Source organism: Anthonomus grandis, chromosome 1 (assembly GCF_022605725.1).
Source record: "Anthonomus grandis grandis chromosome 1, icAntGran1.3, whole genome shotgun sequence".
Classification (NCBI taxonomy): Eukaryota; Metazoa; Arthropoda; class Insecta; order Coleoptera; family Curculionidae; genus Anthonomus; species Anthonomus grandis.
In genome coordinates this window covers 47109174-47685889 of record NC_065546.1, presented here as the reverse complement: position 1 = coordinate 47685889, position 576716 = coordinate 47109174, and the positions used below count along the sequence as shown (strand labels likewise).

The window sequence follows — 576716 nt, the reverse complement described above, 5'->3', positions numbered from 1 at the left end:
TATAAACACAAGTGTAATAAAACATTTTGATATTGCCATCACACAAATATGCTTATTTTATAACAAAACTCAAAAAAAAATATAATATTCATTTAAGTTATGCATTTTTGGACCATCTTGAAATCCAGCATGTTTACGAAATTTCTTGCATTAGTATTATATAACAAGAGTTAAAAGGTTGATTTCTGCAGTGATATCCTTAATATTTTATTATATTTCAATGAATTCATCATAAAAATACAGTAAATTTTCAAAAAAAGAAAAAATTTGCAGGGTATATACTTATGCATGCAATTTATGCATTTTTGTACTATTTTGAGGCCCAGTTTATTTTCAGAAGTTTTATCTTCAAATCTTCTCTATTAAATTGTATTTAACTTATATTTTTTTATGAAAATATGAATATACCTTTGTTTTGTAATTAAGTTATATTTTCACTTATTTTTAGTAGCTTATTTTGTTTGGGGACTCTATATGGGCTCCAATGTAAGTTATTTTATTATATACTATGACTTTCTTTCCAAATTTTATATACTTGCTTGTTGTGACTAACGAAGCTCTTTTGAAATTATTGCTATTACTGCATGTGTCAAGCATTTCGTAAATTTAAATTTCAACTATAGGTCTATAAAAAATCTTCATGACATTTTAATCAGTTTTATTGTTTATTTTAAAAACTATTAAAGTAAACGCGAATCAAGTACATCTTCTGTAACATGATATTGATAATACCGAAAGTGTGTTCCTGAGATAAAATTGATTACTGGTATAAGTATGTTTCACACAGAAGTAAGTTCTGTTTTAGCATTATAATTATAGCGAGTATCAAAAGGCATTAATTTCTAATAAATATAAAGAATTATTATAAAGGACTGGCCAAGCAGTAGCAATTTGCACAAGTGAAATTTTACATTTAAATTAAACATATTTTAATTTACAATTTCAAATTTAATTTTTTAAGATTTTTAGAATAACTACCCATTAGCAACAAAATGACAAAATAATAGTACAAATTTAAAATTTTAAGGTTTTTTAATGTTTTAATCGCACGAATATAGTTATTTCTTAGTAAAGAGTAAAAATTAATATCATATTTAACCAAATTATGTGTTTTTAAACTACTTTGAGACCTAGTTTTTTTGTCTTATAACTATAAAGTATTAATATTAAAGACTGGTCAAGATATCAATAATTTACATGAGGCAACGCTTTTTAAAATAATTTTAATAGAAATACTTATAAGCGATAAAATATTTAAATATCCTTAATATTTATTACTATATGTCAATCTTTTTATAGCACAAATACAGTTATTTCTTACTAAGCAGTAATAAGTAAAAATAGGTATCGTATCCACTTAGGTTATGCATTTTTGGACCAGTTTGACACCTAGTTTGTTTAAAAATATGCATATTCCGATATTCCTTTTATTTTTGCCTACGCCTTATGTATTATACACCGAGTATCGAAAGCCATCTATTATTGATGATTTCACAATAATACTATACAGAATTTACTTGTACATAAGCAATTTACATTCAAGTCAAATGTCACTGCTTAAGACACGACACCTATTTCTTGTTACAGATAGTCGAATATAACTAGCCGAAAACAATAAAAGATTTATATTTTATTTTATGAGCAAAAATAAAATCATCGCCATTTATGTCATGCATTTAAAAAAAAATTCGGCTTCAAAAATTACTGTATGTTTGTTCGTTTAATTGATGATAACTCTAAAATTTTGCTCTTTTTTTAACTCAAATTTTTATTGCTAAACATTTTTAAATTCCTCTAAAATAATCTGCTTTAATGTGACTGCACTTTTATATAAAAGATAATGTTTATCTAACTTTTAATATTAAAATACATATCATGCTAAACTTTTACTAAAGGCAAGTATATTTCGCAGCATTTGCCTTTTATATCATATTTTACTTCGGCGGCAACTCAAAGCGTAGCTATAAATAAAACTGCAGTGCTATTAAAGATTCATGCATGTTAGCAAATAAAATACGAAACTTTTCCTAAATGCCTTTTACGATTAATATCCCTGTATTGCCGTTGCTTCCGTAATAAAATGGAGAAATAAGCTTGACGTATAAACTAAATATATATCATATTTGTATTTTATTTTATACTGGAATAAGAAGTGGTACCGTAAAATTTTAATTGGATGATAATTTTCTCCATGGTAATTAATAAATTTATGCAACTAGAATCTTAAAATAATACACATTTTATAATTTCTGGAATAAGCCAATTAAACAAGTTCGCCATAGAAGTGTATTATACTGCTGCATAGTTTTACAATAAATTATATTAATATCACTGTAACGCTGAGTTATTTGTTTAGTATGTTGGAAACTTAAAACAAGTACATGATATCACGCGATGCTATATGTAATTAGGAAAAGTTGAATCGGAAAATTAATTGGTTTAATTTTATTCACATTCTTAGTTTTACTAACAACTAATCTATTAAAAAAACATATTTTTCTGAAGCTTAATTTTCTTTTAAACTTTGAATGCTAAAATAAATGTATTATTGCATAAATGCTTTACAAATCCTTAAAACACACTGGGTCTCAAAGTTTGTAAAAAATTCATAACTTAAAGGCACAGAGGGGTTTATTTTTATTTTTTTTTAAAATACATTGAAATATAAAAATATTCTGTAAGACTTTTAGAGGCTCTTTCTTAATTTTGTTTACAATTATAGTTCCCTTTACATAAAAATTAAATTCAAAATTGCAAAATAAATTATTTAATATACAGTGAGATATCTGATTCGTGTGAATCGCTAACGTCCTAGTAAGTTCTATACTTGTATACAATCTCCGTGCTCTGGAACAGCACGTCATGATTTAATTAGCTTAATGACTTTTGAACCTGTCAACTCAAGTTAAAAAAAATACTCAGAGATTTATTATACTGCATAACTTAATTTATCTAGTAAATTTCTGTATTACGACTGGCTATTTTCCTAATGTTTAAAAATACTCTATGGGAACCTTGATTCACAAGAAGGGTCCTATGAATGATTTGTCAAAATATTACCCTTTTTCTATCATAACACCAGTAATATCTAAGAAAATTGAATTCGCAGTTAAACGGATACGCAATTAATACCATATTTATTAAAACAACAATTTATTTACTAGGACCCAAATTGATTTTCAACCTAAATCTTCCACAAGTATGGCCATGGTTAATATTATTGACACACTAACCTCAAACCTCAGGGTAGGCTTGTTTCAGCTATACTATGTGACTTAGGCAAAGCTTTTGATTATGGCAGTCAATATGGTAACAAAATAATTGGAAGTTGGAAGCTTTATTAGTGGTAAAATTATATCTGTCTAACCTAATACAGTTAATTTACTTGAACAATGAAAGACTAGGCACTGGGCAGGGGCAATATAGTATTCTTTAAGTAGAGCCAATACTCTTTATTATTTTTGCTAACAATCTATATATCTACCCTTGATATGTTTTTTTGGTAGGTCGTATGTTTCCTTTTATACTTGTATTTTTGCTGACTACATCCCTTGTTTTAATATATGATGATATTATTTCATTTTACCGTATACAAACAATAACATTAAACCCTGCTGATTTTCATCAAATGAATTAAAACCTAATAAAAATAAAACTTACAATTTAGTTGTTTCATTGATATGAAAAACCATGCCTACTAGTCCAGTTTAAATATTGGGCTTTCAGATTGACTACAAACTAACTCGGGAATCACATTAAGAACATCTCTCTGGTAAACTGTCGCAAAATCTTTATGAAGTTTGATAATTGATAAAAAAGCGCCTATCCAAACGATATCCAGTAATACCAGGAGAACTGTTTTGTAAGCATTTATTTAAAACAAATGGAATCTTTACACTAAACTCCCTTTGCTTATTTGAATGTCTGATGCATGTTAAAAAAATATCTCTTGTGATAGCTTTCACCAAGATACACATACCCATATGATACGTTACAGAAATAATCTTGACCCATGTCAGAGTATATAAGCAACAATCTATTTTTTAAAATATATATTTGCATATATTGTTATGTTTTTATGATTTCGTAGTTACCCATAACTCTGTGGATGTTGAATTGTTTTCTTTATATATCTTGGTATTTTAATGTGGCAATATTTCGTATTTCACTTATAATAAACTGTCTGTTACTTGTATGTTACCTCTTATTAATTTTAATTATATTGTTGCCCCATGCTGGATCTTTTCATTTTCCTTATGTATGTTTAAAGGTGAAGTCAAGATATACCAACAATATACATATTTCTAAGAAAAAGTACGTCTTAAAAGGATATAAAATAGCATAACTTAAATGGATTCGATGCCTAATTTTGCCTTTTGGTAAGAAATAACTATATTTGTCCAATGAAAACGCCAAAATACTTTAAAATATTTAAGTTTTAAGAAACTATTTATAATAAAATTAAAATTTTAAATTGAAGAACAAATATATATTATTATAATGATATTTGAATTGCTTGACTTGGCAAGTCCTATAAAGTAATGATTTATAGATATGAGAAATCAGACAGAGACATTCATATGAGGTGGAAATACACGGTAATAAAAAGTTTTTTAATACTTTTATTAAGAAAAATTATTGCTTGTTAATTTTAAAGTGTATAAAAAATTAATTCTATATTTTAAGAAATGTCCCATAAGCAATAACTGCTTTTACAAGCATTTTACTTGTTTTCTTAATTAAAACTCATCAATTGAGATGTTTCCAATCTATTTATACCAATAAAAGAAAATTTTCAGAAAAAAATTTTATTGCAGCTGTATATTTTAATATAAAAATTGAATCTTTTTTATTTTAAGGCATTTAGAAAATTAACCAAGATTCTTATATATTTATATTTTTTAAATTAATTCATTTATGATTTGAAGTCAATCAACATTTTTAGATTATTGCACGGATATCGTAAATATCTTAAAATTCGATAAATCATTAAATATTTTAATACTCATCTTGTAAAATAAAATCTATTTAATATTATATTGTTTAAAGTACTACTAAATGTTTTATATTTATTTTTTTTTTAATTTCATAAATAGTCTTATATACATTTTAATAATTATGAGTCTCTGTAAACTCTATTTCTATTCAAATATCGATAGAAAAAAGAAATTATTTAATTCTCTACACACGAGGCAAAATTAAGCTTCTTGTCCTCTATTTCTTTTTACACCCTTAATGGATTTCTTTCATTGAAATCCCTAAGAAATTTTAGTTTTTTGTTGTGAGAAAAGACTTTTTAGGGCCGAAAATATATATAAAAAATATATTTATCATTAATAATTATTACTCTATTCATTTATACAAAAAAGCTTAAATAACATTTCGAGAAAAGAAGACTTTTTTACGATTTACACTTACACCCCACATTTATAAGGGAACATATACAGCAGCATTTCTGAATGCCAATTTAGTTGGGGCTTCGCAAAATGACAATCACCATTCCTTATAACAACATAGCGTGACTAATTGGTCCCAAGCTGTTTGCTCCGAATTAGAGTAAAATAAGAAAAAAGGGAAATTACAAAGTGACCCCAAAATTATCTTTTTTTAAATTCTTAATAATGTAAAAGTAGTTAGTTGAAATTGTTTAAAAAGTCGTCGTGATAATAAATAATTATCTAGTTAAAATAAGATATATTAATATGTTGTTAGTGTTTTGTAGTCTTTGGCACTCCAGTCCCTACCACTTTTAACTTTTATATAAGCAATGACATGGATATTTTGAACTAGATCCCATGATGAAGTTACAGTAACACAAATACATAAAATTGAAGTTCATTGGCACTGACTAAACCCTTTATGCTAAATATCTACTTCCCTGATGTAATTCTTAGCATAGCATTAACTTTATAGCATAGAAACCGCATGGAGAAGATAATTTCTTTTATCGGTAAGTAAAGCTTTTTAGACTTTTGAACTGAAAGATCTTTCAGACCAATAAACAGCCATCCTACTATATGAAAAATTATTGAAAGAGTTTTGGAAAGCCAAACACAGTTATTTACTCACTATTATAATATTTTGCCTGATACACAGTCTGGCTTTCATAAGCCCATCTAAAGGTAACTGATAATATCCTTCAAACTTATAATGATAATTCTTAAACTGATATTTCCTTATCACGAGTTCAAAAAATATTAAATACCAGCTCACACTTTCTTTATTCATATAAAAATCCGTTTACTTAATACGCAAACACATACTAGCATAATCATCTGCCACTTGAAATCAAATCCATGTCAATTTTACCAACATTTCGAAAGGCTTTAATATCAAATTTTTCGAAGAGATACTTTTTTAATAAATAATGTCAAAACGTCATAAATATTCAAATATTTAAACTATATACTTTATTTTAATTTTCTTTTACTAATGACCAAGTACAATATTTATTTATTTAGTATTGACATTTTATGTGTTGTGATCTTTCTGTTTTTTGTATGTGTATTATTAATTAATTTTTATAGCTTCGTTTAAAAAATGAAACAGATTATTATTAGGCTGCTAAAGCATTAGACATCCTATCCTAAATTTAGGCATATTGTTTAATTTAAAGTTACTTATCGGATCGCACTCAATGAGTAAAAAGAAATGAATAGCAGTTAAGTTATCGAGCAGTTTGTAATGGTATTCCGACGATTTTCTTTAAATTATACACTTCACACCTATGTGAGCATTATTTCTTTGCATTTTTATGATAACGATACGCAAATTTATTTATAATTTAGTCGGGAAAATATTGATAATGCCAATATCAAACCTTCCGAAAATCTTAATTTTTGGAAAAAGTCCTTAAAAAGCATTATATAATGTGAGATGCTACTATTTGGTCTAAGGCAAGCTAGAGAGCAAAACAAATACAATAATAATAATAATAGAGTTGTGTCGGTCGTGAACGAACTGGTTCAAAAGATTGATTCTTAGTGAACTAAAAGATTTAATCAAGAAAGTTCCTTTTGAACTTTCCTGCAATGTTAAGTCTAAAATAAAAGTGAAAGAAAAGGTAAAATATTCTGATTACCTACTGATTATAGCTAAATCTATTCGTTTAATATAATTTTAGTAAACTGCCATAGAAAATTGCTGGTAGTAATTTAAAAGTGTAATTTGCAGGAAGACTAACAAAAAGACAAGCAGCTCCGGCATGTTCCCATGTGTATGCAAATTCACGTAGAAACTTTCGGAAAATCGCAGTTCCGTCCGGCGAATTTCCATTTTTATTTTCATCTCTATCTTGTTCGATCCACGATTTTCTTTCCGGAATCGTTGCGGTGCGAAAATTACTTCCGGTCTGCCGAAAATTTCACGGTTCGATATGTTTCGACAACTCCTCGGATTCTTAAACTATTTTTCACGAGAGTGTTCGGGATCATTAGTGGGAATTTTTGAATAAAAAAATTTAATGTGAACAGTGAATCGGAAAAATGTTGAGTATTGCTAAAATGTTTGAATATTGGTAAAATTTGTGATAATTGGAAGTTTCTATACAGGGTGTCCGAGACAAAACAGTCCACCTTGAAAATCTTGACAAACAAATTAAATAAATAAACTGGCAACACATCAAATTTGATATTGAGGGTAACATTTATTGACAAAAACTGCGTTTCTCTGACGTCATCTCTTCACTCCCCAGAACCCTTAATCATTTTTTTATTATATACCTTTCATTTTTTTATTTTATCAATTTGTTCTCAGGAAATATGATTAATGTGCATAAAAAAATAAATCTTATTTTAAATGAAAAAAATTAAAATTTTATAACATTTATTTTATTAAATATTGAAAATGATCTCCGTTGGCCTCTATCCAAAAATACTATTGTTGTTTAAAATTTTTGCGCACATTAGCGAACATTTCGGGCGCCTGACATTCGTTAACAATTCTATTTCAAAAATCTTTAAGAGAGTTAGACTTTGTAGCAACTTTTTTAGATAACCCCATAAAAAAAATCTAAAGTGGTAAGATCGAGAGATCTAGCAGACCATTCTATAGTACCTCTCCAGTCGATTAATCTTCCACGAAATATGTCGTTTAAAAAATGACGAACTATAGCTACAACACCTTACACTAAGTAGAATGATACTTCAGATTATTAAGCAGCGCTGTCTGGACCACATACATTTTCTGGGTATCATTAGGAATAGCTTAAAGAAACAAGCTAGAAAAATAAGGCGCTTAAAGTGTCGTCTTAAAGGCGTGTAGTACACTCCGGCCGAACAATACTGATACCAAAGGAGGGAGACTTACGACAGCTAAACAACTATAAAGGGATCACATGTCTGAACACCTGGTATAAGATCTATATTAGAATTTTTATTAACGAAAATTGGGGGCAATAGATCCTGTTATCATACCGAAAAATTATGGATCAGACAATAAAGCACTATCGTCCAGATAGTTTTTAATGAAAATTGGTATGCTTAAGTCATCGATATCTTTGTGGTGAAAATGAGCAAAAGGCCAGAGTAGACAAAATTGACAAATATCAACCACTGTGTCAAACAAATGGAGAAAATTTTACATAGAGGACTGTGGTGTTAGTAAGGCTATCGGTGCGCTCTTTGTTTTGCAGTATTCTAGCGCAAAGTTGACTTTCGTCTAAGCCTTGACTTGCTTAACAAGAAATAATATGTTGTAATAGAATTAAAGAAAATATATAAAAATAATTAAAATTTTAAACAAAACTTCAATAAGTTTTATAATTATGAATTATGTTCAAAAATAATAAACATATTTTAAAAATCATAAAATTCCAGGAATGTTTAATAATAATAAACTATCTTTTTATTTCAACTATAATATAATACTAACAACTATAATACCGATATATTAAATTTAAATGGTACTTAAAGTACCTAATAGCAGCGATTAATTTAAAACGAGCCATAGTACGTGCTTTTTGGCCCTACAACTTAAAAAAAATTGTAGAAGCAATAACATAAAAATGCAGGATTTTTCTAAAGCTTGCGCCATTTATTCGCCATAACTGCGGTTAAATTGCTTTTGAGCTGCGGAACGCTTTTGTAATGACATTTAAATGAAAATTTCTAAAACACACAGTGAGCTTAATATACAGGCTTTATTTTAACTAAGTACTATAATTGTGCTGTAAACAGTGAGCGACGAGCGCTGTTTTAATGAACGGTCGTTTATTATTTGATTTTAATTTAATAAAAACGCTAGTGTTTTATTTTGAAGGCCATAATAGCGCAAATGTTGAGTCTTTTTAGGTTATGACACAGTTTGATCTTAAAGATTTAAAGACCTATGGAGCTAAATCAATTATGCTAATATAAAAATGCTTTAACTTCAGGTAAATTTGAAAAGTCCAAACTTTCTGGTCTATCAGCATCAAATAAAATGTTTTTGCCTAGAAATACTAAATTTTTTATGTTTTTTTCAATATTAAATAAATACCATTTTAAATATAATCAATATTTTTAATCTAAATTAATATATCAATATATCAGTGCTTTCATTTCAAAACAAACCATCCTTAATAATTTGATAATTAAATGTATGGTAATAAGCAGTTCATTGAGTCTAAATGCTTTTACTGGTAAATCCCTTCAACTTGTATCAGTTTTTTGGCGAAGTAAGATAAGAAAAATTGTTATATTAATTTTTTATTAATTTTGCTCATTTTCTACTACAATACTAAGAAAACATACAAATATTTAAAACAAATGACACGACAGTTTAAATATTGTGTTAACATTTTTTCACAGTTTAGTTTTTTCCAAAAATTCAGATTTTTAAAAATAATAAATATTATTTGTGATACATCGTTGAAAATATAATTCTGCAAAGATTTTAAAAATACGAAAATTTAATAAGGCACTTATAAGAAAAAAAAACAAAGTTGATGGTAGTACACAGATGATTTTATTAATTTGGGGATATAATCAACATTTAGAGCCTGGATATATCCACAAATTTTAGACTTTAAAAGCCTTATTAATAATTACAGCCTAGAAATTCTATTCTATTCTGTTCCAATCTAGATTTCATTGAAAATATATAGATTGTAAATAAAAATAAAATAAGAAAATTATTGACTTTCTTTAAAGGTCTCAAATGCTTCAAACTAACGAAATGAAGAATAGAAGGTTTTTTATTAAACCACCACCACAAGATCCCTTTTAAAATTAGTTTGGTTGGGACTTTTTTAGTATACAACCATGAATATTTTTTCATTTTCCCTTAGCGTTTCCAAAACTATTTAGGGCATTTATCATAAAGATAACAAGTTAAAGGATTTTTATATTAAAATTTATTTTAGTGGAACATAAAAATATAAATAAAGTGAAAAAAAAACGTACGCTTTTTTTGCCAATATAATGAGACTTCTTATACTTGTCAAGCTGACAAAAGATTTTACGGTTTCGTAATAAAAAAAAGTCAATCTTACTTTTGCTCAGTGACCTCAAATTCGAACGTAAAAAAAAACCGGAAATGTTGGTCGCTTCGTAGAGATTCACCCCCCAGTGGGGATAAAAATGTCCGTGTTTGGATTGAACGGCAGTAATATTTTTTGGGTCTTTTTAAAGCTAAAATTATATTTATTATTGATGTAATTTTTTATGTAATTTCTGTTTTATAATTCGCCAAAGGTACACGGTAGCTGATTTCTAATAAATGACTTAAAAAATAAAGAATTCCACTTAAAATAACTAGAAATATTTTTAATTCACCACCTTATCTAGTTCTTTTCTTACTCCTAATATGTACAATCAGTAGATCATTTTTTTATTATAATACATATCTGATTTTTTATAAGCTCATAATAGTTTGTACAAAGCAATAATTTAAAAAGTTATTATCATAAAAGTAAGACGCAGTTTAGCAAAAGGGCAGCTACTCTACTGAACTCCATTTATCTGGCTAACTTAAGTAAATACTAACAAAAAAAATAACCACTAACTTAACAAAGAAATAAAATAATATATAAGAATCTATACTACATATTCAATAATATTATTTTTTTATCGAGTATTGTTAGTTATTATAAGTTCTACTGCTTAAACTTTGTAATCCGTTGATGAGGCATTGTTATTTATTTATTTATTTGTCTAACATTAAAATCCAAGTACTGAGCAAAAAGAGGACTAGACTTAATAATACTGTTATACTTTTAACTTAATACTGTTAACCAATTAAGAACTAGCATAACCGTATGGTTACGAAAAATATTTGCTTTTAGCAGGTCGAGTTGTATCTAGACAATATGGTTAAAAACGGAGCCAGCCGACTTTCTTAGGTTGTATAGTATCCTCAAACTATATATTAATGTAAAATGATATGTATGAAGCTTATATCCCAATCGTATATCGGCCATTTTGCTTGGCAAAATTGATAGAAATGACGTTGTTGACATTTACCAGAACTTAAAAGTTCTGTTCTCTAACCTTTATTTATTTATAAATCCTACATTAATAACATTGATATTCCAATACGACTTATACAATTCAATTGTACTTAAGGGCCTTTGTTGATCTCTACATTCGATAGTCCCTTTTATTCGCACGTTAAACTAAAGATAAATCCAAGAATCCCTTCGTGGACTGGATCTGCAAAAGGGCCGATATTCCTTAAGTATACCAAGATATTCGAATGGATTTACTTTTCCTAGCTGTTATCCAAATTGCCACTATTATTAGGGTTAAGGCTAAAATAAAAAAAATATACTATTGAATAACCCACCAGAAGCTGAACACTAAAAATGGCCTTATTACAAATGGAACACTGTAGTTTTTGTAAAACAATTTAATCTGTTTTTAATTCTAACTAAATCATAGCCCGAATCTATTTTAATTTAATTTGAGACCCACGAGAATATTTGGTGTTTATTTCTATTTTAATTTATTTTGCTCGGGTCCTTTCGTTTTACTGTAATTAAAAAGCATAATGGTAGTTCTGCATTCCACGGGAGCTAGAAAGCTTGCAACTGCAATTAAGACTTCGAATCTAATAATTTTAAGGCTTTTAAATTTTATACTTAAAGCCGTTATAAAAATAACAAAATCGTCAAATCTTTATAGTAATGTACTTTATTATTGATTTTTTATTTCTTTTAATATTGACCTAGGAAAATAATTTAAATAATTACTTAGTATTTTTTTCTGCCAGAAATAAAAATATAGAGGATTTTGGCTGACACGTGTACTTTTTGGTTTCCTCAGAGCGAGACGATTTTGAAAAGTCGAGAGTCTCGAGAGCGATATTCAGAAAAAGGAAAACATACATAAATTATTACAAACAAAAGTTAGAAACCCATTTGTACTCTTTTATTCTACTTGCTTACGAAATCTCCTGAAAATCTTCTCTTATAAACAACTTTTAATAAAACTATTTAAAAAGTCACGTTCCTTGACTGTCTGTATAATGTGTATCAGAGTTAAGATAAATTCCATGCGCACGTATGTTTTTTTTAAAACTGGAAAATCATTAATCTGAAATGAATTTAGTCGATAGGATAAATAATTTTAATATTTTAGGATATGTAATGAGTAAAATGTTTGCTATTACTGTTGCAAATGAAGTTTATTTATTAAAACCTCTTCCCCTTATTTACTAAAAGTATTAATGAAAACTTGTAGTACCGAGCCAAAACGTAATTTATTTTACGAGATCCTCTGCAAATTTTCGACTGTTCAGAGAACGCTCAAAACAATTACTGTATCCCAAGGGATTACTAAAGTAAACAAGAAAATATACACTCAACGTTGCACTGAGAACTACTTAATTTCGGCAGCGGAGTTTGTTAAAATTAAAGTGAAACTTTCAAAAGGCGAATATTTAAATTCGCCGACATCGGTTAAACAGCCGGCAGAGAGAAGACGGTGGTAAGGGCAGCTATTATTTTTGCATTAAGTAGGTTGGCTTAGAGTAATTAAATAAGATTTTGATTTAATATAAAATTTTAATAACAAAAAGGGCGAACGGAACTTGCCTGTTCTTAGGTTTTTTGCTAGATCAAAGGACAGTGAAAATAGTATAGCTATAAGAAACCTCTTGAGATATTTGATATTGTTTGGTTTATCTTGACCCTTTAATAAGACACTTTTGATCTAGAAGAACTTCGTTAATACGCTTGAGCTAGTTCTTGACGTAATTACTTCTTATCTCTTTTAAGTGACTATGTCAAACCCTTATTTAAAAAAAAAAACGATGGGCCAATGATATATGCTACAAAAAAAGCTCTTTTTAAACTTCAAAGACTGCTTGTACTTTTCTTTAAATATAATTTAATAAAACTAATCGTCGATTAAGAGTGTTAACCTGCTAACTCCACTTTTGGCCATTTTTTATTTATTCGAGTATTTAAATGTAGAGGTAATTAAATATACGGCCAGATCTAAATTACAAAAGAACATGTCCGACTAATCCGATATTTCATACCATCTAACTCCACAATAAAATTTTAAAACCGTCATCATACTATCATTGTTCTGGTGCGTGTAACATGAACACATTGGAAGGCGCTGTAATTATTCTCTGGTTTAAGCGTAAAGGGCTCTGTGTAAAAAAATGACTTGATTTTTCTAATTTGTTTATGAACTTATAAAAAATACTTTTTAAAGGGAAAAAAATACCTTGTACGTTTGTAATTTTTTTTAATCGCAAATTTAAAATCTATAAAAGTTTAGAATTTTTTCGACTGGTTATTTTTTATTTTTCTAAAAATACAACGAAGGTCAAAAATAAGAAGGCCGGCCCTTTTCAGTACTCTATTTAACCTGCGCATGGTTTTCGGTAAAAATACAGTTTATGCTTTTTTACAATATAAAATTTAAAACGGTTACATTAAGATTACACAAGATAATGATCATTAAGAGATAGCACATCAAGAGGAAGTAGCTGACTTTTGTATCCAACCTGCCACAGATTTGATGTTTAGCTCAAACAATAATACATTTCTATCAGTACTTAATAGTCCTGAAAATAATAATTATATATTAGTCGATATTGTAAATATTAAAATACTAGATATCTCAAAATGTGGTACAAAAAATAATGCAGAATATATTACTATTTCTTTCAAAGATATTAACAATACAGTGGCCACATGCTGCGACCTAACTTTTATAGCTAGTTTCAACGATATAACCTGGTATTCCCCGAATAACCAAAACAACACTGAAGTAAATGAGCGTTTTATTCTATTAACAATGCCGATGAACAACTTGCATCCACATTGGCAACACATAATTTTTCTAAACCGAATAAAATAATTATAAATTACCACGACATTCTCGACAAAAGTGATAGTAAAAGCAACATTGAACCAGTTACATTAGCTAAGTTTTCATCAACATCAGGTGGGCCTTTATCAACATCAGATATGGTACAAAATAATCTTCAGAAACGAAACATAATTAACGACTGCGACATAACCTTTGATGAATGTGAAAACAGTCAATCTTTAGTACCTTATTCTGATCACTCAGATTCTGTTGATTCTTCTGATAGTGACCTTTCTATAAAAAGCAAAAAACGTAATAAGCGATTTCAGGTAAAAAAAGGTGCATGGTTTGAAAAAAATTCGAATAGGTCGAAAAAAATAGGCTACGAAGGGAAAAACGTGAAGCATATTTTGGTAGGAAGAAAAAAGAAGGAAAGTGGACATTTGAAAAGAAGAGATACCTGTAGAGTAAAAGATAACTCTTTAGTAAAATGTGCCGTTCTGTCTGAAGAAGATAAGAAAAATAATTTTTTAGCATTTTTATAATTTGATATGGGAAGAAAAAAAATTATATAAATAATATAGTTTGGCATTGTCCTATAAATAGGCAACGGGGACAAAAAAATCCAGAGCAGTTTAGAAGGACACATACTCTTTTTTATTATTTGACAGTTAATGAACAACCTATCAGAATATGTCGCACGATATTCTTAAACACACTTTCTATTGGTAGGTGGGTTGTTGTTCTTAACTGGAAAAGCGCATCAGTTTCCGAGCTGGCAAGAAAACCTAGCACTTATTGTGTAAAAAGGAGTAAAAAAGCAAAGGCTCCATTCGATATAGATCATCTTTCGCCTTTTTCAAAATTAATAAATTTCCTAATTGCCATGAAACTGCATTATTGCAGATTTAATACTACCAAAAAATATTTGCTACTTGAGTAAAAGTCAAAACAAGAACGAATGTAAGAAATGTGCAACTTATAAAGTTGCTCAACTTTCGGACATTGAATATCAACTTGAAACATCAGAAAGAAGAAGACACTGAATAAAGACAAATTAGAAAAAGAAAACGATGCTAAAAATATAATGTACCACCGAAATCGAACGTCAGTAGCTTATACTATCGCATAGAGTTATATCGAATTCGAACTTGAACTTACTGCTGAAAATTTTGCCTCGTGTTTCTCTAATTTTATTAAAATTCAGGTCCTGCCTACTATTAGCCCATACACAGATCCTCCAAAACTCATAATATATAACGATGACGTACGTATCAAAACGGAAATAATATGATCGCAAATGCAGCTTTAAATTTAGCCATGTTGTACAACGTAACAATTATACAAAATTACCTTGAGATCGGGCATGCTCAGACGCAATGCAATGCATTCAACAATTAAAAGATATCTTAGAAACTGAACGATTAATGTCCTAGCAAATATTTGGTCAAATATTTGGTTCACGCGTTTTTAAAGTCTTTTAAGAAAGTTAATTTTGTAAGCAGCATTAGACTTGGATGGAAAACAAAGGATTTTAAGGTATCTACGAGTATACTGTCTTAATTCTTATTATTTCTATTTTATAGCTTTTTTTTTTGGTTACCGATCGGTCCCTAACCGATCCTAAAATTCACAGCAACTAGTGAGTTAGCTTAATAGCTCAGATTTACAGGCCAGTGGATAATTTTACCCCAAAAAAGGAGCCACACAGTCCTGCCCTTTACATCAGTTAGATAACTTATAACCAGACAGACTGAGAATCAAGGCTAGGAAATTCAACGACTTACAGAAGTTGAAAAACATTCTAAATGTTGATTTTTATGCATATTATGATTATATTTTATACGAATAATTTTGTTTTTTATTATTTTCTATTATATATTAAAGGTTTTGTATTTTTTTTATACCAACAAAATTTAAATAAAATTCAGTTTATTAGCATAAACTCTGCTAAATTATTTACACCATTTTTAAAAACCCTGCATATTAACTCCATATTTGTATAGCAATACTTTTGTAGGCTAACTACTAGATTAATTTTATCGTTATAAAAACTCTAATTATCTTGATTTTAAGCTCTAACCATCATAAATAATTTACATTTTGTATATTGTACTAGGTAAAAAAGAATGTCACTTTTGAACAAATTAGATTATTTTTCTTTGTTTCTGTAAAATTTAGATTATGTGAGTTGGCACGCTAACACTCTTACCTGACGTTATCTAATGTTTCTTACTTTAATACAAACCAAAACTCGTTTATAAATATGATGAAATATCTTTTTGCTGTTGATATTGTGCACGTATATTGAATTCTGGTCATATAAAAAGAAATAACTACTTATTATAGCTGACACATAAAAAGAAAATTGGTTAAAAATGCACGTTTATTATCTGTCAGAACAATGTTTATCAGAAATTCTGACAGGCAGCGAATTTACCGTACGTCTTTTTAATTGAACAATTGATAAGTCGTTGTTATCATGAATTTGCTCTTTGATCGACTTTACACAGATTAGTGCCTGGAATAGTGATATACTAAGAGCTAATATATAGAATTAACTCAATTATCATGCAAGTTAAAATTATTTACCTAAAACTATTACTCTAATTTACTAAACTTTTCGAACAGTTTATGTAGTTTTGAGGGAGAAGTTGTGTAAGCCTTAATTTGAGGACTTTATTAAAAAATATCTTTTTTTTTAAATGGATCACTCTATATATTATTAAATCAGCCAATACATTTTTTAATTTGAACTCATGGAAGCATAGTAATTCTAAATATGATTTTTTTCCTAAAAATAAAATTTACCCACAGTTATTGACCTATTTAGTATGTAAACATCGAATATTCATTATTTTAAAGGCCTCCCATCTACTCGCTCATTTAATAGAGATTTTATATTTTTGTTCAGCATATTGCCCGAGCTATAGATGTAAAAATACATTTTATGCCATACGTAATCGATTTAAGTCATTAAAAATATGATTTTAATAGAGTCTAATTCGACTTTTAGGAGTTGCGTAGGAATTTTAAATTATAAAATGAAATATATCGAATTATATCAAAATAAGTAATTTATTTACTTTACCGCTAAATAAAATAATAAATTTATTTCAACAGTGATTTTTGGAATTACTGCTTTGAAAATAATATAAAAATTATTACAGGTATGATTTGACTGGTTTAAAAATTACTAACAAAAATTTTTCTTAGCTTGTTTCAGAATCCTAACTCCGATACACAATATACAATATTAATATAATACACATTATTAAATTAAACTATAAAAAATTAAAATTACAACTTTCATGCTACCAAGATTTTATACACTTGAAGAAGACCAACAGACAATTCAATGTTGTATTGAAATTTAAAAACTAATATTATCAACCCAATATTATTTCACTAGACAAAAAATGAGTAAGGTGTTACCAGATCTATATCCACGATATCAAGCTCTACGCATCATCGCTTGATAAAGTGAGTGGTCATATTGGAAGGAGAATTTTGACTTGGATGACTATCAAGGAAAGATGTAAGATATCATTATCAGTAGTAGAGTAAACACCTTTCTGCGACTGATATTGACCTTATGCCGCTGTCGGAGTATAGTACCGCTTTATTTTACCTGACAACCTTCGTGACAATTCCTTCATCATCAATTAGTTTTCATCTACTTAGCCGTGAGTCATTTGACCTTTACCAGGCAGGGCTTGACGTATAAAGTAATATCTGAATTTCATTTAAATAGCCTAATGTAATTAGATATTTTGCAAATATTTTTCAAATACTAATTACCATAAATAAATGCTAAAACTGCATTCCTTGATAAAATTAATTATAATTCCTAAGCTATTGGGTGTTTTTTTTCTAATTTATAAATGAGTAAAAAATAAAAAAAAACAAGTTGTTTTATTAAAATAATATTTTATTCAATGACTTATGAAATTAACCGATTTACACATTGTTTTTGTTGCTGTTGTTCTTTACTTAAATTACAAAACATTTTAAATAGTAAGATATTAAAACTTGAATCTAAAATTGTTTGATTAAATTAATTTGAAAAGTGAACCTAAACTATTTGTCTCCAAATAAGTAATAGTATTTTGATGTATAACTGATGTACCTACATTTTCTTGATTCAATTCTCCATCAAAAATAGTTTTCCATTCCTTAGTTTCCAGTAGGGTACCATTGCCAAAACTTAGTTTTAGCTTATAATGAAAATATGATGTATGTAATCGTTGGAATACATTTAAAGAACACTGGAACTGATCCATTATAAATGCGTTTATACTCGTATAATAGGGGTATCCAAGAACCATTAGTTGAAACATTATCACCTTTTAATTGAACAAGTGCAGACACTATTTCTAAAGGTTTATGAATGTAGAAAACGTTTTGTACTCCTGCAACTAGCGTTATAAATGTAGGACTTAACCAAATCATTTTTGCCTCTTAAATAGAATTAAAATTTGTTTAGTAAGAGCATTAATACAAAAATAACATTTATTTTGTGGTGATGGAGGTCCATCCATATGTAATCGCCAATCAGGTCTGTTGTAGTGTATAAAACAAAGTAGTTTTATTTGCGTCTTAAGCTTCATTTACCAAAGAGATGTTATGGTCCTATAGCACCAAGATCTGGTTTAGCTTTAAATCATGGTATTAATGTAGGAGGTAAATAATAATATTTAAAATAAAGTTTTAATATTTAATAATATTTAATAACTTTTTTAGGAGGTGTCATTAATTGTGACTATACTGAAGAAGTTCAAATAATCCTACTTAACCATTCTGAGAAAGATTTCTTTATTAAGTCTGGTGATCGAATAGCTTAAGTGATTTGTGAGAAAATGGAAATAAAAGATCTGTGTGCAACTGAACGCGGAGACAATGGATTTGGTTCTACTGGTAAATAGTTAATTATATTAGTTAAAAATATATTAAGAAACGAAAACATTATCATAGCCATGTATATTTATTTTATGATATTATTATTAATGTAATATATATATTTCATATATCGTTTAATTTGATAACTCTTAGAACTCTTTGAATAAAATATTATTTTAATATAACCACTTCTTTTTTATTTTTTACCCGTTTATACATTTAAAAAAAAACACCCTTCAGCTTAGGAATTATATTTGTATCAAGGAATGCAGTCTTAGCATTAATTTACGGTAATTATTATTTGAAAAATATTTGCAAAATATCTAATTACATTAGGCTATTTAAATGCAATTCAGATATTACTTTATACGTCATGCCCTGCCTGGTAAAGGTCAAATGACTCGCGGCTAAGTAGATGAAAGCTAATTGATGATAAAGGAATCGTCACGAAGGTTGTCAAATAATGTAAAATAAAGCGGTACTATACTGCGACAGCGGCATAAGGTCAAGGTCGGTCGCAGAAAGGTGTTTACTCTAGTACTATTATCATTTTCCAAATTACTAACATCTTTAACAAACATACCGAAAACCAGCAGATAAAAAGAGGCCAAAAAACAAAGTCTTCTTTCAAAACTTACATTGGAAAACTTATTTGTAAAAAGTATCAACTGTAAAGGAGCTTTTTTAAGGAGGTTTAAAGTACAAAAATTATAAAATGCATAATTAAAAAGCCTATTTGAACTTTCTTATATTTTTCGTTAAGTTAAAAAGGGTCGTTCGACAACTCAATTAAAAATTAATTTCTTAACTTTCCCGACATAAAATTTCATTTTTAATTGCTGAAAGTTCGTAACTAGGGTTATAAGAAGAAACTTGCTAAATTATGTTTGTAGATCTTGATGGCTTTTTAAAGTTTTAAAAAGGTCCATGTTATTTTCATTAAGTTTACTGCAAATTTTAAAAAAGTAAAGTAATTAATTTTTTTCTAATTAACATTTTTGCTTATACAACTTTTTTTATATTATATTATAAATACAATTTATTTATTATTAGTTTAAATGTACGTAGTATTTTTTTTGAATATAAAAATTCAATTTATCGACTATAAATGTGAAATTTTTTGAAAAGAAGGTAAACTATTAATTGGCATACCTCGAATAAGACAAATAGATAGTAAAAGTTTACCTAAAAAATCTAACAAACCATTTAAAATTACTATAATATTTTAGAACTATTTATATAGTCTGGATTCTCAGCACTTGGAAAATAGAGATAAAAAATTACTAAAATAAAAGAAGAAAATATTTCGAATCCCTGATAAAACTAAAAAAGTACTGTAAAAGCCTGGATTATAATTTAAAAAATAATTTTATTGGAGCAAAAGAAAAAATAGTTTAATGTTCTTAAAAGACATAAAAACAATAAATTTAGATGCCTGATATTATTGAAAATTGAAACAATATAAACAGCTGCCGTTAATTCTATTAAAGTGTATTATAATATAAAAAGTTATTTGATAATACCATTAATAATAAAATATTAATATGAAAAAGATTTTTTTGAAGTAATTTGGTTCATTTTAAGTAACTAATAGCTTAGTTAATTTTTGTTCTTAATAAAAGTATTAAATATGCATAATTTAAATGGATCCTCAATGGTTTTATTGCCTAGAGGCGTTTTTTATAGAACAACATCTTCTGGTAAATTGTGACCTATTTAAAAAAAATCGGAAAAAATATAAGCCTAAAAAAAATATATAACTAATTAAATCAATAATAAATATTTGTTTTTAGGCAGTATCAAATTGGGCTAATGTTGAATAAGCATTAATTAATTAAAAGTATTTTACGTATACCATTTTGTCACGTATTTTATCATTATTTACATAAACATTTTTGCTTAATATGGTTAACGTTAGAAACTAAAGGGTTAAACGTGTATTGATAAGCTTGAAAGTAAAAAAATAAAAAAAAATTAATAAGAGATTTTTTAGTTTGCACCTATAGTCTATAGCTAGTCTAGAGTCATATAACTTTTATAGAATCTTTATAATTTTCTTACAGTCTAAATAATAGCTGCAAGATACTGAAAAATTTAAGTTATATTTTATGTTTATTTATTAAATTTAAAGTTTTCCTTTAAAAAGTATAACATTTAAGTACGATTTAAATATATACGATGCTTTTATTTAACTACTGATAGTTTTTTAATTAGGTTTAAAAATAAGATTTTGGTTATACATTAGTTGCTCCTACATATCGACATAATTACAAAATGGAAACAAAACTTCTTTTATAACAAATTCATATCAGTCAAGTATATTATTAATAGCAACAATCGCAAGTTTTTAAATTTGGAATATGAATTTTACTCTTTAGAGTTTAATAGTTTAACTATTATACATAATATTATATATATTTATATTTAATATTTTTACATATATTGTTAGAGATAAATAAATGTTTTATTTTTGGTAAATTTTAAAGAACCATGTATTACGAATTATAGAACTTAACAATTTAAACGTCATGTAAAGACTGAAAACTAAACTAAGACCAGAGCTATTCATGTTTTTTTTTTCTTGTTCAGCATTCTCGCCATTGTTTAGACTGCGATGTGGTTAAGGAGATCGCCAATCGATAAAGAAACATAAACAGTCCTGATGAAAGAGAATTTTATTCGGCCTTGTTCACATTCGGCTACTCCTGCCGTGGTTGCGACTCCGCAACTCCTTACAGACTAGTGAGGTCCTAGGATGTCGTCCCCCTAGTCTACTTGCTGTGGAGTCCTCCACGGTACACTAGACCACTCGGTTAGTAGTACACTAGACTACAAGAGACTACTGATCTCATCATCGTGTAACATACTGAGCTACACTTTAGCATAGTAAGCCAATGTAACGTACTGAGTCACTATTGACCCGTAGTATACATTCACGACCCTAGTTACTAAGCATACTGGGCTACTCTCTAAACAGAGCATAGACTAGGTCATGCTTGTAACACACTAGGTTAATCCAGTTCACTAGACTGGTGTGGTTCACTAGACCACGCGGTTAGAAGGCAAAAATGACACTTCCAACCATTCGGTTGGCCATACCGACTTTCTATACTTGAGTAAACTGTACTCAATCCGGAATTCCCTTTTCTAAATTCCCTTTTTTTTACAACAAAAAAAAACAGGGACATTCTAGAACTAAATTCTAGTAACTACAAACTATAATTCTAAGTAAAACTAAACTTTAAACATATTAGATTTATAATCTTAAATGTAAACAAAGGGTGCTGATAATTCTTTCACTATACTGCCCAGCTATACTAACTAATAATCTAACATACGTGTTTACATTAACAATCGCATTCTGTACTAACTTTTAAATCATTTGCGGTCTAAATAATCTAAGACGGTCGCTAGCCACGACTCCTCTAAATCTTCTCTTGTTCTTACTAAAAGAAACAACCCTATATCTGTCGTTTCCTATCACTTCAACAATCTTTACTGATCCTATAAACTTGGGCACTGACTTGCCACTTAAGATCTAATTGCTTTGCAACACTTAACTTAATTATATTACAATTACTACCAAAATCTACATAGGCCAATAAAGTTTGTTCATTAATCAAAGCCGTTTTATTATATTTTTCATCTCTCTTATTATTAGAAACAGATGCAACGTTTTTAGGTTCATGCTTAGATGAATTTAATTGTCTTTGCTTTTTAAAACATTCGATTTCTAAGTGTCCTTTTATTTTACAAAAAGAACATTATATAGTGGATTGTTTAAACTGCGATGTGGTTAAGGAGACCGCCAATCGATAAAGAAACATAAAACAGTCCTGATGAAAGAGAATTATATTCGGCCTTCTTCACAATATATATGATTATAATCCTTCTAGACTAGTGACGTTTGCTTAACTTTTTTTACATTTTAAGCAAGTTAAAGTGAGAAACTAGCATATAATAAACAATTTAAACCAATAAAGGAAAAACATTTATTAATTTCCAATTATTCAATGAGTTACGTCATATCTATTAAGAACTTCGTATTGAAGATCTTCGTTACCTAAATGTGTACGATATCCGTATTAAATTATTTTAACGTTTTTTAATTAACCTATTATAGGTTATACTAATTAAATTATTTTTTAGTTCAGCAATATTTTGCTAATATTTTAATATTTAAATTACGTCTATAATTAAATAGATCTGGCTATATTATAATTGTGCATTTAATTAATCATCCTACTTAGAATCTTTTATATTTTTCATATAACAACGAACTAAAAGCAACCTATTATTAATAATTTATTAGTTGCAATATTTAAACAAAAATCTTTTGGTAAATTAAAATTTGTGCCTAAAAAAATATAATAGCAAAATTTACTAAATATTTATCCTCTTAAACAGGCGTATCCAAATAATATTTCGTAAAACCATTTAGGCAACATCATAAAATAAACACTACGTACACATAATGATGGTGTAAATCTAAAATGAGGTCTGTCCCGAAATTTATGTGATAATTACTTTATTACTGAACAACATACGCTGTCGCTAAAATTTAGTTTAACAACGACTACGTAACGCATAGTAGTTTACATTATTAGTCAACTAATTTAATCAATAATAAATATTTATTTTAAGACTATTAAAAAGTAAGCTAATGCTGAATTATCATTAATTTATTAAAAGCATTTCACATATACGATTGGGACATCATAATATCTTATATTTATTTATACATACATTATTGCTTATTATGGTTTTGATTTCTTGACATTATTGTTAACATGAACTTAATTTTAGACCAAATTTGATGACGTTCAAAAGTTAGGGCTCAAACGTGAAACGTGTACTAAACAGGTACTAAAAGTATTTTTTATTATTTAACTTTTAATTTAAAAAAATTTATTGTGAGATTAAAGGTAAAAAAAAGGAAAATAATAAATTTTAAGTCGCACATATAAGTCTATAGCTTGTCTAGAGTAACATTATAGAACTTATATAATTTTGTTACGGCCTAAGCAATAACTTTGAGATACTGAAAAGTCTTGATTTTGTTTTACTTACACAATTTAAATTTAAATAAGACTTTCTTTAAAAAGTATAAAAATTAAGCATAATTAAAACGGATATTATCCTTATTTAAAATGTTTTATTTAAGACGTTTTTAGTTAAATTTTAGGAGGCCTTTAGTTTAAATTAGTACCAAGTTCTGTATACATTTTATCGAAATTGTAAAATTCTAAGTTACTTTTTAGCAAAAAAAAGTACGTTAAAGTAAGCATTTTTGTGTCGTTTTTTTCCTTAGTAAATGGGTAGTTCTAGTAGAGATTATTGAATATTATGTAACTAGCCATTTTTTAATTAGGCTTAGAACTCAGATTGTAGTTATGTATTAGTTGCTCTAAATTTCGACATATTTACAGAAGAGATCCAAAACTTTAAAAATTGTAAATTCATATTTTTTATTGTTGATCTTTTAGACATCTCTTGAAAATTTCAGCCACATAAAAAGAAATTACAATTTTATAAGTTATATAAGCTAAGTTTATTTACTCAAAACAAATATTTTTATTAGTTAAGTTTTAGCAGACTTGATTTCACTTTAGTTTAGTTTTGAGAAAATATATTAGTAACAAGAAGATTTTTTGTTAATTCTTTATAGTCAATTAAATTTATAGAGAAGATAAAGTACATAACTATATTTAATCTAGTTACTAGCAATAGATACATATTTTAATGATATTTTTAGATTAGACATGCAGGTATATAACTTAAAAATATATCAGAATGGTTAAATTAGCAAAATTGACGCACTTTTTTTATTAATTTTTGTGGTAAAAACAGCTAAAAGTAGTAAATGGATTATTCTATGTATTATTACAAGTCAAGTTAAAAAAAAAAGTTATAAATAGGTTTTACTAAAGATCAAGTCGACTTAAAGAACCAAAAGAGATTTTTGAATTAAAAAATCTTTTCTTACATCAATGATTCACTAAGTTATAATAATTTTGTAACAAGAGAATAAAAAAACCTAGCCTCTGGCAACGTATAGGGTAATTTTTTCTCCCTAATTTCGAGCTCATGAAAGTATTTTAATTCTGAATATGAAATTTTTATGACTTTTTAAGTTAAATATAAAATTTATTTAAATTAAAGAAAAATGTTATTTAAAAAAATTTCAAACACTATATTTATTTTCAGATATGCAAAACATAACGCACAACGAATATTCATTATCTTAAAGGAATTTTTTTATTTTTGTTCTGCATATTCTAACTATAGATGTAAAAATATATTTTGTGCCATACGTATTTGATTTAAGTGATTAAAACTATAATTTTATTCTAGCTTTTAATAAGCCTTTAGGAATTTCGAAATTTAAGTACATATTATTGTAACAATAAGCCCTAGACAGATTTTGTAGATTATTTAAAATATACTGGAAACATTTTGGACGAAAAAATACGGTATATATAAATCAGTGATTTTTTCACTATAATGTTAGATAATATGAAATTTATCTTAACAGTGGTTTTGGGATAATTGCTTTGCCAAAGACAAGAGAATTATCACAGGTATGATTTCAAAGAATTATGGATCATTAATAAATTTTTTCCTTAGTCCCTGCGTTTCAGAACTCCAATAAATATTATACAGATAGATAAGGTAGGCTAATTTTCAACTAATTTTCTTAATATAATGGCCCGAATGAATAAAAAGAAGCATAACCTTATACTTGCAAAATATAGAGCAAATCCTTCCCTCCATATGAATAATAATCAAAGTAAAACCTTTTTCTAACAAGTACGGAGCAAATGCTTATCAAAAGGAGGATTTGCTTACATCGAAAGTAAATGCTATGAATAAAAGTGAGTTTTTACTTCCAGTCGTGAGCATATCCTTCAAAATAGTTGCATCTAGTCAGACTTAGACTCACCTGCTGAGAATAGATAACGGATCGGTTAAATAAATTGTTCGTAGTGCCTAAAATATTCACAATGGCCGAAGTAGTGAATTTGAGAAAGGTGAAATATTATAAACCTCGGTCGTCTCCACAAAATAGCGATTTCAAAAGTCTATTTCGATTTGAAAATCGTAATGTGGAATGGTTAGCTAATAATTTTTTGGGCCCTTCTACAGAAACGCGAGGTGGTGCTCTTTCTTCTTTACAGAAGATGAAAATATGTTTAAGGTATCTGGCTGATCCTGGATTCCAAAAAGGTATAGGTGAGGAGCTTGGTGTAGAGCAGTCAACAGTATCACAAACAGTGAATACCGTCGTTAATAGAATTGTTATGCAAGCTAATCAGTTGATAAAATTTCCTACTTCTCATAATGCTATAATGGAAGCAAAGGACTTATGGTAAAATAAATATCATTTCCCAACTGCAATTGGTGCCATAGACTGTACGCATATCGGCATAGAAAAACCCAGTTTTCATGGTGATGAGTATATCAACCGGAAAGGAAAAGCAACGCTTAACGTGCAAGCAGCTTGTGACGCCAAATGTATGTTCACTAGTGTTGATGTAAGTTCGGCAAATTATGGCAAGAACAAGGAACAGCGTACTTCTTGGAGACGAAGGTTATGGAATCAAGCCATGGCTCATGATTCCATTTCGCAATCCCGATAATCCAACTAAAAGGAGTTACAATAATCTTTTGAAACAAGAAAGAGTAATTATCGAGCGCTGCTTTGGGCAAATTAAACGTTGATTTCCAATCTTGAAGTATGTTTGTCGTGTTAAAAGTGAAAATATTCCAAATATTATTATATCATGTTTTATTTTACACAACATTGCAAAAACATTGGGAGATGAAGATTTTCAAGAAGATGAACTCTTTATTGATAATAATGAAAACGATTTTGTTGACTTAGAAGATGACCATGTTCGTATTCGAGGACAGGAAGTGAGACAAAATTTAGCTGATATAATCTACGATATGAATATCTAATAAATTGATCCATATGTCACCTAGGTTAGTATTAATTATGTAATAGCTTATATTATTTCCGTTTAGAAAGAAACACTCATCTTTGTGTCACACAGTTTAGTAAAAAACATGTTACAAATTACCTAAATGATTCCTTTTGAAAAGAAACTCAGATATGTTTTTTATTTTAAATTTATTGTTTACAAAATACTGGACAAAAAAATACCATTATATTATGGTTTCTAATATTTTAATTAATTCTAATGTAGTAATAACAAAAACGAATATAGTACAAAACAAAATGAAAAAATACTTCAACTATGCCCAAAAAAAAAGTATTTACAAGTCCAGATATGTCAAGGAACCTACAGCTGTAATTTTTTCAGTATTTCCACTTTTTTCCATTATTTCTTGAAGTTTCACATTGTAGTATTCCCTCTGCACCCTGGTAGTTTTCAGTTGTTCTAATAATACCAAGCGTTGCAGCTCTGAAGTGGTCAAACTTCTTGTTTCGTCTGTTTCGTATGTCGCTAATGCATTTCTTTTTGAGGATTGTGTGGCAGAAACGCTGGAATATGCATAGTTTTGCTTGCCAGGATTGTTGCTTTCTGTTACTGATGATGACGAACTCTCATTTTCAGCAGTTTTACTTTTTTCTTGTAACACGCCACAAGATTTGGCACCTATAAAAATATTTTTATTTGCAGGGTGATAAAAGTTTTATTGTTGAAAAATTAGGTTAGAATTACAAACACACGAGTGACCCGACCGAGTTAGGGTAAATGACAAAAACGTCTATAAATTGGATGTACATAATACTTATAAAATTTCGTAATTTCGAGGTCCCTGATATCGATTAATAAATTGTCCTTGCAAAAATTGTATTTGACCGTTATCATGTTATCAACTACTTTTTACCTAACTAAATTATCTCTGTTCATTTATGGAAAATCGGAGGTCGGAGTTTTAGGTGAAAACCCCTGTAAAGACGTCGAAATGGCACAAAAGAAAAAAGTCAAGCACAGAAGATTAAATTGAGAAGTATTGTTGCCTTGAAAACTAGTGGCTAGAAATCAAATTACAATTGACTTTTAACGTGGCATGACACTTAGTTTCAATAATCCGTCCTTCGTTTTCATAAAGAAGATCAATAAACTGATTTTAGCTCAAAAATCGATTACGCAAGCACAGTAGTTTTTCACATTTAAGAAAAAAAAATCAACAAAATTAAAACTCTTACCTGCAATTCTACTAACTGTCGGATTTGTATCACCTTTGAACAACAATTTTTCCCAGTCCAATAACTTTATTTTTCGATTTCCGATCTTATTAATATCTGTTTTTTTCTTTAGTCTTGTTTTCATGTTATTAACTTTCTTCATTAACTTAGTGATTTCGATTTTCTTTCCAAAAAAAGCTTCATATTTAGCTATAATTCTTTCGACAGCTAGGTCTTTCTTTTTCTTTGCGCTTGGAATTTGCGATTTCATCAAAATTTCAGGGTATGAGGCTTCTCTCCTTTGCAATAAAATTCAATTCACTAATATTACTCTGTGGTTCAACTTCCTCTTCACTAGAAGTCATTTTGCTTTTTTTTACTTTTGCTTATAAGCAAAAGCTTCACTTTTATTCATACGGGCCAATACTGCGACTAATCAACCAAAGATCACTTAAACAAGCCCTTACAAATAGATTTTATTAAATGAAATGCACAAATTTTAAGACGCAGGCTCTAAGATGCCGGGACAACTAATGATAAAATGAGAAAAGTTGCTGTAACCTAGATTCCTTTTTTTAGAAGCAAATCCTTTAGTTTTTAAGCAAATGCTTCTTTTTATAAATAAGAAAAAGTTAACACCTTTTACTATGCAGAAGCGAGACCTTTTCCTTCACTTTTTTTATGCATATACTTTGAAGGAATTGCTTTATTTTTTGAAAGCAAAAGGTAAAATTTTTTTTTATAAATAGGGACTATTATCTCTTAATAAGCTAAAATATCATACTAAAAGAAGAGCCTTGACCTAAATAATTATCAGGAGAAGATGTAAGGTAGTATTAACACTTTCTAGGTTAGTAACATCTCTTATAAACCTGCAGAAAACAAGCAGTTAAAAAGAGGACAAAAATAAACTCGTCTTTAAGAACATTCGAAGACTCATTCGTTAAAAGGATCAACAGTAAAGGAGCTTTTTAAAGGCGGTTTAACGTAGAAATTTAGAAAATTCATAATTAAAAAACCCATTTGAACTTTCTGATATTTTCCTTAAGCCCTGCAAAAAAAATTGGGTTAAAAAGGGTCGTTCGACAACTTAATTAAAATTTAATTTCTTAACTTCCCCGATATAAAATTTTATTTTTAATTGCTGAAAGTTCTTAACTAGGGTTATAAAAAGGAACTTGCTAAATTATGTTTGTAGATTGTGATGGCTTTTTAAAGTTTTAAAAAGGTTCATGTCATTTTGATTAAGTTTACTGTAAATTAAAACAATATATCATTCAAGTACTTAGTTTTTTGTAATTAGTATTATTGCTTAAATAACTTTTTTAATATAATATTATAAATACAAGTTATTTAATTTTAGTTTACATGTACACAAAAATTCAATTTGTCAAAAATAAATGAGTAGCTTTTTAAAAAAAAAGATGATATGTTATTCGATCTACCTAAGTTAAAGTAGAAAAAAAGATTATTAGATGATTAGGATAAAAAAGATTAAAAAAATATTGCCAAGCACATGGAATATAGAGATAAAAAGTTACCTAAATAAAAGGAGGAACTATTTGAAATCCCTAAAAAAAATACTGTAAAGCCCTAGATTAACACTTAAAAAAATAATTTTACTAGATTAAAAAGAAAAACCGTTTTATATTTTTAGATATTAAATATCTAAAAAGCTTGGAAAAAAATTAAAATAATTTCAGTTGCCTGGAATATAAAGAAACATATAAGAGCGCTTTAAATGCATAAAAAACTTATCAATTTAAAATTGTTAAAAATTAGGACAAAAACACTATGCAAAATAAATAAGAGATTTTATTTCCATTGAAGCGTGTTATATTTTAAGAAGTTATTTGACAATACCGGTAAAAACAGAATATTAAAATGAAAATAATAATTAGATCAAAATGTTAAAGTAATGAAAAACAAAAATTGAATTTGAAAATCTTAAACTTTAAAGTAACTGCTGTTGGTTCATTTTAAGAAACTAACTAGTAACTTATTTTTTGTTCTCAATAACAGCATAAAATATGCATAACTTAAATGGAGACGAAATGGTTTCTATACACAAAGTTTTATAATTACCTGCCTTTAGTGCCCAAACAGTTTTTTAAGAGAGAAGAGAACTACGTCTTCTGCTAAAAACTAAGCTTAAAAAGTATTTAAATTTTTGTAAAATTCACTTAATATTATGCTCCGGTATATCTAAATAATAATTAGAACACCAACTCAATTTAAAATTAGGTTTAATAACGACTACGTACCGCCTTTATAGTTTACTAATCTTCAATAAAGTTAAATTATGCTAGAGTAATTTAACTTTCTTTTATAGAATCTTTATAATTTTTATTACAGTCTTAATAGTAACTGGAATATTAAAAAATCTTAGATATATTTTACTTAAATATTTTGAACTATAATTTTATAATTTTCCTTTAAAAGGTATAAAATTTAGCAATGATTTAAATACATACGATGCTTATTTTAAAAAGATTATTTAATAACAACTGCTGACAGTTTTTTAATTAGGTATAAAAAGAAGATTTTATTCATGCTATTACTATATTAGTTCATATCAATAGCATATCGTCAATAGCAATAATCAGAAAGTTTAAAGTTTAAAATGCCCATTTTACGTTTAAGAATTTAAGAGAATATAATTCTTTTTAAATAGTTTGAAAATTGTGAGAAACTAAAATAGATACGATATTCATATTACATAATTTAACACAAATCTATATATCTCATTTTGATATTTGCCTAAATTTTTTTATATTTTAAGCAATAATTGGTAAAAACTTGCAATAAGGAGACAGTTTAAATCAATAAAGAAAAAACATTTATTAAATTTTAATTATTCAATGAGTTTCACTATATCTATTGAATACTTAATTTTCGTAACCTAACGTTTTTAATTAAGCTATTATAAGTTGTATTAATTAAAATATTTTTTAGTTTATTAACATTTTGTTATTATTCTTATATTTAAATTACGTGTATGATTCAATAATTCTTGCTTTATTATAATTGTTTATTAATTAGAAGCCCTATTTAGAATCCACTATGTTTCTCATGTAACTACGAATTTAAACCAACTTATTAATACCAATTCATTAGATGCAGTATTTAAATAAAAATCTGTTGGTAAATTAAATTGTTCGTCTAAAATTAAAATTTAATAGCAAAATTTACTGATTAATTACTCTCCTAAACAGGCATCTAAATAGTATTCGTAACACCCCTTAGGGAATATCATAAAATAAACACTACATACACATAATGAGGGTGTAAATCTAAAATGAGGTCTGTTCCGAAAATTATGCGTTAATTATTTTATTACTGAACAACATAGGCTGTCAAGTTAAAATTTAGTTTAACAATGACTACGTAACGCAGAATAGTTTACATTATCAGTCAACTAATTTAGTCAATAATAAATATTTATTTTCGGGCAGTAACGAAATGGGCTAATATTGAATAAGCATTAATTTATTGAAAATATTTTACGAATACCAATTGGTCATATCATAATAATTTATATATTCATTATTGCGAGGTACGGTCTTGTATACTTGACATAATTGTTAATATGAATTTAATTTTTTGTTCATATCTAATGAAGTTACTTAACTATTAACGTTTAGTCAAAACGTTAATAGTTAAGTAGCTTTAAATATATTTAATTTTTAATTTAGAATAATATTCATTGTGGACTTTCATGTTAAAAAAAAAATAATTTTTTAGTTCATAGCTAGTCTATGGTAGTTTCATTAAATTTCTATAATTTTCAGTAGATAATTTTTCCTTTATAAAGTATGGAAGTTAGGCATAATCTAAATGGACATGATAGTTATTTGAATAAGATAGTATGTACCGGACCGCTTTCAAATCAGGTTTAAAAATAAAATTTTAGTTATGCATTAGTTGCCCTACATCTCGAGATATTTACAAAAGAAAAACCCTGCTAATAGCAAATTCATGTCTTTATTAATCACAAAGTTTAAAATGTAGAATGATAACTGTACGTTTTATTACTAGTTTAGTAGAATAATATTTAGTTGAATTCAATATAATCTTTTTGATTAGTGCTGTTTGTTTTAATATTTCATATATTTTATGCGAGTTTAAGTAAAAAGCTAATAATTAAGAGACAATTTATAACATTAAAGGAACTTATAATATTTGATAATTTACTTTATGTCTATTGCAAACTTGATCTTCGTAACCTAAACAGGTACAATACCCACATTATTATTTTAACCTAAATATTTTTAATTTAGGTATAATAAGTTGTATAGATTACAATAATTTTTAGCTACTATCGTTTCGTTAATATTTTATTATTCACATTACGTCTATAATTAAACAATATTTGCTTTATTATGATTGTGCATCTTATTAGACGTTCTATTCAGCATCTATTATGTTTCCCATTTAATTACAAATTAAAAATAACTAACAATCTTATAATTGTAGACTTTAAATGAAAATTAACTGGTAAATTAAAATATGTATCTTGCCCGAACATACTTATCTGCAAACAATTTATTTTTTTCAAACAATTATTTACATACCTTTTAGTATCAATCTACTGTTATCACTTAATTAAACTAAATACAAGAATAAGTAGTCCCATTTTTTGTATATTTAAATGAGTTGTTTAAACTGTTTTTTTTTATTCAGTTTAACGGGTGGGTTTTGCCTCTTTTAATATCTTTCGTAAAAAAAAGTAGCAGGCTCCATTTTACCACAATTTCATCTTGTTTGTTTATGTCTGGCTTATATTATGTTAATAAAAGGCATTTTAAGCTTAAATATTTTTTTATAAATATATTTTTTGACCGTCATCGCTTTAATAAGGATCTACATCTTTTAATTCACATTAAAATATTAATAGATATTAGCCTTTGTTTAATTTTAGAAATACCCATTTTCACTTTTATGATTTGTGCTTTCTTTAGAGTCATGATTCAACTATTTAAAAAATTAGATTAATTTTAGGAATATTGTAAACCGAATAAATTTAATAATTTTGAGGGTTTTTTGACTAGATTTTTTTTTAAATGATATGCATAACTTAAATAGATACTATATATACCTATTGTATTTTTATTAGCAAGTATGTTAGCATATACCTACTTAGTTATCAACAAAACTAAGTGCTATTATTTGCATGTTTTGCTTAAATAAAGATGCATGCTTCAATGGTTTATCCATTCTCTAGCTAAAAAACAATATATAATTCAAATAATAAAATTCATAGAGCATGCTTAAGTGAAAATTAATATGTGGTGAAAAAATGGCTTGTAATCCTGTTGAATGTACTTTTAAGGCTACAAATTTTACACTGATTTATTTGGGTAGTATAGATAAATAAAATGAGTATGATAGTTATTTCTATTTTGTATTTCCAATTAAAAATGCTACTTTTATTATTTTATATTTCAAACATAATAACTATTATTTTCTAATAGATTGTTATTAAATAATAAAAAACCTAAGCAGATATATAAACATTGGTGAAAAAACTTAATCAAATACTTTTTTATTTATAGCATGATTAACTTAAATTATTTTCTGTCTTGAAAGTATTATATCTAATAAACTTAAAAGCTTCTATATGCACTAAAAAAGTATCACAAATAATGAAAATAGCCTAGTTCAAGTTGACAAATAACACACTCTAATAAAAAAAAATCCCCATATAAAAGAAAATTTATTCAAATACATGCCTTTGAATTTGTATTTATAAAATTTCACGTTAAAAAACAACGTTTGGCGAATAATAATTCCATAGACCGTTTTATTGGTGTATAGCTTAGTTTAAATATTTTATAACGGATTCTTTGTTGATAGCAAAAACGCATGGCAAAATCAATATTTTTTAGTCCAATGTGCTAAAACAAACAACATATTAAAATTGGTCAACGTACATATACGTGACATTTTTCATTATTTTTAGCCATTTTTTAAAGTTTTATGCTTTTTTATATTGCATTTGAGAATTTCAATAAATATTGATACTGCAGGTATTTTTTTACACATTTAATAAATGGAATTTTGATGAAAATTATTAAATCGAATAAAATACGAAAAAAGTTTTTTTGTTTATTTTTTTTTCTTTGTGCATATTTTATATTCCTTAAGACAAATCTTGCCACTGATAAAAATTTTAATATTGTTGTTTGATATTCTGGATTTAAAGGCTCCATATATTTAAGAGCGATATAGGAATTTCTTTTAAAATTCGCAAATTTATAATAAATTTAATTTTAAATTTATATGAAATATATTAGACCTCTTCAAAAAATATATAGAAAGCAAAAATACATATTATATTTTAAAATGCGTTATTTTATATTTATTAGGTTTCAAGAGATTTATTAACTTCATATTCCTGGGCTATCTCAGAAATTTATGTTAGTTATTTTTATTTTACAGCAGGGACTTTTTTTATCTCTAGTTCTTCTAAATGAAAAGGTAGTTGCAAAAATTTCATATTTTCAACATTCCCAAAATATTTATTTAATAACTTAATGTATAAATTTTTATTTGTGCCTGTACTTAATACAGTAAGACCAAACCCAATACATTTATTAGCTATTGATCTTATCAAGTGCTTACAAGTCAAGAAAAAAAAATGAGTCTGATAAGGTATGATACAGATATCTAAATTGATAAAACTATTTCTTTTTCCAGTTTAAATATATAGTAGAAAGAGTAAAAATTTACTCTATAAAAGCTCCATACTCTAAGAAAATAAAGCCTTTATAGAGAATTGAACAAAATGATAACGATAGCAATTACGTTTAGTTCATTTTTAAAGATTAATTGTATAAAAAAAAACACCGATATTGTACTAGAACAGAATAAAGAGCCAATTAAAGATATACCAAATGAAATTCCAGTAAACGTGGATATAATTGATGCTTCTGAGACATTTGATCTGCGATCGGTAAACGAAATATTTAATTAAGATATATTATTTGAATTTGCAGAACTCACAGAATTAGTTATAGACATAAATGAAACCCAAAAAAATAATTTTGACCTAAATATGTTTAAAATTAAGCAATGGCAAATTAATATCTTTAGTAAAAATGAAAACAAGAATTGTAAATAAAACTATTAAAAGAATAATAATTAGTTCTTCGGGTGTATAAGTAATGATGAAAAATATCTAGAATTTGTACAAGAAAAACATAATAACTTGAAAAATCAGAGAAAAGATCAATCTAATCATGAAACCCTTTAAAGAGATTTAGATCCTGGATTAAGTTTAGTAAAAAGACTGCATATAAGATCTATTTTCTGAAAGATAATTAGTAACAGTAAAACTGACGATAAACTAATAAATCAACTTTAACAAACCCGCAGCTAGAAAATTGTGCTCTGTTTTATATAAATTTATCTGCAAAAAGCGTATATGTTGAAGAACGTACCATATAAATTATATCACGTAATTAAACTGTCGATTTATTGCAAACTTGTAAGAATAATGAAAATGTCCTACAAATAAAAGTAGTGCATTATTTTCTTTTTGTTAACCCATCTATGCCAATCACTGGTGAGCTCTTGATTAATAATAAAAATGGACTAGCCAATTACTACAAAATTTGCCTTTAGGTAGAATTTGGTCTGTAAAATTATAATTAGTAAATTCTGATCTTATTTGATTAGCTTAAGATGTTAAAACATAAGCATTAATAATTCTGTTTAAAACAAATGTTTTTATAAACCTAAATATTGAAATAGTTCCAAACACTTTACAGTTAACCTTATTTAGAAAAACTTTAATAAACATGATATCTATTCCATTTAAGTTATACAAAAAAAATCATTGAATCCCAAAATAAAATAACTTTAACAAAAAAATTATATTACAAAATCATAACAAAATACGAATTTTCACATGTAGTATTTAATGAAAATTAATGCGATAATATATACAATATGGCAATTTACATACAACATATCTTAAATTACATTAAATCTTAAAGCTATTCATAATGGGCCCTATTTAAATTGTTAATAAGCTTAACGATTTGTCCCCTTTCAATGTGTTCTGAAGCCCTGTCGTAAACAACTTGTTCTTTATTAAAGGTTAATGATTCTGATGCCAAGGATCTTGCAATGTACGGGTTATTGTAGAAATTATCAGACTTTTTCAGGCTGTGGGGCACTGTAGACTCTTCTAAGGAAGTGGCGAGGGCTGTAGGATGTGCCAAAACTTGTCTAAAAAATAGAGAATAATTAACATGTATTATAAACATATTATATTCCGGTATATATGAGTTTAGTCTTATATAACTTTAAGAGTATTAGTTTAATATTTCGACTAAATACATAATCTCTACTGGATTAAATGGAAAACCAGCCTTGCTCGGAAAATTCATAAAGCTCTTGTGTATCACGAGAGGCCTATCATAACGTATGAATACGAACAGTTTTTTTTAACGAATTTAAAACGTAATGGAACAACAGCGAAGTGAACACTTTTAAAATCGGAACTACTCCAAGAGAATTTCTAAAAAACAAGTTCATATAATTATGATTATAGCCAAGTTAGATTATTGAAAAAAATTGAATAATTTAATAAAAGGCTCTAATTTAATCTAAATCTATTTTTTCAAAAGAAAAACATTGTTTATAAATAGATTTATCTTAAGATTAATATGATTAAGAAGATACGATTCATTAAGTTTAGAAAAGTTTTTTTTTGTGCAAACAATTGCTAGGTAATCAGCACTCTCAGGATCTTAGCCGGACTAGCTTATCCAATAGATTTTAAACTACTGGGAACCACTATTGTGGAGTCATTATATGCCAGACATTCTCAAAAGCCTTGTCTAGATCTAAAAAGAACACTAGGGCTTCGACAGCCAATGCGATAGGGATAAAGAGTGATTAAAGTAATAAGTCTGTCATTATATTCAAGTTGCTCAATTGCCTGAATTTTCACAGACTAAAATTCTGGAAAAAATGACCTAACTGACTTGAATCTTTTATTTTTATAAACTTACTTTAATTCCCTAGAATTAAAAAAAATAATTAATTACAGGACCACCTGGAAAAAAGGATTAATTGGCTCAACTGCCTGGAATCAATCAGAATCCAACTCATTTAGCGTTAACTCAATTGCGTTAAATATTACAGCAAAAAATTAAAAAAAAAGTTTTAACTTCCTGCAATTACCTAATTGATAATTATTAAATAATCAAACCAAATATTTTCGGAGCAAACCATTCAAATACTTGGGGAGACGAGCTAATAAAAATAACATTTTTAAGTATTTTTTTTCATCTTTCCAGACTTTCAAATTTATATGTATTCCAAGCTTTTAGAGGCATTTTAAGGCATTTGTTGAATAAAATTGAAAGACATTTGACGTAATTTTTATATTCTCAAGGAACTGGACATAATTTTTTTGATACAGAAGCTGAATCCTTGTTCTGTCAGAATATCTTTTTAAGAAATTTATCTATAGTAGAAGGATTTGTTAGTCAGCAGTTTCTACTAATGTCTCTTAAAGATCCTAAGAGTTTCTAAGTTATTGATATAGAAGGAAAGGTGATCAAAGATGGATACATGCCCATACAAGATTTTCTTGCTAAAATTGGTTGAGAAAGGCGAAGGAGCATTTAATTCTTTCTCTGTAACATGGATTCTCAATTACCTGAAATAAATTAAATTATTCTTTTATTTGCTCTCTGTAAGATGATTGAATTTCATCAACCGCCTAAAATTACCAGAATCAATCATAAAGCTGTTAAGTCTATTTCACTCCTTATTCTTGGAGAAATGAGTTTTGAAAAAAGTTATGTTTCCAGACAACTAAAACAAAAACTCTTACTGTATTTTTTTTATCTGAGAGGTCAATGCACTAAAGTTCCTTAAACGAAAAATAGCTAAAAAATCCTGCACACAAACTAATAAAACAAACTAATTTACTAACAGTAATTTTTCTTAAAAAATTTCGAATTTTAGTTTTCATAAATTTTTTCTAAATTTCTGTATTTCTTAAATCCTTACTATTTAGTTAATATAAAATAGTAAGAATGGCTCATATAATATTTAGGATATTAAATAACCTTATTCTTAACACTAAAAAAACTTACTTCTTATTAGAAGAATAAAAACAATTAATTTACAAGAAAATTAATAAAAATAGAATCGCGTGCCTTTAAGTTATGCTAAAAACTATGTAAATTTAAATGATAATCGTTTCTTCTTTAATTATTTGTATCAATTTGAAGTTAAATGTGAACATGTTCAGGAGATACCTAGCTCTATTACAATTAATACAGTTTGTAATTAAGTTACTTAGAAACGTTAATGAAAACATCCTTGATAAAATTCATTCTTGCAATAAAAGTTTTTGCTAGTCTGATGATGCTCTTTAAAAGCGAAACATCTAAACATATCCACAAATTTAAAAAAATTGAAATATAAGCTTTAAATATTTATACTTAAACAAAAATTGTATTGCACATTTAAGATATATAAAATATTCTGAGATTTTTTTATAAAATCATAACCTCAACTTTGGCTAAGTCATAGCACTAAAATTTAATTCAACTTAAAAAATTTTATAAGTTAATACAATTATGTTTAAAGCTTAAATTTATAAAATAATATAATGCATTAAATATATAAAAAATACGAAAAAAAATATGTTAAAAGGTAACAATTCATGAGAAATCAAAATTTGGATTATTGTTATTTAGTTAACAAGTAATTAACAATACTTATAAGCTGCTTATTATGACAGACGTTTTTAGAACGTTATAATAAATATTGAATTTCAGAACTGTATTTCGTTAAAGTTAAAATAATTTTTAAGTATTAAAACAATATAATAAAAATATTAGTTTATAATTAGTGCAAAAAACTGCATTTAATTTTTTTATTATATTATTTATTAGTAGGCAGTATGCGTATAGCTTTACTGTTTCAGTGACTGAAAGGTTCATATAATATTTAGGAAATTAGTTTTCTTTATTTTTGTTCTAAAAGATCTACTTTTAATTAAAGTAATTTAATTTTTATTATAAGACGACTAAATTTAAAAAAATATAGAAATTTAATAAAAAAAAGATGGCCTTTAAGTTATGCTTAAAAAAATATTTAATTTTTTGAACCGTTATTTAACATTAAATGATTATTCCTTTTTCTTTAAGTATTTGTATAACTTTGAAGTAAAACGAGAAAATTTTAAAGAAGTGCTTATTTTTATGATTATTTGAACAGTTTAATACTAAGTTAATTAAAAATGGTAAATTTTCATTAATGAAATTTATTGTTGTATTGATATATAAATTAATATTAAATTTGAACAAGAATTTTTTTGTAAATTTTAAACACAGAAAAATATTTTGAGGTATTGTTAACGCAAAAAACTGCCTAATACTTTTTTATTATAACTTTAGCTAATCTCTAAATTAAATAATAAGCTTCATAAAAATAAATGACAAAGTCTTAATTATTTAAGGTAAATATTGATGTTTTTGTTACTTTTAAACTCAGTTTTATTGCTTAAATATATAATTTACTATAATGTCTTCATATAGTCCATTAAATTGTCACTATTAATATTAATACGTTTTTACTTACTCTTGTGGCTTTAAACTGGAAAAATACTGCGGATGAACAACACCAATCGAGTAAGTCTGAGCTTGAGGGTACACCACTTGCGGACTAATAAGGTTATACGCTGAGATAAGCTGACCAGCTTTAACCATTGACACACAAACGGCCAGTATTGTGATTTTAATGCAGGAATTCATTGCGATCTAAAAAACAATTATAGTTTTATATTTGTTTTTATATTTGGCGGCTTAGCTTTCGTTTAGTAAAGCATGAACAAATATGCAATCGATAACTAATTAAATTGTGTTTTCAGTACTAATTAAGAACGAAAAAGGCAGCATCGGTTTTGGGTTAATTATCGCATGCTAATTTAATGCAGTGCAAAAAAAGCAAACATACGTAATTTGGGAAAATTCAATCATTAAATAAAAAAGCAAATCACCAATTCTTTATCATATTGTATATTTATTATTTTTTCTGTATTGTATTTTATTTTTGGCAACTCGTTAATAATATTAAACATTTAAGTTTGACTGAAGCTTTTGACAGACTTAATAAAATTAAAACGGCTTTTTTTTATTTTTCTTTTGATTGAATTGATTTTGATTTATATAAAACAGGTAGTAGAGTAAAAATACAATTATCTTAATATAATTTAGTGTAAGATCTTTTTTCTGATGTTTTTTATATTATGTAATGTTTAAAAGTAAACAATGACAAAAACTTTTTAAAATCCTAAAAATATAGCGTTTGAACTACTGAGTTTCTTAGACAGAAAACAATTTTTCTTTTAATGAAAAATTAAAAGAAAAAAAATTTAATATGACCTAAATAATGAATTATATAATTATGACCCTTCGAATTTATATGAATTTATTGGTTAATATTAATGATTTTAAATGTGAAGTAAATGTTTGTAATTGTACAGATAATATAGCACCGAATTCCTAAAAAATGATTGGTTTAGTATAATGTAGGTACAGTGATTATGACAACAAATTGTCACACCTTTATAAATACAAATTATCATCATTTTCATTTAAATTATTCAAAAATATTTAATAAATATGAGAGAAAAATCCTGCTTTAATTCACATCATATTCTTTATAAGAGGTACAGTTACTTAAAAAACAAATATCCATAATTTATTATTCCAGAAAATGTCACTATATACTTTTCTCAGAGAAATCCCGCCCCAAGTAATAAACAAATGTGATATTTATCTTAATGGAATTCAATTAAAGTATCTGGATTGTATTAGGGATTTGGGTGAAACCTTGGATTCTAGACTATTATTTGACTTAGATCAAAATAATTGTATTCTAAGAGCCATTAAGAATGTAGGATTTATTTCCTTAATAACTATTGGTTTTATTAAATCATTAAATTTATTATATAATTCTTTGAAGAATCTTGAAAATGCAACGGCTGTCTGGAATCCATTGTATAAATAATATATTAATAATGTAAATTTGTAAATATAAATAAATAATATAAAAATGCTTGTGTAAATCTCTTGTCTAAATGTAAGATTTTATCAAGTTAGGCATTTTTTCTCTGTTATAATGAAAATTTACAATTTTACGGTAACTACTTAAATATTGTATGTTCTCACTACTTTGTACGTCAATTTCAATAAATTTTGAACCTACTTCCATATTCATGGTTATTTGAGGATTTTAAATTAAGTCAAATATTATGTGTTAATTCCTCTGCACTTGGTAATTGCTTTGTATTAATTGGATAGTTAGCTCTATCTATTATAAAATAGACAGAGCTAGCTGTACTACTATAAAGCCTTTGTAATAAATAAATAAATAAATAAATAAATAAAATTAATAACAAACTCACAGAATTTATACAGCTTTAAATATTAACAGGATTTTATAAAATTTTGCAGAGTATAAAACAGGATAATAACTTCTTAAGGAATACAACTTCAGCAAAGAATGTAATGAATAGAAAAAAATTAAGATTCCAAAGCGCTGTTATCTTAAAAAGTTATAAGGTATATTTAGTTACCCTTCTTAAACCATTTTCATTTTTTCCAATTTCAATATAAAAAATAGCATGACTTAATCCCGCCTTTCGAAAAAAAATCAATATATACATATAACATAAACATAAATATAACATAATACAAATTATCATTGTGATTTAGATAGAGTGATTGGGGCAAAGAATTACCAAAATATTTCTTGGGTACAAAGCTTCTTACAAATTTTACGATTGAATTCGTAAAATTTGTAAGAAGCTTTGTACTCAAGAAAAGTTTATTATATACATATAATAAATATATTAAAAACACCTCAAGGCTATAATATTCCTTTTGGAGGCAACATTTGAATTTTTAGGCGCTTCTTGAATATTTTCAAACATACTATATGTCTGATGAAGAGAGTAACATGATTAAAAATTTCGCAGGTTATATAAACGATCTAGTTTTTAGTGAGAGATGATGTGGTTATGGGTAAATAGAAATTATGCAATTTACGAACAACATCTCTATTGGATAGCGATCTATCAAATTTCTGGATGTGCACGGCTGTTTTTAATATAACTAGTAAACGGTAAAAATTTGCTACGAAATAAGGAGTGGTATACAAACTCGAATAGGGCTCCGTATCTGAGATGTTACTCACTAAGCGCAAAATATACAAAGCGTGCAAACACCTTTGTCAGCTCCTGCACTGCTACTTGAACTGCAAAAGATCCCAAAGAGAGCTTGGACGCAAGAGTAAAGATATGGTCTTGAAATTTTAGATTTCCATCAATAACAAGATCTGAAAATAGACATAGGCCTGGAATCATCAAATAAAGAACCATGAATATTAAACCTGAAATTGAAACCACGAGTTTTGTCCATATTAAATACGAGACGGTGAGACGTGCACCACTCCTGAATCTCACGAAGATCGTCAACAATAAGTAGTTTTGATCTTTGTGGTGTCAAAAAAGCACGGTACCACCCACAAATTAAACAATTAGACTCAAAACTTGTAGAAAGCTCAAGTCATTCACATACAACAAGAATAAATTAGGTACCAGTACCAAGTCACATTTAAGATTATTGGTCTCCGAAAATAACCCGGAACTGCCCAATTAGAGATATATCCAACCCATAGATTAACACAACCCTCTGAATATAATCTGATAAATAAAATTGCAGCCACTATAAAGTAAATATTAACAGAATTTTCTGTAATTTTGCAGAAAGTAATGGAAGATAATTACTTGTGTGGAACAGATCCTGACGTACTCAAGCAATATTCAAGCCCTTGTTAGAAAATATGGTACATTTTGCTACCCCATATTAAACCAGTTTTAAGACTTTCTGACGGATTTATTCAATAAAATAAATTCGAACTTAAAATGAAAATTTATATTCGATAACACAAAACATGTCGCTAAGACTACATTTCTAGCAATCCATATTATTTATAAAATTTATAATTGAGTTATAGAGTGATAGTGAAAGATATTTCCTTAATAGTTTGTGCGATTTGTGTTTTAATTTCATTATTATCTATTAGGTCAGTGTAGATTCTGAATTCCCTAATTAAACGTCCATCCCAAATTCTAGCGATTTAACGCAATTAACTAGTAATTACGAATATTCAACGGTATAAGCTTTATAGGATTATTATTAACTTCTTTTAGACAAATTTAATTAATTTTTTTTATTTAAATCACAAATCTCTGTTACAGAAATATTAATCACTAAACCTCGGTTTGCTCTACTAGCACGCTTTGTCGGGCACAGCTTCGTCCGATATCCAAAGGGCATTTAGCTGCTAATTTCTGGAAATGGAACTGACACAACGGACCCAGTGATGTTGTCAAACACCCCGTTTTCAATTAGCCAGACCTCGTTAACTCAGACAGAGATTAAGCCGACCCATTGGCCTGTTATAAGTAAATTAGAATGAACGAATCATCAAATGTTACATCCTAGAAAAGGTCTAACATTTTGATTCAATGACGGATTGATCGGATAAATTTAATTAATTAATGAACGCCTTTTTTATCAAAGGAGAATATCAAGTGCTTACCAAGAGTTGCTTTGAGAGGAACAATGTTACGAATATTAAATTGACATACTAACATGAGTATTTATAACTGGATTAGGAAATGAAAAGAGTTTTGCTTCAGAAATATAATTCCAATAAGAAGACTTCTAAAATACGTCAGTTTTTGGGAACTAATAGAATTTAAAATATTAAATTATTGCGTTTAGCTAGACATTTTGTCGAGTATACTCTTTCTTCATCACTCTATATACATTTAATTATATATTTAATTAAATTAAAAATATACTTTAGCATGGTGTCCATTTATTTTAACGATCCCAGTTATTTTCGTAAAAAATAAATATTAGTTTTTAAAATTTGCCGATATTCAAATATGGAATATTTTCCGTTCAACATCAAAAGAATATTAAATTTCCTTCCAAAGCTTGGATAAATTCATGTTAATTTTTTGTGGTAAAGAGAGCTATAAAAATGGTTCAACAGCTGCAGCAAAATGATTTTTTAACCGAAAAGGTTTTAAATAATTTGTTTTATATTTTTAAAGATTCTGTTTGAGCTTTTCTGCTATATTATTTTTAAATTGAATTATTTTTACTGATACTTTTACCCAAATAAAGAAGAGATAACAAAATTAGGAGAGTTAAGCTTACAGTTACAGTCTTTCTCTCTTACTACTAGAGAATTTTTTAAAATTGTTATTACAATATTCAGATAAATAATGAGAGAGCATATTTTTATGTAAAATAATAAATGAAATTAAAAATAGTTTTCATTTAAAAAATAATTGCTTTAAATATATTTAAAAATTTGTTTACATAATCACTCTATAATTTAACATCTTTTTAACTTTTATTACAAAGTTTCTAATAATAACATTATTTAAAATGCAGTTCACATTAAATTACTGACATGACAAGCTCAATACAAAATTTCGTATTTAACTAAATGCAAGATTCATTGATGATCAACATAGTTTATAAATAAAGGCCATATAAATCTCACAGAAAAGGCTTCAAAGATTGAAAGAAATCAAGGCTATGTAGCTCATTGCTTAGTTTTAATATTCGCGAAATAAGTAAATTTTTGGCATAGTTTGTGCTGTAAAAAGGTATACGGGAAGTTTGTATGGAAGGCATATTGCCTGATGGTACATGTATAGTAATTTATAAAATGAGGTAAGGACAATATAGAGTGTTAAATGGGCTAACCTATAGAGAATATATAAATAAGACTTTTCAGTTTCTTTTAGCTGATAAGGTTTCGAAATTGCAAGCATTGAGCACAGAGTCTTTTGTATGAAATTTTTGATCATTGTATTCCTAAAAATAATTACGCTTAAAATAAACTCTTTCTACTTTGTTAATATCTAATAAATTGCAAAAATAAAATTCTGATAAAGGCAAAGTTCATTAGTTTACAGGAACTGCGATTAAAATTTCTTATCTATAAGTTATCTGTACACTTTCAGGGTAGGCTAAGCCGATTTTAGCTTAGAAAGTTACAAATTTTAGGTTGGAACCCAATAACACATCATAAATTATTGTATCATAATTATTTAACGATTTTTAATTCATTTTTATTAATGGTATATTGATCAACCATATTTAGTCAAAATATATTTATTAGAATATATAACTAGTTTGTTTACAAAAGGGAGAATTTCGGAATTTAAAAAAATTGACATTAAGATTTGATAATAATATGGTTTATCTTGCATAACACTAGCTACATACAAAAATTGGTAATAAACAAGATTATGAAATATACAAATTACTAAATATATAAGATTGGAAGGAAAAAATACATAAACTTTAAACTGCCCGTAAGACTAAACATTAAGTGATAAAAATAAACTAGATTAAAAGTCGTAAAAGAAAGTGTAAAATTGTAAATATAAAACAGTAAAGATAGAAATGCAAGCTTAAAATTAAAATTGTATAACTCGAAAAATTCATCCATTATTCCAAGATGCTGGTCATTCACTTTTATAAAAGGTAAAAACACAAAATCTACAGCAAAATTACAAATATTATAATTGTATATATAAAATGAAAAAGACAAATTATTACAAAAATAGTGGCAAAGAAAATAATAAAATACACAATACAATATTCAACCGTTTATTTAAAACAAATCCTCTCAGAAGCAGCTTGAACCGGTTTAAGTTATCACAACCTTGACATCACTAGATAGCTTATTAAACTCAATTAATTCCTTGAGCTTTTGACTAGTACGACATCTATCTACCTAAATAAAAACCGTACGATTTTTTGTATTGTGTTCATGTACATCTGAAAGCACTCTTAATTTGTGATAAACATATTCAGGTAGTAGATATTTTTTTAAAAATAAACAAGTGCATATTAAATATAATTCTTTGTTTTGTAGATAACATATTAAGGTCATTTAACATCGACGTTACAGAAGTATAACGATCACATTTCAAAACTAATTTCATGACTCTGGTTTGTATTATTTCAATTTTGTCTATTTTATATTGAGGAAACCCAAACAGCAGCGCAAAACAGAATTGTAAATGGAGAAGTGCGAGGGCGTTTTAAAGCTGTAATTTCGTTTGCATAAACAGACTTTTACAGATTTCTGTCAGAAATCCTAATTTTTTGAACATTTTTCTAATTATATATGGTATAATTGTTAGTCTGCATGAGCGTGGCAATTTAGGTTAGCATATAATATATTAATATAATAATTATATTATATATTAATATATATTAATCTGCACATTATTCATGTATTCTTGATAAGTTTTTAATTTTTTTGCAAATACGCAAAATTTAGACTTGTTTGTATTTAAGCTTAATTTCATATAAATTCGTTTCAATACATAAACACAACGTAATGCCATCTCCAAATAAACTTATTTTATATTTTTTATTGCATGTACCATATTATTGATGTAAAGAATAAATATCAGCGGATCTAAGACCGTTCCCTTTCAGATGTTTAATCTAGTTTTTAAACTCGATTACTACTCAAATATTTAATAAAATAAACCCGATACTACCGATTGATTGTGATGACATATATGCGACTGTGTACCATACGATATACTTTTCATACCCGTATATATTTTATAGTGTAAAAATGGAACATCATACACAAGGAAATCTAGAAAAAGTAGGAAATGCATAAACGTGTATGAAACATAATTATTATACCAAATAAGACATACCAATTAAATAAACTCAAGAATACAAATTTGCTAAAAAGTAAACAAGGAAAAAAAATTAAATTCATTTTAGAAAAATACAGTGATGTAATTTATTAAAAAATATTTACAATAAACCCTTTAAAGACGCCACTAGCAACAATTAATTTTTTTCTTGTACGTCGAAAAACGGTGATGCATAAAACACAACTAAAAACTTTTAAAAATATCTACATTTGTAGCGAAGTTATTTAAAAAAATAACACCTGATATCACATTACAAAATTTATGCTGAAATAAATAAATTTATTATAAATTCCATATCAACAATTATTTAGCGATTAAATTAAAGATTTTATGACTTACTAACACTAAAAATTCAACATTTTGTTAAAGGTAAGTATATTTGTTTAGAAGCTCATTCTAAAGCATTTTATAAACGTCTTTAAATAGGGCATATCATACATTACTAACAATGAACTTTTATAAAATAATACATGTATGTTGTTAGCATGTAATAAACCTTCTTGTTAAACGTGAATAACATAAACACAATTTTAAATTTTTCAACTTAAATCACACGGAAAATATGGCCATATTTATTGTTAAAGTTTAACCAAAAATGTGCACCTAGTGTAAACCAACAATAAACGTTTATTTAACTATCGTGTGTGTTATCGTGCAAACCGCTCACAAAGACAACTAAATTATTTATAATAGTTTTATTAGAAGAGTATTGAATAATAAAATATTACTTAACGGCTTTAATTCAGATAATTCTGTCTTATAAGCAACCTTATATTATAACAAAGTTTTATAGATAATTATGGAATAGTTTAATAAAACGTTTTTATAAGTAATTTGGTATAAAGCATAAACTAATTTAACACTAACATTTCGATAGATTTGCCTACATTTTGCAAAGATACTTACGAATTTTTAATTTTAGCGCTGTTCTATTTATAGAAATGAAACAATTTAAGGTTCTAATTTAGACAAACACAAAAAAAATGTGACCACACATCATATTACTGTAACAACGGTGTTACTACTCCTTATTTATTATTGAATATCAAGGTTGTATTAGCATTTTGCTGCAAGTAAAACTATTGGGTCTATACTAGGCTGAAATATTAAATGTGAGAGAAAATATAGTTAAGACCCTATGCAAGATTATCTAATTAAAAAAAATTATATAATATACAGATAATGCAGATGATATCACCGAAAATGAGTCTCTTTAAGCTTCGATCACTCAAAAACTAGAAGATAGAATTGAAGAAAGATATATTAAGAACATGTAAAGCTCATATCTCTAAATTGTATTGTAGATTGTATATGTATTGTGTAATTGTATTTGTATTGTGTAAACCCATAACCGAAAGATCAAAAGTTCCTGAAATATTATTTTAAACTTCTGAATGAGTGTTGCTATAAAAACAGAAATGCTGCAAGAAGACTTTCTGGAATATTCGAGAAGAAAAAAATCAGCCTAATATAGAAGAAATTGCATGGAATTCAGAAAAAATGCTATAAAAAACATTTTTTCGGTTGTTTAAATAAAACTGATTTACTATAATATGCACGATCAATTAAGCGGATAAAGCTTAAAAGCAAACATGTAAACAAGCAGATAACACGTATAATATCAAACGGTTTAATAAAGATTATGATAAATATTTGATTGTTTGGTACCTATAAATTCGTAATTCTATTATCCTCTATTTTCATTCTCTGTAATAGCCTTATATAGACAATATATTATACAAAATAAATGAAAATTAACGGAAAATGCGGATTTAGTTGTGCATTTATTCATGCCGGCGGCTTAACGCACTAAAACATGAATTATTGTGCGTATTATTAAAGCTGACCAACCCTTTTCCCCGTAGGATTTTATATAAAAATGATTTATTAAAATTGGAATTGTATATTCGGCAAAAAATACCTCTAGCGCGAGTATGTCCAATTGTACATTCAGTAAGCTGATTTCTTTTTTACTCATTTATTTTCAATTAATGTTTGAATTTTATTTTAGCAATTAAAACTTAACGAGGTTTGTCGGTTAATATTTATAATAATTTTTGCCCAAAAAACAATCCAATTAGCGTAAAAAACAAATTGCGTTTGACTGTATGTAAACTTGATAATTGCAATGTTTGATAATTTATTTATTTTTACTATCACTTGATTGGTTTTGCACTTAGTGCATGAAATCACTGGAAATAAGTATCCTGAAATATCCTACTATGTAGAAAACGGGGTCACCCACTTTTTACCTTACTTAGTTTAACAAATAAAGGTCAATCGACCGGAAAAAAAAACATATACGGATAACAACAGAATATAATATTCTATAACTTGCTCTCGCACATTCTAACAAAAGTAATAATTACTTTAAAAATTTGACTATCTTACGTTATTATAAAAATTAGGAATTCTACATTGACTAGAAATAAATAATTCGAACAATAAAAACTTAGAAGCATTGACATTTTAATCGCTATCAAAAAATCAGTGTTTTAAATCGTCAGTTTTACAATTATAATCACACATATTTACTTTTTTTAAAATGTACCTAAAATTACCATGTCCAGCTATCATTCGAAAAACGGTTATATAGCAATTTCTGTTAAGCCCTTGAAAATAGGTAGATGGTTTGGAATTAAGTTTAGGAAAAGTACTTATTTCCAAAGATTAAGCATATTTCTCTTGACAATTGGATATAAGTTATAAAATTGTAAACCAGTTACTATGTTATCCCAACCAAGTGAATCTTTAGCATCTTTATTTATTTGTACATTACCAATCTCCTTCAGTCCAGACAAACCTGATTTCAATGCTAACTTCTTGAAGATTGGTTAATATACGACAAATCTGAACCAATGGTTTTTTATATAGTTTTTAGCGATTACTTATTGTCATAAGGAATGATAATTACATACCTATTGGAATTCGATGTTGTAAAATATCCTCTTATGTATATACTCTATATACTATATCATCTGGTATATCATTATTTAATTATGAATATTCACAGTATATTCATAATTATCATTATATTCATAATATATTCATAAATCATCGACTTGTTATAATGGTGTTACACAAAGTATGCTTATATCTATCATTATAAAGAATGGAAATAAAATCGTTTTGTAATAATGTAACTTTAGTAAAGTAACAGGCGAATCGAAAATTATTCAGTCGCCAGTTTATTAACTTTGTTTGTAAATAAGACATTAGTAATATCTCGCATTTGTGGGATTATGTGAATTTTACAGGAGAGGCAAAACACGATTTTAAACAAAAAAAAATTTAATGAATGATTTGACTTTTTTCTTGAGCTTAGAAAGAATAATTTAATTACTTTGCATTTTTTTGTGTAGATACTGGGTATTATCGAAAATTGTGTTATCAAAAATTATTAATTTAAATCAGAGAGTAAAAAAAAACCAAAAATGGTACAAAATAAGTTTATTAGAAGGGACAGGCATATTTATGTTAAGTAAAACAGTAAAAAGAGTATTTTTTATCTCTGAATAAATTGTTGTAAAACATATGTTGAAAATCAGTAGGTCAAAATATCTTAAGGTCTTGCAAATGAGTACATTTAGCATTCTTTATACTTAGTCTTTGGTTGTGTAAATTAGAGTCCGACGACATTTTTTGATTTTTGCAATGATACATTAATATCCTGAGGTCTGCCGGATTGTTTTTCATTTTTCCAGGTCAAATACATCTGTACGCAAGTTCTCAGGATCATGTGGAAAATAATAATGTAAAAATAAATATTTTAGAATTTTTAAGTTTCGTCTCTATATGTTGATGGATACTGTCAGACTTCATCTGAGTGTGACCTTTTTCAAGATAAAATTGAAAGAAAAATAAAAAAAAATTTGGAGTAAAAATACTTAATAATTAATTACTAAGTATTAATAATACTATTGGAAATTGAGTTAGTTATTTTGTATATAAGAGACTGATTCGTTAGTAAAACTAGGACCAGCTACTTCTGGCTTTTTGTCGGTACATTTTATTAGACTTTGCTATTAGATTTTAATAAGATAAAAAGATTTTCCAAGTTTGGTTTATAATTTTTAGGTACTTGTTATCGTTCTAATACTATTTTATCGTAGTCTGTATTTTTTGTTTGTGAATATTTAATTTTTTTAAAGCAAGTGATTCTGTGATAACTTATTTAATAAACTAATTTTTTTAGGATTACAAATTGTGGAATATTCTGAATTAAATGGTAAGTAAATGAATAATTTAGAGAATATTATTTTCACGTGTATTTTATCGCAAAATTTGAGAGGATTTTGTGCATGGAAATATTGAATTTACCAATTTTTACGGCCTCAAATAGAATTGAAATATTGGGGACTATTTTACTGGCTCTCTCCATTTACGGACATTTTCAAATAATTTATTTATTATCTTGCTGTGGTTATTTCTGGTTAACGCTTTAAAATTGCGCCTTTGTTATTTTATGTCATACAAAAAATCAAAGAAAATATTGATCTTATATGATAATTTAATTTTTTTTTAAATATATAACTTAAATTATTTTTTTTGTTCCTTTTGTGGTTTAAAAATTTTAAAATAAAATAGGCATCTTAATGGTTGAAAAGTGCAATGGTAAAAATGGGATCAATGAAAAATCTAGGTTGTACTGTTTTATTTTTAATAATATTTGTTTACTAAATTATACTTATATCTTGCAATTTAAGCAAAAATTCGAAACGAGTTTTTCTGCTTGTACAAATTTTTTTTTACTTGTTCAAATCAATGATAAACTATTTATCTTTGCACAAATTTTATGAGATTTTTTAACGATCTAACATTAAAACAAATATTCATTTTAATCTCGTTTGGAAAAATTACTATAAACAACAACTAATAAAATGAGTTAACAAAATCTGTTAAGAATAATAAATGAATATTTCAGATATAAGGACATTCATGTATAGAACATAGAAGAAATCGAAATCTGTCTTAAATTTTATAGTAGTACGACAAAATACAATGTTACAATATACGAAATATCTCATGAACCTTTGAATCAATAAAAATAATAATATCAGTTTCTGTTAGATAATTAATCGCTCTTCAACATTGTTTATAGACCCTAGAATAACTTCCAGTGTCCTTTATGCATGGGCCAAATAATTTAAAAATCTCCAATTGTATTAGGTTTGGAGGTATAACACCTATTATCAATGTTGCACTGTTAATTATTCCTAAACAAATGAATTTTATTCTATTTTAGTAAATCAAAAGCTAAAGAAATGTACACCTACCAAATAATACAATGTAGACAGTCTAATTAATGAAAGTACCCGAATTTTGTATCTGAATAGACTAGACGAGAAACTTTTAGTAACAATACAATAACAATCTTTAGAAAAAGTACATGACAACATAGTGAACAGTGTAAAAAGAGCTGCAGAAAAACTAGTCGGACTATAAAAACTACATAACGTAGTGAAAAACTCTAGTAAAACGATGATATTAAATACTTGTTATACCAGAAGAAGAAACTATATCAAAAATGCTTGAGCACCTAGCACCAGGAAGACAGAGACAAATAATTAGAAATTAAAGAACAACCAGAAGAATATAAATATAGCAATAGAAACGTACACCTATGGATGTGATAGAGTGTATAACAAATATTGTTAATACTGACCAAATCAAGAATGCAGTACTGAAAAATTGTCGTGCTGCAGGTTCAGGAGAAGTTTTTGCTGAACTAATCAAATATGGGTTAAAAAAACTATTTCGACACAACTTACTTGCTGCATTAATCAATACCTTAAAGCGATCCTGTCCCTTTAGAAAGGAAAAAAGCACATATATGGTTTATCCATAAGAAAGTGTATCTGTAACCACTCACTTTAATGGAAGAATTATCCGAGATTGAAATCATTGAATTAAAATGTATGCACAAAGAAGAAGAAAACCTTTAAGATTTCAAGCTAGAACAAGTAATAAAAAAAGATCAGCCATCAAACAAGAAACCGTCTTAGATTTATAGATCTCTAAAAAATCTATAATACAGTCCCTGTCAAGAAGTTGTGGTTGTTCAACCACAAGGGAAGGTTTTACAGGAAACCAATTTTATTCACTCTATTAAAAAAAGCTTTCAAAAACCTGCAAGATGTTATATTGTTAAGAGTAAAAGTCAGTATTAACTTATCAGAGAAGTTCCCGGTAGATAAAGGTTTATGGCATATATTATAACTATATGTATTACTATATATTATAACATCCTATTAAATATAGATGAAGTAACTAGTTGCAACGCTTACATCTTGGTGTGGAGTTTGACTCGTCTGTAAAAGAAAATCGAGAAAAAAAGAAAAGAATAACACAAGGCAGAAGAATTATAGGATGTCTAAATGGTGTGCTATGGAATACCGAAATTGGGAGTCAATTTCAATAGAACATATATCAATTTTAACGAGTGTAAAAGCAGTTTAATTTATGGAGCATAAACATGGAGATTAACGAAGCAAAATTAAGGAAAGCAACTGAAATTAATGTTTTTTAAGATCACTGGGTATATCACAAGCAAAAAAGAATATAAAATGATGACGTATTAGAACGAATAGCAATTCATGGTTTAATAATGTCAGATAGAGCAAAAACAGATGATATGGCACAAGAATGCCCCCAAAATTGTCCTGAAATGGCTATTATAAAATGGCATAAAGCAAGGAAGATTAAAGGAAATTTAGACGGAAGGCATAAAAAATTTCATGTGTACCAGAGACCTAAAGAGACTAGGAGAAACTGGAACTAGCGAGCCTGGAGGAAACAGTTAAATAATGGAACAATAGGAGCAAATTGAAGTCATATACAGGGTGCTCATTTGAAATCTTCTCATCAAGGATTTCTCGAAAACCACTGTTCAAAGAAAAACGCCAAAATACGTCAAAAGGTTTGTCAAGGGAGACAACTTTCTAACGTAAAATTACTTCACCCCCTTTCACCCTCTGCCCCCCAGGGTTATCCTCTTAAAAATTATTGACAAGGGGTATCAAGTAATAGCTTATTTAAAATGTCTTTCAAAGTCTTTTATTTTGACGTTTGATTTTTTTAAATCGGTCAATTCGTTTTCGATAAAATTAGAAAAATCTTTGTCTCTCATAATTTGTTCAGATAGAAAACAAAAACAAGAAAATATCAGTTTTTGTTTCAATAAGTGTTCAAAATGTTGCCGGTTTTTGGCCAAATAATTATATAGGCGATGTTCAAATTCCCGACGGACATTTTCAAAAACATGTTGTGTGATATCATGGCAGGTGTCGATGATGCGTTGATGAAGTTTATCCAAACTTTCGGGTTGGGGAGTAAACACAATAGATTTTAAATGATCCCATAGAAAAAAGTCTAACGGCCTTATATCAGGAGATCTAGCAGGTCATTCTATAGGCCCCGTGGGCCCTATCCATTTATCTGGAAACTCGTCGTCTGAAATATATTTCCAGCAAAACCTCCTCACTATGTTCTTCCCGTTCGGCAATGGCTAGACTATTGTAGGCGTAGACTTAGTAAAAAAATCATTTGATTTTCTGTTATGCGAATTTAAAGGGCCATTAAATCAGTTATGAAAATTTCGAATACCACGTTTTTTTTTTAATTTTATAAAAAAAATTAATACTATTAGTTAGTTATTTAAAAGTTTCTTTAATTAAGAATAGCACTATCGACTTGCGAGCAATAAATTAATTATCTCTATGAGCCCGAGAATCGGTTATCTTTCTAAGAATTTTGTTTTTTTTTTAAGTAAATAATCAGAATAACACCTTTTTTTAATATTTTGGCAATAAATGGAATATGAATCTTCGCAGTGATTTGAAAATTTGTTTCAATAAGAGTAGAGCTTAGAAATTTTGGGATATCTTACAACAAGTTGTAAGATATCTAAAAAAAATATTTCATTAGGTGTTAATTAGGTTAAAGAAAACATTTATCTAAATAACACCTAATAAATAAAATGCTTTCCTTATTTTCTTGCAAATGATACAATATTAATTTTCACGGTGATTTTTTTTGAACATATTTATTTTTGCAATAGTTTTAAATTTTCATCTATATAAAACCATTAACAATGTGAGAGTAAATAATAAAAATTATCTCAAACGTGATTTTTAGGATTTCTTTTATTTAACACTCTTTAAGATATTTTCGATAAATTTATAAAAACTAGTAGAGAACTAACCCTGAAACATTTAGGTCTAAAAAAAATAAAAAAAATATGAAAATGTTTTTTTTAGCAAATACTTAAATTAATTAATTATTATTGCTTTTATCACTTTGAATTATATTTTTGATAACTTATATTGTTTAAGTTATGTTACTTAATATTACTCTCCTTGTAACATTTTAGAAAAACTAATATATATTTTTTTATAATTTATAATGCATTTGTTATCTAAATTAATAATCATTAATTAGATTTAAAATTCAATTTTTTTTCAAGTTTCTAAAATATTCTGATTAAAACCTGTTAACGACGAATTTACAACATCCATTAATATATAAACCTTTCGTGGAATAAAACAATGGCCAATCAGAACTCTATTGTTTACTAATTGACGTAATGATATGCCTAAAAAGAATATGGCATCTAATGACATTTAAATACGATCAAATTAAAAATTGGGTACGTTCGTGATAGTTCATGGAAAGCCAATACGTTATTAGAGAGACAGGTGTATATACTAAGGCTAATTTCATAAAAATTTAAGAAATATTTTCCTAAGAATATAACGCTTCTTGTATACCAGGTTCATTATATTAAAATTTAAATAGAAACGTCTAGCTGCATAGATGTTTCAATATTCAAAAAATTGCTTTGTGCTTCTCTGTTTTTATTTATAATTTTAGTTCTCAGTTTTTCGATTACAAGAACAAAATTTTCCTTTAGGCAAAATTTATAATTGTTTTGGTTCCTTAATAATTAAAGTCTTGAACAAAAAATCATAGTTTTTCATTAATGTCAAAAAAATGTTCATCTAAAACCAACTTACCAATTAAGTTTAAAAATAATCCAAAAGTGTAATACGAAAACTTGCTTAACCAGATCACGTTAATTCTTCACTGTTGTATACGCGGTTAGACTTCCTGCTTGTAACTTAAAAACTAAAATCATACGTAACGCTCCTTTTGGTTTTATATGCAAGAAGAATGTATCAAGGTGGTTCTTATAGTCCAAGCAATAAACACATAAATGGGTATTTGATTGTGTATCCTTCAAACAATACAAACCTTTTCGTGGGTTTACTACTATAAAATCCTAGAAGTAAAGGTCAATTGGAAGCTATTATTTATTTAAGATATATAGGAAAAACCTTTTTTACAAACATATTTCTAGGCATTTAAAATAAAACTTTCAATACACAAACATTCAAGACGAAATTGTATTTATACCTGACAAATCTTAATATCTTAAATGCGAAACAAGAATATTAAAGATACAGAAAGATATTTATTTTAGACGCATCGGAACTTAACGACTTTTTAGCGTCTATCAATTTTTTTTAATAGAGATATAAATAAACCAATGTATGTAAAAGTTAACATTTATAAAAGTTCCATGTACAATACAAATAAATAAATGTGTATGTCAAGAAACTAAATAAATAGATAAATAAATACTATTAAATAAATAAATCTAAAATATCTATGTATAATGTTTGTACATGCGATATTATAAACATTAAAAGGACAAACATGCAATTTTTTAATTGGTCTTTGAAGTTTTGAATATATTTTTGTTTTTTTTTACAAAGGAGATAATTAGTTCATTGTATATAGGGCTAAGTAAGGTTTTTAATGTTGTTAGATAAGTTATATTTAAGAGTCTTTCGATTATTTATTGTATAATTTTACTACAATCATTTAGAATCTGTTGGATTGAAAAAGGTAAATTGTATGCTTTTTGTACTAGATATTTGTGGATAATTTTTGTGTGGCCTATTCTAAGTCTGGTCATGACCACTCTATCTTTTTTTGTGGGGTTTGATCCTTTATTTTTCTCAAAAAAATTGTATTTAATACTATATAGTTCATTATTCTCTTGTTCTTATCTTCATTATCTTATATTCTTCATTATCTTCATTGTTCATTATTCTATTTCTTCTTGAGGAGCCCAGTCCAGTTGTAATAGATTTTCAGTAATATTATAGTAAAAATATTATAGGAGAACTTATTTATATCTTATGCATAAATATGTTTAAGGATGGAAATTGCATTAAGCTGTTCTTTCACGAGTAACTCTGCTTTTTCATTTCCCTTTATTTTAATGTGACTGGGACCCAGATGAACATAATGTTATATTTAAGTGAATATGCATTATCTAATTTGTGTTAATTTCAAAAGCATTTGCGTGTTTTGGGTGATAGGATTCAATACATTATAATGCACTTAGGAATCAGTTGCTATTAACCAATTTGAATTTTGTAAAGCAAATAAATGCTCAATTGCTTTACGCATTGCGAGCAGTCCTGCTGTAAGAATGCTGTTTAGGAATAGTCGCGCAAATGTAGAGGCCGAGGTGTCTTTCTTTGAATGTTTTGCTAGGATCTTTATATTTTGGCTGGTGTCCCTGGTGGGTAATGCATTGTAGCTGTATGCTTGTGTTTGTTAAACTTGTAATCTTTCCTGTATTTGCTTTAGTCTAATGTTTGCATCTGGATAATATCACCTGGAAGGCGGTTGGATATTTGGATATGTGATATTGAAAATATTGCTCGTGCTAGACTGTTCTTGGTTTAAATTTTATTTTATTTTAATATTTTAAAGTAAGGTAAGTAGGGATATATTCTGCTGCACCATATAAGGTATTTATTGGACTTATATGAAAGCTCCAAGAGCTACTCGGACTGTTGTATTCTCTAACGTCTAAGTGATTGTTGGGCAGATAAATAGCCAATCTGTAGCCAATTTTATATTTTATTAAAGCTTTGTAGATAACGATAAGTAAAGATGATTTAGCTCACCTGCTTAAAGGTTAAAGATTATTAAAATGTAGTAGTGAGTCAAAGTAAATCCCCAGTACAAAAATGTACTTCTACTGTTTTGTTCTGCGAGAACTTCAGGCTTTTGTTTGAGACGCATTCTACTAACCTATTTAAGTTATTTTGCAAAATAGTATTGATTATGGTCGGATTAATTGATGAGTGGTACATTTCAATGTCAGTTGCAAATGTATAATTTTAATGATGCCTAGTACAAACAAAATGGGGCTAGGACGGTCAAGGACGGTCCAGGATGGCTCCTTGGGGAATTTTATGTTTCGTACATAGTGGTTTGCGTATGTGTTTCTGAATCTTACTTGCAATGCTCTATCAGTAAAAAAATTACTTATAAATGATATCCTGTGTCCATTTATTTTATATTCTTCTAAAGTATTTATTTTGATTTGCCGGTTAATTGAGTCGAATGCTTTATTAAGGTCTAGGAAGACTGCTGTTGTGTGTTTTCCTAGTCCGAGGAAGTATTAAATGTCTATTTTTAATCCAATAATTTAGTCTATACTAGAATGGTTTTTCCTGAAACTGGCTTGCTCTGGGATTATGAGTTTATGTTTTTCAATATACCAGGTTAGTTTTTTATTAACTTTTTTCCAGGAGTTTACATAGACGGCTGGTTAAAGCTTTGTGTCTATAGATTTCCTTTTTACAGATTGGTTTGGAATGTTTATGGACTGGAATTAAAATGGAGTGTTTTCAGTTTTTTGGTAGTTGGCCTGAGATCCATATTTTATTAAAAAGTTTTTGGGTAGTTTCTAGTCCTACTATAGGTAAGTTTTTGATCATTGATTTTCTAATTTCGTTCAGGCCGGGGGAAGTATTATTTACGTATTTCAAAGCATATGTAAGTTCACTCATGGAAATAAGGAGGTTTAACGCAAAGGAATTGTTTGAAGGATTTTGATTTGAGTATGTCAAAACTGTATGGGTGCAATGGTTATGAATTGCAAACATGCTCTGCATAAATCTGTTATATTTGTTGCTTATCTGTAATTCAAGTGTTATTTTCTATTAGGCTAGGAATATTTCGAGTTGGTATTCCTGTAATTCTACATATTTTTTGGTTCCAAATGTCTTGGATTAAAGTGTTAGAATTAATAAAGGAAGTAAACTCATTCCATGAGTCTACTTTAGCTTAACTTATGATTTTTTTGGAATTTGCTCTTAGTTTTCTTAAGTTTATATGAGGTAACGTTGAAATAGATTAAGTGGTTTTTTTCTTTCTAGGACTGCTGCATTAAATATTAAAGAGATAAGTAAGTTTTTTACAAATAAAACATTAATTTATACAGGATGTTATAGAATAAGATGCTGATATTGAAAGGGTGTATTAGGTAATTTAAAAAAATGTAAATAAGGCTATGTCCTAAAACCCTTAACTGAGCTACAGGGTCTTGAAATCGTAAGAAAAAAAATCATTTCGTCATTATAACTTTAATAATTTCCAGAGCATCACTAACTATTCTTTGACAGTTTTTAAAGGTTTAACCAGTGGCGTCCATACAGGAATGAAGACTAGATACTTTTGAAAAATAATATGTACACCACTGCTTTTTCTTCTAATAAATTTTATTTTTCTAATCCCTATTAATTTTTGGTGCAAATTTGATATCATGACTTTATTTCGTCCGAGATGCGATTACCGCGGAAAAAAAAATTATTAGGGTAAAAAAAATAATTGATCTATTATACAAACATATATGTACATATAATATTTGACTATTAAATTAAAAGAACAATACATGTAGAAAAATAAAAATCGTTTAGATTAGCTGTTGAAAGTGGCCACAACCTGCCATTATGTATTCTTCAGCTCTTCTTTTCATTTAGTGTCAAACGAGTTATTATGCAGCTTAACTCCTCTTCGGTATATACTGAAGCACGTGTAAACCAGCGTCTTAAGATATCCTCACAGAAAAAAATCGAAACTGTTTAGATCTGGTGATCTTAGTGGGCCCGATTGTTATCCTCCACGCCCTATCCAATTCTTATTTAAAAAGGACCTTCACCTGGAGGCTGGAGACATTTTTTTGATAATTCCATTTGGTTTAATAATTTTTGAAGATAGTAAATTGCTGGTGTGTAAACAACATAAATAAAAAATAATATTTTAGCTGTAGGTTTGAATTATTAAATTGTTTTTATCTCTGTATTTTAAAGATGTATTTAAACAATTGAAATAGTTACTTAATAATATAAGAGCTTAGTTTAAATGCATTTTAATACTGTTTTTGACCACTGTATACCATCATGTTTTCAACTTGTCTATAATTATTTTTTACTATTTTTTTTTAAATTTTGTAGTGCCTTGAAGAAGGCCTAATATAGGCAAAAAAATTTCCATTAAAAGAAAGACTGTTTTGAAGAGCTTGGATTTAATTGACTTCTTATCCGACTTAACCCTTGAAAATTATAATTAATGTTATTTTGTCTAACTCTACCGTAATATTGACCCAGAAATCTTACTTAGATAGAGATATATTTTACAATAAAGATTTGCCTTTATCTCTGTTTTACTCTGTATGTTTATTTAATCTTCACTATTTGAATTAAAAAAATCTTGCTTCCCTTATTTAATAGCAAGAAAGATAATGTGTGTCCTCACTGTATAGGCAGGAAATACTAAGATAAAGAAACTCTTAAGACAAATGATATAAAACGTAAAAAGTAGAAAAATTGCTGACATATCCGGTAAAAAATGCTCTCCCCTTCAATAATTCCGGCATGGCGGCCTCAAGAGGTCGTGAAGGCTCATACGGTAATATATTTTCAGCGGGAAAGATTTAGACAGTAATGGGTGTGCCTTCGTTGCTGGATAAAGTCCCAATTATTTTAAAGATGATCCATCAAAAATTCTATTTTGGGTTTTGTAAAATAGGATATAAATTAAATTTATTTGTTATTCCCTTATTGCTTTTAAGCTTAGGACCTTTTAAAGAATAATCTTTTAATATAATATGTAATATTTTCGTTAACTTTTAAACAACATTTATTTAAATTACAAATACTCAGTTCTCTTTTAACACATTACACACAAATGCTATAAAGTTTATATTTTGTAAGCAAAATTAATTAATAAATATTCAACGCAAGTTAAAGTATGATAATGTTTAATTAATAAGAATTTAATAATCTTTACGTGTTTTTAAGATGTTTAATTTTTTTTTAAATTAACACAATAAGTGTGCTCACAAAAAGGGTTAAATACACGTTTCACTATTTACATAAAATATTTCTCGAATGATTTTCCACTGCCGAATATATGTATAATATAAATAAAATCTATTCCGAATGAAAGATTTTAAAACTGAAACTCAGAATTGCTGTTTATATCTGTTGGTGATTTCTCTTTTATTTTTTGGGGCCTTCTGGATAACCATCTCTGGAATAAATAAAAGCATATGGATATTTATTCTTTCTTTGAATAAGTCATTGTTATTTTTGACTTTAAATTTACTAATAAACTAGTACAGGTTTTAGTATTTATTACATTTTATTAGAACTAGATACACATATTTATTAAATAGAATTGTTGTTACAAATTTTTTGAATCTTAACGGTTATTTTAAGGTATTAGCAAAATATTAATTATATTTTCCTATATATTTGGAAAATATTAAATATTTATGGTTACGGTCATTTTAAAAGATTAGGAAATAACATTTAGTGAAATTTTTAAAATTATTCATACCAGAAAAAAAATTTTATATTTATTTTATTAGAGATTTATAGCAGAAATAATTGAAGTAAATGCAATAAATAACGTCAGTATTTGGTATTTGCTTAGAATCTGTGTATAAAATGAATTTTAATTATTAGAGATATTTAAAAAAGAAGAAAGGGTTATTAATTTTTTCATAAGCATTTTTAAGATATTTTAATAATTACTATTATACATTACCTTACATTAAAAGATATTTGCTATTTCAATGAAGATTAGAGAAAAAACCTTTCTCTTTTTTGTTTCTAGTTTCTCCTGTACTTTTTTATTTATTTTTTTGATATTTTAGGTAGGGTGAGGTGGGGTAAATTTAATCATGGGGCAAATGTAATCAAGCCCTATGATTTTTTTTCAAACGGTTTGGAACATATTTTCTTCGAAATTCGAAAATATGACCCTTTTTATACCCATATTACTTTTTATTAACCTCTTAGTTCCAGTTTCAAAGATTTCCCTTTTTCTTTTTTGTACTTTGACATTTATAATAATTTTGTGAGTGCCTTTTAGGAATCTTAATTCCCTATTACTACTGCTAATATTAGTATTTAGTTGTAATATTTTGCTCCCTTAGGTAATTTTTGACAAGGATGTTGATTCTGCTATCAGATTTGATTTTCGATGCTTAACAAAAAATGTATGCCAGCGATTACATTTACTCCACCGAAATACGCATATGGGGTAAATGTAATCACTGACTACATTTGCCCCAGCCTCCTCCTCCTTGAGTTTTTAGGCTATAACCTATCATTTTCTCTATTGTTACAGGCTAAGACTAATATCGAAGAAATAGTGTAAATACTTACCAAAGACTTTAATTAATTGTAAAGACAGTGTGGAAATATTTAAAATAGGACCGATCTAAGACTAGTTTATACAGTTCCTAGTGAGTTCCTTTAAAATGGTGAGAGTGTATAAAAAAAAGAAACAAGACCCTTCTTACAGTGCTGAACTTTTAAAAAATGCGATCAGAAACATCCAAAAAAATCGTATCAGTATTGGTGGTGCTGCCCAAAGGTATCAAATCCCATTTTCCACTCTTCAAAAACACCTACGAGGAACCCGAGGATCAAAAAGCACGTCCAAAGGAAGACCCACCGCAATACCTGCAGCTGATGAAGAAAAATTAGTGAATGCCATAAAAATCATGGAGAAGTGGGATTGGGGGCTCAGCAGAAAGGAAATCTTAGAATTGGTGAGAAAGCATGTCACGAAAAATAATATAAAAACGCCATTTAAAGATGAAATACCTGGCGAGAATTGGTTTTTATCCTTTAAAAAAACCCACATGCTATCTTTAAAAAAACCACAAGGACTGGAGTATGCCAGAAAAAAATCCAATGATCCATTTGTGATTGAACAATATTTTGACATGTTAAAAGCAACCTTAGAAAATAACGACCTGCAAAATAAGCCTTCTCAGATTTATAACATCGACGAAACTAGTTTTACGCTCGATCCAAGTAAAACTAAAATTGTGGGTCAGGAAAATGCCCCTGCTTCAAGAATAACCTTCGGGCCTGGAAGAGAGAGTACGACAGTTCTCATGGGTGGCAACGCCAATGGGGATAAACTGCCTCCATTAATTATTTTTAAGGACAAAAATCTATGGACTACCTGGCTGGCTCCCAAGGAATCTACCTTTCCAGATACTTCTTATGCTGCGTCACCAAATGGTTGGATGGAAACCGAAATCTTTGTAAACTATTTTACAAAAACTTTTATTCGCAACGTTGTACCTGAAAGACCAATCCTGCTTTTGTATGATGGACATTTAACGCACTTAGACCCAAAACTTATCGAGGCGGCTGTCGAAAATGATATAATTGTACTTAAATTATCCCCACACTCCAGCCACCTATTGCAACCCATGGACCTAGCGGTCTTTAAGAGCCTTAAGTCACGGTGGGATTCCAAATTAGCAGAGTACCAAAGAAAACATGTGCGTGTTAAAATAATAAAAAAAAAGATTTTTCGGTGCTTGTGAGCACAATTTGGAAAGAGACAAATCCAGCTTTACTGACATCGGGCTTTCATAGAGGAGGAATATGCCCATTTAATAGATCTGTCATAGACCGCTCTAAATATGATCCAGAAGCTCTACGAAGATATGAAGAACGTTTGAGAAATCCCCAACCTGTCACTGAACAACCTCTTAATGAACCCAGCACAAGTAGCCATGAAGAGCCATCGAGAGAGAAACCAACCACGCAGCAGCTAGCATCAGAACCGCGACCCGAACCAATAGCAGCACCAAGTAGTGGTTCTGTATCATTTCAAAGAAGAAAAAGGGTAGCTCCGGGAGCTGAAATTATAACAGCAAAAGAAAACATAGAAAAAAAGAACAAGGCTGAGCAAGAAAAAAAAATGAAAGAATAGCGAAAGATAAAGCAAAGAAAGCGAACGAATTAGCAAAGAAAATAAAGAAGGAATCAAAAAAAATAACAGCAAAACATATTAATGAGAGCTCTTCAGATGAAGACGAACCGCAAGTTTTAAGTGACAGTGAATCCGACGACGTCACCTTTGAGAATTATGCAAAAAGGTTAGAGGAAGATGAAGAAGCATTAAAACAAGACGAATTGTTTCTCAAAGGGGTAGAAAACCTTAACATTGGAAACTGGGTTTTGGTCTCATTTAAAGAAAAGAAAAGTATACTTTTCTATGCTGGTCAAATAACAACGCTTGATGAAGAATTGCAACCTATTAAGTTTTAAAAAAAATCAAATTAAAACGCGCATAGTTCAGTGTTTCACTGACCTGAACAAGAGAACCATCACTTAGTGGCTGCATCAGATATAGAGCGAGTTTTACCAGAACCCACTTTAGGGCGAAGAGGAGAACTAACTTTTCCAGTATCCTTTACCTCATATAACGTTAAATAAATTAAAAAAAAAACATGTCACAGCCTGTTTTGCTCAACTTACCTACGTAATATACTTTTCAGAAAATCTTTGAGTTTTATTCCCTATCATTGCTCCACGAAAAAAGTTCATAACTTCCTTATAAATTAAGATAGGTATCAAACTATTTTTTTTAAGCCCAGAATTTTTCATACTATAGTACACTTGCCCCAGATCCATCGGCAGAGTAAGCATATGGCAGTTAGGAGCCGTGAGTACACTTGCCCCATTCTCTGGGGCAAGTGTAATGGCATGTTTTTTTTTATTTTGGTTTATAAAAAAACAAAAGCAGACAAATAAATATGATATTGATTTAACAAAGAAATAACCACTGTGCCTACTAAAAATGAACTCGATTTCTCTTTTGGTTTTTTTTTAATGAAATTTTAAAGTGCCCCTATCATTTTTTTGATTACACTTACCCCACTTCACCCTACATATATCCTAGGATCTTAGATGTCGTTTAAAAAACACTCTGATTTTCTTTTATGCATTTTTATGTTTTGCGAATTGATCAACATACTAAATAATTATTTTCTATATAATACTTTAAAGCATCAAGGTGAACAATAGTATATTAAACAAAATTATACAAGCAAATAAATGAGAGATTGGTGAACATAAAGTCCGAATTTCAATCTGCTAGAGTATGTTTGTGATCTGCTCTATAAAAGGATGAAATAAATAAGACTATTTAGCATATAAACATATATACCATTAAGTAAGGCCCTCGATTACGTATTGCCAATAATTCAAACAAAATAAAATCATTAAAAAAATTAATAGTTACATATTTAAACATCATAAGATAATTTACACAATACATATAAATATGCCCAAAAACAGTTACATAGGTTCTCCAACCAATGGTACGAAAATCCTATGGTACCTAATCATTTTCGATTTAAAAAAAAATTTTACTGCTTCTAACTTACTAGTAATTATAGAGATTTTAAAAAAAATTTTACTGCTTCTAACTTAGTAGTAATTATAGAGCACTTTGCAGAGGCTATACATAGGCAACCAAATACAATTCTATGTTTCATATAGAGTGTTTGACAGATGGACTTACAGATGTTAATTTTTGTGTAAAAAAACAGGTATATCATTGTTTTTGAAAAAAAAATCTGAATATTTTGTTTAATTCTAACAAAAAAAAAAACATCTCTTGCATTTTTGCGCTCCGACGCATCGTTTTGTTAAAATAAAATAAAATGTATACCGGGATCCTTTGTTTCATTAGTTTTTTTATTTTCCGAAAATTTTAGCCAATTTTCATTGAAATCTCCATAAAATAAATGATAATAATAATAACAAAGTGTGTACATGTTTTTATGTTTAGTGTTGGTGCATACCTACTATCGTATTTTTACGGGATGGGAGTCACTTTTTTTAGGAGATCGAGATACCAAACCCAATTGCAAATAATGTTGTTAAGGTCATAACATGAATAAGAGAAAAATGAGTGACAGTAATTAAAGAAAAGTAACTTTTAGTTACGTTAATTGTCTATTAATTATAATTAAATTAGTTATTAATTAATTGTCTCTAACTGTCTTAAAAGAAAACTGGTAAAAATGAATTGCTTTGGATTGGCTAAGATTGCAGATACTTGCTTTGTTGACACAGCGATTGTACAGGCAGCGTTTTCTAGATCGTGAATTACCCGAACGCAGAATGTTCATATAAATCGATTAAATGCTATGGGAGACCGACTTAATGATAGTAGTTTTTGTAAAAACTCATAAATGTGTTCTTGTATAATAAATGTTTTAAAATTCCATAATTTTTCTTTACAGATTGATCTGATAGTTGCAAAGCGGCGTCCGGTAAGACATGCACAAAATGTGTGGAAATGCATAGAGGACACTTTGAGCATTTAATATAAATTGTTTATTGTTAAAATTGGTTTTTTTATTGTTCAATGTTTAAATTGTTTTGTTTTATTGCTTAAATTATTCGTTTTAAGTTGTTTTTTAATTTATTTTAATTCACATTCTTCATTGTTTAGTTAAATTATTTATTCTTTATTATCATTATATTAAACTTTTTGTGGTGACAAAAAAGTTTTTAAGGATACTTGTATGGACTTTATTTTTCTGTATGAAAACGGTGCGTCGGAGCGCAAAAATACAACGGATATGTTTTAGTAAAACTGAACAAAATATTTTGATTTTTTTTCTTTAAATAGTGACATCTGTTTTTTTATAAAAAAATTAACATAGATGTGCTACAAGTCCGTCCCTGGACAGGACAAACTACCTGCAATAGCTCAAAAAGTTGCCTTACTACTTAAAACCTAAAAATTTCATTGAAATCGCTATTAGCGTTTTTAATACAGAGAAAAAAGTTAGATTTCATAAAAAAGTCTTAACACCCTGTATTTTGGAAAGATCTATTTCAAACTACTTCTTTATGGCTTCTGTATATACTCTAGCATTTTTGTCCATTTGAAAGGGGACTATTTGAAAGCATCTAAACACCTTGACCATGCAATTCTATTTAATAACAAATCATTAGATTTTAAAATCTAGGTTTCGAGAAAACGAACGACCTATTTCAAGATGGTAGACCTGACACTATTTTGTCGTTATCATTGTGGTAAATGGTGTTTCAAACTGGCCCTAGAAACGTAAATATTTATTAAAAAAAATATTGTTTTGTCATTTTCCATTTATTCGACCGACCAAGTTTAAATGAAATTTAAATGGAAGTTTAAATGGAATAATAAAAATACAGAACACTAACACCTAAATATTTTGCATTTCTTGAATTTCTGGCGTTAAATTCTTGTGTATTTCAATTCTGACATAATATACGGAAAGTTTGGGTAAAGTTTCTAGCCAGTCGGCATGCGGCTTGGCAATGTTCCTGTTAACTTTCCGTTTAACTAAATATTGAATTACGTAAAGTAAGGAAGTATTGAAAGCACGTTAGGTCACCATTTGGCACTTCGCTTGACCTACTTTCATGTCTCAAATGCGTTTCTAAACAGTTTTTAACCTAAAACACTTATGAGTAGAGCCTGGGTTTAAAAGTGCAAAAAGTTTTTTTTTTGTGCTGCTTTTAGCAACCTATTTATGGAAAAAATATCTTTAATATGCAAAAAAAATAAAATTTAGATTTTTTTGTGAAAATAAGAATGCAAGTTTTATATATTTGTTGTAAATATATTTTACAGAAAAATAATACTTAATTATATTTAGGATCGGTCCATCTGAACCACGAATATATTAGGGTCCATGAGCTGTCTAGGTAGATGAATGGGTCACACTGTAAATACTAAATTCTTTGTCACTTTACGGTTGTTATCGACATAGTAAGGGACAGACCATCAAAAATCTAAGGGTTGCTAAAAGTTGCTAAAAAAAGGGTTGCTTAAAGCCGCTAATGTTGCAAAAAATTTTCCAGTAATTTGGTTACTAGGTGCAATTCTGACATTTTCCATATTATATAATAAAAAATAATAATAATAAATCCATATAATGTTTGAATCTACTATGCCTTGACTATCAGAAGTAGATTTGAAAGACATTGCCAATTAATTCATAACTTAAAAAAATCAAAAATAATAAAAATTTTTGTTTCATGCTTTGGTCTTTAGTAACTTTATGACTAAAGCCCATCCGCATAGGTGTGTCTAATATTTTACAGTAAAGTGACAGAACCCCACGTTAACATTTTTTTTTTAAATTGGCAATAGCTTTGCACGAAATGAAGGTTGCTTTTTGCGTATTGGTTTAATTTAAGAATTATTGCATTGAAAGTTTTTAAATTTTTTTCCTGTGCTGGTCTACATTACCATTACTTTCACGAGATGTATTTTAATTTTTCGTTTCAATATTTGAATAAAAAATTCCTCTAGTATCATGCAAACTGTCTTTTCCAGTGCAGGTTTCGACAAACCTATTATAATTATCGAGTGTTACATCTAAAAATAAGTTCGGAGTAAGTATTGCATCCTCAGGAGAAATATTGACTTTATTACATGCAAAAAAAGTAGCCTCTGTCTTAAGTTTTTCAATGACATTATAACTAGAGCACTGATCAAATTTATTTATTAGATCGATTACCTGATTTGACTTTACTATTGGATATAGTCTAACTAATAATATATCTATACATTTGATTTTATGAATACGATCAGAACTCTCCTTGCCTCAACAAAACACATTAAATGTTTTATAAATTCATAAAGAGAAGTAGGGATGTCGCATTCGCGTGCTAAAAAGTCACTAATATTTATTTTACTTGTCAATTTTTTTTACCCAAAATAAGAGCAGCACGTGCCATGAGTTCCTCGTCTTGTAATAGCGCATAAGTTTCTTTGTCAATAACGCAGCGATCTCTACATCCAAGAACTTTCTTTTTATTTTATGTAATAATTTGAATTTTATCGGTATAAGATTCTTCTAAATTCTCAAGAAGCATGTGAGGCATGAATTTAATGCTACTATCGCCAAATTCTTCACTACACAATTTCTCTAGAGTTTCATTTTAAATATCGGTTAAATATTTCAATAATTGTGATTTCTCTTGGTCAATTGTAACTCGCTCTACATAAATGCAACTTGTGTATAAGCTGCTTCAGATACATCTCTAGTCGCATGCCAATCGGTGCGAATACTTTTAAGGTTTTACTATTTTAAATGATTGTACCCGGATTGTGGTAATATATTGCATATGACTTTACTCTGTTTTTGATTTCATGATGGTTCAGGGCAGTAGCGTTAACTAAAATGTCGTTTTTCAATTTCTCTATATCCATAGAAGTATGCAGCGGTATCTTACGATAATTTTGCGATTTTTTTTTTAAATTTTACGAGTCTTACTGCAAAAAATAACAAACCCTGTTGATTAACGATTGAACGATACCTTGCTCACCACTTGCTTCCTCCATTGATTATCCTTGATAATGTTGACAGCTCTAATAATTGGCACAATACTACTTTTAATTGAGAAATAGGTAAGATATTTGAAATTATGCTGGGAGAAATCCATTTACTATTATCGTACTTTCAATTTATCATATTTTTGTAAGTACTTCTTTGGAATTGCCAAGAAATTATTACAACAAATTGTGAGGTATCCATGAGTATCAATGACGTGCTCAGGAAGATTATTGTATTCGTAATTTACGTGTAAAGCTTTAAGAACACATAGCTTCTCATGACATTCTTATTTTTATATATACTTAATTTTTCGTCCAACAAAAATAATGCCTTATGATACTTCATAATGCTATGTTTGCTAGACAGAGAGAAATAAATAGAAACAGAGACAAAACAGAGAGCAATAGAGCAGATCGTGAGCAGGGACCGTGTACCTGGTCATGTACAATGGATTAAGTGACACAGTAACAATTAGTGGAAAATTTCCAAATGTAAATGCAAAATTTTAACGGTATGTTCAAATATCATATTCAAAATAATATTATATTTGTATATTATATTATTAATTATATTTGTATATTATATTAGTAATATTATAATTGACGATTTGCAGGTGATTTCAATTTAAATTATAAAATAAATATGCAAAATTTCAGAACTGTAGAATTTTTTCCCTATTTTCTATTATTATCTCCTATACTGGTACAAATTTTCAGCTCTTTTTTTCAAGGCATATATAATTTACTGTATTTATTTAAGTTTTTATTGTCCACATTTCTATACCGTTTATATAATACCCGAATCCCCAAATATCTCTATGAAAAACTTTTACCTAAAAATTGAGCACATGGTCGAAATATTAGACACAATACTCTGCTCTGTTAACCCGTTCTTTTACGTACAATATTGTTCTTTTTTTATAATAGTCAAAATCCTATATTTAATGTCAGTTTGTATACATTTAAAAAAAAAATTAAAAATTTGTTTTTGGAAGAATCAATGGGATGAAGTATCCTGTTTATTGTTTATTGGGGGACTACTAGTTTATGAAAATTGGTTGTACGTAAGTAAGTTGCAATTATTATTTATTTAATTAATAAATTAATTTTTTTAAGTTTTTTTAATGATGGTTAAGAGTTAAGGAGTAGCCTTTAGCTAACCTTCGCCTTTGAAAGCAAATATGCAAATATGTAACATTTTCTGAATAAAGACAAATTTTTTTATATTATATTTTAACATTATAAATATATACATATAGACAATAAAAAAACTATTTTTTAATTTTTTATTAAAAGGAACTAAATAAGCCTATAAAATTAGGAAAAAACTTAAAAAACTCCGTTACAACATTTATTTTTGCATATTATCTGTAAATATTTGTATTTTTAGCATTTAACTATAATTTTAGATTTTAGAATGTAACTTTTTATCTACCTCACTCCATAAACATTGCATCTCATGGCTTTAGGTAACAACTATTATTCTTATGAATTTGACAATAATAAATATCTAGACTTTAGCCACGCATAAGATATTTTTAGTATATTTTAATTTAAATATATATTCTTTAATTGTATTGATTTGAATTTTCGGCAAATTTTTGTTAATGATGCGTAGCCTTTGGTGACGCTAAAATCTTTTAAAGAAATTTTAACGTCAATTGTGCTCTACGTTACTATTTTTTTATCAGATTTTCCTAAAATGGATAGTTGGTCAAATTTCGTGCAACATTGTAATAAAAAATTAAGTTATTATAAAATTTAATATCTTAAGCAAGGCTGGGAAATAAAATTGGAAAAGAAATTTAAAATTATTTAATAAAAATTTAAGTCTATTTATAAATATTAATAGGATAGGTCTTAGGTTATTTATAAAATTTAATAAAAAACGTAATAGTAAAACAATAAAAGTAATAGTAATGTGAAAAGATAATTTAGAAAGAAAAACCGAAAATGTTTAAATACCTTAATTAATCACCATAAAAGTTACGCTTTATTGTATCCTTAACAAAATATACTCTATTCTAACAAAAGAAAACTCTATTTTCTATTCTATATTATCCTGTTTAACCTGCCCTTCATATACGCCCTTCAAAAGCTATAAAATCTGATAATCAAAATATAATTGAAAAAGTGGAATTTAACTAGTAATCCCTCTAGTCTCGTCACGTTATCAAAAGTTTTTATGATGTTTTTACAACTTCCATCGTGATTTTTATGACGAGCCTTTTATGATAATTGTCAGTTTTTCCCTAAGGTCACGTTCCTCACCCTGTCAGGCTTAAACATTTTATCGCTTTGTAGACTTTCCTCAGGGTGAATCTTTATTGGGTGTAAACGAAGGATTTACTTTTGTAGTGCAGGATATTTTATTATAAATTATATCTTGGCTTATAAAAAGTTTACTGATTGCAAATATACAGGTTGCTTAATTTAGGCAAGGTAGCATATCTCAGCAAAAAAAAATCTAGGAGCTTTAGAACCAAAATCGGGAAAAGTGCCTAAAAGAAATGTCTGGCAATAGGTTTTAAGTTTGAGACACTCCTTCTAGGGGGTATAATTGCTTTAGTGAAGGCAAATAAACGTTTTTTCAAACATTTCCTTAAAAGTTCACGCTTCTAATAAATTTACAAACAAAAGGGGAAGAGTCTATTTAAATAAAAATCTTTAATTTTGCTTTAGCTCGTTTAATAGTAGAAGGCTTCATAGTAAAATGGAAATAAGCCACACTTAATATCCGTGATCTTTGCTACAGGGCTGTATGTTTTTCTTTGATAGGCAGTTGAAGAATATATTTGTCTTTCTTTCAGGCAGTTACAGAGTCTATATCTATAAAAAAAAGTTCCAGTCAGTAATTTAGAAGAAAATAGTAACTTGTAACTTTGTAAATAGTTATGTGTAAAAAACGGTAATAGAAATAATAACTCTTTGAAAAATTAAAAGTGGGTTATGTCAATATTCGATCACTCTTGCCTAGCATGTAGAGCAGGTTTTGGTGAGTTTGGATTTGAATGTGCTAGGAATTATGAATATTTGATTTAATTCTTATATCTCAGATATGTAAAGTATAATCAAGTGGTATAATTTTTATAGGCATGATAGGATTGGGAGGGCAGTAGGATTACATATCTACGCAAGAAACAATAATTAAGTTAATTGCACTTAGGTTAAGAGTCTATATCTATAGAGATCTATAGTTTTTATTCCACTGTCTTTTTTACAGCCAAATAGGAAGTCCTTCTGTTTTTCTTCCAGGCAGTTGAATACTCTTTTTTTTAAACTTGAGTATATATCTATGTTTCTTCCAGTAAGTTCAACAGTGCTTCAGCCTTTCCCCCGGATAGTTAGGTACATTTTTTAAATTTATTTCTTTACGCAGTTGAAGAATGTCTATGATTTTTTCTAAGCATTTAGAGAGTTTATATTTAAAGCAGTTGACCTTTTTTCAAGCAGTTTGTACTTATTTAATTTACTATTGATTTTAAAAATGTATTTTTTCATTGATATATTTTTACGACTTTCATTACATACTATAGCGGGGTCTTTTGCCATTTTCACCATTAATTTACGCACAAGACAAACAAATTTTTTGAACTTTTGCTAATTTTTTTATAGCAAATAAAGACCTTCTTTATCAGAATCTTTTCATGATCTGATCTAGTCTAATTAAAACATACTACCGCATTATAAGATTGTATAAAATAAATAATCTCCTTGGCCCACATTCCTTTATTATTTAAATACTCCATTACATCATCTCTGCTCTCATAGTTAAACCAGGAAATTTTAACGTTTCCCTTATTGAAAAAATTGTATAAATTAGCTGCATCAAGTAATTCAGGCCGGTCAAAATACATGTATAAAAGTATTTTTAAGATATTCAATTTTGTTATATTTATCGCTTTTATTATGTTAAAATATAAACTGGAAACGTACAACGGAACTTAATAAGAAATAAACAGCTATTTAGAATAAATTTGCCACTCAAAAAAGATGAATAAAGAATTTACATTTTCTCGTGAGGGAGAGCTGAATTGAAAAAATGTGTAAAACTATTATCTCGCTTTCTTTCTTGAGAAATAATGGAATTTTTTATAAGGGGAAAAATGCATGACAGCTTTAAGATAACGTTGCTTTTTTTAGCCCCTCGTACCAATATAATTTGCTGCAAATTGACGGTTGCAAGGGAAAAGCAAAGAGAATAAACGAGGAGGGATAGCGGACGTGACTACTATATTAAAATTTAGATATTTTAGAGAAAATTAGATTTTTAGAAATGTTAAGAGTGCGGTCCACCACGTGACAAAATCGGTTTCGAAACGCGACAGTAGTTTCGTGGCCGGTGCAGTTTTCGCTGAAAGTAGCAACACTGGCTGCCATAATTACCCACTCCACCGTTCCCTTCTCCCTGATATATCGAATCTCGATTACCAGGGACGCAAGTCAACTGGTCTTACTTCTTGTTGGGTTTATTAACTACTTTTTATGTTATAAAGTATTACATATGTACATACAGGGTGTTTCGGGAGGAAAAGGAAATATTTTGGGAACATGTTCAGAAGGTCAAAATAAGATAAATTAACTCATATGTTCTAATCCGATTCTCGACCGTTTCAGAAATAATCGGTTCTGAAGTTTATTTGTAAGATTGTTGGCCGTTTTGTTCAAACGTGGCATGAGGATTTTCATCTGACTACCGATGTTCATTGTGTCGGTTATTAATTCCATTGCGGGTAAAATAAGCTTCATCGCTAAATAAAATGTAATTATGTAGGTCTCGATTTTGTGGGATCCATTCACAAAATTGAACCCCTAAGCCAAAATCACCTTCTTGAAGATGTTGAACCGGTTGAATATGGATAGGCTTAAAACCGTTTTTCCTAAGTGTCTTCCAAACGTCTACATGTGATACTAATCGAAGTTCTTTTGTAATCCGCCTTGTACTAACACTTGGGTTCTCTTCAGCCATATCCGCCTCTCGTTCAGAATTAATTCTTATGCTTGGAAACATTCCTGTTTCCTGAGCGTTTGCAAAAACTGTCTGAAAAACTTTTCGATTAGGAATTCTTCGATTTGGAAAACCACGTCGGTATTCATCAACAGAACGTAATGCGCTACCATTACAGAAATCATACACGAATAATACTCCCTATGGGTGAATGTGTGAGACATTACATAATGGAACCGTTTGCAACGAGGTTTCAGGCTAATCACGCGCAACTGGGATATACACTAAACTAGTTTCAAACCATTCCAAATATTGTGCTAGAACAAACCTAATGATTATATTGTATTATAATAATATGTTTGATTCTTCTGCTTTGTCTCTAAGTGGTATTCCTTTTGGATAAAGTGGATCAACTTCCGGTAAAAGGTAATGTTCATAAAAATATTTTAGTTTGGGCAACATTTTAACTCTCCAAAATGCTTCATTACGAGGAATCTTCAAGAAAAACGACTATTAAAAATTATAAGGCATAGCTATAATGAATAATGGTGATGTTTCATATTTTAAAAATCATAATACATTTTTCAAAAAAGAAATACATTATGTAGTATGTAGTTAAAGTAAGAGTTAAAATTATACCTTTATCGCAATATTATTGATCTTATAACATTTTTTTGAAATGTCCTCAACGAAAGTTAAATTTTAATACTGTTAAAATTACGGATTATCGGTTGAATGAGAACTTATTAATACAATGATTTACCTTCTATACAATTAATCCAAGAGGGCTTTATACTACAAAGAAACAGAATTTTCTTTTTGTAACTTGCAACTGTCCCTGGATTTGATAGTAATAGTTGTGGTTCCTTTTTAGATGTAAGGAACCATTTTCAATGATAGCAAATGTAAGTTTTTTCTCTAATTCCCATTTCAGTACTAATTTTTGAAATTACAAATGGGCATTTAATTTTAATAATTTGAACGGAGACTCGTACTTAGAGATAAACCATTAAATGTTAAGCAGAACATGTATTTTATGTAAGATACATGTTCGCGCATTTTTCTCGACAGGTACGCAATTATCTTGACGAATAATATCCCGAACGTTGGATTGGCCGTGGAGGACCTTTGCTTTGGCCTGCGCGTGGTCCAGACTTAAACCCCATGGACTTCTGTATTTGAGGATATTTGAAATCAATTGTTTATGATAGTCCTATAATTAATAATCTAAATGAACTAAATATAAAAATTGTAAAATCTGTAAATATGTTAAAAATAATGAGGATCTTCTTTTTAAAATACGGCATATATAAGAATTAACAAAAGTCGTAATATTTTTTTAAAAATAATCTTAGGTATTAATTTTATTTTATTTAGGATTGCATTGCTAAAAATCTAGTAAATTTAAGTCATTCACATATTATGAAAACCTAAAAGTGCGATTATGTTCTAAAAAAGTAAAAACTAACGCGACGAACGCCCTCTACCAACAACACGGAAACTGTATAAAACTCCAAGTCACCGGTCTCAAATAACTTTAAAATTGTATAATAAATAAAATCGGTTAGATATTTCGCTCTTATTACGAGCATCTCTAGACCATATACTGGGACCATACCTTGTACACTTATTAATTACAAAAAAAGCATTATATTTATAGTTTAGGTGAAGTTACTTGGACAAGTATAAAAACTAAAAACGTTTTGCACGCGGCGGTTTCTTTATAGGGCATTGGCGTGCATATAACGTGTTGTTCTCTGGCTTAATATATATAGTAAAAATTTAGTTAAAAGTTATTTTACAACCAACAAAAACATTTATCAAGTCACGCAAAAGTCGTGGTTAGATTTAATGAAATATACACAGTTTTTTTTTAATTATTAAAAAAATTGTCAAAAAGTTGGGTGGTTTGTTGTTACATAGGTATAAAATAACGTCGTGGCCGTGCTGCAATAGAATATTGTTATACTTGCCTCCGCTGATATTTGTTTCGATAAGCCCAAAAATTTCCGCTGAACAATGAATTTTCATTGAAATGAAATTGAAAATGAAATTTTTGGGCTTATCGAAATCAAATATAAGTGAAGTTAACTATGTATTCATAATTTTGCACCCACATTTTTTTACGTCCAAAAATGCTTATCTATTTAGCATCACTATCCATCTCTTCAGAACTGGATTCGTCATTGGCATGAATTATAATTGGATTCATTCGCGGTATCTATTATATCTATTTAAATTACTGTATTTAAGACTTATTGAACTTACATTAAAGTAAATATAACGAAAGGTTTTGTTAAAAATTTAAATTCAAATATATTTTAAATATGTGAATAAGTTTATTTTCTTCTTCTTTTCAATATTTGAGCGTATGAGATAGTATTTTCTAAATTTATATTTAATATAAGTGACATAATACCCAAAATAAGTGACTCGTTAATTTTAATGTCAAAAATTTAATTTAACCTTGAATTTTTATCTTAAAAAAACAGTACTGTATTTTTTTTGCTAAGCAAATATTAATGATATTTTTTAAAGTACATTATGTTTCAAAATTATAATTCAGGTTTAAAATATATTCAGGTCAAAAATGACACGTGTTAAAAAATTGATGCTCTCTTAAAATTTGATCGGTAAAGCGATCATAAACTAACAGATTATGAAATGCCTAAAAATACCTATTTACCACAACTATTCGATTCATTATCACTAGTATTAAAAGGCCGCAAAAATTTCATTTTTATTGTTCAAAAGTTGAGACGAAAGTAAATAAAAGAAAACATCAACAGTATATAACAAATAGAATAACAACAAGAACTACAGTATAATATAAACGCGAAACCGATTTTAGGGTGAGCCAAGTCTTCACCATGCTAATTTTAACACACTCACAAAATTCAAAATTGTTTTAATTATTACCATATACAGACCTATATATTATGGCAGGCATCTTAAGAAATGGTTGATTCTTCGCAACATTATTTCCACGTACAAAAGGGGTGGTCCAATAGCGCCCCAACAAGAAATATAAATTTAAATATTTTTTAAACAAATTTTCAAATGGCACATTTTTAGGCTCAAAAATGCGAAACTTCGTCCTAAATTTAACCATCTTCGTAACTCTTATATTTACCAAGATCCCAATAGTGAGCTAGGAATTTGTAACACGTCGTATAATATATAATATCTAATAAAAAATTACGTTTATAAATAATGGAACACAATAAAAGTTAATATTTTGCTTATATTTGTTTAGTTGAAGAAAACTGTAAAATAAAAATAATGAAACGTATAAAATAATTGCATTTCCTATTTTTGAGCGCGCGACTGTGTTTCCTATTTCCGGCCCGTCCACAATTCAATCCCAGCAGCATCGAGAGAATCTCGTATCTTCGTCTGTTTCACGTTATCCGCGCCGAACTTGCCTCTCTTTATTTGACAAATATTGATTATTGAACGGGCCGCCGCGCCGGAGGCTGTGCTGGAAAGACTCGAATCCGCCGTAAATACATACGGGAATCAATCACTAAATATCGTAATATATTTTGCAGTTTATTTTAATGCGTATATGTAGTATGTTAATTGTATTTTGTACATACTCATTTTTTGGAGCTTGACCAAGTCACTTCACCTAAACTATACCATACGTTTTTTACTTTTACGAAAAGTAGCTAAACCTAAATGTTTTTTATCCACAACGTTTCGTTTATTACGACCCATAACGAAAATTTTTAAACAACGACGAAAGTACACAATCACGAAAGTACAAAACACAATGCACTAATAAAATAAAGGAAAATAATAATTGCGAATATCACTTAGAATAAAATCAAGACTACTTAGCACTACCCGTTTATCAAAACCGTTTCGACCAATGAAAGCTGACCGGCAAATATTGTGCGTCCTAAGAAACAAGAACGGTGTTGCCAGATCTGCCTACATATCCTATGGAGACCCAATTTTTAGCCAAAATTATTATTATTTTTTGGGTTAGGTTTTAAAAGAAACCAAAAATGTTTACAACATATATATTTCGTGTGTTATGTTTTATTAGATTTAAGGAACAGGGGATGGTCAATTTTACATTGTTTTAATAAAAAATAAAAATTTTCAACATTGTTTTTTTTGATTTTCAAAATTTTAAATAGCATCCCGTCTAGATAATCCAATAAACAATCCCTACACAAAATTTGAGCTTTCTAACTTTTTTTGTCTTGGTACAGGAGCTAACCCCGTTTTACGCAGGTAGACCTCCCTCTTAACTAAAACACTTAAATCCCTCATATAGAATCATATTGTGATCTTCAAATATATACTTAGAAACTTATCTATATTAAAATTTCGAATGTAAGAAGCTGCTACTAAACTTTCTTCAAACTAATAATATATTGGTGGAGAATCCCTTCAAAACTTTTCGAGACACGTACATTCTTTTCTTCGGTTCAATAGTAAATGCACCTTAATTTCTAACTTATTTGATAAAATAAAAAAAGTTGCTGGATACGATTTAAGACGTTGCTTTCTGCGGAAAAGAGGGAGGAGTCAAATCATTTAAACTCCTATCAAAAGTTGTAAATTGGGATAAAGTTTTGCATGATTATGCTGCTAAATTTCTATCTAAAAAAGGTAATTTTTATTTAACGTATTTCAGAAACGTCCTAGCAATGATTTTAAAAAAGAGTTTTTTACAGCACATTTTCTAATGTATACTAAATTTTTTAAGCACATTATTCATTAATCTGCAGCAAACCTTAAATCAAATTTAAAGAATACTTAAGCAGTACGTAAATATCATACTCGTACAATAGCAGCACCCGTAGTTCAACGAATAATTAAATCTCAGTAAATTAATGAAGTTCCTAAAACTCGATTTGTTTTGTTTACCGACAACAAATTCTTCTTGTCTTCTCGATGCCCGAGCCCGACCAATTACGGAAACTGGATAATACGTCGTTCCAGCAGAACTTAAATTGAATTGTAATACTGAAGACTTATAATAGTTTTGGCCCAACTTCAGAGTCTTTAATCAAGCAAATTTGGTGGGCGCCAAACTAACTTCCATTCGGATTATATTATCTTATTTCCTCAAAGTTAATTAAATTTAATTAATTTTCCTCGTTTTTGAGATATCTTTATTTCAATTCACTTGGAGGTGCAACTTTAATTTATTTGGTGATTAAAATTAGAAAATTTATAGACACAAAATAAAAAAGAGAGCATTTAAATGTATCATTAGTATAGCCAGAAGCAGCTTGCTAACAACGAAAATAGCAATTTTTAAATTTTATCATTAAAATGAAAAAACAAAATTGAGCGTTGGGGTCAAAAACAGGGTCAAAATGAAGTGACGATCAACAGCACACTAATACACAATGGACATATGTAGCAATTCTTGGGGAAAACGGTCATAATAACCATTGAAGCTTTAAAAGGTTGAACAAGATGATAAAAGAATAGGAATATTAGATAAGAGGCATTACAATACTTTACAGTTGAATGATAAATCTAATATGGTAATGGATATCTCACAAAGTCACAGAAAACTTTTTAGATAAATTATTTCAAATTGAATTTATGAAAAAATTAAAAGATTATAAAAAAGATAAGTATGTGTGATAGTGTAGATTAAACAGTTAATCTGAATTGGCTAGTTTCATGTCACTTATTAAATAAAACTTGACTTATAGACATTTCACAAGATGATTGTAGAGCTAGACCTAGAATCATGGACTTAGGTCTAGAGATTAATAACCGATTAATAACTTCTATGTAATCTTTCAGTAAACTCCCAAGAAATGATCAAATAAGCAAATAAACTTAGTCATTCTTTATATGTATTATAATTACAAAGATGTGATCTGATCATTCTCATGCTAAACAGTGTATAGGACTTAAAATGAAATCTTAATGCAATTAAAAATAATATATAGAAAAATCTTTGAAAATGATTATGGTTCTAAACCTATAATTGCAAATGTAAATTTAAAGGCAGCTAATGATAGGTTTATCTTTAGGTTCTTTAAAATTCGACTCAGAAAAAAATCTTTAGAGGAAGAGCTACAATTTTTACGTTCTACCTTTAAGAGATCATGATCTGGATATTCTCATGATAAACAAGAGATGAAATCTTAATGCAATCAAAAATAATAATAGTGCTAAGCTTCTAATTTACAAAAAATTTACCTTTTTAGGTAGATTAGAGTCAGAAGAAAATCTTTAGGAGAAAAGCTTCGATTTTCCGTTCTACCCTTAAGAGATCTGGATATTCACATGATAAACAGTAGGAATTATTTATTATTAAATGTAATTTTAAACACAAGTTCAAGAAAACCAAAATACAAGACTTTTTTAAAAACCTTCGCTAAATGCTCTCAAACGTGTACAATAATCTATATCCTCAATTAGTTGAACTTAATATTTGCCATGTAGCAAAACCTTATTTTAGTTAAGTTTGAGAAATTCTTAATATAGCTGTTTCAGATAAAGTATGAAGCAAATGTTTTTCCATTAGTATTTTTCAAATAACTCATCATTTGCACTTTCGCAACTAATTAAAAAAGCAATTAATGGTCCCTTGCAACGATCATAATTTTTTTATTATACGGTTATATTAATGTTATTTTTCTATCTAAAGAACATGTATTGCATCTGTATCAGAAATTTATTAAATTTATATTGAATAAAATGATATCAAATTGAACGTTAGTATAATTTAATTTTTCTTAACTATCGAAATAGCAAAATAACGAGAAAGAAAAAAATAAGGGCTGGTTTTTTATACTAAACAATAGTTAAGCTTTTTACAGACAAAAAATGAATAGTTAAAATTTAAAAAAACTGATATTTATAACCTTTCCATTTTAAAACTGATCTTTTGGCGCCCAACAACTTCTACTTCACTGATATCAAAAAACAATTTATTCACTTTTAAATAATAAAATTGACTTTGGCATAATAACCTAAAGAAAACCGAACCCAACTCGTCACAGTTATCTTGTCGTTCAGCCTAAACATTAACATCATTGAAACAACTTCCGGTATTGGCAGCAAGCGAACCCATATCGCGTCACGAAGTACGTTCGATATTTCGTTGTCTCCCCTTACATCCGCGATGAACAAGCAGAACAAGAACTTCTTGCAGCCGGAGACATAAGTGCGACCTTGGCTCAGATATGGCCGTTCAAGGCAAGGTCGCCTAAAGAAAACCGAGATGAGGAAGGGTTTTTTAATAGCGCGGGAGAATTATGTAAAAATGTGTTTGGCTTTTTTATAGAGGGTATCGAGAATATGAATTTTAAAATTGTGATCCTTGTATGTGAAAAATTGTTTTACTTAACTTAATACAATAAAATAATTGTTTCACTTTATAAAAGCTCAAGAGTGAAGCGGCGATATTTTCTTATGAAAAATACAATTCTTATAACGTTTCGTATGCCATAATGATTATGGGAGAATGTCTTTAATATATTAAACACAAAAGTCGGTTTTTCAGTTTTAATATGTTTTATGCAGTGCAGCCACGATAGAAGGAAGAAATTTATTTAAAATTCAGGAGTTTTTTTTTGTTTTACTTTGTGCATACGTTGATAAGCACGTTTTTTGCTATAAAAACTTTCTGTACAGGATACTGCTTAGAAACTATGTCGTCAACATTATTTTATTAATTTGAAACACTCTGTATAACAACATTTTTTCAATCCTATGATATTATCTGTATACTTTTTGTAGAGCATGTCATATGCCTAAAATCAGTCAAAGAGTTATGAAACATACGACAGTAAAAAAGAAGAATTTATTCAATATTTATATAAATATATGTAATTTCCCTAGTTTTAATATTCATACTTATTCATTGTATCTGTTAGAAGTAAGTACGTTTTTTTGTATCCTTATTTAAATAAAAATATATATTTTTTTAAGTAAGTTGTTTTTGTCAATAAACGTGTTTCGCGTCCGGCTTTCATCAGATTGAGATCAATACTGAAGACACCCTAAAAACCGCGTTTTTAGTAAAACAGTCCTTATGAGTTTGTACGTATGTCGTTTGGATTATAGAATGCTCCGTCCAGCGTATCATGGACCATATCCTCTTGGGTATTCGACACGAATACACGGTGCTTAATATACATGATAAAATATAAATAAATAAATACTCAAAATATTTCATAGAAAATCAATATAAATAAATATCAATATTTATAGAAAAAATCTCACTAGCCCCCTAGTAACTACAGAAACCCCAAAAACTCCTTTCGAGCGGATTAACATCGATATTTTCAATTACCTCACGCGACACCATGCACTCGTCAGGATTCCAGACGAATTGAAGTGAACTCAAACCTACCCTATAAACGACAAAAAGGCCTCCACCATCGTGAATACTTACATATGAATAATTAAACGTATTTTTCCAACACTATGAAACTTTACTTCGCACACATTGTGACTAAGACTGTGAATTTGATAACAACTTGGTAAAAGACCTGTGTGAATTAAACGACATAAAACCAAAATTTTCCAGCGTAAGCCATCCACAATCTAATGCACTACCCTGTGCTGTAATATGCTAAAATAAGGCAAAAAATAAGACACATCGTTTAACAACCTACGAACTTATCTTTGATTACACCTCAAGTAAAGCCTCTGAAATCCTATAATAATCAAGAAAAGTTAATTTTAAAATACGTCATAGATTTCAATAGTAGAATGAAATATTATTATAAACTGGCACATGCCAAAATAAATCATCCGAAAGAAACACTTAAACTTAGGTATGCTCAAACTACTTCTATAATAAGCAAAGATTATAATGTCAGTAAAAAAGTGTACCTTAGGGAAGCTCAAATCAAAGGTAACAATCTGAAAACAAATTTAACGATCCCTTTGAAAGAACCGATGTTTTTCAAAATTCCGCTATTAAATTATAAAATCCCCATACCAAACAAATTTCTAAAGTTAACTTCGATAGACTTAATCCCTATTTTAAATAAGGATTTCTTCTTTTCCGACTCTTCACCTTCCTGTCGATTATCTTCCTGTCGATTATCTTCGCCCAATTCACTATAACGCCTGTAAATAATACACTTGGGATGTTTTTCTATGAAGAAGGTTCTATCAAAATATCGAACGAAAAATGGACACTTCTAGTGTACAAAGAGTTAAACAAGAAGTGAAATTAGACAACCTATTGTAGACGATAACATTTTGAATGCATTACAAGATTTATTCATTTACGTTAAAGAGTCCATAGTAATTACATTTCGAGCGGAAATACAAATACACGTTAGTCTTCTTAGACAGATTTCTGATTCAGTAAATATTCAACAAAGAGAAATCTTTGTAGGTACGAAAAAACATGCTTTTAGGGAAAACGAGAAATTGCCAACGGCATCGACACTGTTTGAATATCCATAACGGAAAATCTTGATATCTTCGATGGCGAGTATGTTTATAACTGGATAAATAAAGTCACTGAAGATGAACATCTATTATCAAATTTACTAAAAAACCAAATTTCTGTCACTAAATCAGTCATAAAATATTATAATACGACAATACATGAATTGCAAATAGACACACAAGCGTTTAATAGAGATCTCGAGAAAATCCATAAACCAATATTGAATATCAGCGATACGTTTTTAATTTACGAAGCTTAAGTAAAAGTTTCAGATATTTATGAGTCACTAATGGAGAGTTATCCGCGATATTAAAAATGCTGTACAACTGTATTATTACACTTAAAGTTTTAATCAATGCACTGCAAGAAATTTAACAAACACTGAGCAAAAATAATCGTCCCTTGCCGAATGACTCCTCATCTGTATATCGACATAATAGATCTTAAAGTCTATCAAACCGATACACCAATAGTTTTTATCCTAAATATACCCCTGATTAAACCAGAAACTTTAAAAAACTTTATATTATCTTTATACTACCTCCATTTTTGATATTCGAGCAGAATTTCACTACGTAATACCACCACATCAAAAATATAGCACGCAGAATAATGCTCGATATCTCATTATCAAAGAAGGAAAACTGCAAGCCATTCATCAAAAAATCTGTTCCGATGATCTGCCTTATCTTATACATAGCGAAGCCATTTGTAATTCACAGCTGCTCAAAGGACCAAGCCACCTCTCTACTTTTGGCACAAGGATGTAACGTCAAAGAAATCGATCTAAATTTCTGGCTAATTACAGTGTCAAATTCGTTACCAATAGGCATGAAGTGTGAAGGTGAAGAAGTTCAAAGGATCAAAATGTCACCTATAAATACTCTACCCCAATAATGTGGCAGTGGTTCATGACTGCCAGAAGGGCAAAAAGCTGGATCTTCTAGAGAAGCTAGATATTACAAGAGCGAAGAAGAGTCCAGTTTTAATTTGCGTTAACGACGTGTTCAATTTTGAGCCAGGGCTCATTTTTAATAACATCTTGTAGTCCCCTTCTTTCTTTCCAAGCTATCGCATAAACGGTGTGACCTAGCGGTCAACGCAGTAAACAGTAACAGTCTTGCTGCAAGGTTGTAGGTTCAAATCTATATAGTTCCTTTTCACTTTTTTATTATTTTCTTGTATTTAAGTTCTATGTTATTGTTTTTTATATATTTGTGACGTCAGTTTTTTAAACTTATATTTTACCGTTCAGTGTGTGTCTATATTTGAGTCGGGCGTGTTTTTAACCTTCTTGAGAGCTACCAGAGCTACCAGACTCAAGTCGAATCTGTGCAAAAATAGAGCCTCAATCCATCCCGAAGATTATTGTATAATCAACGAAAGGTATTGTCCGAGAGTATTGTTGAACTGTATTTTATAATTTATATTTAAGAAAAACTTAATACATGGTATTAGCTTTTTAGTAAAAAGGGGAAGAGTTATGTGCGATTCTATTGACCTTATGCAACAGGCCACGATCCCACTGTGTCGCAATAGCAACGACCGCCGGAACAGATTTTTTCAAATATAGAATTTATAGATATGTCAACTAACCAATCCATTTTAATATCAATAGGATCTTTTCCAATAAAAAGTACAGTAATATTACACTAGTATACTTAAATACGTTACTCTGTCCGTTTAATTTTTGAATAAACGTAATTTAAAGGATAGATATTGATTTAGCATATCTATTAAGCCAAATAAAAATATTTTTATTTTTTTTACTTAAAAAAATTACTTCAATTAAATAAAAATTATTTAAAAGTGTGCCTATACTATTTGCAGTCAAAAAGTAAGTGTTTGTCACGTTGATTTAAAATTTTTAAATTTTTCGCTGTAGCCCAAAATTCTTTGCCGGTTTTTTGTAACATTTGCTTAAAGTTTTCCACTTTTTTGCTTATCATAATTGTCTTCTGAATTACTAAATAAATCGTTTGGAACAATTATTTCTTAGACCCAGTTTATAAAAAATTATAAAAAAGCCAATATTATATTACTATTCTTCAAGAATTCACTTAATTACGTAAAACTTGGTTATTAATTTTTATATTCGTTTCAATTCAAAATAAAAGGTATCTGACGATGGGCTTAAGGAACAAATATGGTCATACACGTGAATAAGAATTTAGGAATTAGAATTTTTAGTTTAGGATTTCTAGGCTAAATTGCCTAAAGTGCTACACAAAGTACAACAATAGATTCAGAAGCATTTAGAACGGATGAAATTAATAATTTAATTCTAAACTGCTAATAGATAAATATGCATTGTCAAAATTAGGTTAAATTTAATAAAATATTAAGCAATTAAAATAATAATAAAAATGAATATAAAATGTTCAAATATCACTAAAAACATGAAAGGGAACAAGACGGAGGAAATAAAGTATAATCAAAACAAAGAGCTACAAAGAACCAAAGTAAAACTCTCACTTGGCAATCTTTTTAGGTTGGTCCTAATTAAGCCCAGTAATGTTAGTCATCTATGATACGAGGAAGGTGGCAATATATCTTAAACCCTTCAAAGATTATTGATTTTTTAATTAGACTGAATGTAGGAATGGATGCAAATCGGTCTAAGGTCGTATTTTACATTTTCGAAATGGATAAAGTTTAGCAATTTTTATAAATAAAACAAGATGTCCTTAAGATAAATAAGCAATTTATAGTAAGGATTTTTTGTTGCGCAAACAAAAACGTATAAGAGTCACGCGATTTCTCCTTACATATATATCTTAAGGTGCGTTTTTGTATTACAAAAAGTAATTTTAGCAAGTAATAACTTGCACTCTTCAAAAAGGAATAGCATAATAAAGCCGGGATTCTATGTGAGAATGGTTTACCGACTTCCCCGCCTCAGATCCAAGTTCTCCATATATGCGTTTAACTGCAAAAAATATAGATGAAAGCGTCCTGGTGAGATACAAAATATGAGTATTAAACTTTAGGTTGCCAGCAATGATGATCCCAAGAAGTCTTCTCGTAGTGAAACTGTAAAAACTATATCTTCCAGTATTCCTCCAAAGTACAAAATTATTGTCTGTACTTGAAATTAAAAGAAAGAACTCACTGTCAAGATCGTGATGCCATCGGCAAAAAAGAAAAATTATTCCCGTGTGTCCGGGTTTCTCAGGTCATTGACATAAAGGAAGAATTGCATAGAGCCAACCCCTAAAGAAGACACGATAAAGTATCTCTATAAACCGAGAACTAAGAGCCCACAAAGACTCTCTGCAAACGATCCTTAAGATAAGAACAAAACCATGACAACACCACTTATGTTACACCATTCATCTGGAAGTAAAGCTGACTAAGAAAATCGTAAGTGGCATCACATATGTTTGAGCTGTTCTGCAAACTAAACTTCTTCTTTACTAGCTTTTTAATTAGTTTTACCAGGGGCTTAAAGAAAAGATATGAGTTTAAGTTTAATGATTCATCAAGACTTCCAGCCTCATAAATAAGAATTACCTTTGCCGATTTTAGATATGTCGGAAGAGTTTGTAATGTCTAAAAAGTGTTGATTGCTTCAGGTAGTATATTTAGCACAGTATCTGTCAAACCCAAAAAGAACCCATACAATTAGCTATCGGTAAATAAAGACAATTAGTTTTCAACTGGAATTCAGAAAGGAGACTTTTATAACAACTGGCTTAAGAGACTCTGAAGGTTCTCAGCAATAAAATTATTTAGATCATTAGAAGGAAGTTCTGAATTTGAAACTGGAAGGTATATATTATTTTTCTGGATGTCATTGACAAGTCTTCAACATTCCCAGGAATCCCTACTGGAAATGTCGGTCACTTATACGTCTGGTGTAATCAAACCGTTTAAAGACTGTTATCAGTCGATGATATATGTAACGGTATATGGAAAAATATTAATTAAAATAAAGTTATGTAGTACAATTCTTTACCAAGCGCAAAAATTTTAAATATTTGCATGAAGCATTAAGACCCCTAGTGAACCAAGATCTGTAACGAGGTTTACATATAATGAAACACTAAAAAGCTCGGTCAACTTTGCATAAAAAATTGAAATTGGATCCGGTGAGCTCAGCCAATGATCTAAGGATGACATAGCCCGACTCTATTTTTTTTTACTGACATAATACGACCATGTTTGGACTTCTTTAAAGATCTTAACAGAGTTTGACACATTCTAAAAAATTGTCTTATGATTAGAAAGAGCTAGTTTTTCACTTAAGACTGTATTGTATCACATGATATATCTAGAAATCTCTATATATCTAGAATCTACAAATCTAATCAATGGTACAAAAAAAAATTGTATATCTTCAAATTGAGGGCGTTAAACAAATTACACAAATCTAAGGGAGAGGCAGAGCGCCTGTCAACATAATTTATTATTAAACATAATATATGTTTAGACCTCCAGTCAAGATAATGTGTGCTGTTTGTGAAATTTTTCAAGGAAAGCAGCCAGAGATCGATAATACATAATATATACGGGTTTTTAGATTAAAACAAAATAATGCAGAATTCTAATTTTTTTCTTTAATAACATAGATAAACTCATTGACATGAGTTCTATTCTATTCAATAATAGTTCATTTACCATGATCATATATCCGCCATGAGAGAAATTGTTTCTGCAAAAAATTGCCAGAATAACATAGTTTAAAACATTAGTCAATTGCTCTGACCCCAGCCAATAAATTGGTTGACAAGCGATACCTTTTAGTCTGCAACACCAACAAATAAGTTCGAGATTTCTACCAGAAATAAATAACAAACCATTGCATGCTTAGTTTCTTAAATATCTAACATATTTTGAAATATATCGAGCTGTAAAAACTAGAATACAAATGTAGGAAAGGCGGTACAGCCGGCAAATCCATTAAATATATCTTTGGAGGGTATCAAATCCTTGCTAATTGTGTCTATTTAGACTGGCACGACTAAGTAAGAAAATATGCATAAATAGGTAATATAAGTATTATTCAATAACTATTCACCATATTACAATTATCAGCAATTTTTTATTGAGACAGTCTAATAAAAAACGGGTAGAAATGTAGAATATAATACAACATACTTCTAAAAGATATCTCTGTTTGGGAAAAAAATCTTTCTTCATCTTTAAATGACTGTACTACAAAAAATTATTTTAAGATACTGAATATTAAGAACTAAATATACTTTTAAAAAAGTTATGCATTAAAAATCCTAAAAATAAAATTTACAAAAATTTTTGCAAATCGATAAAATTAAATTACAAACAATTTCAAAAGACATTTTCCTTCTGGAAGAACCTGGTTAAAGTGGTGCTTAAACTTTAATAGAAGTAATTGGTCAATATGTATAAAGGAAAATTACTCTTAGTAAACTTTTCTTTATTAATCAGATATTTGAGTCCAACTCAAAAACACTGTATACATAAGCCTACGGCTTTTATGTCAAAGAAAAAATACAGTGCCCCAAACTTGGATAAAATTAATATTTGTTTGTAAATTATACTATATGTAAACTTTATTACATATTACATATTTTACAAAAACATATTTGCCTAAAAACTTTTCGTTTAACAAATTATGGAGTTACGGTTCTATGCCATATATAAACATCGTTTTCTCAAAACTATAAATTCTTGAAATACGGTGTTCCATTGGAGAGCATTATCGTGCAATTAGAATAATAATATTTATTAGATATACAGGGTGTTTCAGAGTTGTGGTGCCAAAACCTTAGGGGAGATTCCACTCAGCAAAATAAGAAAAAAAGTTTATATGAACATGGGTCCGGAAATGTTTCGTTTCCGAGATACATGGTGTCAACTTTTTTCCAAAAATTAAGTTTTTTATTAATAACTTAGAAATGCGTTAGTCGATTTCATTGAATTTTTTACAGTTTATTTAAACCATTATCAGACATCTACTGAAGTAATTAAATTCGATCCGAAATTTCGAGGGGCGTACCAATAGATCAAGTATTTTGTCTTTTTGTAGAAAAAAATATCACCCTGCAACTTTTTTGCGGTTTTTATTTACTTATTTTAAAAAACCCACTAAAATACAACTTTTTGGTCTCTCGACTTTTTTTAGTGTCTCGCTTCGTTTTTGAGAAAAAATTACAATACGGCACCACGGCACGTCTCTGAACTCCATAAGGAAAAATAAAAATGCTTAGGAATTATCCAAAAATGTATCGCAGTGTGTTTATTTTTGAAAACTAAAAAAAACATCAAATAAAATTTTCTCTAAAATAATACATTATTTCTCAATTTTCTTAGGTACGAGAATACATTTTTGTTAAAGTAATCACTGATAACAAAATTACAATAAATGTTCAAACTGACAACCTCCTGCTTTGATGCAAGCATTGCACCGTCTCACCATACTTTGCCAGGGTAAGCTTCATCCAAATAGTTTCTTACTTCTCGGTAAAAATGAGCCGGTACACCGTCATGCTGAAATATCATTTGCTGCCTGCTATTTAATGGAACTTCTTCTAGGAGTCCTGGAAGAGTATTGCGTAAAAAATCTAAGTAAAAATCTCCATTTAAGCGCGGTGGTAATACAAATGGGCCAATCAATTGATCAGCTACAATTCCTGCCCAGATATTTAGATGAAAACGCTGCTGGTGGCCTGTAACGTGCGTTGCATGAGGATTTTCTTCATGCCAAACATGATAATTATGGCTATTAAAATATCCATTTCTGGTAAACAACGCTTCATCGGAAAATAAAATGTTCCTATTCAACTGTGGATTGTTTATAAGGCTACGAAGATACCACTGGCAGAAAAAAACACGGAGTGGATAGTCGGCTGGAATCAATGCATGGACTTTTTGCAAATATTCTCCAGACTGAACTGTGTCCAATTCCCATAGCATTAGCTATTTCACGAGTGCTAACGAATGGTGCATTTTCCACTCTTTCCAAAATTTCCTTCTCGGCAGCCACAGTTTGGGCAGTTTTTCTGGGAGCAACATCAGGCCGTGTTACACTCAATGTACGTTTCTCGTATTTGCCTTTCGATATTTGGAAATATTTTTCTGCTGGGATGTCGCCTATTGGAAAATTTTCGACGATAAATTCGTTCGGCTTCTCGAGAATTGCAACGGGCCTCACCATACACAAGAAGCATATCTTTTAGGTCAGCAAAAGTGTATTCCATTTTTTTTCACCACCAACTACCAAAATAGGTATTTTAGAACTAACACTATTAAATTTAAACTTTAACAAATGCAGAGCGTTGTAAACAAAACCACTTACTTTGATACAAAAATAATCTTTAGAATGGATAGGAATGTAATTTCGGTATTTTCGATGTTAGTTACGATTATTTACGATTTCGATGTTATTTCGATGTTATCTACGTGGTAATGTTTTTTTTAGTTTTCAAACACACTGCGATACATTTTTGGATAATTCCTAAGCATTTTTATTTTTCCTTATGGAGTTCAGAGACGTGCCGTGGTGCCGTATTGTAATTTTTTCTCAAAAACGAAGCGAGACACTAAAAAAAGTCAAGAGACCAAAAAGTTGTATTTTAGTGGGTTTTTTAAAATAAATAAATAAAAACCGCAAAAAAGTTGCAGGGTGATATTTTTTTCTACAAAAAGACAAAATACTTGCTCTATTGGTACGCCCCTGGAAATTTCGGATCGAATTTAATTGCTTCAGTAGATGTCTGATAATGGTTTAAATAAACTGTAAAAAATTCAATGAAATCGACTAACGCATTTCTAAGTTATTAATAAAAAACTTAATTTTTGGAAAAAAGTTGACACCCTGTATCTCGGAAACGAAACATTTCCGGACCCATGTTTATATAAACTTTTTTTCTTATTTTGCTGAGCGGAATCTCCCCTAAGGTTTTCGCACCACAACTCTGAAACACCCTGTATAGTATATACATATTATATACTTTAATTTATTTCTTATATAGTTTGAATTTACTTAATATTTTAATTATGGAAAAAGTAAAAAAAAATATTTCATTGGGGTCATCTTATCTATAGTGTCTAGTTATTAGCAGTTCATCTTGTTTATGGACTCTATTTGGTCCCCAATTTAGGTTATTTGATTATAAATCCCTGTATGTTAAATTTCCTAAAACTTGTATAGTTGTTTGCTTTAACTGTCAATAGTCTCTTAAAATTATTAAGGATTTCTAAATTTTCCACGAGTCTCTAAAAGGGACAGCGTTTAGTTTTAGTACCTTAATTTAGTACTTTAATTAGTAATTTAAAGTAATATAAAATTATTCCAAAAATGTGGTAAAATAATTGTCTAGAGTTTTAGCTGTCCATCAGTTTGTTGTTCTCCATCACTCCATCGTTAAAATTCACTTGACCGGGCTGTAGTTCTAATATTTGTGTTTATGGGGTAATCGTAGGCTGAAGAGCCATAGGCGGAGAAGTCATTGGCAATGAAACCAGGATTGGAGAAGATATAGACGATAAAGTGTATCCGTACTTATAGTTGGACGATGATGAGCTTTGAGCCGACATTGGCCGTAAAGAGTATTGGTAACTGTACGTATCAGCGGAAGGCGGTCGCGAAGGCTTTTTATTGGCAAAAGATTCTAAAGTTGAAAATACATTCATTTTAACAGAGTTTCTTGTTAAAGCACCTATTTCTGCCCCAAAAAGTACATCATTTACTACATTTTAATCAATTTTATTATTTACCTTGAAAACACTTAAACAGTAGTCAAAGAGAGTTAAAAGAGTATTCCTGAAGTAAGTTTCTTTTCTGATTTTGTCTATTCCTGGTGCGTAATCAAAATCTAAAGCAGCACCCACCTAATGCACCTTTTGCAAGCCACCTAATGCAACACCTTTCAACCTTCTGCCTATTGAAATGTACTTGCAAAAACCTTTTAAACACCAGACAAAATAGCAGCACTATCTGCCCTTTACAATACGTCAGACTCTATAATTATCAGTGGTTTCTCCGCGCTTTTTGTTCTTCTAATAATATCATGCCACCTGCCTGCAACTATCTCCTAGGTATATTTTGTAACTCAAATCAACATTTGGCCCGATAGGAGCGACAATCAGCTCATTATGAACATAATCTTTTCACAGCCTTAAATTTAATAAACGTATCTCAAGTCTCAAGTCAAAATCGGCTTTCTCTGCGCCAGTAATGTCATTATTTAATAAATAACTAGATCTGAGATTCGTGCCTGAGCCGTCAATGGGCAAGGTATGCTCAGTACATAAAGCTTCTGAGCCCAAACCATCTTAGAGGTCGTTAACCGCTACTAGGACTTCTGCGTCTGCGGACGCTCCTGATCCTGCTCTAATTCTTTAATCAGCAATTCTAATTTGTTTGGCAACAGTAAGAAGTGTAGCTTTCCAATCTACAGGTTTTAGTTGACCAGTAATAATTAATTATGTATTATGTATTAAATTAGACTCAGAACTAAAGGATATCTTGAAGTTTATTTTAGTATAACAATAAGTAAGGCCTATAAGGAGATAATTTAAAGAAAATACTAGTAGCCAAAGCAAATAAGCATACAAATCCTAGAAAATATAAACTACAAGGAATTAGAAAAATATAATCGAAATATCCGAAATTGCGGTCTTTAAACAAGATGAACTACTAAAATCTAGACAATACAGGTAAAAATAATAAACTAAAGGTGCGTAGAGCCCTAACTACTAAATATGAGCACAACAGTACAAAAACTGTAACAATTAACATATTTTCATTACATTATATTTATTAATCCCCCTAAGAAATCTGAATAAATTAAGATGTTTGTTGATGCTATGTCAAACTAGATCCTAGTGTAACTATATTACAAGTAGCAGCATTAGTTGGCATCGAAATTTTAAGGTTTTGGTACTATGAAAGGCTTACAATTGCTGGCAACTGTAGGATATGTGTGTTAAGAGATTGCCGTATCAGAACTGACTCAGAAATGACCAAGAAATCTAGAAAAAGTATTATTTCTGCCTGTAAATCATCCATTAGATTATCTCATTTGTGATCAGAGTGGTGAATGTAATTTTCAATATCAAAGAATGACCTTTGGGTCAGACAAGTCTAGATTCACAGGCATTATTCACTGAGGCAAAGGGGGCATGGAAGATATAGATTTTGGTCCCCCAATCAGAACCAATATGATGACGAGAAATATTAATTGCACCGAGATATTAGTTTTGCTTTAGAAGTTTTTCCTTAGTAGTTGCTGTCGATGACCTCGGAACTACTGGTATATGCAATGACATAAAAATAGGCACTTTTCGTGGAAAAAGGTTCCTCTGAGAAATGCCAAGAAATATCAATAATTTATGCCCGGTAGGTGCTTTCGCAAGTAAGTCTAACAGTTTACTGCGAGGCCATAGGAAATTGACGAAAAAAAAGAAAACACTTAGTCACGGTCTCACAATGGCTACACGTGTTTTGCTGTAGCTACAGCATGATCAGGCCTAAAATCCAAAATATAAGTCTAAATCAAAGTTAATATTAAATAAAAAATACTAAAAACCTTAAAATTCTGAAATGGCTAATAAAGGTTTTCTTGCAGATCCTCGATTTTATCAACCGTAATTGCGTGTTTTCTTTGTTTTGGTCAATTTTACAAATTTAGAGCAAACACTACAGAAATCATTAACATAACATTTTCTCAACAACATTTAGCTATTGATGTTTCGAGCTATTCATCTAGATCAGACTATCCTCGGCACCTTATTAATAAACAGTTATTTGATTTTTATAGATTTATTAATAGACAGAACATTAATTAAACTTCTTTTCCTAATTTTAGGCTTGTATGTGTTATTAAATTACAAAATATTGAAAATATTATTTGAATTATTTTAGGAATTTCTGTAATTTTTTTTAACCCATTACATTATAGCTTCTAGGCAATTACGTGAAAAACTGCTCTTAGTCTTGCCTCATTTTCTCCTTAATATTTTAATTAGCTATTAAGTGAAAAGGTTTCATTTTAACGAAGAAAATGTGTGGCCGCCCTTCTATTAAAAGACATTTTCCGTAGACGCTATACCATCATAAGCAGAATGAGGGGAGCAACGCCATAATTCACGGCTCTATTTTTCCTAGTTTCCATAATGGTTGCAGGCTTGTTAAAACCGTATTGTGTGGAAATAAAAGACCATTCACTATAATAAATCTTTGCGCGAATTTATTACGGCCCCGCGCCCCTGTTGTTTCCATTGTAAACACAACTTAAACAATTATAATTTAAAATGTTGGCGAAATTTAATTTCGCTATGGTAACTAGTTTGGAATTTCAATTAGACCGACAAAATGGATATTTAAGGTCGGTAAATATAACTTAAGGTTTTTTTTTAAATCCTTTAAATATAAAAAGAAAATTCTTGTTTAAAAGAAAAATAAATAGTGGGATTCTTAACATTAATTAATATAACTTGAAATTTCCTTAAAACCCATTTCACATTTAAATAATGTTTATAATTTAAATTTTTCGAAAAATTTCCTTACTAGAAATAGAATATTCTTGCCGAACAAAAGTCGATACCTAAACACTTTAATATAAAAAAAATATAAAAAATTAAATTTTCTAAAATAAAATTAAATAAATTAAAATAAATATTAATAGTAATTAGTTGTACGCCCGACAAAGATAGACATACCTTGCCATTTTCATGTAACTGTAGTGATCTTGAAACAAAAACAAAATTTTGATAATGAAAATGTTAATTGATGTGATCTAGTTTTAAAGGTCAGCTCTTTACTCTTGACTTCCTCGTAGGTATTTGTTGCATTGTAAAATGTGGGTGAAGGTACTTAAATTATTTTATATGTTAGAAACTGTGTAGTAAAATAAGATAACATAACAATGATTTGATAAAACACAATCTCTTTAATTGTAAAAGACTATAAAAATCTAATAACATTAAATAATAACTATTGTTTTATCAACGATCAATCAATTACTTCTTTTCCTCGATTTCATAATGCTTTGAAGGCGTACTTTCTGGAAAAAGCCTTGTACGCAGTGGAGGATTTTTTGGAGGATAACTTTTTGAGTATCACACACACACTGGCTCTTTTTATATCTTAAAATAAAGAATACATTATTTTTTTTTTAGTAAATAGATTGCACTTTCATTCTGTATTTAATTAATTTACTGTTATTGACTATTGTGTTTATTTTTATTGACATTTTATACATCATGATGTATATTGACCAGGTACATTGTTTTTGTACAGTTTTGCATGTATTTATTTTGTTTGTATATTTATTTTTTATTTTTTTATTTTGTGTTATGTTTTGTTTTGTTCTTATATGTTTTTTTTATTAGCTTTGTCTACAAAATTTTGTAATTTTTTGACAATAAAGCATGTGATTGATTGATTGATTGAAAATATTGGAAAATTTAAATCAAAATTATTTATTCAATATTCAAAATAAAATATTTCTAAATATTAACAAAAAATTCACATCAAACTTATAGAGGAAGACCACTTACCTAACTGGTGCAATTTCTGATTGTAAAAATCAATCCACAATAATTAAAAACATAAAATGTTGCCAAAGTCATAAATGGATAACATCAGACCTATTAACTTAACCTAAAGAAAGAAAATTGGCGTATAAAAAATGTAAGAAATTTCCAACAATCTTAATTTTAAAATAGAATTTATAAGATAAAAAAAATCTGTAAAAATCTTTATTTAAAAAAAATGGAATCAAGGTGGCAAAAACTCTAAAAAACAATACAAGATAATTAATTACAAGTCAAATGAAAATTAATGGCGTGCTGGTAATTGTAAACAGTTTAAAAAAATATTTTACAAAAATACGTGCAAATATAGGCTGAAACATACAACTAACATTATGCAAAATTTGGTTAAAATTAGGTATACAGAAAGTGCGTTTTTCAATCCTTCAGATCAATGTAAGATAAATCATATTTTAGTAAGCCTTAAAAAATGTGGCACCAGATCACAATAACTTCACGGTATTAGATCTAGTTAATATCAAAGAATATATTCTAGAAATTTTAGCGGAACTTTTTAATAGTATCCTTAGCAGTGGTAAATTTCTTACGAAACTTTAATTATCTAAAATATGCCTAACATATAAATCAGGTTCTAAAGTTCACTGTAATAATTATCGACCCATCTTTATAGAGAGTGTGTTCTAAAAAATCATAGAAACTGTCATACAAAAACGAATGACCAGTATGGCTTTCTCAAGAGTAACATAATCGTTTATTTCTGAAACACCCCAAGCGACATATTTGGTGATTTTTGTTTTTTTCCAGAATATTAAAGTCTAAACTTAAATGCATCGTTTAGTGCAGAAAAAACCCAAGTACGGCTACGCGTTATGTTTTTATTCCCCTTACGTTTAAATCATTTAGTGACATTTAGTGACATCACTTGAGTTGTTTCTGCATTAAACGTGTGTCATGTGGCAATGACGTATAGACAATTCGTCAGATGTTTGTTTGTTTTGTTATAACATATCAAATATTTTAGTGCCATTATTATTATTTGGTGAGGTGTTAAAGTAAATTAAGCTATTGTCCTTGTTTTTGTTTGAAATTAGATATAAAATGTTAGAAAGTGAAGAATCAGTAGCCAAAAGACGGCGAGGTATTGTGAACTCATCAAAATATTTGAGAAATCAGGTTAAATATGGTAGAACTCATGGAAACCAATATCTAAATTATAAAGGGAATAGTCTGTCTGCAAAAACCATTGGCAAACCATGCAGGTAAACTTTATAACGCGAATATTATTTAACACTTTATATTCGTTTATTATTTTGGTAGTTTCCCCATGAAATGCTTTATAAAAGTTGACGAAAATACTAGAAAATGTGTCTTTACAAAATTTTATGAGATGTCATCAAACAAAGAGCAGGATATTTATATACAAGGTTGAATTATAATATGCGGGGTGAACAGGCGAAGGAAGATTACACAGCCAGGTAACCAAAGAAATCGCTCATATAACCACTTTATTAAGGCAAATGGTATTAATATTAAAGTCTGTCAAAGTGCATTTTTGAGCATACACGGCATTTCAAAAGAGCGCATGAAACGGATTAAAAAACGGATGCTTTCATGTAATAACCAAACACCCCAAGATCAGAGAGGTAAAAACATTAATGTTAATGTTGTAAGCGATAGACACAGAGACGAAATAAAGGAATACATCTCATCTTTTCCTGTAAAAATGACTCATTATTCCAACAAGGAGTATCATCAGTACCTTGATGCTAAACTTAATATAAAAATCATGTACAACTTATTTAGGGAAAAATACCCAAATTCTCCTATCAAGTACAGCTACTACATTAGGTTTTTTAAAGGAAACTTTCAGCTTCACTTCGGAAGGCCGCAAGTGGATGTCTGCAATGCATGCGAAGATTTAGACCTTAAAATAAAGAACCCCCTTTAAAATGTTGAGACTAAACGTGTGGCAATAACTAAAAAAATGGTACACCAGTGAAAAGCTAAAAAATTTTACAGTGATCTCAAAACAGCAACAGAGGAATGCCAACAGCGAGATGACTTGGTCGCAATTTCATTTGACTTTATGCAAAACCTGCAGTTGCCAGAGTTTCCAACACAGGACAAATTTTATTTATCACAGTTAACTGTTAGTTTATTTTGTATTACCAACTTGAAATCTCAAAAATCCTTTTTTTATATTTATCATGCAGGTATAGCTTCCAAAGGGCCGAATGAGGTATGCTCCTTTATTATAGATTATACTCATAAAGAAACTAATGAGAATATAAAACAAGTTTGCACTCAGTTTTTCAAATTTGCACTCAATTGCGCTTGTCACAAAACAGGCGCAACTGAGTTGCGCTTGTTTTGTGACAATATCCCAGGGCAAAATAAAAACCACTGCATGGTTAAAATGTGCATGGCTCTAAAATCAACAGGTCGATTTGATAAAATTTCACAGTATTTTCCAATACGCGGGCATTCTTTTCTAGCCTGTGCTCGGGCATTTGGGACCATAAAACGGAAGTTAAGAAGATTTGATAGGGTATATGTTGTTCATCAATACACTGAGCTGATAATTATTTCTAGTGCCAAGAACTATTTTACTGTCAAGGAAGTTGCCACAGAAGAGATGTTAAATTTTAAAAAAATGGTGGCCGAAATATTATAAGTTATGTTGTGTATCAGATGACACTAAAAAGAAAAAAAAATAGAAGCGAGAAGGTACAGTTTTCAGTTTCCCAGTACCATTACTTGATTCGCGCTTCAACACTCATTCAACACTCATGCTCGCAAACCAGAGAAAGCTAAAAAGTAAAAAGATTTAAACAAATACCTATAATTAAATTAAACTTTAAGATTTCTAAACCTTTGTAAAAATAAAATTAATTTACTAAAATGTAATTTGTCTTTATTTCAGAAACAACGTAAGTGCAGTTTTTCAAAATCATTTTTAAAGCACGAGATATATTTTTTTTTTAAATCTTTTTGTTTTATACTAAATAAATGCATGCAAATCACATCTTCAGACCATGTTAAAAATAAAACAGATACTTGTGTCCAAAATTATACGTTTTTTGACCTCCTGAAAAATTCAAAAAATGTCGCTTGTGGTGTTTCAAAAATAAACGATTCAATTTATTTATTTATTTACAGTACTTTAAGTGCGACAGTTGATCTGATTAATTATATTTCACCTCATTTAGATAACAGTAAAATGATAATAGCTGTCTTTGTTGACCTAAGAAAAGCATTTGATGTAGTAAATCATGGTACTTTATTAAAGAGTTTTCGAGGCTGTATTATCTCCTTGATTAAGTTGTTAAACAGAAAACAAGAAGTAAATGTATATGGGCAGAAAAAACCAGAAAGGGACCGAGTTGGGTCCACTTTTGTACTCGCTTTATATTATTAGCTTTAAGCTGCTTTAGACGCTTAGTTCTATATTTTTGCAGATGATACTATTTTATTGTACTGTGATAATAATGCGGATATTCTGGTCAATAGGTTAGTAGGAGATAAGTCATTGTCTTCTGTAAAATAATATAAAGATCATTATGTATAAAACAAAACATATGAAATACAATCAATTGGAATAATAATAACACATATTCAGGATTCTATTTTTAGAAATTAAGGAAACCTGAGTATTGGCGAAACTAACGACTAGTCCAATAGAGTAAATGGCTTTACGTATTTTAGGCAAACCGTATATTCTTGGTAAAGACGTGGAAGTTTAAACTGGGATATAAATGGAAACCATTATTTGAAACGTGTTTAAAGTTAAGTTACAAAAGAAGAAAGAGGGTTTCTTTATGGTTTCTTATTAAATTCATTTGATTCTAAGAAAATTATAACTTTGTTATTGTTGTGTTTCTTATTTAATATTATGGTGCAATTACCCTGGTCTGCTTTGGAAATTATTTCTTGATATAATAATTTCCTTCTGATATCTAACTAGAACTAACAGCAAACCAGTCCATAGCCCAATAGCTTCTAACAGTTCTTCTTGATCAAAATTAGAATGGGATAAATTAACTGAAATTCAATACATTGTCGTAGTACGGTGAAATAAGTAGAGTAATACGAAAAACCTTACAGCACTTTCTGTGTTAAGAGAGAAAACATTAAAGTGGATATATGGTTTTTACAACGTTGTCTCCATTTTGACGTTGTTCCACTATTCGCTAGATGCATCATTTTAGGCAGATACTGGAAAGTAGAATTATGAAAAAATAAATGTGTAAACAATATGCCAAAATCCGTCATATTAACGTTGGGTTAAAGAGTTTGTACGTTTTTATCTTAAATGATAATTATGAACTTATCGCCTCTAAGAACGGAAATAGATACTAAATAAACAAAAAAAATAAAAGGATGAATCCTTTTATTATATCACTAAATAAACATAGTCATAAACAAATTAACAACGTAAAATACCAAGGTCTGATGCTGGATAAAAATCTCAACTGAAATAGGTATGTTGATCATTAAAAAACAAAATAATACCTTTTGTTGGAGTTCTATGTTAAGATACCTCATTCCAGTATGGGGTATATGCTCTAAGTGTAATTGTTGTAAGGCTAAAATCTTACAAAATAAAATTCTAAAAATTCTTTTCAACCTTTACCCTCTTATGCCTACCAAAAATCTGTACAAAATACTGAAAATAAACACTATTGACTACTATTGTGTTAGAGTAAACAAAATTGATTTATAAAATTAAAAATAACATTTAAAAGTCAAATTATAGAATTGTTTATTCCAATAATGGTGATTACTATCAACGCGATATTACAGGTATATAATAATTTACCAAATGAAATAAAACAAGAAATTAACTATAATTCATTTATAAAAAAACTAAAGCTGAACAAAATTATACTAAGATGCTACGCAGAATGTAAATCACGTCTAAAAACTTCGGTATACTATACATGCCATACGATGTGATTTAGAACTTTAAATTTGTATTTTGATTCTTTTTGACTCATACTATAAATTATTATTGTTATGGTATAATTTTGTAATTTATTTACAAACGTTATAAAATGTTCGTTAAAATTTAAGGTTGAATGTATATTATTAGGTAGCTATATAACTGTTTGATATATAAAGTATTTTTTTTTAAAAATAAGATCCCTCAACTTTTACATTTTGGTACTTGGGTTCAAGTTTACCATTCAGTTCAGGTTACCATCAAGTTTAAGGTATTGTAAGAAAATAATGACTAAATTTCTTAAAAAAAATATGATTAGAAAAATTTAAAAGATTCCACTTTGATAACTCAATTCCAAAACTTTAACGATATTTTAATATTCTGGAACTTTTAAATTTAATGAGATAATAATTTTCGAGATATCAAAATTCTTAAGCCCAATTTTTTGACAAAAAAAACATCAAAAACCTCCATATTTTTATGAACGATCTTTTTCATTTAACATAAATATCGTATATAACCAAATTCCTGAAAGATTTAAAAGATTATCATTAGGCGGATTTAAGTTTTTTTATAAGAAATTTTTACGAGAATAGAATAGTTTTTGTAAAACCTGTTAAATTTTTATCGCATTGATTTGGCACTGAGCGTTATTGTGTTGTTATTTATAGTTATTTAGTTAGTTAGTAGTTATTTATTATGCTGGTAATGTCAATATACATGTATGGGTGTGGCGTGTGTGTAGAATAGTATAGGATTGTATTATGAGTAATATAGATAATATGGTATTATTTTGTAAATATGTATATTTATAGATAATTTGGACTTATTATTTTGTTTTTTCTTTTTGAGTTTGTAATTTACTTTACACAGGGGGTTAAACCTGTATCTTTTTAAAATTGTTTTTTAACCTCCTTTTTGCAATTTTTGTAAATAATTATAATTAAAGATGTTAAATAAATCTGTTAAATAGTATCATGTAAACAGTGGCAAGACTTATTATTATTATTATTATTATTATATTTGAAAAATTCACTAATGTTAAATATTAACGCAGATCTTATCAAAACCCGGTAGTTTTATGATCTTTAAGGCAAGACCCAAGCTCCTGCTTTAAGCATAATTGACCTTAGACCTAATAAAAGACGTTCTGTAAACATTCTTGCATCAAACGACAATTTCCCAGTCCCTCTTTAAAATAAGGAATCAGTTTCCGGCACAAAGAAACTCCATTACGGGCAGCGAATTAAATGATTTTCTTTGCATAACAAAGTTTTCTCGGGATCGCGGGAACTTCCCGTTATAAATGAACCTCTTTGACAAGTAGTGTGCCTATCTCAACTCCACATTAATCTTCCCTTAAGAACAGCACGCTCCTTACTGGAATTTTTATACCTTACACGAGCCACTTACTTAAGGAGTTTAATGTGAAATATTGAGCTTCTTCCTGTTTCTTAAAACGATAGCATCTGCTTACGATGTGAAGTATACCCATACTTTACACATTTTTTGTGTGTTTTGTTTTCTTACTAAATTGGTTCTTAATTAATTACCAGACATGCTTAAGACTCCATATTCTTTATTCATGTTATTTACATATACATTATATATATTTACATAAACATACACATTTGTGTATAAAAAGCATTATACATTTTAAAAAGTTTAGAAGTACAATAAAATATGAGCTTAGTTCTGTAATAATAATAATTTATATTAATTTGGCAAAAATCTAAAATATATATAAAATGATTTTAATATATACAATACAATAAATTTGTTAGACGATGTGTTCTACTTATGCAAAATATTAACAAGTTACTGCTGAGGTTGCATTAAATCTTCGGCTCGTGTTGATGTTTTGAGCATGCTACGATATATGATTTTTAGGTCGTCTATATTGACTCCGAGCCTAATAGTGCATCTCGGTTTATTTCCAAAGAGACATTAGGTACCGTTCGAGTATTCTATATAAATCTCAGCCTCTGATTCTCCAAGAATACCCTGTCAAAGATTCAGGTCACAACCTAACTGTGGATGAAGTGAATAAACAAATATCGCAATAATTTTAATTTAAAAAATTACTTATACATATAATAATAAATCACTCATTAACTTGAAATGAATCCTTTCAATAGCCATTTGAAATTGTTTTTGATATTTGTGAGCAAATAAGTAAATTCTATCAAGTCTCTGTTAAGAATTGGGTACATAACATAGGTGTATAAAACAGCTGTTTAATGATTACAACACAAGATCAGTTTCATTGCTTCCTTTTGCATTTTTTTATATCGAACAGTCCTGTACCGCGGCAAGTGTTATACATTACATTACAAGGTTACGCCTTATCTCTGAGAATTTTTATAAACAGAGCAAAATTTTACTTATTCGTGTTTTTTTAATGTTGGCTGGTGATCGTAGACTTCCAAAGAAATTGTAGAATAGTTGTTCTCCAAACAAATATTGTCAAGTGCAAAATTGCGCGATTTTCCCAATAGTGAAGTTAACGAAATGCGAAAAAAAAAAGAAATTTGATGCATGGTTGTGTTTGATGATGGAACACGTACTCAAATAGAAGCTGCTCGATTATTTAACATAATCCATCCTGATTGTCTTCCGATATGTCAAAAAGTGTTGTAGAATAGAGGCTAAATTTAAATAATTTGGTCATATTAGAGATCTTCCAAAATCTGGTCTTGCTCGAGATGAAATTAACCAACTTGACGTTTTGCTTTCGTTAGAAGAAACTCCATGCACTCCTCTATCGTAGATTGAGGCTAATTTACACATGGTGAAATCTAAAAATCACCGAATAGTTTGAAAGTAAAAATATTACCCATATAAAAAAATACTTTCGGCGACAGCAGGAATATTCTCGGCTATTCATAAGCGACATGCACGAGTGTTCACTAAGTTGCCTTCACATCACTAAGTTGTCCCAACAACTCGAATTTTTCTATCAATATTTGTATTGCGGTCTGACAAGGTGCTTGACGACGACTCAAAAATGTTTGAGTTTTACTAGGACAGATCTTTGCCATATTTTCATCATTTTTATAGTGAATTTTAACAATTTCAAAGCGTTGTTAAGGTGTGTGTAGTTCCATTTTTAGTAATGGCGTAGTTTCTAATTGTCAAATATGAAAAAATTACAGCTACAAATGTCACGTATTTGAAAATCCTTTATCATTTTCCTTCACACCTTCGTTTAACTTTAATAGGTCGCTTAGAAAAAGTACAACTTGTCTTGTCAGTGTTTAGCAAAAGTTAATTTGCAGCAAAACAATTTTCTACTATAACTTCTGGCTCCAGGCAATTCTTCAAATGAAAGCTGATGTCAAAGATATGATGTGTCATCGGCGAAAAATCGGTTTTTGGCATCATCGCCTACTGTGGAGAGGACATTAACATAAAAAAAAAGTAAGGGCTCCAGAACTGTTTCTTGCGAAATCCCAATACTTAACACTCTTTTCCCTTTATTAGTTCTCTGGACATGGGATTTACTGAGGGAAAATCTGTGGTCAGCAAAATTACATTTAAATAGATTTTGAAGAAGGATTTTATGGTTGACATCATCAAATGCCATTAAATCTTATAGAAGAATCCGTTCTAATATAGGATAAACTATAGCATTTTTGATGATTGAAGAACACGTGTTTTTTTATTTTTGTCTAAAAATAGCTACCAATATGTTATTTTTAATATGGAGGGATATGTCATCTATAGAGCTTACCATTCTGTGTACTGTGCTCTTTTATTTCCCCTCCAATTATAGTGAGTTTCTTTTTGTGATCCCCATGGAAATCGGAGTTTTCCGCGATAGGATTTTCTGTGGAGGATAAGCAGCCATTTTTGTTGTTTAATCTTGAAAATGTAGGAATGACCGCTGGCTCCTTGTTGCAGTTGTGCCGTTGGCGATGCACTGTTGCCCGTTCTTTTCTACTGTGAATGTCCCATAGGAGAATTTTATTCTAGCATTTACGCTAATTGTTTACTTCAGTATTCTATGCGGGTTTTGCGTTAATTCTGCGTTAATTCTATAAAGTTTTTATAGATCTGTTTTTAGAGCAAGGCGATTCTAGATCGTCCTCTGTTGGCTGAAAGTTGTGACCGCACGTTGTCCTTGGATTTTTTGAATCTTTTACCCAATAAGGCATAGAAGTCATCTAATTACGTTTAAAATGTCGATATAATTCAAAATGCCGATTTACCCTTTGGGTAAACCGTTTATCTTTTTGGATTTTGCGATACCTGGGATACCTGGCTTAACTAGAGGTTGAGTTGAACTTTGGATTTTCACCACTGAGTCTGATCTGGAATATCTTAATCTTATAGTGGCTGGCTACAAGAGAAGTGGCAACTGATTTATGAATTCATAGATAAAAATACATATTTTGTTTTACTTATTTCTTTCTTTTGCCTGCAGGTAAAATTTCGGACATAATAAAGTCATCCTTGATTAGAAGTAAATATTGATGGGTTGTATTTCTAATTTGGTTGGGTGCAAGGAACGACCTTCCAGGTCTTCTATTCTTTTTAAAGTTTAGTTAGTAATTTTTTTCCACCTTTCGACCTTTTATTCTTTCGACTTCATTCACAGCAACCCAGTACCCCGAAATCGTGAAGGTCCTAAATTATCTCCGTTTAGCCCTAATAATAATTAATTATCACAACTCAGCTTGTTTCATCCCTGAAGGTATAATAGTATCTATTCAGGCTCGGTCTCATACCTACCTAGTCATTACGATAAATTTATTACCCTGGAAACTTTTGACGTTATCTTTGCGCCCGTTGCTCCGCGTCGTACGCACGATAGGCTTCTCCAGAGAATAATGTTATATCTTGTCTTTTCTTGACTTACTGTTTTATAAGGCAATTGATTAAGCACGTGACGTCAAAATTAAAAAAATTACTTAAATTAAAATATAACCTTACTTGAATATTAATAAGAGTAAACATAATATTGTTTATTAAAAAAAAAAACAGAATACATAATATATACTTATTAACCAATACATAAATAAAAAAAAAAACGCTTAGAAATATCACTGAAGCAAACTAAGTGCGCGATTTGTGCTTACAAAATCGGGTAAATGTCAATAAATAAATGTCCTTATTAAGTAAACAGACTATAGCTGGGTTAGAAAGTTTATGTCAAGTTCATCAGTACATTGTACAACAGTAATACATGTACGCTCATATTTTATAGGCGGTTTGGAACATAAAGTATTTATTGGATAAATTTAAAATTTATTAAAAATTTCTCCATCTTTTAACAATATACAGTTTTTGGTTTTCCATTTAAAAGAGTCAAAGCCTTCAACCATCCTTGTATCATTTGGAAGAATGTTATACAATCTGAGTCGTGGTTGGATATGCCAAGTTGTTTTGTCTAGAAGATGAATTTTGGTTAATATTTAACTCTATTTTTTTTCGTTATATATTTTAGGATTTCTAAGCAATAAAGTGGACGTAAATATAATATATTTACTTTCAGAAAAGAGGTTATCAGTGAATTAGGTTCTGTCTTTGCCAAAAAATATTTTTAAAAAGCATTTTTGACTTGATCTTTGTACATGTATTTTAGAAACGCTTATTAGTACTAAGTTGTAATTTTTAAAATAGACGTTTGGTAGTCAAGCCTAGAAGAAACACAAATTTAGAGAAGTTCTCTTAACTTCTGAACCACTGCAGCGACATGAACCTTTAATTTCAAGAAATTGAAAATTTTAATGCCGAGATATTTAAAAGATGTTGCTTCGGGTATTCCGCAATTCCCAATCTTAATCCTTAACTGGTATCGTGTTTTCTGACATCGTAGCACATTTAAAACATTATTTAGAAAAAGCAAACAAAAATATATATTCTTTATTAAGTAAAGTTTTACTAAAATGACATTTGACTTTGGACGCGTTTTTTTTCAATCTATCTTAAAATATTGAAAGGCTAGAATTAGCATTGCCATGGAATTATAAGCAGTTTGTTTGCTTGCAACATGTCCAATCCAGTGATGCTAAATGCTTATGTTGAAATGGCAAAAGAAACACACTTTATAATATCATGAACATTTGTCACTTATTTTAACAGGCGCAAAATAATACTATTCATCTTTAATACGATATGAAGCATTTTCATTTCATAAAATGAGACAAGATACTCTATAAAAAAGTTAACATTAAAAGTAAAATTAATGTAGATAACGTCCCGCTAATATTAGATAAAATGGCAACAACATCGTAACGTCGCTCGATCGCATTATTGATTCCACCGACACAAGTAACCTTTACCAGTGACGTCGTCAAAAAATATTTACATGATAAATATTTATTATTAATAGATTGCTAGTTTTTTGTAAAAAGATCGGCCTAAATCGCCTTTTTCCCATGGTACGGTACAAACGGCACAAGTGGCACAAGTTTTTACTATTGTAACACTCCAGAAAAACACTGAAATGACTCACCTTTTTCCTTTTTCAACCAAAAACTAAAGAAAAAACACAGAATTTCACAAATACCGAATGTAAACATAAAGCCGTTTGTCAAGATAACATTTCGCAAGATTACATCAGCTTTTGCCCGCGGTGTTGAGATTTCAAATTTTTAGAAGGGGTTTTAGCAATAAGAATGTTAATAATTTTTTTTTGCTTGTTATTTTCATTATGTTATTTGTTATTTTTGCGCTTAAAATAACATACTATTTATTATTAGAGAATCGATGAATATATTGGTAAACAATACACCCCCCTTGCCCCTGTGCACATATGGAACTCAACAGTTGTTGTTTACTAATTCTAACCAATGTGCTAAGTACTCTATTCATCACTTGACTCCCTTGAAGGAATAAAAAGACAATTAGTCATTTTAGTTAAAAAAATGCATTATTTTGTAACTATTACCTTATCCATTTTGCAGGATTTAGAGCCAAAGCTTGCCCTTAAAATGGAACAGGAATACTTAAATCTTCGACAATTGTCGATTTTAGTTCTGCTGATATGTCAAAAAAACTCTATCTTTCAAGTAGATGTTCGGAAATTTTTATCAAAACTTCCTCTAAGATGTTATTAAATGTTCTTTGTGTATTTTTATCATCCAGGTTACCCAGTTTTAAAATAACATAAAAATTTACTGCCGAGATATTTACCAAGATGCAAAACATAGTAAAAGGTCATCTGCGACTTCTTCTGTGGAATGAATAGCTGCACATTTTTGGTTTAAGTTAACAACATCAGGTTTAGTAGAATTACAAAAATTCTCTTATTTCGGGTTTCCAGATTCAATAACCGTATTAGTCGGAAATTTAGGATTGGCTGGTTATGACTTATGAGGTCGATTTATGGGACAACCACTTCTCCTGATTTGATATCAGTTAATTGCATGGAAGAAAGCAGTATTACAGATTTATGGGATCAAGGGATACCAGTGTTCCGTCTCTTGTAAATTCGAAGACTTGTGAGGAATTTACTGGTTGCTTTTTATTTCGGTGGAGATATGTCTTTTATTTTTGCGCATAGTTCCCACAAATGTAATTTTTTTAGCTTTCATCTTTTCAACTAATTCATTAGAAGTAAACCAGTGATCACTAGTGATGTTTCTATTTGTATTTTCAATAGCCTGAACAAGTTCCGATACACCTAAAGTGGGAACACGTAACTTTTTTGGACTTTTTTGGCTTATTTTTACCCAAATATAAAAAAGTATTGAGCAAATAGTGTGGTTTAGCATCGCAAACACATATATTCTTTAAATCATATTTTGCGGGCTTTCATTTCATGTACATATGAAATTTACATTTTCCACTAAAAGCTACTAGCATTTCTTCAAAAGCTGCGGCGTTCGGAACAGGAATAATTAGAACCACGGTTCTTAATAATTTTGTTAAAAATATTGAAAATAGCTGATGAATTATTTCTTGCGAAAATTCTATCAACCCTAGTTTCTGCGCTGTCAAATATTATGGGAGTCAAAGGAATTAAAAATAGTTTAAGTGACAATATTGCACGAAATATGTCCCTAACTTTTCCATTTTTATCCTAGAAGGATGCTGCATCCTCTTTTCCAGATTTAAAAACTCATCAGTAGAAAATCAGTAATGCCAGAAATGCTCGTCGAGGGATAAGACACTGTCGTGGAGAACGGTGACATAACATTTACTGTTCTTTGACATTACTGTTCTTTGACATAAATCTCATTTTGTGGGACTCTTTATTTATGTATGTTGACTGTATTCTGCAGGGTCACCAAAAAAATAATATTATTATTATATTAATTATATTACTCATCTATACAAGTTCTTGCAAGTGTTATAGTTTCATGCTTAATATAAGACTACCACTTTCCTAAAAAATTAAGTTAAAGAAATTATTCCTTTTGGGTGTAACACTTCTTATGTCAGTGAGTATATAAATACTTTTCTTTACACAACAGAAGACAAAATATACTCTCTTTGCTGATGATACCATCATTTCTGTTACAGCTGAATTTCTTGAGGCTTTGTTGTTGAATTCCTTGGAGGCACAGGTGATTACTAAAAAGATACAAGGTTTTTACGCTGAGATATTTCTAAGGTTCTCAGAGTTCTTATTGATCCAAATGCATAGTGAGTCAAATGTACATATTGAGGCTGTAGCTATAGTTGTGTGCTATCATGATAGGGGTGCTGAGCATCTGTATAGGCTGTAGCGAAGAGCAGTTAGGGTTGTGAATGGTCTGGGGTACAGAGATGAATGCAGAGCACTTTTTAGTGTGCTCCGAGTCTCTGTACGTATTGGAGAAATTGATCTAGGTGAGGAAGAACATCCATCAATTGGTCTACTCACGGGGACGTACATGACTATTCTAAAAAAATAGTAATAATCTAATACCAGCTTTCTGGCAATTGAAAAAGCATCCCAAGCTATTGGTCCATAATTTTTTTTATATTGCTTTACACATAGTAATTAGCTAGTAACCAATAGATTATTTTAAGAAAAAAGCAAGACCAATGTTAATCCAAAACAGATGAGCATTTTAATTATTGTCAATTATATAGTATCTATAATGTCATTATTGTTTTTTTGAACTCTGAATTGTGCAGTTATGTATTTGGTTACCTTAACTATAAAGTTTTAAGTAGTATACATATAACTTCAATACAACTTTCATATATTATGTATACTATTATTATTTTATAATAACGTATGTATAGTACTTTACGTAATTTCAACATGGATAGAACATTTGAATATTTCGGTATTAACTGAATATTGACATGAATTAACAAAGTTGTGGATTCTTGCAAATTCTTGTATTTATAATAAACGATAGCGTATTCTTTTAAACATGAATAAAATGTTTTGCCAATTCTTTTATTCTTCTTCAATTCATTAATGTTACTACTACTTATCAGTAAATCTATTGGGTAAGATACTAAAGGATTAAAAAATATAAAATTCAGTGAATCTTCAATATAAAAATGCATGAATACGCTTGCCAGCTGACGTTTTCACTTGTTTAATTTAACATTAAAATTCCAAATTTAACCTTAAGGTACCAGTAAAGAATAACAAACTATTACGCCAAAATGACCTCACTACTTTTACTTTCTTTGTAATCTGTTCTCATTGATTTCGGATTTCGATATTTATAATAAAATTTTATAGTAAAAGTACGTTTAATTTTTGATCGTGCAAAGAGAAAGAAGATAGTATATAATTATATATGTATGCCCTGATTTTTTATTTACGCATTTAACATTTTTGGAGTCTTAATAATTACATATTTAAATAATAATATTGACACAAAACATTTTTATTTTTCGATATTTTTTTAACACATTTTTTAAATAGACCAAACTAACTAATATATTTTTTGATGATATGGAATATAAATATATTAATACTTAGGAAACGCACCGTTGTTATCAATTACAGCTTGCGAACGTCCTGGCATACTTAAAATTAAGTTTCTGGTATATTCTTCTGTTATTTGGTCCCATGCGTCATCTATCTTTAGGCATCATTCTAATTTCTAGGCCTAAAGTTATCTTTATACATATATTTTGCCATTTTACCCCAAATGCTTACAATTGGGTTGATATCAGGGCTTATAAAACTTAAATTCGGAGCATCTAATCCATAGACACCATTTTGCCCATAGACTAACACCAACCGATGGCATCATCACATTGTTCAGGATATTGCAATATCCTAAGGCATTAAGCCTTCCCTGCACTATTTGACAAATGCCTGGATTAGTTTTAGAGAAACTAATCTAGGCCCCAACGTTTATACTAAAACGTCCATTTTGAGAAATGATTGATTACTATACGTCCTCTTATGTGTATATCATCATATCTGGTATTAGAAGGGCCTATAAACGCGGATTTTGCCATTATTACACGATTGAAAGGTTTTTTCGTCCGAAAATATTTTCCATATGTTTTTTTCGTGTGCATATTGATGGGAAAATTTTAATCTTTTCTGTTTGTTTGCTTCAGTCAAAAATATTTCATTTGTTGCACAGCAACTTTTAATTTCCGAATTTCTTATCCTACGACGAGCTGTATTAGCAGAACCAGGAAAATGCGTGTCTTCTTTTGCCTTTATTGCTGTTTCAAACGCATTGTCTCTTAGAAACCCAACTAACTCTCTATCTTGAATATCGTTTGAAATTTTTGGTCGACCTGGAATTCTTACAAGAGCTCCATATTCTGCAATTTTTGCCTTAGCTAAGGAAGCGGTATTTTTACTAATACCCAATTCTTCTTATAGGAACTCCATTCATGAGACAATTGTATATTATCGCTTTTCGTTGAGGAGATAATGCCGGCATTTTGAAAGAACGATTTTGATTACGCGGCTGTCACAAAAAATTATATTAACTTTGACAACATATATTATTCTAGTAGATCAATAGATTTAGGAGTTTTTGCTGTCCCAGTTTTTTTTCGGCACGATTGTACTTTTGATAATACATGTAATATTGAAAATAAATCTGTCACCGTTTCAACCTCATACTCAAGTCACTTTTAAGATTATTTTCCCATTAATATACCTAATTAATGCTAATGTACTAATAATTAAAAAAAACCAACTAAGAAAAAACTAAAAGAAAGAAAGAAAGAAATAAAGAAAATGTGCTATATTACGTAAGACAACAAAATCTTGTGTACAAGCATCCTAAAAACTAAAAAATTCCAAATTCACTTTAAATTTCAAATTTCAAACAAACATAACATCTAAAACACTTTACCATAAAATTTACACACATTACCAAAATTAATCATAACAAAACAGATTGAGAAAAAAAAAGCATCTTTTTGATAAATTTCATTAAAAAATAAGTAAAGCTGTCAATAAAACAGAATTTAGAAGAAGTAAATTAAATTATTTAACAGGAAACAAAACTAAAACACTAAAATGATGTCAGAGCACAGGTTAAAAGGTATCATTAAAAAAATCGTCAAGGCTATAATATGCCCTGGATAATAAAAGTGATTTTAATTCCTTTTTGAATCTCTAGCTTAAACTACTTGTTTAAACTTTAAGACAAAGAGACCAAAATCACAGATCTAAAATATAATAGAATATGAAGTCAATGGATTACACGTGTTTCACCTGTCTATGGAAAAAAACTATTAAAACAGCACATTTATGTGAGTATGCTATATATATATATATATATATATATATATATATATATATATATATATATATATATATATATATATTATTTATCTATAAATTTCAAAAGAATATTTTTCAGTTTCTGTAATGAGTACCAAGTCTAGGAAAGATAGTATAAGAAAGATCACACTTGTGTGAGCAAAATTTTTAATTTTGATTAGTTTGTAATTTTTGTATCAATAAGATTTAGTTAATAATTTTTGTAATCCTTTGATCTTATGTTTTAATATATTTGATACCTATGACTTGGAGTTTAACTTATTACTATTTATTAAAATAATAATATTTCATTAAAGAAAATGGAGTTCTAATTGCTAAATATCTGCCCCTAAACCCTATGCCTAAATTTGGATTTCTCCGCATATAAATTTATTAGCAAATACGGCGATTTTACATTCACGTCGAGCACAATAACATGTTATTAGGGTGGATCTGAATTTTAGTTCGGCTTAAATGCTTTCGAGCTATTACCAAAATAAATGAAAATGCTTAGGTGCGGCATGATCATATTTTAATTAAGTTCCCAACAAATATGGGGTGAATAATGCATATTTACCTTTTAAACAGATTTATCTTCAATACCTTCCATCTACTTTACTTTAGTATAAACGCCTAAGTTGTGTGGAAAATTTTGGATAGGGTAGAGCTGTTAGTTTAAAACTTTGCTTAAATGTAAACAAAACTTTGCTTTTAACACATATTGGAACAATTCCAATTAATTAAAAGTAAAAATCGAGTATTAACGGTAAATTTTATTACTTTTTATTTATGTTTATATAAATTAGGAAAATAGAAGAAGAAATATAATAAGTTTATAAATTAAGTACCGACAAAACATTCTCTAAATACTTGGACGCTTTTAAGAAGTAAAGCTGTTATCATTATATTCCTTAAACCTCTCTGTTTTTGAGCTATGGAGTGTCAAATATAGGAAAAAAAAGTTGTAGGCTTTATTTTTTCACGCGAAAATAGTGACTTGTATTAACAAATGTCTTGAGATTAAATTTACTTACAAGTAGATGTGAAGTTCAAAAATAATTTTAGTATTTAAATAAAATAATTACCGTAGAAGATGCCTCTACATTTAAAAAAAATATAAATATGTGTATCTAGAAGCAATAAAAATTATTTTTTTTCTAAAAAAATTAACATCCTGTAGCTTCAAAATTAAGAGGTTTGGACTATATATTAGATTTTTTTAAAATAAATACGCTTTAATACAAGGGATTTTTGCTGCATACGGAAGCTTCTAATATAAGGTAGTTTACATTCTGTAAAATAGAATTACTTAGTATATTTAACTTAGACAAGTTTAATTTATTCAAATAGCAAGCAGTTATAAAGGTTTAATTAAGGCATTTAAAGTTTAAATTTGTAAAAAGTCTTTAGTTCGAAATGGTAAAAGAACTTATAGGAAAATTCTAAATTTTCTGATTTATAGTCTAAAACAAGAGAACACTTGATAAATTGGATGTTGATAAATAAAAGGGCGTTTATATAATATTAAAGCTTTATTTTTAAAATATTTAACATATATATAATTTGTAATATCACAGAAATATTATAGGATAAGTTTAATTCTCTATTTGGATTTCTTCCTTTAAATCTTTCGGTGCTGAAATTTTTTAATGAAAAGTGTGTTTTTAGTAAACATATTTTAAAATGTCAATGTTTTATATTTATCTCACACTTGCACTATTCACTTAAAATTAATTAGAAAAATAGGAAGAACATATGTGATTATATTTAATGTAAATTCAATCTTTTTCTTTATTCTTGATTTACAAAATTTTACATGTAGGGTGGAACATACAATTTAATTAAAACAAAACAAATATATAAAAAAAACAAATCCAGAAATATGTCACTTACGATGTAGAAGACAGTCCAGGATCATCTTGGACCTATATAATTAAAGGTTTTTTAGTGTAGTTTGTAGTATAATGTAGCCACCAATACATGTGGGCACCTTCTCTTACTTGTACATAGCTCCATTCTTGTTTATTACTACCAAATGCTTCACAAGCTAATTAAACCATAAATACATTACAAAAGTTAAAATTAAAAAAATGTTTTACCTAGTATAGACACAAAATAACTAAAAAACATACGTAAAGTTTTCATTTTCATACACCTTTTATTTGTGAAAAAATATATTAAATGTGTTATAAAAATGACTACTGATTTGCAGTATTTTATAGATTTAGCAGAAAGTAATTTTGCATTTACAATAAATATATATAATTTCGTGTTACATGACCACTACTTAATTTATTTGTTTCTGAACAATATAGATAAAGGTTTGTAATTAGACTAAATGATAAAAAAACTAAAATACGAAAAAATTAAAAGCCTTATTTCTCAGTTAGTTTAATGAAGTGATAAATCAAACTTTACTTAACATAATGCATTAGATAACCCTTTCTTTAAAAATACATATACATTTGCTTCCGAATACTCATGAAACAGCATAAATCCCCAAAATATTTTAATTTTCATAATTAAATAAAAAAAATATTACGTCTTTGGTTAAATTTCTCGAAATACTTTTGGTCATGTTTGCTTATACCTTTTTAAATAGATAAGCAATATCGTGATTTTAAAAGCTCAACAATCAATATACAAGCGGTTTAAAGTGGATTGTTTTTTGAAGTATACACAAAATTTTCATCAAATTACGCAGATATAGCCTGCAAATGCAAGTTACAATGAAAATATCTACAGATTTTTTTATCTTTTTTTTTTCTATAAGAAGTAAATTTACCATTAAAATTAAATAAAATATAATCGATAATTCTATAAATCATATGGTGCACTCATTTGTTTACAAAAGCCAACATTTTTAATGATGAATTTTAAATAATATTGTTTTATTAGTTGCAAACATATTATACTAAAAATTCAACTTGGACGAGAAAAAATTTCCATGGATATAAAAATTATGTTTATTATGTACATATTTTATTTTAGTAACTCACCATTTAAATTCAAATATTAGACTTTCTGTAATATATACAGCATTGCGTTTATGTTGTCTGCTAGTAACTATAAAATAAAACTATTATAAAAATATGTAAAAAATTATCTTGGCGTTAAATAACATATCAATAAAGGCTCTTAGTTTTTAAGTAAAGAGAAATAAAAATTAATAAACACTTTAAATACTTAATGTAAATACCTTGCAAGGGCTACATTTTTTACCTTTTAGGAATGATGCCGAGAAAAATGAGATAATTTGTCTAAGGTCAATGATAACATATGTTTCATGGCCTTATCTTAACTCCATTAAATAAACCTATGCTCACCATATGTCCAGATCTTAAAACCGAATAAAAAATTAAATTTCCAGCTTTTTTCTCAAATCCTTCAACGACTCCATTAACAGTAAAAGCGCTTTTAGAACCATGTTTCCAATTTGCCATACCTTTAAAATGCAATTTATTTAGCCAATGAATAACACCTTTAAAAAATACATTTTTAGAATAAACGCTTAATAAATTTGATGAAAATATCGTGACCTTACCCATTGTATCTACAATTAAATCAAGCTATCTATTGTACACAGCTACGGTAATATCAGTTTCGTCTAAAAGTCTTTCTACAATACGAGTGACTGGCTTCATAAAATCATTAGTTAAAGACGCATACACATTTTCTTCTTGAGTACTAAACTCGCTGGTTAAATTTAATCTTAATTTCACCTTTTTTATTATATCTCCCAATATAGCTAAGTCAAAGCTTTTATTAAAAGTTCCTTTACGAGTTAAAACATTATAATGATCAATGTCGTAAATAAAGTAACTCATAGCACCGAATAACTTGTCAAGGGTCTTAAAGGCAGCCAACCATTGCTCTTGATTTAGTAGATCTTCAACATTTTTTTCTAACCGTTCTAAATGACGATATTCATTTGTATCCAAGAATCCCTAAGAAATAATAAAATATTATAAGATCTGCAATTGATTTAATAAATTACCATATTATATAAATATGAGGCCATACTTGTTATAGAGTACAGGAGAGAAATGAAAGCATCACCAAGCCCTATGCCCTTCAAATTTACATTTAAGGTCTTCTTTTGTACGGCCTAAAATATTTATGTATAATTAAAATCTGATTTCTAATAATAAAGAATAATTAAAATTACCAAACCTCATGAATATGAAGGGCAATTTCAGCAGTCATTTTTCCGCCATAACTTTCGGAAAAAGTGAAACATCTTAAAATTTGGGTAGTGTCTTATACAAGCTACGTAAAAACTCCAAAAAATCCACAGCAATTTGCTAATTTGTCGTGGCAACTTTTCCATTTGTAACATAACTGAAGCCAGTCCCCACTAGGTTATCTATGAATAAGAAGTTGGCATATTGAATCCTGGCATATTGAAAGTGTTGTTCCTTGGATTTAAATTTTTGTCTAATGGTCCCAATTCTTTAAAGTTGCCATATCTTAAATTAAAATTAAAATTACTGTACATTGGATCCTAACATATTCCCATTGCTATGCGCCTAAGTACCTTCCTCATTTTTAGTGATCTTTTAATAGCATAGTAACACAGTGTGTTTTGTTTTGATAATTTTGAACTATTGATTTTCGGTCATATATGACAGCACTTTGTATTTTGTGCTAAAAAAACTGTGAAGTCGGTATTATGATTAAGTATGTGTTTTAAAAGACTAAATGAATTTCTTTTATTTTAGAGTACTAGTTACGCTTAGATAAAGTCCAAAAATCCTAAATAAGATAATCCTGGAACAAGTTCTAGCAGGTATTGAAGAAAACGCCTTTTAGGAGATTCTGAACTTCAAAAATACCTCTATTAAGATGTAAGTGACTGTGAAATATGAGAGAGTAAAACCGAAGACTTTACTAGTTCATAATGAAAATGACGAGTTTAATGCCGCAATTTCAGGTGAAGATCAAAGTCCACCTAAGCTTACATTCAAAAAATAGTAGAACTTACCGAAAAAATATAGTCATTTACGTCATTTGATAGAAAGTTTATGTTCCTATTTAGTTTTTTTCTTTTAATTTTATATAAAAATATTCTGAAATATTTATATTTTGCACTTGTTTAAATCAATATTGTTACGTAATTCAGGAACACACTTTTTATTGAACCCGGTAAAACTCTAAGCTGACTGGCGTCGATTGTCGTTTAATTGTTTTTAAGATGAATACCAAAATTTAGAAATGTTTTGATTTACTGAATTTTATATGTAAAATAACGGTATATAATATACAAGTTGTACAAAAAAATAAATATGGAAATAATAAGAAAACCAGAAATAGATCACTTACGCTGTAGAAGCTACTCCAGGACACCCTTGGAGCTATATAAGTAGAGGTTTGTTTTAGAGGCACCAAAACATATGAGCACCCTCCCTCACTTCCGCATAGTCCCATTCTTGTTCATTATCACCGAATCCTTTACGTGCTAATTAAATTATATAAGAAACACAGTACAAAACTTGAAGCAAACAATTAATACAAATGTTTTACCTAGTACAGCTACAAAAAAACCAAAAAAAAAAAAGTGAAATTTTCATTTTTAATTTTTCCTCCTTTGTAAAAATATTTAAAAATATAGTATGTAATAAGTGATTTGTCTTGATATATAAGTGCAGTGCAAATTATTTTTGATTAAAACATAGATAAAGTTATACACTTTTACGTTCCGTAAAGTATAACATTATTTATTTTATTATTGTTTTAACAATAGCGGCAATGATTGAGTAATTACATCTTAAAAATGTAAGCATTTCTCGAGTCACGAAAAAAAGACATTAAACAAACTATGCATATAAAATGCTCTAATATAGAGTATAAAAGTATGATATGAGTATAAAAAATCAGGAGACTTAAAGCGCCTAGAAGTACACGAAAGGTTATTCCATACGGTCTGACACAAGAATTTACATTAAAATGTACATAATTCACATAAAGTCTAAATTCCCTAAACATTTTGGTGCAGTGATAAAATAAACTTAAAATCCCATAATGCGCGAAATAAACCTTCCGGCTTAAACAAATTACCTTATGAAATTAGCCTGAATTCTCTTGAAAATACTTGCGAAACAGCACAAATCCTTAAAATATCTTAATCCCCACAGTTAAATTGTATTTACATCTCTTAAGGGTAAATTATTAGGTAAATAGTAGGTCTGGAGTTTAAGTTTTTTTGGCGGTGTAGATTCATCCTATTACATATTTTTCATTCTTGTTTTTTGTATATATTTTTTCCAATATTTTAGCTTTTATTTGAAAATTAGTCAAAAAATAAAAAAGCATTATTCTGCTAAAGCAAAAGAGCGTAACGGTCGCGAAGAGTCGTTTTGATTATCTGGAAAAAGCAACGGTTTCCTTTTAAGGGCGGAAATCTTTGAGTAAACACGATTTATCAAACGTATTTCAACGTTACTCTGAGATAATGGTGTTCACCCAGACAAATGCCCTTTTCATAGCGGCCTGATTAAAACGAATTGAGAAATCTTAAAAAGTTAAAAATGAAGCAGAAAGACGATATCAGAAATATATTATTGTGTCTTGTTTTAATTTAGAAGAGTTCGAAACAAGTAAATTAAAAAAAATTATTTTTGTGTATAAAATTTTTTTGTGTCTATTAATGAAAGCTAAATAAAAGTCTAAATAAATAGGAGTATTTCATTATTTTAATAGAGGGGTATTTACATAAGTTGTGCTAAAATCAATTTGCAATCTTAAATTGACAAAAGCAAAAATTACCAATTGTAATAATTAAATGCATGGCTTTTTTTATAAATAGGAAAAACATGCGCATTAAATTTGTGCAAACTTTCTATTCAATATTTACTATGTAACTACTATAAAAAAGAAAAATAGCTTTTAACCAACTTTAATATTTTGTTTTAGATATTTAAATTTGCTTTATAAAATAGCATAACCAATATTTTTTCACTTTATATATATTTCATGTTTTACCCTCACTTTATAGTTAACCATTGAAATATAACGGTAAAAACAATCTGAATATTCATAATTCAGTTTAGTTTTTTGATTTAGAACATCTAGTTATAGAAATCTTATTAGTTTCCATTTAAGTTATGCATATTATTTATTAACTACGTTATTCGATTTTGTTTATTCACCATAAATTCCATTATTTAAAAATACTTATTAATTCATTTAGGTATTTTTCCAATTCGTTCGTAGCAAGGAATATTTTTTAAATGAGAAAAAACTACAATTTAAAAACAAATGTAGATATCTTCCCCTTAAAAGTAACTAAAAAACATTTTGTATTTAAGTCACTTTTAGGTTTTTAGGTTCATGTACGGAGTCCCAATTAACTGGGTTAAATTCACAATACTTTTTTAAAATCCATACACCTATAAACCTTTTAAGCATTTTTACAATTTCTAAATATTTATCATGAGTACAAGTTTCAGTAGCCATACATATAAAAAAAATGACATATAAAAGAACGATGTGATTAAATACATTTTAAATCTTGATATTTAAATTGTAAATCCAATCGCTAAGTTCTTTCTTATATTTAGTTTTAAGTGTTACCAAAGTGATATCTTTATTGTTATAGTCTTTATGCATCTGTAATGTACTCATGTTATCTACCGTAATGTACCATTCTTACGATTTCATGGGAATAGTTTTGCTTGCTTAATAACTTTTTAAAAATAATTATGAATATTGCTAAGATCTGTGAGTAATTTGCATATATTTTATTGTATAATAGTCCTCTTAAAGAAGTTGAATTAAAAAAGATACATGTAATTAAATCAATAATTTAGATTATTAGAGGAGAATTTATTATTTATCGAGAGAAAATCCAGGATTTGGATATTCTTAAAGTTTGCCAGTTAAAAAGAATTGGAAATGAATTCAAGCCTTATTTGGTAATATTCAGTAGAACAAAATAGATAATATATATAAAATTCAAAAAATAAAGTCAAAAACAGCTTTGTCAAATAGCCGAAAATAGAAAATTTAAGCTAAAATATACAAAAACTAACTAATAGTAGGAGGTGAGATATTTACAGTTGATAATTTTAATAACGGTCCATAAAGAGACATTTGCAGATTTTTTTCTAATTAAAAATCAATTTTTTCATAATAACTCTCTTAGCCTTAATTTTTCTAGAAGTAAGATATTTTAAATTGTAATATAAGCTTTGACCAGATCAATAAATATACATAATGTCGGGCTGCTTCCATCAATATTCTTATATATTTGTGGAGAAAATCAGGAGAATCGCTAGGAAGTTCAGCCTGAAAACTGCATTCACGCTGACAATACAATCATGTGAAGTTTAGTGTCGAAGACCAAACCAGAAAGCCAAGAAGAACACCAAGTGTGTATATATCAAATACAATGTCAATGGGAGGATTCATACATTGGCGAGACAAAAACGATCCTTGAAAGTTAGGAAAAAGGAGCACAAAAGTGGACCCGAACAGGAGAAGTAAGCAATTGCAGAACACACTTGGTCCAACGGTCACAACATACATTGGGCAGAACCAAAAATTCTATGTAAGGATCAACATTGGAAAAAAAAATTCAGGAAGCAACGTGCATCGCGCAATCAAATCGTATGCGCATCAAGGAATCTTCAGCCAGCACAGTGTCGAAATTCCGAACATCTGGAGATCTCTACTGTCAGGACTCACGTAGAATAGTAGTGGTAATGGTTTGAGATACACACCAACCGAAATGTCGCGTTAAATTTAAAAATAGAAGCACTGCAAGTTCGAAGATTTAGTTAATACTACTATGTCTACCATCTTCAAAACTAGTAGCTCTTTGATAGAGCCATATACATATGTAACGTATTAAAATTAGAAAGTGCTAAGCCGTAAGAACTCAATAATATAAAATTAGTTTCATAGGGATTTAAAAAATTTTGGAACAAATTTTCATCAATTATTAATTTGAGTGATTTAGTGATTAAAAATGTATAGTCATAATAAGTATTCAATGCTTCCGCTACTTGCTGTGGATTTCTAAACACCCGTGTACTTAGTTCAGATTTTTGTATTACGTTTCCATTGGTTAAGTTATTAACGATTCGCCTTCGATTTTGTAATTTATCCTACTTATTTTTCATAGTATTCATTCCTTACTTTGCATATTAGGCTAGTTAAATTATTTTTAGAAGTATTATACTTTTCCTAAGATGGTTTACTTTTAAATTTAGTAAACAAATCGTATACATTTTATTTTTTAATCCAGTTATTACTTTGTAATCTAGAAGCTTTTTGTCTTATTTTTGATAATGTTATATAATTTATCATGCATTTCCCAATTACCAAACTATTCTTGATTTAAGTAAAATGAATTCGGAAAGCTGTTTTGTAATAATTGTTTGACTCTATAATAATCTCTATAAGTCTAGGCAATAATAGGATAATAGTCTATAATGTTATGCTGGAAAATTAGTCAATCTATGTTTATTTTTAAAATAAATGATCGATGCACAATTTTTGGTAAGCCCTAAGCCTTTTGAGTTTATTTATATAAAGCAATAAACCATTGGCATAAAGACAATTTAAGTAATTCCTCAGAAATATTCGTCTGCTTACGACTAATAATGTAAATGTCTCCAACCAAACACTGACAGCCTATATTTAAAATCTACTAAAAAAGTTGGATTGATCAAAAGTAAGTGTAACCTCTTTTGTTGGGCCTATAAAGCAATATTCAATTTTATATTCTTAATATAATTTAACAAGAATGACCGTACCATCCAAAATATTTTTATAGAAATTTTAAAGCTATTTGCTTTAGGTTTGTAGTCTCTGAAACTTGAAAACTCATAAGTATCATGGCCAAACATTGAATTCCATAAAATTCCATAAAACAGGTCGCATAAAAAATGTCAATATATTCAAAAAAAAACAAAGATACAATTAAAAAGCTACTATAAGGACATACGATAATTAAAACTGATACATAATCATGTCTGAACATTAACCACGTATTACCTTAGAAACATTCTTAATACATCTAAAACATTTTTAATAACATTAGTATTAACTTGCATTTCGCATCACGTGAACAAACTGAACATATAATACTTTTTGCACAAAACAAATTTTCTCTAAAAGCTAATTTGAATAATAGGTGCTGCGATGGGGTTATTTCAAACAAAATGAGTTTCGCTTCGGGCTCACAAAGTTTCAAATTCGCGTTTTCGTATAAAATAAATGGGTTTATAAATTAGTGGTTCATAGCTAATAAGGGGTATGCAAAGGGTTTAGCCTTACTATAGCTTAAAAATAAAAGATCTATAAATTGTAAAACTCGATTAAAATTTTCAAATTAATAGATTGGAAAGTAAAGATAATAATCGTTAAAGTCACTTTTACTTTTGAAATAATAAAAACTTGTTAAAATAAATTCTTATCTACTACGGTTAAGAGCGTGATTTTAGCCCTATAAACTCGGGGGAGTTATATCCAATTAAGTTATGAACAATTTATTTAGGCCTTTGACAAAAGTATGATTAGTTTGATAATTAAATATTGGTTTTAAGGGTTTTAAACTTTATATTAGATACTTTATTGATTTTTTATTTATATTAGAGAACTTTGTAGATAACAAGATTGGCCTATTTTATGATTTTTTGTTGCATATGTTGGTGCACTTTAACGAAAATAGGCACATAAGAGTTTTTTTGACGTTGCAAGTTTTAACATTTTTGATCCCATTTAAAAGAAGTATAATAATAACAAAAATAATATTTGCACTGAAAATTAAAATATTTTATGTTTAAAAAAGCTTATTTAGGTACTATATAAAAAAAGTTCAATTTTTTCTGATAATAACCAACAAATGAAATAAAAATAAACCAAAAAAATTAACAACAATAAAATATAAGAAAGCACATTTGCTTTCTATTTCTACTTATGGGATATTCTGTAAACAAATTACACGATAATCAGATTTTTTCAGAAAAAAATAGGTAACGCATAATACCTTTTTGTATTTAATACTATATAATGTATTAAATAAATATTTAATTTGTATTTAAGAGTTGGCCTTTTGATGCATGATGCATTCTATTATTCCCATAAAATAGTCGTAGCCATTTAAATAATGCACATAATTTATTTAAATAATTCGTTAAAAATTTACTTTGGTTTTATTATTTAAGGAAATATAATAATTTTTAACTAGAAAAGTTCTTTAAATTTTACTAATTTACTTACATTTATATCGTATTAGTTTATAAATATTTTTATACAAAATAGACATAAACTATAAAGTTTTTAAAAAAATATATAGTATATAGTTTTATTATAATTATACATTGAAATTAAACAAAATATTAAAAATCGAGTTCATTGGAGTAATGCACATTTTTGATTATTACATAGCAACATTTATTTGGTTTTATAATGCTCTTCTTCTTCTTCTATACTTATTTCGTGAAATATACGATATTTTTTCAATTTAGAACCATATTTGGTAAGGACTATTTCTATTTTATTAGTATTTTCTTAATAAGACTTATTAAACATTAGCAGCAAAATTAGAAAAGTCATACCCATTTAAGTTATGTCAGGATCGTTTAAACTACTCACATCTTCTCTTAGTTTGTCTTTTACGCATTCAATCGACTCTGAGGCATCAATTTTTTTTCCCATTCGAAATTTCATTAAGGATTTTAAAATTTCAACACCTTTACCTACTTTTTGAATTATATGATTAGTTTTCCTCCTTTAAGTAAACTCCAAATGCCTATTTATTGCTGTTAGATAATTTTAAATGTTCTTGTACTCTACTCTTGAAATTGCTTCCTGTCTTGTTAATATATATTGACTTACAATCACTACATTGAAGATGATAAACGCCATTTTTATATCTTGCTTCTATCTTGTCTTTAAGTTTTGAAAGTATAGACTTCAATTCGATGTTAAATTTATACCAAATTAGTTATTCGTTATTTTTATGTAATACAAGCATATGTGATATACATTTAAAATGTACAAAAAAATATAATTTTACGATAAATATACATTGAAATAAAATAAAAAAGTAGGAATCGAATCTACAAACAACATACAAAAAGGTATTTGGTTTTATAGTGCACTTTTTTTTAACTTATTTCGTGAAATATACGATAGTTTTTTACATTTACATTTGATAAGGAACAGATTTTATTTTTTTATTTCATTGTTTTTTTTTAAATAAAACTCATGCAGCAAATAAAAAAATTCATGCAGAGAAATTATATCCATTTTAATTATGATTTTTTTTTAATATCTTATGATAAAAATTTGTTAGGCTGTTTAGAACAAGGTCTAAATCTTCACAATTTGAAAACAAATTTATATTTATCCAACCAGTTCAACACGTTTTGGGGTATCTCCATTGCCAAGAACCGTTATAAGTTTTAGTATATCTATAAAATTAACAAGATATATGTTTTTAGTCTGATGAAATAGAACCTAATCTAAAACTTATGATTAAACTAATTACAGTAATGAAGTTCGTACATTAAAAAAGATTTTAACTTTATTATTTATATACATATATGGCAGTATCATATATATCTAGTGTGATTTAAAACCCTAAACAATATGTGCAGCTTTCAATAAGGGATCAACAACAAGATCGTTTAACCTAGTCTTAATTTTTCTTTTACGCTTTCAATCGTTTTTAACGTATCAAATTTCATAAAGGACTCTTAAGTATTCTGAATCATGTGAGTGGTTTTTCTCCTTGAAGTGAATAAATTATTGTTTAATTAATATTAAGCTCAATTTAATATGGTTAGCTGATTTAAGTGAGTCCGAAATATTCTTATACCCTAGGCTCGAAATTGCACCCCATCTTAATAATCTATGTTGATTCGCAGTCATCACATGAAGATGATAAACGCCACTTTTACGTCATGCTTCTTACCTATGTTACATAGGTCTTGTAGAAATTAAAAAATAAATGCGAATAAATCTCTTTGTAAGTTTTTATATATTCTGTTTATAAGCCTTTATATATGCTATCTGGTAGTTGTATTTCTTTTTGTTATAAATTTATTCTGAAGCAACGGTATTGAAAACAAATGAGGAAACATTGAATGGAATGTTACCAAGTGGTCAGAGGTGATGTTATTAGTAATGAAATTGTGTGGTCTATCTTTTTTTTTTGTACTATATTATAATGTATTAAAAATCGGTTTACAAAATATTCATTTCAAAATAAGTCTTGCACACTTAAATATTGACGCAATTCGAATTATAATAATTAGACGAATTCCGCATTTTTCTTATTTTAAAAATTGCATTCTCTTGAGAAAACTCGAGATCTCGAATAGGGGTAAGCGAGAGTCGAAATAGGGGTAAAAATAGTAGTGGCGTGGGTGTCATACCTTGTTTGGTTATGCAAACGGCCGGGGATATTAAGCAGTTGTGGATAAAAATTATTTTTTTTTAACAAGGAATATGCCTTTGAAGTTTTTTATAGGCCTCCAAATCTAAGCTATGTAGCTTCTTTTAATGAATGTCAAAACACTTTATCCAAGTTATTACTGATATTCGAAAGTATATTTTGCATGGATGATTACAATGTGAATCTTTTTAAAGTAAATGAGTACAACTTAAAGTTTGATAGAATTTATCAATTAGTCATCCAACCAACTAGAATAATCAAAGATTTATTCACACTATTAGATTACTTTATTACAAACAATCAAAATCTATTCTTAAGAGTTGAGGTGCTACATAAGGGTAGTAGTCTAAGCCTTCAGTCAATTTTGTCATATTTAAACATTAAAAAATAAAAAAAAAGAAATTTTATTTAAAATTTAAACAATTTTAAATTGTTCAAGTTTAATAATTTTTTGGCTAAACTGAGGTAAATACCTTGGAATATATTTATATTAACAGTATATTTTTATATTCTTTATTAAAAGTATTGATGGAAAATTTAACATTTTATATATATATATTGTTAGATACACATGCTGCCCTATACTACATACAGTATTTCAAAAAACTACTCACACAAAAAAAACTCTAAAGATCTTTAGGCTAATTTAACATTTTTAAATGTTGGTAATTCCCGACTTACAACCCGATCAAGAATAAACGAACTTTGCTTAAAATAACAGATTCAAAAAATACTTAAATTTTAGGTCTGCTTATATTATTGAAACCGACATTTTAGACGCTATAAAAAGCACAAATCGATGGAATTAATATCCGTACCATTAACTTGTGTGTGCTATTTTTACTGCCTTATCTTGTGCATATTATATGCTGCATTAAAAATTTAGTACTCCTAATTAGGTGAAAAAAAGCAAAAATTATTCCTTTGTCTAAAAACTCAAATCCAGTTTCTTTAAATGACCTAAAATCAATTAGCATATTCTTCACCCTTTTCAATATATTAAAAAAAAATGTAGACAAACAGCTGCAAGATTTTCTTGATGCAACGAAGATTTTGCCCTATCATCAGTCGAATTATAGGAGGGGACACAGTTGTAACACTGCGTTTTGAGCGTTACAGATGTTATAATAAAATCTGGCAGGAAATACATACTGGCAGGAAATCAGCGATGGAAAATGTGGGGGTTATGTCAGACTTTTTGGAAAATAACAAAAGCTGTTCTGGAGAAAAAAGTTCTGGTTTTGGCACCGAAATTATTTTTGATTTACCCATTATTTTTTTAGGTACAGTAACATCGTACTTACATCACAATTCGTATTTTATCCAATTTAATTAGAAATTATTTAGATAGGGTAACTGCAAAAGTTAGCTTTCATTTTAATTTTACATAGAGTTACTGAAAGGATGGCTGGAGGGTGCTTGCTTGAAGCAGTTTCTCTCGGGTCAAACTCAATCTTGCCTAGACTGGCATATTATTACAAGTGTCTGGAGCATTTTTGTTTTGCTGAATAAGTCCTTATTATTATTATTATTATTATTATTATTATTCCTCAGCTTTGCACTAGGCCTCTGGGATCTATCGCACCTTAAGATACTAAATCTATCACATTTTATTTCGCAATCCGGATTGTTATCGTTTAAGTTGTTCTCTACAAAAATTATTTTAATTTTAGTAAACTTAATAAGTATTTCGTCACTCATAGTAATCTTGTCAATTAAACTTTATTTTATCTAAAACATTTACCTTAATATTTACTAAGGAAGGCATTTATTCATTCGTCATTATTTTTTTTCTAACTTACTGAAAAATAGCAAAATCAAAAAAATCATACGCGTCTTAGAAATGTATAATTTTCTTTATAATAAGCCTATGATAAAAAATATTTTTTTTCATTTAATATTAATATTTAAACCTATTACTCAGTGTTCTATTTAATTAAATTCAATATTTATCCTCCAATTGTAACTAATCAACCTATACTCTTTGTCTCAACTTAAGTGAATTGGAAATCTTAAAATATTAAATTTTTGCACAAGCTTCTAAATTATATTTTTCCTATAAAATGCTGCGATAAAACTAACACAAAGCACTCTCTCTCTCTTTGTTTCAGAAGCGTCACGGAGTCTAGATGTTCCACAGCATGTCCAGACATTCAGAGGATAATGATAGGAAATAATGCGCGAAGATAATGTAATGGAGGTAAGGAAATTACATGGCGGATATTTTGTTTTTAAAATAAAGCTTATTTCCGTACCGCGGTTGTAACTTAAATTAAAAGTTAAATTGGATTGGGTTCTTTTAATCAACTTGGAAAAATAGAAAATTTTTATTTTGTCTTTTTAGTTTTTAAGCGTCAAGAATACAGTGCGCCTTTTAACTGAATACATTTATTCATCAAAGTAAAACTTAGGGAAAATCATCGCTAAATGTTTCAAATTAAGTTTCTACTGACAAATCCATTACAGATTCTAAATTTGCGGATAAACGTGCATTTCTGGTCTATTATCCCATTTCCAACTTGAAACTATTTCAGCTTTCTGATGCACGCATCTCATTTCGGCTAAATTGCTAAGCAGAGCGGCTGCCTAAAATTTTCGAGCCGAAATATCACAGTTTATTAAAATTCTTGGAAATTAAATAATGGTTATCATCAGTTATGAAATTAGTATTGCGTTAATTTGCTAGTACCTAAAAATAAATTATGAATATTATAGTAGAAATGAAAAAAAAATGGTTTTTTGTAATAACTATTTTCGCGATAAATAAGTCATAAAAATTTATAAAAAATACAATATTATCCAAATGAAATCTCTTATTAACAGAATTGAAGGCTGTCAAGTTTTTGACAAAATAATTATAATTATTTAAAACCCTTATAAACCCATATTATTTGTTTTATATTTTAACTGCGCTTTTTATTCAATTAATCTGATTAATATGGAGTAATACTTAAATCCATATTAGTCCTTATGCTTAGGTAAAAAGTATTATTATGGGACTGGTGCACATCAGTGTAAAATATAATATTTATGTTACATGTTTGCTGACCATGAAAAAGTTTACGATACATTCACGAGTAATGACCCCGAACTACTCATTACTCTAATAAAGAGGTGATATATAATACATGATATGCAATTTAAAAAGTTGAAATGGACATATATGTAATAGGAACAAAAAATTGAATAAAAAAAACTGGAAACAGTGTCTATAAAACGAAGGGGGTACAAAAAAAGCATGTTATCTTACCACGTTTTGTATTTTTTTTTATTAATATTAAATTGAATGTTCAAAATATATAGGCTTTATCCAAATTTAGTATCCACCACTGGTAACTTTGTTATTAAGGAAAATACAAAGTTGTTTAAATTAGCAAACTAGTATTTTTAGCGCTGGTTAAAATAAGAAGAAAAAAAATAGCTAAAAATCGTATTTTTGAGGTTCAATAATTCTTATTAGCAAATTATTGCCTTTGTTTGTCTATATTACTGAAATACATATCTCGGTACTGTATAAAAACTGCACTCTATCCTTTTATACTTTGGCTTCTTGGTAATTACCCACTTCGCTCATCAAAAGTATAAACAACAGCTAATCTGCTAAATAAAGTACTAAATTTTAAACAAAATTTAATTAAATGACAGCCCAACGAAACCAAACCCAACTCAACCCGTAAATCACTAAAGACCAAGCAAATTGAAAACTAATTCATCACTATTAGTAATAACTAAAAGAAAACCTCATAAAACAACTAAGTCAAATTGACTTGTGACCAAATACTATACTTTATCATTATCCCAATAGTCAAATAAATCATACTTTATTTAAATATCAAATAAATTCTATTATTTCATTTTATTTAAAAAGTAATAAAACTTATCCATTTAAGTTATGCCTAACGTTGAATAATTATAAATTTATTTTTATTTTTGATTACTGTTTAAAGATAATATGAAGTGTTTTTATGAAACTTGCTATATCAAAAGCAAGTAAAATTTGATAGTTTATCTTAAAATGAACAAAAATAAAAGAGTGATAAATTTAATCCATTTAAGTTATGTTTTAAAGCGGCCTTAAGTTTTTAAGAATTAAAAGCTCAAAACGAAAGTGCAAAGATGTCTCTTAAATTTTTAGATGTGGTTAATTTCTAATAAAACAGAATAAACAACATAATCAACTCATAAATCAGCTGTAGCTAGTGTAATCATCTCTAGTTAAAAATATTTGCTTAAGTGAAAAGTGTACCTTTTAAGCAAAATTGTCATGCCTGGAATGACGAGAATACCCAGTATCTCCAGAAAATTGATGTTTGAGCTGGTATATTAGAAAATGGTATTATAAACCCAATATTTATTCCAGAAAATTTAAATGATATAGAGGTCTATCGAACCACTAATAGTGCGGAAATTAGAAAATCAGAGGGCAATGGTTGAATGATCATTATCCTAAACAGAGGATTAAAAGAAGAGTTTGCAAATAATTTAAAAATAGTTATTGATTGTTTGTTTTTATTAAGCTGAATATTATTGAATTAATAAGCCAGTCAAGATAATTTGATTTTATTGGGGATGTTTATGTTTCGACTATGATTTTGTTTTTAAATTATCAAGATATTTGTGATCGATGATGGTATTTTCTCTCATCGAACTGCATAACTCAACATAATATGCGAGACATTTATTTTGTGAAGAAAATACGTCCTTTAAAAAAGCATCTTCACAATTAAATTATCTTTGCTTATTATAATTTTTAAGTTTTTAGGTGTGAAGCTTTCTTTATAAAGTAATGATATTGCTGCAAATAAAATATTTAAAATTAATTAATTTAATAGTTAAAAACTAATAATACCAGTGTATAAATCTAATTAAGTAAGATGTTTTGAGTTGTTGAGCAAGAGTCTTTACGAATAATAATTTTTTCTCATTTATGGGCTTAAAAATTTATGATTACATAAGTTCTCTCTTTGAAAGTCATGGCATATATTTAATTAATTATTCTATTTATTTAAAAATTATCTTTTGGATTATTCTACTAATAAATTTTGTGAAAATTTAAAACATTAAAAACATATAATGATTACTTTTATATTATATACCTCTAGAGAAACATTTTATTTCATAAGTTTTTTAAAATTTCTCAGTTAAATTACACGATGCCTAAAAAATAATAAAAAATACTCTTTTAGTGGTCAGTTGACTAATTACGTGAACTTGCGTGCTTTCCAGAAATTTATACTTACCAAAACCGTTTGCGGAGAAATAGTAAATTACTCACTGGGCGGATACAATGGGATCTAGGTAATTGTAATTTGTTTTAGGCGAACCTAGTTAATTTCCAAGTAACTTAACCCTATATAAAAACGGGTTGCTAAATCGATTGGAGCATGCTACATGCTTTATTTGGTGCTTACGTAATTGTTAACAAAAAAAAAAAAAGTATTCTTAAAATAAAATTATATAATTAGTATGTGATTCATTTAGAAAACCTACAGTTTTCGTAAATATTATGACTCTCGCGTATATCCCCTATTGTTAAAATTCTCGGAGAGTTTCTTCAGGTGATCAATCATAAGCTTTTCCACTCACGGAAAATTCTCCTGCATTTTTAAAATGCCAAGGAACAATAATTGACTTTTGCTTTTTTCCTTTTGTGTTATTTTATAGTCGGGTTTGCTTGTGATAACGTATTCAAGGTACGAGACTAAGACGAATTGCCAACGAGATTTTGCCACTGAATAACATTTATTTTAAGGTTCTCGTCTTTACGTGCTCTTATTATGGAAAGTTTATTTATTTAATCATAGAGAATTGTCTATTAAGCATATTTATATCCAATATCAATATGGTGTAAACTATAGGTGTTTCAGAATACATATAAACGCAAAGCGTAATTATACTGGGGTGGCTGGTGTTGCCGCAAAAGCATGTGTTAAGCGGGATTCAAAGATAAACATCCCACAAAGGGAATTATCTCCGATTCTGGAAAGCTAGCGCGCATATGGCAGAACTAGAAAATAGGATTTACGATAGTGGAAATAATATCTCTCGTATAATTTATTAGCTATGGTATAAACCGCATATATCATTTGTAAGGTAATTCAGACACGATATTATAGAGCTGTTATCAACCGGTAAAAGCTTTCACATTAATAGCTGCCTATTTAAATTACGTTGTAAATAAAGAACTCAGGGCTTAAAGCAACTTTTTTGTTAAACCGAAATCGAAATAGGTTAGTCATTGTGAGTTTTGGTTATTTTCGGTTTTTTGACAGATTTTAGGGATTTACACTATAGGGTCATGTTGTGAGGCAAGTGTTTTGAAGCTTATTTCTTACAAAACTGTTTATTTTATTAATTTTACAAATATTCTCAGTTGGAATCATGGGTAATCAATTGTATAAGAATCATGGGTAAATCATTTAGCTTAAAAATTAAAAAAAAACTTAAATTACCCTTACAAGTCTAAGTTCATAAACTCTTCTTTAAAATTAATTGTCTTTGACACCAAATACATAATTTTATATTTAGTGGCAAGGTATTATACATTTTAAGGCCAAACACATTTGGAGATTTAAATTTACAAATTCAAAAGTAAAAAAAAAAATATTTTTAAATCACTAGTGATCAGCCATTTTGCGACTGTAATGTCAGAAGCTGTTTTTGGGGTAATTTTGGGTTGCAAAAACCGAAAAAAAATAATAAAAATAGTCAAACACGTAAGATTTTTGAGTTATGATTTTTTGAGGAAAAAAAAATTCAGTTAACTTATATTAAATGACAGCTGTGTAGCATCATTTTTTTTCATATTAAAGAAATATAACTGGGTGTAAATACTTAAAGCATAAAAAAATGAGAAACTTTTGGATAACCAAAGGGGTCGGAATCAAACCATCTTCATTGGACTGGACCTCGACGACAAATTTGCATACGCTCAGGTATATGTTCAATGCTTTCTTTTTTAAAATCCTGCTTCTCATTTAAACTAAATTCCCATTGTAATAAAATAGCTAAGCCACTGATTTTTTAGAAGGTTATACTTTGCGGAGGGATAGGGGGAGGATTAACGTTGCCTTTTGTCTATACCTTGGTCGGTTACATTACATCGCAGAACCAGTTGTGATTAGGCTTGAGCTAAGTCGTGAATTTGAATTCACAGGTATAACTGTTGGCGAGTTTGCTTATCGTGTAGTTTAATATCATGGCAGTGAATTCGCATAATAATAATAAAAGTATTACTATTCTGTGTTTATTGTGTTAAGGATAGTTCATATCCAGATACATATATTAAGGGGGCTAAAAGTAAATAAAAATTGGAGGCAATATCATTGACAATGATAACAATGATTCATTGTTGTCACAATTGAAAAAATTTGTATATTCATTGACATTTTTAAAGCTAATATCACGATGTCCTAATAAAAAATAATTGTCTTTAAAAGTTTAAAATAATGATAAAAACCAAACATATTTTAATATTTGACCTTCCTCAGAAATAGATAAATTAAAATATTCTATCATAATAAAAATCCCGTAAAAAAAACTAAATAAGCATGACAATATAAAATACAATATATGTATAATAAAAATAATTTATAAAAAATAATTGTTCTCTCGTTTTTCCCCACAAATGAGAGAGACGGATAGACGATGGGAGTCAGATAGTCTATTTGACGACGGCCAATCGCTGATAAGTAAATTACTTCTTTCGGTTAATTTCAATACGCATTCGTTTGTCTGAATGTGAACGCGCCTTTCTCATTCACATCTTGACATTTCACAGTTTATTTTTAAGTTGTCATCAAGTTGTGAATGTGATTTTTTATTCACAGTGAATGATTCACAGGTAGTGAAATTTTGCTCCACCCTATTGTGATTTGCGAAAGAGAGCTGTTCAGATAATATGATGTAGATAAATGCTGTAGATGGCGCGTATGTAGGTTTTAAAAGTCGTGACTTGAGTATGTGACAGCTGTCTTCCTTACGATAGTTTTCGTCAAAAGCGCATGTTTCACGCGCATGCTAACGATCATGAGTGTACGTCAAGTGTCGACTACCGTCACGCAACGTATTGTTATTCATTTTTTAGTGTGGGAAGGCATTAAAAACCCAGAAATTTTTCTCAATTTGCGGAATCAGTTCGGTTAATGGGCTAAAGCAGTCAAGGTTAGCCCCGAAACCGTCGAGAATGAGCATGATAGTCGACCGTGAATTAGCATCACACCAGACAGTATTCGCCGTGTAGAACACCTCATTTTGGATGACCATAGTATAAATGTTTGCGACATTTTGGCTAAACTTGATATCAGTATTGGCAGTGTAGGGTATATCCATTAACACCTTCAATATCGCAAAATAACGGCGCAATCGGTTTCAAAACTGTTGAACTTAAAGCAAATTTACGCGGTTGGAAGTTTGTTGCCGCTTGCTAACGCAATACGAGATGGAGAGGGCCGGTTATTTAACGCGAATCTCCACTACACACAAAACATTGGTATACTATTACACTTCCATAAAGGAAGGTGTCATCTAAAGAATGGAGGAAAAAGAAGGAATGTGCGTCACTCAAAGCAAAGACAACCAGATCCGCGGTTAAGGTTATATCTACTGTGTTTTGGGACCGGCGGGAAGTGCTGTAGGTCGAATTCCTGCGCACCCAAAGTTCAATCGATGCTGCATACTACTATAAACTTCTAAAAACACACAAGAAACCTGCTTATTACTCCAAACGGAGGAGCATTCCAGTACGTGCGATTCTTCTCCAGGATAAGGCGCGCCCTCATACCGCGCATTTCACGCTCGATACAATATCGAAATTGGGGTGAGACTATAAAACCTTCCCTACAATTCGCATTTATCATCCCGCGACTACCACAGGTTTGGACCGTTAAAAGAAGCCTTCGGAGGTCAAATATTCAACACCGACTACGAGGTACAGGAGTTCATGTGCACATGACTGGCCGAGTTGTGAGTCTTCAATATTGGCATCAAAAATCTTCCGGAAAAGTGGACCAAATGCGTAACTAGTAAGGAGAAACACTAGAAAAGCTGTAAATTTTTAAAAATTTTTTCATTAGTAAATAAATATATCAGAGCATTTGTCTCGATCATATTTGAACCACCCTCGTATTTTTCGGTTTGAGTTTTTTAAGTTAACTTCATGAAAATGTCTAAGGTATCACGTAAGGTACAAAAGCGCGGCTCTAATAATCCCGTGGACAGTTTTTGCTATGTGCGTTTAGTTTATCCTTAAATCACAAAAAACGACAATTCATAAAATGACAAACATAGCTTATAAAAAATATTTTGAATGTGTGGTTGGCTATCAAGATCGGGAGTGGGCTTCTTACGTGTGTTATCAAACTTGTATCAGAAACTTAAGTAACTGGTTAAGTGTCAAATGATTTTCTATGCCCTTTGCAGTTCCAATGATTTGGCGAGAACGAACAAATCATTTTAATGACTGTTACTTTTGCATAACGAGAATGTCCGGTTTTTCAAGCAAAAACAAGCATAGTATTAAACATCCTCCAAAACTGTTCATTATGGAGAAGGTTTACCAGTTCCTGCTCCTTCAGCAACTTGGGAAGAAGATTTGAAAATTTATGATGAAGATAAAGAAAACCTAAGCAACGCAGAAAAATATGACGCTACCTATTTTCCAGAAAGTAACGAAGAAAAAGAACCGCATTTAACCCAACAAGCTAAATTAAATGATTTAGTAAGAATTGGTCAGTAAGGGCTTAGGACACTAACTAGGATAAGTAGAGCCTCTTGACCTTAACCTGTCCAAAGATCATGCTGAGCTATTGGGTTCAAGTTTATAGCAATGGAATTTACTGGCAAACGAAACTAAGTTTACAATGTTATGAACCCGAAATCAAGAGCTATCATCGTTTTTAACCATGAAAAATAAAATGTGTGTTTGTGTTAATCCTAGTGGTGTTATGGAAAGGTTGGGATTTGCACATAATTCAGACCAATTTCGCTTATTTATAGATTCGTTAAAATTAGTTCTGCATCTTAATAGCAACAAAAGGCCGTCTATTCCTCTTGCGCATGCAGTTGACATAAAAGTCATAGAATTGTTACTAGGGCTTCAAGGTGGATTTCCAAAGTGGATTAATTGGGTGATATATGTCTGACAGATATTAAAAGATTTACTATAAAGATACATTTTTTGAAAAACTCGATATTTTATTCAGTGTACCACAGAGATCGATATTGGAACCATTACTTTTTATAATTTATACTCGACACTTATTTGTATATTTTTTTTAAACCTCATTCACTTGCTGAGAGATCTGACTCTTTAAATAATAAGCTTAAACTAATATGCGAGTTATTTTATGAACATAATTTAAATTTAAAATAAGGAGAGACCAAAAGAAAACTACTGCTGCACTGATAGCTGACATCATTGAAAATACAAAGACACATGACACTTAATTTAGACGTAGTGCAACTTATGGGAGTAAAATATATGAAGGCAGATTTCCCAAATTTACCTGTTCATATTAACAGTTCTTAAAAGGTATTTAAACTAAACCAATAACAAGAATATTACAGTACGTAGTAGATAGCGGATAAAATGAACAAAAGCATTTTCTATTTGAACTGGTTGACTAACTTTTTATTAAATTCTACTACATATATTTTTGAAAGTAAGATTATCAAGCATTTCAGTTTGTGTTGATGCACCTGATTTATGATTTACATTTGCAGATTGTCTGTTAAATATGTATTAATTTTAACAAAAACGTGAACAAATCTGGATACATTTCTAGAATATTAATGATCTCGTTTATACTAGATAATAGAAGAGATGACTTGGTTAAATTGTACTAACCATGCAAATAAATAAATAAATAAATATAACCCTCTATCGGGCACTAAATATAATAAATCACATGGTACAAACACATTAAATATAGATCGTAATCCGCTGGAAACTAAACAGAACATTTCACTCCATGCACACCAAATCATTTAAGTTTGATTCGCATAATGGTTTCCTCGATATGGCCATTTTACTTTTTAATGGCAGTAACCGACAACAGTTGCAATTTAGTGCCTCAATATTGATATGTGTTGTACAATATTAGTAGATCGGTCGTTGAATAATAATAGGTTAAATAGATGTTATGTCATGTAGAGCGTACGTAATGATAAAATGTATTTAACATCGTTAAGGAGAATACAGGAAATAAAAGAAGCTCAACAAAGGGAATAGCCCCAAATGTATATTCCATAAAAATCTAATAGTTTTTAGTTACCAAATGTGCCTTATATAATTTATTACACTATTTATTATTATAAATTCTTATACTTTTATTGGAATTATACTGATATAATATTCATATTATCAATAATAATTAAATATTTCTACATGTATTAAAATAAAATTTAATTTAAAACTTGAAAATCTGTATCTATTGTAAGCACAAGTTTTTATTTCTACAAAAAAATAAAACATATCACTGAGCTTGATAATCATTATAGCACCCGTTCTAAAAGACATAATGAAATACAATCATATTTTTTTAACAAATCTCATTGCAAAGAAATAAATTATTTTTGCTTCCGAAAATTCTTAAGATTGAAAACTCTTCCGACTTCTTAACACAGTTTATTACACGAAATTATAATAGTTTGAAAAAGTTACTGATAAAGTAATTTGAATTTGTTAATTATTTTTGATTATCAGTTTACGTAGATGCCATTTGTCATAAAATATAATCCCCTGAAAGTCGATTTACGTGTTATGCAATTTTGTTTGAATTTTTGGTTTCCTCCTAGTTACTACTTGGGCCTCTTTTGCTCCTCTGCTCCTTATAGTAGAATAACATATTTATTTACTTACAAAGGAAACAAAAACTTCATCAATGTAGGAAGCGAAAAATTCTGAACACAGGCCTAATTTGTCGTCTAGTAAAATTGTTCGTTTCATTCTAATGGGTTCATTATTTAATTAAGATAATATGAAAAAATAGGAATCACATACATTTTTGTTAAAATAACTATAGTTAGTACTATGAATCATACTATAACGTTTAAGTTAAGTTGTGTCTATTGAGAAACATCCGGCTACAATGTTTGATATTTCTGGAAATGTTTATTATACTGAAAGTAGATGTCAACTGTAGTGGTTTTATTTAAGTTAAACAGCATGTATCCTTGCATTATTTGGATTTTATTTAGAGAACACATATATATGTCTATTTTTAACTCTCAGAAATCTTTAGAAAAGTATATAGATAGGCTTATAGCATAATATGATATGTTAGTCAGGTCTCTACAGTAATACCAAATGCTATTACTATGGAATTTATGGTATGCAATAAATTCGCTTTAAAATGTATGTCAAAAAGTTTAAATTTTATTAAAAGACGATTTAGAGGCTTGTAAAAGGTTGTGCTCGGTAATATTGAAATACCAGATTTAATAGAAACTAAATTCAAAAGTATAAATATCAAATAGTCTAGAAAGAGACGGAATTATATACACAGTGGGGTAAAAGTCGCATTTGAAAGATTAATAACTTTTTTACATCTCTTTTGTTTACTTTTTTTCAGGAGTGTGAAATATAAAATTAAAAATATTAATAATGTTGAGCAACAACATCAACTAAAGAACCAAACTCGGAGAGTTTTAAATATTTAAATTGTGCTTGAATTTTAAAAGTGATGCTATTCAGTTCATAAAAGATCTTTAACTTCATTGTTTTTGGTAAAGATTAAAAGTGTTGATATTATCATATACAGATTTAATATCCATAAACACTGCTATAACGGATATTTTTTCATTAAATTCCTGTAAATAAGGGAAGATTCCTTTGTTTTCACTAAACCACTCTAATCTGTTTTTTACTGTTATTTCAAGGGTGTTTAACATACAGGAGAAAAGGATTATTAGTCTGTAGCTTTCTGCGTGTAAAGAATTTTTATTTGGCTGACAAATGGGGTATATTAGATATTTTTTAATGATTTTTAATAAAGTAGACTTTAAAGGAATAATTCAACTGGCCCAAAATTGATGTGCCATTGCAAACTCGCAAATATGGGGAGATTGAGAGGAGACTGAACGATATGCTCGTTCAGTCGGAACGTATTAGTGTCGTTATTTTAATTTATAGAATTCGCCCTCTGAATTAATGATTCGATTATTAGTGAAAGTCAACGCGTTCAGGAGAATGTTTGGTAGAATTCAGAAACCTCAATCTGAAGACGTTCTGATGAGGTGCAGATGTCTTGGAGGTCTTTGCATAAAATATGAAGAGGAGATTTACATCTGCTTCCATATAAACTATAGCTAGTTTAAGAACTAAAGCCAGGAGATTTCTAACAACGAGCAATAGCGAGCGCTTACATAGAATGGCTAAAGAAAGTTCTGAATTTATTCATTACCTGATTATGATGTGATGAAGCTATTTTCATTTAAAGGCTTCGTAAATAGGCAGAAAAGCAGCATATAAAGTACGCACTATTCATCATAGTGCGCAATTAAGTCTCAATGAATTATTGGATTATTCTTCTTCGAAAACTATGATAGTAGTGCTATAGCTGTCAATGGCGAGCGATATCGGGCTATGATTTGCAATATAATTTTTTTTTGTTGAAATTAGCTATTGCTAAAAATCAAGCGATGTGGTTTCAACAAGATGTGGCCACTGAGCACATTGCTTGAGCTATTATGCTTTTTTTAAAGTAGACCTTTGCCAGACATTTAATTTAGAGAAATTCTGGATGTAATTGGCCCACCAGCTTGCCGGACGTCGCTGATCTGATTTTCTTTTAGGGATATCTGAAAGAAAAGGTCTATCTTAAAAAAAGCCAGAACCCTGCAACAAACAAAGGATAATAGGTTTGGGTTAAAGGCTTTGCGATTAGATATTATGAAGCATTCAGGATACTTTGTATATTAAATAACATAAAAATTTACAAATATCCACAGAAATGTAAATCGTAAATTCCGCGCTCCTCTAGTTTATCTTATGCACTCAAAATATCAGTATAGATTTAGGTATGGCATTAGTTATTGTTAGTATTATTCTGATCTTAAATAAATCGTTAGCATGAAAACTGAAACTAGTTCTTATTTATTTAATAGACGACAAGGATTTTTAATTTCTTTGTAACTGACCCCTTGTCTGTGCATAATTTAATAGGTAATTTTAGAACCGAGTGTGCGCGTAAAAGAATTAAATTACAGTTGAAATATGATTCAAAAATCGAATGCAGGTCCGTCCATATAAGTTGCCTTGAATAGTTTTTTGTGGTAAACAGCATCACCGATGAGACTAAAAATGACAATTTTATTAAATGGCCTAACTCAGGAAGCATATATTTTGCTGCAAAACTTATGCATACCAATAAAAGCATCTTAAGCTGAATAAAAAGACTTTACCCAGCCGGAAAAACTAGTTTTTCTCGAGCGATGTAAGTGTTCCTCAGATTATCCTAATGAGAGTGTTCAGGAAACTAAGAAAGTGGACAGTTTTAATCTTCTCCCAAAGATGCTAACAACGTTAGCGAAAAACGTGAAAATATAAAGTTTGGATTGGTGGTAAAACTGTCTCGTAATTTATAAATCCTAGTTAAATTTTGACAAAAATTTAAGTGAATTTTCAATGTATGCTCTTAAAGATGATATTTTAAATCCGATTAAATATGACTTTTTTTGAGTGAAAAAATATTTAATTTTAAATTAGAATTAGACTATGCTATTTGTTGTAACTATTAATTAAAGGATTGATTTTTTCAGATTTTGATGCCAAAAAGTTGATTTTTTTATAAAATAGTAATATTGATTCTTTTTAAGTAGTTGAGCCAAAAAATTAATTCTTTTCATGCTTTTTCATATAGTTGAGTAAAATATTGATATATGATTTATTGATTGCAAAATATGAATACCAAAGTTAAAAGGAAGGTTGATGAGAATACGAGTCTTGAAACTGGATTTATTGTGAACGTCAGCAATTTTTTTTTATGTATGAATACGAAACATTAATTTTTTACGCTCTTTTACGAAGGTGATGTAAAACATTTCATAGTCATATAAAATTCTTTTCAAGAAGTTGGGAAAAATTTAATCTGCTAAATCATTAAATAGTAATATTGGTGATTTTGAGGTTGTTTGAAAAATTATTGATATTTTAAAAAATTTGACAGAATGATTGATACTTTTTAACTAGTTGAGGAAAAGATTGATTTTTTCACAATCGTTTAAAACGACGATAAAAAAATGTATTTTTTCAAGCATTTATTTGGTAATTTTGATTACATCTAGGTAGTTAATAATAAAAAAGTGTTTGATTATAAGAAGACAAATTTATTTAGTTATCTAATAGTAATATTAGTTCTTTTCAAGTAGTCGAGCAAAGAATTGATTCGTTTAAAAATTTGATAAAAAGATTTTTATCTTCCAAGTATTTAAATAAAAAAATGAATTTTTTCTTATTCTGTTGCACAGTTGAGCAAAATATTAATTTTTTCACACTCTTGCATAAAGTTGACGAAAAAATTAATTTTTTAAGCACTATGGTGTAATATTTCTTCCTAACAGTTGATGAAAAGATACATTTATGTAGTCAACTGTATTAGGCTAAAATTTAATTCTTTTCATATTCTTCCACACAGTTGAGCTAAACATTAATTTGTTCAAACCCTTGCAAACTCGCCACTTATTAACACAGAGCTTATTAACTTTATTAAATTTAACAGGAGGCAAAATTTCCCCAATTAGCCAAGTTGATTTGTCAACTAGCTTAATTGATAAGCAATGCATATTAAGATACTGTGTGATAAAAGAAAGTAGTTTTGCCTTGCTAGTGATTTTATTTAAAAATATATTATTCGATTTTAGCAAATAAAATTATATACAAAATCAAAAAAAATAATAATTAAATTTGCAGAAGCATAAGGCCGCTTCAATAACTTAAGCAAAACTTGTACTTAAATACTCTATCAAATTACTGTAAAAAAAACACTTCCAAAATTTTCTAGGCCAAGATCATTGCCTTATGTGCTTAAATGTAAAGTTGAATTTAATCTTGATTGATTGGTCCAGGATAATTCAACATTCCGAGTGAGATACATGTATAGTACCTGTTTTAAAAGAGGATGGGTCTGTATGTATTTGTGGTGAATATAAAATCCCTTTTTGATACCTGACAAGTACTCTATTCTAAAAATCCATGATATTTATGGAAAATTAAGCGACGGTAAAATATTTTAAGAAACGATCTTAGCTTAGGATATCATCAAATAGTATTACATTGAAATTCGGCAAAATTAACGACTATTTAGCAAAAACGTTGTTGTTAGATAGACAATGAGTCATTTATCATTATTTTTGGTGTCAACAGATTTTCTCAGTATTTTATAAATTCCAAATATACATAGCAATAATTTGGATATATTACAAATAAATTTATTAAATGAGTGCCCAGATTTGTGGTCAAATTTATTTAGATTAAAGAAGCTTCGCAAAGATATAATTTTTTTTAAAAAGGTTTATGCTTTTGCGCTATCAGGTTGGCTAAAAAAAATTTAAACATAATTTTTCAAAATCTTATTCATAAAAACGGGATAAAATTTGAATTGTAAATATGGTGCTGCTTTGGTAAATTTGTATTATATGATAATTAATAGAATAAAGTTATGAATATCCATGAAAAAAAATCTGGAAATAAAGTAAAAATAACTCAAAATACGTGAAATAAAATAAAATAACAAATTTTCTAAATTTTTATGGATATTTCCAAAAGCTTATGAGTATTCTCTATATTTATGCAATATAAATAAATTGTTTTATGTTATCAATTACTTTCATAATTAAAAGGGCAAAAATGAACTTAATATGAAAAAATTTTCCAAAAGCCTGTAATACAATGGAATTTTAATTGAAAAGCCTGAAAAATCTGATAACAAACATTGCCTATAGTATCAGCAGAGTATTTTGTATTTTTTACATTACCTTGTTTTTCATATATTTCAACTTTTTAAAGCGTGTTTTTTTAAAAGTGTACAAAATTAAAATAAATGCCCAACTTAAAAATAAATTTATTGGCAGAGGGTACTGGTTCTATTTTTAACACTATTGTGATGCCATTAGTGCTTAAGACCCTGGATTTTGAGGATACCTCTTAAACGAATCCTACTTAGAAGACAGATCCGAAATAGTGTATATACGTAGAAATGTTGTTGAATATTTTTCCATACTTTAGCCAATTCTGCATCTGCTAATTAGAATGACCTTCCTCGGTTATAGTGTTTATGGATGGCGTTCTGGCAGGGTTGTTCGTGTACAGAAAAGCAGATATCTTTCTGGATAACTATCCACTGCTAAGTCAATTTAAGATTTGTATAATGACATTCAGCAAGACGGTCTTGGGAGAGGAACTCCGTGTAGACGGCACTACAAATATATTTACTTTTTTGGCCTGAACTTGAACCCTTTGTTAACTTGAAAATACCAGATTGAATTTTTTCAGAAAAAAACTTAATACCTCTTGCGCATTAATACATAAATTAAGAAAGTTATTAATACCGAATAGCATTCACATGTTCTACATTGTTCATATTCAATCAACTATCTAGTACCGTATAATTTTCAGGGGCTCATCTAGAGAAGCTATTAATACTTTTAATTTTTAAAAAAGAATGCTTAGATGTATGCTCCTTTATTAAATGCTACCACAAAATGTATCTATTCAAAATTTCTGGATGTGTTTGTAACTAGGCTTAAAATAATTTCGGGTATATAGGCGCCATAGGTGGCTCGAATATAGTGTTATCGGGAAGTCCAATTACTGATCAACTTTTTTGAGCATTTGGAGCCGCATTTCGGTAGAAACGCGGCGAATATTATTGGCTTCAAAGTGATCTAACGTAGGGTAAACTGCCCTATTATTGGCACCTACACAATCGTTGGCACTAAAAAATATTTTTAAAATTTATAAGGTTCTTAAAAGATATTTCAGCCTATGAATTATTATTTTTGAATGCAACATTGTTACTTATTTTCTAGACACTAATAACCTAGTTCTTGCTGGATTCAGCATTGCCGGGGCTAGCATATTATGCGTGTGTTTTGCAGAGTAGTAAAAAAAAATTACGATTTTTCATAAGAAACCATTAGAAATCATTTGTTTTTTTCTAATATCTGGCTAAATATAATTAATTTAATGGTATAAAAATATATTTTATTTCCTTTTAATTTAGTTTTAACCATATAATTGTATAAAAATACAGTGTTTAGAATAGGTTAGTTAAAATACGTGTTTTTCATTTATTGGCACTCTATGCTAATTATAGTGATAATTAGGGTTATTTATACCTGCCTAAAGTTGGCACCCTTTAAAAGCTTGTGTTTTTTTAATCATTTGCCATTTTAACATATTCTAATAAATAATTACCGCAACTATAAAAATGAAGTGCGGTTAAATTGTTTTTTTATTATTTTGTAATCTAAATTATTAGACCTAGAGACTAGATAAGTTTACTACTACTATAGCTTGTTTCCATTTTTTATATTTTATCAGTCTAATTATAATTCTTCCCCTACGTAACCGTCTTTTAATGTTATCTGCGTTTTTGTCCCTGTTGAAGGGTTTAAGGTATTTTTTTAATTTGACAAAAGAGAACGACGATGTCTTCGAGCCCTGAAGATGAATTAAATACAATTTGAAACGTTGGCGAGAAACAAATAGTTTTTTGTTAACAATTGACCAATTCACCCACAAAATACCATTTCCAATAGAAAATCTCTGGTCAAAAGTTCACAAGAACTAATGCTTTATTTTGAAAATCAAATTTTGTATAAAATCAATATTTTCAAGTCAATTTCTTTGTTTTTTTTTGTTACACATCATTTAAAATTTTATTATAAATATATTTGGTACGATAAAAATGTTTGTGTTTTAAATTCAAAACAAAATTTTGGTATAATAAAGATTACGTAAAATTAGGTGTCACAGGCATCAATAATTGGGCAAATGTGGGTGCCAATATTAGGTTAAAAGTGGGCAATTGGTCCCTTTTCTAGTTTTATTTAATTATAATAAATATGACTTTCTTTTCTGTATATCTGATTAAATTTTTAGAAAATAGTATTTATGACGATTTAAAGAATTTGACTTTATATTAAGAAGAAATAATTAAAAGACTTAAAAATCAGACGTAAAGATAGAACTTTGCATTGGGCAGTTTACTCTATGTGGCTCATCTGCGTATACACGTGACTCTATACATATCCCCAAAGAGAGTATTATATCTCACAACTATGGATTAGGTCAGACCACAAGAACGTGAAGGTCAGCTTGTATGTCTGTCTACTTTCTTTCAAAAAACGTTAATTATTTACCTAAAATTACACACGATATGCTTATACTAAAATTTTAAAGTTAATTGAACGATTAGCCAAGCAGCAACTATTATTGAAATAATTTCAAAAACCAAAAGTTTCACTCAAATTTTTCTGACAAAATTGACTTAATTAATAAACAATCTGGGTTAGAAGGAGACTCTAATGATTCAGTTAAAATTGAATTTTTTATCCCTATAGGATATGTGAAATTTGCCCTTTCTTGACTAAATGTCTGATTATTTTATTTTTAGAATAATTACCACAAATAAAACACATAAATGTAAACTGTAGGTCTCTCATATATTACGTATTCAACTAACTTACAATTTCTTATTTTATTACGACTCGCATCGCTGGGGAAACATTCTTAGATTTCGTACAAATACTACTTCGAGAAAAAATTTTTAGATTTATGAGAAACATTGCAAAATACATTTTATTGTTCATTTCCAGATAGTTGAAGATTCTTTTGGCTTTAACTGCTTGGGAAAAAATCAATTGATTATATCAACCATCTGGCAAAACGAGACATTTTTGGCAGATTTCTTGTAGCAGTAAAATAATAAATATTATTTAAGCACTCAATTGTTTTTAGACAATTGAACTTTTTTATACATCTTAACTGCCTCAAATAATAAAATTAATAGAAAACTGTTTTCATTTTTTATATATTACTGCCAGTTATTCCAGCAGAATGTTGATGAGAATAATAAGAAAATAATGAGTAAATTCACTCTTCTTCCACAGTGATTAAGGACATAAATTCTCAAACAAAGCTGCATGTTGTTCAAGAATTTTCTTAAAAATTAAAATAGGAATATTCTTATATTATGAATTTTAACTTAAATTTTTTACAATATTTCTTAAAAAGGTCTTGAAAAAAGCCGATTATTCAGGTAAAAATATATGTTTTCCACACATATAATAATTTATTTTGTTTCAAGCAATTAAAAATTCTGTTAGGTTCGACTAGGTTGCCTAGAAAATTGTAATATTTTCCACCCACAAATGTAAAATATTTTCTGAAATTTTTGGTAACGAGTAACAACATTAAAAAAAATAAAATTATTATTAAATATATTTTTATTTAATAATATTAAGTGCAATTTTTTATATAGATTCTTTACCAGTGGCATTTGTAATTTTTTTTTTAAATTTATACATATTGTTGAGAAATTGAAAAAATATGTGTCCTATTGTTTTATTCCTAAAATATACCATTTTCAAATTTTGTGGTAAACTGAAATTATTCTTGGAAAAAGCAATGGCGTACAAAATATTTTGCAAAAATTATATAGTACCTACAAGTCCTGTAAAGACGTCACTGGCCACAGCTTTTAATAATAATATAAAGCGTACAGCTAAAGAAATTATCAACATGAAAAAAAATCTAAAAATTTATAAATTTCAGTGTATTAAAATGTTAAATGATGTAAAATCATGTTCTTCTCCTATTTTATAAAAATAACGAAATAACTAAATCTAAACTCAATGCCTAAAAATGCATAAAAAATCCCCAAGGAAATTGCCCCTTTGACAAGAACTCTTTCATAAAATATCCCGAAATATTTAACCCATTTAAAGTATGCACGACAGCGATTCGCGTTCTGTATTTTCCAGCAATTTAAACGGTCTATATAAACGTTTATTAAATTTACCTACATATAGATCTACCCTATCGGTGCGGCTGGAAAATCCCAAAGGAAACGTCGGGACTTTTGGCATTTCCACTATAATTTTATCTAGAAATCTGGGTCAAAATATAAAGTGCTTTAGTGGCAATTGTAGGAAGCTATATCGGAAGGGAGTCTTTTTTGAATCTACTGTTTTTAGGTATAAAAATTAACATAGATATTCATATTATGGTATTATTATTCAGAGTTTATATACAATAATAATTTTTTGGACTTTACAGCAGAAATCTAAAATCACTTTCAATTTCCCTCAAGCCTCAAAAGCAGTTGATTCTAGCTAGAGGAATTTATATGAACTTCGAAAACTGTTTAATATATACAGAAAAATTTCATTAAAATCTTTGGTAATATACAGTTCTTTTTATTTTGTAAATGACTCAATCAATAATATTATTGGTATCAACCTTTTAGAAAAATATTATCATAAATAATCTACTTGAATAAAATGCTAGCGGGCAGAATAAAATATCCCTAATGCGATGTTGCTTAAGCACCTAGATTATCCAAGTAGTAAGGATTAAATTTAATTTTTTTATTCAACATTATTTGTTAATCTCCACACCCAAAATCGAAGCAAAACTCTATTAGCTAACCAGATAAGAACCGGATTTAGGGGCCAAAATATGATCAAACTGATAAACGACCACCCGTGTTTTAATGTTATAAGGACCTTAAAACTTTTGCGATTTTGGCCGCTTCGTAGAGCAAATACCCGCTTCCAAATCGGATTAATAAAGTAGACCGCATTAGAATTTCCGATTCATATTTCACGAAAACTTTCCCAATATTCATACAGTGTTTCTGTTTTATGAATGCTCATGCTGGTTTCCTGCAAACATCATTTAGTATGCAATTTACTTAAAAGATTTAATTAAATCAAGCTTTTAATTACATTAACCCACTGCCAAGAAATAAATGAAGCTTTAAAATTGATAATTTAAAGTTGTCCTACTACCTATATATATCTGTTAATAAAATAAATTGGTAATGTCAGCTGGTAAAGTTAATTAATCCAATATTCATATACGAGCACCCTATAGTGGAATTAGCCTTAAAAGTAGCGCACCTGGAAAATGAGATCCACAATCCAGTTCCCGGCAAACAAATTTTCAAGTCGTTCTTGGAGATTATCCTTTTAGCCCGCCGACTATTCCGGCATCAGGTTTTCACTATTTGTGCGCCATATGCAAGTCATTTTAAAAAGCCACTTTGCCTGTTAAGGCATAAACTGTGTTTCCGCTTGCCTTGGCTTTTTACGTTTTTTCTTTTATATACATTTTAATAAAGATTTTGATTGCCAATTACATTTTTTAAGACAATTTTACAAGGTAAAAAACGAAACATTCATCAGCATAGTAACGTTCGTGTAAGGTTACCCCTAAATATTTTTGATGAAAATTATGATACACCACTTTTTTTTTATTTCTCTTTGTTTTTGTAATTCTCATTTATTTTTGAGCAAATTTGATCTCTTGACTTTCTTTTGTCTGAGGTTGCATAATATATATAAATTTTTGGTTCAAAAAAATGGATGGAAAAAAATTAAATCCATCTACCTAAATGTATTACGTTTAATATAATTGTTTAGATGTGATTCTAATTTTTGTTCCGATCCGATAAAAAATTCCAGGGAATTTTGAATTACGGTACATGAATTAATGATTCGATTTCTGAAGTCATCAAAATCCAGTACCAGAATCCTGTACACCAAAGTTTTTAAATGACCCCATGTGGTAAAATCTAGTAGATTAATATCTGGTGACCGAGGTGGTCGAAACTGAGGACCGCCTCGGCCTATCCAACGATTTGCATATGTTTTGTCTAGATAACGACCTTCTAATAAACTAAAATGAACTGGAGCCTCATTGTGCATAAACCAATTACTCTTCTAACACCTAGAATTCCTGGAAGTATGTCTCGGAGAGAACGAGTGTATGTTTCTCCATTCAATCTCTGTAGTAGAAAATGTGGGCCAATAAGGTGGTCTCCAATGATTTCAACCCATACATTTATAGAAAATTGTTGTTGGTCATGAGCTCCAACTATAGCGTGGGGATTTACATCTGCCCAAATGTGGTTATTATGGTAGTTAATGATTGCCTCTTTGGAAAAATTAGCTTTGTCGTTAAACAGAATCTGCCTTAAAAACTGAGGGTTTTGTTCAATGACTTCTAACATCCAACGAGAAAATTCAAGACGCCTAGGAAAATCTCGTAGAAATAGAGCCTGGACTCGTTGTACGTGATATGGATATAATAATTGATCCTTTAAAATAGTCATATAATTGGCATGTAGCTGCAGACTTTCTAGTATTAGTGTCAGATTGTTCATCAATTAAAATAAGTACTGCTTCTTCCAATTCCGGTGTTCTAAAATCGCGTTGGCGACCACAATCATGCTTTCTTGGTTAAAAAGTTCCAGTTTCTCGTAGTCTATATATTAACTTTAAACCTTGCACGAACATCACTGATACAAATAAAAAAATTTAGTGAGCCTCAGAAAATGCCTTTTGATGCATAGAAAATGCATACCAAATATTACTAAAATAACTACAGGGGTTTCACAGGTTTCGTAAAAAAAAACATATATTTTTCTTCAATCTTTACCACCCGGTATCTCAAAAGTTAGGACTTTTAGGACATACGTTCATATAAAGTTTTTTCTTAAAATTTACCCAAGAATAAGCCCCTAAATATTGTTGCATCTATTTATTTACACCATGTATAATTTCCTAAAAAAAACTACAATTATATTACTAGTATTGTATGATCAGTATTGCAAATTGATTTTAAGTATTTGGCATATATAAAAAGAAACTTTAAATGTCTTCAGAGTCGCCAAAAAGAAAAACTTCTGAATGCCTGCAAGACCTAAAATATTGTTCTCAACATCTCAAAACCTCATCACCTCATTCTCAAAATCACAATTGCCTTAGAAGGTATTTGAGATCATAAAAATTTAAAAAGTAAATACATAATTTGAAACGAATAAGCAAAACAATAGGAAAACCTAAATATTATTCAAAATTATAATTCACTATTTGCCTAATTTTTTTTACCCTCCTTTTTCAACCCTTTTCGATTTGCCTATCCACGACAGCTTCAAAATTACATTTTAATATTTGATTACTCGGCAGTTTTATTCGGTTGATCTTTCGTAATCAGAACGGTTGACAAAGACTAGGGGTTCTAAGTTAATAACTCCGGGTTGTTTTTCATGTTAATATTAGATTAGCGAATTTCTTTGCTTTTATGGTTTTCGCAAACGTTGGCTGCTTTTAACAAAGTGAAACAAATTTCTGAAAATGTTGTTATTTCTTGGCTTTACGGGCCCCTTTTCAAAGTTTTAAAACGAGGGTTTGATCTCAATTATAAACTTGGTTCAAAAAGTAATTGCCGCTTAAACTTTTCTTCGGATTTTGATTTAATTTTTATTGTAACATTCTTAGCTAACCAAGAATAAGCTAATATTTGTTATGTATGCTTTAATGACATAGTTTAATTAAGTTATTATTGATTAAAATATATTTATTGTCAAAATGGCAGAAATAGTATTGGTGTGAAAGAAAAAAATAAATCGATACACGATAAAGCCTGATAGCAGTCTTAAGCTTAAATATTACCAAAAAGATGTACTAAAAAACCTGTAACATAAGCATAACAGTATTATAGCAAAACTAGGCGAGTTTTTTAAATTCATGAATAAAATCTCGCAGAAAATTGTAGCTAGCAACCAACTTGGCAAATATTCAAGTTTCAAGCAATTTCCGGAGCATCGGAAGTCGGAGCTAATGCCCCTTAACGTCCCTTTTGGAAATAGGTATTTGTAAAATGCGAAATAGAGTAGGTATATACAAAGTAAGATGCTCTCATCGGAATATATAATTTAAATTATAAAAGATTCTTTGCCTATGTATTTTATGTACTTGCTAGTGAAATGATCAATCAAAATGCTGCCGGTTTTTATTATTTATTGCACTCTTGCACTGTGTGCATTAATATAATATTTTTTCTTCTGATATGTAGAAACATATTTATATAATATTATACACTTTAAGAGATAGAAATACTTCAACTGCTCGGAATAAAAGAATTTTAATTTTTCTGCTAGAAATAATTAACTTTAACTAATCCGGTTAATAAAAAAAATATACAATCTTAAAATAATAAATATATATTAATTTTTATTTTATCTGGACAAAATGATTTTATTAGAAACTCTCTTGTTTAAAATATAAATGAGTTTAAAATACCAAATCATACTACTATTCTTTATATTGAAAGCGAAATTAGCTGGTGTGACAAAACTATAATTTTTGTAAAATTTGAATTAATTTTACAGCAAAAAGTAATTGCTGGACGGCCTTAAATTCATTAGAGTGGAAAACTAAAGAATTAACACAAAATAAGAAATAATATCAGATTACCACCACTATATACCAGCAAATATTGACAAACATTGCATTAACTTTTTTTGAGAAAATACTATAATACTTGTAATACAGAAAACTTGGGGTGTGACGCATAAATTAACCTTTAAGATAATAAATTGTTTTTTTAGTTTTGGGTACTATTTTATCATAATAATGCAACTATAAAATCAAGTTTAAATCCAACTTGCATAGACCACTTTTTTATCAAAGTTCATTGCAAATGTAAAAGAATAATTTAAGAAACATTACTGAAAATCACAATAGTTTAAAAATTAGAAACTCATAAAATCTCACTTTAAAGAGGAATGATTTAATAGACTCAGGGGCAAAACCTGGGAGGCTGTTATCAGGGAAGCATCTAGTAATATTATTGCAACAAAAATAACTAAAATTTTAATATTGCATGTTATTAATGCCACAACAAAAATTATTATTTTAAGCAGAAAAAGATATTAAATTTAAAATAACTCAGGGGTTAGTTAACTCAATTCGTAATAGAAATATGCTTAAAAACAGTCTACGTCGTCCGTAAGTCCTAAGGTATTTTAAACTTATGTTAATTATCATAATAAATTCACAACACTAATTAAAGACGTTAGAGGTATTTAATATAAAAATAAAATAAACATAAATATGAAAAATTCAAAAAGGTTTTATGACTTAATATGACTTATGTGGTAGACAATGGTACAGTGAAAACATCTTGTCGAACTTGCATTGTCTTATTTATTTAATGTAACACGACGTTTTGGTCGTGTTACATTAAATAAATAAGTAAGACAATGCAAGTTCGACAAGATGTTATCAACTGGGGATGATAATACTAGTGCAAATATTTAAAAAATTAAACTCATATTACCATTATAGGACAAATGTACAATTATTATTCCGCCATCTAAAAATAATGACAAAACATGTTTGATAATTACAGGCCAATTGCTCTTACTAGTATCCTAAGTAAACTAGTCGAGAAACTAGGCTCTGTAGCTTATTGGAAGAAAGTGGAACATTATCGCAGTATTAGTGTGGCTTTCAAACAAATAAATTAATAGAAAATGCCTTACATGAAGCATAACTGAGAGCTGTAACAAGCAAAAAAACCAGTTGCATTATTTCTAGACTTGTAACGGGCATTTGATACGGTGGACCGCTCTATTTTACTGGAGTAGTTGGATTGCATCGGAGTTAGAGGTATTTGCATTAATTTAATAAATTAATTTTTAACTAAACTAAAAGAATTTCTCACGGAACATCCTTTTACGAAATCTGGGCTCCTTACTATTAGGCAGTTTTTTTGGTATAGATTGATCGTGATCAATCAATTATATAACAACTAGAGCTGTGAACCGTCTCGATATTACCATATCACAAAATTAGGGTTCCGAACAAAGGCATGCTAATTATGTGAGTTCGTTACTAACTAACTTAGTTGCAAGGAGTTTGTATACTGAAAGATAAACTTAAAAAAGTAAATGCTTTATAAAAAATTGAATAAGGCATAATTTCATGGTTATAAGATATCTATGAAGCATATTTTTCTATATTTAATTACCTGTTAGAACCTAGTTTAAAATAGTAATTAAATATCTAGATATAGTTTAAACTTCTCACTTTTATAAATACTATTATTGACATATGACCTAAATAATATTGATGAAGTTGTACTTTTTTGTTTTATAAATAAATATCAATTTTTTTTTAAGGAAATATCATAATCGTCTTTTTTGTTACATTTGTTTTTAATTTACTTTCTACAATAGACGCAGAAGAAATGAGAAATTTATATTTCTTTAATTGGTCTTTATTTAATATGAATTTTGTTTATTATACATTCAGCAAAATGTTCCAGTAAAATAAATCAAAAAGTATTTAAAGAAATTTGTATTGTACTCCACCGTTAGAGGGCGTAAATTATTTAATTTTAAGTTTTTAATTATGTAACAATATCTATTTACTCTTTTTTTCCAAATACTATAATATTTTTGAACCTATATTGAGAAAAAAACTTTAACGGCCTAAAATAAATAAATTTATTAAGTTAGGAATTTTAAATGCAGTGACAACACTGTCGGTCGCTGATGCATTAAAAAAGGCTTTGAGGTATGACAAGGCAAGGCTTAGTTATTGGTTATATTTCTTTTTACCACAAATTGCAAAATAAATATCATGCCAATAAAGTAAATTTTAAATTAAAATAAATTTAGGAAACAACTTAAATAGCCCCTCAAAAATAGTTTTTAATTTTTATAGTTATTTTATTTCAAGAAGAATTCCTTTTATTGGTTATATAGAACAAGTGCGTTCACTCGGCATAAAAAAAATTCGCGGCTATTTAATAAACTTATAAAGCTAATGTTAATTATACTTAGCTAATTATTTTATTAATGAATTTAAAAACTAAAATTTGCACAACTATTTTTTAATAAAGCAAAACTTTATTATTAAACTATTTTTACCAGCTTTATGAAAAAATAGGAGTAATGTGCATATATTTCTTATAGTCCCTTAATTTTCAAAATGTAAATTGCCTCTTAAAATAATTAACAAAAAAAACTAGTTATATATGTAGATAAGAAAGGTTTCAGTCATTAAACAGTACAGAAACTAATAGCCACTCCTGCTAAAAGGAAAAGTAGTAAAAGAGCAATTAATTTTTAATGAATAATTTTAGTTTTTAGAGCTTCTTTTTTCAGACGACATTTTAATTATTAAATATGGTTTTTTTTTATTTTCAGTTGCCGTTTTTTCTACTTGTGCTGGAAATAACCTTTATTGTCGTGGGAAAAGCTGTACATCCAGGTAAGCCTTAAAAATATTAGACAAAATTTATTTTAAATAAATATCTTATTATTTTTAAATCAAATCAAACTTTATTGAAAATAGTATACTAACATATACATGAATAATACTTAGGAAGGACAGGCCTAATTTTTTTTGTAATTTTGCTCGTAATTTATAACATATATATTTCTAATTATACCTATTTTTATCAAAAATGATAATGACAATTTATAACTAATCAAAATATATTTGTGAAGAAATAGTCGATACTTGCAGTGGAATCGTAGATTAGGGCAAAATGAAAATCCTGCTGTCTCCCTCCACTTATTTATTAAACATGGTTCAGTTTTTAAAACTGATCCTTATCACCAAAATAATGTAAACAAATAAAATAAATAATAATAATAATAATATTAATAATAATAATAATAATAAATAGAGGGTTTTTTTAAATAAGTGGCGAAAGACTGCATGATTTTCGTTTTACCTTAATAATATATTTATATACAAATACCTAAACTCACTTAAAAAACACCACATATTTTGTTGGTTTATCACGCAATTTACTTGAATACAAAAAAACAGTCGATATATAAGCTAATTAAGCTATAGAAAATTAGAAAAGTTAGCACAGAAAAAATAAAAATTTACAAACTGCTTGGTAGAAGCAGGACATCAAAAACTAATAGAGAGGATATTCTTGATATTGCAAAAGACTTTCACAAAGGGCTTTATAAAAGAATATGAGAAAGTTCCACCTGGAAACGATCATATAGTTATTGAATCAATTAAAGAAGATACTTTATACTTCAAAAGATCTTTAACGTATGTCTATTGAAAAGTACAACTCTAAGTGACATAATGCAATTATTGTTTCTATTCATAAGAATGGTAATAGGGCTAATTTAAGATTGATATCGACTCATTAGCCTTTTATCCTAACCTTACAAGCTATTCATGAGAATCATATTAAAGAGACTTTTAAACAAACTGGATAGTTACTAGTGGAGTGAACGGGCTAGATTCTGTTAAAATTTTGGCACCAGCGATTACATGCAGATTATTAGAACTTTTTTTACTTGTTTTGAAGGTGTGAAACATAACCAACCACCTAAACTTGGTTTTGTAGAACAGGAAAAGGCGTTTGATACTATAGACCAACAGGGAATGCTCCAAGCTCTAGTTTATTGTCGAATTGACCATCGATACAGCACAGTATCTGAGAAACAGTAACTGCATATGTAAGACTTCAGGAGGGTACAAACAAACCAAAGAGTATATTTTCAATGGTGATCTACACGAATAACCTAATTGAGAACGTCAATCTGGAGTTTTTCTCTATAGTAGCAAATGAATTCTTGTGATATTTTGCAGTAAGTGCAGTCTTTTGTTTTACTAGGAAAAACATAACGCAATTTATTACTTTATGCTTGGAAAACCATAACGTCACTTTGCAAATCTCTACTTGGTGTGTAAAATTATGCTTGCACGCCAAAACGCAGTATTTATTTGAATAAATGGAAAGCTATTAAGTTCAGTTGTTAATAGTTTAGTTCCGAGCTTTTCCGACAGTTTGTAGTATGCGTGTTATACTTTTGCGATTTATTGCTGCTAACTTTTGCATTAATTTAAAAGTGGATAATAGTTAGTTATAGTAGTCAGACCTAAGGATGGATGGTATAGTTATTAGTGACGCATCTCATGGTTTGAAAAAAAGAAACCAAACTATTATCTAAACGAGAAAGGACAAAAAAAATACGGTAAGTTTAAATATTAAGTTAGTTGGTGAGTTATATGAATCATTTGCTCAATGCGAAAGATTTTGAAGTAAAGTGCAAGCATTTAAAAACTGCACTTCAGTGCCATGAAGCTACTACAGAAGACGTCAAAATGATTAGACAGTGTGTATATAAACAACATGATATAATAAAATATCCCACGTGATTGAAGTAAAACTTCCTAAAGGAAAAAAAATTGAGAAGACATTTGCAGTTGCGCAATTTGGAGGTTCATAAAATAACGTTTAAAAAATTTTAAAATTCCTAATACTTCCGAAGATATCCAAAATAAAACGAAATTTGTCAAAATCGTTTTTACCTTCTACCAACTTTATTTAAAGAGATATCGGAAAACTAAAAGCAGTTTTTCATTGCCACTTTTTATGCTCTACATCATGACGTAAAAAAAAATTATCCGACGTTTCGATTTTTTTTTCGATAATCATCGATTTTATTTTTTCTTATGGGCGCCATCTTGGAAGTCCTAGAAGGAGTAAGCGGATATGCAAGTGCGATACCTCATTTTAAAGGCAATTAAAAATACTTTTTAAAAATAAGAAAATCCAATATGGCGCCCATAAGAAAAAATAAAGTTGATGATGATCGAGAAAAAAACGAAACGTCGAAATATTTTTTTTTTGCGTCATGTTGTAGGACATAAAAAGTGGCAATAAAAACTGTGTTTAGTTTTCCGATGTCTCTTTAAATAAAGTAGGTAGAAGGTAAAAACGATTTTGACAATTTTCGATTTTTTCCAGATAACTTTGGAAGTATCTGGAATTTTAAAATTTTTTAAACGTCTTTTTTTTTAAGCTCCAAATTGCGCAACTTTGTCTCTATTTAACCGACTCCGCAACTCTTACGGTTTCCGAGATCCCAATGGTCACCCTCGAATTTGGGACACCCTGTACGCGCTTAAAGAATGCAATTAAGTCCTCAGCTGCGTCCTTAGCTTTAAAAGAAAAATCTATAACTGAACTGAAAATTCATAAGTTGCGGGCCAAACAGTTCCTCAATTTTTTGAAAGAAAGTCCAGAAAATAGGTTTACAGTGTGTTTCGACTTGTGGCAGGTTCATACTTTGCCTAAAATGAATACATGGGAAGCCTTTTTGTTTACATCAACTTGCTTTATTCAATTTTTATATAAACTCGGTAACCCAGTACAAGACCCCCTTACTTTAATACTTAGACAGAGAATCAAGTGAAAAGGGGACCGAAAGAGATAGCATCAGCTTTAAACCAGTTCTTGACAAACCGCAATTTTCCAGAGAATTGCAAACTGGTTGGACTATACACCGACGGATGTGGAGGCCAAAATAAAAATTTGTTTTTCATCCACATGTTGATGTTTTGGCTTTCCACTAAGGCACATAAACATATTGAAGAGCTGGTGCTATATTTTCCGGTAAGAGGTCATTCTTATCTACCTGCGGACAGAGTATTCGGTCGGAAAGGGGAAAATCTGCTAATAAGAAAATTGGAAATGTTAAAGTGCTGGGACTTGTTGGATTAGAACGATCCTCCTGGTTCAAAATTTAAGAAAATAACTGGTACACAGGAGACAAAGAGAGTTTATTTGAAAAGGGTTTGTGACAAGGCAAAATTAGAAGTTTTCTAGAGAACAGATAATGACAAACAATATCAGAACTACTTGAAACGAGGTGCGAAACTAGAGAATTACCAACCTTAGCAAATTAAACTACACAATATCATACAAAAAGGTAAGCTAGAACACATTGATGCCTTGTACAAGAACCTACTAGATGAAGATCTAAGACATCCGACAGGAGACCAGAAAGAGGCAGACCCGGAGTCTCACGCTGTAGATCCAGAGTTGTGTGATTGCGCTTAGGAAGATATCGGCCTTAAAATATGACTATAAAACTTTTGTTTAATTTATCTTTAACTTTTCAACTAACAAGCTAGATTGGTTTTTCAAAACGCAGTTTTATTAGGTGAGGAAAATCAAAATGCAGTTTTTTGTTTATTTTTTTTATATACTTCAGTACCGATGAGGAATAGATTTGTACAGGTTAGTATAGTCATTTTATTACTTTTAAAATTTAATATGATATATTTGATTCAGCATTCTACTTTTCCATTTACGCACACAAAAAAACATCTTAATCTCAAAACTATAAAATTAAAAAAAAAACTGCGGTTTGCAGATCACCTCCTCATTTGATATTGTCAAATCTGTTCACCACTTTGCTGGAATTCGTCTATAAAAAAATAAATTGGGACAACATGGGTGTAAACAGACACGAGAAAGTTCAAAATAATTTAAAATTTTCAGTCGATATTGTCCTGATATCAGACAACATTGAGAAAGCCATACAAATGTTTGAAAAAGCCATGCAAAATTTTAAGAAACCTGAAAAATGGCCGGAGTGAAGATCAATATTTCGAGAACTCCATATAGACCGAGACAATTAAACAACTACAAAAACTATAGAGAGGTTATTGTTGAACGTCACTCTTAGGAATGAAGTCCCAAGTAATAAACTTAGGAAAAATCAGTACATTGAAATGGAACTGGGTCGGACATAACACAAGGATGTTAGATAATCGATCGACCAGAAGAATATTTGAATGGAGACCGAGACATGAGGCCTACCCAAGTAGGGACTGCGCCAACAAGATGGACCGATAATAAAAAACGTAACATACTTTATATATAGCCTTAGCAAAAACCAACTGATTTATTTTTCTAATATAAGTATATGCATATTATACAATAATTTACCTACATATTCTAAAAAGGAAAAATACATATTTAAAACCAAAATTCAAATCAGTCTTCCCGACCCAGTTTCCGATCTGTATGTATAGTATTTTGTCCTACGTTGCACTATTCCTTTAACAATTCAGTCTGCACTCTCGGAACATGATATGCCGCAGTCAGCACAGATTTTAGGGCCGTGTACCCGTGCATAATTGTGCTCGGTCCTTCGGGATTTCTTTACTTATGCATTACTTCATCTCCAGATTACCTGCCTGGATTTTACGGAATCCAACAGGATAAATATTGTATGAGCGAAATGATACTGCGCTTGCTGTAATTGGAGATCAAGCGCTTGAGGGGATGAATTGTTTAAATTTATAAATTTTATAGGTTTTTGCAGTGCATCGAAGACTATAAAAACCAGTTACTTTTTACTTATTTCGATAGCTAGGTTTAGGAAAAAGGTAAAAAAAAGAGAGAATATTTAAAATTTGTGACTTTAAAGGACCTCATCAAATTGCGCACTTAGATGAAATGAAAATTTAACTTTCCTTTTTATATTATCGACTAAATCTTCTGGAAATTATGTTTCTTTTTCACCAAATTTACAAATTATTTTATTACCATTGTAAAATAGAGCTATAAAACTTACAAAAAATTCATATAAAATAATATATGCACGCAAAACTCTTTAAAATTCATGTCACATCTAAAACGAATCGTATCCACAGATCACAAAATAATTGCGCCATCTTTTAGCTTCTATCGCGTTTAAAATTTTCGCCACGTTAAAACGGAACTCTTCCGAGTATTCTTAGCTCGTTTCTAGATATCCACAGAGGATTCTCATAACTTAGCACTTTTATTAAAATTCAGATTTAGGAGAGGGTCCGAAACCGTAATAGTGTAAATTTATTGCTCAATATCAAGCCCAGCTTTGGCGGTGTAACCGCTTCAAGGGTAATTTTGATTGAAATATCGGTCTAGTCAGATTTTCTGAGAAAGAACAAAAAAAATTATTGACTCATTTTCAAGCTTTTCTTGCTTATAGAAATCCGGTTTGTTTTTTTATTATACATTATATTTGTATAAGGATGGGAAAGTTGAAAAACTTTTGACCCTAATCATCTTTTATACTTTTCCTTAAAACTCGATTCTGTATTTTATTTGAAGCTTGATCGTAAACTTGCGAGTAAGCTCGCTTTTAAAAAACTGTAAAACCTCCATAAAATGTTGCCGTTTACGGTTTACTTTTTCAATAAGAAACCGCCTTAAATTCTACTTATCGTGAAAAATTTATCAGTGCAACTCCCGGAATCACTCGTGCAGTATTAAAGAGAATTTCCAACTTCCCAATAGTATACTAAACAACTTTGTTGATGGGCTTTAAACTGGTATAAGAATTTTTTTGAGTAGAAGAACTTTTATGTTTATAACTTTAGAAAATACATAATGAAGATCACAAGAAATTCAATAACTAAACTTTTTAGTTAAACCCAAATTTAGGTGGGTTTATTAAACTTAAAACTTAGAAAAAAAACATTTAATATATGATGAAAAATATATTTAAAAGAAATATAATATGTAGATTAATTAGGATAGACTGTGCTCTTACTATTTACTTTACTATACTATATATTATTGATTTATTTCGGTAAATAGATTGAAAAATTTGCTATTGAAGCATCGCTAGTGGCGCCCTTTCATGGTGTTAATGAGCAACATCTTCAGTCAGTTGCATTCATAAATATTATAAATATAAAAAGCAGATCAACCAAGGTCTACCGGATGGTGAAATTTAATTCAGAATTTTAACCTGACATTTTCTAATGTTCGCACTTCACTTTCCCATACCAGAAAGGAAGTTAAGTGACATCAATCAACGTCAATCAATACCAATGTATAGATATAAGCTGTCACCAATCGGAACAATTGTCCCAAAATAAGTGTCTGTTCACACTTAATCCAGCGAAAATCAACCCAGAAATCTCATTCACCAATTTCATTCAATCGTTCACTATACACATCACTTAGTTCAATAGGCATGATAAAAGGAGATTAAAACATCGATAATAATTTGTTACATTAATCAAATAGAAAATAAAGTAAATAGTGTAACGTGTGCCGTGAAATGGAATCCGAAATTTGTTTGTCAAAGCAACATTGAAGCGTCAATGTCCAAAAATTAATTTTAGGCCATAACCTGTTAAAAAGTGAAAGTAACAAGTTTACCTTGGAAAAATCAATGATAATTATTTGTTTTCTGTTAATGAAATTTATGAAAAACAAATAAATAAAATGAGTTCTTATATTTCCCAGTGCAACTTTCAATCAAACATTTCGCAAATGATTGCAGTACACATCATAAGATATATGCCAAAGTCCATCTTTTCTCAACAAGAAATAATACATACAAAACAGAACAAAAAGGATAATCCTATTCAAAAGCAAGTAATTCCCTAAAATTATTTATAGAATGGATGAGGACAAATAGCTATAAACTAACAGGATAGTCTTATCTGGCATCACATAAGACTTTCCCCGATTGTTCCTTGCTACACTTTACTGAAGTAAATTGAAGAATCGAGTTTTCAAATATCTTACCCGTACTCTACGCAATATTAAAGAAATGAAGTAGAGAGAGGGAGGCACATTAGGCCATTGCTAATAACTTTCAAAATATTTCGAATTTCACATTGGTTTTAACTAAATAAGTGGCAACATAGCTTTATTACATCATTGTTGTTGTTTGGCGGCACCACACAGCGTGCATAAAATTTTGGTGAAAAAAAGTGTATTTTTCTGATAAAAAGGTAAGTTTTTAAAATTTTGGAAAAAAATATTTTTAGTTATTGTTTTTGCAATACAGTTTTGTAAAAATGTGTACATTTAAGCTTGATAGTTTTTACTTTTAGTATTTAAAGTAATATAACCTCAAAATACAACCACGTGTTGGCCGCACATTTTTGTTGTCTTGGATACCCAAAGAGGCACATTTAGCCACATATGTCGGGGTACAATCGGCCGGTGGCCAATTGTGCCCCGGATTCTGTTTGGATTTCTTAAATAGCTAGTTTATAATATAAAAATATTACATTGATTATTATTACATTAGCTAATTATTATTTTGTTATCCTTTAGATGGTAAGAAATTACATTAAGAAGACAGACAGAGCTGGTATAAACGAAGATAGGATACGGGAGGCTTTAAAAAATATTTTTTCGAAAAATATGTCACAAAGAGAGGCTGCAAGAGTCTTTAACCTAAAAAGGCAGACATTACAATCTCGTATGAAAAAGATTGCCGCAACCATGACACTGGAAGAATATTTGCAAAAGTTTGGAGATGATGGATATGAGAGTGAAAATGAAGAGAAAGGTATAGATATTTTGGTATAGTTTTTTTCATATTTTACACTTTGGATGTGATGAAGAAAATAATTTACAATTAGTTTTATTTCATTGTAGGTAAATATGCTACGAGAATGGTGTTCTCTAAAGCTGAAGAGGACATGTTGCAGGACTATATCAAGCGATGTTCGAATAGGGAGTAACATATAGTCAACTAAGACTTTTAGTTTATGATTATGCAAAGGTATAACCAAATTGCAAATATCCATCTACTTGGAATGTAAACAAAACAGCAGGAATTGACTGGTTAAAAGGTTTTATGAAAAGAGATCCTGCATTATCCCTACGTAAACCTGAAAGTACAAGTTTGGCAAGAGGCCTTGGGTTTAATAAAACTAATGTGCAAGAATTTTTTAACAATTATAAATATGTTTTGGAAAAATATAACTTTGGTCCTGATAAAATTTATAACTTAGACGAAACTGGAGTGACAAACGTTTTAAACCCTCCAAAAATTATTGCGCAAAAAGGGAAAAAGCGAATAGGCTGTGTCGCTTCGGCTGAGTGGGTTGGTTACGTTTGTTGGCATAATAAGCGCTACAGGTATATAGTATCTTTCTCTCAATACTCTACCTCCTGTATATGTGTTTCCCAGGATAAGAAACATTGAAGAATATTTATCTGATGCACCACCCTTAAGCCTAGCACTTGGAAATAAGTCTGGATGGATGACTAAAGACTTATTTGTAAAAGCACTAGAACATATGGTTACACACACTAACAGCAATAAAGAAAATAAAGTGCTATTACTGCTTGATAATCATGAGTCACATACAACCTTAGCTGCCATAATGTAGGCACGAGAGCACGGTATAGTTATGCTTTCGTTCCCACCCCATACTTCCCATAGGCTACAACCGCTAGATGTTGCAGTTTACAGCCCATTTAAAACTAAATGTGCTGTGTCCATGAAAGAATGGATGATAAGTAACCCTAGCAAAACTGTCACTGTCAAACATATCCCAAAGATTACCAAGCAATCATTTTTGCGGGCTTTTTCTCCTCAAAACAAAACTAGCGGATTTTCGAAACCAGGAATATGGCCTGTTAACTCCCAGTCTTTTACCGATGGGGATTTTGACGGTTCTAAACTTGAGAATGAAGGAAAAGCTCAAGAAAAAAATATTTTAGATTCAAAGATAGATAAAAATTTATCTTCAACACCAAAAGGGATATCAAACGCTAGTAATCGTTCTCCTCTTAAAGAAATTGTAGAATATGAAGCTACATCAGATGTGGTAAAGGTCCAAAAAATACAGCCAGAATTTGATAGACCCCTTCCCAAAGTTATAGAGTCAAGAGAAAAAAAGAAAAGTCAAAGCCAATCAAGGAAAATCAAGAATATATACCGAAACACCTGAAAAAGAAAGAGTAGAGGATATAGAAAATGAAAAAATTATAAAAGTACAAATAAAATCGGAGAAGCAACAAAACAAATTAAAAAGGATTAATCAGAATTCAAGTGGCACTAAACAGATCAGAAAAAGAAAAATTAATAATGTTAAAAAAAGGATTTTTGAAGATACTTCTAGTGAGGAAGAAACGGATACTTTTCCAAGTGATAGCGATGACGCCGAAAGTTTCGAATCTTTACAAGAAAACGATGAAATTAAAACTGATGATTTTATATTAGTAAAGTTTGCACTAAAAACCTCAATAATTTATTATGTTGGTTGTTTAATAAATAAGCAGCTGATTAAGAATACAACGTCAAATTCTTAAGGCGAAGAGGAAATAGCAAAATATTTTATTATCCTCAAATCGACGATATCGCGTCTTGTAAACAGGGAAACATTTATGCAAAACTTTCAAAATCTCATAGGGATCTAAGTATAATTTTTTTTTATAACTTTGAAGGAATAACAGTTAAGTAAAAGAAATTTTTTTATATTAAAATGTTTAAATAAACCATATTAAAAAGAATAGGGACCGTTTATTTGGGTAAATTTATGTATGGCTGAATGTACCCCTTTGCCTGGCCGATTGTACCCCGCAATGGGGCAGATTCAGCCCTTATAGAGATTCGTTTTGGATTTGTAACAAAAAAAATATTATAAGTTAAATTAAACAATACTTCGATGCTAACATTAAGAAAAAGTGTAAATATTGTAACTACACTGAAAAATGGTCAAAAATGCGGACTTTTCAGAATTTTGTAAATAAAAAACCATTAAGTGGCCAAATGTGCCCCCTCTCCTAGTAATATTGTAATTATGAAATACTCAACCAATTAAGAATTAATTCAATATTCATAGAAGAAATTTATTATTAATTACCTGGTGTCAATCTTTTGAACTTAGAACATTGAAAGACTAGAATTAGCCAAAAACAAGTTTGTTTAAGTTCAATATGTGCTTAGGGGCAATCGGTAAATATATTTTCTTCAAACCTATTCAACATGTTTGTAAACAAATATATTTACCGATTCTCTTTGTTGTTTGCACACTTTTTAAAGAGAGGAAAAGTTTCACTATATATTAACACATGTAATAATGTTAATCTAACTTATTGGTGTTAGATTTTGGATTAAAAATAAATAGTAAAAACAGATATATCTCATTCTAGGCACAAAAATAACATCTTTTATTAGCATTCTTATTCCTAAAACTACTTCTAAAAAATTTGGAGTGGTAACACCGCAAGCAAATGCTAATGTCATCATGTCAAGCGGCTTGTGTTACTTTCAGCATTTATGAAATTGCTATGCTTTTTCTTTAGTTTTTGATTAAAAAAGACAAAACCTCTCATTTGAGTATTTCTGTGAACTGTTACTAAGGTAAAAACTTACCACACCATGAAAAAAAAAGCGATTCAAGCCGATCTTTTCACAAGTAAATAGGGATACTATCAGAACATCATATCAAGGGCCTACCGTCATCATAAATGTAGATCAGGGGATAATAGAAATAAACCGAAATAACAACTTATTAAGAAATTATAATAATTATAAAATATTTAATTATCATAAAAATGTTTCTTATTAGATAGACAGTCACTCCAATGAAGTACGTTAAAAAACGTATAAAGAGTTCATGAACGATAATATTGTTTATAATTTAACGCATGATTTATTATTAATAAACATTTATTATGTAAATATTTTTTGACGACGTCACTGGTAAAGATTCCTTGTGTCAATGGAATCAACTATGCGATCGAGCGGAGTTGCGATGCGATGTTGTTGCCTTTTTCTCTAATATACGTTATCTGCATTCATTTAATTGTAAACATTGATTTTTTAATAAATTTTTATAAAATTATAAAGTGTTTTTTTGCTATTTATATTTGCATTATTGCATCAGATATTTTGCAAGCAAACAAACTGCCCCTAGTTCTACGTCAATGCTAATTCTGGCCCTTTAATTTTCTAACGATTTAAATCATATACATATATGTTATCCTTGTACTTTATTTAATCAACATAAATTAATAATTTGAATAGAAGATTTTCTATTCGTGATTTTATTGGATAAAATATTAATATTATAAAATGTAAGTAATTAAATGAATTCTAATATTGGCTCTCAGACAAAGGATGAACTATGTAAAAAAAACCGGAACACTTATTGACAAAACTAAATAAAAAAAAGATTATTCTAATGATTAATCATGTCGCATAGTATTAAAATTGGACAAATGGACGTGTAACCTGCATGCCACCATGAATGATTTATGCATGATAATACCCTCGTCGTGATTACATTATTTAATAGTATTGACAAAAGCCGCTATTTTCTGTAATTGAAGAGCATAACTTCTAAAGGGTCCAAGTGCCAATTTTGACCAATTTTATATTTTATTAGAAAAAGGTTTTAATTGTTGGCCCCAATATATTTAAAAAAGGTCTAAGTGCCAAATCGCAAGAATGTGTTTTTGCAACGCGACGAAAGATGGGTCAAAGTCCCAGCATTGCGTTTAAGTTAAAAGGGTCTATGTGCCACCAATGTTGGTCTGTTTATTTAATCATTAAACTTCAGTATAACGTGGCGCTGCGATGCAAAATAGTAAAGATGCTGTGGAAAATGCTGCTGGCAGAAAAAGACAAAAAAGAAATACGGAAAGTATCTTAAATGAAAGAAAAAGATTCAGGCTATCTGGAAAGCAATATACAAACTATAAAGGCGTATTAGTTTCCAAAAGAAAAACATCAACAGACAACATGGTAAGTTAACCTTAATGGATTATTTATAAACCGGTGTATCTAAATATTTCTTTGTTTGTTTTAGGAATGCAAATGTAATAATTTAAAATGTAAACTAATCTCGGCTGCACAAAAGATGCTCCTGTTTGATGAATTCTACAAAATGGAAGATCATATTAGACAAAGTTCTTACTTATTTGGATTGATTCAAGTTGTACCGGTCAATAGACGGTGTCATGGCAAATATGAAAATCCTAGGAAAAGTCTCAGCCAATGTACAGTATACTACACCATTCCTGATGGTACTGGTAAGCATGTCCAAGTTTGTCGTAAAACATTTTCGGATATATTTGCATTGTCCCATAAAAGAGTTCAAGTCTTAGTTGAAAAGAAAAAGAAAGGGGACACTGTTTACAAGGATTTTAGAGGAAAGGCAAATAAGGCTCGAAAATATTTTCGGAGCTTAAGAGAACAAATTAAAACTTACATTAATTCATTATCAAAAGACGAAAACCACTACAGTAGGACTAAATCTTCTAAGGAATTTCTTAGCGCTGAACTTAATATAAATCGATTATTTATAGCTTTTAAAAATAAATTTCCTAATACAGTGGCAATATACAGATATTTCTCAGATGTGTTTAAAAAGGATTTTCCCGACTTACGATTTGGCAGACCAAAATCAGATACATGTTCCACCTGTGACCCTTATCAAAATAAAATAAAAGCTGCAACTAATGAAAACTCTAAACAGTCACTTAGTTCTCAGTTAGAGTTTCATCACAGAAAGGCAGAAAAGGCTAGGAGTGAAATGCAGAAAGACGAGGTGAAATCACAGAAGCCAAGTAGTGACCACTTAGTTTTATCCATAGATATGGAATAAGTCCTATTTATTCCTACATTAACACATAGCCAGATGTTTTATAGTCTCCAGCTTTCCTGCTATAATGTCTGTGTTCACATGTCAGACAATGGAAACGCTTATATGTGCTTATGGAATGAGTCAATTTCAGGAAGAGGAGGTAATGAAGTTGCATCAGCATTGCTCAAAGTATTACGCCGAAATGATCTTCGATTGAAACCAAAACTTACTATTTGGTCTGATAACTGCATTGGACAGAAAAAAGACCGTATGCTTCTGTTTCTTTTTCTTTATCTTGTGGTAAATGGTGTCTTTCAAGAAATCGAGCAAAAGTTTTAACTTAGCGGATCACTCTTTTCTGCCATGTGACCGCGATTTTGCTCGAATTGAAAAGAGAAAAAAAGTAATGAAAAACTATGTGCCAAGTGATATCGAATGTTAAATACTTTGAAACTTAACATTTCTTCGGTCTCTTGGATAAGAGTCTCACATGAAAATCCTGGCAAAGTTTTTACTAAAACATCATTTAGTGACTTGCAAGAGTGGACAATATATAATGTTATAAAAAAAGGAAGAAAAGTAGAAGATCTGAAAAGTATGCATCTCGAGCAACTAAATTGCAAAAATAAAACATCAAAAGAAAAACTAAAAAATTTAGAAGATATGAAACTTATAGAGAAGGCACATCAAGCTTTGGATATCCAAACGCCTTCTACCAGTAGCTAATGAAGTGACATAAGCAACGAGCTTAGACCCTTTTTGCAAACAGATAATATTGGCACTTAGATACCTTTAAGGATGTTTCATTTTGTTTTGTGTTTTTTTTTTTAAAATTTCATACATTTGCTTTAAGTTTATTTTCATGTTATTATTTTATATTTTAATACTGTATATACTAACAAAACTAAAGTAAAGAAAATATATACCATAGTGGTTTTATTAAGATTTTAAAGTGTTTTTACCGATTTTCTCAAACCTTAGCTTTTTGGCACTTAGACCCTTTAGAAGTTATGCTCTTCAATTACCAAAAGACCAACCAAAAAATTTAATTAAGTTTTAACAAGAATTAAAAACGATAATATTGACAAATAAATAACAACGCAAATATATGGAAGCACTAAAAGTATATAGTAGTAAAAAGTCAAAAGGACAAAATTTAATTCTTACACTTGATTATTAGAAACCGATATATAATGTCTTTCATTTTAAATAAATTCTAATTTTCAATGATCGATTTATTTACTCAGGTAAATAGAAAAAAAATCGAAACCGTGTCCATTTAAGTTATGCACATAAAGATCTTCTCATTGAATATGCTTTTCATTGACCTTTGTTTAAGCTAATTTGATTCTTGTCCTTCTTTTTAAATATATGTTTAAACAGTTTATTATGAAAAGTTGAATAAATGTGTTTATTATTATATTACCTAATATGCGTGAAAATTTCATAAGTTGAATAATTTCTTAGGAAGTTCAGCAAATCGTATATTCAGAAAGAGAATATTACGATACTTTTTCATTTATAAAACAGAAAAAAAAATAATTCAGTAAAACAAAAATCGTAATATCCAACATTGAATTAGTAAAAACGTGAATTCCATCATAAAATTATGTTTTCGTTAAACTTTAGTAACTCCTTAAGGCACACTTTTCCACTTCGTTTTATAATTTAAAATACTCAAGATCTAAAATATACCGTCCACATTCAGCCTTATACGAATGTCGCAGGTAAACTTTTAACACTAATAATTTATAATCACTTAAGCCTTCAGTAATAAATGATGTAAGCTGATCCTCTCCGTAACGGCTTTTAAAAGACCCAAGGGATCTTTCTTGAACAAATTGTAAAATTCTCAATCAACGTTAAGTACGTCGGAAAGAGTAAAGGCGGGAGAATTCGTTAAAAATTTCATAGGATAAAACCGCCTTTTACACCCACTTTAAAATTGATCGAAGTCCCAAAGTGACACCTTTTTTTTTATGGCATCATATTATTTTCTAAAACTCTTCATTTCAATACATCTATTATTAACTACTAATACTACTACCATTCCTTAGAAATATGCAAAAATAGAGACTCTTTTGTTCCCGATATATTGCCATCCATCAGGCAAGGCTTAAATTTGATTCTCTTCAAACAGGTCTGGAAAAATCGTCCAACATAAAACGAAAAAATGCCGATAATCCTGAGAGACAGAAAGGAATTAGTGCCGTTTTTTCCTAATCGGATTAAAACATATGGGAATGATGGACATAATAGAGATGGAAAAAACTATTCAATAAAGGAAGTATAAAAGAAAAACTGAAAAAGTCTCACATATCTAAATCAAATTAATCAAACTAAAAAAATCTCTTTGAATAAAAATACCCATCTTCTTAAAAATAAATAAAGACATAAATTAAAATAAGTACTTCTTTTAGTTTTGAACCAGATATAGAATATAAAAAAATATGATAAAGAAAACAGAAGATCAATAAAAGAAAATTGTTTTGTCATTTCAGTTAAGTTGTCGTAAAAACAGGTTTTCAAATGGTGTATTACAAACTATAACAGAAAAACAGAATTTTTAGATAATCATTTATACCCATATATGTAGCGTATGAACTTAATCTCGATTAGAAGTTTAATTACGCTCAGTTTGAAAATTTCCCGCGTAAAACTTGTGCTTTAATCTTTCGATTACATGATCTACTAATAAAGGGGCTTTAAAGGCTTGCCCAACTTTTTTTCGTTTTTTGTAAAATTTTTTTATTGTTATGTGAATAAATAATTAATTATTAGATATTTATCCAGGGAATTATAGTAAAGTTTTATTGTTACGTTATCATTAGAGGCTTTGATTGAGATTAAAATTAAAGTGTGTTTTTACGACCATGGGTACAGATGATAAGATATTTCTTGAAGATAATCATGAAATTATGGATTTCCACCTAGAAATTATGAGAGGTATGAATATTTCGACACAATAGATTATGTTTAATTTTTTTCCCGATATTGACTAACCAAACCCACCGTAATAAAGGCGCTTAATGAAATTGAATATAATATTGAGTATAACAATGCTCTGTTGTTTGTTGTTTAGTTTTTAATTCAAGAAAGGGTTTTCTTTAAATATCTAATATATGACTTTACTTTTTTTTAGTTTCTTTTACGCTAATAATACCTGTGAGCCAGCTTTTGGCACATTTAAGACTGTATTGTTGTAACAGCTATATTAGATTTTATTGCCTATCTTCGTGGGTATAATTCTTGACAGTTTAGACTTTCTCTATGAATTTACTAGAAAGTTTTTTTGTTAGCGAGACTTGAATCCTGGTTTTAGACATTGTAGATTATAGGGTATTTTATTGTACCACATGTAAATATTATACGAGAATGATCTGTGGCCATCTTATCTTAGATATCTTAAAAGGTGGTAATAAAATGAATTTTTTGGCGTGCAATTTACTGCAGGAAATGATATATTCGTGATTCAAATAGTTATAGCAAAATTAAAATTAAATACATGTTACATTTTTTTTTATAAAAAATTCATTTATGTAAATTCTCATTTTTGTTAGAATGATATAAATCGAATTAAAGACATAAATAAAAATGACTAATGTTTGAAACTAGCGTCAATCATTACAAAAAAAGGAATAAGAAAAGTAAATATAAAAATAGGGAGGAGAGAAAAAATAAATTATAATTTTTGCAGTTTTAAAAGCCAAAACACTCAACGGACATAGTACACTAAATTTAACAAATGTATGTAAAATGTTAAATGTATTAAAAAAGTCATTCCAAAACATAAGAATTTTAACTCAAACCATGGAATTTTTTGTATACAACTAAATTTCTCCTTTTTATCAAATATGTATAACACAGACAGGACTATAAGAAAAAAGTTCATACATTTTCTTAATTATAATTTTAACAGACCAAGAAAAAATACATCCAATAAAAATTTTAAAATGTACAATCGCTTAAAACTAGACGTAAATACTTTGATTTAATGTATATCTGTTATTTGCAACGGCCGAAATCGCCCACTGCCCGATTTTTTTGCACACAACGCGTTACGGATATAAAAATTTATCCAAGATGCGATCAGGGACTTTTTTTTCGAGCACTGAGTAGACCTAATTATTCAGAACGCGTTTTGGGTAAATTACGTCACCCACAATGCGAATGATGGTTTCGTCCGCCATGGTTTTGCTTTGTGGAGCATTTCTTTTGCCCACGTCGCGTTCTGTCTATTGCGCTATACCCAGAATACGTTTCAACTGAAACAATGAACAATATAAAATGTTTATTAAAAGGTACACACCTATCACAGAGTTATGATAGATATTATATTGAAAACACTCAACGAAATGTAGAAATAGGAAACAATTATATGAAAAACACTATTTGTTCTTACAAGAATTACTCTTGTGGCATTTGAAATTACATTTTATATTTAATTTTACACATGCACATGCTTTAGTTTGACAACCTTTCAAACAGTTACATTTAACAAAATCTTGTTTAGACCCCGAAGACAACATGGCTTCCTGGCGCACATTGACAGAAGAATCTGCAGCGACCTCAGATAAAGATAAAAATACTGAAGGAGATAATTGAAACTCCAATTTTCCATTTTTGGTACCCAGAACGTACAATCCTTGATCGGTTTTTTCTATAATGACTGACAATATGTATTGAGGAGCTAAACGCCCGCGATCTACTTCTGGTATGTGTATCAAAACATTGTCACCTACATTAACAGGTGGAAATTTGCTTTGCGATTGGTTAAGCATTTTATCAGCTTGTTGTTCAAGCCCCCGTTTGTAACTTATTCTCTCATTCTCTCCATATCTTGTTTGTCGTTTTCTTGTTTTTTTTTCTAAAGATTCTTTTATTAATTTCAGATACTCTTCAAGTTGTTCTTCAGTCTTAATTTCATTTGCTACACAGGTGTCCCAGCATAAATCCAAAAGTTCATTTCTCTGTGGAGTTCCAAGCATGGCTTCATACCTGTATGGAAGCGGTTTTTGTACTCGAATAATCCGAAGACATTTTGCCCAATTTTGACAGTTATTATCTGACATCCAGGCTACAAGGCTATCGCGAACATCTTGATTTGCTCTTTCAACAGAGCCCTGACTCTGAGAGTGTCGTGGTTTACCGTGAATGATTTTTATAGCTAACCAACTTGCTGCTAATTGTTCAATGACCTAATATTTACTCAAATAATGAAAAGCTTTTGTACAATGTAATCAAATTTACCTGGTTGCTGAATTCTCTTCCGTTGTCACTATGCAAAATATTTGGGAATCCAAACAAACATAATATATCGAGAATAACATCTGCCACTTCATTTGCTGTCTTTGTTTTAAGTGGTCGTAGTATGACAAATTTAGTTAGGTGATCGTGATAATTGAGAATAAATTTATATTCTCCATCAGGCTCACTTTGCATATTGATAAGGTCAACCTAAAGAAAAACATTAAGTTAGTGGTACTGTGATAATAAAGTTACAGCAAATCACAATGTCATCAAGGTAAATACAATATAACGTAACAGAATACATAACCATGGAAATAACAATGACAAATGTTAGTTAACATTACCTGGCAACGTGAATTCATTTTACTTATAATCATAGGTTTCACAACTAATTCTTTACTTTTTGCCTTTTTCTTCAGAGCACACGATTGACACAAGTCTAAATATTATATGAATTACCTCTCTAGTAACATTGCAGTATTTCTTTTTTATTTCATTTTCTATTGCCTTTTCTTTTTTGTGTCGTATTTGTAAATAAGCTGTGTATTATGTCATACATTTCACTTGCTGCACAATAAAAAATTAAACCTGATTGGTTTCCTAAATGTTCCTTGTTAACTTGTTTATCTTTTTCGCCAACTATTAATAGATCATATCGTTTTAGTCTACGATATTGTTTGGATGATAATTCTAGCCCATCCCCTCTCCTTTGAAGTGCTACTTTTGTCTCATTTACAATTTCTAAGTAACGTTCGTCTGATAATAACAACGACCTGTCTTTTTTCTTTGATATTAATTCCCATAATCTTTGTTCAAACTCAGTTTTTAACTTAGAATATTCTCAAAGACACACACAACAAATCACAAGACATAAAAATACAATACTTGCACCCAAGATCACAATTAAACTATTTTCTAAATTCATCGCTTATTCGTTTCGCTAATGAATTTAACAAAATTATCCAGTTTAAATTTAAATTTTAACACATATAAGAAAAATTATAGTTTTGTTAGTTTAGGTAAGACGCTTGTCATATTTTAGGTATGTCTTATTAGAAAAGTAAAATATTCGCTAGACTTTTTTTGACGAATTGATTTTTTTGTACACTTTGTGCCGTTCAGTAATTGGATAGCTACACCTATCTGTTGAGTGACCCTCTTTTTTTAAATAAATAAATAAATCTACATTAAAGAAGCGTAAGCTACTTATGTGTTTCCTTTAAAGAGAAAAATTTAATTTAGGTAAAAATAATCACTTAGCAAAAAAAATTAAAAAGAATTCCTATGTATGTATCTCAAATTACTAAATTTCACAATGCTTTAAAAACTCGCTTGCATCAACGAAAATCTACTAAGACATAGGTAATCTTTTTAAAAACTCAATAAAACTCATCTTTAAAAAAAACTAAAATTCAGCCAGTAAAAAGTAGTTGGTTTCCTATTTTTGCATTGTCTTGTAATTTTTCATCGTGCAAAAATTCCAATTTTCTATTTTAATGAAATCGGGAAGCGCCATAAATAACTCTGCAGTTTATTTGTTACGCTCACATTTATAGAATTTTAGAACTAATTAAATAGCATGGGGTAGTTTAACCGTAAATTAATTTAATATTAGTTAATGAATACAGCATTTCATTCTTTAATTTACTTGGAATTTACCACAGTTCATTTTATTAACGGTTAAATTGGAAAAGGGGGTACAGGAATTAAAAAAAAGGAATAATGAATTAGCGTAGGTCAGTAAAAAATGATCATTAATTAAGCGAATAACTAAATTTCCCTAACGCAGCCAAAAAACAACCCCAAAAAAAGATTTTTAATTATTCTTGACAAATAGTCGAGAAGAAACCAACTGTTTAGCTTCCCTTGTAAATCCTTGTAAGAAATTGGGGCGTTTTATTACCAGAAATATCTTAAAGTTATTCCCCATTGAATAAACCTGCTTACATAACGGCATTATGCAACGTGTTATTAATGATCCCGCATTAATTACAGATCTTAAGCGCTTCTTGAAGCAATGTCGTAATGAAGATAATGGCGTCAGAGCCAGTTAGCCTAACGAGTTTGCCAGCTAGGTTAAGTGACTTAAATTGCATTAATTTCCATTATCAAGTTTAATCGTGATTCCAAAATTAACGGGCGATATATTAGTGTAAGCTGAAACAGGGTTTTCAGTAAGGTTTTGTGAACATACGTGAAAGAGGAAATTCGGGAAATCTTATTAATGTTTTCCAAAGAGATTGTATTTATTTATTTAAAACCAACTAAAGATAAGTTAGTAAGATTAGATAGATTATAAAAATTATAATAATAATAGTTACCAGAAATAGCTTTTTTTATATCTAAAGTATTTCCGTCTTTCTTGCCTCTGATAAAACAACTTTTGTCACAAAAGTTTTATATCATATCTGGATCCCTAATAAAAAATGAAACTATAATCTTCTTTTGAAAATCGCTAATTGATTTTTTCGATATTGCTCAGCAAAATTAAAAAATTACACTATAAGTTGCTTTGATCGTAATTTTTTTTCAAATATATAGTTCTAGTTTAAACAATTATATCAAAATATCTAATCAGCTAAACTCTTTGCTATAAAAGTACAGAACTAAAATATCTTTGCTAAGCTCTATCTTATAATTCTAAACTTTTACTGACGTGCTGTTCTTCAATTTTAAGTTCTAAGTTTAGTTATTGAATACTTATTTAAATTTAATAATATTCATTTACGTTCGTCTTTTTGCATTGTAGCTCCTAATGGAAATCCATCCGCTATGCAGGCTATCATTGTCATAAGAGCCAGTATTTGCTAATTAATTTTTTTATAAATAATTTCATAAAATTCACAAAAAAATTTTTTGGGTGAATCTTTAAAATTAAATAACAAATAATGAATATATATTTACATATGAAAAAAATTAATAATATAAATGAAAATAAAAAGAGCTCCAAAAGACGGACACCGGAGTGGGTACGTTTTATTTTACATCCATAGACCGACATTATATTTAAAAATATTTAATACCTATTTATTTCTTAGCTAATACAGTAAACAAAAAAAAATAGAGAAAATAAACGTTTTATGTTGAATTCAAAAAATAAATAAGTGTCCTATCTATTCTACATCTATCTCTTAAATGATTTGAACATAATAATAAAAAGATACCAGAAAATTAATGATAATAAAAAATATTTAATTAAGATACTTATGACTAATAATATGCAAGAACAAATGCCCACATTATATATTTTTATGAACAAACACTACTTAAAGAAACATTCCAAACTAAATTTATTTACTCACCAATAATCAATACACCAATATAACATCACACGTTTTTCTGATTTAATTCGATTGAATTAATAATGTCAATTTTTGTGTGGCTAAAGATCAATTTTTTAAAAGTGCTGACAGACCTGTAGTCTTTAAGACTACTCGGTAACAGTTTAAATATGTAAGATCCTAAAAATCAACCTGATCCTTGACTTAGTCTTATTGCATCCTTTAAACATTTTGTTTTAATTTCTTTTACTTGTTTTTTTGTCGGGTATCATCATTATGGGAATTGATTTGATTGTAAGAATCTTGATTGATATTGAAGTATTAGAATTTGAAATGTATCTACAAAATTTGTCGAATTGTTGTGGTTTTAAATGTTTGTAGTAAGTGCCTCCTCAACAACTTAATCCGTATGAAATATGCGAACCAGCTAAAGCATATTAGATGCACATAAGCTGTGTTACTTCTAGAATTTTTGTGAGTTGTCTAAATGAAAGGATACATCGTAACTTTTTAACGAGTATATTAATATGAATATTTCATATTATATTTTTGTTAATTTCAACACCAAGATACCTTATCTGATCAACATATAAAATATCGCCTTGAATTGAACTTAATTTAATTTCATTATATATAGGTGTATTCCTGTTGTTGTGACAAAAGCTTTAAATTTAATTTATTAAAATGTATTATTAGCGGCCTTGCATCAAACCAGTTTTTAATATCATACGATCCCCTTTTTGCAATTTCTCTAACCTCATTCCATGATTCACCTACATATAAGATCACAGTATCATCCGCAAAAGAAGACACATCACCTCCATGTTTTAGCTCCATTAACTTATTTATATGAAAAGTGAAGAGTAGCGGTCTCGGTACTACCATATCTAATAGGTCGTAGTACTTCTACTGTTATCTATAGCTACAGATTGTTCCCTGTTGAAACGATAAGTTTTAAAAAGATTTAATGCAGAACCCCTAATGGCATGTTTATTCAAACGATTAATTGAGGTTAAATGAATGACTGTATCGAATGCTTTATCCAGATCAAAAAAAACATATACAAATTATTTTTTTGTTTTTATCGAGTTTTCTGTTTAATAATAAATTGCGTAATCTCTTGATAAGTTTTCCCGACAACCATATTGTTTCTTTGATATTAAATTATATTTTGGTATATATTTTATCAAATTATTTTATTTAATTTTTTTATTATTTTTGTCTATAATTTTGGCAATGTTAGATATTAATAATATAGGCTTGTCATTTGAAATATCTAATTTATTGTCTTTTTTTAATTATGCTTTAATGATACAATTTTATACAATAATATTCCATTAAGTCCATTGGGAAAGTCCATGGGAAAAAAGTCTATTAATAAACATTTTATTTAATAAAAATACTAGTGGACTTCTAACATGTTTTTTTTAAATTTAGGATTTCTCCAGTAATACCATCGACTCCTGGTGAATTGTGTAACAGTTTTTGAACTAAGAACGGGTCTTACTACAGCTATTTGCTATATCATTTTAGATGTCATTTTTTTATTTTTGTATTTCATTTTGTCAATCAATGTTTTATCATTTGTTTTTAGTGACGTTTACATATTAACGGTATTCCAAAGTTATTTATAGTCTTTAGAATGCTCGTTTAATTTATTTTTTAAATATAATTTTTTTCTTTTTTCTATATTTTTTTTCAGGCGATTTTTGTATGTCTTATATTGCCTTTCTTGTGTTGCATTTTCGAGATTTAAAATAAGTCGTTTACATAGTTGCTGTTTAATTCGTATTGACTTTTTTAATCCAGTTGTTATCCAAAACTTTTTTTTTCGAAATAAGTTTTGACGTTGAGTTATCAATGTGATGTTTTAATTTATCACTAATGTTTTCAAAAGCTTTATTTTTCTCTTAATATATTTCTAGCCAGTTTTCACTGTAATACTTCATTTAATTTTTTATAATTGATTTTGCTTATTTCTCTCTTATCTATTTCAAAGATGTGTTCGCTTAAAATAGGTACACATGGTATTACTGGAAAATCTTCAGTGATATCTACATTATACCGAAATTATTTATTATTTACCACGTCGTTGTGCCTTGGTTTGCTCTTTAAGAAATATATGTATAGAAGTATATAACATCATTTTGATTGTAATTTCCTGCATTATAGAGTATACTAAATTCGATATATTAAAAAAAGTTGGATCATCGAATGTCCACGTTTCAGGAAAAACAATTATGTCAAAAAATGTATCCTTGCTAACAAAATTATTAATATGACACAATGCTTCATTAAAATGTTTATTGACACTTTTAATGTTACAATGGAAGATGTTAAAATTATTTTTTTTTGTATTTAAATTATTCAATAGATCTTCAGAACTATAAATTAGAATATCATATTTATAATTGCATACAAAAATCTCGTCCGTTCTTCTCAAAAAGATTAACATAAAAAATTGACGAAAACAAAGAAAACACTAAGTCACGATCTCACAACATATAATTAAAGGCTACACGTGTTTCGCTTTAGCTAGAGCATCATCAGGCCTTTAAAACCCATACACAACCTCCACACAAGACATAAAAAAAGACATTTATGTTAAGACTTTGTGTTTTCTTTGTTATAGTCAATTTTCTATGTGCATATTCATTAATTGCATATTTTAAAGTAAGATCTGTTATTCCTTAAGTTGGGTATGTAATCCCTTTCCTTTGGTTTTTTGGCTTTATTTTGAGAAAACCACTTGTTTCTTCTGTTTCTTTATTTATAAAATATTCCGTCTTACTCATAAGAGTAGTGCTAGAATAAAAATGTGATTTACAAAAAAAAGGAAAATTTAATTTTTAATTTTAAGAAAATAAAGAATGGCAATTGAATATGATGCTTTTTAAATATAATTGTGCAAACAGGTATACAATTTTACGTACAGAAAATCCTGCGAGATTCAAAAAGCTTATAGAGAAAAAAGTTACACACTTCATTACAATCCTTTTGATATTGCCGTGTCAGACAAAGATATTAGAACGACATTTAGACTTGACATTTTCAATATAATTTTGTGAAATGTGAAAAAATAAATTCTTTTTGGTGATATAAAATAGGAGAGATAAACTAAGCTATAATTTTTATATTAGCATAATGCTCCATAAGTTATTTTTTCTTAAATTACTTCTTGTATAACAAACGCGAATGTTAAGTAGTCATTATACCCGACTTAGTAATTCACTTATCATATTACCATAGCATAGAAAGCTTAAAATGTCTTTTATTTTTACTGGGGTATTTAATAACTGAAGTGCAGGTTTCTAGGTCTTTTATTTAAACCTCCAGTAAAAAGAGAACCAAATAAAGTGTTAAGAGACCTTAGAGTTCCTATATCTCTCAACTTCTGCGTCACAATTTACGGACCTCACTTAGAATACATAAATGCAAGAAGAATACAACTCGAAAATGCCTGTCTACGGCTTGTATTTGTAATTCGCTAACGTAACAGAATCTAAAATAAGTTGAAGAATAATGAGTGACCAATAAGTGACTAATAGCCCAATTTTTCATATATTGGCATTTTACTACAAAAAAATTAAATCTGCCTTATCTGACTGAGAGATATGCTTCTAAAACTGAGGTACTAATTAAAAATATTTCGGCAATGATTCTAGTTTTAAAAACTAATAAAATATTTCTTGGCATATTTATATATTTAATTTTTTTTTGCCAAATATTGTACGAGGAGACGAGGAATTAGATTTTTCTTAGTAGTACTATTTCCCTTTCCTTAACACTCTTTTTTTTATTATTCTTTATTTGTTTATTTATTCTTCTTTATATATGTCTAAGTTTGGAGTGTATTTTGTTTTTTGAAAGTTTTATGTGAACTATGCAAGAAAAAAAACTAAATACCAGATTGTAAAGACATTTATAGCAAAATGAAATGATAAGTCTAAAGTCTAAAAAAAAAGGAAATTTTTAGTGCTATTAATATAGTAATAATTATAAATCTTAATAAAGTAGTTCGAGAAATAGACCACATAGCTGAAACAAGTGTAATAAAAATATGGTAAAACGTTGACAGCGTTAACGCTGATTTCCCCAAAGAGCCATTTTTAGAATGTCCGTTCTAGTCACATTGCCACGCTGTGCCATATTAATTAAAAAATGTCATGTTTGCTGTAAATGGTGGCTTATAGATAAAACCTGGGACTAGAATATTGGCGTTTGGCTTATGCAAATATCTATAGCAATTTTCGGTCTGCTATATGCGCAGTTATTGAGTTGGATCCATTTGCTGCGTTTTTTAATAATCGAAATGGATATGCACGTGGATCACAAATACGGTTAGAGGCAGATGGTTTTAACAAGGTGATTTTAAATCTACTAATTGTTTTTGTTATTGGTTTGAAAAAGTATTAAAAATATTAGTTATGCACATAATTTTATTTAGTGCTGGTTGTGATTGGAATCTGGATGTTTACGGTAGAAGAAAAATCATCCAATTTAGCAGATTTTAATTTAAGTGCCTCGTTTTTATTTTGGTCGTTTTGAAACTCATATACAAGGTGTCTTACTTGCCATGTGTGACTATTGCTCTTTCCTAAACTATAGAAGATATGAGGGCGGTTAAATTGAAAAAAAATTCTTTTACAGCGTTGCAAATTATTTGTTACTTCGTGAATTACAGGGTGATTTATAAAAAACGCCAAATTTATTTTAAATATTGTTTCCATTTCCAATTATTATACTATTGATTTTAACAACTTACTTTTAATTAGAAAGTTTTATAATTTTTTGTGCTCTATAAAGATTTACCTTTAAATTTTTTTATGACGTTTGATATCTTGGCAACGGCTATTAACTTTTTTTTGCATTTTTTATAACTTATTTTAAAAGCATTTTTTATTCTCTTTAAAATAATGCTACAATTCATACCAATTCCATCTTATTCATACGTTTCACAATGTGTCGAGGGATTAATAGCCATCATCAAAAACTTTTGCTTAATGCAGGCCTTATTTTTTTTAATTGTGAATTAAATACTAATAATACAGTATAAAGTTTATCTTTTTGGTTGTTTTTTAAAGACATCTATAAACGCTAAAATATCATAAAAGTAGTAATATTAATTATAATTCCATTTTAGACACAAAATTACTTGGTTTTTTAAATAACCTTTAAACAGTGTACAATTTGTTTAGCTGTCATCAATTTATTTATTCAATAATCATCCTCTAAATAACATTATTGCTACTAAATGTTATATATCAATATTAAAAGGATGTATTAAAGAAAATAAATATTATAACAATGATCTGACGAACTATGATAAATTTATTTTTAGCAAACAATATAATAATAAACAAAAATAAGTCCAGAACTTATTTAAAATAAATAAAGGCTCTTAAATAATATGTATATATTTATGAAATAAATTGTTTTCAATCTAAATATTTAAAATGACCGCCATTATTTTGTAAGGATTTTCACGCATTGGTCACAATTTTTCTTTGAATGTTCCTTGAAATTTTTTTTAGAAATTTTATTGCACGCTTCTCTTATTTTTAAATTTAGGTCCTCTAAGTTTTGAGGCGTAGTTTGATAAACCTGGTCCTTAATAAAACACCATATAGAAAAATTCATGGGTATTACATTAGGGGATCTTGCGGGTCAATTTTAGGACCGCTATTACCAATGCAGATGTATCGTCATATTGAAAATATTTTCTTATTACATCATGAGGGATATCATCCAAAAGATCTTGCAGGGAATTTGTTAAAAAATTATGATATATCTGTCCAGTTCGTCGAAAGAAAATGGTAATTTTACCATATTTATCATTTATTCTTTAACATATTTACATTAAGGTTCATCGGATTTAACACAAATAACCTTTAATTAATTAGGCTATTAGTTAATTAAATTTTAAACTATGAGGAAAAGAATAAACATTTAAAAGTTTTCGGCAATTAAAAAAGTCAGATCCACACTAAGGAAATATTCCTAATAATGGTTATTCATACGTTGAAACGTTGGAAAACTAATGGGTGAGATACATCATTTTAAAGGAAATAAGAAATGCTTTTAAAATAATTTATAAAAAATGCAGGTTCATATTAAAAAAAAAAGGTGTAGATAGCCGTTGTGAAGATACCAAACGTCTTAAAAAAATTAAATGTGAAGTTTTGTAGACTACAAAAAATTATGAAATTTTGTAATTAAAAGTAAGTTTCTAACACCAATAGTTTTGGAAATATCAATTTCAATAAAATTTGGCGTTTTGCATAAATCACCTTGTAAATCACGAACAAATAAACAGTTTGCAATCCTGTAAAACGATTTAGAATAAGCATTAAAATTGGTAACTTTATTCTAATTTAACTGCCCTCGTATCTCCTATTGTTTTGGAAATAGCAATAGTCATACATAGCAAATAAAACATCCTGTATAAACCACTTTATGTCTAATGCCAAATATATAATCTTTTAAGCAAATGCATACATTATTCTATATTTTCATACACCTATATTCAATAGTCACATTCCTAGCTAACTTTAGGAAACAATAAGTTGTTCAAATAAGGAAATATCAATCATGTACGCTTAAGTTATGCATTTTGTTAATTGCTTAACTTGCTATTATTTCAATACATTAATATATTATTTAATGCATAATTCCAATTTGGCTTATATCAAGAAGTGTAAAAATTTTTGGAGCATTAAGCGCAAGAATTTTAATTTAATATATCCAAGGGTTTATAGGTGAACCATAATAAAAGTGCAGATGAAAATTTGTCTTCATGGTAGAATTAGGCTTGTTTTACTAAAACAAGTATTTTTATGTAATAGCAAAATAATTTGTTCGCCTAATTTCCCGTTTTATTCTAATGAGCATGTCATGCAATTTCTAAATTAATAGTTTAGATATTCTGAACGTAGTATTTTTCTAATATATTTTTTTATATTATGTAAAAAAGAATAAGATGTTATCACTATGCTTTAAGAAATTTGAAACTGAAATGCTAAAATGAAAACTAGTTTTTTCTTTTTTAATCTATTAAATTCGAAATTAGTGTCGGGATTTTTTAGAAATTGCTGCTATTTATAGAAATGTTAATTAGTACCAGAAAACATAAAAATTAAAGATTTGAACATAAAGATGCAGAAAAAAACATAATTTTTTCGCATTTTTTTGAACTACTTTAAACTGAAAAATTGATCCTTTATTATCATACGAATTATAATTTAAAATTTTTAAGTTCTATAAATAATTTTTTTACAATGCAGTTTATTGATTTACGTAAAAAAAAACTACTGAGATATAAACAGGAATGAAAATTGAACTTTTCCACTTTTTCAACTTTTAAGAAAAATTAAATTTTTATAATGTTTAGTAAAATATTTAATAAGAAAGCCAATATATAACATCTACCCATGCATAATTTAATGTAATACACGTCATTAAAGTTTCGATATAGGAAAAGGAGACAGAATCCGTATCGTAAAAAGTTCACAGCAAATTGAAGCATTTATTTTATGGAGGAACTTTTCGTAGGTTGAAAAATTAGTGCGAAAATCCATCAGGGCCAGATGTTTTTTATTGGGGGATGCCGACTTGCCTGTGAGATGCGATGGAAAAGCGAAAAGTAAATTGGAAAATCCCGTGTAAAATATTACTCGTGTAAAGTATTAAGATTAGGCATTCCTGGATTAGGCCTTATGGGATTTTATAAATAAGTATTTCTGAATAAAGCCATTAAAATAGTATCAGAGCTCTTTTAGATACTGAATAAAAGTATTGATGTTTCGAGCAATATGATTGCTTCCTTAAGGCTCCAAAAGTGGTCGGATCACAAGACTCTTTGGTTAGTGGAAAGACTATCTCGTGATTTATATATCACACCAAATGTTCCAACCATAGGACTATCGATTTAAAAGATAATATTTTAAAAGATTTATAAGCCACTCAAAAATGCTCATATTAGACATTTTTATCAGTAGAAGAGTGTGGTCTAGTTTGTCAAATGTTTTTGAAAAATCCACATAAATGACATTTGTCTGAAAACCTTTATCAATGGTTTGTGCATAAAAATAAATCTTTATAGTTAAATTTGAAGTTGTAGATCGATTATTAAAAAATCCATGCAGACTAATAATTAGTTTATGTTTTAGTTTTGAATAAAACAAAGTCGTAAAAAATAATTTGAAAAAAGTTGTCTAATTGTATATTTTTCTTATTTATGTTAAATTATAAATTGTTTAAAATATTATTGCCTATTGGTAATAAACAAGATGACTTAAAAAAGTTTGCAAATGCATTAAGTATGTCAATAAGTTGGTTGCTTAGTATTTCATAGAGCCAGATACAACCATAATATCTTGTTTACTTTTCACAAAATTCCAATTTTGTTTTAGATCTCTTTTTATATTCGCCTCTATCTTTAAGATCTATTTTTAATAACTAATGCTGACTTCAGACTTAGTTTTAATATTAGCAACCTGAATTTATTTAAGTCATGCAAATCCCCTGAGTGAATATATCGTTTATGCACCCTTGCCTTTTATGAATTGCACTTATAATATTAGCTAAGAACGAACGAGGATATTTCCTGTTTATTACTGGTGGAACCATAAATTATTTACTAATAATTTATTAACCATTATTATTTATCAAGATATTATGAATAATTTTTTTTTACAAAATATTCCAGATGTGTTTTGAATGTAATAATAATCATGCAAAAACGACTAATTTTGCTGCAATAACAGACCATAGGAAAAAGAAAAATTAGGTTTGCAAAAATTATACATAGTGTTAAAGTCTGATCGTATATTATTTTCAGCATTATTATCTATTTTAAGACTTACATTTAATGCTTTCTTAGAATGATAGGAATCATCTAGGTCAAATCAATCGCGTTTATTACCCTGCAGAATTTAAAATAATTAAGGATTAAATTTATAATATGTTCGTTACTGTTTCTTATAAAATTGCCTATTATGATAAGTTAAAATATTCTCTGTAATTATACAACAACAAAAGGAAATTATTTTAAATATTGTCCTAATTATCTTGTATGTGATGTGAGTAATGAAGTAAATTAAAACCACCTAAAATGAACATGTTATTTCTCAATATTTGATCAAACAAAAAAAAAAACAATCAAAAAGACTTTTAAAATCAAATAAGACATAAGACATGAGACCTCCTTCGAACAATTTTTAGAAAAATGATTAAAGCCGTTGCACTTATAACATCTTATTATCTGCACACTATCGTGAACAGAACATGCATCATATCCCACAAAAATATTTAATTTTTATGACGTGATCATAGGTATGTCGATCTAATTTCAAAGTTGCTTGAAAAATATCCGGTTTTTATTAGTTTTACAGGTTTTTTAAATTTTACAGGAAAAATTTCTGTAATAAATATCTTCTTTTAGTTTTTTAACAACAGATAATAGATTAACGTCAACATAAGTGTCTGTAAGTCCAACCATACGTACCCTAGGTTTAAAACCCTTTATGTCCTTACTGTCATAAGAGTTAAGAAGTTTCTTCTCTGTAAGGTGCTTAAGCCTGGTATTTTTCTCTTAACTTTTGTATCTGATTAAAATTCCTTCATTGACTGCTTTAATTTCGGCAATTTTTAGCTGAGATTTTACAAGATCAGTGTTATCAGCCACATCCTTTTATGTTTATGGTACCTTAAGTTTTTTACAACAATTAGTAAATTATTCTACTACTACTGAGAATTGTGGTCTCTAGAAAATTACGCCATGCTTTTAATACCACAATTAAATTTAGTGTTAATATCTTGCATATTTGACAATGAAAATGGAATATCTATTTATGAGTATATTGCTGAATTTTCGTGTTTAGAACTGATCTCATTCATGATATGAACTCATGCGTCTGATATGAACTGATTCATATCAGATGCATAAATTGATATTAACAATGGCTCCATTATCAAGCCTTGTGGAACACCCATTTTCAAAGTCGGAAAAACAGACTGCTGTCCCAATATACCATTACAACTTACTAATAAAGACTGAGATCTATTATTTAAGTATGCTTTAAAAAGTTTAGGAGTTTGAGCCGACAAACCAATATATTAACTAAAAGCGTATCAAATACATTGTTGAAATCTAGCATAGCCAAAGAGGTAGCTAATTTATTATCTTCATTGCATCAGATATCCTTAATCATATTTAGCAGATTTTTATTAGTGCTGTAGTTTCTTATAAAGCTTTTTAAGATTTTAGATAGCACTGGCAATATACTTATTGACCTTAGATCCTTAAAATCTTCTGGACTTTTTAACTTTGCAAATAGGTTTAACATTAGCTTTCTTCCATAATGATGGGAATGTATTGTCTAACATGTAAGTGGATGCAGCAAGGAAGACACATTTTAAGATCCCTAATAGAAATCTACACCCATAGCGTTACAGCTAATGCCAATTATTATTTTTTTAAGTCGTTTTTCATCAGTTAGCTTGATTAAATTATAATCGATTAATTAAAGTTACTTGGAATATTAGGACATTTATTTTATAAATATAATTTTTTCACATTATCTGAAACATTCACTGGTTTGTAATTACTTTTAAAAAAATAAGTATTTACTAAATTAATCAAGCATATAAAAAAAGCATTGTTGCACAATTGAAGTTTACCAACATTTTTTTAAAACATCTGGTTATTATTATTTGCTGAAATCGAATTAAAGAACGTATTTTCTCATTTTATAATAAGGCGTTTCGAATTTTTTGTATCAATATTATTTAAATTATAAAGATGATCACAGATAATAATGGATGCATCCTCTAAAAATAGGGATATATTTATGCTAGCATAATGTCTATCTATATTTTAATTTAAAGTAAGAATAATTTTTTTTTCGAGAAAATTAAAATAGCAAAAACAAGACTATGATCACTAATTAAATTTGGCGTAGGTAGGTAGCTAATATTTGTATAATCCAAGTTATTATTAGTGATAATACCATCAATTAAAGATGAAGTATTATTTGATACCGTTATTCTACTTAGTTGTTTTATTATTTAAGTAAAACCAAAAATGTTGGGCAGTGTAAGAAATTTGGTTTTCTATGCAGACAAACTAAACAAATTAAAATTAATATCCCTCATGTAAATACCATTATCATAAGAAGGTACAGTAGTCATAAAAAGATCATTCAGAAACTCTATCAATTCATTAACACTAGAAGATAAAGGGCCATATATAACTACTACTGAAGACGATTTATTATTAAAATGGACTCTAATACTTAAAAACTCACAAGTTACAATAACATCAAAAGTAACTATCTCAAAAGAGACCTTTCCTTATGAACTTGAAGCCATTAATATTATAACTAAAGCAATCAGGAGTCAACTAAGTCTCTATCAGACCCAATATATTACAGCTTGTATTTGTTTTATAATTGGCAAGTTTATCAAACCAGTTTTGATTTATCTTACATTAATGTTACCGCACAATTTTTTTTTTTTTTTTGAATATTGAATGCGTATTTATATCATGCTGACTCATATGGGAACTGGATTCGGATATCAACAAATAAAGCGTATCCTCCAACCCATGGACAATGCACATCCCAATAGTCGCCAAGCCATAACAAGATAAATAAATGCATGCTAAGAGTTAAAAAAAATATAATTACTAAAAAGAAATAAAGCAATTCTTTATATAAATTCAAAAACATTAGCGATTTTACCCTACTTAGTCTACTAAGTTTTTTCTCCTTAAAAAGTAATTAACAATTATTATTTAATGCTTAATAAAAAGAGGCATGCGGTTGGAAAAAAACCCAAAATTAAATTATATAAGTAGTCTACAATTTCTATTCAGGAATTTATTGTAGTAGTGAATTTAAAAAAAAAGATAGATATCAAAATATATTTTTTTATAAATGAGATCTGCACAATACTCAATTGAAAAATAGTATTAAATACCAAAAATTGTAGTATACTGTATTACTGCAGAACAAGAAACAGTTTTTTGAACTGGATGATTAAGTTGATTATCCTGGTGATCATTCAATACACTCACCAAATGATCCTTTAAGGTTTCAATAGACATTTTGTTTTGTTTGAAATTTGAGAATTGTAGTCTGAATTTGTTCTTCTACCATTTCCATTACAGAACTTTTATCTATAGAAATTAATTTCGATAAACAGTCGTCATATTTCCAAGTTAAACCTTTAACAGCCGTAATAACACTAGCAACATTAAAGGTTTTATGTAGACATGTTGAATGTGACACACTTCTGCATTCATACACTTTTTTTCGCGTGTTTTTTTAAATCTTAACAGAAATCCCAGATCGGCATTTTATAGGTTTAACCGTACAGCAATTACTTTCTAACAAAAATATAAAAAAAATCTTATTAAATACTTCAATTTACCACTTCATACCGATTTTGTTAATTACTGGTCCACAAATACCCGAAGCAAATGCATTTAAATCTGTAGCGATCGAGTGCATGTCTTACCGATGAAAATTTCACGCGCGAATCTTTTATTACTCTTTTCTGAAACTAAAAATTAATACCTACATTTTAAAGTTTCCAGTCAGGGTTTTCTAACAAAGTGAAAATTTATGAAGAAATCGACCAAGAATGTTTCATTAATCAAAAATTCTTCCATATTAAAAAAGATCGTTTTCCTTTTTGCCATTTTACGTGGCTTGACAGTTTCTAAATCGGGGCTCTATTACTACCCGGTCAAAAGAGAGGAGTATTTATAGGGCAGACGGGGATGAAGGTAAAGTAAGAAGAGCTGGCAAATGAAATGGCAGTCCGGATGGCTTTTTAGACTGCTGGCTCTATTAAAGCGAATCGAAAGATTAAATATTTCGTAAAGAGATATAGGCGAGTATTTTAGAGATATATTTTCTCTAAGATTAGCCAGAGAGGATATACTTAATATCAATATATATTAAAAGATGAGATAAAATAAAATAAATAGTATATTCTTATGCACCTTACGTAAAGACTTAAAAACTTTGAATAGTGAATATATTAAATAAATTTCACTATGGAGTATAAAAGATCAATAATTCAAATTTAAAAAAAAACACATAATTTTATAGATAGATAATTTTTTATATGAAAAAGTGCTTTTTTTTAGCGAGTCAGTTGAAAATATCTAATTTATCTCTGTAGTAAACAGATCTGTAGATGATAGTATAGTAGAGAGCGACATAAAAATAAAAATTTAACACTTTCTGATCATGCATTTAATTTTAAATTACTATCTGGATATTATGTATATTTTGCATATTTTATAAAATTACATCCAAAAAAAATATACATTTAATAATATAATAAAACAAGTTAAATATATATTATTTAAATTCTAAGTTTTTTTTTGGTTGGCACTGGTTAAACCAACTGACTTTAACTTTACGTATTGTAAAGTCTATTCTAATTTTATAAATAAATTAAATAAGTACGTTATAAATTAAGTAAGTTATAAATTAATTAAATAAAGTACGTAGAAACATCCTCTTTATAACACTATAAACCAAAAATTAGAAAAGAAAGCCTTATGTTTTTTGTAATTTTAAAGAGGAGTATGTTTCAAATTAAGGTTTTAGCTTAATAGCATGAATGCAAGATTAGTGAACATTATTTCTTTAATTTGGAACGAATAAGAATATGTTTTTTTCCTTTTTGATACCTACGATGTCATAAAAAATTTTTTTTAATACTTGTAGTGATTTTCATAGATTACTAGCTCAGAATTTTCTTTTAGCCTTGGAAGTAAGAAATATTTATCTCAGAAGTGAAGGACTTACTTTTTCAAAATTTTGGATACCGCCCTAATTAACAGTAAAAAAGTGGTAATTTTTGTTAGTCAAAAATAACACATTTTCTAATCGGCTTATGACCTATAATATTTCGTGATGTCGTTCTCTTGTGAAAAATTCGTCAATAGTAAAAAACTATAATTTTTTCAAAAAAGCTTGGGTGTCCCCGCAATTAAATAATTTATCTTAACAGTGACTTTCACATTTAGCCTACCTGATTTAGTTATCGTAAAAAACTAATTTTTGTTTTATGCGAAAAGAATAATTCTTCTACATCTTTGTTGTGCGCAAACATTTTTCCCAAAAATAGTTTCAAATATTTGTTGATCATTAATAAAAAAAACATTTTTCAAAGAACTTACATTTAGGTCCAGAAACCTAGCAAGCGAAATTTTCACTCTATATGCTTAAAAAAAAATACAGTTTTTTGGTCACTACTGAGACAAAAAATAATAATTGAGATTATTATCATGAAATTTCTAAATAAGTACCAGGTTAAGCAAATTTTTTGTGGTATATACATAGACTTATTAGACCTCAAATGGAAATCACTAAATCAACCTTTTTCCTCATATCCTATTTTTTGGAGAAACTCTGCATCTTATGTTCCTACTTCCAACTTAACCGATTAGAAAATCGCTTAAATATGAAAAAAAAGCAGAAAGAAAAAGAAAAACCAGGGCTGGTAATGAAGTGCCCCTAATTGATGGTATTTTTCTATTTCCGTGTCTGTCGAAGAGCGGAGAGTTGCCAATTATTCGGGTTCTTTTTTTGCTAAAACTATTTGCTTCGACCGTTATCTTAGCAGACGGTTTAATTAAACGTCGTTTATCGGAACCAGTGAGTGTGCTATAAAATTATGCTTAGCATAAAATAAACTTAATTAGTTTTATAGCTGCTTTCAAGCTTTTAAACGTGATATACATCATTCTAAAGAATTCAGTTTCGCAGTTAGTCTACTTATGAACTAATATATAATACATATTCAAGAAGCGGTCAGACGTAGAAGTATGTGTAAACTGTACGGATAATTTTGAAGTAAGTACAAAGATAGTTTGTTGTGCTTAAAATTATATTATCTAATTTGCATACCTATAAAGGAAACTGCATATAAGTTATGTATTAAAAATACCGGATTGCTGGACTCCGATAAACAAGCGATCAAGAGTAGAATGTAAGTACAATCAATACCCAAGAAAAACGTCCATTGGCAGCTGAAAATATATTGCTTAGAGAGCTAGTAAATGAAGTAGTCTAAAAATGCTATTTTATTGATAAATGAAAATTTCTTGATGATAAAAATTCTCACTTTTTGATTTATCAACTTATTGACCATAAGCATATAAATTCGGTGATTCAGCAGACTCAAATAGCATTAAACAGTAATCAACTTCAAGAATAAGCCGCTGATAATAAATCTGATAGACGAGCTTATAAGATGAAAGCTGGCAACAACACAAGCCGAAAAACAGCGAGGGTAATTCGAAAATATTCTGTGTTGCCAAAGCCATATCTTTACGCATTCCCAAGTTACACCCAAGCACTAAACATTCACAATGTACCTTAGCAAAGTGCTATGGTATGATATGAGTTGCATAATTCCAAACATCCTGAGGTATATGCCTCATTTAAAGTCACTATTAATCAAAGAAATTTAAAAAAAGTATGAACCAAAGATATATAGCCTGGCGAAGCTGTAGTAACGAAGTTTGTCTACATTAGGGAACTACCGACACACACAAAGGACCTTGATAATCCAGAATCATAGACCTTCTGAAATCAACTACCTATCCAATAGTTTTTACCGAAAATCAAAATAAAAGTGAAGTGCTTCTGAACCATAATAATAATAATTATAATTACATACAAAATTCTACAAAAGTATGTGCCAGTGATAAACAAATAATTAGCTCTTTCTTTCAATATACACCGACTTACAGGAAATATGATGAATCAATTTCTCCTATCGAATTAATCTTTGCTAACCTATTAAATTACGAGTACCATAATAAATGTGCAAAAAAAATTTTTGCATCATCATAAAATGATAAAAATTAAATAGTAAAAAAAAACAAATAAACGACTTCAAGCCCTAGAAAATCAATAGAAGAAAGTATAACTAAGTGCTTTCCTGCTTTTTTAAACACTATAAAATAACAATAATATCGTCTTATGAATATCACTATCAATATAGCAGTAAAATATACGAAAGCTTCTTAAATTAAGTCTGAAAATACATAGTGACTCCTGATTAAGTAAAGTGATGAAATCGATTTTATTATATAGTAAGTTATATATTTAAAAAAGCACTGCAATAATCATGTTGGGTTCGTTCAAACTCATAAACTTAAATTCATTAAGAATCAACGTTCGTGATGCCTCTTTCTAGATATATGCCATTATGTTTAAAGGCAAAATATTTTGCAAATCTTCTCTATAGAATCTAAGTCTTTCATGTAAGCTTGATAAATTGGATACCAAATTACTATTACACATTCTAATCTTGATCTTACAAATGACGTTTTTTGGTTTTCAAATGCCCTGCAGCTTCTTTTAATGAAACCTAGAGACCTTAAATAAAATTGTATTTTGCAAATAGGTATTAACGTTAAATAATTCATCGAATGTTACACCAAGATTTTTTATTGCTTTACATCTGGAATTTATTTTATAATTGATTTTTTCTTGAAACTACAGAGTATTTCGATATATTAATGTTAAGTTTGTAATTATAGCGCCAGTTAGTAGTTAACAAATTAAATTTGTTCTGAAGGTCCTGGCAATCAAGGATTAATGCAATTTTGACATAAGTTTTTAAATTGTTGGCAAAAAAAGTTTTAGGTTTGTCAGGCAATCCGCCACGTTATTTATAAATAATATGAATAGTTAGGGATCCAAGTTGAAAGTCTGGGGAACTTTAACCTTTAACCTTGACATACTTTCCAGCAGGTAAACACAGTATTTCAGTAATGCAAGCAATTTTCCAGAAAAACCCAATATCTTGAGTTATTGTAAAAGGATATAAAAGTCAATCTGATCGGAAGCCTTTTTGTAATCGATATAGACTACATCAACTTGGCCTTTATTATCCCGTACTGAATACACAAACTGAGTTAAGCAACCAAGATTAGTAACGCATGACCTTTTTTTCCATAAAACCCACATGATTTATTCTGAGAATAAAATTGACTTATTGACCGAAATTAAAAAGAAAGGATGAGGGTTAAGTAAGCGCTCCTATACAGTCCTTGAGAGAACTGGCGATCTGCGTATATAGTTTTATTTATTATTATATTCGGTTCATAGTTTAAGGATGTATCGGACTTCATAAAAACAATTTTAAAAAAACTGGGAAAAGGATTCACTATACTTTGAAGAGCAGAATGCTTCAAATCGTCCTCTTTTATTTTGCCTGGTATTTCCAAAAATCCTCATTTTGCCTGTACAAAAGACCAGAATTCGAAGCTGTCATTACATATATTTTTTTCTGTTTTCCCAATATAATCCCTATATCCTTATCAATAACTATTTTTTAAAATTTGCCGAGTTCCCTAAAAAGACTACAATAGTTATTTTTTTGTGTGTGCAATATTTTTTATAGCTTTTCTCCTTATTTCTAATTAAGTTAATGGTATTTTTGTCATACCAAGTTGGATACCTCTTTTCCTACTCAATTTAAAAGAAACCGTTGTCTCAAAAACATTATTAAGATTTTTAAATATCCTGTATTTTAGAAATATAATACTTAAACGAGCTTTTCTACAGCTTGATTTAGTCTAGTATATATAAGAGAAAATTGGATATCTAAAAATAAAATTGCAGTTCTTAAGTTAAAAAACTACAGATTGCTTCCTTATTTTAAGTTTCCTGCACGGAATAATATAAGTTGCAATGCACTCTAGGATATATGCGGTTCAATCTGACGAACTTGAATTCATCAATATTACCCTCTACAGAACCTTAAATAGGTTTTATTTACATTGGAGAATTCTTTGCAAGTTCTTAGCAATACAAAATTATCTGTCCTGTTTTTATTGCAGATTTTTATCAAAAATTAAATACTTACTTGAACTTTCTATTTTTCATAATATTGAATTCCAACTCTTTTTACCAACTCATGGTAATGGACTATCTAGATTCTCTAAGAATATAAACTGGGATTTTATTTATTGTGAAAATACTCTAATGGAGGAGAAAATGACATCCACTTATTATCCTTTTTCTTTCAAGTAATATCAATGCATTACTTTCTGTTATTGAAATGAGAAACAAAAACCATGGATTAAATCTAAATTGGTTCAATAATAAATTGGGCGTTATTAAATTTTGTTTTCAAGTTGCTGGCCAGACAAGATGTCCTACCCCTCTTAAACCTAAAAAGAAAACTTAAACAATCTTATTGGGATGACTTGGACCTAGCAAAACCTAAGGCCAATAATATGTAACTAATAAGAACGTAAACAATACAAATTAAAATACAATTAAAGGTAAACAAAAAGCCATTAATATTATTTGATCTTATGGGTTCAATAATTTCTTTAACAAAATTGCTTCAAAAATAATAAAAATTTTAGTTTTTTAAAAACACAATAGTTGAACTACCTGATATAATTAGGTCTTGCAAAAATAAAAATAGCAAAGATTTTAATAGAATAAATGTTATATCGTATACCTTGTCATCTAGTTAAAAAATTGAGTAATAACCCTCTCGGCGCAACAGTTAAAAAACATATTCTCATTTAGCAATTGTTAATAAAAAATTACCACTTATTAATCACTAGTCCAGTTTTGGAATGAACCTGATTGATGACATTAGCATAAAAATATTGACCAAATAGGTCACTCTGATTTCGTCAATAGTTCTCCATTGATTTCTTGGTCCTTCGAGCTAGATGTGAACTTAAAATTTTGTATGCCATACATTTCAGTATGAAAAATTTAGTCTACTGTTTACGTCCCTTGCAAATCCCATAACTTAAAACCTCTTAAAGATTTTGTAATATAGTATAAATAAATTTTTTAATGTAAGCTAAACTGACTTACTAATAATAGCTTTTTTAAGACCGTTCTATGTAAAATATTAAATGTATGCTTACGATACTTAATTTTTCTTAGTACATTGAAAATGTCTAGAGTTGTCCTGGTTCTTAAAAAGGGTTCACAGGAAGACGTGATTTATTGTTCTTTTTTGCTCAGAAATATTGGAGAAAGTATTTCTATTTTGAGTCATATAATCCCTTAATAGTAGCAAGCAAGTTGGCTTTAGAAATGCAGAATCAACAACAGTAGTTACAGCAGTATTTAAACAGCTTAATAAACTAGAAAATTAAGGAATTAAAAAAGGCGAATAGATCACTACCGTATTCTGTAATTTGAGTAAGATATTTGATTGTGCCTCCTTTACCATTCTTGCTATAGAGCTAAAATGATATAAATGTCCAATTTCCAGCAATAATTAAGTAGTTGCTATCAGAAGCCTTCAATTTATAATTTGTACACTGAAATTTGATGCGCCTAGTCGATATCAATAATCTAAAGTGCAGTGATTCTAGGGCAGACTTTATTATTTTTACTGATGATACAAATATTGTTGAAAGGATTTTGATATTGGTCACTTTTGCATAATAATGATGGAGATACAATCGGCTGTCTCTGATTGGTTTGCTGCTAATTAATGAAATATGAATGGTTTCATTAAAAAATCGACAACTTAAGATCTCCACTAGAAATATAGATTAGAACCAACCCAACGAACCAGTACCGCTTTTGAGGGTGAAACTGCATTTAAAACTATTATGTGGACATGTAGACCACATAGGCTTACAAATTTCTTCTACAGTTTTTTTTCAGTAAGACGTAATTTTGATTTTCATTTCCTTTCCTTACTATGTTGTTGTTGGTTATATAATTAGTTTGATGTGTCAAATGAGCAATATTTTTTAATTTCTTAAATCTCTTCTTGATCGTAGAATTCAAAGCTTTGTCAGAAAGGCTGTTTTTTACAGGGGTAGATTTAATTAATTCAAGATTATCTTTAATAAAACTATCATTAGAAAGCATTGATTATAGTATTGATAGTAGCAATTTTATATCTATTAGAGTAATAAGACATAAAATTTAAACACTTATACGAACAAGTCCGTTTTCTAAACCAATTTAAGTTAAATAAGCTCTTGAGTTAAATAACTGGTCAAAAATTGATACAATCTGCTTGTGATATTTCTTTGCTTGTGATATTTTCTTTTCGAGAAGGTAATTTTTTATTTATTAGATGAGTAGATTAGCCGGAGATCTTACAGTTCTCAAACCTTTTATCTTGTCTTCCAACATCAAATTTTTACCTTCTTAAGAATTTAATAATTTTTTACAATTAGTTATAAATAATAATTATTAAAATGTTTACCTATATTTTCTTTCTCACTTTATTATTGGAGTTTCTTTGTTGAGTGATGAATATAAATCAATAAATCAGTTTAAGAGAGTAAAAAAAAACAGAAGTAAGTTGCAAAGTAGAACAATGGAAAAATGTAATAAAAAAACAAATTTTTAATAAAGCGCCAATAAAATTTTTAAAAAATGCTCCTAAAAAGAAACATTTGGTATCTTTTAATGCCATTAGAAAAACTTAAATTCAAAAATATATATAATGTAGTTTTATATTAAGTTTCGTTTAAGCAATTTCAAACCTAAACTTCAGCTTATTAAAAAAATGTTGATACATATGCTGAAAGAAGCTGAAAGTAAAAATTAAGTACATACAAATATTTTCTTTTTTTATTTACCTTAGTTCAGCAAAGACCTGTATTATTCGCATTTAATCTAACCCGTGTCTTTTTTATTTTTTTTTAATACTGCCAGAGCCGTTGGGGAGTTAGAAGCGGCAAATAATGAGACACTTTTGGCTTATCTTTAAAGTGGATGGCGCCATTAAAATTTATTATTTTAGGATTCCGGAACAAGTTTATTCTGGAGATAAGACTGCAGTTTTGTGCGGGAGCGCAATAAGTTCCGCAATATCCGCTCTCGGGATAATACTTCACGGATTGTTACATTCGGATTTCGTCTTTTTGCACCTTTGAATTACATGCTTTTCGTGCGATAGTTAAATTAGAAAATGCGATTAAGAGTTTAATTAGAACATAAAATTTATATGAGCATAAAACATATCACACTATAAGTATAGTTCGTCTAGCAAGTACAAACAAAAATTTTGTGGCATTTGCGAGATTGTCAGACTTCATTTATGTATTTTGTTATGTATTATTTATGAATTCTTGTATTAAACATGACTTAAAATTTCTTTCGAATAGGACAAATTTTGCCTTACCGGCACTATATGTACGCGATTTTTTAATTGGTTAGCAATCAAATATTTAATTATGGCGTCTTTTTTTTCTTTCATCTATTTTGAGAATTTCACAACAGCTATGGAATTCGTATTTGAATCTGATTTTGATCATAGGCGTACAAAATAATTTATAGTTTTTGGCACTTTTGTTTCATTGACTTTATTACTATTTTTTTCTTGTAGTATATTTTGTTGGTAAACTTTTTTAATATTTTCAATTATTTCAGTGGCCACTAATGTATAATATTGCGGAATTATTATTAAATTATTATATCTACATACAAATATTCTTAATAATGTTTAGAATGTTTAGAGATAGCAGAGCCTTTTGGCTTTTGCATTGTTACTTTTTTATGAAACAAAATTTGCTATTTATATATATATATTTATATATAGTATATTTTATTAATTATTAATATTTATATATAATGCTATTAAGGTATACAATTGTCTGTGTTTTAAGATCCTATAATTTAAAACAAACAAATTTAAGTATGCAAGTTATAGTGTTGTTATTTTTTCTATATGCGGTTTTTAGCGCAACGAAGTTCTTTTTTTTTGTAATTTGGATTAAAATAATTTATTGGTTAGGTTTGAGTACCCATAGACTAGACTTCACCTTCTAGGAATATTATGGTAAAGAGTTTATGAATTTTTATATTTCATTTGATATAATAAAAGATGATTATTATTACTATTATTATTATTCAATTAATCCTAAAATATTGATAGTATAAGTCTAATTTTTAATAGAAAATTAAAAGTTAAAATTTTACGAGCAATACCTTTATGTTATAAAATCAATAAGGTAATTTAAGTAGCTCTTATCATAAGCTAACCCACACCACTACAACTTATCGAAAATTAATTAAACCTTTTATGTAGAAAGTTCAACGTTAATGAGAAGTTGTTGATGCATCTGGCCTTGCAAGATATACATAGTCTTATAAACATATAAACATCGGGGGTTTTGGTCTTCGAAGCGGATTTAGTTACCAAATACAATCAATATTTCTTACAAGATATTGATGGGAAAAGTGTGGAGTTGAGAGTGTTATTCAATATAAACAGAAAAAACAAATTTTTTTGATGCTTGAAAATATTTGAGTATAGGGACCCATGTCCGAAAAAGTGTTACCATGGCACTACGATCCTAAGACGCGTTAAAATTTAGAAAGACGATGAATTGCCTAAATAGGATGTAATGCATTTAATTTTCGCCTTTTGTACATGATATCATTAGAACAATTGTTTAAAAAGTTAATATCAATGTTTAAAAATCTTATAGCTGATGATTAGCAACATCAGTAGCATCGGACTGGAAACATATGGTCAGGCATTGTTAATGATTTTTTGTACAAGTACGTAAGGATTTGGCTTAGCGGTTTGTGCACCGTTGGAACAGTTTCTTGGCCTTCTAGATCACCCGATTTAACGTTGCTAGATTTTTTCAGGCAGGCAGTTATTGGTTTACGAAAGTTCAGTAGTAACAAAATAAGACTTCATTGGACGAATTATAGCAGCATTTGAAATTATTCAAAACGAAATTTTTAGTCAAGTCCACCGAAATCACGTTCGACGTACAAATCAGTGTATTCAGGTTGAAGGAAAACATTTTAAACAGTTATTGTGATGATACCATATACAAAAGTCAAAAATTAAATGTTTTAAGTCGTATTTAGGAATTATAAATGTTTTAAGTCGTATTACGCAATTCATCATCTTTCTAAACTTTAACGCTTCTTAGAACTGTAGTGACGTAGTGACAGTTTTCTGTACACGGGTCCTATACTCAAATTTCCTCCTTTTTTTATATGAATAATGCTGTAGAAATCAATGAAAATGCCGTTACTATTCGTAGTGAAATTGAAATCAGTATCTTCAAAAATTTGATAGTTTTCAAAATAAATATCCTCTACAGTCCACTTCATCGTGAAAACCCATAAGGATTCGTATCGTTTTTCTTTGTAGGGAATAAACCCTATCCCCATCAGTAGCCTGGCCCTATATTAGAACTCCTTAAGAAATATTTGAGCGGACACACGTAATGTATACACATTTTGCAATATCTGAAGAAATATTTATAGTTAAACTCCAGAGCGCAAAAATTATATAATATATTTTTGGGAATGTATAGTCTATATGTGCATTCCATAATAGCTACAAAAGCAGTTTTTTGTATTACTGTGTACTTACAATAATGTTCCATGGGCTTTAACTAACATCTTTCTTAGGCCAAGTCATTATAGAACAACAATATTTTAATTAGTCTAGGCCGCTATAATTAAAACAAACTAGTTAGCATTACTGTCCGCAGAAAGCAAACTTCAGAGGTACAGATAGGCTAGACATATAATATAATATAATTTTTACAGAAAAGGCCGAGATACCTATAATAAATTTTTTCTTTTTAATGTTATAAATCTAATTTGTGAATAGGCCAAACAGCTCTATCAGATCTTGTCGTCTTTTAAGAGGACTAAACTAAACTGGACTTAGTGCAAGGATTTTTCAGAAATAATACTTTCACTAATACTTTGCTTGCTTGCACTTGGCAAAATACTACCATTAGTCTTAATAGTCTTTAACACTATACTTAAATCATAGTCAACTTTTTGGACAGTGTCATTACTCAGTTACTGACTGAGATTCTCTTAAATCCAAGCGGTTACTCCTTATAATTTCATAGCTCGTTATTTGTACACTGTAGGAACGTAGACTGTTATGTCTACTTATTACCTGACCAGGCTCCCAATGCTTTTTAACATGATGGAAACCCGTATCATTTTGGCCTAAATTAATTTCGGCTTAAGGTTTAGCGGATTCATCAAAATATTACTATTTTTCTTAGTTTTAAACTTTAGTTTTTTCAAAACATCTTCATAGACTCTGAGCCTTAATAATTCGGCTTTCATTTTGATTTTTCATTTTTATTTCGAGATTCAATTTGGCTTTACATATACGACTCATGAGTATCTGAGTTGAAGAATAATTAATAAATTTTAAAGGTATATTACGATATTATAACAAAGCCTCGAACATATCTTTTCTATGCCTTTTTTGGCTAACCTATTAAACTGGGGAAATTTAAGATTTTTAGCACAATTTTAAAATTTTTAATAGTACCACTATTTATAACTCAAGAACGGCTAAACCGGTGTGGCTAAAAATTGGTGAGAAGGTAACTTAGAACCAGGAGATGGACATATGATACTTTTTATCCCATTACCGCCTTTCCGTGAAGTAACTATAAACCGCGGTTTAACAAAATCAACTAAACGTAATTTTGTCTATGGTTAAGTATGGTTAAACTTTAACAATAATAAAAATGACAGCTAAAACTAATGGTCAACGAATATATTTCTACGGTTTCGAATATTGCTGAACGTGCTAAAACATCTCTAGCGATAACATTGATCAATTTTTTTGCGATCTGCCAAAGCTATCCGTTGCTTTACACGGAGATGCCATATTAGTATACTTAGAATGCTTAATCGAAGAATTTTCAGTAACAGAAGCAAGGCAATCCGATTCTTGGTTAGTCGGATGTGCGTTCTACTGATATTCTTGGTCGTATGGATACAGTTCATCCAAACAGAATGATGAATGCTTCTATTTGCGATTGTTGCTGGTAAATGTGCGTGGGCCAACGTTATTTGAGTCACAACTGTTATTGGTACAATATTCCCAGCATATCGTGCTACTTGTAAAGACCTCTCCTTTTACTAGAAAACGATACCCATTGGGATAAGACAATCGTTGAAGCCATTATCTCTGCATCTTTTCTCATCATCTCAAGTTAGATACACACATTATTTACTATCACAATTTCGACATGCTTTCCATCGAACCGATCTAACCTGTGAAAATACAAGGATAATATGTCAGAAGATATTTTACATCAAATTCGTGTCAGTTCCAGAGGCTTTATTCTTGATCGAAGACATGACGTGTTACCTTATGTGTGTTAGTTTATTAGTCAGGTTAGGAATGTCGTGTTGTAAATACGATGCTCTATGGGTCTATGTGAAGAAAATTAAGCTGACAACATGAGAGTTGCATTGCTTAATAATGCTTCTGCTGAAGATTTCTCTAAACAATTGCTGACTATCAGTAATGGTCGAGTAGCTGTCGACGAATCGAGCGGACTGATTTCTTTTCCTCAGAATTTCTGTTACATTGTCTAATCGAAATACGAACTTCAACAAAATATTCCTAAACATCATTACTAACTACAAAAATAATGAATGGTTCAGCGAGCGCGGAATTTTAGCAGCTAAACATAAAGATGTAGATGACCTTCAGTACTACATAATTCAAAATAATATCATTGGAACAATGCATTCGTTCAAATCCATTGGCTGTGTAACAAATATGGATACCAACTATCGAAACATAAAACCACCAAAACTTTGCACCAGTACGCATTTGGTGGTAAGTAAATATTTTTCACATGGTCAATTATGGCTAGTTTTCGGACTCTCTATTACTAAAACAAAATAAATCAGAAATATTTGAATTATTTCGAGAAAGTTGTTTCAAAGCTGATCTTAATTTTGCTAGAAATGCAACATATATGGTGTTTTACCCATCACTTAAGGTGAAAATGTTTTCTCCAGCAAACTATTTGAATTTTAAGTGTGAATTCTCGCTAATAAGACTTATGGCACATATTCGTATAGCAAATAAGTTTTGTTGTAAATTCACAATTAAACACATATCCTACTAGTTTAATCCAGACGACCTTAGTTCGGTGTGTGAACCTCCTTTAAAAGAAACATTCGTACAGGGTCTTTCCCCATATATTATCCCCCCCCCTACAGGGGTGATGCGAAAAATGAAAAAAAAAAATTTAATACAAAACTTTTGGGGTTTTACTTTAAATTTTTGAAGCCGATGTCAAATTTTTTTTTTCGTTTAGAAACGTCAAATTTTGACAGCTGATCAGTTTTTTCTTATGGAACACCCTGTATATGACTTCATAGTTAAAAAGAGCCGAATTTTCTGATTAGATCTTAGATCGGATAATAAGAGTTTTCACATTATATGTGGCATGTTCACGGCTCGGAAGACCATCTGCATTGTTTGTACTTACGCCTGATCAAAATCAAAAAATTTCGTGTATTACAAGGCGCTTAATTGAAGAGTACAATCTATTAAAGAATCATTAAAATACTTGATTAATAAAAAGTGTACTTAATAAAATAAAACAATCTGCTTATTTATTATCTCTAAGACGAAACGAAGTTCGTAGGGTCAGCTAGTTTTTACATAATATTTTTAGCAAATTCTTTCATTATAAAATTGTTAAAGAGAATATATAAGTCTGGATATTTAAACTTTGCAAAAAATGACTTTAATTTTTTCATGTCCTAGTTTTAGGATTTATTTTTAATTGAGACAAGCTCTAACCGATTTGAGTATTAGTCATAGACTACTAGATAGCTGGTATTTGTAAATAAAAAAATATCAGCAGCAACTCTTCTCATGTCCTTTTCAGACCGTTATAAGATATAAGTGGCTCCCTAACATTTTTTTTGCAAAATTCTCATAAATTTTTTTATAAACTTCAATATTTTACAACAAAGGTCAATGACAAAATTGTCTTACTCGACAATTGAGGCAACGTAGATCATTTTCAACATTTAATAAAATATAAATTGGATACCTTTTTTAATTTAAAATAATCTCCACCTTTAATAATATTTCTTGAGAACGAATTAATAGAAGAAAAAAAAACAGGGTTATGTAGAGAATAAAATTATCTTTGATTTAGAGTATTTATTCATACCAATTTTAATTTTAAAAAATTTAGATAAGGGCTCTGGAGGGTGAGGAGATATTATCAGAGAAATACAATTACTGTCAATAAATGTTTAGCTTCCAGATAATATAGGGTTAAGTTAATTTTTTTCTAAAGTTGATAACTAGATAATTAGAAGAAAATACAATTTTCTAGAGAATTTTATTCGATTACTCTTTTTGAGCTCAAGTAAACTGGGTACCATAAAAGCATTTGATCTAACAAACCATCAAATCATTCGTTACATCTTTTAACTAAAATAATTTTTGCCAGTTAAATTAGGTTAATGGGCTCTATCGAATGGTAATTAATAAATATTAAAATAAAATAAATCCCTCACTAAAGTACTGATTTAATTAGGTTACTGCTCACTAAATACCCAATATTTCACATTATTTATATTAAAATTTTATTAACTGGAAAAGCTGTTTTATAATACGTAAAGCAAAATATGATTTAATTATGAATAATTATAATAAACATAAAACCATGCTAAGTTATTTACCCTATTTGAATATTTATTTTATTTGTATATAAAATCGAATATTAGTTTATATATAAACCATTATGACTACACAAGCGTTAAGGTTAATCATGTTCTATCACTACATGTAGATAAAGTCATTAATTATTTATGTGGAATTTTGTTATCCCTATAGAGCAGCTCGCACAATTTTTACTCTCACATTATCCCAGAATTGTGACATTTCACAAACGTAAATAATAAATTAAATTTATCTAATTAGGCACAAGGTGTCAACAAGGGAATGTTCGCATCTCATTTGAGTTTTAGCATTTTCGTATTTCAGAAAAAAAAACTTTAAAGAGTCCATTTCGGACTTCTTATATTGCAATAAGTTTTAATTAAAAATTACTTCAGATTACAAAGGTTTAAATATCATTTTAGCAATTTTATTAAAAAAAATTTAAATTCTAGCATAATATATTTAAATAACTCTAAATTATAATAAGTTACATGAATATAATTATTTTAAATAAAACGTATATTTTGTAGCATTAAAATTTTAAGTTTTTTGCTTTATTTAGCCCGAGTCGAAATTAGAATAGCACCGAAATGGAGCCAGCATAGAGTGCTTTTCCTTGTTTGCATTTGACTTCTGATTTCAAAATTTACCGCGTTAAATATTTAGAATTTTGCCAAGAAAATATCGATTTTTAGGGCGCAAATAAGCCAATTTTAAAATACTGTTTGATAAATTTAAATAAAATATTCTTGAAAAAAAATCTTTTTTAAAAGTTCTTTCTGCCTCTCTCATTATTTACTATATTTCATGTTCTTTATTTATCAAGTCTGATTTTTCTTTTAATTTTCACCTTTTATGTATTAAAGGAAATATACTTAATTTGTGATATTTAGAATAAATATCTGCTGTACGCAATATACTGTCGCAATAGTGCAGTTTGTAATCCCCGTAGCACCTCTAAAAAAAAAAGTCGAAAATAGGCATTTTGAATTGTTTGTCGGCACAAAAGCAATTTTTCCAGTAAATGGTTTTAAACTCGCATTCTGTAAATAGGAAAAAAAAGAGAATTTGGATTTTTTATTCTAGTGGCTATAGAGACTGTCGATAAGTCAATATCTAAACATCGAATGTCATTGAAAATGACGATATGTTTTCATTTAGGTTTCTGACTTAATATCTGTTGAATAAATTACATAAATTATTTTTAATTTCGCCAGAAAGCCAGACAAAGACTAGTAATTTTTCTTATCTCACCATTAATGTTAATAACTTATTTTATATATTTTTTTATATGTCTATAATGATATATATAATGTCTATATCTTAATTTCCATACAAACAACCCCTTATAATTTTTCTGTATTTTTTACGGCATCTGAATTGAGGCTCACGTAAAACTTTTTAGGGCTAGCACAGTAGTTTACTAGTTAACAGAATATCCAAATATTGCAGTTGATGTTATTTTAAATGCAATTTACTCTATTACCGATTCCAAAAATCATAATACTGGTTATTGAAAAGTTCAAAATTAAATTATCACTAATACTTTTTAATTCACAAAATTAAAACAAGAGTATAAGTATGTGTCATCTGAATATGCTTGTATTTTGCAAATTTTGAGGGATTTTAAAATATCAGAAGTATAGATTAAAAATAGTGAGGGTATAAAAAGAGGCAAAATAGAATCTGCCTCTAAGAAAATTCTGCTTTATTAAATTATGTGCCATCGGGACCAATTGTTAAAAATCTGTTGGGCAAATATGATTTAACAAGTTGACATGAAGATGATGGAAAGCCATAATACTATAACTTTGCTACTAGTAATTTATGATTAATAGTATCAAAGGCTTTAAAAAAGTTTAGAAGAACGAAGATACTGATTCATGTTTTATCCACTACACATATGATAATATCATCCAGAATATTAGTTAAAGTAACGGAGGTAAAAAGATTTTTTTAAAGTTGCATTGCGTGAAAGGTAATATATTATTTTTTATAACAAATTTCTACGTTTAACTATACAACGGTCTTTTTTTTGGATATATTTTGGATAATGCAAGCAGAATACTTATTCTGCGAAGATTATTACATGATACATTGATTTCTAAAGGCGGTTTTTTGATAAAAAATTTATATCCATTATAAAAATATGCAGCAATCTATAATGTGACGTATTAATTTATTAAATGTGCTACAATATTTAAGTATTATAGAAGATTTTTTATTTGATTGTAATATTAATATTTATTTAGCATAAAAAAGCTAGATATAAAATTTAATACATTTTAAAAAATTCAATGATATTCCATTTCACACACTCAGTACATTAAAAGCCACTGTCGTTAGCAGGAGTACCAAAAAACCTAATTTACATATACCTGAGTCATTGCAAATTGATGATTTGACAAAACAAAGCAAGTTCCATATGTGATGTGTAAGTATAAGTTCCATATGTGATGTGTTCCATATATATACTTCCATATGTGAGCAGTGTGAGAAATCTTGGGCTAATGGTTGATAATGACTTAGATTTCCGCGCACATGTCTCCTTTGTTACTAAAGGATGCTATGCCATTTTAAGACCACTATATAGCATACATTTACCTAATTAACCGTAAGTTAAGTAAAAAGCTCTGCGAAACTCTTATGTTTCTCATGATTGGTTACTGCTATTTAGTATATTATGCCTCTTTAGACCTAGTTATTAGAAGTAGTAAGTAGCTCGTCATGCATTTTTTAAGAATAGTTTCTCCTACATTGCTCCATCTACCTATAATTCGCTAAATAAAAACAGAATATGAGCCTACTGAAGTTCAGGAAAATGATTAATACCTCTACGTAATACGATGCAATGTGTGTTGTTTTTTTTTAAATTAATTGTTTTAAATGTTATTACTATTATTATTAATGATATTATTATTATTATTATTATTATTATTATTATTATTATTATTATTATTACTATTATCATTCCATTTCATATAAAAAGAAGCAAGGAACTTATGCAGCAACTACCGCACAATAGCACTTATATTACATTGCAGCAAAGTGATGTTGGGAATAATGAATATTGAGTTCTAGCAAGGCTAGAACTATTTCTACTACTTGAAGTTCCAGGGAAACAGATTCCACTAAATAGCAAATATTGACCATAAGATACACCATAAAAGTATCCAGAGAGTTAACTATCAGGACATACATATGCTTATCGATTATAGCAAAGCTTTTGATCTGGTAAATTGGAGAAAATTGCGGCCAGTTCTCTCTGAATTAGGACTCTTATTCCATCTCATTCTACTTATCAGAAATCTAGATTGAACACAGATTAAGCACTAACCATAGATTTATGTGTTACTAAGGGAGTAAGGCAAAGCTGAATACTGAGTTCAATCGTATTCAATATATTTAGTAATAATTTTAATCTCATATATGCAGATAACAGCAATATTTCCACTTTCAAAGTCTAAAGAAGAATTGTATGAACTATAAGATCGAATAGAAAACATTAGCATAGAGGCAGGTCTCGAAATAAACGAACCAAAGATTAGGATCATAATAATGAATAGAGGAAACATTCAAAACTAACTAACGGAAATAAATAATATCCCGGTTTTTAATCACACTGTTTACCTGGAATCTGCAATAACCAATACTGGTAGATGCACTGCAAAAATAAAACATAGATCAATTATTACAAGAAATTCATCTGAAAATATCACGAACCAGTCATATTTTAATCGCTATTACAATAGCGATCAAAATGAGACTGATCGGATGCCTAGTCTTCCCAATTTTTCTGTATGTAGCGGACTCTTAAGTAAACTAACAAAACTATAACAAAGTTTTGCTGAAGAACAATTGCATATTAGGAGATTTTGCTGAAGACAATTGCATTTCAGAAGCTTGCGATAGAAGGTAGTCTGGAAGGTGAAAGAGGCAGTCACTGAGAGACATTGTCGCAACAAATAGCTTTCTACTATCAGAATCTACAAGATTGATGAAGAAGCGGAAGAATTTAATTAATTTTTACATATACAGCTACTAAAAAACTAATGTTCGCAAATTTGAAAGCTCTGAGATATCAGTTATAGAATCATAGTGAAGAGATAATTATGATATTTATATTTCTATTAAGTCAAGCTTTTGTAATTACCTTGTAATTTTTTGGAGCGTTTAAATTGAGGTAACTTACAGCTTTGAAAAGCTGGCATATAGAGTTAGAATTATTTTATAATACACATAACTGTTATCTATTATTATACCAAATTTCACTTAGAAATAGACAATTAATGAGATGGTCAATTATTGTAGTTAATTCATTATTAACTTTTAGATAATATTTTTTTATTGTGCTTTATAGAAAAGGAAAGAAGCTAAACGTAATTTTATTCCAGGTTGCGAATGCCTCATATTCTCATCGACTTACAGCAAGGAAAAGGCAGTGTTTAAGAGCCCGGATTACCCGACGCCGTACTCTCCAAACATCGATTGCCTTTTATACAGTTTTGTGTCGGGCCCCGATGAAATCATAGAGATTACCTTCGAGGATTTTAATGTTTACCGGGACAAGTCAGAGTAAGTGACATCGGCATGATTTCCCTTTAGATCTTATAAAATATTTGATTTTTTTTATACCAATACAATGCCAACCTTTTCCTATGTTTTAATAAAATTGGTTTTAAATTCATTTAAAAAGGTTTCCATTTTCGAAAGAAAATACTTTTTAAAAGCATTTTTGTGATGGACCGTTACCCAAAACCAATGTTTTTTCAATAAACGCGAAATAGAAATTGTATTTTTGTAAAAATTGCAAAATAATAATGTACATTTTTATTGAAATAAACTCATTAAATACTACTTACCGAGAATAAAAATGCAAAGAAATTCTTAGGAAGAAATCTTATTAAAAGCCTAATATTATAGTGCTAGCTAAAGCCTAATTATTATTAATATTAATTTTTGTGTTAAGGCTCTGGTTTACTATATAAATGTTCGGCAGTTTAAGCAACCACAAATGGGGTACGAAGTCAAATACCTTTCAATTATATATCCAAGATACCAAAAGATTTCGTTTTTTAGTCTTTACGAGATTCACTATTATTAAGTCTAGATGACTCTTCACTTCCGCGACTTCTAGACTTACATTCCTACTTACATTACTTTTTTACTTATAATATGCTACAAAACAGAAGTGAAAAAGTTGGTAAAGGAATATGACAGAAAGATAGTGTAAGTCTGATTTGGTTCTGCCTGGCCCTAAATCCATTAATCAGTATGTTAGGGTAAACTAACTAAGGCTTTGTTGACCGAGGCAGTGTAATTAATTATTGAAACATTTAAAATTGATTATACCAAAATACACCGTGTACCGCGATTAAATTTGATGAATATAAAAGTAAAAGACATCACAAGTCCAAATCTTATAACTTGTCAGCCTTTAACATAGTCAAGAGCCTCGGGAAGTAATTTCTTAAGAAGTACATTTTATCAACTACTTTGTAGAGCCGCTTACTATAGAGAACAACAAGGACGGACAGATGATGGGCATACTTCCAACTCTACTTTTCGCATAAATATGGTTTCTTCGACTTTTACATAAATTTGTTTGATATGATATATTTGCTAATGCTTGAAGCTGAAGAATCTTGTTATAAATAAAATTTTGTCTGTCCGCGTGAAAATCCAAAATTGTGATATTCTGTCCACTGAACTTCATCCTACTTTTAACATATCTATATTATTCCATCTACCAAAGATCTCAAACGGTAAAGTCAAAATGACTACAACATTCCATTTGTAATTTTTAAATTTTTATAGCCACGTCTTATTTTGTTAATAGTCTAAAGAACTTATATTTGAAAATACCGTTTGTGTAACTCTAAGCAAAACATTAAGAGAACAACGAGATGGTCCCAATACTACAAGATTATAAAATATTTATTACAATAAAAAGAAAGACATTTATCCAAGGGTCTTTGCACAAAATGTTCAAAATCAACTTTGTTTTTGAGAGACATGCCACAAAGGCAGATCGCAAGAATGGCGATTGTATTCAAAGTTTCCGGAACTAGAATTACTAAAGAAGATAGTAAGGAAAAATCGTAAAAGAGTCACTATAAAATGGTAGAGTCACTTATTGTAGAATAAATAGCAATAAGAAATTCTTCAACATCTTATCCAATGCATATTTTACAGGCAACAGGTATTAGTTTTTCTATCGAAACTATTAGAAGAAGACTTTGCGCTCGAGAATTATTTAGTTAAAGACTGTTAAAAGTGCCAGAGCATTAAAAACAAACTGGCTCAAACTCAAACAACTCAAACTGGCCATTTAAGTTGGCGTCTAATTTAAAATCGAACAAATATATTATTTTCGGATGAAATTAGAAAAATCTACGATCCTATGATCAGAAAATTTTCATTTTAAGAGGTATCCCAAAATACGGTAAGCACTATAATGTTTAGGGATGGAATTATGATTGGTAAAAGAACTCTTTTAATTCTCATTCGATGAAACCTAACCGATCAAAGGTATATTAATTTAGTTTTGCAACCTGTAGTCAGTTACCGTTGCTTTTATTTACGCAAGATAATGCACCTTCAGATACCAATAGAGTTGTTGCAAATGGCTTTTGGTGTGACCTTCTTGTTCACTAGATCTTTATCCTATAGAGCACTAACATAATAAGATGGTTAGACAGAACCACTAACACAGATGGTCTTAGAGTAACGGGCTGAAGAAGAAATTAACAACTTGATAGATAATGATCGTCGTCGAATTGGTATTTCCGAATTCTAGATTCTAGAAATTGACCAGTAAAATTCTTTAAATGGTATTATTCCTTGTTAAATTGGCACTTTCAGAACCATTATTCTTAAAGAAATCTATATCTTTAGTTATTCTGTTATTAGGAAAATTGTAATAATTTTCATTTATGTTTATAATTAACTTAATTTGAAAAACTCGATTTTAAATTAATTTCTATTTCTTAAAATACCAGGGTGATTTCATATAAGTTTGTTCATGTGTATATATTTGAAAAAATAAAAATCATATCCATATAAATTATGCAAAGTTTTAGGTTGATGACGTACAATAAAACTCTCACATTTTTGGTTAAATTTTGATAATTGGAATTAGCCATAGACAAAATTATCTAGAAACTAAACAACGTCTACCCAAAAGCATAATTTTTTGCTGGAAGGCTTAATAAAACACTATATACAAATACCTGTAAAAAAAGAAGAACTTTAAATAGCTTTATTACCCGCTTCTCTTCTTTATTTTATTATTTTATTATTAGTTTATTTCCTTTAATAAAACAGAATTTACAATTCTTTTAAAAGCATACTTTTACAAACAAATTCTCCCCTAAAGGAACTTAAATACTTCTTTTGTTATGGTTGTTTTTATGCTTGCCTCGCTTTAATTTACTCGCTATTTTACTTTAATAAACTAACCGCACAAAGATTTACGTTTTGGATTTAACTAGAAAGTTTTCTTTAGTGAACCCGTTAAAGAAACAAGGACTTCGAAGACCGAGTGAAAAAAAGTTACGAGGCACTGGAAACCAATAGCTTTCAGCATGCGGTTTATTTGAATCGTAAATTTGGATATTCGGACTTTATAAGACAGCTTCATTTTATCAGTGAAATTCGTGAGAAAATTATTAGTTGACAGGACTTTGAAAGTCAGAGTTGATTTGTTGAGTCAGTTTTGAAAGTTGACAGACTTTATACAAACTAATTGTTTCATATATATTTATTATCATATATATTTTTGTTCTAATTAATTATTGGGTTGAAAATTTTTTTATTATGTAAATATTTCATCATATAACTACGAATACAATACATGAAATAATAAAATATGAAATATTCGTCACACTGATTTTTTTTCTTTTTATGCAGAAGCAAAGAGACATTATATCAAGGTTTCAAGTTTAAAAGTAAATCATCGCTCGTCTTGACAAATTGATCCAATATCATGGCGTAGCATGTGAAAATCACAGGCAATTTGCGTGCCAGTTTTATGATTTATTTAAATATGTCGATGACAAATTTACAAAATTCCTTTTATTACTTATTTTTTATCGAGAAAGTGAAAATAAAAAAAAAAATCGTACTCAACGTAATTTTTTTTCTGATAGTTAATTGTAGCATATAATTGATAAAATATGTAATTTTTTTACGTTTGTTATATAAATATAACTTTTAAAAATAATGTTAATAATTGTTTCTCTTTTTTTTTTATTATCCAAATTAATAAATATAAACGTGTAACGAAAATTATACATTTGGTACCTGCGAACCTCCAACTATAATAGTAAACGTTACAAATTTTTATATAACTTAATGTATAACCTGAATGTATAGGTTACCTATCTATTAAATAAATACGTTTAAGGTAAACTTTACTAAGAAAAAGCTTTTGTGCGTAAAGTACTTACTTCTACTTCTTACTTACTTACTTACACGTCTCAGGGTTTATAAAGTTTCACTTTTTACCCACATGCAAAAAGTAATTTGACGTTTAACTGACATTTAATTTTAAATTTCTTCAAAAATCTTTCGACGTTTTTTTACCATAAAGTCGTTTAACTGCATAAAGTAATTTGGTATTTTTGATTTAGTAATTTTCTTAAATATTTTTTCGGTAGTGGAAAATTTACACGTGTGTCAAATCCCTTTCTTTCATTCATGGGAATTTTCCATTCATAAAAATACGCTCATTTTCACAAGTGTGTTAATACATAAATAAATATTCTTATAATTAAGAAACATATACATTTTAAATAATTGTATATAATTATGTATTGTTCATTAGTCATAAAAATATTTACAATAAGTGACTAATAATAATTATAGATAAACTATTATGAATTTAGTAATATTTATTAAAAATACGTTACGTTTACGTTAAGTAGTATGTAATTTTCACTTATTCTATATATATAAAGTTAAACAAATTATTTGAACCAAAGAATTTTTTAATTAAATTGTTACATTTATATAAAAAAATATAAATCCTTATCCTTAAAAAAAGCAAACAATAAAAAACTTTATTGAACAGAATGAATAAATACAACAAAAACAAATCTAATATATTTATTAAACGAAAAAATTTATACAGGATATCAATTTAAAAACTTTAAAACTTAAAAACAATTTAAAAACAAATGTGAGTATTTCTTAAACTAAAAAAACTTCCTAAATTAAATTGAAATACTAAATTTGGTTTCAGTGTTTTATAGGTAAGGGGAATAGGAACTACCATATTAATGTTATGAGGTTGCAATCTCTTGGGCTTTGAAGTAGTATTCAGCATAATAATAAAATGGGCTAAAAAAATGCATTTCTTACTTTTTGAAATACTGGTCTTGGAATGGATGCACATTTTGCCATAATTCGTTGCCGAAGATCAATAAATCTGGATTTGTTATAAAGACGGAAGTTTCCAAGTTTTCCAAAAAAAAAATTGAAGTGTCTTAGATCTGGCGGCCATTTCCAATGATCTGTAAATGTATTTTATAAATATTTTCTCATAGTAAAAACATAAATTGAAAAAAAAATTGATTCAGAATTGATAGTGTTGTGACTGTAATGACTAATTTAATTACTTCAAGAATATTCTTTATTACTGAAATTGGATCTTACATTAACACAATTTATTGGTTAATGTAAGATCCGCAGATTTAGAATCTGTTCCTGTATTTTATTTCCGGTAAACATCATAATAAATGTTCAATATTAACGATGGATGAAATTACTTTTTATACGCCTCAAGGCTCTTTTATTGTTGATAATAACGTTGGCCACTCGTTGGTTTTTCATTGATGAAAACAAGTTTTTTGAAATATCTTCATAGAGAAAAGTCTATGGGGTTCAGATCAGGTGAGCGCGGTGGCCATTGGTTAATTCCTTCCCTTTATATCAATCGATTATTAAAAGTAGTTTTGAGATGTTGCCTTACGATTCGGGCATGATGAAAAGGAGCTCGTTTGTATTGCAGCCACATGTCTTGGCGTGTTGCTAGCGATACGTCTTTAAGTAATTTGCTTAATTTATGATGCAAGAAATGTAAATAATCCTCCTTGTTAAGCCTTCCTGTCAGCTCGAATGGATCAATTAATTTACCTATATATTGACTAAAAACTGACGCTAAAAACGATCATTAAACGATTAAATATCGCCGTTTTTTAAACTTCTTTCGTCTTGTTTATCACGATGCACTATTTCTTTTATGATTTTTAAAAATTATTTGAAAAAGCATGTTCCTTTTTGTTATCATAAAATGTTTGGCCGTATGAGAATCTAAAGAAAATAAGGTAACTTTTTCTGATAAACATCAACTTTTGTTCGCACATGATCTTCATAGCATCATCAATTCATACGCAAAAATTTTTCTGTAAAACTTAAACACTATGAACAATTATCATTTCCTAAGCAGTCACAGTAAGTGTAAGTAATGTTCACAGGAATTATGCATGCAGTTTTTACTTATGAAAAGATATACTCTCAAGGCAATAACCGCAACAAATAAAAAGCAAACACGTGAGAATATTCTTCCTTTATTTATACAAAATATTCTTATTGATTTTTACAGAATACATGATACTATTTTTATAAAAAAAGTGAAAACGGTATAAACTTTTAAAATATCAACATTTGTTTTTTTGATTGCAAATTACTTCCTCTATGGCCTCCTTTCATTTAGACATCTACTTTTGGGACACTCTATATATATATTTGATTTGATTTATTCTAGCATATTTAATTTATATTTACACTTTTTTTTGACTCTGTAAAAACTAAAAAAATTCTTAAATAAATACTACTTAAGAAATCTTTAATCTGAGGTATCATGAAAGAGGTGGTGATAATTTTCGTTTGCACTCTATTTGTTCCAAATTTAGTATTTATAATTTTTTTACTTTTAAAGTTTTCAAATTGACACTTTATAATAGCATATTCATATATAATTATAAAGCAACCATAATTGGCAGCTGTCAACTCATAAACAACCTCTATAATATCTTAAATAAACAGACCCTTGAATAATTACTAGGAAATATGCTTTAAAGCAAAATATCTAAAGGGCTTCTATTTATCGTCTTTCGCGAGGGTTGACAGTCCTTTAATGCCACCTATTACTTAACATGCGAAAACCTTACGCTTGAGAAATGTAAGCGAATATATACTATAGTACATGTACTTTCATGAAGTAAGTTTATTTAAATATATTCAGAAAATATATTTGCAGCCTTAATTTATATTTGAACATTTAGTTTATTATATCAGGCATATAAGAAAATTGGTATTTTATTAAGTTTTGTTACTCATTCCAAAAAAAAAGAAGAATAATAAAAATAAATCATCTAAGTAGTTGTTTTTAAAATATTTGGCATAATTTGAGTTAGTATGATGTTCATTTTAATAAGAATATTTGCTTTAAAGGCAAAAATTGCTAAAACATAAATAATTTAATTTTTTGTAAAATATTTTATAATAAGAACACTAAGTTGAATATATTTAATTAATTGTAGTATTTATTTTGAAGATATTAGAGAATTTTTATTCCAGTTATTTGGGTTACAGATTTTTATATTATAACTACGAGGTAGCCCTATATCTATTAGGGTATAAATGACATATTTGAAAAAATCTACTGGTAAAGCGGCATACCTATAAAACTTATTAAATACACTTATGTGTAGAAACTTTCGAGCCTACTCTTCAATACAAAAATCCCTTCTAGCTTGAAATTACTAGCAATCATCTCTATCCATAAAGCATAACCTAAAAACCTTATAGGTAATTATCGACCATTAATTCTATGTTTTGCATAAATCTTTCAAAAAACTCAAGACCACACGTTGGTAAACTTTTTATTAAAAAATTAAATTTTATCAGAAAATCGATATGGTTATTAACCTAGCAGTTGATTCAGTACCTCTCGATAAGCTGATTGAAGCTTAAAATCATATTGGGATAGATGACTGTAAATACTTATAGCAAAATATTTACAGAATTGACGCCAAATAATATTTTAAGAGAAGCAGAAGTTATTTTATAAAAATAGGAATTTCATATTTATTGGTCCTGTTCTGTTTATAATTTGCATAAAGTTTCATTTTAAACTGTCCTGAATAAAGTATAAAATATATATATTAAAGATATTATATACAATATTAGAAGATACAGCATTGCTTTTTGATAGTATAGATTGGGATCAAACAAAACAGTTAGAGAGATTAAACAAAATGAAATAACTGATTAGAAGCATATTAATTAAATGTGAATGTAAATAAAAAGAAACTTTATAGCATTTTCCCTTATAGAAGGCAGTAAAACCCATTTTATAAATATTTTATTTCATAATAATAACTTTATAAAGGGCAGATCACAAACATAATACCTAAGAATATTTATTAAGCAAAGTAAGAAAGTAAAGTGGCTAAATTTGTGTTTCCCTTAATGTTTTTTATTTTTTGTATGTAAATGTGATTGCATAAATCTATTGCCGAACTGTTCCAAATAGCTTCAAAATTGCTTAAATATAATAAATTAGGAGGAATGTTCAATTAACCATTAATATTTAAAGTTTTTAATGAGTACTATTACTACTAGTATTTGGTAACGAGTCCTAAACAATATAATTTAATTAAATAGGTATTTTAAGCCATCTGAATTTGAATAGAAATAATTAAATAAATGAATAACGCATACGGGTGCATCTGAAACTTACGAATTATAAAAAAATATTTAAGTTTGTTATATTAGTATATAATAAAAACTTTATTTGTACATTCACATTTCAGATTACAAATTGACAAATCAAACTAAAAAAAAAAAGTAAATATTCAAAAAAGCGAGGTCTAGTTTCTCAGATTAAAAATCTAACAACGGTTCAATTAATTAGCTTAATATTTTTTATGCTATTAAGTACATTATACAAAAATAAATGTAGCAGGAGTACAGCGTTACTGATTCATCAAATTTCCAAATTTATATTTTTTTCACCTATATACTTTTTAAATATTCAAGTTCGTATTCATTTTGGTTGTACATCATAAAAATTTTCTAAATTTATTTCATATATAACTAACGTATTTCTACACAGTATAATAAAAAAAAATCTTTATTAAGGTTTTCTTTATTCGTAAATATCTAATAACCAAACTGGAGCGAGATTCTCAAGAAATAAAGCCAGCAAAAGGCTTCTTACTTCCGCTCAAGTAAACCGTAGCCTAAAACTTTTTCAATAAAGTCATTTATTGGCAGAATTTAAATTTCTCCCATCAAATAAGAAACTTTTACTCTTGTCGAATGTTAGAAGCAAAGCTGCAGATAAAATAGTAAAAAGACAAACTAGTTTCAATTATACAGAATTTACATACGTTAGTTTAAAGTAACTCTTGATTCTTCTCTTTCATTAGTGTTTCCTTATTATATTGAATTTCTGTTCTCAGTTTATTCAGTTAGGAACTTCCATTAGGAAATATTTATGGAGACTTAATTAGCCTATTCTGCTATATTTATCTAAGAAATAATGTCGGAGTATTGCAATATATATTTTTTTAAAAACCGCAATCACATATATTTAAGTTATGCATCTTTAAATAAGATAAAAGATTTAATTAATTTAAGTGTGGGATATATTAGGAATGTGAAAACAACCAATGGATTTATAAATGTAATAAAGTTAAAGAATTTCTTGACCATTTACAATAGCCGTTGATTCTTTCGAAAGTTCATGTCATTTTAGCGCTACAAATTGAGCTCTATAAAATCAGGGTTAACAGAAAAGTAAAATGCTTTTAACCAGTTGAATCACGTGCGAAGGCAGTTTAGTGTGAATGAGCATTCATAGTTCGACCATTAAAGCCACTTTGTGCCCGACCGTTTCGCCCTAAATGCGATATGACACGGCATCAAGTCGTGCCGATGCCCGTTTTTGACAAAAATATTAATTTATCTGTTCTTTTACGTATCGAAATTTACAGCTTTTACTTATATTAAATCACAGTTTTTTTAAAATTATTCGACCCAACATTCCATAAAAAAGGTTTGTTTTAAAATGCTAAAAGCCTGTGAATTTTTACAGCAGGGAAACAATAGGTTCAAAAACATTTTTGAGTCATTAAGATAAAAGCTACGACCTATAATGCCTCGTAGTTGACTTTTTAAAAACAAATGGAAAACGCTGCTCTTAGGGCTGCATTTACCGTCCTTTGTTGCCTCTTGAAAGTAAAGACTCCTTATCGCGAAAGTGAAGCTAACACAGCTCTATCATTTTAGGCTCGTCGTGATGCTTTTAAGAGTAACGCGACAAACGATATATTCGAAAATTGCACTTGCATAAAACCTTTTTAAAGGGTTTATATGAAACTTTTTGTAAAAGATTTTAAAAGCAAAAGTTGAAGCTTTATGGGGCTGAAAACTAATCACCATCGATATGCAAAATATACGAATTTATTAAATTGTTATTATTATTGTAGCTGAATTTTAAATATTTGAATGAATGGAAGTCGCGTTTACTTAAGTTATGCATCTATTGACTTAAAATTATGATTTATTCGATTAAATGTTAACTTAAATATTGTATTTTGGAAAGGATTGGTACGAAAATATTTGGGATTGTTCTTTTTTTGTAACCCAAACATTATTTATGTCTCTTATTAGGTTAATTAAATGTAGAATAAAATAAATCTCTGGTTGAAAATATTAATATAGCTAATGTTTCGGACTATATTAAGCCATTCTCAGGGCATTATAATGGATATAAAAAAATTTAAATTGAAAAATTATTACTGTGTTTTTAACTTTAAACTAATATGAACCGAAATTTACTTTACAAGTTTTACACACATATTACATTTTACAGATACCAAGATAAATTTTAAGACATTGGTGTCATATAAACAGACTTTATAAACTTTTTCATAATACTTTTTGAAAAGATTTAAGGAAAAAGAATTAAGATTAAGTTAAATTTATACACAATAAATAAACGAAATACCGGTGATCGTGTTTGATTACCGGGGATATCTATAAATTACATTTTAGCCATTGGGTTTTAATAAAACCAAGCAATTACCAGTATTAAAGATAAAAATAGTTAAAATATCTTTGATTTAGGTATTTATTTATTTATAATCTTTTAAGGATACAAACAGGTAAACCTACAACAGTATCCACTTCAAGATGTATACTAAGTTAACTAAGAACTAAGAAATACAAAATACTAATAACTAAAAAACCAAAAATATTCATCAAGAAAATTTTACCTACTTTGGAACTTATATAAACATATAAAAAAGAAATGTTTTCTTAATCTTAAATATCTAAATCTCTGACAGAAGGGCGCTTTTAATTATTTGCTTCAGTTTTATTTCAGATAGGTTAAACAAATCCAAATCTAAATCAGAATATAAAACATTGGCCTCACGCATCATCCTTATTATAGGAGAATTTTGAGCATGCAAAGTGTGTCTAAATGGGACCTGGAACAAATGGTTTACCCTAAATGCTTTCTGGCTATATTAAATGAGATTTTGCTTTATAAATGAGGAGACTCTGCTTTACCTGTTAATATTTTATAAAGAAACATAATATCAGATAAAATCCTTCGATCCTGAAGAGTTAAAACATTATAATGATTTCTCACAGATGCTATACTAGTAAGCTGAAGCTGGTTACCATATTTGAATAAAAATTACTTCAAAAACCTTTTTTTGTACCCTTTCGATTGCGTCTTTATAAATTTGATAATAAGGACTCCAGATTATTAAAGCAAAATTAAACTTGTTTTGTATATAAGCATAATAGAGTGTTAAGTATGTATTTTGATTTGAAAATAAGTTAGATTGTCTATTTATGAAGCCCTACATTTTTAAACTCTTTGAAATTGGTAAATCTATATGTTTTTCAAATGTAAGTTTATTGTCAAGTATCAAGCCCAGATCTCCAACCTCGTTTTCTCTATTTAAGGCACTGTTACTAATTCTGTAATTGTATTGAATTGGATTTTTATTTCTAGTGAAACTGATAACATTACATTTATTTAAATTTATAAACAAGTTATTTTTAAGACAATATTTATGAAATTGATCTAAGTCCTTTTGCAGCAATTCACAATCGTGCGGAGTTTAAATTTGTTTGTAAATTTTTAAGTCGTCGGCGAATCCAAGAACCATAGGGTTTGAAAAACAAAGTTTTACATTATCAAGATAAATAAGAAAGAGCAGAGGTGCTAGATGGGATCCTTGCGGTACCCCAGAGGTAAATTTTATATTCATACATTCAACCTCATTTACCAATACAGAAAAAATACGACCTCTTAAATAGGATTCGCACCAGTCCAGAAAAATGCCATCCACACCGACTCTTTTTAATTTATTTTTTATTATGGTATGATCAATTTTGTCGAAAGCTTTACTATAATCGGTGTAGATAGTATCCACCTGAACTCCGCTATCCATGTTTTCTCTAATGTATTTCGTATATTTAAGAAGGTTATATTCAATGGATTTATTTGGTAGAAATCCATGTTGCTTAGAAATTAGCTTAGGCTGGCAAACTAGCAAGGCTTACTTATTGTTGGTAATTGTTAATTACGTTTTTTTCATTGTTTTTAAATATTGGAATGGCATATGAACGTTTCCATTTATCCGGAAAAAAACACCGCACGACAGTGATTGATTAAAAATTAAGGTCAGGGGAGGGGCAAGACCCATTGCAAAACTCTTAACAAAAAAGGATAGAAAATTATCTGGGCCTGCGCCCTTTTTGGGATCAAGTGTTTTTAATGCTTCGAGAGTTTCAGATTCAGAAAGATAAATAGAATGTAAAAAGTTGTTATTAGTATTTAAATCATCGCTATTATCGTATACCAAAGAGCTGGATCTAACAAAAATACTCTCAAAAATCTCCGCAAACATATTAGAGATATCTTGATTGTTCGAGGACTCCCTATCCATATATTTCATTTTAGCTGGAATACCTGAGCTTTTTTTATTTATAGAAACTATTTTCCAGAATTTTTTACTATCATGTGGAATATCACTTTCTAAGGATTGTACGTAATTCCTTAAATCTTGTTCTATAAGTTTTCTACTTCGCAAAAGCCTAAAAGTATTATAGTCAGAAATATTATTGTACATTTTCAATTTTTTGTGGAATTTATTTTTTTCTTTTACAACCTTTATTGTGGCCTGTGGAAAACGTGCATTTTTCCGCACGATCTTCTCTTCAACACCTTCCCACCTTCTCTTCAATAATTTTATTTAAGATATTATAAAAAGTGTTTAAATTATGATTTAAGGAATTATTAAAAATATTGAGCCAAGGTTTGTTTTTTAATACATTATTTAGCTCCACGTAAGCTGCCTGGTTAAAATAAAAGTAAGAAAGTGATTTATGTTTTAAAATTTGTATATTGTTAACCTGAAAGTTAAATTTAATGGCTGGATGCTTAGGGTCCTTTACAATCAAGGGGCTATCACAATGCAACAAATTTGAAACACGTTCTTCATTACATAATATTAGATCTAATGTATTATTACAATCATTTTTTAGGTAATTAAATTGTATTAGACCTGCAAATTAAAGATTTTCGATGATATCAAAGTATTCCTTAGATACTTAAAAAGGGGTTAAAAATAAATTATTGTTTTCCTTTTGCTATCGCACAAATGAACAGTTCATATAACCGCAAACCAAAATTACAATATTTTTATTTATTCGTTGATTTAATAATTCTAATTTAGTTGAAAAATATGAATAAGCATTAATATCCTTAGGAGGGAGGTAAACATAACAAACAAAAACGCAAACATTCCCCACACTAAAATTAATCCACACATCCTAGAGCAGGCACACGGCGACTGCTCTAGTTTGTTTTTAGTCCTAAGACCTCGGGTATTTTGAAAATAAATACAAAGTACCATGACGAGAAAAAACATATTAAATTGTTAAAATCAATTAATTAAAAATTACATTCATATTCCGTTAAATAAATAAAAAATGTATGCAAACAGCGTGTGACCTGATACATTGATACAAGTAAAACCAGATACATCTACTTTTTAACAAAACTGACCTTTAAAATCGACCTAAATGTCAATTAAATTAAGCAAAACCAGATGAAGTGTTAGGAAAATAAAAAATAAACGTGTAACAACAATAATAAGGTTTTTATTCTAATTCTTGACGAAGAAATATAATTTTAAAAAATCAAATTTTTTTACGTTTTTCTTTTTTTTTGTAGTAAAAAATAAACCTGTGAACATATATATTTATTTTTTCTATAAAGAAATATATTATTATTTATTCTTAAGGAAATGCAAATATTATGCCTATATTAAAACAATCACTGTTAGTTTATTTCATAATCATATCAAGTATTTAATTAGCAATTAAATAATTAATTATAATTTATAACAATTCTTATGTTAAGTAACTAATAAGGATCAAAATATTGTCTACTAGGTCTATATTATCAAACCTTTTTACAAACGTACACTATCATTTATTTTAGTAAATTTACGGATGCCCTATTAGCACGTTTTTTATAAATATCTCGGAATTTTATTTAATGAATATGATGGATTTATTTGGTTTTGCTTGATCGCTCCCCAAATCATGTTTTTCAACGGGTCTAAAAGGCTCTTGTTAGTCCTTTGCTTAAGAGGTGAGATTGTGATAATCCCAAAAATTACCGTATATATACTTATATCTTTTCGGTGTGACTTCGTATGCTTCTTTGAAAGATTTGCTTGTAGTTTAGAAGAGAATAGAGGACTGGTTTTGCAGCAATCGTGCTTTAATGAATGCTGATAAGGCCAATAAGATCGTATTTTTACGCAGATAGAAAACGCTAATACTGTTAAATTTCTTAGCGTCACTTAGAGTGTAATACCTAAGACAAAATCACATGATGTAGAATTTTTATAGAATTTAAGTTTTATAACTGGCTGATGAATTAAATAAAATTTGTATAAAATTTAAATGGGAGATTAATCCGACTTAACACGTCATTTCTACAACTTGTAAAGTAAACATTTTGCCTTTATAACACATGTCCTATAAAATCTTATGAACTGAAAATGTGAGTTATAATTTCTTAATTTATATTTTTAAAGAACTATTATAAATTTAGTTTTAAATTTAGTAACTATTTTGCTTGTTTAACATTATCACAGCGGTAAATTCTTTCCTAATAACTCAATCTACTTTTGGATGACAAAATTCTTATTCAATGGCAATTTCAAATAAACTTTTTTTGACTAAATATGGAGCACTTGCTGTTCCATATATTGCAGTTTGAAACTTAAATTGCTGAAGATATTCATAAGGATTTTTATTCCACACTATTTATTATTAGGTTTGATAATTTTCTAAAAACTTGTATGTGACGTCAGGTGCTTAAGCTATACCAAACAATCTAAATCTTATTTGAGAATTGTAGAGAAAAGTTTACTCTATAAAGTTAATCCTATTTTAAGAAAATCATTTAACGATAAATTTGTGATTATTTTTGCTGATATTAACTTAATTTACTTTTACCCCGAAATACTCCCAGTTGGTTTTATTTCGCCTTGACGGTGTACATCCTGTTTTTCAAACAAACTAATATTCTAATTGCTGTACTGCTGTGTTATTAGGAAAGCAAAGAGTAGTATTGTAATTTTTACTAAAAAGTTTGCAGCCTGTCAACATGATTAAATTTTGCAGAATTAGATTTCTTTAAATTTTTTTTTCATTTTTGTTATGTCCTTAAAAGTCAAGCAAGTTTATAAGTATCTGTAAGTAAAATATTAAGAGGAAGTTGCGATTAAAAAGGTCGATTTTAAACTAATTATAAACTGATTAAACTCAACTTATAGCAAAAGTTTGGCAACTTTAAAATAAGTTACTTGAAATACTGGTAAATTTTCTATTATTTTATCTATTAATAAAAAAGAACTTTTACACTCATATGAATAAACTTAAAAAAAAATGGAAATAAGTTTTTCATTATTGCCTAAAACTGGTATATTAATAATTAAAGTTTTATTAAAATTTGAACTTTTACATAAGCCAACTGAAATGAAATTTGAAAAACTGAGACCCTAAGTCAAGTTAAGCTCTTGCCTCTACAAAACTGCCAAAATGATTTGAAAGTACTGATAAATAAAACTTTGTTTTTCTGAATATATTTTCTTATACTTTAACTAATAGCATTGCTGACTATAAAGTTTGATTCCATTGACTGGATATATCTGCATGAGAATTAAATTGTTTCTGCTATTCAGTATTACTGCTAATTATTTTTCTGATGACCTAATTATACTGTTGTTTGATTACGAAAATATAAAAGCCTGTATACATGATTAAATTTTATAAAATTAGTTTTCTTTTTATAACATTATTTATAATTTTTTTGTTGCTTGGCTTTATATGCTTAGATACCTTCTAATAATTCGATTATCTAAACCCAAATCCTAAATAGTAGCACACAGTGATTCATATCCATTTTTGTTATGCCTTTAAAAGCCAAATAACTTTTTAAATATCTATAAGTATCTTTAAGTATAACAAAAGTATGGTAATTTCAGAATAAGTTACTTGAAATATTTCTAAGTTTTCTGTTGTTTTATTTATTGCTAAGAAGAAATTTTTATATTCATAGGAATAAAGTTGTGATCCGCATTTTGCTATTACTAAATAATTACTAAAAAAAAAAATTTCGGTAATGCCAGAAACTCGTATACAACTCTTATGAAATTTGAATAATACCCTGTGTCATACGAACTTAAATAAGAACAATAAGTATTGTTGACTGTAAGGTTTGATTACATTGAGTGCATGCATCTATATGAGAACTAAGTTATTTCTGCTGTTCAGTATTACTGTTAATATTTTTCTGGTGGCTCTACTGTTGTATTATTACAAAAACGTAAACAAATATGAGGAACTGCAAAGTTTTCAGCCTTGAACATAAATAAATTTCACAAAATTACTTTTTTTGATAACTTTATCGGTAATTTTCTTTTTCTTTGGTTTTTTATACTTAAAGGCTTTATCTAAATTTAAATCCTAAATATTAGTATACAGTGAATTGGATTCATTTTTGTTATGCCTTTGAAAGTCAAACAAGTTGTCAAATGTTTATAAGTGAAAGTCAAGATTGATAAGGTCGATTTTAAACTAATCGTAAATTGATAAAACTTAACCTACAACAAACATTTGGCAACTTTGAAATAAGTTTAACTTATAAGTTTATGTATCAGGTAAAGTGTCTTCGTTATTGTAACAATGAATTTTCGTGATATCTTTGTTGTAAAAAATTACTTTGCTTGCATACAATATTCCTAATTCAATGTCCCTCTGCAGTTTAATTTAATGGAAAAAGATAATAAAACTTTAAACTTTACAGAATCTCATATATTTAATTTTACCTTTAAAATAAATCCCTTATACATAATATCTTTTAGAGCTGTTTGCCTTGACAAACTGCTTTAAATCTCTGGAGATTTTCGCTCGAGTTGAGACATATAATATGTAGATTTGATCCGGCTTTAAGTTGAAAACTTATATAAGAAAATATTTAGTACTATTTTCTTACATAAAAATGTTATAAAAGTATATAATGTTTATTTATAATTTAATATTTTTAATTAAAAAAAATTATATAAAGAAATTTAAAATAATTTAATTCAAATTCTTTAACTGTTAGATAAAGGCGATTTTGTTAATTTTGTTTAAAAATCTACAAATTGAATGGTGTAAAGATTCAATTATCCTCGAGCTCGGTATCGATTTTTATGTCTTGATACGGGAGTAAAGCTAATAATTACATTTAACAAGAAAAGAGAAAATCAAATAAAATGTCTTTTTACCTAATTAAATTTGGCACGGAGGCAGTAATTGGGATAATAAGAGGTAGAAATTTACAAAGGCGCCTTTTTTCTTAAATAAGGTAAAAGTGCCCAATTTATTCGGGTATCTTATTATTAAATTCGCCTTTATTTGTCATCAATTACTAACGTATCAAAGAAGACAGGGCTATTTCATTATTTAATTAACATGGCTATTATATTTAGGTCGAGAATGTACCAGTGATAATGTGCTGCTATTCATTTTATTCTAAATCCTATTTATTTAACGATGTGATTATTGTTTATACTTATATTTTTGTTTATATAGTTATTTTATTATACTTTTTAATATTATTTTTTCTTACCTATGGTGGACAGCTATGGATGTAAAGTAGATTGCACCCGTACTGGTTTTTAGGACTTCTGGGAACTTCCACAATTAAATTTAAAAAAAATTGTAAGCTATCCTATATGAATATTATTTACTGATACTAATCTAAATATTCCAATTAAACCATTTTTTAATTATTCATCGTAAAAGTAATACTTAAAAATTTCGTGTATTCAATGTAAATTATTTCTGAGCTCGGCAATCATTCAGATTTAACAAGAATTATTTTCGCATGACGCTTAATTAATTTACTAGAGTATTTTTTAAATAAAAATTAAAATTCTATACCCAATAGTCTATTGAATTCAACCGAAATGCATAAATTCTTTAGTAGTATTAGTGCCTTTCCGAATAGTAGAGTAAGTAGAGAAGCAATATATTACTATAAAAATATCTGGTTTAATAAATGCAATGCAGTGGGAATTGATGTTATCTTAATTAAACTTCATTCTCACTTTTGCTTAAATCCATTGCATTCAATTAATGAGTGTAAGTTAAGCAAAAATATTTAAATGTATAGAAAAACGCAATAATTAAACTTATTGAAAAAACTCAATACCATAAAGAATACAAGGATTTAAGACCAATCAGTATATTGCCTGCAGCGTCCCAAGTATTTAAACATATTTATAACCAAATTAAAAAATGTATTTACCATTTGTAGACATAGGCATTTATCCTTTTTTGGGGTCGTTAAACATTGTTTTCTTTCGATATATGTTATATAAATTAGGTATTTTTAAGGGTTATTTCGTATGTATCGATAGTTTAACAATTCTTATAATGGAGAATTAATCATTTTTGTTAAAATTTGAATTAGGTTTATAACTGTATTTCATAATTTTATATATCGGGAAATAACAATTGAATTTAAATTAAGAGTTCGAATAATAAAGTGCAATGTGCTTTACTATTAACATCTATTTTACCAGTAAATATTGGATAATTTTTTTATGTTAAAAAAAAGCTAAAATGTTTTACGTTAAACTTAAGTTTTTTCGTTACGTTAAATTATCGAAACAGTCAACATGTTAGAAGGCTGGCGGCATGTTATGGAAAGAAAATTAATTTTGTAAAATTCAATATATGTTCACCTACTTGTAACTTTATCATAATACTGTCATATTCAATAGACTATGTTTCATGCTCTTGGGGTGACACAACCGCCCGAGTGAGGAATTCAATCGAACAAGACGTCACCTCGCACTCTGTTTTTAACAGTCAGACAGCAATTTCAATTTTGTATGAAACTCGCATGAAAATGAAAAAGCAATTTATTTTCAAAGTTATTCTTTTTGAATGTAACAGTTCTTATTACTAGAAGTAGTTAATAAATATTTAAAGAATGTAAAACCGCCCTTCGGCTATCTTATACCGTTTCGAATTAAAAACTCTTTTAAATACTTGAATTATTTTAATATTCTTGGAGGGTTACCCGAAATATTTTAAAACTGGAATAATATTAAATTTAGTCAGTTCCATAAAAATTCGATGCAAAAAAGCATAATAGTATATAATTGACAAAAATAAAGAAAACACGCAGTTGCGGTATTATATTATACAGGGTGATTTTCAACCTATGCGCATAAACTTGGAAAATGATAGCTGATGAGTAATTATGAGTAATAATGAAAAAAGAAGTAGTAAAATATTTTTAGTTTTGGAGATATCCATATTTTTTTAAATAAAAAACGTGTATTTTTTAACGTGTTTAATTTAAAGCAACTGTTCGAAGTTGTTTCCATTATTTTCGATACAGACTTGAGCTTGTCGAATCCATGAAGACGTACATGCACGGGCCAAACCAGGCTGTAAGCGAATTGTGTCACTGGCAGCGTTTATGCGATGTCGTAGCTCTTGCTCAGTATCAACTTCCTTTACATACACCATTCAGAGATTAGAGGGACACAAAGTCAATGGTCTCAAAAGATGTTTATTTTTTAAAAAATGATTACACGTGTTTCGCCCTAAGGCATCGTCAGATCTATTTCTACATAAACCATTGTTTTCATATGACCCCACAAATAAAAGTCTAATGGATTAAGGTCAGGCGAGTGAGGGGGCCACCCAACTGGACCATCACGGTCTATGCATCGTCCGGAAAACACACGATCTAAATGTTGTCGCACTGGTTGTGAAAAATGTGGTTGAGCACCATCATGGAGAAACCACATGTTCTGCCTAACGTTGAGATTCACATTTTCAAGGAGCACTGGTAAATTGTTGCGCAAAAATTCTAAATACCGAGCACTAGTCAAACGATTTTCCAGAATAAAAGATCCGATGAGCATCCCGTTCAAAATTCCAGCCCATACATTTACAGAAAAAGTTGTTGAAAGTATGTTCTCCGTGTAATATGCGGATTTTCCAAAGCCCACTAATGAGTGTTATGCAAGTTGAAAATTCCATTGCGCGTAAAATTTGCCTCATCCGTAACTAAAATGTTCATGGTAAAGTTTGGGCTTAACTGCTGGTGATGTAACAACCACTCACAAAAGTGTACTCGAAGCGGCAAATCTCTTGGAAGCAGGGCTTGTACCCTCTGCACATGAAACGGGTACAGCAACTCGTGCCTTAAAAATTGCTAACTTGTAGATTGCGATATTCCAAATCGTGCTGCAATTGTCCTAGTGCTAATTCCAGGTTGTTCTTCGATAACTTTTAAAATATCCTCCTCCAGATTTAGAATGTGCCTAGGTCTAATAGCTCCTCCATCTTGTCCAGGCCGCGGCCGTAAATTGCCAGTTTCTCTACCCAGGTGAATAACACGTAAGAGAGCCCCACGTCTCGGGTGATATCTTCGGGGAAATCTTTGGGCATACAGATCAGCTGCTGCCACTGCATTCTAATGCGTTTCTCCGTAAACCAAAACCATGTCGACAAGTTCTTCGTTTGTAAAAATGTGCGCCATTATATTTGACGATTTTATTTTGTTCGTGTGAAAATAACGATCGAAAACGATCACAGCCACCAACAAACTAAATACTGCTGAAGATTCCAAACAACAAATTCCAAACATTATGGCTTGTTTACTATCAGTTACTAATAAGCAAAATAAGTTCGTCTGATACACGTTCTGTTGACATTTATTCAGCTTTATTTCGGAAACCAAAAATATTTTACCACATTTTTTTCTCATTATTACTCATTATTGATCTTCATCTACCATGTCCCAAGTTTATGCGCAGAGGTTGAAAATCACCCTGTATAGTACATGCGTGCACGTATTTCACTGCTAAAGCATCATCAGGCCTAAAATAATTTAAATAGTCTTTTATTAAATCCAAGATTTCCATGTTTTACAAAATTTTTAACACAATTGACAAAGTCGAGTCGTAAGGGCTTCTCTAACTTAACCATATGAAACAGAGAGCTCTCAGAAACTAAATAAATAATAAAAACAATGTAATAAAAACTTATGACCCTAATTATGAGGGAAAAAAAGAAAATTTAACTATCATTAGTAAAGTAATTATCTTGCCTGGATAAAAAAACCAGCCATGGCTTATAATATTGTATATTTAGGTATACAAGGATAAAATAGAATTAAGGTCTTTGGTTAAGTAGAAATAATTTAAGGTGGATTGGTCAAAACCTACATATTATATAATTGATATTTTAATAAATTACCAACAGGAAAAAGAAATAAATATTTATATAATGCACCATATCATTGTCCATACGGTTTAATTGTTGTTGTGGTTGTAGTACACGACTATACTATGGCTATGCTTGGAAATGTATACTTAAATTTAATAATATTGCGTATTTTATATTGATTAGATATATGGTCATAGTTCATCATACTTCTATACTGTTAAAAGTAAATGATGTTTTAAATTTGACAATTGTAAATGATTCCTTGCATTTGATGTCTCAATTATGATAATTATTATAAATTTACTTTTAAGCTTAGTGATCGAGGATGTTGTAGTCGGTGACATTAAATTACATTTGTTGGACATATTTAACCAATTTGTTTTAGATATTTTGTGAGATTTATGATCTCTTATTTTCAAATTTAATTTTAGTTGAAATATCGCAATTGCATTTATTCTCTAATACTACCAACTAATTCTTAGTATTAAACTAATCTAGTATTAATTATTAGATTATTAACTTAGTGGTAGAAGTAAGAGTACTGCCTAAACTTCAGAAGGTGTATCTTGAGGCTTATATGCCATCACTTCTTCTAAAAGTCTAGGTAAATATACATATTCTAAAAAATTAAGATATCAGAGATAAAAAATATATATAAAAAGGAAAAAAGACAATGATAATAAATACGTAAAATAAAAATGCAATAAGAGTAAGGCGGTGGATGATGGAAATGACGCCGACAATAGACAATGTCTCTTTTTACTTTTTAGTGATACATATTTTAACGTTATTGAGAAGTTTATTAAACAAGGTGGCTCCATAACCTCTCATAAACCTTTGACTAAATAAAGTTGGCATATATGGGATACTTATATTGTTTTGATATAAAAATCTTGGTAAACAGTTATGACTTTCAAAATTAGCCAGATCATTAATTATTCGTGTATAATTCACTGTACCGTAAATATACATATTTCTAATATTTAGAAGATTTTTTTGTAAAATAGAAGATGTAACGGTTACCTAAAAATTTTTTTTAACATAATTTTTAAACTGGCATGTTAACAAACACAAAGCTTTCTTACGTTAGAATTGGATAGACTACACATACAATAATGCCGCATCTAAGCATCGATTCTATCAACGACTTATACAAAATATTTAACATTCTGATTTTAAAGATTTTACGTTATTGGTTGAACTTATAACATATGTTGCGAATTTTTTTATTTAAATAAGTAAAATGTTTATTCCATTTCATATGTTTACCTAGAATTATACTTAGATACTTAATTTGATCTGTTCTATTCATATTTTTACAATCATATGTGGGACTTTTTAATATTGTTCTGAATAAATTATCGAATGTGCTTTCCACTTGGTTAATTCATCTAAATTATGGTGAAAATGTAATAAAAAATATTTTTGACAAATTAAGGTTCAACAAGGCATCATCCAACCACAGAGGCACGCCACTGAGACCCATCCCCACAGAAAAAAAAGTGCAGTATCTCCTGCATAGGAATTCATTTTTGGTTCGATGTATCAATCTACAGCATGAGTTCTGCATGTTCTTTATTCTTTGTTTGTATTGTAATTTGTGTATTCTTTGTTTATCGAGCAAGCGTAAACAGAATATAAATATAAAATTATTTTGTAATTAGTGGCTAAGGTTTTTTTTATTTTAAAGTTGACTGAATGCCATAGACTAAAAATTAATTTAAGGTCTAAAAAGGCTTTTTTATTTGATTTTTTGACATATTCACACAGATTCTCATTAAAATATAAATCTATTTTTTTAGAAGATATTATTTGTTAGAAATACTCACAAAAACATTTGCTTCAGTTAATCTGTAGGTGCTCGTACGATAATGATCTAAGAGTTGACACGCTCTGTTGCATAGAAGTTATAAACAAGTTATGTGTTATTATGAAAAACTGTAGATGCTCAGCAATTTAGAGACAAAAGAAATACCGATGCTGAAAATTATAAGATGTAAAGATGTCAAGATACCTGTATACTGGATACTTAAGACATTAGGAAAAACTCCATTATAAAAAATTTTAAAAACGATTTTTTAGAAAACATAAAATAAGTTTTACCCATCACTCATTGCAACCACAGTAGTGAAGTTTAGAGCCTAAGAGTGCATGATTTAAGGTGTCAAAAGCTTTAGCATAATTCACTAATATTAAAAGGCTGGCTAGTCCTTTATTATTAAATTTTATTATGTTTTCTATAAAGGATGCAAGAGCTGTGGAAGTAATATAACTGACGGTACAAAATTCTTTCAAAAATTTTCGAGACTGCATAATACAAAATATACGTAGATCAGAAAAAGAAGACGGATTGATAAATTTTGCAAATAGCAGTCAGGAAAGTAATTTTGCTTAATATAACTATTGATTATACAGTAAACGGCAAAAATATGTAAAAAGTTCAATAAAAATAAATGAGGGCGTGTTCGAAAAAACGCTTGAACACGTCGATTAATATTTTTTGTTGCGCATTCTTTTCAACAAAAATCTTGTCTACTGGGTATCTCATCTAGCTGTGGTTAATACCAACTATCTTAAATTTAATGAAACACCCTGTATATGATAACATTTTCGGATTCTATACAGAATTATAAACATTTTGATGTATCATATGCCATATTTTTATTTAACTGTTTCTAAGATACACGGTGTTGAATTTTGTCGTTTTTGTCAATTTAAAGCTTATTTAACTAAAAATAGAAGAAACGGATTTCTCTTTTTTATTCTTACTTTTTAATTCCGTTTCCCTGAAAACATACAAAATATGATACATGTCAAAAAATATAGAACTTAAAATTGTTTAAGTACTTAATAAAAAACAAGCATTACTTAAGGTATTAAAGGTATGTTGTCATTGTAAGTAAATTGTAAAATATGATATGTATTAGTGCGTATGTACTTAAACTGTTAAGCTTTTATGTCACCCAATTCTAGACCCAGATCGGTACAAACATTAATCTAACAAATTTCATATATATTTAATTAATTTTAAATTAGACATACGTGACGGGCCCGTGACAGTTCTCTTAATTGCTCGAAATCCCTTCACGAGTAACAGACCGTACCTTTTAAGTTTATTTTTCCTTAACAGCCATCCAGAGGGTTTACAGGGCTTTTAACGTATCCTTTATCGTAAAACAAAAAACCGAAAACAACATTCTGCGCCGCACGGTTTACTGGCAAATTCTCCCGTTCCGGACTGGAAAAAGGAAATTGTTGAAAACCGCTGGGAAACTACCAATAACTTTTCGTTCACCGCCCGTTTTGCCAGTAAATTTTCATGTGAGAATTGCTTTGTTTAAGTTACAGTTCAAAATATTAAATTAACCATTTAGTTAAAACACATACTTAACGAAAATATTTCCGAGTGTCTTATTAGATATTTTACACTTTTAAAAGCATAACAAAAATGGATATTATTTACTGATTAAATTAAGATTTCAGTTTGGTTTATCTAAGTATTGGGATATCCTCAAGTATACAGAGTTAATTTATAACATATGAAACGGAATATTTTGTATAAGCTGCAGGGTAAAAAAAAAATTTAAATCCTCTTTTTTTACAATATATGCACTCAGGAGCACTAAATGGCTATTTTATATAGAATGTTAAAAAAATCGGTTTAAATTATTACATATTTTACAAGGCAATGAGTTGCGTAATTTAAATGGAAAACTCTGTATTTTACGTCACCAATGAATTTGAATCAATAAATTTTTTTTCGAATTTAAGAGGATCTTCCTATACCTAAGCTTTCATATTTTTATGAAAATTATATTTTCTAAAATATATGTAGATTTTTTGGTATTTATTTAATACTCACCAAGTAGGCAATGACAGGTTGTTTATAATTTATTTGTCAGTTACCTAAATGCTTTTTTAAAGTTCTCGTTTAATAACTTAAGCTTTTAACAGTTTTTTTGCTTAAATTACTTTATTAAAAATGAAAGTTTACCGTAGAAAAGAACCAATTGACATCATATTTATTCTTGATAAATGTCTACAAAAAAGCTTGCTCGAATGTTGCAGTTATGCTAAAAGGTTTCTCAATGAAAAACATCCAAATAAGACCGTTTTCGAAAGACTATCGGCTTTATTTAAAGAAATTGAGTGCTAAGTACAAGATAAATCCTAGAAAATAATAAGTAATAAGGAAGATATTAAGTTGGCAGGTATTACTGAAGTTGTCGAAGATCCTCATATTATGCAAAACCAAATTGCAGAAAATCATAATATTAGTTAAGCAGGTGTTTCTGGGGTACTAAATCGAAATCACTTTTATCTCTATAAAAATCATCGTCTCCGAGAACTTTCAGAAAATTATTTTAATAGAGAATTATAAAGAATATTGTATGTGGGTCTTGAATAAGGTTGCAGATAATAAGGATTCTCTTAATAATATTCTATTTACCGATGAATGCACTTTTCACAATAATGACTTTTTTAACAGGTATTATTTTCATTGGTACTCTGATTCCAATCCGCCTACGTTTAAAGTAGTTCATATTTAACATAAATGGCCCGTTAGTGTATGTGAAGGCATAATGGGTGGCTTGGTAATCAGTCTAAATTTTTTTCACGCAAATTTAAATAAGATTTTTAAAGTTCTAAAATAAAGATTTTCCAGTATTATTGGAGAATATTGCTCTACGCTTTCAAAGAACTATGTGGCTTTAAATGGATGGAGCACTTTTAAAAGAATATTTTTCATATCCGATGGATAAGGGTGCGTCGATGTTTGCAAATATTGATCATCATTTTGAGCACATTTTGTAATTGTTATTTTTCATCTATATTTTTTACTTTTGTTTTTCTTAAGTATAATAAATTATAATGGTCAATTTGAAAATACATACTTTGTTACTACAGTCTTAAACTTTGCCTATCACGAATTTATTATCTCAATTATTTCCCTTTTGCTTAAGATATTTGAAATTTTATTTTTCACGACATAATAATTTCTGTATTTTTCACGACATAATAAGTTCAAAATTAATTAGTGACGAGCATGAGTTTTTAGAAGTCATTAAACAACATACAACAATTTTGGAGTCTTTGGTTAAATTATCCAATTTTAGTTTTTTTAAATTATTGTTGAATTTTTTTAAATACTGCTTTCAAGATTGAGTATTTGCACTGAATATTTTTTATTTTGGAGAATTTTTGGCAATCTCAGTTTTTTTGCAAAGCACAGTGTACGGACCTTTGTTTCTCAATATTTCTATAACTGCCTTGCTTAACTTAAATTATCGACTCTATGCCGATGATATAAGATTGTATACTCGAAGAAAATCTATCGACGTTTGTCTTGCTATTCAAACTTATGCCAAATTAATAAGAGACTCCACTTAAACAGAAACAAGTACGTTGTATCTTTTTGATGAGATTTAAACCGGAAACCAATTACCCTATTTAACCAGCTTAAGGATTTCTTTGATAGCACGATATCATTTACATCACATTATGAGGTTATAGTGTCAGAGTCTTTGAGGATGCTTGAATTTATAGTACGTTCTACCAAGAATTTCCAGCAGATAGATGCTGCTAATTTACTGTTTAATTTTCGTAATGTACAGCCAAAATTCTTAAGATGTCTAAGTTTCCTCCAAGCCTATTGCAATGACGCACTTTTAGCGAAATTTAATTATGATTCACTTACGAGGCGTAGAACTGTTGCCTAACTAGTATTTTGGTTCATATTGGTCGACAACAAGGTGGATTACCCTGGAAATCCTTACTTCTGCGATACCACGTTTGAATTCTTGCGTTAAATACTTCTTTTACTTACAAATATCTCGTAGAAATTATGATGTTTATTTAATATGTGACCTATATAATTATAAGACCTATATAATTTATATAATTTTAATAATTTTATGCCGATCTTTTTGCAGATGCTGCCAAACAAAAGCATAACAAAAATGTATTGGACACGCTGCATATTATTTAATATAAAAATGTTTATTCTGACATTCTTTGCCCATCCGTTGCTATCGGAAACTTTGTAAATATTGACGTTACATATAGGACAAGTATTTAGAACTAAATTATTAATTTTCTCACTTCACTACTTATTGCCATACATTTATATTTTTTTAAAGCAATAAAAATAATTTAAAGCGGATAAATTTATTTTTTAAATTTATTACAGCCTATAAGCTGCTGGTTTTTTGACAAGTTTTAAATACATACATGATGAAAATTTAAACCAATTGACAATCAAAAAAACTAGTTTTAAAAAGTTTAAAATTTAAAAATTTCTCATGAATAACTCGACTGTGAATCGCTAACAAAATATAAAATCATCGTTTAGCTGTTTTTCCAAATAAAAAAATACTTTTAAAATCCTAAACTATTTTCAAGTCTTTGGAGAGTTCCATGAAGCATTATGAAGTTGTAATAATATCTAGTCTGCAGGATAAAAATATGAGGCAAGAAACTTTAAAAGCATAACCAAAATGGATATGACCTATAGATTGCTATAAGCTATTAAAACATTGATTTAAACATACATTGGCACCATTCTTGCTGAATATTTTTAATGTTTTTTTTTTTATTTCTATCACTTATTTTGATTTAACTTAATGCTATAGATACAGACGAATTTTTTGTCAAATGAATAAACAAATAAAATATAATTTATTAATATTATAAGGCATACATTTAAATGTCTTAAAAAAATCATTTATTTATACTTTAAAAAGCATTTTAAAAGTCTTAAAGTTTTTAAAAAGCATTACCAAATACCATTCATCAATTCCTTATAATAAGAATAAATAATAGTGCCTGAATATAAATGAGTTTATTTAGTCTGCGCATAAGAAAAATAAAATTTACGATTTTTAGAAACTCTAAATAAAACTTTATTGAGTAGCACTAATAATTTCTTCAGCATTAAACTCGATCCCTTTATTTTTAATATGTGTCGGTATGGTGTCATAATTCGTTTCACCCTATAACCATAATATTTAATGGTCTAATATCTGTTTTGTTATGGCGGTGTAAGTATATTAAATCTAATAATTCAGTCGCAGCTGGTAATTTTCGTTTCCTCTATATACGGCCGCCTGCTAAACTTAGTTTATGATTTCGTTTTGATATAAAATCGCAAAATAATCACTTTTAAAGTTTTAGGTAGTGAAAGTGATATAAAAATTCAGAGAGAAAATTAATGCGATTAAATAAGGTAATAATATATTACTTTTAAATTTTGTAGCATTTTAAAATCCGGATTATGGAAAATTTAATTTTTTTTATAAGCGTTTACGAAAGAAAACTTTTTAACAGTTTTAATTTGACAAGTAATGATTAAGAGTATTTAAATTTTAAGAACTTTTGTTAATTCTAATTTTTGTTGCTTTGTGCACAGAAACAGTATTGTAATATATTTCAGATCGATACATCTTAATTCATTGCTGAGATTTAACAGCACATGCTCGCAGGCGACAAATTTTTGCGGACGATCTTTACCAAAATGAATAAAAACAAATATTTCTTTACTAATTTTCTTTAAATTAAGTTTTTAGTTTTAATAACACTAGTGACACAAATATTCTGCTAAATTGTAAGTTCTTGTATTGAACATTTAAAATGTCAGATCATCCCTATGTGGGATCATTTAATATTTCCAATAGAGTATGTAGGAGTGAGGGATTGCATAGCTGTTAATTGCTTTCGTTAGTCGCGTTTAATTTTATTGTGAGTAATGGATCGTGAATTGAATTTCTTGGTCAGTTTATCTTTGACTGCTTTATGTTGTAAAAAAAATCTTTAAAAACATGGGATTTTAAGGGACAAAATGCTTATACCTCTGACAGAAACAGAGATAAAGATTTGGAACAGACAATTGGACAGCTTCTTATAGTAAATTTGTTGGATACCTATTTTCGGGTTTTCCTCAAAAGCTTTTAGTAACAGAAATATTAGTCTTGGAAATTGTAAAAAAGCCTTAAGAAAAAAATTGGGATTCCAAGGGATAAAATGCCTATATCTCTGAAAGGACCAAAGTTAGATAGGCGAAATTTAAAACGCAGCCTCTTATAATAAATTAATTTTACACCTATTTTAGAGTTTTTCCCAAAAATTTTTATTAATGGAAATATTAGTCTTGGAAGTTGTAAAAAAATTTTTAAAAAAATTGCAATTTAAAGGAACAAAATCTTTATATCTCTCAAAGGAGCAGAGCTAGACATATGAAATTTGGAACACAGCTCTTTATAATAAATTTATTGGACACCTATTATAAAGTTTTTTTCAAAAATTTTTTATAATAGAAATTTTACTCTTAGAAGTTGTGAAAAAGAAAATTAAAAAAAAAATTGGATGCCAAGGGACAAAATGCTTACAGTTCTAAAAGAAACAGAGTTAGATATATAAAATTTGAAACACAGCTTCTTATAATAAATTTATTGGATACCTACTTTAATGTTTTTTTCAAAAACTTTTAGTAATAAAAATATTAGTCTTGGAAATTGTAAAAAATAAAAGAAAGTTCGGGTTTCAAGGGACAAAATGCCTATATATCTATAAGTGCAAAAATTAGACAGGTAAAATTTGAAATGCAGCCTATTATAGTAAATATATTTTACACCTATTTCAGGGTTTTCCTCAAAAACTTTTAATAAAAGAAACATTAGTCTTAAAAGTTGTAAAAAAAAATTAAAGAGAAAAATATTGCGATTTTAAGGAACAAAATGCTTATATCTCTCAAAATAAATTTATTCGATACCCGTTTAGGGTTTTCCTTAAAAACTTTTAATAATAGAAATATTAGTCTTGGAAATTAAAAAAAAATCGAATTCCAAAAGACAAAAAACCTATATCTCTAAAAAGAATAGAGTTAGATATGTGAAATTTGACACACAGCCTCTTATAGTAAATTCATTGTACATCTATTCAAGGTTTTTTTCCCAAAAACTTTTATTAATAGAGATATTAGTCTTGGAAGTTGTAAAAAAAATCCGCAGTGAAAAGAGTAAAAATCACAGAAGATGTACAAAAATTGACATCTGATTTACTAGAAAAGTCTTGAATATCTTAAAATAAAGAGTGCTTGGACAGGATAATAATTTGTTTTAAAATGCCTCGAAAAGATGAAAATACGATTTCAGTTATCTAAAAAACATGAAAAAATGCGTGGAAGATTAAATATTTTTTTTAATATAATATTAATTTTTTAAATAAGTTTATTTTAAATTATTTTTTAATAAAATACACAAGAGAATCTAAAGAAATACTAAAAATATATAAAAAAATTATGAAAACCAAAAATTATATATATACAAGAAACAAATCAACGCAAATAAACTTTTTTTTGCAATATTTAGTTGCAACAACATATGCCATCCATATAAAGAAGGTAACTGATCATTTTTCATTTTGATGTTAAAGCCATGTTCTGTTGATTTAAGTGAATTTAAAAGAGGATTTAGTGTAAGGCAATGCCATAATACATTGAAAGTGTCCCCCTGAAATATGCCTTTCTTTAGATCAATATTGCATATATAAATGTTCTCAGCCTGAGATTTATTTAACCAAGGAGACTCTTCAGTTTTTCATTGATTCCTTGAAAAACTCAATCATCGTGCCATTGATATCATAGATTTTTAATGTCCGTAAAAGCCAACAGAGAATTAAGGAGTTTTTAATAGTCTAGATGGCTTGTGTGATAGCTTTTGGTTCAAAGATCAAGAATTTTATCTAATCTAAATAAATTTAGATCTACTTGCATCCACAATATAGGAAGTGCTAATAGGTAGTAGCCAAGCAGTTAATAGACCGAAATTATGACGAATCCTGCTGATTGTTTTGACTAGAAATTCCTAACGGCATCTTTATATGGACCAATGATCTTTTGTTTGCTAGGTTTTAGAACAGAAACAGATCAAAAAGTTGTTAGATGTTTATTCGGCTTTAAAATTAAAAATTGATGACTTTTTTGAGGTAATAGAATTACTTTAAGAATACTCGGAAGAAAATAAGTGAATTTTAAATGAAGACTAACTAATTTTGTCAGTCTTTTAAGAGTATATTTTTGTTTCTTTGTGAATAAATCTATGTTCTGGAATTTGTTTATATTAATACATTGTTTATGCCTCAACAATGGGCTTATCTACATCCACTTTGTCTTTTCACTGGTCTTGTCTGTTTATCTATTTATTTAGAGAATTCTTAATGCGGTAGTTTTTTTAAAAGTCAATAAAACTGCTGCAGAGTAAGTCAATAAGAGTGAACTAAGAATTATCTAAATTATTTATTAACGAAAACATAATCGAGCTGTGCTAAGAGCCTGCTTTCAAAACCGTTAAAAAGATGTTTTTTAGCTATTTAAGTTTAAGCGAAAGACTTCATTTGCAATGATTTTAAAATCAAAATAATCGAACTATTATGAGAAACGTTTTCCAATTAACGACAAATAAATCTTATATGTTTAAGGGTGCGTTTAATTACTTTATTTTATCTGTTTAATTTAAAGTTTTACAGTCTTCGAAGAATTTTCATGTTGTAAATTTTTGGGTGTGTCTAATTTTATGGTTGGTTTAATTGCTATAGTAAAAGGAGTTCATGTTTAGTATTGTCGTAAATTTAGTTTTTTTCTCTAAGAAGCGTCGACAGAATAGATTTAGAGTTACTTTATCCTTAAATAGTAAAGATTAACTAAAAATTTATAATAATAATTAAAAAAAAACGGTAATATCTTCCACGATCCTTAGATAGAGCAGATCAGAAAACCTGAATGTGATAACCCAATGAAACTCCCTTAACATTTTAAATCTTTTCTTTTAGCTTTAACAATCGAACTGAATATAGATAGACGCTTTTCGCTTTTTATTTCTAAACAGCTTAAGGAGGGGTCCTTTATATTCCTAAATCTATATCCTCTCCGATCGTAAACTAAATAAAGAAGTGATCTATTTCAATTTATTCGAGGCGCCATAAATCAAATTCAAGACGGAGATATTGAAAACTTTCGTTGTTTTCTTCGTCTTCACTTCGGTGAGACTGGAAGTGCAAAACTTTGGTCTTTGTATGTTTGGCTTTTGAGGATTTATTGATGGTTTTCTGTGTCATTTAGGGGTTAAACCTATACTTATCGTTTACTTTAAGAAATAAGAAGAAATCTATTTTTAAAACTGAAAATTTTAACCTACAGCTTATAAAATGTAACATGTTCAAAGCCTTTTGGGTTTTTTTGTTTCATAACCGAAATATTATTGATTATTATTGTTAGACATCAATTTTAATAATATTATATATTCTATTATATTCTCTTGTAAGGTATTATTTTTGATTTTAACAATTCAATGAATGTGAATAAAGGTGGCTGAGATTCTTTCAAAGTTTAAATATTGCAATTTTGTTGCCTGCATAAATTTTCTATTTTTTTAGTTAACCAGGTGTTATCTCTAATCATGAAAAAAATATATTTTAAACAATCAAGTTACTTTGACAAAAACGTCGAAATATGCAGGTATATGCTTTTGTTAATTTAGTTATTGTTAAACAATAACAAAAGTAGCAAGAACTATTTGTTTAATCTAGTCCTGGCAATATTTATAGTTTTGATAACAATGGTATATATGCTATAAGAAAGAATTGAGTTGGTAAGTCTATATTATTTTCAAAATAAGTCTGCTAGAGCAACAGCACAAGCTTATATAAATATAAAAATAAATGGTAAATATTTCGATAAGACAGTAAACAAATTTCGTATAGAAGAGGAACATTCAAATAGGGTTAGTACAAAGCAAAAAAAAATTAAGTTCAGTATTCAGTTACAAATGAAATTGCACCGTTAAGATAGAACCTGATACATCTGCTCGAAAAATTGTTACCGCACCTAGCGTGTCTAAAAGTATTGTTCATAAAATTACACAAATATCCTACAGAAAAAAAACAAGTACATGAATTAAATGAGAATGATTTTAATTATGATCGTTAAGTACAATTTTGTGAGTACTTTAGTGATAGGTTAAATCGTGAGAGAAATTTGCTGTACAATATCTGTTTCTCGAATGAATGCTTATTTTATTTACATGTTGAAGTCAATAGATACATCTGAGATACTAAAGAGACACTTACATTAACATGTCTAGTAAAACCCTTGACACTATTGACCACCAAATCATGTTCGGAAAACTACACAATTTTGGTTTCTTACAGTCACCAATGAAGTTTTTCTATAATTTATTTTTAAATAGAGAATGCTACGTATCTCTTACAAACGACTTAAGAAAAAGCAAATCGATAATATAGCAAATCGAAATATAAAATAATGGAAAAGGGCGTACTACAGGTATCCATTTTTCTACTCTTTTTGTTGCTTGCTATAGCAATAAATATGTAGATAAATTGCAGATTTACCATTCAATAAACAAAGAAAATTTGACAGAAAGCAGCCTCAACTCAAATACAGAATCAAATAGTTTTTATGACTATGCTAAAGCTCACAACCTTAAATTAAAATACTTTATTTACTAGACTCAACAGCGAATTAAAAAATCTGTAATCAGAAAATATTATTTTTAGTCTTATATTTTCTAGAGTTGTATAATACTGTTAAACGTGTCCAATATAGAAATTACGATAATATAAATTTCAATCAGATCAACTTTGACGCGAGTCAGCCACCGCCGTGGGATTCGATATATTATACGTAAATATACCCTACAGCTTCATACCTTTTGAAGTGTCTCTAAACGTACAAATTTAACCAAACCAAATAATTTAAATAATTCAGGAAAGCTGTTAGACATGTTATAATAATTAGGCATTTTCACGCGTCCGTGGAATATTTGTATAATATTATAATAAGGGAACAAAATTCTACACAGGCAATATTCCTGACACACGACGAGGTGGTCTTGGTACGTGAAAGCGAGCATGTAATATTAATTCCAGCTTTGTTAAGTTTCAATTAAGGGATTTTCGCATAACCGCATGTTACGTGCGTTTTGGAATTTAGTAATGGATCCTCTTGGAAAACCGGAAACCAAAGGCGGGTAACGTAGGCTGTATATCCGGTAGCATATTCCATCTTTGATGAGAGAAAATTAGGAGCAAACACCCCTAAAACGTTAATTTTTATAATAATTCTTATAATTTTTTAAGGACAAGATAAAAGATATGAATATTTGACGGTATGATAGTTGGGTATCATAATTCCATTTATCGTCCTGGTATACATAATTCCAGACATTTGGATTATTTTTTTTTAAACTGCCTAGAATTTCAGATATTCAAGTCAATCTTTTTGAATTTCTATGCAGTGCAGTCGTAATTTTGCAATTTTCAGGCAAATGAGTTTTTTTTTAATTCTTTTTAGGCAGTAGTATTCCAGGCAGTTGATTCAAAAAAATTTCTTATTACTTCCTGGAATTAAACAAAAATAACACAAATACGTGGAATTTAAACAAAATTGAATTTAATGCCTAAAATTCATAACAGTTGTATGATTTTGTTATATTAGGTAGTTGAGCAAAAATTTTTTAATAATTTAAAATATTTTTCTGCGCCAAAATATTGGTTTTTATGAGATTTATCTACGATTATCTTTTGAACTAAAGTATTTAAATGCAAATATTTACTTAACTGCTTTTATGCAATTCACTTTTACATGATGCAGCGACTATTAAATTTTTTGTTACTAGGGTCGTTATGTTGTATTGTCCTTATTTAAATATATTATTACTTATCTCCTTTAGATCACTTTTAAATTATGTTCTTCTTCCTATATTTTTTTTATCTGTTTTAAGTTAACTATATATCTTTTTTAATGACCTCTGGCTGTTTCACCTTTTTATTGTCAAGGATTAAAGACATATAAACGCATTAGTGGTATACCAAGGATAATTTAAATATTTTTTTTTAGTTTTAAATTTAAAGTAAATAATAATATCTTAACACAGATAATAAAGTAAACAGCGATGCAAATATGAGTTTGCTTTTTTCTTTGGTATTTTTTTTTAAAAAGTATCATTTCTTCTTTTTTAATCATTATTTAATTTTTAAGCTAATGTCTGAATCTTGCGATAAATGTATATTTCTGGTATATTTTATTTAATCCCAAAAAAAAATCACTATGCTATCATACCTTTTATTACAACATCTTAGACTAAGATTCAATTTTTTCAATTAAAATTCATCTAATATTTTCCCTTATTTTTATATACCATCAGTTCATTGGTAAATAACTATGTTGATCTCTTGAGAATTGTATTTATTATATTATTATTTTATCTGATATTTAGACTGAGATAAAATAATAAAAACTACTATTTTTAAACTTTTTTCTATACATATTATAAATTATATAAATAAAATAATTTTTTATATATAATCGTTTCATCTCTAATTTACTGTCTGAATTAAAAAAGACAGTGAAGTTTTGTCAGACATTTTGTTGGTTTTTTAGTTAAACTAAATTTAAACTTATCAAACAGAAAAGAAGAAAGTGAAACGAAAAGAAGGAAGAGAAGAAAAAAGAAGAACTTAACTTGTATAAATCAAAAATTAAAAAATCAGTAAAATTTCAATAATTTCAAAAGCTTTTGTAAACTTAACAAACTCGAATTTTTGTCCCATTTTTTTCATGTATTTCTTATTAAAGCCTATTTTTCAAGGACTTAATTAGGCTTTTTATTTTGTAATCTCTTAGGATTCTGATTAGTTATGTTCCTCTTATTAAGATCACCTCTAGGTTTATTTTTACTTTTTATTTTTGAGATACGCTAAAAAATAAGTGTAAGGATATCACATATTTTTAATTTAAAATTCGTATTACAGTAGCGTTTTTTTATTTTAATAATTTTTGAGCTTCAATAAAAAAAGTTAAATTGTTTTCATGACAAAAATACTTATAATAAAATTCCATGTCATGATATTTTCAAAAATATATTGCCAAGATGACGACACAATGAAAACGGAAACAGTCGGCGTAATAAAATTTGCTATTGCGTCCTTAAATGTCCTATATGAACGTATTTCGGCAAACATGTCATTCTATTCATATTATAAATAAAAGTCAACTAACGTTAATTTTGATGTGAATGTTGTCTTATCACGGACGGAAAGTTTACTTATTGATTTAAGCAAGTTATTGTCATAAAATATACTGAATATACTAAATATTATTAGAGAAGCTAAACTGGGAGATGCTCGATAAATGATCTATTTAGTAACGTATTGGCGACATGAAATTGAATTAGCAGTACTCGTATTTAAACATGCCAAGCAAATGCAAAGTCTATTTACTATCTGCTACTGGGAGAAAATCTATTTTGAATGTATTAATAATAAATTATCTATGAGCAAACTATAAGTAATTATGAAATAAATTTAGTCTAAATGCCTGAAGGGAGTAATCAGTCAGCGCTACAGTCAGTTTGCTTTCGTAGTTTTTTAAAATATAAACATTTTTATCTGATAACAGGTTTTTTTAACTTAATGGAGTACACTTTAAAAAGTAAGAATCGAGTACACTAAAGTTATGCACATTAGGATATAATGTTAATGTTATTGCTAGGGAATAACCCTTATGTTTAATGATTCCAAAAATATCTAATTAAAAGGTTAGCAAGATTGGTTGCTAATTCCATTCACATCTTTGACCTAAAAATAAAAATCAAAATGAATATACTCAAGTATTATCATTAAAGGTTTAAGGCACATTAAAGAAACATTTTAATGAACCGTTATGTATAATTTAACAAAACCATCCAAAAAATTTATAAAAACCTAGTTTTTGTTTAAAACTATATTACAAACGCTTTGCCTGCATATATAAATAAGCAATTTTATTGTAAAAATGAAATGAGCATAAAACGGTTCACTATTCTATAAATTTTACATTTGAATCACTATATGAAATAGTATTAGTAATAACAAATATAAATGCATTCTTTTATAGGAATTGTACTTTACGAAATGAAATTGTTATTAAAAGTCAAATAAAAGTGAAGTAAATTTCTCAATAAAGTTTGGACCAATAACTCAGTTAATAATTTAAAATGAAAACCAATTGTTTTCCTTTTAAACTCTCAAGGAGTCGTATTGAACTTTATTGTTTTCCAGTCTTTTATTTATTTATTTTATTTTTTGTTGGCGTTCCAATATATTAGGGATTTAACAAAAAAAAAAGAAATGAAGAGACTTTGGCAAAAATAAATAATATTTCGAACTTCTTGTAATTTGTTGTTGTAAGGTTTTAATGGATAAAAACATGGTGGTTCCTTTTTATGGATAGCTGGTTTTCCAATAAGTTAATGATGATACATTTTTCTGAAAGTACTTATTTTTTCAATTTTTTAATCATACGTTATCCTCTTATGCTATGATCAAAAATCAATACCGAATCAATTTCTTTTATTAAGGAGACCACTAATTTAAATAAAAGATAGTTGAAGTATAAAATATCATCATTTTAAGGCGATAATATCATTATTAGAGAAGCTAAACTGGGAGATGCTCGATAAATGATCTATTTAGTAACGTATTGGCGACATGAAATTGAATTAGCAGTACTCATATTTAAACATGCCAAGCAAATGCAAAGTCTATTTACTATTTGCTACTGGGAGAAAATCTACTTTGAATGTATTAATAATAGATTATCTCTATTAAGCTATGAGTTATTATGCAATAAATTTGGTCTAAATGCCTGAAGGGAGAAATCAGTCAGTTTTCTAAAATATAAACATTTTTATCTGATAACAGGTGTTTTTTTAAGTTAATGGAGTAAAAAGTAAGAATAGAGTACACTAAAGTTATGCACAGTAGGATATAAAGGTAATTTCTAGACCACTTTCAAGGCTATTGCTAGGGACTTTATATAACCTTTATGTTTAATGATTTCAAAAATATCTAATTAAAAGGTTAGCAAGATTGGTTCCTAATTACATTCACCTCTTTGACCTAAAAATAAAAATCGAACTAAATATACTCAAGTATTATCATTAAAGGCATATTAAAAAAACATGTTAATGAACAGTTATGTATAATTTAACAAAAATATCCAACGAATTTAGAAAAACCTAGATTTTGCTTAAAACTATATTACAAACTCTTTGCTTGCATATACAAATAACAATTATATTGTAAAAATGAAATAAACATAAAACGGTCCACTAGTCTATGAATTTTACATTTGAATCACTATATGAAACACTATTGCTTTATTCATCATTTTGCTATAATTGCATTTTTTATAGGAATTGTATTTTACTAAATGAAATTATTAAAAAAAGTCAAATAAAAGTGTAGTAAATTTTTCAATAAAGTTTGGACCAATAACTCAGTTAATAATTTAAAATGAAAACCAATTGTTTTCCTTTTTAAACTCTCAAGGAGTCGTATTGAACTTTATTGTTTTCCAGTCCTTTATCTATTTATTTTATTTTTTGTTGGCGTTCCAATATATTAGGGATTTAACAAAAAAAAAAGAAATGAAAAGACTTTGGCAAAAATTAATAATATTTCGAACTTCTTGTAATTTGTTGTTGTAAGGTTTTAATGGATAAAAACATGGTGGTTCCTTTTTATTGAAAGCTGGTTTTTCAATAAGTTAATAATGATAAATTTTTCTGAAAGTACTTATTTTTTCTCTTTTTTATTAATACGTTATCCTATTATGCTAAAATTAAAAATCATTACCGAATCAGCTTCTTTTATTAGGGAGACAACAAATTTAAATAAAAGATAGTTGAAATATAAAATAGGTGATTTTTATGTCGTTATATGCCATAAACTACTTATTATAAATAAGTTTTATTCAACTAGTATCTATAACTTATATTTTACTTGTATCTGTTTCAGACTGTAAATATTTTTTATGATAAAAACAATTGATATAAGTATTGGGACCTTGTCTTTTAAACTGATAATAATTAAAAAGAGGTTTACAATCTTTACTTTTATACGCAAATTAAAATACAATAAACCCGATACTTAATTAAAATCCAAGTTCAATTCGTTATAGGTAATTTTAAAGAGTAAAAAAAAAATATTTCTTTTCAGGTATTTTATTAAATTCACGTTTCCCTTTATTAACTTACTTTAAAATACTACTATAATAACATGTTTAAGTTTTTTTAATACAGGTAGAAGCTTGGACTCACCAGCATTTATATTTCACTATTCTTATTTTTAATTTTTCCAAAAAACGCTTTTTGAAGAATTTCAAATAAATTTTTTATTTTGTGGTATAAAAATTTAAATTATGATATGGGATACAGCCTGTTAATTGTTATTAAATAATTTTATAGCTTATTAAATGTAGTAAAAAACCCGACTATTATAAATATATTTTGAAATGGAAACTATATTTTATGCTAGTGCATTTTATTTAAAATTTTAAAATATGTTTTAAAAGAGCGACAATTACTTAATTTCTATAATCTATCACATCTGAGTCTGTTATTTTTTATTATAATATCAAATTAATCCGTTTCAGATCATAATACGGACGTAGTAAGTAATAAAATTTGATTATTTGCTTTATTATAAAAGCTATAAAGCTTTTTTATTTCATTTTAAAATTAATTTTGCGTCTTTTAGTACTTAATTAAGATTTATACTATAACTATCTTGAAATGCAGCGGTCGTTATAAATAATGCATCAATGCAATCAGTGAATCTTAATGCTCTGAATTTAATTTAAAAAAGTTACACTTTTATTACGAAAATAGTGGTTTTCCAGTTCTCTCAGAATGAATTTAGAAAAAATATAAGCGTGTCGAGTTAAGTTATGCATTTTAAGAATCTTACAATTTAAAGAAAAAGTACATAAATTTTATATTGTTTACAGAAATGCTCTTATTGAAAATTATTTAAATAATTTCGAATATATAAAAAAAATAGGGTTGTTGCCTAAAACATCCATGGATTCTTTAATTTTTGATTAATTAGTAGTAACAATAATTTAATTATTTTAAAGGAAGAAATTATTTAATGAAAAAAACTAGGACAACATAAAGAGTTATGCTAAATAATAAAATTAATATAGGCTAATCTAAATAATGTGTGAGACGTATCCATTAAAGTTATAAATTTTGTCCATATTTTTTTAAATACGGGACTTGCTTATAAATAACCTTCGATGCACAGTTTTCCTAAATCTCTCTTATCTAAATCTCTCCGATCGTACATATATCTTCTGAAATTAAATTTTTCGCTATACCATTATCGATTTTCCACATAAATTTTAGTTTCTTTAAAAGTGGAATATTTTTCCGCTCTCTAAAAGCATTTTAAACACAAAAGTGGCCAATATATCAATAAATTACAAAAAAAAAATGAAAGAAAAATTCATTATATACCTCAGAAAACTTAATTTATATAAAAATTTTTCGCATAATAACTAAGCTCTACTTAAGCGGCCTTTTTACATTTTGAATGTAGGATCATTAACTACTCTTTACCCTTTCTATGTTGCGAAACGTTTATTTATACAGCGCTTACTGACATTTTGGTCATCAATCAGCTAGATTACAATATTAATGATATTCATTAACATAAGTTATTGTTTGTAGTTTTCTTTTCAGTTTAAATTAAGTCCAGGAAAAAATTAAATAAAATGCATTAATGTACTAATGTAGTAGTTTCAAAATTATATTAAATTTAAATTATCTAATTAACTAAAAAGCATTTTTCACGTACGCTCGTTAAAAATTAATAGACAAAGCCCCAATCCTGGGTAAAGAAGTTAGAGAAGGGCGGATATTCTCTTGTTGACCTCGAATCGTGACGCGAATTCTCATGAACTGAAAGCAAATGTTATAAATTAATTACCTGATCGCTTTTAGTAGTATACTTTCGTTAATTTGTAGAATTAAATTAAATTTACATTGGAATCTAAAAAGAGTCCTATTCCGGCCAAAGGTTCATCAGGAGTAAACCTAGAAATAGTAATTAAAATCGTTTACTTTTGGGTATTTGAAATCCGCTATCCTAGTAGCAGAATAGAGTCTATACTAATTTAAAGACTAGCTTAAAAAAACAATTAGTTTTTCTTATTTCGGTGAAAGTTTTATCCATTTTTTATTTTTTTTTTAATAATTTCATTTAATATTTTTATGTAGAAAAAAAATCTTTTTGCCTTAGTAAAACAACCGACAACATTTTTTTTTTAATTCTTTAATTCGAAGAGCTTAAAATTGTTAAATAAAGATTAAGCGAACATTAAGTTTATGTAGAGAAATTTAATGATTTGGTAAATAACCAAAGTTTGTTTTTATTATTTTTTTAATAACACAGCTATAAGAACATTTGATTAATATTTGTTAATTCCTATGTTTTTCTATGAGTATTTAAATTTAAATAATTTTGCCTTTTCTTATTGTATGTAATGTACGAGATATTTTAAACTTTATTTTATAACCGGCAATAATAATAATTAAATATGGACTGATACAAATAAATTATGTAAATTATGTATTGAAAAAACAATGATGGAATATTTTCTCGGACTTGACAAGAAAAACCAACATTTACTTTTAAACGCGAATTGGACTTTATATATCTTTAATGAAAAAATACCAACAATCTTCTAAAATAGAGCAGCTTCGGTACTAACCGTTTATTTCTTTCTTGTACTTGTACGTAATGTAGTAATTTTGGAAATAAAAAAAGGAAAATTTGGAAAGTAATATTATTAATATTAATATCAATATTATTCGTAAAATATACGCCGTTTAATACAGGGTATCTTTTTTTTACACGCGACATAAAAACATAAAGTTGACGATGGTTTCTATGAAACGAAGCGTATTACAAATCTCTCAACGCTATTTTCTAAAGGTAAAAAAGTGACCGTAAGAAAGTGTCTATTGTTTTTCCAAACATCTTTCAATAACATCAGAAAAGGAGATTAATCAACAATGATTTAAGCAGATTTCTGGAACTATTTTTAGGCTTGAAAATCTATCTTTTCTCTAATTTAACCATTTTTGTATGTCTTTTGTTTGTCACTCAAAATCTTTATGATAGACATCCTTATCTTAGATACACTGTATTCAAAAAGTTCTTAGAAGTTTGTGTAAAAGATCAATTACTTTAGTTCTGTAAAAACTGCAATTCAATTGTTTTGTATATTTGTGATGTTGATGTTTAAAGGCTCTGGAAATTATGTGTTTACTGTGTTTTTGGTTTTAAAAAAGTCATTTGAAACTATTAATTGGATAACTGTAAGTTAGGGCACACATAAATTGAGCATAATACTTTAAAAAGGTTTAAGTCGTATTTAGCATATAGGTTATCCCATGCTAAGCGATGACCCGTAAATTTTCTACGATTCTCGTAAGTATAAATGCATTTATGAAAATAATTTTTCATTTTGCTGATCTTTATTTTCGCACTGAAAATAATTGTAATTTTTTATTGTAAAATTAGATTGTTAACAAATTTATTCATAAATCAGGGATTTAAATTGTGTAGATTTAAAATGTCATATAGAACGTAGTGCAGCTTGCATAAAATATAGAGTAATTGTTCTCGTGTTATAAATTTTCATATATCAACTTACAGATTATATTTATATATAATATATATTTTTTATAAAGGCAAAAGTTCTATCGAGATTTTTAATTAATTTATAAAAAAACTGAAAAGAGTTGTATTTAAAAAATCCTAGGTAGCAACTTACATACTTTAAAATTACGTATTTTATATTAATTTAATTCAGAATAGCAATTACTTAATTTTATAAAATTGTATTCATTTAACTATTTGTATATTTTATGCTAAGAACAAATATAAATAAAGTACATATTATATAGTACATATATATGATTTGCACCTAAAAACAGGATAAGCACGTAACTAACTATTGCTGGTCTAAGCAGAATAAAATAACGAAAATCATATTGAACCAGTTCTATATAACATCACGTCTCGTCCTTTATTGTGTTCTTATTAGCTTTGTAACGTAAAGCGACAGAAAGTAAAACAAAAAGTTTAATAAAACTAATTTTTCTTTTATTAGTAAAAGTGATAATAATTTTATAAACTAATTAATGTTTTTGTAACCATTAGACTTAAGATAACAAACATAGTCTGATTACATTTTAAGAAATATATTTTTTATGAGAAGTTACTCGAAAAATAAGTTTTAAAATCAATTAACGATAATTAATTGAAAATTGCAAAATGTTACTAGCATGTTTTTGAAATTGAGGAGATAATTAGGATTAGAAAAATTTGTTTAATAGAAAACTGCAAAATATGTTTTTCTACTTTGTTAAAATGTGCGGTTGAACATGTAAATTTCTGCCTTAAATAAATTCTTAAATTCATTGGTTTTTCACAATAATGCAATTTTAATTTTGTCCTTTGTCATGTTTCTCGTTAATTTATTGACTGGTCTTTAGTCAAGCTAAATTTTTGTCTTCATCTATACTTTATTTACCTACTTAAGGAGAAATATCTGAAATGAATATCTCTTTAAATAATATTTATTTTGTTCTTGTCTGTAGAGTTTCACTTTGCGTTTAATTTTGTTAAAATTAATAATTTTTTAATTTTGGTTTTTATTTTTCGAGACTTAGGTAAATTAAATTAATCAATATTCAAATTATCTTTAATTATTTTATTATAGTTTTTATCGGATATTTTGCTCCAAAAACTTGAAATAATTTATTAACATACCTTACATTTTTTTGTTTTTTCTTTTTTCCCTTCATTTTCTCTATTTTTCTTAAAGTTCCTTAAAGGATGGCTATTATCACATATATTACGATAATAAAAGAATTATTAAGCAAATTCTAATAAATTTTTTATTTAATAATTTATTTGTATTAATAATTAATTATTAAAGACAACTTTCTACTCTACCTAATTTATCAAAAGCCTTTTTTGGCTTTTATTAAAATAAACTGTCGCGCCTAAGCTATCTCGCTTTACAAAACCATTTTATTAATGAATAATTACCATTCTAGTTAAAAATTCATTAATCTTTTATAATAATTACCGCTCATTTTATTTAGTTTTTTATAGTAAAGGGACCGGTTTATTAATATTAAAATAGGATTTTATCAAGAAGGTAGGTACGGTAGCTCAAACAAATTGTCTTATAAAGCTTTCTCTTAATTAATAGTTAATTACTACAAATTAAATTGCCAGCACTTCTAAGATTTTGAGGGTCTTCTTTTGTGTAATTCTCCTCTTCTTTCTTTGGTACGGATTCATTAAATAGCCAAACAAAGGCAGATAGATTTAATATTTCTTATTTAAATTAATAAAAGCTTGAGACGGCAATAAAATCAGTCAAACGATAAATCCTCAAATGTTTTTATTTTAACTCGTAAATTTTATAAATGCCTAATTCTCAGTTTTATTTTGAGCGAGAGACTAACATATAGCATGGCATTTATCTCATTTAGAAACCCTAAGAATTTTGGCATTACTCGAACCCTAAAAGCGGTCGGTAACACTGAAAACATTATTTGTATTCAGTGACTGGCTTCGGCTTTTTCGAACTCAAACATCAATCAGCTGGCACACGTCCTTAATAATTTACATTTTAGAAAGCTATTCAGGGAGAATTGGTTTTTTTAGTGAAGGTTTCAGCTAGGATGGGATTTTTAAAAGCTTGGCAAAAGTAGTAAATTTGATCCGAAGGAAAATACATTTTTTTGTTCTTTTGAAGTTAGTTAGTTGTTTGTACCTTATATCTAAATGCTGTGTGATATTTGAAAAAAAATATATTAAAAATATTATGGTTAAAATTAAATGATTTATTTTTTAACGTTTTTGTTTTTATAATAATAACAATAATAATAATAAATCATTTTATTGTTCCAATTAATTATAAAAATTTTGCAAATACAAAACAAATATATAAATGAAACAAATGGCCTTTATAATCAGAGGCTGTTAAAGCCGTAGAAAAATTCTAAGCCGTACTTACATTTAGTTACCTAACCTAAGCCTAATAAAACCCAATACATTAATGAAAAGCTAGATGACTCGGTCGATTATGTTAAGCGGTACGGAGATAGTACAGGGTAAAACTATTAAGCTATGGTCAGAAAAAAAAATTGTATGCATATAATATCTTATTTTTTCTGAAATGCATATAAACGCCCATAAAAACTCATTCACTGAGAAGCTGCTGTCTGATTCTTCTTTTGAAATAGGATAAAGATGTTAAAATGAGTAACTTGAAATTTATTTACGGTTGACGCTATGTTATAAGAGAATCCTCTTTTAAAAAGTTCCTTATTGCGCTTGGGGATCGTAAGGATGTGCTTTCTACGTATATTTATATTATGAACATCAGTTCTGTAAACAATTTTCGTACTGAGATAGATAGGACACTAAAATTTAATGATGTTATAAAACAAACAAGCCGAGTGCAGTACACGCCTATTGAACATTGACAACCAGCTAAGTTCTTAAGGCTTATGTGATACGTGTTGTCCACGTCTTATACCACATATAAAACGTATGCATGAGTGAACAGTTTGCACTCTCTGAGCCTATGTTGTATCCAGGAAAGGACCATAAACACTATCCGCGAAGTTAAAGTGTGATAGTACAAGTTCGTCACATAGTTCAATTTTGGTTTTCTTTTCTAAGTAATGCCTATGAGGAAAAAGAGATTTAAGGGCGCAGTCGAATTTTTTAATACAAGCTGTTATGTGTTCGGTAAATTTTAGTTTAGTGTCACAAGTTAAACCCAGGTTTTTAGTGGAATTTTTAAAAGAAATATTGATGACTGACTCAAGATATTTTCACGTAGTTTATCATTACAAAATAATAAGGCCACCGATTTCAAGGGGTTCAACCTCAGCATGTGACCCGCGGACACCTCACAAAGCACCCGAAGATCCGTATTTATTCTAAGATTAGCCTCTGTCGCATTTTCTGGCTTAAAGGAGTATAAAATTTGAGTGTCGGCATATAAATGATAATCACAATGGCGAATAGAATTAATAAAATTAGACGTGTAAATTGTAAAAAGAAGGGGGCCCAAGACACTTCCCTGTCGGACACCTGAGTGTAAAGTCATTACCTCAGAGTACTTCTTATCAACTAATACCCTCTGCGTCCTGTTACTTACTAGAAAAGATTGAATCATAGTTTGGGCATTAAACCGAAAACCAATATAAACCAAAATACTTAACAAAATATCATGATTTAACAAGTCAAAAGCTCGTGAATAGTCTAGAAGTACCAGAACGCTCGCTTTGCTGTTATCCAATTCTCCATTAATACGGTCTGTAATCTCAGCCAACGCAGTTGTACTATGTCCACGTCGAAATCCTGACTGCTTTTCTGGCAAAATATTATTACATGAAATAAAGACAGAAATTTGCATTGCCATAACTTTCTCTAAAATTTTGGACATAGCTGGTAGGATAGAAATAGATCTTAGCTATCCATAGTCATTGGGCTGATTTACTTTTGGAAAAGGAATAGCAATAGCCGACTTCCAAGCACTCGGAAATATTGATAATCGTAAACAATAATTATTTAAATGTTTAATATAAGGAATGATAAAGGGCAGCACAATATTGAAATAGTACTGTTATTATCATCGCTTCCAGAAGCGTTAGATTTCATCCCAAGCACAATATTGGAAATTATATCCTCTGTTACCTCAGTGTTTATTAATTAAGGTAGTTAATTTAGTGGAAATAAAATTAAGTTTTTCATCCACTGAATCCAAAATATAAATAGCATTCCACTCACTTGCTTCCAAGTCCTGCTGAAATTGATTCATAGTAATCCTTTTGAAATTTCTAAAAGTTACATTAATATTGTCTGATGGAATCAGATCCTAATCAAGCAATGTACATGTTGTAAGATAATGATCAGAAATATTAATATCTTTCACCTCAACACTAATTCTAAGCTCACTAATAAAACAAATTAAATCAATTTATCTACTAATTCTTAAAATATTGTTATGGAAATAAAGATCCCCAGCAACACCTCATATATTAAGTAAAATCTGTATTGTTGTGACGAATTAATAATGTTACTTGTTTTATTGGGTATTATGTCACTTATAGAAAAAATTAATTTAGGAAATACTATCTCACACCCTCACAAATTAAAAAAAAAGGAAAATATGTTTATTCACATATTTAAAAGAAATATGAACTTAAATATTTAATGATACCTTTCGTTATATTTAATTTAAGTTAAATAAGTTTTATATACAATAATTTACTTAAGGTATAATATATTTTTTTATTTACCCAGGCGCTGAGCTCTGAGCTCGTTTCTTCTTTTTAACATCCTACCTAACTTTTTTATCAATATTAAAATTGAAAATGATAAGAACAACGAGAATACCTACTTATTTAATTAAAATACTTTTTTAATAATTTCACGGTTGATTAATAGCTTGACAAACTGTGTTTTGAAAGATAACAAAATCTTTCAAAACTAAAACTTCTTTTAAAATTATAGGGGTGTGATCTTAATGAAATTTAATGATAGAAGATATATGATTATATATTTTAAATTATTAATTAATTTTTACAATGCCCTGTTCTTTCTATCTATCTTTTTCGCAAAGGATTCCATGTATTATTAAAATCAACGGAATAAGTAGCTAAGCATTTATCGTCATTTAAAATTATAAATGCACTTTCCTCTAATTTACGTAATTTTAAAGTTGGTTCCTTTGCTAAAATTGAGGAAACATTCCAGTTTATATTTTGGTCGCCGCTAAAGCTTGGATTGCTTATTGGTAGAAGCTTTCCAGTAGCTTTAACGTTAATTGAATGGTCCCCAGCAATAATAATTAAAGATTGATCTAAGCAGCTCTTATAGTTATTTGAGAAGATCCTTGTAATAAAAAATTCTCGGTGTCGTTTCGAATTTTATCTCGAATCATCTGTACACATAATAATTTTTGTATGCCACATAAAACTAATTAAACACATTTTGAATATCGCCTTATTCAGCCTTAAATTGACCCTTTTTTTTGCTTCTTTTATTGACTGAACCCCAATGGTATAAAATTCTGTAATTATATTCACGCCTTGCTCTCATGATCACACTGTAGTACATCATACGCTGGAACGGCGCACGAACCGGTATCAAAGCCAAAATCGATAACCCTCCGCTAATAACACACACACTACGCCGGCAACCCTCAGTTTTTATTTTCGTGCGCTTGAATACGGTCGTATCGTCCGGTTCCCGGTTCTATTTGTTCGTAATAAGTGCAAATGCCTAATCGACGCCATCGTCATGATTCTCCATCATCTTCAGGCAGTGAGTCCTCAGACAGCTTTCGTAAGAAACGCAGAATTAGAAGATTAAAAAGGAAAATATATCTCCGAGCGCCATAAAACACAGTAAACGTCGTGGCCGCCGCTCACCCTCGAGTTCGACCCCTCTTTCTACCTGCTCGAGGCAAGGAAATTCTAAAAATAGAAAGGATCGAGGACGAGGTCGGTTTCGTGACTGGGTGTCTTTATCACAATCTTGCTCCGATTCCGAAGCGGAAAAACCCAGCTTGCCCAACGAATTGGTGAAGGAATCGGTAAAGAAATTTTGACGCTTGAAAAAAGTGATATCTGACACTTCATCAGAGGATGAACGTAAATGGCTACTCTTGAATAAGGGAGGCACTTCTTATATCCCTAGCAATTTTGAATAAAATTGACTAGAAGATCATGAATATGATACTGCACAATCATGACCATCTGACACTTCATCAGAGGATAAACGTAAATGGCTACTCTTTAATAAGGGAGGCATTTCTTATTCCCTAGCAATTTTGATTCAAATTGACTAGAAGATCATGAATATGATACTGCACAATCATGACCATCTGACACTTCATCAGAGGATGAACGTAAATGGGTACTCTTGAATAAGGGAGGCATTTTTTATATCCCTAGCAATTTTGATTAAAATTGACTAGAGGACCATGAATATGATACTGCACAATCATGACCATGATTACTGCTAAAATGCTGTATTATTCACCTTATTTTGGTTTTTCAGATTCTCCTGAAAGCAGACGTAGCACAGCAATGGGAGCTTTTGTTAAGAAAAGGTCTTAATGAAGTTGACCTGAAAATTCCTTGGAACTGTACTGCTACCATTCCTCCTAAATTAAACCTGGAAGTTAAAGCAGCTGTGAATGACACGGCGTTAAAACGTGACCTTAGGTTAGAAAAGGTTCAATCCCAGATGGGATTTGGCTTAGCTGCTCTTTCCAAGGCTATTGCTTCTCTCATGTCAGTGGAAGGTGAATGAATGTAGAGGCCATAGAGGCAATTTGTGATGGGGCTAAACTTTTAGCTGATATTCACCATGACTAGTCTGTTTCTAGGCAGAATGTAATCTGTACATCTTTAGACAAACATTTGAAATCAGTTATTGAAGATGTTGACCTAGATGGATGGTTGTTTGGTGCTAATATAAGTGACCGAACTCGAAACAGATTGAAAAATCCAGACAGGAATTAAAGGCGAAGTCATCTTCATTTAAAAGGCCTATTAGAATGGATACAAAAAACTTGACGCAGCCTCCCAGAAGGCACACAACTCTGGGAGGATATTATCACACCCCTTGGAGCAACCACAAAGGAAAGATGTCTTATTGTTCGAATAAAAGCTGGTCTGCTTCAGATAGACAACATATTCGACTAGAATTATTTAGGCTGCTAAAAATCGGAGTTATTAGAAAGCGTAAGCCGTGTAAAGGCCAGTTTCTATACAGAATTTTTCTAAACTCTAAAGACAATGGTAAAAAACGTTTAATTTTAAATTTAAAAAATTTAAATAGCTTTGTGATGACTCAGCATTTTAAAATGGAAAATCGCAGATGTGTGCAAAAATTTTTGTATTCCAATTCATATATGGCATCTATAGATTTAAAAGACGCATATCATCTCATAAAGGTAGCGAAATGCCATAGAAAGTATTTAAGGTTTAAATGTGAAAATCATAATTATGAGTATACATGTTTACCTTTTGGTCTTTATAGTGCCCCTATGGCTTTTACAAAGCTGTTAAAACCCGTATTCCATTTATTAAGATCAAAAAACCTACTATCAGTAGTCTATTTAGATGATTTTTATTAATTGGTGATTCATACGATGACTGTTTATATAATGTTAAAACGTCTCGACAAGTATTGGAAAAATTGGGGTTTATAGTCAATATCGAAAAGTCTAGTTTTACACCTAGTAAATCATGTAGATTTTGGATTTTGTATATAATACCTCTAAAATGACCATTGAACTTCCTTTAGATAAACGCCAAGAATTGCTTAATTGGATCAATAAAATTTTGGATATTAAAAGTTGTTCTATTTAATACTTTTCTAGATTTGTAGGCAAAATAGTTGCAGCCTCTCCAGCACTTAAATATGGGAAAATGTACTACACAAATGTTGAGCGTGTAAAGTATTTAGCCTTAAAAAGATCCGAAGGGTCATATAAAAGTATAATGCAAATTCCTAAGTTCCTTGTAAATGACCTGATGTGGTGGAACTCTCATGTTCTTTCTGCTAGCAACTCTATTAAACATGTCCAAAATTATGTAATGGAAATATATTCAGATGCTTCTCAAAAAGGGTGGGGGGCATATTGTGAAGGTAAAAGAGCCAATGGCCAGTGGAGTACTGTGGAGAAACAGTGGCATATTAACAGTTTAGAACTGTTAGCAGCCTTCTACAGCTTGAATTGTTTTGCGCGTGAAGTTTAAAATAGCAATATTTCATTACATATTGATAATAAAATAGCTTTATCATGTGCTAATCGTATGGGGAGCATTAGATTTCCAAGGCTTAATGAAGTTGCACAAAAAATTTGGATGTGGTGTGAACAATCGAATAATTTTGTAGTAGCAACCTATATACAATCAAAACTTAATAAAGAGGCAGATTCTGAATCAAGAAAAGATAATACGGACATAGAATATGAACTATCTTCATCAGCCTTTAATCTAGTTTGTAAAAACTTAGGGAAGGAATTCCGTCTCTTGATCTTTTCGCTAGTGGACTTAATGCAAAATGTAATTCATTCATCTCTTGGCATTGGGATCCCGATGCTTTAACATATGACGCGTTTACCCTTTCTTGGGGCAATCAGTCTGGTTGTTATGCGTTTCCTCCATTTGCGTTAATTCCGAAAGTATTAGAAAAATTAATATGTGATAGGGCGACAGCTATCATAGTCGTACCTTTTTGGCTGACTCAACCTTGGTTTCCGCTTTTCACTAAGTTGATTAAAGGGAAACCACTATACCTTAATCCTGATAGGCGCTTATTAATTTCTATTGATAGGAAATCGCACCCCCTATGGAGGAAGCTTTTCCTGGTGGCAGCCATATTATCGGGTGCGCCCTTAGAAGGAGAGGATTGACAAAGGAAACCATACAGATTATGATGCCATCAATCGCCCGAGCAACCATGGCACAGTATAGCAGTAGTTTGAAGCTTTGGTGGAAATTCTGCTTTACTAATAACACCAGTGTATATTCTAACTGTACAAAACTTATCTTAAGGTTCTTATCTGAAATGTTCCAAGAAGGAGCATCACACGGCTCTCTAAATTGTGCCAGGTCCGCTTTATCCTTAATTATATCATCAGAAATAGGCTCAGACCCTGAGATTAAGAGGTTTTTTAAGAGTGTTAAAAATTTGAGACCAGGCAAACCAAGATATAACTGGACTTGGAATCCATCTGTTGTGCTAACGTACTTAAGAAGCTTCTATCCAAACAAAAGTTTAACTCTACAGAACCTCACATTTAAACTTTCTACCTTATTAGCCCTAATTACTGCCCATCGGGTGCAAACATTTTCTTGATTGAACTGGAAAATACTCATAGAAATCAATCAGGTTTTCAAATTTTAATTAAAGACCGAATTAAAATTAGCGGTAGAAATAAGTTACAACCAGTTTTACGTATTTCATATTATTTAAAAGATTTAAATATATGCGCCGCTACCACCTTGGATGATTATTTAGAAAAAACTTCTGTTCTAAGAGGGAATGTGTCAAAACTATTTATAACCTTTAAAAGACCGTACAGAGCGGCCAAAAGTCAGTCTATCAGTCGTTGGATTAAGGTCACTCTTACAAAAAGCGGAACTAACACCGAAATATTGTCGGCACATAGTACTAGACATTCTGCTATGTCGCTAGCGAAAAGTAAAGGGCTGAGTTTAGACTTAATTAAAAATACTGCAGGTTGGACTTCGAAATCAAATTCTTTTGCTAACTTTTACAACTTACCTGTTGTAAATAAAGAGGATTTTTTCCCTTCAGTCCTAGAAAGCAATGATCGCTAGGCTGCTTGTATCCTAGTATATTTACATACTTAGTTCGATTTTGTATAATATATATACTTAGGATTTATATATACTGTTATTATAGGTTAGAGACCCTTGTCTTTTTTTCCTAATTTATAAGCTATTTACTTATATTTTGTTAATCTGTTTCGATATTTTTTGAGGAAGTAATATAATATGTTTTTAACTCTTGTGTATAGAACTATTTATTCCTATGGCAGTGTAAGTATATAGATGATAAAAAAGAGAGATCTCAAATCGCTCTAAACGTCTACAGTGTGATCATGAGAGCAAGGCGTGAATATAATTATAAGATTAAACGAACTTACCTAAGTGAAGTTCAATCTTAATTATGTTCATTGCTTGCTTGAGTGATCACATCCCGCCTCACCCAAATTATATTACGCTCGTGATATCCTCGCAACCCTTGTGATCACCGATTTGAGATAAAACCTCAAATAAAAACTGAGGGTTGCCGGCGTAGTGTGTGTGTTATTAGCGGGGGGTTATCGATTTTGGCTTTGATACCGGTTCGTGCGCCGTTCCAGCGTATGATGTACTACAGTGTGATCACTCAAGCAAGGCGTGAACATAATTAAGATTGAACTTCACTTAGGTAAGTTCGTTTAATCTTATAATTCTACTGATGGGCGATTTTCTCTTTGCCTCTAGCTTTTGTGGTTAGCTCATTTTTATTAATAATTACGCAATGCTAATTACTAAAAAAAGGTTTTGATAAAAATGTAAAAATGCAGGAAAATTAATTTAATTAATTAAATTACTGCGAAACAGAATTTTAACAAGAACAATTTTATTGGGTCCGGATTAAATATTTATTATTAAACAAAAAGAATGTCAGATAAATAGTTCATTATTTAAGAATGTTTATTGATATGCTGGGTATCTGAAATTCCAGAGCAAAAATAATTTACTTAATTACGTTAAAACTAAAAATTCACTTGTTGCACGCTGCAATATTGCCAAATGGGTAAAATTATCTTTGGCACATCCAATATAAGCCGGTTTTACAGGAATCGGGTATTGGGGTGGTTTGATGATTTTTAACGTGAATAAATTCATTCGTGACATTTAGCAACACCGCTTTTATTTTAAACTGTAAATGGATTTGGAAAAAAATTAAGCCTTTATACAACTAGACTATGTTACAAAAGAAAGTCAAGTATTTAATAAAATGGCTTACTTTCTTTCTAATTTTTACACAAAAATATCTATTAAAAGCAGTTTTCACATTTTTTCTATAGAATAAAAAGATTTTTTACATTTACCATTTTTACCCCTATCTCAGGTTGGTTTTATTTGCAGCATGATTATTTTCACAAAAATCAACAATTTGATTTTCGTGAGGGCATAAGTACTCCAGACGCAATAGGCAATTTAACTAAAAAAATCTATAAGTCTCTCGATGGTTGTAATCCTTATCTATATCTCGTCCTGGATCTGGCTAAGGCATTCGATACAGTTGATCACCATAAACTATTTAGGTAATATTGGAATACGGGGAATACCGCATAAATTATTTACAAAATTATCTGGTCGCACCCAAATGGTTAAAATATTTTTAGCGAAATAAAAATTGTAAAGTGCGGTATACCTCAGGGCACTATACTAGGACCTTTGTTTTTTATAATTTACTTAAACGGTTTACTGGAAACAATTTTTTTAGCAGATATTATTAGCTTTACGCATTATACAGTTTTATTTTTTACCGAAAAAAACTGGGAATTTGTAAAAAGAATTTCAGAAGAGGTTTCAAAAAATGAAGTGTAAATTATGGGAAAAGTAAATTTCTGTGTTTTTCATCATACAAAGGTGATCTTCCAAATTATGATAGGATAAATATCCAATTGAACGATAAGATAACTTATATTTCAGCAGTACCTAGCATAAAATATTTAGGAACTACATTAATGAACAACTTAAGTGGAATGTTCTTGTACAAAACGTTGCAAATACCTTAAGATTTTTATTAGGTAGATTTAAGCTTTTAGCTGGAATATTAAGCATTTCGCATTTGAAAATAATTTATTATCCCCTGGTACAATCTCGTCTTCATTACGTAATTTTAGCATGGATAGGATCTAGAGACGTATTTTCAAAATGCTTAGAAATCGTTCAGAAGACTATCATTAAAATAATTTATAAAAACCTAGACTATATTTCTCAGATCTACTGTACAGTAAAATAAAAATGACCGTCAAATATTTTTTTATACTATTTTAACATATTTCATTAATTACCCATTATAATAATACAAGAAATCGTCAAAAGAACAAATTCCTTACAAACCACTACAGCTAGGAAGACAATAGTCCAACATTGTCTTACCGTTGATTGAGAATATGGGCCTATTACCCAATTTACCTGTTATTAATTTACCTATTATTCAACCAACGGTTTTACTTATCTTCTTGCCAGATGTTATAATTTCTTACCAGTTGAAATGAGAGGTGTTATTTTAGGTTGCAACTCATTGGGATTGGTTAAAAGTAGAATCAAAAAATTTATTACTCTTCAAAATAGACAGCTTATTAATGGTTTAGTAAATATTAGAAATTAACATGTCCGTTTATATGGTCCTTTAATCTTAATCTGTGTCTTGCTTTGGTGCAGTACGATAAAAACAGATTTTTCAAAGAACTACAAAATACAGTAACTTTTTCGTTTGGTAAATCTGTTATAAAAATATTTTGTTGAATTGTTTGATTTTTTTTTTGGTTTTAAATTAATTTTTATGCGTTGGTATAGAAAATAAAAATAGAACTTGATTTTTTTTTTTTACTATGCAATAGGTTCATAGTTTAGTTTGTTTGTTTTGTTTTGCAATTTAGGTTTTCATTATTGTTATATTGTATTTGAAAATAAACATTATTATTATTAGTATTATTATTATTATTATTATAATTATTATTATATCTATAAAAATGCCCGACGTACCCTACAATTACAAATTTAGAGACAGCGTACAGATTACTTAAAAAACAATTTGACTATCAAAGTGGATGCTCCTTCTTGTTTTCTCTTTATTTGGAATTATATTATCCCTCTCTTATAATATGCCTATTAGAGCAAAAAAGCCAAACACAAAAATACCAATGAAAACGTCCGAAAATTTACATTTCAGAGAGAAAATTTCCCTAAAAACGTACCCAAAAATTGCGTTAACTGTTGTCTGAAACTTCTCGCGAAACAACACGAGTTGGGTCTAATTGAATTTTGGTAGACAGAAGCAGACAAAAGCCGAGTTCTAACAGTAATTAGAACACCTTAATTTCGGTTAGAGTTGGTGGAGTTTCAATTTACTTAATGCTTGTCTTTTCGCACTTGGATGTGGCTCCAGCTGCCCAACGGGCACCAATTTAGAATAGCAACAGTCGCTCCACATAGGAAGGGTAATGATGAAACTATGGCGAACATATTATTGAGTTGGCAAAGTTCAAAATAAATAATAATTATAAGCAATTAGCGAATAAAAGCCATTCTTCCATAAATGACTTTTTTTGTTACTAAAGGTAGTAAAACTTTCTTTAATTAAGTGATAAATCAGAAAATGCCCTTTTTCTTTAACAACACGATAAGTCAAACTTTTTGAGAAGTTTGTGCTAAATTGAGAATCAATCATGTTTTTGTGTATGCCTTCCGCAACTTGTTAAGGGATCAAAAAGTTATTTAATCTAAAGTTGAAAAGCCTTTGGTCTTACAGTCTCAGTAAAAGCCGATTTATAATATGTGTATTAGGGAGTTTACTGATCAAATAAAAACAAGAATTCATAACAAGTAATTTAATAGTTAATAAGAGAATTTAAGTTAAGAGGTTCTTGTTCAAGTAGAGAGTTGTACAAGCGAATTGCATTATGAAACAATTATTCTATTTGTACTGATGGTAGAATTATTTAAATGTTGGTTTGATTTTAAATTGCAAATTTTTCCAAGTTACCATATATGATTTCAAATAGGTCTGTCATTGCAGAATTTTATTAAGTAGTATGTTATTCCCTCATTTAGTGCATTTTTTCATTTAAATGTAAATACTTTTTTCGCACATAAAATCAACATGATTACCAAAGTACCTAATGTTTAAAACAAGGTAATTATCATTTGTATTTGTAGCAAAACGTGTGGAATTATGCGACACACGTAATTTTTGCATAATATATTTACCAAAAAAAGAAAATTTTATAATTTTAAGTTTCTATATGTAAATTCTAATTCAAAATGACTTCAAGCAAAGTCTCTTTCCGAATTTTGGAAAATGGTAGGGATTTATGAAACACCGCGTAAATCAAATTAAAACACAATACATTTTAATAAAAAACTAAGAATGAACATCATTTATGATTACATTAACTAGTTATAAAAGGCAAGTGAAAGAAAAGAAAAAAAGGAAAGACAAAGGAAGAGAATATACAAAAAATATTAAGGGCGCAATAACAAAAACGGGAACAAGAAAATAATAAAGAAAAGTCTCAAAAGAACAAGAAATATATCAAAATATTTAAAAAAATTAAAAATCTGACAACGTTTCAAACAAGATACCTTTTATATAAAATTCAACTTTAATGCCAAAGATGAGGTAACTTTTTGTTAAGTGACTATGTTTAATTCACATAAATAATATAAATAGGACTAATAGGAATAAGGTGCAAGAACTGCACCAGAACTTATCATATTTGCTGCTGGACTAAAATATATTTTATAAAGATAATTTTATTTGTAAAGCTTGCCAAGGCAAAACAGATGTCAGTGGGCACTAGAAAATTTGTTTAATGGGGTTTAATTCTAATATAGCGGGTTATCCAATATGACACCTGTCAGAAATAAACGTCAGTGTCTTTTTGCGTGAAGCGTTTTGTTTAAGTTAAAGGTTTGCCAGTTATAAATATGGATTGTTTAATAGTCGAACAACGTACTAAAATTATTAAATTGTTCTCTAAAAATGGTGATTCTCCTGTGTCAACGTTAAGAGGTTTACGAGCTGATTACGGTCGACATAATCGTCCTACAGAGCAAACAATTTCGAACACAGTAAGAAAATTTGAAGAGACTGGATCGGTTACTGATATTGTAAGGCACGTGCATTACCGTAATGTTTGATCAGCTGAAAATATTGCTGCTGTGGCTCAAAATGTGGAGGAAGACTCAATTTTGTCAGTTCCTCGGCGTGCTCAAAATGTGGGTATGTCTTACGGCTCACTGTGGCGAGTTTTGCATTTGGATTTACAGCTCTATCCGTATAAAGTCCAACTCATTCAAGAACTTAAGCGTACAGACCATGGACAATGCAGAACATTCGCAAATTGGGTGCTTGAACAACAAGCTGCTGATGCTCATTTTTCGGCCGAATTTTCTTCACTGATGAGGCTCATTTTACGCTGTGTGGCTACGTAAATAAACAGAGTTGCCGCATATCGGATTCTGAAAATCCTCAGGTGATCGCAGAAAGGCCTTTGCATCCCGAAAAAGTGACTATATGGTGTGCATTATGGTCTGGTGAACATTTTTTGAAAACAATCGTGGGAGAGCCTTAACAGTAAACTCTGAGCGGTATGGAAGCATGTTGACCAATTCTTTTTGGAGGGTAATCGAAAAAGATCTGGAAGATATGCGATTCCAATAGGACGGGGCCACAAGCCACACAACACAGGCCAACCGAGCTCTTTTGCAAGAGAAGTTTTCAGGACGTTTAATTTTAAGATTAGGTGATATTTATTGGCCCCCAAGATCCTGTGATCTCACACCTTTGGATTTTTTTTGCGGGGCTATGCGAAAGATCGTTTCTACGCCAATAACCCTCAAACTTTTCAACAATTTAAAGCCAACATTCGTGAAGTTCTAGCCGAGATATCACCTGAAATGTGCCGAAAAGTGATTGAAAATTTTGTCAAAAGGATTGAAGTTTGTCAGAGGTCCCGCGGTAGACATTAAAATCATTTTGTGTTTCACATATAATGGAATGATTCAATCTTTAAAACAAAATAAAAATTTCGTCTTTATCTGAATATCTTGTGTGTTTTATTTAACTTTACTTTTCCAAGCATAAAATGGATAACCCTGTATTTGTTTTGTTTTCAATGCTTTTATTTTATTTTAAAATATCATTGTAAGAATCTTTTTTTATTTTATTGATAAGTGTTAAGTATAATATTTTAATAACATTAAGAATGGTTCTGCTAATTATATTACCGAACTTTTCATTTCAGCTAAAATAAGTCAGCTAAATTCAGTTAAACTAAAAATTCTAAATTTTTGCTTTATTTTAAATTATCTTGTATTGAAACAAATATAATGTAATTCTAACTAAATGATTTTTTTGGTAGGATTTACTAAACTATTTTACTAAACATTAAACTATATTACGAATTTTATTAATTTTAGCTTAAAAAAATATGACTAAAAAAATTCTAAATAATAAGCTTTAAATCATTAAGAAAAATAAATATTATTGGCATAGTGCCTTTATGGCATTTATAATTTGAGCAATGCATTTATTAATAACATTACCTTAGAAGGCCTATCTTTGTGTAGTTTACCCTACCTGAAATTCTTATATTGTTTAGTCCGTATGTGCGATGTATAATATCATAATTGTAAGTCTTTTGGAATTAATGGTTTCCGGAAATTCTCTAAGGGGAAATGAAAGTTGCCGCTGTGACCAAATATTAGTTTCTACTATCAAAGGAATAAAATAAAATTTAAATAAATGCTATGATGATAATCTATTAGGAGAATTTATGCTTTTTGAATAGTTAATATTTTCTTCAATGGTTGTCATATTTTGAAAAAAATATGAAAAATTAAATACTATATGAAATTTAAGAAGAGAATGGTCAATGTATTATCAAAAAAGAACTGATATTATTTTTATATTTATTTAGCTTTCAGTACTACAGGTATCATTACGTAATCATTTGTACGGTATTACAAATGATTCTTGTTCTTCTGATACCATAACCGCTCAACGAACGTTATTTATTATGTTCGCTATCATATTAATAACTATTATTTTAATAACAGCTTTCTTGACAATTGGAAGGATTTTTTCCTTTATAATGAAATGCGTCCTTTATAATGAAATGCGTGATCACTTATTACTTTGTTTAATAGTTCCAACTACTTTTAAATATTTGGGTTTTCGATTGAGAACTGTTATTGATGTTGTTATTGATTCTGTCCACCCAACTGATTTTTAGTAATCGTTAATTCTAGATGTGTGAGCATTATCTGGGTAAGTGTATCTTCTATTACATTCTAGAGAACCCAATTAAAATTAACACTCTTTCCATCTTCATAATCATCAGTAATATCATCATCCTCAAGATGAGGTTCTTTGCTAGTTTACTATAATTTTCTGGTATTAAATCTTATGCCAAATTGTGTATCAAAGGGTCGGTGATCTTATTCATTAAGTTTTGTAGGTATACTTTGTTATTGGTAACAATAGGTGTATCATCGTCGAATTTGATATTATTAACGTGAACTCTGATAATATCAATTGCTTCAGTAAAGGTATCAACGGTAAGAGAATGTATTTCGGCTGCACTCCTTTATCAAAGGCCTTTTTGAAATCAATTAAACAAAGAAATACACTGTTGTGGTTAAATCTCGACGTCTTGGGATCAGCAAATGAAAAGCAAATAATGTTACCAGTTCCTCCGTTTTACAGGTTTACTATCTGTTAGCGGGACTTAGGCTATCAATATAGCTATGGATTCATTGGCGGTCACTGAGAATCATTGCGTGAGGTTATTTACCCTCGTTTACTCTGATAATCCCTGTGATGAATTTTTTCCTTAATAATTTTTTCCAGAAATATATATTTTGAACCTCCAATATTATAATATATTACTCTGTCGACACACGAAATCCGCAACGTGAAAATAGTATCATCTTTTAAAGGCTATTAGCTGTTTCATTTTAGCTACTTTAAATGTACACACTTCACTTCACTCACACACCATGTAATAGAGTTAAAAATCCATTAAAGTATTTTTGTTCTTAAGTTTACGTCTTTGCTGCAAAGAAACTATTTGTGTTATTTAAAAATTTCTGTTTATTCTTTTGCCTAAATATTGTTTTCGTTAAATTCTTTTAATTAAAATGTTATCAAATGTTAAGTTTACGTCTATATATTGTTGTTTTGTAATAGTCGTTTTTTTCAAATTCGTATTGAATCCAAATTGTTTACAAGAGTCACCTATTCTTTAAAGAAAATTCGGAAGATTTTAAATGCTGTCTGTAGTTATTACTGTTTCGTCAGTATGTCTAAATTTGTAAAATTGTTATATTCCTTAAATTAAATATTGTTTCACTATAAAAGTTGAAAATGAAAGAAGACAACATTCATCCTAGCCGAATACCACGCTGTTCTTTTATATCTTCAAATAAATAGTTCTTCTAATTTAACTTTAGCTTTATGCCCGCAGTACAGCTTTACTATTCAACTTTTATTCCAAATATCAATATCTTTCCGTTATACCTAATATTTATCAATTATTTGTTATTTTGTTGCTCTGTTCTGGTCTGGGATGACAAATGTTGGTTTTAGCCAATATTTTTCATCTTATTTTTGGCCAGTTTTATCCCTTCCTTTACTTCATATCTAGCATTGGCCGTCTCACTTACTTACTGAGTTTTAATTAGTTACACTATTTAACGAGTAAAAATTAATTATATTCTATGTAAATTAATTAAATTAAAGCATGTAAATTCATTTTAATGCCTAAAAATAAAATACTCCCTAGAATTTTAAAACTTAAAAAACGTTCCATTTTTTTTTCTGTTAGTATAAAAAAATAACTAAAATAAATTAGCCAATTATGTGCATATACTTTTTTGTTGAATTCCCATGGGTAATATAATTTTGTGCCTTACATCTCATTTAAATAAAAAATACCTTCAATTTATTTCAGGTAAACCCATTTACCCAAATAATAAAGGTAAGAATATTCTTAGAGTTTTATACAGACCTCGCTGTTTGAATATGTAAGTAGTCTGTAGGCACTTTTTGTGTGAAAGTCTGAGTACACCTAAATGACCTGTGAACCATAAAAACCTAAATGGTCTTTGCTTTAGTTAATATGTAAAAATTATATGACTTACGAAATATTCTTAGTGTAAGTATATACGAAATTTCTTTGTAACTATTAATTAGATACTAAACAATAAAACAAACAATTTCTTTGAAACCAAAATTAATTCTTTAATTTTTAATAATCATTAAGGAATGCATAGTATTTATGGATTTTTAAGAACTAATATGAGTCCTAAGAGATTGAAAATAAAAGTTTTGCATCAAACTCTAAAGTTAAAAATTGCTTTTAAATTGGCCTTTGGAGAAGAAGAGAACAAGAGAATTTGATACAAATAGAGAATAGCCTCGGGCTATTTTATTACAAATTCCAATGATCGCTGCATAAAACGAATATATTGGATATTATATATTGAAAAACTGTTTCTTTGAAAATCGTATAGAATATATAAAATAAATTATTTTAAAAACATGTTCTCCAAAAAATATAAAATATTTATAAGGAATTGTAATGAAGTCCATTTAAGTTATGCACTAATATATTTCTTGCAGGATCTTTTATAGGATTTAACTAGGCATAAATCATAGTAAACCAAATACATTTGTGTTGTGGCAGAATAACAAATATATGCAATAATAATAACCATAATCACGTCTTCAGTTTTAAACTTCAAAACATGCTGCAGGCATTTTTCTGAAAGTTTTAACAACATAAGAAAACTTTCCTGCTTCTACGAGTATAAACATTAGCATAATAAGTACTAACCTTAATATCTTACAACGTGTCGAGAACTTCATTTAATGGTTTTGTACAAAAATGGTAAAAGTTTGTTTGAAATGTTAAATAAATTAGTTTTAAAACTTAATTTCCATAAAACCATTGATTAAAACTTAACGGAGTTAATTTTGGGAACTAAAAAGGTCTTCGTTTTATGTTTCTTTGTAAAATGTAAGTTTACAATAAGGTGTTAATATGATTTCTTCATAAGGGATGGAAAGGGTTTTTACTGAAATTATGTATATATATTTATATTATATTGCATATTAAAGAGGTTATTTTAAAAACTAAGGTTTTTTTCCAGTCAGTAAGCTAATAAACATTGCGAAATTTCATTAAACCCCTATAATGGTAAAATTCAACTTTTTCTCGTCGTTTTATTAAATAAAACGACTTTCAAAGTAAAATACTCTAAAACCTAAAAGTGCAGGTAGACCTTAATCTGCCTTGTAATAGAGCAATTCCTTTTTAAAATAATTAAATTTTATTTTGTGAGGTTTCTTTTTATGTACTCCTAAGGATTATTAAACTATATATAACTAGAAACGTAATTAAATTTGGTGTTTTTTTATTAAAGAAATTTATTTTCCTGGAGATTTTTTTTCATTGATATAATTTCAAGTTTTGTAATCGAAAAGGCTGTATATTAAAAACAACATTTTTAGAAGATTCAGGGCTAAAAAAATAGTAAAAATATATTAACTGTTTTTTTTTAACTGCATATATGCACTTATTAAAACAATTTTTTATTGAAATTTTAGTATCCACTGAATAAAATTTAATGCCTACACCTGAAAGAATGATTAATACAATAAATAGTCTTTTACTTTGCTAATCATCAGTCTAAGTTTTTAAAATAAATAAACTGCATCAAACTCTATAGTTAAATATTGCTTTTAAATTGGGCTTTAAAGAAGAAGCGAACAAGAAAATTCGATATAATAGAAAACGGCCTCGGGCTATCTTATTACAAATTTTAGCGATCGCTGAATATAAGGAATATATTGGATACCATATATTAGAAAACTAGTATTTTAAAAACCATCTAGAATATATAAAACAAATTTATTATAAAAACATACCTACGTTTCCTAATTTATTTGATGACCAGAAGCTGGTAAAATATAACATATTTATAAAAAACCTAATAGAGTTCATTTAGATTATGCACCAATATATTTTTTTTTGCAGATTCTTTTATAGGATTTACTTAATTAATAAATGGTGAAAGTTTGTTAGAAATGCCAAAAAAAATTCTTTCTAGATTCTAATTTCTTACAAAACGTTAGTTAAAACTTAACATGGTTAATTTTTGGAGCTAAAAGTACCTCCGCTTTCTTAGTAAAATATAAGTTTGCAATAGCTATAAATATGATTTTTTCGTAAGAAATAGAAAGCGTCTTCACTTAAGTTATGCATATATATTCATATTATATTACGTTTTTATACACTAAGAGGTTATTTTAGAAATTAAGGATTTTTTCCAGTTAGTAAACTAATAAATATTGCGAAATTTCATTAAAGTCCTATAATGATAAAATTGAATTATTTCCCATCGTTTTATTAAATAAAACGGCTTTCAAAGTGAAATATTCTTAAGTGCAGGAGGACCTTCCTCTGCCTTGTAATAGAACAATTCTTTTTTGAAATAAATTTTACTTTGTGGGGTTTCTTTTTCTGTAACTATAAATTTAATTAAATTTGCTGTTTTATTTATTAAATAGATTTTCTCTGGGCAGTATTAGAAGATAATAATCTGGTAGACTGTTGTAAAAATATTAGGATTATTAATATTTTTCATGTTTTTCACTGTATTTAAAATATTCTTTCTAGCATTTATATAACATAGTAATTTAAAAATATTCCTAATAAAGGAAAATATATGGAAAAGGTTCCAAATTCTAAAGTAATTATTGTAATTTCTTGGAGTACACAAATTGCATTAGAAGCCCTCATTCTGATTTCGCCTAAATACTTCTTAAAGTCATTTTCCGGTTACAGGAGAAATATTAAAAGTTTATTCTAAAAATCGAAGGAGTATTAAATTTTAACATAAACCAATTTCTTAGAGGATTCAGAGCTAAAAAAGTTTTCAAAAAAATATTCAGTGTTTTTTTAACTCTATTGGAAATTATTCACAAAAATCTACTTAATAAGATTAAATGCCTACCCCTAAAAGAAAGATTGATACGGTAGATGTTCTTTTACGTTGCTAACAAACAGTCAAATATAAGCAATAAGGAAATATTCAGCAATAAAATGGCGTCGAAGGAAATGAAACGTCACGCGACCGAAATTGATGAATGTTTTTCCTCCGGTCGAATATGCAGCCGGTATTTACTATAGGCCGCAATTTCGCGGTGCAATCTTTTATATAAAGGCATTTCGTGAGAAAAAGCAATTTAGCCGTTCATTTAGAAGCGGTAAATTTGCATTAGAAAGTAAAATTTTCGTGGCTTCGTTGATGATATTATTCACGCGAATTGTTATTAATTTTGCATTTAATTCGAGTAATGCTACTATTCAAATTTTATACTAGCACTGTATGAAACACTTTTTTATAGTATGATGATTTTTTTGCAACAAATTCGGCTAATAAACTAAGATGTTAAAGACGTTTCCTGTCAATTTTCAAATTCTTTTAAATACTCGGTATAAGCACCCGCTAGTGATGATGAAATATAAATTACCACCCAGAGTGCTGGCAGCAAAGGTTATAAAAAAAGTTGCAAACATTACATATGCTAAGCGAGAACTATTAGTTACTCTTATTTACTCTATTAGTGCTGAAGGAATATTTATCCCTTCATTTTTCATCTTTCCACGAGTCAATTTTAAGGACTATATGATAAGTGGTGCTTTTCCAGGATCTGCTGAAGTTGGATGTTTTCCTAAAATTTTGTTGTTTTCTTGGACTACCTTATAAAGTCACCGCACTGGTTGTTTCATGACAAATAAATAACTGCTACTAATAATCATCAGTAGCACATTTCCGTTAATTCTCTGAAGAAAGCGAAAGAAAATGGTATTCTGATACGTAGCTTTCCGCCACATTGCAGCCATAAGATGCAAAACTTGGATGTATCGGCTTACTTTATTTTAAAGAAAAATCATAATTCGCAGTTTGCATCATGCATGGTTTCAAATTTACCTCAAACCTGCTTTATATTTCCTAGTACCTAATGTGCAGAAGTTAATAAAATAGTCAAACCCACTGAAATCATATATTTGTACGTGACTTCTCTGTTACGCCTTTTATCCAGTGCATCCCTTTCTCATTTTTGTAGCCTATGCCTCTAGTGCCAAGAAACCCACTAGCAAAATTTGTAGTGAAATGAAACTTCAATATGAAAAATTTATTATAAAATTTGTTGAGGTTACCAGGAATTTTTTTGATTATTGATATAGAAATCACATCGTCTGAGATGTTGTTGTATGCTTAGTATTTGCGGATTTTATTAACCCTCTTGTTATCACCGGCCTTAAGTTTTTGTCTTTATTCCTAATTTTAATTTTATGTGTGGCTAAATCTTGACAATATATTATATTTTCAATTAAATGATTTAAAAGATCGTCGCTGTTGTTTATATTTAAGAAAAATCCCTTTATGTTTTAAAATTTGTCTTTAAAATTGGCTTTAGAGTAATTCTATTTTTTGTAATAATTATTTCTAATATTGCTAGAAATCCTTTATATTAAAACATGATATTACAAGAAAATGGTCTGTTCTATCACTTTCTAAATTAAATGATTTAAAATATCAAACAGTAACGCCTTTAAAAAATACATGATTTGTGCATGAATTTGATCTGCAGAGAGGAACACATTCGGATAAACTCATTTATTAATGACAGAAATCCTTGTTCTGCCATTATATTTAAATATTCAAAACTTATATCTTTGTTTAATTTTATATGTCTATGTTTATATTTCTTATAAATTGTTTTTAAAAATCTTCAAAACGTCAAGTTATAACTCAATTCGTGAGGACAAACTTCATGTGGCCTGTATAGAGTTTTTAAGACTTTTTTTTATTAGAGTTTTTTTACAAGGAGTTTTTGTCCTGATACCTGAATAAGCACATTTATTGCTTTAATCAATCCAATATTTGGAATTTCAAATGTAACCTCACATAGACTGTACTATTGTTTTTATTTATATTTTCATTATTATACACAACTTCATAAATTTTGATTTTAAAGAAATTTACATCTGGTATTTGCCAGATCTCGCAAAACACCATTATATCAAAGCACTATGTAAATAAATCTATCATAATCTGCATTTCATGAAAATTCTTGTTTATACTCCTTATATTACAATTAAATACGAAAAACAAGTTTGCGTATTCAGTCTCTTTAAAAAATTCCGAGGGAGTGGTTATCTGTTTTGATTTGTGCTCAGGAATATCAAAGTTTTGAATGTATACGTTCATTTCTGCACTAGCATATAACGCTAAATAAAAATATATAAAAACAAAAATTTCTAATACAACAAAACTAGATAAATACTAATATCTATAGCTTGGGGTACAGCTGTCTATGGTAAATAGTTTATATCTCTAAAGTAAATATTATAAAAAATCAATAAAATGCAAAAATTACTTACAACTACAGAACTAAAATTAATAAAATTCAGACAAGTATAGAATTATACAATTATACAAGTAAATAAGGCAAGATGTTTTTTTTTAGCTATGTTTGAAGAATTTCATACATTTTCTCTGTGCGGCTTTTTTTAATGGTTGTGAATTACAGCATGCCATTGCTGCTCGAGTTCTACCAGATGTGGTTGGTGGATGCTGAACGTATGTCGAGGTCAAAATTCTCTTTCTTTCTTTATTAGCCTTTGTATCCTTCGACACCTCTTACTCTTGAATTTTTCTTCCCTCTGTGAGTCTTCTATGGCGGTGACGTTGTCTTCATCGTCTGAGATTGTTCCTTTTTTTCAATTCTAGAAGTGGAAGGTGCGCTATTGTTCGGAAATAATATCAACTTATTTAGAAATGGCTTCAAAAATTTGTCTTGGCCTATTGTCGTTAGCCTTTTAACTGTATATTCTTCTTCGTTTACAATCAGCCTTTTCCTTTGTATATTAGCAGTAAATCTTTTTTCTCTAGCCACCTTCAGACAATTATAAAGAACCATCTTTTCTTCTCTCTTTTCCTGGGATAAATCCTGTGCAATGCTAAACTGCTGTTTCGCGGAAATTTCTTTAACGAATTTCGTTAAAACTGGCCTTGGTCCTTTTTCGCCGATCTTAAAAAAGTTGTCCAAGTCGCTAGATAATATTTTAATTTTTAATTTTCAACTTATTTAGGAAATCTAACAAACTTTCCTATAACGATTTTTCCTGGATTTCTGAGAGTGGAAATATAATAATATTTTTTTATTTTCATTGCAGTCGATAACGGTACACGATGTTGTAGACATATTATATTTTTTTTTTATGTTAGTGAGAGTCAGTGTGTAGTTTTTGTATTTAGATGAGGTCTGATGATGCCCTAATGCGGCGAATCGCGTAACTTTTTAATAGCTTGATTTGTGACTTTGACTTTAAGTATAATTTCTCCTCCTTTGATAATATTTTTTTGCCCAAGTAGCTCGTTTTGACCTGCGATTTGTTGTCTTAGTTTAGTATTTTCCGTTTGAAGCTGTTTTGTTACGATTTCCAGTTAGTCTACTTTATCCTTATAAGTGGCAAACTCTTGTTTATTATCCAACACATCGTGGCTGGTACGCTGGAGCAATGCAAAGATTTGCTTATTAGTTACACTTCCGTTGCCCATTGGTTTTTCTGCCAGAGATCTTTATATAGTAATCTTCCGAGGCTGCTTATTAGCAAGGTATTTGTCGTACTGCCTTTTTTTATGCAATTATACACGGTGTAAGCACTTATTTAAAAAGTTTGTATACAATATAATAAATATTTAGCTTGGCTTACTTCCGAGAATACTATTAGCTCTCGAGACTATCGACAGATTCCAAGTAGGGGACTGCGTTCTAGTTAAATTTGTGACCAAAACTTCAATTATGCACTATGTGGAACAAGTAAACTTAATTTTTTTGTCGTAATAGAACCACCTGGAAATTGTTAATCTCGTAATGAAAGATTTTTCTTTAGTTCAAAAACAAGTTGATTTGAAATTACTGTTTCCTAACAATATAGATGGAACAGAAGGGGTCAAATCTACACTGAGTATCGTTATTATTAGAGTGTCCGTTGATTTTGCTTATTTTAATTTTTTCGTTTAATAAATAATAAATATATTCCGAAATCTTACTGCGTCTCAATGCTTCCTATAACCTAACGTTCCCCAGATATGGGAACGTTAAGATAATATACATTATGTTGTTAAAATATACCTAAATAATTAAAATTATATTTTTGATATATTATATATATATGGTAAAATTTATATGGAAGAAAATTAATTTATAACACGCTGTTATTAGCTCGGTTTATACCTGTCAGGCACTTTAGAGGAAAATTAAAAACTCTTTTATTGGAAGAGTCTCTATACACCATGGAAGAGTTTTTTGACAGAAGATTTAAAGATTTTGAATATATATATACCCACCTAATTGAGAACCTGTTCTCTTGGTTTTGTGCATTTTTTAATAAAAAATCGTTTTTCAAGGTAAGTTTTTATATCGTGGATATGATATTATATGCTCTAATTTTTCTTCTGAAACTAGTATTACAAGAACAACCTTTACATCAGATTTTGGACAATTTTGTCGACATTTTATAAGCAAGTTTACTTTTGTAGGTTATGTATAAAGGTCACAGTTAAATTTAATTTTGTATTATAGGTTGTATTCCACCTTCAGACAGCATGTTTCAGACACTGTCTGATTAGGGAACACAACACTTGTTTGGAGTGTTGTTAAAAAAGTAATTGTTTTTGTAAAAATTTATTTCATATTTCAGGAAAAATGACTCGAGGACGTCAGCGAAAAAGCGATAAAGGGTAATTTGATGAACAATCCATGAGAGCTGCTGTTAGAGTAGTCACCGAAGAGAAGATATCTTTAAGACAAGCAGCTGAAGGATACAATTTAAAATTTCAAACGGTTTATGAATATGTAAAAAGGCAAAAACAGAATCCCACCAAAGAGATTAAAAGTAGAAGGTGCGAAATTATGCTTGTAGAAAAGTTTTTTTTGAAAATCAAAAAAAGCCCTATTCGAATACGTACTAACTTGCTCAAAAATGTGTTACGGACAAACGGTCATTAATATCAGAAAATTGGCCTATGAAATGGCAACTATTAATAATTGTAAAATTCCGGAAAATTGGCAAACAAACAAGGAAGCTGGACGCGAATGGTTCCTTGGATTTATGTCCAGACATGCAGAATTAATACCAATATAATACCACCAGTCATGATTTTTCCACGAAAAAAGTTTAAACCTCGAATGACTTATGGAGCACCGCATGGTACTTTGGGATTGGTTTCCGATTCTGGATGGATGCCTGGTGAATTGTTTCCAAGCGTTGTAAGGCACAACATACGTCCAGCACAAAAGAAAACCCTTCTCTCCTAATTTTTGACAATCACGAGAGTCATCTAACGATAGAAGGAATAAATCTAGCCAAGGAAAATGGAGTGATAATTTTGACCTTACAGCCACATATTTCCAACAAGCTGCAACCATTAGATGTCTCGGTGCTTTTTTCGTTTAAATCATTCTACAATACTGCCTTACAAACATGGTTTTTAGAGCACCCTGGGATATCTGTTTTTTTTTGGATATCTCTGGGTGTGTTGTTAATGCATTTGAAAAATCGATGACTCCCGCTATTATCAAATCCGAATTTCGAATAACTGGGATTTATCCCTTCGATAAATTCATATTTACTGATGACGACTTTGCAATTAGCAGCGTAACTGATAGGAACGTGGATCAAAACAATGAAGAAGCTTAACGACTTATGGATCCTAATCAACCATCAACATCAAAATGCATTGAAGAAAATATAATTTTAGACTTCTTAGTTTCAGTATCAGTTAGTTTAAACACAACACCTATACAAAATCACAAAGAAACTAAGTCCGCAACAATTTAAAGGATACCCAAAAGCTGAAGAACGAAAAAATCAGAAAAAGAAGAAAGAAAAAGCGAAAAGTAGTATCGCCACGGACATTCCAGAAAAGATCGCCCTAGAAGCTTAACAAATGGAGCGAAAAAGAAAAAAAAGTGTTAAGAAGAATAAGGTCGTGAAAAGAAAAGTAATCGATGAAGACTCAACAGATGAAGTCGCGGCGATGCTTGTAACCAAAAGTTCCGATGATGATATTGATTTTGTAGGAGAAATCGATCCACCGGGAGAAGTGGTCTAGATAAGCTTAATAAAGAGCCAAAAGTTGGCGATTTTATTTTGATAGAATTGATGGACAAAAAGAAAAAAAAATATTACATAGCTGAAGTGTTCTGTAAAAAGGTTAAGGGATGCGAGGTCAAATTTTTGAGAAAGTCCGTTAAGTATAATAGTAGCTTTATTTACCCCGAACTAGAAGACGTCTCATTGGTATGTTTGGAAAACATTAAGATGGTGTTACCAAAACTAGCACATGTGGGAACAACAAAGCGGCAACAATCTTATTTGAAGTTTGAAGTAAAATTTTCAGCTTTAGATGTTCGTTAAAACATTATTACCTTTTGTCTTATTGTGAAACATGCAGTCCCTGGATGTGGAACATGTGTGTTCCACTAACAGACAACTATCCTTCCTTTGTTAAACAAACTTTTTTTAAATTCGTTTTTGGTTTATGATGTTTGGTTGGTTCAATAAACAAGGTCAATACTTAGCAAAATTTATTTTGTGTCTGATTGTGGATTGTGGAACACGCTCCCCTATACTTGTGTCCATTTGTTTTTTCTTTCTTTATTTAAAAAGTGTTATTGTACTATATCAAATTTTAATCTATAAATTGTCTTGATGATGTTTTGGTTGGTTCAATAAACAAGGTCAATACTTAGCAAAATCTATTTTGTGTCTGATTGTTGAACACGCTCCCCTATACTTGTGTCCATTTATTTTTTCTTTTTTTATTTAAAAAGGGTTCTCTACTCTACCAAATTTTAATCTGTAAACTGTTTTTTAAATGTTTTGTATCTAATTGTACTTATCTAACTTCTACGTGTCTTTTTTTAATGTTTTAATTCAGTTAGTTTCGGATATGGTTACAAATAGTTGGATTGTTACGATTTAGTCATTAGCCTGCTTTTGTTGATAGAAAACTTTGTATTTCTTAGCAATAAAGTATATTCTTATCTTATTTTATCTTATCTTATCTATGTATGTAATTTTCACTGGTCTCTAAAAGTCTGATCAACTTAAAACTGTGCCAAGTGTCACGGATCGATGACAATTTAATAACAGTTTCCTATTATCCTTATTAGTACTGGCAGGATTATTAAATTCTTTTTTATTTACACTGACACACAAGTTTGGTTAACGTTTAAAAATAATATCTAATCAATGACATTTAAATAAGTCTGTCTATAGTTGCAGGGACGGCTAACAGAATTTTGCTTAATTGTACGTACATTGTATTTTCTGTTTATCAAATTGTGTACTTTTTCAGTTAATTTTTATTTTATAGGTGAAATTAAAGTATAAAAAGTTTGAACATGCCGCCGCCCCTGAAAGTATCTTATTAACAGAATAATCCAAATCGAAGTAAAAAGCTTGGGGTGCGCGATATATTAAATATGACAATTATTTTATTGGCAACTATTTATGAGAAAAAAGTTATGAAAATGAAGTAAAAGGCACCTCACGCTATTTACTTTGATTTAAGTTATTCTGTCAATAACTTAAATTTTATTACGATTTTTATTTGAGGTAATAAATTATGATTGTTTGTCCGACCTTCTACTACTGTAATAAAAACTCTTTGTAATTAAAAATTATTTTCTACATTTTAGTTCTATTAGCAATAAAACGTTAAAATACCATGCCACATTTTTATTTTGCAACAAAACGTCCGGAGTATCAGTCACAAGATAAAAGAAGGTTTATATTCAGCGTATCCTGAATTATTTATTGGCTCAGGCCTGTTTCTAAGGGTGTTCAACTGTAATGCCCATAAATACCAGATAGGTCCAGAAAAAACTTTAGAACGGATACCCGAGCATCGCTGACCCGAAATCTGGATTCGGGACACGGCTTTTTATATCAATAAAAACGAAATATCGTGTATTCTGGAATAAATGCTGAAGGTCATTATAGGATCTTCAGATACGAATATAATTTGCTAATTTTAATTTTAGCCCTTTTTTATAGTACCTATTAGATTTTACACAAAAAAAAATTCTAGTCATACTAACTAAATATTTAGTAGGGTTTAATAAATATTCTATTAAAATAGGCGCCAACCTAGACGTCTCGTTATTTTAAATTAAAAAAATCTACTTAAAATCATTTAGTTAAAACAAATAGATTATTTAGTTAAAATTATATTGGTTTTAACTAAGGAGACATATTTATTTTTCCCAATGTACTTATTACATTTCTTATTACTTGATGCAATATATTTAGTTGTTATTAAAGCACTATTAGTAAAAATAACTAAAGCGATTAAGTTATACTTACTAAGTTGCTGACAGAGGTGACTAAGTGGCTTTAGTTATTTGAAATAAAGCCCTTAGTAACATTAAATAACTAATAATTTATTAGGGTTAGTTGTGAGTTTATTTATTGATATCTTTTTGTATATTTGTAATAACAAGGCGCTTTAGTTTCTATGAAAAAATTTTCTATGGTTATTAGACGGTTTATAATTTTAACTCACCAGTATTGTTGATTTAAATAAAGCAATTAGTGATATTATATATTATATATATTCTTAGCTGTACTAAAGTTTTTGGTGAAAACTACTATATTGCCTTATTTAAATTCCTGACTTTATTTAAATTTATATATCTCAAATTCGAGATTCACCATTCTGTAAAAGCGGGGTCGGTTAAATTAGGCCAAAGATGTATAAAATGATACTCAATAAAAAGCGGTTTAGAAATTTAAAATATTCCAAATTTGCACTATGACGGCTTTTTGGGAATATTTTAAATTTCTAAACAGCACTTAAACGTTAATTTACTCAATTTTAACTCGATTCAATCAACCTATTGTGTCTATTAAGGGTTTCCAAGATTAATGCAGCAATGCCATTATACATATTCTCATCATCAGCTCACATCATCATTAAGAACTTCTGCATGTCATAAATAAAACACCATTTTGTTTTAAGAAACTCGTTTTATTTCTCCAAAATAAAATTTGATACACACAAGCATAGAAATATTTAAGAACCTACTTAACAAAAATATTTAAAAAACTAAATCAATTTTGTTTCATTCTCTAAAAAGTTAATACTTTAATAGTACGATTTATGCACAATCTTATTTTAATCCGAACGTAGCCTTATCGAGAAAATAAATTAAAAATATGTTTTGTTCACCAAAAATTAAATTAAATACTCTTTGGTACTGTACGTAAAGCCCTTAGACCTCACTTAAGGCTTAATAGGAAGTACTAACTAACATTTAAGTCGATTTTATTCTATAAAAATAACAGCAATTATAAAACCTAATAAATAACAATATGTTTACAATTTCTACACCTTAACTGTTTTGTTAGGCTTATATTAATTTTAAATAAGTCATTTAGTAAAATTTACTAAAAAAACTATTTAAAACAACAAAGAATAAAAAGTAAATAAATAATTAATTAAAAATAAATTTTTACTTTATTAGAACCAAATAAAAAAAATTAACAAAATTTTTTTAGGTGTTTTAATAAGACGCAGTTGTTGTTTTTACTACATATTTATTGCCAAAATAACTAAATTTTTATTAAAACCTACTAAGATTTTGGCTAATAAAGTACTAGTAACCTAATTTTCGCAGTGTACTACAGAAAATTGATTACTTTATTAATGACTACTAGATACTAATAGCCATTTTCTTGAGGATACACTAGCAGAAGAAGTTGAAATATAGTCCAAAATATTATCTGATAAGTTGTCGAATTTCTTAATGATACCTGTTTTTAAACAAAGACAAATAAAAAATAGATATGCTTTATTTCAAAGTTTTGTAAAGCTGTTACTTTGAAAATGTATACAACTTTTCCGGATAATAATAATTTTAGGACATGCTAGGAGAAAAAGGTTAAATATAGGCTCATATAACATTTGAGCTCAGGAAATGAATAATTCCACGTTAAATATGACCAAATGTCATATAAAATATCTATGCGACAATAACAAAGCAATGATACAAAAACAAATTTAAATATAATTGTTACAGAAAATTAGAGCTGGAATCTGTTGACTAATGGCATTGAGGCAACTTGATAATGCAAATGATGAATAAATTAGCCTAGCCGTATCGTTTAACGAAATCAAACTAAAATAATAAAAAAAGAGAAAGAGGAAGAACAAGAGTCATGAGATTCCTCCTATTTTAACAATACTAGGTTATTCTATATACATATAAAATAATTTTATATAACCTTTCTCCATAGTCAAGTAATATCCGAAAACAAACAAAATAAATAATTTATGGAACTAATGTTCAAAGTTTACTTATAATTATTATACAGATTAGAGACAACAAAAAGAGATAGATAAAAGTTTGAAGTGGTGTTACTCCACTTGCCTTGAAGGTATCCACCAAGAGTTATAGCTTAAATTTTTAAAATATGTGAGTTAAAAAATAAACCAAAAAATATGATATTAATCAGGCGTTTTCTATCAAAAGTTAATTTTGTCGTATTTTTTTATTCAGTATGTTACCCATAAATTTCTCGTTTTATAAATAAGAGAAAATCGATAACGAAATTAAAAAATTCCAACATCTAATATTTTGAGGAACAAATGGTAATTTTTCCATTAATTTAATCTACCCTTATAAAAGAAGCCTCTCTTCTACTTCTGTAAAATTATATTAAGATTTTATTTTTTTCTCTTTGGCCATGTTTTATATAAAGCTCTAGATTCTTTCATTATACGAACAGAAGATATTTTAATGGTTCTTTTAAGCAAATTCTTTATAACTACTCTTGGAAATTGCTAGTTTTCCGAAACTTCAGAGTAAACCTTCTCATTAAAATACAATAAAATGGTAATTTGTTTTATTAACCTAATTATATCTTTTATCTAAATAATACTTGATAATAATCTATTTATAAAATAATAAACACTTTTTTAACAACAGTTTCTCTTTTTCCAAAAATAATAAGATCCCTTAGGAATTGATATTAGATATCTGTTTACAAGCAAAGTGCGAATCAGACACTGATGGATCATCGTAGATTGTTTGTTGTTGAAGTAGAACGAGACAAACAATGCGTGCTCCCGTGACAATATATTAAAAGTAAGTACATGGGAAATATAGTGTACACTCCATGTAATTGGATAAACTATATGGAAAAATGTTATTAATTGTTGTTGTTTTGAGAGTATATAGTGGTATAATATTATTTAGAAATAGATTAATCAGGTTATTTTATATTTTAGCATATAACAGGTACCTACGTAATATTTTATGCTACTATAGTCACATATTAGTCAATAGCTTAGTCAGGGTTCATGCCTGTTCATATGCAGAAATATGTCAAATAATGTAGAAATATGTTTATTAATAATTGTTTTATTTATAATAATTTAGCTAATCAATTTTGGGTTGTTTCGGCTAAATTAATAAATTAAAATATAGTCCTATTTTAGTAATGAAAGGAACAAGTTGTAATTTTATTTTATTTTATTTTTATTTCATTTTATTTACGCCATTCAAGAGAAATACATCCAATTACTGAATAGGAAAAAAAATACATTTACAATTAATAACAATAAGGAAATGCTTAAAAAGAAGAACAATGAGAAAAGTAAAGAAAAAAAAAACAAAGTTTTACTAAGAATAGTGTACTTTTTTGATATCTGCTTTGCTACAGTTAAATAAGTCACATTGACCCTGAACAGAATTATATGTATTACAGGCTTTGCGTAGTGGAGAAAATTTGTTAATGTTAGTCCTTGGTATAGGTTTGTGAGTTTCTGGCTGATATGCGAGGTATGTGAAAGTTCAGTTCTTGTAATAATTCTGGCAAGTCGATTAAGTTGTTCACTAATTTATATAGAAACTGCAAATCAGCAGATTTTCTAAAGAATCAAAAGATCTTCTAAAGAATGAAAGAAAAATCTTTCCAGTAACCGTGCATGTGGAAAACCGAATTTAGCAATATTAAAATATAAATAAACCTTCCGTTATTACAATATGATTTTGATAGAAAATATAAACAAAATTGTTATAATTAGCTGTTAATATAGTAAGCCTATTTATAAGAAAATTTGTATGGTACTAAGTAACTATGTGTATTAAATAAAAAAATGTATATTTAATATTATTAAAAATTTACTCTATAATAATGTTAAATTTGGTGATTTGAGTATTATTTGGCAAACCGTTTGGTTAGCTTGATTGGTACGTTTATTACCTACCTTCTTTTCCATCCCTACTTTAAATGAAGCTTAATTCTTACTTTTTAAGATCTATAATCTGGCATAGAGACAAGGAGAAAATATAATTTTTTAATTACGATGAGGGATACTAGTTAATACTTTGTCAATCTAAATTCATCAATCAAAATTAAAAACATAATTAACAAATTAAAATAAATAAGCCATATTTATAAATAGGATCATGCCTCGATAACGAAAAAGTTCGCACAATTGTATCAAGGCCCTTTTGAAAGCGAATAAAATTTATTAAATTTGAATAATATAACTACTTTTTTCAGCACTAATTTATAATTATACAGTGTTTTTAATAGTGACAGAAATTCTAGGTTTGATAGATCACGGTATGGAGGTTCGAACGAAGTAGACGTGTTTAACACCACTCCTATAAATAATAAAAATAGTAGTTTTAGAGTGAGAATTGTTAGGTGTATTTTTGTCCAATTCTGTATTGCATAGTGAATAATAGCATAACCTTATTACGACGATAAATAATTATTTTTTAAAGTTGTTACCAATACATTTATTTTATTTGTTTTTATCATGCCGTTGACCAAACAATAGAAAGCCGGTTCTTCAAAATAGTATAGCAGCGAGAGTCGCTCTTATTATTGTAAACAAATTAAAGAATCAGCTGGATAATCCTAATCAAGAAGTAGTGGAGTTCAAAAAGAAAGTTGCGGATATTTAAATGGAATATAAGGGATTGAAACTGAAATCGTCTTACGGAAACAAGAATGACTTTCTCGAAGCTAACAAGGTATCGACATGATTTTTGTGACATGATCCATGAATAATGTGGGCTAAGGATGATGCAAAAAATATTAATAAATGGACTAAACATGGCAATATTTTTTTGAAATTAAGTAACAATTCATCACAATAAAACTGAAAATGACGTAACAAGCGAACTTTCTTTATAATAGTATTTTTTTAGGGTTTTTGATATTTTGTTGTTTTTTTTTTTCTTGGTTCTTAAAATACTCTTTGGGAAAATATCATTGAGAGAAAATTTAAATGAAAAAAAAAATCTGTAGTGTTTTTTTATCGTAAGATCAATATTATCTAACTTTAATGATTTAAAGAAGCTTATTTTACAATAGAGCTATGATGTAGTGGAAATTTTGAAAACTTTGCTTAACCCTAGAATAATATCGTTACTGGAAGTAGGCTTAAAACTACCGACACGTAAAATTTACGCAACATTAAAAAACAAATGCTTTATTACAGCAGTATTTATTAACTTAAACATTTTTCATAGGCAACTAAAATAAGTACGAAAACAATAAGTTTTTTAATAGCAACAAGGGCATATTTTAACTTGATGCTGGCCACATATTGGTTTTTTTGCATTTGGAACACGATGTTCTAGTCATCCTCTTCCTAGCGATATGACAATTAGTACAAGAATAAAGACTTTCCTAATTGTAGTTATTTAGAAAATAAGTTATTAAACCCTATAAAAGCTAAAAAAAAGGGTAATAGTTGACTATATCAATAACATAAATACATTATTTGTGTAATAAGCACAGAGGAGGAAGTGCATCAAAAAGCACGAGCAGAGGCCGGAAAACCAGGGCAACACGATGCAAAAATTAATAGTTATTTCAAAATAAACCATTTAAAATTTTATTTTCATGCCTGCAAGATCAGCAAGACCAGTGTTAATTTAAAAAATGTAGTAAGAACTCAAAAATAATATGTTTGCAATTAAATAAAAATAATTAAAAAATATTTTAATAAAAATAATAAATGCTTACATACTGGAATGATTTTTTAAAACCTGATGTTCAATCAAATCAAATTCTAAGCAAGTTTGGATTTTTTACATTGTATATATAATCATGGTGAAAAAAATAAGTCCATTAAATATGGCGGCTGACCTGATTTAAAAATTTTGTAAATCAAATTATACATTGGACATTTTTTTCTATTTCTCAAATTTAATATAAAATGTGATATTAGATATATTTTTATATATATATTTTTATATATATTTTTCCTTATATATATTTTTATATAAGGAGTATTGGGGTCCCTATACGATATATTAAAGGAAAGACGCATAATTATTTTGCAGGTTTTGCACAATCCTTGATAAAGACACGGTTAGTGAGTCGAAAGTCTCCATAATCCACCAAAGACAGTACAAGTGAATTGCGGGGCAAATATTTGATGTTTGATAGTCACTGATTTTTGTATTGATATAAGTTTCTTAAACGACCGGGAGCAATTTTAATTTTGTTCTTAATGTGGGAGGCAAAGCTCTGACTTGAATCGAATATAACCCCTAGATTACGTTTTTCCGCAATGGTAGGTACTGTTTCACTTATACGGATATTCCATTAATATTAATTTTTACATTTTCCATGCAATTTAGAAGATAACTTTTATTTTGCAAAAAAAATTTTGCATATGATTTTGAAGCATTTGATTTGAGGATAAGGTTTTCAGTAAATAAAGCAATCTGATTTAAGTCGGCATTAATTTTATCCTTAGCCACCTGAACATCTGATATTTGAAAAGAATTATAAACTTGGAAGTCGTCAGCAAATTGGTGCAGCTTAGAATTCTCAATGCATTGATTCATGTACGCAACATATGAAGAGAAAAGAAAGGGGCATAGTATAAAACCCTGAGGTATCCATTTTTTAAATGACAAAAGCCCTGAAAAATTTAATTCACTATCATTCACCATTTAGAGACAATGTAACCGATCTTTAAGATACGAACTAAACAAATTTATTGCATCTGCCAAAAAAACCATAATAGTGCAGTTTTGCCAAAAGCATTTGGTGATCTATGATATCATATGATTTACATAGATCTAAAAGAGTTATTTGCTTTGAATCTTCTTCAACCTTGATATCACTGACAATACTAATAAGACATTTCATTGTAGTAAAAGATTCACGAAATCCTCACTAGCAATCAATTTTTAAATTATAAACATAGTCAGCTATTTCGTTATATACGTGACTTTTTAATAAAAATCATAACATAATATAAAAGTTTTCAAAATTTCCGTAGCAAGAAGTAAAATGGATCAAAGTGAAACTTTTCTCCTGCCCAATTAGATCTAATAAATAATTCATGAGAACGAGCGGCATAAAAGTTAATATTCCAAAAACGCGTCGCTTAACGAGTTATTGAATATATTATAAAGGTCCGCAAGCCCAGTTTGTTAGTGGTTTATTTAATAATTTACTTAAGGCTTAAAATGTGTAATGTCTTTAGTTCAGCCATGGCACAATATTTAAAGAATTACGTTTTTAAATATGTACAAAAAGTTCGGGATATTTAAATTGATTTTAGTTCGGTTGGCAATAATCTTCGAATATCCTTAAATTTGCATGATTGTTAATTTTATATTAGATATATTCAGTAATTCAGAAACCATTTAAAAGATGTTTTTCTGTCTAAACTATTTTAATTTGTCCATATTGTATTAAAAGCAAAAAAAAAAAATTTGCGACTCAGCCCAACTATTAAATATTTATCTTAAAATGTGTCGCTACTCAAAGCAATTATGAAATATGCCCCTTAAAAGACGATGATGGATTGTTGCTTTTAATCGCTTGAATGTGTAAAGCACTGCGTCAAGTTTACATAAATACATAAATGAGATATGACTTATGAAGTTAGTCCTGTTGGGTTTTTAGTATTTGCCGATTTTTGCCAGTCAGTTGTCAGCATTTCTCTTTACATGGGCTCTCCAAGCTCCTTGTCTTACTCTAGCTTATCTTACAACAACCAGGACATTAGAAATATCTCTAATTTCTTCGCTTTTTTCATAAAGTGTAAGCCTCGTCATGGATCTTACAACTCGCATTTCTGTTATTCTTAGCATGCATGTAATTATTGTATTTTCTGCTTAATTACTGGCCTGACACACGTTTTATAAATTCCAACTTTGCTTTCTATGCTGACGTATTTGTTTCTCCAGATGATGTTTTATTGGTCCCCGATATTGAGGCAGCTTTTGATGGTTGAGCTTTTACTTCTTCTTTGAGATTCCTGTTGGTCGTTATGTTTGCTCCAAGTTCATTGAAGGTCTGTTTCACACTCTGATAGCAAATAATTCCCTTTTTTCATCAACAGTGCTAAATAGTTTCCTATATACGAGTATAAATTCTATGATCTGGAAGAATCGTCGATAAATTTCCTGCTTAGTTAATTTTTATATTATTTAATGATTCTCTCTTCTACTCTACATTTCGCATAAAAAAATAATGTAAGTACTTTAAATAAAACATTTCAATTATATTCCTAGCACATAGTTATATCTTCTTTTATTAGAAATTAAATATATATAGAGTATAGGTCAACGGAAGTAGATACCTCACCGATTCTTGTAGAGAATGGAAATTGGACGCAAAGACAGTCCTAGCTCGTGGATTAGTAAATAGACATTTATTGCAAAGGTTTAATTAATTTTGAGATCCGAGTGACTATTATGTGCATGAATGATCAAAGTGTTTCTACGAAACGCTGGTTAATGCAATATTTCGGGTCCTTATAAGACTTTAATTAGTTGCTTTTTACAATGCGCTTTATTGTTCTTTTGATCATGTGTATTTTGTATGTCATTTTGTACATGTCCAAAGATATGATGTAAATTAAATTTTAATTATTCTAAAACCTAATTTATTTTAACTTGTTGTTTATTTACCTTCAGAATATTGACTTTTTTTTTTAAAAAAGCATAGCTACGAACAAAGGAAAAGTACGTTTTTATTATATAAGCTAAATTTAAAATGTTATAAAAAACAAACTTCTAACGAAGCAGTGGCTTATTAAAATTTAAAAAACAAAATATGCTTTTATTAAATATTGCTTTTTACATCATCTGAAATGACCGCATGTATTGCAAAGCGGTGTTGTCATGTAATATAGAGTAAAAGAGTGAGAGTGCTCCTTTGACTAAGAAATTGAGGGAAATCTTTTATATAATATATTAAAAGCACATTCTTGCGAAATTTATTTTATTTCATAAATAAACGTTTTTGACTTAATAGCATAACGAACACAAGTACGCCATTTGACTTTCTCGTAACCTTAAATTCATTTATGTATCTTATATGTCAAAAATACTTTTAAAAAATGCTTATACATAGGCGTATACGTAGTTTATACATATATAGGCGCGTTGAAAAATTATTAGAACTTCATGAAATTAACTTAAGAATACTTGGAAATTTATTACAGATTATTAGAAGTTGTCCAACAATCTTTGAAAATTAATTTAACTAAATTTTTCAGCCATTTTAGTGACAAGGCTTATCCCAAGAAGAATTGATCATTTATTTTTTCTGCTTTTTATATATTTTTCATCTAAGTTATTATTTTTTAATAAGCAACAAATAAATAAAGGTTCAGTGAAGACATTATTATATTTAAATAACTTTTACTTTATAAATTCTATAATCTTAAAATTTATATTATAGCTACTTAGTAATTAATTTATGTTATAGCTATACGAGAAGTAACGAACATGTTTATTAAATTTATGCATAACCTAAGTGAACACGGTTGAAGCTGTAGTATTTAACGGTATGCATTTAGTAATAGTAAGCTATTTACGCTATTTTTTTCTGAACTTTATCAATATTACCTAAGCAGCGGGTATCCGAGGATAATAATATGTTATAAATAATTATGCTCAGCTATGTCGCTATGTTGCAAACAAATCACAATGCAAAAAACTAGTTTAAAAATATTTTCTTTCTCCGTTAAATTGATTCGTACATCACAATTAATAACCGACTAAGTTAAGCAATAACTCTTATTAGGACAATACAATTTACGTTCCTCCCTAATCCTGTATTCAGGTCCAGGCGGCACGGGTATGCAGAGGTGCACAAAAGCCCGGTATATACAAACATGATCGCAGTGTTGCCTGCCCATGTATATTACGCCATAAAATCGCTTTTATTGTAGCCATATTTTACTGCTGAAAGTATTTTTTTTCATTTTACCTGCATTATGTTTTGTTGTGTTGTTAAACCTGATTAAAAAAAAGCCTAAAATAGGTTTTTACTAGAAAAGTTATATATGACGAGACGATTTTACTACTAACCAAAACTCTTTATTTTACTTGACACGTGTTTTGCTAACGATTTTAACATCTTCGGGAAAAAAATAAAAAAGTGGGTGAATAAGTTGGAATTTCGAGAAACAAATGTCAACTGTGAAAAAAACCTGTTTGTTAATACCCTAAACTAAATCAAATACCTAATTCTCTTATTTCCTATAGTAGGACACCCACCTTTACTGGCTGTCACACATCGTTGACAAAACATTAAGCGCTCTTGCCATATGTTGCCATTTTTTTCCGAAAATTCTAAAAAATATCTGCTTAACTGTTTTGGTTTTATAGGAATTTTTTTAAGTTTGTATTTTAGTACGTCTAAGTTAATAAAACTAAAACAAAAATAGTTTAATTGTTGCAAAACCATTTTAGGTCAGTGCCTACCTATCTTTGACCATGAATTACTCATAAATTTCACTCTTTTTTCTTTCTAAATAGCTCATATTTTCTTAATACTAATTTTTTTATTTTATTTATAATATCTTTCTTGCTCATTTATTTTTTACTGATTTTTCGTACTTTCGTTTAGTTCTTTTCACTAAATTCATATGTTCAAGTAATTTTTCAATATATATTTGAATGTCATTAAAATATAAAAAAAGCTTTACTAAAACTATCCATTCCAACATGCTTTTAAGCACGTACGGATGGGACCATGAATACGAAATTTATTTTTCGATTTTCTGAAAATCATCCCGCCATTCCAGCTGATTGAATTCGATAATTTTCTCGTAAAATAACACATAAAAATTTTATGGTTTGCAATTGGTCGGAACCGGCATTTGTGGCAGACTTTTTTCGCATCAAACGGGCGATATTGATGCAGAATATTATTATTTTATGCCCTTTAAACATACAAAGGATTTTACTATTTCGCAAATAATTTTTTTTTCAAAAAGTCCCTACTGTATTCTCAAATTTAATATCGTTGCTTTAAAAATATTATTTTGTACTATCGAGCTGTACGAGCAGAAAGTTTTTTAGTACAAAGCTAATACAAATATTTCTTTTTGTTAGTTTATTAGCTTATGCCGATAGAACTGAATTGAGTATGATAATTAAAAAAATGGCTTCTAGGTTATAAAAAAAAAGGATGATTTTAAAATTGTGTCACTCCAGTTTTTCTAACATATCTAAAATAAAAATTACGAATCTTTTTTTAATACTTTTTGGCATTTTTCAAGACTGAATTTATTCATTAAAATATCACAAAAAAATTAAAGTTCGCTTGGGGTTCACCAACCTCGGTCCTTGTAGCCCGATCTCATTATTGACGGGGTAAAGGCGATTAATTAAATTGAATTTGTCTGGTATCACCTTTCTTAATCGGATAATTTAGGCTTAGGGTGCAAAGCATTAAATTGGTGGTAAACCGGTTATGCAACGTTTTGCGGCAAAAATGCTTTTAGCAGGAAATTTATTTATAATATTTTTCGTCTCAGCTCCTAACTCTGTTAATAATTAAGTAGTAAATAAAACAAAATGAGATATTTTCTAAAAATATTTTTTATGCTAAGGTAATATTATATTGTGTTTATTTAAATTAATTTTATATTAGAGAACTTATTTAAGCAAATTTATAAAAATGCAGAGCATGCACATTTAAGTTATGCACTAAATTAATAAAAACAATTTACCTGTTTTCATTTAACGTTTCACTAAAGAAAACTCAGAGGTGATTTGAAATTTAATCTATAAAGACAAGGCAATTTATTATTTTACTTAAATCTATACAATTAACAACATTTAGTGAAATTAAAAGAAATAACAATTATTTTGATCATTTGTGTCAATCAAGCACGATATTTTTCTCTCTTTATAACTCTGTATATTTGGTATAAATTTTGGACTAAAACAAGTTTTAAAAAGATGTGTCTTATGTTAGGTACAATGCATCTTTAAATACTTTGGCATTATTCAAAAACAGTAAAAAGATATTTTCTATTACTTAATAATAAAAAAAATATATTTCAAGGCTTATTCTATTATTACTAAGCATAATGTACATAGAATATGTTTATTCTAAAATATTTAACTTTCGATCTGATTCAGACAATTTAATCCAGACCTAATTTAAATAAAATATTTACTAAAAAAGAGTGCATTGTAACCCTACATTCACTTGAAATGTGACCATTATTAACCGTAAAAGATCGTAACAAATGTAAAAGGAAACTTAGTTCTATTAAGAATATTAAAACAAAAACATTTTCTTATTCAAAAAAAGTGTAGTTTTTATACAATTTTTGCATTTCTTAATTGCTAATTATAAAAATCATAGCCTACCTTGACATTTTTTAAATAAATTAAAACAGGTGTAAGTAAACTGTAATAAATTGCAGCTAAAACATTTCTGTATTTTCGATCATCTATTTCTTTTTAAAATATCAGGTAAGTTTACTATTATTATACATTATTGTTTTATATAAATTAACTAAGTAATAAATTATTTTAAGTAAAACTGCCTACGGAACTACTAGTACATTCTGTAAGGCAAGCAAAAGAGCATTCGACCACAAAATGAATTTTTGTATATCAAAGTTTGTTAAATGCATATTTGTAAACAGAAAAGTATTGGTAGATCCGAGTATTATTTAAAGAAATATAAAATCTTCAATTATTAACAAATCGCTTCAATGGTCCTGAAAGCCAGGTTAAAGGCAACGCACTATGGCAGAATTCAAGCAACAGAATAAATAGCCTCGGATTTGGAGCAAAAAATGTCGATGCCTAGAGGAAAGTAAATAAAGTATATTTGCTTTAATCATTATGGTATATTTACAAAGAAACTTTCTTAGGCTCTTATAGACTGGAAATGTAAGACTAAAGCGAAGGGAGCTGAACTTAAAAGAGAACAACAACAGATGGTGGAGAAGCCCTTAGTTACCTCCATTTTCGTCACTAGAAGAGACGCTTTTAAAAATTATGAGCACCAAAACCTTAAGTAGTGATGAGTGATTTGATAAATTAGGTTTTGGAAAGTTATTTAAAATTTAGGTATATTTAATATTGCTTAAAGGATTTTTGAGTCATTTTTTTTTAATTATACATATCATATTATTTTACATATCTATATTATAATTGTACATATCTACCTATCTTCCAAACCCAACCTTCGAAAGTTATTAAACTAAGCTCTATGATGAATTGTGAGCCAATAAGTACACCACATGATGACCATGACTATATATACAAACCTCCACCAAACGCACAATCTAGTAATAATAATTTTCGTGACTTAGAAACTTAGACTTTCGTGGAAATATTGCTAGGATTTTCTGGATTTACTATAGATCGGAAGGGTTGATCTATCATACAAGGGGTAAAATTATAGTTACTAAAAGCTTGTATTTTTAATGGCCAAATATCTAGATGTTGCATCTTAGTATTGTTTGCTATGCAAAACGTAGTAGAACAATATTTCTCTGTTTGCAAAATTACATGTTTTAAAGACTAACATGAGACTCCTCAATTAATATTATTATGGGATTCTTGAGAGAGCAGTGAGCATGCTTTACTATAATGATGTAGTACTGAGATAAATAACTCTGCAATCATCCAACGGGATGCGTTATCTGATGCCAAGCTTGATAGTAACGCGACAATTAATTCAAAAATACGAGTCAATAATTAGTCAAGCTTTTTCACATTTCTAATCCTTAGGAATACATAAACGTGAGGCATACTTTTTACAATAACAGTTACGATTCCCACAAATGTCACCAATTCGCTCCTTCCAGCTGAAGTAGATTGAGAGGCTTGTTTGTTGCTTTTGAGGGAGATCATTTTTACCTGCTTCATGATAGTAGTACATGTATCTCTTGATATATGCTTCTAGCTTCTCCACCGTAAATACCTGCCTGATTGCTTAAAAATTCTGGTGAATTTTGGTCAGCATGATTCTCATTCCCACAGTAATCCAAATTTTGGGTATTCTGCCGCAATTAGTATTCTTTAGTTTCTTGTTTTCTTTATATCTTTTTCACCCTAAATTTAAATGTTAACAAGTTACGTTACAATAGTCTATAATTGCTTGCTTGATTTGCGTTTGCTCTTAGTACTCGTTTTCGAGGCATATCTAAAGAAAATACAACACGTAAAAATATGGAATATTCATAACTGGAATTGAATACACAATAAACAGAGATTTATTTATAAAAGCTTGTTCCATAAAAGGCCGAAAACCTAATTTTGTTAGCTACTTTAATTCGCGACTCATAAGTTAAATAATCCTTGTCCAATTAGTTCTTGGTCCACTATGCATCACCCATTGTTTATTTTTTACAAAAATCAAAAACCTATCAATAATCTCAATGATCTTTTTATTTTAAGATTTTTTTTAAAATTCTTATTGATATTTATTATAATCGAATAAATAAAACAAAAAAGTTATAAGAACTATATAGAGAGTTTTTTACTAACTGAATCGCACTAATATAGAAAATCAAATAATTTCTAAAAAGTACCTTATATAGGGAATTTTGTAAAAAATAAATACTAAGTTACACGCCTTAAAACATAAAAAAAAATTATATCAAGATTGTTAAAGTAAATGAAGAGAAAAGGTGACCTTAAAATAATCTATCGTGGCCATAAACAACAAGAAATCGATGCAAATAATGTCAGAAAAGTAAAACAACAGTTGTCAAAGAGAGGGCGATTACTGATCACGACTACTGTCACGGTAACATTTAATCTTTAAAGTGTTCTGCAAATACCGTGTAGTGAAGTGTCGCCATTTTATTATATCTGGAAATCATGCGGCTGGACTCTAATAATTTAAAGAGAAAGAAACTCCACGTAATAGTGCATTTTTGACTGAAGTCAATGGGGAAATAGCAATTAATATTCAAATAATATACCTAGGCAAGTCAAAGGTCAAAATAGGAACCACCATACTTTACTAACGTTGTCTTATTTTGTTATGTCTGTAGTGAAATTACGTCGGTTAAGCAGAAATTTTGAAAAATGCATAATGCTATTAAGAATCAAATAACACATTTGGCCAGATCTAAAAGAGAAAATAAACTGAACGATCCATGTTAAAGAGTTAAATTATTTTTTAGCTCTTTTTCAATCCAACTTTTAAAAAACGGCCTAATATTCAAGGAGAGGAAGTAAAGTAGCTCCTGGTCAAATCCTCAAATAAGTAAAGTTATTCAAAATAAGTATAGCCTCTCTGATGAATCTTTGTATCCATATAGATTGACGATTAAGAATAATATTTTCACCGTGTTTTATATTTGGCAGTCTATTGCCTCAAATATTATCATTCTCGCTACATAAATATAACAATCTGAAGAAGCCATATATTAATCGTGCAAATCTCTCATAGTTCTATCATTGGCATTTGTCTTTACCAATGTCTAATTCTGTAAAATATTGCAATCTAGAACCAGAACAAGTGTGGAGAGTAAAAGCGAAGAAGATTATAGTTGATTTTATTTCTTAAATCGACAAACTAAAATAAATTTACTAAAACAAACTATTTTTTTTTCTTTGTACAACAATTATTATATTTAATATGTTTATATCACAATCAGAGAGAAGAGAAATATGACAAACATTTATTAACACATTTTCTTATTTTGGACAAGTCCGTCAAATAGACCCTTTTCAAAAATTAGGCTCTTATCCTAATTTCGCTTATCACTTAAGTGCAGTTAGTTTGTAAAATGAATTTTTGCTATATCACTTATATTTTAAATGCGTTTATCTCAAAATTAACTTTTTGAATTTAATGAATATTATTATAGCTACTTATATTTTTTTGATACTCCAAAATATGTTTTTTTTTTTTACTTGCAAGATAGAAAGCTTGCTTTAACTTAATTTTAAATTAATTAAACGCTACTTAATTGCATTTTTTTTAATTTATAAAATAAAATTGTTACTTCTATGATCATTATTTTCTTTTTAAACGGTTTGTTGTGCCGCAGTTTCAAAATAATAAAATAATAGCAAACTCTTTTAAAGTTAATGATATTTTAATTACTATTATTGAATTACATAAAATTTGTTACAGAAAGGTTAATTTTTAAAAAAGGATTTTATCCAATACGTTTTAATTTTTTTAAATAAAATAGTTGCTTAAAAAAGGCCCAAACAAAGCGATTTCCCCCTAAAATACGAAATTGTAAAATTCTTTTTATCTGAAAAGTTTGATGTAGCATTCTGTAAAGAAAAACGACGGTATTTAATTAAAGGGTTTTTGAAGGTTTAATTATGAGCCATCCTGGAACAGAGCGACAACAAGTTTTTGGAATAAAACACGAGAATTAAAAAGATAAAATGGAAATTTGGGAATTCATTAAAAATATATCGACGTGATTTGCAATAAAATGCTGTTGTCGACTTTCCTAGTTTTCAGAAGTTTTTAATTTGCTCTAAACTTTTTTTTCGATTAGTTTAAGTTAATTAATAAATAGACAAGAAGAACCACGTAAGTTATGCATTTTAATTATATTCTTATGATTACACCAACATTTTTGAATAAGGTTGCAAGTTTTATATTTACGCTATGTTTTGAATGGGCTATTATCAAAATAACTTAATAAATATAATCAGTAATAAAATGTTCCAATTTATTTATATAATCCATTGATCAGTTTAAATCAACAAACGCTTTTAGCTCATTTCTTGTTTGAAAAATGTTTTATATATGAAACAATTACAGCAATTTATTTGATTTAAAATTCGCACATTATAAATTATTCTTAAAACCGCCAATAAAGCCTGTAAAGTTGGTTCTTTTTGTTTCTTTGATAAAATCCTTAAGTTTTATGTTCCCTTTTATTTGATAAAACCAATTAGCTACCGAACAGATGTGCATAACATTTATATAATGCATTAGCAAATTTATTAACAAATTTCAAATAAATGAAAAAAGAAATAGTGGTCTCTAAAAAATCTTTTAAAATTAATATGAAATAAATTTTAGGAAATCAAGTATAATTTTTTTATTTCAGTGTAAAAATATGTATTTTTCTTTTACCAAAATTAAAGCATGCATAATTAATATTAATATGTTACATCCCTGCCAGTTCTTCATTATTCCTCCTCCTACTCTATCACTTTCTCAGTGTGTATTTATTATAGCTTAATATTTATTCTTTTTTTTAAATTTAACTGTAATTATTACTATATTTTTATTTTAATTTTGGCAGGCCTCAACAAAGTTCTCATTTGTAGAGGATTGCTGAAAATCTGATTAAAAGGTCTTTTAGTTGCCTGGCAGTATCTATTTATTTTGAATTGTGTATTTGTAATATTTTTTAATAACTAATAAACGTCTTATTATGATTATTATTTAACGAAATACAATATAGTTATATAATGTATTATATAACTTGATTGATATTTTCATTATCAGTGTATAACCTAATACCAATAAATATATAAAAACCTTAACTTAGGAAAAGAATAATAAGGAAAAGAAGGTATAAGGGTAAAATAGGAAATTGGTCTACGAGTGGTCAAGTACAATATAAAATATGTAGAGGTGAGAGTAATTTTAGAGTTACTTATGCTTTAAATTTAACTCGAAATAGGTATTAAGATATACAAATTTGCTAAATCAATAACTTGAGAAAAATATTATTAGGTATTGGATATGTAGTGTTTATTTAAAAATGGAAAAGGTAATATTGATTGATTTACCAAAATGAAATTCAGAAAATATATTATGATACTATAAATACATTTTACATATAAAAAAAATAGGAAACTCATATTTTTGGTCATAAATGTATTCCAACCCAATACCGAAATGTAAAAAAAAACATAATACTTATATAAACTTTTTATATTAAATGAATTATGCAGAATTTAAAGGAATAAAAACTTAATTGAATATCCAGAAGTTAACTCAATACCCATCTAAATTATATATTTAAATACGTATTTTTTGAGTTGACTAATTAAAATATACTAGAGTATTTATTTCGGTTCTGTTTCTTTCTGGAGATAAAGAATTTTTTTTTATAAAAGAAAAATATTTTATAATATATGGAAACGAAATATACTCATCTTATTTACTGTTGAGGCATCTTATATGACAAAGAAGGTAATAAAATGTATTACATGACATAGCAAAAAAGCTCAATTTATTTCCATGTAATTTGAGTCGCATATACGAGGCATCAAACGCGGTTAATGGCTTTTTTATATTTATGGCTGCCAAATCTCCAAGAAGACTCGCTATGTTAATCATATGCTTGGATAAGGTTATACCAAAAAATGCCTACATGTATTTTAATGTATCTACTTACTCATTCATTCAAATTAACAAATGCTTATAAATAATGTTGCCTTATCCTAGATATGCCATATCCAATAAGTCTTCATAATTTTTTCCCAAAAATTACACAGATAAACAACTTATATACAAAGATATTTTTTAAATATTTTTCCCTATTTATTAAAATTACCTAAAAATAGCGATTAACAGCTAATTAAGTTAAGCATTTTTACTATATTCTTATGATTATACAAACATTTTTTGATTATGCTGCAAGTTATATATTTATGCTATATTTGGAATGGGTTTTCATCAAAATAACTTAATAAACTTTACGGTATTCTAATTTATTCTTATTATGTTATCCATTGATTAATTTAAATCAACAAATCCTTACCAGTTAAGCTCGCCTTGCCCTAAACGTATTTCGTGTCCAATAAGTCTCTAATATCTTCCGAGAAATTACAGCTTACAAGACATACACAGTAGGCAAATTAATTTAGTGCAATGTGGGGTAGTAACAACAATAGTCCTGTTGTTTGGTTTACTCAACGCCCGATATGAGATCCTGTCTGCTTGTTCTGAATACAGAATAAGGGACGGAACTACTTTCAGAAAGTAATAGGGACTTCGTAGTCATTGTCAGGTTTTTATGAGAAAATTTATTTGTAATAATATATTTATTTGGATATCCGAATTATTTCACTAAATTCTTTAGTTATTTTGGCTTCATTAGCAATAACTTATAGCAACTGCAATTTTTAGATTCACAAGTTATAAATTACTATAAAAACCGCCAATAAAGCCGTTTAAGTCGTATACTAAGCCTAAAAATACGTCGTAATAAATGTCCCCGCTTACAACCTAATGACTAATTCTCTTTCCCATTACATTACAAAGAACCAAAATTTAATTTGACTAATGACTATTATGCCGTCTCGAAATCCTCATTTAAAGTTTAAATTAATTTAAGTCCATTATATCTTAAGGTCCTGGTTTAAATAATCTTTAGTTCTTTTTTGACAAAATTAGTTCAGAGACTTGCAGTTAAACTTAAAATTAAATAAGAAATGTAATATTATCTTTATGCTTAAAGAGGATTCTACAGCATAACAAAAGTTTTACCAAAATTACCTTTAACTGCTATAATTTCATTGAAAGTAAGAGATCTAAGGTTGTGTATTAAATTTCACTTAATACTTATTTAAGTTATTCATTAATATAACTATTTGACAAAGTATAATAATAAAAATATATATATTATGTAATAAATTGGGTGACGTTAAAATAAGATAAAAGCAATATTACTGTAATCACTCTAATTAATTAATTTAGGAATTTTTCAATCAATACAAAATAGTGCTAGATCACATGTAGCATTTATTACTTAAACTGAAAACATTATTTAATTTTAAAGGTTATAAAAGATTTAAGAAATAATACTGATCAAACGTAAATTATATTTTGTTTGTGTGATCATGCTTTATATAATGTGATCCATACCCATTTAAGTAATGCATAAGATTAGCTCTTTATCAGTATATAATTTATTAATTTAATGAAATATATTTTTCATTATAAGTGTGTAACCCAATACCGATTTGTGCAAAGAATATCGCAAACATAAGGGTAGTATGAATTAAGGGTTTGGTTATTCCTGCGGCTTATTCTATATTTTTATATTCTCATACACTACATGGAAAATTTTATTCTGGGTTATACATTTTTTATCAAATTAGGCTTCGTAAATATTTATTAATATTTTTATATTGGGTCACTTGCTAAATTAATATTATTAAGAAATTATTATTATAGTAAGTTATAATAAAAAATTAACAAGTTAGTTCTATTTGCATAAGAAATTTAAAACTCTTTGATATCATGTTTCTAATATATGTTTAAAGATTTTCTTATATTATGTATAGTGTTTTACAATTTTCAGATTGTAAATTGCTAAATTATTTGTATTAAAAATATGTTAAATTTCACACTGTATCCTTTAAAATTATGGATGAAATTATTGATGAACCAAAATATATTATGTTACTTTAAATACATTTCCAAATAAAAAATATATAACAAAAAGTCATATAACCCAATACCAAAATGTAAATAAATCATCTTTTATTGACACACAATACTTACTAAAAAAAAATTCTATAGTCAAGAGTTTATGCAGAATTTAAAATAAATAAAAAGGAAGAAAAGCTAAATTGAATATACAGAAATTTATTAATTACTCATTTAAGTTATATATTAACATACCTATATAATGCGTCAACTAATTAAATATACTTGGGTATTTATTTAGATTCGTGTTTTTTTTGTACGAAGTTTTTTTAAATAAAAAATATGTTGAAAATTAGAAGGGGAAGTCTTTTCTCCACAAATAAAACGCTAATCTTCTAATTTCAGTAGATATGCATTTCGGCAAGTGTTCTTGCCATCATCAGACTTGGGTTACTTAACACTTACACAAATTCTAAACAATAAGTTATTGTTTAGAGTTTGAAGAAATAATAAGTTATTATTTAGAATTTGTGTAAGTGTTAAGTAACCCAAGTCTGATGATGCCAAAAACACTTGCTGAAATGCATAACTCCTGAAATTAGAGGATTAGCGTTTTATTTGTGGAGAAGAGACTTCCCCTACTAACTTTTCAATTTTATAATGACTCCATTTCAAAATGAACTTCTTCCTTAATATAAAAAATAGGTTTTCAAGTGTATGGAAACGAAATACTGATCTTATATACTGTCGAGGCATCTAAAGTAAGAAACAAGGTAACTAAATATATAACAAGATATGAGAATCATATTAGGCACTTCTTTAAAATTGGAATTATTTTATATACTAAAGAAGGTGTAGGTTTTTTTTAAGTTTTATGTCTCAAGCAATTTAAGTTTTAAGACATTTGCCTAATAAAATAAAAATTATAACAACCAAATTTAAGTTAAAAAAAATATTTTTAATTATCAAACTTAATATAGTATTGTAGTTATTAATTAAATATTTAATTTTTTTTAAATAAGTTTACTTAAAAAAAAATTAAATTTTTTTTTTTTAGAAAGCATTTAAAATTAGCAGCAAAAAAAATCTTTTATTCTTTATGATTTACAGGCCATGTCTCGTACATTTTTGTACTACATCTTTCTAAATGTACTTAATGTAATTAGTAAAATTATTATCTTTTTGCTCTAAAATTGATTTTTTTAAACAGATCAGTTTAAAGAAAAACCAATAATACAAAGTTATTTTTAAATTGTTTTTGCTTCTCAGTTTGCTAAAACTAAGCATTATGTAAACTTATAAATAAATATGATTTAAAATACGCTCCAACACAAAATATTTAAAAAAATTATTGTATCAAAAGAATAGTTTTTATACAATACATACAATTTTTGTTATAAATATATTATACATATATAGTTATAGGTATAAAAGTACATTACCAAGTAGGAATGTTATTATTAAATGTTATTAACTGATTAAGCTTTAACAAATACATAATATCAATAAGGACCTATTAAAATAAAAATTCCTTTATCACATTTAAAATTTACAAATATAATCAGTAAACTAAAAAGAAATAAAATATGTACAATTAAAAGAGTTCAAAATGAAATAGAACGCATTCCGTCGTCATTTGAATTATGTATTTCAAATATGCATTTATTAAATAAAATATTTCTTTATTATGAGTTAAAAAGCTTCAGCGACACATTGTTTAATTTGCTTTTAATTAAAAAATTTTAAATACATTAATTAAAATAAAAATTATATTGGCTTCCTTAAGAATTTAAAACACGTAATAATTTTTAGGAGCTATTTTTTAATACTTTTTTTATGTACTTTGTTCCAATATTTAAACCAAGGTATTTTGTACAAATTTTAATTCTTTAAGAAAATAGCATTTTTTAAATCTTTTTAGCATTAATATTTATTGCTAATATTAAAATTATTTGTGTGATAGAAATATCTTGTTAATAAAATCGGACTTCAAAAATCATTTACAACAACTTCACGTTTTGAGGGTGTGCTTGTGCGTGTAATAATTGAACACATTATTAGCCTTTAGTGAAGTACAACTGAAAAAATTATTCTCTTCTTCTTCTTTTTTATATTTCATTCATATTTCACGTCCTTTTACCCCTAGTTGTAATCAAATTTTTATATTAAATTGATTTTTCTGTGCAGTTTGCAGAAAATTGTGTTGACGGATGCTTTTGTTCAATAAAATTGGTTGTGGATAAACATATTTTAAAATAAAATTATAATTATAGATATAAAAAAACATATTACATAGCAGAGATGGAATAAATAAACTTATGTTGAGAAAAGATGATCCAATAAATTAAAGTGAAAATAAAGATATAATATTAATAAAGACGTCTATAAGATAAACTACTTTATCAAAAAATGTTGTTATTAAACTAATTAGGAAATAATTTTTTGCAAATTAAAAGAATTGCAAATAAAATAAAATAAATTGTAACCCATAGCCATTTGAGTTATGTATTTCATATACATTTATTAAATAAAATATTTCTTCATTTTAAAACTGAATAATTGCTCCACAATTGTAATAATATTCTTTTATTTAACTATTTTTTGAAAAGCTGAAAACTGGCTTCGTTAAAGGTTTAAAATTCGTAATACCGTTTTGGAATATTTTTTTAAATTCTAAATTTTTTGATTTTGCTGTATATTTCATTCCAATAATAGAACCAAGGTTTTTTTTGAATAAGTTGCTTCCTTTGAAAACTGTTATTTTGTTAAAAATAATAATAATTTTATGTAAGAATAGTATGTTTTGAGATTTTTTTTAATATTATTGTTATAACTTATATTTAAAAACTGTTTATTAAAATTGTTGAAGTGATAAACATATTTTAATAAAAAACTTTTAGAATCATTTGCAACATCTTCACATTTCAAAGGTTTGATCGCCCTGTTAAGGCCAACAAACGAAAATACGCATTGATAATTTAACATTTATTACTATAGATTTATTTTAAATACAGTATAGTCCAATAGGCATAAAAAAAATTGAGTTTTTGTAAGAGCTTTGGGTAACTAAAACACTTATATATATTTATATGTTTTATTTTTTATATTTGGAAATATACTATAATAAATATCTAAAACAGTATTTTTCTAATAGCGCTATGGTTGAAACCTTTAATGTGACACTTTAAATTACGAGACAATTTTTACTACACTAACCAAAACTCTTTATTTTTATTCTCGACACGTGTTTTGCTAACGATGTTAGAATCTTCGGGAAAAGACTAAGACTTACAAATTGCCTTATATACTAATAATGTAACTAATAGAGTAAAAAATGCAATGAAGGATGGCCGAACAAATAATAAACACTAACTAAATTAAACGTTTGATAATAAGGGATACAAACTCGTGGAAAGTATTGAAATGTATTTTTTACATAAGAGTTTTAAGAGTTTTTATATTGAAAAATATTTCGTAACATGCAAAGTTTTGTTAGTTTAATAATTTTTTGGATATTAGCGAAACAATTACTTTCCAGAAGTTGAATAAGATATGCCAAAGTTTCTGGTATAGGAGTGCTTTGGAACAAAGAAGCTACATCGAAGGAAAATATATCGAAAAAATTAAGAGTTTTGGTTAGTGATAAAACTGTCTCGTAATTTGAATATTTTCCCAATTTGACTTTAATAATTCATTATAATCATGCATAACTTAAATGGATATAAAGTCAATTTGGCATATTTAATTGTGAACTTCTACAATTAATATATAAATTACTAGAGTTACTAAGAGTTAAATTTTTATATTATATTATTAAAGCATTTTTAGTTTCTTTGAAAAATTTAAGGTATTTCTTCTATATTGTTACATAAAATTTACAATCTTTAGATATTTATTACACAGTAACAATTTTCCAATGTAATTTAATTATTAAATGTATTCATTTTTATAAGTATTACAAATGGAATATACGGGATTCATAATCCTTTATTAAACTTTGCTTATACGTACGTTATATCATACTGAACATTTATTTTACTCTTATATTTAAATTGCTATTTTGTCTACTTATTGGTAATTGACTTGAAAATTTCATTGACCTGAAACTGTACTAAAATAGTTATTTTCATTTTTGTTTTTTGGATTCCTTTCTACCCGTAATTAAAAAAAACTTTTAAACTTGTATAATCAAGTTTAACAAGTGCTTGATCTATAACCTGTTTCGTCTCTTATGGTTTACGAACGTAGTTAAAAAATAATATTTAATGGTATAAGAAGTAACCAGAAGAAAATCCCAGTTTTAAATTTTTTGTCAATTAAATTCGCATAGTTTATTATCGTCTTTAGATTGGTCAATGTATCTTACATAGTAAACTGTGCATTCATTTAAGTAGTAAAATGGCTCGAAAAAAAATTTACTACCAAGAATAGAATGGTGTATACTTACCCCACATAAACATACATCTTGAATTTAATTTCTTCCTATCTCTCTAAACATTCTCGGGGGAATTAAGACCCCCCTATATATACCTAAAACTTAACAATATTTATCTTTGTTGCAGCTGCCTTCGAGGAGATTATGTGAAAGTGTTTATACACCTAGATTCAGCCGGCATAAACGAATACACGCCCTGGGAAACGGTATACTGCGGCCGTATGGTCGATATTCCCTCCGTAATTTATTCCTCTGGACCTGCACTTGTGCTGGAGTTTCATTCGGGACCAAGAGTTACTAACACCACCGGATTTACCGGACACTTCAAGTTTATAGACAAACGTGAGTTATGACCTTAATATAAGTTTCCCTCAGTTTTTTCTTTCTCGTTCAATATGAAGTTATGTTGTAATATGTTTTGCTATTTCGTATGTTGCAAACATTATTAAATGTTTATGTCAGCTTTCCATAAATTTATATTAGTAGGTACAAGTTTTCTTCTCTAATCTGATTATTTTTTACCTAACTTTAAGAAACTTTTGGTCTATTCAAAAACCATAATTTTTGCAATCTGTAAAATGTTGTCAAATCAGTTTGAAATATTTGGTTCTTTTAATTTAACGATACGTACGTTACTTTCATATTTAATACATTTTGAAGCCAAAAATGTATATATTTTTAAGTATTTGCTACCTATGTCTCTAATTCTTATCAAAATATCATGAAAAGTACCCAAAATTTTTGTTGGATAACATTCTAGTAAATATTTTTAAATTATTAAGGTTTTATTAAAGCCTTTATTAGTATCAATTATTACAGGAGTTTTTAAGATATTTAGATTTTTCTGAAGCCTTTGACAAATTTCTCAATATTGGCATTACGACAATTTACAGTTTCTAGGTTTTGTTAGTGTTTTACAGGGTACGTAATCTAAGAGGAATAAATTACCTAGCGACCTTAAAAAAAATATTTAAAAAACGCAAAAACAAGTCGACTATTTTTAAAGCTTTTTCAAGATGGCGCAAATGAGAAAAAAGATAAAAATACAGAAATAAATATACTATATAATATATTGATATATTACTGTTACGACTTGTGCAACGTATATTTGCTCTTGTGTATTAAGAAAACTGAGGCAAATATGTGGTAGTTATCAATAAAAGTCGTGTTTTATCTTGTGATACGAATTCTGAGGTTATAAACACAGTTTCTTCCAGGAAATAAAATCATAGCACTTCCTAAAAGATTAGTGACTGAATTGCGTCAAAAGAAGAAAATCCTACATGAAAATTTAAATTTTTGCTCAAAAAAGAAAAATTGTATTCAGAGCACTGTAATTGACATTTGTTCCGAGATGCTTAACTATTGCACCGAAGATATAAGTTTGTCAGACATGTTTACATTTTAATTAGCAATACATAGGGCCAACTAACAGTTAGTATGAGAGAGATAGACTATAGTCCATATCTAGTAATTGCAATAGTAACATTTCATCACTTATACATTTTTCCATAGTCCCTTTATTTTTAATAAGAGAGGATATTTGAAATAACTAAAATACTAAATAAGCGATAACTCTAGTATATATCCTGTTTACATTATTATTTTCAAGAGATCCTCTAAACGCATCATAGGTGTGATTCAAGTAAAGATCTACCTAAAAAATCAACAGTTAAAACTTAGTCGATATAAGTAGAAAGAAAGACACTCTTTACCTGATGATCTTTTAAAAGCTTTGATTATTAATCTCTTTAACAGACTCGGCCAGTTCTTTATTTCTGAAAAGATCTACAGATTCAGCGAGTTCCATAAATTTAAACAGTCGAATATCATTTAAACTATGCATGAAACCCTTTTAATAAAAAAAAAATTGAGTCTCTCGATATATGATTCAGATGGTACTTTTCTAGCCATCCGCGTTTCAAGAGAGCTCTTTTTACAGCTGGTAATTGCTCTTTAACTGTAAAAGTTCGCATTTCTCTTATAGCTTGGACTACTTCGTCTTTTAAAATCCCAAAGGGATTGTAGATCTCCCTGGAGAGGACCTATCAAGTTGGATCTTCGGTTTTCGGAAGCAGCCTTCTGTTGTCTTGGCTTTACCTACTCTTTAAATAAACTCACGCTTATTTAATTTAAATGAAATGATCCAAGCGGTTTGTCTGCAGTCAAATTTCCAAGGTCAGAAGCGAATGAGTGGGTTTCCATGCGGTTTGTCCAAGATCATTTTCTTGGAGTAATGGAAATCAAGAATGCTGCTTATTAAATTGACTTTGACCTTTAGAGTTAGAGTAATTTATTTAGTATATTAATTCCAGATGCATATTTGTCTTTATCGAGTTTCTCAAAGTTAAGCAACCATGAAACCAAAAAAGCTTAGTATGCAGCAAGAGTAGGAACAAATAACCAACTTGTAAATTGGTTATATGTTCCTCCATCAATTACCTCGATCAATACTGGAGAAGAAATTTTAATCAAAGAGGGCACAATGCTTTACTTCAACTGCCTGTAAGAATTCAATTATTTTTTCCAGGCAGTTGAATGTGTTGAAATAGTTCACTAAAGCTACAGATTGCTTAAAGTTATAGCACATCAAGAAATAATTTAGTTCTTCCAGGTAGTTGAGTGCTTTAAAATAGCTCACTAATGCGACAGAGTGTACAAGACTGCAACTGAACTGCCTGGAAGAATTATATTATTTTTTTCAGATAGTTGAGTGATTTAAACCAGCTCACTAAGGCCACAGAGTAAACAAAGCCATAACTCAACTGTCTGTATGGAAGTAAGAAGTCTTTAGAAAAATCCGATACACTTTAGTTCCAGTTTTCAGTAGACTGCAGAGACTACACAATTACATTTCCATACAGACAGAAAAGCTCTGGAATAACTAAGAATGCCTTTGCTCAAGGAAGACACAGGAAAGATATAAGGAAGTTTCTATGTAACGTTTCGGTACAAGGTTTGCTTGTTGCTCACCTCAAGTGAGAACTGAAGGAAGACTAAAACAACTTGATACAAGACGTCCAAGGTGCCATCATAACAGCATTTCTGGACAAGATCCAGGAAGCCGACCAGCAGAAGACATAGTTACAGTAAAAATCAGCAATAAAAATACAGAGTTTCTATTATCCTCCTCTACTGTTTGATCCTAATGATGAAGCCGAATCTTAACAAACCAACCACCATGACTTGTTTTCATATTACCATTAATTCCTTACACCCAAACGACATTATTTTAGTGTTGCTTTAAATCATCAATTTTAAAGTTTAAAATGTACCTGGTTGTGGTGTTCATGCTTGATCCTTTGGCAGCCCTACTTGTAGCATTTAAATATGATTTTTCTTTAAGAAATTTAAAGTTCTTTACTGTCACCTTCTCAAGAGACACAATCTAGTGAAAAAAACTTAGTGGAGAGAGATGCTGCTCAAAAAAAATTAAGGAATTATCCAGAGACCAAATAAACACTAAATTCATGCAGTTTCAGACGAATAATAATGGAAGGAAAGGATGGATCTTAATCAAACATAAAAAGCATCAAGTAGAAATACATACAGACGGACTCCCACCTATAATGGGCATAGTTACAAATGCAGTGCTAAAAGTGACTTGCCTTTCTAAGAAGACCTGATTATTTATGCAAGCACTAGCACTGATTTCTCGGTTAAACCATAGGACATAAAGGAATAACTTATAATCTTATATAATATATATAAGCTCCACAAGAGATAACCAAAGAGGCTCCTTTTATTTAGAAGTAATATTAAACCAAGCCACTAAAATGATGAAGAGATTCTTTAGGCCTACTTAACAATCAAACCCTATTGACGGAACCAGGCTTTGATTACCATTTGAAATGTGTGGTCTATGAGAAACAAGATCAAAGAACTTAAGATGTTTCCCTTGGACGCCCCAAGCAGTAAAGATTATGTATGTCTCATTGTCTAAGAATGAACTTGACTCCGTGAATAGTGATATAGCTATGTCTATAGTATTACACGAGAAATGAGCAAACATGGGTGTGGGCGGTTCATGATGAAGGCGAATATCATTAATAGAGCTATGAGTTAAATAGCCTGAATATCAGTGAGATAGCTGCTGAGATCGCCAACCAGGTCTCTATAATTTTAAGAAGTAACTTAAGAAGTTTTTATAATATATTGTAAAATAAATTAAAAAATACTGTTAGTTTTAGTTATGCTTGTATAGTTGAGATTTTCTCAATTTCTTAAATATTTAAGCTAGTATATGTATATAAACATTTACAGATCTGTTGTACTCATACAACTTGTCCTAAAGAATATTTGTTAACACAAGAGAAACAACATTTATTAATAATGTTGTTATTAATTTTGGAGAATTGATGACAACTGTAGTTGATCTATTTTGAACTTGAAATCTATTCAATTTAGTTTTTATTTCATTGTTTTCATTGTGTTGAGAACATTTTTTCTCTCATAGATACATAACATAAGGGGGTATTAAATCTTTAACTTAAATTTTGGAAGACACTGACATGCAACTAGGAATAGGCATGTGTCTATAACTTAAGAAGTATGTGTAATATGTTGCATTGAAAATTTAAAAAAGATTTTGTATGTTAGATTTTGTGTTCTGAGATCCTTGTCCAATGCATTTTGCTTATCTAGCATATAAGTATATCTAAAATGCTTCAGGCAGAAGGCTTATTTAATTATTCCTTGCATTTGATTTTGCTAATTATAGTCAAGTTAATTTAATAAAAACATTTTATTAATATATGACTAGGCGCTACTCTCGAATAAACTACTTTACCAATTAAGTTGAAAATGAATAATTGACTCAAGTAATTAGACTCGGGAGCAAACGACCGTTTTTTTTATTTTTGCAGATGTGACAAATAACCGACCTTCCCTTACTATACCAGAGGAGATTTGCTACGGAAACTTCCGGTCATTTAGCTAAATAAATCATGGCATTGCATATTCATGCATTTGACCCGTCCCGACCGCCCACAATAGCGCCAGGGTTTAAATTTGCAATTTAAGCAGATACAAACATTACATATGACTAGAACTATTTTAGATATATTGTTCCTTTTCTTATTACATACTTTTTTGTATTTCTGTTATAGTATTATTTAATTTAAATTATTAAAAGGGTGTGAAAGCTGTTCAATAATCCTTAATGTAAAGTTTAGCTTTCAGGTTTAGAAGCCTATTAGCATTTACTCTGGAAAGCTTAAGTAGATTTTATAGAATAAAAAGGCAGACCAATGTGCAAGAAAAACATCTAAAAGCTTAATCAAATATTCTAAATCCACAATATGAATAATTTGATTTCTCATCAAAAATGCAATTGCAGGTACCGGTGTAAAACAAAGTATTGTTTAGTTATAACTTTTTTATGAAAACAAAAGGTGTAAATTTTTTAAAATTTAATTAGTGCGCCACTGCTTTTTCTAGAAAGTTTCAAAGAAATTTGCTTTCTTTTTTTCGTACAAGGTTTTTGAGCAAAAAAATAAAAACCACCATCTGCAGGTTTTATATCAGTTTACATGTAAATAAAGAGTTCCTTGCAAAATATCCGCACTACCTACAGAAAATTATTACTGGAGATAAGAGGCATCATATCCATGATTCTGATATAAAAACTCATCATTTATTGTCAAAAATAACTTGAAAGAACATTGGAAAGTGCACCAAAGAAAAACCGGTGGAATATCCGAATTATTATTAGTCTAAGTGAATTATCCTGGTTTCACGTAGGACTAGATGTAGCTTGAGCTTACAAATAACTTTTAATATTTTAATTTGTTTTAGGCATTTGAAAAATAAATTCAATAATAAAAAATATAGTAAGTGCCTTTTTGGGGGAAAAAATACCCCAAATGCTTAAAATAAAATAAAAAAGTACTCCAAACGCCTTGACTTCCAACCATACCTCGCTACCTAATCACTAATAAATCCAGAAATATATATATATACATGATTAGAATGAATCCAGAATATAGTTTATATATTCATAATACAAGTGTGAAAATTAGAAAAAAAATTAAATGCTTGGAATACTTTAAAAAAATACCTCAAATACCTGAGGAATGTTAAAAATAGTTGCAAATACCTGTATAGAATTGAAAAACTGCTCTGAAAGGCTAAGATAAATATTTGTTTTACATATATGATACACAAACTTACCTAAAATGCAAATAATAATATAAAATTTAATTATAAAAGTTTTGAAAGAAAAATTAAATAAATCCTTTAAGACAGACATATGTCAAATAAAATTTTCCTAGAAATGTTATATATTTAAATGCTGGTAAAGTATTTTATATTTCTTTGTAATATAAGTACTTTGAGATTTTATAACCATACTTTTTTTTAATTCCAATAAATTTAATAATTATTGGAAAAGCTCAAAAAGATCAAAAGCTTGTACAGTTGAAAAATTATTTCGTAATTGATTATTACAAGGTTTTTTTGTCAGGTTTTTTTTTCAAGCATTTGAACCATTATTTTAAATGCTAAGAAGATAATCATGCCTGTAATAAACTTGATAATATTGATATAACATATATAAATATTGATAATATTGATATAACATATTGTTAATGCTAGCTGAAAAGGCAGTAAAATAGTCTGTTATGCCAAAGATTTACTGTATTTATTTCATCTTCTTGAATTAATAAAATATAAAACATGTCAATTTAGTAGATTTTAAAAATGAAACTTTTTGCATCTTTTTACCTAATATGTTTTACGGTATTTCGCAAGGTAAGCTCTAACGTTAAAGCTATTTCGACGAATCCAGATGACGTTTCTGGCATGCCTGCTGGATCGGTAAAAACTATACTATAAACTTTGGAAATCTCCGGAAGGCATGCTATACAAGTGCGGCGTTTGGCAATTTCTCTTGGGTGCATTTGCACTTATAAAGAAACTTTTCGAGAAGTTTTTCTCGGTACAAGAGAGGCAAGTTTCGAGACAAATTAGAAGTTTAAGACAAAAGTGTAAAGATTTTTCCTAAATTTTTAGGGGTGTAGTTAGTTCGTAGTTGTACTGTTGCCAAGAAACACAACAAAAGAGAATTTTAATCTGCTTATAAAAGACGTAATTTATTTAACACGAAAATACTTTTTTTACTGAGCAGTGTTTGATATAAACTAAATTATTTATTACAAATTAAAAAAAAAAATTTCATTTGCATTTTGCCAGAGATAAGATAAAAAATGTGTTCCTTTCCATAATGGTTTTTGTTTGTACATAAATTAAATGATTTACTATAATAAAATATTATATTTTCCTAAGTTGTCATTCACGCAAATCTATTAAATCGTTTGCAATTACTCTAAATAAAAGTTAAAATAAGAAGTTCCCTGTAAAAAGCTACTAAATAATGCTCAATATAAAGTATGTAGTTTCAGATTATTTAATATTAATAATATTATATCAATAATCCTATATAAAAAAAAAAGAAATTGTTCATTTTTGGTTGCTGTTTAAAGGGAATTTTTATAAAATTTCATAAAATAAAAAAATAGTGAATCGTATCCATTAAAGTTATGCCTTAAGTTTTACGAATGAGAAGTTTATGACAAAAGAATATAGATTTTTTTTTAAATTTTAGCTGTAAATATTTGTAATGTTGTCAAGAAATACAACAAAAGGGAGTTTGAATTTGTTTATAAACGTCATAATTTTTTAAACAAGAAGTGTTTGATATGATTCAATTAATAACTTATTTAAACAAGAGTGTTTGATTAAGTTATTAATTGAAAATTAAAATTAAATAATTTTTAACTTTATTATTTTGAAAAAAGTGAACAATTATTTCCATTTGCGTTATGTTTAACATAAGATAGAAACTATGCTTCTTTTTATATTGGTCTTTGTTGGAAGATCCAGAGTCGGGTTTTACATATAAATTAAATAAATACATACAAATTAAAATAATATAATTATTTACTTTAATTTAATAATTTTCAATAAGTTATATTCGTATAGTATCCATTTAAGTTATACCTTAAATTGAAATAGGATTCAGCTAGAAGATTATAAGTAGAACTTTATATAAAATAATCACTCAGAGTTACCTCTGGTGGCCAAGTACTAACTTACCTACAAATCAGCCAAAAAAAAAGAATACTAAACTAAACGAAAAAAAGGAAGAAATAAGGTCATTGAGGAGACGCAAAGCAAAATAAAATAGTAACGTTACGGTGTTACTAATAATTTATAAAAAATTTTAAATAGATTTCCCATACGCTAGTATTTTCTTCTACTTCTATAATAGCTTCAGCCAGCAAATTAAAGCTAGATTAATACTAGGGTCAATACCAGTTATGTTACTTTTTGTTATACACCTGGTACACTAATTTTTGACTTCTGCTATTATTATGTCGTGGAGAAAAATGAGCAGAAAAAATTACTACAAAAAAATGACTGGTATAACAAATACTTTCATTATAGGAGAAAAATGAATGCAAAAATACAAATATTACCCCCTAATTCCCTTAATACATTTTATGCTAAATAATATCAGGCATCTTACAGAATAGCGAGCACGAGTTACACCTAAAATACCTAAAGTTACGTATTGTTTAACTCCACAAAAACTTAATTAAACTTTATCATATTTAAAAAAAGAATATATAAAATACTACGCTATTATGCATTAATGCGAACGACAGTACAAATAAAAAAAAAACTAAAGAATGTGGCCATGTGCCGCGTGGAATTCCAATAAGAAAGTTGAACTTAAAAATAATAAAGACAAATAATAGACAAATTGTGTTATCTGATTTTAAATTACGTGCTGGTTATAGAGTTTCTTTCTAAATCCTGTGCCGAGGTAATCAGGCTAGGCTACATAGCTAATTACCCTTAATTCTTGTAGAGACAACTTACACCAATTGAGGTCAAAACCATAAAATCATGTGACATTTAATTGTCACAATGTGGTAAAAAAAAATTAGGCAAAATTTAACACCTACCAGTGATTTTCCTACCGAAAAAAGGTTTCGTTATACGGTTTTTATAGCACTAGGTGAGGCAAGTGAAGATAAATAAAAGATACAAAATACTGTAAAAATTGTCGTGGATCCAAAAATCTCCAAAAACAGCTAAAAAAAATCAGAACTTAAAACTGCCGGCTACTAAAGAAAAAATTAAAGTCAAACATAAACCGTTAAAAGCAATATCAAAGTCAATGTTAGAGTGACATGATTTGACCACAGTATAGTCAAGAGAACAGAACGAGTACTTCAGTCCAATGTGCTCTGAAAATCGAGCACAAATCAAACATTATTAGTCTCATAGTGTCAACAGATAAGTACTCTCGACTAATTCGCAAATCGTGCCTAATAAAATTAAAAAGAAAAGAAGAAGAGAAAAACAAAAGAATTACCCACTTCGCTCACCAAAAGTACAAACAACAGCTAATCTCCTAAATAAACTACTGAATTTTAAATAAAATTTATTTAAATTACAGCCCAACGCAACCCAACCCAACTCAACCCCTAAATCGCTAAAGACAAAATAATTTGAAAAATAATTTGTCAATATAAGTAATAATTAAAAGAAAACCTCATAAAATAACTAAGTCAAATTGACTTGTGACTAAATACTATAATTTCTTTATTTATTATTATCATAATAGTCAAATAAATCATACAGTTAAGTTAAGGAAAAGTTAAAATTAAGTTAAAATAAAATATTTTTTGTAAAAAGCTGCCTAATAGTGCTTTATATAAAGTATTTATTTTAATGTCAAATAAATTTTATCATTTTATTTGATTTAATAAGTAATAAATCATGTCCATTTATGTTATGCCTAATGTTAAAGAAAATATAAATTTAATTTTATTTTAAATTACTGTTTAAAGATAATACTATGTAAAAAACAAGTATAATATAATAGTTCATCTTAAAATTAACAAAATTAAAAGAGTAATAAATCATATCGATTTAAGTTATGTTTCTTAAATTTTTAGGTGCGGTTAATTCTACTCTTGCCAAGAAACAGAGCAAAAAAAAAAATAAATCTGTTTATATGAATTATAATTTTTATGTTTAACTGGAAAATCCAATTTTTTTTATGCATTTATTAGTATTTTATAGAAAAGTTAATAATTCAAAATTAAAATGAACTAATTATTTAAGTTTTTTATTTTTAAAAAAGTGAACAATTATTTCTCTTTTTTCTTTCATAGTATATTGGTTGCTATTAACAAGTCCTTAGTCCTGTCCTACATATAAATTAAATGATTTACTACAAATTAAAATAAAATAAATATTTTCGTTAAGTTATTTATTTATATTTAATTACCACTATTTTTTGGTTGCTGTTTATTGACAATACAAAGCACTTTCATGTGACTTTATAAAGAGCAAGTTTTTCTTAAATTGAACAAAAGTAAGTGATAAATAATATCCCTTTAAATTAGGCCCTAAATTAAATTTAGTATTTTATGGCATGCATTTCTGTAATTCCTTAAATTACCACAAAAAAAAAGCGGCTTAGTTTAAATACCTATTATATGAAATTTTAATTCAATCCTCAGAGAATATAAAAAATCACTCGACAATCCTATAATTAAAAATAATCCGGTAATTAAAAATATTACCTTTAACGCTTGAAACTTTTAAAAATTTCAATTCTATAATAATTTAAAATGCCTAAGAAAAAATAGCTTAAGATAACTTTTGTTGTTTAATTTTTATTTAAAAACTATTAAATCGTAATTATTTTATTTATATCCCAAGTTTAAATTAAATTACTTCTTCCATTTGTATTTAAATTGCTGTTAGTGTATTCTATCATGTTATAATATCTTTTTTTCTTATCAAAAGCAAGTAAGATATTATGCAAGATAAAATATATTTTTTAAACTTATATATTATAAAAAAATAATTAATCTAACTAAAAAAAATTTAAATAATCTTACTTCTTAAATTTCCCTAATTAAGAACTGAGGAATAGCCTTTAAAAAAATACTAGCTCTTATCCTACTTATATTATTTATTACTACGTCAAATTATGCGCCAAGTCTTTTAAAGTTTCGACACGGTATATTCCGTTTTAATGGGCGAATAAATTATTTCGTTTTATGACCTACTTCCTATACATAATGAAGTCTATAGCTATTTTAAATACTTGGGTAAGTTGTTTTAATACTAGGGCTTTTCATTTTTTTTTAAATTTGTTTTTACAGTACATTAATTTTAGAAAAATTAACGCAAAAATAAGTCTTTAGAACATATCTTGTAATAGCCGATAAAAAGTCAATAGGCTATCAAAATTGCTACAAAATTTTCAAAATAAACCAGTCATTAAATAGTAAAGTGAAATCCGTGTCCATTTAAGTTATGCCATTTTTTTAGAAGAATATTTGTTTGTCTCTGCCTGTCAAATTGACTGTAAATACTAAATTATACTTTTAGTCACATATTTTAATTTCTATTATACTTCTAACCATTAGACTGGTTACATTGAGAAAATGTTAGGCTCTGGAAAAAAATTATATCTAATCATGTTTTAATATAAATTGCTTACCTTACCAAAAGATTTAGGTTAAATTGAGCGTAAAAAAAACAATATTACGGTTGGATCTTCGATCCCCATCGGAATTCAGCAGCGATAGTTTGTCTCAAAATAAAATTATCCGTCCATCACAGATCTCCCAGCGGTATTTTCGTTATTTCAGAAGTAAAATACTTGTTATTTGCTCCGTAGGAAGTGAATTATGGAGACGACTGTATGGGATTATAAATAATAATTTATGAGTCCCTTGGCAATCAGACAAGTGACTTATATATAATCAAGGATATTAGAATAACCTGAAATATATGTAATTTTAGTGCAAATAAAATTACTATACGATATAAGGAATAAGCTAAAAACATAACCTTATACTATGTAATCCCTGGAGGCGTAAAAATATTTTACTTTATCCTTGCTAGATGCACGTTCACGAGGAAAAACAGTTTTATTGTGGCCAACTGAGTAAGCTAACAAAATTTATTAGTCCAAGGCGAGACCCGTAAAAAGACTGACGATATTTCTCGAAAAGTGTGAGCGAGAAAAGAAAAACTAGGGCTGTTTATCACGTAGGATTTTATTATGTGACAAATTACGCTTTACCTCTGGTAAAAATAGGTAGTATTTTTTTAGAGAAACTTTATATTTTATACATGTAATGTTAACAAATATTATTTATTAATTAGGATTTTTTCATAGTCCTAATAAAAAAAAAGAACTAACCGGTTCTTTAAGATAGAGAGCACCATATTTATTTAGCTCATATAGTTTTATTGGTGCTAATGGCGTTATAGCCCATTTGGACTAAAAAAATCCTAATTAATATGTAATTATCATTTGTTAATATAATTTAGTTGAAATCATTTTGATCAGTTATTTTATGTTTAATTGAGTTATCACACAAAGCAGGTTGTCGTTTTTTGGACATTAATCTAGTAATTGATAAGATTTTCTGCATTAGCCACCATATTTTCTTTTCCCTATATATTATTAAAGTTTGAAATCGTATTTTTCTAAGTCTAAAGCACATAAGGTTCGATGATAGGTTTTTTCATTGAAAATAGATAAACTAAAGATCTACGATTTGATTAAACTAGAAATTTTTTACCCTTCAAGTAAGATCTTAAATGGTTGATTCGGTGAATAATAGTTGCAAAAACTTATTGTAAATAGCCTCACTTCATCACTTGTGTCTGGTAGAGTATTTACGAATCACATAGTATTATGATTTTTAAATTTCGTCCGCTGATGACAGCAATTGTTTTAAAAAAACTCACATTTATTTGGGTTTAATTTAAAATTAAATTTTTGACATTTGTTAAATATTTTTCAAAAGTTTTTGGAATGGTGGCCTACTGAAAACCCTATTACAATTTAGTGATCCATATAAAGAAAAGCCTTTTCACGTGTGATACCAGCCAAATTGATGCTCATCATTCTTTGGAAACTGTTTGGACTAACCATAAGGTCAAATGGTAAACAATAAGTAAATGAGTAAAACAATAAAAATCTGAATTAGTAAAGGTATTATCTCTAATCTTTTATTCCATATTAGCATTTGATAAAATCCTGATCTTTAATCTATCGTCATTATTGCTATGTTGGGCTATTATCCTCTGCTCGTGATGGTTCAATCATATTTTTATTTAACATTCTGTTTACTTCGGAATTGATTTCTTATCTGATCATATAGTTTTTATGTATACTGGAGTACCATCTATCAACCTTCTTTGATTCATAAAAATTATTTGTCGCTAACTGATCTGAATCTAGTGTGAATATATCCGTCAACACTTGACATAAGCATGCGACATTGTTTTTTACATATTCGAGTATACCGCTAGTATATAATTATTGTTTTGTTTATTACTGTTATTTTGGCTAATCACATAGAGAACGTTGTAGTTATTTAGATTTTCATATTTTATTAAAGGATTCTTAATAATAACGTTGTCGAAATTCGTATTCAATAGTCTGATAAGTGGTTTTTGACTAGATACTCTAGTGCAATAAAAACTTTAGTGGCTATTTCTTACTTTGGACCATAAAATGAATTTAATTTTCTTACAAGTTCACATTTCGGTTGATATATTAAAACATGGTCTTCAGAACTATTGCATATTAGTAATCTTATATCGTTTTGATTTATTTTCAGAGTCACAGTTCAGTTACAATAGTTCAGATGACGTTAATAATTCGATTTAAATTCTCGTTCTAAGATTTCATCTCCTGGTATAGGAAAGTCATTGTTTACGATATCAACGGTATGGCTAAAAGTATAGTTTTCTATAAAAATTCCTAGTGGTTTCTAAGGAACTTATATAACCTTCTGTAATAGCTTTTATATTGCTTGTATTTAATTCAGATTTATTCTAATATTTCTAAAAAGCGATACATCCATTACAGTATCAACAAGCAGTGTAACATGTAATAATTTTTACTTTTTCTGAGGTCGCTTGTGTGGAAAGAGCTTTTACAGTGACGTAGGTAGTGTAAGTCTCTGCAACTTAATCTGGTACGCTTTTACTAATGTATGCTGTCCTTAACTTTTCTTACTATATTGGGTATTACGTTACTTATAGCAAAAATCAAATTAGAAATTTTATTTAATTAATTTAATTTAATTTTTATTTCAAAATAGTTTATTAATATATTAATAAACCATCAAATCATATAAAAAAAGTATATAAAGTATGTTCGAATTAGGAAGAAATTTTGATGATACCACATAGCAGCTGAAAATTTGAAAGATAAGTATATTTTATTTTTAATTTAATTTAATTTTACTTTAATTACCTTGATAATGGTAGTAGATATAACTACCGAAACGTTGGTTCAAATTAGGTAATTTTTAAAAAAAAGTAGGTCTTCTTGTTGTTTTTTATCGTTTTTTAATTGTAATATTCATAACAAAGTTAGGTAGGATATTGAAAAGAAGAAACAAGCTCAGAGATTAATAGATTGAACCTCAGCTCCTAGGTATATAAAAAAATCTATTATACTCTAAGTAAATTATTGTATTTAAAACTTATTGAACTTAAATTAAATTAAGTTTATCGAACGGTATCGTTACAGATTTAAGTTCATATTTCTTTAAAATACGTGAATAAGTCTATTTTCTTCTTCTTTTCAATTTTTGAGCGTGTGAGATAAAAATTTCTAAATTGATTTTCGCTATAAGTGACGTAATACCCAATATAATAAGTAACTCATTATGAATTCTTCACAACAATACAGATTTTACTTAACTTTTCTGATATAATCTGTACTTCCATAGCATATCTTCTATCATTATAATGTTGTTTAAGTTAAATAGCTTCGCCATAAGTCACTGAGAGCTGTCATGTCTAACGCGATTTTTGAGCTTGGCATAAATAAGATCAAGGGAATGGCAGTCGCCTACTAGCCCTACTCGTCAGTCTTATTTTACCGTAAGTAACGGCATAACCTTAATGCATCTCAGTATTTGGTTTAAAAAGAGTAAGTGTATCAAGAACTGACGTCAACTTATTTGTAGAACTATCAACTTCGTTTGGTCAAATTTTACTCGCAGAATTCTAAAGTTGTCATAAGCATGGTAGCTGAGAAATTTCAGTGTTTTCCTAAAGCTGTTCTTGATGATTTTGAGGATTATCATCGGCGCTCGTTACCAAATCCTTTAAGTTAAAATTACCTAAAGAATCCAAAGGAATTATAAAATTCCGAAAGTTGAGCGCGAAGAACTTTAAACGATCTAGCAATTCTATCTCTACAAAAATTTAACAAAACTTTGACGGTTTCATATTGACTCTCATTTAAGCTATCATAGCTTGCTATCAGCACCTGCTTCTGTTAAAATAAAATGATTATAGTATTAGTGTTTAGTGAATTATCTCTTACCTGGACTCTTACAATTTCTGACAGAGGTACCTTCGTTTTTTAAGCCCTTTTTGATTCTTTAATAATTTCCTTAATATAATCCTCGTTGATTTCATACTAGGCATTAGTAGAAACTAAAATGTACCTAGACAAGTAATATAATAATAAGTTTTTTATAGTAACTTTACTGCAATTTTCAAATGCAACAATTAAAATTAATGAATTTCAAATGTAAAACTGACCTACCTATCCTAAACATTTATTTAAATGTAATAATATGTAAAAGTTAAAGTCCCATATTATTATTTCTCGAATTTGATACTTTAATTACACTGTGGCTAAGGACCTTGCAAAAAATGTCTGTCAGCGTTTTCTGTTTTCATGACGTAAATAGGTACTAAGAGAGTTCATTAACATGCAGAAACCAAGCATCCGGATTAACACAAACAATGTATATACCAAAGGATCAGCTATTTTAGTATACTTAGCTAGTCCTAAACATCCTCTGCCCTTTTTTGGGCTTCTAGGGGTGATGCTCTTGCTACTGTCCCTTTTTAAGCTTTGTCGTTATAATTTTCGAATATTTATTATTGTAAGAGTCAGTACACATGCGGCAATTTTATTTACTATAGAAAATGGCGTACGGTACTCCTAATTAGTTTCTGGTGTCATCATAATTAATAAACATAATGGACACGAGTTTAACAGTCAGTTGTTCAACATAAGAAATCAGATTTAGTAAAACTACAGCTAAGTTCCGATAAAAGAACTTTTAAATAAATAAAAAATTGTAACATATCCATATAAATTATGCATTTTCAAATACAATAAATCACGGACTTTAAAACTACATAATTTATTAAGTGAGCATTTTGAAATGTTTCTTTCTTAGTAACTTTTATATCATTCTAGCACAACTAATTAGATATCTATTTATATTCTAGCGCAGGTCGTAAATGCAGGTCCAAATTAAAAATTTAACCCTCTATAAATTATTTGCTGTGCCGTATTTCACATTGACAAGGAAATGTTAGTTAAATATATAAATTCGAAATGTGCCCTTTCTGACAGCTTAATGGAAAAGATTTGTACGCGAAAAGTACGAAATTAAATTAAGAATAAACTTGGTGCAATGTCCTTGGTAAAAAATTTATTATAGCCGTTAAGAATTTTCGAGAAAAACGCATTAGTATAATAACTTAATCGTGTCTAGTTTCAGGTTAGTTTTTTACTTAAATAAGGTTCATAAGGGTAATGAACATTATTTAAGCGAATATGACCTAAAATATATGAATAAATATTTTTTAAAGTAAAAGAGATATCTTCGTTTTATGCTCAAGGTATATACATAGTTATAATCTTGTTATCTTTTTATATAATCTTGCGGCAAATCTTTAAAATATTAAGGTGAAATAAAGCTAATTTAGGAACTTTGTGAAAAGCACCAATGACAGCCAACTCAGCAGTGTTTACCAACCCAATAGATTTGGTTTTCAATCATATAACTGAGGTTTCACAAAATATCCCCAAACTCAAAACAGTTAGCAGCACTGTTCAGACGTAAGGTAACTTGAGGATGTCAAATATACGTTATATCCATCTAAAACATCTAAAGCTTTATGCCTCGTTCAAAGTGACAGCAAGACAAGAGAATTTATGGCCTAATGAAGTTATATTATTAAAGTTTTTCCAGAGGAGGAGGGTGCTATCAGCAGAGAAGAACCCCCAAACATAAGAATTTTAAGTACTTTCTCATACAAAACTTTTAATTTTACAGTTTATTACCAAAATGTTCGTGGTCTGAGAACAAAGTTACTTGATTTATACAACAGCACCTTCCAAAGTCTTATAATGTCAACAAATCATTCTAATGAAGAAACCAGAGGCGGATGGCTTATTATCGCAGCAAAATAAAATATTTATTTAAAATGTATTAATTTAAAATCTAATTGTGACACTAAATGTGTCACTTTAAAAATTAAATTTAAAAAATCTGTAATAAATGTATTTTGTGTAGATGTACTACCTAATAACTGTAGTGACTGCTTTTTTAGATTTTTTAGAGAAAAAATTAACTTATAACAACAACTAACGTTGACACCACAATTTCGTTGAAATTAAAATATATAAACAAAAATTACAGGTTAAAATACTTTAGTAGTAGCATGTCCTCTATACGACAGCAAATAGTCTTAAACAAATGTTGTTATGAAATCTATGCAATAATGCCCGTTCTTGTGGCAATATAGTTTAAGGCACTGTAATTTTATAAAACTTTATGCCAAAAACTCTGTATGACAAAAAATAAATACTTTAAACCCTTTAAAATTATGCATTAATTTAAATTTTAATGGTCCAGCAAAGTCGCGTATGACTCACGAGGACATACAAATTTCCATATTACGGATTATTGGAAAATAATGTGTTAATACAGGGAGGTGAGTCTGAACAATCCAAAAAGGGAATCTTGATCTTTAAAAATTCATTTATCATTGATGACATTGTTTTTAGATCTTATTATTTTCTATTCATAGGCTCGAAAATTTGGAACGACATTTTTATATTCTAAAAATTAGCTTTAAAGTCCAAACTGATTTGAGAAAAAGTGACAGGAAAAACCATAACAATAAATAATAGTAATAACCATAAAAACAAATTTATATTCAGGTACCGGCTACTTAGTAAACCGCGAGATATTCTTGTGTTGTAAGGCACTCGATATAAGTTCATGTCGATAATATAAATATTCTATGTCGAAGTAATTTTGACTAGCGATGACTTTATTTTTTTGACGAGTAAAGTTTGAGAGAATACCTCCTAGTCAAATACGGCACCAAATTTAAATTCCATTAAGCGCGGAAATTCTAAATGGCGTTAGTTGATGCTGTAATAACTAACCCGTCGAGCATAGTTATTTTCTTAAATAAAACTAATAAATTAATAGGTTTTTCATGTATTTTTGTCCGATAAAATAAAACAAAAAAAAATTAAGGGATGAGAATTTAGATTAGAATTTAGATTTTATGCAAAGCTTTTGAGTCTATGCATAAATTAATATTTTGTCATCTACTTTGCTACAATATATATAGACCTAATCGATTTTCCAATAAATTTTCAGCCTGGTTATGACAGCATGATTTTGCTTGGTAAATAGTTAACTGTACAACAATTTAGAAATTAATCTCTAATAAATATTATAATTGTTAACCACAGTACAAGTACAAGTAGAAGTACAGCTCTTATTTCAAAAGAGTGCAGCAGTGCCATTTAAGTTATGCATTACAAAGTTTATAAAATTACGCTTGACTATATTAATAAGCATAACTGGGAGAATTGAGTGTGTAATATTACATGTTAAGTATTCTGGCAATATTAAAAATCAATATATGAATATTAGGAGACCTTATAACTACAAAATTTAATATGGTTTAACCGCATACATCCGCCGGTAATACGCCATTACATTAGAGTTATCCGATAAGCAATATCTGGTAACCACATGCACTGGTCAAACAAGAGGTCAGTGAGGTTAAAACTAATTGATATGGAAATGTCATGCGATAGATACGTTAAGTACGGGGCAATCTACGGCCTCGTTTATTACCTCACTGACTTACCGGAAATGTTCAATTTACTTGACGTTATAAACGGTAATGACATACTGCTCTTTGTATGCATTTGGATAATAATAGTAAATGACTAAGACGTTTGGATACACTTATTAGCCAGAACGCGGATTAATTAAATTAAAATTTTTAAATGAAAATATTCCGATTCAATTTAAAAAAATACATATTATATCCCTCTTATGTTATAATGTACTTTAGGTCTTACAAGAAAATTTTAATAAAGATAATAGGAATAATTTACAGCAAAATAAAATCTTGTGATTATAATTGAAGTTTTTTAGATGAGGCACTTATAAAATTTTAAAAATAAAATTCTACAACTTTTATTATATCAAATAAAGAGTATCGAAAATTACGAGGAAACTATAAATTTTATGGCAGTAATATTTCTCTCCAGGGTGACAACGCTCTATGTGTTTGCAAATCGAAAAATAGCTCATTTCAATGCGACCGTATACTCGGCACGGCAATTTTTCATACACACTTCCTAATTAAAAAGCTCTACTTCCTGTCAGCAAATATGAAAACTATACGCCAAGGGAGATATTTTTAATAATTTACGATGCGTCAAGAAATATTGTTTTAGTTGTAATTTTGTAAATAAAATCAAACGCAAAATCAGAGAACAGGTCACTTATGTAATTTCTACCATAAAATTCTAATGCACTGTAGTCCATTTTATCTTTACGAGAAAATTACATTTAAATTTTAGAAAACTATGTTTATATACTTAGACATAAGCATGAAATATTTAAACGTTCTTTTTTAATTAATGTTACTTGTTCTAATTTTTTCTAGTGATAATTCTAAAGAGTCAGTAGTAATTTTTTTTTACAAAGAACATTATTAGACATTTTTATTCAATATTTAGTTTACGTGAAATTATACTTTGTGTGTCTATTTCAGATAAGTATATTGTCTTTATTTCTATATATCTTTTGCTTCTTGTGTATGGGTCTCGTATATTTCATTTTTAAATTATCCTAACTAATATAGATCATGCATTTTTCTAACTTATGTAGGTTTTAAGTACGTAGATATTAGTACTTAGGTAGTTAGTTATAAATATTATCCAAAAATATTACCCTAATTGTCTGTTATTTGCACTGTAAAGTTTTTTTTTTAGGTTACATTCTTAAAGACCAGAATCTATACTGCAAAAATCTTAATTTGTCGATCTTTTATTTGCACATATAGTTTTGTACTTTACTTGTACAAATTAGATTCTCTTTAATATGTATCGCGGATTCAATAACATTATTATTAATAGATGAATTTAGCGAACACTATTTCTAGTAGCAAACAAACCAAAAGTGTCAAATCAATCCTGATTATCCCCTGGAAAAGAGGCTGATCTGGACAAAACAGAATCGTAAACAAGCTCGTATATTTCCGTCACAAGATACCACGAAGCGATAAAGTTAACAGAATTTGTTTATATGCCACAACTCACTCCCACCATGTTTATCAGCGATTTGAGGGCGAGAAGAAAACACTTTTTTCTGCTCTCTTCCAAAAATGTGTCTGTTTTGTGGTATTGCGAGCTCGCCATTGTGCAGACGAAACTTGGGAATTTATGGCGGAATCAATACTCGGTAATAAAAGGAAATCGGGTCCGTGTGTGGATATTAGTTTCGCAAAGTTTGTTTAGGGCTTGCGGTTAGATTTATATTGAACTTTTGCCATTTTATTACCTGTAGGCGGTCTTGTATAATTAGATTCTGACATTTGTGGAGAAATTAATTAGTTATAAAATTCTCGTACAATCAAAAAACTAAGTGTTTTTATCTTTATAACATAATAATCAGCCACACAGACCTAATAGATAGATTTAAGATGTTCTTCTTTGGCTTTAAGCAAAAAGTAAAACTAGTAAATCAATATCTACAAAAAGCAATTAAAAAAATTAACGACCTTCATAAAGTTTTATTTTTTATTTTATGTTCATTTTTTGTTTTAAGCAAAAACCTCTATTAGAAAATCGTTGTTGAATGTTTCCTTAAATTTACACTAGATTATTATAATTGCAAAAGCATATATAGAATTGATTTTTCTTTCTTGCTCACTATCCCTTACCGTTCCTTATTGACATTTGCATATACTGGTCTTCTATTTGAAGACTAAATTAATATATTTTTTAAGTGTTGCTAAAATATTTTTTCAACCTTCTATAACCTTCAGTATAATTAATCAATTCTAAACTAACTAAGCCTTTAAGAGTAAGCCTATTTAGTTCATAAAGACCAACCACTAAATATCAAAATATAGTGTATAGGGTTTCTTTTATCCTGTAACTTTATTTTCAGGAATAATAATAAACGTTTTATGAGGAAAATAAATTTGTAAAAGATTTTTCAATGCAGCCTTATACTTTACTTATAAATTTTGGTTTAATAATTTTCTTTGTCTGCACTGATTACTTTATTCGTGAAAATTTGTGTGTGAAATTATCATTCTAAGTACATTTTGCCCTTTTATTCTACTTATTTTACCCAGTACAAAACTCCATGGCCGTTAGACCCCTCTAGGGTACATTCATTTCGTTTGTTTACCTGTTATATTACATGAATAACTTAAAAGGTTTTTTTTTATTCTCCCAATAAATTTTGCCAGTTTATTTATTTATCCAAATATAATATGTCTAAAGATTGTTTTAAACAATAACATAAATACCTGACTGAGAATAGATTTAGGGTAAGTTGCTTCTTTATAAGCATAACTTAATTGGCTTTTATTCACCTGTTAGCAAGAATCTCTTTTTTTACACATAATATATAAATCTAAAATTATACCCCAATTATGCATAACTTAAATGGCTAAGATATATTTTTTTTTATTAAACAAGATTCTGTCTTAAATAATGCAAGCACATCGTTCTAATTTTTAATTAATATGGACCGACTGACCTGCAGATACTTTTGCTTGATTTCAAAAGTTGCATTAAAAAATATTCATTTATTTATCTAGTTTTAATTTGTTCGAATACCCGACACTGATGTACAGTTATTTCTTATATTCACTTTTCCAGTATGTTTGATGCCCAAGAATCTCCTTAAAATATTTTCGATTTTTCGTATTTACTTATTTACCAGAATAACTAAAACTAGTCCTACTACCATCGACTATGTCGCATTTTCTTCTAATTTGAAATTCGCTGGCTTAATTTTTTTAGATTCTAGTTTCCTAATCATGACGCAAAACTAACTATATTTTCTATAAAATTTATTAACATAAAAATAAATGAAAATTATGACGTATTTCTGTAAATAAAAATTTTATTTTCTTCAAGTACTTATGTCCAACTACTAATTAGAACTTACATTGGAATACGTTTAGTAAATTATTTTTTGGCCTTTCTTTCGATGCTTTTCTGCTTTAACCTACCAAAATCAAACATTGCCCTTGCCTACTAGGGACTCTACTGAACGTTTATCTGGAAAAAAAATACGCTTAATATTACATTTTTGAAATTCTTGGACAGTGTTTTTTTTTCAAAATTATGTGAGACTATAGCAGACTTTATCACAAAATTAAAAGGGCTGCCAAGGATAGCTGACCAAAGTGAGTAGTATCGTTAGGGAGACATAGGAGACATATTAATTGTAGATGCTTTAGGAAATAAAGCTAATTTATCTAGCTTAATTAAAATATTGTAAATGTTGGAAAAAAAATTAATATACAGGGTATCCGAAAGCTAGATGCAATCCTTTAAGGGGGTGATAGCTGACTTAATTTCTAAATTAAGCTGACATCTAATACATACCAGAATTTCTACCTATGATCCCTTTATGAGAATTGGAGGTTTTCCAAGTGGTCTGCAGGAAAATGCTAGAGAATTTCTTTAGAATTATCTTCCAATAGGCGTCCTTCATTACATGTTACTTAGGATCTTTAAAAGAAGTTAAAAGAAGGCTTCTTTTTTATTTGTTTATATATAAAACATTTATCTTTAATCAATTTGGATCTTAAGTAATAACTGCATCAACAATGTATGTTTCCTTTTTAGTAATACATTCTTAATACGTCGATTTATAAGAAATCAGTACATATTAAATGGTAGTCTACTTCTGTACATATATGCTAACTTTATTAATGTAAGGACTTAAAAATATGAAGCGTCAGCTTATGCACATATAAAAGTGCACTGCAAAAACTCTTTAAGCAAGAATCACTCGATATCAAGAATTTTCTGCGATTGCTCTAAAGCTTTCGGCTGTGGAGAACATCATATTTTAATTAGTAAATTTATAGGTTCAGAGAAACACCTCTCAATTGATTTAAATTGTATTATAATAACAGTAGTCAGCTTATAAGGGTTGATATGTCGACGTCTTATTATAAGCCGGTAGAAAGTGGAATATCTATTTTCCTTTCTTCCTTATTTATAATTGAGTCCATATGCCTAAATCGCAAACATATATCAGCAGTTAAAAAAAGGGAATCTCACGATTATCTACTAGGAACGGAGAGCATGAGTTTATTTTTAAACCTTACGGTCAAAGTTAGATAAATGTTCTATGTGTATATTGCAAAAAGCATTTATTAAAGGAAGCATTATAAGTAGTAAACCACTCTTTTATTTAGTACTTTTATTAAATTTAATATAAAATCTTTTATTTATTTTTTGAAATGTTACTACTTACACTACGACTGCATACTATAATATATTTTGCCAATGAACGATATTTATTTTAATGTACAAAAAATAATCCTTTCGATTTATGTTAATTCTAGGTTTTATATGTACATTATATTGTGTCTTCTCTTTTTGTACGATTTTTTAATGCTTTATTACCTCTTTATACAATATTTTATAAGGCAAAATAATATTAGCTGAGAACCATACCCAACTCACTTTTTTCTCTTATTATGCATATGTATTCCTGAATTTACACACAAATTTTTCCATTTTTATAGGCATAACTTTAATAGCTGTGATACTCTTTTACTATAAAATAATGACTTTTCCTTAATTTATGCACTAAGACTAGATCCAAATGCGAAATATGATTCTCTGCTTTATACACATAACCTAGAATAATCTATTTATTAAAAAACAGTTGGAAGACAGATTACTTCACACTTATTTTATTGGCGTGATTAAAATTCATAAAACCATTTGCATATTGTCTCATTAGCATTGCAGTATTGACCTTAAAGGACAATTCAAGCTTGTCCTTATTATTAGTTTGGGCAAATTCTCTTCGGCGCCTTAGGGGCTTGGTTTAATATCGAACTTGTTCTATTACTAGTCTCGGCAATTAAATTTACATAGTATAAGCAAAGTTTACTCCGAAATTGTTATGGTACAATGCAAAGATGTATAGGGAAAAACGAAATTTATGCTAACTTGGAGATTCCTGAAAATTGTTAATTCATGGACATTCTATGAATATTATCTGGTATAGAGCAAATGTTGATATATGGATTTGTATCGTTATAGTAACAGTAACTGTGATGGTTTGGGGCAGTTGAATATACTTTTTAAATCATTTTAAATAGATTTCTTTAGATTTAAGTTATTAATATTATAATTGATTCTAGTCGTTTTTTTATATTAAATATAAATAATTTCTCTTTGTTTGAGGTTAAGTTTGTTTCTTGAACCTTAGGTTGTATTATTTCTGGGTAGTTTAAGTGTGTTTTATCCTATACTTTAAGTAGATAAATTTATTATTGCGGAGGGTTGGGTTGGGTGGGGTCAGATATAAAACAGAAATCTGTTTACCTAAATGTCGACATTTCGACCTATATTAAGTCATCCTCAGGACACTGGTTGGTTCTACATTGTAAAAGAAAACACTTGTGATTTCTGTAATTCGCAAGTTGTCTGCTGATGTTCGCCCATTTCTTCAAGTATTCATAGGTTTGTATTCCATTATTACGTTTTATATTTTCCAAAAATCCCATGTTGTTACGTTCCAGTCTATCGATGTTCCAAGTTTTGGTTATTTTCAGTTTCGTGTTTGTGACCCAACCCATTCCAAAATAATTTTAACTTTTCTGTTATCCGACAACCTCTTAAAAGGTTTTCTTATTTACTTCAGTTCCACACCAATATCACATATTCCACTTGAGGGATATTTTAAGGAATGTCCCATTCATTTGCGCGATAAGTCATTCTCCTTATACATAGATGTTAAATTTGCAACACTATCAAATTCTTCATTTATGTTAAAATTTAACATATAACAAGTAGAATTTAAATTTCTTTACAAGAGTATTCCCATTCTGACTTATTGACACTTTTTTATTTTAAAAAACAATTTTAAAGCCCTTTGATTCTATCTTTTTGACAGACAACAAATGATGTGTTAAATTTTTGTAAACAAAAACATTGTCTAGCCTAATTTTCATGCAACGTAGAGAAATTACATGTAATGTGCCTTCATAATTTATCCTAACATATTCACCAGCCTTTACAACCTTTATTAAGTGCTTTACCCTATTTCTTATTTACTAATAATTTCCCTTTCTGAGGACCTACTTACTAATCACTTAATTTCTCAATAATTAAGTGATTAGTAGGTCCTGAATCAACTTAATGCTTGTATTTTGGCTGTTTTAGTTATTTACTTTTTCTTCTGGAAAATAGAGAATAAAGCCTCCCCCATTATGACTTTCTTTTACAGCAATGTTCATCCTTATACTTTCCCTTTTATTCTTAAAACAGTCCACCTTCTTGTGTCCAATTTGAAAAAAATGACATCAATGGCTGTCACAACAGTTTGATATGGAGGATCTGATATGGAGGGTAAAAGTTGACTTAGTATTGCACCATCATCAATTTTACTACCAGCATTTTCAAAATCACTAACTGTTCGCTCAAATTCTATGATATAGCTACTCACAGACTTACTTGCCTGGTATATATCTATACTCTTGGCTTAGGCTCCATTTAAAATATCCATTACTCCCTTTGCAGTGGTCTTATTTTGGATTATCTGAATTACACTGTCAGAAATACATTCTGCAAGAATATTCTTAGCTTTCAGGTAATTTTTCTTCCATGCACCTAACTTGTCAGCATCTACTGGGGTTTCGACAGTTAAAACTTCTAAGACCTCATTTTGCTCAAGGAGGAGTTTAACTCTGAATTCCCAGTTACCAAATCCATTCCCATCAAATGCTTTTAAGCTTACAATAGAGGTATTTCCCGACATTTTTAATTTTCTTGGCTTTTGTACCCATACTTGTACTTACTAACCTCTAGATCTTTTAATTGTCACAAATCCTGATAAATACACAATTTAACACCGATCTGGTCCTATAACCTGTAGAATTACGTAAATCAAATAACATTTATCATCAATATACTATATGATTTTAAAAGATTTATATAAATATACTCATACTCGAACATTCTTCACAACGAAAATTCTAACCCCAAAAAAAGACATCTAAGAATGAGAAAACTGATATTGACGATAAAAGACTAAAGATAAGTTTACATGTTACTAGCTACAGAACTATGACAGATCTAAGAAATTTGTACATTGACAAAGTCTATCTAAGATTTTGTCCGTTTTGTTCTGTATAGGGACAGTAGGATCTTTATTTAGTTTTAGGTAGGTATTTTAATGGGATTAAATTATCCTACTTTCTTCGAGGTATTTATTCTTCTCCATTGTCACACTAACATTATTCTTATCTGCTTTTAAAATTAAAATGTCAGCATTTTGATTCGAAAAATTGTTTGTTACTTTACCAACTTTAATTAGAGTATCATTAGCTATATTATATTTAACAAAATGTGCAATTGAATTAACCAACTTGTTGCTATTCTATCTTAATATTTTCATCCTGAACTTGAATTCGAAGTCTATTCTTTTCATAAGGACAGTTGAACTTAGCACCGAGGGCTAAGTCCCTATAAGTATTTGTAGCTAATCGTATTATTACGATTTAAGAACTTTTAGACATTTGAATAGCGACATAGTCACCAATAACTCAAGGTAACCCAGGAGATTATGTTTCTCATAGTGTCAGTCCAAATGTCTTGTTGTCAATTGATCTTTACATGTCAGGTCCCGCTTGCTTAAAACTAGCGTATCTTCAATGTTTTGTTAAAAAATCTTTCCAAAATTCAGAAACTAGTTCAAGCAAGCAGCATGATCCCTCTTCAATTTATTATTGGGTTTTCAAAATATTTAAGTTTGGGTAACTTAGAACGTATTACGAACGAATTACCTATTGTTTTCCATTTAAAGACAATTGCCAAAGAATTAATGAAGAACAAAAATTTGGCTCTTATGAAACAGCGAAGATAAAACAGTCATCTCGTATTCTTATATATGCAAGAAAAATCAATAGAGCAGGACGTAGCATTTTTGGCTATTTCTGATAACTAATTAACCAATTACCATTAAAATCAATTTTAATGTGACCAAGAGTTTAATGAATATATTATTCCGTAAGAAATTACTTTTCATTTTTAATATACTTTAATTTATTTTTATGATAAATTTTTAATATAAAATTCTAAATAAACCAAACCAGCATTTATGTTACGTAGTAATTTAATTAAAACTCTACCTGAATCATAAAACAAGAGCCCATGTTTCTCGGCAACATTGACGTCAAACTCTTGGTTACCGAAATTTAATATTCAAATAACTTACAATCTGCTCATCCTTTACAACTCATATTTGCAGAATAATGTAGATGTTTTGCATTAGACGAGGCAAGCAACAACTGATATTCGGCGTTATAAAGCAGCAACGTCCGAAATTACACTTCACGTCTCTTTGCCGGTTAATTACGAGTAGCCTTTGTGCACCTGCTTCTGGTTCACTCCTATAAATAATTCGAGAGCCTGGGACACAAAGAGGAAGATTTCCTCGCTTACACATGCTGATAAACGGTTGATAGCACAATTTGCTAAAATTTAAACTGGAGCGCATAGATTAATTTGTATTTAGTTGCAAAGTAATGTTTTGGAAACGAAAATTATTAAATTTAACGGTATGTGAAATAGAAGAAGAAATGACTGTTGGGTTTGTTATATGTGAACTCTAAATTGGCTCGGTTTTTACACCGCTAATGCGAAGATTAAAAAAAAGGCAAGGCTACACGCTAAAATTAGTTATTTATTTTATTAAGTGTTTCAGTATTAGGCACAGTACATCATTGATAAAACTAAAACCTACATTTTTTTTGTGAGAGATCAAAAAACGAAAATGATAGCGTAACGACACGATGTTATGGTTTCTCTCATAAATACTTCTGAATAATTGTTAATAGAATGCTTCTCAGATAATTATCTGTGATGGATCGCTTATACTATTGTCAAATGATAAGTATGTGAAATTAAATATTGTCTTCTACATGAAAGGATCATTTTCAAAATACATATGGAAACTGCTTTTATTAGAACTGAAGGTAGGTGAGTTCGCACTGTCATTATACCGGCAGATCTTGACAAACGTTTGATAAGTCGTTTTCTGGTTCTGATTATCGCAACTCTTGAAGTTGCCTCGTTAAATGGATGATGACCGATATGCTTTATCGGTCATTCACAATTACCGCTTACATGGGGTAAATTATTCTTCTTTATTTTAACTAGATTATTAATCTTTATAGTATCTGAATTAATACGCACTTAATACATACTCAAGCGACTAAAAAATCCGGCGGCAGCTTTTGCATTTGTTGAAAATGTGAAAAACTATTTTCAGGAATTTCTTTTAATTGTTGTCAATTTTACTTTGCGTTGTTTTTAAATCGTTATTTTATAATTTGTTTGTTTTTATGTTAAAATGCTTGTTAATATGCAAGCTAAAATTTCTTATACTTTTTAATTTTTTTTTTGGGACGTTGCTTGCCGTATATTGGCAATAAAATTATATGTCATTATTATAACTACAGCCGCTTGTCTTTCTCTTAATTGATACTTCCTGTTTTATAAATACTTGCTCTGAGGAATGGTCATAAAATTACCAATTTTTCCAGATAAATCAAGTGAAATAAAATTTTCAGAAAATTTAGGCAGTACTATAAAAATGAAAAATTGGCCAACCGTAACAAATTTCAACTTGCTAAATGAATATATTTGTATATTTTCTAAAGATCTTTGATAAATGTAAAAGTGTTTTAGTCTCTCTTATTTGAACCAAATTATTAATATTTATAAGCTCATAATGATCTCAGAAATGTAACACACGCGACCATTTTCTCCTTCTTTCAAAAACTATTAACATAATAATATACCCTTATCTCTAGACACATTATTTAAAAGTCAACTACAGGCTGTAAACTTTACCAAACGAGAAACTTCGTAGGGGCTGGTCTGTCCGAGAAAGTTGCTCCATAACTCGTCTTTAACTTTTGTTTGGTTCGAGCTAAGGGTAGGACTTAAAACTCATTTGAATACGCTCTATGTTAAAAGTTGATCAATGTCGGGATAAGGGATAAGAGTTTTTTTTTTTAATTTAATTTAGGTTCAGTTGAGGAATGAAATTTAATTTAAGTAAGTTTTAAGTTAATTAAATCAACATCTTTCATATACTTGATTTAGTAGTAGTTTTAGTAGAGTAGTTTGTTTTTTTGTGGTTGTACTGTAAAACTGTACAAAATAAAAAAGATAAATTGTACTTAATCTGACTTGAAAATCAAGGCAACAAGTCTGATATTACTATAGATCAATTAAACTATTTTTTTAGTAAGACAGCTCCGACAATTTTTGATAATAATACTATATTTGTTAATATATATTATATTAATAAAACCTATCAGGATATTGATTTATTTAATTCAATAAAAGTATTAGAAAGGATTTTGTTTGTCTTTAAACCTAACTCTACAGGATAGGATAATATATCTTTAAAAATTCTTTTTCTCTAGTACTTCCATTACCACGTCAAACTTTGTAAGTTTTCCTTATCCTACTATAAGTATATTTCCTGACCACTGGCAAGGTACATATGTGGTTTTGATCTTAAAAGTATCCAATTCTTCTAAGCCAACTGACTTTACCCAATTAGCATTATACCAGTACTTTCTAAAAGTCTTGAAAAGGCTGTAGCTAAACACCTCCTTTTTTGATACGAATAATATTTTACTCGTATGACAGTCTGCTTCTTATAACAAGTACAACACTGTTAGAGCTTAACGTTAAGCTGACAATTAATTGATGACATTGTTAAGACTTGGGATGCAAACTTATGTACTTTCCTACTTTTTTTGGATTTAGTAAATCGTTCGATACCATAGAACATCAACTCGAATTAAAAAGTCTTGAGCATCCCCAAAATCATACTACTACGATTCTTTAGAAGTTACCTTAATAAATTAATATAGAATAAATTATGGTTGGTAAAGGCTTTAAACTAAATTATCTCTACAGCAGACTTTCCTTAGTTTCTGCAAGATTTTAAGATCCACCAATTTTCAAACCTAATAATATTACTTTGGCATGTAAATATATAAACACTAATTTGCAAATCATCCAGAGTATTTCCATAGCTCATAGGCTCATCATTAATGAAAACAAAACTCAATTTTATTTGATAAATCTCGAAAAGTTGTTAAGCCCCATACACTGTTGTAGGAATTCGGGTCTTTATTTTGACTTAGATATACACAAACGTTATGAAAAATTTTAATTATTTATTGAATAATTGATTACTAGAATAAACACTAATGAACAAAATATGTTGTTAGAAGAAAAGAAGAAAATTTTGTGCCCATTCAACGTTTGGTATCAAATCGCGCTTTACTTTTGCTTTTTTCTTCAGTAATCCTAGTCCTGGCGATTTCTTAAATTTCTTATAAGTTATCATTAAAACTTAGTTCAATGATCCAATAAATCAATTATTACACCTCTTGGCGTATATCTAGATAAAAGTTTAGAAGGCGACTTTGTTGTTATTAAATTGACAATTTCGTTCAGTTTATATTTTACTTTTAAAACTTGTTTATCCTATCTATGTTTTTTATAAACTGACAATGATATAAAATTGTTCTGTTATACCTTTCGGCCTATTACTCTTGGGGTAGCTGTTGTATTGAATAAGTGTTTAATGTTTTCAGAATATTCTTCAAACTTTTGCAGTATAGCAAGTACCAGGGTCGATTATTATTCTTCTTAGTAATCTAAATTGGCTACAACTTTGTCCAAAAAATTAAGAACATGACTCACCTTAGGGAAAACAAATTTAGTAAATACTTCCATAATTACAGTCCTAAATAGTCGATATGTAAAATATTATCAAACGATTTCGCAATTTTTTAATGATATTTAAGTGCCCTGGATGCTTGCCTTCAGGTTCTTTGATTTTTAAACATCATACATCAACAAACATCATTTAAACATACCTTTTACTATATCTACGCATACCTGGAAATCAATAGTTAGTAGACCACTATTATCATGAAAATGCATCAATATTTGCTTTCGAGCTGTTCTTGGTCCTACCCATTTATTCCTCGTTTCAGATTTACAGAATAAGTTCTTGAGGCAACTTCTCAAGTATATCCAACAGGAATGCGCATTGATTGTCTTAGAGTTGGGCCGTTAAAACCCAATTCTCTTACTACTTAGACTTATGTTAATCTATAGACCAGTTTTTCCTTAAACCTTTGGTTTTAGGATGAAAAATTAGACTTTGATTTAATCCGTCCACATGTGTCATATAAACACCAGGACGATATTCAAAGACAAATTTATATTCTTGGATTGACAACCACCATCGGCCAATTCTTGGTATTAAATCTCTTTGATTTAATGTCGTTTTATGGTATTACAATTGAGGAGTCTTTGATGTACGGATTAAGATTAGTGTGTGGGGCTCATTTGTACTCACTCATTTGATTACTGTATTACTGTCTTAAGTTTGGTCACATATGGTCGCTTCTAACAAATACCGGCTAGCTTACTATAAGAGAAAGATAGAAGATACTATGTGCATTGTTTTATGCCTGTCAAAATGTAGTAATTTTATTATAATTATTAAAGGTGTGGTAAAACAGACTGTAGTAAAATTTAATACTTGCACAATGGAAGTACTAAATGTATGTCAAAAAACGTAAAAACGTAAAAAAAATATTTATCTTTAGTCTGCATACTGATTTAAATTTGACATAACCATATGCCATTCGATGAGTTTTATTTTATACGTCTTAATCATATACCAAATATATATTAAAAAAAATAGTTAGTTTACAATAAAAAAATAAAAAAAATACAGAGTTTGGTTAGGCCAATCTATGCATTATTTAAATGGGCACTGTATTTGGTCATCTTTTTTTGCTGAATTTTGCCATTTAATTTCTTTAAAGAGTTTCCTTTCTTAAACTTAGTAATAAACGTGACTTCTTTTGAGCATAAGAATTATTTAACTTAAGTGAACCTAGGCATAACTTGTATGATTATGGTACACGTTTTCTTTATTCTGCAAAATAAATCAGTTAAAGTTAGATACAAATTGTCAAAACCTATTACATTACTCCTTTTACCTACCGCATACTTTGTGTTTGGTCAAACAAACTCTTTTCCCAGACTACTTATACCGGAAACTTAATACTCTTTCTGATTTTCATGCTGTGGGTTAAGTTGTGATTCGTCATGGTGGTGAATTCTTTAATAGATGATTTACCAGTTTATTTAGCAGCTAATGCATTTCATTTGCTGCTTTCTAGTATTACCAGAACTTAATTAGCATTTAGTTTTCGTAAAAAGACTAACGATTTCTTTTTATCCCTCCGTATCAGTCAATCAGTACTAGTATATTTAATTTAGCGAATATTAGATTTAGTGATTATTGAATTATAATAGAGCACTCTTAAGTATTAATAGAAATAACAAATTTAATTGATCGATTAGGGTGGCTGTATGATCAGCTTTAGTCGTCTTTATAAGCTTTCTACTTTTTTCTGTATAAATAAATAAAGCCTTCATTACTATTATTATTAAATCTATACAAGTTAATAGTTAGTAAGTTTCCATATTTTCGGGATAATTATTTTAATATATAGAGAAAGACAAACCTATGTATATGTAAAGGTGCCGAAGATAAGCATTTTAAACATGAAAATTTAACTGGCACCTTCAAGATTCGACATGTTTTTCTTCTTCTCAGATTTTGCATTCAAAGTTTCGATTCAAAAAAAACATTATTAAGTTTATGTTTTTAAAGAGTAGGAAATAAAAATAGAGCTCGCGTTGCATTTTTTTGCTGGAAATGAAAAATGCGCTCTTTCTACAATTTAATGCTTTTTAATGTCTGCAATGATGTAGGGCGAAATCCGCATGAAGTTTCTGCTGCAATAACTACATTAATGAAATGATGTCGAAAATGTATTGAGGTGAATAATCTGCACTTTTCGTAATTTTAGAGCAAATTTTGTAATTTTACCTTTGATTTTCGTTCATCTTATTATAGGTTTTGAAATCGATCAATTAAATTTGTTATTTTCCTTTATGTTTAATTGTTTCTTAAATATCAGTACGTACTTAGGTTAGATGAAAGAACAGGCATTTAGATATCTGAATCTTTGTGCACTGAATCTGGCCTTTAAACTATTAACTTTGTGATTGTTTTTTTTTTCCTAAATAAAAAGACCTTTACTATTATTACTATTATTATTTAAAAAATAGATGCCATAAAAGATTTTTTTGAAAATTAGCATAAAATTTTAAGTCAGTCGAAATGTTAAGAGGCTAAACGGTATAGGCCATATGATAGAGTAGAGTGTAAATATTAACATTATATTAGTTTATATTTTTTTATTATATTAGTTAATTAGTTTATTTTTATTTTTTTTTTTAATTTTATTTTAATATTACTTGCCAGCCAAGAGAATTAATTAAATAGTCATTAATATAAAATATATATTTAAACCGTAAAATGATTCCATACAATATAAAAAATTTTACTAATTTCCTATTTAAAAAAAAAAATAGATTAACAGAATTTTGGTAAATTGGTATAAACTTTACGCGTTTTTTATTTCTATGAAGATAAAGGTGTCTTTCATAGCTTCTAATAAGATATTTAAAAGATATTTTGCATATACTTTATTTAAAGATAATTAAAATATAACCTAGACCTACACATACCTAAACCTAGACTTGGCTTACACATGGTATATACTCGTATGGTATATACGTTTTGTACAAATACATATATACGTATGGTACATACTGGATTTATACGAAAATATAAATTTATGCAAAAAACCATTTTTTCTTTTAATTGGCTGTGCAAACAAGGGCTGCTAATCAATTATTTTGTTTCCTTTAATTCAAACAAGAATATCATTTCATTAATATGAAAATTAAATTTAAAAAATTGAAAACAATAATTATTTCTAACTTACGGTAATAAATGAAATTAAACAAATAACAATTAACTAAAATAAAATAAGTTAATAAAGTGTTCAAAAAGATCTGCATTTTTGTTAATGTAAACTTCTCAATCATAACCAAACAAGCATTTTTAACAATTTGTAGTGGCATTTTTTTGAAATGCTTGTCGAATGGCCTGCCTCAAGTTCTTCCACTGTAGTATGTTTAGTGTAATATATTTTATCGTTTAGTTAGCCCCATACATAGAAATCAAGTGCCTTCAGATCAGGTTAGCGGGCAGGCTACGTAACAAAACCTCGATTTCTCCAATTATTTCCATATTATTTATCTGTGTGATTAGAAATAATTTAAAAATTGTACTTAATCCTGTTAAATTATTATTAATAGTAATAAATAAAATATGTCCATTAAAAGTACTTACCCAAACATTAAGTCCCCATCTTGTTTGATGGTGAACTTCACGGTTTCTAAATGGAGTTTCATCGGCCCAATAAATTTTATTATTAAGGACACCACACTTTGTAAAGTTGCTTTCGTTCGACCATAACATTTTTTTTTTAAATCTTGGAGCTTCCTGGCATTCTCTAAGGAACCAGTCGCAAAATACTGACCGTCTATCTATGTCTCCTTTTCGAAGTCCTTGTCTAATGTATTTATAATATGCGCGGGATTTAAACTTTTTAAGAATTCGTTGTGCAGTATTTTTAGATACTTCCACCTTAGCTTCGATTTGCCGAGGCGATGTGCGTCGATTTTCCAGGATACTTTGCAGTGTTAAAATTCCAAAATTTTCGTCGCTATTTCTGTTTCTGTTGAACTTGTTAAATAAACCATACTTTGATAAATTATCTCGCAATCTACTGAAAGTCCTTAACCTAGTTGTCGTCTTTTTAAAAAGCGCTGATTGTGCATTGCCCTCGCTCGTTCAGCATTTCTGCGGCACAATATGAAGCAATCATATAAGTCTAGGATTTCTCTATTTGTAAGTTTCTCCATTTAAACTTATTGTTGAGTAAAGAGAGTTTATCACAAAAGTGAAACTGTATACGTATTTTAAAATACTTGATTAACATAAGTCTTAATAAAATAAACATAAAAAGAATTATTCAAAATCTCAAAGATGTTACAATAATCAAAAACTAAAAATATCACAAAGTTTAAGAATATTGATAGAGCAAAAATGGCATCGCCATGACAACAATCCAGACATTTGTTTTTACAGCCAATGATAAAATGTTTTTTTTTTAATAAATTTATATTTTCCGGCATATCAAGATAGGGTTGGGTTGGGTTGGGTTTGGTTGAAAATATCTTTATACATGCTATTTAATGACGTATAAATCCAATATGGCGTCCATAAGAAATAACAAAGTTAAAATCTAAAATGCCTAGAAAAATATCGTTAACGTCAATCGATTGGTCATAGTAGACAATCTAACACTGCCAAATTTTATTAAAATCGGATTTAAGATAACGAAGATATTGCAGGTTCTAAAAACCTAATTTTTAGATTTAGCCCAATATTTTAAAAACCGCTATAGATATCGTGAATTTTAATATCGCAACTGATTGGACTTGGAACAGCACTTACGAAATATTTTATCTGGGACACCCTCTATAGCCCCTTATTTAAAAGTAAGTAAAAAGCAAATTCAATAATAAGAAATAAACAGAAGAATAGAAGAATATAACAATAAAGCCTAACCAGGAAATCGTTTATTTCAATGTTTAACCCATTTCTTTCTTTATGTGCCTTAATTCGGTACTAATACCTTATTTTCTCGACTATACCAAACAGATTTCTCTTGCTCCTTTTTTCCCTACGCGCGCTTTATTAATTCAGCAACGGTAAAATATATGCGAAACATGTTATAGCTCGAACTGTCATGAAGGCCGGAAACCGGGGGAAGAAGTTTCCGGAAGAAAAAATTCAACGTAAACGCGATTTGGCGGTACATGGCATTGTATGCGGCATGCATATAAATTCAAAATAAAGTATAGCAGGCGGCAGCAGCTCGGAGTTTCACTGTAAGGGCACCGTCGACCTTCAAGAACACGTTCCTCCGGGGAAATAAATTGAAAAAACACTAAAATATAAAAAGAAACTGGTTGAAGAGGGATAATACCGATCGTCCGGGTGAAATCATTTATGAATATTCGATTATCCGGTTCTTTTGTTTAATAGCTTTCTAAGCTAATTCTACTTATTAATAAAAAGACCGTCATAAAATTAAATAAAATCTCTGAAAGTTAATAAAATGAATACAAAAATGGTTTCCCTAATTTTTTGTCGGATTAATAATCGAGTAAAATATTTTTCCCAATATCTCCAACAAAATATTTAAATATTTATATTACGACGATTGTATCATTTTATTTTTCTATTTAAATTAATTTTTATTATAATATGGCAAATGCTTCATTCATCACTCAAATAAATGAAAATATAGAACAATTCTTAATAATATATAAGTTTGCAGGAGAAAGTGTTCATATTTTTTTGTATGTAGTATCCATAATTTCTAAATAGAAAAGTTCCTATAAACATGTATTTTAATCTCAATAGTTGAGATACAGCTCTTTGAATTTAATGCTAGTTTTAAAACATAATAATTTTTATTTAATAACTTTCAATACAAATAAATGAAAATTTGCTGTTAATAGTTCAGCGGAATGGTTTGAAAATCCCACCGATAACTTCAGTACACTTTTCATATCTAAGAATAACTTCGAGTGTAGTTCTTTGGAGGGGCATCATGACATTCCTTAATGCGGCCAGCACAATGCATAATCTTAACGACTAACGTGTCTCCCGTATTTATTTTTTCTTGATAAACTTCATTTTTCAGCCATATCCACATTCCAAAACCACCGCGGCCGTCAATGTCCTGGGAAAGTTTGATTCGAGTATTTGTTACAGTTTATTTTATTCAGATATATAAAATATAGTATAATAAAATAAACCCAAAATGTAAGCAAAAGCATAGCTTAATTACAGAACTCTAAAAGGCAATTTCTAAGTTATTCTGGTACTAAAGTTACGCAGTTAATCAAATAAACAGTTGTCATTTCATTATTAATTTTATTTTTGATATCAATAATTTTCAACCTTTATTATGAAACTCAAATTATTATTATAAAAATAATGGTTTTGATTTCACTAATGTCAGAAGTCATATCCTAGCTAATAAGACCCCAGCTCTTTCTTCTATATCTCCAGTAAAGCCATTTCTGGCGCGAAAATCTTTGACCTCTAGGAGTCAATAAGTTGAAGAACAAACCTTTGAATAAGGTTCCGTTCTTGGTACTTTTGCCAGTTTTACTCCATTAAAAAGTTAAAAAGTCACCTTTTATTTTTATTTTTGGATATTTTAGTTAGTGAATACTAAATACCATACTGCAAGATGGTAAATACCATACAAAATACTAAATACCATACTGCAAGATGGTATTTAGTATGGTATATAATGGACACATCCTTAACCGTCACGAAAATCGTTAAATTTCTATCTGGGAAGCGAATCATGCGCGTTCCCTCGCTGTAAATGGAAAAACCTTTGAACCACGTCCAGTTGGTTTGTTCCAAACTAATCCTGTAAAAAAATAAATAAATTTGCAATCCGCGACAATCTCATAATTAGTCGATTTTTTCGTTACCTAAATGTTTGCTTTTGTTTTTGACTCTTCCAGGCATACAAGTGAAACATTCTGGAAGGCACCAGTAAATTCTCGTCGGTTCCTTCTTACCCGAAACGTATGCAAACGTTAGTGTCTTTACACACCACGTATCTTGTAACGATAACCAAGTACTGATTTTCCTTGATGTAGTTTTGGGTCCACATTTGACCGCTGATGGCCAAAGTGTGGGCTATGGACAGGCTAAACTTCATTTGAAACAGTTTGGAAATGAAGTTCACTTGTAGATCCTTAAAGAGGCAGAGTTCTAATTTCGAAGTAAATAGCTCTGAAATAGAAACCACCCTGGCTTTTATTCTTAAATTGAAGGATCTCAGGAGAAAACTATGTATGTTACGAAAATTCTTTTCGAAAAAATCGATTTTTAATGTTTAATACTGTATATATTCATACTGAATGCATTTACAAAACAAATATAGACATTAGTAATACTTAGGAAAAAGTGTTAGTTATAAATAAACATATTGGCCAAATGAGTTTTAATAAAAATGGGAAATATATCATTGAGTGTGAAGCGTTTCCTGGAAAAATCCATGCATGTCCACTTGCTTAATGTTAAGCTGCCCATTTTCTTTTTAATACTAAGGTTTTTTCCATACACTTATAATCAACTATAGACCAAACTACTCATTGATAAATAGAAATCTAAGACCAATTCTACCTGTAATGGCAACATTGTACTATTTATACATATGTCACAATATGGACATAGGCGTAAGTGACTTTATATACAATTTCGTAATATATTTATTTTTGAAATAGAATATTTAACATTTTTACGTTTATGGCTTATAGTAAATCTAATTAGCTATTTTTAATTGTGAGAGTAAAGCTTAAATAATTAGGAAATCGATATTTAATAAATATACATTTCAAATTATGATATAGTTTCTGATAAAGAGTGGACAGGATTATAAGATGTGTAGTTGTACCAAACTTTTTCACGGTTCTTTGTTTAGTGTTCAGTTTTGTGTTCCCGAGAAAAGGATAATTCTATTGGTAAGTCTTAAAATTTTCATTTGGCATCTTGGTTTATGATACTCTAAAAATTACACATGTACTTTAAGAAAAATATATTCAATCATACAGATAAAGTTTAATCATCAATACTTATATCTACTTACTGTATTGGCCATTTTTCAATTTGGATATTCTTCCACTTCACGCCTTTTTTTTTTCTTGGTATGATTTTGATCTACTACTATAAGAAGTAGACATCGTTACTCATCTACTCCAATAATTCAGTAAACCCAAGTAAGTTCTATCGATATTTGTCTTTACTGAAGTAATACGTTTTATTAGCCTCATTTTTAGATTTTAATACTACACCGTTGTATTGAGTATTTTCATATTAATTAAGTGTATATTAGTTGAAATAAGAAAAAGGTAAAATTAAGAGTATATTATTATAAAAGTAGCTGTTCCACAAAAAAAACTTATTTGGTTTACTAATACCTTTAAAAGCGAATAATACCGAAAGAAAAGAATATTTTTGTCATTTCTATCATTTTGTCAATTTTATTTGTATCTTGATTAAATCGAGAATGCCTAATCCAGGTCTCCTTGTTGAAAAAATTTAAATTATTTTCATTTACGGTGAAAATCGTAATGTACATGAGATGGAAAGAATTTTTAATGTTCGCTTTCCTTCCCGTCCAGTATGTCAAAAGTATATTCGCGAGCTAATCCAGAAATTTACCCAGACGGGTAGTGTTGCCGGTAGGAAGAATCCAGCTATCTAGAAGAAAAACAGGTGGATGTGATAGCAGCTATGGTAAGAGATACACAACAGTTTACTTCCACAGTTGTTATGATGTAGCGTGTGATGTATCTTTTGCTACTGTGAAAAGGGTACTTAAAAAACAAAAAACATAAATTTTATCCGTATAAAATTCAAATGGTTTATGAATTGACAGAAGATGATCCTGATTAACGTATGAAATTCTGCAAAGTATTTACCGAGAGAATAGGACGCCACCCTGCTTATCTAAAAAACATTTGACATATTAGGGAATCACATTGTTGGGCCTCTCTTTTCAAGCCAAAATTTCTTCTCAAGATGAAAATTTGACAAGACCTTTACCTGAATATATTGAAAAATGCACTAGAACCACTGATCCTTGAAATTATTGAAGACAATTTTCATAAACTTGTATTGGAAACAGTTTTTTAACAAGATGGGGTATTGCCTCACTTTAGCAGAAATTTTAGAGAATATTTGACTAATGCTTACCCTAATCGGTGAATTGGTCATCGAAGGCATAACGAGTGGCCAGCCAGGTTGCCCGATCTTACACCTCTGGACTTTTTAATGGGGCTCTTTCAAACAAAAATTCTACGTCAAGTAGCCAGAATCTATTTTTGATCTAGGTCAAATAATAATTGATGCATGTCGCAATATTGATGTTGCCACTTTCGAAAATGTTCGTGAAGAGTTCCTCAATAGATTATTTTACTGTCTTGAAGTTAATGTTGCATATTTTCAACATCTTTTGTAGTAAAATAGTTACATTTCTGTGATTTTTGGTGGTTTAGGTGTTAAATTATTTTAAATGGAAATAAAAATGCGAAAAATAACATTTCGAAATGCTGCCGTTTTGCAATGGGTCGAAGTAATGACATAATATTCGAGGACCATAAAGCATTTAGTGGGAGCTTTCAAACGATGTCTCGCATGACCCCCCTTTTTATTTAATTTAATTTTTCAAAATGGCTTTTTGCCACCATAAGTTTTGCAAAATAAGCTAGGGACCAAAAAGTAGTATTTAGGTTGCTAATGATGTGTGCCAAATTTCAAATTTTTATATAAACGCATTCAAAATATAACAAGAATTAAAAACATAATTAAGAGCCGCACTTAGTGATGTAAAGGGTAATATTACCGAGGTAACATTACCGGTAATTTTGGTAATATTACGTAATATTACTGCAAGACCGGTAACATTGACAATATTGGGTTTTTTTTTCACTCTATATACTCTCATTAATTCGCTATTCGCTTAGCTCTACTTGGCTTTACTGGCGCGAGGCGCAAGGACGAAAGACGATCGTGCCGTACGCAACAATTTAACTGAAGCTGAAAATTTAGTTGCGACGGAGTTCATCTATGAAACTGCAAGGCGTCATCCAAAATATTCTTCAGAAGTAGGTCTTAGAAGCACTTGCACAGTAGAAAATTAGATTACCACCTCTAATTTTGCTAAGGAATTCGTTATTTCCAGCGAGAAATCTATGTCTGGGCATGTTTGGTGGGCAGGAATTTGCTCCAGTTCTAAAATAAGTAGATTGGCTGTAGACATTTTAAATTTACCATCGTCAACAGCCGCAACCGAAAGAACGTTTAGTACTTATGGGTTTATTCATCGGCAAAGAAGAAACAGGCTTACCGTGGAAAGAGCCGGAAAACTAACCTATATTGCCCATAATTATAATTTACTAAACGAAGATCATTCAAGAAGAGAAAAAGCTACTGAGCATTCTGAGGAAGACATTGAAAAAGAAGATCTCGGTTTCGAATTTATAGACTTGACTGAATTAACCAAGGAGAAAGAAGAATCAGATGAAGAGGTTGGGAATGATGAAGATGATTTTCCGTTATCCAGTCTATTACGTAGTTCATTCGGACTCGTTTTTTTTTTGTGTTTCCTAATGTTTTTACAGTTTTGAATTAAAAATTAGTATTAGTTAAAAAGGTGTTTTTTTTAATAAATTACCAATATTACCGTAATATTACGTAATATTACGTAATATTACCGGTAATATTACCGATTTTTAAATTATCGGTAATTTTACATCTATAGCCGCACTGTATATAGTTCAAATAACAATAAAAGCATCTATAGGAGCAGAAATTCAAGTAAACTTAGGTGAAGTTTGTTTACTTATCAAAACTGCACTTTGGTTTACTTTAGTTACCCTTTCCCTCACGAGACTCTTTCAACGTAAAACTTTTAACCCCCAAAACTTTCCGACGGGCAATCGTGATACAGCACGTAACACCTTAACACCAGACTATTTATTGAAAGATAGACAAAAGCGAATGTATTCCAAGATACCATATCTTGGTTTTTAATTATACTTCCTCTTCAAAATATGGCATTAGTTTGGCAAACTTGTTTAGTTTTACTCCCGCTGTTTTATTGCTTTATTTAGTTTTTATATAAGTAAAAACAGATGATTCTTGTACACTTTTTAAATAATAGAGCTGATAGGAAGATTGTTAGGAAGCAAAGATATCTTATATTGAACTAAAGATGAGGCTATTATAAATAACTTAAATAATATTAAATCTGGATTATAGCTACATAAAAGTAATTAAGGTGAGATGCTTGATATATCTGAGGAACATCACATACATAAATACGAACATAAATATGTTTGGATTACCTTCAACAGACCTTGAAGTTTCAATGTTAAAACAGACAAGTTGATGACTTTAATAGCAAATGAGTTTTCTTTAGTTTTTGATTACTTAAAAACAAACTGTCCCAGCTTCTTTTTTAATTTTTTAAAAGTTCAGTTAGTTTTTTAAATCACTAAATAAGTTTTAGTTTTATAAATAAAATCGATTATTAGGATCAAGATGTTCATGTGAAAAGATTCCTCGATAATTCATTCAAGTAAGCTTAATTGTTTTTAATTTTTCTATCTACCTATATGTGACCCACAGTAAAGCGAGCACTGTGGGTCTCAAAACAACTCAGTTTATATTTTATAATAGACATAGAATATGTGTCTTATGTATCTTGGGCAGTATGTGTCTATTCTTTTGAAAAAAATATAGATTTTGATAGTAATTGGCATTCTATAAAATTACGGTTATTTCCTTAAAATTCTTCTTAAATTTCAAGATAAATTTAATAAAAAAAAATTTCCGTTTAATTTAAATAAAATTCCCCCTGAAAACTGCTAAACAATTTCAAAAAATTTGTTTAATAATATGGTTTTATGTAAATTTATTCACAGTCAGTTTTAAAGTGGCCTCTTTAAACGATTAAAAAATATAATTTTAACCATAAATATATTATTTTGTATTAAGAATAATATAGTTAATCGTTATCATCAAATAATTCATTTTTCTGTTCTAATATTCTGTTCCCACATATATTTTGTTAACAAAAAAATATAATTAAAAAAAAAATATTTCGAACAGAGTAAAGCAAGTGAATATTAACATATATGATTTTTTTTATGAACCTAGGTAGTTTGTGTTGATATACCAATGAAAGAACCTATTTCTTACCCAGAAAATAAAAAAAAATCTTCGACTGTCGACTTTAAAATCTTTTTTTTAATCTAATTTAAAAAATATAATTTAAACCAAGAATATTTTATTTATTATTTAAAAAAATTGACTTCTAGCCATCATTAAATTATTCAATTCTAAAACATTTATGACAAGCAGTTGGTTAAAATTTTCAATCTGAATTTGATATCTCCCCTGTTTCCAACTCAATCGAGCAATAACAAATGTCATTTTCAAAAATAAATAAGCAGTAACAATTCGAAAGAAACCCATTTTATTTAGCGTCACACGATTCTTTTCCAGTGAAACGTGGCTGTTTGTTGCTTTGCAAGGTTTTTGATTTATTTTCCTTGGAAAATGTAGCCACTATAAGTGCTCCTGCACTTTATATTGCCAGCTCCATTTCTATACAAATGTCAAAGCGTTGGGATATTTGTTCTTCTTTACGTGTATCATAAATAAAACCTTAATAGTAAAAATAATGTAGTAATTTGATCTAAGGAGCCTGAAACCTTAATTAAATACATACAAGTATTTATTATCAATGCTATGTATGAAAAAAAAAACATTTACGAACAAACTAAATGAACGATTCAAAACCGAAAAACATCAATCAGTAAAGTCATTAATAATCGTTTGAAAAATGACAGCTGCATGCTTTTACCACAACGGTGCCACATATTTTCACAACTGTTTGTCGCTAATGAAAACATACGGTTTTTATCGTAGTTGTGTTTGGTAGAAATTGACAAATTACCCTTCAAAGGATGTGAATTTGCCCGTTGTTTATTTCTAGTGGTAATTTTGACCATTTTGGTTTTGTTCAGTATTTTCGTATTAGATAGACATTGGTCATTTTTAAATATCATATATTTGGAATAAAAAAAAAATTGAAAATAATATGACTAGTGCTAATTTACCAATCAAGACTTACTTGCATAGGACGATTTAGTTCTTTCATTAATTCTAGTCATTATGTATACTTAGGGTTTATTGAGAGATTTTATTTTTAGTCTTCTCCATTCTAACCCGCTATTCTATTTCCTATTAAAATATTAATAAGAAATAATTTTCTTCAGCTCGAACCATCTTTCTTTCTGCCTATATAAAATGGTGAATATTCTGGATATTCCTTTTTAAATTCCTTTTGATAAGTTTAACTTATGGGCCATATATACATTATTCCTTATAAAAAAATAAGTTTTTAATTAAAACAAAATAACGCTCTTGTAATAATTAAAAACTTCTTAATAATTGGTGTTGAAGTTCGGTACAGTTAACACGTAAAATGTTGTACTGTGTAATGTTGTACTGTGTAAAATGTAACTTAAACTTATTTAGCTGATATATTAGAAAACATTAAACCGAAATGTGAGTTTTTTACTTTTATCTTCTGTCTACAGAATCTAAAGGAAATTAAAAAAAAAATGGAAAAAAGAAATGAATTCGTTTCTTTCTAATAATATGCAAAGTTCACTAAAAATAGATGTATAGCTCCTTGATCAAACTTGATCTGTTTAAATTGACGACTATGACAGATGATTTTTTGACTTTATCTGTGTAGTTTGAAAACTATGACAGATGATTTGCTTACCTCCCATTACGATTTTAATCATTTAGTATTATGCATTTTTTTAAAGAAAAATTCGGTAATAAAAAATATTATTTATCCTTACCAGACACGTTTTATTCTCAGACAACACTGAGAGACAGTTAACCGGTTTATACAGGGTGTTTCAGATCTATTGGACCAAACTTCTGGGGGTTGTTCAGTGCAATAGAAGAATCCATTTGAGTATAGGAACCCATGTCCGGAAATGCGTCACTATACGCGACTACGGCCCTAAGACGCGTTAAAATTTATAAAAAACATTAATTACCTAAATAGGATCTGCTGCATTTATTTTTTCATTTGTACATGATACCATAACAACAATTGTTTAAAATCAACGCTTATCAATGTCAATTCTCAATGTCATGTTTAAAAATTTTATAGCTTACAATTTTTAAACATTTATTGCTAATGGAAAACTTTACCACTTAAGAGCAGCATCGCGGTTGTATCATGAACGTTATCCCGAACGACAGCATCTTGGATACAAAAACTTTATTGCGGTTCATCGGAGGCTCGCTGAGACAGGCATGTTTAAGACCAAGATACATGATACTGGTGTTGCTCGAACCGTAAGAGCGGTCGAATTTGAAGAAGAGGTGCTTCACCGAGTTGCCGATGAACCATCAAATAGCACACGTGACGTCGCTAAGAATATGAATACCAGTAACGCTTCTGTCTGGCGGGTACTATACGAGCAACAACTCCATCCTTACCACTTCCAGAAAGTTCAAGGTATGACTGCAGCCGATTATCATCCTAGAGTTCAATTTTGTCGATGGCTTCTGGATCACATCATTGCACAACCAAATTTTTTACGATATGTTTTGTGGACCGATGAAGCCTCTTTCACAAGAGACGGTATTTTTAATACTAGGAATAGCCATGTTTGGGACGAAGAAAATCCTTTTCCAAGAAAACATCAGAATCGTAGGTCTGTCAACGTATGGGCAGGCATTGTTGATGATTATTTAATTGGGCCATACCTTCTACCGGAACGGTTAACAGGACCTATTTATCTGCGTTTCTTGGAGGAAGTTCTCCCAGAACTCCTTGAAAATGTTCCACTGAACGTTAAACAGCAAATGTGGTTTTAGCATGATGGAGCGCCGGCTCACTTTGCTGTACAAGTACGCGAGTATTTAGCTCAGCGGTTTCGGCACCGTTGGATTGCCAGAGGTGGAGCAGTTTCTTGGCCTCCTAGGGCACCCGATTTAACGTCGCTCGATTTTTTCTTGTGGGGACATATAAAGTCTTTAGTCTACGAAACTCCAGTAGAATCAGAGCTAGACTTAATTGGACGAATAACAGCAGCATTTAAAATCATTCAAAACGAGGATCAAATTTTTAGTGTAGTCCGCCGAAATCATATGCGGCGTTTAAATCGATGTATTGAGGTTGGAGGAAGACATTTTGAACAATTGTTGCGATTGTATCACATACAAAAGATAAAAATAAATGCATCAGATCCCATTTAGGTAATTAATATTTTCTCTAAATTTAAACGCGTCTTAGGGCCGTAGTGGCGTAGTGACACATTTCCGGACATGGGTTCCTATACTTAAATGGATTCTACTGTTGCACTGAACAACCCTTAGAAGTTTGATCCCATAGTTCTGAAACACCCTGTATAACTAAAGGTAACTTTACGATTTTTATTATTATTTCCTTTTTTTTTTATAGTTTCTTCACGTAATTCAATAAATTGTTCATTATTGGATTTTAATTTTATTACCTTTATTATACTTGATTTTGTGTTTTTACGGTTAGTAAGTATTTTTCAATTACCGTCATTGTCCAATACATTTGAATTTAAATGTCACAAAATTTGTCAACGCATTGATTTACAAAAATTGTAATAAAACCAACCCTATGCGTTGCAGTGCAAAGCCTCTTGCAAGACAAAAATCATTTTTTGTACAACTTAAGTTGCATATTGTTACATCAGCATTCCTAACCCTTTTTTATAGTCAAGAATTAGTTTTTAAGACTGTACAAATATTGACTTAATTTAATATTAAATAATAACTTAATTAATCTGATATGGCTGAATTAAATCATAAAATTCCATAGTACAAAAATTATGATTCTAATGTACAGGTATTGAGATTGTGCAGGAAAAAGAATTTTGCCAGGAGGCCAGTGAAAGAATAAACCCTCGTTTTACGTGAAATATATGTAAAAAAAAAACTGTAAGCAATGCAGTCATCTGCAACGGGCTAAAACCGTTATTCTTGAATCAAAAGAACACCGAATATTAAAGTTTTATTGTGACAAGTGTCAACTATTCAAAACCTAATAAAAAGCAAAATAAAAACTATTAAATCCAAAGATGAAATAATAATGTTACTTAAACAAAAACTAACGGAGCTTGAATTATCCCACATTAGCCAGTGACAGCGCCATCACATAGTCAAATAGCACAAATATAAATTAAAAAATAACTTTAAATAGACCTTAAATTATTATTGAACCAAAGCAAATGAAAACTTTCGATGTTCGAAGTACAGTAAAGAATACTAAGAAAATAAAAGACAGTGGTATTCTCATTCTACGCTGCGGTAAGAAACATATTGACATTTTAAAGAAAGAAGCCGAATCTAAATTAAAAAACTGTGTAGCCCAAGTAACAAAATTAAGGCTACCAAGGTTAAAAATAACAGGATGTTAAGATAAGTCCGTGGTTTTGGTAAAAGTGATTTGATTTTATTTAGAAAACTATTTTATGAAAAAAATATATTCTTTGGTTAGCAAGGGTATCTAGTATACGAAGATACAGTGGTATTTTCAGTGTCAACAGTTTTACCACAAATTTGAGAATTATTCTAATGAAGGTGTATGTGAATTTTGCTCGTGGCAACTATACTTTATTTGCACCAATACCGCAGTTTTTATCAGCACCAATTAAATCTTCTGAGAATGAAAATAGATTATTATGGGTCATCTTAATGGTATGTGAACAATGCGAAATAGTATTATTGCAAAACCAGGAAATTTTGGATAGCGTATTGCAATAAGAGACTCTCGACACAGAAACAACAGCAAGTTAAATTAATTTCAATTATATTTTTTTTAAATATTTTACACTTTAATATTAGATCTATATATAAAAATTTAAATAAACTAGTGGCATACTTACAGGCTTATGAATTTAATTTAAGCGACAACTATTTTAGGAGAATCTTTTAAAAGTTATGGTAATTAATATATGAGAATAATTGGCTATAAAATGTTTTAAAAAGAAGAAAAACATAACAGAAGTGATTGTTATTTTTGTCCGACATACCTTTTGATATTAATCACGTTTAACTTAGAAAAATCTAATGTTATATTCAGTGAGAATAATTTAAAAAACATAACGCTACTATAAGCGTAATTTAAACTAACAGAACTCCGATTACAGACAAACGCCTCATTCTGGGTGACCTTGAATAATATTTACAAAATTTTAATTATCCTTTTTAGGCATTAAGATAATACCTTAAACACCGATGATAACTATGTGAACTCATATCTTTCAATAATTACAAGAATTACACAAATGAGTACACGTCTTGATAATCACATTTTCCTTAATAAAAAAACAATACAATGCAATTTAACTCATAGATCCTTATCCCGTTATATTAAGTATTTTTTAAAAAAACCTTTATTTATATAAAAATAATCATATATTTAAAAAGATAAATATACTCAATTTTCTATAATTATTTAGAACAAGGAAACTGGAACGTAGTTCATTCATCTCAGATGGATGAATTCAGCCACAGATAGTTTTTATAAAATGTTAGTAAACTATCATCACGATAATAATTCACATAAAATAATACGAAAATCGTTAGTTGGATAAATATTGACATGATCACGACGAAATGAAAAAAACTACTTTTGCAAGCATTTAATGTAAACGACAATCTTATTTATAAAAACTATAGAAAGATCCTAAACAAACTATTACTAAAAGAAAACCAATCACATCTATTATAAGAGTATACACATTTATAACAGAAACTACTAATTTTGCAGTCAAAGACTAAAAAATGTACACTACCTATTGTTAAAATAAAATAGACCTAAATAAGGCCCGATTAAAATCATTTTATTTAAGTCCAGTGTATAAACATGATATATTTAAACAAATTAACAATCTTAAGAGTAATAGCTCCCCAGGGATGGATGGCTTTTTTTTCTATTATCTTTATTTTTATTATTTTATATATTCTTATTATTTTTGTTTTAATTCTCCCTCATTCATATTCCTAATTTAATACTCACTACGGGAAATTAAATTAAGTACTCGCAGGCTCAGCAGTATGAGAGGAGGCATGCAATTTCAACTTAATGGGATTACCGCAATTCAATAAATTACAACAAGTAATATATCGCTATATTTCCCTGCAATAAAATGCTTAAGATCTTTTGTTTATTCTTTTAATAAAATTTTACATTTTAGGTATATTTATACCTTGGACGGGTAAATAATGTTTTGTTTTATTTAGATAAACATTTAAGAATTTAATTGTCTTTAAGTAGTTAGTGCTATATTCTAGCACACTTTTTTAATTGTTTTCTTTACATACAATACTACACCATCATTTTCATCCTTGTTCCAGTTACTTTGACTACGAGAATTTTAAAAATGTTTAAAGCTTCAAGTGCAAGTTTTGGTATTCTATAGGACCAGAAAAAAATCGCTATATTTTAGTCGTAAAATTTACAATAAAATATATAAAGTATCTTACAATAAATATAACATCTGTTGTAGTTAATAAAAATCGAATATTGTAGCCGAGTGTTTTTGGATTGCTTGGCATCACATTTCTAATTCACAACAATTTTATTATACATAGGTGGTGTTCTATTCATTATTGTAATTTTATTTTGAACTAAAATACGGATTTTATAATTTTTTTTCCTAGTTTCGGTTAATATGCTTAATGGAAAAGACACGTTAAGGATAAACACAAGATCTTTTTCAAAAAGTTATTAGGGCACTTAAGCCTTTAGTGCTAAAAATTCCAACTGGTTTGAAGGTTTTAATGTTAAGAGGTGATTGTCAAGGTGAGTGTGCACTCACTTAATTTCTAGGAGAAAACATCAATACAAATTTCAAATTTTTTGCCTAATCTGTTGGACAAACATACCAGGTACAAAATTACCAGAGGAGATATAAAATTAGAGGCATAAATCCTATTTTGAGAAAAACCTATAAAAAGTTCTTCCGAATTTTCTCTAAAACCACCTGGAATATAGAAAAATGTATATTAGTATTGGAATCCCAATCAAAAATAGAATAAATAATAAAAAATAACATTTAGTCGTAAACCTCAAAATCAAGAAGTTAAGAAGGATTTTTAAAAAATTGGAAAATTTTTTAGGCTTTAAAAACCCTCATAAAAATTTTTTCAATAATAATAATAATAATATTGTTTATATATGCGCATAATAGCTACATACAAAAAACTGGTAGTAAAAAAGTATATAAAATATACAGTCTACAAATGCTGCAAGGAAGAAAAAAAAACAAAAACCTTAAGAAACATAAAAAACTAAACATTAAAAATGACAAAAACTAACCTAGATTAAAAATGGTAAAAATAAAAAAGTTTAAAATTGTAAATACAATTTTAAGATTAAAATTAAATGAGAAAATTTAAAATGTACCAGAAAAAAGTTATAACTAAGAAAAATATTTTTACCTCCAATAGTTTTCCAGAAACTTTTCTATATTTTATCAAAAATTATTAGGAATATGGAAAATTTTCTTTTAGTACTGGAATATCTATCAAAAATGAAAGAAACCATAAACAGTAACATTTACCAGTAAATCGGAAAACAGAACACTTATGGACAATTTTTGAAAAATTAGACTCGTTTTTGAGGAAAATTATAATTTTTTTTAAATGATTTTTTTGGGAAAGCTAATAATTTACATAAAAAGCTTTAAAAAAGTCTTATAAAACGTTTTTAAAAAATGTACCAAAAAAAATTTATACTCAATTTTCTCAAACAAAGACCGCAAAAAATCCAAAGTACACCTGAGAAAATGTTCATAAATTTGGTTTTTAGTTTGTTTTTGAAAAACTATTAGTTGGAGAAGAAACCTATTACAAAAAAGTTTTTTGGACTGTCAAGGAGCATCAGATACAACAGAAAAATTAATTTTAACTCCAATAGGTTTCCACAAAATTGGGAAAATTCTCCTAACAGTTTTTCCTTATTTCTTCAAAAAAAATGGGCATATAAAAAGTTTTCTTTTAGTATCAGAATCCATTTCAAAAATAGAATAAATCCAAAGCATAAAATTTAGATAAGAAGTGAAAAATAAAACCGTTATGGAAAACTTAAAAAAAATTGGAAACGTACAAAAAATACCTGTCACATCCAAACTGCATTGGCCATATATTATGATAAATGTTTTTTGAAAACAATAGGTCTCAGTTAAAGTTCCAAATAAAATTAACCAAATTATTTTTTTTGGTCTTGGTAAAAGTAGGAAATGAATTTATGTAAAACACAATGATATACTTTTAGAGATGTTCATCATTATCAAACTCGAAACTGTAACAATTTCATACTGATCGATAGGTGTAACTCTAACCAGATGTTAAATTCTGTCCTACAAAGAGGCTTACAAGATTTTAATAGATTACCAACAAGCATAAGAGACTGTGATTCTGTAGATAATTTTAAAAGGCTGGTTAGGGCACACATATTGTCCTAGGATTTTGTTACCTTTGCCTAATTGTTTTTTTTTTAATTTTCATTTTGTTTTTTTTATAGTATGTTGTTTAGGATCACTATTTTAGTTTAACAACTATTTTAAGTATGTGGCTTGAATTATTATAGTAAATATATGTGCAGATATATATTGTAGTGAAGTGAGAACAATGATGAGGTGTTTGTGGGTGGCAGAAGAGCTGTGTTTGCTATCCATGGAACAACCGGGATACTAAAAAAGTATTCATGGATTAACCGGGATTTGACATGGTCTCTTCAAAAAAACCAGGACACCCTGTATTCGATCTAGTTCGCTATAGGTAATTGACCTCATGACCGAGATTCACCTATTGGCGTAACATTTTATGGTTATTTGCGAGCACTGCAAATTTTGATTACGTCAATTGTTTTGTTTAGATCCACATGTTAATAGTAACCTCAAGTGCATATGTTTATTATATTTTTTACACAATAAGCGTATATTGATTAATTTATAAGGGTATGTTAATAATTAATTAATTAATAATATTATTGTAAAGTTAGTAAGAGCGCTTTAGGATTATGTATGTGGTAATTTTTAATAATTTCTGAACCAGTTTTGGTGGCGGGATGCTTAGGTCACCGACATGGCAATGTTTAGACGGACCGGAATATTGCGGTATTCCTTGGAATAACCGGGATGCTGCTATTCCTGATAAAACCGGGGCGTTGCAAGTGTCGGGGATCGGGATACCCAGCATTTAATATTTATTGCTTATTTATATATGTACTCTTGCTGACTAAATATGTTGTTGAATTAGCTTTATGAAAATTATTATTAATATTATATGTATTTTTATTTTTATAAATTTTTTGGGAAATTTGTTGTTTTTGTATGTAGCTATTTATGCTAAATAAAGATTATTATTATTATTATTATTATTATTATTATTATTATTATTATTATTATATACTACAACTTAAAATCCTATATAAAAGATAGACTTTAACACTTAAAAATAAAGTAAAATTTTAATATAGTAAAGTCATACATAAATTAAAAATAAAATAATTAAATATTTTTAAATGAAAAATTGATTGCCTATAAAAAATAACAAATACAGATACCCCACTAGTTAAAATCTTTATCAAAGGTATTTTATTTATTCACGATTTCTATGGTATCTCACTTATGCTAGGTAGGGTTGTTGTAGGAGAATGATCAATATCCTACTAAGTAGAATATTTTCAGGACTGATGTAAATATTAGTATCCTTTAATAACTTACATTTACGTAGGATATCTTTTTTGACCAAATTGAAAAAAGTTCTTGACTTTAGTAAATGAGCAGTTAACTTCCACTTTATTATTTATTATATCCAAATATGCTCTAAGGTCCGTAATTTTCTCTTTTTTTTAGTGTATGGTTTTCCGCATTAGTTATATAAGCGTTATTCTAAACCGCTTTATTATTACATTATTCTATTTCAGGTGTATTCCATACCGAGGGTGTCTTACTACCAAACACCATGTGCGACTACCAGTTTCAGAGTTCACCCGAAGAGTCAGCCTATGGAAAGTTTTATTCACCAAGATATCCATCAAGCTACCCAAAGAACAGTAGGTGTTCTTATAGATTTAGAGCTAGGTAAGTTTTAGCTGAATATTATTTCTAACTATAGCTTCTCTCTGTCTACTGAAGATTAAGATAGTAGTCCCAAGAGTGTGAACTAGTAAATGTTATCTCTTTCGAATTAATTGAAATTAATAATAATTCACCAAAACTATGGCAAACATAAAAATTTATGAGAAAAACCTTTACCCTATCATGACCCATTTTAACTTATTACTAAAAAAATATGTATTTTACAACACAATAAAGCTTCGTTTATTATTGCAATAAAAACCTCGTTAAAATAAACTCGCGCATTTAAAAATGAAATATTAGAAACACATCAATACCTATAAAGGGACTTAAACCTTTAATGGGCTGGATTTTTGATTTAGCATTATCCCGAGAGCGCTTATATACTCTCTTAATGGACTCTTAAATTGATTTATCTTCGTGAAGCAGGATTTTTATGTACTATTCGTAAAAAAGGAACCTGCGATACCGATTTATAATGCTACTATTTGACAGGAAATTATTCATCTCACTTTTTTTTTCTTTCGCTTAACAGGTTTTAGTTCAAATTTATAGACCTCGCGTGACTTAAATTGATTTATAGATTTATTTCAAATAGTATACAGGGTCTTTCGCTAAGTGTGGATTGCAGCTATATATCATATAACTGTTAATCTGACATCAATAGAATTTTTTTAACACTATAAAAGTGGCCAAGGGATAGTGCTCGAAATTATTTTTCAGTTCACTAGGGAGCGTACCTAGAAGGTCAATAATTCAAGTCTAATTTGCTCCAGAAAATGTCAACTTAAAGAACTTTTTTTAAACATAATTAGAAACTTTGTAATAATTTCTATCATTTGGGTTGAAGACTCAGGGCATACCATTAGTGTACCAACCTTTGACAAGTAGAGGAGTGTAGTGAAAGTCTAATTGTTTAAATGGTTATGACTTTTAAAAGACTTATTCGATTTTTTTCAATTTGAGCTTGTTTAAAGTAAAATATAAGTACTTTAAATATTGTATCTAGTAGTACGTGAAAATTGTTATCAAAATTGGAAAGTAGAATAATTTTACTAAAAAAACCTCTAAAAACCGCAGTCGGTTACCTTTTTTACTTTTTGAGTTTATTTAAGTTAATAGTTATTAAATTTGCAATTTATCTAGGCATCGGACTAATTCAAATTATATGAAAATAAGAAAGATTTAAAAATTCTAAAGGTAATATAATAAAAAGATAATTTAATTTAAACATGATAATCCACCTAATTACAATTATATGAGGTAAATCTATTTAGATATAGAAAAAAAAATTGCAAATAATAAGTTTTGATACTTGTGAATTGTTCTAATTCAAATTTCATTATTTTAATTCGCCTTCGTTATTATATTTTAAACGTCTATTATTATTGTTAAAACTTTAACAAATTGCTAAAAAGCTTACAAAAGTAATTGTTGTTACAGTCAATTTAATAGACTACGTAATAAAAACGCAACTTGAAAAATATAAAGGGAGTACTACCAAAATGTTACAGGGTTATAACCTTAATAAGTCCGAAAATCATTGATATTTTACTCTATTTCAGAGACCATTATTTGCCTCTCATTTTAACCTATCGCTAAGAATCTTATTAAGATGGTTGTTTTTAGAGGCAATTCGATAGACTACGTAATAAAAACGCAATTTTAAAAATGTAGAGGGGGTACTAAAAATGAGAAAGAGACCGATAAGCATCGAAACCTTCACTTTGACAAATTGCTTAGAAGCTTACTAAAGTGACTGTTTTTACATGTAATTTAATAGACTACCCAATAAAAACGCAACTTGAAAAATATAAAGAGAATACTAAAAAAATGAGACAGGGATATATCCTAAAAAAATCCGAAAATAATTGATATTTTACTTTCTTTCAGAGACCTTTATTTGCATCTTATTCTAACACATCACTAATAATCTTATTAAAGTGATTGCTTTTACAGGCAACTCGACAGAATTCGTAATAAAAACGCAATTTAAGAAAGGTAGAGGGAATATTAAAAAAATGAGAAAGAGGTCTATATTAAAAAAACAAAAAAAAGAAGCATCGAAATTTTGCTCTCTCTCTCTCTCTCTCTCTCAGATCCATGTTTCCATTTTACTTTAACATATTGCTAAGAAGCTTACTAAATTCATTGTTTTTATACATAATTTAATAGACTACATAATAAAAACGCAACTTGAAAAATATAAAGGGAGTACTACAAAAATGAGACAGGGATATATCCTAAAAAAATACGAAAATCATTGATATTTTACTTTCTTTCAGAGACCTTTATTTGCATCTTATTCTAACACATCGCTAATAATCTTATTAAAGTGATTGCTTTTACAGGCAACTCGACAGAATTCGTAATAAAAATGCAATTTAAGAAAGGTAGAGGGAGTATTAAAAAAATGAGAAAGAGGTCTATATTAAAAAAACAAAAAAAAGAAGCATCGAAATTTTACTCTCTCTCTCTCTCTCTCTCTCAGATCCATGTTTCCATTTTACTTTAACATATTGCTAAGAAGCTTACTAAATTCATTGTTTTTATACATAATTTAATAGACTACATAATAAAAACGCAACTTGAAAAATATAAAGGGAGTACTACAAAAATGAGACAGGGATATATCCTAAAAAAATACGAAAATCATTGATATTTTACTCTTTTTCAGAGACCTTTATTTGCATCTCATTCTAACATATCGCTAAGAATCTTATTAAGGTGTTTGTTTTTACACGTAATTCGTTAGACTACGTAATAAAAACGCAATTAAAGAAAGGTAGTATTAAAAAAATGAGAGAGGTTTATATAAAAAAAACGAAATTTCAGACCTCTTTCCATTTCACTTTAACACATTGCTAAACAGCTTACTAAAGTAATTGCTTTTACACGTCATTTAATAGCCTAGGTAATAAAAATGCAACTTGAAAAATATAAAGGGAGTACTAAAAAAATGAGACAGGGATATATCCTAAAAAAATCCGAAAATAATTGATATTTTACTCTCTTTCAGAGACCTTTATTTGCCTCTTATTCTAACATATCGCTACAAATCTTATTTAAGTGATTGCTTTTACAGGCAATTCGATAGACTACGTAATAAAAACGCAACTTGAAAAATCACTCAATGATGATACATGATGATGCTGAATACATTTTTCGCTAATTCAACCTAGTCATCTGTTGTTAATGTACTAAAATGTTCAGCGCAATTATTATTGGTTTCTTCTTGACTTTCTTCTAGTTTTGTCATAATATATGATTAAATATTTCAAAATTCTAAACGGTGTAATGGATATTTTATAGAATACCTTATAGTTACAGTATACAGTTATTGCTAAATAACTTTAACCTTAAGATTTCGGATTCATCAACTCTTATTAAATAACATAAATTCCAAGTAAAATGGTATTTAGGTTAGCGTGCATATTTGGTCTCTAGATATATACATAATAGGATAAGTAATTAGGTGAGATAGAAACGAGAGTGAAGTCGTAATTAGACAATGGTTGATTGGAGTGACCTAAATAAAGCAATGAAAATGTTTTCCACGTTCATTATATCTCTCTTCCTTAATCTTAATACGTAGATCTGGTACTGAAGATATCGAATACCCGGGGGAAGGTTAATCTTCTATAGATGCAATATCAGAAATCAAATATTTATTTCTCATGCTGTTTGGGATATTCGTAGAATATGGTCCATTGGAGATACTTATATGTTGGGCGCCAAAGTTTCACCCACTTTTATCAAATTGAAATTTTTGCCAAGTAAGTAATATACTTATCACATATTTATTATTCCAAGATTTGGACTGATTTATTTAAGTCTATAAAAAAACTAACTTATGTAAAAAATAACTTGGGTTAAAGGAAGGCTTTATTGCTTATAGTTTCAGTATTTAAAATTAAATATTCTCTTCTCATACTGCTTGGGCTATTTGTGAAATATGGTCCATTTGAACTAGTCACATCTTGGGAGCCAAGGTTCCACTCGTTTTTATTAAGTTGAAAGAAATACATTTAATATTTTAGAATAATCCGGATAAAAAGATTCCAGAAATATTCCTACAAGAATAAAAATATTGTTTACAAGGAATATTTACCAAAAAAGGTATTTTTTAAGCAATTATAGTTTTCTACTGCCTGAAAGAAATTTAAAGAATAATTATATGCAGGCACTTAAAGCTACTTTATTCTCTTTTCAGGCATTTAAAGTCGATCCTCTTCTTTTCCAGCCAGTTAAATATAACACGGTTTTGATACTTGTGAATTGTTCTAATTCAAATTTCATTATTTTAATTCGCTTTCGTTGTTATATTTTAAAGGTGTGTTATTATTGTTAAAACCACTCAATGATTAAACTAGTATTGCCTCAAGTTAACGAGCGTCCATTTTAAACACCTTAAATGTTAGTAGATATAATTAAATTTAAAAACACCTTTGGCTGTTGAATGGTTTTGTGTTGCTAACAAGATTTTTCTTTAGCAAATTGTAGTTTCAGTTTTGATACGTTTTAAAAATATACTAAAAGTTATTTATAGGCGTTATTTGGTAGTCTCCAATTACTCTCGCAGTTCGGTATTTATCGTCTGTCGTTTGATGAAACTTTTCAGTAATATAAACTAAAAAAAAATTGCTTAGACCTGGTAAATGATAATGTTTAAGTAAGGTTGCATTTTTCATTAATTCAACTAGTCATCCGTTGTTGATTTGCTAAAATTTTTAGGGCTATTATTATTGGTTTCTTCTCGATTTTCTTCAAGTTTTGAAATTTTACTAAATATCTAGGTCATCTTTTGTTCTAATCATCTCAAGTAACCTTAAGACTTCGTATTCATCAACTTTTATTAAATAACATGAATTCCAAGTAAAATAATATTTAGGTTAGCATGCATATTTGGTCTCTAGATATATACATAATAGGATAAGTAATTAGGTGAGATAGAAAAGAGAGTGAAGTCGTAATTAGACAATGGTTGATAAGAGTGACTTGAATAAACCAACGAAAATGTTATCGAAGTTCATTATTTCTCTCCCTTAATCTTAATACGTAGAACTGGTACTGAAGATATCGAATGCCCGCAAGGAGAGGTTAATCTCCTATAGTTGCAATATCAGAGATCAAATATTCTTTTCTCATGCTGTTTGGGATATTCGTAGAATATGGTCCATTGGAGATACCTATATGTTGGGCGCCAAAGTTTCACCCACTTTTATCAAATTGAAATTTTTGCCAAGTAAGTAATATACTTATCACATATTTATTATTCCAAGATTTGGACTGATTTATTTAGGTCTATAAAAAAACTAACTTATGTAAGAAATAACTTGGGTTAAAGGAAAAGCTTTATTGCTTATAGTTTCAGTACTGAAAATTAAATATTCTTTTCTCATACTGCTTGGGCTATTTGTGAAATATGGTCCATTCGAACTAGTCACATCTTGGGTGCCAAGGTTCCACTCGTTTTTATCAAATTGAATTCATTTAGTATTTTAGAATTCTTCGGGAAAAAAAGATTCCAGAAATATTCCTACAAGAATAAAAATATTGTTTACATAGAATTTTTACCAAAAAAAGTATTTTTTAAGCAATTATAGTTTTCTACTGCCTGTAAGAAATTTATAGAATTATATGCAGGCACTTAGAGCTACTTTATTCTCTTTTCAGGCAGTTAAAGTCGATCTTCTTCTTTTCCAGCCAGTAAAATATGACACGGTTTTGATACTTGTGAATTGTTCTAATTCAAATTTCATTATTTTAATTCGCTTTCGTTGCTATATTTTAAAAGTGTGTTATTATTGTTAAAACCACTCAATGATTAAACTAGTATTGCCTCAAGTTAACGCACGTCCATTTTAAAAACCTTGAATGTTAGTTGATATAATTAAATTTAAAAACACTTTTGGCTGTTGAATTACATAGAATTTTTACCAAAAAAAGTATTTTTTTGGCAATTATCTTCTTCTACTGCCTGGAAGAAATTTAAAGAATTATATGCAGGCACTTAGAGCTACTTTAATCTTTTTTCAGCCAGTTAAATATGACACGTTTTAATGTCATATATACCTTAAATAATTAAAAATAATAATTCAAGATATTACATTGTTAAAATGAGACTAGTGCCGAGGCTTAAGATATACTCGCCGTATATTTTCATCTAGTCTTGAGTAGAGAGAAAGTATAACTTATATATATCTAGAGTAGCTCCTTAGTCCTTCCTTGACAACGAATTTCTACATAGAATATAAATGACAAAATAGCTCTTAAGTAATAGTAAAATAGGTATATCGATTTTAAAAGAAGACCAAGTTATAACAAGTAAAGAATTAAGTCAGCTAATTTTAAATGACCTTTATTTACTACCTACAAAAATGTAGAATTATATAAAAAAAATAATAAACTTTTACAGGACTTAAAACTGACTTTATGAAATTTGTAAGAAAATGTGATTTTTGTGAATGATGTAAACCTACTAATTTAAATAAATAACCGTGGCAATTGACAGCAACAGGTACATCAGCATCTAAAAAGATTTTTCTTGACATTGACTAATTCACAAAACTGTAGATATATACTTACAAATCAAAATGAATTATCAAAATTCGTAGAAGCATATCTGACAAGGAAACTGAGATGGTGGCTAAATCTTTTGTAGGGAATTTTATCCTACGTTTTGTAGTGCCACAAGTAATAGCCACAGATAAAGTTCTTGTCAAATTTGTATAGGAATGTTTGAAATTATTAAATACAAAATAACTTAACTCTATAACGTATCATCATGAAACGCTTCGTGAAGTAGAAAATTCACCCAAAGATTTGGGAAATTATCTGCCTATATGGATTCCATATTGATGTTTTTCTTTAATACGATCGTATGTACATTCTGACGTTACTGCAATAAAGGGAATACAGTTTTAGTATAAAATTGTAGTAGGAGAAATAAATTAGAACCAATTTTTAAGGGACCTTATAATGTCTTAAAGGATAGAGGTCTAAATAATGTTTTGTTAGATTAAGATGATACGGAATAGATTAAGATGATATGAGATACATAAGAATAGAATTAGGAGGTATTATGATTTAAGTTTTACTTGGTGGTGTTATTATAATTCTGTAATTTAAAAACTAAGGTAAATTTTGTATTTTAGCATAAGTAGTTTAAGTGAAGTGGAGTGAAAGACATTTTTTTTGCGGGGAATGATTGATACCCTACATTAATATCAGAAAGTGTTATAAGATAGATTCTACTATAAAACTTAATTATAAGGACAAAGAACTTAATTTATTGGTATGCTGCTGATATTAGTATAACGCAATTTGGTTCTATATGTACAATGCCGACGAAGCAATTACCGAAGTTCCTATGAGTTTAGTATCGTAGTATTAGCTCTATTTTTAGCAGGCAAATCATATAGAAGCTTCATCTAACATAGTCTGCATACTATGTTTTTTTTTGCTCAAGAAGAATGAGAAATGGTTTACTATCCAGAATTCAGTATGTCAATGAATATTTAATACAACTTGTTCCCTCTGGCATAGTTGAATTTCTTGATGCAAGGTATTAATGTTTTAAGAGGTCTATTTATGAATATCGTTAGGTATCATTTGTATCAGTGTATTTATTACATTGTATAGTTTCATATATAATCATTGTTTTTTGTGTAGTATAGATGCTCCTGTTTTAGGAGTTTTCTTTCCTAGTTTAATTTTCCGTTAATTTAGGGTAACTTAGGGGACACTAGTGAAAAGTCTGCATTGAGTCTTTGACCAAAATGATGGAAAATGTTTCAAGATTTCTGAGATGTTCAAAAAAAGTACCCTAAGCTGATATTTTTCGAAGAAAATTAGAATTGAATTATTGACCTTTTAATTATGCCCCCTAATAGTCAAATTTCAAACTGAAAAATATTGCGGTAGCTAAAGTAGTTCCGGAGCTATTAAAAAAAAACTAGTTTTTAAGGGTTATTTTCAAAGAGCTCTAGCTCCCTGAGGAAGCTTTTCCGGACCCATGTTTATATAAACTTTTGTTTTTCTTTTGACGTTTTCTATCTGCCCTAGAAGTTTGTAACATGATCAACGGAACACCCTGTATATCAATTTCTTCATTTAGACTTTAGCTATAAGCTCTAAATTTCACTCCACATATGTAGAACTAAAGATACTTTTACAAAATTTTAACTTATTGGAAACTATTTAAGAATACATTAAAATTACTTTAAATGTAAAATTACGCAAGTCTACGATTTTAGACAAGGAACAAATTATTAATGGCCATAGTTGAGCTGAATAAATCGACTACTGAAGTAAATTTATTATCTTCAGGTTGATAAAGTTAAAATCAATGTTTGGATAATTTTAATATGTATACGTTTCCAAGCCATAGAGCGAAAACTAATTCTTACTTGTTTGAGATTGCTAATTATTCAAAAGCTGAAAGAAAATATTTCATTATTGTCAAATCTACGAGAAAAAAATGTGTTCTTATGATTTTTAATTAATCATTCTTTACAATCTTTGCCTCATATAAACATTTATACGTTACATACATATTAGAAAACAAAAATTCAGAGGTATCTTGAGTATTATGGTCCTAAATTTTTGAACTTTATTCCATTGTACAAAAGGAACCTAAACAATAAAATAATTTTCCATAAAAGCTCACAGTTTTTCTGAAACATAATTTTGAAGTATTTATAAGCATTATGAGTAGATAAAAGCAACTTTATAATGGTATTTTCTTTATTTTTATAAATTGGGAAAAAATAGTTGCTTAATCTGTAATTAGGTTTGGGTACTGGGTAGTCCTTCTAACAAGTATAGTTATTAGTATGCTAGAATAAATATTGGTTTATATATCTATTGGTTGTTTAGCGAATTTGTTTTTTTCTTTTTTTTTTTGCAGTTAGACTAGACACACATATCTTATTTATCTAAGTATAGAACTACATTCAAATATTGTAAAACTATATTGATATTTTAATAATATATTTGATTGGATTTACATTATTTATATACTTTTTTGTTATAATATTTTTTTTAACGTATAAAAACACTTTTTATCTAAATCTTGAACAATAAATCTTGCGAATATTACCATTTTATCGTCACTAGTTTGACATAAGACAAAAACAATTTTTTTGATAAAAAATAAAAAAGAGATAGCTTGTTATGCAATTTGGAGATATACGGCAAAAATACACTTGTATATGAATAACAATGTTACCTTTAAGGCTCCAAATAACATAATCTTTTTCTTTTACTGTTTAAAAAAATGCTAAAGTTCCTGGACTGGATAGATTAAGATCTGATATAAATAAGGAATATGCAAAGTATCTTGTAAAACCGCTATTTTTTTATAAACCAATTGTATTCTAAAGGCTATGTTACAAACTACCAACTTAATAGTTGTAACATAATTCCTAAAAAACATTTTCCGTTTTTTCCTATCATTTTTGCCCGGTTTAACAAACGATGCTTTATTTCTAACTTGACAGATGTAAAAAAATATTGTATGTATTTTTAGACCTGGTTAAGGCATTTGATACAATATCCTGGTAGACATCTTAAAACCAAATGAAATCAGAGAGTTTGCCTTGGTACTCTTTAAAAGTTGTTTTGTCTATAAGGTAGATATTAGCGGCACTGTCAGCTCTAATTGACAAGAAAATATTGGATCTGTATATCAAAAGAAATAACGTGTTTCGCCGATGACTCTGCCATAATATATAAAAGTGACTCTTAGGATAGTCGCAAAAATAAAGCAAAATCTGATTTGATCAAATTTTTCAAGTAGTTTAATAATTAAAAACTAACAATAAATCTTGAAAAAAAAAACACTTTACGGTATTTTAATGTTATACTGATTAATTGCCTATTTATATAGTAAAAAATATTTTTCTTTTAGATAAATAAATTAAAATTCAATCTACTAGAAAAATTTAATAAATTATATTGTATGTAATTTGACATTTATTTTATTGTAACCAGTTATCGAAAGTCAAAACTTCCTTGGGGCAACGCTATTATCTTTATACACTGCCTTCGAAACTTACTTTAACACTTACCAACATAAATTCAATACAACTAAGAGAATGGATATCAAGAAAGTGCAGAAAATTTATAGAAGACATAGTCGATTCTAAAAATAAATAAATACACTTTAAGTTTAATAATTGTTTCTATTACAAGAAAAATATAACTTTAAAATTGAAAATTGTCTTTCTTAATTATCACATTTTTGACTATTTTCAATTTCATCAAGTTCATCAGGCTCAGTAAAATTAGTTAGATCAATTAATAAAACGCCTTAATATACTAATGGATTTATTTTAACATTATATTTTTAATTCATATTTTATAGATCCTTTTTTTAATATTTTTTATTTGTGTTACAATTTTGCTTTGAAAAACCTCTTTACCTTAACTTTTACTTAGATTTAAGTATAAGCTTTAGCTGCCAGGTCAGTACTACTTTCAAAAAAGAAATAAATCCCGAAGAAGATAAACACGCAAAAAAAGAATTAAGTCTTTAAATAAAATATCTATTTACTTTTTTTATTAAATAAAATATCTATTTATTTAAGTCTTATAAGCAATAACAGCCCTTTTTGTATAGAATTCAATCTTAGTAGATAATCAACATATTTTCTTTTACTTGTTGATGAATAAAATCATTACTGAGATCGCATTTGATATGAGTTAATCTGAATAGATGAGTTTTTTTAAGTCATTGCCAAAATAATAATAATAAACTAAAAAAAATAAAGGAGAAGAGAGATGAAAACAAAATTATTAAAAAAATATAAAAACAAGCATTTTAACTAAATCCACGTTATTCAGTCATTGCTGCGATAAATAAGTAAGTAAATAAATAAGTATTTTTTTTTATAAATCACATTAATAAATCATTAAACACTGTTAAGATAAATATATTATCGTTCTTAGGTCAATAAGGACATATATCAATTTTCTGATTGATTTTCTGTGGATCAAGCTTTAAATTTACTGCCAAGATCAATAAATCGTATTTAATAGCTTAAAAGAAAAATAATTGTCTAGTAATGTTCTTCTAAGAAAAATCATTGATTTTGATATAAATATAAATACTCTGATAAAGTATAACCGATCCTATAGCAAGAATAATAAAGAACATGTGTTTTATTAATATTTCCTTGATCTGTGCTATTTAACGTTAAAATCACTATTGTGAAAAATAGGGCTTAAAAGTTGATCAACTTTTAGCTACATTCAGGTCATTAACGATGAAAAATTATAGTCAATGACAATTCTTTAGGCTGATAATAAAACAGCTTGATTTTTTTAATAGTTTTAGATTGACGATGTTTTATATCGTTGCTCTGATAAATACTTTATAGTTAGAAGAAAAGATCTAGAAACTAGATCAGTAAAGTGTTTCAAAAATCTTAAAAAATTACTAGGGAGAAAAATATTTAATTGCTTATTAACTGATCTTGAGTGTATAGGATTAATAAGGAAAAAAGCACATTTCTCTAGATTTCGGTTCTCTAAACAAAGAAATATTTTATTAAAAAAATCATTTTTGTAATTGATTTAAGTTGTAAACTTGTACGATTACCTAATCATTGAAATACAGATTTTATCTAAAGCTGAAAATATTTTCCATAACTATGCTGACATAAATAACTTGAGACTAAATTATTATCCGTGCATAAACCTTTTTTTTTAATTAAGCCGATTCTTTTCTTCTTTTGTGTACGATTTTACTTTTGTTGTATCCAACTCTCTTGTAAGCTTGTTTGTTTATTTCAGATACAAGGAAAGGATACGAGTCGTCTTCGAAGAAGTTTTACTACAAAAGGGAGATATAAGGTAAGAGGGAATTTAAAAGGGATTTGTATTATTTCTTTGTGCCTTATCTGTTGCAACAAACATATTTTGTAAAATAACAACCTTAATCTAAAATAATCATATTAAAGTTCCCTCAATAATAAGCTTATTTATTAACGAATAAATGATACAAATAAATTTCTGATTTTTTTTAATATTACAATATTTTAACATGGTTAAAAAAGAGTTAAAAAGGTAAATAATTAGGCAACGTTTATCTTTTGCCAGTTGTAGTTAGTGGGCGAGAGTTTTTTTGTCAGATCAGCACTGTTTGTTTGTAACATCAATCAAGCTTAACAGACCGTAAATGCCTGCCCTAATAAAGGGTGATGGTTAAAAAACAAAGCGGTGGATCTACTACGCGTACATTTTGTAGCGTTTAATAGAAAGTGAAAAAGTTCTTTAAAATTAGGATAGCTATAACGAGAAATATTTAATTTCAAATTATTTATTTATGCTAAAATACAATTTAGTTCATGCATACATCAATAGTTTATTAGCATCACACATATAATTTTACATTAATAAATAATATTAAGGAATTATGCCAACAGCAACAGCGTTTAATAGACAGAATGTAACATGAAAACTTAACAGAATTTAATAGACAGTAAAAAAGTTCTTTAAAATTAGGATAGCTATAATTAGAAATATTTAAATTCAAGTTATTCATTCATCTTATTATAGAATTTAGTACTTACCTACGTCAATAGTTTGTTAGAAAACACATATCATTTTAAATTATTGGGTAATATTAAGGAACTATGCTAACAACAAGAGGGTTTAATAGAAAGTGAAAGAGTATTTTAAAATTAAGATAGCTTTTACTATAAATATTTAACTCAGATTATTTATTCAAATTTATTTATTTAAATTGTATTATGTCAATATAATTTATTACTTACATACGCCAATAATTTGTTAGTATCACACATATAATTTTAAATTACTAATTCATATTTATTATTAAATATTTTAATTTTGTTGATTCAATTTTTATTTTCTAAACACGAGTTTTAAGAATTTTAGAAAAAATTTATGTTATTTACATGACATGGAAAAAAAGTCCTATTATGATTATCTTTTTTCATTGAAGATCCAAGAAAATAATAGAGAAAGTATTTTTTTTATAAAACAAAAATTCGTCTGCTTGGGAGTAAAACTAGGCTAACACAAGTAAATTTAAATCTAATAAAAGTAGAGATAAATAATGGAACAACATCCTACTAAAAAGAAATTAAATATTTGGGTGTTGTTTTGAATCCACATTTGAATTTTGATTCTCATATTGACAGCATAACACGCAAAATGTCAAAAAAATAATAATTTTTTATTGAGAATTGGCAGAAACCTCTCTTTACAAACAAAATTGGTAATTTATAATAGTATTATTTTGCTGCACTTGGATTTTCGTTCTACGCTTTTGTTTAGCAATCCTGATTACAGGATCAATAGACTTCAAATCATACAAAACAAAGCCATGAGAATAATACTAAAATGTAATAGATATACACCGGTTAATATGTTAAATATACTAAATATCTTATCGGTAAAACAAAAAATATTATTTAGTACCTTAGTACTGTACTGTAAGTGTTTTATATTTTAATTGTCTTTCTTTGTGTCTTTTATTTTTACACTTTTTAGTATATAACATAAATTATGTATGTAGCAAATATGCTACATATTATTATTATTATTACTATTATTATTATTATAGATGCTATTCTAAAGAAATGATGAATTCTATTTTTTATAAATAGTTATTTGGATTTAATAAGTTTCCAAATAATATTAAGGAATATAGTTATATAAGAGAATTTAAACGGTTGTAAGGAGGGTATATCTAATTTTAATATTTATGTAGTTTAACGTTTTATTTTACTCTTTAATTATTTAATCGCTTACTTTTATTTTTACTTTTTGTATTTACTAGTTTTATCAAGATACTGTTAATATGTTTTAAAAAATTATAATATATAATTGCACTTGTATGTAGCAATATGCTAAATAAATAAACATTATAATTATTATTATTACAAAAATTAAGCCATAATTTTAGTCATTTTGTACGGTTTTATAAAGAAAAATAAAAGTTTTTATGCTGCTATGTTAAAAGTATATACATATATTTTAAAGCTTAAAAAAAAAGAAAAAAATTAAAGATTCATTTTTCACTACATACCATAAAACTTTATTAAAATTTTCAGAAAATTTTTAAATATTAAACTAAATTAAAAAAGTCATACATAATTAAAGTTTTTACTTTAAATAAAAAAGCTAAGGAATTTTAAAAAAAGTATATTTAACTTTTTACAAATATTTTTTATAATCAGTTCAATTTAACATTTTACAATAATTTTTACTGTTTATTGCAATAATATAGTCCTTTTAAGGCATTTTAATACCTTATCTATAATTATGTCTTTACAAAAATACATACAGTATCAGACAAAAATAGAGCGACGATACAGTTTTTTTCTTTTATTAAAAAAGCAAAATCGCAACAAGAATTAAAACTCAATAAAACAAATACACTCATTAATAAACATATATTTATTACATAACATATTAAAATTCTTCCGTATAAACAAGATCATAAAAAGAAAAAAAAAAGTTAAATATTTCTATACGACAAAAATTAAGCGACGCTTACAATAAAAATAAAAGAAAACATCAGATTGCGCCCTTAATATTTAGTCCACAAGCCTTTATTTGCAATTACCTGGCGGCACCTTTGAGGTATGGCAGAAATTAAATTATTAATTATATCTTGATCAATATTTTTCCATATATTTTTAATTCCTTCAAAAATATACTCTTTGTTTTTATAGGTTTTAATTCTAAGTTGCCTATTCACAATTTTCCACAGGTTTTCGATCAGGTTAAGATTGGGCGATTGGGCTGGCCATTTAAGAATGGCTATTTTATTCTCATTAAACCATTATTTTATACATTTTGCTGTATGTTTTGGATCACTGTCGTGTTGGGAAACAAAACGTAGTGGCATATTCCATTCCGCATAAGGTAGCATGACATTTTCAAGGATATATTTATACTTAAAGCTATCCATAATGCCCTCAATTTAGTAAATTGGTCCCATTTCATAGCCAGAGAAACAACCCCACACTAACACGTTGCCACCTCCATGTTTTACAGTACCTTGGACATACTTTGGGTCAAGTCTTTTACCTGCAATACGACGAACATATTGAACACCATCACTTTTATAGAAATTAAACTTTGACTCATCACTAAAAGGTACTTTTTTCCATTGCTCTGGTGTCCAGTGAGTATGTTGTTCTGCAAACAGAAGACGTGCTTTAATATTTTTCTTACTAAGAAGCGGTTTTTTGGCAGGTTTGCATGCTTTTAAGCCTGCTTCAACTAGTCTGCGCTCTATCGTTTGAGAGGAAACATTAGAGCCCCCAGCTTCAGCCAGAATTTGCTTTGCTGACAAAAAAGGATTTGCCTAGGAGATCCTTTTTATTTTTCTATCCAGTTTCTTTGAAGTTTTTCTCGGTCTGTTTTCAGTTAACTACTTTTCCTTTAATTCGATAATTCTGAATGTTTCTCAACACAACAGATTTTGAAACCCTTAGTTCTTGTTTTATTACATATGGTGGTGTTTCCATCTCATACAATACAATAATTCTTTCTTTAAGATTAATAGAAAAACTTTTACCACGAGGCATTTTTAAACAAAATATAGATTTGATACCGACCAAAACCAATATTTATCTACTAATGGTATGAACAATATCGATCAAGTCGCTTTATCTTTGTCTATGAAAAAATGCATAAAAACATACAACAATTTACTAATCTCTTGCTGTTCATCACAAGAGTCAAAGAATGTTTAAATACGATTAACAAAAGTATGTACTGATACTACAAAATTGTTCCTAATTACATGAGATACAGTCACAAAGTTTTTTAGGAATATTATAGCGTCGCTTAATTTTTCTCCAATACTGTATATATTGAAACTTTTAGAAATGTTTAAAGTCAATAAGAAGGGGATGTGAAAAAATTTCCACTTTTTGTAAGTAAGGTTTCGAATTTATATGATTAGGATGTAACTGCTCAAACTGTGCCCAACAAAAATAATTTCCAGACAGAATATTGTGCGTCTCCTCTCAAATAAACTGTAATTTTTCCTTACAATGAAAGAAATGTATCTTTTTGTGCAATTAATAAATCTCTTAAGCTGACTTCAGGAAGAAAAATCTTTTTCTTTTTTATTTCCGCTGTAATATCAAATACAAAAACACAATCTGCTCTAAAACAAGACGCTTTATTTGACCAGCATTAAAACTGAACACGTAGTACAACAGGCACATAACTTAAGTGCTAAATTGCTCCAGACAAACGTGAACTAAATTAATGTTTACACTGTGACGCGATACCAGGTCCCGTTTGTCGCTAATGAAGGGTTGAGACTTTAGCCGGGAGCCGTAAGTATCTTCCTGCAGTGGCGCACGTTAGCACATTCAATATTCACTGTATTGATTAGTACAGTATTCAAATAAAAACTAAGGAGGATTTTAGTCAAAAAAAGAAAACTGATGCAAGTTATAATAAAATGAAGTCATCTAAAAATTACTCTCTTACATTAAAAAGAAATATATGTATATATATTAGATCATTTTAATACAAAAGACCTAAATATATTTTTAAAATTTTTTGTCATCTATGCAATAACGACAAACATATGCATATTAAAGAGACAAAAAAAGACAGAAACTCACATGAAAAATTATTCCAAAATAAGTAGTTTTAGACTCTTGATTCATAAAAATTATCTCTGGATTTTGTGTCATGATCATGTATTTGGGCAGAGATGATGATTAAACAGACAGTGTGGAGCACGACAAATTTCAGTCTTGTAAACAAGCATATTAAATAGAAAGTATTCTCTGACTGGTAACCATTCTAAAACCTATTACATGTGTTTTATAGCGGCTAATCTTAATGATGCATTTATTGAAAATGGCCAGCTGCTTTAACTTAGAAGCCACAATTCGATGATAAAATCCGTCAACCGAGTTCTAAACAGCTTCAGTTGGTATATCATTGAAGACTATTTTAATTTTCTCTTTTAGTGTTTTTGAGTTTTACTTTAAAAAGTTTGATTTTGCCAATCAAATTTATTTGACAAAGAATTTTAGTATAATTTACTACATAAGAGAGAGTAAAAATCAAAAGTTAATTGATTTTAGAAAAACGAGCAGAAGTACCTGAATTTATAAGGCATAATTTCAATGGATACGACTGTAATGATTGATGGCATTGATAAATAAAACCAATAAACCCTTTTTATAATAAAGGGTCAAATTCGATACCTTTGACGGGCAAAGCCGTCAATATTTGCCAAAATTTTAATCAAATATGTGCTCCTCGGAAAAACCAAAATGGCCGTAGCTAGAGGCGTGAATATTGACAGTTTGGACCCTTTTATTTACTCAAGCCAAAGCTCGATAACACTGGCGCTTTTTACATTTTATTGACTTGACAAATAAATATTCAATTTTCTAAGCAAATAAAGACTTTTTGAAGAACGGAAAATTAAATTCGATGTGGCAAAAATCCATATATGCAATCTTTGTTTTATCGTTATTTAATTTAACCAATGTGTTTTATGTGTTTCTTCTTCTAGTTGGACGCACTTTTTTTCTAAACATGCAATATTTTAGATCTGTATAGAATAATTTGTATGTTCCGGGCAGTAGACCGAGTGTGTTGCTTTTACCTAATTGAATTTTCACTAAAAGCAGAAGTGATGCACTTTGATTTAAAACAGTTTTGAGATTTGGCGCACTACCTACCTGGGTTTAATTTAAAACAACACTTTGACCTAAAAGCTTTTGAAGAGTAGCAGTTTTACTTTTTGTTTTGTATGTTAACGAGTTTCTTTGTTTATTCAGGGAGCAACTCGCTTTTAAAGTACACCAAAAATTCTTATATTTAAGTTGAAACGTGAAAATTTGGAAGGGTTACTTTTTACTTTAATATTGGTTCCTTCCCCGCTAAAAAAACATAAAACTAATACCCTTTAAAAATGCATTTATAATTATTAGAGGCACTCTAAAGAACAAAACCAACATTTATTATCAAAAGTAGGCATAACTTAATTGGCTATGATTTTTTGTGTTTGAAAGCTCACAACTAAACTTTCGGGAATCATTCTATAAATATGTCGAACTAGCCACACATACTATAAAATCGTACATGAAATTCAAATAAAGCACTTTATAAAAAAATCAACGGAGTTAAAAACATCCTAAAATATAAATTATTCTGAAGCACTGGATTTTTTGACTTTATTGCCCATAAAAACAATTGGTAAAGCAAACGTTTTAACTAGCAACTGAAAAAGTAAACCTCTTGGTAAATAAATGGCCATGTTACTTTAACCCTCACTGGAAGTTAATGCTTGTAGCAACACAAAGCGTGACGCAGCTTTTAAAATAACACGGATGAAAGCCATAATAGGTCGGTTTTGATAGTTTTTTTTCTTTTAATATACGTTTTTTGGTAGAAGCATTTTTTTTCAAATTTATTGAAGTATTTTCGTCTTAAGTAAAAGGTTTTAGGTCTTCCTCCCAAACAATTTTCTATACTTTACTTAAACATTATTTGAAAGCCGAAGACGCCGTATCCAATTTCCTTTGTATCGGAGGAAGATACAAACTATACGGTCGATATAAAAGCGGTTACAGATTATTAAATTACACTGTCATAAAAGATATTATTTGTATTCACCGAAAATAAGTTATTTGGTTCCTATATGGGATTTTTGCTGCTTTTATTGCAAAAAAAAATAATTCTTGCTTATTGCAAAAGGCATTTTAAAGAACGCGTCACGGTCTCACAACATATAATCACAGGCTTAACGTGTTTCGCTCTGGTAGAGCATCATCAAGCATAAAATCAAAAATATTAGTTAAAACAAAGCTAATTACTTTACCTTAACTTCTTCAAGATTATAGTAAATTGCTGCATTTCATACGTTCAAGCAGTTTAGGTGAAAAAAGATAGTCATTATATAATATTAATAACAAACTGCCTGTTTTTCAAATAAATATATAAAAAATTACACTTGCTTATAGGGAGAAGAATAGCCTAGAGCTGCTCTTTACCCTATTCTTACCCTATTTTAGAAAAAAACAAAGATACAAATAATACTTATAGCTACAAAAATTTTAAAATAATAAATGATATAATGAATAATGAAAATCGGGTCTAAATTGGTTGTATCAACAACTACTTGTAAATAGAGCAGTGGCATTCTATCATGAATCTCACTTCTAAGTACTAGTTTCTCAAATTAATACTTTGGTGCTTTATTTATTGGGGGTCTTTAAATAAATGACAATAAAAAGTAAAGGCAAAACTTAAAAAATAGATATTTAAACATTCTCCAAATTTTATAGATAATAACTATTAATATGATATAAAGCACATATTCTAACTTAACATAATATTGTTATGCAACCCAATTTAGACTATGTATATGTGGAACCTTTAAACTTAAATTTTATTAAGTAAGTAATTAGTAAGTTAGCAGATTAAAATAAAGAGAAAAAAATGCAAGTAGTTACTCTGTCAATTTTTGTCACAACATATTTTTATTATTGTAACTAGTTTCAATATTCTAAAATGTATTATTATTAGCTTTATACATACATATATGTCTATCCCTTTCATTTTTTTTATATGTAGGTACTTTTTTTTAATTGTCCTTTTTTTATAAATTTTATTTATCGTTGTTTTATTTTATTAATTTTTTATTTCTTAAATCATGCTAAATCTTACACAAACAGGTGTAGCCTTTTGTGGGCTTGTGTTAATGCATTGCCTTTTATTTTATGTAACTTGTAATTTAAGTTTAAATAAACCTATTAATATCATTAATATTACCAATTCATTATTATCATTAATTATGAATTGATAATTAATTGGTAATCAGGTCATTAATTAAAAATTTAATTTAATGATCAGGAAGATTCAGGAAAAATATTTATTGAGTATTTGAACCTTCTGATGCAGCACCCTTAATTGAGCCTAGTCAATGTCAAGAATGTTCTGCAGTTATTTATATCGATAAAAATGGCATTAAATCCGAACTTATATTTAAGTATTATTATATAAAAGCCAGATGTTTTATCTCGACTTACAAAGGTTTTCGTTAATGAAACATCATTAATAATTTTATTTAATGTAATTTTTAAACCAAATATAGAATATCAGACAGTAGTTTGGAACCCGATGTATCACAAATATACTGACCCAATAAAAAAGTGCAACGCAAGTTTTCAAATATACTAAATTTGCACTTTAATAGACCTAAAATTTTTTTTAATTACTTTGATAACTATGAAGTTTTATTGTATTTAGTCGAAGGAGAGTTGTAGAAACAATTTTAACAAGTCTTAATTCATTAGATTATTAGTAATCGTGTAGACTTATCCTGATTAACTGACCCATACTCTCTAGAAAATTTACATATTAACTTTAGTCAACCTTTAGCAACACAAGATTAAATTTAATAATTTAATTATATAAAATTTTGTATCAAATTATTAATATACTTTTTTCCTTAAATTAATTTTAATAAAGGTATATCTGTCACTAGTCTGGCGTCATTTAGTTGCCACTTAACGGATTCTACTTAATTTTGTAAGGAGAGGTATTATATTATTTTTATTTTCTTATTGTATATTTTTTTTATATTTGTAAAAATACAAATAAATAACTTAGTTAATTTTATTGCTTAGTCTATTTGTAGGAGGGCTTTGTACTTAAATAAATATGAAATATAGTAATATAATAAGTATTTACTTAGCATCAATGCTATAATTGATACCTAATAATTATAAAAAGTATAAAGGCCACTTAATATAAGATATAAGAATACCACTAAATATAAGAATAAAATCAAAGGTTATAAGTTATTTATAAGGGAAAACACTAATATTTAAAACTATACCTATGCTGATAAAAAAAGTTAAAAATTGATTAAAGCTGTATAAATAAAATTAACGTTAGACATATAATGTAAAGATAAAATAAAACACATACACCCACACATGAAATTTAGATAAAACAAACAAAACTTACAACATAGCTAAAATAAATTTGCTTAAAATCCTCTCGAACTATGTTAAATTATCACAGGTTTTAATGGTCAAATCGGTGTACAGGACAGAGTTGAGCAATTGATTTGTTTTACATCAGTATGTCAGTATAAAATCTGTAAGATTTTTAGTACTATAATTATGTACGTCTTTAACCTTTTATAGGATAGAACTCTGGGGGTTACTTAATACAGACAATTTTGAAAAATATCTTCTAAGTATGTTCCTTTTAAGAACTTTTAAGTGTGAAAAGAAAGTTTTTTTGATTTTATTTTGAGTTATGGGGTTCTACATATTTGTACCAGAGAGCCATTCCATAAACTTACTAACCAATATGTTTAGTGGTACATATGTGTACCACATAATATATTATAAGAAATTATTTATGATAAATGAAATATATTGCATTTGCTTGTATCTGATTTATTTAACAAAACTTAAAATAGCATTTATTATTTATTTAAAGTTAAAACAGTAAATAAAAAAGATAATTCTTAAAGAAATACATATTATTTGGTATATCATCAGACTTTTTTCATATCAGGTTATATTCTAATAATACATAAAATCAATCTCCATCCATATTATAACAAATAAACTCTTATCAGTAGGTAGTTATCATAAAACAATATTGTTTTATTTTTGTTTTTATTAATTTATTTTTTTTATCCATCTAAAAAAATACTTTATTATGGTATATGTGTATAAATTATATAAAAAAGAGATGTTATACAACAAGATTTTCAATAAAAATAAGCTTAATTTACGACTTTGGTGCCAAAAAATCATTCTTATAGCTCTGTTTTGGATATTTCCAATTGGTTAGTTGTATTGTGCAGAATTGCAAATGTGGGAGTGCAATGGAATCATATAACATTACTTTTGTATGCATTGACAATTTTTTTTCCTAGTATTTTTGCCCATCTAAAATCACCCCTAGATATTTAACTGTTTTTTCGTAATCAATATTTTCCCTATTTACAATTATTTGTATATTATCAATGTTTTACCGATAGGTTTTTGATTTTTTAATAAATACACAAAGTTTTGACTTGTTTGCGTTTAAATTTAAATTATTATCACAGAGCCAGTGAAATCGGTTGTTCAGTTCATTATTTAGAATTATTGTGCAAAGTAATACAGTTTTAGATTTCTAATAATACAGTTTTACAAAATCTACAATACAAAATCGCCGATACAAAATTATCACAGGCAAGGGATTAATTAGAAACTAATATTAAATTTTAAGCACAAAACTTTTAAAGTTGCTCTTTACCACAAACTTCAAAAATCTTCCCATATGTAGGCACAATGTTTATTAATTGATCTTCATTGTGAAGAATTGTATTTTGTACTTTAGGTACAGGAACAACAATAGACAGTTTCCATGATTTAAAAAAAAACCCATTGCTCAAAGACGTATAAATTATATGTAGCAGAAAATCAAGATTAATCTAAGAATTAACTAAGAACAATAAATGAAATTTAATTTACATAATGAAGCGTTTAGAATAATTGGTATAAGGCAGTAGCATACAAAAATCAAGAAATTCTTGGACTGAATAAAAAAAATTTTCCAAGAGAATTTTTTTTTTTAAATTAAGCTGTTTGTGATGGACCTTTATCCCTAAAATAACTCTTACCCTTTACAAGCATTTAGTGCCCATATACAAAGAAGAATGTTGTCCTACTGTAAATCTAGAGAATGGCAATCTATCGTTGCGGGTTTTATGCTGGTGAACGTCACAGCTTTTTTCTAAATCTTTTTTAAAAATAGTCAACCAGCGTGAGAATACCAAGTGTTTGAAACATATTTCTATAGGAGACATGGAGGAATTAACTCCTTGCATCTTAGAACTTTTTTTGTGCTATAAATGCCTTCTTAAATGCCCTGATACACCCCAGAAAACCAGACCATATTACAGAACTGCCTGTACCAGTCCAGGATACGATTCTCAGCATCTCCATGCTAACTGAGTTTTTAATTTGTCTTATTAAAAAATATAGTTATCCAAGTCTTGTACATATCATATTAATATGGCATTCCCAATTAAGCTGTTGATTTAGGTATAAGCACAATAGTTTGTCTTTCAATTACAGTCTTCTCATCAAGCCCAATTAATAAGCTATGATTTATACAAAGTCTTTCCATTATCAAGGATTGAAGCGTTCTTTCAACAATAATCGCTTATATCTTTAAATAATTTGCTGGAATTTTTTGCAACTTGTCACTTTGTTCTATAATGTCATTTATAAATAAAATAAATAAGATTGTTCCCAATATTGACCCCTGTGGTACACCAATATCTCGCACACTGGCTACATCTTCTAGTTGTTTATAGTTTGAGTTGTTATATTGAAAAATATTATGTAACATATCAAGTTTTTTTAATGTAATTATTAATTGGATATTATCATAAAAGATCATCAACTCGTTTAAAATATCCTGGTTTGTCTAAAATAACAACTTTGTTTCCCTTGTCAGCTTTTAAATAGAATCCGATGTGTTTTTTGATTTAGTAAGATTCTTTGTAATTTGGTTGAGAATCGTTTCCCTAGCAAAACCTTTCGAAGATTCTGGCAAGTACTGAATTGATAATTCAACACTTACTACAATCTTCTCCAGGTTGTTTTTACAATTTAAAACTGGTGCAAAGTTTAGACCTTTATTAAGAACATCAAGTTCTTTCTCATTAAATGACTGAGAGGATTGATTTTCAATGATATTAATGGGTTTTTCCTTTTGTGGTTTATCCTTTGCACTCGCTTACTTTTTTAGTTTTTTGTTTAGTGAACAAAATCTCGCATCTTCGAGCTGTAAGACATGGACCGTATATAAAGTCCCCATAGTTAAAATGTGAGAGTACTAATGTAATAATCATAGACTTTTTTTCAACGAGTATATCATTAAATTTTTAGACCTATAACGGACCTATAATTAATTTTTTTTTTTACTTTCCTAATATTGTTCATGCTTTGATAAGTTGGTCAAAAATAAATTCTCTTTCATCTAACCCCGACCGACATACGATTTAATTAACGTGGTGATTAGAAAGGCAATTTTCTCTAACGAGTGCTCGCGAAACACCGTAACTTTACGTGGAAAAGAAATGTTGCTGCCGGGCGGCATCTAATTACTTTTCCGGTTGAGAAGCAGATACAGTTCAATCAACCTGGGAAATTGAAAGGAAAGTGTAATTTTCGAAGATTATCCCATCGTCACCGGCGCGGCGGCGGATGCCTTAATGATAAATTTTAGCTGATTGGAAAGGTGTCGGGTTTATGTTTTTTGCCTGAGGGTAAAAAGGGGTACTTTTCTCTTTATTGATAACAAAAAAATTAAGGGTATGTTCAGACATCACAAAATTCATCAATTTTCCCAAAGATGCTGGTCATACGTTTTAATAAAAGGCGAAAAAACAAAATCTACAACATCACACAGGTTACATATTTCGCCCGGCTTGAGCATTATAAAATAATTCAGGCGTACTATTGTCAAAAAAAAAAGAAAATTAAGTAATTTATAATAAGCATCAAATTGATATCACAAACGTTGCCGAAGGTACCCACATGATAAAATAGAATGAATAGTGATAAAAGACATATACACACGAAGGACGAGAGATGGCAGCGGGGTCGAGGTAGAGAAAGAATCAGCTTTAGTCCTTTGTGGTTCTTTCTAGTGGTAAAACCATTAACATCGTTGCTGAACAGCTTAAACGTAATATACATACTTGTTTTTTGCCTAGGATAAAGCCTGTTGGCTGTTACATTTTTTGTGATAGATACTTGGTGCACTTAGTGCACTTGGTGATATATGCACTTCCTAGCCCTATAGTCAGATACAGCTTCTGAAGTCGCCACAGATCATTTAGAAATTACGAAATTATAAATATTATGGCAATTAGTGTTTGAGAGTTTGCCTGGGTATTTATTCGAATTAGATCTGTCATAATTTGTAATAAATCAAAATTCTCTACTATATTTGTTGACTACACTAAAATCAGCCACAGAATGAAATTAATATTAACATTTTATTCCTCATTCCAGTTGCCTCAATAGAGCGGATATAATACGTATCTACGATGGTAAATCAACCTCAGATGCAGTGATACGAGTTCTTTGCAATGAAGGTAATGAGTTGGAGGTACTATCCACTGGATCCGAGCTATTTATAGAATTTGTGGCGAACTCAAACTCTCCAGGACAAGGGTTCAAGGCTAGATACCAATTCCAGTCGATGGAGGAGACCAATACCATAGGTACATTACAATATTCGGATAGTGTCCTAGATTTAACTATTTTTATGGGAACTAAAATTAGATTATCTTTGTAAATATGTGTCAGAATTTATTCACGTTTATAGGTTTTTATTAAACGCCATTAATGGAAATAATAGCAGTCCAAATAATTAAATATTTTATTAGGCAGAGGTTAATTTCAGTACTAAATACGACATCTTATGATTCAACATGATAAGTAAAAAGATTGAATAGGTGCAACAAAAAATACTGGAAGTAAACCCATTCTAAATTATAGAATGTATACTCAGCTACTATTCACAACTTCTGTTATGTTAGTTAGGAAGCTGATATTTGGATTTCAGGTCTTCCAGGGACGGTCCGCTCTTTTCACACTCCTTTAAATCAGATAAAAATATCTTTGTCTTGATATACGCAACGTCGAATTTGTCTAGATTAGCATTATTAAGTTGATCAACGATCCAAAATATAAGACTTTACCAAGCTTTCAAACCTTATTCAACTTTTTTAGAAAGCGTCATCTAGGAGCATTAAGTTGAAGATTTTATCGTATAAATCAATGCTACGCGAAACCTGCAATTCTATTATTGATTTACTACGGCGCCACCTACCTTTACTTTACTGAAGCCAAAGTTGACCGAAATTGATTTCCTTTGTTGTTGTAGCTGACCATGCATAAATATCCAGTGGACTTAGCTAATCAATAATACTCTTATTTTAGGTTTTCTCGTTGGTTGGTAGATGGCGTAGGTGAGATTATTTTTTAAATTTAAGACTTCGGTTAAAAAAAGAATCTTCTTATAGTAAAATCAAGGTAATTTTCTTGCTCTAATGAAGTAAAATTTAATATGTTTATAATAAACTTTTTTTGTAAATCGAAATATATAGGTTGGCCTTTTGAAAATAAGGTTAAGCGAGCACCTACAGCCAAAATAAAAGTTAAAAGCAAATTATATGAATTTGAATTTGCGCCAAAGAATATTTTAGAATCTGGTAATCTTTGAGAATCTCTGGAATCTTTGTGATTTATTAGTGTAAATTTTTATTTTCAGTTTCTTATTTCAATTATTTTTCTAATCTCCTGAAAGCAGAAAATGACAAACTTTACTTGAAATACGAGTATGTCATTTATTAAAGTAAAAATTTTGCATTTAAATTATGTTAAAATTGTCCTTTTCAGGTCACGACTTTTCGTTCGTTTTATCAGCAGGGGGCCGCTGGTAATAACGAAAGTCACGTTTAAACAATTTTTCAACTTAAATTAAAATTAAGACAAAACATTATATTTATACAAAAATGCCTTCTAATTTTTAAACTAAGTTAAAAAATATAAAATGTTTATTTTAAGATATATTAAAACTTAGAACCTTCTACGCCTAACTTAAGGCTTGCTTTCTCAAAGCGTCTAATTAAGCTGCTCATTAAAAACAGTTCTTAATACTTTTGATTTTCCTTTGCTCGACATTCAAGGAAAAGTAATAATATTTCCTTTTCATTTCAGATAACTCCAAGTATAATCGGCTCGGTTTTCTCTTTCCAACCGAAGTAGGTCCCAGTGTCAGTGAAACACGTAAGTAACCATTTTCAGTTATTTATCCAGGTTGCTTTTCTGAAAGCTTATAAGGCATTTTAAAGCAGTTTCAGGGAAACTTCGGGATTATTCTAGAAAGTAAATATGTGAACTTAAACATCTTATAAGGCTTTAAAAAACTAACTAGAACTAGATCGTTAATTTTCATTTACAAAAGAAAACTTTACGGTAGTTTAATGATCTCATATTTAAAACACACGTTACAGAGGCGGCTTAAATATAGGCCAAGTACAGAGATAATAATATACAAAATAATGATATACAAACAGTTTCTTGTAAATTTTCAGGATTGCTTTGGAACAAAATGGGACATGTGGATTTATTGTATTATTTTCATTCACCTAGATTGACCTAATTTTTTTTCATATTTTTTTTGATAAACTCATAAATAAATGTAATTAATTTATCAAAAAAAATATAGGAGCACTTATATGCATTTAATAAACAGATGGACTGCGATATGTAATTCTTTAACTTCAGACATTGTTTAGTCAGTTTTTTGAGTTGTTCTTGGTCTCCTTACCTGTCTAGATCCATATCTGTCCATGCGATTACTTCAAATGAATATGTTAAAATCGGTATCGGCAAATTGTTTTGAAAATTGAGACATTCCTTCAAGAGGTTTTCTTTAATACTTGTCCTGAATCAATTGTCCTTACCTGTTGGTACCCTAAGTATTTGTAGGCTTTTTTAGCATGGACTTACTTTTCGTGTTTTGCATTTGCATTTTGATTACTATATCAATACTTTACATTTGTCCGGGCAGAATTTTATACAAATATCTTTAGAGAATTGTTCGACTATAATGATCAGTTCTTTAAGTTTATCATGAGAAGGTATGTAGAACTCACGATCGTATATTTAAAACTGGTGTATTGGATGTTGAGTTTTAAGGCTATTGTCCAGGTCAACATCAGGTGGTGTATAGATCTCATATTGATACCATTGAAAGAGTAAAAGGTAGATTTTTAAAAAATTGTTCCTTAGAACAAAGTTTCGAAAATTAACGGACATACTGATTAATTTTAACTATGTTACCGATGGATACGCTCGAGTTAAGGCTGATGTATGTTTTATTTTTAAATTACTGAAGGGAACTATTGACTAATTGTTTATTGAGTCGGTTTAAATTTTGTGCGAATAAAGAGACAAAATTAAAACATCTTTTTTATATTAATTTCTATAGAAATACTTAGGGTTAGCATAGTGCAGTTACCAGATTGCAGCGATTTTTCAACTTGTATGGATTGGACCTACGTGTTTCCAACTGTACATTTAAAAGTTCTTTCAGATATATTAATTTTTGGTCTTATATTTTACTATTTAAGTGCTTTATTCTTATTTTGTAATGGTGTTATTTAAATAAAAGTTTTTTTTTTATAAATTGATTACTACCGTTAAGAAAGTTAAATACATAGTCGGTCTTTAAGTGATTTTTTAGAAAGTTTTTGTTTTGTAGACTTTTTTGTTATTTTTATTCAATTTCAAGAAATTCTCTATAATCTTCCAGGTTTTTTAAGTCTTTTTTTTTTCTTTTTCTTTAAAACAATTTTTTTAATTATTTAAGAATTTAAATTAATATTTTCTTGTTATCCAGACATAAGAAGTAATTTTTTGGTCTCTTTCAAATTTTATATATATTTTTTTTAATTCACATGAGTAATTTAAATAATTATAGGCAGTTGAATTAATTTTAATTTTTTTCAGCTTTTCTCAGTAATTCTTTGTTATCTATATTTAGGAAAAAGTTAAAAATCCTTTGGGTATATAAAGTAATTTTTTCATGTTGTTCGAGGCATTTTTTCATTTTTTTTTAACTTCTGAAAGGCAGGGTAATTAACTTTCTACATTTTTTAAGCTTTTAATAATAATTTAAGCTATTAATAATAACATTTCTGCTGCTTATAGTTAATTTATACTTAAAATCTTTAAAATTGTCATTTTCTTTTAAATAGAAAGCTGAAATAAGCTCACAGGTAGATAAAGAATTTTATTTTTTAGTATTGCAATCCCTATAATTGCTTAACTCTCAATATTCCATTTATAGGGTAAATAAAGCATACCATCTAAATAAGCTGAAAATATGGAACATTCTATAAAAATACTACTACTACATTAAAGAACCAATTTAAATTCGTTTAAAAATAATTGTTATATTACAACAATTTTAAAAGTCAGCCAGTGTGCTCACAAGCGGAAACCTTAATTGAAGTTTCCATATTTGATCAAGCAATTTTCCCAGGAGCTGCATTGCTCATATCAAGGCATATAAAATATTATCATCATATCAATAACTGAAATAAGACTTTAATAGAATATAGACTAAATATTAATGAAAAATATATATATATATATATATAAATTATTAATGAAAGGTACATTTGAAATAAAGTCAGTGTACGTATCTATAATTAAATCATAACTGAGCTAAAAATAAATTCTGCCCCAGGGCAAGATGGTGTGACAGTTCGAGATGTACAAAATTTAAAGGACCATATTTTAAACTGCTTAACAGTTTTAATAAATAATATTTTAATAAACGGCATTTTTCCTGAGGAACTTAAATTAAGTAGGGTTACCCCAATCTTCAAAACCGGCAAAAAAGACTTAATGAACAACTACAGACCAATAACTCTCATAGGTGTATTTTCAAAAATTGTAGAAACTGTAATAAAGAAAAGAATGATTTTATTAAAAAATATGTCGGATTTGATCGGTTTCAGTATGGTTTTGTTAAAGATAGTAGCACCCTCAGCGCAATCACGGATTTTATGGACCACATATCGGCAGCTCTGGATAAAAAACTTATTGTGGTTGCAGTATTTGTGGACCTGCAAAAGGCATTTGACGTGGTCAGCATCGATATACTTTTACGTACATTAGACAACTTGCTGCTTTAAGAACAATATGAAAAATTCAATTACGTCGTACTTAACGGGAAGAAGGCAATATGTGGAAGTTAATGGTATCCAGAGTTCAGTTCTTTGCACTGAGTATGGAGTGCTCCAGGGCTCTGTGCTTGGGCCACTGCTATACTCAATAATTTATGTGCTAAGCCTAAGACGTGCAAACCTCAGAGCCCGTTATTGTGCTTTTGCTGATGACACGGTTTTAGTGTACACTAAGGAGAGGAATCGTTGGTTAGAGAAATCAATAGAGATTTAATAACTTATTTTGACTGGCTGCTTTATAATAAATTAAAAATAAATATAGAGAAGACGAAATTTATGACATTTAAACAAAAAAATAAACACATTTCAGACCTGAATATACAAATTAATCATTTAGAAGTTGATGAAGTAAAAAGTATAAAATATTTAGGTTTAATTAAATTGGTCTGAACATATTACGCATATTTCCAACAAGCTCACAGCAATGATTCCTGTACTCTACAAGTGTAGAAACTAAGTGCAAAAACCGAAAATAATATCTACAATGCCTTCTTTTTATCTCATCTGAGATATCTACTGCCGATATGGGAGACATGTGCAAAAACAAATTCTAATACTATCCAAATAACACAAAATAACATTCTAAAAGTATTATATAACTATGATAGGTTTACTAATACCGAAGCTTCATATGAAGAATTAGGGATCCCAAAACTCAATACAATATTAGAACTAGAACAAATTAAACTACTTAAAAAAATTCTTACTAAACAACAAAAATCTAATGTAAATATTGTTTGAATTATAAAAAAATAATAATTAATTAATAATTAAATTTTAATCAATTCATATTCATAGTCATAATACTAGGGCTCAAGGTAATATCCATAATTTTACCGTAAGGACAAACATAGGATTACGCAATCCAATTACACAAGCTAGTGACACATATAATAAAGTTCGTGAAAACATTAAGAAAATCCATTTTTCCGAAGTTTATACGTTGTTTTTAAAAAAAATTAAAATGTATTTAGGTGTATAGTAGAAAATGTATAACAATCCAATACTGTATATTTCTTAAGTTAATAATCTCGAGGCCAGAGCTTAAAGCACTGTTTAGAGAATTAAATAAAATAAATTTAAAGCTATAATAATAAAGAATTTAAAAAAACTTACTAGAAACAAAACATATGTATAGTTTCTCTTACGTAACAAAATGAAAGACACTGAAGGCTAAAGTAATAAAACCGCATACAGTTGCTAACTTGGCTAAAAGAGCCAAGAGTATAAAGCTCAAGAAACATCAGGATGTTGCAGTAAATCTGTTACAAAGAGTAGTAAAAATTCCGATTGGCATGTTAGGTATTGCCGATTTTATGGCTTTTAGTCTCTAAGGTATCCTTCGCCAGCAGGATAAGAAAATTCAAAAATGATGTATGAGGACAAACTCGATAAGTACAAGTTTCTTTAAAAATGTTTCCTGTGTGATATTTTAGATTATTATTACATCAAAATGTATTATTATTATATAAAATGTATCATAAAACGGGATTTCAAGCGTTTCACATATTTTTCTAGGTCTCCTCAGAATTAAAAATAGTTTTTAATTCCTTTTATTCCAGGCATTTCACGTAGTTTATATCTTCCAAAAAATGTAAATTACTTAATATTGCAAATATTTAAAGTATTTTTTTATGTGCTCCAGGTATAAGAAATCTGTTTTAAGATTATTGAGTAACTCTTTATATAGGCACCATAAACAATTTTTATGTTTTGTGGCTAGGCTTCTACATTATTAGTGGAGCAGATATTTGATTAAATTTGAGAAGATTAATTTAGGATTTGAGTGCAGATCATTACCATAATTCGGCTGACTGATTCTAAATTGTGTTGTTTATCTAATTGTAGTTTGATGATTTGATCTTCTGCTAATTGAATAGGACTATATTGCGTCTATATGACTGATTCTTTCTCACGAATTAAATTATCTTCTACCTCTCATAGCTTCTTTAAATAATGCACCTCTACATTGAAAGTCTTATTAGTTCCAGTATCGACAAAGGTTTTCATTCTAATATTTAATGACTTATCAAGATCTATACAACGTAAATTTTTGCTTAAGTTCAATATTTATTAAATGCTTTTTACACAAATAGAATGTACCACAGATCCACGAATAACAAAAAATTGTTAGACCAAAATAAGCCTATCTATCGATTATTTAATATCTATTAATTAGCTGACATTTTTAAAAGAAGAGAAGTTAGTTTTTATATTGAATGTTTCCCTATTATTGAAATTCAGGGATTCTTTAGTTCTTAAAGAGATCAATATTTGATTCTTTTAGTTTACGCTTTTATTTTCATTAATTTATTTAAGAAAAGGCAAATGAGAAGATTTGTTCTAGTCAATTTCGTAAAAGGGGAAAGAGATGGCGCAGTATTCTTACCAAATTGAAAAACACTGTTTGGTTACACACGTCGTAAATATAAAATACAAAAAGGAGTGAAAGATAAAGCTCATAGCCTTGGAGCTATCAGACTTCTTTCTATCTTTGTTTCTCGTTTATTTTACCTAAAATGAGATTTAGAATAGAATACGTAAAATGCTACATGACAAGAAAGAATCCTTTTAGTTTTCGGGAAAATGCAACCGAGCTAATATTAAATCGAAAATCGGATAACAAAAGAATTACAAAAAAAGAGAAAACGTATAATAATAAAATGTCTCTTAGTCTCTTTCTGAAGAGCATAGTAACGTAGTGCATTGAATTTGCTATACTTTTGTAGTTTAGCTAGATTTATGATATATTGGTCATTAAAACCTTGTAAACATATTAAGTTATTTGATCTTCCTTAAAGCCATTTATAATTTATTAAGTAATAGATTAAAAAAAACAGATATTTAAATATTAAAAATTTGTCTTTAAGAATTCTTTTTTTTAATTAAAAGAAGTAGTTTTTTTAATTAATAATATTTTCAAGTAATAATAAAGTAATAATAATAAATTCAAGTATGTGCCCCTACAAGCTCTGCACCCGATGCCAGATCTGCCACATATCGGCAGCTCTGGATAAAAAACTTATTGTGCTTGCAGTATTTGTGGACCTGCAAAAGGCATTTGACGTGGTCAGCATCGATATACTTTTACGTACATTAGACAACTTGGGCTTTAAGAACAATATGAAAAATTTAATTACGTCGTACTTAACGGGAAGAAGGCAATATGTGGAAGTTAATGGTATCCAGAGTTCAGTTCTTTGCTCTGAGTATGGAGTGCTCCAGGGCTCTGTGCTTGGGCCACTGCTATACTCAATAATTTATGTGCTAAGCCTAAGACGTGCAAACCTCAGAGCCCGTTATTGTGCTTTTGCTGACGACACGGTTTTAGTGTACACTAAGGAAGAAGAGGAATCGTTGGTTAGAGAAATCAATAGAGATTTAATAACTTATTTTGACTGGCTGCTTTATAATAAATTAAAAATAAATATAGAGAAGACGAAATTTATGACATTTAAACAAAAAAATAAACACATTTCAGACCTGAATATACAAATTAATCATTTAGAAGTTGATGAAGTAAAAAGTATAAAATATTTAGGTTTAATTAAATTGGTCTGAACATATTACGCATATTTCCAACAAGCTCACAGCAATGATTCCTGTACTCTACAAGTGTAGAAACTAAGTGCAAAAACCGAAAATAATATCTACAATGCCTTCTTTTTATCTCATCTGAGATATCTACTGCCGATATGGGAGACATGTGCAAAAACAAATTCTAATACTATCCAAATAACACAAAATAACATTCTAAAAGTATTATATAACTATGATAGGTTTACTAATACCGAAGCTTCATATGAAGAATTAGGGATCCCAAAACTCAATACAATATTAGAACTAGAACAAATTAAACTACTTAAAAAAATTCTTACTAAACAACAAAAATCTAATGTAAATATTGTTTGAATTATAAAAAAATAATAATTAATTAATAATTAAATTTTAATCAATTCATATTCATAGTCATAATACTAGGGCTCAAGGTAATATCCATAATTTTACCGTAAGGACAAACATAGGATTACGCAATCCAATTACACAAGCTAGTGACACATATAATAAAGTTCGTGAAAACATTAAGAAAATCCATTTTTCCGAAGTTTATACGTTGTTTTTAAAAAAAATTAAAATGTATTTAGGTGTATAGTAGAAAATGTATAACAATCCAATACTGTATATTTCTTAAGTTAATAATCTCGAGGCCAGAGCTTAAAGCACTGTTTAGAGAATTAAATAAAATAAATTTAAAGCTATAATAATAAAGAATTTAAAAAAACTTACTAGAAACAAAACATATGTATAGTTTCTCTTACGTAACAAAATGAAAGACACTGAAGGCTAAAGTAATAAAACCGCATACAGTTGCTAACTTGGCTAAAAGAGCCAAGAGTATAAAGCTCAAGAAACATCAGGATGTTGCAGTAAATCTGTTACAAAGAGTAGTAAAAATTCCGATTGGCATGTTAGGTATTGCCGATTTTATGGCTTTTAGTCTCTAAGGTATCCTTCGCCAGCAGGATAAGAAAATTCAAAAATGATGTATGAGGACAAACTCGATAAGTACAAGTTTCTTTAAAAATGTTTCCTGTGTGATATTTTAGATTATTATTACATCAAAATGTATTATTATTATATAAAATGTATCATAAAACGGGATTTCAAGCGTTTCACATATTTTTCTAGGTCTCCTCAGAATTAAAAATAGTTTTTAATTCCTTTTATTCCAGGCATTGCACGTAGTTTATATCTTCCAAAAAATGTAGATTACTTTAATATTATTTGCAAATATTTAAAGTATTTTTTATGTGCTCCAGCTATAAGAAATCTGTTTCAAGATTATTGAGTAACTCTTTATATAGGCACCATAAACAATTTTTATGTTTTGTGGCTAGGCTTCTACATTATTAGTGGAGCAGATATTTGATTAAATTTGAAAAGATTAATTTAGGATTTGAGTGCAGATCATTACCATAATTCGGCTGACTGATTCTAAATTGTGTTGTTTATCTAATTGTAGTTTAATGATTTGATCTTCTACTAATTGAATAGGACTATATTGCGTCTATATGACTGATTCTTTCTCACGAATTAAATTATCTTCTACCTCTCATAGCTTCTTTAAATAATGCACCTCTACATTGAAAGTCTTATTAGTTCCAGTATCGACAAAGGTTTTCATTCTAATATTTAGTGACTTATCAAGATCTATACAACTTAAATTTTTGCTTAAATTCAATATTTATTAAATGCTTTTTACACAAATAGAATGTACCACAGATCCACGAATAACAAAAAATTGTTAGACCAAAATAAGCCTATCTATCGATTATTTAATATCTATTAATTAGCTGACATTTTTAAAAGAAGAGAAGTTAGTTTTTATATTGAATGTTTCCCTATTATTGAAATTTAGGGATTCTTTAGTTCTTAAAGAGATCAATATTTGATTCTTTTAGTTTACGCTTTTATTTTCATTAATTTATTTAAAAAAAGGCAAATGAGAAGATTTGTTCTAGTCAATTTCGTAAAAGGGGAAAGAGATGGCGCAGTATTCTTACCAAATTGAAAAACACTGTTTGGTTACACACGTCGTAAATATAAAATACAAAAAGGAGTGAAAGATAAAGCTCATAGCCTTGGAGCTATCAGACTTCTTTCTATGTTTGTTTCTCGTTTATTTTACCTAAAATGAGATTTAGAATAGAATACGTAAAATGCTACATGACAAGAAAGAATCCTTTTAGTTTTCGGGAAAATGCAACCGAGCTAATATAAAATCGAAAATCGGATAACAAAAGAATTACAAAAAAAGAGAAAACGTATAATAATAAAATGTCTCTTAGTCTCTTTCTGAAGAGCATAGTAATGTAGTGCATTGAATTTGCTATACTTTTGTAGTTAAGTTAGATTTATGATACATTGGTAATTAAAACCTTGTAAACATTGCAAACATTTATAATTTCTTAAGTAATAGTTATCAATATTTTTAAAAGTTGAGATAAAAGGAAAACGGCTTGTAAAACTTTACTTTTTTAAGATATCGACAAGTTAAAATTTTCAAAAAAATAAATATTTAAATATAAAAAATTATTTTGTCTTAAAAAAATTTTTTTTAAATAAAAAGAAGTAGTTTTTTTAATTAATAATATTTTCGTATTTTTTATTAACGTAAAGTAAATGCTAATAAAGACATCTATTTATTTAATAACATTTAACCTCAAAAAATAATTTTTTTAAAGTTGAAACATTTTAAGAATATATATTTTATAAATAAATTGCTATATAATATTTACTTGAACCTTTTAGATGAAATTAGTTATGAAAAATCATTTATTTTAGGTTTTTGAAGCAATTAGGATTTTCTCAATGATTACATTAACGTAGTGACTTTTTTTGCCTTGCTCATAGTGCACTTTAACCTAATATCTATGTATTTGATTCAATATGCTTAAAGGGATTTAGATATAAATACAGTTTTTACGTCAATGGGTCCAATAAGGCGGCTTATACATAAGGTAAAACATATTTTTTAGGTTTTATTATTTAGGTAAACATACAAACTTTCATTCCCCCATTTATACAAGTTTAATTGAACTCTTCGATCTTTTTTTGATATGATAATTAAATTACATGCATAAGTTGGTAGCCGATTCACTCTTGCCAGCTGCTGATTCATAATAGTGAATACCCGTTGTTGCGACCGTTAATAGTAGATGTAGTATTGCATATTACACAGTACATATTTTTGACTACATTACAATGATCACAGATAAGTTTAATAAAAGTAGTACAGTTCCCAACCAAACATCTGGAAGAGTTAAAGGTGGAACTATCCCATATAAAATGGAACATCTTGGGCCTATGCGAAACCAGATTACCGGACGAAAAATGCATCACATGAAATCAGGCCACCTTTTGTATCAAAACAATAGAGAGGAAAATACACACATTGGCGGAACAGCGATAATGATTCATAAGAGTATAAAGCGGCTAGTTACTAAGATGAAATCCATATCGAGTAGAGTCATTTACATAGTATTGAAGATATCGAAAAGATATAGCGTCCAAATAATTCAAGTATGTGCCCCTACAAGCTCTGCACCCGATGATGAGATAGAGAGATTCTACGATGACATTTCACAAGCGCTGACAATAGAAACAGCACACTACAAATACATTATTGGCGATTTCAATGCTAAACTAGGAGTACCAGCGGGAAACGGAAATCAATATGTGGGTAAATTCGGACTGGGTTGTACCAACGAATGAGGAGAAAGACTGATTAATTATCTCCAAAAAGGAAGTATGTACTGTATGAACTCCTTCTTGAAAAAATCAGAAAAGAGACGTTGGACATGGAGAAGCCCGAACTGAAATACGAAAAACGAGATCGACTACTAACCAATCCAAAGCTTACTATAAAAGACGTTTCGGCCCTAAATCGCTTTGATACTGGTAGCGATCACAGGTTGGTAAGAGCTAAGATAGAAATAAACGTGGAACGAAATAAGCTAATCAAAATACAACCATTTCCCACATCAAAAACAATCCAGGAAAACCGCCAAAAATTCCAAGCTGAACTCAACAAGAAATTGTCTATTAAAGAAGCACTGAACAGCTTAAATATAAACGATCTAGAAAACAGAATAAGTACTGACATTAGAACGACAGCCAAAAAGATATGTGCCACTACCAAGAAAAATAATTTAAAAATAAAAAAGGAAACTAGAGAACTCATGGCGAAGAGAAGAAACTTGGAGAAAGGGACTCATGAATACGACGAAATTAACAGATTGATAAAAAAGAAAACAAGGGAAGATTTAAGGCAATGCAACACAGAAATGATAACAACGACCATCGAAAACAACAAAAACATGAAAGTACTTAAAACACGTAACAATGATGGACGCCTTCAAATACATCAACTAAGGGACGCAAACGGAAACATCAAAGGAGGACAGTAAAGATTTAATGGATATCGTGGAAAATTTCTACAGCACACTGTACACAGGAGACAACCCAGAACAAGCAATCGGAGTTGATGAAACGATTCTCAATGTAGGCTCCGAAGATCTTCCTGACGTCACTAGAGAAGAAGTAGAACTAGCATTGTCTCAAATGAAAAACGGTAAAGCACCAGAGGAAGATGGAATTACAGCTTAAATGATAAAACTTGGGGGAAGAACTACTGTAGAAGCAATGACAATTCTTCTTAATAAATGTATGACAGAAGGCGTGATACCCCAAGCATAGCAAAAGGCCCAGGTGATTTTACAGTACAAAAAAGGAGATAGGTTGAGAATCGACAACTATCGACCTATTAGCTTACTCCCCTACCCGTACAAACTTCTGACAAAGATAGTAACAAAAAGGCCTATCAGCCCCCGGAACAAACTGGCTTCTGAAAAGGTCATAGCACAATAGAACACATACAAATGCAACGAGTACAATGAACCACTACACCTGCATTTGTTGACTATAACAAAGCTTTTGACTCCGTAGAGTTGTGGGCTATTTTTAAGGCCATGAACAATGCAAGAATCGACTTTCGATACAAGCAGCTTCTCAAACACATATACGAAAATGCGACAATCACCGTTAAAATCTCAGAAGAGATAGAAACAAACAAAATTCAAATAAAAAGAGGAGTAAGACAAGGAGACACCATCTCCCCAAAGCTGTTTACACTGGCACTGGAAGACGTTTTTAAAACTCTGGACTGGAACAAGAGAGGCATCAAAATCGACGGCAAACATCTGAGCCATTTACGCTTTGCGGATGATATAGTGCTTTTTAGCCAGAATATAATAGAATTACAGGAGATGTTGGCAGAACTTCAAAGAGAATCGAAAAGCATAGGTTTAACCATGAATTTAAATAAAACAAAAGTCATGTCACCTGACAATATTCAAGTACATATAGAAGACCGAATTATTGACAACGTCGGAGAATATGTATATTTGGGACATTGCATCAAATTGGGCAAAGAAAATCAAACTGCCGAAATAAACAGACGTGTTCGCTTGACATGGGCAGCCACGGGTAAACTGTCACACGTCTTGAGAAATGAAACTATTCCAAGCCACAAGCTTAGGACCACCCAAAGAGCCATAGAGCGGATGATGCTAGAAATAAGCCTGAGAGACCATATCACAAATGAGAGTATTAGACAAAGAACTAAAGTTGAAGACGTCATAACACGCATAGCCCACCTGAAATGGAGCTGGGTAGTACACGTCGCCCGACAGGTCGACTTGAGATAGTCAAGACACATCGTTTAATGGAGACCTCGCATACATAAACGCAGCATTGGCAGACCACAGTAACGCTGGCACGATGATGTCAAAAACAAAGTGGGCAACAGATGGCACCAATTGGCACAGACCAAAGAAACATGGAAGAATATAGGGGAGACCTATGTCCAGGAGTGGACTGTGAAGGGTTGCTGAAAGAAGAAGAAGAAGTACAGTTCCCCCTAATTAAAAACCAATTAATCATACATCAATTATCAAACCATATCAATTTTAGTTTCCCCTAAACTAAAATTGATATTTTCAATTGATTGCTTTAATGTAAGTTGCTTAATGTATTAAAATTACAGTTATTGCCTCTTTAACCACCATATTATTGTCTGTATTTCTCTTTGTCGGTTTTCTTCACATTGCAATTCATGAATTCAACTGTGTAAACACTGACAGCTCCTTAATGCTGGGACACGATTTCTTTAACAACATTATTATAATAATTGCAGATTTTCTTAGGAGATCGATATATCTAAATCAAAAAGAATATTGTCCTAGTCATCCTTGAAAAAAGGTAAGTTTTGATTAATCAGGAGTTATAACACAAAGTTTCCGTAAACGCTTCAGCTAACGATAGAGGGCTTTTATGGCTTTAACATTTATTTATTAAGCACTGATAACCTATAAACTTTGCTTGTTAAAAAACCGTTGCATGTTTAAAAATTTTTTTTTAATAAAGTTTTGATGAAGTTCAGATACAGCCTTCTTAAGTATAAGGGTTATTCTCTGCCAAAAATATTCTCTGCAAAAAGCACCATTTATTATTTTTAATGCGTTTATATTGAGATGAAGGCATCCTTTCATAGCTAATCAGGATACCTTCCATTTACAGAATAGGATGATTTTATAGAATTACTAAATGCAATATTCATAATAGTCAAACATATAAAATTTAATTAAAATTACAGTATGCCTTTGAGTTAAATAGATTTTTAAGACTTTTGAATCCGATATCAAAAATATAATATTATTTCTTTACGCAATTTAAACTTGTTAATAATAGAATAATTTAAATAATAGTTTAAATGTGCACAATCCACATATAACAATAAAAAATGTTATTTGATAAGCTGGTATATGAAAATTTAACAGAGTTAGTAAATTGGGATTATCAATTATAATATTAATAAGTTTATCTACAAATAACCAACATGCTATTATTTGGCCACTTTCTAACGTGTTGGTTGTACATTTTCATGATATTAAATTTGAAAACGTTTAAATGATACTTATCACTTTGTTTATAATACAGAAATCTTAATAATTTGTTTTGAACTTTTTATATTACATATTTATAAATAAAGTAGAACTCCATATAATATAGCAATACTCTAGAATGTTTCTTATATGAGATGCATAGAGAGTTCTGACCTACTTAAGATTGTTTAACTTCTTGCTCTTTTTGTACAATAAATTCATACAATTTATATGCTTTATTAACAATATCACTGATACACATTTAAAAAATTAAATTTTGCATCTCACCAACTCGAGATAAAACCACTCTTATAATCAGAACTCATTTTAGATGTTTTTTCTAAAGCTTATTGCATAACATTCGCTAATATTAGAGTATGGACCATATCTGAGTGACCAACTATAAATCCTGTTCAAAAAATCTTGAAGGTTCTTTCGATATTTTGTATCATTTTAAGTCATTCGCAAATAAAAAAGATTTTAAATAAATAATATCTTAAGTCAAATTATTGATCAATAAAAAAACACTAGTGGTGCTAGGTTAAATCCTTGCAAGACACTTAAAGTTACAATAAAATACTTTGATCTATATATTTTAATTTTAATATTATGATATACTCTTTTAATTTATGTAATGCTGTGTTGGATACCGTTAATACCTACAATCTCGAACAAATGATCAAAGAATCTACCCGAATAACTAACACCTCTAGCACTTAATAGACCCCATCTTTATTCAAAACAGAAACTTTGTAAAAGATTACAGTATAATACCCTTAAGTAGAATTAGTGACCATAACCGTGTTCTTGTGGAATTACTAATTAAATTGAGAAAGCCACCACCTCATTTTTATTAAATATATTAATTTAAAAACATAAATCTAAATAAAGTTCTAATTAGCACTCTTTTTAATAAATACGCGCCTTATACTGAAGTTGTGTGAACAACAAAATCTAGAGCTCAGTGGTTAACTAAATAAATTCGAAAACTACATAATTTGAGAAATAAAAGCTGACAAAAATATAAAAAACTAAAATTTTACATTGCCATCTATATTATGCATATCGTAACTATAATGCCATAAATACAATGGAATCCATTTGAAAGTTCGTATTTATATTATAAAAAGAATTAAAAAAAAATATACTGGTCGTAATTGTTCTATGTAAAATGTAATTTTTAAATATACCTAAAGATGGCTCGGCAGGGAGACTCTTTGGACCCTGGCATCTTTCATTTTTTTAAATTGTCTCCATGTATTTTGATCATTTTTTAAACAAAATTGTCGAGAAATTGCCCATTAAGAATACCCCTAATCCTCTCAATATCCTCAATTATAAAATACAGAATAAATTTATGTATATCTGTACTGTAATGTGTTAAATGAGTTGATACGTTTTATTAGTATAGTAGGGTTAAATGTTAAAACTCTGACAAAATTGTGACCAAATATTTCTTGCTTTTTGTTTCAATATTCTCTAAATTTTTACCGATAAGACAATTTTCAAAATTTATTTATTATTTTTTATTTATAAAAGCTGTAAAGTATTCCATTGGAATATTTCTCATTTCACAATTGAATACATTTTTTTAATACAATAATTAACTTTCTTAGATAATAAATTATCGGTCTCGGTTATAGCACTTAATACTTGATTAATTGAGGTTTTTACAATATTATTTTTGTCGATGTCCATTAAGGATAATTTCTTTTTGGATTAGAGAGTAGAGGCTAAAATGAAAATTTAATAGTAGTCTTATATGCCCATTTAAGACTATTTATATTAATCCCAAACACACTTTTTGCATTTAGCCATAAGTATCCTCCAAAACACCTTAATGCGAGGTATTTCATAAATTAAATAAGACTATAGTAACATCTAGGACAGTAATGGTATTAAACCCTCGCCTGGTAGCTGTACCATCATTCCGGACTATTAACCTATACGAATTTTGTAACAATATCTAGCTAATCTTATAATTAAATTAACTGTGTTCTCATTAGGAGACGACATCCTCTATACTCCATGTAAATTCTGCAAATAAAATTATTAACTCCGCCTACCTACCTCCAAAATGCAATTAAGGATTTTGAAATTAACATCATCGCGCCCTCCTGTTGTGATTATTCGTTAATTATGTAGGTGTCTCCTGCGAGGTTGCCACCTCGCATCGTAAATTGGGTAAAGCAGGGCCATGTAAGTTTGAAACGCAGGCGGGTAAATCAAGTTTGCATATTTCATGCTGGAGGCTGCAACTTGTCTTTTGCATAATTTAAAAGGGGCCGGTGTACCTCTTTTTATATTCCATGAAACGTTTATAAAATGTTTTTGGGGATACAAAGTGGTGGTCAATATTTGCGGCTAATTGATGGGGTGCTGAAAGAGTTAAGAATTTAAGAAGTGAGAGTGTTAAGACCAGCCATTTCAGAAAACCCTAATTTAATAAGAGCCGATATTACCTTAAACCCAAATACTTAAATTCTAATAGCTAGACAAAATGCAAAAAATTTAAAATCTTAAAAGTCTTATAACAATTATTTTGACTAAAGATTAAAATCAAATCTAGCTATTATAAAATGGTCCACGAACTTCTAATTCCAGATAAGTTTAAAGTGTTGCAGTTCTGTTAGTGGCTGTTTTAGATTTTATTTTTGTCTCATTAAAGTTAAAACTCTATTTTTATTTAGGACTGAAGAGGACGTATAAAACGGCAAAATAGGTGTTGTGTCGTTTTGAACAGATTTTAGATAGGAGACTTATAACTGAAACACTTATTTTTTATTACGAATAATTTTTAATTTGACCGATGACAAATATTTAAATTGTGTACTATTTTAAATATTAATATATTTTAAAGTTTGATGCTAATGAATAATATCGCCAATATGCATAACTCTTAAAACAAGATTGACATAAATTTTCTGAGGAAAAGAATTTTCACTTCATATAATGCTCCACATAATACTCTACCTTGAAAATGGACTTCTTCAATAAAATTTCAGAATTGATTTAAAAATACTTTTTAGCCAAACAATTTTTAAATAACCGAACTACATATTTTACTTTTAAATAATTTAATTAAAACAGTATTTTTTTATGTAAATTATATGACGTTAAATATTTTAAAAGTATTTAAGTTACCTCCCACACGAATGGACTCTCCATGTAAAACTTTTAATGTTGCCCCCTAGGGAGGTCCTGTGTATATGTATGTAGATAATATAAACTTCTGATTAAATTATATTTTATGAAATAAGGGTAGGCAACTTTGAACATTAAACCAAATAGGAAAAGTTTTATTTAAAAAATCTAATGTTTCAAATAAATAATGATAAAATATAATGGTCGAAAGCCAATTTCTCCAGCCTTAACAAATGACTAAAATTACAATATAAAAATGTTCTACATGTGATTCACTGTGGTTCTTCCGTAATAAAATGCCTTCATTTCGCGGCTCAGCATTTTTAAACGATTTATGTTCTGCCAGAAAGTGTGCATTTTATCATGCCTTTTGTTCCTTTGTCCCATCTATTCTAATGTAGGAATAATGCTGTGAAAATAACAGCAAACTACATTAAATCACCAACCAGACAAGTATAAATATTTTATATAAAAATATTTTTTTATGTTTTGTATTAGGAACTGGTCAGTATGGCTATCTCTTTCTAAATCTCCAATGCTCTCTAGATTATTGGTTAAATATTTACGAGCTTACGTTCTATAGCCACATCTAGTATAAACTTTATGGGGTCTCAAAGGGAAATTGGGCGAATCAAATTTGCATGTTTCATGAGAACTAAACGGCTGCATTTACGTAGATAGAAGTGTTCTTAGATGCTGTGCTTAATTGCATTACGTTTTAGTCTGTTTTGTTTGTTCTTTAATTTACTAAATACCATATTGCCATTCTGTGTAGAGTTAACTTAAAAATTTATTTTGTTTATATTCACCTAAAAACACTGAGGCAACAAATATATATTCTGTTCTTGCAAAAATAATGAAAATTATTCATAAGGTTTACCTCTGTTAAAGTTTAATTTTGATAATAAGTTGGCGTTACTGTCTCTGGTTAGGGTATCATAAAAAATTATCCTAAAATTATTTGCCAGAAAAACTCTATTTCCAGGACCTTACGAAAAATAAGATATTAGCTACATTTCATTAAACTTAAGTAAAAAATACTATTTCAATAGTTAATTTACACGAAGTTGATTGAGTTGACACATGCAACCCCATATTATAATAAAATAATAATATTTCATTTGTTAACGCTAAACTAAATCAAAACTGTGGTACTTTTTATTGTGTGTCTGCATATATTCTTATACTATTTAAATATCTTGGTTTAACATTTTACTATATCAGAAATAATGATGTTTATGTTTGTCGGAATTTGCACAAGTATAAAAAATAATAAATAAATAAACATTACAGGCAGTTTTTATAAAAACATTCTTTAACTATAAACTATTTACAAAACGTTTTAAAGTTGTATCAATTCGGGTCAAATATAGTAATAGTATATTTGTAAATAATAATTTACAAATATACTTTTTATGATGTGATATAAAAAGTGGAAGTAAATAACTTAAATTTAGATAATTTTTAAAATGTAAGTTGTAAATAATATGTTGTTATAGCAAAGTTACTGAATCTTTCTGATATTTCTAAGCTTATTACCAATTAAATATTAAATTTACTATGTGCATAACATTACTGGATAGGATTTCCGGAATTTTATTTTTTATTTTAATTAATATTTAATCAGATTTTATAACGAGGTTGATAACTAAACCAGTAATCCAGTAATAATTTATACTTTTATTACTGGATTAGTTCATTGTTTTCTCTAATAGCAAGTGAGAATAAATCAGGCGATCTTTCAGGCAAACATAAATTAAAAGAAAAACATTAAAAAATTTTTTTTTTATAAAGCGAAACCTTATAGTTTTTTCAGCTATTTCTAAATTAATTTTTTTTAATCAGTATAACGCGCATATTTGCGCTCTGACCCTTAGCACTTATACACACAATATCACTGGCCTTTATTCGCTATTATGCAATAATCGGTTACTAAGCCACTTATGTCGATTACATATACTTTCTGCAGAGCATTATCCAGTGCAATTGGCATGAAAAAACCCTATTTTTTGTCGAATGAATAGTTTGAATTTTTACTGCTGAAATCGCTTGTTGATCTTCAATTTAATAAAGGGAAATATCAACGCAATTTTTTTTTTAGATTATTGTGCAGATATAACATTCCGAACGTATTATGCCGAGTTTTTCATTATTTTCAAAGTACATCAAAACTACCCAAAAACTTTTAATCTTAAATAAATCTAATTCGACAATTTTTAAACTTGATAGGCAGGGTGTTTTAAAGTTGTGGTGGTATTCCTGAAAATTCTTAAGCAAATCTAATTGGTCCAGTGGATATTTACTTAAATTTAAAAAGGTTTTATAGCTATACGAAAAAATTATTATTTTTCTTATAAAATCTATTCTCTATCTTGACACATAACCATAAAAACTTAAAAAATATATATTTAAATTCAATTTTATTCTCATTTTTTTAATAACCTAAAATAAAACAAAATTGTAACAGCTTGACAAAACAAAATAAATTTTAACTATCTGAAACCAAATAAAGTATTATGAAATATGTGAAAATAGTAAAAGAAATATTCCAGCTGCAAAATAAAGATAATTTAACAACTTTTACAATTTTTAGGAATGAAAAAAAAACTGACAGAAACTAAAGAATGATACTGCCTGAAAGACGAAAATAAATATAAAAATTCCCTTCAAGTTTTGAAAATTATTTTAAAAAAGTGATGCTGTCTTAAAAGTGGAAATACCTTAAATATAAAACATTTTTATTTACCTATAAAAAAAAGTGTATGTTATCTTAAGTTTACTATAAACAAAAATAAAATGAATTATATGCATAAGTTTATTGGATACGATTCTCACGAGTTTATTTACACAAGTTTATTTTTTATTTTATATATTATGCAATAAGATTCTATAACGTATCTGATAATGAATTTATACTTTTGCTACCGTAGACGTTAATTATCATGATATGTTAGGTTAGTAATAAGTGATATTAAATCAATCACTCTTTCAGGCTTTTCAGGCAAAAGATTAAATCTGAAAAATTCAATAAGATTCTGTTTTTAAGAATTATTTTTTCATCAAATCAAATTTAAAGATTTTATTAGCTGTTTTTGTTTTATTGTTATTATCAAAATTTTGAAAATCAAATGATGAGTATAACGTGTTTATCTTTGCACTCTGAGCTCAACTATTAGTAAATACCATTGGCTTTAACTGTCTATTCTGGAATTATCGTTTCCTATAATACTACTTATGTCATTAATGTCAGTTTTCTGCTTTAATCAATTTTCAGTTAAATTGACCTAAATTGAACATATATTCTTTATAATTTGTCGATAGACAGTTTGCATTTTGTCCCTGAAATTTTGCTTTTTTACCAATAATTCAGAAAAAAAAAGAGAAATATATACACAAAAATAGTTTTTTTTCTGATTACCCGTACTATTTCAGGCTTTTTATTATTTTAAAAGCTTCATTAAAGTATGATATATTTATAGATCACTTAAATATATTTATATATTTAAGTGCATTGAATATTATAATATTTGTAATTTTATATTTGATACAGGGTGTTTTAGAGCTGTGGTGATACCCCAAGATATTCTGAATTAAATCTAATTGGTCCAGTAGATAACTGTTTAAAATATAAAAGGTTTTAAAAATATTACTGAAATACATTATTTCTGAGTTTTAATACTTTGAATCCTAAAAACTCTTTTAATCCGATAATTGAGGCTAGAAATCACTTTAAATACTGTGGAAAAAATTGAAAAATAAATAATTAAAGCCCTTACCAGATAATCAATATATATATTTTTACGAAAAAAAATAAGCAATTTTTTTTAGGCGAAGTCTAGTCAAAGACTACTCTATTTAACGATACAACCCAGATAGCATCCATGGCTCAATGGCATCAATGGCTATCCCCTTTTGGATATAATGTCTATTCTATGGACATCCAAATGATGTGTATTGGAAATCCAATGGACAGTCGAACGACACACTCCTATACGTACATTTAAAATCAATTATTTCTCCCTCGATATCACCTTGACTTGACTCTGGACGTCACCTCGACCGGACGTGACTTGTTCTTCTACGTGACCTTGACTTGACCTTTACTTGAGTTGAATTTTCAAAGTGCTCTTATTCCTTTAGTTCTACTCGAATCCCATCATAACCCGGTGTTTTCGTGATGTAGGTGATAGGAACAAGCCACTAGTATAGTTATTTCAAATATTAGTAGTTCGTGTTGAATTCCCTAGCTTTTACGCTCTTATTAGTACGTACTGTTTCTAATTAAATTAAAAACGTTCCCAGGGAATATTTTTCCATTTTTTGAATACGGCTGGAATAAATTGTTGGGTGTTTCAGGATTATTCTTATTATTCTGAATTAAGTCCCGTGAAGACGCAATACAATTTAAAATGTTAATTCTTTCGATGTCGAGATATTCTCTAGCCACTTTGCTGGTGTGGTACACTATCTTGCATAAAAATAAAATCATGTCCAATAGCACCTCTGCAAAGTCTGACCACTCCTTCCATAACCAAATCCACATAGCACCAACCCGTCGACGTCTGCTGAAATATCAATGGTGTTCTTGTTCCCATCATTATTCCTCCTAAAAATATTACAGTTTCTTCTTTATGTTCTGGAATAGATTTACAACCCTAGCTTGCCCCCTGGAACTTTGAGAACCAGAATTTAATGATTATCTGACCTAAGGCGAACTCTGGTCTCATCTGAAAAAAGGACATTAAGATTGCTTCTAGTAATTTGCCATAAAAAACAATCTTGTTGTTCAGTTGTGACCCTTTAAAGACTTTGTCTAGGCCTGTTCTTAATATTTCTAATTCCAAATATGTGTTATAGGTTTTGCGAATTGCTCCTTGGGTCACACCCACTACTGTTGCTCCTTGCCTTTGCGTCATGCCTTGTTGAACGAGAGTTATTATCATTAACTTTGTGTAGATCAAAATAAGCTCACTGAACGAACACAATTTACTATACTGATCACAAAACTTAACACTATTGTAGAAATATGCTAAATATTTGTCGTACCCATGCTTACCTTATCCGCTAGCATACCAATTTCTTTTTATATAATTTTTTGTCCAAATCCAAACTTTGGTTGTATAGTAAAATATCCTCTAAATTTTTCATATGAAAATGGTCCCAAGAAAAAACCAATTAGCTGTTCTACTTTAACACTATTAGCAGAATATAGCTACTATATGGATATTGTACCTAGAGCTGTTTTGCATGCAAGCCAGGTCTGTCTCGAAAGGAAACTATATCCGAGCTGTCGTAATCAAAGGCCCTACTAAAACAAATTTGTCTCGTTTATTCAAAGGGTTGTCTGGCCAACTTGAAGAAGAAAGTAACGGATACAAAGAGCTCTTCAGCGCGAAATTGAGATTTGCGGTTATTTATTGGGAATCTACTAGATTTTATATAATTTAATGAAGCTTCGAGTTTGCATTTTTGATACTGGTATACTAAAAAAAACGCGTTAAGTAATTAGATTCGCTTACATTTTTTAAAATTATAAAAGTGCCAGGTACTTTAAAAATTCAGTTTACCAAAAATTCAACTGCTTTACAATTTATAAGAATTAAAAATTAAGCAGCAGAAGATTTTCATTTTTAGCTGTATGGCTAAATATAAGAAAATTATGTAACTCTTTAAAAAAAAACAAAAATTAATTTAATTGCTTTAAAGGCCTAAAGATTTACCAAAAAAACCTTCAAGTTTTGAAGCAGTTTTCAGGCAGTTGGAAGCTTTTTTTTTGAAAATAAGGAGAATCTGCTTATAAAATTTAACTATCTAGAACAAATACAAATTATTTTAAGCGTCTATAAAATTTGTACTAAACTGCCTTGAATAAATAAAAAAAAAATACTTTAATAAGTAATATTAATAAAAAAGTACTGTTTATTCATGTAAAACAAAGCGAAAGATTACAAACATATTTTAAACTGTCTCCAATCTAATACCATTAAAAATTCCATATATATATATATAAACATAAATCAATATTTTAAAAATTAAACATACACTATTATAACAATATAAATCATATTGAAACATTTTCTTAGATAAAGTAACTAATTTTTTATACGGGTTTTTAAAATTACATGCGTTTTGATCTTCGTATCTAGTATCGCTAATGAAGTTTAGTTAATATACCTAAGGTGCGATTTAACTAGTTGATTTATTGTTTTTTTACTTGGCTTTGCTTGCTTAATTTAATATGTATTTTGTTTAGTATATTAAAGTCTTGTAATGAAAAATGGGTTAAGTTATTTCACTAACAGGAAAAATTCAACAACGTGCAAAGACAGATAAAGCAGCTCCAATTCAAGATATCTGGATTATGCTGAATTTTAGCAAAAAATTATCGGCCAACAGAGTGTATTACAGTAGATGAATAATTATTTCCATAATAGAGGACACACTAAGTTTACCCAGTATATTCCCTCGAAACCAGCGAAATATGGAATAAAGGTTTTTTGGGCTTGTGATGCGATAAATTCCTATCCTCTAAAGGGTCAGGTATATACCGGAAAAGCACCAGGTGGTGAACGTCAGGCAAATATTGGTAAGAGAACAGTATTGGACTTAGTTGCACATTAAAAGGGATCAGGAAGAAATATCACAACAGACAATTTTTTTACAAGTTTGCAACTTGCTCGTACTTTAAATTCATGGAATATGACTTCATTAGGAACAGTTAGAAAAAATAAAACGTTTTTACCTTCCAATATGCAAGCACAAATAGATAGAGCCATAAATTCAACCATTTTTGCATTCAACAAAGATGCTACATTGTGCTCTTATGTTCCAAAAAGAAACAAGGCAGTGCTTTTTTATCAACTATGCACACAACAGGCGAATTAGATAATACTTCTGTTGCAAACAGTGGCGGATTTGCCGGTGAGGCAAGGGAGGCGACGCCTCACCTTGCATAAATATTTAAAAAAATACGATATTATACAGTAGCATTCCTTTAAAAAATGAAAATCAATTAATATTTAAAACCTTTTAAAATTAATTTCGGTAAAATAGTAGTATATAAATCCGGTAAAACCTATTGGTCAGCGGTACCTTCCCGTCGCCTCAACATTTAACTTTATGAACGTGCTCTTTGAGCTATACCCGCCCGCGCAATCATAAAATATCGCCACCGAATGGTCCGATTGAGGCGATCTTCGCTGTCGCCGCATGAAAAACCGAAAGATACCCGGTACGGAACGATTTCAAAGTTAGAAAAGCCCGCTGGCAGTCAAGTGGCGGGCGGAGAACAGCACGTTATTAGCAGCCTAGAAAATAGAAAAATAAGGAAAAAATAAATGAATTATTTGTTTTTGTACTGTTTGTAGTGTTAAGTGTTTGTGATTTAGACTTTACAAAACATTTGTAATTAATTATCAAAAATTATGGCTGTGTTTGGCCCGGAATATGACCCATTACTTTGTTTGCTGGAAATTCCGTTTTCCAGAAGAACGGAAAATGAAATAAGAGAGATTCTTACTATTGGTAGACCTCAGCCATCTTTATGCAATTTAAAAGAAGATAAGAGATCAGGTAAAGAAAGGGCGATGATAATAATTTGGAAAGGAGTAGTTTAAATTTCATGTATGGCAATATATTTTTTTTATATTTCATCTTTGAAATATTAGTATGTAGTAAACTTCTACTAATAATGTAATATAAAAAATAATCATAATATATAATATTTATGTTATTATTATTTTTTATTTAATAATACTAATTATTTTTAAGAATAAAATAATATATTGTTATAAAATTTAATCTATTTTAATATTTATACATATACAATTTTATTCTTGTTTCCTGCCATACATGAAGTTCCAAACCACATATACTCAACCGATTTAAAGTAAACCTACTTATGCCAAATAATGTTTTTTTATAATTTTTTTAAATGACTAAATATATAAAATTGGGCTGACTATACCTCTCTTCATTATTCATCCTCTTTTAAATGTTGATCGACCTAAATATTAGAAAATGATGATTATATTATATTTATTTATTTAAAATTTTCCTTAAACCATTTTTAAAAAAATCTTAAACATTGTAAAAATATAGGTCGATCAACCACAAGAGTACTAATTACGTTTCAGGCTCAAAGTATTTTCGTTCCTTTCAATCATCTTGGTACAATACCCATCTTTGGTTGTGTGGGAGTTTATATGCTCAAAAATTATTTTGTTGGCCATGTGTTCTTCTTTCACATATAAAGTCTGTCTGGGTCAAAGAAGGATACTATGACCTTAAAAATTCGCAACGGTCAGCAAAAAAGCATGCGGAATCAGGCAATCATTTAACATCATTTATGAATTTAAAAAGACTAGAAAAAAACATATCAACAATAAAAGATTTACTACAGGAAAATGTCTCACATTGTAAAAACATATACAATGAGAAAGTTAGAAAAAACAGAATGTTACTTAGTAACCTAATTGATACCACTATACTCCTAGCAAAACAAGAACTGTCATTTCGTGGTCATCGAGAGGCTGAAGGTTCGGAAAATAGGGGAAACTTTATTGAAGTTTTTAATTCCAAAATAAAATATAATGAAGAACTACGAAATCATATTAAAAAGCTTGGAAAATCATTTTGTTCTAAAACCATTCAAAATGATTTAATTTTTTGCATCAGTGAAGTAATTAAAGAAAAGATTAATCAGCAACTTAAAGACACGGAGTTTTTTGCCGTTATTGTAGATGATACCACCGACATTACTGAAAAATCTCAGTGTGCAGTGTCACTAAGATATGTAGAGAAAAAATCTCTGAATATTTATGAACGATTTTTGGGTTTTTATGATGTGAGTGATGACCGAACTTCAGAAGCCTTATACACATTAGTTGCCAGCGTTTTATCTCCATTTAATTACAGAGAAAAGCTCGTGGCACAGTGCTATGATGGAGCAAGTGTCATGGCTGGTCACATTAACGGTTTGCAAATGAAAATTAAAAATGATGCTCCTGAACCAACTTTTATTCACTGTTCAGCCCATAAACTAAATTTGGTACTTCAAGACGGATGCAAATCTATTAAGGAATGTCGAATATTTTTTGCTACTTTATCTGGAATCCCTAATTTCTTTCATCAGTCGGCCAAACGAACAGTGGTTGCAGACAACCTGATTGGTAAACGAATCCCGTCCTTTTGCGAAACCAGATGGGCATCCAGATCCAAGATTGTTTTGCTACTAACAAATGAATACCTCAACTTTATCTCCGTGTTTGAAAATAAGTATTATGAATGATCGATCTTCAGGTGTGATCTCTATTAATAGTGCTAAAGGATTTCTAAAATCTTTTTTAAAATTTGAATTTGTATTTCTTTTAAATGTGTTTAGCGAAATTTTCTTAAAAACAGATTTTCTTTATGACATTTTACAAAAAAAAACATTTGATGTTGTCCTATGCAAAAAATATGTTGATACATGTATTACGCAATTAGGCGAATTAAGAACGGATGATATTTTTTATAATTTAAAAACAAAATCAGCTAATTTAGTTAATAATGCCAAACAAACCATCAGTTTTTCATATAATCTTAAAGAAAAGTCTGACGAAAATATGAAAGGTCTTTATTTTGAAATTCTTGATACAATAGTTGTACAATTAACAGAAAGATTTAAGAACTTTACAGACATACAATTTTTAGCGCTAATTGAATGCAATAACTTTATAAAATTTAGAAAGATATTTCCTGAAGATTTGTTGGCAAACCTAGTTAAAAATTACAAAATTTTTGAAAAGGAAAGACTTGCGTTAAAAACTGAACTGAAAATAATATTTGGCGATGAACAGTTTTCAAGCTGTAGTCCACAACAAATATTTAATATTCTCACAAACGACCTAAAAGATGTTTTTCCGTATACAACTAAACTTTTTATGCTCATATTAACTTTACCTATTGCAAGTGCAAGTGTAGAAAGACATTTTTCGTGCCTTAAGAGAATAAAGACTTGCCTTCGTAATACTATGAATCAAGACCGGTTATCTGACCTTGCACTCTTGTCAATCGAAAAGTCGCTTATTAATGATATGACTAGTTCCAAAACAGACGAAGAGGACTTTTATGAAAAAATTATAAAAACTTTTTTAGTAACTAAAAATCGAGCCCTTGAGTTAGTTTATAAAGTTTAATTTGTTAGCTTATTTTTCTTTTAAAATGTGTTATTTAGGTCTGGTATAGAGGTAAATTTTTTGTTTGTTTTCGCGTGTATTAAATACATTACAATAATAAATAACTGTTATAAACGTTGTATTGTTCGAAACTTTAATTCTTTAAAATGCTTTATTTCAACTTAAATCAAGGTAAGTAGTACAACTTTTTTTTTCCAAAAACTAACAAATTTTTAATGAAAGTTTTGTTGGAAATAAATAATCTAAAAAATCGCGGTTGCTTATAGCCTTATTCTGCAAAAAGGAGTTAAAAATATTTAAATAATTTAAATGTGGGTGTATTAAATTTTTGGTCGTTTTATAATACCTGTTACAGTCCATTGTTTTTAAATTATATAACTTGAAAATATATTATAGTTAATTTTTGGGGTTCGCCTCACCTACCAAAACCCTCCAGATCCGCCACTGGTTGCAAAGCCTGAAATTAACAGATATTATAACAAAAGTAAAGGCGGTGTTGACACTATGGACCAAATGCTATGTGAATATACTGTCAAACGTAGAACAAATCGCTGGCCATTAGCATTTTTTTTCAACATAATTGACTTTGTTGACTTGGTGCTAGTTTAGCTTCTTATTGTATATACAAGGAACCTAATTCTTCTTTCAAAGCTACTGATCAACGTCGGCGATTTTTAAAAGATCTTAGTAATGAGCTCTGTTTGTCAAGTATCCAAATAAGATCCCAAATTCCAAAAGTTGTTGGTAATCATTTTACTCGCCAGGCTATAGAAATGGTACTTCACCGACGAATGCCTGTTCCTTTAGATAATCCAGTTAGAGAACAAGCAGTTTGTGAACGAGATGCATCTGGAGGTGTAAAGGTGATTAGTAGTTGCCAAATATGCCGAGAGCGAACCCATAAACAGAGAAAAACTCGTAAAGCCTGTAAATCGTGCTCCAAACCAGTTTGTACTGAGCATTCAGTGGCTCAAACTATTTGTCAAAACTGTAATTCATAAGTAATGTTTTTTAGTGTTTTTAAGTGTTTGTTTGCTATGTTGCGTTAATTTGTACGTCACTGTAATTTTCTATGACTTCTTATTACTGTATATATAATAAAACATATGAATTTAACTCTTAATAATGTTATTAGTATTATAAACATTGTATAGGTACCCGGGTAACCATCCAGTCAACTATGGATAAACATTTTTTACACCTTATTTACTTTGAAAAAAAAAAATAATTTCAAATTTTAACAATAACTTAAAAAAACCAAATTAAGAAATGTCACAAAAGTACAAGCTTCATTGAAGGTGAGTTAAAAAGATATTCATATCTGAAAACTGAAAAGGTACCCGGGTACCTTTCCAGTCACATAAGGGTTAAATAAAATATTTTAGATTCCATCCTAATTTTCGGTTTAACCTGAAGTTAAGAAAAAACATCCTTTTTATATACATTAAGCAGGATCATGGCATATACCAAAATAAAAAAATCAAACCCCAAAAAAAATGAGAATCTATTAAATGGTTGCCGTGCTACCAGGTATATTAAAAAAAAATAGATGTACTTATATTTCCTTTTTTAATATAACAAGAAATTGTACGGGCACTAATTTAAACCAAAAAATGCGGTCTATATTAGACACGAATAGAGATGAATCTGTCATTGTCAGGTGGGCAGTTCTATCAGATCGCCCCAGGCATTTATAACGCGTTATGTATTGAGTGTCGGGAAACGAGAATTGTTTGCTTGTGCCGGTATCTTAATGAAATATCGATTTCTCTGTAAAGAAAATAATGAAAAATTATTATTGCTCTAGTAAAGTTTTAGGAAGATAAAGCGTTGGGATTGGGAACAGATTAAAGTTGATTTATATCGGTAAGATGACCGGTCGAATAAATAAATGTGAAATATATTGTGATATAGCAGCTAGTAAATAAGGTTCGTCTTGACTCTTGCATAGAGAAAAAATAATTTTAAAGGACTTTTATGAAATATAAGCATTCGATTATAATGTTTCTAAATGAGCACCTATAGAGCCATCTAAAAATCAAACTGCAAAGCAAAAAATAAGGTCTCTGATGACGAATTATTTAAGATATTCATGTCAATATACGTTATATTCTCTTAAGAGCTATAACTTACTATAACATTAACAAAAAGACTCCAATATAAATAAATATAAATAAATCTAAAAATGTAAACAATAAATCTTTTAACGCCGTGCGACATCTCTGGAGACAAGTAGAAAGTTAGCGATTCGTCGAGTCTAAAGGTCTCTAATGTACAAAGATCCCTCACCGCTAGGAAGCCACCGGAATATTGGCGCGACTTTTAAATTAAAATAGATATACATTTCTATTAATACATTGTAAATAAATCAATTGACTATTTCTGTGCATTTAGTCTGTTTTAAATTACATTAAAACAAACAAAAATATGCTACAATATAAGACCTTAATCTCATTTGAACTATTAATTATAATGTTTTAGACTATGATGAACGTGCGGATGACATCTAAGTAAATACATCATAACTCCCTACAAATAATTAACCATCAGTTAAATGATAAATTATTTCGTTGCAAAGGTTAATCGTAGTATTATTACAGATGTAATTAAGAGATATACCCTATACCAATTGAGAAAAGGGAAGCAATTAATTACTTATTTACCAAAGGATCGTTGTTATAAAGGAAATAGTAATTTTCGTGCTAGATAGTTGATTAAATATGATTAAGAGACTTCCAGATTTACTAGCTAATGGAAAATAATTACATTCTTAACATTAAATGAGAATCATTATATCCAATTTATATTGAGCTTATGAATAACTAATAGAGAAAGCCGCTTTAATATTCATAAATAATAAATGGCCCTCATATATGAAATATTACCCGTAAAGTCCAAAGCTACATTACACATATTTTAGCACCATGGATAAAATTTAAGAGCTTTTTGAAAACTTTAATAGGCTCCCAAATGCCCTAAAATCTCGTATGAAAAGAAACTAAGGATAATGTAATTTTTCCACATGTGGGCTCTTTAAAAGCAGTTTTTTTTTAAATAAGCCAAGCTTAGTTATGCATTTTATTCAAAAAGAGCGAGATTGAAAAGAAAATTTAGGTAAATGTAGTATTCGGATTAGGGTTTATCATCATCAAAACAAAATTAATTAGGAAAAATTGTTTGCGTTAAACAAATTATGAATTAGTTATAGTTTAATATATCAAATTAATATTACGAGACCTAAATTAATTAGATAATAATATAAATTAAACTAAAGAAAACTTTTTATTAAGCAGTAATTTTTAATGTATACGAAAACCTTTAACGTTTATATTTGTGACAAATTTTATTTACGTTTTCATATATCTTTTAGAGCCGCGAAGACAATCTCATAAAGATCAAAACGTCGACCAAATTATATATAACTTGATAGTTTAAATATTTTTTTTTCTATATATCTAACAAAAAATTAATCAAAAGATTCAGAGAACAGTAATTATTACCGACCTTTTGTCTTTTATGTTAGAGGTGTTGGGGAGACTGATTTACGGCAGGTTCTTGTGTTTCCGGTTTTCAAGAAAGGTTCATCATCGTTTTTCCGAAATTTACCGAATTTGGTGATAGATCCATAAAAGTTATAATAAAACTTTTGTTGATTATTTTATCTAATTAATTATATTTTTATTATAAACCTGAATGTGTATTTCATAGATATAAAACACGTACTGGGATCTACATTCAATAAAAAAAATTGTGGAACAATAGAATGTAGAAGATTAGTTTCGGAAATATCTAACTTGGAGTTTATAGGCGAATAACTTAAAGTGTGTAAATAGGATATTTTTTCAAATACTTTCGAAAAGTTCCTTTATCCTTACTTTTTTATTATTATATTACATGCCACCAGAAAATTTTACTTTTTTTTATTGGCAGCAGTTTAGATATATGGTTCAGTTCTTAAAATTTTATTTTTATTGTTGTAATTACTTCTTAGTAGCTTTGCGTTACCCCGTAACGGATAAACTTATCTTTTATAATTTTTACCTATATGTAAATGAAACGAATTATTAAGTATTACATTTTTAAACCTAATTTTAATAAGCATATTATTATAATTTTTTTATGAAAAAAATAAATAAAAAAGCATTTGGATGTATCGTAGTAAAAAATTAGTATTTAAAGATCTAACCGAGGATTACTTAGCACCGAGCACTTCTAAACAAACAAAAAAATACGCCGGAAAATCCGGAATGTAAAATACAAATTGTCAATATGAAAGTAGGTTAATTAAAAAAGGCGAATATTCTCTTAACAAAAAATACATACGACAAACAACCAAAATCCACAAATAAACATTAATTTCATGTATTTACAAGGGTTAATTACTCTCATGCTCGAATTAGGATTTCCTTATTGTACACCAGTTCTTTTATTCTTTCCCAAATACGTTAGTCGAGGTGGGTCAAATCGGGAAATTTAGCTGGCCACAATATCGCTCCATTTCGGCCTATCCATCTATTACGAAAATGACTGTTAAGAAAATCTCTTACAGTTATCGGATAGTGGGTGGGACATCGTTTTGGTATATGATTTGATCTCTTATATCCAGAGATTTATATCTGTCCAATAATGCAGGTTGTGAAAATAAGTAATCTCTTCGCGAAAAAAATTCCGTATTGGATTTATCCATCTATAAAATTCTCCAATTTACCAGTTTTTTCAGATTTAAATTTCAAAGTTGATCTACAAAGCTATTGAACTTATTATATGTAAAATGGATACAGTTGACCAAGTCGCTCACTTATTTTCTTAAAACTCAAAGGCCTTTAATACCCATAATTATGGCAAAATATGCTGTTTATCATCAAGGGCTGAAAAGTAAAAGACCAGAGGTTTAATAAAATATTCTCTTACTACAAATATTTTTAAGTAAGTTATTTTATTAGTAAAAAGGAGATATTATTTTTCTTTTTTCTTTCAAGTTTTTTTTTTCAAGTTTTTTAGGTTAAGTTAATTATGAAGCCAAATAAGCCTCTTCTTTATAACAATGTTTCGACCTAGATTAGGCCTTCTTTAGGGCACTACAACAATTATAAAATATTTTAAATACTTATATTACTATCCCTATTATTAATTAGCAATTACAATTAAAAAATAACAATTGAAGTATCAAAAATTGGTAAACTAAAATGGTAAATCTACGGTTTAAAATAATAAAAGACACTTCATAATACATTAAATATTTAATAAACTTAATATTTCCAATCGCTTATTGAATGTTCAGCGTACTCAAATCACAACTATACCTTAAGTATACTTCACTTAACATCGAATCAGGTCTCTATATATATCTAATAAGATTCTTCTAATAATTTTTAAAATTCTAATAGAATGTCCTTTAAGTACAAATATAAACGAACATAGATCAATTAGAATGATTCGGCCAAGACAGACAGGGCTGTAGTAAGGCAACATTGTAACAAAATTATAGGAAATTATTATGATCTTTTCATTACCTTAGCAAATAATTTCTCGTTATTGTTATGTATAAATTGCAAAATAAAAATAAAAACTCTTCAAAATTAACTGAACTTTATTTAGTAACATAAATTTTACCATTAAATACTGTACTGTTATAAATCTGTATGTATCGTTATATCTGTAATTCTCTATAATATTTTTTCGATTCACATCATTGCACATACCGGATAAGTAGGTAGTATATAATATAGTAAGTTAGGAATATCAAAGTTATTTCGGAAAATTCAGAAAATATAAGATACAATAAGAAATTGTATCAAGAACCACATTGTCAGTGCCGTTATTTTTTTAAAAGGTAAGAGCAATGCAATATCTTAAATAATTGTACTAAATACATTCAAGAATACCCATACACTGCTTACTAAGTGTTGGTTAGTACAAAAAGTAAAACTGTTTAGAGACTAAAGCAATAAAAAGTGCTGCTTGTTCGTGCTTTAGTAGCTGATTCCAATTCTAAGTCTCTATTTAGGGGTATAAAAGTTAATTCTAAGTTTTCAGAGCACAACCAAGAATAAGTTACCAATCGATTTTTTTTTACGAAATAATACTTAAAAAAAATTTCTATAGTCTCAAGTTATACCTACTTTTATTTAATTTTTATAAATATACCCTCTAAAAAAAACATAATTATCTTGGAATAGTCACAGCTTCAATTTATATTTAAATAATTTATCATCATATCAAGATCTTTTAGGATATTTAACACTAAGGAATCTTGGCACCAAATAACACGGTAATTGTAGCCTATTTTTTTTGCTTACATATTATTGAACTCGTATGATTTATTTAAACAAAAATCATATGACAATGCTGAATAAATACTTAATTAATACCTAAATATATCTTAATAAATTTAACTAACTTTTAAAATTTATTTGTACATATTATATTTTCTGGGTATTTTTTTTTTAATTTATTGGGTTTTGTAATTTTTATTAAACAATATACTTATATTAAATTTCTGATACCTGTTAATGACCTCATAACTTAATTTTGCTTGTTCTTATTCTAAAATTTTAGTAATTCTAAAAACCTCTTACTCTGCATAACATAAAGTGTATGTTCTACTTAACCTATTATATTTTAAAATATTTTTTTTAATTTTGTTTTTAATCCTTCAATTGAATTAAGAAGTATCTTACCCCAAGATACTTCTCCAGGTAGAAGTGAGAGGAAAAAAAACATGAGAGTTATTTTATCTGTAACATGCTGGATGGAATTAGCAAGCCCAGGTACTATTTCTCTAACTTTTTTTTATTCCTATATTATTTATCTTTATATCCATTCAACTCGGTTTTTTGTTTAAAAATCATGTACTTAGTCCTATTTAAGTTATTTTGTAACTTGCTGGAGTACCAACCAATTTAATTTGAATGTCGTATAAGCGAAGATCAACAGAATCATAAAGATAATTAACCAGAAATGAATTTCTAAAACCATAAAAGGAAACCAAACTGAAATACTGAACGTCAGTGAAATTTTAAACCTAATAGAATAGAGAAAACATAAAAGTAATGAAGAAGAGTTTAAAACGATCCAAATACAGATTAAAAACAAGACTAAAGACAATATATGAAAATTATAGATACAAATGGAAAAGTTCTCATTGACAAATATGATCTGAAAAATAGGTGAAATTTCTGAAGCTTTTGTATGATAAAGGAATAGTCTGGATTAACAACATCTCCTACAGAATTTATAACTCTGGAAAATAAATAATATTTAATACGCCGATAACACCTTGGTGTTAGCAGGTAGCAGATGAAAGTACTACAAAGGTTGATGTACCAGTATAGGAGAATGCTTAAAATACCGTGGGCAGCTCATATTATAAACACGTAGATGCTAAGAAGAATGAAAAAAGGGTATAGAATTATTCCTACATTAGAAATTACACTAATATAACATTAGAAAATCATACTTAGGTACGTATTAAGCTAGTTACGTTATTACCTACAAAACTTTCCTTTATATGTAAATAGGTTATTTGAAATTAACATTCGCAAATATATCTCAAAAAATTAGGTATTCCTGCCCTACTTATATTCAGTCTTTATATTAAAAATGCTTTTGTGTCGACGAGTTTACTGGCGAGAAAACGAACAAAAAAGATCCCAAGTTTCTATAGGAATCAAAATAAAACTCTGACTGAGACGCATTTGATGTTGGAAGGATTTTTTTTCTTGTTAAATAATTATTTTTTAAAGATACTCAGGAAGTTTCTTATGAAGTCTTTCGATTTTAGTCTCTTTGGATTTTACACAAAGGGATATTTGGTTATTTGTTATTAACTAAATGTCTGTAGGGTTCAAAATAAAAATTATTTTTAAGGTTGATAGACAATTATCTGTAAAGCTAGATTTTGGAAGTAACTACTGAAATATCTGTTATTGATTAAATTACTTTATCATTATATAAATACCTTTCATAAATAAAAAATCTTTATAATCATTTAGAACTTTGTTGCGACTACTTCAATTCCAAATTATTTCTGCAGTAGAATTTTTCTGATTGTGAAATTTTATAAAAATACTAATTTTTTTTTAATAAAAATGTAATAAAATATAGTCTAAAAAAGCCATAATCGACTTGAATTTTCTATTTTATATGCACATTTATAGTTTTCATAGTTCCTAAAATATTTTACGAAACTTTTTTTACTGATCGCCTAAGAACTTGAAATGAACCAAGTTTCTCTGTTATTTTTTTATTTTGGCATATAAAAGTGATAAAACCTCACGGAAAAATCACTAAAAATCAGACTTATCTATGCTCACATAAAACAAAAAATTATGATATAAACATTTTACACTCTAGCAGTACAGGCTTTAGGCAAAAATATAATGGTTTTAAATTTAAATAAACGAATATTTTCATATACACCAGGGTTATTTTTTAAATCAAATACTAAAGAAGTTATTAAAATTTTTGTAGCTTTCAAACTAATAAAATTAATAAAAAATTTTGTTTATTATTAGCATGCATTTAATAAAAATATTATCACATTATATCACACAATATTATTCCATTTAATATTATTTTATAAATAGGATATCAGTCGTTTAAGTTTAATTCAAATTGTTTTAATAAAATAATCGCTAAAATATGCCTTAACATAAACAACAAACTTCCCTAGTGCTATATCATTCCTAATACACTTTTTCATAATAAACTCAATAATAATTGTAATTAAATAATACTGATATAAAGCTTTTAGAGGAAGTTTTGTTCGAGTCATTAACGAAGTGGTGATTACGCTACCGAGCAACTCGTTTTGATAGAGGATCCAGCCAAACTATGCACGAAATTCCGTTAAATATTTTAATGATGCTCGCGATATTATTTTGTAACAATGTCGGGTAATTACCAGCGTCGAATAACAAATGCTCCTCTAAAACGCAGTTGGAAAATTAGTTCTTGAGTTAATAATTTTAAGTGCATTATTGCTGCGAAAGAAGAGAACAATGTAAAAATAAATTGATGTTTATGAGCTCAACTTATTTCACTTAAACTTATATATTCGCTATATTTATCAACGTGTTCTGTGTTTTAAGCAAATATTGCTTTTTGTGATAGGACGCTTACTGTAGCAGTTTGCTGGTATTAGTTATGCATGGATGATACACGAAACATACATGCTTTTCTGTTTACTTTTTGCTTAATTAATATAATTTTATGCTACGAAATACTAGAGAATATTAGCAGAAAAGCAGTTTTACTTGAAACCTCAATATTTAAATAGTACGTATTATTGGTCTTGTTTCCATTTAAAAGTTTCAAATTTCTCTTATCTTTTGCCCTTAAATAATAGGTTAATTGGTATCTTAAAACGTAGGATCAAATCAGGTTATCCTCTTATAGAATATAAATAGAATTCTTATTTCATTTTTCTGATTGGAAGTATAAATTCAACCACAGTAATGATTACTTTAATTACACCTCAGAAAATAAGCGACCACAAGATAAAACGCAAAAGTTAATAATTTTATTAAAAAAACGGGTTCTAATGTTTAAGAGTTGACTATAAAACTATACAACTATAAAATATTGTTGTCTGAAAATGTTTATTATACCTCTTTAAATTACAGCTATCTACCAAAAGTTTGCAGTGAAGTGCCATACAAATTTTTTGCATTTATAATTTGCGTATGTTTGCAAATTATCAGGGATTCCTCACGTTCAGTTTTTGAAAAAAAAAATGACTTATATAAATTACTAACAAATAAATTTATAGATATTTTTTTTAAATAACTCTATATTTGCAGATGCTTAAACTTTTAGTAATAAATATAAAACAGTAAGTAATGTATTCTATTTATTACTGGAAGATCCTCCACAGATCACATAGCTAACTGCTGGTCTTTGATTTTTGATAAACAATACGAAGTTATTAAAGTAACAACCATCCATTATTAATTTTTATTTTTGAGCATTATTTAAATGGCTATGATACATCTTTAACCTTAAGTATTCTTTTGATGATAGCTTAGAAATACTTTAGTTTAGTATAAATTAATTAATCATTTGTCTCTTAGAATTAAATTATTACTATGACTTAATTATAGTAAAAGTTTTAGCATAATTAATTTGCTAAACTTTAATTAGGTGAAAATGCTAAGTCAAGCGCTTCTAATGATAGAGGTTAATGTTCATTGAAGAGAAACTTTTAATAGTAGTGTCGAGAAATTTGGGTATTTGAGTAAATGGTAGCATAATTATTTGCAAGAAAACTACATAACTTAATTATTTCTGAAAATCGTACATATTTCAGTTATTAAAGTATATGATTTAAGTTAATAGGTTTAACTAATTAAGATGTTATTGCAACTCAATTTACGCAAATATTTAAAAATTGGTTTAGAAGAAATTGGGTATTTCAATTATTGGAATATATTAATGAATATGACTATGATAGACCTTTCCCAGAATTAAATTGAAATAATTATTGTCAGATAACATGCTGTAGATAAAAGGAATATTTAAGCTAATATTTTGTTATAGTTTCATGTTTTATTATTTTTGTCTTATTACCATAACTTAAGTAGTACGTCTTTTATTTAAGAATAATAGATTAATAAAGTAAAAAAGTAAATCAAATGTGGAAAACTTGCCAAAGAAAATAAGACATAAAAATACAAAACGGGATTAACGTAATAACTAATGATAAATGCATATAAAAAAAGAGACATCACTTTATTTATGTTTTTGATCTGCGAACAATATAATTATTTTTTTATGCATTTTTTCCTGTAAGTTTTTTGTACAATTTGACATCCTAGGTAGGTTCATTTAGCTGTTATTATTTATTAAATCTTTTACTAATCATCAAGTTTATTATCTTATAATTAAGTTAAAATTATAATCTTTTTACTATGCTTTGGTTAAACTCTAAACGTAGTATTAAATCTTGTTTATCTTTTCATAAAAGAAATTTAATATTTAATACAATATATATTAAATTTTTTTACATAATAAATAAGAATAAATTTCAGTTTATTTATATACTCGGCGGCACAAAATTCCGTCACCCTGAAATATTGGCCAAGTTTGATGTTTTATAAATTTTTTATTTTTTATTATCAGTTTTTAGATACATTTGTTGCGATTTTTTAAAATCATTTTGTAAAGTAGCATTTTTCAATTAGGCTATATTATACAGGAGTAAAACAAACTGTTGTTTTTTCTCGTAATTTCAAAAGACCCTGTAGGAAAATTAAGGTGGATAATTTTGTCTACATACTATTCCTTGTAATCTCTGATGTATTCTAAACATTTCGGTTTTTGATTCATTCCATTATCTCATTTCTGCTGCGGGCTGCAAATTAAAACGCTGATTTGAAGCTTATTTTTAGATAATTAATGTCAAGTTTTCGGTTAAAAATTATCGGCGTTGGCTAAGGACGCAATTAATGTGATATAAAGTTTGACAGTGTCACTATTATAATTTGTTGTGTGTCATTATGGTATTAACTCCAGCAGACGTGGGTAGAATTGTTGCGTTAATAGAGGATGGCCGTAGCAAAAGTTATGTCGCCCGTACTCTGAGATTTCCGCAGTCTACAGTTCGAGATGCCTGAAATAGGTATTTACAGACGGGAATTTTTACTAGACGACAAGGCTCTGGCAGAAGAAGAATGACCACTGCAGCTGATGATCACTTTGTCACCATTAGTTCTTTAAGAGATCAAAGATCTACTGCTGTGTGTCTAAAAAATGACTTGCGAATACTTCATGGAGTAAGTGTAAGTGAAAGAATGATACGTAGAAGATAAGCAGAAGCTGGACTTCATTCACGAAGGCCAGCAAGATGTCCACAATTACTTTCTCGGCATCGAAAACACCGACTGAGGTTTGCAAGATCGCATTTTGAGTAGACTCTAGAACAGTGGGTAAACGTACTATTCACAGATGAATCCGGGGTTTGTTTAAGGACACCGGATGGTCGTGAGCGGGTATACAGACGTAGAAATGAAAGATATGCTGACTGCACCGTTTCAGAACAAATCTCATATCGTGGCAGTTCAGTCATGATTTGGGCGGGATTTCTACCGAAGCACGCACCAATCTTTTATTTATTGAAAATGGAGCTCTAACCGCTCACCGTTACATTGAGGAAATCCTTTAAGAAGTTGTTGTCCCATTTGCTCCATTCATTGGGAACCAATTTACGTTAATGCATGATAATGCTAAACCTCACGTTGCACATGTAGTAAGCGAATATCTGGATGAAGTTGGACTCCCAAGATTGGAATGACCCGCATGTAGCCCGGATCTCAAACCAATAGAACATCTTTGGAATTAACCTAAAAGGGCCTTTTGTCGTCGTCCTTTACAACCACAAACCTTGCAAGACTTACGACTAGCACTGATCGAAGAATATGAGGCTATTCCTCAAGAAAGAATAAGTAACCTTATTCATTTGATGCTGCGAAGACTGCAAGCTCTTATTGCTGCGAAAAAAGGAAATACACGCTATTAAAATTGTTTTTTTTTAATTAACTTTATGAATATACCTAGTGTTTGTTTCTCCTAATAAAAATACGCTTTATGTCAGCGTTTTAATAAAAAATTTGCAGCTCGTAGCAGAAATGAGATAATGGAATGAATCAAAAATCGAAATGTTTAGAATACATCAAAGATACAGGGTCTTTTGAAATTACGAGAAAAAACAACAGTTTGTTTTACTCCTGTATAATATAGCCTAATCGAAAAATGCTACTATACAAAATGATTTTAAAAAATCACAACAAATGTATCTAAAAACTAATGGAAAAATCGTGAGAATCTGATAAAAAATAAAAAATTTATAAAACATCAAACTTGGCCAATATTTCAGGGTGGCGGAATTTTGTGCCGGCGAGTCTAGTTAGGTATTTGTAAATTCATTTCATTTCCATCGATTTGAAAATGATTTTTAATTCTATTGACTTAATTATGTAATTTTAAATATATTTCTTTTAAGTAGCTTAATTTTTACAAACATTTAAATTTTAAGTAATAAATAGGAAATAGTATTTTTACATGTATGCAGATATTGGAAAAATGTTATCCACTATAATCGTAGACCACAAAGCTTATTGCTTCTCTTTGATTTGTGATAAGCAATACGAAGTTAATGTAGTGATTTTTCAGTTTAATTTTATGTGACTTTTATTTTAATGCATAACATAAATGCTTGTGATGCATATTTTACCTATAGGTAAGTCGAATACTTTAATTTGATATAAAATATTGAATCATTTATTTTTTGGAGAAGGAAAATGTTACTGTGATCCTATTATGTTAAAACTTTTAGCATTAATTAATTACTATTTAATTTTATATTACTAGGGACTTCAAGAAAAATAATAATATTTTTATCAATAATAAATGTTTTACTAAAGCCTAATCTAAAATTCTATGTTACTCCTTGTACCTAATTATTTCTACAATTGAGTTATTTAGCTAAGTTTAATATTTTAGTTTAATGGAAGTGGTGTTTTTAGAAGGTAAAATGTAATTGCGACACAAGAATCTACTTGATCTATTTGAAAGTATAACTAAAAATTACTACGATACATCTTTTTCAAAGTTTATATAAAGAATTATGGCTAGGCGAAATGGTTTAATTAAATTGCAAAGTTATATAAATGTGCTACAATTGTTGTCCTATTAACATAGCTTAAACAGCTAATCTTTTATTTAGGTATATTAGACTAATAAATAAAGAAAATCATATGGATAACTTATTTGTGGTAATTTTACGACCTATTATAGTATTGAAGTTACCGATTATAACCCTAAACTTCGTATTTCTTTGGTTTGTAACTATCACCAGATCTTCATAGAATCGAATGATATCTTCTTTTGTCGATATTCATGTGGGTGCATATGAATATTTTAATTGAGCATATAATGTTAAATCATCTGTTTCTTAGTTGGTAACATTAGATTTCTTAGAATAAATAATAATAAAAATATCACTTTTTTAAACTATTACTTAAAATTGTTCTTTGTAAAAAACTTTTTATTAACATATTAAGGTTTTGCATTATAAATACATATTAAATATTTTATCTAGGCATAACTTAAATTGCTATGGTATACCTTAACCCTAAGTATTCCTCTATTAAAAATATTTAGTCATATAGCTAAATAAAGTTAAATAGTGCAATCGATGAATTAGGATGTTTGAGAAAATGCCGGCATCATTAATTAAGAAAAAAAACATAGTTTAATTATATGTAATAAGCGTAAAATTTTAATGAAGTTTGCATAATTATTTTAGTGATCCAACAAGTATGTAAATAATTAAGATCTTTTCAAAGCTTAAAATGTTATTGCGGTCCAATTATGATAAAACTAATGAGATTAAAAAACAGTTGCGTATTTTAAAAGATTGTAATTTTTTAAAAATAATATAGAGTTTGATAGATGTTTTCTAGTATTTATTTGGAAAAAATATAGCTGGGCAAAATACTTTAATTAAATGTAAAATGTTAATATAATTTAACCTTTTTGTATTTTTGTATTATTAAGCACCATAGTCAATAATAATATGTTAAAGGATTGTCAATCAATTGATATTCAATCCTTACACAGCTGTAATTCTTTAGGAGACTTAAAACCTCTCCCGAAAAGCTAAGGTATTGTGGTTTTGTTTATATTATTTTTATTATTTTTATAATCAAAAATAGAATAAGTTAAGCTGTGATCTGATTTTTCTTGTGATATAAGAATTGAAGATGTCTTTTTAGATAAGAAATTATTACTAACTCTAACGCAGCCAATAAGACTGGCGTTTCCTGGTTAAGTTTTGCTGTTTCAGAAATCCGTTGTTAAATAAAAAAAGCTTTTAATATAAATTTTGGTTTGTTGCTATACATATTTATTTTTTAAAAATCTATGTTTAATTCCCTTAACAAAATTAAAAATGCATATTATACAATGATTAAATTAAGAAGGCCTGTCAAATAATCTAAAATTTTTACTACCTAAAAAGTAAAAAACTTTTTTAATTTTAAATGATACTTAAAATTTTATTTAAATTTTGTATATTTATATGTATATAATTTTAATAATATGTACTGTGTAAAATCTTTTATATAAAATCCAATTCCTCCTCTTCGCTTACCTTTATGTCTCCTTACAAGTCTATTGCTTGGCAGATAAAATTTAAAGCCTTTATTCAACTAAGTCTCCGTAAGAGCAAATACCTTAAAAGAATTTTATTATTAACAAAACTTATATAGCTATGGCACATATTTGACCTAAATATAGTAGATTAAATGAGTAAAAAATTATATCAAGGGTCAAAAATTTCACAAATAAAATCATATAAGGGAAGGTTATACTAATATTAATTGCTTTTATAAAAAAACAGCGGCACACCTTTAATTTGTTTATGTGTTTTGTATCCACAGAAAATATGATCACAATTTTAATGCATTTTTTGTGTAACTTGGGTTTCATATTTTGACTATGCGTAATACAATAAACTTTTAATCTACTGCTAACCTTCCCGTACTTCTCGTTCTATTTTCTGATTTTGATTATTAAAACCACTTAATTATTTTATAGGAGCCAGTTGAAAAAACTAAAATAACCACACAAGCAGATTTTGTCAGCTTGTAGCACTTGTGTTAAAAAAATATTTGGTAAAGATCTTTTTTCCTGCCACGTCTTTCTTCCTACGTATTCCTCTTTTTTTCTTTTATTGTATTTACTTTTTACTTAAATCAAACAAAATTTTAAGTACACGGCTAGAAAATCTCTTTTGCATTATAAAGATCCATTTGACTTTTTCTAGTGTGTTTCATTAAGTAACTTTTTATAAAACTGTAAATTAAGCTTTATGTGGGCATAACAAGAGTGGCTATTATACACGTTTCTTTCATACTGAGTGTACTTAGTGTAAAAGTTACATTAAGTGTTTTTTAAGATTAGAACGGTATTGTGGTAGAACTTAAACGGCTTTTCTGGAGAAAATTGGATATTTCAAGAGGCTTAGATAGGTATTAGAATTGATTAAATTTTTTTTACTATAAATGTTGGTGCTGTAATCTCTATGGTGTTTTTAATGCGTCTTATAGTAAATTGATTGAGTTGTTATATGATAGTAGATTTCTAGTATTTAATACGAAATGGAATTATACCATAGAAAGATCTTACATAAAAAAAATTAATAATTCCTACAAACAAAAGCTCTTTGTTTTAATAACACAGAAACCCGCATAGAACATACCGCACCACACAAAACATCCAGATCGCTGAAGTTTCCTAAAAGTTTTAACGCACGCGCTAGCTCAGATACGACGACAAACTCTTGGTTGCGGATGGTGGATTCGTTCGCAACCGATTTCTTATTACGGTTGTGGCAGCTGCGATAGCTGAGAGAACGAGATATTTAATGACGCTTTGAAAATCGCGCGGGAAACTTTACTGTGCCGGAAAAACTGACTCATTTTTCCCGGGTCGAATAAGAAACTCTTGGTAAAGTATTTCAGTAAGATGAATGGGTTTAAGGTTGGATTTGTCGTTATTGGAATGTTGGTCGTTGTGCAGGGATATAGCTACGATAGAGATAGAGGAAAAGGTAAGTTTTCACTTGGCAAACTTACAAAATTTTCTTAAGAAGTTAACATTTGTAAGAAAAAATAATAAATCTATTTAATTATCTTATTCTTTCTCCACTTGATTGCGGCGATATAGTTTATTCTGATAGTTTAGCTTTTGATGTTTTTAAAAAAAATTAAGAATACTACACAACAGTTGTATATAGAGATTTTTTTGTAATATACCTTTTAGGTCACATATAACTTCGTTTTTAAATGAGCATCAGATAACCCCGTTATCTGCGAGCCTTATTTTAATAATAATTATAATGATAATAACGTTTATTAATCCATATTAACTCTACAGTACTAAAAAAAAATATGGATTAAAATTTTTTTTTATAAAAGGTAAAAAACACGAAATCTACAGCATCACAAATGCATTTAATAAAATAACGAAGGTTACATGTTTCGCTCGACTAGAGCATCATCAGACCTAAACAATAATTAAAATTATGTAACCCGAAAAAGGAAGAATTCAACAAAAACTTACCATAACATACACAAAACACCTAATATTTAAGTAAACAAAGATTACAATAAGTGGCACTAACTATGTACAAATATTTGTAAGATGCTGTAGATTTCGTGTTTTTTACCTTTTATAAAAGTGTATGACCAGCATCTTTGGGATAATGGATGAGTTTTTCGAGTTATATGGATTAAAGGGTTAATTTTTCAGCATCCCAACAAACTTAAGGCTGTTGCGGCTACAAAAAAAAATAAAATTTAAATATAAATCCAAATTAAAATTTACTATAAAAAGTGATAAATGTACAAGTAAGAGCTAGCGAATTAGAGAAAGAAGGTGAGAGAAAATAAAAGAGAAAAAAGAAAAAATCAGAGAAGACGAAGAGAGGCACTGTATTTGCTTATAACTGTATTATCGAGTCATGATCCGTATATTATGTCACGAACTTTACGAAAGGACAAAATTTAAGATTCAGATAATGTTTTTTTTGTATCTTGATTTAAATAATATCTCTGTGAGTATTACATTTTTGTTGAGATGTTCATGTTCTTTAAATCGTTATTTATGATCTATTAATAAACCCAGATTCCTTGCATATTCTTTAAATATTATTTTCTCGCTGCTAATTTTTAAATCTAAATTATTGAATATATTTGACCGATGAGTATCACTGGCAAAGAGTACTGCAATGTACTAAAAAGATCACTGTTAAAATTTATGTCGGTTTCCTATTATTTGGAAATATCAAAATTAAAAATGAATTGGATATCGTCGGCATACATGTGATAATCACAATACTGAAGACACTTGTACACGTTAAGTATAGATGAAATACTACACTAGCTATACTAGCCGTTAGTTTTGTCACTTCTGAAAAACAGTCTGCAATATTAACTTATGTTTTTATTTAATAAAAAAAATTATTTATTTAGGAACGTATTTATTTGAATTTGCATAACTTTTTCCGTGATCTTATATGAAAAAGGCAAGGTTAACATACAACAACATGCGAAACACATTGAATTCTCTCGGATGGCTACCCTTAGACAAAGCGAACATATTTGTTTATCTCCAACTCAGAACCTAAACCATGACTAACTAAATGTGTTTATTGAGGTATTAAAAATTGGCAACAATACAAATAGTAAGATTTAAATTTAACTTGTCTGGGCCGGTTGCATTCGATTTATTATTTTGAATTATCTTTATAATATCTATACACAGTATTAAACAAAAACAAATTTGCTGTTACCCTGTTGTTTAGAAAATATGTCAGTGTTAACGTATTTTTTGGTTTCTTGTAATAATTTAAAAAAAAATGTATTTAGTTTCTTTATATCTTTAATTCATTATCGTCATACATTTTTAATTATATTTAGCTTTTTAGCTCTTGCCATTTTTGTTTTGGTCTTGCGAAAAGTCGAATTCAAATATGTTTTTTTTTAGCTCTTATAGTAGAAGTCAGGTTGCGAAGTTCTTTGTAATATTTCCAATGATTCAGATTTTTAAATTTATTTTAAATCTATTAAGTGTTATGTTATGTAATTTTATCATGACAAAGTTCAAGCATACTAAGCATAGCCCAAAAGGCTATGGTATACCTTTTATCCAAAAATTTCTTTAATAGAGTGTATGCTTAGGCTTTAATTAAGTAGGACAATTTGAAAGATTAAAGTGGTGAGAAAGGCTCTTCAAAGGCTAATCTAATTTAGCAGCTGATTTTACTTTAACGACGTATTTTATACTTATATTTGAAACTACTTCCAGTAATGTAAAGAAAAGCAAAAAAATTAAATTTGTTTGTTCTTTAATTTTGGCCCTAATAAGCAATTCTAAGTTATACCGCAGCTTGCCTATTAATTTTTTTTTATTTGTTTAAATAATCGCCTTATTAATTAGTAATTTTGAGATGTTTTAAAGAGAAATACCTAAGTAGAATTATCTAGAAATTTTGATACATCTTAATAGCCCACTCTAAGTATATTTTGACATAGTTTGCATAAATTTAATGTCTATATTACACTTTTTACTTAAATATTTCCTCGGTAACGTCTCTACCTAGATCATAAAGCACCTGAATTTAGTAAAATGGTCAGAGTTTAAATAGGTTATTTATTATTATAATATATTAGTGACGACTATTTATATATTTATTATATAAGAGTATTTTTTGCCACTTTTCTATCTTTCAAAATTCAATTTTTTAAATATTTTTTTTGTAATGAACTTTGTTATTATTTTTACGAAAAAGCAAACTAAGCATTAACTGAAGGGCTAATTTACAACTTTTGCACAAGCATTTCTTTGATAAGATATATGCTTAGGCAAAAAGCTTTATTTAAGTAAAACAACTGGAAAGATTAAAGTGGTAAAGAATCTTTAAAGACTAAACTAATTTAGGAGCTGATTTTACTTTGATGTATATTGTAATCGTATAATTAAAAATACTTCTAGGGATTGAAGTGAAAGCATAAAAATCAAGCTTGTTTTTTTTAGTCTAGGGCTAAAAACAAAGAAAACTAAATTATTTTAATTAATACCAAATTAAATATATTGTAAGATAGAGGATAGATTATAGATCATATAGGCTAGTGGAAAAAATTTTACTACGAAAATTTTCCAAGTGATTTTTTTAGGTATATGAATGGTTAAATAAAAACTAGGTTTTTGCTAATTTTGTTTGCTATTTAATACTAGTAATGCAAAATAATTTTATTTTATTCTGGAAGCCGATCAATAGGGCCATAGAAATTTCCGCTTCGAAATAAAAAGGGCTTTACGTAGACCGTAGCTTACTTATTATTTTTTTTTTATTTTTGTTTCAGAATATTTTTAAGTTAAGTAAATATTTTTTATAATCCAGTATATTTTGACATTAACTTATCATGACATAATTTTTGCTTCCTATTATAAAAAATTAGTTTCGTTATTATCCAAAAGTGTAGTAGAAAACGTGGATTAAACTAGAAAAGGTACAGTAGAATCTTAAAAATATTAATGGTACTTAAGAGTCTTGAAATTTGTAGGGTTATGGAAAGTTAAATCTAAGTGGAAATGGTGAAAGAAAAGTGCTTAGAGTTGTTTTAACACAAAAAGAAATTTAAATATTTTTTAAACATGAATAAAATATACTATTATATGGTTGTTTATAGTTATATAAAATTTATTTACTTATACTTTTTACTTTAATTTGCATAATTTTAATGCCTATAATACATCTATAACCTAAACATATCATTGTACAATTACAACATAAATTTGAAAAAAGCTTATTAGTTCAAATAGTTAGTCAATATTCAAATATTTAATTTAATACTAAAGAGTAATTTTACCACTTTAATTAAAAAAACTCTTAATAATTTAATTTTATAAATTTAATACTGGCAGAGATAAACAATTCTATTTTATTCTGAATGCCAAATCAATAGGAACATAAAATTTCCGCATCGAAATTAACACGCCTTTATATAGGCCGCAGCTTGCTTATTAAATTTCTGTGTGTATTTTATTTTCATAGTCACCTTGAATTAATTTTCAGATGTTTTAAAGACAAATAGCTTTGTTTTCCAATTTAATTTTTAAACCCTTTTTATAGTCTACTGTAAGTATATTTTGACATTAACTCATATAATAGTTTGCATATATTTAGTACTTATAATACTCCTTCTACCTAAATATATCATTGTTAACGTCTCCGGCTAGACCATTAGGCACATAAATTTAGTAAAATGCTCAGTTTATATTTTAAGTTGCAATATACTAAGCATAACATAAATGCCTATGGTACATTTTTTATCCAAATATTCCTTTAGTAAAGTATATGCTTAGGCAGAAGACTTTAATTGGATAAAAAAAAATTTTAAAGTTGTGAAAAATCTTCAAAGAATAAACTTATTTAGCAGTTTTATAATTATATATATATCTATAATAATTAATATTAAATACAAAAACAGTGCTATTAGATTAAATATTATAGATGAAAACGGTGATTTTACAAAACAATTTCTTACTGGGTAAATGTTTGGATGTGTGGGGAGCTAAGGGTTGTGTTAATGAAAAACAAAGTTTTTCCAAAAAATATATATTCAATATTTAATTTAATAGCACTGTCTATTTAAATTTTAAATAATTTTATATATAACTATTTATTATAAAAATAGCGGTATTAGATTGGTTAATATAGACGAAAAATAGTGATTTTTCAGAAAAATTTAATCAATTATTGAGATGGGGTAATCGAGTTTAAAAACTAGATATTTAAGTCCCTTGTTTTAAATGCCGAAATTTTTTCCCTTTTGTAAACAGAATCGTATATGATGTAAGTTTATTCTACAGTTTATTAAATATTCCTCGACTATTTATGGTTGATAAATTGACCAAAACGAAAAATTTCCAAAAAATAGTTAAATAAATATATATTTAACTACAATAATATTTGATGTGTTGCTTGGGATATACCAAATATATAAAAATATTTTTAGAAAATAAAATAGGGGCATACAAAGCAATTTTTAAAACTCACAATATTTTTTATTAATAATTGATAGGACGTTGCAAAAATTAATTCTGGCATGATAAAAAATATGGGATTATATAGTCCTAAAATAAAAATATTGTTAGATCAATAGTCGTATAAAAATGTGTGATTTTAATTTGATAATAGTACAGCTGCAGCCTTAATTAAAAAATATTATTTGTAATAATTCTTGATGGTAAAATAAAAAAGTAATTTTGGCAACAGAGGCTGTTTTTACCGATAAATGATCGGCTTTTTAAAATTTATTTTACTTAAGTTTTATAGTGGCAGTGATAAACACTTTTGGTTTCTGTGAGATTAAACTGGCCTGCAATAATAATGATGTTGCATAAATATTATGAGTAGTAATTTATAGCTGCAATAATTTCTTCTAGATTTTTTTTAACTTACACTTAATTTGTTTGAGGTATTGTACAAAGTATTATTTATTTGCAGCATTGCAACATACCTTCCCATTTTTAACATTTTATCGTTACTTTATTTAATTTTGCACATCTTATACATAACTTAAAAGGCTATGATATACCCTTTATGCTTTATTATCATTTTCTTTAATTCTAAAATCTAAAAAAATTATATCTTAAAATTATTTTTTTTTGGATTTTTCTATCAAATATTAAAAAAAATAGAAATGCAAATAGAGGAGTCACATGCTCTAACCCAAAAGATCCAATTTCAAAGAAATTCCAAGGAAAAGGATGGAAATTACATTTTGATATGTGACACAATTGTCGAACTATGGGTTGACAATATGTGTATTTTAAAGAAAATGTATTAATAATAAAAGAAATTGATAAAAACATATTATTTGTTAATAAGTATCTAAAATAAATACAAATAAAGAATGTATTTTATAAGAATAATAGGCAAAACTATTATGAATATAGAACAGTTTTTTCGGGCAAATCAAAACATTTAGTAACTTAAATACCTATAATATAAGTTTTGCATAAAATAATCATATCCAGTTAGGTTTTCTTAAAACATCATACGAAAACAATAAACTCTAACTCTCGATTTTCAAGAAGTCGAAGGGCGGAAATTACATTTTGATATGTTAGGTTATTCTCGAGCTACGCCTCCATAACAGTGTATTTTTATACATATAAAATCTGGTACATTACTGCTGGTGTCATAAAAATATACAAAGGATATATTTATTACTATAAAATACAACTTCTTTTACCTCATTCTTCAAAACTTTTAGTTAGTTACCTAATAATTACGTTTTTTAGAAAATTGTAATTTTATCTTAAATAACGCAAGCGTGATATAAACAAATCTCTTAGCACGTGCTTATTATTATTTTTAGCCAAAGAAAATAGAGTAAATGATTAAAGATATGGTTATAATAGGTCTTTATATGCACAGCACTTCGTTTACAAATTAGTCATTAAATTCCATTACTGTTAATAGATTATATTTTAATATAATAAAATTAATTAAATAATAACTAGATATTCGTTAAAAGCTTTTTTAAATTTAGTCCTATTTACGCATTACTGAAAATTAATCGACGTTAACAACCAATCACATAATTAGCAAATTTTATTAGTGTTACACTACGCTGTTCAAACATTAATTATAATTTAAATATTGTATTCAAATGGCATGTAATTTATACGAAACGAAATAAAATGGCGCGAACAGGTAATTAACTTGAATAAAAAACTATTGTGTTTAAATAATTTGAACGGATTTTAATTTATCTATTATTTACTAGGTTTTCCATTTGTTTTTAACAAGATAATTAAATAAAAAACAATCGATTTATTGATAAAATTGATATTTAATTAATTAACAGTCGGTATTAGATTATTAAAAAAAATATTTATTAATCCATATTGTATATAGTAAAAATTTTTAACTGTTTAAAAAATTTACACATGGCTTTTCATCAAAAATTTTAAATAAATAAACAATGGGTCATTGAAGAACCAAAAAGACAAAAACTTTTGATAGTGTAATAAGTCTTAATTTTGATTGGACTTTTAAGCTAAAAAAATGAGATAATAAACTTGCGTTAAACCCCTTCAAAAATATGATTAAATCTAACAAAACTATTTTCTTGCAATTTCTGATTCAATAAAGAATTAATTTAAAAATTTAGTTGGTTTTCTTAATAAAGTGATTTTCCACTTGAATAGTATAACTAAGTAAACGTGTACAAATTTTAAATAATTTTAAAAAGTAGAAATAGATACTATTATTTAAGATTAAGATTAGTTTGAATTTATAATATATATTACAAAATACGTTAATAATGCATAACATAAATGGCTTCGATAACCCATTTTAAAAATTAAATGTAATGCCACTGATGAATGAATGGTGTCTTTTTACACCATTCAATACGTTTTTTACCAAAGCATCTTCAAAATAAAATTTAAAATAATATTAAGCAACATTTTTTCTTAGCATAATTCACGTATATTCAAAATACTTGACACGTTTTTTTTTAATGATAGAGATAAGTTATGCCAATCACGTATTCCAAATTATATTAACAATATTGCATTGCAACTAAAGTAATAAGTTTCAATTAAACCGAATTTAATGCTCATTATTTAAAAAAAATTGAACTAGACCCATCTAATCAACTCGAGTCCTACTTGCACATTTATTGTCTGGCGTAAAATTACTTGAAGTTGTACCCTGCCACTCACCCTTGTCGTTGATAAATCGTGTGTACAAAAAGATTTCATACCCTTTGAACCAACAAATATAAAAAAGCAAAATGGGAGAATTGGCCGTGCTCTTCTATTTTATTAATTAAAACTATTGTATTTAATACATATTTAGGACTGAACTTTAATATTACCATTTAGAAACCTTAATACTCTGGGATTATTTATAAATTAATTGCTTAAATTTTAAAATAGTTACAGACTGAACAATAATAAGCTTAATTATAAAGACTGTAAAAATTATAATAGTATCTGATATTTAGAATTAGAGAAAATGTTAAGATAATGATTTAAAGCGGAAAACGATAACCACAGTTGTAACAAAAAATGAAATATTAAAGTCTTACTAATTTAAAAATGATATTTCGTGATAAAATTACCCGCTACTACTTTTACTTAATTCCGACCGAGACCATTTCGAGTGCAATTTCGGAATACTGAAGAACTTAATTTCCTCTGAATTTTTTAGGTCAAAGAAAAGAAATTGCTACAATTTGAGAATTATATTTGGAATTAGCGTTTTTATTATTGCTCTTTGATAACGGCTCGCTAAGAAGAGCGTTGTTATAAAAAGATATAGAAACTTATAATTTTATATTAAACAGAAATGATTAAAAACATTTTTGTTTCGTCTTGATTACATAATGATCACATATTTAATGGAAGACATAATTTTCAGAAGTGCGTAAATGCATTTCTGCAAATGCAAATGTATAAACTATAATCAGAAGACTCATATAATACTACTCTATTAAATAGATGAAATAGTATTGTGTGACTATTGTTGACTCCCAGTTTCAGTTTTGTTTCTACGCTTCTACGTCTAATTAATGAGAATCTTAGTATTTTTATATTTTGAAACAACATATGTGTATGCGATTAACTTACAAAAAATTGATTTGACTACCCTACATTCGAGATTCAAAGTGTATTAACTCTATTTTTATCATAAGATCTGAAATATAAAGCTTCCCTTCTTATCGTACTTATATGAGAATTATATATAATTTCAAACAACTGAACATAACAAAAGAAGAAATATATTTACATCCTTGCTACATAGAAATTGGTTTCTTTAAAAGGAGTTCTCAATGCAACATAATTATCTTACCTATACAATCTTCTGTCAAATTATATCTTTAAAAATTATTATTAATAAACAACCTTGTAAAATTCACAGGATGGTATAGTCAGGTGATCTAAATTAAAATGAAATAAAATCATAAAATTAAAATTATATTAAATTAAACTTAAAAAAAGGAAAATTATAAAAAAAATTAATAGGCAAATATAATTATTTACATGATCCGAACAAAGTTAGGTAGTTTATAACTCATTACTCTTAAAGATAAGTCTTATCTTAAAATAAAATATTTTTTGTGTTTTCTAAAATAAAGAAGACAAGGATTTAATGAAGAGCAGAAATACAGGTGAACTACTTGAGATTGTCTGAAAATTTAGTGCATATTTATTGTCTTTATACATGATTGTGGGAAATAGAGTTTATTTTATTTATATATAGGAAAAACTAATTTTTAAATTTATTTTTAGTATTATATTTGTCATTTCTCAGTCTGTGAGCTACCATGAAGGATAATAATAACGTGTTGTGTTTTGTATGTAATTAAATACACTGCATGTAAAAGAAACGACTTAGCAAGGATCTGGAGAGTAGTATAGAAATACAGCACTAGAAAAAAGAGTAAATCTTCTTTTACCGATATCTCTAGTATTATTTATGCCTAACATAAATAACTATTTTAATTTGCTTAATAAGCCCTATGTTATTTATTTACATGGACTTTTCGACTTTTTGGTTTTTTATAAATTTAACAGTTCGAAAAACTTCAATTGCTTAGACCATTTCCAGCTGCATTCTGAAACCTAAAATTATTACCTGACCATTTTTTGGTATCCTATATTTTACATATACAAGTAATACACAACTTAATTATTTAGGATTCTTCGTTTCTATAATGTATTTTTAACACAATAATAAATCATAACTTAAATGGGCGCGATACGCCATTCATATTCTTTTTATTTTAATCTTAGAATTTGTCGACTAAGGGGCCTTTCATTCAGATAGCTTAACATTCTTTGAATTGTTAGTACCTTCGCTCTCGAAAATTTAAGATCAATAATTTTCTTAGAAACTCTTTGCTCCTTTTAAAGTAAATATTATTTATCTTTTTAAACAAAACGCAAATAAAAAAAAAAGTTAAAAATATGTATTATGAATAAAATGAAAGAGCTATTAATAAAGGTAATATCTGTTAGTTTTCAATAAGATCTTCTATACATGGTTGTTCCATCGTATAACAAAAATAATTTCTCCTTAAAATTACTGAAAAGCGAATGTATTCTAATGCTATGATTTTTAAAACGTTTAAAACAAAAACCAATAATATCTGAAATAAAGACAGCAATATTTAAGGAAAATGAATATCAGAAGATGAAAAACTCACCTTTCTCTATGCTTCATATCTTATTTACTAAAAAAATCACTCTATTGTTAATCACTTAACTGTTTTATTATTAATACGCTCATCTACTTAGCATTAAAGGCATAAAATAACCCATATATCTTGGTTGTTTTATTATTAGTAAGTCGAAGCGCATCTGAAAAATTCCTGTTTTGTGTCAAAATATGTGTTTTAATAACTCTAACACGCTACTACACGCGTATAAAATTTAATTAAAAACCATATTTGTAATAATTATGTAAGGCAACTTGGAAGTGTAAAGCTTATAGTCAGACCCTTGGTGAAGCCAAGAGTACTGAGAAAACAGAAGTACACATTAGCGCTTATTTATTGTTTTTATTTTAAAAAGAGTTGAAGTTAAATAAGGTGTACTTGTTATTGGTGAAAAATTGACATTTTAAAGTCATTGGTGAAAAATCTATCAGGGAGTAATTTATCTTCGTATAGTACAACTTTACAGAAGAAAGGCGATAGTAAGGTATTGGTAGTCAAGCACAAAGGTCCCCTAAAAGATGTTCAGCAGATTAAGGAAAACTTACGGAAAAAAGTAAACCAACAAGAACTGGAACTTTAGGTAAACCAACAAGAACTGGAGCTATTATATTAAAATATGACAACAACAAAGATATATCTAATAAACAAAATCAGATTTTAAAAAACGATGGGTACTTCATATACCCGGTGATCCCTTAAATGTTCATACATCGAATCAAAGTAGTGGGTCTAAGTGAATCTAAATATCTTCTCTCAGATCATCAGTTAATTGGAAAAATTAAAAGTCAAGTAAGAAAGTCAAGCATTATAAATCAAAACCTTAACATGATATAATTTTATTATAATATAATTATATTTAACATCTTCTTAAATTTGTAAAGAAAATAAAGTGTGTCCTAGGTGTTGCGGAAATCACGATTAAAAACAATGTAACAATTAAAATTGTTAAATGTATTTAATAAGGTGTTATAAATTTGACAACTTAATTTTACTTATTTTATTTTTCTTCCAGCTTTATAAATGAGGCTGTATACACTCTTTATAAAATAAAGCATTTTTAAATTTAAATGGCTCTTGGGATCTCAATTAGTGCGAGTCCTATAAAATCATTGATGATATTTAGGGAACTAAATACCTAAAGTACCAGTAAGATTTAAGTATTGTACAATACTTGACCATTGTTAACTATAATTGTCTGGATTATCTTAGTAATAAGGATAACGTTGGTCTATTAATACACTGGAAACCTAAGATCCTGCTTTTGAGTGACAATCACGTTACAGTCGAAATTGAACCTTTTGAGTTGGACATTAATTGGTACAGAATAGCAGAATGTATTAGTATAATAATAGCAAAAAAAAGAAATGATAATAAAATCTATGTGAATTTAAAAATGTTTTGTCTGGTTAATGTCTTCGGAATTTTTTGTGTGCATATTATCCATACATATCCATATTATCCTTCTAAAAAAAAAGAAGCACATTTTTTCTCTAAATATTTGGATGAAGTTAGCAATATAATATTCCTAAAAGTACGTTTTATGGTAACAAAATATAAAATATAATTTACACGAATTGTAGAAACATCGACCATGATACTTAGATATTTAGATATTTGTGTGACTTATGTAGGCTATGCTGTCGTTGATCGTTTCTTGAATTACGTTCACACTTTTTTTAAAAAATGGAGTATTCACGAAACTTTGGAAACTATATTGTTGCTGCACCTAAAGTGCAAAATACTATCAACCATAGTGAACTTCGACCAATTAATATGGTACCTGTGTAAAAAAAAGCTCCTTGGAGTTTGCGTATAAGAGTTTTGGTTGAATAACGGTCTATGAAGTGTATAGGTTCCACTAAATATTATAATTTGTTAAATAATAGTAAATGTACCAACAAAACTTATACATGCTAGATATATTCACCTTTAGCTATTGCGAATTACCAATATTACTATCAACGAGCTAAGATAAATGAACAGTACTATTTAGAAGTAAGCATCACTTGTCCAACATTTTTATTACATTCTTACCATTGCTATGTTTACTATTATCTTATTATAATAAACCCAAAAACGTATTAATTTATTATACATATATTCTGCTTCAATAACTTGTTAAATAAATAAATCGAAAATTAAACTATAAAGCGGAAATTGCTAAAAATTATATTTGACTGCAATATTTACATTTTTAATTTATTCCAGATATGGAGCAGAAAAGAACATATATTGCCATAAAATATTCATTTCATTTAGTTGAATAATTGCATAATTCCTGGCAAATATTTAAATGTTTTACGAAGTTGTTTAAAAGGGCAAAATTAATTAATCAGTTTGTTTTTTTTTTTCATAAAATATATATGCTTTTTAAAATATATATGACATGATACATTTCCAGAGATGAAATTACACACTAATAAACATAAACTATGCATTAAATTTCATGCTGTATATACATAATACAAATATGTTTATAATAATGATAAGCAGTTTTACTTACCAGACCAGGTAAGGCAAACATGCTCTATCCATTAATTCGAAATTTAATTATTGGCCTAATGGGTTCAGAAGCCGAGAGGTTTATTGTTTTACTGTCTGGTAATGCTTGCATTGAAGAGTATTAATTAATGGATCATGGGTATTTATTGACGTAATATCAAGTAGTTTTATTTTTATAAACTCGTTTTAATATTTTTAATTAAAAATTTTTAGGAATATTGAACCATACTTTTTTATCTACTCTATTCAGACTTATTGCTTTTCGCCACTCTTTAAATTAACAAAAAATATAGTAATGCATAACTTAAATGGCTCTAAAGTTTAACTTGTATTTTCTAGTTTAAGTAAAATTATGTCAATAAATGTAATAATTTTCAAAGCAATAGACCAAAAAATATTTGTTAAACTATAAACTGTGCTTTTCAGGAAAATCAGCTTATACCGTATACTTAATTAAACTAAAGCTGAAATAAGCAAAAATATGTTTCGACCTAAGGCATAACTTAAATGACTACTTTAATCCGATTATTACATTTAAATTTAATTTACAAACTAACTTTTTAGATTTATTTAGAAACAATAATAACAATTCTTCTTACGCATAGATTAAATATATTCAAAACGATAAAATCTTTCCTTCCCTTAATTAGGCTTTTGCAATGGAATAAATAAAAACTTTTCTGCTTTTAAAACTGACGTAATAAGATTAGTCATCCGGGCATCCTATGTAGTTTTGCTACATCTTTTTCTAACTTTGTTTCAACTTGTTGTCGGAGATAACAAAGTTACACGGAAGTTTTAATGCCCTTTTAAGCTTAAATCAATGGAATACAATGAAATTAAATTAACCTCAATTAAACTGTGTAACTCAATATTTCCTTTTTTCGGAGTTTAAACCTTAGAAAATAATTTAATTTTCAGTTAAAAGACGACAATTTGCACGAAACCTTTTAATAATCTATTAAATAAGTTAGGTCCGTCTTCAGTAATTACTATATATGGAAATTAATTCTGGTAAAGACCTTTCAAGCTTGTCGCTTAAGTTACTAGTCAGCATTGCTCATTCAACATTAAATAGCAACAGTCGTTAGTTGCTTTTTAATGTTTTAAAAATTCTAAAAGTTCTAAAAATTATTCACTGAACTATAAATAATATTTACTTTACTATTGATTCATTAAATTAGTATTATTAAATTTGTTAATAAACTAAGTAGTTTGTGACTTTAAAATACCAGAGTTAATCAGCAGTGAATACAGAAACACTAAAGAAGGGTTGCGAAGAGTAACTCATCAAAAAACACTTTCATTTTCATTTTCAATTTACCAGTTAATTGAAGAGAGTAATTTAGTATTTAAATATTAACAAGTCCTGATATTGAAGGGTTAATTAATTCGTTACATTTTCCAGTAACTAGGGCATTAGGTAATTAAATATCACTAATTACCTATGCTATTTACCTTCTATACATCTCTAAAAATAAATCTTACCGATAAAAACATTATTCAGATTAACAGAACAAATTTCAGTTGTTTTCATAAAAAAGCGAGCTTTTCTTTAGCGACCCTTAAATACTTATTAAGATAATGTGTATATTTAATTATACTTTATAGTGCTGTCTAGCCGCAAATAAGAACTTGAATAAATTTGACCTAGTTTTTGCTGAGCAGTAAACACGTGTATGTCAGCCAGTAATTTTATAAGAAGCGTGCATATATGTTGAATGTATACAAATTGCTAGGACTTAGAATTTCAAACAGGAGTCTTCAAAATACCTTCAAGTTAGATTTACACTATTAACACAATACATTCAAGTAGTATAGGCTCTTAATAAAAATAATTTCGATGGTTGACGGCACTTTGTGAAACTTTTTACAAATATTGTAAGAGAACAACGAATTTCACACAATTGCCCTGGATAGACCGTTTCCATTTCTTCGGCTACATTAATATGGAAAATTTAAAATATAGGAGGAATGAGAACACCTCAACAAAAACCTCTCCATTCAGCCGAGGTATAACTTTATTGTGCAATATCTTCAACAAGAATCATAAGCCCATTCTTTTTTGAAAATGAAATGGGACAAGCTGTTACCGTGAATGCGTGGTGCTACTTGGAGATTTTACGACTTTTCTTCTTTGGTCGCCTTTATAATTCAATCATCTTCATAATTCATCGCGTTTCATAATTAAATATGGATTGAATTATGAAACGCGAACGAAGTTTTGCCAAATCAGGTGATATCCCGGAACGGAACGATTTGTTGGCCCGCCCGTTCACTCGACCTAACTGCATTAATTTTTTCTTGGAAAACTACTCAAAAAGCAAAATTTTCGATGAATCACGGCCTTATGCTTTTAAAGAACTTAAGGCGAGAACCCATGATTTAATGAACATTTTTAGAGATCGCTTTTTAGAATATATAGATCGATCTAAAATAATCTAATTTATGTTTTTTTTTCAAACGAGTATTGTTTTTTTAAAGGCTTTTTAACGTAAATTCACGTGGTATCAATAAAATTTTCAAAAAGTATCTGTGGTTTTTTCTACAGTTATTTCAAAAATGAAGGTTTACTCCTTCATGCTTTTGACCTCATTCTGAAGATGGATTTTTTCGGATATTCGCAGCCTTCATCGGTTTGTATATTATCACTTATAAATTCTTAAAGGTCATTAAATATTTAAAGTTTTCTTTTATTACAGGTTTATTAAATATAATTAATAGCTATCTTTAAAATATTAGTATCGCGCCAGCCTTTTTCAATCCATCTGCTTATTATTCACTACGCTTAAAAATAAAGTTCCTTAAGATAAGCAATACGGTATTATCTATGGGTTTATGTACTTCAATATAAATATTATACATTATATTTATTAGTTTTTAAATCACAATTAAATATTAACTCTTAAATAATAAACCTAGTAATTAAATACGATAAAACATTACAGGATCATGGAATCTGTGTTTTTTTTATTTTAATTGTTTGTGTTTTTTTTGATTATCGCATAGCTGTGACCATCACGTAGATACAGGTATTCTCTTTCATCAGTTTGGACTTAAAACACAAAACAAACACAAAACAAGAGTGCCTCTCGTAACTATCGTAATCGATTTTTCAGTGTTTATTGTCTATTTATCTAAAGTAATTTTAGTAGTTTTAAAAGTAGTAAATAAAGTAGTTTTTTAAGTAAAAAAATCAGCGACGTACCTCTTGTGTTGTATTTTTACTTAATATCGGATTACCACTAATTGTTAAGGTAATGATAAAGTTTTTAATTCTTTCAAGTGCGTTATTTCTTTTGTCTTTTTAATTAAACAAAATTTGTTATTTTTGCCTGTTTTTAATGAAAGCTTCTTCTTCTTCCTATTTTATTATGTCAATTTTTGATTTTAGTGCCTGAGAAAGCTGCAAATAAATCCAACTTTGCATAAAACTACTACAAAAAATAGAATCTTCTTTAAAATACAATCAATTTATAATGAACAATGTATTCGTAATTTAGATGGATTTGTTTAAACATGGGTGATTATCGATTCCAATAAAAATAATTACTAATCATTTAAATTTTTTTAAAGATATTGCAGAGTGCTTTAATATACTGCACATCTTAAATTAACTCTAAGAATGGTAAATATTAACTTTAAAAAAAATCAATAAACATATAAAACAGAGCAGATCCAACGCTAAGTAGTAAAACTATTGGTCGTTTCATTAATATTATATGTCACAATTCCATTTTATGTAGGACCCTCTTTATCTTTTGGCTTAAATATAACTTGCCTGAGTGCTTTGATATAGAGGGATAAATTCTCGAGTTATCTCGATTTCGAAATTGCTATCTATCTTGTAGGATTTAGTGTAAAGTTTATATCTTATATCCCTTAGTAGGTTTCAGTAATGAATTGCCAACATGGTTTTTGTTTGAAGTAAATTGTGTTGACTCATCAATGTACGAAGTAACTTTATTTATTTAGTGTATCTCTTATTAGGGATTTACTAATTTCCATTATCAAAAAGTAGGTCTTACTGTAATGCTTGTCCCTTGTTTCAAGTTTATGGCTTTCTTTTTGAATTCTGATAGCTTCTTATTATTATTTCCGTTATTGTTTTACAAATAGCTTATATATATTATCTTATTATTTTTTTAAATTACTTTTCTCTTTTACCCACTTCATTATTTATATTTTGTATCTGCTGTATTTCTATCAATATAAATCCTCCTTTTAAATAATTACAGTATAGAAAAAAATTCTTTAATAAAATGTCTTTTATAAAAAAATACTACGTAGTCAACCAAAGATCTTCAAACTTTAAACTGGTATTTTTAATCTAAATTTGTATTATAATCATAAAGCTCATACTTATCATCAGCAAAAAAAATTAAAAGTGGTAAGTCAGAAATCGCAACAAGCAGATTGAAATTTAAATTAGAAAACTTGAAAATAAAACTGTGCAACACAGCGCAACTAACGTTCAAATTAAGAAAGTTATTCCAGCTGGAGAGTAAAAAGTTTAACAGAAGTTTTGCTCACTCAAAAGAAAGTTGAGGCAAAAGTAAAATAATTAAATTATTTGAAAAAAATATGAATATTGTAAATCATAATAAGGACTATGTGAGATAAATAGATTAGTAGAGGTAAATGGAGGTGAAATAAAGTTCAATTATAATCTTTGCTGGAAATAAAATTTCTTTTAAAATTCGTTTTATTTATAACTAAATTGCAGCATTATTAAACTAGTTTTAAACATCTTGTCGGACTTGCATTGTCTTATTTATTTAATGTAACACGACGTTTCGGTTGGTAAGTATCTCCAACCGTTATCAAGTGTAAACTGTTTATCAAGTGTAAACTGTTTACACTTGATAACGGTTGGAGATACTTACCAACCGAAACGTCGTGTTACATTAAATAAATAAGACAATGCAAGTCCGACAAGATGTTTTCACTGTACCATTGTCTACCACCTTCAAAAACATAAACTAGTTTTATCAATCAATAACTTTTGTAAGATTATGTAATATAATAAATTAAATATGTAATAACTCATTTGAAGATGATACAAATTAATTTCAAAATGTTGGTCTTATACTGACATAGTTATTAAATTATTTGCTTAAATTAAACTTATGCTTAGTTTAGCATTCATAAATGATTTTTAATTACAAATTAACATCTGACAAATTGTTAATATTCTTCTATAGTTTTTTAAACTTACGCCATAAGGCAAAAAATTTGTGAGTATTTAGATTTAGAATTTTTAGAGAGAAAAGAGATTCATATCCACTTTAATTATGCATATTTTCACATTTGTATTAGGGTGCTTTAGATAACCAGCCTACTTTTTAATACCAAAAATGTATTACTTAACTGAGTTATTAAAAATAAGTTTGTATGGTAACTTTTTTTACTAAAATTTTAATTAAAATAAAATTTGATAAATTTTAACAAAATTTTTGTCAAATCTGAAAAATTATGTGAGTCACTAAATTAACAAACTCTAAATAATACATGAAATAAATAGTAAATTAATTGCGGATGAAAGTAATTAAATTAGCAGAAAATCCCTATATAATAAAGCGTATTTCGGTCAGGGTTAAGGCACTTTAACTTTTAACAAACTTCAACTGATAATAGAGGTCTCAGCTGTTTATAAGTAAGGACTATATTTTAGCCAACCCTTGTCACTAGTGCCGACATATTTAGGTAACGACCATAAATTTCCATAATAGCTCTACTTTACCTTCCACTTACTGAATTAAGGTATCAATCATCGGAGATTAAAGAGACTCTCTTGCATTTTTACCTTTTTTAAAGTCTTTATGAAATTTTGCTTTTTTAGTAAGTAGAACAGGTAAGCTGCATAATAAATAAAATGAAGGTGGCAAAACTATGAATCTAGTTTAAGATAAATTAATAATAAGTTCCCATAAAAAAAGCTTATTAAAATATTGCGACTAAAAAACTCATATTTAATTCCTTTGAGTAAATCTATATCTAAAAGTCTTATAAAACTATCACGTACTAAATAAAAACAAGACGCACTAAAATGTGCAAATATGGTAATTTAAAACGTAAATAAAATTGCTAATAAAATAAACCTAAGGGTTCATAAAACTGTAAGGCCAACAAAGCGAAAAATCCTAACTGCTTTTAAAATTCAACGATTCCCTTGGCAAATTCAGCAGATTACGGCGCTTAGTTTTCTTGTATAATAGTACTTACTCGTAAATGTCTCTTTTCTTATCGTTATCTTTGTCCGTTTAGAATAGTTAGGATAATCGATCGAAATAAATTATCTTTTTATGCAAAATGAAATAACATTCGTAATGTATGCAAAACTAGCATAAATTTTCCTCAAATAAAATTTCACTAGTAACTTGTCGTTAAAAGTTAAAAACAGCAATTAAAAAGTTCAAATTTTGTTTTCGTATAACAAGGATTTTAATTAACTTTGGTTGCTTTGTTTGCTACAATCCCTACATGCCTAAGGCTTGTTGTTTAGTATTATAACGGAAGTCTTTTTAAACCGTATTTATTTTTTTGATTTTAACTTTAACTTCAAAGTTTTTTTTGATGCTTGGAACAAATAATTAGCCTAAAACAAAATTGCATGTTAATTATATGGTACAAATTTCATAATACAAGAAAAAAACTGCAAATATTTTTTTCATTATCACTAGAATCAGAGTAGTATACAATAATAAAGCATTTGTCTTTAGCTAGCCTATTTTACATAGACAAAGAGAATCCTACCCAGTTTAATTATGCATAATACTAAATTGGTAAATGCGTATTCTAAACCTTATTGCTATAAATTATTTATAGTTTTATGTATGTTTACTTTATTGGGTAATTAAATATTTTAAGTATTTAGAGAAAAACAAAAGTTTTCTACATGTAAATTTACATGTAGAAAATTATAATTTTGTTGCTTTAAATAAAGTATGTTGTTTTTATATAGAAATATAAATTGTTTAAAATGAATCAATAAAGGGAAAGGTTATTAATACCAATCAATAATTTGTGTGGCTATGAGTTCAGTGAATTCTTGCCTCAAAAAAGCCATTTACTGTGATTATCATTTTGTATAACCACATCCATTTCAAAATATACTAGGATCTTTATTTTAAAATTAATTACGCTTATCTTTACTCAAAAAACGCCTTTAAATTCATATTAATGTAAATAATGTGTTTATAATCACTGTGCCGAAAAGCTATAATAAAAATGTTAAAACATGCATAATTTAAATGGATATGATTTGTTTTTCTCTGCAAAATATCTAAACTAAAACATTTTAATATTAAAAATTAATTATCTCTCCAGTGTTATTAAATGCTATCTTTTGCACTTAATAAAACGCTAAGTTTTTTTGATACTTAAAATTATACTAAAAAATTATATTTTTATGCAAACAAAATCAGAAAGTTTTAATATAAAGATATTGGAGGGCTGGCATTTAAAAACCTCTTTAAAAGAGTCTTATGAGAAGCATAACTTAAATGGATTTTAATTTATTAAGAAACTAAAATTTACTGAAGAATCAAACATGTCAGGGACACTTATTTTAAGAACAATTATCTTTTTTTTAACTTTGTTAAAAGAACTTAAAAAGCCTTAATATTTATACTGATGTAAAGATATCTAAAACCTCTTCTTTAAAGTAATTTTTCTTATCCTTTCATCCTTTTCTGAAATAACATTTTAAATTTATAGTTCCTAATATAACTGCATAAGATACAAGATGATGTAAATAATGAAAAGAGTCTTAATTTAAATCATATCAAAGACAGTATGCTATTTTAAAAATCCTGACATTTCATTATATATACTGTCTAGAAAATAAATGCCTCTTAAAAGGTTTATTTTATGTCAAAACCAAACAAGTAAACTGGCTTTGATAAACAGAAAATAATTTTTTAATTGATTCGACAATACTCTTGGGTCGAGTCCGGATGCAAAAATAAAAATCAATGATCTGATCGAAAAATCGAGCGATAAAAGATAAATACTATAAAGAATAGAAATGGTCTCTTTTGTTGTTCAATGGCATTGATGTCCTCGATATTGTAAAATGTGAATTGCAAAGAGAGCTTGTAATTTTGTAAATTTTTTACATGTAAATTTACATGTAGAAACTTAAATTTTTTTTACTTTAAATAAAGTTTGTTTTTTTTTATATAGAAATATAAATTGTTTAAAATAAATCAATAAAGGGAAAGGTGATTGTTACAGGTAGAAAAGAATCTTTAAATATAATTTTTTTTTGTCCTAAAGTCATTAAACACTTGATTTACTGTACTAAATAATTAAATTGTTTAATCTTACGTTAAACAAATGTAATGTGTTAAGGATAAATTTGAACCCCTAATAAATAATTTTGATGATTTGCTTTTTAGAACAGTTGCTTTTAGACAAAAAATGCTGTTTATTATTTTTTTTTTTAATAAAATATAAAACTTCGTTTTTCTTCCTAGGAAATGTATATACATATATATTTTTTAGGTAATTTTTTTATAAGTGCAAGAGCTTTCTTCTAAGTACTTATAATACATAGCCCAAAAATAATATAAATAAATTATTCAAGTCTCAAATTTTTAAAAAAAAGTCAGATGCATTTAATTTATGCATTTTTTATTAGCTTTTTTTTGGTTATTTATAATATCACTTTTAAAAATCTCTAAAATATTTAGCAATTATAGCTTTTTCATTAAATTTTAGTTAGAATAAATTTTTTTTAGGCATATAGTTGCAATACAATATTACAAAAAATAGCTTAAAGATATTTAAAAATTAACAATACCTACAAATAATTATTATCATTATTTTTATTCAAAAGTTCATTAATCAAAAGCGATATAAAATTAAATTGTATAGGAGGATTATACATGATATCCAAAAATCAGATGTAATTATAGATAATAAAATTCCAAAATCTAGATCGTAATAACAGCAACACAAGTAACAACTGATATCTCAGTTTTAATACATATTTTGTTTTGTCTAATATTTATTTATTCAAATATTATAAATTCCAAGTATCTTTGTTGCTTGAGCGAAGAAATAAGGACACTGAAACGCGGAAAATAATTAAATACTCTAACTAATGCTTGGATAAAGTTGTTTTCATTATTTAAAGCTTTTTAAAAATACGCCTAGCTACTACCCTTTATGTTAAATTATCATATAGTATTAATATACAATTACAAATACGATCAATTTCAAGCTTCTGTGTAAACTTATTAGAAAAAATAGAGATATTGAAACGTAAAAAATAAATATGGAGTTAAAATATAAATGCTTTGTTTTATGTTTAAATAATTGTTATGAAAATGCTTTCGTCGTTCAAACCTCTCTAAAAATATGCCTAGCTTCTGCCCTTTATTTTAAGATATCACTCATGCCGATGCCTGGCCAATTCTTAGAATTATGGCCTCTTTTGTGCGGCAGGTCATGTAAACAAAACTTACTGGATTGGTTTTCTATTACGGGACAGTTCAGGTAAATAAAAAGTAATTAAAACAAAATTAAGCAGAGGTACCTAATAGTAGATACTGTAGGGTAAGAGGTACCTAGTAGGTACTTTGGGGTAGGGGTAACAAGTTAGGTACTCGCTTAATAAATAAAAATGTGTGATTTTAGCCTCTTGTTGTTTAGTTTCACTCTCGCCTCTAATTTTGTAAGATTATCAACTTCGTACTGACTGCATCCACTGTTTTTTAAATCTGCTCGTTTTATTAAACAGTATTGTAAAATGGAATTTACCAATCAAGAGTACGCTGACATTGTCTTCACATATGGACGCGCTAACGGTAATGGAGCTTTGGCACGACGCTTGTACCAGGAACGTTATCCAGATCGGAGGTTACCAAACTTCAGGGTGTTTCAAAATACCTTTTGCCGTCTTACTGAATTTGGCATTGGGAATAATCCGGCATGTGGAGTCAACCCTGGTCATAATAATGTAGAGATTGAGGAGCAAATACTGAAAGCTTTTACCGCAGACCCTACTGCAAGCGTCAGAAAAGTAGCTGATGACCTTGGCCTTTCTAGATGGAAGGTGTGGACGACCATAAAGAAAGATGGACAGTATTCCTTTCATGGTACGGGGGTGCAGGGCTTACAAGAAGAATACCCTGAAAGACGAATTCAGTTCTGTTGCTTTTTATTTAACATGGACATCGAGGACCCGTTATTCTTAAGAAGTATCTTGTGGACAGACGAGTCCAATTTTTCCAGGGAGGGTACTACCAACTTTCACAACCTCCACGAGGGCTGCCAAAGATGCAAATCCGCACTGGAAAAAACAAAAATCATTTCAGAACAGATTTTCGGTCAATGTGTGGGCCGGAGTAATAGGCAGGACTATTATTGGGCCACATTTTCTACCAGAGAATATAAATCGTGCCAACTATTTAGATTTTCTACAAAATGATATCCCCGTTCTTCTAGACGAAGCTGGATTATTGGAACGAGAAAGACCAATAATCTTTCAGCAAGATGGTTGTCCAGCGCATTGGTCCTTGGCTGTCAGGAATTACTTGGGCGACTGTTTTCCAGACGGTTGGATCGGTAGAGGCGGAACCTTTCCTTGGCCTCCTCGATCGCCTGACCTAACTCCGTTGGATTTTTTCATATGGGGCCGGGCAAAGGAGCTTGTATACACCACCGAAATAAGAACAAGAGAAGAGTTGATTCGCAAAATAAATGAAGCATTTGACAGGATGAAAGAAGATATGACCATAAGAGTAACCACCACCGGAAGTAACAAAAAGGGCTCGTGCCTGTATTAGAAGTAATGGATTGCATTTTGAACATAAACAATAAATAGTTTAAACAAAATTGTGTATTATTTAACATTAAAACCTAAAATAACCCCACAATCGGGGCTCTAATGCTTAATAGGCTTATGAGAGGTCTCAGTCTAATAATTTTTGTTTACATGACCTGCTGCACAAAAGAGGCCATAATTCTGAGAATTGGCCAGGCATCGGCATGAGTGATATCTAAAAATAAAGGGCGTTTCAATGTCTCTATTTTTTCTATAAGTTGACACAGAAGCTTGGAATTGATCGTATTTTCATTAATACACATTAGACAAAACAAAATAAACTTTGAAACTCCGATACTAATTGTAGCTTACGCTCTATTACCATTTAACTGTGAAATTTTTATATTTCTTGAGAAATGCAAAAATTGCCATAAAAAATTTATAAACAAATTTCGACCTACACATATTTAGCTTAAAATGTTTGAAATTAAGTCAGCTATCACCCCTTTAAAGGATTGCATCTAGCTTCCGGACACCCTGTATAAACAAAGGATAGTCTCGACTGAGTCGTGAAAAAGTAAAATTTGTGAATTTTCGGGATGCAGTCAATATGGTGTTACAGATTTAAACTAAATAACACTAATATTAGAGTAATTTCATCAAAGTCACATTTATCTGAAGTTATTTCACAAATTTATTAAATTATTTGGTAAATGAAATTTTTTTAATAGAATAACTATGTACTAGAATAAAACTATAATGTGTTCTACTTGCTATGAAGTTTATAGATAATTTATTGCAACTTCTATATACATTGACGTAAACTTTTAATTTAGTTAAATTAGCCTGAAATAACAATGGCCATATCCTCTCAAAAAGACACTATTAAACTAAGATAGTTGCTAGACTCTGAACTAGAAACACTGCTAGACTAGGATTTTTTACAGAGTTTCTGAAATATATTGGGCCTATATTATTAATAGATTTTTTGAACCCTGATTTATGAATGTATATTACTCTTGCTGCTAAAAGTTCAATAGGTTTTTTCCCAGTTTCCAATATTAAATTTAATAGCTATAGTAATAGGTAAAATATTTTTAAATATATCTGTTTAATAATCAGTTTTAATACCGTCATAATAGTAGTTCGGTATATTTTTTTAATTTTGAGATATACTTCACATACACACACACACACAAAAAGTTCAAATGATAAAAGTAATTTTATTCAATTTTATTCAAGCATCCTGGATATTAGAATCATTTTTTGTAAAATGAAATAAAGCTTTTAAAATTTGAATTTTATCGTAACTTCTTTTGGTTTTAGATGCAAAATATTTTTTTTAAATAAATAGCACGAAATAAAATAAATCTAAAAATAAAATATTTAAGATCGATTTTTTTATTACAATTAAAAACCAAAAAATATTAAGTAGCTGATTTTGCATTAAAAGCAAATAAATATTTAAAAAAATTGTATGCATTTTACTGAAGCACCACAAAAATAATTCAGTATTTACAATATAATATACAGAATTATTAATTTTTTCAATCATCAATCTCATCTGAACTAATTTTATTATAAAAACTATATAATTTCTCCATTTTGCTAAATGTTTTACTTGTTAAACTTTAAACTAAGTAAACTCCTTAATACTAAAATACCCATTGCCCTTTTCAACAAGAAAGCCGTAAGTCACTCAGATAACTATTAAGCTAAAAACTTGCTAAACTTTCTACGTGCTCTTGTTGTAAAGCGATGAGGTACATCGTTGTTAAATCAAGTTTAAGACCATTAATTTTAGTGCTTTAGGCAACTATTATCCAGAGTTTCTATATAAATATATATATATACACGTATTTTTCCAACTTAAAGATAATGCTTGTTTTAAGTTGCTATATTTCAAGACGGGTAGCAGGAGTAAAATTAAGAACGGACATTGGGTAAATGAGATGAACCAAAAATGCTGCATACATGTTTAAACCAGTTGGCAAGCAACGCTAGTCGATTTAGTAAAGTGCCTGCCACCAGAAGGAAATTGCCTGACGTGTCTCGGAAAGAAATTGAAACATTAGTTTAAGTATAAGTGGGATGAAAGGAAATTTTTAGCTTTACAGCGTAAAAAATTAAGCAGCTCTTTCTTTAAACCAATAAATTTTTTAATTTAGGATGTATAAGCTAACCTAAGACTATATTTGAACTTTTAAGAAAATGCTAGGGCCCTTCATATTATAAGTTTTTAAAGTGAGTCTAGGCTTTTAAAGCTGGAAATATGTTGATGCATTAACTTTATTTTCCACGAGCGTTTTCACAAGAATGTGCACGTATTTTGAAATAGTGTAAAGTAATATATTACTTTGATATCGCTGAAAATAATAGAGCGAACGATATTCCACACCACGGCCGAGAACACAAGGTGAATATTAAATATTGGAAAAAGTCTAGTCGGTTGCAAAATCAACTTGAAAATGCGGCTTATTGGGAAAATATTAAATTATTTTTTTTCTTTTAACATATATATATTAAATTTAAATTATAATTTTAAAATTATTATAATAATAATTAAAATATAGTTTTCTATCTTCAGATATAAGAAAGCTAAGACGATGAATCATATTTTAATAATAATATATAAAAAAAATAAAATGATATTTAGACCCAATTAAGTTTTACCAAATATCTATTATTTGAACTTGTTAAAGTGACAGCAGTAAATCATCTCCATTGGCTTAATGGAGATCCATAAAGTTCAGTGAAATATAAATTGTTAAAATTCAAAGAAGCACGTAAAACGCTCTCTTTGTAACATTCAAATTTTGCAATTCACATTTTAAAATATCGAGGATATCAATGCCATTGAACAACAAAAGAGACCATTTCTATTCTTTATAGTATTTATCTTTTGTCGCTCGATTTTTCGATCAGATCGTTGATTTTTATTTTTGCATCCGGACTCTACCCAAGAGTATTGTCGAATCAATTGAAAAATTATTTTCTGTTTATCAAAGCCAGTTTACTCGTTTGGTTTTGACATAAAATAGAACTTTTAAGAGGTATTTATATTCTAGACAGATTATATAATGAAATGTCAGGATGTTAAAAGTAGCATACTGCCTTTGATTTTATTTAAATTAAGACTTTTTTCATTATTTACATATTCTTAAATCTTATGCAGTTATATTAAAGGAACTATAAATTTAAAATATTATTTCAGAAAATTATGAAAGGGTAAGAAAAATTACTTTAAAAAAGAGGTTTTAGATATTTTTACATCAGTATAAATATTAAGGCTTTTTTAATCGTTTTAACAAAGTTAAAAAAAGGATAATTATTCTTAAAATAAGTGTCCCTGACAAGTTTGATTCTTCAGTTAATAATAAATTAAAATCCATTTAAGTTATGCTTCTCATAAGACTCTTTTAAAGAGGTTTTTATATGCCAGCCCTCCAATATCTTTATATTAAAACTTTCTGGTTTTGTTTGCATAAAATTATAGTTTTTTAGTATAATTTTAAGTATCAAAAAATTTGCCGTTTTATTAAGTGCAAAGGAAAGCATTTGATAACACTGGAGAGATAATTAATTTTTAATATTAAAATGTTCTAGTTTAGACATTTTGCAGAGAAAAACAAATCATATCCTTTTAAATTATGCATTATTTTAAAATTGTTATTTCAGCTTTTCGGCATAGTGGTTACAAATACATTATTTACATTAATATGAATTTAAAGGCTATTTTGTATCCTACTAAGTCAAGATAACCATAATTATTTTCAAAACAAAGATCCTAGTATATTTTAAAAGGAATGTTGTTATACAAAATGATAATCACAGTAAATGGCTTTTTTGAGGCAAGAATTCACTGAACTCATTGCTTGATTGAGGCTTAATAACTCAGAGCCTGGTAGTCAATTAAAAAGAATTCGGGAAGCATTTTATTGCTAAAGAAATATTTTTTAATATATTCTTGTTCCATAAATGGAAAGTTAAAAAGTAGTCATTTACTACTTATTAAATATCCTCTTCTAACATCTGTGGATTCGTGAAGTCAATTAATGCCGTAATCTCGTTAGAAATTTGTTGTTTAAGGACCGGGATTATCCTGGGTGGATCTGATGCAAACTATTAAAATATTTCCGCAAAAAAACTCGCAGATACTTAAGTCAGGGGACCGAGGTGGCCAACTAATATCCCCGTTTTGATATTATATTACCGGAAACTATACACCCTGTAATCAAGGCATTTAAAGCATTCACTGAAAAGGGTCAAGTTGTATGATGGAAAAATTCTGAATCTTTTCAATCTATCGCTCATAAATACCGGTATTGATATTTCCGGCCTCATCCTCAAAAAAATATAGGTCGATAATTCCGAAGTGGTATTTTGCACAGTAAACGATGGTTTTCTCTAGAATCTAGAATCAGTGCCTAAAGTTGTATTTAATAATAAAATCGGAAACGAGGAAGGGCGCCTCATCTCTTATCTATTGTAGGAACGACCTCTACCTTTGCTGTAGTTTGTTCTATTAGAATATCGAGCGTCTTAAATATTTTCTTTATTTGTGCAAATATATGACATTTTTTAAACCCTCCATTTCTACTTGGAGTATTCTTATGATTATTACTTCGTTTATCACCATTTAATAAAGAAGTGTGGCGCCTTTGACTCCGTGATTCCGTTAAAAGGTTTTAATCCGGGTCAGTGCTTTAATTATTGAAAGGTGTTAAAACTAAGCCCATAACTGAGGTGAATAAACTAAGATATTCCGACATTAGTGGTTTCTTTGACCTACGAACCCTCGGGACTAAAAATCCCATTACACTATTAGTTGATAGCTTGATTGTCACTTTTTTTCACTGTGGCAAGCATAGTCTTAGGAAATCCGATACGTTGTTGATAATCACCGACCAATATTAAGAGATTGGAAGGCCTGTATTTTGTAAAGGTGATATCTGAGAACTTTATAAATAATCCTTCTGAGTCTATAGTAGGCATCCCTAATATAGAATCTACAGTTAATTATAAAACTTTTACAAATTTTCATAAAAAATATTTTACATTCTTTAGCCAACCCAATTATACCGAATTTATGTAATAGAAAACGTCGAATAATTATACAAATATTAAATAAAAATTTGAACAAGATATTTTTAATTTTGTGAAAGAGCTAATTGTTTCTGAAAAATAAAACCACTAATATTTTGCAAATCTTGATATCTTTGATTTTTTTTTAATTGTTGGTAATTATTTTAGAACGTTAACCCAAAAATTTTTTGACAGAACCGATAAAAATGGTATCAAAGAAATAATCGAAAAATATCATGAAAGGAAATCTAATTAATATCTTATAATGTGTTAAAATTTCAATGACTATAACCGCTACAGCAACACAAATATTTGAGATCATATATTTAGACACTTATACACTCAAATATAAAGAATTCTTAAAAATAATAGTTTCTCAAAACATGCACAAGTCTATCTTTAAGATTGGTAGCCGCAACAGAGATAGTACATATTTTTCTTAATTGTTTCTCTCATCACGATATTCCTAAACAAATAAGTGTTAACATAGAAACAGAATTTAAAAGTACCATTGTTACTAAATTATTAACCCTTCACAAAATAAAAATATATAAATGTTCTCCATACTATATCTAATTAAACGGTATAGTGGAATGTTCATATTCAACTCTAGTGGAACTTATAAGACTATTTTATAAATACTCTTGTTATACAAAAAATGATCCATGCATATAAAACTATACTTCAAGTAGCTATTTCAAGAAAATTAAGTCGTTTATTCTAATAAAAAACATCTTAGGCAGAAAAACGCGTACTAATTTGGGACTCCTAATTAAATAATTTATACTTACATTGAAGGAAAAACCGCGAAAACAGAAAATATAGCATAGAAACCTCTATTTTTTTAACAGTATCTGATTTAGCGTTAAAAAATAAATTACTTTCATCAGACACCTTTTTACATGCGAACTCTCCTTTTCAAGATATTAATTTTTGATTCTTTTACGAATTCTTTCCTTGACGATGACATAAGAAATAGGAACAGCATTGGTTCAGCAATTCTTCAATATTGTTTAAGACATTGTTGATCAATGGTTAATGCAAGTTGTTATGATGCAAAAATTTTCTATAGTGAACAAATCTCAGGTGTTTCTTCCAGGTATTTCAGGCGATTATAAACAAATACTGATGAATAAAGTAAATGACAGATTATTTTGGTTTACAGTATTCGTTTAGTTGTATTTGAATATTTTGTTGAGTGACTATGGAATGGTCCTTATCTGTGGTGAATCTGAACGAAATAATAATAGAGCCATTGAACTGTATACCATGCGACATCCTCAACGGCAACTTCCATCGCGAGCATCATTTGTCGTATAGTGAACCACTTTATAGAAGATGGAAGTGTAAGAACGATAAATCGATCACGAGAGAAAAGCATTACCAATCAAATTAATACAATTGCCATCTTAGCTGCAGTTGCCCATAATTCTGGAGTCAGCTCACGCTCAATTTCTTTTGCTTCTAGAATCTACAAAAAAAGTGTCCTCAGAGTTTTGAAACGCCACAAGTTTCATCCGTATCACTTGTCGTTACATCAAAAGCTTCACGGGAATGATTTCCAAAATCGAGTGTTGTTTTGTGAATGGGCCCAAAATCAGTTGTGTGAAAATAACAATTTCTTTCTACGCGTCTTATTCACCGATGAAGCTTCATTTACAAATTATGGTGTAGTTAATTGCCATAACATGCATTATTGGGCAGTTGAAAATCCCGGGTGGTTTCGAGCGATAGAACATCAGCGGCCATGGACTGTGAATGTCTGGTGTGGTATCAGCAATGATAAAGTCATAGGACCTTATTTTATTGATGGTGTCCTTACAGGCCAAAAACAGCGTGATTTTTTTGCTGGAAATTCTACCAGTATTTTTGGAAGATGTGTGTTTTGAAGTGAGATTGCACATTATTCACGGGTTGTGCACCAAGTGTTGGATCGTGACTTCAATGGACGATGAAGAGGTCGCGGTGGAGCAGTCCACTGGCCACCACGGTCACCTGATTTGACGCCCTTAGATTTTTTCTATGGGGTTATTTAAGGGAGATCGTATATCGCGATCCACCAACGACTACCGAAAATATGAAGCTGCGAATCACGGAGGTTTGCGAGCAGATAATTTCACAGATGCTGCACTCTTTTCTGAATTGAATGTCACAATGTTTTTAAATATTGATCCAGATTATAAAGCATAAACTGCTTATTATCTGAAAATTCTAGCAATAATACGAAACCAAGTAAAAACAAAAATATAGAAACTAATTGGCATAGGTTAAATTTTTAAAAGTATCACCGGTAATTTGGATGCCTCTGATATAGAATGTTATGAGAAATTAACTAAAAAATCACACGACAAGACACACAAATTAAAAACAACTATCATCCAGCATTTTAAAAGAAAATTCAATTCTTCTTAGTTTATTTGACAAATGTACTTATATAAAGAAAGAAAAGAATATTAGATACAAGATTGCATCAAGTCGAATTAGCTCTGCAAATACCACATTTTTTACGAATCTGTATAAAACATACTTTCAATTAAAACTTAATAATATATATTATCCAATATCCTAATATATATGAAATTATAGACTCAGTTTTGTAAGATATAATGAATGCCATGACATTTTCTCAATTTACAACATTGCATGCTAGCAAAATCAAGACAGACGATTCATATATTGCACTAAAGTTTATTCAAAATTCAGTAGATACAAAGAAAATGCCTTTTCGAAGTTACCTAGGAAAATACCATATTATATGAACAAATAATAACAAAATCAATCTTTATTCTAAATAATAAAATAACATGTCTATTGCATATTCCCGTTGTTTTCTCAAAAGGATTTAGTTAGTTTCATCTCTGTTTAATTCCAATAAAAAAGGAGAGCATGTTTAAAGTAATACTTTCAAAATATAAATATTAAAAAAAAAATTAGTTGCATTTCGCATACCGAGCTACGCAATGCCTAGAAGTAGTCGGAAAGGTTTTTCTGTTTTGACAAAAGGGAACTACAAGAAGTATCTTCAAGCAATCTCTGTGCAGTACAATCACTACAAGACCACAATCAATCATAATTCACCTGTCAAGAAATTAAAGTAGGAATCTCTAAACTTATTTCAATCAATTGGACGGCTTCAATAAGTATGTTGCAGTTTTACCTAATGCATTATAACTAAGTTGCAAGCCATATGAGTAATTGGTAACTTTTGAGAGATACTTTACTTAGATTCGTTTGACTGGCGGATCTTAGGAGTAATTTTTGTCAATTAAATAGTTTTTTCTTTTAATTTCATAATTATTAATATAAATTTATTAAAGGGCTTACATAAATTAGTTAAAGGAATAATTTCGAATAACAAGTAGCAATGGTAATGTGAAAGTTAATTTTAAAGTTGGTTATAAAGCCCTAAATAAATTGAAATTATCTAAAAGTAACCAGAGGTCTGACCTGAGATTATTCACACTAAATACTTACGGAAAAACATATTATTTACTTAGCTATCAATAACATAATTGATTGTGTTTTTTTATCGTTTTCTTGGTTCATCTATAAATTGCTGCTTTAATTTTTTAATGTATCGTATTTATTGGAATTTATATTTATATTTATTAAATCTAAAAGGAATGGAACCCATATAAGGATGAAATATTAGTTTGACGTTCTACCTTCTCGTAATTAGTTTAAGGCATTTTTAGTTGTTAAGTAATGCCATTATTCTCAATTAAAAAATGATTAAAAACTACGGGAAGCAATATAAGGCCTTAAGGGCACTAAAAGCCATAAAGTTTCTTTTCATCAAAATTAAAATTCATTTAAGTTACGTCTTTTATAAGACCTTATTACCAGGAGTTTTTAAATTTCTGCTATAAATTATTTTTCTTTAAAAGCTTTTCGATTTCTGGGCATATTTTGCATATATTTCAACTTCTTAAGTCTGTTTTTAAGTATCAATGAAAACATGCCTTACATTCCTATTAAGTGTAAAAAATTACTATTATTTACAATGTAGTGCAAAATAATTTTTATGGTGATATATGTTCCTGTGACGAAAAACATTAGTATTTCGGTCCACAGCAATATTACTTACACTGCACTAGAACTTAAACTATTCTTTATCTACCAGTTTTAGATTATCCTATAAAAAATCTTATGCAATATGCAATAACGATAGTTATCCCAACGCCGAATTAGAAACTATTGGTACGGATTTAAAATAGTATGAACGCAAAAATCTTGTCGAGAATACTAAATCTCAGGGGCGAGATTTAGGAGAATAGCACACAAAACCACACAGAAAAAGAAATCATATCTGTTTAAGTTATGCTTGTGTTTAAATGAATCTTAAAAAATGTACACTCTATGTTGTAAAGAATTCCATTATATCGAGAGATAATTTACGTGTTTTTTTTGGTAAAGAAAACTCACTGAACATTGTGCCTCTGACGTTAAATAAATTAATGATGTAACGACGAGTTAATTTTTTTTAAGTTTTTTAGTATTTCTTTATAATCATCTTAGTATAAATTTATTGAAGATGTTTATACACATTATGAGAATAATCATGATAAACAAGGTAATAGTTAGGCAAAGACAGTGTGAAAGTTAAATTTGAAGCTGCTTAAAAAGCGTTAAAAAACCGAAGCTGGCTAAGAGTAATTACATAAAATATTTACTGACTAACTTGATATTTAGTTAGGGCTAAAGCCATCAATAACACAATTAATTTTGCAGTTTTGTTCGTTTTTTATTAAAAAATTACAAATTTAATTAGTTTGAAAATTAATAATCTTTATCCATCCATATATAAAATATTCCCTTAGAAAAAAATTTTCAGAAATTTAAAAAGAATGGAATCCATATTATAATAAAAAATAAGTTTAAGGTTTTTTACTTTCTCCTGATGAGTTTAAAACGGTTTGACTTTTTGAGTAAAGCTATTATTCTAAATTAAAACATGACTAAGAACTATCGAAAACAATATAAAGCCGTAAGGGCACTTAAAAGCATAAACCTTCTTTACTGTTTTTTTTTCCTTTACGATTTTATTTTTTCTGATAAGCTCGTCGACCATTTAGGGTCATTAGAAACTTTAAAAGCTGCTTTAATCCTATTAGCTCGATAAATAGCTTTTACGCTTCCATTTTCTGTTCGTTTTTAATTTTAAACAGACGCGGATCAAAGTAATTTTATTACAATTCCCATTTCTGGTTTACTTGCTAAAGTTTTTTGCTTCAAAAAAAGAGTATATTACCCTAACAGTTCGCAAAATCTATTATATAAAGCAATAAAGTTAATAAACATCATGTGAATGGTCTGCAGTCTCTAAATGCTCTTTTGTAATGCATATTAAGTTAAATAAACTTGGAACTTGAGAGAAATGGGTTGCCTTTTGAATGCGCTGAATAAAAGCGAATAAAAGCAGCTTTTAACAGATATGAAAAGTACGTGACGCGGATTGTAAGCATGCCAGCGTTGCGGTTTTTGTATTGTTTAAATGTTCTTTTAAATACTTCATGTTTCAATAAAATAAGTTTAAATGTTGCATCGTATTAGCATTAACAGTATTCGTAACTATGCTACATATAATTTACATCACTTAACCAATTAACCCAAGTAATCTTAAACAATCAAATAAGCGAAACAATTTCTTTTATCTATATTTATTTAATAAAAATTACAATGGTAGCAATTTTAAAGAATCAGTTAAATAACCAGTCTAATAGACCAACCACTTAGTAGTGTCCACTAAGGAAAGTCTGATGGTGATCTGGAAATAAACTACTGCAATGTAGATACACAGTCGTCAATACTGCGGTATTCCCAAAGGTACTTACCCCTGCACAAAAGGTCGTCTCTGTATTTTAGAAGGGAATTATTAATATAGACCTTAGGTTATTACTTGTTCAACTGTAACCCTTTTACAAAAAGGGTATACCCCAGCGTTGTATTAACGTCCATATAGTAACATTAATAATAATATTGGTTTATTAAAATGAAATACTTCGTAGATAATTAAATTAAGTTTTTAAAATATATTTTTGGTATTTTAGATCGCATGCATTAAAAACTATCAACTATAACTGGATATGTGTGTAGGTTTTAATAATAACTTTTATTTCCAATAGACATATCATTAGAAAAAATAAATATAAAGAAAAATTTAACAAATACGATATGAAATTAGTTAAACACACATCAAGAAAATATTAGACTTATACAAAATAATTATTAAATTAAATATTTAATTTAATATAATCTATAACTATGAATAAAATGAGATTATAAGAATTAAATTATTACTTAATAAATTATATTAAATAAGAGCGAGGCTCCATATCTAGCAGGTATCTCTGGTAAATTACAGCATTATATATCGCAATCCATGGAAACATAATTAAGAATTTTACACACAATAAAAAAGTTAAGACATCAAATATGTCTCAAAAAATTAAAGATTCAATGATCTAGACCGCTTAATACATGGCTCGTGCCTAGTCTATAAGTAATTTATACTTGTTAACTAGCTTCCACAAAAAACTGCCATTCACGCACAGATATTCACGCCTCGATCTAAAGAAACTATTGTTTAATATAAGCTTAATTGGTAACACATTATTAAATAAGTAGCAATTCCTTAATACAAAACCCAAAATTCCTGAAGCTTTCGAGATATGATTTGGGAAACAAAAGTGAATTCAATATTAAATATACCGCCAAGAGTCGAAATTTTTACTCAGATAAAACATCACCAATATGATAATCATAATAAACAGAGTCTTAGTTCCAGGATATAATAATACATAGCATTTTGTCATATTTAAGCTAAGTTGGTTAGTCACAGATCAGTTCCTTCAAAATCCCATCAGTTCCTCAAAATCAAAACCTTATTATTTATTCTATAAGCTGTATCTATTCTGTTGGGCCTACGGGTAAAACAAATGAAGTGGCACTCATAAATATTAAAATAACGTTTTTTTATTAGACTGTTCAATTAAATGGTTCAAATATTGTTGAAGCAGTATCTGGTTTGGTTAATATATACTACATATAATTAGCCTTATTTACTGTTTAAAAAACAAGTAGTAATGCCAGTAATAAAAATAGATTAGCTCCCTTTGTGAAACTCCAGAATAAATAAGAATTATGTTTTAAAAGTATATTTTCGTTATTATAAATATTTTTTATTATAAGAGAATAATTTCTTCAAGTACCTGACTAGTATTCAGTCAAATGCCATCGATAAATCTGTATATTTGTTCTTTATTTAGCCTTCCATATAGTTTATAATATCTAATTGATAGGTGAAACTATTCCCTTTCAGAGGTAGAAGATCCTTACATCATTAAGGATTAACAGTACAAGACAATACTTTATAATTTTTATTAATAAATTAAAAAAATTGGTTTTATTTATCCTCCGATCATCAATTTAAAAATAAAGTAAAGTTGTAATTAGTAAAACACAAACTTATACACAATAAATTACCCCAGCTTTATTTATGTAATAATTTGGTGGTCTGTAATACTTTTCCAATAAGAATAGCTTAAATGCGTAGTTATTTTATGGATAACTAACGTTTAGGTTGAAATTCTGCCCTAGCACGAGAAAAGTGCTAAAAATTATTTAAGTTATTGATGACTTTGTCCTAAAAAACATAATTGCACCTAATTTATATAAAAACTTGCATTCGGAAGATAATTTTGGTTCGATAATATAGGGTCTAGAAAGGGACGAAATTGAAAAACTACAGGTTTATTAATAGTATAGCCTTACATGAATAATAATAATAATTAAATAATTCCTACCATGCTCTTTTAAAACTATTTTTCGATTGATAAATATGCTAGAAGTGGTGAATACTACTAAATAGTTTATCTAATTCCCTGGTTAGTTAACTGATATCTTAAAATTGCTATCGCTGAAATTTTTATTAAATAAAGATAAATATTTGATTGCTTATGATTCTTAGTTTAATTGGTATAAATGATTAGTTAGTCCTATAAATGATAGTCATGAATACGGATAATGCTAAGATAATGTAATGTGCAGATGTAATAAACACTAAAAATTAAAATTAATAACCTAGGACCGGAACAAAAAAGATATTCAAGATTGTTCCAAATCTAATACTTTACTTTTCATATTTTAATACTTGTACGTATTAGAAAAAAATATTAAAAAATATTTCCTTTAATTTTAAACATTCAGTTTTATTTTTGTTATTGATTTATTACTTTTCTAACTTTTTATATTTTGACAGTTTAAACTTATTTTTTACAAATACACTTTTTAATAAATCTGTGTAAAAGAGTATTTGAACAATACAAAAACCGCAAGGCTGGAATCCGCATCACGTACTTTTCATATTTATTGAAAGCTGCTTTTATTCGCTTTCACTAAGTTGATTTAACTTAATATACAAAAGAGCATTTAAAGAATTTAGACCATTTACATGGTGTCTATTAACTCCATTACGTTATAAAATAGATTTTGCGAATTGGTAAAGTGATATACCCTTTATTTAAAAGCTTTATAACCATCTTATTTATGATTTTTAAATTAAGAAACCTTAGCTAGTAAACCAGAAATGACAATTATAATAGAATTACTTTCATCCGCGCCGGTTTAAAATTAAAGACGAACAGAAAATGGAAGCGTAAAATCTATTTATCGAGCTAATAGTATTAATGCAGCTTTTAAAGTTTCTGATGACTCTAAATGGCCGACTAGCTTATCAGGAAAAATAAAATCATAAACGAAAAAAAAAAGTAAAGAAATTTTATGGTTTTTAGTGCCCTTAAGGCTTTCTATTGTTTACGATAGCTCTTGTTCATTTTATAATTATGAATAATAGCGTTCCTTAAAAACTCAAACCGCTTAAAACTAATCTGGAGATATTAAAACCTTAAATTTATTTTCCGTCATAATATAGGTTTCACTCTTTTTAAAATTCACAAAATAAATTTCAATACTGAAGAATCATCAAGAAATAAAGGCAATAATTTATAGATGAATGAAGTAAATAAATTTTAAATCAAATTGAATTTGATATTCTTTAATGAAAAACGAAAAAGTATATTGGGTTATTGATTGTTACTACTAGATATTGATGATTTGCCTAAGTAAAGATTAGGTTATTCTTGTTTCTGTTTTTCAACGCTTTTTAAGCAGCTTTAAATTAAATCCGTGAGTGAAAAAAGAGAATAACTCCAAATTCTGAGCATTTGGATCTGAAATAGCAAAAAAATAAAAAACTGCTCTAAAAACAATTATTCCAACAAAAATTCTCTTATATTCAACACATCAAGCAGGGTCCAAATTAAGTGTTCTCTTTTATTGCGAATAACATTGAAAAATATATTCCTGTTAAAATAAAAGAAAGTCATGTATTCAGTGATGGTTGTAGTGGCCAAAATCGAAATCATGACTCTTACTTTGATTGGTCAATTTAAAGTTATTCACCAGTATTTTCCCGCGAGATGGTCTTAAAATTGGCGAGAAATTGTGCATTTATTAATATGATTGAGTATACATGTATGTACCTGATCAGTACTGGTCATTGATCGCAAGTGCGAAAAAAGTGAGCTAAAGATTCTGATACGTGAAATAAAAAATCATATTGTCTTAAATTTTAAGCACTGGTGGCCGAAATATTTGAAAAAAGCTTATGTCTTCCTTAAGTGCCATTCACGATCTGTTGTATAGTTTACTATAGAAGTGTGACTGATCTTCGATATTGAAATTTTTTAACCTCTCAAATAGTTACTGTACCCTTTATGATACGCTCCAAGGCATTTTTGTTTCAACTACACCTCTTAAGTAATAAAAACGACGACGTTTTTCCTTTTGGTTTACCAAGCAGATAATAAATAATATTATTACGAATTTTTTGGTTATTTGTTCACAGTAAAAAGGGTACGTCACGGATTCCTACATATATAAATGACTCGTTTGGTTCATATGAGGGCCCAGTGAAAATTGTAGCCTTTGCCTATTTTTTTAAAAACGTGTACTGGTATACTATGGGACACTAAAATATTAATTACATCAAGAGAACTTATGTATTATTAATCTTTGTTGTTTTTCTCGGCAGGTGTATGCAGCTATTAATGAAAAATGTCAACTAGATATGATATTTATAGATTTCAGTAAGGCTTGTGGTCAGATTGATGATTAAATATTGATAAACAACTTTATATGAATTTTTAGAGATTCTAATAAAGTTAATGGTTTCCTACCTGACAAAGCAAAAATAATTTATAGACATCGAGGGATTTAGGTTTGTTAGCTCTACTCTAACTAAAGGGGTACCCCAAGGTTCTAATCTTAAACTACTACTCTTTTTTTTATTTATTAATGACCATCTAACTATCATTAATTTTCATAAATTGGGCTACGTGGATAATTTAAAGATTTTCCGCAGGGTTACCACCCTCAAAAACTGTTCCATTTTGTAGCATGGTCTTAACTTGATTAGGGTGTGGTCAGTTCAAATACATCTAAATGCTCCGTTATGTCGTACAAACTAAATAAGAATCCCTAATAAGAAAACCTGAAATTTTTGATCTGAGTATAGTGTTTAACAGGGAACTCACATTTGTATCGCACGTTGAGAATGTTACCTCTGGAGCCTCAAGGATGTTGGGAGTTGTCTTAAGAAACTGTAAACTATTTAGTTATTCCTCAGCGATTAAAACACTTTTTCATAGTTTTGTCAGGTCAAGACTTAAGTATGGTTCTTTAATTTAGAATCCCTTGTACATTTGCCATGTGAATATTCTGGAGGCTATTTCAAGTAATTTCTTCAAATATTTTGGATATTGGTCTCTACGCAGATAGAGGTATAGACCTCAATTTACTTTTATTAAGATTGGGGGAGTGCCCTTAGATGAACGTTACATTTAATCAGGTTTCTATGGAAAGTGATTTACAACAAAATTGATTACGTCTTCCTTCTGAAACAATTGTCTTTTCATGTACCCTGACTGGAGGTAGGCTAGTTTAAATATAATGTTGCATGATCCCATTTTTATAATGTCCAAAAATTTTAATCTCATCTCTGATGAGAGTAACATAAACAATTGTAGCTTATCGCAACTTTTGAATATATGTAAAAATTTCCCTATATTTGTCACTTAATTGTTATGTTCTGTGCGCTGGCTGGGGGCTTGAGTAGAATTTGTTTAGAAAGTTAAAGCAATTAGCAAATAAGTATATATTTAGTTTTAATTTTTAGCTGTTAAGTTATGCTTATTATATTTTATCCTGTCTTTTGTAATGTATTTATTGGTTTAAATTATTTAATATTATTTTAATAATGTTTAGGGTAACTACACATTCTTTTGTATAAAATTGTAAATTACCTTATATTTTGTATTGAAATTGTAAATTGATTTTCTTTTAATTGGGCATTAGCCTGTTGGAAATAAATACTTAGTGTTATATTAATTTTATTTTTATTATTTTATTTAATTATTGAGTTGTCCTCAAAAAAAAAACATGTACAATAATAATGTGCATGTTGATATCTTAAAATTTATTGCAAAACAGAGTATATTTTTTTAAATAACATAATAAAAACAGAATAAAAATGCTTATATACCCAAACTGATGTAAATTAAGCAATACATAAATTAAAACAAGCATAATTTAAATGGATATGATTTGCTTTTCTTTATTTTTATTTGTGCTGATCTCCTAAATGTCGCTCTTTAGATAGTTTGTTTGATAAGATTTTCGCGTTCACACTATTGTAAATCCCCATTATTAATTTTCAATTCGGCGTTAAGATAACTATCGTTTTTCCATATTACATAAGGTTTCTGATAGAATATTCTAATGGTTGGTAAAGGTAGGATAATACAAGTGGGCTCAGTGGGCTTGCGGTGGACTGATATCACTCACGTTCTTCATAAGAACCAGTCTAGAGATGGAATTACCCTTGACCTCATAAAACATTTATTGTCAGTTTAATGTTGTTGATGTGGTGCAAGAAGTGATATATATCTTGTTCATATTTATCCCATATGATAAAGGTTAAGTCTTAATACCAAAGGCCGTATAGTATTGTTTTCTTATTACTTAAGTTATTTGATTTAAATATGACTAAAATCAGAGGTAAAGTTATTGGAAGTCATAACACATTGGCACGTTAGTTGGAATTCTGTCTTGAACTTTAGGTTATGTTTATGTGTACTTCAGGTCAATTTTGATATTAAAAATTATTTTACTTTACATTATAAATAAAAGTAATCTTTTACACTTAATAGGATAAAAGATACTTAAAATGTAAAAGCAACAATTTATAGATGGATAAGAAATAATAAGCAGTCCCATAATTAATTTATTTAGTATCAGCGACATTAGGTTCAGTGACTTTTAGCCTTGAAAAAACCATATCTTTTTTTTATCTCTCTTAACTCGATATCGAACCTGAAAGACGACACTGTCTAGGCGAATTAGACCATTCAGTATTTAAATCATCCACTCTTTAATTATTTATAAAAATTTGTTGAGAAGTAACATCAATAATTTTACCGTTCAAAACATTTAGCTAATCAGTAAAACCTGATTGTGAAGATTGAAAGGCGCTTAAGTCCGTTATCATTAAATTGACCTTACTAAGGAGCTTTCGTAGAAGTTTGTTCCTATAGCCTGAGGCGGAGGAATTAAAAGTTATATTATTTGTCGTTATATTCGTGTTTCATATAATATACCATTATTTTTTATATACATAGTAGTATAACAACAGTTAGCCTTGCCATTTGTCGAATCTCATTTAACATCGTTCTAGTTAATGCTCAGCTACTAAACAGGATTACTTCTACATTGATGAAGCTCCTAGAATTGTCTATTTAATGTTTAATGTAAATATACGTTTAAAACCCCACACCTCACAATACTAAAAGCACTGAACGTAAAAGGGACACTAATTAACCTTTTGTAAATACCACGGCGCCAAATCTGTAATATAATGTCAAGCTTAACTCAACCGCAATCTGTAACTCATTTGACGTTTTGGCATCAATCCAATGTTAATTATTCGGTTCTGTTTCAACTTGCAAATTGGCTATTTAGCCGAGCGCACCAATTCCCAAAACGAAAGTAGACTTAACAGGTTTTCATTAGTGTCGAGCCATCGGTTCGTTTGTCATTGAATTAATTCCTTAAAATCCATGGAATGTGGCTAATTTATGATAATTTGAACTAGATTTATTAATTCTTATTTTATTACGTACATTTATTGATTTTTTGTTCCGCTAACATTAATTTTTTTGGTCTTTACGTCAGCGCAGAAAGATAATACGAAGGACAGAAAGATGATACTTTAAGATATATCAATTTTCTCCAAAAAAAGGAGCAAATTTATTAAAATAACAAGCAAAAGTAGGCAAGGTTTCCCATTTCAAAAGGCCAAATTTAAGGTCGGAAGTGGCAAAGCTTTATTCGATTTTATGAAACAAGTGATGCTAAGGGATTTCGGAGGTTCAACGATTTCATTTTATAAGGATTTGAATCGTACTCCGCAGGGTTTTATTTATCATATTATCTCGGTGAAGAAATAAACCAAGTTAGAAAATATTTGATTGAAACTTGCATGGGATAATGTTTAAATTTTTTAATACATTAATAGGCAAAAAATAATACAAACACATCTTCCAATATCTTAATTTTCTATGCATGATACAGGTTTTTTATACGTGTGAATTTTTTCTATTTTCAAATGAATTTATATTATAATTTAAATATTATTACAATAAGTTTTTCAAAATATGTTTGTAGTTTCAAAATTATAATAAACTATAGGGAAAATAAGATAAAAAATAAAAGATGTTTACTGTAACTTTTATGAAAAGGTTTCAAAAAAATATCTTTCAAAAAAATAAATTTTCTTTATACTGGGAAAAAGAAATTTCCTATATTCCTATATCACCTCACCCGTATCTGCAACCCCTTGGACAGGATACGCCCTCAAAATCTTAAATATACAGAGAGGTCAAGTGATAAAATTATCTTAAAATAGAAAGCCAGATTTCAGAAAATTCATCACTGTTTATCAAGAAAAATCTTTAAAAAAACACTGTCAGGCATTAGCTATATTAGTTTTATTATTACTTAATTATTTGTTAAAAATAATTTTGGTTATATTAAAGATAATAATTACGCCTACTTTCAAATTCGTCAGGCTTATTTACAAACATTACATGTTTCTCTGCATTTAGCACAGCATTCCTGAACTATTCTATGCTGAAGTTGCTGTACATTCTAAAAATTGCAGATTTTAAATGACTTAACAAAAAAAAGTCAAGAGATGTTAGGTCTGGGAATCTAGGTGGCCGTTCAATAAGATCTCTTCCTTTAATCCACTGGTTAGGATAATAAAAAGATGCTCCGTTCTGTTGGAGTTGTACTAAGCGTTATTCTAAAAATAAATTACCATGTCCCTTTCATTTTTTAATTTCCACACTATTGATGCATAATGCTATTTAAGCCTACAAATCGCCATTTAAATTCGTATAAATTTGCCTTGTATAAATATTTTCAGTTAATATTATGTCCCAGCATTAGTTTTCTGAAGGTGCTGTGTATGCTCTTCTCGAAATACTCGAGGGTTCTCGTTATTCCAGTAACAATAGTTTTACTTATTTACACTCCCATTTAAATAAAAGATACACTAAGCACTAAAGCAAATATTTTTAAGTAGTCTAGGTTGTACCAATCGATGTGTCACAAAACTGGATTTTCCTGTTTGGGTTGTCATTGTCACAAAGATTGCAGATGAGGGTGAGATAATATGCTTGTTTTTATTTTTCCTTCGTTCACATATAAATGCCTTGGAATCTTGGATTTTTTAATCCAAGTATCCGAAATTTTTTTAATTTTAACTTGTTTTCAGTGTTCTTTATTCAGTTTTTTATTACTAATATATGGACATTTAAAGTATCTAAATTATTAACCTGTATATTATTTATGACCTAGTTTTTAAGTCTTTATGCTGTTCCTTCATGATTTCAAAAACTTACACAAAGTTATCAGAAAATTAAACTTTACTTCCTTACTACTGGAACAGAACATTTACCCAATAATGCAGTTACCCTTTTCATGCAGCTAATTGAACTTTATTCAGGAAAACTTTTTGTATTTTAAAGACTGAATTTTAATGAGGAAATGCGTTATATAGGAGGCTTTATCCTTTTGAATATATTGAGAGAATAAAAAGGGTTATATTTATGTATTTTCTTTAGGATAAATAATACATGTGGTATTAACAACCAACTTTAAAGCATAAGGGTTAACAAATATTTGCATATGATTATTACCTATATTGAATTTTCTTAGAGATTATCCTAAAAATTTCAATTATTAATTTCTTTTCATGATAATTGAATTATAATAAATTTTGCTCGTAAAATCAATCATCCTGCAAATATTGAAATCAAAATGTTTATCAAGGACAGTTCTCCATATCTATCAAATCAAATACTTTCTTTTAAATATCTTAAATTCTGGTTGGCACACTTAAGTGTAGCCTTAACTTAAGTTTAGTGTGCAGAGTTATTATTTTATTAACATATATTCTAATAAAATCATCATTTTCCAAAAACTTTGAATTAAACATCCAAGATTCCGGAAATATGTTTATTTGAATTAATCTAGATGTTTATAGGTAGAAATTAATAAAAAAATATAAAAACTATAATTAAATCCTTTCAATATCTAAATTTCTATTTGTTTAATGAAAATAATCTTTAAAGTACAAAGCTAAACTAGTTAATAATGCTTGCTCTACAACTACCATTAGTAATTCGTGAAAATTCAGATATGTTCCAGATACTTAGATTTAAACATTTCAAAAATAATAAAAAAGAATGACCTTCATTTATTAATCGAAGAAGTAAAAATTAAATAATAAACAACTCTAAACATATACACTCACTGTAGATACTCACTGACATAAAAAGTATTATTTAAAAAGTAATAATTTTAAAAAGTCTTACATCAAGCACAAGTAGTCTTACACTCCTACATACGTCTAGGCATCGACAAAATGAGATGATCTGATGAAATGAGATGTCTGGCTATAGCACCTCATTCCAAGCAACTCAAACTTCATAGATTATTGGAGTTCATGGAGTTTTGAAATGGTAATGCCTGCTCATTGATGACCAGTAATAGGGGTAGGTGAATTTTCTTAGTGGAAAAAATGTGTAGAATGTGTAAAGCGAACAGTATACAGACAGTAAGTAGTTTATAAGAAATCATCAACAAAACGCGAAGCAGTTCTATTATCTCTATGACGTTTAACTTTCGTCTTATGGCATTAATTATTAAAAGAAAAATGTATAATTAAAGAATAATCTGGACTACGGTGATAGTGTTGGTACCTTGATATTCGTTGCGAGTTTTCGTAGATGTCTGCATCATTATTATCTATATTACTCACACAATAATCCTGTACAATTTCACATATACGTCATACATAAAATACCTAAAAATTACTAGCCTAATAAGTAGAAACATAATAACGCCCAATGCCGAATTAATACGAATTAAATTTACCAGGAAATCATTTCATTGAAATATATTCTATTGAGGTTTTTCATCTAAATTTTCCTGCTTAAATAATTTTTTATATTTATAGTTTCGAGATATCGGGGAAAAACGAAATAATTTGATTAATTATAACTTTCGCAATTTTTATGGACATATTCAATGTAAATCTTAGGAAGAAGATTTTATGAATTAATAAATATGGATTTCAAATTAACAAGACATGCTATGCAATAAATTGCATGAATTGTGGTAATTTATCTTAATAGAAAAATGCTTTTGAATATTTTGGATTTAGGGTATTATTCTCTATTGGTCTAAAGAACTTATACTTATCCTGACTCCTAATAAATATATCCAACAAGATATTCTATAGGTAAACGTCAAAGTTAAATAAAATTTGTCAGGTTGCAAAGATGGAATAAAATAAGTTCTTTTCTTAAGTAAAGCACCTAAACAGGAAAAAGCTTTTGAAGATTTTAAATTCAGCGCGAAATGTTTTCCATTGATTTGTACTCAGACATCTTATGCCCTCACTCCTCATAAATATTACGTATTTTGCTTTTGGGCTAGATGGCGTATTTTAACAACGTTAGCATATTCAATTATTCACAAAAATATAATAATTTTAACGTAACTGAAATGTAAATAAAGAGAAAAATTTAGTATAAAATAAATCAATAACAATAAATAATTTTAAAACAGAGCACTTTTTTGTATTTTTACGTCCTAATATGCAAATATTTCTTAAAAGCATGCAGCTAATATAAATATTATAACGATAACAATTCTGCTAAATAGACACTAAATAAAGTTTATCTATTCGTATAGTTTAAAACAAGTTTAAATTCTCTTCTCTTGCCATTATGTATTTCTTTTACAAATTTCGATTTACATTAATTATTTCAGAAGATAAACATTGTACTTATATAGGATACTAGGATTGCACTATATTATTTGTGGCAAGCGCAAACCCATAATATACTTCTCTCCGTACGCGTTAAAAGATTTACGATGACAAGGAAACTCCACTTTCCGACAAAATAAATATGCTGTTTAGACATAAAAATGGTCTAAGATAGTAAAGTTTTTTTTTTTAAAACTCTTTATAAATTTTTTGTAGCATGTTTGACCCTAATATACAGGATGTTTCACATATCAACCTTTATATCTCTTCTTATCGTGAACGAAATCCTGAAATATAAAAACGGATCACCCTGTATGATGATCCGAATCAATTTTCAAATATTTCTTTACAGCTTCATAACAAAGTTGGTGACTCCCTTTATACGTCTGGTTAAATATCAATGCTTAACTGAAAATGCCAGACTAGTTTTCTCGTTTCGAGCGCGGTGTTGCACTTTTTAATATTAAATTTTGTAAATTTCGAGTTTTAAATGCAGAACGCAGACAATGAGTACAACACATTTAAATTTTAAATTGCCCAAGATTGGACTTTAGGCATCTGCATAATATGCATTTAACAATGGGTCAGGAAAATGTAATTATTGCTGATTTTAATTTATGCAACTATTTATAGCGTTACCTCGAGCTCTTGAGTTTAATTAAAGTTACTGGTTGATTAACTATTGCTTTAAATTTAAATGTAGATTTAAGTAAATTCATCAGTTGATGTGAGTCTCGATAATTTTTTGTCAAAATCATGAGTAATACTCATGCCTGTTGCATTATAGGAGAAAAAAGTTTTATGTATTAAAATTGTAAACGTATCCATAAAAAAAGTACTGCTAAATATTGAAATAAATATATTTATACACAGTGATAATTTTTTTAGGTGTGACATTTTCTAATAAAAAAAAACAAATAATATATTTGTATTTGTGTGAATTGTAAAACGTATAATATATTTAGGAACTAAGGTTTTATCGATTACCATTTGAGCTTGTTTCTTCTTTTTACTATTCTATCTTCTTTTCTATGTTCTACTATTCTTTTTTATTTATTCATAAAAAAGGAAAAACTCTAATTTGTGAATTATAAAATCCTTAATTGAACCAATATTTCGGTAGTTAAATCAACTACCAATATTAAGATAATTTAAATATATAAAATTGATAATTTTTACTATGTTTCCTTGGTTTTTCTACAAGCAGTCATAAAAATAATTAATAAATTTAGTGAACCTACTTATGTAAAAATTGGTATATCTTAGGAAGTAGTTATTGAACTTATGAATTTTCATAACATACATTAATATTATTATATTAATGTATAATTGTAACTATTAATGTATGTACATTAATTAATATACTTAGGAAGCAACAAAACTGGTTAGATTCCTTTATTATGAGTTCAAGGATTTACAAAACCAATTATGTAGCACTTTCTATCACATCTTTAAATCGTCCACATTTTCTTAATGTTAAACTACAATCGATTAAGATTAAATATGTTCTATTTGTCAAATATCTTTATATATATTTTTATGTACCATTTTTGATTAATGTTTAAACTGAAATCATTAGAAATGTTTGACATTATAAAAGTGACTAAAAGATAATACTGGAAATTATTTTTAAATTCAAAATTTGAAAAATAGAGGACATAATTAAAAGATTAGTTATTCAATTTAATTTTTTTTGCTAAAAAATGGTAGCTTAAGGTAACTCTATTTTCTATAAATTTGGTCAATAACTCATTGACGAACCCACCTTTATAAAGCAGGGGAAGGTAGTCAAACTGTAATTGTTTAAACTGCTATAATTTTTAAAAGGCTTTACGATTTTATTCAATTGGACTTGTTTAAAAGTGAAAAGTAAGTACTTTTTAATTAAATCCCGTAGTTTTGTCCTGTAGTGTTGATAGCAGAACTAAAAAGTAAAATGAATTTACTAGAAAAAACGTAAAACCCGCAATCGAATATCTTTTTTAATTATTATCCAAAAAAACTTTTTTACGCCTAATATGTATTGGGCTTCTGTTGGTTTTTTGACACCTCCCTTCACAGTTTATCTAGGCATTGGTATAATCCAAACTATGTAAAAATAACGAGTCTGCTAAGAATTTTAAAGTAATTTTAAATAAAATGTGTTTAAAAGGCTAACAAGTTAAGCAAATAAGAATAAGAACTTTAAGAAGAAGAAATTTTATAAATGTTTAAAGTGTCTACAATTTTGTAAAATACATTTCTGGATTTATTTCCGACAAACGGTAATAGCTCTTTTAATTTTCGCCTGACAAATGGAATTTAGAGCATTTTAAATAAGCTTTATCATATCTTTTCTCGTGTTTTATGTCTAACACAGTTAGATCGGGTGATATAGGTGGTCACGGGAACAAGCTCCCCTTGGAATCAAGCGATCTGGATTATTATTTCTTAGAAAATTACCTGCTCTTTGAAAATAAAATGCTGAGCAACCAACAATACCATATATATATACTTAGGTCAGTGGGAACATCTAATAGTATTGACAATGTATTTGCCCAAAAACTACTTCTCTTGATAAAAATCACATGTGGAGTAAATTTTTGTTCCTGTAGAAATATTCCTAAAATTCCTTGGATAATAGCAATGTTTTTTCCGATTACTGCTAAAATAATAAATATATTTCTTTCCTAGAAAAATTTTAATTTGTCAAAAGTGGGTGGAACATGTTAGTATATTGATTACACCATATTCCACAAATATTCCAATCAGTATGAAAAGTTAATATTCAACTTTCAGTATTGAACCCTCTCTCTTCACCTCTATTTAACACTTATGTGACTGGAACCTTTTCAGTTTTCAGATATGAATATCTTTTTAAATCACCTTCGATGAAGCAAGTACTTTTGTGACATTTCTTAATTTGGTTTTTTTAAGTTATTGTTAAAATTTAAAATTATTTTTTTTTATTTTCAAAGTAAATAAGGTGTAAAAAATTTTTACCCATAGTTGACTGGATGGTCCCCGGGTACCTATACTGTGTTTATAATACTAATAAAATTTTTAAGAGTTAAATTCATATGTTTTATTATGTATACAGTAATAAGAAGTCATAGAAAATTACAGTGAGGTACAAGTTAACGCAACATAGCAAACAAAACGAGTTTTTCTCTGTTTATGGGCTCGCTCTCAGCATATTTGGCAACTACCAACCACCTTTACACGTCCAGATGCATCTCGTTCACAAACTGCTTGTTCTCTTACTGGATTATCTAAAGGAACAGGCATTCGTCGGTGAAGTACCATTTCTATAGCCTGACGAGTAAAATAATTACCGACAACTTTTAGAATTTGGGATCTTATTTGGATACTTGACAAACACAGCTCATTACCAAGATCTTTTAAAAATCGCCGACGTTGATTAGTAGCTTTGAAAGAAGGATTAGGTTCCTTGTATATACAATAAGAAGCTAAACTAGCAACATCAATTATGTTGAAAAAAAATCCTAATAGCCTGCGATTTGTTCTACGTTTGACAGTATATTCACATAGCATTTGGTCCATAGTGTCAACACCGCCTTTAGTTTTGTTATAATATCTGTTAATTTCAGGCTTCGCAACAGAAGTATTTTCTACTTCGCTTGTTGTGTGCATAATTGATAAAAAAATTACTGCCTTGTTTTTTTTGGAACATAAGAGCACATTTGTTGAATGCAAAAATGGTTAAATTTATGGCTCTATCTTTTTGTGCTTGCATATTGGAAAGTAAAAACATTTTATTCTTTCTAATTGTTTCTACTAAAGTCATATTCTGTGAATTTAAGGTACGAGCAAGATGCAAAGTTGTAAAAAAATTGTCTGTTGTGATATTTCTTCCTGATCCCTTATAATGTGCAACTAAGTCCAATAATACTGTTCTTTCACCAATATTTGCCTGACGTTCACCACCTGGTGGTTTTCCGGTATATAGCTGACCCTTTAGAGGATAGGGATTTATCGTATCACAAGCTCAAAAAACCTTTATTCCATATTTTGCTGGTTTCGAGGGAATGTACTGGGTAAACTTAGGGTGTCCTCTATATGAAAATAATTGTTCATCTACTGTAATACACTCTGTTGGCCGATAATTTTTTGCCAAACTTGAATTCAGCATAATCCAGATATCTCGAATTGGAGCTGCTTTATTTGTCTTTGCACGTTCTATACGCGTATTCTGGTCATCAAACCGAATAAATCGTAGAAATATTTTGAAGTGATCACAAGGCATAGCTGCGCGAAACAAAGGGAGCGAATCCATCTTCTACATTTCAGAAATATGTTCTTTATTGAACCTATGTAAACCAGCAGTAATTAGAATTCCGAAAAATGCATCTAGTTCTACATCAGTAAATAGAATAAATACTTTTGGAGAAAATGTTTTCGGCGGCCTAGTTATTGCCAATAACCTTTGGTTATATTCCTCCGTAACTCTATTCCCTTTTTTATTGCTATATCTTAGAATCAGGGTACACATTTGTTACACACTGTGTCGAGTCATTCCACTGAGTGCCATCTTTACTAGTTCAATGGAATTGTGAAGCTAAATCTGGATGAATCCAGAATCTCCGAATCTTCTAGCTCTACAACAGGATCGTTTTCAACGTCAGAATTCTCGCCCTGTCCATCTGACAGTTGTGGAATATACTCCTCTTCATCAGAAGAAATAAATCTCTCTTCTTCTTCATCACTTAGGTGTTCTAAGGCTTCTTCTAATTCCGAATAGGTCAACCTATTATAATATTCCTATTATTATTGAATTTGCCTCCTTTTGTACTCTGTTAACTTTGACATTTTACCTATTATGTAAAAATAATAAATATATTTGTTTTACCTTGTCTTCCGCCATCTTCCTCTTGCACTATCGCTTCGACTAGGACCGGCCTCACTTTCCGACATTTTAACGTATAAAAAATACTTTAGATTTAACGTAATTCAAACTCTACTTAAGTAGGTACAACGCGTTACTGACGAATTTGAACTAATCTTGTGGAAAAACATAAAAAGTCCGAGGCGCCAGAGATAGGGAAAAACCCACACAGATGTGCATGTTTATTGTTAAGGGTAGAAATTCACAGAAAAAGCCACGGCTCTATATAAAATACATAGTAGCACAGTCTAACATAAATTGAAATCTATATACTTTGATAGTAGGTACCCGGGTACTCACGCCGTCCTTAGAAGGTGCTTTTTTTCCCAGTCACATAAGGATTAAAATCCTTATCTCAACAAAAAGTAATTTTTTGCATAGTTAAGCCTAGACTTAAACTTTTAGGCCAAATCCTGGAAAGATGAATAGGTGATAAGTAGATTTTTTTCTTTTTAGTAATAATTTAATTGTTTAGTTACTGAATTATTCGCTCGACAATATTTGGATCAGACATTTCCAGGACAATGTATTAACAGAGGATATGCTGTTGAATGGTTTTCACAATTGCCAGATTTATCACCCCCAGAATTTTTCCTTGGGGCCATTTAAAACTAAACGAACTTCAATAAAAGATTTACAGAGCAGAATTATAAAGAAACGTCTTAAATTTATGCCTGAAGTAGTATTCCAGAATGTGCGGGATTACTTTCAGTATTTATATAATTGTATGGGGAATGGAAGTGACAGACTTATTTATATAGATATATCGACAAAGTTGAAAATGGCCTATGTTAAAATGTTCCAAGGTACTGTGGTAAAGTCATCTTACTTTTGAATTCACAATTAGCATTTTTTTTAATGATTAGTAATAAAGTGACTATTTTAAATTACATTTTAAAGTTTGAATGCGAATATTATAAAAATTACTCATTTTAACTAAGTATTATGTAAAGGAAATGAAGAAACTATTCTAACGACGTATCACTTAATCGTCTTTCTCATGTAATATTTTAGGATGTCTACAACCCGTCTAAGTGAGTTGTAGACATGGAGGTGATTTAGTGAATATTAAGGGTGTCCCTCATAGTTAAAGTCAACAGCTTCGAGCGTTTTTTAAAAAAGCACCCTGGATATTGAAAGAATTTAAAGTATAGATATTGTTGTGAACTGAGCTTTTTGAATAAGATAACGATTAACTTTAAAATCATGACGTTTTATTACTTTCACTAGGACACGGCTAGCTAGCACAGTTAATTTAAGACCAAACTTAATTCTTCTCATGTGCACAAATGGACATTCACTTGTCTGAATGCCTAAGATTAAACAATTAAATTTTTGTAATTGGATAAATTTGTATTATGAATTTATAATTTATAAAGCAATAACGTTTGAAAAAGTAAAACAATTCTTCCATTTCGCAACCCATAAATTTTCTCCAGAGTATTCCTAAATTTGCAATTGATTCATAGGTCTTTGATTCCTGCAAAGAATTCACCCGAAGTTTTACCAAGCTCTTGCCTTGCTTCATAAAACTCCTTTCTCCAAAATTTACGAAGCAAAAAATGTGTTATAAACATATGCTAGTTGATGCACCCATTAAGCTTGACAATGTCTCCATTTTTAAATCGTCACCTTTTTTATATACTTTTATAAATCTAGTCTCTTTGGCCAGAATTTCCAGTTGTCAGTCAAATGATAAGATTCGCTAAGAGCGTCAATTAAAGCCATTATTTGCGTTTTATGAATGAGTTGCTCTTTGCTTTTTGTTTATTTACGTCTGTCAACTTTCAAAAACGTCAAGTCTGTCACTCTTAATTGTCATCAGTGTCGTCTGTCAGATATGTCAAAAATTCCACCAGTGTTGCCAGTTTTTGCCTATGCGCGAACCTACAGCTTCGCTTCGGCGCTTACTTTTTCGTTGCACAAAAGTGCGGATTGGACTTTGTTCTTTACTTTTTCGAACGAAATCTAGGATTTTCCTCGTCGTCAATTTGTTGTAAATCGAGCTTTTTTAATAAAGCACCGACTAACTTTACAGTTATGTCGTTTTATTACTTTAACACTAAGTAACAAGGACGCGGCTACCCAATATGAGATAATACAATTAAACGGTTATAACTAAGAGATAACCGGAAGGAAACCGACCAATTTCACATAACCATGTGCTAGTGCATATGTGCGCCCGAATAACCTAAACAATAATGAAACTGGTTACTGTGTTGCAACCCGTGCAACCGTAACAGATATGAACTACTCCACTATGGTTTTTATGCTAATAAGTATAAGAGAGTACGAAATATATCTACTTAGGCATCCTATCATTGACGACTTTGCCTATTATAATGCACTCAAAGATTTACCTTCATAAAACCCTAATTATCGGTAGGTTCATAAAAAAAACCAAAATTATCATATTTATGATCAGAGCTGAATAAGAAATTTATTATTTACCTGCATTGCAAAATATTAAGTAGGTTTATATTTATACCTAAGTTTAGTGCAAACTAAAACTTTGGATGTTACTGCATGTTAAAACTAGGATGTTGGGTAATTACCTACTTAGGGTCTAATATAAACAGGAAGTAATTGAGTGTGACAATCTTAGTTCTAATTAAGTTCTTTACGAGTTAACCTAAATGGCTATTGTTGTAAGCAAGTGATTTAAGCAAATTATTTTTTTGTGGCATGATAGCGCAAAAATGTGATGATCATGGGTGGGTTCTGATAGTGGGCCATCCTATAAAAAAAGGCATTTAAGTTCCGGTGCTAAAGAAATAATAAAAAATGTTACCTAATTTTTACTATTTAGAAATTTTAACTTTAGTGAGGCTGCAGCCGAGACGTGTGCTTTGACAAAAAGACTTTTCTACAGTTAAGAATATAATAGAGAAGTACATAATTTTGAAAGCGAAGCGACTCCCAGCTCGTTGAAATATGTGGATGACAGTGATTTGGATCTTTTAAGAAGAAAAAGTTATCAAATGTATGAAGAACAATCAATACTTACTGTGATTACCCTAAGAAAAAGACTAATTAAAGATAAAGCAAATATTTCTTGTAGCATATCTAGCTTAAGAAACATTTTGCTTAAAATGGGTTTTAAGTATAAGTCGATTAATAAATGCCAAATAATAATAGAGCTACAACATTTACGAGAATGGCGTGATAATATTTAACAACTATAAACTAATTATAGGGATGAAGATCGACCAATAATTTACCTTGACCGAACTTGTTCGACACTCATAATATCTTTACGTCATTTAGAATAATTTTCAAGCCGACCATTTTCCCTTTATTACCTCTTTAAAATGTTGGACCTAGCACAATGGAGCTTAATGGTCTAATTGATTTAAGGTAGTAAAAACCAACGGTATATCTTTGCGCGAACTATACTTCGTTGATAATGCTACTTGAAGTTGACATACAGTGGCGTATAGCTTCAACTTTAAATAAATCTCTTTTAGTATGAATTTTTTCCTGAAAATATGATAAATAAACCGGTCAATTTCGATAGCCCTTGATTTATAAAATAACAATGGACCCGGCACAGCGGCAGTTTGACCTTAAACAGAGAACGCCAGACGTGATTCCAGTTTAAAATTTATAATTCTTGGAAGGGCGTTATGCAACCATAAAAACGTCACCCGCAGATACCACATGAAAGTTGTTTTATGAGGTGCAATTCTCACCTTTATTTGAAATCAAGTATGTTTTTTTTTAATTAAAAAAAACGAAATACTTGCTTAGATATTTATTTAAATCAACACATAAAAACAATTATTAATTTAAATGAATTTTCCTATTTTCCATCTAATACTGCTCTTGTTTATTTTTGGAGAATTCCTATATCTTTTACGTGAAAATTGTGATAAAGTATTTCCACCTTTTAAATTATTAGATATTCTAATTCTAATTAATTATTCATTCCAATTAAAAAGAATATTAAAATATGGCGAATGTGCTTATAAGGCAATTTTTATTGAACCAAAAACTTAACCTGATATAGCGCGAGCAAATAATTGGCCTGCGAATTCCAGTTTTCAGGCAATTAAAACGAGCTTGTTATTTGAAGAGCTTACCACAATATTAAAAGCTATGCAAATAATTGTACAATCATAGAGTTTGCATTACTTTAAGGGATACGTTATGAATCAAAATATATTGGCTTTTTTTCTCTAAATCTGTTTCCTCACAGTACAAATTAGCAGATCTCAAATTCAAAGTTTTTTGTAGAATGACTGTCGGTTTTATCAGCAATAAATGCATATCATTAATATCCACATTAACTAAATCACTTTCGATATAGTTTTTATTCCAGGGATTCTTAAATTTGTTCTGTACTCATTCAAGTTTATCAATATATACGACATATCCAGGATGCCATACTAAGAAGACAAAGGACAGCCGACAATTATTCTTAGTGCATTGTTAGTGATGAATAGAATCAGTTTGCTCATTAAGCAGCAACAGACTTTAATAGGACAAGTGTATTTTGAATTTTCCCAATTTAAATTAATTGCAGCAGTACTAGCTGTATTTCCAAATCTATTGGACCCCAGACTATCCTGATAAAAAATCTATTTTCTAGCCGGATGGTGTTTTTTCATACTATGCTGCTATTGTGCATACATTTTTGGATGAAATCTTTCCCAATCGGTGGAAAGCAAGAAGAGGACCTATCGAATGGCCTGCTAAGTCGCCTGTTCTAACACCAATAGACTTTTTTTTTCGAATTTGTTAATAGGCCAATTAATCTAGACGACTTGAAAGAAGGACCTATCTTTCACGAATATGCTGAATTTCAATTTTTTATTATACATAAATTTATTGTTATTAATTGAAAAATAATTTAATGTAATACCATAATATTTCACGTTTTTATAAGTATTATTTTCAAAGTTCTTACGGTTAAGGTGCTTTGGAACGAAGTACTTTTTGAATTATAAATTATATTTTTTGTTTCTTCGTCGACCTCTTAAGTTTTATTTTGAAACTGGGTAACCTTAAATAAATTTACTGGAAATTTTACTATTTTCATCAAAAAAGGTCAAATTTAGGATATTCTATGACACTTTTTTGTTCATAAATAACTTTTCGTCACCGTGTCAGGCCCTTTATCGTCCATTAACTTATATAAAGGTTGGACGTATATCTCGTAAAAGCCATTTTCTTGTCAATTTTAGTAAAAGGAAAATTAAATTTCGTAGATGTTATATAGCTTTTATGAGTGTGATCGCTTTGTGAGCTGTTATTATAGCAAAAAAGATAAATATAAGCAAATAAATTAAATCGTCGTATAAAAGAAATATTTCCTGAATTGAAGCAGTCTTAATATAAATTGATGTTTTAATATTATTCTATTAAGGCTGGAGCAATATCGGTTTTTGTCACTTTTTCAGCAACGCTATTTTCAGGCTTATGACCCTAAGGCAAATTTAATAAACTCACTTTCCTGGAAAAACGGATAAAACGCTTAGTAAAAATACAAAATTCCTTTTGTCAGTTTTCACTATTTTACTAAAAACTCCTACAAAAATATTTAAAATTGGTTTGCATTATAAGTGTAAAAAGCGTCATTTTCAAATGTAAACAGGCACATGTAACTAAATTAAATAAGATCATTATAGAAGAAGTAGCTTTTTTCAATTTTCGTTTGACTACTTTTTCATCTGTGTTCAAGGTAAATAACGTTAACGTTAATAAATGAATTAAGTTATAATATTGCATATAAAATTGCATTGATACTGCAACATAACATTGATAGTTAAAGATCTACGATCATATGACAAAAAAACAAGAGTTTAATGCTTTGTAAAAGAAATATGAAAATGAAAGTGGCAAATAGGAGTACCTTGTATTCTGAAATAACTCTAAATATTCTATAGAAATTATCTGAAAATTAATTATTTTTAATATATTAAGCCTAATAGAAAGATGAGTTATATGAGTAAGTTTTTTTGAATCCTGATTAAGTTTTCCATTCAGCAATATTACTTACAAATTATTAAAATAATTCATTAATAAGTGAAAATACGATGTAATTTTGACCTCACATTGATGTCAATTTTCCTAATTAATCGCTCAGTAAATCACGCGATTAAAAGCATCATTAACAAACAAAATGCGATAAAGCTTATAGAGAGTCGGTTGAACCTACATGATGGAGCTATGCAAAATTCGGAAATTCAATACTCTATTGCTTCCTAAATCAATGTGCATTTCGATTTGACATAATAACGTGTTTGGAATGTGCTTAGTAGCATTTCATGATATACTACGTTGGGTAGCTTAGGACTCTAAGCCAATTATTGGCCTTTGTTGTATCAATATATTCAGTTTAACCAAAGGTATGTTAGGTATGATAATAGGTTGAGCGAACGTTATCCACCACTAATCAATATGTAAATTAATCCAAAGATATCATTTCATGTAAGAAACATCAACTCAAATTATTATATATATATTTTTTTAGGTTCGAGTTGCGACATTATAATAAATAGTGACACAAGCAAGAATGGAACTATAATGAGTCCCATGTATCCGTCACCATATCCCTCCAAGACTACCTGTAGATACGAGTTTCAAGGCAGAGGAAAAGAGAGGGTTCAAGTGGTTTTTCACGATTTTAATCTCTATCATGTACAGGATCATTCTAAAGAGTAAGTAAATATGCCTACACATGAGAATTGTTAGAACTTTTCGAGCAAGCATAACTTTCCGAGATGCATAACTTAATTGCATATGATAACAAATTGAAATATTTCTTAAATACAAGCGAGTAAAATTAAAAAGTGTTTGTACAACCAGTCTAGATCTTCAAACCTAATATACATCACACTAACTTATTTAAATCTACTTTTTTGTATTTTATTAATGATCGAATAGTAACGTTTAGTGACTAAAGATATAAAGGGTTTTTTTACTATTAAGACAAAATTTAGGAGCATGTTTCTTTGACAAAATCAAGCGTGTATGCATGTATTCGAGGCGATGTTTTTTAGAATCTTTAACCAAAAAAAAAATGCTGAAAATAGAATTATAAAAGTACTTAATTAAGATAATCAGATTTAGGCGTCATGGAAATTCACAATAATGGTCTTTATTTTTTATGCGAAAACCGTGCACCGGGCGAAAAATTACTAGGAGATTAGATATGATCGCAAAGAAATAGTTATTTTTTTTATTATACGAAAAACCAGTAGCGTACCCTTTTTTTAAATATCCATTTTAAAGCCCGCATGAATGCCAATGCATAATATAAAAATGTTAATTGTATACAAAAAAAACACTATGGATACTTAGACACCGCGTACTAATTTTTAGAAAAATATCTTCAAGGGTATCACATTTTTTAAAAAAGTAATTTTTTTTCTTTGATCTTTACCACTCTGTAGTGTAAAATCTAAGACGTAATAATAATCTTTATTTAGCAAAATCTGCTACATTGTTGGTAAATGAACATGTTGAAGATTATGCATTCACATATGAGTGTAAATATTTAAAAAAAGGTAAGAGAAACAAATATATACAATGTAAAAATAAAATCATATAAATAAATTTTTAAAATATAAAATGAGTTAAAATTTAATAAAATCAGAACACAAACACATAATAAAATTAAGGTTAAACAAATAATAAATAAAACATAAAATGACATAAAATAATTTAAACCTATAAAATAAAACGTATAATGATATAACGCAAGATATAAAATTCATAACAACGTTAACACGTTTAGGATATATTTGTTCAAACATGTCCTTGAGTTTTATCATAATAAAAAAACACCCTTTATATTACACCAAAAAGAATAAATTTAGATTTATTAGTAGAACTTTTAATTTATCTAGGAAATTGTAAGGCATAACTTAATTGCATACGATATCCAGTTATCTTTTTTTTTATTTATTTTTCACTTTCTAAGAAACTGGAACCCTTCGTGGTAACAGTAGATATGCTATTTAAATTACATCATAAGAGTTAACATTTTTTATATAATAAGAAAAATAGTATTAGGCAGATATATAAAAAAGCTGAAAATGAATTTTCCATTTAAAAAATAAATCAATTGTAATACCTAAGTATTTAGTTTAATTTTTCGTAGCTAAAATCTATTTTTCATTCTTTCTACAGGAAATGTTAATTTTTAGTACTAACTTATTATATTTTTTATTCTACTTTTTTCATTCTTTATTCTTAATGACTAATACAGTAGCGTCTGCAAAAGGATCTTTTTTGAACATTCAAGATTAAAAAGGTCATTGTCGAAAGGTACGTTTCTTGAAAAATTTCATAAATAACATTCATTGGCTTACTCTTTTTCTGATTTTTTTCTGGGAGATAACTCTTTAATATACAAACAAACTACGGCAGATGTATTTGCATATAAGTCTGACAAATCTTTTTCCAAGGTAGCAAATATTTACCCCTTACCTTCCCCTGTGAGCAGCTACTAGTATTCATGCTTCTATTACTAGCAGAATCTTCATCGAAGAAAAAGTGAATAAAGCATTTAAAAAAATTAAGAAGGATGAAGTCCTTTCTACAGTAACACCGCAGCTTAAAAGGGAAAATAGACACTAGAATATTATCGTCCAATTAATTTATGTTGTAATCCTGTTAAATGCATAAAAAAAGAGTTGTCCAAGAACTAAAAATCTTCTTTCAAGGGAATAATCTAATAATAAACCACCTTCGCAGCATGGATTTATACCCAAACACTCCACTACAAAAAAAAATTTAAAAGGATATCTAAATAATTGGTCTAAAAATTATGATAGCGATCATCCAATAGATGTTACTCTTTTGAACTACGAGAATGCATTTAACAAAATCCGACATAAATTGTTATTAATAAAATTGGATTACTAAGTAATAGGAAACCTACTGAATATGATTGCTGATATCCTAACAAAAAGACACTATCGAGTAAAAAAGAATGTAATCATATCAGAGAAACGTCTCATGAAAAGCGAAGTTATTCCGGGATCGGTGATGGGGCCATTACTTTTATTCTATCTTTTATTGACTCTATAGATCTCACAGATGCAACATTTAAACTTGCTGATGATCAAACTCAAACAACTCAAACAGGGACTATAAAATTATCAGTATGATCGTAGCAGCTGCTTTGGAGTAGAATGAATCGTACTGCGAAAATGGCAAAAAAATCAACTCATTTATTTAACTCATAAAATAATCATAGATGAAGAGCTTGCTTTAAAACTGCCTTGGCAGGGATCTCAATAAGAGTGTGGAAGTTATATATGTTAATGTACGATACTGCAGTAGAATCTAGTACTGACATAACAACAATCATTAAATCAGCAATAGCTTTATCGGTTTAACCATCTGCTATTGAATTAACAATAGCATAAGAATTGGCCATTGAATACTTATACATCATAGGATTTTGCCAAATCTACAAATAAGCCTGCGCATACCCTTAAAACACTTAACTGGGGGACCTTATCATCGTACAACTAGTGGTTTAGCTAAAACCGATGTTAAGATAATAAAAAAGGATAGTTTAAAATCGTCGAATAAGCGCACTGAACCATTTGGCTTTAACACAGGAATAATGGGTGTGGTCAATTCTGAAAATTGTACAGGTTCCAATACTTTAATTTTTACTAGTCTTTCTAATTTATCCTCAATTATCTAGCGTTAGAACATTTTGGATTAGTCCCCTCTTTTAATTTTAAGGTAGCTTGAAATTTATTAAAATTTCTTATTTGACTATCAAAAACTTGTTAATAATTATTATTTAATTCCTTAATATTGGTAGAAAAATCTATTTTTTGCTTATTATCTATAAGTTTAATAATTTTACTACAAGCCTCAAAACAAACCCTAAATGTTAAAAATGTAGAAGTCACTGATTATTTGGATGCATCTTTCTCTAACAACCTGTCTATAATTTTTTCGTCGTTAATACCAATCGCAGAAACATCACACATGACGTCTAGCAAAAATCCACAAGTAGAAGTTAAACTGTTAACTCAAGCTACCCACTTAGAACCTGTTTCTCATAGATTTTAAACTGCTGTGAAAAATTTTGGTCTCTCACTGAAATATTACTTGGCAGTAAAAAAGTAACTGGTTAACAGTGCAGATATTTCGTCCAGATTTACTGTCCGGGGTATTTGGAGAACAAAATTTTTGCACAATTATATGACATTCTTAGAACATTAAAAGGCTAGAATAAAATACCATAAAAATGTATCACTTATTTTATTTTAAGAGGCACAAAATAATACCGCTGTCTTTCTTTAATAAAATATGAAATATTTTTTTTTAAATAAAATGCTCTATAAAGAATCCAATATTAAAAGCTAATTGGCAGCAGAGACATCTATTAGAGAAAAAGGCGACAACATCGCAACGCCGCTAGATTGCATGATTGATTCCACCAACACAAGTAATCTTTACCAGTGACGTCGTTAAAAAATATTTACTTAATAAATATTTATTAACAATAGATTATGCTCTACATTTTAATTAAATTAATTACCGTTTTTTTTAACGTATTTCATTAGAGTAAAGGTATGTACCTATCAAATAAAAAGCATTTTTATGAAAATTAAATATTTTATAATTGTTAAAGAAGTTTTTATTTAGGTTTATTTCTATGATTTTTTATTTTTCTTTATTTATGATCTTTGCTCTTTTTTAACCAAAAACTAATGAAAAACCCAGAACTTCACTAATGCGAATGTAAACACAAATATGTTTAAAAAGACGACAGCAGCTTTTAATTAACTTTAAACTTGTTGCATTCCAAATTTTTTGGACAAGTAGGTTAAACACCAATAAGTTAAATTAAGATTATTATATACATTAATAAATAACTGAGAATTTCCGCTTTGTGTGTGTAAACTTGACAACAGATCGGTGAATATGTTTGTAAATAAATTTTGTAAATGTGCATCAAAAGTGCGCAAAGTACCAAGAAGACCTACTGTTTCAATCATTTCACTATAAATGCGCGAGATCTTGATATACGAACCAATCTAACCTTAATTTTTCGTAACTTACGAACCACTCCGATTATATTATGTAATATGAATATTCACTTCGAGAATGCTACTAAATTTAACAATAAACCAATATTTTATTAATATTAGATAGCTTAAAAAAAATCTGCGTCACCATATTTCTGTTTGGATTTAATCTAAACACCCACATAAAAGTGACAAGTAATATTCTAAACACTATTTATTTGGAACCAAAACACTCGCTCATCTCCTACTTATCACAGATATCGCAAAACCATATAGGTTTCAGCGTATAGAAAAAGCTGAGGAATTTCATGGACATTGTTATAAATATTCGAGGGTATTTTGACTTATACATAACAGTAATGGCGTCATTTGTTGATTTATTTTGGGTAAAACAAAATTGTTACATACATAAAATTTAATTTGCACTAAAAAAATTCACTAGCCCTGTTTTTATCACTTTCTTAAAGATTTGACTTGTAAGTTGGAAGCTACTAATATTTTGTATTTACATAACTTGATGTTTGTCAAAAAGCTGGCTTAATTTTTAAATGTCGGTTTTATTAGAGTAGTTTGGAAACAAATAGGGCACTTACTTTTTAAAATTATTGAACTGATTAGATATCTTAGAGGTTGTGCAATTTTATTTGCAGTTTTCTTAAGTACCGCACTAGTAATTTTATCAGTTTGGTTGCTTTTTAGGGAATTATTTAATAATGTTGTTATGTCTATTACTGCAACATGTGTCAAAAGGCAGGTGCACTTTTATATTGCTTTTTGGTAGTCATTAGCCCTTTTTATTAATTATAGATATTGCCGTTTTATGTTTAATATCTTCAGAATAAATTTTAAAAATATTTGCAATATTACGCTAATTTTGTTTAAGTTTATTATTTTCGTCCTTTATTGTTAGAATATTTATTAATGCCTTTACTTTATGCACATTAGAAAACCCACAGTATCCCATATATTGTTGGGGTTATTAAAATCAGTTTCCTTCTTACCTTTAATTATTTTTAAAGAAGTTGAACCTTCACTAATTTTTAGTATCCTTGGCTTTATCGAGAATGTAAATATTAGGATCTGCTCATTTAATTTTAATTTCATTTGTAGCCTTGGCTTATGTATTTAGGGAAGTCCTCAACAATCTTCTGAAGCAGTTGTTAGCCTGTATATTAAGATTCTTAGAGAACCAACAATTATAGTTAAAGATATAAAAAGACCATCTTTTTTTTGTTTCTATCAGTAAAACGACTTTACTTTTATTTTCTTTAATAACTCATGTATTTAAATTTAAAAGGAAAACTTCTGCATTAAAATACATTATTTATTTCTTTTTATCTTTAGTTGTGAAAATCAGGACTCTCTAAACGCCTTCGTGCACATCGATGGACGCATGGAGAAGATAGATTCCTTTTGCGGGTCGACCCTCCCTAAACCGGTGATGTCCAATGGGCCCAGACTTAAATTAGAGTTTCAAAGTTTGTATGCCTCCAGATACTCCAGAGGGTTTAACGCTACGTATATTTTTACTGATAGTAAGTATTAACACAATAATCGACATATATACAAATCGATAAAATAGTGTTTCATATTTTGGAATTATTATAAATGAAAACAAAACTATAGAGTCCTACTTATTCATTACTTCTCCTAGAAAATTAAATGTACTATTCATCTGCGATAACTGTAACCGCGACAAAAGGGGGAAGAAGGCTATAAATACTGTAAAAAACCTATTTCGAACTCGGATTCGAGGCATTTTCAGCGGCGCACTATCAATTAAAAAAAAAATTGGATATTTTACCTTTTTATTTTCTACTTAACTAGTTTTTTTATTTTTATAATAAAAGCGATTGATTTTGTAAACTTATACTAATGGACTCAGGAGTTCCTATATTCCAAACACATTTATTTTTTTCTTAACACGATTTGAAGTAAATTTTTTAAATGTTTTTATTTTCATCATAAAATGAAAAAATTAAACAAAACACAAGTAAAATTAAACACTACAATCTTGCTTAAAAAACCTTATACATAATAAATAATATATATATGTACAATTATACATATAGTAATCTTACAAATTTATATTAATTAAATTTATACTACTAAACAATAAACAGAGAAAAAAAGTCATTGTTTCTTAGTCAGAATCAGGATAAATGTTTTCTTCTTCCGAACCGTCTAACTCATCGCTCTCATCATCATCCTCTTTTATATTTAATTTTTCAGGGATGTCCTCCATTATCTGGTCAGTTTTCTAATAACTGTTCTCTATATCTATACCTTACGAAATACACTATATCGATATCTATAACTTACTGACGTCATTTTTCCAATGATTGGAACTGACACACCCAATACCCTCATATAATAAATCTAATAATTTGGTATACTTGTTAAATCACTAGTATTATGATTTCTTAAATATCGCTTTACTTCGGCCCACACTAATTCTATAGGGTTTAATCCGCACATATGGGGTGGTGTTCTTAGTGGAATATGTCCATGCTCATTTTATAATTTTTAGTGGTCGTATTAGGCTTATGCGCACATAATAAATCGTAAAGCTCAAATTTTCTTTTTGATTCGTCAAAATTAATTTTGTTGTCTTTAAGCCAATTTACTATTATGCCTTTTGTTCAGGATTGTGTGGACACTTTACTTGCTAATACAGAGTGATAGGGGCGTTGTCCATAATAACAACAGTCTGTTTTAGAATATTTGATAACAGTTTTTCTTCTATCCATTTCGTAAAATTTGTTTCGTTTATTTGCCCGTGATAATCCCCCGTAGATCGTCTAGCCTTAAAAATTAGAGATGCAATCGCCAATTTTTATTACATTTGCAATAACCTCACGAGTCTGACCTTTCAAAACTTTATTTTTTAAATGTTCCATATTACTGATTAAGAAACCACGATACCACACAAAAACTCATATAAACACAAAGGAACAAAATTAACGCCATATCACTAGTTTATCAATAATTGAAAACTTAAACAGTTACTTGCACACTTTTAGAAAAAGATGGGAGGTTCTAAAATAGTAGGTATGTACGGCTTGACCATTCTAGCTTGGCCTCTGAGATTTGGTTGCGCAGTAGCCTAACGCTGAGCTCATTTAAATGGAATCTCTCGTGGTGCTCGCATCGGTGATTTTAGTACGGGTGCATAGTCAGTATATATTAAAGTTTTCATAAGTGTAATGCAACACTTTTTACAGATAGACTGAACATAAGCACAATCATGCGCTGCGCACGTGATTGTATAAAACAGAGAGAGACAGGCGCTGATAACGTGTAGGGGACGAAGACAAAAGATTGTTCTCCGCTGCAAGTCTTGAATTGTGGACGGGCCGCACTGTGGGTGTCGTTTCCGATTGAACCAATCAGGGCCGTCCTATCCACCTGCAAGTCAATGATCACGTGCGTGTCACGTTTCCAGTATTGTTTTGTTTTAGTTTATCTTGGCTGTATACAGACTTTAAATATATTATTGTATCGATTCTCGGTCTCTACAGTCAGTCTTGAAATCTTGAAATCAGTCTCGAAGAAGAGTAATTTCCAAAGTTTAAAAATGCCTTTTACAAGTAAAGTAAAAAATAAAGTGTTAAGTGGACAAAGTCGTGAAATAGTTAGCAACGTATTGAAGTTTACGCAAGCAGAATCAGTGGCTGCTGGCAATGGTGAAGAAGTTATTCCTCTCGCAAAGGTATGTTTTGATCTGAAATTTCTCGGAATAATGGATTAGCAATGGCAATGGCCCTTAATCCCAGCCAAAAGGCAAAAAGCACTTCAGTTAACCAATAAAAATTATTTATTTTTAGGTTTAGGAAAGTGTTGCTGCAGCAACAGGTGTTTCTATAAGGAATATACGAAGAATCAAGAACGAAGCAAAACTAGTCGAGACATTTTTAACCCCCAATAAAAAGCGACCTGATCGAATACTTAAAACTCATCTGGACGAAGCGGACTTGGGAGTTTTAAGGAGAACCATTATCAACCACCATGTTACCTAAAGGGAGGTTCCTACTTTAAAGACAGTCTATAAAAAGTTTGTAGAGGACATGGAGTACCAAGGTTGTAAAGAAAGTCTAAAAAAAGAAATACATAAGATTGGGTTTCGATGGAGGAAATTGAAAAACAAACGGAAAATTCTAATGGAACAACATCCCATTAGAATGCTGCGGATTGAGTTTCTTAGAAGGATGCGCCAATATAGAGGAGAAAATCGACCTATAATATATATGGATGAAACATAATATATCCATTCGCTCATACTCATACGAAGGGATGGAGTGATGAATCCCTGGCAGGACTTCAAAAATCAATAAGCAAGGGGCCGCGCCTTATTATAGTGCATGCCGGTGGCGAAAATGGATTTGTCCCCAATGCCTATATTGGGTGAAAAACGACCAGCACGAGTGGTGACTACCATCAGATGAACTACGATAATTATAAAAAGTGGGTTTCAGAAAACTCATCCCGAATTTGCCACGAAACAGTGTTGTGGTCATTGACAACGCCCCATACCACAGCAAACAAATTGATAAAGCGCCGACAACATTGACCAGGAAAGCGGAGATGGAGGAATGGTTAAGGCTACGACATATCAATTTCGACAAGAAACTGTTGAAACCTCAGTTATACAACATCATAAAAATGCACAGATGATAAATACAAGAGGTATAAAATCGATGACGTTTTTAATAGAAATGGTCACGAGGTTTTACGGCTACCCCCTTATCACCCAGACCTAAATCCTATTGAGCTGGTATGGGCAGAAATAAAGGAGTATGTGGCGAAAAGAAATTTAGATTTTAATTTTAATAAAGTCATTGAGTATTGTGATAATTTCTTTGAGGAATTTCCAGTGGAAAAATGGAACGTTCGATGTCAGCGAGCCAAAAGATTTTAGCAAGAATTCATTGACAAGAACCAACAATGGATATTGTTGTGGAGGAGCTGATTAATAGGTTGGGTGAAGACAGTGACTCTGAAAGTGATTTGGATGAAAAGGATGATGATGATAACGATAGCGACTTATCTGGAATCGAAGAAATTGGTGAAAATGACGTAAAGAAAGTCTAAGAAAAGAAATACATAAAATTGGTGAAAATGACGAAGACCAATTAGTTGAGGACAATAATAAAACTTATTTTAGTTTGTAAATGTGCAATATGTTTTTAAATTAGTGTGTAAATATATTAGTTATAGAATTAAAACTTTTAATGGAGTTTTTTTTAAACATAACAAGTTTTATTATTGTCCTCAACTAATTGGTCTTCGTCATTTTCACCAATTTTATGTATTTCTTTTCTTAGACTTTCTTTACATCCTTGGTACTCCATGTCCTCTACAAATCCCGTGTCAACTAGTTTTGCTTCGTTCTTGATTCTTCGTATATTCCTTATAGAAACACCTGTAGCTGCAGCAACACGTTCCTAAACCTAAAAATTAATAATTTTTATTGGTTAACTGAAGTGCTTTTTGCCTTTTGGGTGGGATTAAGGGCCATTGCCATTGCTAATCCATTATTCCGAGAAATTTCAGATCAAAACATACCTTTGCGAGAGGAATAACTTCTTCACTAATGCCAACAGCCACTGATTCTGCTTGCATAAACTTCAATACGTTCAATTTTACGACTTTGTCCACTTAACACATTATTTTTTACTTTACTGTACTGAAATTCCTTTAAACAAAAAAGTTTCTCGCTTACCGAAAATCATGCAACAATAAAAGTAAACCTTCGTGTTTACCTCATTCTCCAAGACAAACTAGGCTAACTAGGAGACCCAAATTAGTTCCGTTGTGACCGCCTTTATATCTCGAATCGACTAAAAAAAACCTGATGGTTGCAAGTTTATTGGTTTAGAAGTTATCGCGTGGTATGTGTAAAAAAAACATTAAAATATCATTTTGATAAATTCTGGGCATTTTCCGGGATAAAAAATGTCCGATCCCTCAAAATATATTGTAATTAGTCATTTCACATACCCAGAGACCCAACTAATGATCCTGTCTAAGTTTCATGTGGTTATACCTAAAAAAAAATTTTCGAGAAGAAAGCTTTTTCCGTTTTTTATTCCGCTATCTATTCCACTTGACACCATCTACGCACGGACTAAGATTTTAATCAACCGCCCGTCCTCTGTTTTTGTTTAACACTGACTCTCCCATTCGCGCGTTCGCGCATCTCAGAGGCCAAGCTAGATTGGTCAAGCCCTATGTAGCCAAATTGAATATATATCATAAATAATTTGATTAAAGCATCTTTGGTTTACCTATTGTTATCAGATTAGCCCTTTAAGATACAACTGGTAAATAACAAAAAGACAACTCGAAAGGTATAAAAAGGATGCAAAAAGGATTAACGGTAGGTGCAGGTCATAAATTATTAATTGATTTTATAAATATATAGGTACTAAATTTCCCTTTCCTTGATAATCCAACTATTATAATACACTAATAAATTTATGATTAAACTAATATAATTCCTGCATATACATATACTATAGTTTATGGGTAATTCCCAGTGGGATGCCAGCAGGACTATTTTTTCCTTTTAACCTATTAAAAAAGTTACGGCTCTCGCGATATACTCGTAAAAGTTCGTTGTTAAACGATAAAAAAATTCACTGTTGTCAGTCCTATTTTTCTTCTTTTAAGATTCAAATAGAATAAAGTAATAAGTATGCATAACAAAGCTAACATTGGCAACTCGGTTGAACTTAACTATTGCATTCTTAACATTCTTTTGCCGGCTAGAGACTCAATAGACGAATAGTATAAATAAATTTTCTTCTTAATAGATTTTGGAATTAAGACTGGTACGCAGGTTCCAGACTATCCTTGTGCCTTTGAACTAAACAGTAACGTTTCCAAAGTAGGATACTTCCACAGTCCAAATTTTCCCGGTGTTTATCCCAGAGATACGGAATGCCACTACTTCTTTCATGGCAATCCGAAGGAAAAGGTGCATCTGCATTTTAATTATTTTGACGTTGAGGGAGTATTACCGTAAGTACTTTAATTAAATTTTAATAAATTATCTAATAAGTTAATTTACCTGTATACTTTTAAGCCTATTGAGTTAAATGTTGCAACGATCCGAATGTATTAAATTTACTTTTGAAATTTCATAAAGCAATTGCATTGCATCTCTCAACGTAAAGCGTTATAAGGGGATATTTTCTACACATATTATATAGGGTTCTGAGGGCTTTAAGAGAATCAGCAAGGACATATCGTGGTTTCCCCGTGCATATTTATTATAGGCTAAAGTTGCTGTTTGGGTATATTAAAATTTAAGAAATATTTATTTTTGATATGCACGCTATGATTTTGACTTATTAAGTGCATTATTTTAATTACACAATTATTTAAGTTTATATATTAATATAAATTTAAAAAACTAAGTTGTTTTACTACTTTAACACACTAAAGTATTATTAATGGTTTTTCAGCTGCGAAGCGATTTCCGCTAGTGATTACGTAGAGTTTAGCAATTTCATACCAAGGGATCGGAAATATCAGCGACACTGCGGGCAGCTGAAAGAGTTTGATATCGAGTCGGACAGGAAATTTTTCAGAGTCACTTTTCGGTCGAACGACAGACTTGATGGCACGGGCTTTAATGCAACTTACCACTTTTTAAACCAAGTCGATATGTACACTGTCATACCTAAAATCAATGGAAGTAAGGGCTGTTTAGGTAAGTTGTCTAAGAAACTAAAAGTAAATAATTTTTTATTTATTTATTTAACTGACTCGTATTAAAAAACTTAATTCTAACATTTCGGAGTTTTGGGGCCCCGATTCATATTGAAGATTGTTAGAATGATAATCACCAAAGGGTGAAATGTGCAGCAAAATCATTCTTCCTCTTCAAATCTCCAGGCATGGATGGATTAAAACCACGCCTTCTGCAAAATGTGTTCGACCTATTAACTCACAACAAAGTTTTAATGTATACCGAGAGATGAAAGTTTTCTTTATCCCGAAACCAAAAAAAAGCGACTACACAGAGTCCAAATCGTAGTGACCAATCAGCCTTAGCAGTTTCCTGCTGAAGGCAATGGATAGGCTGTTAAACCGATCTCTCAAAGAAAGCATCCTGGTCAAGAGACCACTGTATATTCAATAATACGCCTACTAGACAAGCAAATTTAGGAACCTGGACCCACACCGTTTCGTGCAAAAGATAAGTGGTGCCTTAGGCAATGGTAAGGCTCATAATATTCGATACTATCTAGGTATTTGATGCTATCTATCCCCGTTCCTAACAATCTGCCAAGCACTCAAAGTGATATAGCTTAGAACCCTGTCTGGTGAGTTGGATAGAGGCCATAGCATGCTTTCCCAGCGAGGATGTCCTACTGATATGTGGAACCTCACTACAAAGTCCTGCTCCAGATTTATTTTCATTTTGAAGCTATCTGTATACTAGATCCAAAATGATCACCTTATATATTTAGCAAAAAAAGGCTTATTAAAGTCCTGCCACTCTTCTCTGTCTGCAATGTGGGTCACAAAATCTTTGCAATCCATAGTCTCAGGTGGCGTGGCATCAGAAGAAGAGGACATTCCTATACGGCCTGTTACCAGATTTTGATGACCAGTATCACCAATCCGAAATTTACCAAGGATATTTAACCTATGCGCAGTCCTGATTGTCTCGAATTTTATCATGAGGTCCAAGAACGCTCTAGTAGCAAAGCACTGGACTTTATCTAGTTGAGCCCGGATTTTTACTCTGTATAATATTACCAAACGATCGCCCCGTATGTGAGAAAATTTTTGACAATAGATGAATAGGAAAAAAAGGAAATTCATACAATAGGTGGTATGCCCAAGCTACGTCTCCTCGTGAGTAGTAGGAACTCTGATTTGGGGAGTTGATTCTGAGGTTCCTCGAGAGGCACTATTTGTCCACTATATGGCCCGGCATTATAGCGGCGTCCTTATGCCATCAAAGAATTACCAGATTATTAGCGTCGGCCTGTATGTGTATATACCGGTCTTGCTTAATTATTTGATCAAGCTGTCGACCATTATACCCCACAAGGTTAGAGATAATACTCCTTCTTCCGGGCAGTCCTTAGCCACCAATGGTTTGGAAACCTCGCTATTAAGCTGGGCAGATACATATCACCGCCTAGAGCATAACCTCTATCCAACTTACTATACAGGGTTCAAAGCTATGGCATTCGAGTGCATGACAGATTACTACAAAAGGCGTATTAGCGAATGGATAGTATTAAATATCTAAAAAGTATCGAATATCTACGAACGCACCCAGACAGGCCTACCCATTGCCTAGGGCACCATCCACTCTTCACACAAGGTGGTATAGGTCCAGGTCTTTTGACCAAGATGCATTCTTTTAGATATCGGTCAATCAGCCTCAGTCAATCAGACTTGATAAGGCTGATTGGTCACTACGATTTGAACTCTGTATAGTCGCCTTTTCCTGGTTTCGGTATAAAGACAACTTTCACCTGACGGCATATATTAGAACGTAGTTCTGAACTAGGGAAGTCACGAATATTTTGACGATATGTGGAGTTAGTACATCAAACTCATTTTGCAGAGGGCATGGATATTATCCATCCATGCCTAAAGATTTGAAGAGGTGGAATGATTTTATTGCACATTTCACTCCTTCGAAGGTGATTCTAGTAAGTAATCTAGCTCTCGTATCCGGCAAAAGGGACACTTTTATGTATCGTCATTAATAAATACACAAACATTGTTAAAAAAACGTTTAAGAAATGTTAATATTTAAACACTCGTATGCCATTTTAGCCAAAGATCTTCGTTGCAGCGACCATCTAAGGCCTTTCAATAAGAAATCTTTTTTCTCTTAAATAAATATACTCGTAGAATCAAGTACGCTTACTTAATTTCAGATTGAAAAAAATACTACATGATAGCTTCGTTCTAAGCTATTATTCCTACTATGATTTTATATACATGCCTTCTTTTCGATTAGTAGAAAAAAAAAAGAATACAAGAATTGCAAAATTCTCGTTAAAAGTTTCTCTTGCGTACTCTCTCAATCTGGCGATTTCAGCTCTTTTTATCTTTATTTTCTTAATTACATTTCTCTTGCAAGGTGGTGTCTAATTCTTAGTTTCTCTCCTCGTCTTCTATTCAGTTTCTTAGTGATATCCATCATACCATATTTTTGAAATGTTATGGTCAATAATTTTCCCAATGCTAGTATTCTTTCTAAATTTATTTATTATTATTATCTTTTAACTAGGCTTTAAGGGTAAAATTTTCTAGGAAAACAGTCTTTTTTCAGTTTTTTTATTTTAATATATTTGAAAAATCTCTGAAATTGGTGTGCAATCGATTTGTTTAAAAGATTAAAAAAAAAATCTCAGGGTAACTTTCACTTCTTATGAATAAAATTACCTGGAAGAAAAAAAACAATTATTTAGGACTTCCAAGTATTTTGATATAAGAAATTTAAGTCATCAGGATGATCACTTTAATCATTTTAAATCTCTAAATAAAAAAAAATAGTTTATGTCTTTCAGACCCATAATACAGTACATATATTAAAAAAATATATAAAAAAACTTTAACAAAAAAAACTTAACTTTTTATATGCAAAAATTTATTTAAACGTCGAAAAGAAAATAAAAATTCAAGTATTTCAGGCATTTCTGGAAAAATTATCATTTAACTGGCATACTGGAGACTAAAGCCACAATTTCCTCGGAAAAAAAAATAAAAATTTCTGAAACGTTTTAATTATATCACCTTACTTCTTAAACGGTTAAAAAAATATTTATCTTGTTCACTGAAATTTTCAAACTAGCAGAAACAGAATCAATATTGGATTTTTTTAGTTTATTTAAATCATTCGTTTGATAAAATTAATATTCGAACTTTTTTAGCTTCAAATTACATGAAAATTTTCAAAGCATACCATGCTTTTCTACACGTTATGGTTATCCAACACCAAGTACAAATATTTGTTGTTTCGAAATATTTACACCACACAAATTACTTTTTTTTTAGTAAATCCGAACAAATTCATATAACCGGTCAAACGTTGTATAAATTCCAATAAATAAATACACGAAATACTTTAAATCCTATAATTTAAAGCGAATAAAATCAATAAGCTTATACTAAAACCAATTAGAAGTTGACCAACTATTAGTTCAGCATTTTAAACTATTTACTTAAAAAAAATATAAAAAATTTCAGGAACGTCGGATAAATTAAATTAGAGCCATAGATTACCCCGTATATCCTTCAAATGGGAATCGGAAGGATTTTAATGAAATTTATTGCTCCATGTGGCCGAAATATAGTTTCCTAAATTTTACGTTCGACATCACCCGATATTTTCAACTATTAGGTAACTTTCAGGCAAAATAAATCCGAACTTCCAGGTTATAAATTTATCGAAACAATATTGATAGGGCCATAAAAAGTTCGACCAAATGAAGCTTTAAAAATAACCTGTTCAAAGGGCCGGCCATAAATGAAGAGAAAACTTATTTTACTGCTTTTCTTTTAAAAAACACTATTAATGTATTTTTTTCAATTATTTTAGCTCATTCATATCTGCTCCTATCAATGGTCCTAAGTACTTTCCTGCTTATGGTAAGGGTACCATAAATGAAGCTCACACACCCACTGATATTTTAGGAAAATTATTCCATTTTTGTGGAAAATTACGTAAGATGCAAGAAAAATCTGTATGAGGAATTATTAGAAATAACTTCATATTGCATGTTCTCTTCTAAGACTGTTTTCAAATTAAATTTATTCTTATTGGTTTTTTTTCATATGACCTCTGCCATCTTAATAACATTAAACTTTGTAAAAATATTTATAATTTTATTTTTCAATGTATATTATATATAAACATTGAATAATATAACAAAAAATTTGTCTAGATTACCACACTTTGAACCATACAATATTGCTATGTTTAAATGTTTTAACCGGAATTTGAGTTAAAGAGTTATTTTATTATTAAATCTAAAGAATTTATTTAATTTTTACGTAATAAGATAAAATTAAGCAATAAAACACTTGACAAATTAAAGACTTTTAATTAGGTATTTGTTATTTCTTAAATTTATTAAATTCATCTATTTGCAGGGTCAATATGTTAAGAGTAATTTATGTATAGATGTAAAAATTACATTTTAAGACACTACCAAATATTTTGGTGAACCATGCAATTCATCTATTTTTCACATAAAAAATAGTGTATGATACTGCGTTTAATTTATGAAAAAATGGAAACATATCTTAATTAATTAAGGAAAATTATGTACAATTTATTTTAGGCTATTGTAATTGTTTTTATTGTTATTTTTTTAAAATTAATTAAGTAGATTGAGACTATTAGGGCAACTGATTAAGCTGCTTTATATGACTTTAATTGGCTAATTTTTAAACAGATATTTATTTTAATATAAAAGAAATATTTAAAAAAAATTACTTTTTCTTCCAAGTAAAATAAAAAAATGTTTTTAAAAGGCCTGATTCGCCGCATTAATCTACTATGAAATTTAATTAAGAAATTAAAAGAGTAAAATTAAATTTTACCTCGCTGGGATAGTTGTTATTTCAATCAAAAAGCTTTTAATCCTGATTTAATTAAATCATAAAAAGTTCATTACGTTTTCAATAAAAAACGAAAATTTAATAAAATATCAGGTCTTTTATTAGGACGTACGCTATTATCTTTGTTTACAAGTTATTTATAATTTTTTTAAAAAATTGGTAAACGTGAATTTTTGTTTTATATTTTATATCTTTCTACTATATGCTTTGTATAGAAAGGTAATATGCGGAAAAAAAAATATTTAGGTAAAAAATGTGAGTGCAAACAACACATTTTACTTGATTGCTATCAGCTTTTTTATTTTTATGTTAATAAATAAATAAATAAATAATGTAGACTGTGAATGGAGGACCCTTTGTACATTGATAATTATTATAGTGCACAATAAATAATTCTTGTTGTATATTTGTTATTTTTTATTTCATATTTGTTGTATTTTACTCCTCCAGAAAATTTAGATATAAAAACCAACATATGCTTAAAATAAGATATTTTATACAGTTAAACGTTGGTTGTTTTAATTTTTTTCTTACTGATTCCTAAAGCGTACTGTAGTGTTTTTACTGTTCATGAGGTGTGAATTAAAACAATCGATTCACGCAAATAGTCAAGTGATCTAATTGGACACTTACACTACTAAACACAATCACTTATAAAATCTTAATTTTTACCGTATTTATTTGTAAATATTTATTTCCGATTTAAATATCCAGCCAAATTTCAAACTGCATTACACTGAATTGTCAATTGGCGGCGACGCGGCTCCTTATATACTCCAGAGATGTCGTGCGGTATGCCTTTTTGTGTCATTTCGTATTTTTTGTATTTTATGAAATAACAATGAATAAGTGATAGTGGTGGCGTTGCCAATATCGTTACACTATCCTTCACCTAAGTTCATTTCGTCTCGAAATGATTCTAAAGGTGTCAGCAGAAGGTTCTCCTCTTGCAACTAGACCTTTTTTAAAAATAACAATCAACGGTTTTCTCCAGAGACCGACGTTGAGAAGTAAACATTATTAAAATTTGCACGCGCTGTAGTTCTGAAAACCAACTTTTAATATGCTGCGTATCATCATCCATTCTAGGTTATTGAATTTAAAATTTCGCCTATGGTCTAAATGTAGCTCCACAGGTACACCAAATCGGCAATCCGTTTTTTTATTAAGGCGTCGATGATAGTAGAAGCTTTCTGGTTTGGTAGAGGGTACGCTTTAATACATTTAGTGAAGTAGTCGATATCAAATACGATGTACTTATTCCCTTCTTCTAATTCGGGAATTGGACGAGCAATATCAATAACAATCATCTTAAAGGGACCTTCCACGTTGCACTGACATCACCTTCTACTTTGTCCGGGGGCCATTACTCGACCTAGTACAATTTTTCCCCAATTTTTTCCAGGGTCACTGGTACTTCAAGGTTTCCTCCTAATACATCGACCTGAATTTCCTCTAACAACTCCGAAATCTGTCTTTTGCTTTCTTTCCTCTTTGCCATCGTGGTCAACTATTTTCCGCCTCACGAGTTCATCTTCTAAAATTAGGAGAGCTCCATTATGTCCAATAGGCAACTGCAACTTGTTATCGAAACCTTCCTCTTGGTCTCTTATAAGATCTCAATTTTGTCAAGTACCATCGACGATGGTGGTTTTTACCAGGATGCTTACTTGTTGCTTTTACCTCTGGCCGCTGACAATGTTTACAGTCCTCTGGATATTATCTTTTTGATAGGGCCAATTTTCATAAATTCTTCTCACTCTATCTTCAAAATCCAAGTAATCTCCCATAGCGTTTCTATCCATCGATTTGTAAAGTAAAGCAGCCATTTTAAGGCGGCATAGAACTTGCTCACAGTGGAAACTTACTTGTAGAAGTTTTCCAACGCTTTGACAGCAGCAAAGAACTCTCGGCAAAAGATGCAATAGATGTGCTGTGGGTTGGACAGCGTCTTACTAAAATAGCCTATGAGTTCTTCTTTTTTGTCATCCCGGGTTTGGGACAACACGGATAGCAGCCCACTTTGCTAGGGTCGGTGTTCAGTACAAATTTTCCTTCAGGTAGGTGGATAGCTCCAGACAGTTGTTTTTTTTTAATCATTTTTAAGAATAGTCCAAATGTCATAAAAGTAAACGGCTCTAGGACCATTATCCATTGGACAAATAATTTGTCAATCCAAAGGGATGTAAAAAATAGCAAGTCCAGTGCCCTATTCTAGAGGCAAACTTTGTGTCATCCCTAATACAGGGTGTTCCAAAAAAAGTATTTTCTATTTCGAAATATTAGTGAAACACAAAATGGATGGAGGTTCTCTTAAGACAATATTGAGGTATCAAAAATTTTGTTTTTATTTTATTATTGCAATTCTTACTTTTTGTACAAGAAAAGGCATTACAAACATGATTTTCGTAACTTAAATAAATACCTATAACTCAAATATCTAAACTGTTAAGGTAAACTGTAACTGCGACTTCTTTGCTACGGTTTATTTTTTTCAAATGCATAGAAAATAGGAAATTAAAATAGGCGTAAAATCTTGATTAAAATATGGCTCACTTACAGAAGTTCAAAGGCAATTTCTAGAATGTAGAATAATCTATATGCATGAATTTTTATGAAAATATATTTGAGAATAATCTTGAAATTTAGCCATGCATGCTCATACTCACTTTTTGTACTGGAGATCTCTTACAAATCTGCTTCTTTTCTTTGTGTTTTTAGAGGTAGAAATTTTCTTGCATCATAGACAGATCCATCTTGGTCCTCTGTTTCGATACTACATCCATCTTGTATAATAATATGTTTATGATGTATTACGAACCATACAATCTGTCGATGTTTTAGCAGCTGATAGGAATATTAAAAGTACTTAGTACAATAATTTATACTTAGTACATTGATCACACAATTCACAAACACAGTTTGAGAATATTTTATATACCTCATCAATAATTAAATATGTTCATAAATACACTAAATAGAGTTGTAAAGCCGTCAACGTCACCTCATAACCAGTAAACGATTCGCCCCGACGCGACTCGTTGCTGTTATGATCATTTGATGATTGGCTAATCGCTTAATAACACGTCCTTCGACTTCCGACCAAAGATGGACATTTTTTTTAGAAATATCAGTCCAATAGTTTTTTATTTTTATTTCCTTAATTATTGCTTTTTTTGTTATCCATAGGATTAAGAAATTTAAAAATCTATCGTATGTCTTGTATATCTAAGAAATATTTTTCGACCAGAGATGGACACTTTATGAAACTATAAAAAAAGAGTCCAATGACTTAAGAAAATGTATCCACTGGACTCAAGTAACCTAATTATACTTTTTAAATCATCTTTTAGAAGGCCAATGAACAAAAATCCATTGAACAAAGTTGGTTTGAAGTACATTGGATTTTCTTAAAATGAATATACATGTAGGATGTCCATTATTAATCCATGGACATTTTGATTTAGTTTGGACCAGTACTAAACATCCATTGCAGAATGTGTGCTGTCTGTGTATAGCTGGCCAATCTTTGACAGTTTAGATCTTTGCCTTGTCAACCGCAACTCCTTTACTGGAAACTACGTGACCCAGATACTGCAGAACTCTTTGAAATAAATTACATGTTTTTGGGTTCAACTTTAATCCAGATTCTTGTAGCTTCAGAAGCATTTTTTCTAGATTTTTCAGGTGGCTCCCAAACGATTTTCCTACGACGATAATGTCAGCAAGGTAAACCAGACCAATATTCTAGGACATTCGTCTTAAAATCGTTCCCGTCAGCCAGATTTGAGGTACAAAGATTATCACAAATTATGTTCTTCTTGATATGAACAGGGTAAAATATTGATCTTAGCAGGGATTTAAGCATAGTTTATTCAGCCAGAGCCGATAAAAAAGTATATTTCTTACTGTATCAACGTAAATAAAATAAATTTAATATTTGCGTTCTTACTAACTTGAATGTGGTTAAATATCAGCAGGAATTTAACTTTAATAACCCAGGATCTTTATCCTAGGTTTTATAGGTAGGATCCAGGACCTTTTGGCTAAGAGTAGTGAAATATTTGACATCGCATTGATTAAGTTCAGTAAACATAATTTTTCGAGTTTTTCTATTGTGTTGGAACTGATAAAATATTTATCTCAACAGTGATTTTAATTATTTTATTTACTCAATAGAATATATGGATCTATTTTGTTCTTTCTCCGCACACAAAAGATACAAATACCGAATTGTAAAATCTATAAAGGAAAAAATATAATTATATCACTTCCATTGGAATTTTTTAAATATTATAAAATAATATTTAGGTTTTCTTGCCTTAGTATAATAACCACTGTAAATTAGAAATATCATTATATTAACTCCAGCGACATCTCTACATCCATGAAATAACTCAAATATCGATTTTTCCCTAAAGTTTTCCTCAGAGTTAAAGCTCAAAATCAATATCTGTGAGAGCGCCATCTTCTGACGAAAATCTTATATAGCAGTTTATTGATTTATACACTTATTTATACAAAGTAAGGAATCCTTTAAGCCAATATTTTGCAGGTAAAATACTCAAATAGTTCATTTTAGGTTTTAATAGGGTGTGCCTCTATTCGGTTAAGAACCTATCTAAGCTGACTAAAAGTTATTTTTTTTATGTTACATAGAGTGTTAAGCCAATAATAAAAATATCATACCGAATATCTCACCATTTTATATTACCAAAGTAAAGTCATTATTTAATAAGTATACAAAAATACCACAAACCATACTTCTAGGTACGAATTTTTAATACAATTTGCTTCGGATTAGGTCTTTTCTCGTCAAAAAGCAGTTTTTAATCAAATAAATGCACCTGAATAATGCATAAAAAACCCGCTCTGCCTCTATTCTATTTGCAGGCTAAATCCTACAAAAAGTGAAGGGTCTGTGCAAAAGCTGTATTAAACAGAAAATGAAAATTAATAAGTCACATGCTCTTTTAACCTAGGAAAATGAAAACGTCTATAATAGATGTTAATTTTGATTTTAGTAGAACCTTTTGATTAATATATATATTTTATCAACAGTAAGGGATGTTACTTATTAAATAATTATTAATGTTGCTAATTAATAAATAAATTTTAAAATACACATTTTTTGATTAGTAAATTAATTTTTATAACTTACATTATTGTTATTTTATAATTTTACAATACGAATAATATTTCTTATTAGCTGAAATATAGAGTGAATGGTAATTGATTTTTTCGCGGTCTTTTAACATTAGTTTTTATAAAATGGAATACTTAGTATATTATGACTATATGACTATAAATTATATGTTTAAGGTCAGCAGTTTATTAAATTTGACGTAATAGACTAATGAAAAAAAAATTATACAATATATATTGCAACTGATGTTTAATTTGTTATCCGTTTACTTCAGTGCATTTTTAGATTCGGTAAATATCTTTCAATTGCACATTTTCAATCACTTGCGCATCGATTCGTCGATTCGTTCGCGCATCGATTTTTTGAATTCTTTGCTCCTTAAGAAAATATCTAATGAATTTATATCTGGTGACCTTAATGGCCACTCAATCGGCCGCAGATTCTAAAATTGGAAACTATTGAAAAATAAGATGGTCTACCTACTTGAATAGTTGCAATAAATCTAGAATACATTTTTATATTTTAATTTAAAGTTTCGCTACCATGTTACGTCATATTTGATAAGCCATTGACTTTAGGCATATGGTTTGCTATACAAAAAGGATTCAAAACATATCATAGAATTGCAAAACGTCATAATATTATACAGGGTGTTCTATAAAAAAATTTTAGCGCTGTTGTTTTTAATTATACCTGTATAGATTTTTTTTATTTCAACAAACGCGCAAGTGCCAATACTAATCAATAATTCTAAAAATTGAACGAAGAAAAAATACCTGAACATTAAAACTTTTTAAAACATTTACGATAGTTTCATGGAGCAAGATATTTTGAGAAAACGAAATTATGACAAAATCGATTTTATTTAAAGCGATAAAAATAAAAAACCAAAAAACTAATAACTGGTTTTTATTGGCACTTTTAAGGAACTACATTATTTTTTATTTCATATTTTTTATCTTATACAATTCGTTCTTAAAAAACCATCACTTTTTTTAGCCCAACTTATTTTTTAACTAAATAATATTTATTAAAATAATATACAACACTATTAACTACTTGACAAAATCCTGGCCTATTATAAAAATGTTGTATAGAGTCCCTAACTGTCACTGGCGACATATATCTTATCTTTTATATGCGCCTTTTTAATTCCTCAATATTTTGAGGCCGAACTAGCCGGCAAGTATTTTTCTTAATATAGCTCTATTGGAAATAGTCTAAAGATTATTTAGAGAGAAGTCTTTTTCCTTAAAGTAGGCAAGAATAACAGCCTTTATTCACATAGAAATACAAAAAGGACCACGGAGTTTATAGAATTAAAAACTTAATAATGAAAAACATAGAGCTCATAAACAAAAAATATTAGCTAGTTTATTTTATTAGGTCGTTTATTAAAAGATGAGAAGATCTAAAAGAAAAAAAAACAAACTAATTAATCACCTTAACAATCAGCAAAAATCTAAATCACATTCAGAAAAAATGACATACGGTACTGATTTACATACTGATAAATGAATTACAATAGTTTAGTAAAACACACTTTTGCTTGGTGTAAACCATAAACTGATAAAAGGGAATACTTACATCTATTCGATGGACACAGCATAAAGCAAAAATAAACAAATAAAGTAAAAAACCAGGGATTTTGTAGTCCTATAAAGCAATTATCTTAGTCATATTTAATTACTATTTAAGATTTAATAATCAACTATGATTAAAGAATATAATAAATATATTTAAATGCCTTGCATAAGGTTTAGGCATATAAATCAATAATATTTATTTAAAAAGCCCAAGGTGTCGGTTCTTAAATGTATGCTACCTTGACATAAATATGTGTGAATCATTTGGCGAATATTTCTTCTAGTGTTGTTAGTTTCCCGATCCAAAATACCGACATTGTTAAATAAAAAATCATGTCCAGTGTCAAAGTGATGGAAAGCTAAGGCTGTTTTATTGCTTTTTGTTGCAAGATAATTACAACAATGTCTGTTGGTGTGTTGTTTAACTTTTAAACCTAAATACTGTCTAGTTTGTCCGACATACAATTTACGCAAGAACATGGAATACGATAGATAACACTCGATCGCTTATCTAATAAAATCTTATATTTAATCCTAGTAAACAATGGGCACCTTTAATAACAGAAAACTTGAAATGCAGAACATTCTCCCTACGAGTCTGTTCGGCATCTCTCTTTATAAATTATTTTCTAATAAACTTAGATATACAAGTGTTTATAAAAAATGTTCTCAAAAGTCAATTATATTTTATTATGATAGCTGTTAAAATGGTGGAGAATGTTAGGTAATTTTTCCTTAGGAACTATAATAAAAGTATCGTTAACATAATCTTTAATGAAAGGTATTTTATTGTATAATTCTTCTAATATGCTTGAAACAAGCTGATTCAGTAAAAGATTTGCTAGGATGGGAATAACTGGTTTGTTTATCACGCTACTCTTCAACTGATTATAAACTATATGATTATGACTGAAATAGCTGAAGTCCAAACAAAAATTATTGATTTCAATTAGTAGTTCCTTATCCACAAGAATATAGGATGAAATGTACCGCCTTTATTTTTGCTTTATGTTTTTTTGATTACCGCATAGCTGTGACCATCGTGTAGATATAGGTATTCTCTTTTATCAGTTTACTGTGAACACCAAGCAAAAGTGCGTTTTGTTAAACTATTGTAATTCATTTATTAGGATCTATTTGTGTGAAGTAAATGTTATTTAAGTAAGAAAATCATTACTGTATCTCATATTATATTGTTTTAACGTATGTTGCTAAGGTCATTACCTAATTAGTTTTTTTTTTTAATTATTTTGTTTTCTTTTAAATCTTCTTATCTATTAATAAAATGAACTAGCTAATAGTTTTTTTATGCACTTTTTTTTTCAGTATTTAGTTTTTATTTTTTTTTAACTTTATTGTCCTTTTTGTATTTATATTTAAACAAGGGCTGTAATTCTTGTCTATTTTAATGAATGAGATCCCTATGTTGTTATGTAAATCCATGTTTTAATTTCCTGAGTTCCTGAGAAACCTAGAATTAAACCGGCGAAGCGTCGCACTAAACTTATAGTGTTCTTTTGACGAACTCTTAAAACAAAAATATATATATTGAGTTGTGCTATATAATATTCATTGCTAAATTATGTAATAACCTAAATTGGTGGACTAGTGATTGAGTTGGTAATTAATACAATCTCTAATAATACTCAAGTCAGTACTGAAGGAAAGGATAAAAGTAATTCCTCTCAACCTCTTAATTTACTATAACTCATAACTCAGCCGGACATGAGACACTATACCAAACTCCAGGTCCATGAGGTGTGTCCGACAATCCAACTTGTTACTGTAAATTTCAAAATAAAGATCAGGTATTTTTTTACAATCAAGAGTAGGGTGCTAACCCTTAAGCAGTTATCTTCAGCTAAATAGGTAAAGAAAGAAACAACCAAGCTATGTCAGGATCGGGTTTCTCTAATCACTTTTTAGAATTTACATAATTAACAAACTAAGAAGCGTCCTTAACTTGTGATTTAGAAGTGCGTTAGATCTTTTTAAAGGACTTAAGAATGATTGAAATTAAATTTACAAGTTTCAAATACTTATCGCAATTGCAGGAAGCCTAAAAATTACATAATACATTTACTTTACAGAGAAATAAATATATAACATTTTATTTTAATTCAAACTACAAGAATTTTACACTTTACAAAGATAATTAAAGTCTTATGAAACTTATCACTTTATGAAACTAATTTAATTATTCAATGATTGAGATTGACAGGAATGAATTATTTATTAATAAGTAAACAATATTTACATAGTTTGCCAAAATCGCGGTTCCTCAGGTTCCTTAGTTGGTGGGCTGCCCCATGCTCCGTACTCCCTAAGTGTAACAACCCCTAGGAAGAATTTGCAAGAAAAATACCATGCGAGGTAAATGGTTTTTTGCAATTTAGCACAAATAAATTTAAAAAAAATCTAATAAACAAATGACCTCTATATACAATTTAAAATAAAATACACTTACCCTGAATTAACAGCATTTTTAATTAGGTGACGCAGGTGAAGGAGATTGAAACGGCATAAAGTCAAACACCAAATTTCGATTTACGAAAATTACACTCTTAAAAATAGGTGAATAAAAATTCAACAATTGTATAGATTTTACATACAATTTGATTCTGGAAATGGTACAGAATCAATTTGTGTAGAATTTCTCTGTGCTATTGTGTTTAAACAACTGTGGTTCTATAATCAACAAATTGTGTATCAATTTGATTTATTTTATTGTATATATAGTACACTATTTGTGTACTTAAATTCGACAATATTTTATATTTATTTAATATAATTGTTCAGTAAATAAGTAAACTCTTAGTGTTTTTTTAACATGGTATGTATAGGAAAAAAACACAATTTGTGCATTTTAAATACAAACGTTAGTGTAGGTTGTTTTTACAATATATTTTATTTTCTTTCATTTCAACTATAAAATTATATTACAAATTGTGTATAATAATACTATATATTGTTTTATAAATTTAAATATAGTGTAGGTTACTTATTTTAGATTTGTATAACAAATTACCATAAGAACTGGAGTTTTTTATTACAATGTTTTGTATTTATATTCATAAAAATTTAAAAATAATCAATATATTTGTATAAAAAAAATAAACAAATTGTTTAAAAATTTAAAATACATTTTAGAGAATTTCGTCATAAATCTGTGTAATAATAAATTCTAGGGCGCCTGGGAAAAACAGGATAGGTTATAATTTGATTAAAATAAAATAAGTCTTGTAAAAAATGGGAAATAAGTGAGACCCAACGTTTGGTAAGAAAAGAAGTCATATTAGAAAAATACAGATTGAATATGTATTTTTCTAATTTGACTTATTTTCTTTTTATCAAACGTTAGGCCCCACTTTTTCCCATCGTGTTAATTTACTTATTTAATTTTAAGCGAATTATGACTTTTTTCCAATATTGACTGTTTTTCCCAAGCACTCTAACATTTATGTTTTATAAAAATTTTAGTTCTATAGGTCGGATAAAAAAATTCAATTTTTTTATAAAAAAACATTTTTTTATTTAAATACCTTTTAAAAAAGTACACATAACCTGCACAACAAAACAAAAAAACTTTAGTAGTAGTATTACAAATACATATTAGGAACGCAAATAGGAACTTAAAATGGAAATTCTTAGTTGTAAAAACAGGATTTTAACCTAAAGGCTAATAAACACATACATTTATGTACAGGGTCATTTTTTATATTTGCGTGCCCATAAACAGGGGTAATGTAAGTGATAGAGAAAAACTTTTTATACTTTTTATTAAAAAATATTTGTTAATGTAGAGCTAACAGGAGAGCTTATGTCTGTACTAACGATTGCTGTATCTGACCGAGCATCAAAAATTATTGGTTGAGAGATTGCCTGAAAACCATTTAATATAGCTACCTAATAATATTTACACAAATTTTATATTAGTTTGTAAAACCTCTTTGAGTTGGTCCTCCTGGTATTTTATTACAAATTTTTTTCTTAGTCCCAAAACTGGACTTAGTTCCTTAACATCTGACTCATTCAGATTTTTAAATACTTGTTTGTCTATTTGGCTAGCTTAAAGTAAAAAAAAAATATATTTTTTATTATTTTAAATAATTAATTCCGGGTAAGTATTTTTCGATTTTTAGTAGGTACAGGAATCTCGAAAACGGGATGAAAAACGAAAAAGTTTAAATGGGCAAAAATTGCAGTTTTGTAAGTACTACTCAAAACGACTCTCCAAAATTTGACAGCTGTCAAAAGATATTTTTAAAAAACTAATTTTTGGCGCTTTTTTAAAATGGTCCTAGCCACTTAAATATTGGTTTTAGAAGAAAAATGTAAATACAAAAGTTTTGGGAAATTTTATTTTTAATAATGTGCCATCAAAAGATTTTTCACAAGACCTGTCATTTTTAACATATGACATAAAGTTATATTTTTTAAATGGCAACCATATTATTTTTTATTCTTATTAAATAGAGAATTTTATTTTGATTCTAATGATGTATCACGTGACAGGTTTATTTTTAGAAATAAGGTTTTTATAACCATTTTTCAATTTTTTAATTGTAACTATTATCAAATATTTGAAAAAAAAGCATTATTTTTATTTTAACAATTTATTTAATTGTATGAAATATTTTCGAAAATTCCACCATTAATACATTAAAGCAATCTATTAAATCTAAGTTTTTTCCATAGACATTTTACCACTCTCTCCTTTATAGCTCCATGTAAGTTTCCAATAAAAAAAAATCTTAATTATTTGTTTTAATAGTAGTAGCCTAGGTAATTTTTAAGAAATTTTTAAAATTGAATTTCAAAAGTTTTTTTAGTTTGTTGATAATAGTTTAGTTACCATTGTAACAAATCCAAACATTATTTATTTCCTTGTTTCCATAGTAACAAGACTAAAGAGACTTAACTAAAATAAAATTTATTTCGCTTCTTTATTATTTATTTCGGTTGTTTCCATAGCAAATAGACTAAACCAAAATAAACAGCCAAAAAAAATGAACAATGGTTATAAAAGCTTTATTTTTAAAAACAACCCTATCATGTGATACATCATTAGAATCAAAATAAAATTGTGTATTTATTAGAAATAAAAATTAATATGGTTGCAATTTAAAAAAACATAACTTTATGTCATATGTCAAAAATTACAGGTATTTAAAAAAAACTTTTTGTGTAATTTTATTTAGAATAAAATTTCCTAAAACTTTTGTATTTCCACTTTTCTTTTAAAACTAATATATATAAATATTAGCTATCTATACATAGCTAGGATCATTTAAAAAGATCAGTTTTTCATATTTTTTGACAGCTGTCAAATTTTGGAAAACTAAAAGTGATTTTAAGTAGTATATTATAAAACTGCAATTCTTTGTCTATTTCACTTTTTAATATCTCTTATAGTTTCCGAGATCCCTGTAATCTAAACATCGAAAAAAGCTCACCCTGTATATATATCGTGTCTTTCCCTCTCTCTAAGGCTTTAATAATTTAGTAGGAACTTTAGTAGGTATATATCTACCTACCTATAGTTTTGAAAGTTATACTTGCTAGATTAGTTATACTTGCTAGCCACAGATACTATCTGTGGGCTGCGGTTCACTTTTATGAAAAGTTTAATTTAAGTTTAAACAAACCACATTTATAAAGACATACATAAAGCATTTCAATGCAATGACAATATTTAGTTTTTCTAAACCAAGTTAACCAAAGGACGAGAGTGTGAGAGCTAGTGTCTGCCCACAGTGAGTAGGTATATGTAGGTATAGGTGTTGAAATTTCCTTACAATACTACTACAGGACTTGAAAAGGACCGTACAGGACTGTCAGATAATGCAATGATTAAGTAGATACCATTTTGTAATACAAATTGAAATACAAATGCAATAAAGGTTACAAATTTAACCGACCTCTACATTAAAATTGGATAGGTACAAAGATAAAAAAGATGTAAAAAAAGTAAGTATACCTACTTATCTATTCTATAGGTAAAGTCATCAGTTATCACTGAAAAACTAAATAGGTACCAGCTACCTGGCTAAACATCAAAATATTCAGTAAATTCTAAAGTATACAGTAAGTAAATGCAAAAAAAATATGGTGCTTACCTAATTACCTACCTACAAACTGTTCCTGGAGTTGGTCCAATAAACCCCACTCCTTAAGTTTATCTTCAACGAATATATCCATTTTTTTCTTATGCAATTTTAACACTTTTAACACTTAATCGAAACGAAAAAACCTTAAAACAAATTAATGCCGGCCGATTGATTGAAGGACTGAAGAATGAACAGTTGAACACCTGTGGCACTGGGAATTATAGCAATGCTGCCAAATCAAATGTATCTTAAAGATTACACCGCCATTAAAAAAGTTACGTTTCCTTTTTCCTTACGCGTGTTATTATCACGATATTATTTAAATAAATAAAATTAGAACTTGCTGATTGGGCTTATTTTTTAATATCCTATTTAATCATTTTCAATTAACAACATTAAATCGACTGCAAATTTTGATGCAGACCTTTACAACTGTTTAATATTGAATCTGGCAAAGTTCTAGCGACAAAGGCAAGGGCGTCGGGCGCGTCCTTCTTTATACACAATTGTGTATTATAATTACACAATACATGTTTTAAAATTCTATAATTGTGAAGGGCTATTAGCAAGAATCTTTTTTATTCTACACAATTGTAAATAAAATCAACACAGGCCAGAATAAAAAATTAATTAAAAATTGTAATAAAAATATACTTCGTTATTAGATTTTTTACCAAACTACATTGGATTTAAAAAAAAATGTGGAATATTTATACACATTATCTTAATAATTATTATCCACTTATGGTGTATTAATTTAATATGCAATAATTGTATGAAATATACACATTAAAACATATACAAAATGCCTGAGAATTTTTATACAGGACTGTGAGATATTATCTAACAATTGTGTATTAAAATTTAACATTTTTTTTTACACAACAAAATGTGAAAAAATCCATCGGGATTTTTCTGTGTGTAAATGTCCTGAAGAAAATTTTCCAAAAATATTATGCTCCAAACAGTGCCAAGCCAATAAATCCCACTACATTAGCGGATGATAAAATTTTATCCAAAATTTTAGCCGATAACTTCAATCCGAAATTTTTTTAATGTTCGCATTTCCCTCTCCCACACCATAAAGAAAATTCAGGAAGTGACAGTCTATCACCGTCAATCCCCACTTTAACACTCATCAATAGACAAAAGATCCGACCCATCAGAATAATCCCATCTACATTACGCTCATACTGAAGCTAGCGTAACCTTGCATAACCATCATTACGAAAATCAAACCCAGTAACTATAAAAAAATCAATGATTTAACATATTTAACATATTTTACACTTAATTCAATAGGAAAACCTTATCGGTGAGACATCACTAGTGAAATAGAATCTTAAATTTGTTGTCAATACATGCAGCTATCCTGACTTGCCGTGTTCTGACCGAAACGGCAATGTCCAAAATTTGAATGTCAAACATAACCTGTAAGAAAGTGAAAGTGACATGTTTACTTTTTAAAAATCTATAATGATTATGTATTGTCTTTGTTTTCTCTTAATAAAATATGGGAAATAAATTAATACAATTCTTATAATTATTTCCTAGTACATTTCCAATCCTAACGTAAGTACTAGAGGTCTTTTCCCCTAATAAAAAATAAGGCATGAAAACAAAACAAAAGGATAATTCAGCAATTAATTCCCTAAATTATTCACAGAATGGATGAGGACAAATAGCTATAAAATTTTCCATCACACAAGATATTCCCTGACTGCTGCCTGCTAGACAATACTGAGTGAATTAAACATCTCTGGAGATTCAACAATGAAGACATAAAATGGTAATAGTGCGACCTGTGTATCAAATTAAGAACTAATTCAATCTTCATAGAAGGCATTTATTATTAATTTTATGTTATCACTCTTTTGTATTATACAGTGCATTCGCTTTGTACTTTATTTATGCAGAATAAATGGTTAAATAAGATAGAATGTTTTTTATTTATAATTTTATTGGATATAATATTAATATTATACATTTTGACTAATTAAATGCATTCTAATATTGACCACTAAATAAGTGATAATCCATGTGATAAAATAACCGTAACACTTTGTCATTTTGCAAAGAAAATAAGAATTAACACTATCTTTAGGCGTTTACTTAAAAAAGAAAGTTGATCAGGGCTGTTTTTGGAAAACACGCTTCAATTGACATGCGGTATTTAGTTGCTGTATGATATGACATAACGACACTAAAAACACTAAACAATATGTTTCATATCAATGCTTGCTTGAATGATTTACTATAAGAATAATACAAAAAAGAGAAATCGATAAAATATAGAAAACCAAATGCATATATACATTATAAAAAACAAATAATGAAGCTTAAGAATATAAATAAATTAAAAAATTATAATTATTATGAATATAAATGTGAAATACTTTAAGTAATCTTTTTCCCAAATTATTCATAACCGACCATCGAAAGTTTCTTTTTAAAGGAAAACTCGTTTTTTCCAGCCCGCGTTGGTATCCTGAATACATTCAATACAAAAATTTTTACCGCATTCGAAACGGCCTGCGTAATACCCGATATGCAAGTTCAGCGAAGCGATCGCAGCTGATTTCGCCAACTGTGGAACAAGACGTAGGGCACCTTGAAAATATTGCGCTTTTATGGGTAAAAATAAAAATTCTGGAAAGCTCTGGATCATTTTCACAAGTTTACGGTTGATTTCTACAGGTAATCGCTTAAAAGCAAAATGTTGACTACTATAAATAAATAGTTAGAATAATAATAATATATGTTTATTTGTAAATCATATAATATATTTTTTGGCATTAGTAGGCCATCTAAACGTAAGCACTGTATTTAATTTGCTCCGGACAAATCTTATAATGTTTAGGTTTTTTTAAGGAAAAATAATATATAGAGTCGGGAGAAAAATTATTTGGATACCTTAATTTCTTTTGTAAAAATTGAATTAAAACTTATGCAATAAAAGATTCTTGGATAATTATATTATAAAATATAAACAGTATACCTAAATTAGTAACACAAGCTTTAATATTAGTAACTACTTTAGAAAAAAAATATACAAATTCTGAAAAAGCAAAGGAGAAAATTTTTTCGTCCACTTAAATGTTCTTTTGAAAATTTAAGAAATATTCAAAAACTAACAACAGGTGGAATATCCTTTTGAATTTATAATTTCTGCCAACCTATTAGGCATCGCTTCTACAAGTTTCTTGGTAAAATCTATTTCAATCTACTCTTCTTGACATTTTGCTGTTAATTCCTCTTTGTTCGATATTTTATATTTTTTTTTACTCTTTCATTTAGTTCAGACTAGAGATGTTCAGGTTGAGGTCTGGTGATTGCGGTGGAGTCTCCAATACTTTTGGTACATTATACAATATCCATTCATTAAAAACCCGCGCGGCGTGCTTTGGGTCGTTGTCTTGCTGAAATATGTAATCATTGCCAAGTCCCATTTTCTCCGCACATGAAAAAAAAACAATCTATAATTCTGTCAATAAACTAAACTTGACCCACTCCTTGATATGACATATATCCCCATAGGAGAACAGAACCACATCCGTGTTTTACCGTAGAAAATAAGTTTTTGGTATTGTAAGTTTCCCCGCGCTTTCTATACACTAAAGTTTTCTTTGATTTACCAGGCATTTCAATTTTTGTTTCGCCTGTTAAAGGCACATTTTTCTAGTCCTCTATATTTTTGCCTAAATGTCTTGGAGCAAACTCAAGGCATTTATTTCTATTTTTCTTATTTATGAATGGCTTCTTTCTTGCTCTCCTGGCCCGTATATCCTGACTTTTTAAAAATTTTCCTATGGTTGTTACATGAACAATCTTATAATGACTAGCTAAACTTTTCACTAAGTCCGTAGCACTCGTCTGCGGGTTTTTCTACACTTTTCTAAGCATTTCTCGTTTCTCTCGAATGGTCAGTTTACTTTTTCTTCCTCTCACTGGCAATGTTTTTGTTGTATGGGTGATTTCATATTTTTTTTGTAATATATTCAACTGTTGAGCGACTTGAAACTAATTTTCCCTCTTTCAAAGGAAGGAAAATCTCTTTTTGAGATTTTCCTTCTTGATATAATTTTATTATTAAATCTCTGATTTCCTGTGGCACTTTTAATAATTTGCGACCCATTTTAAAATTTATTAATGCTCTTTATGACAAACAATAACAAACTGTGCTAAATGTCCTTTAGAATCTATATTTAGCAATTTTTTGCAACCAAAAGAAAAGATAAGAGAATTTCAATTACAATATTACTGCAAATTGCTAATGGACGAATAATTTCGCTCGTCGAGATTTTATCAGATTATCTTATTTCTTTTAAAGGTTTTAAACAAGTTTAAAAAAAAGCTGTATACTTATTTTTTGCCACTGACTCGCTTTTAAAGTTTTAATTAAGTGCGAGGTAGCATTCTTGTATTACCTTTGAAAAATTGGGGTGGACGACTAATAAATCTCCCGACTGTATATTAAAAATATTATATAGTGAATAGAAGCAATAATCAAAAACTGCAGCATCCAAAGACACTATTTTGTAAGTATTAACCCCTTTATTCACATATACATAAGTGCATCTAATAACTATTTAATACAAATACACTTAGGCTCAGCGCGCACTAGCGATTTATTATCGTGCGACTTTTAGTCGCTAAAATGAAACAGTTTAATGAACATGCACGCATTCTGCGACAAAATAATCGCTGCGACTAAAAATAATAGAACCAGTCCTATTTTAGCAGCGACGCGACTATCGCTGTTTTGAATGAAGCATACCGACTCGTAGGGACCTGCACGCATTGCGATTATTTAGCAGTACGATTTTTGTTGGATTGGAACCGTCCGACGTTTTCCCTGTTTTCAGTTGTGATTAGTAGTACATATATAATATATTTAATTTTGGGTGTTAAATATTTGATATTAATAAAAAATCATGTCTGACAGTGAAGAAACGACCCACATCGTTCTTGATATTGAGAGAATTATTGTGGAAGTGGAAAAAAGACCAGCGCTGTATAAGAAAGAACTGAAAGAATACAGCGATAGAATTGCGAAAGAGAAATGGACAGAAGTATGCGCAAATGTAATACCAAAATGGCATGAACTATCAGGTGCAAAAAGAAAAGTCAGAGGTAGGTAGATTATATTTTTATTACTTTAAATAATACAAATTTTAGAAAATGTGCATTAAATTTTGTCATATTGCCAAGCAACTGAACCTTGCGGAGAGGTAAAATAATTTGCAAAATAGTCTCGTACTTGCATGCCCGATGTATTAGCTCTTGTTCCAGCAGGTCGAATGGACTGTAAAAGGCATTCGTATGATTCTTCGTGAAATTTTATACCATCGTGTTTTCTTACAAAATTATGTAAAACGCAGCACGCTTTAATGATTTCGTCAAAAAATTCTATTCCGACATCTAAGGGACGATGGAAAATTCGCCACTTATTGCTCATAATTCCAAGTGTACATTCTACCATCCGCCGAGCACGGGTTAATTGATAGTTATAAACTCGTTGTTTTGGTGTGAGGTTTCTTCGAGGATATGGTTTGGAAATCTGATGTGTTAAAGCGAATGCCTCATCCCCGACAATGACAAAAGGCATACACTTTCCTTTTTTATCGTGAGGTAATATTTGTGGGTTAGGAATGTTTAGTTGGTTACTTGTTAGTCTTCGGCCAAAATTCGAATTTTTAAATATATTGGAATCACTGTGTCCACCATAGGATCCCACATCTATTGAAATGAAACAATAATCGGCATCGACCACGGCAAGAAGTACTGTTGAGAAAAAATTCCTATAATTGTAAAATTCTGAGCCTGTTGTCTCTGGTTGCTTCATTCTTATATGTTTACCGTCAACGGCCCCGATACAATTCGGAAAATTAATACGGTAATAAAATTCCTTGTAAATAGTTATCCAGTCCTCTTCAGATTTTTCGGACATGTAAAAGGGTTGCAAAACTTCCCATAATTGATGACAGGTATCTTTAACAATTTCTTAAACTGTTGTAGCTCCTAACAGGAATTCGAAATGCAAAGAGTTAAAGCTATTTCTGGTTGCCAGATACCTAAAATAAAACGTATATAATTAGTTACAATTTTTTTTTTGTTACAGGGAAAGAAGTTCAAAAAAAGTGGAAGAATCTGAAAGACTGTTTTGCGAGAGAGCTTGCTGCTCAGAAAAAAATCAAATCTGGTGAGCCTACAAAAAAACATCGAAAATACATCTACTTTGACGCATTGCTATTTTTACTTCCTCACCAACAACCCAGGCCAACAAGTGGCAATGTAGGGCCTCCAGGGGATAAGGAAGAACTGTTGGACCATAATAAAGGACCCAGAAACGATGACGGAGAGCTTTCAAACGATCATGGAGGTCCCAGGAACAACAATGAGGAGACTCCACGTTCTTTACCCTCTGCAAAACCTGCACAAAGGACACCACGCAGTCTTTCCAGCAAATCTTCTCATCAAATATCCACATATGAGGCTTCGTTATTAGAGATTTTAAAGAACAAACAAACGGAGGAAGTTTTAGAGGATAAAAACTTTGCTCTTATGGTAATTCCTGTGTTGGCCAAACTAAACGACCAGCAAAAACATTTTGCCAAAATTGAAATACTAAATGTGATGAGAAATGTAAAATTCTATACACAGCCTGGGCCATGAGCACAAACTAACTTCCATTAGTATTTCCATCCAGGCCCACATAATATGCAGCATCAAACCTCTGTACGTTTGCCAGCAGCTTCGCCTCAATTTTCCAACCAGTCTGATATAAACTCTGCCCTCCAGACCTACTATTCGGAATTTTCGAATAATTTTGAGTCATCAAGAGATTATGATAGCGAATTATATGACTTGTAATCATAATGTATTAATAAACTAAAAGGAACAAATTACTTTGCGGTTGTTCTTATTTACCTTAATGTTACTGCTAGTCGCTCTTCAGGTGGTATTGCCTGCCTCCATGTAGTATTTTTATACGTTATATTTGGCCCTATTAATTGAAGCAGTGTACTAAAACTGTTCACACTTAGCCGATAATATTGAAAAAATTTTTTGGGATGCTCTACCAAACTGGAATGTATTTTGTAAAATTGTCCTTTAATTAACCTTTGACTAACAATAGGATGCACCCAGTACTTTTTTACGTTGTTTTCTGGCGTTATTACGCAATAGCAGAGCTACTACACAAGTTGTTTCAACAAAATCCATTTCGAAAATACACTAATATTGCGATTTATTACTATCGAAAATATTTGCTATTGCGACTAGAAGTCGCACGACAACAAATCGCCAGAGCGCGCTTAGCCTTACACAAGGGCACTCACCAGAATATACAGTGCATCCGTAAAGTAGCGGATAAATTTAATAAAAATAAAATCGACCGTTCTGAAAAAAAATGGCTACGACTGCTTTAAGTTTTGTTTGTTGAATTTAACTCCTTGAAAATTTTCTGCCATATTGACATTGGCGAAGTCTATGTTAGTCGTTATGGTATTGAGTAAGTTTGCTATCAAATGTTGACTATTACCTAGAAATGTTTTAAAAACGTATACGGTCGAGTTTGGAATTTTGTTCCATATCAATAATTCGACTACTAATCTATTACATAATTTTTAAACAACCACAGAGTACTTTTTTAAAATTATTAATATTATTTTAGCGTTTATATCATTCATTTGGGTGTGAATTAATACACAAAAATAGTCAACTGATTTATTGTATACACAATTATGACAACGTAGATGCTAAACTCTTAAAAGGACTTAAGATTACTAGAAACATTTATTTACATTGTGATTATTACATATTATGTATTTAGATTTAAAAGTAGCACCAATATTCAGACTTAAATTGAACTTCTATTGGCGAGGGCTCCTTATATATTAAGCGGCCGACTATTCCGGAGCATTCACCAACTTTCTACATATGTCCCAACATATCAGAAGGTGAAGGAACCTAAATATTTTTGTACAGAATTTGTTATAGAATTTCTTAATAATGAAAACTAAGATTTTTTTTTCTAGGAAAAGAATACTTCTTGTATTAATTTTTACCATAAGCTGGCTTAATTGTAAGAATCTAAATATTTTTATTTTTATTTATCCTTGTTTAGTTATTAAAATAGCTGCTATTAATGGATACTTCTTAATATTTACCATCATACTAAATTTTTAAAATAAAAATAATATTTTCTTTGCCGAATGTAATGTAATTTATTACAATATATGTAAACATTAGAATAAATAGTAAAGTACATATCTTCTTATAAAGTACATTTCTTCATGACATATGATTATAACTGGTAAATTAACATTGTAAAATAATTATTCCTATTTGTTTTAAACTTTTTTAATTATTTAATTTACTAATAGTATCTGCCAAAATTTATTATTCAAAGAAAATCAAAAAATAATTAAAATGATACCGCTAAGATCTGAATGCAATTTGTTGACGTAATTTATGAGTCTGTTTAGAAGTTTTCTTAATTTTCTAAAAAATAATTTTAATTTGGCACTAAATAAGGTATTTATTATGTTTGAAAATCCGTGACTTCACTTCTCAGTATTTTCCCATTCAGGAACCAAAAATATGCCGCCAAGGTGGCATTTTTATTGTCACCGAATTTTTAAACATTTTTAATAATATAAAATGTATAAAAAATGACAGTAAATATATAATATGTTTACTGCAATATCTTATTTAATGCTGGCGATAATGGTATCACACAAAATACTATTACATGCAAAGCAAAAGTTTTGCAGCCTTTAATACTAAAAAAAAGACAGATGCACAAAATTTACTTTGTATTCTTTTCTCAATATAGTATAATCCTCTTATAAAAATATCTCGTCGCAGGAGTACAGAAAAGAAAATTTATTTTATGTTATGTAAATAAAAAATATAAATATCTTGAAGTATTTAGATATATAATTATCCTAAAATAAACAAAATATTAGCTAATTTTGTAGTTTTGGAGACAATTGCTGAAATTAAATGTTTTATAGAAGTGAGTTAAATATCATTTGATTCCAAAAGTCGGTCTTTTAAAACTAAGAATTTTTGACTATTTTTAGGAAGTTTGAATTCCGAATATTAATTGGGAAGCTATAAAGCTAGTTTTACAGCATGTAAACCAATATAAATAAACTGTCTTCTAAATGATGATGATTCGAAAACTAACCTTAAGTTGAAAGAATATCGTTAATAAAATCATTTAATAAATAATTGACTACATAAAATAAAACCTTTGCTTAGACTTGATTTTAAAATGTGGCATTTTTTTTTAAATTTAATTTAGAGGTATATGAGGCAATTAAATGTTCATTAAAACCTCAGCTACTTTTAAACATAAATCATTCGATTTTTTTATTGAGTTAATTTGTATATTTATTTTGGGAAGTTCATGTAGCTTTTTATGCTTTTTAAGCATTTTTAATTTCAGACGCAGAAATATTTCTCGTTGACCGTATGTTATTTCGTTTACTGCATTTTTGGTTTAACATACGTTTTATATTTTTCATAGCGTTTAAAATAGTTGTTTATTATATTCGAGGCATTAAAAAATTATTTAATTTATTTTTAGGCTTTAAAATTTTAAATAATATGCTTTTTTGTGTCAGTGACCCAATGACCAAATGAATAAACCACGGTAGTAAAAACGAAAAAAAAGGTATTCTTTGCAGTAGTTTCAGCTTTTTAGTCTCTAGAGTTTTTTCTAAATTTACCGTAGTCCTTAAATATTTAGTCGGAGGTTTCGCATACCGGCACGCCGTCTTTTGTTTTCCTTTTGTTCCGGAAGTAGACTCGTAAATTTTCTTTGTTTCATTCAAATTTTATCCTACGTGCTCCCCGAGCGACTTGGGCAGAAGTTACCGTTTTTATTAAATTTATTATATGCAGCTACGTAAACGATGGTCTTGCAGAACAGCAAATGGCTATAAAGAAATAACCCCATAGGAGATGATGATATTTCTATGTTAAATATTAAGACATGAATAACTCAGGACTATTTATCATTTTTTTGTTTTCCAATAAAAAGATTTAGAATTTTCTAATATATATATCTTGCTTTATTCTATTTTTTCCATTCCCTCTCTTTTTTAACTTTAGTACTTTAAAAACTAGTTAACATCTTTTCACAAACAAGTTCTATTGTGTGTTTAAAGAATATTACTCCAACGTAATAGATAGGTGCAAGGATATTATGAATTTAGAGAAATGTCCTAAACATAATTTTGTACGGGTAGGAAAGAAAAATATCTTTATTAGTCAAGAAGCAAGAATCCTTGAAGTAATTTTTACTTTACGCGGCGCCACTGGCGTCCGCTTTAGTAAACCGGTTGACCAATTCAATTGCCGTGAAATCTTCTCCATGCACAGCATATTGTAAACAATAACAAAGAATTAAAATGGTGATAATATTGATAATGGTTCAATGAAAAATATTGACGAATTCCATTAAGAGTCGAAGGCAATTGTAATTATGGTGGGTGTCTCAGTCAGCAGTCTCGTACTTATAAAATTTTGAAAGAAAAATTTAGAACAAAGTAATTTTTAAATATTTTAACCAAATGAATAAAAGTTAGGATTCTCCAGATTCCGTCTAAAGCGTAATTAATCCTGTAACAATTTAATACCGGTTACTTATGTTAATATTAAATTTTCTAACTATTTTTCTTAAAGAATCCGCCATTAAATTTTTGTGCGACATTAGCGAATTACCCTGTATAATTATTTACTGTAAATAGTTTACAGTTTTTAGTAAATTTATATTATTCAAATTTTCCTCTGCTTTTTGCGAGAAATAAATGTCATAATCAAATTGTCGCTGATAGTAGTCAGCCTGTTATATTTAATTCCTGTATAGTTCACTCAAAGATATAGCGTAAATCAATAATAATACCCTAAGTCAATTAGACCATTAGACCCCATTGTGCTAGGTCCAACGTTTTAAAAAGGTAATAAAGAAAACAGGGTTGGCTTGAAAATGATTCTAAATAAAGTTTAAATATGTCGCACAAAATTTCGTCAAAATAAATTATTGGTTGATCTTTATCGCTATATTGTTTTATAGCTATTAAATATTTATCACGCCAATCACTTGCTTGCAACAATAGCCATTTAAGTTAACTCGTAATGAACTGAATTAGAGGTAAAATTGTCACACTCAATTACTTCTTATTTATACTAGACACTAAATAGGTAATTACAGACGAAAAAGTAGATATAATACTTACAGAGCTAACATAAGTTTTAATTTAGACTAAAGTCAGGTATAAATATACATATACATATATGTTGTACGCAATTGGTGAAAACGGTCACTGCCCGAAATTTATATCCACAAAGCGATGTGGATTTTACGAATTATCCACATCGCGTTACGGATATATTTTATATACCCAAAACGCGTTGTGTGTAAAATTCAAAAATCCACGACGCGAAATTACGATTATCATCGAAGACATGCGACGGTTTTCGTGTTTTGGGTAATAATAAATACCCACAACCCGAAAATTCACAACCTTACTTATTTTTATCGGCAGCAGTTGTTTATTTATTTGTCCTTTGTTAAAGTTTTAAGTAAAGATTCGATAAAAATTAATGAATCAATCGAAAATATTAAAAAAGAATTCGAAGATGGTTTAAATAAACTTTATATAGAATCAAACATAAATAATACACAAACATCACTCGAAACATTATAAACTTGTATCTTAATAAATATAAGTCATGTCAGTTGAAGAAAAAGATTACAAAGAAGAGTTTAGTTGTGAAACCTATTATTTCCAAATACATGAACTGTAGATGTCAGGTAATTTCAATTCACTTTAATATTCATTAAAAAGCAATACCTAATTGTAATTATTATATTGTAGGTTGACCTGATCGATATGCAAACAGAGCCAGATGGCCCATATAATTTTATTCTTAACTATCAAGATCATTTGACAAAATTTTTATTTTTGAAACCACTGAAGACCACAACCACACACGAAGTAGCTGAACACTTGGTTGACATTTTCTGTCTTGTGGGTTCACCATTTTGCAAAGTGACAACAGCCGTGAGTTTGTCAACTCGGTGATTACAAAACTTACCACTCTCTGGTCTTGTCTTAAAATAGTTCATGGCCGACCAAGGCACTCACAGAGCCAAGGCTCGGTAGAGAGAGCTAATCAAGATGTTCGCGATATGCTGATTACCTGGGTAAACGATAATAACACAAAATGGTCAGAAGGGATGAAATTCATACAGTTACAGAAAAACCGATCTTTTCATAGAGAAATTGGCAGAAGTCCTTATGAGGCTATGTTTGGCAGTAGACAGGTTAATGGTTTAGGAGATGCCGACCTTCCACGAGACGTTGTTAATAAATTGCAAAGTAAAGACGACTTAGAAGAATTATTAAATAGTATAAAAAATTAATAAAAGGAACAAAAATACAACAATGATAATAATAATTTAACAAATAGAGAAAATCTCGAAAATGAAAATTACAACGCCGACCAGAAAAATCAAGACAATAATGAAAATAAATCTAATGAAATGGTGGACAACAACAATGGCAATAATGATGAATATAGTATGGGAGAAGACAAAGTTGGAAATAGCTTTAATTATCAGATTACACAAAGGGGTAAAAGAATTTTGAATCAAAGAGAGGAATCACATAAAATGATAAAAATTCAAGCAACGAAAATGCTGTGAGTCAAATAAAAGATATGCTCCTTTACAAATTGCTAGAAATGTTTTGATCCGAGTACCAGATGTTGACAGAGGCCGACTAACTCCAGGAAATGTGTTAGCCATTGTTTCTGAAATTAATAATGATGGCTTGTATAAACTGAGAAATGGGGCCGCTGGACAGATTATTTTCAAGAAATGAACTTCTTCAAGCAGATTCGCAGTTCATGTAGCAATCAAATGATAATAATATCAAGAAAATACCCTTGCGAACTGCAGCAAATATGTCATCTAAAGATTCCGTCCAAGGTTTTCTTAAATGCAATTGTAAAAGATTTTGTGGTAACAATAAATGTTCCTGCAAACAACGAGACAAAAAGTGTAACTCAAAATGTCATGGATTACTAACATGCAAGAATAAATAATAAGGATTAGTTTTATAAAAAATGTGTATTTCATAAATACATCTTAAAACGTATGCCAGTATTTTTATTTTACATATTTTTTAATTGATTTCTTCACATTAGTTACGAACCTACATATTTTTCGTCTTATGGGTATTCTTTATTACTCATAATACGAAAACTGTCGCGTGTCTTCGATGATAATCGTGAATTCGCGTCGTGGATTTTTAAAATTTACACACAACGCGTTTTGGGTATATAAAATATATCCGTAACGCGATGTGGAAAATTCCTAAAATCCACATCGCATTGTGGGTATAAATTTCGGGCAGTGACCGTTTTCGCCAATTACGTACAACATATACATACTTACATTTCTGGCCGTTAATGGTACCTTCTTAATATTCTGCAACGCAGGTAAATATTAAATTTCTAATCCGACCCTAACCATAAATATGATACTTTTGGGTCTTTTTATGACCTTACAGATAATTAGGGTTTTATGGCAATCAAAAAATTTACGGTATATATTTAATCTTTCTAATGATCCTTATATTATCCATAATATTTAATTTGAATATTAAAGATTAAAGATACTACTAATCGATACAAATACGTTTATCAATTATAACTATGAAGACGTAATACCCTGGTCCAAATATACTCGTCATCATAATAAAATAGATCGAACACGTAGTGATCACGCGTTTTTCTTGGTGAATTGTTCGGCGCCTTGACTATATTTTGATAATTTGTTAATAATTCGCGTATTTATTGAACCTCTTTTATATTATTAAAATAATTTTTGCTTGTTTCTTTTCCTACTAATTTCCTTACAGAAAATCATTGTTTCCTTGAAGGAAGTCAATGCTCTTTTTGTAATTTATAGCCAATTGTCATATTTTGTTAACTCTATTATATTCTACAAATTTACTATATTATTACATTACTTGAAACTAAAAGACATTATATATGTTTACCACTTAAAACCTAAATCTACCCAAAGTTTTTTTTTTCATTAAGTTGTTAAAACTTTAACAACTTAATGAAAATGAATGCCATTATATTCAGGATCTAAAGAATTATTAACAATGCATTAGAACGTTTCCTACAATACATATATTGAACCCAAGATTAGAATTTTCCAAAAAAATTTTAGGTAAGCCATTGAAGGAATAAGAAAATCGTCATCATATTATTTAGTTTGTAATAGCAATTTAAAAAGTTTTACTTAAAAGTCTCTAAGGAAGCTACTTTGATCTTGCATTTTCATTTTAATATTCTATCTAACTTTATTTTTTATAGAAATTGAAGAAGAAAATGAAATATCTTTTTATTAAATAAGAAAACATAACCTAAACCAACGCTTTAAAATTTTACTTAACTAATGGTGGTACTTGTAACATTTGTACTACTCTTTGCTCATAGATAAAAAAGCATAAAAATACTATTTTTCTAAATATCAAACTAGTTCGAGATCTTTAAATCCTGGCTTGCCTAGTTCATACTCTCTTGGTCAATTGTGTTAATGATCTGGAAACTTTTGGAAAGGACAAGTTCCGCTTACAAATAACCAGCATTAGCATTTTCGTTACTTTATATGCAAATGCGGAACGCTACTCGGACTATGGCGAAATAAATTCATTTGGAGCGTGTCATCCCCTAAATTCCGTTCAGTACCGATTTTGCCATAACCGGCCACATAGTTTTCGTTTTAACCTAAAAATAGATTATTATGTGGTGCAATTTTATTTTAAATTTTTTCGGAATATGCATTTACCTAAAACGATATAGCGCTTTTTTCAATTCTGATATACGTGTGCGTATTTATCCAATTTGGTGAAAACTATATAATGTAGATCAACTTGATTTAAAGAGAAAATAGGAAGTAAAAACCGATTACTGTAGTTTCAACAAAGGAATAAACAGTTAAATTTTTGTTCTTTTTAAAGAAGTTTCATCGGCACGCAAGCCTTATCTGAACATTTTCAATTATACTTTAACGGTATTCTGAATAATTTCTTACAAAACCCGCAATAGAAGTTTATTTAAAGTTGATTTTTAGAAAACTTTAAATAATGAGGATCCAGTTTTATATCAGATTATTAAATGTTTTTTGTACTTAAATTAGAAAATGCTTGTCACAAGAGTAAAACTTTTAACAATCACTAACAAATTTTAAAACATTTATTATTACTTCAAATATATTTAATATAGAAGCTATTATACACCTATATACTTTTTATGCCTGTAGAAAGATATTATAATTATACAGGTTGGGGGTAAGGTTGCAAGGTCTGATGGTGCTTACAGAATAAGAAATGATAACATTGATCATATTAAAAAGTATTCTTTTAACCCGAATTACCAGCAAAAAGAAACCTACTACAGTACAGAAGCGTAAACCGTGAAAAACCGTAAAACCTTACAGTCTTTACAATATTAAAATGATAGTAAAAAAACAAACTTACTTTAAGTTTAATAACTCTTAAAAGTAAGTAAACTTCTTTTTACCTAGTCCTTTGGTAAGAATATTAGCTAAATTCTCGTCAGTTTTAATATTTTTAATATCTATTACCTTAGCTAAATAATTCTGACGCATAAAATGATATCGGATTTCAATATGCTTGACATTTTTAGAATAGTTACCATATTTAGAAATTGCTGCAGCGCCTCATCTTCATAGACTTGGATTATCTTAGGTTTCAAAATTTCTCTTATAACAAGAATTTCTGAAATAGCATCCGATAATGCAACGTACTCGTCTGCAGTAGATGAGTTAGTTACATCTTTCTCTTTACGAGATTTCCAGTAAATTAAATTGTCATAAGAACTAAAGAAATCATTGAGGCCTTGGATAGAGGTGATACTACGGCGCTTGTATAGCTTGACTTTTCTAAAGCTTTCGAGACGTTGGATCATAGCCTGCTTTTAGCAAAATTTACCTTTTATGGATTCGATAATAATTCACTAAACTTCTTTAGGTCGTATCTTTCTGAAAGAAAGCAAGGTGGTATTAGAAAATCAAGCTCAGTCAAACCGCTCTTATAAAGCTTCTTCTAAAGCTGATCTTTTAAAGCTGATGACGTATTGAGGGGTTGTAGTAGAATGAATGAAGATTTGTCATGTATTTCGACTTTCTAGTCAAGCAATAATTTAAAATTAAAACCTAGCAAGCGTTTTGTAATGTGTTTCTCTTCAAAGAACAAGTAGACGCTTCGCGTCTACTTTGGTCCGTGGGGACCAGTAGAATTTTTTAAAATTTTTGTCAGTATTACAAAAAAAATCTCCAAAATTATCCAAGGAGTGCCCTAAACACGCGGTGAGGAAGAGACCTGCCTCCGTATCCTCATAAGGCTCTGAGTTCAAATCTTAGCCTCGGCATGGTGCTCTACCCAACTTTTTCTTTTTTTAGTACTTCGAAAAAATGAACATCTATAGTAAATCCAAAAATCTCATCCATTATTCTCTAAGAGACCAACATACAAAATTGACGAAAAACAAAGAAAAACACAAAGTCACGGTCTCACAACATGTTATTAAACGGGCTACACGTGTTTCGCTCTAGTTAGAGCATCATCAGGCCTTTAGAAGCCATCCACACACTTATGCTGTAACTGATGATGCTCTAACTAGAGCGAAACACGTGTAGCCCGTTTAATTACATGTTGTGAGACCGTGACTTTGTGTTTTTCTTTGTTTTTCGTCAATCTATAGTAAATACAGAGAGAAAAGGAAAGGTCTTATTATATATTATAATCAAAAATAAATTTCATTGAAATATTACTAACTTATTTCTGGGTATCATGCTTCAGAGAACCATGATGTGTTACAATACGCTCCGCTCTTTAATTTTAGTTTAGTAGAAAATATTCTCAAAACCTACATATATCAAAATTATGTCAGGGTTCTAAAATGAATCGGTAATAAAATCGTAAACCAGATCAACATTGGAAATAATTTTAAAAATTTGCTTTGGTCCGATTGAAAAAAGTACTATACTACCAAATAGTTACATCTATTCTGTAGCAATTAAGTTATAAAATTCTGTCTATTATTAATTTTAATATTATAAAGTGTATCGTTTAACTCTTATCCATTATTTACAACTTAATTGTTAACTATGCCTAAAAAAACGAATTAACAACTTTGGTATTGTTTGGAAGGTAAACAGCTTAATTCCTTTATGTAAAGTCACCTTAACATGTTTTTGCATAATTCTGACTCACGTTGGTTGCTATCGGGCTTAAGCCATAAAAATCGAAGAAAAAAAGAAGATGACGAAGAGACTTTCACTTGTCATTTCAATGTCACTTTCCGGCCCACAAGCATAAACGCCAACGGCAACGGAAGTTCCCAAAATCCAAACAAATGTTGGAAGATATTTTTAAGTCTCCGCATCTTTCTTACTTTCCTATATGAAAATAAAATGTAAGTATCACAATTAAACACATACAAGTTTTTTTTTTTAATTCAGTTTCATAATTACCAATTTTTAGTGAATAATCCTGAAATTTATGAAAATACATACATTTTAAGGTTATGTCATAATGTTTTGATTGTTATATTTGATTTTGTTTTTGTTATTTTAGTGGACTACACCAACAAAGGTTATGTGTTTTGCACCAGATTGAAAGCATCATAGCGAAAAACTGACCTGTCATATCTTTAAATTTTCAAAAGAGCCCCTGGAAAAAGAAAAATGAATATCTCTGCCAAGGAATACTAAGGTATTTTTACTAAATCTTTCATTTTTTTTAATACCTAAATGAGGTAATCTATAAATTTTGTTCCTTGTAGGCAAATGGATAAAAAACCTTCAGTCCATGCATTGGTATGTAATTGTTGACAAAAATACAATGAATGGCCTCACTACTTTTCCACATACAAAGAGGTTAACCAAGGAGAAATTAAAGAAATTGTCAAAAACCTAGGTAAGTCTATACTTCCAACTTATCTTTATTTTTTTCAAAGCTTGATTTTTTTCAAGGTAAATACAGAATTGCTTAGTACAAACATATCTATACCCAGTACAAGTTCGTCCACTTCTTTGAAGCATGGTACTTCAAACAGAGACACTGTCAACAATTTGGTAGAAGGTGAGCCGGTGTCAAATTCCAGTAAGGGACATGATTTCAATTTTGCACCAACAGCAGAGCTAAAATTCATTTTGCCGCAAAAAACTGGAGGATGTAAAAGAAAAAAGTGCAAAAGTTAAAATTAAGTTTTTCATATGAGCTCATAAAAAATAATCATGACAAAGGTCAGTTGTCTACAGGTTTGACATGTAATAAATATTTTTGTAATCTTATTAAGTTAATTAGTTTTATACATTATTTAAATAATAATTGTATACTTCACATAGAATATGCAGAAATTATATGTACATATATAAATTTTTTTATTAAGATAAGGACAACATGTATTAAAGCATAACACATAATTTAGACACACACGTAATATCTTCATTAAAAATTATGATTGTATGTTATGTAGCATTAGAGCCTAAAAACATTAAGGAGAATAAAGGTCGTTATTGGCAAATGACAATATTATTTTCTCTATTTCCTACATTTTTGGTGAAGGGAATAGGCTCTGCCCTAAAAAGCCAGGTTAAACCAAGAGCAAAAAAGTTTATTTAAGTCTCATGAGTGTAAGTAAAGTAAACCTTTCTATTAAAAAGGCCATCCAAGATAAAAAAAAAAATATTATAAATATTTATGTTAATTCTTTAGCGACATCTAGGGTGGATATCCTGAATCAACTCATCAATTAATTCACTGTCGTACTGATGAAAGTTATGGCGTATTCACCAAAGTATGCAGATAATCGCTGAATTCAAAATAATTTTATTTGGGTTTTCAAATTATGCTTAAAATTCAAAACTTCTTTTTTTACCTTAAAGGCCATGGAAAACTTAGTAGAAAAGTTTATTAAGTAAATTTTCCACGATTTATGCGTGCCACAAGATAAAGGGAAAAGAGGGTCCCATTTATTAGGGTATTGGGATAAGACAACCAGGTTTTTATGTCGATTTTTTTTATTTTCCATTTTTATTTTAAAAAGCAATTGTAATAAAATATAAAAAGAATTAACAGGAAAAGAATCGGTAATAAAAGAAACTATTAACGAATTGAATCGAAGCTATAGAAGCCGAGATATTAGTAAAAATGTGGGAAAAACAAAAGAAAACTGGTTTTTTCCCACGGTACAATTTTTTTTTTTTAAATGATTATTGACAAATTTTAAAGTAAGCCCTAAACTAACAATTTCCAGTAAAAAAACTAAATAAAAAAATATTTTTTTTTTTGGTCGAAAATCGAAAGGGGTATACCCAAGAAAAATTTCGAAAAAATGATTTTTATTTTTTTCTAAAATAACTGTAACCCTGACAATTTTTTGTTTTAAACAAAAGTTCTCGGGAATATTTCGAGGTATCCGTATGTCAAAACGAATCGGTTCTAGCTACCATAGAATCGGAGAAAATTGAAAAAAACTATAAAACATAAATATCAAATTATCATGAGCCCTATGGCAAAATTTTAATTTTTTATTTTTCTATCCTGTAGTACTTCAGAGTACCTTTAAAAAATATTATTACCGATTTGACTCTAAAACAAACGGAAAACCTATTTCTTTGCATTTTTCGATTTTCGAACAAAATCCGGGTCAAAATGAGCACTTTTCCAAAATATGCTCCGAATTCAAAATTTCTTTTTTCTGCTTAAAGACGACTTAAAAAGTAGTAAAAAAGCCCTATGACAAATTTTTCCACGATTTATACCAGTGCCACAATATAAATAGAAAGATTAGGTCCCAAAAAAATTCATGTTTGGGGATAAGAAAACCGGGTTTTTTCGTGGATTTTTTTAATTTTTCAGTTTTTTTTTGAAAGCCAATACAAATAAAATATGAAAGGAATGGACAGAAGAACAAAAAGGAGTAAAAAAACCATCAATAAATTGAGTCGAAGCTATAGAAACCGAGATATTAATAAAAAGGTGGAAAAAACAAAAGAAAACTGGTTTTTCCCACCGTACCATTTTTTTTTTCTAAAATAATTATTGGCAAATTTCAAAGTAAGCCCTAAACTAACAATTTCTACTAAAAAAACCCAATAAAAAAATAATTTTTTTTTTGGTCGAAAATCGAAAGGGGTATACCCACGAAAAATTTCGAAAAAATGATTTTTATTTTTTTCTGAATTAACTGTAAGTCTGAGAACTTTTTGTTTTAAACAAAAGTTCTCAGGAATTTTACGAGGTATCCGCATATCAAAATAAATCGATTCTAGCTATTATAGAATCGGAGAAACTTGAAAAAAACTATAAAACATAAATATCGAATTATCAAGAGCCCTATGGAAAAATATCAATTTTTTATTTTTCTATCCTGCACTACTTCAGAGTACCTTTAAAAAAGGTTATTACCAACTTGACTCTAAAATGAACAGAAACCCTATTTCTTTGCAATTTTCGATTTTCGAACAAAATCCGGGGTCAAAATGACCATTTTTTCAAAATATGCTCTGAATTTAAAATTTCTTTTTTCTGGTTAAAGACCATTCAAAAACTAGTAAAAAAGCTTAATAGCAAAATTTTCCACGATTTAAAGGAGTGCCACAATATAAAGAGAAAGATTAGGTCCCATAAGAATTCATGTTTGGGGATAAGAAAACCGGGTTTTTTCGTGGATTTTTTTGATTTTTCAGTTTTATTTTTGAGAGCCAATAGTAATAAAGTATTTAAAGAATTGACAGGAGAAGAATAAGAAATAAAAGAAACCATAAACGAATTGAATCGAAGCTATAGAAGCCAAGATATAAGTAAAAATCTGGGAAAAATAAAAGAAAACTTCCTTTTTCCCAACGTACAATTTTTTTTTCCTAAAATGATTAATGGCAAATTTTAAAGTAAGCCCTAAACTAACAATTTCCAGTAAAAAAACCCATTAAAAAAATAATTTTTTTTTTGGTCGAAAATCGAAAGGGGGTATACCCACGAAAAATTTCGAAAAAATGATTTTTATTTTTTTCTGAATTAACTGTGAGTCTGAGAACTTTTTGTTTCAAACAAAAGTTCTCGGGAATATTACGAGATATCCGTATGTCAAAACGAATCGGTTCTAGCTATCATAGAATCGGAGAAAATTGAAAAAAACTGTAAAACATAAATATCGAATTATCAAGAGCCCTATGGCAAAATTTTAATTTTTTATTTTCCTGTCCTGTACTACTTTAGAGTACCTTTAAAAAAGATTATTACCGATTTGACTCTAAAATGAACGGAAAACCTATTTCTTTGCATTTTTCGATTTTCGAACAAAATCCGGGTCAAAATGACCATTTTTTCAAAACATGCTCCGAATTCAAAATTTCTTTTTTCTGGTTAAAGACCATTCAAAAACTAGTAAAAAAGCTTTATGACAAATTTTTCCACGATCCATACGAGTGCCACAATATAAATAGAAAGATTAGGTCCCATAAGAATTCATATTTGGGGATAAGAAAACCGGGTTTTTTCGTGGATTTTTTTGATTTTTCAGTTTTATTTTTGAAAGCAAATAGTAATAAAATATCAAAAGAATTGACAGGAGAAGAATAAGAAATAAAAGAAATCATAAACGAATTGAATCGAAGCTATAGAAACCGAGATATAAGTAAAAATGTGGGAAAAATAAAAGAAAACTTCCTTTTTCCCACCGTACAATTTTTTTTTCCTAAAATGATTATTGGCCGATTTTAAAGTAAGCCCTAAACTAACAATTTCCAGTAAAAAAACTCAATAAAAAAATAATTTTTTTTTGGGCGAAAATCGAAAGGGGTATACCCACGAAAAATTTCGAAAAAATGGTTTTTATTTTTTTATAAATAAACTATAACTCTGACAACTTTTTGTAATAAATAAAAGTTCTTGGGTATATTAAGAGGTATTCGCCTGTCAAAACGAATTGGTTCTAGCTATTATAGAATCGGAGAAAATTGAATAAAACTGTAAAACATAAATATCGAATTATCAAGAGCCCTATGGAAAAATATCAATTTTTTATTTTTCTATCCTGCACTACTTCAGAGTACCTTTAAAAAAGGTTATTACCAATTTGACTCTAAAATGAATAGAAACCCTATTTCTTTGCAATTTTCGATTTTCGAACAAAATCCGGGGTCAAAATGACCATTTTTTCAAAATATGCTCCGAATTCAAAATTTCTTTTTTCTGGTTAAAGACCATTCAAAAACTAGTAAAAAAGCTTTATGACAAATTATTCCACGATTCATACGAGTGCCACAATATAAATAGAAAGATTAGGTCCAATAAGAATTCATGTTTGGGGATAAGAAAACCGGTTTTTTTCGTGGATTTTTTTGATTTTTCAGTTTTATTTTTGAAAGCAAATAGTAATAAAATATCAAAAGAATTGACAGGAGAAGAATAAGAAATAAAAGAAATCATAAACGAATTGAATCGAAGCTATAGAAACCGAGATATAAGTAAAAATGTGGGAAAAATAAAAGAAAACTTCCTTTTTCCCACCGTACAATTTTTTTTTCCTAAAATGATTATTGGCAAATTTTCAAGTAGGCCCTAAACTAACAATTTCCAGTAAAAAAACTCAATAAAAAAAAAATTTTTTGTTCGAAAATCGAAAGGGGTATACCCACGAAAATTTTCGAAAAAATGATTTTTATTTTTTTCTGAATTAACTGTGAGTCTGAGAACTTTTTGTTTCAAACAAAAGTTCTCGGGAATATTACGAGGTATCCGTATGTCAAAACGAATCGGTTCTGGCTATCATAGAATTGGAGAAAATTGAAAAAAACTGTAAAACATAAATATCGAATTATCAAGGGCCCTATGAAAAAATATCAATTTTTTATTTTTCTATCCTGCACTACTTCAGAGTACCTTTAAAAAAGGTTATTACCAATTTGACTCTAAAATGAACAGAAACCCTATTTCTTTGCAATTTTCGATTTTCGAACAAAATCCGGGGTCAAAATGACAATTTTTTCAAAATATGCTCCGAATTCAAAATTTTTTTCTTCTGCTTAAAGACCATTCAATAACTAGTAAAAAAGCTTTATGACAAATTTTTCCACGATTCATACGAGTGTCACAATCTAAAGAGAAAGATCAGGTCCCATAAGAAGCAATGTATTAGGATAAGAAAAAGTGGTTTGTTTCTTGTTTTTTTTTTTAATTTTTATTTTAAAAGGCAATTATAATAAAATAAAAAAAATTTAAAGAAAAGAAAACGAATAAAAAATTTATCAACTTATTGAATTGAAGCTATAAAAGCCGTGATATCAGTAATATAGTAAAATAATACAAAAAATACACCTTTTTTTGACAACGCGTCAATGTCTTTTTTTTCTAAATTGATAAACTATTTATATAAATTTATTACCAATTTAGCAACCCCCACTAAAAGAACCCTAACTAAAATAAAACTATTATTACTATTATTTTTTTTCCAGATATTTATACCTTGTCTTAACCTTTATGCTGCTATTACTATTATTATAAATATTATCTTTCTTGTAAATGTCCTTAAACCTTAAAACACCCTTTATAATACGATTACTATAATTATAAATAATATTTTCCTTATGAAAGCACTAAAACCCTAAAATATGCTGACGATTAATATTACTATTATTATAAATATTATTTTCCTTATAAATGCCTTAAAACCTTAAAACCCCCGGTATATTCCGATTACTATTAAGACAAATAATATTTTCCTTATTTAAGCCCTCAACCTTAAAACCCCTCGTATAATTCTATTTCCATACTATTATTATCCTCATAAATGTTCCGTAATATCAATACCCTCTGTATATTTCAAATATATATTTCTTAATATTTATATTCATTTTATTTATCCTAGTAATTTATCAAGAAACCGCGTAAAATTGTCCCCATAATACTAATAATATTCATTAATAAAATAACTCATGACGTCACGAGACGAACACGACGCGTTTATAATTGTTGCCAGACATCCTCCATCCTTCTCTCAAACCGCTTTTCCTACTCTAACTCGTAGCGCAAACGGGCCGAATTTGCCGCCACAATACCCCGAAAACCCCGCGCTTACGTCATCTGACCATGTGCAACTCGATAGTGACGTCGTCCGTATGCCTTTACATTGGGTCAATTTGGTGCTGGACCGCCAACTATTTTGTACCATGCGTTGGCTCCCGTGGTGTCGACGGTATGACTGGTTGATTGGAACGGCTTATTTTTGGGGGTTTTTCTTAAATAACAGCTCGTTGCAGAAAAACGGTAACATTTGAAGAAAAACGGTTTTTAGTGGATTATAGCCAGATAGTGTCCGGTGATTTCAGAAAAAAAATGGTTTTCGTAGGTGTCATAGGTATGCCGGTATAAAGCGTCAAAGTTAAAAAAAGGTGTAGAGCAAAAACTACTCTACGTAGAAGGTTGCAGAGTACGTCGAAAAATAGGATTTAAAAAGTTCTTAAAACGCTGAAAGTTTGAAATTTCTAGGTGCCGCCAATAAAGAGTTATTAAGAAAAGTAGAAAAAAACGGTCAAAAAAAGGCTCAAAAAGGGGTTTATATTTGTTAACACAGCTCACCCTGTATAATACGTAGCGTCATGAGTAATACTTCTATTTAATCCTAAAGGATTAAGCTTTCAAACGGTGTTAACAAAAAAATTTAAAAAAATTTTTTAGAAGTAGAAAAAAATTTATTTCTCGAAAAATTCACTTTTTTTTTTTTCGAAAATAAAAAATTTAAGTTTGAGCTCGTTTATCTCGGAAGGAGTTTGTTTTGGAAAAAAATAGTTTAGATGAAAAAGAAAGCTACATTTACGTAGAAAAGGGCTGTTTTATTCGCATTATCGGGAACATTACCGTTTAGGCCCCACGGCCGTTTAAGTCCGCGAGGTACCGCGCAAAAAGTTCAAAATTCATTCACAGAAAAATCCGACTTCTAAAGGGTTTATCTTAAAAAGCGCCCTTTAGGAGCTGCTTTATATAAAGGCCTTTAACGTCAATGAGTTTCAGAAAAATCGGCCTGGTCAGTTTTCCACAACGACTTAATCAAATTTTTTTTGTCAAAAAACCGTTTTTTGCCACGCCCACCCCTTCGGGGTGGGCGTGGCGAAAAAATTTTTTCGCCGTTATATACTCTCATCCTTCCTACATATAACGGTAAAAACCGGAAAAAAAAATTCGCGATAGAACCAAAGTTATTAGCGTTTATGTGACGCAGGGTCCGAAAATCCCTCAATTTAGCTGGATGCGTTCTTACAATACGCGAAGCGTATTGTAACAAGTAGACGCTTCGCATCTACTTTAGTCCGTGGGGACCAGTAGAAATTTTAAAAATTTTTGTCAGTACTACAAAAAAAAAATCTCCAAAATTATCCAAGGAATGCCCTAAACACGCAGTGGGGAAGAGACCTGCCGTATCCTCATAAGGCTCTGAGTTCAAACCTTAGCCTCGGCATGGTGCTCTACCCAACTTTTTCTTTTTTTAGTACTTGGAAAACATTAACATCTATAATAAATCCAAAAATCTCATCCATTATTCTCTAAGAGACCAACATACAAAATTGACGAAACACAAAGTCACGGTCTCACAACATGTAATTAAACGGGCTACACGTGTTTCGCTCTAGTTAGAGCATCATCAGGCCTTTAGAAGCCATCCACACACTTATGCTGTAACTGATGATGCTCTAACTAGAGCGAAACACGTGTAGCCCGTTTAATTACATGTTGTGAGACCGTGACTTTGTGTTTTTCTTTGTTTTTCGTCAATCTATAGTAAATACAGAGAGAAAAGGAAAGGTCTTATTATATATTATAATCAAAAATAAATTTCATTGAAATATTACTAACTTATTTCTGGGTATCATGCTTCAGAGAACCATGATGTGTTACAATACGCTCCGCTCTTTAATTTTAGTTTAGTAGAAAATATTCTCAAAACCTACATATATCAAAATTATGTCAGGGTTCTAAAATGAATCGGTAATAAAATCGTAAACCAGATCAACATTGGAAATAATTTAAAAAATTTGCTTTGGTCCGATTGAAAAAAGTACTATACTACCAAATAGTTACATCTATTCTGTAGCAATAAAAGTTATAAAATTCTGTCTATTATTAATTTTAATATTATAAAGTGTATCGTTTAACTCTTAGCCATTATTTATAATTTAATTGTTAATTATGCCTAAAAAAACGAATTAACAATTTTGGTATTGTTTGGAAGGTAAACAGCTTAATTCCTTTATGTAAAGCCACCTTAACATGTTTTTGCATAATTCTGACTCACGTTGGTTGCTATCGGGCTTAAGCCATAAAAATCGAAGAAAAAAAGAAGAAGACGAAGAGACTTTCACTTGTCATTTCAATGTCACTTTCCGGCCCACAAGCATAAACGCCACCGGCAACGGAAGTTCCCAAAATCCAAACAAATGTTGGAAGATATTTTTAAGTCTCCGCATCTTTCTTACTTTCCTATATGAAAATAAAATGTAAGTATCACAATTACACACATACAAGTTTTTTTTTTTAATTCAGTTTCATAATTACCAATTTTTAGTGAATAATCCTGAAATTTATGAAAATACATACATTTTAAGGTTATGTCATAATGTTTTGATTGTTATATTTGATTTTGTTTTTGTTATTTTAGTGGACTACACCAACAAAGGTTATGTGTTTTGCACCAGATTGAAAGCATCATAGCGAAAAACGGACCTGTCATATCTTTAAATTTTCAAAAGAGCCCCTGGAAAAAGAAAAATGAATATCTTTGCCAAGGAATAGGTACTAAGGTATTTTTACTAAATCTTTCATTTTTTTTAATACCTAAATGAGCTAATTTATAAATTTTGTTCCTTGTAGGCAAATGGATAAAAAACCTTCAGTCCATGCATTGGTATGTAATTGTTGACAAAAATACAATGAATGGCCTCACTACTTTTCCACATGCAAAGAGGTTAACCAAGGAGAAATTAAAGAAATTGTCAAAAACCTAGGTAAGTATATACTTCCAACTTATTTTTATTTATTTCAAAGCTTGATTTTTTTCAAGGTAAATACAGAATTGCTTAGTACAAACATATCTATACCCAGTACAAGTTCGTCCACTTCTTTGAAGCATGGTACTTCAAACAGAAACACTGTCAACAATTTTGTAGAAGGTGAGCCGGTGTCAAATTCCAGTAAGGGACATGATTTCAATTTTGCACCAACAGCAGAGCTAAAATTCATTTTGCCGCAAAAAACTGGAGGATGTGAAAGAAAAAAGTGCAGAAGTTAAAATTAAGTTTTTCATATGAGCACATAAAAAATAATCATGACAAAGTTCAGTTGTATACAGGTTTGACATGTAATAAATATTTTTGTAATCTTATTAAGTTAATTAGTTTTATATATTATTTAAATAATAATTGAATACTTCACATAGAATATGCAGAAATTATATGTACATATATAAATTTTTTTATTAAGATAAGGACAACATGTATTAAAGCATAACACATAATATAAACACACACGTAATATCTTCATTAAAAATTATGATTGTATGTTATGTAGCATTAGAGCCTAAAAACATTAAGGAGAATAAAGGTCGTTATTGGCAAATGACAATATTATTTTCTCTATTTCCTACATTTTTGGTGAAGGGAATAGGCTCTGCCCTAAAAAGCCAGGTTAAACCAAGAGCAAAAAAGTTTAGGTCTCATGAGTGTAAGTAAAGTAAACCTTTCTATTAAAAAGGCCATCCAAGATAAAAAAAAATATACTAAAAATATTAATGTTAATTCTTTAGCGACATCTAGGGTGGATATGCTGAATCAACTCATCAATTAATTCACTGTCGTACTGATGAAAGTTATGGCGTATTCACCAAAGTATGCAGATAATCGCTGATTTCAAAATAATTTTATTTGCGTTTTCAAATTATGCTTAAAATTCAAAACTTCTTTTTTTACCTTAAAGGCCATGCAAAACTTAGTAGAAAAGTTTATTAAGTAAATTTTCCACGATTTATACGTGCCACAAGATAAAGGGAAAAGAGGGTCCCATTTATTAGGGTATTGGGATAAGACAACTAGGTTTTTATGTCGATTTTTTTTATTTTCCATTTTTATTTTGAAAAGCAATTGTAATAAAATATAAAAAGAATTAACAGGAAAAGAATCGGTAATAAAAGAAACTATTAACGAATTGAATCGAAGCTATAGAAGCCGAGATATTAGTAAAAATGTGGGAAAAACAAAAGAAAACTGGTTTTTTCCCACGGTACAATTTTTTTTTTTTTAAATGATTATTGACAAATTTTAAAATAAGCCCTAAACTAACAATTTCCAGTAAAAAAACTCAATAAAAAAAAAATTTTTTTTTTGGTCGAAAATCGAAAGGGGTATACCCACGAAAAATTTCGAAAAAATGATTTTTATTTTTTTCTGAATTAACTGTGAGTCTGAGAACTTTTTGTTTCAAACAAAAGTTCTCGGGAATATTACGAGATATCCGTATGTCAAAACGAATCGGTTCTAGCTATCATAGAATCGGAGAAAATTGAAAAAAACTGTAAAACATAAATATCGAATTATCAAGAGCCCTATGGCAAAATTTTAATTTTTTATTTTCCTATCCTGTACTACTTTAGAGTACCTTTAAAAAAGATTATTACCGATTTGACTCTAAAATGAACGGAAAACCTATTTCTTTGCATTTTTCGATTTTCGAACAAAATCCGGGTCAAAATGAGCATTTTTTCAAAATATGCTCTAAATTCAAAATTTCTTTTTTCTGCTTAAAGACGACTTAAAAAGTAGTAAAAAAGCTTTATGACAAATTTTTCCACGATTCATACGAGTGCCACAATATAAATAGAAAGATTAGGTCCCATAAGAATTGATGTTTGGGGATAAGAAAACCGGCTTTTTCCGTGGATTTTTGCCATTTTTCAGTTTTATTTTTGAAAGCCAATACTAATTAAATATGAAAGGAGTAGACAGATGAAGAAAAAGGAGTAAAAAAAACCATCAGTGAATTGAATCGAAGCTATAGAAACCGAGATATTAATAAAAAGGTAGAAAAAACAAAAGAAAACTCGTTTTTTCCCATGATACCATTTTTTTTTCCTAAAATAATTATTGGCAAATTTTAAAATAAGCCCTAAACTAATAATTTCCAGTAAAAAAACTCAATAAAAAAATAATTTTTTTTTTGGTCAAAAATCGAAAGGGGTATACCCACGAAAAATTTCGAAAAAATGATTTTTATTTTTTTCTAAATTAACTGTAACTCTGACAACTTTTTGTTTCAAATAAAAGTTCACAGGAATTTTATGAGGTATCCGCATGTCAAAATAAATCGGTTCTAGCTATTATATAATCGGAGAAAATTGAAAAAAACTGTAAAACATAAATATCGAAATATCAAGAGCCCTATGAAAAAATGTCAATTTTTTATTTTTCTATCCTACACTACTTCAGAGTACCTTTAAAAAATTTTATTACCAATTTGACTCTAAAATGAACAGAAACCCTATTTCTTTGCAATTTTCGATTTTCGAACCAAATCCGGGGTCAAAATGACAATTTTTTCAAAATATGCTCCGAATTCAAAAATTCTTTTTTCTAGTTAATGTCCATTCAAAAACTAGTGAAAAAGCTTTATGACAAAATTTTCCACGATTTATACGAGTGTCACAATATAAAGAGAAACATTAGGTCCCATAAGAATTCATGTTTGGGGATAAGAAAACCGGGTTTTTTCGTGGATTTTTTTGATTTTTCAGTTTTATTTTTGAAAGCCAATAGTAATAAAATATCAAAAGAATTGACAGGAGAAGAATAAGAAATAAAAGAAACCATAAACGAATTGAATCGAAGCTATAGAAGCCGAGATATAAGTAAAAATGTGGGAAAAATAAAAGAAAACTTCCTTTTTCCCACCGTACAATTTTTTTTTCCTAAAATGATTATTGGCAAATTTTCAAGTAGGCCCTAAACTAATAATTTCCAGTAAAAAAACTCAATAAAAAAAAAAAATTTTTTTGTTCGAAAATCGAAAGGGGTATACCCACGAAAATTTTCGAAAAAATTATTTTTATTTTTTTCTGAATTAACTGTGAGTCTGAGAACTTTTTGTTTCAAACAAAAGTTCTCGGGAATATTACGAGGTATCCGCATGTCAAAACGAATCGGTTCTAGCTATCATAGAATCGGAGAAAATTGAAAAAAACTGTAAAACATAAATATCGATTTATCAAGAGCCCTATGGAAAAATATCAATTTTTTATTTTTCTATCCTGCACTACTTCAGAGTACCTTTAAAAAAGGTTATTACCAATTTGACTCTAAAATGAACAGAAACCCTATTTCTTTGCAATTTTCGATTTTCGAACAAAATCCGGGGTCAAAATGACAATTTTTTCAAAATATGCTCCGAATTCAAAATTTCTTTCTTCTGCTTAAAGACCATTCAATAACTAGTAAAAAAGCTTTATGACAAATTTTTCCACGATTCATACGAGTGTCACAATCTAAAGAGAAAGATCAGGTCCCATAAGAAGCAATGTATTAGGATAAGAAAAAGTGGTTTGTTTCTTGTTTTTTTTTTTTAATGTTTATTTTAAAAGGCAATTATAATAAAATAAAAAAAAATTAAAGAAAAGAAAACGAATAAAAAATTTATCAACTTATTGAATTGAAGCTATAAAAGCCGTGATATCAGTAATATAGTAAAATAATACAAAAAATACACCTTTTTTTGACACCGCATCAATGTCTTTTTTTTCTAAATTGATAAACTATTTATATAAATTTATTACCAATTTAGCAACCCCCACTAAAAGAACCCTAACTAAAATAAAACTATTATTACTATTATTTTTTTTCCAGATATTTATACCTTGTCTTAACCTTTATGCTGCTATTACTATTATTATAAATATTATCTTTCTTGTAAATGTCCTTAAATCTTAAAACACCCTTTATAATACGATTACTATAATTATAAATAATATTTTCCTTATGAAAGCACTAAAACCCTAAAATATGCTGACGATTAATATTACTTTTATTATATATAATATTCTCCTTATTAATGCACTTCAACTTTAAAACACCCTGTAGATTAATATTACTATAATTATAAATATTATTTTCCTTATAAATGCCTTAAAACCTTAAAACCGCCGGTATAATTCTATTTCCATACTATTATTATCCTCATAAATGTTCCGTAATATCAATACCCTCTGTATATTTCAAATATATATTTATTAATATTTATATTCATTTTATTTATCCCAGTAATTTATCAAGAAACCGCGTAAAATTGTCCCCATAATACTAATAATATTCATTAATAAAATAACTCATGACGTCACGAGACGAACACGACGCGTTTATAATTGTTGCCAGACATCCTCCATCCTTCTCTCAAACCGCTTTTCCTACTCTAACTCGTAGCGCAAACGGGGCCGAATTTGCCGCCACAATACCCCGAAAACCCCGCGCTTACGTCATCTGGCCATGTGCGACTCGATAATGACGTCGTCCGTATGCCTTTACATTGGGTCAATTTGGTGCTGGACCGCCACCGTTATTGTACCATGAGCTGGCTCCCTGTGTCTCGAGGGTATGACTGGTTGATTGGAACGGCTTATTTTTGGGGGTTTTTCTTAAATAACAGCGGGCCCCCGGAAAATGGTAACATTTGAAGAAAAACGGTTTTTAGTGGATTATAGCCAGATAGTGTCCGGTGGTTTCAGAAAAAAAATGGTTGTCGTAGGTGTCATAGGTATGCCGGTATTAAGCGTCAAAGTTAAAAAAGGGTGTAGAGCAAAAACTACTCTACGTAGAAGGTTGTAGAGTATGTCGAAAAATAGGATTTAAATAGTTCTTAAAACGCTGAAAGTTTGAAGTTTCTAGGTGCCGCCAATAAAGAGTTATTAAGAAAAATAGAAAAAATCGGTCAAAAAAAGGCTCAAAAAGGGGTTTATATTTGTTAACACAGCTCACCCTGTATAATACGTAGCACCATGAATAATACCTCTATTTAATCCTAAAGGATTAAGCTTTCAAACGGTGTTAACAAAAAAAATTAAAAAAATTTTTTAGAAGTAGAAAAAAATTTATTTCTCGAAAAATTCACTTTTTTTTTTTCGAAAAAAAAAATTTTAAGTTTGAGCTCGTTTATCTCGGAAGGAGTTTCTTTTGGAAAAAAATAGTTTTAATAAAAAAGAAAGCTACATTTACGTAGAAAAGGTCTGTTTTGTTCGCATTACCGGGAACTTTACCGTTTAGGCCCCACAGCCGTTTAAGTCCGCGAGGTACCGCGCAAAAAGTTCAAAATTCATTCACAGAAAAATCCGACTTCTAAAGGGTTTATCTTAAAAAGCGTCCTTTAGGAGCTGCTTTATATAAAGGCCTTTAACGTCAATGAGTTTCAGAAAAATCGGCCCGGTCAGTTTTCCACAACGACTTAATCAAATTTTTTTCGTCAAAAAACCGTTTTTTTGCCACGCCCACCCCTTCGGGGTGGGCGTGGCGAAAAATTTTTTACACCGTTATATACTCTCATCCTTCCTACATATAACGGTAAAAACCCGAAAGAAAAATTCGCCATAGAAAAAAAGTTATTAGCGTTTTTGTGTCGAAAGTCGGAACCTCCGCCAATTTTTGTCGGTGCGTTCTTACAATACGCGAAGCGTATTGTAACAAGTAGACGCTTCGCGTCTACTTTGGTCCGTGGGGACCAGTAGAAATTTTTTAAATTTTTGTCAGTACTACAAAAAAAAATCTCCACAATTATCCAAGGAGTGCCCTAAACACGCAGTGGGGAAGAGACCTGCCGTATCCTCATAAGGCTCTGAGTTCAAATCTTAGCCTCGGCATGGTGCTCTACCCAACTTTTTCTTTTTTTAGTACTTGGAAAACATTAACATCTATAATAAATCCAAAAATCTCATCCATTATTCTCTAAGAGACCAACATACAAAATTGACGAAAAACAAAGAAAAACACAAAGTCACGGTCTCACAACATGTAATTAAACGGGCTACACGTGTTTCGCTCTAGTTAGAGCATCATCAGGCCTTTAGAAGCCATCCACACACTTATGCTGTAACTGATGATGCTCTAACTAGAGCGAAACACGTGTAGCCCGTTTAATTACATGTTGTGAGACCGTGACTTTGTGTTTTTCTTTGTTTTTCGTCAATCTATAGTAAATACAGAGAGAAAAGGAAAGGTCTTATTATATATTATAATCAGAAATAAATTTCATTGAAATATTACTTACTTATTTCTGGGTATCATGCTTCAGAGAACCATGATGTGTTACAATACGCTCCGCTCTTTAATTTTAGTTTAGTAGAAAATATTCTCAAAACCTGCATATATCAAAATTATGTCAAGGTTCTAAAATGAATCGGTAATAAAATCGTAAACCAGATCAACATTGGAAATAATTTAAAAAATTTGCTTTGGTCCGATTGAAAAAAGTACTATACTAGCAAATAGTTACATCTATTCTGTAGCAATAAAAGTTATAAAATTCTGTCTATTATTAATTTTAATCTTATAAAGTGTATCGTTTAACTCTTAGCCATTATTTACAATTTAATTGTTAATTATGCCTAAAAAAACGAATTAACAACTTTGGTATTGTTTGGAAGGTAAACAGCTTAATTCCTTTATGTAAAGCCACCTTAACATGTTTTTGCATAATTCTGACTCACGTTGGTTGCTATCGGGCTTAAGCCATAAAAATCGAAGAAAAAAAGAAGAAGACGAAGAGACTTTCACTTGTCATTTCAATGTCACTTTCCGGCCCACAAGCATAAACGCCACCGGCAACGGAAGTTCCCAAAATCCAAACAAATGTTGGAAGATATTTTTAAGTCTCCACATCTTTCTTACTTTCCTATATGAAAATAAAATGTAAGTATCACAATTACACACATACAAGTTTTTTTTTTTAATTCAGTTTCATAATTACCAATTTTTAGTGAATAATCCTGAAATTTATGAAAATACATACATTTTAAGGTTATGTCATAATGTTTTGATTGTTATATTTGATTTTGTTTTTGTTATTTTAGTGGACTACACCAACAAAGGTTATGTGTTTTGCACCAGATTGAAAGCATCATAGCGAAAAACGGACCTGTCATATCTTTAAATTTTCAAAAGAGCCCCTGGAAAAAGAAAAATGAATATCTTTGCCAAGGAATACTAAGGTATTTTTACTAAATCTTTCATTTTTTTTAATACCTAAATGAGGTAATCTATAAATTTTGTTCCTTGTAGGCAAATGGATAAAAAACCTTCAGTCCATGCATTGGTATGTAATTGTTGACAAAAATACAATGAATGGCCTCACTACTTTTCCACATGCAAAGAGGTTAACCAAGGAGAAATTAAAGAAATTGTCAAAAACCTAGGTAAGTCTATACTTCCAACTTATCTTTATTTTTTTCAAAGCTTGATTTTTTTCAAGGTAAATACAGAATTGCTTAGTACAAACATATCTATACCGATTTCAAGTTCGTCCACTTCTTTGGAGCATGGTACTTCAAACAGAGACACTGTCAACAATTTTGTAGAAGGTGAGCCGGTGTCAAATTCCAGTAAGGGACATGATTTCAATTTTGCACCAACAGCAGAGCTAAAATTCATTTTGCCGCAAAAAACTGGAGGATGTGAAAGAAAAAAGTACAGAAGTTAAAATTAAGTTTTTCATATGAGCACATAAAAAATAATCATGACAAAGTTCAGTTGTATACAGGTTTGACATGTAATAAATATTTTTGTAATCTTATTAAGTTAATTAGTTTTATACATTATTTAAATAATAATTGTATACTTCACATAGAATATGCAGAAATTATATGTACATATATAAATTTTTTTATTAAGATAAGGACAACATGTATTAAAGCATAACACATAATATAGACACACACGTAATATCTTCATTAAAAATTATGATTGTATGTTATGTAGCATTAGAGCCTAAAAACATTAAGGAGAATAAAGGTCGTTATTGGCAAATGACAATATTATTTTCACTATTTCCTACATTTTTGGTGAAGGGAATAGGCTCTGCCCTAAAAAGCCAGGTTAAACCAAGAGCAAAAAAGTTTAGGTCTCATGAGTGTAAGTAAAGTAAACCTTTCTATTAAAAAGGCCATCCAAGATAAAAAAAAATATACTAAAAATATTAATGTTAATTCTTTAGCGACATCTAGGGTGGATATGCTGAATCAACTCATCAATTAATTCACTGTCGTACTGATGAAAGTTATGGCGTATTCACCAAAGTATGCAGATAATCGCTGATTTCAAAATAATTTTATTTGCGTTTTCAAATTATGCTTAAAATTCAAAACTTCTTTTTTTACCTTAAAGGCCATGCAAAACTTAGTAGAAAAGTTTATTAAGTAAATTTTCCACGATTTATACGTGCCACAAGATAAAGGGAAAAGAGGGTCCCATTTATTAGGGTATTGGGATAAGACAACTAGGTTTTTATGTCGATTTTTTTTATTTTCCATTTTTATTTTGAAAAGCAATTGTAATAAAATATAAAAAGAATTAACAGGAAAAGAATCGGTAATAAAAGAAACTATTAACGAATTGAATCGAAGCTATAGAAGCCGAGATATTAGTAAAACTGTGGGAAAAACAAAAGAAAACTGGTTTTTTCCCACGGTACAATTTTTTTTTTTTTTTAATGATTATTGACAAATTTTAAAGTAAGCCCTAAACTAACAATTTCCAGTAAAAAAACTCAATAAAAAAAAAATTTTTTTTTTGGTCGAAAATCGAAAGGGGTATACCCACGAAAAATTTCGAAAAAATGATTTTTATTTTTTTCTGAATTAACTGTGAGTCTGAGAACTTTTTGTTTCAAACAAAAGTTCTCGGGAATATTACGAGGTATCCGTATGTCAAAACGAATCGGTTCTAGCTATCATAGAATCGGAGAAACTTGAAAAAAACTGTAAAACATAAATATCGGATTATCAAGAGCCCTATGGAAAAATATCAATTTTTTATTTTTCTATCCTGCACTACTTCAGAGTACCTTTAAAAAAGGTTATTACCAATTTGACTCTAAAATGAACAGAAACCCTATTTCTTTGCAATTTTCGATTTTCGAACAAAATCCGGGGTCAAAATGACCATTTTTTCAAAATATGCTCTGAATTTAAAATTTCTTTTTTCTGGTTAAAGACCATTCAAAAACTAGTAAAAAAGCTCAATAGCAAAATTTTCCACGATTTAAAGGAGTGCCACAATATAAAGAGAAAGATTAGGTCCCATAAGAATTCATGTTTGGGGATAAGAATACCGGGTTTTTTCGTGGATTTTTTTGATTTTTCAGTTTTATTTTTGAGAGCCAATAGTAATAAAGTATTAAAAGAATTGACAGGAGAAGAATAAGAAATAAAAGAAACCATAAACGAATTGAATCGAAGCTATAGAAGCCGAGATATAAGTAAAAATGTGGGAAAAACAAAAGAAAACGTCCTTTTTCCCATCGTACAATTTTTTTTTCCTAAAATGATTAATGGCAAATTTTAAAGTAAGCCCTAAACTAACAATTTCCAGTAAAAAAACTCAATAAAAAAAAAATTTTTTTTTTGGTCGAAAATCGAAAGGGGTATACCCACGAAAAATTTCGAAAAAATGATTTTTATTTTTTTCTGAATTAACTGTGAGTCTGAGAACTTTTTGTTTCAAACAAAAGTTCTCGGGATTATTACGGGATATCCGTATGTCAAAACGAATCGGTTCTAGCTATCATAGAATCGGAGAAAATTGAAAAAAACTGTAAAACATAAATATCGAATTATCAAGAGCCCTATGGAAAAATATCAATTTTTTATTTTTCTATCCTGCACTACTTCAGAGTACCTTTAAAAAAGATTATTACCGATTTGACTCTAAAATGAACGGAAAACCTATTTCTTTGCATTTTTCGATTTTCGAACAAAATCCGGGTCAAAATGACCATTTTTTCAAAATATGCTCCGAATTCAAAATTTCTTTTTTCTGGTTAAAGACCATTCAAAAACTAGTAAAAAAGCTTTATGACAAATTTTTCCACGATCCATACGAGTGCCACAATATAAATAGAAAGATTAGGTCCCATAAGAATTCATGTTTGGGGATAAGAAAACCGGGTTTTTTCGTGGATTTTTTTGATTTTTCAGTTTTATTTTTGAGAACCAATAGTAACTGGATATAAAAAGAATTGACAGGAGAAGAATAAGGAATAAAAGAAACCATAAACGAATTGAATCAAAGCTACAGAACCCGCGATACTATAGTAAAAATGTGGGAAAAACAAAAGAAAACTGGTTTTTTCCCACCGTACAATTTTTTTTCCTAAAACGATTATTGGCAAATTTTAAAGTAAGCCCTAAACTAACAATTTCCAGTAAAAAAGCCCAATAAAAAAATAATTTTTTTTTTGGTCGAAAATCGAAAGGGGTATACCCACGAAAAATTTCGAAAAAATGGTTTTTATTTTTTTATAAATAAACTATAACTCTGATAACTTTTTGTATTAAATAAAAGTTCTTGGGTATATTAAGAGGTATTCGCCTGTCAAAACGAATTGGTTCTAGCTATTATAGAATCGGAGAAAATTGAAAAAAACTGTAAAACATAAATATCGAATTATCAAGAGCCCTATGGCAAAATTTTAATTTTTTATTTTCCTATCCTGTACTACTTTAGAGTACCTTTAAAAAAGATTATTACCGATTTGACTCTAAAATGAACGGAAAACCTATTTCTTTGCATTTTTCGATTTTCGAACAAAATCCGGGTCAAAATGACCATTTTTTCAAAATATGCTCCGAATTCAAAATTTCTTTTTTCTGGTTAAAGACCATTCAAAAACTAGTAAAAAAGCTTTATGACAAATTTTTCCACGATTCATACGAGTGTCACAATCTAAAGAGGAAGATCAGGTCCCATAAGAAGCAATGTATTAGGATAGGAAAAAGTGGTTTGTTTCTTGTTTTTTTTTTTTAATTTTTATTTTAAAAGGCAATTATAATAAAATAAAAAAAATTTAAAGAAAAAAAAAACGAATAAAAAAATTTATCAACTTATTGAATTGAAGCTATGAAAGCCGTGATCTCAATAATATAGTAAAAAAAATATAAAAATACACCTTTTTTTGACACCGCATCAATGTCTTTTTTTTCTAAATTGATAAACTATTAATATAAATTTATTACCAATTTAGTAACCCCCACTAAAAGAACCCTAACTAAAATAAAACTATTATTACTATTATTTTTTTTCCAGATATTTATACCTTGTCCTAACCTTTATGCTGCTATTACTATTATTATAAATATTATCTTTCTTGTCAATGTCCTTAAACCTTAAAACACCCTTTATAATATGATTAATATAATTATAAGTAATATTTTCCTTATAAATGCCTTAAAACCTTAAAACCCCCCGTATAATTCTATTTCCATACTATTATTATCCTCATAAATGTTCCGTAATATCAATACCCTCTGTATATTTCAAATATATATTTCTTAATATTTATATTCATTTTATTTATCCTAGTAATTTATCAAGAAACCGCGTAAAATTGTCCCCATAATACTAATAATATTCATTAATAAAATAACTCATGACGTCACGAGACGAACACGACGCGTTTATAATTGTTGCCAGACATCCTCCATCCTTCTCTCAAACCGCTTTTCCTACTCTAACTCGTAGCGCAAACGGGGCCGAATTTGCCGCCACAATACCGAAAACCCCGCGGTTACGTCATCTGGCCATGTGCGACTCGATAATGACGTCGTCCGTATGCTTTTACATTGGGGCAATTTGGTGCTGGACCGCCAACTATTTTGTACCATGCGTTGGCTCCCGTGGTGTCGACGGTATGATTGGTTGATTGGAACGGCTTATTTTTGGGGGTTTTTCTTAAATAACAGCGCATTGCGGGAAAACGGTAACATTTGAAGAAAAACGGTTTTTAGTGGATTATAGCCAGATAGTGTCCGGTGATTTCAGAAAAAAAATGGTTTTCGTAGGTGTCATAGGTATGCCGGTATAAAGCGTCAAAGTTAAAAAAAGGTGTAGAGCAAAAACTGCTCTACGTAGAAGGTTGTAGAGTACGTCGAAAAATAGGATTTAAAAAGTTCTTAAAACGCTGAAAGTTTGAAGTCTCTAGGTGCCGCCGATAAAGAGTTATTAAGAAAAATAGAAAAAATCGGTCAAAAAAAGGCTCAAAAAGGGGTTTATATTTGTTAACACAGCTCACCCTGTATAATACGTAGCGTCATGAGTAATACCTCTATTTAATCCTAAAGGATTAAGCTTTCAAACGGCGTTACCAAAAAAAATTTAAAAATTTTTTTAGAAGTAGAAAAAAATTTATTTCTCGAAAAATTCACTTTTTTTTTTTTCGAAAAAAAAAATTTTAAGTTTGAGCTCGTTTATCTCGGAAGGAGTTTCTTTTGAAAAAAAATAGTTTTAATAAAAAAGAAAGCTACATTTACGTAGAAAAGGGCTGTTTTATTCGCATTGTCGGGAACATTACCGTTTAGGCCCCACAGCCGTTTAAGTCCGCGAGGTACCGCGCAAAAAGTTCAAAATTCATTCACAGAAAAATCCGACTTCTAAAGGGTTTATCTTAAAAAGCGCCCTTTAGGAGCTGCTTTATATAAAGGCCTTTAACGTCAATGAGTTTCAGAAAAATCGGCCCGGTCAGTTTTCCACAACGACTTAATCAAATTTTTTTCGTCAAAAAACCGTTTTTTGCCACGCCCACCCCTTCGGGGTGGGCGTGTCGAAAAAATTTTTTCACCGTTATATACTCTCATCCTTCCTACATATAACGGTAAAAACCGGAAAAAAAAATTCGGGATAGAACCAAAGTTATTAGCGTTTATGTGACGCAGGGTCCGAAAATCCTTCAATTTAGCTGGATGCGTTCTTACAATACGCGAAGCGTATTGTAACAAGTAGACGCTTCGCGTCTACTTTGGTCCGTGGGGACCAGTAGAAATTTTTAAAAATTTTGTCAGTACTAAAAAAAAAATCTCGACAATTATCCAAGGAGTGCCCTAAACACGCAGTGGGGAAGAGACCTGCCGTATACTCATAAGGCTCTGAGTTCAAATCTTTGCCTCGGCATGGTGCTCTACCCAACTTTTTCTTTTTTTAGTACTTCGAAAAAATTAACATCTATATTAAATCCAAAAATCTCATCCATTATTCTCTAAGAGACCAACATACAAAATTGACGAAAAACAAAGAAAAACACAAAGTCACGGTCTCACAACATGTAATTAAACGGGCTACACGTGTTTCGCTCTAGTTAGAGCATCATCAGGCCTTTAGAAGCCATCCACACACTTATGCTGTAACTGATGATGCTCTAACTAGAGCGAAACACGTGTAGCCCGTTTAATTACATGTTGTGAGACCGTGACTTTGTGTTTTTCGTCAATCTATAGTAAATACAGAGAGAAAAGGAAAGGTCTTATTATATATTATAATCAAAAATAAATTTCATTGAAATATTACTAACTTATTTCTGGGTATCATGCTTCAGAGAACCATGATGTGTTACAATACGCTCCGCTCTTTAATTTTAGTTTAGTAGAAAATATTCTCAAAACCTACATATATCAAAATTATGTCAGGGTTCTAAAATGAATCGGTAATAAAATCGTAAACCAGATCAACATTGGAAATAATTTAAAAAATTTGCTTTGGTCGGATTGAAAAAAGTACTATACTACCAAATAGTTACATCTATTCTGTAGCAATAAAAGTTATAAAATTCTGTCTATTATTAATTTTAATATTATAAAGTGTATCGTTTAACTCTTAGCCATTATTTACAATTTAATTGTTAATTATGCCTAAAAAAACGAATTAACAACTTTGGTATTGTTTGGAAGGTAAACAGCTTAATTCCTTTATGTAAAGCCACCTTAACATGTTTTTGCATAATTCTGACTCACGTTGGTTGCTATCGGGCTTAAGCCATAAAAATCGAAGAAAAAAAGAAGAAGACGAAGAGACTTACACTTGTCATTTCAATGTCACTTTCCGGCCCACAAGCATAAACGCCACCGGCAACGGAAGTTCCCAAAATCCAAACAAATGTTGGAAGATATTTTTAAGTCTCCGCATCTTTCTTACTTTCCTATATGAAAATAAAATGTAAGTATCACAATTACACACATACAAGTTTTTTTTTTAAATTCAGTTTCATAATTACCAATTTTTAGTGAATAATCCTGAAATTTATGAAAATACATACATTTTAAGGTTATGTCATAATGTTTTGATTGTTATATTTGATTTTGTTTTTGTTATTTTAGTGGACTACACCAACAAAGGTTATGTGTTTTGCACCAGATTGAAAGCATCATAGCGAAAAACGGACCTGTCATATCTTTAAATTTTCAAAAGAGCCCCTGGAAAAAGAAAAATGAATATCTTTGCCAAGGAATACTAAGGTATTTTTACTAAATCTTTCATTTTTTTTAATACCTAAATGAGGTAATCTATAAATTTTGTTCCTTGTAGGCAAATGGATAAAAAACCTTCAGTCCATGCATTGGTATGTAATTGTTGACAAAAATACAATGAATGGCCTCACTACTTTTCCACATGCAAAGAGGTTAACCAAGGAGAAATTAAAGAAATTGTCAAAAACCTAGGTAAGTCTATACTTCCAACTTATTTTTATTTATTTCAAAGCTTGATTTTTTTCAAGGTAAATACAGAATTGCTTAGTACAAACATATCTATACCCAGTACAAGTTCGTCCACTTCTTTCAAGCATGGTACTTCAAACAGAAACACTGTCAACAATTTTGTAGAAGGTGAGCCGGTGTCAAATTCCAGTAAGGGACATGATTTCAATTTTGCATCAACAGCAGAGCTAAAATTCATTTTGCCGCAAAAAACTGGAGGATGTGAAAGAAAAAAGTGCAGAAGTTAAAATTAAGTTTTTCATATGAGCACATAAAAAATAATCATGACAAAGTTCAGTTGTATACAGGTTTGACATGTAATAAATATTTTTGTAATCTTATTAAGTTAATTAGTTTTATATATTATTTAAATAATAATTGTATACTTCACATAGAATATGCAGAAATTATATGTACATATATAAATTTTTTTATTAAGATAAGGACAACATGTATTAAAGCATAACACATAATATAAACACACACGTAATATCTTCATTAAAAATTATGATTGTATGTTATGTAGCATTAGAGCCTAAAAACATTAAGGAGAATAAAGGACGTTATTGGCAAATGACAATATTATTTTCTCTATTTCCTACATTTTTGGTGAAGGGAATAGGCTCTGCCCTAAAAAGCCAGGTTAAACCAAGAGCAAAAAAGTTTAGGTCTCATGAGTGTAAGTAAAGTAAACCTTTCTATTAAAAAGGCCATCCAAGATAAAAAAAAAAATACTAAAAATATTAATGTTAATTCTTTAGCGACATCTAGGGTGGATATGCTGAATCAACTCATCAATTAATTCACTGTCGTACTGATGAAAGTTATGGCGTATTCACCAAAGTATGCAGATAATCGCTGAATTCAAAATAATTTTATTTGCGTTTTCAAATTATGCTTAAAATTCAAAACTTCTTTTTTTAACTTAAAGGCCATGCAAAACTTAGTAGAAAAGTTTATTAAGTAAATTTTCCACGATTTATACGTGCCACAAGATAAAGGGAAAAGAGGGTCCCATTTATTAGGGTATTGGGATAAGACAACTAGGTTTTTATGTCGATTTTTTTTATTTTCCATTTTTATTTTGAAAAGCAATTGTAATAAAATATAAAAAGAATTAACAGGAAAAGAATCGGTAATAAAAGAAACTATTAACGAATTGAATCGAAGCTATAGAAGCCGAGATATTAGTAAAAATGTGGGAAAAACAAAAGAAAACTGGTTTTTTCCCACGGTACAATTTTTTTTTTTTCAAATGATTATTGACAAATTTTAAAGTAAGCCCTAAACTAACAATTTCCAGTAAAAAAACTCAATAAAAAAAAAATTTTTTTTTTGGTCGAAAATCGAAAGGGGTATACCCACGAAAAATTTCAAAAAAATGATTTTTATTTTTTTCTGAATTAACTGTGAGTCTGAGAACTTTTTGTTTCAAACAAAAGTTCTCGGGAATATTACGAGGTATCCGTATGTCAAAACGAATCGGTTCTAGCTATCATAGAATCGGAGAAACTTGAAAAAAACTGTAAAACATAAATATCGAATTATCAAGAGCCCTATGGAAAAATATCAATTTTTTATTTTTCTATCCTGCACTACTTCAGAGTACCTTTAAAAAAGGTTATTACCAATTTGACTCTAAAATGAACAGAAACCCTATTTCTTTGCAATTTTCGATTTTCGAACAAAATCCGGGGTCAAAATGACCATTTTTTCAAAATATGCTCTGAATTTAAAATTTCTTTTTTCTGGTTAAAGACCATTCAAAAACTAGTAAAAAAGCTTAATAGCAAAATTTTCCACGATTTAAAGGAGTGCCACAATATAAAGAGAAAGATTAGGTCCCATAAGAATTCATGTTTGGGGATAAGAAAACCGGGTTTTTTCGTGGATTTTTTTGATTTTTCAGTTTTATTTTTGAGAGCCAATAGTAATAAAGTATTAAAAGAATTGACAGGAGAAGAATAAGAAATAAAAGAAACCATAAACGAATTGAATCGAAGCTATAGAAGCCGAGATATAAGTAAAAATGTGGGAAAAACAAAAGAAAACTTCCTTTTTCCCACCGTACAATTTTTTTTTCCTAAAATGATTAATGGCAAATTTTAAAGTAAGCCCTAAACTAATAATTTCCAGTAAAAAAACTCAATAAAAAAAAAATTTTTTTTTGGTCGAAAATCGAAAGGGGTATACCCACGAAAAATTTCGAAAAAATGATTTTTATTTTTTTCTGAATTAACTGTGAGTCTGAGAACTTTTTGTTTCAAACAAAAGTTCTCGGGAATATTACGAGATATCCGTATGTCAAAACGAATCGGTTCTAGCTATCATAGAATCGGAGAAAATTGAAAAAAACTGTAAAACATAAATATCGAATTATCAAGAGCCCTATGGCAAAATTTTAATTTTTTATTTTCCTATCCTGTACTACTTTAGAGTACCTTTAAAAAAGATTATTACCGATTTGACTCTAAAATGAACGGAAAACCTATTTCTTTGCATTTTTCGATTTTCGAACAAAATCCGGGTCAAAATGACCATTTTTTCAAAACATGCTCCGAATTTAAAATTTCTTTTTTCTGGTTAAAGACCATTCAAAAACTAGTAAAAAAGCTTTATGACAAATTTTTCCACGATCCATACGAGTGCCACAATATAAATAGAAAGATTAGGTCCCATAAGAATTCATGTTTGGGGATAAGAAAACCGGGTTTTTTCGTGGATTTTTTTGATTTTTCAGTTTTATTTTTGAGAACCAATAGTAACTGGATATAAAAAGAATTGACAGGTGAAAAATAAGGAATAAAAGAAACCATAAACGAATTGAATCAAAGCTACAGAACCCGCGATACTATAGTAAAAATGTGGGAAAAACAAAAGAAAACTGGTTTTTTCCCACCGTACAATTTTTTTTCCTAAAACGATTATTGGCAAATTTTAAAGTAAGCCCTAAACTAACAATTTCCAGTAAAAAAGCCCAATAAAAAAATAATTTTTTTTTGGTCGAAAATCGAAAGGGGTATACCCACGAAAAATTTCGAAAAAATGGTTTTTATTTTTTTATAAATAAACTATAACTCTGATAATTTTTTGTATTAAATAAAAGTTCTTGGGTATATTAAGAGGTATTCGCCTGTCAAAACGAATTGGTTCTAGCTATTATAGAATCGGAGAAAATTGAAAAAAACTGTAAAACATAAATATCGAATTATCAAGAGCCCTATGGCAAAATTTTAATTTTTTATTTTCCTATCCTGTACTACTTTAGAGTACCTTTAAAAAAGATTATTACCGATTTGACTCTAAAATGAACGGAAAACCTATTTCTTTGCATTTTTCGATTTTCGAACAAAATCCGGGTCAAAATGACCATTTTTTCAAAATATGCTCCGAATTCAAAATTTCTTTTTTCTGGTTAAAGACCATTCAAAAACTAGTAAAAAAGCTTTATGACAAATTTTTCCACGATTCATACGAGTGTCACAATCTAAAGAGGAAGATCAGGTCCCATAAGAAGCAATGTATTAGGATAGGAAAAAGTGGTTTGTTTCTTGTTTTTTTTTTTTTAATTTTTATTTTAAAAGGCAATTATAATAAAATAAAAAAAAATGAAAGAAAAAAAAAACGAATAAAAAAATTTATCAACTTATTGAATTGAAACTATGAAAGCCGTGATCTCAATAATATAGTAAAAAAAATATAAAAATACACCTTTTTTTGACACCGCATCAATGTCTTTTTTTTCTAAATTGATAAACTATTAATATAAATTTATTACCAATTTAGCAACCCCCACTAAAAGAACCCTAACTAAAATAAAACTATTATTACTATTATTTTTTTTCCAGATATTTATACCTTGTCCTAACCTTTATGCTGCTATTACTATTATTATAAATATTATCTTTCTTGTCAATGTCCTTAAACCTTAAAACACCCTTTATAATATGATTAATATAATTATAAGTAATATTTTCCTTATAAATGCCTTAAAACCTTAAAACCCCCCCGTATAATTCTATTTATATACTATTATTATCCTCATAAATGTTCCGTAATATCAATACCCTCTGTATATTTCAAATATATATTTCATTTCAAATTTATATTCATTTTATTTATCCTAGTAATTTATCAAGAAACCGCGTAAAATTGTCCCCATAATACTAATAATATTCATTAATAAAATAACTCATGACGTCACGAGACGAACACGACGCGTTTATAATTGTTGCCAGACATCCTCCATCCTTCTCTCAAACCGCTTTTCCTACTCTAACTCGTAGCGCAAACGGGGCCGAATTTGCCGCCACAATACCGAAAACCCCGCGGTTACGTCATCTGGCCATGTGCGACTCGATAATGACGTCGTCCGTATGCTTTTACATTGGGGCAATTTGGTGCTGGACCGCCAACTATTTTGTACCATGCGTTGGCTCCCGTGGTGTCGACGGTATGATTGGTTGATTGGAACGGCTTATTTTTGGGGGTTTTTCTTAAATAACAGCGCATTGCGGGGAAAACGGTAACATTTGAAGAAAAACGGTTTTTAGTGGATTATAGCCAGATAGTGTCCGGTGATTTCAGAAAAAAAATGGTTTTCGTAGGTGTCATAGGTATGCCGGTATAAAGCGTCAAAGTTAAAAAAAGGTGTAGAGCAAAAACTGCTCTACGTAGAAGGTTGTAGAGTACGTCGAAAAATAGGATTTAAAAAGTTCTTAAAACGCTGAAAGTTTGAAGTCTCTAGGTGCCGCCGATAAAGAGTTATTAAGAAAAATAGAAAAAATCGGTCAAAAAAAGGCTCAAAAATGGGTTTATATTTATTAACACAGCTCACCCTGTATAATACGTAGCGTCATGAGTAATACCTCTATTTAATCCTAAAGGAATAAGCTTTCAAACGGTGTTACCAAAAAAAATTTAAAAATTTTTTTAGAAGTAGAAAAAAATTAATTTCTCGAAAAATTCACTTTTTTTTTTTTTGAAAAAAAAAATTTTAAGTTTGAGCTCGTTTATCTCGGAAGGAGTTTCTTTTGGAAAAAAATAGTTTTAATAAAAAAGAAAGCTACATTTACGTAGAAAAGGGCTGTTTTATTCGCATTATCGGGAACTTTACCGTTTAGGCCCCACAGCCGTTTAAGTCCGCGAGGTACCGCGCAAAAAGTTCAAAATTCATTCACAGAAAAATCCGACTTCTAAAGGGTTTATCTTAAAAAGCGCCCTTTAGGAGCTGCTTTATATAAAGGCCTTTAACGTCAATGAGTTTCAGAAAAATCGGCCTGGTCAGTTTTCCACAACGACTTAATCAAATTTTTTTCGTCAAAAAACCGTTTTTTGCCACGCCCACCCCTTCGGGGTGGGCGTGGCGAAAAATTTTTTTCACCGTTATATACTCTTATCCTTCCTACATATAACGGTAAAAACCCGAAAGAAAAATTCGCCATAGAAAAAAAGTTATTAGCGTTTTTGTGTCGAAAGTCGGAACCTCCGCCAATTTTTGTCGGTGCGTTCTTACAATACGCGAAGCGTATTGTAACAAGTAGACGCTTCGCGTCTACTTTAGTCCGTGGGGACCAGTAGAAATTTTAAAAATTTTTGTCAGTACTACAAAAAAAAAATCTCCAAAATTATCCAAGGAGTGCCCTAAACACGCAGTGGGGAAGAGACCTGCTGTATCCTCATAAGGCTCTGAGTTCAAACCTTAGCCTCGGCATGGTGCTCTACCCAACTTTTTCTTTTTTTAGTACTTGGAAAACATTAACATCTATAATAAATCCAAAAATCTCATCCATTATTCTGTAAGAGACCAACATACAAAATTGACGAAACACAAAGTCACGGTCTCACAACATGTAATTAAACGGGCTACACGTGTTTCGCTCTAGTTAGAGCATCATCAGGCCTTTAGAAGCCATCCACACACTTATGCTGTAACTGATGATGCTCTAACTAGAGCGAAACACGTGTAGCCCGTTTAATTACATGTTGTGAGACCGTGACTTTGTGTTTTTCTTTGTTTTTCGTCAATCTATAGTAAATACAGAGAGAAAAGGAAAGGTCTTATTATATATTATAATCAAAAATAAATTTCATTGAAATATTACTAACTTATTTCTGGGTATCATGCTTCAGAGAACCATGATGTGTTACAATACGCTCCGCTCTTTAATTTTAGTTTAGTAGAAAATATTCTCAAAACCTACATATATCAAAATTATGTCAGGGTTCTAAAATGAATCGGTAATAAAATCGTAAACCAGATCAACATTGGAAATAATTTAAAAAATTTGCTTTGGTCCGATTGAAAAAAGTACTATACTACCAAATAGTTACATCTATTCTGTAGCAATAAAAGTTATAAAATTCTGTCTATTATTAATTTTAATATTATAAAGTGTATCGTTTAACTCTTAGCCATTATTTATAATTTAATTGTTAATTATGCCTAAAAAAACGAATTAACAACTTTGGTATTGTTTGGAAGGTAAACAGCTTAATTCCTTTATGTAAAGCCACCTTAACATGTTTTTGCATAATTCTGACTCACGTTGGTTGCTATCGGGCTTAAGCCATAAAAATCGAAGAAAAAAAGAAGAAGACGAAGAGACTTTCACTTGTCATTTCAATGTCACTTTCCGGCCCACAAGCATAAACGCCACCGGCAACGGAAGTTCCCAAAATCCAAACAAATGTTGGAAGATATTTTTAAGTCTCCGCATCTTTCTTACTTTCCTATATGAAAATAAAATGTAAGTATCACAATTACACACATACAAGTTTTTTTTTTAATTCAGTTTCATAATTACCAATTTTTAGTGAATAATCCTGAAATTTATGAAAATACATACATTTTAAGGTTATGTCATAATGTTTTGATTGTTATATTTGATTTTGTTTTTGTTATTTTAGTGGACTACACCAACAAAGGTTATGTGTTTTGCACCAGATTGAAAGCATCATAGCGAAAAACGGACCTGTCATATCTTTAAATTTTCAAAAGAGCCCCTGGAAAAAGAAAAATGAATATCTTTGCCAAGGAATAGGTACTAAGGTATTTTTACTAAATCTTTCATTTTTTTTAATACCTAAATGAGGTAATTTATAAATATTGTTCCTTGTAGGCAAATGGATAAAAAACCTTCAGTCCATGCATTGGTATGTAATTGTTGACAAAAATACAATGAATGGCCTCACTACTTTTCCACATGCAAAGAGGTTAACCAAGGAGAAATTAAAGAAATTGTCAAAAACCTAGGTAAGTCTATACTTCCAACTTATTTTTATTTATTTCAAAGCTTGATTTTTTTCAAGGTAAATACAGAATTGCTTAGTACAAACATATCTATACCCAGTACAAGTTCGTCCACTTCTTTGAAGCATGGTACTTCAAACAGAGACACTGTCAACAATTTTGTAGAAGGTGAGCCGGTGTCAAATTCCAGTAAGGGACATGATTTCAATTTTGCACCAACAGCAGAGCTTAAATTCATTTTGCCGCAAAAAACTGGAGGATGTGAAAGAAAAAAGTGCAGAAGTTAAAATTAAGTTTTTCATATGAGCACATAAAAAATAATCATGACAAAGTTCAGTTGTATACAGGTTTGACATGTAATAAATATTTTTGTAATCTTATTAAGTTAATTAGTTTTATATATTATTTAAATAATAATTGTATACTTCACATAGAATATGCAGAAATTATATGTACATATATAAATTTTTTTATTAAGATAAGGACAACATGTATTAAAGCATAACACATAATATAAACACACACGTAATATCTTCATTAAAAATTATGATTGTATGTTATGTAGCATTAGAGCCTAAAAACATTAAGAAGAATAAAGGTCGTTATTGGCAAATGACAATATTATTTTCTCTATTTCCTACATTTTTGGTGAAGGGAATAGGCTCTGCCCTAAAAAGCCAGGTTAAACCAAGAGCAAAAAAGTTTAGGTCTCATGAGTGTAAGTAAAGTAAACCTTTCTATTAAAAAGGCCATCCAAGATAAAAAAAAATATACTAAAAATATTAATGTTAATTCTTTAGCGACATCTAGGGTGGATATGCTGAATCAACTCATCAATTAATTCACTGTCGTACTGATGAAAGTTATGGCGTATTCGCCAAAGTATGCAGATAATCGCTGAATTCAAAATAATTTTATTTGCGTTTTCAAATTATGCTTAAAATTCAAAACTTCTTTTTTTACCTTAAAGGCCATGCAAAACTTAGTAGAAAAGTTTATTAAGTAAATTTTCTACGATTTATACGTGCCACAAGATAAAGGGAAAAGAGGGTCCCATTTATTAGGGTATTGGGATAAGACAACTAGGTTTTTATGTCGATTTTTTTTATTTTCCATTTTTATTTTGAAAAGCAATTGTAATAAAATATAAAAAGAATTAACAGGAAAAGAATCGGTAATAAAAGAAACTATTAACGAATTGAATCGAAGCTATAGAAGCCGAGATATTAGTAAAAATGTGGGAAAAACAAAAGAAAACTGGTTTTTTCCCAAGGTACAATTTTTTTTTTTTTTAAATGATTATTGACAAATTTTAAAGTAAGCCCTAAACTAACAATTTCCAGTAAAAAAACTCAATTAAAAAAAAAATTTTTTTTTGGTCGAAAATCGAAAGGGGTATACCCACGAAAAATTTCGAAAAAATGATTTTTATTTTTTTCTGAATTAACTGTGAGTCTGAGAACTTTTTGTTTCAAACAAAAGTTCTCGGGAATATTACGAGGTATCCGTATGTCAAAACGAATCGGTTCTAGCTATTATAGAATCGGAGAAAATTGCAAAAAACTGTAAAACATAAATATTGAATTATCAAGAGCCCTATGGAAAAATATCAATTTTTTATTTTTCTATCCTGCACTACTTCAGAGTACCTTTAAAAAAGGTTATTACCAATTTGACTCTAAAATGAACAGAAACCCTATTTCTTTGCAATTTTCGATTTTCGAACAAAATCCGGGGTCAAAATGACCATTTTTTCAAAATATGCTCTGAATTTAAAATTTCTTTTTTCTGGTTAAAGACCATTCAAAAACTAGTAAAAAAGCTTAATAGCAAAATTTTCCACGATTTAAAGGAGTGCCACAATATAAAGAGAAAGATTAGGTCCCATAAGAATTCATGTTTGGGGATAAGAAAACCGGGTTTTTTCGTGGATTTTTTTGATTTTTCAGTTTTATTTTTGAGAGCCAATAGTAATAAAGTATTAAAAGAATTGACAGGAGAAGAATAAGAAATAAAAGAAACCATAAACGAATTGAATCGAAGCTATAGAAGCCGAGATATAAGTAAAAATGTGGGAAAAACAAAAGAAAACTTCCTTTTTCCCACCGTACAATTTTTTTTTCCTAAAATGATTATTGACAAATTTTAAAGTAAGCCCTAAACTTACAATTTCCAGTAAAAAAACTCAATAAAAAAAAAATTTTTTTTTTGGTCGAAAATCGAAAGGGGTATACCCACGAAAAATTTCAAAAAAATGATTTTTATTTTTTTCTGAATTAACTGTGAGTCTGAGAACTTTTTGTTTCAAACAAAAGTTCTCGGGAATATTACGAGGTATCCGTATGTCAAAACGAATCGGTTCTAGCTATCATAGAATCGGAGAAACTTGAAAAAAACTGTAAAACATAAATATCGAATTATCAAGAGCCCTATGGAAAAATATCAATTTTTTATTTTTCTATCCTGCACTACTTCAGAGTACCTTTAAAAAAGGTTATTACCAATTTGACTCTAAAATGAACAGAAACCCTATTTCTTTGCAATTTTCGATTTTCGAACAAAATCCGGGGTCAAAATGACCATTTTTTCAAAATATGCTCTGAATTTAAAATTTCTTTTTTCTGGTTAAAGACCATTCAAAAACTAGTAAAAAAGCTTAATAGCAAAATTTTCCACGATTTAAAGGAGTGCCACAATATAAAGAGAAAGATTAGGTCCCATAAGAATTCATGTTTGGGGATAAGAAAACCGGGTTTTTTCGTGGATTTTTTTGATTTTTCAGTTTTATTTTTGAGAGCCAATAGTAATAAAGTATTAAAAGAATTGACAGGAGAAGAATAAGAAATAAAAGAAACCATAAACGAATTGAATCGAAGCTATAGAAGCCGAGATATAAGTAAAAATGTGGGAAAAACAAAAGAAAACTTCCTTTTTCCCACCGTACAATTTTTTTTTCCTAAAATGATTAATGGCAAATTTTAAAGTAAGCCCTAAACTAACAATTTCCAGTAAAAAAACTCAATAAAAAAAAAATTTTTTTTTGGTCGAAAATCGAAAGGGGTATACCCACGAAAAATTTCGAAAAAATGATTTTTATTTTTTTCTGAATTAACTGTGAGTCTGAGAACTTTTTGTTTCAAACAAAAGTTCTCGGGAATATTACGAGATATCCGTATGTCAAAACGAATCGGTTCTAGCTATCATAGAATCGGAGAAAATTGAAAAAAACTGTAAAACATAAATATCGAATTATCAAGAGCCCTATGGCAAAATTTTAATTTTTTATTTTCCTATCCTGTACTACTTTAGAGTACCTTTAAAAAAGATTATTACCGATTTGACTCTAAAATGAACGGAAAACCTATTTCTTTGCATTTTTCGATTTTCGAACAAAATCCGGGTCAAAATGACAATTTTTTGAAAACATGCTCCGAATTTAAAATTTCTTTTTTCTGGTTAAAGACCATTCAAAAACTAGTAAAAAAGCTTTATGACAAATTTTTCCACGACCCATACGAGTGCCACAATATAAATAGAAAGATTAGGTCCCATAAGAATTCATGTTTGGGGATAAGAAAACCGGGTTTTTTCGTGGATTTTTTTGATTTTTCAGTTTTATTTTTGAGAACCAATAGTAACTGGATATAAAAAGAATTGACAGGAGAAGAATAAGGAATAAAAGAAACCATAAACGAATTGAATCAAAGCTACAGAACCCGCGATACTATAGTAAAAATGTGGGAAAAACAAAAGAAAACTGGTTTTTTCCCACCGTACAATTTTTTTTCCTAAAACGATTATTGGCAAATTTTAAAGTAAGCCCTAAACTAACAATTTCCAGTAAAAAAGCCCAATAAAAAAATAATTTTTTTTTGGTCGAAAATCGAAAGGGGTATACCCACGAAAAATTTCGAAAAAATGGTTTTTATTTTTTTATAAATAAACTATAACTCTGATAACTTTTTGTATTAAATAAAAGTTCTTGGGTATATTAAGAGGTATTCGCCTGTCAAAACGAATTGGTTCTAGCTATTATAGAATCGGAGAAAATTGAAAAAAACTGTAAAACATAAATATCGAATTATCAAGAGCCCTATGGCAAAATTTTAATTTTTTATTTTCCTATCCTGTACTACTTTAGAGTACCTTTAAAAAAGATTATTACCGATTTGACTCTTAAATGAACGGAAAACCTATTTCTTTGCATTTTTCGATTTTCGAACAAAATCCGGGTCAAAATGACCATTTTTTCAAAATATGCTCCGAATTCAAAATTTCTTTTTTCTGGTTAAAGACCATTCAAAAACTAGTAAAAAAGCTTTATGACAAATTTTTCCACGATTCATACGAGTGTCACAATCTAAAGAGGAAGATCAGGTCCCATAAGAAGCAATGTATTAGGATAGGAAAAAGTGGTTTGTTTCTTGTTTTTTTTTTTTTAATTTTTATTTTAAAAGGCAATTATAATAAAATAAAAAAAAATTTAAAGAAAAAAAAAACGAATAAAAAAATTTATCAACTTATTGAATTGAAGCTATGAAAGCCGTGATCTCAATAATATAGTAAAAAAAATATAAAAATACACCTTTTTTTGACACCGCATCAATGTCTTTTTTTTCTAAATTGATAAACTATTAATATAAATTTATTACCAATTTAGCAACCCCCACTAAAAGAACCCTAACTAAAATAAAACTATTATTACTATTATTTTTTTTCCAGATATTTATACCTTGTCCTAACCTTTATGCTGCTATTACTATTATTATAAATATTATCTTTCTTGTCAATGTCCTTAAACCTTAAAACACCCTTTATAATATGATTAATATAATTATAAGTAATATTTTCCTTATAAATGCCTTAAAACCTTAAAACCCCCCCGTATAATTCTATTTATATACTATTATTATCCTCATAAATGTTCCGTAATATCAATACCCTCTGTATATTTCAAATATATATTTCTTAATATTTATATTCATTTTATTTATCCTAGTAATTTATCAAGAAACCGCGTAAAATTGTCCCCATAATACTAATAATATTCATTAATAAAATAACTCATGACGTCACGAGACGAACACGACGCGTTTATAATTGTTGCCAGACATCCTCCATCCTTCTCTCAAACCGCTTTTCCTACTCTAACTCGTAGCGCAAACGGGGCCGAATTTGCCGCCACAATACCCCGAAAACCCCGCGCTTACGTCATCTGGCCATGTGCGACTCGATAATGACGTCGTCCGTATGCCTTTACATTGGGTCAATTTGGTGCTGGACCGCCACCGTTATTGTACCATGAGCTGGCTCCCTGTGTCTCGAGGGTATGACTGGTTGATTGGAACGGCTTATTTTTGGGGGTTTTTCTTAAATAACAGCGCATTGCGGAACAACGGTAACATTTGAAGAAAAACGGTTTTTAGTGGATTATAGCCAGATAGTGTCCGGTGATTTCAGAAAAAAAATGGTTTCCGTAGGTGTCATAGGTATGCCGGTATAAAGCGTCAAAGTTAAAAAAAGGTGTAGAGCAAAAACTGCTCTACGTAGAAGACTGTAGACTATGTCGAAAAATAGGATTTAAAAAGTTCTTAAAATGCTGAAAGTTTGAAATTTCTAGGTGCCGCCAATAAAGAGTTATTAAGAAAAGTAGAAAAAAACGGTCAAAAAAAGGCTCAAAAAGGGGTTTATATTTGTTAACACAGCTCACCCCGTATAATACGTAGCACCATGAATAATACCTCTATTTAATCCTAAAGGATTAAGCTTTCAAACGGTGTAAACAAAAAAAATTAAAAAAATTTTTTAGAAGTAGAAAAAAATTTATTTCTCGAAAAATTCACTTTTTTTTTTTTCGAAAAAAAAAATTTTAAGTTTGAGCTCGTTTATCTCGGAAGGAGTTTCTTTTGGAAAAAAATAGTTAAGACAAAAAAGAAAGCTACATTTACGTAGAAAAGAGCTGTTTTATTCGCATTATCCGGAACATTACCGTTTAGGCCCCACGGCCGTTTAAGTCCGCGAGGTACCGCGCAAAAAGTTCAAAATTCATTCACAGAAAAATCCGACTTCTAAAGGGTTTATCTTAAAAAGCGCCCTTTAGGAGCTGCTTTATATAAAGGCCTTTAACGTCAATGAGTTTCAGAAAAATCGGCCCGGTCAGTTTTCCACAACGACTTAATCAAATTTTTTTTGTCAAAAAACCGTTTTTTGCCATGCCCACCCCTTCGGGGTGGGCGTGGCGAAAAAATTTTTTCACCGTTATATACTCTTATCCTTCCTACATATAACGGTAAAAACCCGAAAGAAAAATTCGCCATAGAAAAAAAGTTATTAGCGTTTTTGTGTCGAAAGTCGGAACCTCCGCCAATTTTTGTCGGTGCGTTCTTACAATACGCGAAGCGTATTGTAACAAGTAGACGCTTCGCGTCTACTTTGGTCCGTGGGGACCAGTAGAATTTTTTAAAATTTTTGTCAGTATTACAAAAAAAAATCTCCAAAATTATCCAAGGAGTGCCCTAAACACGCAGTGGTGAAGAGACCTGCCGTATCCTCATAAGGCTCTGAGTTCAAACCTTAGCCTCGGCATGGTGCTCTACCCAACTTTTTCTTTTTTTAGTACTTCGAAAAAATTAACATCTATAGTAAATCCAAAAATCTCATCCATTATTCTCTAAGAGACCAACATACAAAATTGACGAAAAACAAAGAAAAACACAAAGTCACGGTCTCACAACATGTAATTAAACGGGCTACACGTCTTTCGCTCTAGTTAGAGCATCATCAGGCCTTTAGAAGCCATCCACACACTTATGCTGTAACTGATGATGCTCTAACTAGAGCGAAACACGTGTAGCCCATTTAATTACAAGTTGGGAGACCGTGACTTTGTGTTTTTCTTTGTTTTTCGTCAATCTATAGTAAATACAGAGAGAAAAGGGAAGGTCTTATTATATATTATAATCAGAAATAAATTTCATGGAAATATTACTTACTTATTTCTGGGTATCATGCTTCAGAGAACCATGATGTGTTACAATACGCTCCGCTCTTTAATTTTAGTTTAGTAGAAAATATTCTCAAAACTTGCATATATCAAAATTATGTCAGGGTTCTCAAATGAATCGGTAATAAAATCGTAAACCAGATCAACATTGGAAATATTTAAAAAAAAGATGCTTTGGTCCGATTGAAAAAAGTACTATACTACCAAATAGTTACATCTATTCGGTGGCAATTAAGTTATAAAATTCTGTCTATTATTAATTTAAATAATATAAAGTGTACCCTTTAACTCTTAGCCATTATTTACAATTTAATTGTTAATTATGCCTAAAAAAATGAATTGACAACTTTGGTATTGTTTGGTATAAACAGCATAATTCCTTTATGTAAAGCCACCTTAACATGTTTTTGCATAATTCTGACTCACGTTGGTTGCTATCGGGCTTAAGCCATAAAAATCGAAGAAAAAAAGAAGAAGACGCCCACTTTCACTTGTCATTTCAATGTCACTTTCCGGCCCACAAGCATAAACGCCACCGGCAACGGGAGTTCCCAAAATCGAAACAAATGTTGGAAGATATTTTTAAGTCTCCACATCTTTCTTACTTTTCTATATGAAAATAAAATGTAAGTATCACAATTACACACATACGAAAGTTTTTTTTTTAATTCAGTTTCATAATTACCAATTTTTAGTGAATAATCCTGAAATTTATGAAAATACATACATTTTAAGGTTATGTCATAATGTTTTCATGGTTATATTTGTGTTATATTTTGTTTTTGTGATTTTAGTGGACTACACCAATACACCAACAAAGGTTATGTGTTTTGCACCAGATTGAAAGCATCATAGCGAAAAACGGACCTGTCATTTCTTTAAATTTCCAAAAGAGCCTCACTACTTTTCCACATGCAAAGAGGTTAACCAAGGAGAAATTAAAGAAATTGTCAGAAACCTAGGTAGGTCTATACTTCCAACTTATCTTTATTTATTCCGAAGCTTGATTTTTTTCAAGGTAAATACAGAATTGCTTAGTACAAACCTATCTATACCCAGTACAAGTTTGTCCACTTCTTTGAAGCATGGTACTTCAAACAGAGAAACTGTCAACGATTTGGTAGAAGGTGAGCCCATGTCAAATTCCAGTAAGAGACATGATTTCAATTTTGCACCAACAGCAGAGCCGAAATTCATTTTGCTTATTAAGTTTTGCAAATTAAGTTTTTCATATGAGCATATAAAAAATATTCATAACAAAGTTCAGTTGTATACAGGTTTGACATGTAATAAATATTTTGTAACCTTATTTAATAATAGTAATCTTATAAGTTAATTAGTTTTATACATTATTTAACTAATAATTGTATAGTTCACATAGAATAGACAGAAATTATATGTACATATATAAAAAAATTTATTAAGATAAGGACAACATGTATTAAAGCATAACACATAATATAGACACACACGTAATATCTTCATTAAAAATTATGATTGTATGTTATGTAGCATTAGAGCCTAAAAACATTAAGGAGAATAAAGGTCGTTATTGGCAAATGACAATATTATTTTCTCTATTTCCTACATTTTTGGTGAAGGGAATAGGCTCTGCCCTAAAAAGCCAGGTTAAACCAAGAGCAAAAAAGTTTAGGTCTCATGAGTGTAAGTAAAGTAAACCTTTCTATTGAAAAGGCCATCCAAGATAAAAAAAATATACTAAAAATATTAATGTTAATTCTTTAGCGACATCTAGGGTGGATATGCTGAATCAACTCATCAATTAATTCACTGTCGTACTGATGAAAGTTATGGCGTATTCACCAAAGTATGCAGATAATCGCTGAATTCAAAATAATTTCATTTGCGTTTTCAAATTATGCTTCAAATTCAAAACTTCTTTTTGTACCTTAAAGTCCATTCAAAACTTAGTAGAAAAGTTTAATAAGTAAATTTTCCACGATTTATACGTGCCACAAGATAAAGGGAAAAGAGGGTCCCATTTATTAGGGTATTGGGATAAGACAACTAGGTTTTATGTCGATTTTTTTTATTTTCCATTTTTATTTTGAAAAGCAATTGTAATAAAATATAAAAATAATTAACAGGAAAAGAATCGGTAATAAAAGAAACTATTAACGAATTGAATCGAAGCTATAGAAGCCGAGATATTAGTAAAAATGTGGGAAAAACAAAAGAAAACTGGTTTTTTCCCACGGTACAATTTTTTTTTTTTTAAATGATTATTGACAAATTTTAAAGTAAGCCCTAAACTAACAATTTCCAGTAAAAAAACTCAATAAAAAAAAAATTTTTTTTTGGTCGAAAATCGAAAGGGGTATACCCACGAAAAATTTCGAAAAAATGATTTTTATTTTTTTCTGAATTAACTGTGAGTCTGAGAACTTTTTGTTTCAAACAAAAGTTCTCGGGAATATTACGAGGTATCCGTATGTCAAAACGAATCGGTTCTAGCTATTATAGAATCGGAGAAAATTGCAAAAAACTGTAAAACATAAATATCGAATTATCAAGAGCCCTATGGAAAAATATCAATTTTTTATTTTTCTATCCTGCACTACTTCAGAGTACCTTTAAAAAAGGTTATTACCAATTTGACTCTAAAATGAACAGAAACCCTATTTCTTTGCAATTTTCGATTTTCGAACAAAATCCGGGGTCAAAATGACCATTTTTTCAAAATATGCTCTGAATTTAAAATTTCTTTTTTCTGGTTAAAGACCATTCAAAAACTAGTAAAAAAGCTTAATAGCAAAATTTTCCACGATTTAAAGGAGTGCCACAATATAAAGAGAAAGATTAGGTCCCATAAGAATTCATGTTTGGGGATAAGAAAACCGGGTTTTTTCGTGGATTTTTTTGATTTTTCAGTTTTATTTTTGAGAGCCAATAGTAATAAAGTATTAAAAGAATTGACAGGAGAAGAATAAGAAATAAAAGAAACCATAAACGAATTGAATCGAAGCTATAGAAGCCGAGATATAAGTAAAAATGTGGGAAAAACAAAAGAAAACTTCCTTTTTCCCACCGTACAATTTTTTTTTCCTAAAATGATTAATGGCAAATTTTAAAGTAAACCGTAAACTAACAATTTCCAGTAAAAAAACTCAATAAAAAAAAAATTTTTTTTTTGGTCGAAAATCGAAAGGGGTATACCCACGAAAAATTTCGAAAAAATGATTTTTATTTTTTTCTGAATTAACTGTGAGTCTGAGAACTTTTTGTTTCAAACAAAAGTTCTCGGGAATATTACGAGGTATCCGTATGTCAAAACGAATCGGTTCTAGCTATTATAGAATCGGAGAAAATTGCAAAAAACTGTAAAACATAAATATCGAATTATCAAGAGCCCTATGGAAAAATATCAATTTTTTATTTTTCTATCCTGCACTACTTCAGAGTACCTTTAAAAAAGGTTATTACCAATTTGACTCTAAAATGAACAGAAACCCTATTTCTTTGCAATTTTCGATTTTCGAACAAAATCCGGGGTCAAAATGACCATTTTTTCAAAATATGCTCTGAATTTAAAATTTCTTTTTTCTGGTTAAAGACCATTCAAAAACTAGTAAAAAAGCTTTATGACAAATTTTTCCACGATCCATACGAGTGCCACAATATAAATAGAAAGATTAGGTCCCATAAGAATTCATGTTTGGGGATAAGAAAACCGGGTTTTTTCGTGGATTTTTTTGATTTTTCAGTTTTATTTTTGAGAGCCAATAGTAATAAAGTATTAAAAGAATTGACAGGAGAAGAATAAGAAATAAAAGAAACCATAAACGAATTGA

At 28.9% G+C, this 576716-nt stretch overlaps 4 protein-coding genes, 6 long non-coding RNA genes and 1 pseudogene across 15 annotated transcripts; 8 read left to right on the top strand and 3 right to left on the bottom strand.

The window, feature by feature from the left end:
• Nucleotides 1–36163: 36163 nt before the first annotated feature.
• On the bottom strand, nucleotides 36164–56291 carry LOC126738935 (uncharacterized). The gene is made up of 3 exons (XM_050444431.1): nucleotides 56137–56291; nucleotides 39919–40097; nucleotides 36164–36540 (listed from the first exon to the last, which is right to left on the bottom strand). Exons 2-3 carry the CDS (start codon nucleotides 40089–40091, stop codon nucleotides 36306–36308), a joined length of 408 nt encoding a protein of 135 aa, XP_050300388.1. The 5' UTR covers nucleotides 40092–40097; nucleotides 56137–56291; the 3' UTR covers nucleotides 36164–36305.
• Nucleotides 56292–97453: 41162 nt separating this feature from the next.
• LOC126736074 (uncharacterized) lies at nucleotides 97454–99387 on the top strand. Its single transcript, XR_007660602.1, has 2 exons — nucleotides 97454–97739; nucleotides 97798–99387. It is a non-coding gene; the product is annotated as an uncharacterized LOC126736074 (long non-coding RNA).
• A 7171-nt stretch (nucleotides 99388–106558) lies between these two features.
• LOC126736078 (uncharacterized) lies at nucleotides 106559–107970 on the bottom strand. Its single transcript, XR_007660603.1, has 2 exons — nucleotides 107883–107970; nucleotides 106559–106814 (listed from the first exon to the last, which is right to left on the bottom strand). It is a non-coding gene; the product is annotated as an uncharacterized LOC126736078 (long non-coding RNA).
• An 8108-nt stretch (nucleotides 107971–116078) lies between these two features.
• On the bottom strand, nucleotides 116079–126842 carry LOC126734767 (retinoid-inducible serine carboxypeptidase-like; annotated as a pseudogene).
• A 1739-nt stretch (nucleotides 126843–128581) lies between these two features.
• Nucleotides 128582–503467, top strand: LOC126740397 (suppressor of lurcher protein 1). The gene is made up of 13 exons (XM_050446402.1): nucleotides 128582–128671; nucleotides 154698–154761; nucleotides 208061–208241; nucleotides 306078–306292; nucleotides 359003–359159; nucleotides 370956–371015; nucleotides 384224–384435; nucleotides 385937–386005; nucleotides 486791–486977; nucleotides 492666–492856; nucleotides 498137–498344; nucleotides 498791–499038; nucleotides 502903–503467. Exons 1-13 carry the CDS (start codon nucleotides 128648–128650, stop codon nucleotides 502965–502967), a joined length of 1881 nt encoding a protein of 626 aa, XP_050302359.1. The 5' UTR covers nucleotides 128582–128647; the 3' UTR covers nucleotides 502968–503467.
• Nucleotides 409537–411951, top strand: LOC126740402 (zinc finger MYM-type protein 1-like). The gene is made up of 2 exons (XM_050446415.1): nucleotides 409537–410198; nucleotides 410762–411951. Exons 1-2 carry the CDS (start codon nucleotides 410051–410053, stop codon nucleotides 411913–411915), a joined length of 1302 nt encoding a protein of 433 aa, XP_050302372.1. The 5' UTR covers nucleotides 409537–410050; the 3' UTR covers nucleotides 411916–411951.
• Nucleotides 503468–518180: 14713 nt separating the features above from the next.
• On the top strand, nucleotides 518181–518709 carry LOC126745952 (uncharacterized). Its single transcript, XR_007663757.1, has 2 exons — nucleotides 518181–518341; nucleotides 518436–518709. It is a non-coding gene; the product is annotated as an uncharacterized LOC126745952 (long non-coding RNA).
• A 2994-nt stretch (nucleotides 518710–521703) lies between these two features.
• On the top strand, nucleotides 521704–523444 carry LOC126734683 (uncharacterized). The gene is made up of 2 exons (XM_050438425.1): nucleotides 521704–521902; nucleotides 522891–523444. Exons 1-2 carry the CDS (start codon nucleotides 521704–521706, stop codon nucleotides 523442–523444), a joined length of 753 nt encoding a protein of 250 aa, XP_050294382.1.
• Nucleotides 523445–534002: 10558 nt separating this feature from the next.
• LOC126743783 (uncharacterized) lies at nucleotides 534003–566729 on the top strand. 5 transcript variants are annotated; one of them, XR_007662992.1, is made up of 6 exons: nucleotides 534003–534039; nucleotides 543122–543689; nucleotides 543760–543893; nucleotides 543950–544237; nucleotides 551671–551921; nucleotides 566500–566729. It is a non-coding gene; the product is annotated as an uncharacterized LOC126743783 (long non-coding RNA). The 5 variants fall into 5 exon arrangements; XR_007662991.1 differs by lacking the exons at nucleotides 551671–551921; nucleotides 566500–566729 and adding an exon at nucleotides 558958–559160; XR_007662994.1 differs by lacking the exons at nucleotides 551671–551921; nucleotides 566500–566729 and having other exon boundaries at nucleotides 543122–543386; nucleotides 543548–543689; nucleotides 543950–544503.
• LOC126743811 (uncharacterized) lies at nucleotides 550151–551621 on the top strand. Its single transcript, XR_007662999.1, has 3 exons — nucleotides 550151–551122; nucleotides 551193–551326; nucleotides 551383–551621. It is a non-coding gene; the product is annotated as an uncharacterized LOC126743811 (long non-coding RNA).
• LOC126743825 (uncharacterized) lies at nucleotides 564338–566281 on the top strand. 2 transcript variants are annotated; one of them, XR_007663007.1, is made up of 3 exons: nucleotides 564338–565692; nucleotides 565771–565904; nucleotides 565961–566281. It is a non-coding gene; the product is annotated as an uncharacterized LOC126743825 (long non-coding RNA). The 2 variants fall into 2 exon arrangements; XR_007663006.1 differs by having other exon boundaries at nucleotides 564338–565700.
• Nucleotides 566730–576716: the final 9987 nt, after the last annotated feature.

Excerpts from the sequence above, each read along its gene's own strand:
- LOC126738935 (XM_050444431.1), bottom strand. The coding sequence starts at position 40,091 with ATGAATTCCTGCATTAAAATCACAATACTGGCCGTTTGTGTGTCAATG. Across the intron at positions 36,541-39,918 it reads TCCAGTTTAAAGCCACAAGA|ACAAGTTTTGGCACATCCTA; the intron begins GTAAGTAAAAAC and ends TCTATTTTTTAG.
- LOC126740397 (XM_050446402.1), top strand. The coding sequence starts at position 128,648 with ATGCGCGAAGATAATGTAATGGAG. Across the intron at positions 128,672-154,697 it reads GCGAAGATAATGTAATGGAG|TTGCCGTTTTTTCTACTTGT; the intron begins GTAAGGAAATTA and ends TTTTATTTTCAG. Across the intron at positions 386,006-486,790 it reads TCCCAGTGTCAGTGAAACAC|GTTCGAGTTGCGACATTATA; the intron begins GTAAGTAACCAT and ends ATATTTTTTTAG.
- LOC126740402 (XM_050446415.1), top strand. The coding sequence starts at position 410,051 with ATGGCTGTGTTTGGCCCGGAATATGACCCATTACTTTGTTTGCTGGAA. Across the intron at positions 410,199-410,761 it reads AAAAGAAGATAAGAGATCAG|GCTCAAAGTATTTTCGTTCC; the intron begins GTAAAGAAAGGG and ends ATTACGTTTCAG.
- LOC126734683 (XM_050438425.1), top strand. The coding sequence starts at position 521,704 with ATGTCTGACAGTGAAGAAACGACCCACATCGTTCTTGATATTGAGAGA. Across the intron at positions 521,903-522,890 it reads TGCAAAAAGAAAAGTCAGAG|GGAAAGAAGTTCAAAAAAAG; the intron begins GTAGGTAGATTA and ends TTTTTGTTACAG.